At 39.4% G+C, this 487,587-nt stretch overlaps 10 protein-coding genes and 1 long non-coding RNA gene across 20 annotated transcripts; 4 read left to right on the top strand and 7 right to left on the bottom strand.

The window, feature by feature from the left end:
• Window positions 1-1,600: 1,600 nt before the first annotated feature.
• Window positions 1,601-137,098, bottom strand: LOC104365189 (c-Maf inducing protein). Of its 2 annotated transcripts, none has more exons than XM_042797600.1 (21): window positions 136,242-137,098; window positions 64,509-64,634; window positions 54,175-54,225; window positions 36,505-36,666; window positions 35,268-35,309; window positions 32,349-32,411; window positions 30,802-30,882; window positions 28,088-28,191; window positions 27,406-27,510; window positions 25,805-26,158; window positions 18,406-18,471; window positions 17,275-17,301; window positions 16,755-16,803; window positions 15,141-15,266; window positions 12,445-12,561; window positions 10,923-11,063; window positions 9,892-9,939; window positions 8,978-9,124; window positions 7,379-7,484; window positions 6,164-6,234; window positions 1,601-3,610 (listed from the first exon to the last, which is right to left on the bottom strand). In XM_042797600.1, the coding sequence occupies exons 1-21, from the start codon at window positions 136,536-136,538 to the stop codon at window positions 3,557-3,559; spliced, it is 2,337 nt and encodes a 778-aa protein (XP_042653534.1). In that variant the 5' UTR covers window positions 136,539-137,098; the 3' UTR covers window positions 1,601-3,556. The 2 variants fall into 2 exon arrangements, with proteins under 2 accessions (XP_042653534.1, XP_032846575.2); XM_032990684.2 differs by having other exon boundaries at window positions 15,159-15,266; window positions 136,242-137,097.
• A 271-nt stretch (window positions 137,099-137,369) lies between these two features.
• LOC116961087 lies at window positions 137,370-158,980 on the top strand. The gene is made up of 2 exons (XR_004406761.2): window positions 137,370-137,578; window positions 158,922-158,980. It is a non-coding gene; the product is annotated as an uncharacterized LOC116961087 (long non-coding RNA).
• Window positions 141,655-201,390, bottom strand: GAN (gigaxonin). Of its 4 annotated transcripts, XR_006165726.1 has the most exons (15): window positions 201,177-201,390; window positions 187,453-187,567; window positions 186,242-186,592; window positions 185,573-185,790; window positions 184,500-184,621; window positions 183,946-184,058; window positions 182,689-182,838; window positions 182,231-182,367; window positions 181,602-181,730; window positions 174,416-174,525; window positions 173,335-173,635; window positions 157,435-157,531; window positions 156,991-157,098; window positions 147,299-149,008; window positions 141,655-145,183 (listed from the first exon to the last, which is right to left on the bottom strand). XR_006165726.1 is itself a non-coding variant. In XM_032990633.2 (11 exons), exons 1-11 carry the CDS (start codon window positions 201,341-201,343, stop codon window positions 173,454-173,456), a joined length of 1,794 nt encoding a protein of 597 aa, XP_032846524.2. In that variant the 5' UTR covers window positions 201,344-201,390; the 3' UTR covers window positions 159,365-173,453. The 4 variants fall into 4 exon arrangements, 1 of the variants encoding a protein (XP_032846524.2); XR_006165724.1 differs by having other exon boundaries at window positions 141,655-149,008; XR_006165725.1 differs by lacking the exon at window positions 157,435-157,531 and having other exon boundaries at window positions 141,655-149,008.
• A 2,590-nt stretch (window positions 201,391-203,980) lies between these two features.
• On the bottom strand, window positions 203,981-272,582 carry BCO1 (beta-carotene oxygenase 1). Its single transcript, XM_009967614.3, has 12 exons — window positions 272,477-272,582; window positions 222,126-222,281; window positions 218,311-218,439; window positions 216,794-216,923; window positions 215,156-215,303; window positions 214,161-214,308; window positions 212,863-213,083; window positions 211,766-212,023; window positions 210,487-210,589; window positions 209,541-209,635; window positions 207,294-207,405; window positions 203,981-206,628 (listed from the first exon to the last, which is right to left on the bottom strand). The coding sequence occupies exons 2-12, from the start codon at window positions 222,187-222,189 to the stop codon at window positions 206,450-206,452; spliced, it is 1,587 nt and encodes a 528-aa protein (XP_009965916.2). The 5' UTR covers window positions 222,190-222,281; window positions 272,477-272,582; the 3' UTR covers window positions 203,981-206,449.
• PKD1L2 (polycystin 1 like 2) lies at window positions 232,442-273,815 on the top strand. Its single transcript, XM_042797327.1, is given in 43 exon segments — window positions 232,442-232,829; window positions 233,387-233,551; window positions 236,760-236,945; window positions 237,738-237,848; window positions 238,271-238,418; window positions 240,101-240,330; window positions 240,994-241,398; window positions 242,490-242,588; window positions 243,309-243,358; window positions 244,485-244,599; window positions 245,214-245,415; window positions 246,119-246,239; window positions 246,502-246,643; window positions 247,145-247,345; window positions 247,562-247,707; window positions 248,186-248,380; window positions 249,231-249,356; window positions 250,741-250,923; window positions 251,978-252,102; window positions 252,995-253,121; window positions 254,287-254,421; window positions 255,079-255,304; window positions 255,703-255,896; window positions 256,329-256,559; window positions 256,779-256,880; window positions 257,096-257,274; window positions 257,629-257,775; window positions 258,250-258,449; window positions 258,600-258,826; window positions 259,370-259,583; window positions 260,544-260,772; window positions 261,556-261,784; window positions 262,235-262,346; window positions 263,790-263,930; window positions 264,641-264,826; window positions 265,603-265,930; window positions 266,428-266,561; window positions 267,467-267,594; window positions 267,927-268,087; window positions 269,743-269,953; window positions 271,229-271,330; window positions 272,493-272,624; window positions 273,397-273,815. Coding segments are annotated over 43 exon segments (7,524 nt in total). The 3' UTR covers window positions 273,508-273,815.
• A 13-nt stretch (window positions 273,816-273,828) lies between these two features.
• On the top strand, window positions 273,829-283,863 carry GCSH (glycine cleavage system protein H). The gene is made up of 5 exons (XM_042797575.1): window positions 273,829-274,134; window positions 277,472-277,551; window positions 278,769-278,832; window positions 280,368-280,499; window positions 281,072-283,863. Exons 1-5 carry the CDS (start codon window positions 274,014-274,016, stop codon window positions 281,167-281,169), a joined length of 495 nt encoding a protein of 164 aa, XP_042653509.1. The 5' UTR covers window positions 273,829-274,013; the 3' UTR covers window positions 281,170-283,863.
• Window positions 283,864-288,473: 4,610 nt separating this feature from the next.
• LOC122153905 (protein phosphatase 1 regulatory subunit 3E-like) lies at window positions 288,474-296,882 on the bottom strand. Its single transcript, XM_042797751.1, has one exon. The coding sequence runs from the start codon at window positions 296,297-296,299 to the stop codon at window positions 295,358-295,360; it is 942 nt and encodes a 313-aa protein (XP_042653685.1). The 5' UTR covers window positions 296,300-296,882; the 3' UTR covers window positions 288,474-295,357.
• On the top strand, window positions 295,858-348,721 carry CMC2 (C-X9-C motif containing 2). Of its 2 annotated transcripts, none has more exons than XM_042797752.1 (4): window positions 295,858-295,931; window positions 340,645-340,781; window positions 345,004-345,075; window positions 347,184-348,721. In XM_042797752.1, exons 2-4 carry the CDS (start codon window positions 340,701-340,703, stop codon window positions 347,256-347,258), a joined length of 228 nt encoding a protein of 75 aa, XP_042653686.1. In that variant the 5' UTR covers window positions 295,858-295,931; window positions 340,645-340,700; the 3' UTR covers window positions 347,259-348,721. The 2 variants fall into 2 exon arrangements, with proteins under 2 accessions (XP_042653686.1, XP_032846576.1); XM_032990685.2 differs by lacking the exon at window positions 295,858-295,931 and adding an exon at window positions 333,752-333,864.
• ATMIN (ATM interactor) lies at window positions 308,407-323,659 on the bottom strand. Of its 2 annotated transcripts, XR_006165763.1 has the most exons (5): window positions 323,407-323,658; window positions 318,038-318,163; window positions 316,875-317,074; window positions 313,615-315,906; window positions 308,407-309,414 (listed from the first exon to the last, which is right to left on the bottom strand). XR_006165763.1 is itself a non-coding variant. In XM_042797750.1 (4 exons), the coding sequence occupies exons 1-4, from the start codon at window positions 323,641-323,643 to the stop codon at window positions 314,076-314,078; spliced, it is 2,394 nt and encodes a 797-aa protein (XP_042653684.1). In that variant the 5' UTR covers window positions 323,644-323,659; the 3' UTR covers window positions 308,407-314,075. The 2 variants fall into 2 exon arrangements, 1 of the variants encoding a protein (XP_042653684.1); XM_042797750.1 differs by having other exon boundaries at window positions 308,407-315,906; window positions 323,407-323,659.
• CENPN (centromere protein N) lies at window positions 324,676-333,636 on the bottom strand. 4 transcript variants are annotated; one of them, XM_032990626.2, is made up of 11 exons: window positions 333,616-333,636; window positions 333,083-333,264; window positions 331,944-331,989; window positions 331,132-331,188; window positions 330,704-330,780; window positions 329,014-329,190; window positions 328,192-328,293; window positions 327,600-327,657; window positions 327,058-327,167; window positions 326,326-326,449; window positions 324,676-326,044 (listed from the first exon to the last, which is right to left on the bottom strand). In XM_032990626.2, the coding sequence occupies exons 2-11, from the start codon at window positions 333,251-333,253 to the stop codon at window positions 325,929-325,931; spliced, it is 1,038 nt and encodes a 345-aa protein (XP_032846517.2). In that variant the 5' UTR covers window positions 333,254-333,264; window positions 333,616-333,636; the 3' UTR covers window positions 324,676-325,928. The 4 variants fall into 4 exon arrangements, with proteins under 4 accessions (XP_032846517.2, XP_032846516.2, XP_032846515.2 ...); XM_032990625.2 differs by lacking the exon at window positions 333,616-333,636 and adding an exon at window positions 333,530-333,603; XM_032990624.2 differs by lacking the exon at window positions 333,616-333,636 and adding an exon at window positions 333,368-333,600.
• A 44,481-nt stretch (window positions 348,722-393,202) lies between the features above and the next one.
• CDYL2 (chromodomain Y like 2) lies at window positions 393,203-454,509 on the bottom strand. Its single transcript, XM_042797585.1, has 7 exons — window positions 454,062-454,509; window positions 421,111-421,702; window positions 412,844-413,061; window positions 405,618-405,790; window positions 400,795-401,005; window positions 399,940-400,083; window positions 393,203-397,795 (listed from the first exon to the last, which is right to left on the bottom strand). Exons 1-7 carry the CDS (start codon window positions 454,083-454,085, stop codon window positions 397,637-397,639), a joined length of 1,521 nt encoding a protein of 506 aa, XP_042653519.1. The 5' UTR covers window positions 454,086-454,509; the 3' UTR covers window positions 393,203-397,636.
• Between the last annotated feature and the right edge of the window lie 33,078 nt (window positions 454,510-487,587).

The raw sequence follows: 487,587 nt of genomic DNA, 5'->3' as shown, positions 1-487,587 counted from the left end.
TTGCCCCTTGTAACGGATATGAGAATCCCTAGATATTTCTACCAATGCTGCTCTGCAATTGCCACGGGCTGGAGGCCAGAGGCACCTGCCCGGCACAGAGCCGGCTCCCGCAAGGCGAGACAGACCCCAAGTACCGTTTTATTTAACAACACACCGATCATCTTCAAGCTCGCTCTGATTTTGTCTAGCCTCCTGCCAGCGCATGGATGAATATTTGCTGGTTCGGGAGAGGGAAGGGAGTACGAAGGAGCAGTTTGTCGGAGGTGGTGGCCGGAGCGGGGCAGGCGGCGAAGCGGGATCTCACGCACGCCCTTCCCCTGCTCGCCCTCCGTCACAGCGAAACCGGCGCACCGGGGATGCTCGAGCTTCCCCCACGGCTGTTGTGCCGGCTGGGGCTGCAGAACCAACCGCTGACACCGAGTGCCCAGAAGGCAGAGCCTGGGGAGCAGCAGGGCAGGGCGTCACTGCCCGCAGAGGGAAGAGAAGCTGCGTCCAACGTGTGCCTGCGTTCCACCAAGGCCTAACGCTCTCCTTCCCTGGGCACTCTCTCAGTCCTTTGTTCAACATCGTGGGAGTATTTCTGGTTATTCAGAGTCCAGAAAGGCTCTGCGAAGTCCCTGCTGTTGCCAGGGGAGGACAGCCCGTACACAGCAGTGGCTGCTCAAGGGGAAAAGAGTCAAAAAGCCTGACAGCCTCAGCTACAGCTGTCTTGTTTCAGTGGGGAAAAAAATAAAGACGCAGTTTATTCTCTTTATCAAGGGCCATCCTGTGAGCGCTCCTTACCTTGGCTACAAACAGCACACACGATTGTGTTTCTCCACGTCCTACAGTCTGTTTTGTGGAATAGGAGAGAAATACAGATAAAAATGAGAGTATAGGAGCCAGGTAACATAGGTGATGAAGGCGGCTCTCAGAAGATCTGCGGGAATTGGTTTCCAGTGTGGCCCATTTGTTTAAAAGCTAAAGTTTAATAATGGTCTAGATGATCAAAACAGAGTTGCGAAGCTCCAGCTGGGTTTTCTGCTGGCGCCCAGCCCACGCCGGCGTGCTTGACCAAGGACAGCGAGCAGAGCACAAACGTGGCAGATCCCTCCATTTGGGTGCTGCCCTGAAATGCACATTAACACACAGAGTCTGGAAGTGCCCCAGCATTTCCAGCACTGCCTACTTCAGGCAACCAGTGCAAAAAAAAAAACCCACCAGTGCAACTGTTTTGATGGCCAGTGCAACAACTCCTTGAGCCTGGGAAGGATTAGGAACGGTGCAGAGATAAGCGGTCTCGGGGCGGGATGCAACTCAGCTCTCCTCCTCCTCCTCCCTTCTAGGTGACGGTGCCTCGAAACCCGGTGACTGGTGGAAAACACCCAGGAGGGCTGCCCGCTGGTCCCCCCGCTTTGCAAACGGAGGAGAGGGGCAGCGCCGAGGCAGGGGTGCGCCGAGCGGAGCAGCGGCACGGCGAGAGCTGCCAGCGCGGCTCTGAGACACCGTCCGGGGCGGCGAGCGGTCATCCTTCAGCGCCGGCGGCTCTGCGCCTCCCACAGCATCCCCACGTCACCGGGCCGGCGAAAGCTTCCTTCAAAGAAAACACAAAGCACGCAGCTAAAAGATATTCACTTACAGTTTATTTTTGCCTGAAATTATTTCACATCTCTTTGTACACAGCTACAGAACAGTAGTAGTAAACCATTGGTAAAAGCAACAGTGCTAAGGAAAATGTTGGCATAATTTTTCCTTTTTTTTTTTTTTTTTTTCTTTTTTCTCTCTTCCCATACTGCATCCGCATACAGTTTGGGATTTGAAGGGGAAAAAAAACCTGGTGCACTACATGAGTTAAGACTCAATTTCCATTTCATTTAAGAAAAAAAAAAAAAAAAAGAAAAAAAAAGAACATGATTTGGGTAGGGGTTATCTATGTAGCAACAAAGTTTTTTAAAAAAAAAAAACAAAAACAAAAGCTTGGCTTCCATTGAATAAGATTAAATATATATATTTATATATAAAAAATTACATTGGCTGTATGTGAAACCTTGAGGTGCTGAAGAGTAAAATAAAGGTGTTAAACAGAGGAAAAACTTTTTTTTTTTTTTTTGTTTGTTTGTTTGGTTTTTCTTTTTTTAAATAAGCAGCTCTGTACAATGAAGGCTCATTATGAAAAAAAAAAAGTCAACAGCATAGTTATAAAAGAAACCACAATTTTTAAAAAATCATCTTCTAAGCAATTGTGGAATTTGAAAAATGTAGCAGTCACATTTACAGACAGGTCAGAGCTATCAGATCAGCAACAACGCTATTTTTTCAGTCTCCCCAGAGGAACATGCAGAACAATGCGTGCACAGAACAGGTAGGGGGAGGAGGGGGGGAGGGAGGGGAGGGCAGAGAAGAGGAGGGGGGGAAAAAATAGAAAAAGCTGATGCACAAAATGGAGGGAGAGCTTTTTTTTCTCTTTTTGAAATATCGGACGTAAACAGAAAACAATCGAGGTAACTTGTAAAATCTACAGAGTTCTGCAAATACCCCGTTGGCAAAATAAACGACGTCTTTTCCCCATCTCCTATGTTTAAAACTGACATGGTTTAAAAGATTAAAGAAAGTTTTCAGACTTTGGAAGGAAATGTGACTTTTATTAATCCCTGCACCCCTCCCCCAACAACCATACCCCCCTCTTGATAGAAATTTTCCTTCCTATTTGATAACATTTGAGGCATTTTGAAATCAAAAAGACAACATGATGAAAGTTGTGACAGAGAGGGAGTATAATACAGTATGCATTACTAAAAGGCAATTCTTCAAGGAGGACATTTCTTTTTAAAAAAAATAATAACAACAAGACAGCAAACTAGTTTATACAGTACTATACGCAAAAAAAGGGTAAAAGAATTAACAATTCATAAATAAAAGACAGGTCCCAGACCTGTTATTTGTGAACCATTTTCTTAAATAGGTGCATTATGTAAATCTTATGTACAACAAAATTACTTTGCATAACAACTGCAAGGACACGGAGGGGAGGTGAAAATCATATTGGTTCTGGTTTTCTTCTCTTGAGATTTTTGTAAGTTTGATTCTCTGGAGCAGAACTGGTGAAAGAGGAGTTCTGACTGGATGCGTGCCAGCCAAGGAAACCCAGGTAAATAATGACAAATTAATATTTTTTTTTTTTCTCCACACGGCATAAAACACAAAGGCAAATAAAATCCACAAAGGTGTTTTTTTCCTCTTTATAATCCTCTTGCTGCTACAAAGTCCTTTTTGTGGTTTGGTTTGTTTTTTGTTGTTTTTTTTTTTTTTTCTTTTCAATTTAAATTACGTTGATTCCAAAATCACAAAGCTGAAAGAATCCGGCCGGGTCCAGGCTTGCCCCGTCCCCCCCGACACACACAACGCCACTCCTCTACCCCACAACCACGACTCCTACTACCAAGTCCCAGGACTCACTGCTCTACAGGTATTAGCCAAAAGTTATTTTCTGCTTTTTTGTTTGTTTGTTTTCTGTTTGTTTTAAAAATCTTTTCCTTCTCATGAGAAGCAAAAGAGAAGAGTCGGAGGCAGGGCGAGTTCACCACGCTTCGGTGTAGCGGACGTCCACTTCTTTCAGATTGGGTAGCTTAGCCTGTGTGGGAGGGTAGGAAAAGGTGAGAATTAATGACGTGTGTTCAGGACTTGGGGAAAAATGTTCCCATCAGATCTGTACCATTAGCAAACTGGGCAGATTGATCTATTGGCCACAAACTGCAGGAAGGTGCGCTACGGCCTCGGCCCCGCCGAGTACCAGCGCTGAGTTCAGCAGTGAGCTGAAGCATACCGGTGTCAGCGGGGGAACGAGAGGCTGAGCCTCTGCAGCCACACAAGACTAAGTCACACCTGCGGCAAAAACGAGCGGCTCCAGTAAATCCCACGCACCAGCGATCAGGTCCAGATCAAACCCTGATCTTTGTTTTTTTTTATAGAAATGCTTAGCAAAATTTGTTTGTCAAAGTCCAGCCGCGAAGGCAGTGCGCTCAGACTGCAGCAGCTCAACGTTCCTTCTTTGGCCTCCACACTAAGTCATTGCTTGATTCTTCCCTCCACGTATTAAAAAAATCTGGAGAGCGTTAGCAACTTTTGGTGCCCTTGTGGTCCCCCTTCCGTAACTCCGCTGCATTTGGACGTATTGTTCCTGAATTACCCCGCGCGAGGCAGATGGGAATCGGCTGTTTGAACTGTTCCTACTTGTCGATCCCGTTTCCATGCTCTCTGACCATAATTGTACGGCTAATTCTCTCAAAACAAACAAACACGTTTAATTAGGCTAGGGCATAATTGAGGAGTTGGAAGTTTCTAAGAGTCATTATTACCTCACTCCTTGATTTATGTGCACACATATTTTGATAAGAGCTAGTCATAATCCTACAGACACTGCCAGCAAATAATTTTTCAGTTAGGCAATAATGACTTCAGTAGTGGGTGTTTATTTATTGTCTGGTTCAGCCTGCCTGGTACATATGTGGGTGTCTGTGTGTGTGCAAGTGTGTTTAGTGGGTTGGGGGATGGAGCGGAGAGGAAATGTCATCACTGGCTTGTGCCCCAAATGCTCTCGCAGACCAAGAGGAGAAGAAGGAAAGATTTGTATCAAAAATACCTTCTTTGAAGTCTGAGCTGTTCTCAACAGACCTACAACCATGTGCCCCAGGGAAAGAAACCATTACCCTCCCCTTGAACACACACGGAGCTCTAAAAAAATGGCCACCAAGATAAATCTCAATGAAAGAGGTGAGAGAGGAAAAAGTGACGCATGCCTGTTTTCTCAGCTTTTTTAATTCTCTGCAATCATCAGGACTTTGCTCACAGCCAGCTTTGCTGTTTGCCCTGGCAAGTCACTTTCTTGTGTTGCTGCTAAGGACTGTTAATGCAATACTAGAGCAGAGGGAACCGGTTAGGAAAATATGAGTTTCGGTATGAAGTTAGTGGCAGAGGGGCTCAGAAGCAGGGGAAGGACTGGGGGAGCCTTTCAGTGGACTTGATTTCAGAGCCCTGGGCCAAATACAGCCTTGACCTTGATTGTCTGTAAATGCTTGGGGCTTGATACAAGCTCCATTGTGTGAACCCATCTGCAAGCCAGCTGTTAATTTCAAGGACGACTTCTTTGCATATACAATTGTAACACAAGTTTTGAAAACTTAATCTTGAAAAATCCATGCTAGCGGCATTGCAACTGAGTCCCTGGGGGAGCCCTGGCTCCACAGCCAGAACCAAAGACATACATTTGCAGTGAATTTTGAAAGCAGAGCAGTTTCAGGACTTGCCTCAAGTTCAACACTCAACCCAAGGTTGTGACCTTTTTGAGTAAACCTGGCACAATCTAAGGTTTCAACACACAAGACAACATAATGTCGAGTTTCATCTTGAGCTCTTGGGTTTATAAGGTAAGACTTTGGGAGATGAGACTCACGCAACACCGGAGTGAAGACAAAGCCCACATGAAGTCATGAAAGCCAACAAATCTCAGGCGGTTTTTGCCTGAAACCACCTGGGGCCATTCCCCTCCCACAGCTACATTTTAGTTCTTTGCACCATTTTGCCGAAGTGGTTGTAAATTCACAGTACAAATGGTAACACCAGACATCTTAAATGTCAAACTTGGGAACTGGGCATTTGTGCAGGCGTTTCTGTTTAAAGCTCAGCTCCGGTCCAAGAGGTGTCAAGATAAACTTGCACCTTCCTTGATACTTCTAATTCTCCCTCTACATTCTGAATCAAAGCTCTGTAATGCTGTTTACCCATGTTACTTTTGGTCCTGTTAACATTACAGGACATGGCTTTGGAGGTGTGCACTAGATTTTACTTGTTTGTGGATCCTCATAGGAAACAACCAATATGCTATTTATGAAACCTTTACTGTTGATAGCACTGGCAAAAAGATTCAGTTTCTAATTCCATCTCACATTCATCCATTTACCATATCAAACATTTCCTGCGGCCATCAAAGCCAGCAACCTCTGAATGCTCTTTTCAGTCATTATCTTCCCAAAATAATCCACTTCACCCTCTTCAGATGACTTTCATGCAACCCACTCCATGGGGCCAGTTCTCTCTGCACTAGTCACTACCACTATGCACTTGCTAAATCTGCAAGTCCTCCTGGGCCAGCTACTTCTCATCTGTAGTGGAAGCAATTCAGAAATACCTTGAGATCTTCATAGGTATCTGCTGAAAGTTTGGTGCTGTTCATATTTAAACTACACAGGCTCTTCATGGCTAAAAGAGAAAACACACAGATATTTATGATCATGCTGCATTTTCTTAAAATATAAGGCTTACAGTAGGCCAAAGCATAAACAAGACATGACTATGTGCAGCACTCTCAGGAAAAAGCTGAATAGTGTAAAATATAGAAGTACGAATAGATAAACAGCTGTTTGGGCACTCATCCAGGAAAAAGTCCCTATTTAGGAAGGGCCATTAAGCATATGCTGAAGTCCGCTGACTTCAAAGGAGTTCAGGCAACTTCTCATAATCAGTTTCCTGCATATTATTCTGAACAGTGCCTGTTCTCAGTGCTCTGCATGGTGCATGCAGGGGCCATGCTGATCTAGCAGTCCTCCCTCTCCCCTTCCTCCCCCCAATTCCATTTTAGGCTCCAGTACTTAACAGAATAGTTTCCTAAGATGAGCCATAACTACTGGCCTGTCTGGCACGTCTGTGTAGGATCAAGCCTATTAAAAGAGCCCTTTAAACCCAACAGGCAAGGTTTATAATACACTGTTGGATGTAGGAAAGGGTCTCATTCTGGCACGTTGAGCAGCTCTCAGTGCACAGGGGAATCCCAAATGCTGCTTAGATGGTCCCACTCTGCCTTGCCCTACTTAAATTAAGAATAGCAAAAGTTCCACCTCCCCAAAAAAGAAGGAACAAAAAATGCCAGAGAGGGTACGAAACCTGCTGTGCACGGTTGCTAAACTCCTTAGTAAGTTGCTACATGGCTTTGCAATCTTCCCCTCCTGCACCACAGGGTCAGACTCCCACCCAGAGGGGACACCCACAGGAGAGCACGCAAGAAAACCTGCAAGTCCCAGGACAACGGGTCACCACGTGAGGAGCCAAGTGCCACCAGTGAAGTCAGAGGCCAGAGCTAGAGCACGGTCTGGGACAACAAAGGCCCCACGAGGCCACTGAGCGTGGCCAGGCTCATGTCACTGTCCTGCTTCCCCTGCCTGCAGCTGAACGGCCACTTGAGTGGGGATGGAGGAGGGAGGTTTAAACCCAAACACAACCACGGCCTGTCCTAAATCCCCACGGAAGCAGCGCTGTGGCAGCCAAGAGATCAATCTTCTGGCTGAAGCCATGTGAATTCCTTTGGAACCCACATAATTTTCCTCCACAGCTTGTTTTGGTCACTTACAACTAAGTGCCAGCAGCCCAGCATCCGTGACAGGAGTCTCGCACAGGTTGAGCACTTGCAGCATCGTGAGGTGTTCAGACAGAAGCCGCAACCCTGCATCTCCGAACTGTGGGGCACAAGCAAAGTTGTTTTCAACCAAAGCATGAGCATCACGTGCAAGTACCTCAGTGCAAACAGGGCACGTGAAAACAAGGTTTGCAGATGAGCCCTCAAGGCCACACTCAGATTGTTTACCGCAATCTCAAACGACAGGAGAGAAAGCAAATTTTTTTATTCCTATTTTGCAGAGGGGGAACAGAAAAATTAAGTGACTTGTGCGCACTTAACCGCAGGCCATCATTTAATTAGAATGGTGCCTCTGAAGTCTGGACTTTGTATGAGAGAGCTCCCACCCAGGCTATACAAGATGGTTATGGCAGTCTCAGCCAGTTCCCAACCACATCACAAAAAAAAAAGCATAATGCAAGTGGTATTAATTAGCTATTTTGGTCTCAAGAACAATGTACTATTGATTGGTAATTGTTCTGTTGACCCACTTCATTTCTGCTGTTTCTAAATTCTGGATTAATGGAAACCAGTATATCATAAAATAAAATGGAATCTAAATTTTTTTTTTTTAATTAAAAAAAAAATATAGAAAAAGCAGGCTCTTTGTCCAGTGAAATCAAACTAATTTTGATCAAGAAGCATCAAAGTTTTCAAATCCAGAAGTTACATTGTTAGGACAAATCTGGAGAAGATACAAGACAGTCTTTAAACAAGCAAGAAATCAGATCCTACTTCATAATCCTCACACAAAAAGAGGAAATTTCTGGGATACAAAAGTAGTTAGGAAAACAAAACAAGATATTTACATGACATTTGAGTGGGAAAAAAAATGCTGCTTTTCGTGGTTGCACTGAAAATAACCATATTTTCAGTGAGCACTACAAATAGGTGTTAACAGAAAATGGAGAGAACCTATTCTGTGGAGAACCTCAGAGACTAAAACCAGCAGGGAAATGTAGAAGAAAAATTTAATTTTAAAAGCTCTTTCAGTTAATACTGGAATAATTTATTCAGTTAACTTGGCCTCTTTTTGCTTACAAAACAGCCACATTCTCATTATAGTTTCCTTCTATTTATTCGAGTTTGTTTTTGTTGCTGTTGTTTTTAAAGAAATTCTGGTTGATCAGCATTCAGGGCAATTCACGGCTTACACTACATAGACTGTGTTTTGCTTAACCACATGAGCTGTACAGCATCATCTTTTTCATCCTAAATGGGTGAAAGCATAAGCACTTCTCAGATGAACAGCAGCACGTGTACTGCAAAGAACACAGTATCAACAGTGCCTAACTGGAACATTTAACCCAAGCTAGCAGCTTTTTTAATTAAAAATAAAATAAAATTTTTAAAATTAAAAAAAAAAAAATAAAAAGAGGAAGAAGAAAAATCAGCCTCCAAGATGAGCTAGACCATAGAGAGGCCCTGTAAAAATAGCATGAGGACAAACTCATTCTAAGCAAGCCTCTTCACACATTCTTCTGACGTAATGTGAAATTTCAGAATTAGTCAGCATTGGTTCCTGCTCTGAGTTTCAGTCTGCAAAGCGCTTACCTGAGTTGACCACAGGTTCAGCTGCTTGAGTGAAGGCAGTTTGATGAGGTGCTCAGCACAAGCACTTGTCACATTGGTAAAGGCCAGGCTGAGGTTTTCCAAATTTCCAAAAGATCCCGAGCTTAGCAAGCGGGCCAGGTCTGCATCCTGAAAGCAAACAGAAGACTGATAAGCAAGATTATTGACTGCTCAGCCTGCAATCATCTGCAGTGGTGTCACTGATACTGTTAACCAGCAAGAGTTGCACAATTCTACCACTTGTTTACAGTAATAGAGAACCACACAGAGAAGTTTCTGTTTGTTTGGCAAGCAGCTGGGCTCTTGTGGCAGCGTTGCTTCACACACCCTGGGAAAAATTTATCCAGACATTAGGACAAAAATATTCTTTGCATGTGTATCTTTATGAGACACGAAGGCTTGAGTGTCAGAACAAACACTGATGATGGGTCTTTTAACTTAATGAAAATTTCACTGCATTTTCTAGATCCAAGCTGTGTTTAGAATTGTTATCTGGCCTCAGTGAAGTTAGTCTGGGTTTACACTAGGCTTAACTGCAACAGTGATGAGTGTCTTTCAGGCTTTCAGTTCCAAGATCCAGAACTGGACACTGTGAAGTCTGCTTTTTTAATGCAAAATTCTGTGCCCAAATCTACCATTAGATGCTACTGTAAATTCTAAAACTTCACACCTGTATAAATGCGACAGTCTGATGCTTGTTCTGGCGTTGGAAACTGCTGCACAGGCCCAGAGCAGAAATGTGCCCTTACTTGTGCAAACCCCCGTTGTGTTGACAGAGCAAGTGGAATGGCTTCCCTCTCGACTGACCAAAACCACTGTGTCACATGGCAAACATAAATCAAGTGTTTAAATATGGAAAGACAAAGCTAGTTTTTCTATTGACATGATTCACTTACTGTGGACTTGGATGGCAGTGTTAACCTTGTGGGACCACCTTTCCTTTGCTGTAAGAGAGAAGATATTTTGGTAAAACAAATTGCCACTGTACATTTCAGACCAACTGAAGTAGAGCTAGCTTTTCACTAGAGCAAACCCTGCTCTGATTTCAGAGTGCTCTGACAGCCTTTCCACCTCTTCCCTGCTTTTTCTGCACTGACAGATTTTTTTCTGAGTGTGCTAGATGCAGGCCTGTTGCAACCCAGGAGACATCCACTAACCGCAGCTAGTGGTCTCTGTGCCATGGGTCAGCATTTTGTTTGATTCAGCCTGACATTATTTGGTTACTTTCACTTTAAAGGAAACAGCCTTAAAATGCTGGACTAAGATAGCAAAGGGGTTGAGACTGAGCAGCTGATAAAGTCATTTGTTTGAATTCAAAAAAACCCATATACTTTTGAGGCTGGAAGCAGGGGTTAAAGAAGTCAAATGTAAATGTTAAAGAGGGAAGAGGAAGACTGTGGGTATGTTTGCATAGGTGAAAACATACCCACAGAAAGTGTTAATGAGAGCACATCTATCTTCAATCTATAGATCCTGTCTTTAAAAATCAGGAAAAAAAAAAAAATCTTCTTCTCATAGGCTCTAGCTCTGAGAACTAGACCTAAAGACCATCTCACCGAAATGCTGTGAATGTCAAAGCATTAAGAAATGCTGGCCAGCACTAGAACCATTTGCTACTCATATGTCAAAAGGTGGCAGAATTTGACAAGCTGACTTGTAAGATCTTAAAGACAGCAGGATTTCACCTTTATTCTTTCACACAGATTCTAAGCAGGTTATTGAATATCATTCATAAACATAGTATGGGATTAGTCACATCAGTAAATATCACACAGTATATATATTCACAGTGAAATCCTCCAAATACTGCTCCCATCCTGTTGTTAACTGGGAATTTCACACCCTGCTTGTCTTTCTTTTGTACCTCCATTTCTGGAGAGTACAGACCACAATGTGCTATGGCAATATTGCATGCAGGGTGACATACCAGCTCTTTTAACTCCCTCTGCCTGTCACACAGCTGTTCATACATTCTCTTTCCCACGTCTGTGCTTTCCAGGGTAGAGATGATCTGGAGCTGGGTGTCGTTATTATCGATGATGTTGTATTCCAGCATTAAACACAAAATCTAGCAGCAGAATGAAAGAAGAGTGGTCACTGCAGTGCTTTCATTAAATTTATTGCAAATATCCTAATTACACTAGGCATGCTAGTTCAAATCACTGGGTAAGTTTTTAGAGCGTGCATTATGCAGGTTAGACTAGAGGATTGTAGCAACATTCACTGACCTTCCAACACAGGAAAGCAAATTTTTATTTGTAAAGAATGAATGCTAATATCTGAAAGTCACCCTATCTATCCCGTCTTCCAACAGTGCTTGTTCCTTCTGACCAAGAGGTGCTGTTACTTTGCATCAGTCCTGCAAGATGGCTTCATGCCACAGCCCTCTTCAGAACAGGCACAATCGATCCAGTATTTCCCAGGTACACCAGCAAGATTTCCAACTGGCAGACTTGGGACATTACACCTGAGCAGTAGAGCCAAGCAGCTCCCGAAGTGCTGGATGTTCTGTCCCCAAGTGCTGGGGTTTCTGTGCAAGCAGAAGGCACTTGAACTGTATCCAGGACACTCTCCATCTCTCTGGGACACCCCAGGGCAAGGGCTGAGAGGAGCAGGTTAGGCACCAGAGGATGATTCCAGTGGGTCACATGGGCTTAGGACACAAACTGCCCCCTCCACACTGCCTTTCCTTTTCAGATAGCTATCATGCCATTGTAATTAAAATGCAAAGTTTGTATTCCCTCCATAATTTGAATTATTTTTAATGGAAAGAATCAAGTAACATTATATTCAAATTCATGCAGCACACTCTTTTATTTACTGGATTAAATTAGCATGCACAGATCTAAGTCCGTGAAAAATCGTAACTCCTTCCACCTATTTAACCACCCTCTATTTCCATTTAAAATATACGATGACATTTATCAAGAAACTTCTCTAAGGAAACACAGAAAAATAAGTACAAACTATTAGTGCAACAAAAATAACCACTCATGAGCACAAAAAAATGTGTATTAATGCAAGTAAATAAGGCTTTGTAAATGCACTTCTTGAGCACTGCTCATTTTGCAGGTGGGAAGATAAGCATCAGGCATTTAAGTCATAGAAAAGCCTTGCGGTTCTGAATTCTGACCCCTCGCCACAGCCTATAGCATCATCGCCATTTATTTCCCATCTTAGCCTCTTCAGGTGAATAACAGCAAACAGTCTTTCTCTCTTAAAATTCTTGCACCCACATTTCATGTAATTCGCACTCATATCTGCAGAACAACAATATTCTGTTCCACTTATTCAAGAGAAACACAACTGCCCACTGCTGGTGTTTGACACAACACAAACCTGAACTCAGCTTCTCTAGTTCCACTAGATCTAATTCTGGGAAAGGCAGTGTGAAACCGAATCTGAATACTGCTTGTAAATCTATATGACTACATGTGTTTAGGGCTTACCTCTACCATCGTCTGGTTACCCCTCAAAGCCAGCAGCATGCAAGGTCCTAATTTATTTTCAGCCAGTGAAAGAAGGAACTTCTTTGTTTTATAGCAGGATCCCATTAAAATATGAACCTATTTGAGAAACAGAGCTAAAATTAGAGGTTTAAGCCTAAGAAACACATATACTTCTGGAAGGGACATTGTCACGCAGCCAAAGAAATATGAGTATTTACAACAAACCTAAAGAAAAGGAGGCCCTCATTATGATTATGGTTGCAGTCTCTCAACAGCTCTATTGCTGATTGGAAGCAGCTTTTTGAAAAAGGTGATGCCTACTAAGATCTATGGGAGCAGGTAGTTTTCTTCCATGAAGGATCTCAGCTAATAGCCCAGAGGCCTGATACAGGCTCCCCAGGAAACATCAGAGCAGCTGTGCAACTGCCCCCATCCCTAGTAACATGATGAACCCAGCCCCAGGGGAAGCACAGTAGATTTTGCTTTCGCATCTGTTTGCAGTTCAGTTTCTCTGGAAATGCCAGCTGGTGAGCAAGGGTTGTGTGGGCTGGATGTCTAGGTAAAAGGCAGTGGTGTTGGCAATCTGCTGGCTGAACACTACCCTTGGTTAAGGGGTGGTGACGGACAAAATCACCAGCTCAGAGTGAATAGACAGGAGCTGACTGGGAAACGAAGGAGTGCCTTAAGAAAATCCAGCAGTTTTGAGCCCTAAGTCAGAGATGACTTCACGTGCTTTCACGGTCTTGTATCATTATCTTGCTTTCCATTTTGGTCAGTTTTCCCTGAGAGGAAAGAAATGCTGAGAACACCACCTGAGTAAGACTCCTTTGAGTCCACTAGCTGACAAAAGCATCCTGCAGACTCGTTCCTAGCTCCAGAAAGCATTGGATGATATCACATAGTAACACCTATGGCAGAAATGCAAAGCCACTTGTACAAGTCAAATATGAGAGTCTCTTCTCACAAAAGAGGTTTGCAATATTCCTTCCCATTTAAAAGCCCTAGAGATTAGCTGCAGAGAATTTCAGGTTCCTAGCAGAAAGTCTTTATTTGTGGTCCAGACGGCTGATTCACCAGCTTGCTGGCAGAGCACTGTGTGAGAATTTGTAGTTTCCAATGACCTGGGCAGTAATAGCTCCATTATGTAGACTCAACATCAGCATTACTCTACAATAAGCTAGTAAATACATTTTGTGGTCCCCCTGGTTCATGGTATTGCCTGAACTATGTTCAGTACTGCTGAAAATCTCACAACCATGCCAGAATGGGGTCAATTCTATGCAGATCGTGCTATCATGCAATTCTTCTTCCTCGTGGCTTCATAACCAGAAAGGCCTTTACAAAAACACAAGATCTTTTTTCTCTCAAGTATCGATCAGCTCAGGCAGCCTTTAAAAACAGTAAGTTCCAAGCCAAAAAGGATTCATTTCATGCAGTTACCATTAAGCTTTTTTGGAGTTTTTTTTGAGCGACAAAATACTGACGCTAACACTAATGTAAGATCCATCTCAGAACAGGATGTTTTTCAAACTTTATGGTTAGTCGTTAACAGCTCTTTAAGTATTTATCAACATCCTTGAAAAGGGCACAGAGTACTGTATATTAATGTGTGTTAGCATTGTGCTTTCTCATGCACGCCATCTCCTGATGCTCATGAATATCTTGGACCACAAAAGCTCTCAGGAGAAATGATACAGTTCTGAAGAAATTTCCTTTTCAAATATAAAAGATATAGAATCATTGAAGAGGGATGAAACCTTTTGTGAACAGTCTTTGTCCATTATTTGTTTCAAAGGTATCTGATCCATCTGAATTTAAGTTAAGAGTATACACAAACATGCATATTCTTCATTCCAAAAAGGTTCAGCATGTGGAAGATGCACAAAGTGTAGAAACCCCTGAAAGTCATGTCACTGTATACCCAATAGCCAACTTCAACAAATGTTTTGCTCCTTACCAGGGAAAGGAAGTAATATAATTTCCATCTTACTTGCTATATGGAGAATTAATACACAGTGAGACCTACGTGACTAGACCTGGGTCACATAGGAAGACAGTGCTAGCATCAGTTATTAAAACCTGTTATTTTCTGTCTAGTCCTTCTAAGACTCACAAAAGAAATAACTGTGGGAAATGGAATGCTGGTTTCTAATTATACCTCCCCATAACAGTGTAATTTGGCACAGAAATTGCTAACTGATTTTTATATTTATGTATCCATCCTTTGATTAATTCAGTGTTACTGTTGTTTCTAAATTCCAGGGTAGCCTATAAATGAAAACTATAGGTGTGGATGTGCAGAACAGTCTGTCTCCCCTGTCTTCCAGTATTCCACAGTCTCCAAGACAGTATTTTATACAGACACACAAACACACATAGTTATAAACACAAAAATACACACACACACACACACATATATATATATAAGCACTCATATATATACATCTATGGTTCTGTGCATTATATTACTAGTGCAAAAAACAAACCAAAGTTCAAAAAGAAAAAGCTAATCTGTTAACCAAATTGCAACTGCAAGGAAGTTCAATGGGTTTGGTGATAGAAAGATTTAGATTTCCTGGTGAATGCTTGTGGTTTACAGAACCATGATTTTGATAATTTTTTTGGCAAAAGCAAGTAAATCTTGTTACTGTCAACTACACATTAGCTACTTACAACAAAGAAGTTACTAAACTCACATTATTGCAGACACGTACCATACTGGCAAACAGCTCTCCATCATCGTCACATGCCACTCCTCCAGGGCTGTAGAGCTGGAACCAGCCGTCTTTGCCAGCCCGCACACTCAGCAAACATGAGTGGACCTGCCAAAAAGTGAAGACATTGGGAAGGTTACAGTTCCTGCCAATAATCACCAGCATCTCCCACACTGGGACAAAAGAATTAAATGCAAAACTGGGGAGTGCTGAAAATTTCACGGTTAATATCCCAATCTACAGAGCTGCAGGCAAGTCTCTACTCACAGAATCCACTTTTTCAGTATAAACAAGGAAGGATGATGTATCATCACTAATTGCATGGCCTTTTTCATTCCCTTTACGCAAATCAAACACAAAATGGCTCTAATCTAGAATGGCTCCTTTCACTTGGAAGAAAAAAACCCACCACCAAAAAAACAAAAAAAGATTCAAATTCCTGAGATTCTGCCATTTTCCCCGCATCCTCCCAGCATGTGCGTCTAATACTTCTGATGTGATCTGCATATCAAATGGCTTGCTGATGGCTTGCTCATTCCAATCATTAAAAATTCTTATTACTCCTGCTATAATAAAATTTGACCAGAGTCAGGGTGTAGAAAGTCCACATGGGAAATTCAACAGGGATATGTAAGAAAGAAGTTGCACAGCAGAACTGGCACCAGTGAGCAACCACTAGTCCAAATTTGGCCCACTGTAGAGATTACTATATCCAGTCCCACAGTTTAATAGTAGAGTCAAAATTAACCTTTTTTTTTTTTTTTTTTTTCCCCCCTTGAAGAGACAGATGTTCTGTTTCAATTTTAGAGGTGGGGGGGGACGTAAAGTCCATGCTCTTTCCTTTGGGCATGCAACATTAGTGACAGATGAAATCCTGATGCCATTCTAAGACAAGAAGGTCTCTCTTATCTGACAAGGATGACTACCGCTCACAAAGGCTAAAACCAGGAAAACCAGGAGTTCTGGGCAATGATGATGTCAACACAGCCTCCTTTCCCACAGTTTGGGGGAGCTTTCTTCCCTTTATGCCAACACCAAAAATTAATGCAGATGAGAGGTTCCCTCTGACTCAGCCAAAACTGCTGATGTTGAACAAGCTACATGTGCAGCTACGAAGCAGTCAGCCACCATGAGGCTACAGCTATGCACTCATTCCAGTAACACACCTCCCACCCCCTTTCTCTTGCTAATTCATGAGAATTATGGTCATTTGCACACAATGTAACTGAAACACAGCTAAATAAAACCTGTTATTTTGTAAGCTGTGTGGATCCATGGACTTTGCTTCCCTTTTTTGTATGGACGATGAAAAGCTCTGAGAGATTCAACAGAGTGGGAAAATCTTGCTGGCTGCAGTTTACTGCAGAGCAAGAACATCAACTGATGCTAAACAAGGAAGTCACAACACAAGTTTATACATAAGGTAAGAACTCATTCATACTAAAACCATGTGCCCTGAGTGGCTATTACTCCCTAAAAGATTTAAGCACAGCAAAACCACACCATGTTTTGAAACAACTTAAAGAAGGATCTTCTGAGCAAGTATAATTGCAATCCCTCCAATTAATACTCTGTGTAAACTGGCAATAAACTCACTTCTTGCCTCGGGTCTTCTGCAAATCTCTGAATCACGTATTTCAGCTCCCTGAAAAAAAAAAGAAAGTAAAAAAGGACAACAATAAGCAGTTGCTGGTTGCAGTATTCACACAAGTAACACATTTCTCTTGGATTACACTTTAAATGATACATATTCATGCACTTTTGAGAGAAACCAATTAAACCGCTTCCACAGGAAGGAAATATGAGGTCTAAAAGTAATTCCCAAGGACAGTGTCTATTCACAATAGCCTAGAAAAGCTTTCAGAGAAGTGCAGTGACAAACTTGTTTTTAAATTCTATCAGCATCCAGTGTCCTTAGTCCTTGGGCTCCTGCCATCACAGTAAATTACAAAGAAAACTACATCTTTTTGTTGCTAATAGAACATGCTTACAGCCCCTCACAGAAAAAAAAACATTTGACACAATATTGAATATTGCATCATTGCTATAATTGACTAGTACAAGTATTTTAAGTAATTACCCCCTTCAATAAAACAAACAAACCCCACAAACTTACTTTGTGAATTTCTCATGTGCAAGAGCCCTGAAATTTAAAACAGAAAACAGAAGAGTATGAGGATTTGAGAGAAGGGAGGGAGGAAAAAAAACACCAATAAACCAAAACCAAACAACCACTTTTCAGTTCTTTCCAGATAATAAAAGGATTTCCTAAGCAACTGCAGCACACGAGACAAAAAGAATAATCTTTCTAAAAAAGATCGGGTAAAGTCTCCCTCATTAATCTGGAGGGAAAAAAAATGAAGGGGATAAAAAAAATATTCACTTGGAACAAATCTTGTAGCTTTTCCTGAGTCCATCCTTAGACAAGGTTCTGACTAACATCAGTGGGAGCTTTGGGTTACAAGAAAGAAAGTAAAAGACAAAGAATTTTGGCTACCTCAAAAAGCTAGGTGAATTCTTTAATTGCAATGCAATTAAGGTATGGCCACAACTAATTAACATCATACATCAGTAAAGCAATTAATGGTCATTCTGTGAAGAACCTTGCATCAAGGTACGGTTTACGCCTCCCCCAGGACTCATGCTTGACTTAGGTAAATGATGTCTCTGTTGCCTATCTCTAAGCTCTTGCTGTAGCCCAGGTAACCTAGCACAGAGGATTAGACCTCTCTGATTCAATACATCAGGTCATTAGGGGATGTGATAAGCTAGAAAATTGTACAATTATAGGTTGTAATGTTTGTCCATGGAGGTCTGCATTTTATAAACACTACTGTTCATTAATAGGTTTCTGAGGGAGCCTGGCTGATCTGTAGGGTAGCTCCTTCATTTAATGCAAAATACAAATGATACGAGTCTCCGTGACGCCAGTAAAGCATCCTCCTCCACTAAATCTCTCACTTTGCTCTCCTCCTCACCAGCTTTCCTTCCTTTCTTGTTTTCCTGTCTCTAGTTAACCATTTTTCTCTTTTTCTTTTTCAGGATCATCTCAGAGAAATGGGGAAGGAAGATGAAGATGGGAAAGTCTTCACGTCCCTCTGCATCAGCCAAAATCAACTCTAGATTCTAAAACAATACTAGAGGCACAAAGTTCCTATTACCATCAGTTTTTACGTGACATTATATTTCACCATAAAACAACAGTAACAAGAATAACCCAGTAAATACTAAGACAGTGCAAACTTACTCCTTGGGAAATGGGATAGGTTGAAGCAAGCTGGCCAGGGCTGGTCTCCAGTCATCATAGTCTGACCTGAAAAATGAACATTTTATTAATAGGTTACCAAGTATTAAATATAGTTTGTCAACAGTTAGCTCAAGGAGTTAAAAGCTTTTTACGGCAGGCACCAACAACCTTTCTGTTTTACTGAGACACTCTAAAGATCTATGGTGACATTTCCCTTTCCATTTTCAGCACATTCTCCACTGAGGCACAATAAATCTGGTATTTACAATGACCTCCAGAGAGGCCTTCTTTATGTCAACTTAAAGACATTTGCTGTTTATGAAACCTGTTGACATTTAATCACTAAGTAATACTTTCATCTAAGTTGGTACAGCAATTACCAGACCATTGCTATTTACAACTCTGCTCTGCATTTAATTGGAATTTTTTTTTTTTTTTTGCTATAAGACATAAGAACATTTGTAAAGACAATGACACACACACACACACACACCCCAATCCATTTTTGACCTTGGCACAAAGAAATGGGTCAATTTAAACAGTACAAAGTCTTTAGCTTAAGAGGCAAGAGACTAGAGAAGGAAGCACTGTCAAAATTATTAAGAGTGAAAGAGGACAAATGAGGATAACCACAGCAGAGCTCAGGCCAGAACTATCTCCTGTCTGTTGTGTTAGCACCACAGCTCCCAGCTGATGCATTTTGTTTTCATCCCTGCTGTCAATACAGAAGTGTCCTTCCGAGAGGAGCCATCCATAAGGGAATGCTCACATGAACTAGGATAAAGAGAACAGTTTGCTTTACAGCATGCACTGGTCAGTGCAAACTAATTTGGCAGCATATCATCTCAATCTACCTGCAAAACGCCAGCTGCACGAGCACGTGTGGTGAAGCAGGTACGGCTTTTCAGCTAGGAATGGCACTTTGCACACTGCCACCTCTCTCCTTCAAATGATCTCAAACATTTAGTGGTTAGTTAGCACAAATTAACTGCTGTACCAATGCACTGCACAAAGGGTACAATCATTGTAAGATGGATGAAGTGAAGAACACAGAAGATAAGGGAATTTAGCAAGTCAGCACCAAAACAGGGCACAGAACCCACCAGCCAAAGCCCAGATCCTGCTAGGCCACCCTCACTCCAACTAATACCAGTGAGTTCACACAGTAGTAAATGTAGTCAGTGTCACATGGGGTGAAACACCTTGGAACGTCTGTAGAAGAGCCTACTGTCTCCTCTTACTGCTGTTACCCTTTGGAATTCAGTTTTAAAAGCCAGATTATTGGCTCCAGCTCACTGCAAACTTGGCACAAAAGAACGGTGTTTCTTTAGGAAGGAACGAAGTGTAATGTTCTCAAATGGACAGTACCTACTGATAGCATTAGAAACAGAAAACATATGCACAGGAAGTGTTCTAAAATAATGCATTTTTTGCAAAGAGAAGATTCTAGCCCAGAGAAATTGAAGATGGATGCACTTCCAAAAGTCTCATCCATTTTTTTGAACCACATAAACCAGAGATTTCCCTAAACTAATAATACAAGTGATATGGGACAGCCCACAAAGGCATGTATGTTCACAGACATAAAGAAAACTTATGTGCATAAGCAGGGTATTCTTAAGAAGCAACATGCAGAGGAATTTTAATTGAAGGGATAATCATGATGTAAAAATCAACCAGGGAGGCAGTTATCACTTGCCCAAGAGCAGTATGAGTTCAGGTTACAAAAATATATATCTCATATAAGTAACCAATTCACAAGAACAACTGTGATCAAATAGTAGCTTAACATATTAAAATACAGATGAATGCCATACAAAAGCACTGATAGATTAGTAGCTCTTCTTCCATAATGCTGTGCAAAAGTCCCAAGCTGAATACAGACCCTTTTCTTTCCCATGCCAGGTGCAACCTAGCACAAAACTATAATTTCAGTAAGCAACATCAGCAAGTAGTCCTGCCCCTTTCATGCCAGAAGTCTCTGATGACACATCCTGGGTTTCACTATGTTTGTCAGGTGTGAGAACACAGATCAGAGCACAAGAAGTAGTCTGACTTTGAGCTGGCACCATACTTCTACTCAAACATCCATCTCTGTACTGAAGATGATGTGTGCTACTCCTGTGACCACTTGCGTGCCCGGAAGCAGTCAGTCCTGCAGGGCTGTCCTCCTGGGATCACTGCTGTGCCCAAGCCTCAATTCACCCTCCACATCACAGCCCCACTTCTTGCAAGTGACCTCTAAGTGCTGCCTGAACGCTGGCCCTGGAGAGCTCATGCATGGACATCAGTGCCAGTGCTTGGGTCCTCCAAGAACTGACAAGTCTAATAAGCAGTCTTTTTTCCTTTTTTTTTTTTTGCCAATATACATACTCTTTGGAAATTCCTACTAAACCAGCAGCTGATTTTACTCTAAAAATGACACATTTTTATTGGTAGATGCAAACAACTTTAACAGCAGATTTTTGAGAGGAGACATGAAAGTTAAAAGGCCGAGTTAGGAAATTCAAAGGTGTTAAAGGTATTTCACATCACATGAAATACAGCACCTACAAATCTATCCTAACAGAAACTTAAAAGCTGAGACCTGCTTGGAGGCTTAATTCCTGTGACATCTCAGGTTAAGTGTTACACCACTGAAATTGCTCCTTGAGCAATCTAGAGTTGTGATTAGTAATAATGCGAACCAATCAATTTTTCATGGCTGATCTTCAAAGGAAATTGCAAGAGGAAGAAAAAAGCTGCTTTGTAACAGATTAAGACCGAGGGAAACACTGCAGACAGAATTGGACAGTATCACTCTAACTTTCCTTGAAGCTGAGAGTTACTTATGGCATCCATTTGCAGAGCAGGTCTGTCAGAGGGCAGTGAAAATAAACCATACCCTGTTTTCCTAGGAGGAGAAGAAAGAAAGAAAAGCATCTCCTATGAAATATATAAAGTTTGGTCACATGAGTGGGACCTGAACATAAAAGCTACACAGCCTGTAATCCTTTCAATCTGAGCTAGGAAACATGAAACAAACATAGCACAAGAATAAAACTAAACTACTTATTAAAAGCCTACGGTGTTTCTCCTCCTCCTACCTATTCACTTTTCAAAAACATTTTCCTTCTGCCTGTGCTCATCTCATCTGCACTCTTCTTTCATTTCAAACCATTGCTTTTTTCTCTTTTTTTTTTTTTGTCCATTCAAAGCTCTAACACAAGACAGAAGTGTTTGAAGCAGGGAAAGAAAGGGAGATAGATTAGCTCTGGCTGCAGTTAACAGGCACCGCAATGAGCCAGACAAAGAGGCCATGCCAGGAGGAAGAGGGAGCACAGAGCTACAGGGAGAACTCAGGAGAGTGCCTGTGACAAACTCCCTCTGGAGCTCTTCAAAGGGTGCTGGGCTGAATGCTCACACTCATCGTACAGTGTAAATCCCAAGACTGGCCTTATAAAAGCAGAGCGGGAGAAAGACTCTCTGATGTACTCACTGACTCTGATTTTTGCAGGATTTGGAATTTTAGGAGAGTAGCATAGCAGTCAGCCTGCAACCCAATTTATGGGTTCCTGGGAAGCGTGTGCTAGGCTGGAGGTCAGGGCGCCAAGCAGGTGAAGGCTGTCAGAGCAGTCACCTGCTACTGCACACAGCTTTACTTACCCAGGAACCTTTTTTAGGGGATTGGCCAACCATAATAATTAAATAATCCCCAACTGCACTGACTCTGCCTTTGGACCATCGTCACTCTTGGCCTGCCAGCATAATACATTTTCCTTCCCCGGGATCACCTTTCACCAAAATGAAAACCTGCCCATATGTCATGTGCGGTACAAACAATCCAAAACATATTAGCAGCCCCGGGCAACCTCGATAAACATGACATAAGAGAATCCACTTGGGATATTCCGAGCACGCCACTGACCTATTGGGGAATGCAGAGAAGGCAGGGGAAGCTCCAGTGGGGACTTGCATTTGGAAAGCTGTCAGTCTTATCACCAAGAGACAGCAAGACCCAAGTCCTCTGTTTTTAGAGGATAATATAGAGACAAGGAGCAACTACTTGGAAGCAGCTTCCTTCTCCAGACTGAGCAGCATGACAAGATCAAAAATCTTTTAGGCACCTCCTCTGTTATCAGATAATAATAAGATGACCAATCCCCCCCAGACATCTACCTTATCCCTTCTTTCCCTGTCTCTAAGTCCAACTCCTCTGAACTGTATGACACAAGGTTTAGCTCAGGGCTCCAGGGCAGGCTGAGGAAAAGCCGCATTAGATCCCCTGTCATATAAAGCACAAACCTGCTATCTGCCAAACAGTGAGGTGTCTTTTCACGTTCAGCCTTCTTTTGAGCTTGGGCTTGTTTGCTTTTTTGAAAGCAGAAAATTTAGCACCACTGAAAGGCCCTAGAAATGTCCTGCCCTGGCTGCTGAGAACAGAAAAGGCCTCCACTGCTCACAGTTGGCACGGCAGCATCAGGAAACAGCAATGCAAGTTTGCCCAAAGGAGCCGACTCTACCCTGGTTGCACAGGCCCCAGAGACGGGTGCAAGTGTTTGAGCATCTGGAAGAACCCTTGCCACTACAGGCAGCCATGAAAACAAAAAATAACACAGTCGAAGGGTAACAGCTTATTATACAAGATCGTCACAGCCACGGCCTCCCTAAGAGGTGTCTATTCTTGCAGCCAGTTTAGTTTGCTATTTGTTCATCCGGATTTCACTATAAGCACAGTTTAAGTGTTCCCCCTGTATTCTGAGGGTTGCCAGGGGAATCAGTGGGGTCCTTCAGGTGACACACAGACTTTGAAGTTACCAGTCCAAGGAAGAGGACACACAGCCCCTTTTACTGCAAATTTCTCTAACTGCAGTTGTGTTATTCAAGCACAAGTTTGGCTGTACAAGAAATTCCCTAATGCATGGAAACATTAACATGCAAGTAGGAGTTGGACAACGCTAAGCAGCTCTCAGAGCCTCTACTTTAATATGCTGAACAGAAACATTTCAATTAATTTAGTGCATTTTCTATGCACCAGTTTCAGACTTGCAGCATTCAGGAGGCGCTGACTGGCATCAATAACACTATCAGAGTCCAGAATGCATTAGAGAATATTGACACAGAAGTTTGATCCACTTTGGAGTGCAGGACAAAAATACCATGTTCCACTGGAGATTGTCTCTCCTTTAAAATCTGCCCAGGCTTTGGGTCATCTGCCAACACCATTAAAACCATGTTTTCCTTTAGTATGCAACAGTTGTGTTCTGTTACTCAACTACATTAGAAAAAGGGTCAAAGATATTCTTGGTGCTATTAACAGCCACACAGATGAACTTTCTAAACTGCACATTTAGCCTTCCGTGCAAAAAGTGAGATATATTGCTGTTATATTTTTATCAATATTAGAAGTGCTATTTTCCCCCAGAAAAAGTAAATACAGTGTAGGAGTTAGGTGAACAATAGAATGTCCTCTGCTGAAGATACTGTTAAGAATTCTTATTTGCTAGATTTTCAGTAATTAAAATCTGCCTAAATAAATTACTCCCTGCTGCCCTAAATTAATTATGTAAAAAAGATATCATTGTTGGTGACTCTCTTGTTTTGATGATGATATTGAGTCAGACACCTAAAAGAACAATTAAATTCAATGCTAAGCAACTTATTTATGTTTGGCTTACCACTATTATTAATAAGAACATTATTTTAGTGATTGCCCGCTGAGAGCTCAGCTCCTGGATAGCAGTTGTTTTATAATTAATGTTTTCTTCCTACTGGCACGTTCTTCAACTCTCTTTCTTTGTATTCTTGTTTTTTCAAAGTACATTAACAGTATTTAATGCAACAGAAAGCCTTCGTTCAAGAAGAGCTTGAGCATGCAAGAAATCAGCATCACAACAGTGTTATCTTGTATTTTTGTTAATAACTACTAGCTCTTCCACCATGCTTTTCCATCACTGGTTTCAGTGTTTAAAAACCAACATGAAAAATCTTTATCTAAATTTTACGGATAAGGAAACTGAGGCACATAAAGCAGTGAATTCTCTAAAATGCTCCTAGTAAAACAGTGTCAGAATCAGGATCAGAACTAATTTCTACTAACTTATTTCTGACTTAGAAGCCACCAGATGAAGCAAAGTTAGATGCTGTGCTTTTTTAATGCAAACATTTTGAAAGGCAGAAGAGGTTGGTGGGGGAGAGGGGCAAAAAATTTAAAAATTAGCCTTCAGCTGCTTCTTGCTCAAGAATCTAATGGGAACAGTATCATGGATACACATGTCCTGTATTGAGTTCTGAGTGTGCTTATATATGTATTTGTAAGCCAGCTCTGCAGTGAGGGAAAGAATTATGTTGAAAATTGGTACTACGTATTTTGAAAAAAATTAAATTGTGAGATAAACTTTCACAAAATCCTCCATCACAGCAGTTGGACTTCATTGAATTCCTCAAGAGCATACACCCAGCTTTGCTCATGGTTTACAGCGGAGTCCAAATTTCACCCACCATGTCACACATTCTAAAAAACTCAAGTATTACTTCATTAAGCCTTACATTGTTTAAAAATAATTTATGTAGAAATACAACAGTTTGCCCAAAGACACACTGCAACTCAGTAGCAGAGCTGGCTGTCAAAGTCAAGAAAGTTGTTTTGGGCTGTTTTACTGCACTTGTATTACAAGCTTCCGTTCTGCAGCCCATCTTTTGTGTTACTCTTTTTCATTTATTTATCCAGCAGAAGAACAAGCTTTTCCTGAAGAACTTTTTTATTTTATATTTCTCTTGAAAATAGTCAGAGGATTTGCACCACGGGAAACCACTGAGCCATCACTTCATAAAACTTATTTGAGCATTTGTTCACTAATACAGGCCCGCTGTACCAAAGCAACTGGTCAACAAATAGAGGCTCCACTCTAATACAAGTAAATCTGAACAAGTCATAAAACTTCTACAAACACATGAAGGGAGAACACCTAAGTGAAAGACACTGAACTCATCCAACTCCTGCTGAAGTCAGGGGAGCAGTGCTGCCTATCACTGCACAGGCACCGAGCCTAGCACAGACCTGTCTTTTCTAACTCTGCCTAGGGCAATTCTGAGAGCCCTGGAGGAGACAACTTGATTATTTTTTTTTTTTGGTGGGCAAGAACAAAACAGAAACCACTGGCAACAACATCCCGTCTTCTGTGATATGCCTGAGGCTCACTGTACAAATAAGCTTTCCGTTTTCATCTTCTAATGCTATTTTTAGAACATATTGGCAGTGCCAGATGTCTCTTTCAAAGGCTGGACTCTCTAGAACTGGAGTTACATTTATAACCATGTGCTTGCTGGCCACAGATGTTGGAAGATGACAGGCCTGTGGGAAAAGCCCCCCATTGTTAGGATTACATTGTTCAAAAAGCTGTTTAAAATAGTTACTCACAGCATCTTCAGTATTTCAACATAACAGCCAAGGATCCTGTCTGCCTGGGCGCTCAGCTCAATGCTCATGGTGCTGCAGGTGGGACTGACCATCAAGCAGTCAATCAGGTTGGGCTCGCTGTCATTGCCAACGTTGGCTGTCATCTTCTGATTAGCTGTGTTGTTGCGCTCCACTTCCACGTGGATCTCATTTGAAGTGACAATAACTGGTTTGAGACGGGATTCAGTCAAGGTGGCCTCTTGAGAGACCAGGTCAGGACTTGTGTGAAGAAGGCGGAGGGGTAGATTAGGCTTTCGGTCACACTGCTGCTGGCAGCCATTCCGAATTTCCTTCAGGCTTGGCGAATTGTCTCGACTGAATTTTTAAAATAAACAAGTAATTTCAATAGACAGACATAACAGCAGAGAGCAGGAGAGAGAGTGCAACACTGAGAAGCCAAGATCTTTTGCAGTTTCCCACTGCATTTCACCCCAGCCCACCGGATTGCTTTCTTCTGTGTAACTGGATTACTGAAATCAATTAAAAACATTAAAAGACTCCAATAGGACTGTTCTGCAGCCCCTATTCTACAAAGATTTGAGCTTTTCATTACTCTTACTGACATAGCAGTTTAGTATAAAGGTGAACTTTCCCATCCAAATTGTGCAAAGCTGTAACAGAATCCATGCCCAAGTATGTATCTGGCTACAGTACATGCCCAGACATTTGTCTGCAGCCCTCACGTCTGGAATTTTTGTTGGACACTAAGCAGCCCCTGTCCGTGCTCTACCATGAGGAAATTCAGATAGGCATAAACAAACAGGAAACATAGCGGAGGGGAACCCTCAGTGTCTACTGGAAACTGGCTCGTGTGTCAAGAACTGTGGCATCTGTTTTGCGGTAAGTCAGGAATCAAATTTTCCACAATAACGGAGACAGCACTGTAAAACCAGCTCAGGTTCAAAGCTGTAGATACACAGGAATTTACACACAACCCCCTTCTTCAAGATCTCACCCTTCCCTTTGCTTTACGTGTAACACACACTTCATGTGCCAGAGAGGGAGCAAAACAGGCACTGCTCTGGGTAGTGCTTAGTTCCCAGAGACTCTTGTGGAGCACTCTCATCTTCTGCTAGACTAAAAAAGCTGGTTACAGCTGAAGTCTGCCTCAGAGGAATACCTCGACAGTGGCCAAGATCAGCACGCAGCTGGCTGTTGAGCTTCATCCTGGAAGTTACTGGAGCTTGCAGTGCTTTTGTACTGGGAACTGTCAAGCCCCCTGCATCACCAGCACTGTTCCCATTTTCAGTCATGGCAGCCAAAGATGTGCAATAACAGACTGCCAATTCTCACTGCCTCAAAACACGCTTCAGTGAGCACAAATGAATGAAGGTTCAGCATCTTTCAGGTTTTCAAGCACACAGTGTATAACAAATACAATCACATATCTACAAAACATGCATGTGATTGACCAGAACTCCCACATGTAATGTTAGCAATGAGCAGAGTGAGAACAAAGACACACTCTGACATACCCACACCCATGTTCACATCAATCTTGTTTACAGATGCCATGGGTTTGGAAGTGAGTAACATGCGGTCAGCTGGGAATTCATACTGACCTGTTGATAAATTCCTCGTAACACGAATAAATGGCTGCTAAGCAGACAGCTACAAGATTTGGCAGAACCCTGGGATGGGGGCATTGTCCAGTTGGACCATGCATGCTGAAAAACAAAAACCAAGATGACATCATTGTGAGAAAGATTTTAGTGGGCAAAAACAGTCAGACAGAATGGGGTGCCAGAACTGGGTAGATAGCCTTGGGGAATCTTCAGAAGGGCCATAACAGAGAGTTATTTTAACCCTGTAAATCCCTACCCAATGGCCTGATTTATGAATAGGGCTAAGCTGCATCATCAGTTTATTTGATGTGGTATCCCTACAGTCCCCCCAAAATCTCACACATGACTGAGCATTATGTGGTCTAAAGTTAATGGGAATCTCTCTGTAGAGGCTCTGGGCCTAAACGTATAAAAGGAATGTACACACAGCAAAGTCCATTTGCTTCCAGTGTGTAACTAGGCAGAAAACCCCAGCCATATTTGAGAATTCGTTTTTAAAAAAACCCAAACTTCAGCAACATTGCCTCACGGACTCTTCTAATTTATTTGCTGCTTGCCAGTACCAAAAAGCACCAGTTACTCTTAACAGCCAGTAAAGAGGTGAGCAGGGCTGGGAGAAGTAACTCAGAGAAGCATGTACACAGGACTGGAAATATGCCATAAATTAAATGTAACTAACCTATGAATAAACTTCTTCACCACCTCCATTCCAGCGTTCAGCTCATTCAAAGCCAGAATATACTCCTGAGTAAACAGCCGCAATCGAGGGCACTTCCCAAAATCCTGTCCAAAAAGAGAAATTCAGTGAAGAAGGTGAAACGTGTCTGCAATGTACATCAAAACTGTGAGTTTTCAAAAGAAATCAACTCAAACACAATCAAATTCACGTTGTAATTACACTGACAGCTTCAAGAGCACAGTACCACTGCATCCTGAAGTAATGTTCTTCCTGCTAATAATGACATGCTTTCTAATTCTCCTCTTTCCCCCATATCCACCTTGAAACAAAAGACGTGTTTAATGAAAAATATTAAAAAATCTTACCTGCTCTTACACTTCTTATGTACATTTCACTTTATACCTTTATTTTGAAAGGCATTTTTTGTTGTTTGCATTTTTGCTTCCACTCATAATTGCAGTTTTTTAGAAATGCAACTCAAAAGTGATTTTCTACTTCCATGTTTGACATCATATCTATACTGATTTTAGATAAAATGTGACATGAGATCAATAAATGATCAAGTATAAAACCAGATATCAGGTCTTTCTCCTTGGATTTTACTCCAGTTACAATGTGAATTTGACAGGTGAGCTCAAAAGTCACTTCTTCAAATCCTGCAGTCAGAAAGGCACCTGCTAACCGAAATCCTGCATCTCTTCACATCATCTGCTATTTTTAGATGTGAAAGGGATGAAATTTGCTGTCTTGTGAGTGTTATTCCACAGGACGTTTCTTCACATTTACACAGATGTAACCTTATTACACAGGTGTTACAGAACAAGCTGGTTTTGAAGCTAGCTGGTCTGGTGGAAGCTGTCCCTGCCCACGGCAGGGGGGTTGGAACTAGATCATCTTTATGGTCCCTTCTCGTTCAAACCATTCTATGGTTCTATGAACTCAGCATACAATAGTCTCCTGTTCTGCACATAACTGGTAGTATCAGTGAGACAAAAAACTATCCTTGTTCTTTTGAGATTTCAAAATCATAAATAAACAAAGCACTATTTCCCCATTTTATAGTTGAGAAGCTCTAGAATGAACCTGGTTGTGAACACATCGAAGACCCCAGAGCAAACTAGCGGCAAAAATGGTAGCAGACAGCTAAGTCTTCTGCTCCAAGTACACTGAATTGCATGGGGCCTTCTAAGGTTACAAAGTTTATTGCTGACAATACTGTCCCCCTAAAGGATAACTTTATTTACATGCACACACACACACATTCTCTAAAAGACTATTCAGTACAAAATTCCCTGGAGAGCAGTAAAGTGCCCAAATCCACTCCAATTAATATATGACACTGTAAATTCTCTGACTACACACTGCGGTACAGACATGTTGATTTTCAATCTGCAAATGTTAAGTATGGTAAATACACACAATTCTCTGAAGCTAACCAAATACAAGCATTACACTATGTATTTAGATTTTATTTGAGACCCCTCAAGAACCCTGGATGCTTTAAGAAAAAAAAAAAAATCAGTCCGGAATCCAAGAAAAACATTTACAGAATATTTCATTGAACACTACAGAATATTCAAAAATGTTTACATGTCTGCAGAGTGCAGGCACAGAGCCAGGACTATGACCTTCTTGCCATCTTGGGCTTTCTACCTAGTTCTGTAAACTCAAGGAGTTAAATAATAATACTGCTGGTGAAAATAAGAAATATAAACTGTTTTCTACTGGGTTCATGCTGTACACAGCAGGACAGTGGTCGGTCTCTAAAACTATACCAGCTAGTGAAAAGAAGTTGATTGTGTAGTTACAGAGATATAAGTCCCATCTTTGAGATCACTGCCAAGTCTACTGCCTTAAATACTTTATTTATTTATTACTCTTTGCCATAACATTGTGAATTAAAATTTCCTTATGAAACTTAAAAACCATGGTAGGAAACTTAATATGCCACAAAGGATGGAGGGTTGGTAAACAGGGCTGGTAAACACCCAGATGTCTCTTAGGAAAGGAATATGGATCATGTAAGAATATTTTCAGAGTTAGTGGGGGAAAATCTAGTATAGAAGGTGGAGTGAGCAAAGGTGGCAGGGCAGGCTCATAACATTTGTTTCAGTCACTACCAAGGAATTGATCAGCAATGAGAAAAGAGAAAGCCTGGGAGAAAACAATCATAAAATGACAGAGTACATGATTCCTGGATGAGGAAGAAGAATAGCAGAAAAGCGTAAGAAAATTCAGGGAACCTAGGTAAAAACTCATTGGACATGAATCTAAAGAAAAATGGAAATCCAGAGAGTTGGGGGTGTCTTAAAGAAAAAATGTTGAGGACCTCAGCTGAAAATCAATGAAGTCCCAAAGTTCCTATTCTGATTTTGTTATTTAATTGATTTTAAACCATTATAACTGCAAGGATGGCATGCAGGAAGTAAATAAGGAGCCAAAAGCTGAAGCTGCATCTGCTGGCACTACTGTCAGATGAAACATTTCGCAACTCATGGTTTTGCTTAGATGCTTTTGAAAGTCCCACTGAATGCTTATTAGTTCTACATTCATAAAGCAAAACATGATTTCATACAGCATCTACAGTTTGGGGGGTTAGATTTAGATATCACAGTGCTTTGTTTATTACAGGCAACAGAGCAGCTGCTAATTATGAAAGGTATCACAGTAAAACTTTTCCAAACTGACCAAGTTCCTGTAACAAGTGCACTCACCATGTTGTGTTTGAGAATCCTCTGTACCACGGGTGTGAACACTTCTATCACAACCATGGACCGCGGGCGCTCTCGGCAGTGCTGTAATGAGCAACAAGTCATTTTGTGAGCTGCAGAAATTATCAAGATGGGTATACTCTGGCTTCACACTCCATGCATGGACTACCCCAAGATTAACAAAATCCAAGGGCTAAATTAATCTTTCCTGGGATTAAGGTACTCGTAACACTGCTCTCTCCTATAGATTTGCTGGTATCTAATAGAAGATTACCATGGGAGCTCATGAACTCCATGAGTTCCTTTCCCTAATGCCTATTCTTCACAAAACTCACTGGAATGTATATAGTATTTTTGCAACTTCTACCCCTTTTGTCAAATTTGCTTGAAATTTGCCAACAGTTTTAAAAATAAAGGGGTTGGGGACAAAAAGATATGTAGACACAGGCAGTGTAATGGCACAAACATCCTCTCCTTGGGACCCAGGCTAAAAACCTGTGGTGGATCTTGGAGGATACCAATAAGCCACCCCCTTGCCATCACAGGCTAAAACATACAATCATAATGTATCAGTCACATTAATTTAGATTGGGAAGGACCTTTGGAGGCCATCTGGTCCAACTCTCCCCACCCCGAAGGCAGGGTCAATTTTGAAGATACATTAGCCTTCTTACTAGCCTTGTCCATCTCCGTTCTGATGAGGAAAAGTTTATAACATGGTTCCTTTCCTGCAACTATACACAGCCCATCCCATACATTTAAAGACAATTAGGTGCCCACCTCTGATGGAGATCAAAGGCCAATAAAAAAAGAAATAAAAGTGCCTTGAATCTGAGGGATAAGACCCTAAGACTGGGTTATAAAAATTCAACAGTCAGAAGAGTTTCTGAAACTTGACTTAATTTTTGTAGAAAGAAGTTGCTGGTGAATAATTCTGGATGGGAAATATAAGCAGCATCCAGAATGTCTGACAAATGTATGCCCAGTCATCAGTAAGCAAATTTAAGCAGACTTGAAACTGAAACACAAACAGGCCTCGAGGAAAAGTAGCATTTTCAAATCCAGAAGCTCTGCAATCCAAAGTACTCAGAAGCTTCTGGAAAGGATGCAAAATGCAGCACAAGCACGGATTTACCAGAAAAGAGGATGGGTCTTTATGATCTTCCTACAGCCATTACCCAATGACATAATACTATTAGGGCTGAGTTATGCATCACATTACCAACGCATCTGAACACAGTGACTGCAATGATTTTTGCATTAGCTAAACAGAACATACAGTAGGACATCTCTTGTACCCAGACTGAGGTGTGGGAGTCTGAAGACTTTAACTCTCACAAAGTATCAGGACCCTGGAGTCTGAAGTACTAAGGATATGAATCTATTTATCATAATAGTGCTGTTAACTATTCCAGTATCATTGGTTGTTGATCAAAAACTGAAATCAATTTGGGCATGAGGTAAGGAGTTGAAGAAAAGAAACAACCACCCCCTCAAAGAACTACACATGTACAACTACGAGATTTCAGAAGGCAAAGCTGTTCTGATACCTTGCAGAAGAATTCACAGAGGTCAGGAGGAGGATGGTTGTTTTCCAGCAGAGGTGCAATTGCCTTTAAAAAGAAAAGAGAGAAAGAGAGAGAAAAATTTAATTTTCTGCAACTGGAGTAAGCATTTTGCAGGGAAAAGCATTCTTGGAAAAAAAAAAAAAAAGCTCATGTTTGAAAAAGAAGGACAAAAGCATCAGTAGAGAAATTAGAGGTAGACTGTGTGTTTATTTTACACCTAAGCTCAAGCACGCCTCTGCTATGAATCCTCTGGAAAACTGTGCTTTTAACTACATCAGTGTAAACACATAAAACACAGCAAAGGAATAAAATTTTTATAATGGTTTAAATGAAATCAGGAACAGACTGATCATTTTAGGATTTAATACAGCAAGGATGAATTCGACTCACTCTTTCAGTTATAACATCTCCCTAAAATTAAAAACTGAAAAACACCACACACACACACCCCCCCCTTTATGAAAGAGTGTGAGCTCTTTTTGTGAGAAATTCCTCATTAAAAGTAATATAGCACTGTTCTTACCTTGGAAGACCCTATTTATCAAAATCAAGCATATAACTTTGCGAGAGTCAAGATCAACAATTCCTTCTTTGTTGCCACGCAAACCAATGTGCCTATGCTCGGTAAATACATTAGAGGTCATACCTGCCACTGAGGGTGTAATGAACTTATGTTGTTGTTACTTCCTTTGTAAATTAAAAAATATTACTAGAATAATGTATTCTCTCTCTGTGATGGTGCCTTCAGGCTTTTTGAGTCTTGAGCTAAAGGGATTCCCAGTACCCATTTAGAGTAAGACTCTAAACACAGCAGCTAGGACATTTTGTATTAAGCAACTGAACATCAGTATTTTATCTGGATGGCATCTGGAGTTTTACTAAGGCAGCCTGTTTTGTTTTTTGCTCTCCCTCTCACCTCTTTAAGGATTTCAGCCTCAGCAAGTCTGCTTGCAATGACTGTGTTTCACAATAGCCATTTTCACAAACAGGCCAAGATTAATGTGAATTTTAAACAATGAAACCCAAGCACATCTGCAAAGATCTGTTTTGGTTACACATAACATTTGTGAAGCTTCTCTTCATTACTGTGTGACATCCTTCTGCAGCTGTTCACTCTTCCTCTGGTGGCGGTCCAGCAACGGTGGACTGATGGTAAATGCAATACTATTCAGTGAGACCAGAATATCCTTGCTTTCCATCCAACACCTGAGCTAAAGATCTTCCTTGAATCCATCTTTTGGAGCATTTGCTATAGGACATGCCAAACCACAGGAACCATCTATTGCAAAATCACCAAGTGTTTATACCTGTCCAGTAACTAACTGTCAGAGGACCACCGCATCAGAGATGTAACTGGCTGGTTGTCAGCCCAAGAAAAATGAGTTTTACTGTTTCAACCCAGTCCTTACTGAATGTAGGGAATACCTACAGCAAACACTGTCAAGTAGGTAGTGGCTCCGCCTGTATGGTTAGTGTAGAAGAGAGACAGCATGAAAGCACCCTGTATTTTCCTTATATGCACTGTGGTTAAAAGCAGAAAGTTGCTGTCTCACGTTGCCAGTTATGGCAAGATGTGCTTCCCTTGCCTTTCTGGGGAGGGATCAATTGAATATTGATCTGTTCCAGCACCATCTAGAGAAGGAAAGCTGGTTCCATCTGCATGGCAAATCACTGTGTACTTCTACGATACTACATAAATACACATATTAGCAATGCTTCTGAAGAACAGCACAGGTTAGCTGTGTAGTGGTAGTGAGCTCTGAATGTGCAGAAACTGCCATCTCCTCAATGGTTTGGGCACAACCTACAGAAGGGCAGAGCTTGAATTGAAGCAGCCATCCCGAAGAACTGACAAATAACGCAGGCTGAAAGGACCCTTGCAGGCCACCTGGTCCAACTTCCCTGCTCACAGCAGGGCCACCTTACATCTTTTATTAAAAAATACTTCCCCCAAAACAACCAGTTGCAACTAGGGGCCTGAATTACCCTTGGCACGAGAATAAAATGAAAGCTATACCAGATCTCAAGGAAAAGTAAATGCCACTTCAGAAACTTATCTCAATGACTTGATTCCAGCTAAAATGGTATCTTAAGCAGCAGTTAAACACAATTCACACCTACTGGCAGATACATGGCACCTTGTCATTTTGCAGAAAGAGTCACGAAGATGTGATACTATCAGGTGGTGGTGAGATTCTAGATTAGATTTCTGGGAAAATCTCCTGGAAATTGCCAGTGACTGAAATTAAATTACAGTGATGGGGAACCAAGTCCCACTTCTCTGATAAAATGTTGAGATTTTATATTTTGTTGCACAAGGAAGAGAGCTGCCATTTGATTCATTTATTTCTACATCTAAATAAATGCAACCTACAGAAGAGAATATTTTTATAAATCAAGTAAGTGGTGGCGTTATACTGTCATGACACATACACATATCCACGCTTACAAAGGCAATCGTTTGCTCACATACCATCAGCAATGGAGACATTCTCTATATGGTAGCATTAGCCCCTCAGGAAACTACTAAGTCTAAGGGGTTTATAGGGTACATCTGGAAATGATGTTTTTTGACTATTTAAAGTACATATATAGATATGAACATTGTTCTGTATACCCTAATAAGGGGGCCATTCTGGGAGACAATTAACCCTCAACATGCTGTGCTGCTTCATATAAGTTGACGAGGAAACTTTATCATTAGTCACCTATGAAACAAGAGGAATGACACAACCATACAAAAAACAGCAGAGCAAATGAGTTTGAACCTGCCTAACTTCAAAAGCATTGGTGGAAATGCTTTCATACTCGCCCTACTTTATTAGGGCAGAGGCAAGCATGAAGAGAAGTGTTATCAAACAATATGGATTTGTTCTCAGATTTTGACAAAAAGATACTCACCACAATAATGCTCTCGTGGTCTTGAGTGGTTAAGTTGTTGTTCTGAAAGAGTTGAATAGAAGAAATGAATGAGCAAAGAGTACGCTGAGTTGGCACATCAGCATAGACAGTCCTCTTAACTATGACCAGACACAAGCAGAAAGGCTAAAGACTGCACTTGCTTATTTTCAGAATAAAATGCATCAAATTAAAATTATTTTCTTAAAGAAGGTAGTATACTATCTGCTATGAGGGGCTGTGCAAGCTTCCATTTCCCCCTCAGCACCTTCAGATTCAAGCCACTCCAGTCAAAGTTGAGCATACAAAGGCCACAATGCCAGTGAAGGTCACAATCAGTTGGAAAATTAAAGCTACAGATACATTTCTTAAAAACATTTCTTAAAAATGTTTTCTTAAGACAGGATGCATGTTTCTATAAACATCAGTAAAAGTATTGTTGTGGTGTTGTATACCATTTGCTGGTGGTAAACTAACTGCTGAAGTTTTCCTGAAATTCCTTCTTCAAACATGGAAGCAGTAAAAGCCAATAAATTTACTGGAAGTCACCTATGCTACCACCTATGCAAAATAGCTTGGTTTTGGCTTTCTCAGCAGTATGATCCATTCAGAGGTTACAAAGCTGTGAGTTCCTAAGATCTTTGCCTACTGCAAGAAAAATAGCTAGCAACTTTTTTGCTTATCACAAATCTTTGCACATCAGAACTAAGACATGAAAAACATGCTTGGCATTACATGTCTTGTCTGCGAAAAGTTAACTATTTGAAATAGATGCTATAAAAGAAGGATAGATACCTCTGAAGAAGGAAAATATTTTTCTTTGACAGAACTGATAATAATAAAATAGCTGCACAATTAATTTATTGGTATAGACATATTGCTACAAGATTTATTGGTCATGGAAACAAAGCTAATGGAATAGAAGTCAAGGGAAGTTTTACCACTGACTTGAAATAAGACATGAATCAGACCCATAATAAATTTACCATAAATAATCGACAAAAACAAAAAAAGCCTCAAGAGAAATGTGTTTTGTTTTGTTTCTCAAATTTTACCTAACATGGGTCAAATTCTCCTTCTCCCCAGCAAGTACAAATTCCACCCAAGTCAGCAGAAGTCACAAGCAGACTCAAAGGCAGAATTTTGACAGCCCAGGTTAAAATAAAACCCACCCACAAACTTTTAACTGTCTCTCATCCAAATGCAAGCATGTCTTGCAGAAGCATGGCTGAGGTCATACCTCTGAGAGCAGTTTTGAGACAATCTCCAGTGGTGCTTGGTGAATAGAGTCATCCTGAAGCGGAGACGTCAGCGCCATGTCCACCAGTGTCCGGATCTCCTTCAACACCACCTCCCAGCGGCTGGGGTTACTGAGCACCTTCTTGTACTTGTAAATCTTTTTCTGCAGGAAAAATGAAAGGGTCACACTAACACCACTATAAACCCCTTGAAAAAAATTGACTGGATATGTGCTTCCTACATGCTACTGTCAAGTGGGCTGCTTTGTATTTTGAGTTTTGCCTTTTCTGTTTGTTGAAAAGTTGTATTTAAAACATTTAAATGGAAAAGAACACCTTGTATGTCTAAACCAACTTCTTCTGTGCAAGCACTGAAAAACTGTTACTCCCTTTTTTAATTTTAAAATAAGTTTTTTAACTCCAGAGCATCTCTCTTTCCATCATCTCATCTTGCAAATATGTTATTCCTCGGGCTAATAACAGATACCTGCTATTGCACTGTTTCCAAAGCTGTAGGTCCTTTTAAAGGGAGTTAGTCATTAAGAAAGGAGAGAGAGAGAGCCCATCAAAACATCATCCTACAGATACTTTATTCTACACTGCTAAATCAGTGAATTCACATTCAGAATGAATTAAAGTCAATTTCATCAAAAGTGAAAAATTCCAGTAGACCCCACAGGCTTTTCTTCTGTCTTGAAGGATCCTGAAAAGTCATGCTGCCGCCCTCCAGTTGTAACAGAAACTTGTAAAGTGTCCAAGTCTTCCACACGATAGCATTTCCACTCTCAAGAAAAGCATTCCTGATTGACTAACCCCATCTGCCCCGGTCCTCTGCATGCCTTGGCATTACTTCTAGCTGTGCCCAAGCTATCCCACCGATCGCCCCGTCCACAGCCCAGGTGGGTAAGCGAAAGACAATTCGTACCTCCTTGGCAGCCATGTTGCCACAAATGACTGGAACAGAGGCTGCTTTGTAGTATAAATAGTATTCTTTAGAGAAAACCCACCCTCCCAAATTCCCAGAGGTGGCTTGATGAAACTCTAGGAGTTCAAGGAAACGATGACGAGCGCTAAAATGCCACTCCCAAGAACACCACGAAGCGCACACTAGGAGCAGGAGAGGCTTGCAGAGCGGGCAGCGCTGGGGCAGCGCGGGGCCGCGGACCTGGCAGGGAAGGAGCCCTGCTTGCTGTCAGCAACCACCAGGAACTGCAGCGTTTTGTTAAGTGCACATGCCCTTCCACATCTCTCTCTGTGTGAATCCAGTCCTCTGGTCAAAGGGATGTCAAGAATTCTGGATACGTCCTCAGGTTTATTAAATGACACAGGCTCGGCACTTCTCTATTTACAGGAAAATGCCAGTGTTTTGCACTAAAAACGGATCTTACATTCCTCAGCAGCATTTCCAGGGAAATCATAAAAACTGCCTATGTTGTGCAGCTTGCAGATTCAGCTGCACATTTTGGGCTATACATTATCAGTGTAATAAAGGCAGAGGACTTTGAAAAGGGTCGGTCTGCTTTGGTTTGTTTTGGAGCTTTGCCACTACACAGCATTTCCCCCTCCACTCGCCCAGGGCAGCCCCTGCAGGAACCATCTGAGCAGCCTGGCTCTCTGCTTATCAGCTGCTTCCTTCCCATCGTGGCAGCAGATCTCATGCTCAACAGAAAACACAGTCACCTCTGTACCCTACCCGAAACACAAGAGAAGAGAACAATAGAGAAAAATACAGATTTCAGATGCCTTGGGTTTGTCAACGTTGTTAGAGGGGGAGAAAAGGGTGGCACTGGGCTGACATGTAAAGGCTGATAAAGAAATCCAATTATCTTTTTAATTAAATTCATGCAAGTACAAAAGCATGCTGACAGTAGTTCACACTTCCAGTGCATTTTAAGCCACTGAAAAGCTAAAGAAACATAAGAACACATGCTGCGGACACTACCAATGTGTTTGAGATTTCAGAATTGAGCAAAAATCTTTGTACTTCTGAGCTCCTTGGGGCACAGAGGGTCCACTAGCATTTTTAAGCTACCAGCACTACTTCCACCACCATCACAGATTTCTTGGACTCTTTAGGAAATTTAAATCACAGAGTTTAATTTTTCTTATTCGTGTAGTGCCCTTTTTTAGGGTCTTTTTGTTAGACCCACTCCGCACTAAATAAAATCTAAACTTCAAAGCCAACTAGCCAGCTTTGTAACTTGAAGCAACTCCTTTCTCACTAACTGAGGACACTAAACAAAGCTAGCTCAATAGATACATTTTCCATGCTGAAATTTATTCCTTGGTCCTGTACTATGAAGAAATCAAATTCAAAGCAGAATTCAAAGCTGGATAAAAGGTGGAGGCGGGTGAAGTGCGAGAGCTAGACCACTGGGTTATTGTATCCTTGCCTGCTCTGGGCTGCCCCTTACTTGGGCGAGTTACAATGTGATTTTGGAGAGAAGTTCCTTCAGCCTAAGGGACAGCTGCTGAAAGGAAACCTCTTGCCCAACAGGACGCTGCTCAGACAACCCTACCACAAATATCTTTCTTCCGCTGTCAAATCTACTTTTGCTTGAGGGGAGGGAGGAGCAAGGGAGGTTTCCTTTCCCTTTTAGAGATGTCCATTAAAAATTAAAATTCCGATGATGCTGACGTACATCAGAGAAAAGACAGCAGGACCTGTACTCCCTGCTATGCAAGGGAGACCTACAAAAGCTGCTGCTCAGACCAGGCAGACAGTGACTCAAAGGGAGCATCAGGGGACAGCTACCTTTGCAGACACACTGAGCCCGCTGCAAGCAGGAAATCCAAACTTATCAGTCTCTGCCTCACGTTTTCAGCACAAAGGATTGCACCGTACTGATACACTGAGCTGTAATCTGCAAGCGACATTGCAGAAGTCTTGAATGATGGTGGGAAAGCAGCAGGAAATAAATAAATAAATAGAGGAGCCATCCCCAAGAGGGTTGAACTCTGCTATCCTGAACCTTTGCCCATGGTTACGCTGCTGTTTTTCTCAGCAGAATGCTTTTCACTGTTGAGCGCCTTGCTGAAAGCCTCAATTAAAGCTTGAAACCTATCAGTCGGTTACAGAAGCAATTTGCTGTGTATCAGCAAGCACTTAGCCAACACTGAGCCATCTGCTCTATTCTACCTGCACTGACTCCAGAGCAAGGAGGAACAATCATTCACGAGCTTAAAAGCAAAGCTGCTTGGTAAAGACCTATATCAAAGAACAGGCATGTCAACACGTGTGAGGAGTTCGTTCCCCCTGGTGTAGGTGCAAAAGATGCCTTCAGCTGCTGAAAATACTCACACAACATTCATCATTAATAACATGTACAAGAAAAATACTGGGGCGGGAATCCAGTTTCACTGGGATTTCACTAAAAGCAGCAGCTCCTGCAACAATTTATGTGAGTGAAAATAACACATGTCAGCTTGGAATTTGACCCTCCTAGTTACTGACCAGCCAGAACCACACAGCTAGTGTAATTCCAAAATCTTGCTATGCTGACTTTAAAAGCAAAACCACTGAATTTAGTAAGTACCCAGAAGAAGCAGCATGGGGATAAGTGACACTGACAGGTCATCCTTCATTCTCAAATCACTCTAATTAATTAAGTCTTGCAGAAACCCAATGACCTAAGTCTCAAGCCTCTTACAGGAGGAGAAATTGAAGTCCACATGTGAAAAATTACTTTTCCAGTGTTATTAAGCAAGCAAATGTGACAAAAATCTGTAAGCAGTGGGTTTTGCCATCAGTGCTCAAAAACTCCTGAACACTGCTGTGAACAGAAGGTTCAGGAGGGCCCAGGAAACTTTCAGCTTTTTAAAGTAATATCTTCATATAGTCTTCTATCTCATAATGGACTCATCCCGTAACCCTTGCTCATACACCACTTGGTGATAATACTGATGTAGCTGACATCTAAGAAAAATGGACTCTAATGCACAAAATCGGACAGCATGGAACAATTGCCTTTTTCAGCCCTAGCAAGACCTTTCATGTTAGGAACATCTTAAAGCAGCCAGCGCACCTGATCCAAAAAGGGCAAGATGAAGTTAGCCGTCTTGATGACCAAATTTCATCCCTGCTTTGCTACTGATGGCCAGGAAACATTCTGTACTCTTGGGAACCTGTCTTCCCATCAGCAAAGACTATCTTCATTATATTAAAAAAAATTGCCAACCCTAATCCAGAATGGCCTATTAAATTCTAGCTCTCTACTCTTTGGCCCTTTACCGTGCAACAGCATGCAACTAATCACTTCTTTATTGGAGAAGCTAGAGCTACTGCAGGAACGTACACTGACTTTGAGGGTTGTGTGTGCCAGCAATTGTTTATTTCTTGCTGAGCAACGAGGGCAATTCCAGCAAAAGGGAAAAGGTCAGCCTCCCGCACAGAGGTCCTCCCCAGCTCATTGCAGGGATGGCTGAGCCAAGCTAGTGTTACATTTTAATGTTGACAGCGCTTATGTAAAATGGAGGTGCCTCTTGCTAGTTGCAAATGTAGACAGGGAAAAAACCACTGAGAGCAGACACCAGAATGGTTTTCTCCAATGCAGCAGAACATTTTGTTAAAACGCTGCATAACAAGAAACAGGAAGAGTTGCTTGCAGTGTTCAACACACATGCTTGGCTTGTCCTACAAAGCCCAGGAGCTGTACCATGTATTCTTGAGCACCACCTGCTGGCATTTTGTCTATTAACTTGTTACCTTCATGAAAACAAAGACAGCATGGCATCCCCAGAACTTTGCTAGATCCATAGTCTGCTTTTAGCACTAGCAGGCATCACTTCTGAAAAATACATAAGAATAACTTGGTGCTAACAGAAGCTTCCCTGATAGCCAGAGACAGGCTTAAAGCACCAACTGGATCCACTGAAAGCCTTCTGAACTAAGTTCCTACCAATATGAAGAAAAAAAGCAACTTATCTGAAAAGATGAGTCTATAAAATTTCAGGCAGAGGGCTTGAGGTAGGATAATATTATAGAAACTTTTCTAAATTGGGGAATTCAGACTGCTCATGCTGCAGTAATTAAACTCTCCACACCTTCTGAAGGTTTTGTACAGAAAGACTAATGTAACGCCCTCTAAAAGAGATGCAAAACAGCATCAGCAAACTTTTGCAACCTACCATGTTGTCAGGTCAAGGCATTTTCTGCATTTTTTATTTTACCCAGTGCTAAATGCTGAAATGCATCAACTTCTCTGCTTTGGTTGCTTCCCTGAATGCAACCTCCTCCATTGGTCGAGGCTCATTTGCCAACGTGCTCCTTGCCACAGGCCAGAGAACTGGAGGGAAATGTTATAAGCTATACACTTCCCAATTCTCACTCAGTTATGGTCTAAATATCACTTCATTTTTTGTCAATTCATATAAAAAAGATACTGACAAAATTGCCATTATTTATTGCACTGAGATTGGCAACCATGAATCTATGCCCTGGATAAATATATCAAGTCACAGTCTCTGCCCTGAGCAGCTCACAGAGCAAGAAAACCGAGGTGATTTCCTTGAGGTCATATGGCAAGTCGGGACCAGAGCAGAACTGAATTCTTCTGATTCTCAGGCCTCCAGGCTGACTGTTAGATCATGGCACCCCTAAGTAAAAGCACCACTGACATGCACTGGGGCCATGGCAAACAAGTTGAATGTTGATACCCTGTTGCTGTGCTTCCCCAACACAACATCTTCCCCCACCTCCTTTTTCAGCCTATTATTTTCTCACCAGTGTCTACCACCTTGCTCCAGATCTTAGCTAATCCAGGCAAGAACCCCCTAATGCTGAGATCAGCACTGTTTCAAAGCCAGCAAGAGTTCAGTGGGTTCAGCAAGTGGTGACACGGGTTCAGCTGTTACTAATGCACAAGCAGGAACAACCACACAGATACTTCCACAGGCACAGAGTTTGTCCTTTGCTCAGATACCACTGGGACAGTACCACTACGAAGTAAAAGAATGCCGAAATAAACGGAATTTTAAAAAGACAAAATGGGTGAAACATTTCTGCTTGGACGAAGAGAAGTGCAAAGTAGAAATGGGACCAGGGGTTTCACAGGGCAGCCTCCTCACTCACCTCCCAGCATGACAATGGGCAGCTGCAACGTTAATGCACTGAAGAACTTGCTCCTGAAGAGCATTATCTATTTGTCCATCTATCTATCTATCTGTATCTCTACCTCCTTTTCACACGGCTGTCAAGTGACTGAACACCCTTCTGGGCTTCTGCTCTCCAATGTGCTCAAGACTACTGAAAAGATATCCTTCAGCAACAATGGGGGATGAGAGGATGGGAAGGGAAGGATATTCTATCCAAGGAAAAAAGGAAAACTCAAAACACTGGGCAAGCAGATCTTAGATTTATGGGCTCCACTGAAGACAAAGCTGCATGCAAATACAGCGTGTGTGCCTCCAAAAACTGAAAGCAACTCAAAAATTGTGGCTTCCTTCTAGCCCCTTAAGTGGGGAAGGAAGAGTTCATCTTTTGTAGACCTTCCCACTACCAAGCAAAGGAACTGGGCTCTGTTTTTGATGGTGTCTTGTCTTTTTCTCAAATCCCTGCATACAGCCCTTCGGTCACTAAGATGCAGGAGTACAGACAGCTGATCCAAACCCAGCTCTCTCTTAGCCGTGCATTCGAGATGCCGTTTCCCCAGCTAGAAATGCAAAAGGCTAACTGTGGCTCCAGCTGCACTTTGCATGGGCTAATGCGGTTACTATCGTAATCAGACCTGTCCACAGGGGAGACATTTTTTGGCATGACCGACATTGATGCATTCCCCGAAACCCTCCATCCCTGCTTCCATTTCCTTTTGGCAAACACTCCCATTCTTCAGGCCCCAGTTCCAGCACCAGCTTTACACTTCAGGTTGGCAAAACATCAGCTTTCATCCTGCACACAGCAACTGCTGTTCCGTATTTTTCATATCGGAGCCAAACTGGGGTTTGTTTTTAATGTTGCTTTGGCTATGCGGAATTTCACTATGACTGCAGATACGTTTCTTGCAGAAGCACAAGCCACTCCCTACTTGCAAAAAAGCGTTGGTAGAGACACAGCTGCAATCTTGGGTTGTAAATCCCATGTAACATCTCCCCAGAAGAAGAAATATTTAAAAATATGTTGTCCATGGACATTTGGTTGGGTTTTTTTTTTTTTTTTTTTTTTTTTTTTTTTAAGCAAAAGTCACACAACACCTTTTCCTCCTGATTTTGGGGTGGAGGAGAAACTTCAATAACTTCAATACATCTGAATAACACTGTTGTCCCATATGTACAGGAAAGATCTGTCCTAACTGCAAGCTGAAGGGGTTTACAAACCCTCCTGAGTTGCTTTAAACTCTTATGCAGTATGAGTGAGAAAAACCTTTACATGGAGGCTGCTGGACTCACACAATTAGGGCAGGAGCCAGACACCCTGCTTGATCTACACTTTAACAGCCTCTGACTCACTGTCAAGAGGGAAGGTTTCAAACATGTTTAGGCACAACTACCTCCTCCTCTTACAGGACTTCACTGCTGCTTGCTACAGCATTTTTGGCCCTTTTCTCCAGAGTAACAAATGCTCAACACGGACATTCTCTGTCTGGATGTTGGGATCTCGGTGTTCTGGTACAACCCACAGTTTCCACAGGGGTGTGAGTCTGACATGCTGCTGTATTTGAGATTATGCAGCATGAGCTGAAGTCAGCAAAATCATGTTCCATTTAAAAAAAAAAAAAAAAAAAAAAGAGCAGACTACTAGATGAAAATCAGGAAAATGCGTTGCGTACCATGTACACTCCACACTTTGCAAAACCTTCAGTGGACTAACTGCATTGCAGTGCAAGGGGGGAAAAAAATAGCCTTAAATAAATAAACCATAGCAGGCACTGTATGACTGCAGAGTTTAACGTGCATCAAACAGAAAAGCAGAAGACAAAGCACGGCGACATTAACTGTCACCTAGGTGCGGTCCTTGATGTGTGCTTCTCTGCACAGAGACCTACCATTACTGACTGTATTACAGAATGCCTCTGACACCAAGCTGAACTGATTCAGGTTCCTAATACCTTTATATTCACTCACTTTATATTCCACACATGATGGCTGTGTCTGTGGAGCCTAGTCCTTGACATCCACTAGCTCTCAGCCTGCACTGGGAATAAATGACTTTGCCACTGCAGAGAAGAGATAGAGTGTAGGAAAAAAAGAACACACACAATCTTATCATCATTGCACTTTGACCAGGTCTGCCAAAGAAAAAGCTGTGTGCAAGGCCACCATGGAGAATAGCCAGGCAGCATACCTGCTGTGCAGAAACCCCCCCACTGGCACTACACCCTTCAGATCTCACACAGGCATGAGAGAGCTGGTCATCACTGGGAAGACAGGACAGTGCCTCATCTGCAACGCTGCAAAACATATGCCAGTAATTTCAGGCACATAAGAACTCTGATCAGTAGAACTTGCCACCTGAGAAACCACCTCAAATTTGGATTAAGCAGCTACTACACAACACATTGTAGAAACTGCTAACAAAAAATAATCTCTGAAAGATAATCCATCCCCCTTCTATTTTCTGGGAAATGCGAGTAAGATTAGGTAGCATTGAGTAGCACACAAAGCAATTATTTCTTCACAGATATGCAAACTGGATTAAAAAGCCATGTCATCCCTTTCCCTTATTACTCTCCACTGCTAGCAGTGGGCACCCTCAGCTTTTCCTGCCCTCCTCCCCTCTCACCAGTCAGCAAAACTTTCCAAATGGACATTTACGCACCTGTTTCACTTTCTCCTCCTTGGCAAATGTATTATTTTGCTGAGTTTCTAGCACTTCAACACCATAAATGGCTTTGAATTTGGCTTCTCTCTGTTGTGCACCTGCATCATCAATGTCGTCAGCAAGAGAGATGTGCACAGCTCGAGGAACATGTTTGTGTCAGAAAGCTGCTGCAGAGCCTTAGGGAGAGCACAGATACTGGATGCTGATGTGATGCTTGCAAGCATCTTAAAAGGGACTTCAGAAAAGCAGGGTATTTCTCTCTTCAGATCACTGGGCTTTGGAGACCTGAATTTTCCAGTTTCTCACAGGGAGATACCAGATTTCTGAGCAGTATTTGCATCTGAAACAGACCCATCACTTTTTTACATGTTTTTTATCACATCTTACTGCACCACATCAGCACAAAACCCCAAGCCTCCTGCAACTCTTTAACCTACCAAAATACCACTGAATCTCTTCAATTTCCTTGTTTTCTTTCTCGTGTATACAAATGCTGCGTGACATGCAAGAGTGAATCAAGTCTCACAGCGCTGAGTTTTCCAATCCCAAGGCTAGCCTCCTTGCAGAGGATCAGAGATGACTGGGGTGCTACCAAAACCACTACCCGCCTCACGTTCAGAGACTGGCCGATGCAAATAAGTCACTCACAACAATCCCGTTGTCCTTGATGGGTTTTGCCTCTGGTCACACAGACTAATCTAGTATTCCCATCTTAAATACTACAGTAAAGAACACCAGTGACCAGGCTATGGTAAATAGCTGTGATGCAATGGCTTTTGAATGAACACAAGGGAATGAAGGGCATGGCATATTTTTACTAGCACTGTTTTCTGATACTTTTTTTTTCTAATTTTGAAACAACCACTACTCTGGGAAAAAAAGACAAGGAGGGTAAGACAGACAAGATGAACATGTGATTTATAGCAAGAGGTAGGGCAGATGATACAGGCTGTAACACTTGCAACATACTGTTTCAGGGTTTTTCTGTGGGTATTAGCAGCAGTTTTATAATTCTCTAATACATTATGTATACTATGATGCACTCAACACACTATATTGTAAGAACTAAACGTAAGGACTAAACTGTGCAAGAAAGGAAAGAGAAATTTAAAACACCACCTAGATCCCCTTTGCTCCTTCACGCTCTGGTATTCTAACACCAAGAGTCCTCATAACATCCATAATGCAGAACTGGGCCCCATAACAGCAGCTTAACAAGGCACTTAGCATGTGTCAACTCCCAGAGTTAGGTTTTTACACCCAACACATCATGCGAGGAGGATAATTATACTCCTGGGAAAGAGTACCAGTCTTGCCCTGTCTTCATAAGAGGTCTCCTAAAAACAGATTTTTCTGCAGCTAGAAACCTGAACAAGAGACTAATTTTGGTGCAGCTTTATATTATGACAGCTATAGATGAGAAGTTGTAATTTGGTGAAACAGTGATCACCATGACCTGGAAGTCCTGAATTGCAAAGAATTAGTCATAAGGTCAGCCCTGGAATAACGCGGAGGAGCAATTCACCAGGACAAGAACCAAGGTTCCCTCTTGGCCAGCGGTTCAGCATTCCTGAGAAGCAACATCCTCCAGCAATTGTATTTACTCCTCCTCAGAGCCAGGACCTAAGTACACAATAACAAGCTGATCTGTTTATTCAGCTGGTTTTGACACCCCTCTATCTTCAGACCTAATATTAGTTTGAATAGGACAGCATACAAGTCTAGGGGAGAAAAGTTTGAGCTGGTCCTGAATTAGCTAAAGCAAAATAGAAAATAACTATCTAGTTTCTACTCAAATTTCACCAATAGGCCATTTATTGGCTTGAGTTCTGTCTCCTTAAAAAAGCCTCTTTTGGCAATGCAGGACGCATCTACGAGTGCACAAACCACGTGTGCATATGGCTGGACGAGGGCAGAGCACCTCAGAGCAGCAGCTCAGATCCAAGCTGGCACCTCAGCATGTTGCCAAGAGCCTCTTTTGGTTGGACAGTGCTGTGCTGACAGGGATATGCAGCTCCCAGATTTAAGGTGATTCATGTTAAGCCAATGCAGAGCACAGGCGGTGACCAGCTGTCACTGCTGCAGATGCACCTCATGGGAGGAACCTGCTCCAATGCCCCCCAGAAAGAGTGAGATATTCTTCTAATTCAAAGGCAGTGAAAGCTTAAGAAAATATCCTAACCATTCTACCTGTTTCAGTTCTTAAATCATCATCAGTGTTTCATAAAAAAAAAAGAAAACTTCCTTTTAACATCTTGGCTGGTTTTCATCTATTAATTTCCTCTTCCCAAAGTGAGATCAATGCCTTTCTGTTGCAACAGAACGGTTACCTCTAGCAAACTGAGATCTCAGAAACAGAAAACAAGGCCAAGATTTTTCAAGTGACTTCTGATAACAGAGGGCCTAAGACTGTCAAACTCGCATGGGAAAATGCGGGAGCCAATGGACTTCATGTGCTCATGAAGATGTCTTAAGCCAAAAAAAAACCCCACACACTCCCCTCCAAAAAAAAGTAGTAGGGGAGAATGCTTAACTACAAAAAATTAACAATATGCCAATAAAAGGCTGTATGTCAAGAATTCCAGGATGTTGCTCCTGAATTTGCTGTATGGTTGTTCAGACTATAGACCAGGCAGTATTATCAATCACTGCACGAAGAGCAAGGGAGAGCTCCACGTAGGCAGAAACAGCTGCATTCCATGATACCTTTCAAATACAAAAGAAGAACAAATCTTGGCAGTAAACATCAACTTAACCATAAGAGTGGGCATCAGGAACTGAAAAATGACAAGATGTATTTTTAGTCCCACTAAGTTCACCAGAAAAGTCTAACTGGTACCAGCTTCTCTTCTTGGCAACACAGATCCATTAACACACCACTTGGACCCTGTATCTGTTCCCTACAGAATATAAAGTCCAGTCTCAAACCCCATCAAAGTCTTGCAGGGCAGAGGCTCTGGCTATCTTAAAGACCTGTTCATGGTCTCCCACAACTGGTACCCATGCATTCCACAGGAAGAGTAAAACCACCAGCCAAAAACTTGTGGGCTGCCTTTTATCTGTCACAGCAAGAGACTTGCTCCTCCAAAACTCATGTGTCATCAAAGCCCACAATGCTTTCAAAGCCCTGAGGCTTCAAAAGGCAAACCTTAATTGTATAGCTTAGGTTCCCATCAATATATTATTGACTTGTATACAGACACAAAAGGAAAAAGAAAAAATACAGAGAAAAAAAAAAAAAAAAAGGTAAACACCACTGGCCTAACTGTATGATAATTATTTCTTGTTTCACCTCAAAATAACAGAAAATGGGAACTTCTATGTTCTGTGAAAATACCTCAGGTTTTCAGCTAATGAAAACAAAGAAACAGCCAAGACAATTACAGTTGCATGTGCTGGGTAACCATCAAAGAGAAGGCCTAAAGTCCAGGAACCACCACTGCAAAGAACTGCTGAGCATTTTGAGTAATATTTTCACTATACAGTACAGCACAGGGTTATTGAATTGTCACAGGGTATCAAAGCTTCCTCTCTCAGATCATAAATTAGGTTTTTTAATATAAATGACAGACATGGGCCTTTTTAACCATAACCAATGTAATTTTTTCCTGATGTCATAGTTTTAAGGCATGATTTACTGAGATTTAAGGCTATAAATTTCTTTAATGTCATCATCTAAATTCTATATAAACCCCACTCCTGTATGAGCACTATTTTTAATCATTACCATGGTGATAAAACCGTAAAGGTGCTTTACACAAGGAAGGCTTTACCATACTTTCGAGAACAGTTTCTCTCAACTTCATTTTTTGCAGTTTTAAAGCACAGAAAAATAACTCCCTCTGAACTTTCACCATTAGATACAAAAACTGATACTCACCCACAGTTATTGTATAAAAAATATTTGGTACTAATGGACAAGGAAATCATAACCTGAACACAGTAACAACCAGACAGCATACTGTCATTCAGGTCAAGTATGGCTTTATATGACAGTCAATCCCTTTGCAATTAATAGGGCTGCTTATGCATGGAAGTATCTATTTCCTGAAGAGACAGATAGAACAATCCCTTTGAGAACCAGGGAAGTATTAATCCAACATTAAAGTTTTTGAATGAAGGCCAACATTGCTTGTTTTAGCATTCAATGCAAAATGTTTACAAATCCCAAATGACAGCATTGTTCCAGTTTCCCAATTCATAGGAATCAAAACATGGAGTCTGTGTAGAAAATGAATTTTAAAACAAAGGTAGCGTGATTCTTGACTGCAAGCTGGGGGTGCCTACGCATGCTGGGCTGCACGAGCACAGACAGTGGGATGAGGGAGGTGACCACTGCCCTCTGCTCAGCGCTTGTGAGGCCACACGTGAATACTGTTCCTGGGTGGGGGCCTCACAGCTCAGCTCTACAGGCTCTCAGCAACCTCGTACAACTTCGAAGTACACGGTGCATTGCGTGAGGAAAAAGGTAGCGTGGGTGGGGAGAGGACCAGATGATGTTCAAAGGTCCCTTCCAACTTAAACAATTCTACAATTAACACATTTGCACTGTCCATGCTAACAGATGGATAAAACCCCTAACCAAGCAGCACTACTCATTAGGGGACAGTCAAGGACTGGTTAATAGCATCAATTGGAAAGACAAGGTATAGGCAAGCCTTTCTAGAAGAACCAGGTCAGAGGCTCACAAAGCTCAGCTTGAGTCATGCTTTACTGCAGCCTTAGGTCTGTCCCTTCTGTACTGTGTCAATTCAGGACATTCCCCCAAAGGCCATCAACTGACACGTCTGATTGCTGCATCACTCAGCTAACTAGAAAACACAAGCAGCCCACATCCCACAATGAGGGCAATGTTGAGAGTTCACTAGTGAGCACGCTAAAAAATGCAACATGCCCCGTGTAACCTTTAGGTGTACTCCCCCCAACAAATGTAAATCTATACCTGTACTCTGTATCACAAGACCTAAAGACCCCAGGAGAAGACCTCACTTATGTCTTTTTTAATTCAAGTGCAACATGGTACTAAATTGGTCAAGCAGGTCTTTTAATGACTAATACTATAAGTATGTGGTGTAGTAGGGCTCAACGTTTTCTACAGGGGATGGTACCTCTATGTGCTAGGCACTATACAAATAGACTGAAAGTCCTTAGCCTAAAGATGGCAAGATATAAACAAGTAACAAAGTAGATGGATATTGTCTGGGAAAATGCCAAGGGTACATACTTGCTTATTTGTGTGTGTCCCAAAATTACTAGTCAAAAGTGAAGCCTAGCTGCACTCATCCTCTACACAAGAGGTTGGTTACCTCTGTATCTAGCCTCGATCCAGAAAGGGCAATGAACTGCATGTGTTATTCTCTTTTGTATATTCACAGAAAGTGTTGTTATCTTTATTGATACACTGTTATGACTTATCAGCTTCCAAATACCAAAGATTACATATCATGGTTTCAATCCAACCTCCCTGGTTGAAAAGAACCATTTCTTACACAATGGATTAATGATTTGTTTATGTTTGAGGATCTGGGCAGTTGTTAACATGTTCTGTTTATTCTCTGGACAAAGATAGTTTGACTTAGCTGTAACCCAAAGGAAATCAGGATTTCTAAAAATAGCCTGAGGTGGCCAATAATCCTTTAGGAGTTGTGATACACATTGATATCCAGATTAAATGAGGAATTATGAATAACCCTTAGTGGGAGGGTTTGAAATGGAAAACCCAAAGAGAAAATGACTACATAGGAACAGTCTGTCCCGACAACCATGCTCTCTTCAGTAAGCACAGTATTTAAGGAGAAAGTCACATCTAAAAAGCTTGTGTAAGCATCTTGACAGCTAGTCAGTTGGATGACACATAAAACCTCTTGGAGCTTGATCTAAAACATGGATAATTATGTGTTTGGTTTTCTTTTATTTCTGTTTATCTGTAGCATCTCTTTTATTATTCTCTGGGCTACATAAAGAAATTATTCTTAATTTTTATTTCAATGTTTGTCTCTACAACAAAAATTATTTCCAGGGTGCTGGCTGGCAAACTGAATTCCCACAGTGTGTTAATCCTTAAAACTGCACCACATGAAAGCTCCCTCACAGACCTCAGCACCTTCATACAAGACCAAAGGATAACCAGTATGTGCCTGAACCTAAAGAGCTACCCCAAATACTTAACAATACAGCTATTCACTGGACCTAGCCATTTTGCAGGTAGCTCACATTACATGCAGCATCTGGCTCCCAAGGCTCGAAGCACAGGAAAAAGAGCCAGAAGGACACTGACAGAAATTAATCTGCTCCCACAATTGTAATTTAAGTATTCCTGTTTTAAGATCAAGGGGGACAGTCCCCACTGCTGAAAACTCTCAGAATATCTGTTTTCCATCTGTAAAACGGGTTCCTCCAGCCTTCTTTGGGCAGGGCAGGGGACATGAAGGTCTCCTGCTTCACCTACATCTAGCACCTAGCGCAGTGGGGCTCCTGGTTCAGCTGGACTCCCTAAATGCTTCCACCACACAAGTATGAACAATAACAAGCTCATCTCTGTTGGACGTTTTCCCCTGAATAACTGCTTCAGCTATCTGCACCAGTTTGCATCTGTGTTCTACATGCCCGCAGAAATGTTTTGACCCATTATTTGTAAGACCACTGGACAAATATATCATTCATCAGCACAACCACCCAATTATAATACAGCTGCGGCGATCTCTCTGCCAGCTGGTGCTTTGTGTAAATGACCCATTCCAGAAGAATAGGCTTCCTGTTTTTTTGTGGGTTCCCTTACTACCTGCTTAATCATCAAACCATACAAATTATGGAGTGAGATGAACCTTGGCACCTGGCTCTTAAAGTCACAGGCTATGGTGCTAGTAAAGTGGTAAACTTTACTAAGGTAGATCACATAACTGCACTCTTCCACTCTCCCAGATACACCGCTTGTCTTGCCTCTTGGTGCTGTTGTGGCTTCACTTAAGCCTGCCAAATATCAACCAAAGTAAAGAGCATAAAGTTACCAGGTGTTCTTCCTCTGAACTATTAAGCAACAAAACCCACCAAAACTATCTCCATTTTAGCAAAGAGGAATTTGTTAGTGTAAAGTACCTGGGCAGTGACTAAACCCTGTCACTGTTCTTATGAGAAAAAGCTACTTGCTATTCTTGGTAAAGGGAAGGTCTTTCAAATCAAGATAATGTTTCACTTGTTTTTCAGAAACTAACTTAATGGGGGTGGGGAGGGAAGCAAGGAAGCAAAAATAAATTCTACTTTGCAACAAGTTAAATTACTCAGAGTTTCCCAAAATGAGAGGCTTGGTCAGAAGCATTGGAAAGTTTAAGAAATACTCCTTTAAAAACAACTCCCACAGAGCAAAGCTCCCTCTACACGACCAAAAGGCATGTGAGCAAGCAAGGTCATTCTGTCTAGGCATTCTTTTTCATAATTTAATTGATGGGGTAGGTGGTGTTGGGGCCAAGTTGCATCTTTACCACTCCTTACTTTTTTTTTTTTTTTGCAGAGTTGCACCTCCAATTCCAATCTTCCCCTCACTTCTGGAACGAAGTGGGCACATGCCACTGGTATTATAGCCATCCTGATTGGGGGTAAGGTAGAATAAGAAATTCCATCATCATTTCTGCCCATGCTTTCTCTGATCATCCTTGCCTGCCAAAGCAGGAGGGAAAGTAACGGCCACATGGAGATACTGTCTCTGCATGCTTTAAGCTCTTTGTTATCCTCAGGAGTTGCAAAGAAAGCAAGACTGGCTAGGCATTGTGTTAATGATACTGTCAAGAGGCCAAAATAAAGTGCCACACCACAGCCCAGCCTTCTGCTATCAGCACTACTGTCCCACGCTCATTTAGGCAATCAGGGTAACAGGCTGGAGAATACGCCAGTGGTCTGGAAAAGGAGAACTCAACACTTGGCGCCTGCTGATAAGAAGCTGGATCCACTCAGAATATGATTCTGTCAGACGCCGATGGCTATACAAAGCACACCAGTACTGCAGTTTTGCCACACAACTATTTTGCAACTACCAAACACACCTACAACAAAACCAGTTTGGTGGGAGGGACTTCCTTATATTTTCATATGTGGTTGCTGTCAGCAGGCTGAAATCTAGATAAGCTACACTGCCAACCTGGCTGATTTCACTGAAACCCTGCCGAAAACAAGTCCTGAGCTGAAAAGCTACTGCTTGTGTTTCCCACCACAAGACAAGAGAGGACAACCATATTCTGCATCTGGCCAAAACTTGTTTCCAGCTGCATCAAAGATTCATACAGATTCCATCCAAAGGTCAGCAGCTACAGTTTTCGATGAGGAATGTGCTGCTTTTGAGAGACAATGTTGTCACTGTGATCCACTTCCCCTACTGAGGGCAATCAGTCCATTGTTCTCACTGAAAATGAGAAAGGGCTCGAGACCTCTGAAATGGAAACTGCCTTTAGATCCAAATCATCCTAAAGCATAAACACAGACTGATGCATAACAGATTGATGCTACTTAAAATAAGCAACTCTAAAAGACACCGTTTCTCCCTAGTTTCCCAGAAAAAGAAAAAACAAACAAACAAAAAACTCAAGTATCCCAAGAGTCCAGAGCATATGATTAGGCTGTAAGTCATTCTGTAATGTATTACACTGCATAGTACAAAACCAAAACCATCCAATCTCTATACTATTTAAATGTGAATTGACTGGATATCTACTTTTGAAGTCAGTCATATGTTGATAAAGCTGGGCTATGTAACAAGTTAATTTGTCCATTCACAATATGAACAAGTTGAAACTGCATACATGTTCTGATTTAGGTTTTCTGCAAGAAAAAGACTTTATTCATTCAGGGCTCTTACAATGAAGGAACAGGGAATGCTAAAAAGTATTCTTGGAGGCAGACAAGGAAGACAGTGAAGTGCAGAACTTACCTTCCACTGCAAAGAATGGAACCACTGATCCCTCAGGTAACTGTTTGCAGCCTGCAATAAAATTTACAAACAGAATGATTAGTTTCAACCAGTGTTTCAGATCATCCGGCCAAAACTAAGCAAATCACACGTGTGCCCTAAAACCAATAAGGCTGCACTCATGGTATTCTTCTGAACTTTATAACCCTGGCCAACTTCACCCTCAGACTCATCAGTGAGGGAAACTCTTTGCTCAAAGCTACAACTTTGCGTTATAACCAGTTTATCTTCACAGAAAGCAGTGACATGAAGACCTTGCTGCAACTGTAAAATACTGAACCAAAACCTCACAAAACATTAACCTCATATGAAACAATGCTCAACCCAAAGACTGTGAAAAATCCTCCCCCAATTTCAGTCAGGTTTTGGTTAGACCTTTAAAATCTGTAGGACATTTGCCTTTGCTATTAATCATCAGGAGCAGAGTAAGAATGACTTTTTACTAGGAGGGGTTGGGTTTTTCCATACTCTAGTTGCCCTTCTTGTCCTGTTCCTCAGCTGGCCCCAAAGCCATTCAAATAACATCTTAGCTCTTTCGGCGATATTAAAACAGAGTGAAAAGCGTAACACACACAGACGTGCAGATACATGCACAGACTGTGCAGCAACGGCATAAATGTTGCAATAATTACTCCCAGCGATCACCCGTTTTTGTCTGTATTAAGCACAGCTGCCAGAAATTCTCCGTGTGAAGCCAGGTTCATAGCCAATGAAGGAATAGTTCAGCTCTCCCAAAAGGTCAAAAGGCTCAGTATCAAAAAATATAAAAGCATCTACGGTGACGTAAATACGCATGCCTTAAAAAGGTGACATAAGTTTGAAATATTTGAGTGGGTAGAGGTGCCCTTTGGCTTTTCCAACTCTATCTCATCACTGCCAATGGGCAATTTTACTTAAAATTCAAAATGCTTTACACAATCAGTGAAAATTACAGGATAGCCTATAAATCCATCTTTAAAAAAAAAAAAAAAAAAAAGCAAGGTTCTTCACCAGCTAAAACCCACATACTCTTTCAAATTAAGGCATCATTCAACAGATTTTAGTCCCCAACACCTTTTTAGGTAAGTATTCAAAATCCACACCACAGAACGAGTTTAATTTCCTGACACTGGTTCAGTTCACTAATAATAGCAATAATACTGAAAGTAAAAAATGTTGCGTGATTACCAAATCCATGTTTAATCTTAAGGTCAGATACCGATGTCTCAGTGATATAAATTTGGACTGATTTCTCTGAATTAAATGGAGTAATGCTTTTTTATATATGTATTGCATATTATTTATTTATATATTAATAAGAATTGATTCCTCCTCCAGCAGGTCCCTGGGCAATAAAGCAGAATAAATCTATCATAAATAATCTTGGCTGACCACAGAGTTTATCAAAAACAAACTTTCCATGTCATGAAGAATGATGACATAACAGAATACAAATTTGCTACAAATGGAGACAAAAAGCACAACTTTTTTTTTAGGTTTTTTTTTTTCTTTGCATATAATGTGCAGATGTTCAGGATATTTTGGTTTGTCAATATTTAATGATTTTCTTTGCATTATTACACAGTATTTTCTGTATATATGTGCACTATAACGTATGATAAGATAGACCTTTTACTATATATGTTACAGAATTGAATTTCAATGCAAAATACTTTATACTATATTTTAATATAATAAAAAGGTCAAAAATAATTTGCCATAAAAAGCCTGTAGAATATTTTTAACATAATTTAAAAAGCAGGAAGTAAATATGCTTAGATATGTCTTATATTTGTCCAGAAAAAAATGATTTGAAACCCCTCCAGATTTCATTGAAAAATTCAATTTCAAATTGAACCTTTTTCTTCTTTTTTTTGGAAGTAGAAAACTGTTTCATGGAGGGGAAAAATACCCCCTCACTTCAAATGCTAGCATCAAAGCCCTTTAAAGAATAAGTAAAACTGAAAGCTTCTGTAGGCTTGAGCATGTATACTAAGCAATAGCCCCAATAATATTTCAAGTTACACATCCATTACTTCATTCTAAAAAAAAAAAAAGATACAGATGGAGTATTTAGGAGTTATGCAAACTAAGATATTGTTATTTAAATTTATAAAATCCAAAATATTCTAGGGATATGAAGTACTACTACTCTCAGGCAAAATGTCAACCTGATTTAGTCCCTGGTCCGATCATTACATGACTTGAACCAAAAATGTACTGAAGTCTACAGTAAGAGAAAATGTTAAAGTGCTAAATCAGAACTGTTGAGAACTGTTAATTATTCTCCTACTTTTGGGATGTCAGTAGCTACAGATTTTAAGAACACGACAAATAATTAGAAAATACTGTGTGTAGACAGATTGTGCAACTGACTGGAGCCTTACATAAACTGGATGACAGAAACTATTAATGAGGACAACAGCATCAGGCAGAGGTAGAGACACAAGTGGACTGCAAATACTGGAGGAGAAAACAAACAAAGAACACTATAAAAGGCAAAACCAAAACTAGTAGAGGAAAGACTTGTTTAACTTGCAGCAGCAGTATACAAAAAACATTTAAAAAGTAAAATTAGCAAAGCGTCCAGGTTCCAAGTGTGGGACCAAGCACTATCTACACATAAGGTTAGCAACTGTAGAGAAGTGATCAAGAAAACTTGCGTCTGGATCTAGGTTAGGAGTTTGAACAACTCTAAAACTAGAAACCCTCAGAGTTCAGGCTGTCATTCAAAACCACTTCCAAGGAAAACAAAGACAAAGAAGACAAAGTGAACACAAAAGTGGAAAACCAAACCTGTAGGGAAGCCCCACACTTCTATTAATGATCAGAACTCAACAGTAAGAGGAACTTGGAAAGTCAACAGTCGTTTCACCAGCACTCTCCACAGTGTTCAACGCAGATAGACTGAATGCATTTAACCCAACCATCATTATCTAGATAGAGCTGTCTGACACCGGCATTCCCCACTTCTCCCAGGCAGCAGAGGCTAATCCTTCCAGTGCACCCTTCCGCCTGCCTGACTCCAGCAAGCTGCAAAACCACAGCGAAGCGCAGGAAACACTGGATCTTTTGCAGAGGATAATGAAGAGCTCATTCTTGCACAGCATTCCTTGTTCCTCCCTCTTCTTTTTTGGGCTTACACTGTGAAAGGGACTACAGGGAATATTTCTCTCTTATCCAAAGAACTGGGAGCCTCATAGCATGCCAGGGTGACAGAAAAGCCATCAGGCTCTGGTCAGTGCTCATCCAGACAGCTGTACAGCCCATGGCCACCTCTGCACACACTGACTTACAGGTTATTGTGCATAAAATTTCTGAAATTTGGAGGAATAAGCACCGAAGGGTAAAGTAGTGGAGGGAACTATAATTCATTTATAGAGGCTGCACACACATATTTGCAGTTTCAACCAATGTGCATTCCTGGAGCCCAGCACTTCTGCACCAAAGTCATCACTTCCCGGGAACTGACACCTATATTCTTTTACTCCAGAGGAGGGCATAACCTACTATACCTATTCAGCTCTAGAGTACAATAAAGAGGAGAAAATAAGACATGACAGACTTTAAAACAGGCTTTCCTTGGGCATTCTGACCAGCACAGGCTAAGTTTTTCTTACTCAGCCTAGCCCACACAGTGGGTCCAGTTCTACACCACTAACCTTACAGCTACCTGTCCAACTTAAAAAAGAGATTCAACCTGGAAACATTTTGCCTGCTGTTGTTACAAGTAGTCAAGGAGATAGGAATGAAGTACAATGGAAATTTTATAACCTAAGTAAAATAAAGGTTTAGGCCCCAATTCTGCTAAGAATTTTGTTCTCAAATGCAATGCCTTTAGCAGGGTTGTAGGTAGCACACGGTCCAGCTGGTTGGGGCTTTTTGCACAATTAATGCCTCCCAATATTTTTGCACAACCACAACATGGTAGAAAAGTACTTTTAGAAAACAGGAAAATGTAACAGTAAAACTTTGGGAAGGTGCAAGAGGATTCAAACTACCTGTAGCTTATTTATTATCATTCCAAGGAGGAGGAAGAATACTTAATTTAAGCATGCCTACTGTAGGTAATACTTTTTTTTTTTTTTTTTTTTTTAGATGAGTTGATCCTGAAACTGTGTTCTGAAGGATTTTATATTCTAATTTTGGGGGTGTAAATGTTCAGTCAGAAAGGAAAAGCCACCTGGGATCAGTTACAGTACCAACTTTACTCAGGATTAATTTCATCAGCTTCAAAAAGACTTCTCACAGGAGAAAACTCTGCAAGACATTAAATGCATGCTTATACAGAGCTTTGGCCAACATGAGTAAATTTACATCTCTGCTCAAAAAGAGCAGTATTTTTCTCTACATGCAAACTACATTTCTTAGTCAACGAGTAGGAATACACTTTTTGATTAAAAAGCAGCAAACTTTTTAAAATCAGATTTTCTTTTTGCTCACAAAAATAGGAAGCTGAACACTTGTTTCATGCCAGTGTTACAGCCCCTGAAGTAATTTCCACCCAGGCAGGGAGGAGACAAAATAGGAACCTGCATGTTGCTGAGAAACAGAACACCTGAAACTCTGCAACAAACCACCACTCCAGAAATGATGGTGAAGACCTTTAGTTAATATAAATACAGCTCCAATGATACCAATATGTCTACAGCAACAAGCACCAGCAGAGAATTTGTCATTTCCACCACACCACGCATGCCGTGCTACCAAGTTCCTTTAACGGTAAGTTAGCACTACGGCATCCCTTTTTACTGGCATGTGTGTTACTCAGAAGAATACAAGAACAGGCTTGTCCGCATAGCGAAAAGTTCCCAGATGTGTTCTTCACACATACCCTCCTAAGGGATTTTGCCATCTGAAAAGATGTGGCAATAAGAGGGATTTGATGATCCAGATTCTGGTTTTAACCCTTCCTGGTCTGACTCTGTTCCTCTTTCTCTCCCTTGCTTGCGCTCTGGTCAGCAGGATGGGGTTTTGTTATGCTTTCCTCCAGCTGATATTCATTACTGGGACTCATAAAATATTGTAGGCTTCTCTGCACCAATTTATTATCAGTCACAGGAACAGCAGAGCAGCTCAGGGTTGCAGGAAGTCAGACCCCCATGGCTCACATACTGCTACCTCATGCAGATTGTACAAAACCTTGATATTGCTGATGCAAATCCCGGCATTGCTCCTCCACAACACAGGCAGGCCTGCAAGTGAAATCCGCCACTCTTCTGGCTTAACTCAAGGTACAGACAGAGTTGCTAGTAATTGCTAGAAATGCTGTTTTCCTCCTGAAAATATTCCCTGTCTCTGCTGGATTCGGGCCCTTGCATGACCTCTCCTCACCGGCAACATCAGCTGGACTCGTGCTTAAAACAAAAGCCAGGTTCTCCAAGGAGACTAAATAAAATGTTACCAAAAAATCCAGTGGAAACATTTACCTTGGGGACTCCCTGGCAAAAACAACATGCTCAAGCACCAAGCTGAACGTGTGACTGTTGTGCTTGTCAAGGCTTCCTGCTCTGTTTGTTTTTCCTTCTGACTACATTTCATTGCCAAGAAATTAATAAAACAACACTAGTGATAGGGATGGAAGTGGTGGCTTGAAGGCATTAGGACCCATCCAAAAGAGAGGACACCACAGGAAAGGAGGCAGCCCTGTCATGACTGAAATACCAAAGCCTTTTTTCCTGGGGCTCTTCCTAAATTTGGTGTTAAGCAGCTTGTGAAATTATATTCTAAGTTTTTTTCAATCTCTTTCAAAAGGTTATTCCCATTATATCACTGTCAATAGCAGCATCCTCTTCGTAATCATCCACACAATACCATAACCACACATTGTGCTTTACAAATGAAAAGCAGAAGAGCAGAAGTTTAGCCCAGCTGAAGGAGGTCCAGCTATTACTGATACTAAAGAGCTCACACTTCTTCAAAGGCTAAATTTAGCTCCTATTTCCTGGCCTAAAGAGCTTGTGTCCTACGAGCCAGCTTCAGCGACACCTTCTTTCACACCTGCTATCCCAGTTCCAGGAAAGAAACAACAAATCTGTGAGAGTCGATTGCTGCTCATCAGAAGGACCAGGGACCACATCGTTTGGCAGGAGGAAAGAAAACAGAAACCTCCAGCACGTCTAGAAAACTGACTGTCCATGGCTCCCAGAAAACTGACTGTCCATGACTCCCACACAGGACGATGAGAATCGCCAAACGCTGGGTGTGCTCAGACAGTTGTGCTTATACAATAAACGTTGAGTGGGAAGCTTACATACAAAGATGACTTTTTGATGCAATCCCAGCACAGATTAAGCTGTTTGCTGCCTGAGAACCAAATCCTCCTCTGAAACCCAGGTAGACACATCCTGTTACAGTGATCCGATTTCTTAGGAGGAGCTGCAGCACCTCTGCTGTTGCTTGTCAGATTTTCATGTGTTAAAATAGGTTGGGATGGGTCAGTATTGCTATGGGAGGACACAAGGATGATGTAAGGACTCATTACTGTGCAGTAATAAGCCAGAAATAGACCTCGGTGTCAGCAAACAGAGGGGATGAGAACCTGAACATGGACTCGGACTCTCTTGTGGCATTTGTCATGTCTAACACAGACAAATACACAAAGGATGCACTGACACCACATGCTGACATCCTCCCACAAGGATTGCTGAAAATTAATTTCCATCTGAGGGAAATGCCAATTGTCCGAAATTTGCTTCTGCTTCAAATCAGAAGCGGAAGTTGGAATTCTGTATTTTTCTGCAAAAAGAAAAATCAGGGAAGTCTGTGATTCAGATCTACTAAAAAATGCTTCATTTTATGTTAAACCATGTCAGTAGTATCCCATATTAAAAAAATTACAATACAGCATGTGTAAAAACATATATCAAAATATAAAGCTGAAATTAATCACAAATGTGAAATAAATGGGGGGGAGGGGGTGGGTGTAGTCAAACCAGTCCATTTTAACATTTTGTATATATAAACTTCAGGTAGATCAAGTCTTTGGTAAAAAAAATAAACAAAAAAACAAACAAAAAAACAGCAACAACAACAACAAAAAAACACCTAGCAAAACAACAGCAGATTTCAACAAAAATGTACTTCAGAAGAAACAGTACTGGAAACATGTTTTGGACTAGTTTGACTTGTTCCACTATCATACACTTCCTGATACCAGAGTTGGACATTACATCAGAGTATGCTGTTGCTCAGACTAGCTGGGCAGAATGATTTTATAAAAGATCGGAAGTCCCACAATTTCCCATAAATGTATTGAAGTCTCTCGGAAATCTGTAAATAACTGAAGTATGCAAGGGCTAATTTTGCCACATCTCTGATTCCCAGCACCTCAGTGAACGTGTCTTTTTGATACTTAAGACACTGTCACATATGCCAGAGAATTTCTGCAGAACTCCATTACTTGATAAGTCCAGTTTTGCATCTTGATTTCTTAAGTATACTAAACATAACTTTTAGTACTGTTTGGGATTTGTGAATACACATTACAACTGTATAAGGAAATCTATTTTTATACTTTCTCCAATCTGACCACATTTGATAAATCAAGACACTACCAAGGACCAAGTCATACTAAAAACATTTTTAAAGTTTGTATTTTCAATTATGTTGAAATTCCCATAGTTATAATGTAATCTGATCCAGTCTGCTCAGCCAGTCAGCAATAAACTTAACAGAAGCCCAGCTCACTCCTCTATCAGTTTCTATGAGGTTACATAAAGACACTGATCTTTTTGAAGAAATAGGAAAGTATCCACACTTAGATGTTACTTTCTCACAAATGTAAGTATTTGTGTGAGGTTTTTTTTTTTAAGAAACAAATGGCAGGCTGCTTCAGATTAAAGTCTGTGTGCCCAACCAATTTCCTTTAAACTCAGCAGGGAGCTGTGGGTTCAAACTTTATCTTACTTCCTATTAAACAGTCCCATAAAGGGAGCTACCAATAAGTATAGAATAAAGATGTAGAAATGGAATTTGGAAAGGCAGATGTAATTATTCTAGCTCTTGAAATAAACATAAATGCTAGCACCACTAAGGAAATTTAAGGAGAAAAGAGAGTCAAAACTATCACAAGAAAAATTCAAAATCATCCAACTTGACAAATTAGTTTCTTTCTAATTAATTCAATTAATGGATCAGGCAAGGAAGATTTTGTCAATAATGAGGGCCCTAATGTAGCTGTTGGGAAACCATGGCTCGTCTTCCTTCCCCAATGTCACGCTCAGTAGAGGCTTTTCAAACCACAGAATCAGGACTTAGGTGGACTTGCAGCAGCCTGTCTGAAATTCAGACTCTCTACACTCCCTGGTAACGCCTAAAATCACTATGTCATTTTGAGCCACAGAAATTTGCTAGGCACTGAGCAGAGACATGTACGTATGCTCCATGCGCAATGGGACACGTCTGTGCTTCAAGGACATGTGAAAAGACACACAAATGTCACCTATGCACCAGGAGAGTCCACAAAGTTAGATGTTCTCAGGTCATCCCAAACTTACTTAGCTGTACCATTTTCAGATTAAAATGAGGGAATGGCTGCAGCTCCCTTTTACAAGGCTGCAAAACTCCACAATTACACCAGTGAAGTAAATGAAAGGGAGCTCCACAAACATACTCTATACAGGATGTGGCCATGAATGCTTCCATGTACATATCTAACCATTTCAGAGTGAAAGTGCATTCACTATGTCAGAAATCATCAAAACCTCATGATATTTTTATGACATTCCAAAACTATCCCAAACCCCAAGCACTAGAACCATGTGAAGGGCTGAAGTCAAGTACTGTGTTCTTTGGGCTGATGGTTAACAGCTCTGTGTACAGACAGACCCATCAGCCTGTTTGAAACAAAGGCAAAGGAGAGCCGGACCTAATATTAGCACGACCTCTTGTTAGTCATGCTGGCTTCCCAACTCAGAGTCAACTTTGCTGTTCCACATCTCTGCAGAAATCTATAGTATGGAAAACACAGACCAGCTTGGCACCTAGCCTTGGGTTACTGAATGAAACCACCAGAGTTATTTTTCTCATGATTTGCAGGTAGCGTCATTTCGGAAGAGATTTAACTAAACCCTCCCTGGATACAGATGGTGTCACATACTTTGCAGCCCTACAGGGACTTCAGCAAACAATGCACCGCCAAGAAATAATGATGCTGGACTGTGAACCATGGATCAATGCAATGTGTACCATGATTTTCTTGGACAAATGATCCAGCAGATATGGTCATCATAGTCATCAGCGTACCATTCAATATGCTCTGATCTTTTCATCTATTGGACTACATTTTGTGCAAAAGTGGTACAGTTAAAGTAAGTGTGTGTGTGTACACACCAAAATACACAAGCTCTCTTATGATAATTCATGTGAAGTTGTTCATATTTTTCAAGAAACAATATCCTTTTCAATTTTCCATGAGTTATGGACAGTTTAAACTGATACTTTCTTCACACTTTCTGCAGAAATTGCTCACCCAGTCTGTTTACAGTCCTACCTGCATGAAATGCGTATACACAATAGTCATAGCTGTATATGCAACTCAAAAAGTAAATTCCCAAAGGGCAACAATTAACAAATTGTCTTTGAAACAACACTGAGAACTATGGTAAGAGTTAATTCAGTCTTTTTAAGCTACGACTGTTCAAAGTTCTTCAGGGGTCAAGAAGCTACGTATTCCATTGCTTTTCTTTTTCTACTCTAAAGTAGTTCCAAAGCTCAGTGCTGTGGAGTGCTTTTCTGTCACTAAAACTTGCAATGACCAAAGGTGTCCTACAAAACCACACAAGTGGATGAAGAAATCTGGAGTAATACAAATGCAGTGTTTTCTGTTTGAAAACAACACTTAGAGAACTAGCATATGTAGTTATCCATACAAATATACTGAAATCTTCCAGTGAAGATCAAATATCTTTTAAAAAAAAGATACCTGTCAGTTCCAGTGCAAGTTATGGGTTTCTTACACGAATTGAAGGATGAAATTTTCAACTTGTTTCATGCAGGAATAGGACTACATGTAAAAATACAATTGTTCCAGGCCAATATCAATGTGCCTTTCCACAGAGCACTATTTTGATATTCAAAATCAGCAAGAAGATTTAATCACTGTGGCCCAAAATTTCCATTCTGACTGTCAAACAGCATGAAGAGTTTCAGTGCTATCACCCTGCGCAAATTTTCTGGTGGTTAGATAATATGACAGCACTGAGTTCTCTGCTTTTTCTAAGTCCATCTAATTAAGATTTCATGCATAGCAAACAGAAATTAAGGGAGATTCATAGTAAGAGAGAAAGAAAATTGTACGTCTGTGTTTACTGTACCTGCAGTAAGACAGTACCCCCTGGGATTGTGAGCTGTAAACAGTACTTAGGGGCATTCTCCCAGGAGAGCAGTTGAACATCTTCAATAGCACTGTAGGAAATGGAGTTTTCCATGTACCCAGTTGGCTGCAAGAAAACAAAGGAGAGGAAAAAAAAAATGTTTACTTAGTCCTCAGGAGTTTCACAATTTCAAAGTAAGAATAGCACTATCAAAGTTATTCTTGGCCTTGAAAATATCTGTAAAATATCTAATTGGAAAGCAAAATTCCTATACAGGCCATCCAACAGAAAGATCCATCCAGCTGCCTTCATCAAAATTGTTCAAGTGTTAAGATCACTCACATAAAAACAAAACTAGGCCAGACCTAGGTGCCTGAAATACTAAAGTGTCAAACTGTATTTGTTCTGGACCCAAAATCAATGGAATCTAATTTCAAGCTGAACTGAGCTATGAAGGGGTCTGGCCATGCACATGCTATCATACCATACTTTATGTAAGTTTTCATATTGTTTAAGTAATTTGAGTATTTAACAGAGGTCCTCAAACACATCATTTATTTCACTTTGCTATAGCATAAGCAAACTGATCAGTATTGCTATGGCAGAGAAACTATTTTCATACAAAAGTGATTAATCCCACCACATGGATAAACTCTTTGGGTTGGCCATGCCTTGCAAGAGAATAGAGCTCATTATGTTTATGAATTACTTTCTATTACTGGTTTACATATAACTTAAACTTCTCAAACTTACTCCCACTGTGCCCAGTACATAAATTATTTTTAACTGACAGTCTTGAAATAAAGAAGGCAAGGGAGAAACCACATCTATTTCAGGGTCAAACAGGGCCAACTCTTAAAATCACAACACAGGATTCCTGGGGGCGAGTGTGAAATAAGCAAATTGCATTTGGAACGTCTCTACTTCTAATTGGTATAACTTTCTTCCATAAGTTAAGTAGGTGGTGCATCTGGAAAACATACTTTGAAGTTATGCACTTCATACATGTTCATAAGGCCATAAACGTCATCTGCCAAAATGCACTGATGGCCCTGTCACCCACCTTTGCTACTGCAAAAAGTCAGTTGTCTTTTCAGCAAGAAAAACCCAGCAAGCAAGGGAACTGAACTTTAATATCTTTTTCGGTAACATTTGTTGCAGCAGCATTCATTTTATACTAGCCCTTGCTGAAAACAATTTTTGCTGTCTCTTTAACAAAAACCTTGTTATGCAGGAAGTATGATAAAGTTCTGCTTATTCATTTACCCTCAATATTGTTCTACACTAGTGACTGGAATCCCAGTGGCTTAACGCTGATACTGTACGTCACGTGTTGCCTACTGGAGAGTAATTATCTCACAGGAAGCCAAAGGCCCAAGATCCTTCAGTAATCAGCATTAAAACACTCAGGGAAAAATATGAAACCAGCCAGCATAAAATCTAGTATGCTCAAGAGACAAAGTTATCAAAAACTTACTCTGAAAGACTGGAGAAGGGAGAAATCCAGACCCAACCGACATAAATATAAAATGAAATGAATCAAAGCAATTTAAATTTCTCTCTTAAGAAGGTGCTGACTGCCCTTAATACCCACCATTAACTTCAAAGAGGATTTAAAGAATTCTCACAGAATCTGTTCCCAAGAGAAGCCTCTTCTATACCTTAAACCATCCATTTAAACAGAATTAAAGACAACTGATCCAGTTCAATCACAGCTCTGTAGCCATACACAAGTGATTCCATCCCAGGCATAGATCTCTTCTCATAGGCCAATCCTTTTTGTAAGGGAGAATGGGAGCAACTCCGAGTTCTGCGGTTTACTAAGGATGTGAAGACTACCTAAACCATAACATGGAATTACACAGACGGTTAATCTCTCCAAATGAAAGCATTATGCCAGTGAGGTAGTTTACATAGCACTCATATGATCCCACTTTCATACCTTCTAACTAGCCATACCACATAGCAAACAACTATAGTAAAGTTTTGTATCTTACTCAAAAAATGAATAGCCCAAATCTACTTTAATCCCTATAAGCAGCGTCATAGGCATTGTTTCTGTTTTCATTAAAAACACCATGTTCTAGGAAGTGTTTTCAAATCTGAAAACTGCAGCTATAGGCAGCTTCACCTCTGTTTTGCAACCAGAAGAGTCTATAGCAAAGTGATTTATCACTGTGTAGAGCTCCTTGAAACTGCTCCCACATCAGGGCTGTGCAGAAATGCTCTGAAGAAGCACTGAAACAGGGCTGTCCTCAGACCCAAGGCTTCCTGGACCTCCCAAGGCCCTGGTGCTCCTCACAGGGAGACCATGGCACTAATGAGGTGAAGGTCAGCCCCACACAAAGGTGTCCTTTCCCTAATCCCTGCGCACACACAGATGCATGGACAGAGCAGGACAGAGCAGCGTTGCCTGGTTGTGTTTTCTTAAGACCAAGCACAGTTCAGCTGTTTATCAGGAAATGGCCTGAGGTAAAACCACAGCCTGAGTCACTGGTTCCTCTTAAAAGACAGGCTATTTTGACATTCAGGTATGCAAACGTCAATCACAGTGAATCATTGTGGATGATAAATAAGGACTGCAAGTGTTGCACGTTCTCATGTTCCAGCTGGTCTTTCTTGCACACACCCCCAGAATCTGCATCCTCACCCCCAGGTCACTCCATGGGAAATTCAAATTAGAACAACACTCAAGACCAGAAATGTGGATTCAGAGATTTGAAAAATACCTAAAATGAGACAGAACCTCAGTGGGTCACCATGAAGCATCTGGCATCAACACTAGCCATAAGCAGCATTCCCACCTCCATCCACCCACTTTGCCTCTGCCCGTACAAATATTCGTCTGGCTGTGGCATCAGGCAGACCAGGGAACCCACCCAGCTTTTGCCAGCTTACTTTTTAGCTCCTTCAGCCCCATTTCTAACATGAAACAGAAACTAGTAAATTAACATAACTTAGGGGGCAGCATATCATGGGGAAGGGTGTGAGCAGTGAGGATCTGAATATTTCAGTCTAATTATTGGTATGAGACAGTATAAAGCCACAGCACCTTTGAACATAACACGTCAAGTTCAGTTGAAAGTGCCTTAGTTTTATAGCTGTCATTTTTGAAAGGAGATTTATATTTCTTCACAAAGTCTGAAATCTATCAAACAAAGCAAGATAATGCACTTTTCTCATTCACTCTACAAAATTAATCCTGACTTTGGAAATTTTGGCCAGAGAATCTACATATGCCATCTTACAGATTTACAGTTACAATTTTAACTTCTGGCTGTTTGCTGTTGAACATGTTATGAAAAACTGTAAGAGGCTCATAAATGAAAATTACATTTATTACAACAAACAAAAACCCTAAGTCAAGGAAACATTTTTCTCTTCACTTTAGTCTTTAGCCTCCTAGCGAAACATGCAACCTCTCCGCTGGGAAATCAGGTATGTTTTAACCTCAGTGAGAACTTTGTCTTTTTTCAATTTCATAAAGATTTATTAATCATAGCGCTTTGAAACAACTTTGTACCAGAATAGCCACACACCAAAACCTACTATCAATCAAATCTTAGGGGAATCCAGTGCTCCCAAAACTGGAAGAGCATGTAGGCTCACACATAAGGCTAGTTTTCTCTTAGTGTTTCCGGGAAAAGTCGGCAGCAGCAAACTACTCAATAATGCAAAAATCTGCCCACTTGTTTCCATGGGAAATTCTAAAAGGGAAAAGAATAAACATGACGTCCATTGTTAATATAAGGCTTCTATGCACTTACTCATATAATAATGTACTAAATTTTCAGCTGCATAACCGTCTAGAAAAGATGAATTCTACAAATAGAGACGGTTATTTGCATTAAAAGATATTTAGACTGACAACTTCCACCAACACAACAACAATAAAGAATGATTTTCCCAATTAAATACTCCAGATGGTGGGGGGAAAGGGGCTATTCCAGACCCTTGCTCTTGCACTGTCATGTGCTTATTTCTCTCTTGGCTGCTCTTAAGAATGAGTGATGCTGCTGTAGCTCAGGATGATGGGCATACTGTATTACATATAAGTTTTCCATACCCAAATAAGATCCTGCTGAATAACATGTAGGAAGAGTTGATTGCTCTCAAAACTCTGATGGGGGTGGAGACTATTCAGTCAGCACACTGAAGGGTAATGGACTCTGAAACTGCTGAAAACAATGGATGATTTGAAATAAATCTCTGTTAGGAGACATCCATGGCTCCAGAGAACGCCCCTGCAAATGTAGCTATTTCAGATAAGAGCAATTAACATCTTTGTTCATTAACTATACAACCTATCAGAAGGCATTTATCAAGTTAAGCAATTAGTAGTACTACGCCATAATATGCAGCACAGTACAATTTGTCTCACTCTTGATATGGAAGAATTTACTGCCATGCTCACTTGTCATAATGACTTGAAGGAGTTTAAAGTCAACGTTAATCTCGGAGATTAACATGATAAGAAAACAAACAGAAAGACTAACAGTGGGGAGACAGCCAACTCTGCCCCACAACTGCATAAAGGAGTTTCTGCTGTTCCAAGGAAGCTCATTTTCATCACATTTCCCAGATCCCCCAGCCTGCCCATCATCACCATTCCCTTCCCACTTCTCCCGATAATTAGGAGGTTTCATGTTTTGAACCATAAGAAAAGGCCTCACTTGCTCTGTGCACTGGGAGTAGGGCTACATTGGGCGAAACGGGTGCTTGATCCAGGGACCCAGGGGGAAGGGATCTCTCCATGGGGCAAACCTATATTATTTCTGCTTAGAGCTGCTTTGTTCCCAAGTGTCTCCAATTTTGGTAGTGATGCTTGGTAGGGTTTTGGTTGGTTGGTTTTGGAGCTTTTTGGTACATGGAAACGAACTTGGACACAGTGGCCCAAATCTTCATGAGGCTCTACCCATCCATGTCAGTTGAAGCCTATGGTGTACTAGTCCATAATTAATGACAGGAAAGAGAGGAAGGGGTTCTCCTACCACCTTTATTTGTGTGTGGGTTACTGTGTGTGTAAACATCCATGTGTGTATGTATGCGTATAAATGTACACACACACACACACACACCTGTCTTTATAGCTATACAGAAAAAAAGATAGTAAAAACGTATCTCATATTTCTCTACACAAAAATAAAGCAGCAACTGTCATATGCTCAGTGCATAGTAGCTCAACTTCAGTAAGTTACACAATTTAACTGAGAAAGGCCAGATCCCCAGCTGAGCTGATCCTTCAGAATGCTTCAGTGGAACTTCACTGATTTGTACCAGCTGGGAATCTCACTCAGAAATTCAACAGACTTTCAACCAAATCTAGCTTTGCAGAAAAAAATGTGCATAAATCTCTTTCTTTCCTCTAAATATTTAAGACAACTAAGACTTGAGGCTGTTGCATTAATTAACCTTACAAAACTGATAAAGATGTAAGAGCTGCCAGTAAGAAACAGATTACCCCAGACTGTGCAGAAAAAAGCCCTTCCAATCTGCAGCAGGGCTGAAGTATCAGTTCCATGGAGCTATAGAAAATGGACAGGCCAAAACTGTTCATCAAAGGGTTGACCAAAAAAAAAAAAAAAAAAAAATCATCAACATTCATCTCAACATCAAGACATATGAGCTACAAAATCTGCAAAATCAGTGCAGCAGACACCAACAGAGAGAATAACTTCAAATTAATTCAGGTCTGAAACAAGTTTAAAGCACAGAAGTTCATCACTGAGAAGAAGGGAAAATACAGTCATATTATGGGATATTTAGCAGGACAGGAGAGAGTCAAATAAGCAGGAAAAAATTATTATGTTAGCTGAAGTGCATACAGAATATTTTTTATTTTTTTAAATGAGGAGATCTTTCTCTTTTACTGCCAAACCTAGCTGAAAGAACACTTCTGAGTGTTCAGTTGATTTTATCAATACAACGATTTGACTTTCTGGGATTAAAATAAGACATGTATTTTGAAGACTTTCTGAAGATGCCCATCATCAGGATGACCCTGTCTAAGTAGCCCATAAGAAATCAAGCCTTTCTCTCTGTCTAACTTTGCATGACAAAGGAAACTCCAGTGGGACTTCCAGTAGCCCTGAACGCTTAATCGGTTGCGGTGCTGGTATCCAAAAAGCTCTCTCTGAGGACAAGTCTGTATAAGAAACCTTGTCTCCTGCTTTTAAACCTCTGCTAACAGGGATGAGAACACGCTGCCAGGTGCATCTGCCCCCGTGCACAGCTGGAGGCTGACCACAGCTGGCCACTGAGATGGTGGCCAAATCGGCGGGAAGGCTGCTCCCAGGCCAGTGGTCGGGAGCAGGAAGGGGAGGGAGCTGTGTTCGACACAACTGCCAGACACAGCGAGACTTTCACAGACACTGGTCCGACTCGCCTGCCAGGTGGAGGGCCTCTGCTTGCAGCAGCAGTTCTCCAAGCATGTGCTGCAGCCTTCAACGCCTCCCAGTGAACGTAGGGAACTTGAAGAGAAGAATTACTAGCCCACACTTACCAGTCTAGGAGAAGAAAATCTTAGTTAAGGTTGTAGCTGCATCATGCTCTTGATCATGTGTTAGGTGACATGAGAAGCCTGAGAGCTGTGGGAAAAGAACTCAGACTTCCTGACTCCAACTATGTGAATCAGCTCCAAATGCATCCTCCTCCTCCTCCAAAACCAATTCATAAGAAGGACTACTCCTTAACATGGTTCATGTTCTCCATCCCTTTGCATGTATCACTGCACTCCATGACATCCCTCCTGGGGAGGAAATACTCAATAACCTCGATGAGACGGGTAAGTTACTTATCCACCTTCCTTGGAATTCCTTCAGGAAGGGAGGGATACCACCAGCCAAAATACAGCAGGTACACACCTTCTCACAGAAGCAGCAGTAAGCAACAATAGTAACAGGGACTCATTGCAGAAGACTACACACACATACTTCTATAAAACAACTGTTAGAGGAATATTGGAAAATCCCTAACTTTTGCCCAGAACATGAAACATTTAGTGACTGCTAAACAGATCTTTGCTAAGTCACCATAGCAACAATGATGTGACAGAAAACAAAACCACATCCACAAACCGTTCTTGAATCAAGGCTGCTCTCTATTTTCAATTCTCCTTCAATAAATCAGCCATATGACATGCCATGAAATGTATCAGATGCTGATAAACCAGAGAGAGGAGTAAGGGTTGGGTGGAAGCATTTCAGACCAAGCCAGACACAACGTATGCTATACTAAAATGCCACCCTTTAATGACTACTTTAACCAGGGGCAGCCCTGGAAAGCTGGAAACGAAAATCAAATACAAAGTTGGCACCTGGAAAATAATCAGTCTGTTAAAAAACTGGAAACATGGCCAAACTGACATGTACTACAAACAGGCAATATCCATTCAGCTGTGTTTTTCAGAACTGGATTAGACAACTACAGTAGCATGTTTCTATTTCATATTGTCCTTGCACTTATAGTGGTTTTTACTTCTAGTTTACAGATCTCCAAAGGCCTGTCGTTCATTATCTCTACTAGGTCAACAAAAGGTGAAGAAGGAAACCATATTTGTTACCAGTAGGGTCACATCTGCTGTGCAAGGATCCGTACCTTCCACGGAAGATTTTAGGGTTGAAGGCAGCTGCAAGGGAAGCAATGCATTCACTTCTGTTGCCTGTGCATACTAGGTCTAACCTGAAAGGTGACCTAAGTATAAAATACCGAATTGGTAAAAAGCTGAACTATCCAGGATCTCATGTCTCATTAGAAATACAGAATTTGACTCATGGACTCTGCAATCCTGACAGTTCTCACCACCTTCTCAATGTGCGCTCCAGCTCATTTCTTACTACAATTTATTTACAAGATCTAGAAATTAATTGTTGCAAATTAATTGTTGCAAAACTAAACATAGCATAAATAAACTACATTTTAAGTTCTTGTTCTTCATTTAATCAACACTATCATGTCCGTGCCTTTTACCTGTAGAGCCATGAAACCTTTAGACACTGTAATAGTCTAGTGGTTTCCATCAACATTTTTTTCCTTTTCTTTTGAATGCATCGTTAACCCTGTAGTTCCCAGGATGTCACATCTAATCTCAATCTGATGAACAAGTACAGGATAGGGAGTGCAGTAACCCAACTACGCTTCTGAATTCCCAACAGGGAATGCTCTATTCTGATTTTTTTTAAGAGAAATGATGAGCAGGTCTTGAGTTTCCAACAAAATATTAATACAGCTCTCTGCTGTATGTTAGATAAGAGAAAGGACATGTAGCAAAGCCTTCAAAAAAGCTACAGATATTCTGTTTACGATAGTCTCACTAAACACTCACTGTTATTAGGCAAAAAGCCCAGGGACCTCCTGAGGTTGAGTCACAGCCACTTGAAATCACCTTCTGCTACAGGAGGAGGGGACAAAACATTGTTAAAGTGCCAGTGTGTTGTTTCACAGGTCCTACCTTCAACAATAATTTGGACGGCTCTACATAATTTTAAGTGAGATCCAACTCTCCGTCCACAGCAGTGATTTCCTCTGGATTTTGTGTCTCTCCCAGCATTACAGAATGACACCAGGACACTAACGGAAAGTGCCTTTCTCTTTATCAAGACTTCTGCAAAGTTGTGGTCGCATACTCCTGGCCCCACCCATAACCTCCTCCACTGTTGGTCTTCCTCATTGTTTAATGACTGTTTGTACTGCAAGGGAGTGTTGCTATCTAAATAGAGGGTAACTGAAATATGTGCGATACCTCCATGGAAGGGAGATGGTGAGGGAATGGAGGAGGAGAGGGCAACTGCAGTGAAATATCAGAGTAAATATTTGAGAAAAGTGTCAGTTAACTGGTAAATGCATAATGGAGAGGACACAGAGCACCGGTTAGAACTTAAAATACCTTTGTAAGCTCCCTTACTATGCAAAAGGATTCAATTAAGTACTTAAAGTGACGCTTTCTCTTTGGTTTAAAAAACAAAACAAAACAAAACAGTATTTAGCTAAAATCATAAAGGCATTGTGTTCACAGAGAATGAGGTGGTATGAAACTGGCATACTCAACAAGCAAACTTTTTGTTTCAACACAATATTCATTATCCTAGCAAGTTATTTTTCAACATAGCTAAATAAGAGTGCCTAAAGTGAAGCATGAGCTTATGAAAGGTGTCGTTATCATCACCTCAACAGACACACTTGGAAAAGCAGAAAAAAGCGCAACCCTACAATCAGGCGCTGTGAAACTGGCAAACCCTTTGATCTGGGCGGCTCCCGAAAGGCTGGAGAAGAATTCCAAGGAATTGCAATAGTTCCCCCAGGGATCGCAATGCACGCGGCTCCAAAGAGATGCATTTCCAGAGAAGCTTTTTGACTGTCAGATGCTAATGCATCACACACTGCTTTCCCTCTCACACTGTTTTCTGGAAAAAGAAACCATCTTAGTCCTCCAATAGTATTTTCTGTTCCAACTGGAATATTCAGCCCTCAACAAGATACGCTCACTCACTTCCTCTGTATCCTCTGATACAAGGCTCACACATGAGCAAAGAAACAGAGGTACATGCCCTCCCTGCTACTGTTTCAAGAGACCAGGCAGGGCCTCACACAACACCTCAGAGCATGCAGATGTTTCTCTGGGTGATGCAGTTCTGGAAAAAAACAGCTACTTACCCACCCAGCAGCTACTGATGCACATCTGAAGGTTAGAAGCAACAGAAGTGCTTCCCAGGCTGCAGGAAAAAAAAAATCAGACAGCTTTCAGGATTTCCTCTGCCTATTTACTTGGCCTTACTTATATTCTCAGACCACAAAGATGGCCACAATGCTACTGCTTAAAGGGAAAAATTATGCAGCACACTACCTATCAACGCAGAGATGGCTTACACATTATTACTTAAGAGTTATACATTCAGTGAAAAAACACCCTCTGAAAAAAAGCAGCCGTGCGTACCAGACTAGGTTGACTCCTCCCCTGCCTTCCAATTTCATATCAAAATTTACTTTAAAATAATTCCAGCCTTTTAGACAAGCTAGACCTTCAGGTTGTGGCAGCACAATGGCTGCAGGTTTCACTCCCACCCTTGGCAATTACATTTTGGTTTTCAAGCTCAATTACATTATCAAGTCATCTTTTCTGTGCATAATTCTGCAGCAAAATCCTTGCCCTCTTTCAAGATTATTTTATTAATTTGTTTACTATCTCTAAAGGAAATAGCTAGTTTCTGTAAAACCTTAAATATTGCAAACACAACTTTGTAGACTGAGTTTTTCACTCAGGGAGTAAAAAGCAAGAGAAGCGGACCATGTCAGAGCTTTGACCTCAACCACCAAACAGTTATTATTATCAGTCCAAGAAATTTCTACCAAGGAAATCTGAATGGTCTTCAGTGAACTGTTTGCCCAAAGTTAAGTTAGCCATAGCTTTTCCAACAGAAAGCTATCAAAAAGACAGTATTACCAAAGTACATTAACATTTAATGGTAAATCTGAATCCAAACCACCATGGACTTAGAACTACCATTGAGTGTTATGATGTGGACTTCAAACATTGGTGAAAACACAAGTTGCTTCCCCTCTGTAGCATTTTGGTTTTAGCAGAATACAAAAGCTTCCAAATTAGACGTATGTTTGAACTCTATACCTCAATACACATCACGGGTTTTGCCCACTTCTGCCTGCATGAGCTTTACCCAAGGCAGGAATGGAAAAAAACGTAACTGTTCCTGCCCTCCACAATGTAACTAAATTCCACAAATACCACCATGTCACTGTACAACACCGCCACTGCACAGCACACAATCCTAACGGTGACCAAGAAAACGTCCTACTCCATCTAATCCTCGAGTCAGGCTCCCTCCAGCTAAGGACAGCTCTGCGTCACACACCTCTCCTGCTTCCCTGATAGCAGAGGATCAACAACAACAGGCCAGCCCTGAAGTACAACCAGCCACTCACACTGAACTGTGAAGGGAGTAGTTTCTCATCTTTTAGTTTCTTAGTACTTCATTTAATAAACTCAGTTCTCATGAAACATGGATGAACAAAAAGTACATATGAACTTACTGTTAATATCAGCTTTCTTCTTTCTAATTGCTTCGGCTACATGTTACTACAGCATTAACAGAATCTCGTGGCACCATTATGTTTGCAACTATGGAGAAAAATCTGGCTTATCAGAAGAACAACCAGAGCAGAATTAGTAGGAAGGGTTCAGCATCAAGAATACAGCAGCTCCAATTTCCTACTTACATCTTTGCCAGATAACATTTAAAGAAGAATGCTTAATATAGAGATTGTTTATCAATCATTTCCCCAGAGACAAAGATACAGGTTAAATATCAAGCATCTTAAAATAAGGCACTGCATCCATGCTAACATCTGAAAAAGGCCCAAGTGATCAGCAAGCTTCAACTAGACGTTATCAAGGCATTTTAGGGAAGTAGTATTATTGGAAAAGAAATACAAAGCTTGCATAATAAAGTAACCTCTGCCTTTTTCTCTTGCCTGCATCCTGCTGAGAAAGATCTTTTTGCTTTCTGTTTCTGAAAAATATGTGATTTTAAAATATAGATCTTTGAATTCCAAATCAGGCTCTGTTTTGTTTTCTTGCAACAAATTACCAGCTCTTACTGGAAATGAATTAAACAGAAACAAATACCAAATTCAACACTGTAAACACTGTAGCCGATTACTTCCAAATACTCCCAACGTTTTGCAAGACTTTGGATCACTAAATCCAACTCAAAAGTTCATAGAAGAACTGAGGAATACCCTTCTCTGCTTCAGATTTAAGTTCAGAACCCTAAGGTCAAATCCTGTTCTTTTCAAAATAAAAAAATTAGACTCAGATCCAAAGTACTGATATAAAGTTTCAGTTTGACCCACATCCTAACACCTCCACAGCCAATCCTAATATTTTTCTGCCAATACCTCTCTCAAAGTACAGATCAAAGGCTTTAATGTACGTTCAGAGCCATTCTTGTGATGCAAGGATTAGGCATGAAGAAACAGCGTCATATTTTCAAAGGTGCGACTGGCTATAAGCATATCTTGTGCATATCAGAGCATTATGAGCTCAGCCACAAACTCCAGTGCCAGACAAACCACACCTCTGAAATTCTTGTCCTGTCTCCCATTTTCTTTTTATCTCATCTAAACACAGTGTCTCTACACGCCCAGTTACAAGGAGGACATACCTAGTCATCAGCCCCTCTATTCTTTTTTTATTATTATTAATATTTTCATCAATATTTTTAGTTACTTTCCAGTATATAATTCATTCGGGAGGTTATTACACAGAGCTGAAAACACAATGTTCCAGCCTGCTGCTGTGACCCTTGCAAGAGGCAGCGATGGAGCAGTAATGCCTCAATGACAGCAGATGTACCATAGATGTCACTGAATTCTAACAGCACTTCTTAAATCACGGCCTGCACATGTAATCCTGGCAGTAATCTAGTGTTAGATTAAACATATTGTTGTCAGTCTAGAAGTATTGTATCTGACTCTAAATATACAGCTGCAGATGCACACAAGATTCAACACTGCATAGAGAATACTGTATTCAGGATGAATACAAGCCTTAGTACTTTAAAGAGCAAAGGCTGCATCATGAAGCACCAAACTGGTTATTTCAGTGGCAGCACTAGGCTTTACTCATATGAAGAAAGAGAGGCATAATTGCCCATCAGTAACTAAGAGTAGCTTGAGCAAGTCATTGGGAAAACTGTTGGTGCACTTCATTTAGAAGTCCAGATCCTGCAGATGCATTTTGAGGCAAGCAACCAATGGTTGCAACAGTCTTCATCACATGAGTAAAGAACTGAGATTCAACCCCTAAACTTGTCATTTACTCACTCACACTTCCATGAACAGAATGAAAAGTTAGCAAACCGTGCAAATTATAAATCAAAGCAAAACACACTGGATGAGGTTCTGAAGACATCAGATTAAAGAATCACAATGTTTCTTCCTGGGCGTTAAAAACTAGTCTTGACTAATGTTGTGCCCATTCTGTTTTTCTAGCAGAAGAAAATCATACTAGGACAAAGAAGAATGCCAACTATATTGTCCTTCCTGAGAACAAAGTACCACAGGCTCTCAACATTGCCACAACACATACACAGAGCTATTGACAAGGCACATCATGAGAATTGTCCATCAGCCTTACCAGACACAAGACCATAAATAACCATGTCAGATCATTAAAATGTTGGATGAGAAGAGCTGAAGGTGACACTTTTACTGCCCAAAAAAGGGTGTTTAAGGCATACACACTCAAAAAAAATCATACGTTTCACTAGCTGCTGCAGGATGAATGCTACCCTTGGCTTTGTTGGTCCTCTTAACAGCATTCAAACCTGTTCTGAGAATCCTGATGCAGTTTACAGTTGCTGAAGGTCATGGGGGAAAAAAGTAATCCCACAATGGCTGAAGCTTTATGGAATTTATTTTTTCCAAAATAATCTACATCACACAATTGCTCTCCACAACACCTAATTAAAATGCCTTTAACATGACAAATCTACAGGAATCTTGGATGCAAGTTATCAGACCATTCCCAGAGATGACTCCAGCTGCTACCCAACTCAGACACAGATGATCAGTAGTTTCTATGCCATTATACTTGAAGTTTGGACTCCTTAAGATCTCAGTCATCTCATGAACCATTTAATCAATAACATTCATTAATACACACTAATATTATTTGGAGACAGAAATCAGCAGCTCAATCATCAGCACAGATTTAAGAAGTCTGAGACTGAACAAGGCTGAGGATGGAGATGACTCAGGTGATGCTCTATGTGACTAATCAGAGGCTGACACTTTTGTCTCGAGCTGTAACCAAGTCTAATGCCCTCCACAAAGGAAAGCATCAAAGGTGTGAATTCAGACTACAGACAGAATTCAAGAGGCTAAAGACATCCCTCTGAGTCATGTAAACATGAAAGAAGAGTAAATCTAGCACAGCCACATGCAACTGCATTACGGAAAATAAGAAGTACACACTCCTGCATCTTCCTTTTTCTCCTGAATGGCCCCAAAATGCTCTACAGATATAATTTAAACCATATGTGAGACCTGTGAATTTAATGAGACAACACGAGTCTTCATTTTCCCCATTCCCACAAGCAAACACATCAAGCCCAGGAAAATCCAGTCCCCAGTGAATCCGATGCTAAGACCCAAAACCAGGTGCCCTAGTTTCTGTACTGTGTTCCAGTCCTGGCATTTCACCATGTCACCAGAACCAAGGCCAGCCAGGTCACTGCCCAGAAAACAGACATTCCTGTGGCAAAAGCTGTATTTCTTATCTAACTTGCTCAGCTGGCCAGGCTCGTGCACATCCTGTTAACATTCAGTGCTAACCAGGTACAGAATCCTCTGTGCTCACGTTTTGATCCTAACAGAAAAATCTTAAAGAATGCAGGATCTCAAAGTTTTGAGATCAAGTGGGTTTTAGCAGAATTTAAACTGGGGTTTACAGAAGTGGCAAACAGCAGCAGTAGTAGAAGTCTTCTCACAGTGTTAACAGGAGTTCTGCCCTCTCCTTAGAACCCAGATACACTGGTGTGCCCAAGACAAAACTAACCTCATACTAAAGAAGTCTATACTGCATAAAATTTTTATAAATACCCTATGGAATACTGCAGGTTTTTCTTGTAAGGGTTTGGGGTTTTTTGTGGTTTTGTTTTGTTTTTTAATATTAATTACTGCTGTATAATGTACCAGAGACCTAACGATAACGGCAATTACAGCTGAGGACATACAGTCACTCTGTTGATCTAAGCAAGATTCTGCAGTTCACAAAATACAAAACCTTACCAAGTATATCTGTCAGTTTTTACAAGTCTCTTCTTTCACTACATTTATCTGAAACAATATTTAGAGATGAGTTTAGCACCACCCATCAGAAATGGTAAAAGCAGAGACTGAAAAAAGTGCAAAGACTCCAATCAAATAAAAAAATTACCATGTTGTTGTTTTTTTCTAGCAATATACCTCTCCAGCAAACAGAACAGTAAACTTGCAAATCCAGTGGGACTGATCAGAAATTATGCCTTCTCAGATGTTGGCAAGAATTCACCAAAAACATGAAACAATATCTCTTCTATCAGAAGAAGGTAATCTAGGACAACTTTCCATGGCCACTGTTCAAATATAAGCCTTAAATTTCTGAACAGGGCAAGAACACTGAAAAACCAAAACCACTGATCCAGCAAACATAATGGCGGGTCTTTTGTGCTCTCATTCTACAATGCTGCACTTCGTATCTCGTGCATAACTCATATTCACAGAAAACTGAAGAATAAAACCACCATATGGTGACAAGGAGCAGAATTGAAAATAGTTCCTTGCTAGATGTTTTAATCCTCTTCTGTTAAAACAGCGTGTTTGTATTATGCTAAATAACCAATTATGTGTCTGCAGAATCAGGCTCCCTTTTCAATTATGAGCTAATTATTTCAATACTGCAAAACAGAAAACCCAAGTCATCTTTCCTGCTCCACTCAACTTCTTTATAAATTATTCTCAAAGAGCAAATGAGATTTCTCATTCCAGTTGTATTCCAACATGATCAAGACTTATTCTTTCCAGCTCAGAACCTGTTACACACTTTCATTTTAAGGACTATTAGAAATAAAAGGATGCCAATATTTTATCTGGCAGTCAAGCAAGCCTTTGAAGTTTGATGTCTACAATGTCAAAAGACAAGTAACTACAGAACTTAATTTGTGCAGATGAACAACTGTTTAAAAATCAGCAAGGAAAATTTCAGCAACACCCAGTCAGGATCTGGGCTCTCTGAATGTATTCCAGTAAACTCTTCCACTTCTAACCAGAATGTGCCTGTACACAAGGGTGTGAGTTTGAGATAGTGACCTTAAATACACACAAGAGGAGTTTAACATCCACTCTCTACATGCTTAAAAAGAATAGGAAAAAAAGCACAGCATACTTTTCAGATTTACTGTACGTTTTTGGACAGTCATTCTGAATGCTCGCTTTTTAAGCTCGGGTTTGCTGTGCTTGGCAGTCACTTTTGTGTCTTTTGCAACACTGCGCACACACAAATGGCCTGTGGTTTCATGCTTTGCTTCCCATTTAAAACTAACACTTAAACAGTAGCTTTATTTTTGTTAAATAAAAGCATTTTTTTTTAAATTCTGACATCTATTTCTCTTTTTCAACATGAGGAAAAAGTTATTTTTTATAACTGACACCAATCATTCTTAGGAGTACTATTTTGTCTCTAGCACTTTGATTCACTAACTCTCATTCGTGTTATTTCTCAACCTTTTGTGCTGTATTCCACAAAAGCAATGACAGCAGGTAGCATAATGTTGCTTTTCAGACAGTAAGCTCCAATGACACATATGTTTTAGTTTTGAGACTCTGAACTGCAAAGGAAAAAGCTTAGGTAAGGATTACATAACACATAAAGAAACACTTTTTGCCAATGCTTATGTTGAGGGGGGGAAAAAAAGTTGGATAATTTTTATATATGGCTGCAATCCATCTCCTCCTGAAGGCAAGGTGGATTTTTTCATTATCCACTTAGTGTCAGATGAAGCCCGTATGGTTAACCACCTGGTTTGGGACAAGAGACTGCTCGTGCTTCCTTTGGGGTCCTAACAGCAGCTGGCTCTGTGCTTTCAGTTTCAGACTTCCTCAGCGAGCTCCGGTGCCAGCCAGCCCTCCAGCCACCAGGTACCACCACACATGACAGCAGAGACAGCCCCGGCGACAACTCAGGTGACACCATCCAGCACTCAGCCCCAGGGGCAAGTCCCACTCTGGGGAGAAGTCCCATCATTTTACACACCCACCAAGTCTTCACATTCCAGCATTATCGGCTCCTCATGCCAACAAAGCAGCCAAGGGTGGAAGGGAGACTTTGTATTTACTACTCCGTATCAGAGTTGAGATGCACGACTTTTGCAGTGACGTGGTCTGCCTTCCCACCAAAGATTATGAAACCACTTTCAATCGAAGAGCTTCCTCCCTCACACAGCCTTCCAGGACCAGTGAGGGGAGAGCTGAACCCTGCAGCTAACACTCCCTAATTGCTTCAGCAGAAGCTGAAAGACGTCAGCAACTGGACTTTCTGCCTCTTATTCCCTGAGAAAGCACAGAAAAATCTGCAGAGAGCAAGCCTCCAATTTCAGGATTGGTGTTAAAAGCAGCCTGATCTTTGGCCAGACATGCAAATAAGATAAAGACTGACCTTGCATGCAGCAAGCTGTGCTGCCTGACTGGGGCTCAGCAAGGGTTACTCCAGCAAGTGCAATGTCAGTGAAGGTACTGAGAGTGCTACCGTAATCTCACAAACCTCTGCAGCTAAACACCTGCCGGGGGCGAGGAAGACCTTCCAAATGAGCAAACCTGAAAAATCAGAAGCGTTTTAATTGCATGACAGTGGAGAGGAGCCGATCAGCTGCTAAATTTGACCAGCATGTTACTGCATTTCTGGCAGCTTTGCCCTGGCTTCCAGCAATCTATCCTGCTGATTTTAACAGGTTGCTTTGACCTTTAAGACTCTTGAGGGTTTCTAGGTTTCATATCCCTTCCTTTAGGCCATGCCTTAAGTCTGTATCACCAGCTACCCACAGGCTTTCTTGCCTAGCTTATTTTGAAACGTTTCAGACACAGACTCTACCTTCTCTCTTCAGAGTTACTTTTTTTCTTGGCCAAAGGAAACTGAGTCCATCAAATACAAAAAATAAATGACCCAAACCAATTTGCTGTCACAGGGAGATAGCTGTTTTGTCTTTACTTTGTATAAAATAGTGAAAAAGTTGTAGCCCCAAACTTGAACAATCTGTCAAAGTAAAATCATTTTGCACATAAGATGTCTTATCTCAAAGTAGCATGCAACAGCTGAACTTAGTTTGTTTTCTCAAACTTCCTAAATTAACTTGGCAAAAGTAAGGGCAGTATCACTCATAATATGGTATCACACAAGTTTACACTATGTGCCGTTTTTACAAATCAACCACCCAGCCTGCAAGTCCCACATGCTTACAGGCACAGCTAACCCTAACTTATCGACTAATATTGTCCGCTTACCAGCAAAGAGAATGTTTCCTTAAAAAAATTAAATGGAGAGCTGGGTTTGGCTCTCCATAAGACAGTGGCATGCTGTCAGAGCACAGTCTGGGAATAAATGCAGAGATACCAGCAATATCCTGAACATAGGGCACCCAGTTCATCCTCCCCCTCACACGTCATTACTGCTAATATTGTTGTAGGCCACTGACTACTTTATGCCAGCAAACAGAACCTCTTGTTTTGACCAAGTAGTCATAGACTTAAGTGCAATGGCAATCAGTACATGAATTGTACTGGTGTCAGCTTTTGATGAAGTACAGGCTACTACACCCTTGGACCATAGAAGATGCACATCCCAAGCACCAACGTGTGAGGCAGTACTGACCATGGGTGCTTTGCACAGTGAGAGCATGAAGGACGTTTCATTGCAAATTACATAAAATAGTGGAGAAACAATGGAGAAACATATCCCCTAGGACAGGGGACAGCATTCACATTCCTGCTCTTGATCTGAAAGCTCTTGTTATGAACACAACACTAGGGCTTTGCAAAGTGACAGCTGGCTATCAATGAACAGAAGGAAAGCAACATCATTCACCCTCAAAATCTCTTTGTCTACCCCACTTAATTTCTTTGTGCTAAAATCTTGGAACACAGCAAATACAAAGCCACCACGTATTTTCCTCTGTAGGAAAGAGACTGGTAATAACCGCTATCTAGCACAACTGCACTTGGTGTGGACTGTCAGTGATGAGCAAAGTCAGGACGAAGGCCAAAAGCAAAATTGGGTCAGGACTGTTAAAGCACCTCTGACCTTGCATGCTGTCTCCCGTGAGCAAAGGATGGGATGTGTAATAGTGAGAGACTATATTGTTGATACTCCAGCTCTGTAGATAAACTGAAAGATTTGATTCTAAAAGCAGATAAACAAATATCTTTCATCAGGACTAAAACAGATACATTTCAGAGCAATGTGCAACTGCCACTGATCCCTATCAGAAAGTCCCCTTTTGATTTCAATTTCAGAAAAAGATCAGCTTACAAACTGAAAAACAGTGTTGCAGCTAAAAACCACTCTTCTCCACTTAGACAAGCAAAGACTTGGCTAACCATATGTGGGATTATTTACCTACGTCACATATCTGTATGTCAGTGAAACCACTATTTCACCAGCCACCTTCTGAAAAAAGGCGTCAGAAAATTAAATGCAATATGACTCTCTTTGCTCCCCTACTATCCTACTGCCAACTCTAGAGCAAATGGGAGGTGTCACAGCCATGAAAGGAAATACAAAGCCCAACAGAAAATACACACTTAACTTACATGCAACAGCAATCTCCAGAACCAAAAACTATAACAAAGTCTGAGAGGCTTAGAAGGAAATTACATACAACACTGATTCAGTTAGGAGAAGAAATACAAGTCAAATCTTCTAGAAAAAGATGGGTATGCAGTTACACAGCATGTAGCACAAGGGTAGGTAAGTAGTAACAGTGGGCACTTGTACAAAGAAGTACCACTGAGTCCACTGGGACTCAGAAGACCTTGCTTCTCTCCCCTTGGGGTTCAGTCACTGTCAGGCTGGATATTTGCTTTGCTTCGCTGCACCCCAGGTTCCCCATCTTCTACTATGAATTAATTTTCTTTATAAGGCACTTGGAGATCCACAGATGAAAGGCACGGCAGCAGAACTAGGTCAGACAATGCTGATGTATACAATTATCTCTGCAATTTATGTGGCTGGAAAGTGTAATTAAAACTCTAGATCACTTTTCTCAAAGGTTCAGAATAAGGGTGGGTTTGATTCCAAAATATAAGACATACATTTGCACTTTGGTTTGTATAGTTGCATAGCAACTTTTTTTAAAGTAAATGCTACAATTTAGAAGAAAGCAGAGGACAAATCTAGGGATTAGCTAGCAGCTGCGTCATTTCCTATGACCTATCTGTTACTTTACCAAAACCTAAAAAAAAAAAATTAAAAAAAACCCACCACACACACACCGACACAAACTTCCTGTACTCTAACCACTGAATGAGCAAGCACAGTTACACTTCAAGAGATTCTCTGAGTAGCTGTACTATTGCACAAGCCACTGCATACAACACCCAAAACCCAAATCCCAAGTTGTTGGTTTCTTCTAGTGCTACCTCACTGTAAATCTAAAACTATGGTTGCACATACCAGTTAGACTGGGCCAAATGTTTTTTTCTTTAAAGATATATACAAGCTATCGGCTTTACAGTGGCATGCAGTAATAATGCAACACACACATTTCTTCCTTTCTCTTCTTATAGCACCAAATCCCACAGGTTTCCCTGATTTCAATTACTAGTAGACACAGCACAAAAACCACCATCACAGTTGGCAGCAGCCGGCACCTTTTCAAAGAGCATCTGTGGAGAAGCCCAGAAATGACTGGCACGGGATCTCTTAGAGGTGGTCTCACCACAAGGGCAGAAGAAACTTTTTTTCCAGCCCTCTGTCCTCACTACACGCAGATGACATCACTCGGCACGGCTGCCTGCAACGCGCCTCCACCAGCAGTAATTCCAGCCGTAGGAACATACCAGCCACTCATAACCAAAATTATCAGGCTCCATCTCCAGCACAGCAGCCAACACCGCCTTTGAAGTGGAAACTGAAGCCCAGGGCTTTTTCACTGTGTGAGGAGGGTGCAGATAAACAGAGGCAGCCTTGGTTCCTGGAAGAGGGGACAGGAGTGAGGGAAGCGATGCATGGCTGGGGAGGTCTGACATTTGGTTCAGCTCAGCACTCGGTCTCCTCTACTTGCATACCTTTGCGCAGAGGGAGCTGGTATGTTTACAAAGGGCTCTGGTTGCTCACTGGAGGTTTGAGGGGAACTGGAAGCTTCTGCTCAGGAAGTGATCAAGAAATGTAGCCGCTCCCAGAGGCAACTGTTGCTTCCCCCCATCTGTTCCTTCCCTCCCTGGCTCCCCAAATTGCTGAAGGACAAAACACAACAAATGGAGCAGATACAATGTTACTATCTTTCTTTTTTAAAAGGGATCTTAGCACCCACAGCATGGTACAAACTATGTTTCTAGACAACAATTTAAAACATAAAGAAAGTAAATTTCAGTGAATCGTCCCAGAAGTTACTCTTTCAGTGGCCTGAACTTAAGGGGACAGGAGGTAGGGGGTGTTGGGGAACAAATGTGAAGGAACACCCAGCCAGAGCTCTTCTTATCTGTTAGGCAGACGAAACCATAGGTAAGGACATTTTACAGGCTCGCAATACAGTGAAAATGTAGGCAAATGGACACGGATAATTGCACAATCTTTCCTACTACCCAAAGGGTTACTGCTAGTCTGGATGATCTCCAATTGCATCAAGATGATATACTCAAAATGAAAAGACTCTGTGGAAGTCTGTCGGAGCCCTAAATGTTAAGGGTTTCTTTTTCTCCTCTATCTCAAATATGTCAGCTGTTACTGGAACTTATTGGTCAAAAGGCAGAAGACCATTCAAGCAAAAAGAAGCAACATAACCACAAGGAAATTTTATGATTTGCAACAAGGTGCAAATCCTACCAACCACTTTAAACAATCAGAGAAAATCTAATTTCCCCTCATTGGAAGGACAAAGAGTATATAAATCCAGAACAAACAGAAAAAGGCCTGTCTCACTTCTGGTCCATATGAACTTTCCCGGTAGTAATTCTGATGAGTTATGGTATCACCCCTGCTTTTTCGACAGGAGAGCTAAGGCACAAAACAGTCATCTCTTCTCACACAGTAAATCAATAAGAAGGCTAAAAGGATGCCTTGCCCACAGGTGCCCAAGATATAGCAAGCACTTTTCCCAAAACTACTTTCCCCAACAGGCCAGATGTCTAGTGCCATGTGGGACACAGCAGGATCCAGCAGCCTCTGCAGAAGGGCTCAGGTCTACTGCAGGTTGTCACATCTGCCTGCCTGCATATGCCCTAGATATCTTTAAGTATATAAATGGCCCCTCACTCTTATGTACAGGTTACTGAATAGCATCCCTTGTATCTACTGTTCCACAAAAAGTTATATAACGGTGTAAGACTGCACTCCCCTCTTTTCTCCTCTGTGTTTCAACACCATAAACTCTAAAGAACATTAAACTAAAATCAAGGTGACAGAACAAGGCTTTCCTCAAAGGGCTGGCACTGGAGAAATGAAAAATAACCTGTTAGAGCTGCAGTCTTATATACCAGCTGCACTAACCACCAAAATCCTCTTTTTGTATAGTAGGCATCTGTCAGAGAACAAAATAGGGGAAATAAAAAAGCAGAGCCTTTAAAGAACAGAGCACTCTCCCAATGCTGTTTATGGCCTGCCTCTTGTTAAAATGTTTATTTGTATTGATATATTTAGATGGGTTTTAAATGTAAATGCTCCCTTCCTCATGCTGATCTTTCATGGAATCCACTGGTTACATCTGTTAGTATTTATACGAGAAACAACAACAAAAAATTTGCAGCTCTTGCAAACATGGGTAACCGACACATTATCGTGTGTGTGACTGTGGTGCACTTATACATTCCTTGTGGAAGAGATGAAAAGGCACCGGACTGCAATCCAAAAGCACCACACAAGTCCAGCTACTCCAAAGAACTCGGACGTCAAGAAGTCTCCACTGTCCCACGGGAGCTCAGCAGCTTCCCTTTGTGTGCCGGAGCCTGCTGTGCAGCCCACTGCGGCATGGTCCCAGGAGTCAGCAGGCAATAAAGGTGGTACTTTGCTTCGTACACAGCCAAACGAGTGCTCTCTCTCAGCATCTCCTTCTGACTCAGGGAAGGACAAGGCGAGGGACACACTGATCTGTGGCCATTTACACCAGTGACTGGCTGGCACAGACAGAGGCACAGCATCAGTACACTATCAGGGAAGTTTGCAGGAAAATTGTGTTCACACCCTGATTAATTACTTAAGAAAGTTATCTGGTGTCATAAATACTGATTTTAATTCAAGTAAAAGCATACAACAAAAAGGGCTTCTTGCATTCATGCAAATTCTCACAGCAGAGCCTACACCCGGGACTCCGGTCTCTGCTAGACTTTTACTTCTGTACCAAAAAGACAAGTCTGAAAAGCAAAACTACAAAACTGGGAAGGACCAGCACCTGAGCCTACAGCTACAGTGAAGAACCAACTCTGACCATCCCCATTCACATCTGAACTAGCAGATTCAATCGTGCATACCACAAGGGTCCCCACTATCCAATTCTGATCTACAAAGATCAGCCACCAGTAAGCTATCCCATAGAAATCTTTTTAACTGAGAGAGGACTAAAAAAACAGAGAGGAGAGACCTCTCCTCCTCCACCCGTGGCCAGGAATCTTAATCCAGAAAGGCAGAAGTGGGCCCACAAGCAGAACCAAAAGGCAGACCTCCCACACCAGGGCTGGTTGCTGAGGAACCCAGGAATCATTCATAAATGCGGCTGTTCCAACAAGGGCCTCAAAAGTGTGGTCACTGTATATTTACACAGTTGCTTTATCTACTGTAGCTAACACTGTGTGTTTGCTTCAGTTTTAAAAAGTACAAAGTACCCACAGGCAGGAGCACCATAGCGAAGATAAATTAAATAAATAAATAGAAACCCAAAGAAAAACTCACCAAGGAGGAGTCTTCACCACCCCACCTACGAAAACAGGCATTGCAATGTGCATGAAGCAATGGTCTGCAGGTAAACAGTCAGATCCCACTAATTGTCCTAAGAAATAACCCCTTCCCCCAGAAAAGTTTCAGACCTGTAACATGGGTGATACACTTTTATGTCTAGCTCTACATTTTGGGGATGCTTGTATTATGAATTGCTGTCATCTTAAGGGGTCAGAGAGAAATTATCTGAAGGTCAGCACTGCCCATAAGTAAACAAAGGAAGAGAGACCCACACCAGCAGGCATAGACACTTATTAGGGTTCCCACTTGCACACAGCTGCTGTCTCTAACAAAAATCAATTGCTGCGTGATTGGAAATGGCTGCGTGCCTGCTCTGAGGGCTAGTCGGTAAATGCACAGCATGGGTGTTGCTTCCTGTCCAACTTGTTGTAAAGGTTGTTGATTGGAAATTATTTTTGTTGTTGTCCTTGCTGTCAGCCTCTAACAAAATGTTAACTAAGTTTTCTGTGCGAAAGATAAACGAGTTCAAATTCCATGTGTCAAAAATCCCAGTAGGAACTGTAAGGTGTTGACGAAGAACAATCAAATGACCAACAAGTGTGACAGACAGATTAGACATCTCAGGACATCAGATTTCTAGGCCTGCAATTAACCAAAACCTCATCACAACTCTTACATTATCTTTGGTCAGAAAAACTACTGTTGGACTATAAAAGAAGAAAAAGGGGATAAAAGGGAAGTAGAGCATGTATGTATATGAAGAATAAAGAAAATACCTCAGGGTATATAGTTAATTAAATTGATTACCTTGGTCATACAATCTTCTAAAAGAAAGATTAAAAACTCAAACAGAAAGCAGAAAGACTCATTTGCACAGAGCTGTGGTCCACTCACTAATCTATCAAATGCTACCTGAGATATGCCCAAGTTTCTTGCAATCAAACATTTTTAAAATTTACCATTAATTCTTGGTGACCAGACATTCATGATCACTTCAGCCAGCAGGACTTTAAGGGGGCCTACAAGAAAGCTGGAGAGGGACTTTTTACAAAGGCATCTAGTGATGGGACATGGGGTAATGGCTTTAAACTTGAAAAGGGTAGATTTAGATCAGACATGAGGAAGCAATTCTTCCCTGTGCGGGGGGTGAGGCGCTGGCCCAGGGTGCCCAGAGCAGCTGTGGCTGCCCCCTCCCTGGAAGGGTTCAAGGCCAGGTTGGACGGGGCTGGGAGCACCCTGGGCTGGGGGAAGGGGGCCCTGCCTGGGGCAGGGGGGTGGGACTGGATGATCTTTAAGGTCCCTTCCAACCCAAACCATTCTGTGATTCTATGACCTAGCCATCTAGGGTACAGACTCCTGAAATCCTCATCACAATCAGGCTTAGAAGCAGCTCTCTGAAAAACGGCTCACAAATAGCTTAATCCAGTCACTCAAAACTGGAGTCACCCAACCAGCCAGTCTCTTTCAGAGGTTATCTTTCAGCGTATCAGTTTTCCCTCAATTAAACCAGTCTATTAAAACTTAACTGTAAAAGGAGCTATTCATTAAAGTTTTGTCACATCCTTGGATGAAAATGCTCAAAACAGATGTGAAGAGTTACAAGACTTGCACTCACAACTGAACCAAAAATGAACGTAAACAATTATGGTACATTTGCACACAGCATGGGAGATTCCCCTTCCTCCCAACTCCCTTCATGCTCCAGTGCTCCCTTTTCAGAGTATAGCAGCTGTTAGCAAAACAATGAAGGAAGCGAGAATACAAGAGTATTTACACCAAGAATATAAGATTAGATCTCAGCAAGCAATTTTCTCTCCTGCTTAAACAGGCCAAGTACTCATGCATACATACATACACACACACACACACACAAACAAACAATTCTGGAAGAAGAGAGGATATTCAGCACAAATTGCATCCTTACAATCATAAAAGCACAGATCACTTAGCCAAACTTTGTCAGAAATTACTAGATGTTCAAGTTCTATTTGTAATTACTATTTACACTCTAACCAGTAAAATGATGATACTCTCCACCCAACTCCTGTATTGGTAACGCTCATCATAATAAAGGCCACACACCCCAGGTGTCTGTGTAACAGTAGATAATTCTTCCCAAATTTATTTCTAATGTACTTTGTCCAGAGTCAATGTTTGGAACTGGATAAAAGTTAGTGGAAATTGTATAAATATGGACATTGTTTTGAATCAGAAGTGTACTTTATAAAGTATAATTTACAAAAATCACCACTGAAGAGTTATGTGAAAATAAAATATTAAATAGATCTAATTTTATAAAAAACACCTCATGACAATTTGTTGTACTTCAAATGACTAAATTCAGTATGTTCCCAACTATCATAAAAGTACTTTTTTTCTCCCACAGCAAATGTACTTTACCATCATATTTCCTGGCAAACATGCCTACTTCTAAAATGCTAACGCTTTCTTTTAATGATCGACAAAAATTACAACTTGAGCAAATGATGTCTTTTGCAACCACAGAGAACACCATGCATTTCTGCTCCTGCCCCTCATTCTTCTCTACTCTTTGCCTAGTACTTTGCAGATTGCTCACATTAGTATTAGCTGGAGTCGAACATAATCCATGCGCTAAAACAGAAGTACCAGTCCCAAAAAAAGTGTAATTTGTTGTTCATGTGCAATCTTTGTGCAAACCCAAGAACCTTCCCTAAACATGGGCAGATCCACAGCACAATGGCTGAATTCATCTCCACCTGCCCTGAACCGGTTAATGGTGTGTGACATGAAGAAAGCAGAGCAGGAGGAAGGGACTGGGTTGAAAGCGATGCAGAGTGGTATTTTGAATGTAGTTGATGAAGGAGTTTAATAGTCCTGGTACATGAGTTTGCTGGGAGTTCTATTACGCAGGTTGTGACCTTCATCAGCCCAGACTTTTATCAAAAGCCATTTTATAAGAATGTCAGAATGCCACACCACATTGCAGCATTCACATCAAGTCCCTTCTCTTCGCCTCTCTCTCTTGAAAACTAAAAACTTCATACAGTGCTGAAAAGTTTGTGATTATGTCTATAGTACAGCAGATACTGGAACACAGAAAATAAATTTTCTGCTATTTCAAGGGAAAAGTTCCCCAGAGTTCCTAGGAGATGAATCAGACATATGTGTTAGTGTGTCCAAAAAACCTGAAAAGTTTGTTCACATGCCTAGATAGGGTCAAAGACACAATACTCCCTGCCCAAGCATATCTTTACTAGTCTGCTTAGGCCATGGGTGGTCGTTCAGAAGCCGATTTGTCTATCTGCAGTAATTAACAACTATTCTGTGCTCCTTTGGTTTTCCACTCATCAGAGCACCCTACCCAGCAAGGCAGCAGTTCCTGGCAGCCAATGTTGGCACTAAAAGCAAAAAATACAGATGCCAATTTCTCAGCTCAGTGAAAGACAGTGAGAATAAAGCCAGATAAATTGAGCTGTCTTTGAATGTTCCCGTGTGAGGTCTCTTCCCACCACAGGTCTACTGCCACCAGTCAAACCATTTCACCTTAGCAGAGCACTTTTAGAAAGTAAGTAAAATCATTTCTCTGTGGACTAAACTTTACAACATTGCCTCATCACAGACACTGGACTAGGGAGAGATCCACCACACATTCTCTATTCACATGACCACAGATATTTATACTGGCTGATAATAAATATGGGTCAGTTTGGGGCCCAAACTCCATAAATACCTACAGATCCTTCCCAACACTGGCTCAGAACAGCCATTTGGGGAAAGGCAACAAGAAAAATCTCCCTTCTCAACATGCTTTACTGGCCAACCATTTACCTAATGATGGTAAAAACTTCCCGACCCTTGTGTGGTACATGGCACCAGGCTTGGAAAGACAATACATCATCTATGTTAGAAAGTCAGTGAGCTCAAATACATTATTTGTGTCAGGCTTGCATATTAGCGAAACTTTGCTGGTCTCAGCGTAGGTACTCTCAGAGGTGTTTGCAACAATGAGCAATCATTTTCAATGAATGGTGGAAAGCAACTCCTCCTGATGAAGTTAGTTCTGTAACAGTTACCACCACTCCAGAAACTGGAAGTACACTCCTTTTTTTGAAAAAGAAATAGAGCTAGTTAGCAGTGCCTGGTAATATACTTCTTAAGAAAATCTGAGATTTTAAAACGGAGATTTTCGCTTTTTAGCTAAAAGGCTAGTACAGCATGCTAGCTGGTCTTGGGCATTGTGTAGGGTATTAGGATGAATCTACAACTGGCACTATGATTTGTAGATACAGATGCCGTCAGAATCTGCTTTTCTCCTCTGCACTCCAGAGAGGAATCCTTAGCCTGACATGAGCTCAGAGAGATGTTCCCTGGGATACAAGGTCATCGACCCACCTTTACATTTTACTTTCATAACTCAAGGCTTGACAAAGCAGCAATGCTGAAATCCAATCTGACATCAACAAGTTAATCCTCTCTAATTGCAGTGTTGGCTCCAAAATTTAATATATTACCTGATGAAGAGGAAAAAAAAAAAAAACTTCTCACACGCACAAAGGTTGCACCACACCTTTCCCAGCAGTACGGTGCTGGGAGGAGACATGCATTTTTAATGTACCTGGCATTTCAGCATGCAATTGAAGAGAAGCCTTTCTGGAGCAGACTGGTAGGTGGCTTGCCAGTTCCCCATCTTTCATTCCTATTTGGAACTCAGTGGTAAATAGCTGAAGAAGTGAAGAAGTGACAGAGCAGAGAGAAGTAGTCCCCTGCTTCATTTTTCAGTCATCTCTGTTTAGACTTGTTCTTTTTTTTTCTTTTTTTTTTTAAAGGGAGAATTCAAGCAAAGTTTTTGTTCTAAAAATTCCTAATAATAAAACCATAGTTATCACAGAGCTCTAGCTAATTGATAATCTTTATAGGAACAGCGTGGCAAGAACATATACCTATACTGAAGTTCATAAGGTTGAATGTGTCCTAATGCAGCCAGAAATGAATGAATGCTAGCTAGCCAAAGCCCTATCCCTGACAAAAAGTTTATTAGTGAAATTCACTGGGCTGACCAAATTGGTTTTGTTTTTAAAGAGAATTTGGTGCTTGGGAAATTAATGTAATAGAGCTGCTTCTAAAGCTTATGTGAGCCAGCACAACAAAAAATAAACCTCTGGCTGAGAAGCCAGCTTTGAAGTTCTTTATTTAACCTACGGTCAGTGAAAATGAACTATTTCTCTCAGGCAGTGTCATGATCTAACCCTTTCCCTTTTCCTGCATCCCATTTCTGCTTCACCATTGCCCCCTCAACTGAGCTAGTTCAACCATTTGCAGGCCTGGAAGGTAAATGGGATCAGAGAATTGATCCTGGCCAAAAATAATCCCACCTCCCTTTTTTCAGCACTGATGAATTTCTTGACCTCACTTACCAGGCTGCCTGTAAACAGCTGGACCACCCAAGCAAAGGATGACGTGGGGGCGGGAATGACAGGACAGGAGGCCTGAGGACCTTCAGCCAGCACTTACACAGAGACAACTTTTCAGCTGACATCTTTTGTCAGTGAAGTGGTGGCCTTTTCCACCAGCTCAGAAACACCTCGTTCCTATCACAGTACCCTACTCCAGAGATGAGGAGACTCCCTAGATTCACACATTTCCTTTTCTAAAACTTGATTCTGCTTTACTTTTAAACTCAATCTCATTTCTCTGCACAGATTTGTACTATAGAGGATTTGTTTCTATTTATAGTCTAGTATTTTTTTACAAAGCACTTGATTTTCAAGCATTTGATTGGCTTCACAAGACATACTCAACTGGTTAGCAGAGAAAGAGTTGAAGAGCTGTGAACGGCAGCATCCATCCTTGCACTGTTAAGAATGACTGGGGTATTTTCCCCTGAACACAGATTTAGAGAAGAATGAACAGCCATATACATATACACTAGATGTTTACATGTGCAGAACCAGATATTCAAAACACCTGAAGGCAACAAAGCTAGAGGCAGCATGGCAGACCCTGATGAAAAGGCAGCCATCTAGTTCAGATAGATGCATGCATTGGTTTCCACTAATTGATCTGCAACTCTGACAAGACACAAATTAAAACAAGTACTTTGGGCAACATTTGTTACAACTAACTTCATATTTTACAGTTTCCATTGAAAGCTGGTTGAAAGTTAACTAAAATTTTTCACAGCTTACCCAAACTGAACAATCTTATGCAGTGAGGTCAATGAATAATTTTAGCTTCACGTTCACACTACTCAAAATATTGAATAACTCCCCAATTCTGAAGTATTTTATCTTTTTTAAAGAATCTGAATTCAAAGTCTGGGAAGAAGTGCAAACACACCAAGCTCAGTTACATGCAGAAGCACAGACAGGAATTAACATCAGGGTATCCCCACATCATTCAGCACCGGCAGCCTGCTACTTCTCACAGCTGTGAAGAGCACTGCTTAGGTAAATCATGAAAAGCAAGTGAAAGCCAAAACCAGAGCACAGAGTCCATACAAAATGTGGAAAAACAGTTGTTTTCCTCTACGGTCAGGCCTGGCTGTGAAAGAATTTCAAGCAGCAATGACCTATTTCAGTGTTTTATCCCTTCCAAGCCTGACAACAGCTGAGAACACAGGACCTGTGCTACTCAAGTGATAAAGATGAATAAACTCTCTATCCAAGTATCACTGAGTTAGTTAACATAGTTGAAACCTGGAGCAGTACGGTGAGATGTAATAGCCCACTTTAAACTGCTGTTCGAGCAGGTTATTGAAAAAGTAAAAATTCCTGAGGAAACTAAGCCCACACTGGCCCACTTTTTAGAGACAGCGTTGCTCTGGCTCCCACCAGTCAGGTACCTGCATACAGAACGGACACACTACCTGGTGTTTCATAAAGACCATTTAGACACTGTTTCAAGTGAAGCAAAGGAAACTGCTCTCCTTATGCTGCGATGTTATCTCTGTCCAAACCAAACACACAGTGTTAAATTTAACTGTTGTTCAAAAGCACATTTTAGCATCCAAACAGAAAATTGGAACAGTTTTAAAACACTTATCTTAGAACTATCTGAACAGAAAGCAGTTCTCAACCTCTAGTAACACAAGTAACATTTTCAAAAAAAGTTGAGTATTCTCACAGATACATATACATGTTTCTCTATTCACAACTACACAGCCAACTTTAAAAAGTGCAAAAGCAAAGCACATCCAGCTATTGTTTCCACTCAAAATGCCTTTTGTAATCCAAACTTGGGGGGTGGTACACATGGAGGAGATGGGGTTTCCAAATAAGGATGTTAAACTAGAGGCCAAATTTGAGAAACACATTCTGTAGCATTCTTCATCTGCCTTTCCAAAGGGCTCCACTCCACTGAAAAACTGGGCATTTGTATAAGAGACTAACTTCAGCTTTTGGCCAAGGAGATTACCAGCTTTAGGTACGCTCAAACCATGAGCTAGGACACTTTATCTGTCATTCTCTATTAGCACATTGAGGCACATTCAGTTTCAAAAGTCTCTGCACTTGTGTATTTGTATAAGTCTTTGAATTATTTAGTAGAGAACCCTGAATGCATATACGCAACTGTTGCCTGCCGACCTACAATGAACTTGTAGACATGTTGATTTTATCTGTTTAACAGATTAGGTTTGCACTGACAGATGGACAATGCTACTGTTAAATTAATTAAAAATGAATACCATTAATGTTGGATGAGCATGAAACAAATTACCTTTGAGGTAAGACACTTCTAAATAGGGGGGAAAGGAAAGCAGTTAATGAGGTTTGAAGATAATAGCTCCTAGTACCTTTAAAGATATTTACCTCAAATTTTTCCTTTTCTTCTGTTTTTCCTTTGGCAATGCTTTTACTAGCCTATGCTCTTGTATTATATATTTCATTTGTGTTAGCTAACTGCTAGTCTACTCACTCAAATTTATAGAATGTAATGACAAGCCAAATCATTCCAAATGTCCCTTTCATAGAATATAATGTACTGGTCAAGATTTAGAGAACTATTAAAAATGCATCCAATTACTCCATTTTCTACCATTAACTTTCTGTTAGCAAAAAATCAAATTAGTATCTCCTTCAGTTTTTGTAAGTGAAATTCTTACAAAGCACATAGATCACCTCAGTTGTCATTCCCATTCTCCCTGTATTTCTGAGGCAGAAGATTTAGGCTTCTGGGTAACATGCAGCTGGTAAATTTTTCTGACATCACTACCCACACAATTTTGTGAGTGCGCCCATTGAACCATTGTTTGCAAGCAAGTCTTCAAAATTACTAACCAGGGTAAAAACTCTGCAGTGCCAAGAAGTCAAGCTGAGCTACTCATTTCTTAGTATCCACAATTCAATTAGCCGTAAATACCACACCAGCAGCAAACCAGTGTTTCAATTTCTGCTGGCACATAACTCTATAAACTCGTTTTAGTGTTTGGATTTAAAACAAGTAACCTCCCCACTGCATAAATCAGATACTGATACTTAGAAGTATCTTTCCAAAAGAAAGATAAATGGGGGTGATGGGGAGATTAGGAGTATTTTAAGAACTGTTATTTTAAATCTGAACTACAAGGTCAATTGCTATTGTAATTATCAGGTTTGTATTTTTATATCCAACAATGGAAGATATATATGTAGTAGCAAATGAAAGCTGTACCTCCACAATGATACCCAAATATTAGAAATCTGATATACACTAAAAGCCTACAATGTAAAGAAACTAAAGAATAAAATTTTCCAGTGATCATGCTGAGCAAATCAACCCAAAGAAATGAGTTATTAAAACGCAAGTTATTAAAAAGAATGATGTTCTTGACTTCAGTGGCAGCACTTACATGCCTAAACTTTGGTCATATATAAAGAGCTGTCACGGGGCACAATTCGCATGGATTTTACTGTTTGTGATGATCAAGATAAACTGGCAATAGATGTAGAGTTCTGTGCATTTTGGACCCAGCTGTAAAATTAGTTCAAACATAATGGTTTGAGTTCAAGGTGCTAAAAGACCTCACAGTCCACAAGCTGCAAGGGTAGATTACTGGAAGGCAGAAAATAACAAGCAGAATATGGGCAACCGCATGGAGTGTAGCAGTTTTGATAGCTCTATCCTCATAAAACTTTATGTCTCAGGATGTTCATTGAAATTTAAAGGAACATTTGCAATCAATTTCAATGGCAGGCACAAGTGACAAAGTGCCACATTTTGACATCACTTGAATATCTACAACACAACCAGCTTTTTATAGGTCCATGTATGATTCTGGTATTCTGTGCTTCTGCTCAAAATGGCTCAATTTCAGCACATTACTCAGCACAGCATTTAATTAAATACTTTTAAAGTTACTGACAGGTTTTTTAAACTGTCTTTTCATGCAACTATTTTGCCCTAAGGTTGTATGAAACTTTTCTTTTACATTTATTCTGTGAGGGCAGGGAAGCGGGGAAGAAAAGAGAGCACTCTCAGCTCAGTTTCTGGAATATTTCTTTACCTAACTACTGTTTTTCATTCCTTTTCTTTGGGTTACATTGCTACATCCCCACCTTTTAGACAGTCCCAGAGCGTTAGCAGCTCTTGGCCCAACTCTTCAACCAGTCCAAGGCAAAATGTTAGTACTCTCTCCATGGGACAAGCTGCACTGGTAACACTGGACAGGGAGGGCATCTAAAAGACTTGTCAGGTAAGCTCTTCCTCTGGCCTCTTCAGCTGCTAAACTACATATTAACTTTGCTGCATTTGACTTATGCCACGCTTTGAAAAAGTAAGAGAGAAGCTGTTAAACAATGACCATAGACATCAAAGAGCTATCTGGCATCCCAACTGAACACAGATTAACAAAGCCTGTTTGCACTCCAGTTGTCACAACAGAATTTAGACTAGTGACTTGGTTTCAAAGGTGAACTTGAACAACAGATATGAGTAGGTGAAAGGCGTCACGATGAGGTCACTGCCTATTTCACCACAGAACAGCCCCTACATACACAGCAATACAGCTCACATCCTTCTGCCACGTCTGGACTGAGTCTTGCATCCAAGAAGCAGTGATATTTGAACCTCCATCGCCAGTTTGTTCTTTGGCCTCTGATCTAAGACCTCCAACAAGAATATTGATAATTGCTGTGGAACCACAGCTATCTGACATTTTGTTTGAATTTTTAGATGGCACAAGTACTTTGGGACAGATTCGATACAACTCTGCAGCACCTAACTTCCAAGCACACTGCCTCCCCACATAATGCACAGGGTACCAGTCTAGGACTTCGCCAACTGGTCACAGCACAGTCATTTCTCACCAAAAGGTGCCTCTGTGCCAAAGATGCATTCCAAGAGAGAACAAAACCTGCATCAGATGTGGCCTGAGGTGCACAGATGCAATAACATGCTGGTCATTTTCCTGTGAAATTGGTTAATTCACATATACCCTTGATGCTTTAATGTATTCTAGATAGTTACAGGGAGACAATATAAACAAAAAAAAAAATCCAAAAGATGTAATTCAGTTGTCAAAATTAATGACTAACTTTGCTGGATCTTGAGATGTGCCAGAAGCCAGACAGGCAGTACCAATGCCAGTAGAGATCAATACTCCCACAAAACAGTGTTATGCTATGCCTAGAAAGCAGAGGGAGCAGTAATAGATATCTAACACAAAACCACCCAACTCTCTTCAAGAATAACTGTGAGAGTAGTAGCAATGATTGTACCATACGTTCAAGTAATTACTGTCGGGGCTCCATCTGGATCAAAAGGTTGGCGACTGTTTTACTAGCAGAAGAATCTCCAAGTTAAAACTGAATTTTGAGTTTAAGAGCCAGTACCTCCCTGTAATTCTCCTTCCTGTACAACCACAGCATTTATCTAAGGATTTTTTTGTTTGTTTCTTGCTCTTATCCTGCAGAAGAATTTTGATTCACCCAATAAATTTTAATTCAGAGGTACAAGCAATATTATTTTTACCACAAACAATCCCACTTTTCATTTTCAAACTATTCTGTGGCAACTTTTTTGTGTTCCAAATAAATATAAATAAAACAAAAAGAAAAGTAAACAAACATGAAGTGTAGACTTCCCTCTCTCTGATCCTGATGAAAAGAACAGAAGCAGGCCCTGCAGAGCTGTGAAGCCAGAGTTTTTGGGTGAAAATATGGAGATTCAGGTTCAAGCTTTGTTCTGCCCAATTTCCTGTCTTTTATAAAGTTCTTATTAGTGTACAAATGAGATCATGCAGGAGGAGCTAATTAACTGTACTTTATTACCACTGCTTACCCTGCAATAACTTATCTATGTAGAAATGTCCTCAGAACCGAGACTCAAAACCCAGCCTCCCTCAGTCCAGAGTACCTGACCAAACTAAATGCTCTTTTTCAGATGACACCTTTCCCAGTATCCACTGCTAGAATTGCCCCACGTTACTGCCTGGTAGAGAAGGAAAATAAGAAGGCCCTACTGTTGAGCTCAGATATCCATCTCATCCTCTTCCTCCAGCACTATCAGTGTACCTCTAGTGAAGAATCTAAGAATAGGAAAACACAGTGATTTCCCCTGTAATACTTTTCCAGCTTCCAGCAACTCATGGATGCCCTAGAGAGAAAGAAATACATACATCAATTCCACTACGAAATCCCTTAAACTACACTAAAACAAAAATAAAATATTTTTTTTTAAAAAGTAGGCAATAAAAATCAAGGTCCAAAAAGATTTCAAGTTTGAACAGACTTCTATCATACTCCAGTTGTAAGGTCCTTACTCCTCCCTCTGTAGTAAAACCATCTTCAAGGCCAGAACTACAATAACCCTGGCACAACCTGGAAACAGTGTACCACACAGCCAAAGGAACAGGCCACAGCTATTGAAAGAGTTTAGACAGCACAGGGAAGGTGATCGTTTTGTTTTTATATTTCTACTTCCAGCATGGGACTACTTATTTGGAGTGGCAAGTTTCAAATTACTATGTCAATTTTGAACAAGAGAAGCTGGTTTTAATAGAAATTATTATTAATTGCTGCTGTTGTTTTTTGGTTGTTTTTTTTTTTTTTTAAATTGCCTTTTCCTTCTTGAACTTAACTCAGGAACAGCTGACTGCATTATTACATTCCAGATTAAGATTGTGGTTCTGAACACAGGGACAAGCCAAGTTCTGTGGAGTAAAAATAAATAATGCTACAGTTCCACCTGTAAAGACTTTTCTTTATCATATTTGAAAGCTCAAACTATAACTCAACTTTCCTCCTCACCCTGTAAGGCTAGTAACTCATCAACCACTTCCTGCTGAGCCAGCCTCCCTGCCCGGCCAGTTCCCTCACACAGCCCCTGATGTCTCACACTGCAGTCACTGCTTTCTCCATCCAAGTACTACGACATGAGTGCACTCATTTAAGTGACTATTGCACGGAAGACAAGCTCACTGCAAGAACATTCAGTGATTAATACTTTTATAATCCATTGTGCAAAGAGTTAGAGATTAATACTGTTCTACAGAAAAAGAAACTATGGTGGAAAGAGAAAATAAATACCACTCTGAAGACTACGTACAGGGTCAGCTGCAAATCAAAAATTCCTAGTGTATTACTCAGCTAAACACACAAAATTATGATAATAAGACATGCAAACATTACTTATGGCCTAAGAGATCAACTGCAAGTGACCAGAAGTAAACACACACTCAGAGGTTTCATGATCAAGCAGAATTAATAACTGATAAACCTAAAATTGAGTAATTTGAAAGGTGAACAGTGACTGCCTATTTTTGAGGAACCATGACTAATTTGTCTCATGTATTGAGGCCTCGATACAACATTGGTTTTCCTCATGCATCTCAACAACTCTTTCTTCACCCCTCCAGCATTGTTTTTCATTGAAATCATATCCCATTTCTGGTTCATGAAAAATTAAATCAAACAGGAAATAATGAACATGTGTATTCTAGACTCTTCAGCGCCTGAGGATTATGAGCTGGAGTTACAAGCAATCACCAAGGTTGGAGCTTTTTGGGAGACAATTTCACTCTGTGTGAGCATCACTTGTACAAAAGGCTAATTTAAGAGGAAACCACACTGCTCAGTGAGCACCAGCCCCAAGAAGAAGTCAGGATTTGGATGTTAGAGGAACAAATATGAAATGGTAGGGATGGGGGCCGAGGCAATGTTTCTAGTTTGTTTTACAACCGCCTGCCAAGTTCCCGTGCAGGTCAATATCTATGAATCACATTCTGAGGTGTCAGGAAAAACCTGGTAATTAATACAATACAGGAATACAGCCTGAAAAGGATTTTGCAGTCCTGTATTTACTCCTTATACAAAAAAATTACTCTGTTTTCATTTCATAAGCTGGTTTACCAACTATAACTGTATCCTACAGTGATGTAAGTGGCTGAGGCTTCTCCAGTAAAATAGGAATGATCTGGACTATCTTCTGTTCTGATCAGAGAACTACCCAAGAAGTTGAAATGTCTAGTTATTTATGTGGCACAACCAACATTATCCAAGGACAGGTATTCTTCTAGAAGGAAACAATCAACTTCAAAACACAAGTGGAAAAAATGCAATGTCAGCATCATACTGTTTCCTGAAGTGTTCTAAATTAGGTAATACATTATTTTCATGTAGGATACACCTAAATTGTGCAATTACCACAATACCTCACCTAAAAATGGGAAGACGCCCACCCAAGGTCTATTGCTGTTCCAAGATGAAGGGAAGAAAAGGGCAAGCATATTCTTCCAAACAGCACTACAATCTTCAAAGTTTTTCCATGTCCTACTATAAATATAACACCTGAAACAAACAATGATTATTCAGAATAGACCCTGGAAGCGAGTGTGAGCAGCTGAAGAAAAGCTGTATTCAGTGGTGTCAAAAAGCATAGTAAGAAGGAGACGCAATAGTGAAAATACAAGGCCATTGTATCAGACTGATCCATTACAAGGGATTAAGGAAAAAACCTTCCTGTGACCCCTGGCCTGAACTGACCACGGTATTGCTTACCCCTCTAACTGCAAAGCTCCTGACAGATGCTGTCCTTGTGCTCTGCATCTGTACAGCCGCCAGCCCCAAGATTGGTGCTCACAGACACACCGTGATATAGGGAATACAAACAGAAACTGATAAGACATTCTCATTTACAGTACTGCACTGAAGACAAGTGACTATCTCAGAAGTGTATTAAAATCTCAAAGGCTCCAGAGACAACTAAATTAGTTATTTCTAGCATGCGGGTCTGCCTCACATTAATATATTGTTGCATGAGTTGAACAACAAGAGCACTACTGTGCTGCCAAACCTGAAAATCATATATTACAGAAAGCCAAAATTTTAGCAAAATAATTTTGTGGGAGGCTGAGGGATTATGAAACAACTCCAGTTTCAAGATCTTCCCAACAGTCCAAAAAAAACATTTAATGAATATTAGATTTTTAACTTTCTGTAAAATAGATTGCTCAATGTACGGAGCATACATAAATGGATTTTGTATATAGACTATTTATGTAAACAAAAACACATGTCATTGACAAACAATGAAGAGCAGCTTAAAAAAGAGTTTTATTTTTAAAAGTCCTGTCTCCCTGTCATTGCAACTTGTGCTCCAGAAATCCCATTTGCATGGCTTCCATGGTAACTCTGCAGTACTGCTCATTTTAACAAATAATGATCCAGCCACAAAAAAGAGCCGCCACTCGAAGCTTATTCTAAGGCCAGTCTCAAAAGCCATGAAGGAAAAGAAAAAAAGAAAACCAATGAAGTCTCAAACCAGACAACTTTATATTGGTCAGCATCATCAGTGAAAACTGTAAGGCTCCTTCAAAATAGAACAGCAAACAAGCTTACAGAGTTAATCATCTCTTCCCACAGTCAGTATGCACAAATACAGCCTCCTGCTAAGGTCCTTGGTCATCTGCCATGTGTCCAAGAACAGCAGCAGCAGAGTCATGTCACATAACAGGCAGGATCTCATCCTTTTGCTGGTCAGATTCAAACCCTACCTGAACGAAGGCTTCAAACCAGATGATAAAAGCCTGTCGTTTTGGAATGGGCTTTTAAAGATTGGTAGCAACTGGGAGAACTCTGTGCAACTTCCACCATACCTCATTTATGGCATGCAGAAAGTGAAAAGGCCTTTGGCCACGGGTAAACTACAAAGAAAGTTATGCTTCTGCTGCCTTTTATGTCTGTCCATTTAAAATATATAATTGTTTTAAATGGCTTCTTGGTTACATGTTGGGGTCAAACTCTGGTCATTATACTCAGGTAATGAATCAAATTCCTCAACCATGTTGTTCTTAGCATGTGTTTTTGCATAATTATTTCTTTTGTAAAGACTACACTAACACAGAGAGCCTTTCTGGCTGTAACACAAACACTGCTTGTCTCTTTTTCCCAAAAAAGTGTTGCCTCTTTGACGGTTTTCAATGCAGGATCACCTCAAATAAGAAGCAAGCTTTAAAAGCAAGGTCACTTGAATTTACTGAAAGCACCCCATCGTTTAAAGATCCTAAGTTAAAGGAGCAGCACTATTCATTATACTAAATCACTTCCTAGCTTTTTGACTAAGTTTAGTGTATAACTGGATTTATAATTCTTCTGTTAACAAAAACATAGCCAAGACTCCCAAAACACTGCTCCAAACAAGCAATATGTAATAATTTATGCTCCCCCAACAGTTAGCCTTCAAGTGTTTGCTTAAGAGAAATTATATAGGATGTTTCAGGCATTATTAATTTGGACTCAAAAAAACACTCAAAAAGGAGTCCAACTCAGCAGCTATGGGGAGAGACACCAGCCAAAGGACTGTCGTCATCTCACAGTGTCCCTGTTAACATTTCTCAGATCTGCCCAGGAGAAAATTCATCAGGCAAGTTACCAGCCTGCTGTGGAGCTCATTGCAAGGCAATACTTTTGGGGCATCTCTATAATCAAAATATTAAAAACTGGAAAAACACTCCCAGACAACAGTGTCGGTAACAGCTGAAGTCTTTACATACTGAAAGCTTCTGGCCACTATCAAGGTAGGCCAGACTCAAAATGGGATACATTTTAAAAGCTCTGTTAATTAGTAATTTCCTCATCTCTGGAAGTTTTCATACCATTTTCAAACTCTTTAAATACTTTTAAGTATACTTGCCTCACAAAGAATGGTCCTGCATATTTTAAAAACCTTAGTTCTGTCAGTTGGTCTCTCTAAGATGCTTGGGCTTCAGTGTGGCATGCAAGCAACTACTGAGCAAACAAGCTGCAGGTGCTGCATGCTACTCCCAAGCATTTTTAGACAGTTGAGTGATTTCAAACCTGTAACCACACATGTGATGTGTGTGCACTGGGGACAAAGAAGACTCAACATACAGGTCCGATTAAAAAAGCCCTGTAGCATTTATATCTATAGGTTACATCCACTCAGAACTATCACCAAGACCCTATAAAAACTGTAACCCACACTGCCTGAGAGTATCCATGCTCCATAAATGCCTGCTTTGACTCCCAACTACATGACTGCCCTTTGGACACTAAACGATTAATCCTGCAGAGTATGAATTACTCTGAGCAGCCACTGAACTCAGCTAACAAAAGGATTTTAGCAGACTAGTTTAATTAGATGCCTTTACAACAAGCTTTATACTGTTGAAGCCAAGTAAGCTGAATTCTATCCCGAGTCTTTCATCTTGGGTCAGCAGTCTGGCTAAAGTAATCCTGTCCACAGCCCAAGGAAAGACTTAAGGGAAGAAGAAAAGAACAAATATTCCTCTAGTGGAGATATCAAGAAAACTCACAGCGATTTTTAATTTTTAAGCTAAATTTACATTTACACTGTAGGCTATTTCCTTGCATTTCTCCACAGCATCAACTAACATGGCACTGAAGGCAGTAAATGTTGATTTCCATAGACCTTCCTTCCTTTTTTTTTTTTTTTTTTTTTTTATTATCATCAATCTGCACTTGGAAAAAAAAAAAAACAAAACCAAACAAAACAAAACACCAACGACATGTAAAAGAGTTGCTATCAGGGAAGATAAGCAGAAGTTATTAACCACTCAAAAAACATTGTCCTTGATGAGAAACTTGCTTGGGGCAAAATAAGTAGGTCTTCAAAGGCTAGCTGGGCAAGGGGTAGAAGTTTCCAAAGTCTGAATCAAGGGGGCTGGAAGTCTGCAAAGTTTGATTTCTAGGATGACAACGCTACAAAACATTGGGTAGTGCAGAAAAACAACCGATTCTGCTGCAAGTTTCTGAACTCATGATCAGCAGAGCTAGAGTTGAACGTAAAACGAAGCCACATGAGCAGGACCTGCAGGTCCGTACAACAGCCAGAAAGGGGAGAAGGGAGGGAGGGAAGCAGCAGGGATCACATTTCAGCCCTCAAGCATCTCATCTCTTTGACCCTCTGCGTCTGATTCCAAGCTCAAATACAGTTCTGACGTCCAAGGTGACACCCTATCTCCAATTAATCAAAGGAGAGTCCTGTTTAAGTAGCCCCTTCTCAGGAATTCCATGGCCTGGCTTGGAATTTGATCTCTGTCATAGCTGTCAACAGATCCACTTCTTGCTTCTCCCTTGCTTTTGTTTTAATCTAAGGCAGCTCAGTAAGCCTGGAATGAAACATGCACAGACAAAGAAGAGGGATACCGGGTCTTTTTAGTTCAAACAAAGCATCATGGTTTTGCTACAGTGAGTAGTGACTAGCTCATACAGGTGCTGAGGACAGAACTGCTAAAGGTATGTTAAATGATCTTAAGTTACCACTTATGACCATACATTATTCTTAAAAAATGAGGTAACACAAAGCTTAATTAAGCCTGACAGTCAAAAAAAAAAAACCTAACCACACTCTATTTCATGAAGCCTAGTGTTTTCTGATTTGGGATTTTTTAATTGTTTACCAATCCATCAACAAACCTTCCCACAGTGCCCCCATGAGCGTAAAGGATCTGATCTTTAAACAATCTGCCTGGAGAGACCAGTTTGATAAGCAGTGAAGAAATAATTATGCCATTCAGAAATCAATTTATTCTCAGGCAGAAATGTATTGCAGCAATTATCTTAAATACAGGGTGAAGTCCATGCAAAATCACTGAGCCAGACTTTAACATAACACTTTATTTCCGTAAAGTATGAGAAAGCTGACAGTATTATCATCTTTGCATATGAGATTAAGAGTGAGACTGACATATCTTTTGCAGTGACTTTTGATCAAAACATGCCTAATTGGGTAGAGGGAGTTCTCTGCTCCCTGATAGCTATAGCTTTCAAAAAACATCTTTAGGAAATCAATGCCCAGCCTTTTCAGCACACACCTAACCTTTGTCCTGTCATTCATTGCCACGCATCTTAGATAAACACCATTTCTTTCCTCACAGGATACACCCATCACATGCAAACTGCTAAAACAAAACCTTCACAGCCTGAAGTTATGAGAAATTATTTGAATTTTTTCTGTATCAGAAAAGCAGAAAATCCCCCACTTTTCCCCAAAGAGTCTTCTACCCAAAATATCTCAGGCTGATCTAAATATGTGCACTGTGCAAATGACCACAGCATTTTGTGGTCTAATCCTGCAAAACACCAAGGGCTTCCCATAAGGGCTGAGTACCCTCAACTCCTACCCACTCACTAGGGAATTTGAGACACAAATTTTGCAGCTTAAACTGAGAACCGAGGGCTAAAAAATAACTCTAAAATAAATAAAATTTACAAACCCTGCAGGCTGATCACATCCTTAACCCAAATACGCAGCTGCACAAGTCAAGTAGGTGTACAAGAGGGATGGGACTGGATGGCAATTCTGGGGGAGATAACCCTGTTGTTTCCAGTATGGATCAAGTCTGTCTTAAACCAAACCATGAAATAGCATCCTCAGGAACTTTTACAGTTTTTGAATCCAGAGAATGCATGAGAGAAACCCATCACTGACAAGAACCTTAGCTGTAATTGTTCATCTCAGTAACAGTAACTCTCCTTTTGATATTTTTGTTTGGTTTTGTCTGTCTATTGAATCAGAATTACCACAACAGAACAAAATAAGATAGAAAAGGATAAAAAAAGAAGACAACACTGATCCTAGAAACTATATATTTGAGCCTGGTTATGATCATCTACTGAAATTAATAAATGAGATAAAATTCACCCTTCTATCTCCAATCTCATCATAGTTCCAATGTGAACCTGGGAGAGGAGGAGTCCTAAATAAAGGCCTGAGCAACAACAGAGCTCCAGTTGAGAGAAAAAGCAAAACAAAAATGGAGCTGCCTACTGCAGTTCATTCTAACTAAGACTAAGGAGGGGGCTTGGTTGTTGTTTTTTTTTTTTTTCTTTCTTTCTTTTTTTAAGTCAGTGAACAAAAAAAAGAGATAGCTGTGAATAAGGTTAGTCTCTCAATTTGAATCTACTTCCTGAACCTTTTGACTAATAAACCTCTCACCTTGCATATCTCTCACAACAGTTCAGAAAGCAGAAAGCTGAGACCTACAAAATGAGAATTACATGAAAGGACTAACCCACTTCCTCTCTCCTGACACGTCTCACTTGCAAGCATACACTTGTCCAAACGTACATGCAACTGGAAACAAGTCTTGTTTTCTTAGTTGTCCACAGAGGAAAATATAGTCCCACACTTTCACACAGATTTTAACTAAACTAGAATATTTCAGTTCTCTCTTTTAGTGCTGTATTTTTATTTGCAATATTTTAATTCCCTTTCCCTATGGAAATACTTTCTGTTTTGTAAAAAACAAAGGAAAGGATTGACTGAAGAATTTCATACATGAGAAAAAGCTTAATGGCTTCTCCAGTCTCACTTCATTCTACTATTCCTTTTGGGGACTGGTTTTGCTTTTGTTTTTCCTTTATTTGATCACTATTATTAGGTGAGTAAGCATGGAGAAATTGCCCCCATTTTACAGATGGCAAATCCAAGATATTAAAAAGTTTATGTTAAATAATTTTTATAGTCGAGAACTCCTCAGGTCTTGTGGCTGCCCCCTCTCCCATTCTTCCCATTCACCCTGCAGAATGTTAATGCACTTGTAGTCTCACTCATCTCAAGGAAGCACAATGAATATATCACACAGAGGGGTTCCGAAGCCAAAAATACCTCTTCTACAGTATTTGTCAAGGTGAAACTGTGAGCCCCTAGGACAGCTGGCTGTCCAAATGTATCCCACCAGAAATCAGCCTCTCCCCATTCCTGATCTCTCAAAGGATACCTGGTACAGTAGCATTAACCCACCGGGAAATACAGAGTTAAATTTTGTTAAAGCAGGGCATTCCCCTCCATAAAGCTGATTAATGTGCTGAAAACCCAAAGCCAAGACACTGGGAATAGGAAGTAGAATTACCAAATGTGCGTCACTGATTCTAGGTTCCCCTTTTCTCCTGTTGCTGAATTACTGTAGCTTGCATGTTCTCAGGGCACAAACTTGAGTAACAGCAAGAAAGCCATTCTGCAAATCCACTGAACTGAAGAAATGCCATCATTTTTGGTGGAATTTCACTAATCAGTTGGTTCAATGAAAAGAAAATAGTCTACTGTGGCCAGTAAGAACACCACACTCTGCAGCATTTTAATAAGTTAAGCCATTATAACTTGCTCAGCAGAAACGTCAAGAGATTTTGTTTGTTTAAAAGGAAACAGTTAAAGTAGCTGTTACAGTATTTGCAGTGACTCTTTCCCCAGACTCAGAGCTATTAATGACTGTAATTCTGACTAGAGTGTGGTTTAGCAATAGTCATGTTGACCCCATACAATGTATCATGGGACCATACAGCTTCAAAGCACTCAGCAAATATTAACCTGGTTATTCCTGAGGACACAGAATTTTTACTTCTATCTTTCAGGTGAAAGAACTGAGACTGAAAGAGAAATGGTACCACACCAAAGCATCAAAAGATGGAAAGAAAGAACAAGTTCTGGGAAATAGTGGTGCTCTTGCTGATGAAGAATCTGTTCAGTAATAGAAATGTCATATTTTGATTGCAGCACAGCAACTTGCTTAAATCAGCCATGGTATTTCAGTGGTACTCACATTGTGCACGGCTTGTGCAAACCAATACTAAAGGTCAGTGTATTTAACAGCTACATGAAGTTAACATTGTTTATTCAATGCTGCTGGCCTAATACAGTAAAAAACACACAAATAAAGACGCAAGGATTTGCTCAGGATGACCACAAGTAGAGCAAAACCCTGTTTAGGGTGAAAGAGAATGAATGCCCTCAATTCTTTAAATAATACAGTGCTGTTAAATGCCTGCAATTCTGGTCAGAGCAAGTTTCCCATATGCAGTAAAACTCTTCCTGAGGAAAAAATGTCTTCATTTTCTGAAGGTTCCAGTCCCAGTGTTTATCATTCCTCTGCTGCTGTTTGAAAGATCCAGACAAACAGAACAAAAATCTGACTCACTGAAATGGAGAAAACATCACGCCTGACATCATGTTCATCCTGTGAGTTAAAGCATCTTTTCCAATCAGAATCACTCTCTTTGCTTTCATTCCTTGTAGCAGCCCCTCTTAACCAGGTAATTTTAGGTAAATCTACAACAGTTGCTTTTTTACTCTCCCTTCAACACTGGGAAGGCATCCTCTTAATTTTCTCTTAGCTGTTACTAGGAGGTTTCCAATTCATTCCCAGAGAGGCAGAAATGCAGATTTATCAGTACAACTCTTTAGGAAACAGTCAACAACAGTGCTAATTAAATGGAAGAAATACTTGTCTGGTACTATATGGAAATTAATAATCACGTATTTATCAGGCAAGCTGAAAACCTGCTTTCTAAAATTCATCTCTGACCTCCAGAGATAAAGAAATAAGCAGCAACAAGAAAGTTACAAAATGCAGGAACTGACAAGTGAGGTGTTTTAGCACTATTGAAGATAGAGATACTGACTGATGCTGACCTGTTTTCCTGGCCTTTATTATATATTCATACATATCATATGATCAGGAAAACAGATTAATAATGTCACCTAAGATACGAACAGAGGATCAGAAAACATCTTCACCACCACAGAACAAGTCACCCATGACTAAGAAATATCCTTTTATTAGAAATTCTTTGGTGAATGAAACTGGAAAAAGTTGAATGAGACACTACAGTTGAACACTGAACCTTATTTTCCAGTAGCACATAGTTAAATGCTTTATTTCATGTTTGTACAAGGATTCGAAGATATAAACCTGTCACCAAGTATTAGAAACATCATTTCTCAAAAAACCTTCAGGGGAGGCTGGGGGAAGTATGGGGGGTGTTAGAACAATTCTGTGAAGTTTCTTGAGCTTTTCCAGGAGGGAATATTCTTTTAAGAAAAGGTCATCAGCTTTTTTTTTTTTTTTTTTTAAATCTTTGTACAACTTAAGACACGATTTGACTTGAAAAACCTTAATCACCAAAGGTGTCTGTAATAACAACTGGCTTGCCATGTGAAGAGAAAGTTGTATTGGGATTAGAAATGCCTGTATACAGGGCAATCTCTTTTTTACAACATTCATTGAGCTCCATTGTTTAACTTGACTTCTGAAGTTCTTCTGTCACTTTTTGCTCCAACAGAGACTGTGGATTTGGTTTTGGACAAGAGTATATGGCTCCATTTCCCCACCAAAGATACACAGGTAATGTTGCCCAATTATAAAGCATATAATGAGAAACCACATTGTGATTTATCAGATTCACTGGGGTAACAGTCCACAATGGGTATCTTAAGAGGTGAGGGAACTACACCTGATAATCTTAATGAGTACTAATAAACGCCCCTTTGTATGACACCACACCAGTAAGCAGCTTGCCACTTGACACGTACTATATACAAAACTTCTAAAACATTTTAGAAATATCCTTGTAAATTACGCTTCCCAGAAGAAAAACAAAGCACTCTCCAATAATAACAACTGTTAGAAATCATGCTCTTCAGTGTATACGTTACTTACACACTAAGTAAAAGTCTTCTTCAGAACTGAAGTCTCAAGATTTAATCCAAAGGCCAGTGTAGCCAATTCAAACATCCCCCAGTTTAATTAGGCTTTGCATCAGGCTTCTACACTGCAGTTGTGCGTGGCTGTAGCTCCAGACCAAGGCACAAGGAACCTGTAAGCATTTACCATCACAAATAGCTCTGTCATGATGAAAGAAGTGTTTGCCAAATCACTTCCTAGTGCATGTCTACCTGGCTTGATAGCTTCTTGGCTCCAATTCTGCACATTGCAGAGCACTCTATTTCCAACAGGATTTCGGAGTATGCAGTATTTTGCAGTACCAAGACCTACAACTCCTAGCTGTTGATTCCTCAGGACCTTTAATTCATTTTTAGTGTGCTTAGCACCTACAGTTTCATTTCCACTTGGGACTGCCAGAAAGCAAAGTCTGAAATTAATACACATCTCCAGCAAACTGATTTTCTAAACAGATACCCCAAATAAAAACAAAATACAAACATTAAAATTCAAATAAAGTAAAACCATTTTCTTATCATTTCAGAAGAGTCTTTTGTCTCCAATACAAACTCACCTTAATATTTTCAGTTTATATTTCTATAACTCAAAACATTTTGCTTCTGTTTGGCAGGCTTTACAAATTCAATTCGGTAAGCCATCAGGCACATATAGAGAGACTGGGGCTTCCTAGTGGATAGCTGTTCTTACTTCCATTACTTAAATTCCCTTCCATTGACCTGAACATCATGCAAAATGATACTAAAGCAATTTTACAAATGTAAAATTGTAAGGAGAACCCTCCAAAATTCATGGGTGTTTTTTTTCATATACATCTACTGCAAGTCATTCAAACAGTTGTAGCACAGCTTTTTAAATACCCAAGAAAATTCTCTTTATACTTTGCAGGCAAACTGCCCACATTAGGTACAGTTAAAATGGACTAATTTGTGAAAAACTGCTGCTAGCGTATAGTGGAGGCATTCTGTTTTCACATTAACAGTTGCTGAAAAAATTTCCACGGAGTAAATTAGATTAACGTACCTTAGATCGACAGTTTAGAACAAACATCTACAGTTTCTCAAAAAAAATCAGACCAAAAAAAAAATTTATTTCACTTCTAGTTTCTCTTTTGCACTCAAACCCTAAAGCAGACTTCTTGTTATCCTGTCAGTGACCCCCATGTACCATGGCAATGGCCCTGCAGGCAAAGGTAGGCTAAACAGGGTATCAGTGTTACCGTTTACTATCACCGAGATGACTACATGTGTAAGTAGCACATTCTTCCCATCACTGCACTTACTCCATAAGGAAACCAGAAAGGGCACCAGGCCAAAGTCTGGTAGTTAAGCAGACACACTATCAGGTTTCCCACATTCAAAAATCTTGCTGCCAGGGAAGCATGAAAACTGCTTCCTACAGCCTGGGTGGCAGAAGGAAAATTAAGCAAAACCTAGGCAAGACCATTATTCTGCTGATCTGCGCAGGGCTTTTAAGATTTTTATCTAGCTGAAGTCCAGCTCTCAAAACACAGGAGCTTCCTCTTATCACACAGCAGCTCTTTCATTTTCAGCCTGAAGTCTTTTATCATAGTCCCCTGACAGAGCTTTAAATCCAGCCATCCCATTTTCGAAGGCCGTAAGATCTCCTGAGCAGTTTTTATCTATCTGCAAACACACATACAAAGGTTGTGCCTGCTGCAGCCTTTCTCCCAGCATCTCTGCTAAGCTGTTTCCAGAGGGAAGCTCTGAGCAGTACTGAAGGAAAGAAAACCTCCTGCGACTCTAATATATACCCCCTGCTCTGGCAGTCTGATTCCCAGTTCCTCCATGGCAGAGCACAAAATCCACATTTACCTTTATGTCCTTTATGATGTAACAGAGAAGGGAACCTAGTTTCACATATCCAGGTAATTTCTGATGTGGGGTGTATCATGCAGATCACAGTGTTTAGGCTGAGGGTGCTACCACAATTTACCAGCAGCAGAAGACTGGACTGAGTCAGAAATCCCTTTTCTGATCCCATGCCAGCAAGCTCAGCGAGTCGGCCCTGACAGAAAGGTCACTCTTCAAAACAACGAGGTCCAGGCCCTGTGCAAGGATCCAAGAGACAGAGCAGAGAGGCTCTGACATGGAGTTCAGATGAGGTCCACACTCAGGGAAAAATCCCTGCCCAGTGCACGAGCAAGGGTAGCTTAGGCTGACTGGTCAGTCCATGCCTGATGTTCCATGTAGAAAGCAAAACAATCCCGAACATCCAAGAGATGAGCACCAAACATGGCATGTCACAGGAAACAAAGTCATGTGTATACAAAAGCTCTGCTAAGTGACAAAAGAATTACAAGACGTGCCAAGGCTGAAATCTTCCTTTTTTTTTATGGCATTTCTCTGTAAAATAACTTATTTACTGCTGTCCCTCGTATTCATTGTTGCATAACAACTTCGTAATTGCATGTCCAACTGCTACCACGTAGCATGTGAACGTGTTGGTGAACATTTAGCTAAAGTTAGAAAATTCATCATGGAAATCATTAATTATTTTTATGCACGTGGCTGTTCTAGCTACTTCTGAAAGGTAAATTTTGCACTCTCTGACCCCAAGACAGGATCTGTTAGTTACCCATTTCATGTTTATACAGAATCCAGCCAGAAAGACACACACTGCCTTGAAGACCAGAGGGAACAAGACCGTTTAATAAAAATAAAGTAATCCTACTGGCCCAGATAATATGTAATACAGTCAGGCAAGTAAACCTTCCCAGCTGTGTTTCTATCCAACAGGGTCATTGCTACTCCCTTGTTTAAAAACGAACTTTCTTTACTCCACACAAGAGCTTTCTATTAGTATTCCCTGAGCAACCAAATACGCATATACAATTGTAGTGGGAATCCCAAAAACAGGAACTGTGGCCAACACAGAGCATGCTGGAAACTCTCATTCCCCACTGCAAGACAGCACTGTCTGAAATGCCTCCAGACTCCTGCATCCTACCTGTTTTGACTGCTGTCTGTACCAAGGATGATCAGCCACACCAAAACACCCAGTCGATCACACACATTTGAGGACCCAGTACAAAGCTTGTTAAGCCAAAGGAAAGCTTCACATAAATTTCAGTGGAAGCTGCGTTTAACAAAGGGTTGGACCACAGACACAGTTTAATTAAACTCATCTGAATCTGGCCAATCAGAAGATAAAAGCTAAGAATTAAATCAGCAGATTTCAAACTTGCTGATGTTCTACAAAGAATTTCTGTCACATACTGTTAAGTCTCCTTTGGTCCAGCAGCTAAGCTGTTGTTAAAAATAACACTACCTTCCCAATACTTTTTTCCACACATACGCTGCTGTGCTGTCACTAGAATGTTAAACAACAGTAAGTGACCCACTCAGTCACAGTTTATTTGCATGCTAGGCCAACTTCAATGGAGTGCTTGAATACAATGGAGACAAGTGCTTGCATATGTAAAGATAAATGACAGTTTAACCTAGAACTTAGTTCTGACAGTTTGGGGGTTACCAGGTTTTTCCTACCAATAATTTCTAAGACATCCAGGCAGAAACATTTGCAAAAGAGCACTAGAGAACATTTCCTTTGGTTGCTGTCTAATTCTTGACACAACATATGCCTCCAAAGAAACCCTTTTCCAGTGTGGTTGTAACGTGCATCCTGACACAACAATAGGAATCACAATGAAGAATCACAGCATTGGCAAAGATCACTGGTGTTTTAACAGGCACTGGGTCCCAAGTAATGCAGTTGCTTCAGCTGCACGGATGTCGCACAAGCCTCTGTTTAAATACTGCAAAGTGGTAATCTCCTGCTTTTGCTACTTTGAAACTGAGGAGGCAAAGGAAAATATTTGAATGTGCAGTCCTGAGGTCAGAGCTAAAGTTTGATTTGGGTTGGTTTGGATTAAGGAGAAACGTCCAAGAACAACTCACTGATTTACTTTATTTCAGGACTTGGCACACAGCTTGGACCAAGTTCAAAATCCAACGACACTGCGCCAGAAAATGCTACAGAAAGAGCAGAGATAGGAGACATCTGGACTGTGTTAGGAACTTAGAGCCATAAAGTCCTTTAAAAATATTCTCTGCTCATGTTGGGACTTCTCTTGTTTTTGTTTTAAACAATCCAAATGTTAAAACTATGTTTCAAATTAAAAGTAAAAAAAAAAAACAAGCCAAAACAAAACAAAACAAAAAAAAAAAAAAAAACCAACAAAAACCCAAAGCCTCCCCTCCCCCAAGAAGGGCAACCTAAGCCAATTACAAAAGTAAAAACAAGATGATGATTTTAATGATCTCAGATGAAAAGTGAACACTCCTACAGTGAAAGTGGTAATTTCCAATAGCACTGCAACAATGCTCCTACAGTGAAAGTGATAATTTTCAGTAATATTGCATCACTGCAAACTTCTCCCGCAAGCAGGACTGCAAATGTGTGCTATAAAAACATGGCCCCTATGACCATTCAGTATTCCTGTTTTGACACACTGTTTTAACCTACCCAGGGCATACTGAAAACAGTGGCATTACTCAAAAAACTGCTAAAATATTGTGGTCTGTATTCTAGGATATAACTGAAAAAAAAAAATTAAAAATGGTCATTTAATTGTTTCCATCTTAATTCCACGCATTTGGCAGCAGTCATGCTGATCACTTTGTAGTTCCTTAAATACAATGCAATCAGCTATGCACTCCCTTTCCAGAAAGACCCTTACAAAAATGAATGAAGGAGATGGATTTGGGAAAAGAAAAAGCTATTGTCAACTTTTGGTATTTATTACAAAACTAGAAGAAATCCAGGACGAATAATTCAAAAAGCTCCGTCAGAAAACCAAGTGGTTTTATAAATTAACTTGTCTCAAAAATTCCAGTTGATGATACCTCGTCGATTAACCCTTAAAATAAATACATACAGTAAGAAAGCCTATTAACACCACTTCTCGAATGGGAAAGCATGCAGGGCTCCCAAGCACTTTGCCCGCTGGGCTATGAGTCAGTGGCAGAGCTGGAGGAGCACAGGAGCTCCTGGCCCCACGGTCCCTGCCAAGCTGGCCATCCCCTTGGTGAGAAGCAGAAAACAGACACCATAACTCTGGCATTTCACTTACCTCGGGTAAACCAACTGGTTTGTTTTTATTCAACGCTTCCCTCATCTGCAGCTTTTCTAACTGACAGCTAACACTAGCAAAGTGCTGAGATTCACAGCACGACACACACGTAGCGTCCTCACCTGCATGAGATTGCACCTCCACTAACTGTAATGAATGAGCCCCTCTTCCCACTACGAGGATGAGATCAGTTGACGGAGCAAGGTCGCCAGCAGAGTGCTGGGACCTTTTAGGATCCCACTAAACAGGGGTCAGGCTAGTAGAAGGGGAACTTCTCTGCATAGAAACTGCACTTCCCGAAGCTTGTTGCATGTGAAGAATTCATCCTACCTTCAAATAAATAATTTTCATTAAAAGACAAGGCAATTCTAGCCCAACCTGTCCTCCAATACAAGTTCAAGCAGGACACTTAAGAACGGATAACAAGCAAGAAAAGAGTCTGCGCAGCTGAATTCAACATTATGACCAAAGTTGAGGCTCAAATATACTCAAGCAGGTTTGAGTGTAAAGTCCTTACAAGTACTCTCCAACAGTGGAAACTTCTCGTAAGGTTGGATTTCACTTAAAAAGATGCTGCCTTCCACTCTTCTACTTGTTGGGAATATTTAAAAAAAAAAACAAAAACCCAAACATACAACCCCCACAACCAGTATTTCATTTATTCCATATTCTTGATTATTTATACCAATTAATAGGACAGAGTAGCCCAGTCTTCCAAGTACAAGCTTTGGCACAGCAAGGACTACTCTGCATTCAGCAACATGCATCATTTCCGGCAGTCCAGCTCCAGGAATAGAAAACCAAGGAAAGCAAGACAGCCAGATAAACAAATCATTCGGCTACCTGAAAACCCTGGAGATACTGTAGCTATTGTCATTTTACACCTAAGCACCTTTGAGGCATTCAGACAGTGCCAAACGTAGATGAAAATAAAAAATTAATGGGCTTCTTGGAAGTAAAAAGAATTCACAGAATTATGTTCATAAGAAAACAATCCAGAGACTAAATCCTGCAAAGGACATTTTTACCCACATTGAACACCACCTTGGTCAACATAGTACACCATGTTTATTGACTGTACTACATTTGTCAACGCTCAATGACACACCTCATTGAAGATTATTAGTTGTGTCATCTGCAAATTAATCAGCATTTCATAGGTCTGATGTTGCTTCTATCATTTGCAGTCATTTGCACCAGCAAAATTCACATGCAAACTTCTAACAAACCTATATTACAGCATTTTACATGCAGTGCAGGAGATAAGATTGTCAGCTCTCATTCAAAATATTTTATTTCAACAGACAAAGAGTAACAGAAGTACATCAATGACAGAAAAATTACCTGCTAAAGACTGCACATTAGAGTAACATATCTACAGTCAATTAACCTCAGCCGTGACGATCCTCAAAGACATCTAGGCAGGAAAGTTCTTCCAACCCAATGGAGTTGGGCCAAACATAAAATCATCCTCCCCAAAAAGTCCAACAACAAACAAACCCTCTTTACTGCAGATAATATTCCTCTCCTACTTTCCAATAATACCTCAGAAAGACAAATCAAGGAGGACAGATGCAGGCCTGAGCTATAAAATCCAGATTTCATTTCCTATCACTCCCCTCCCCCAGGAGCTCAGGGGTGTTTAGATTCTGGGCTGTGGTTTAAGTCCATCTGTGTTCTTCAAGTATAAACATCTTCATTGAAACCAGACTCATCCTGCACAGCCATTCATTTAGTGAGCTCATCTGTGAGAGACACGGACTGGCACATTTCTATGACAACCAGGGGGAAAAAAAAAAAAAAAAAGTAGCAGCTTGGCACAAATTAAACAGCTTTTTAAAGCCTCCCTATTGTTTCTGAGACTGCTTGCTCTTCCTCTAGCATCTATACATATCTCAGATATACTGCCCAGAACATCAACTCTCCCTAAAACAGTCCTCTTTCCATACAGAAACAGAGGCAATTCGTAAGATTTCAATGTGGGGAAGAATTTTCAATAAAAGAATCAAACCAAAAAGAATACTGTCCTATCTAGTTCTCAACTGAATAAGACATATACATACATCCTAAAGAGACAGTCCAAAGAGTGACCATAAAAGTCTGAACCAATAGCGTGTTTTCAAAAACATCTTCTCTTTAAAAACTTAGTCCAACTAGCTTTTTTGTTTAAATATTTCGCTGCTGATTAACTCCTGATAAGAAAAAGTAAAAGTACCATTTTCTCTTCATCAAGAACAACAAAACTCAAAAACAAGTGTCATCATTTGAAAACCATCACTATCTCATGTGCTGGATCTCAATCTGGCTTTTTTGTTTCTACAGTAAGCCATGCTAATTAAAAAAAAAAAAAAAAAAAAGAAAGTATGAAAAAAAAAGGTAACAGGGCACAGGAAGGTTATTTCACTATAAGCAGTACAGGTCAATGGTTTATTTTCCCACCTAGTAAAACTAAATAGATACAACAGGGAAAACATGACAGCATCTTCTCTTCACAATTATTTCATGTCATGATACACACGATGATATAAAATTATGCCATTTTTTCAGGCAAAATATAGGCTTCAGTTCAAGCAACTGATACACTTTCTTAAAGCACTGCTTATTTTAAAGTCCACACAGTAAATCAATCCAGCACCAGATAAACAAAGCAGCTCTCTGACATACATTGCCAGTCAATGAAGAATTCACATTGTCCTTATGTTTGCTATTCCATCCCCTCAAATCAGTGACTGCCAGTGAATGCGATTCATGAATTATAAGTAGTTAAGATTGTTTTTACTAGTATGGTACAGAGGCCAAATCACTCACAGTGATTCCCAACAAGAGAGAAAGATGCTATGAGTAAAAACAATGGAATGGACTCCCAGGGTAGGAATGTGCCAAGCCACAAATATAATGCCAGAAGAATAATTTTCTTTTTTTTCACTCCCATTCTCTCCACCTTAATTTTCTGAGATTTAGTCTCAAGCCATACTTTGCTGAAACAGGCAACCTGTTGGATCTTCCTCTAAAACTCCTTGAATTTTCAATGGCTTGTGTCATGTGACCACAGAAATAATAAATCACAGGAATAAGTATTATTTTTTTAAGTCACAGAAACTTCAAGTGCAACTCTGTCTACTATGGTCAGTTTTTTCTCCTGGCATCATTAAAGGTTTCCCAGTCACATATAGACTGCACCCATCAACTCAATGATTTTCATCTCGACAGTGTTTTGACTTGATCTTTTACTCACAAGTCATTTTGTTTAATTTGCTTCAAACGTTTTTCCACACACGATTCAGAGTAGTGATACACTGCCAGGCAAAGTACTGAAATGTTCCCAAAGGCACAGATGAAGGAAAACTCAGTTATTAGTGGATCTAAAAGGTACTTCTTATTACTTAACCAACTTGCCACAGACAAAGAGCATAGCTAGCACATTATGGCTGTTCGTGGTAGGTGCGAGCTTGAGTCATGCAACTGAAACCACTGTGACCTCCTGGTGGAATTAGATGCAGGAAAGACAAAAGGTGTTCAAGTCCAACCCTAAGGTCTCATTGATTGTCCCAAAACTCAGGATAGCAGTGACACATAAAGCCACAGGAAAGGACATCTCCTCTCACTGACCAGATCTCCTTGGTCAAGGATCAGATCAAAAGCTGTAAGACACAATCACTTCCAGAAATGCTTTACACTTCAAAATTCAATCAAGATGCAGAAATCTTGATTTTGACTAATTTCTAGTCAAAAAAAAAGTAAGAAAAGGGCATGCCTGGGTTTTTTAACAAGTAGCAATTAAAGTGTCAAGCTGTATTTTTCTGTGCAATGTTTCCCATATAATAAAACTAATACAGGGATAAAAACTCAGGCTGAAGCAGTGTCATAAGAGGCCATGTGATAAACCACAATAAATGCCATGGGACTCATTCTGTACTAGCTCTCACCTGGGCCTGCAGTGGGCAAAACAATCAGAAATACAGGCACTTGGGGAAAACCAGAATTAGGGTACATCTGATTCTGAAAACCGAGATATCGCATATGGCAAGACTGATTTCCGTAAGTGCAGCACATTCCCTTCTCCAGTTTAAATCTGCAAACGGTGGGCTGCACTGTTTATTTTCTGCTGCCTACACAATGCATCAGATCTGCCTACTAGGAACACGTTACTATCTGCAGGAGTATGTTCCCCAGAGATACGTATGATCCCATCCACTCCGGAACAGGCAAAGACCAGAGGGTATCACATTGTATTTCCTGCTCTCTGCAGGAGTATCCTATGCCATGTCCTCTCTCTTGAATATAAAGATATGCCACTTCTCTGAGGCCAGTTCAATCGTCACAGATGGTGATCAGTTACAAACAGGAAGCATCCATCCTTCTGCTGCACTTTACTGAAGAAACCAGTAATAAACAGTTCTCTCCTCATCTCCACTGCTCACTTCTGTGCACTCAGAAATGCACATCTTTATACTGCTGTCTCCGTCCCCACAGCTGATAGGATGTCCAGAAAAAGTTCAAGCTACATGGCAACAGGTTCAATACAGGACAATATGCTGGGCAATATATACAACCTCTTTTTACAAAGGTTAAGGTTACTCACAACCAGAGAGCTACTGTTTTCTCCTATATGGATGAGACTTCCAGTTCTCTGATGAGGAAATGAAGTGATGTGACATTAAGCAGCTCATGAATCTCTTCAATTAATGCATTCTACACAATGGAGACTTCCAGGGAATTATCTGCAACCGCAGCAGTGCCTCATTCCCACTACCGTATCCCTGAGAATGAGTCACTTAATTCCCATATTCTTGCTGCAGGCAGAGAGCTAAGGACTATTCCTTGTTTTCGTTAGTCAGGCAAATGGTTGGAATCAAATGCTAAAACTACTTGCACAAAACTTTAATTAGGGTTACCTTCTTTGCTGCAACTATTCAAGCATAAGTTACCGTCAGCTCTCCACTCTTCATGTTGATTAGGGCTTAAGCTACAGGAAATAACATTTCCATCCTGCCGTCTTCAGGGAACAACCAGAGTGTGCCACACAACCATGCAGAGGATGGCAAAGAGATTACAAAACAGTACCAAGATATCCTGAACTGCAGGAAGCTTGCAAGCAGCACATCTCCAACACTGAGCTATACTACAAATCAACTTCAAAACTATCCTGGCACAGGACCCTAAGTTGTGGGAGGAAATAGGACAGCAAAGGCTAAAGAAGCCAACATCGGTAGATCACTCTGGGACCCGGATGTACAATCAAGCTCAGCACCATCCCACAGTGAGATCCAGGGTCATCACTGTCATTTCTGAGCACGTCAGCCCTTTGCAAAAAGTCATGGGGAAGCAGAAGGGGGAAGAGGAGAACTCTGAGACAGGTGGTATGCCTTACTGCTCTCCATCATATGGTCAGGAAGGTCAGCTACATCTGCAACAGGGCTCTCCTAAGCCACCAAACTCTTTATTGCAGTACTGTGTCAATGTAAAAGAGATTTTATCATTATTAAACTGGTCTGGGGGACACAGGGGTGTGGCTGTGGCTGTTTTTACACACTTAGGGATAGGATAATTTTCATTTAGAAAAAAAATTCCCAGAAGAACAAAATCGTGTGTTACAAGTGTTTTCAAACTTGAGAAAGCCTTTGCTGAATACAGCTAGTAGTCTGTAGATGCTTCATATGATTTGCAAACTAGAAACACTGGAATTTTAGGCCAGGAGGGTGTCATTGACTAATGGGGATTCTCCCTTCCCTCTGGAGTATAGGTTTATAGAGGAATAAGATCATGTTCTCCAGGCAAGTTTATACGAAATGATTCATCTCTAGCCAGCTGCAGTCAAGACATCTGCTTGTTTTCATTTCACTACAAGCAGATTCGCACCCCCCCCCTCCTCTTACCTCCAAAGGCGGCCAAGATTATATCCAATCATAAAAAGAAAACTTCAACTATTCCAAAACTAAAGAAGTCGGGTGAATTACACAGAGGCCACAGATGCACTTCTGCCCCACCTAAAGCACTCCTAAGAAACATGAAGTGAATGCTAGGCTGAGGAAGTTCTGTTTAATCAACAGTCTATTGACTTTAACACAGAGACATCACCTCTGTACCCTGTGGTTTACATGCAGATCTGCCCCAGTACATGAAGGTATTTCTTTGCTTTGAGAATCCCTCACACATTCCACATAGGATCACGCAGATGGTCCTTGTGTGGTCAAATAAAGTTTGTGAACCCATGCCCTTATAGCTTTTCCATATTAATCTGCACTCCGGGCATATATCCAATTAAAGCCTCATGTATAGATCACTAGGTTACTAACTGGCTTGCATACTTGGGGGGAGGGGAAATAACAAGCTCATGACTGCATAATTTAACACTGCCTGTGCTTTCACTTTTACATGCTCAAGTCTCTTTTAATCTAGTCTTACCATAAATATAGAGTAATAACACTTGCTGAAGAGAAACTCAGGTCCCTACGTGCTGGAACACATAGTAGCTAATGTTGAATGCATTTACATTAACACTAACTACACTGAAAAGAAGAGAAGGTCTTTTCACAAAGACGCTACAAAAACAGGAAGCAAAAGGGAAAACTTCACAGTGTTTGAAAACAGCAGAGCATTGTTTGTACAGGCTTTTCTTACAAATGCAAAAGAAAAAAAAAAAAGGGGGGATAACATGAAATCTGAGCACAGCAAGAGTCTTAGATCAAAGACAAGAGTCTCAAGACAGCAGCTCTCAAAAGATCTCCAGGTACAGACTGCACAGGCAAGAAGATGCATAGGGTAGGGATTTTTTCTCCTATTTCTGCTAAGAAAACCCAAGTAAAGAGACATAACCTCCCAAATCCTTGATATTAAAGCTAGATAATGTAACACAGCAGTGCATCTTTATTTCAATTAAAGTGGGTATGATAAACGAAGAGGCATTACAAAACACAGAATCCACCAAATTTAAACGTCTACTATTTTTAAGCTACATTCTAAAGGGAAGATACAATAGCATAGGCCTCGCATCCTGTGGCCTGCCCAAAAGGCCATCTTCAACTCATATAAAGAAGCTGCGCTGTGGACTACATTGCTTCAAGATGAGTCAAAAAGCTCCAGTCACAAGCACGCTGCAGTCACTAACTCAGAGACTTCCCTTTTCAGCTGAAGCACACAGATCTGATCTCTAACTTGAAGCTGCTTTGTTTAAATTACTTGTATCATCACCTCTTTTCTTTCCCTTCCCCCTTCAAGCCCACTCAGACCATGCTGTAGTATTATAAACGCATACAGCCTGCAGCCTGCACAATATATAGATAATACCTATATTTAGTGCTGCCTCAATCCCAACTCACTCCAGGTTTAAAACCAACCAATCCACACATTAGTCCACAGGTTTAAAGCCAACAGAGGACTGGTCCTATATATGGGCAAACACCAAGGAGGGCTCAGTACTTTCTCATGTCGTCTGTCTCCATGAGAGAGCAGCTTTATACACGGTCAACTCCCACGACAGATTTGATTTCACCAGATTTAAAGTACATTAGTCAACCCAAGTCACTGGGGACATTTGAAATAACTTACAATAAATCAGAGAAGATTAATTTCAAGGAAGGCAGTGACGTAGCACCAAAAGAAGCCTAAGTTAGTGTTAGGAGAGAAGCCATTAGCAATATTTCTCAATGCCAATACTTTTTTCACCATAAACACAAGAGCAAGAAGACATTACAGTCTTCAGGCAAATGCTGGGCTCCAAAGGCAAAGTGGTTACCTAGAAGGGGTATGTCAATATTTAATACCAAAGTGCATGTCTGATCCTGCACATTTCATTTCATTTCAACCTTTATTTCCTGTTTCATTCACAGCAATCACAAAAGATGAATTCTCTAACCTCAGAAAATGTGTTTTCAGTCAGATGAGACATGCTGACTGTGTCCGTACTTTCACCTTCAGCAACAAAGTTCTGTGCCAGCACAAGTTTTATGTTTTCTTCAATGTCCACATTATTTGGTTGCAAAGTAGATGGGATTTTCAGTGCCAGGATTCCACTCAAGCCACTTTCACCTCTGGAGAAGAGGAAGAGCTTGTTCTGTGCCTCTGGACGTCAGGCTACTTTTTAGTTAAAAATTTTAAAGCTTTCCTCAAAAGTCACCATCACCGCAGTGACAAAAAGCAAACAAACAAAAAAACTCAAGCCTGAAGTATCTGAAAGAACCATGAAGAGTTGAAAGAAAAACTAAACAAAGTAATGTCTAAATTTGCACTTGCATAGCACCTTTCATCAATGCTCCTCACTTCCATACACCAGGAGAGAAAATTGGCTGCATTACATAACAAAAATGATGGGGAATAGTAATTCGAGCCCTTACTACACAGCTGGAATTGTTATTCCTTTTGTAAGGAATATGTGAAAAAGTATCAGTATTCCTGCACTGACAGAATAAGCTGAAGTGCCTTTTCCAATTCTGTAATCATGCTACTATAACCTATTTACTAAAGGTAGAAGTTTACAGCAACTGCATAGCTTTTCTTCTGGTTTAAACAATGACTGAACAACATCTGTAAACATAACGTTTTCTCTTCCTCCAGATATCGAAATCAACCTCTCTGTTCTACGTTACTGTTGTATAAGGAACATGGTTGCTTCATTGAACATGATTCATCTTCCACAAGGAATCAACAGGTACTCAAACTATTGGCATTGCACTACTAAGCAGTAAGACAAGGACACAGATGGACCTCATTCAACACTGTCCATCAAAGCAGATGGAAATCTCTGCTGCAAAAGTAAATGCTGTTCTTCAAAGAACTACTGGGCCATTCATGGTTTCGGTCCCCTCCTCCCACTTTCTTTCTCAGAGCCAAGATACTAAGCAAACTGTTCAAATGACAGATCATAGCTATAGTCAGAGCATCATGGAGCCAGAGCATCCAAGGCAGGCATGCACTCACAACTCTCCATTGCTGACATCCAGTGCCCTGCCTGGCACTGTAACAGCCAGGACAAAGAAGCCTCTCGTTGTGCAACTACCTCTTCAAGCTGCCAGGAACAACTCGACACTCAGATCCCCAACTAGAATAACTGCCTAGCTACCAGAAAAAAATCTGCAGAATTGCATTAACTTACACCAATGGCTCATAGATCCACTATTTAAGAGCCCACATTACTTTCCACTTTCAGTTTCCTACCTTCTTACAGCTTACACTGTAATAGAGAAACATGGTGGTTTAAGATGATTCTGCAATCATATTCTTCTCAAGTGATTCCTAAATTTAAGAGCTCAACATCAAAAAGTTTGTCTAGCACGAGGTACGAGAAGGGAGAGAGAACTGCTGATTTTTTTTTCAAAAACAGATTGCAACACCCTGCTTCTATAGTAATTTTGTAAAATCACTTTCATCCTGAAAATTTCAGTGCAGTCAAGGTTTCCCTGACTGACTGTCTACTACTGAATTCAATCTTAACAGCCTCTAAAGCAAAGTGGTAGGCTGTCAGAAGTGACTATTAGGAGAATATACAAAGCATGCACGCCACAGAAAGCAAGACTTGAAATGATTGGCACTCAGTTCCCCAACATATTTTCTTTGCAGGAAGATTGAAGGGTAGCAAGAAGACCACAACACCCTGGGCCATGTTATGCTGTCAGTCACTCTCCCACACTTCCACTGATTTTTAATGAGATTTACAACCATTAAGAAAACAAATAGCCATCAAAATCGGAAGGGAAGATGCAGCCTGGCGGCCAAAGCAAAGAAACTTCATTTCTGCTCCAACTCCTACCAGTGATTTATCATGAACATTAGGGTAAGGCGCAACACGCTCCTGATTCTTGGTGTCTAACCTAAGACGCTCCAGAATGAACCACAGATGCATACACTAACTGAGAAGGAACTGCAGGTTGAACAACAGTAGCAGGCATGTCTGAAAAGTCTGATTGACATTTGTCTCTTTGTTTTCCCCGTATTTAAAAACTGACCATAAAGCACGCTGAGACAGCTGAAGCACAATGAAGCTGAAACTCAAGGACTTGTAGAATGAAGTCATTATCCTGTCATCCAAAAAAATCATTTTTTCTGATTGTTTTAAAGACCAAAAATAACCCCTCTTTTTTGTTCACGGAAGGTCAAACAGACATTCTTATTCATGGAAAACACATACACACCCTTAGTATTTTGATGAAAAAGTTGGATTACACTTGGCAAGTTTTAGAATTTTTTTTTTATAAAGCAGCTTCTACTTTACTATTAATAATGCCCATCCCTGAAAATGGATAACAAAGTCATTCAGTTTTATTTTAAGTGCTTGCACAGATAGAGCAAAATTATAGCCTGCTTGCAATATACACTAATTGTATTACAGTAGCAAACAAAAAAATCCATGCTACATGAGAACCCCATTACAACAGGAACCAGACATGGTAAAACACACCTGCTGATCCCAAAAGTTTATGTTCAAATAGCCAAAACACATAAGGACTAGGAGGAAAGGGCCATCACCATGTGAAAAATAGCAGTATCACAGCTTTACCATTGAGAAATATCTGCTTCGTATTATTTGAAATGTGTATACAAATACATCATGAGTATCTACAGGAGATTTAGGAATAGAAAAAATTTCTTTTAAAAAATATCCAAACTGTCTACCTGTACATGCAATTACCTAATTTTGCTCAGTTAGGTGTCAATTGTCTATACACAAATAAAGAATGAGGCAACTTTTTTTTTTACATAATTCTTGCCTTACCTTTGGGTTAACATTACCAGAAATCTCATCCATAAAATATGCATAAACATCTGTACACTTCAAAAATATGTAAAACTTATTTCTAAGAGAAAAAAAATATTATTTCTGATTATCGCTTGCAAACACAGTTTCTCTTTAGGCCTAAGAAAAAGATTATATAAAAATAAATATAAAATAATTATATCTTGGAATACAATTATGTATTCTCAAAAAAACCCCTCTGATTTAGCTTAATCTCAGCTTTCTTCAGGCAACACTTATTGTACCACATGTGGCATCTTTGTAAACAAAATCTTACAAACACAAATCCATTTCTGTGTGCTTTAAGATTTGTTTTCCATTTTTCAAAAGGAGAAAAAGGGTTTTTTTTATTCAGCATTTCCTAAGCACTGAAAATCCAAGAAGAAAAAGCTCATTAGTGATAGTTCCAAGCATTCAACATCCCCATTCCTAATATCATGAAATTAGGAATCTGGAGTTCAAGAAGCATTAGATTTTTTTATTCATCTTTTTTGAAGCCCCAGTTATTATTATTCTTCTCAATGACAGGGAAAGCAATTTTTCCTTTTAAATTTTTCATCCAATGAGAAAATCATGCAATCTCTCGGACACAGGAACAAGAACTTTAGGGAAACTGCAACATACTTTGAAAAGTGCAAAAGTTGTTACCCCTGAAACAAGTGGTAATTCTGAACAGACATGGGAGACACAAAATTCAGGGGCACATAAAAGACTTATCCCATTTTAAACCTTCCACTTTGCCACTGTCTCCAGAGTGAAAATGGCTACAGATGCAAAAATCAAGCAAGACGAGCAGAAGTAGCAGCACCATCTTCCTATGCCTCCAAAAAACTGGGGCAGCTGCCCCTGTAGAGGACTCACCCGCATGCAAACTTCAGCCAGGACCACATACCACAGCAGTATTTCAACAAATTTCAAGACCAAATGGGAGAAAAGAGAATAATTAGCAGCGAGGGGCATTTTTTTTTTCTTAATAAACCTCTACTGTCTGTGCAAGAGAGGCAGGAGGGAGCTGGCACATGCTCCATGGAGCAGCGGCGGTGGCTGGCAGGACCTTTCTGGGAATCCTGAATGAGAAGGGCATGCACTCCAGTGCAGCCTGACCCGGGGCCGCCCAGCAGCCAGATCGCATTTCCCTGCATCACTGACATCGGCTCGCACTAATCCCACAGTACCTTGACTTTTCAGCTACGGGAATGCGAATTTAAAAAAAAAAAAAACAAAAACAAACAAACAAACAAACAAAAAAAACTTACCCTGTCAGTAATTATATTTGCTGATCCACCATGACTCTACTGAATAATTAAACATTAATACAATGCAGCATACCGCACATGTTTTCCCCAGCTTTGCAGGATATCAAGGTGCAGAGGAAGCACTTGGTCCCATAGTCTGTCACATCTTGAAGATGTTCACTGCTGTCTCTGCCAGAGCTTTCAGACTGTGGTGAGCAGTCCTCATTAGCTTCTCTGTCCTCAGCCTTGGTTTTCCCCACAGAAGAAAGTAACGACACAAACTAACTTTCTACCAGGACAGCGCTGTCTGAATGTTGGCATAAAATGGGTGAAAAAGCAATAGCTTCTATACTGGTTCTCTCTAACAGGGAAATTTTCAGCAAGCCTCTTGCTCATAAAAGAGCCACTTCTGCAGACTGCTCAACACCTAGAGACCTGCCAACCAAAGAGAAAAAGTGGGGCTCTAATTTGTAGAGAACTGTACAAGACTAACAATAGAGTTAGCCATCTCTTCCAACCAGCAGCCAACCTGAAAGCTGCACGGTGATCTTTTGCTGAACTTTTCTGGCTTTCTGAACAGCACATCCTGCCATTCACATTACAGGCAATGAATGGTAATCCCCCTCCTCAAATTACCCTACTGATTTCAACAGAGCAAGACCAAGAATGTACGTGACCGAGTGTACTCCCAGTTCAGATTTTAGTCATTGCAACTTGACGAGTTTCTTGAGCTCAATTAGTAACAGGCACACATCTAGCAGACATGCTGAAATCCAGAAAAAAATCAGATGCCTTTTTTTTCTAAGTTTCTTTTAAAAAGGAAAAAAAAAACCTTAATTTTATTTAAAACCACACTCAAAACTCAGATTAAAGTAAAAGGAAATAGCCTCCACCATAAATTCATGCTCTGGTCACCCTGGTCTGTGACCTGGCATGTTACTTGCTTTTATATTTCCCACTCTATTGGCCCTGTCCCATCAAACATGGGACAGCCCAAGAGGCAAAGTCAAGAAATCACTTTAAGTACTGGAAATGCCAGTACTGGTAACATCAAACGTCCACAAACCCTAAACAAGACCCACTCCTCCAAAACCTAGAGAGTATTGTTAAATTCTCCTAATTTTTAAGCCTACGAAGTGAAGGCCTTTTAATTTAGCATCTGGTTCTGACTTCTTCATGTTTTCCTCCACAACCACAAGAGCTAAAACTTCACTCACCATTGACGTGTTTGGTTATAATGTATGTTTTTCAATTGTCTTTTCCCCTTCCTGGTATTGCCCCTGCATTCTTAAATATTGTGCAAAACAGGAAAATTTTACGCAATGATTTAATAATACATTGTTTTTGGCAGCAATTCCAGCCTACCATGTTTCCCTCTCTCTTCTTCCTCAGCAGTCTGGCGGACTATATGCTGAAACAGATCAGTTCACTGATCCAGTTAAAAGACAACAAATCTGCAAAAGGTTGAAAGAGAAAAAGTGTTCTCCAGCCAGTTCACACAGATTTTCTCAACTTGACCCTGCAAACTGTTAAGTGTGTACAAAAGACACGGTATAGCACAGATGCAGAAATGAAGAGCACATGCCAGGACTACCTAAGACAGCATTACTGCCAACAACACTGCATCATCAGACTGTGGGAAAAAGTTACTTTATTGAGTGCTCATGCATGCACAAGCACACTATATGGAATATACATGCTAAAGTATCAATCATCTTCAAACAGACAATTGTTTATGGAATTAAGCAGTACATATCTATAAACACATGCAGACACAAAACAAAACTGACGCAACTAGCACTGCTCAAAACACTAATAAACAAGCCACAATCTACCCATGCAATCCACAATCTAATTACTTCTAAAGACTCCAGAAGGCTTGAACTATTTGAGGTAGGTGTCTTCTTTCATAAATCCTATGTGGGGAGATGAGTAAAACCCTGTTAGTTCAGCCATGCTTACCAACATAGAAGGAAATGAGAGAAACCATTTTATTCTATCACATGAAAACTCACCTGTTATTTAGGAACTTCAAAAGTATGAACAAATTATACCCGCTAAATTAAACGGTTCCAAAAGGTCACTCCTCTTTATGTACTAAACCTACCACCTTTTTCCTCCAAAAACGTCCCTCAGCGTACATAATTCTATCAATGATTTTGGTGGGACCAAGGCTTCAGCCTCTGTTCTCCCATTCTTGCCAACTCAAACCTGAGCTTGCAAACAGGAACATCGATGCAGATGGGACTCTCAGCCTAGCCTTTCACCTCTGAAAAACTAAACGTCTTTTTTGTATTTCACAGAATCATAAAATGGTTTGAGTCGGAAGAGACACTTAAGGGTCATCTAGTCCGACCCCCCTGCCATGGGCAGGGACATTTTTCACTAGATAAGGCTGCTCCAAGTCCCATCCAACCTGACCTTAAACACTTCCACTGAGGGGGTATCCACAATTTCTCGGGGCAGTACAACCTTTCCTAAAGGGACCACACCCTCACTTGGATGATCTAGCAGACTCTTCCCATCATTAGTTACAATGTTCCACCACGAGAAAAAAAAAAAAAAAAAAAAAAAAAAAAAGAAGTCTCAGAACTCCAAGAAGGCCCAGCCTCATGAGGGATGCTGAGCTCCTCCAGTCACTGCTCTGATGTAGGATCAGGTCCCCACTGGCGACCAGAGGCACTTTACAAGCTTCCTTAGGGGAGCTTTTACCACCACGTCGTGGCTAGCACCATATCTTTACTCCCCAGCCAAAATGAAAAATGAGGCAGAAGTATTTCTGAGTATCCTTTTTATTTATGCTCCTAAACACGTAAAATTTACTGGCTGGGTGTTAACACTAATAGCCTTAAGAGCTCTCACTCTATCAATGAATATAGCTTCTGTTTTCATATTTTATATAAGATCTGTGACATATAAACACATACGTTAACACTGCTGACTTACAAATATGCTTTTTAACCACCACAGGAACTGTATATTCAAAGGTATGTTTGATAGGCATTAAACAACTTTAAAGAAATATCATTTTAGGTTTTCTTATGCTGAGCTACTAACTAATACAGCAATAAAATACATTTGTCACAACAAAGTAATATTCCATTAAACCACCAAGTCTGCAGAAAAATTTGGGTTTCATTAATGCAGGTGCATGCCTTCCTTCACTTCTGAAACAAAATCTCAATTTTACCAGCACAGATAAATAACATGGAGCAATTTGTTCTCAATTTGCAGAGAATTCTAAATTGTCATGGGTTGTATGCAAATTATGAGATTCAATGCTCTTCCTGATGTGCCTGAAGAAAATAGAGCAACAGGGTAACCCAGAATAGACAAAAACATGTAACACCCAAAACCCATAGGTGTCAAATGAAAACAATCATTTGTAATACTAAACAATGGGAAATATTAAATTTAAATATTTACCATTCCATTATTATAATGGATCAAAAAAATATCTTAAATTGCTTTGTTATTTATGTGTTCATACTTATATATACACATAACGATGGCAGGCCCATCAGGCTAGTTTTGTCACATTTGTAGAGCACCATCAATAGCACAGGACTTCAGGACAGCACTTGATTTACCGAACAGACTGTTTACTTTACTTTTTATTATTATAGCTAATTCATAATCATTCTATTTGGAATTTGGATGACAGAATATTACTTTTCCAGGAAAGCTTTAAAAAAAATTATTCTTATAAGATTGTTTTGAAACTTCTGAGCTCTGCATAATACTTCCCACTTGAGCTAATTGTTTTTCAAGGGAAATTTAATTTTAAAAAGTGTGCTTTTCTAACTAATGGGAACCTGTGCTAAAGTAAACAGAGAGTCCGGCTTGATAGGAATTTTTACTCTATCTTTACCAAAAGAAGGAAGGAAAGGCATGTAATAGCATGCTGAAACACATGCAGTAGCAGAATTGTTGAATTTTAAAAAACAATTAGAAGACAATTTTCTATTCCACTTCTCCCATTTGAAACAGAACATCCTGCCCTGCCTCATTTAATATTAATTGGGTATGTTCTCGTCTCTAGAAGAAAATATAAATACAGTTCCCTAATCCACTTACATTCTTCTTTCAAATATATTTCTGATTAGCTAGCTTGTCAATAATCTATTGTCCTCACACATCACTTCTGTACAGAAAAAAGTTTAAAAGACACTCAAATCTTTTCAGGATTGTCACCAGCTTTGAATACAACATTACATCACACTCAACATACCTGCCAAGGCAAAACCAAGAAATGTGAAATGGGCATGAAAAGCCAAAGTTTCCACCTCCTTGAGGGATATTAATGAGTAACTTCATGGTTTCAATTATGTCTTATCTTCCAGATGGGAATTAGAGAGGTCATCCCTAGCCAGCAAAAATGAATCGCTTATTTATTCCTTTCCTGTCTGCTGCACATACATATGTAACACAAATCTTTCTTGCAACCCAGTACTTTAAAACTCATTGTCCTAAACATCTATTCCCAACTGGTGCAAGAAAAAGAATGAAACGGAAAAGCAGGGCAGAGACATGAAAGGGACGAGGCAGAAGGATATTAAAGGCATTGAAGTTCAGTTATGACAGCTACCTTTAAACCACTGAAAATTAAATTTTAACATTTCTGTTGAAGATAGCCACAGGGTTATTCTTCACACACACACACACAAAAAAAAAAAATAAAAATCACACAAGGAATATTAAATTGGATTTTATTTCTGTCTTTGTTTTTACTATCATTGCCCTTCAAGCTGTGCAAGGACAGATCTCACTGGAAAAAAAAAAAAAAACTAGTAAGGGTGCTACATTTGAGTTTGTAGGTGTTTATAAAATAAATATTATTCCTCCCACGGGGGAGAAAGTCAGATTCATCCCCAGGCAAGCTGTTGTCTAGCAAACAAAGTTTCTAAGTATCAAAATTTCCTACTGGGACTTCAGCATTCACATAAAAAAAAAAAAAAAAAGTTATAGATCTGTATTTACGTTCACCAAAAAAAACTTAACCGGAATGAAAGCCTGGACAAGATGTGAGTAAATCTGTAATGGTGAAACTGTACCATATTTAACCCATTCTTAAGAAATTAGAAACATGAACCAAACAATGGAAACAACACGTGAATCGGATAAAGTCCCAACACCTACAGTTATGGGACTCTACACTCCACAAGCTAATACCTTTCCATTTGTTAACTGAGCACACATTCAGAATACTTATTTTCATTGAAACAGTTGCCTGTGATAATGTTCGAAAAAGGAGTTTGTAGAAAATATTTTTTTTCCTCCCTAAATTTTTCTAAAATAAGATGGCCTAAGACTTGTTCCATTGCATTCTTGCATAGTGCTTCTGCTATGGAAAGCTATCATGTCAGCACAAAACATATAACTGCCTAATTAAACAATGGAAGTAGTTACCTCTTGCATAAAAATTGTAGGTAGGGTCTCATTATTCAGACTTATATGTGGGCACATACAGTATCTACTTGTGGAAAAAACTGCAGATGAATATTCCATACACAAACTAATGCTACCTCCTATATTTCAGCCCAGATACTGACAAGTAAGAGCTTGTGGGGAGAAGGCTTTAGTTTAAATATATGTCTCAAGTGACAATAAAAGGATAGAAAGTTCCTAGAACCAACAAATAACTTATCCACTGTACTCAGGGACATAATTTGCCAGATCTGGATTTAGCTGTCATTATAACTTTTGCTTTCAAATGCAAAACAAAGTGATGTTATTTTCCTGTTCAATTTCATTCATGTTATATAGAATGCAGTAAAACCCGTCATGCCAGAGGATTTGCAAAGGGATGATGTGAAGATTAATTACTGGCTGCTCATAAAGCACCCTGCCTGTGGAAAGCCCTACGTGTAAAAATGACCTTGTTATCAAAGTTGTTGAGTGCTCCCAATGCTCACTTTCAATGGACGGTATGGATATTTTTCCACAGCTCTTGAAAACAAAATTAGTTGCATTTAAATATCTACCTACAGTTTCATGAGGTTTTGGCACTATGACCATACCCCACTTCTGTAGGGAGTGGGGGTTAAACTATCACATATTTTGCTTAAATCACATCTTTTCAGCTCCAAAATAAGAGTAAAATCTAGATACCACAGAACCAATGTCTGAAAGATACCTGCTAAACATACCCATATATTCAGGCAACAAGTGAACATGGATCTTATCTTAGTGCCCTAATTACTCCCTGGAAACCAAAGACACTACTTGAAATAATAAAGCACAGATATTTCTGCGAACAACGGTATTTACTTGGTGAGTTAGTGCTGGAAAAAAAATGATAAGGCGCAAGACCAAGCACAAAGAGCACTGCTTAACAAAATGGAGCCTGCAATGGTACGTACAATGTTTTAGTATCTTCCTGCTATTTATATACATAAAATAATTAGGAATGAGAACACCTCAATGTTAATTAAAGCACAACCCCATAGGACTTTAGAAATTTTTTCAGATGGTTTCTTTGGTGACAGCTTTGCCAGCGAGCAGTTTGACGTCTCCTGTACAAATACAACTTCATGCCTAGTATTGCCACATTGCAGAGATTAACGTCTGAAGCATGATCATGCCTCTCTCTACCAGTATCCTTCTCCCATGCTCAAAAATAAACGGCTATGGAAAGTGCCAGGAAAATGCCTCATCTCCACTGATATTCAACTTCCCCTCTACGCTGATGGTATCTCAATAAAATGAAGAACTGCAAAAACTCCTTGTGCTCATATCTTTCAGGGGTTTTCTCCAGCAACACTCAACTGAGTCTTCCTTTCCCCTTTACACAGTAGTTCTATCACAGAAAGAAAAATATTCCCTCGGAAGCATCCGCGACAGCCCAGTGGACATGGTAAGCAGAGATGTCATTGTGGCACAAAAAAGAGCTCCGTGAGAATATGCAGCTGGCCTACCTGAAGGTTAAAGTAGCTCCCACTAAAAACCTGCTTTAAATATTCCACAGCAGATCATGATGCAGGAGAGGCATTTATACACATTATGTGCCTGCATACCCAAGTGTGAAAAAATCCAACCTCTGAGCACAGCACAGTCTGCATGCAACCCATTTAAATGCACCATTAACAGAAATCTACACAAAAGCCAATCCACTCTCTCCTATCACAAGTGTCCTATAGGAAGGCCAGAATGAAGCCATTGAGAAAAATGAGACATTTACATAGAAATAAAAAAGCAACATGATTGAAGTACTGAATGATGAAAAATCAGTGTAAAGCACATTTTGTGAGCTGTGTTAATTGCTATTAGATGAAATTTGGGTGTAGTCACATCACATACTATACGAATGTTCAAATAATACTGGCCATGAGATTTTAAGTTGTACATGAAAATATAAACCGTATTTTTAAAGCTTGTACCCGTCTAATGTACATCGTTTGTAGTGTTGATATCACCACCTTACATTTTTCTCTTACATCATGTTCCATTAGGAAGAAAACCCTGAAGGAATCTCCATATTTTATGATCATACTGCCTGTGTCTGGGTAGGGTATGTGACCGCCAAATGAGCTCCCCAAAACCAGGCCTAAAACAAAGCAGAGGAGAGACCGTGCAAACCCCGAGTCTTTGCTCTCAAATTAAAAGCATCTTCCACCTCCCTCACCTCCAACTTGGCCAACGTGCCAGCAGGTATCTGCCGGCTTTGGTTTCGATAGAAATGGCTCAGTGTGGCGATTTCGTGTCAGTGTCATGTTGAGAAAGGAGGAATTAAAAAAAAAAAAAAAAAAAAAGGAAAAAGCAATAATAACAACAATAATAATAAATAATAATGATAATCATAACAACAGCTAGACTTGCTCGAAAAAAAAAAACCACCGAAACTGCAAAATTAAATATCCCTAGGATTACAAAGAAGAAAAAAAAAAAAAAAATCCCCACAGGCATTCCGGGATTGACTCAAACCGAGCCCCCCCACCACCACCACCGACCCCCCCTCGGGGGGGTCCCCGCACGGGCCGGTAGCGCGGCGATCGCGACACAAAGGCGCAGGCATTCCCCCCCCTCCCCCCCCCCCGGTCCCGCCGATGCCCCGCGGAGCGGGGAAGCCGCCGGGGCCGGGGCCGCCCCCCGCGGCGGTGGCGGCGGGCCCGGCCGGGCTCTTACCGTGGCCGAGGCGACGCTGTTGTCCGCCAGCGTCAAGTGGTGCGGCTCCCACCGCCGCAGGAACTTCGAGGTGAGGATCTTGCTGAGAAACGTCCGGGGGTGCCGGATGACACACACCTGGATGTCCCCCTCCTGCAGCAGCTTGTACCTCATGCCGTTGCAGTGGAGCAGGGCTCTCCGGCACGGCGCGGCACCCATTTTATTCCCCTCGGGAGCGGACATCTCGCCCAGCAGCGGCTTGCTTTCCTCGGTCTGCCTGCGGTCGCTGCCCCCGCCGGAGCCGCCGGTGCGATCCATGGCAGCCCCGCGGGTCGGGGGTGGCGCTCGGCGGCGGCCGCCCGGGGAGACCGGTCTCTACGGGCGGGTAGAGACGGGTGTAACCAAATCAAATAAAAAATAATAATTGGAAAAAAAAAAAAAATCCAACCCCACGCGGAGGATTAAAAAAAAAAAAAAAAAAAAAAAAGCTGAAAGGGAAGGAGGGGAAAAAAAAACCCTGTCAGAGAAGATGGGGGAAGGGATTGAGCCGCACCGGAGGGGGGAGAAGGGGGAAAGGGAAGCGATAAAAATCCTTATTCAAACTTCCAAATCCGCCCCCGGCGGGTCCCCCTCGCGGCTCTCAGAGCGCCGCGTCCATGCTCCCGGGCGGCCGCCGGCCGAGCGGAGGGTCGGCTACCGGCGGGGGCGGCAGACAAAAGCCGGCGGCGGCGGCGGCGGGGGCTCCTGGCGGCGGCGGCGGGGGGGGCTGCGGGGCGTCCGGCCGCGGCTCCTTCCTTCCCCCCGGGGCGTGTGCGCGAGAGCGTGCGGCGGCGGGCGCGCGTGGGCATGTATGTGGGTGCGTGTGTGCGCCCGTGGGTGCGGGGGGTGTGTGTGTGAGGAGGTGTGTGAGGTGAGGGGGGGGGTGTGTATGTGTGTGTGGGTGTGGGTGGGTGTATGTATGTGTGTGTGTGCGTGTGTGTCCACGCGCGCCGCCGCCGCCGCGGGAGGAGGCGGCGAGAGGAGCGGAGCCGCTGCCGACGGGCCCCTCGCCGGAGCGGCTGCGGGCGCAGCCGATTGGTTCCGGAGGGGTCATGTGCCGCCTCTCCCTGACGTCAATGGGCCGCGGAGCCGCTGAGGGCAAGCGGCGGCGGCCGCGCGAGGTGCGCGGGAAGCGCCCCGCGCGCGCCCCTCCCCTTCCCGCCTCTTCCCCTCAGAAGGGTCGCGACGCCCCCGGACGAGGCTGAAGGGGGCCGGGGGCGTCGCCGCCTGGGAAGGGCTGTAGGTGTTCAGGCACACTCTGCCCCGCATCCCATCGGCCGTGAGAGGACACCCCCCCCCCCAGCGCTGCGGGGGAAAACGTGAGGAAAAGGGGTGTGTGTGTGGGGGGGTGTTTAGTGCGGAAAAATCTCCCTTTTCTTTCAGCCCCCGCGCAAATAGGAGCTCGGAGTAGGGCGGAGGGTGGGTGGTCGCCGTGGGGAGGAGAGAGAAGGGAAGCAGTAAGGTGATGGCGCGTTAAAGCTTGAGTTTGAGCATCTTCGCTCTGGCGTTAAGCTGTTGTGCAACCGCTGCAGAAAACGGCGACGGAAGCCCCGTGCCTGGTCGCTGTCGCTTCACCGGTGGCTCCCACTGGTCTTCCTTTTCTTCTGGCTTTATCGGGGGGGGACTGGCAACTGCTGCATTCCCCTGAAGCACCAACGCGGGAATGGATGTTGAGTATCCTCCAATCGCCCATGAAGCAGAACAATCGTTTACCAAAAAAAATTTTTTTAAAAAGTGCCCAACCCCTAATTAAAAAATTAACTCCCTTCTAAGACCTCTAAACCACTTAACAGCTCAGTAACGCTGTGTGCAATATGGATGCCACGTCAAGACAAATGGTACCATTTAAACTTGCTTTTTTCTCAGCTATTTAAAAGCAGTAGAACTCGAGTCCCGTTTCCAGTTTCGTCATTTGAACAGCCAGGTTAGGACCAACAGAAACATTGCATTTTATATAATACATGCACATGCCAGTAAACTGAAACTCATCGTAGTGGGTACTGCCAAGGTCTAGCATTTAGAAGGTATTTACAAGGCTTCTTTACTTGATGCTAGCAAAATCTTTGGATAAAGTATGAACCTTCGTGCTTAAATGTTTTGAGCTCGTCTCTTAATTGAAGGAGGTTGGGAAAAGGATGATCTGTCCAGTGACAAGCTGATTATTTCACAGTGTGTACCTGCAGTTGGGCTTCTTGCAGCATCTCCCAGTACAATAGTTCTCAAATGAGAGGTCACCGTGCCAAGTGAGGTTCCAGCAGTTACAAGCAGAGTCATGAGCCCGCCCAAGAGAAAGCACTTTCATCTGATGTGTTCGCATCACGAGTGGCACAGATTATCTGTTGGAGAGGCGAGCTGCAACTAGGAGGGTTTGGGAGCCTTTGCCATAAAGCCTTTTGTAGTGGCTGCTGTCAAAGACAATACGTGACTGGCTGGACCACAATTGCTGCGAGCATGTCCATCACGTGTGTTATTACAGTGCTGTTGTGTTGAAATAGGCTTGCATTCGACAGGAGAATTGCTGTTTAAACACTTTCAGGAGGCAAGGTTTTTGTAACCTATCAATTACTGGCAAATTTGAGGGATACTTTTGTTGCATGTTAGCATCAAAATTATTTATAAAAAGCTAGGAAGTCTCCAGAGTACTCCTAAGTACCAGCTGATACAATGATGCAGAATTGAGCAATTTGGCAAAGGTTATAAGAAAGACAGTCACTTAATGACATGAATAATACAACCAACAGGAAGACAAAAATCTCTTTTATAGAGGTTCAAATTGTCAGTATCTCATAGCCCTGGTAATTACTTACCTCCTGAACTTAAACAAACTGACTGGTCATTACACACTGAACATTACAGGCAGTTCCCACAGAGCTTTGTATACCATATACTGCTAGGGGTGAATGACGCACACATTTACACTGAAATAAAACCAGATCTACTCATACCTGTAAATATGTGTGGATCTGCAATAAAAACAATAATAATAATAATAGGGGGGAAAAAAAATACTTGCAAACCAAATTTTAAAAGGGCAGCTTTGTTTAGATATAAGCTCTCTACTGCAGGAACTGTCTGTTTCTAGCAGTTCCTAGGGTACCTGGTACAAGGGAGACCTGTTCTTGTTTGGCCCAAGGCACTGTTCTGGTACAAATAATAACAGTGTCAACAGTTGGACTATTCGCATACACTCACCTGCACCCACACTTCACTCAGTGAGAACCGCAACCAGTGTGACTATTTTGGTGAAAGTTTGTGCAAACTAGCCACCTGCTCAAACCACTGCTTTAAATCTACTGTAATTGTCATCTCTGAGAGCTGCTCGCCAGTGGGAGGACAATATGTAAAGAATCTGGTGTTCTTAAGTGAATTTCCTGGCAAATTAGAGCAGATGTTTTCCACTCGTGTTTCACAGAAGGTAGCAAAAAAGCAAGGCTGGTCTATAGCTGTCAACACACAAGCTACCTGAAAGGATCCAAGCCTCTGCTGGAAATCCACAATTCCAAAGTGTTGAAATACACTGAGATATTGCAAAAGCATGGCACATCAGGCAGCGCCGCTCCTAGCAGCCCCTGTCAAGGACAGAGGTCCAAATCCTCAGAGGTGCTCTGGATTTGCAGCTCCCGCTGAATCCACACACTCAGGCTGCAGGTGTTCTCTCTGAAGTAAACTCAGCACGGCACGATAAGATCAAGGTATGAAATCTCAAGTTGCCTGCCAGAACGGGGCAACTGAAAACCCTGTCTAGACAAGTGAAATTGAAACACGCTGCTTGCTGCACAGCTTGCCAGAACGCATGTTGGCCACCCAACCTGTAGTAAATGGCTGGTATGTGACCCAAGGCTGAACAGACTAAACCTAACGCCCCTCCTCATGGCCCTTATGCTGAGCAGGAGTTGGATGAACTGCACTCCCAGCTTTGAGTTTTTCCAGGCTTCCTCTTCTGGCTCTGTGCAGCCCAATAGACATCTCAGGTATACACACTTGGCAGTATTTCAGGGTGGCATTCAGGGATTGCTGTATGTTTTGTATTTCTCCCCAGAGTCTAATTTTTATGAGAAAATCCAACTAGAAGTTTATTGTGAAAGTGGGACATAATCATTCATTCATATAATAAACACTGAGCAAATAATTCATAATAAATAGCACATCAGTCAAAAGGTACCTCTAGCTACTCACAAGGTGTTATGGGTATGCTATCAGTTTTGAATAATTCAAGAATTTGTGAGGTTTTTATGAAATAGTTTGTCTCTGTGCTAGAAGAGAAACGTAAGCTTTGGCAATGAAAATGGAGTAGCTTTATTGTTGTTGATATTACTACCAAGTAGAGACTTTTAGTTCAGAGCCTCTAGGTACAGGTCACATTTGCAGGGGGAAAGAGGTAGTCAGAGAGAGACTTGGTTTACTCCACAGAAATACCAGTGCAGTTAGACCAAATGAGAGCAGGGCTGGCAGGGAAACAGGCAGAGGTAAGGATGGTTCCTCCAGAAGAGACGACAGTGGCAGAAGAACAATTCAGCTCCACCTGCCACTCCTGAGCTCGGCCATTTCATTTGCACTTCTTCGTATCTTCCTCTTGCTCTTTTTTTGTTATTCACCGCCATTTCATAATAGGCTTTGTAAACAGAAGCATTGCTTCTCAAAAGGCATGGTAGCCTGGAAAACTGGGATATACTCACCATGCAGCTTAAGGCAGACAGAATTCTGTGTGAGCGACAGAGGAATAGATTTAGACTTTTTTTTTTCTTCCCTTTCCTCACATCTGATTTGGTTGTATTATCCAGAATATTCATCTCCTTGATTATACGCCCATAAAACCAGGAAGGCCCATAAACACAATCATTTACACATACCAGCTGGGACTCCAGTCTTAAGAAAACCCACTTTTCTGGCATTTCCAGCATTTGGTCCCTTGTCTGTCTATGCTCAAGTCCATCAGGTGCTCTGCAAAGGTCATTCCTGGATGCCAAATCAAAGTCCAGACATACCTTCTTAAGCTTGATAACACCCACTTGTAACCATGTGTTAAAACAAAAACAATGCGATATTCTGAAGGAAAAGGCGGCGCCAATTTGTGAGTAGTACTCAGTGCCAGTAACACAGGTTGCATAGCAGTGGGGGGCTTGGAAAACCCATGAGAAAACACTTGAGATGCCAGAATCTATTCAGGAAAAAAATATTGCTTAAAGGCACCTTGTGTAAAAGTAGATCCGTGCAGTGGCATCATCTGACAAGCTGTGTGACGGGAGTAATGGAGCAGCTGTGGCAAGGCCCAGAGAGAAACACTGAGATGCCTCAACAGGGGATGTGCATACCAGGGGAGAGAACACTGTCCCCAGAGGGGCTTTCCTGGATTTGTAATATACTTTAAAAAGGAAAACAAGAAAAATAACTAAAATAAGACCTTACTGCACCTTTTAATTATTCCTGCTTTATTTTACAGAATGTTATGGTATTGACAGATGTTTTGGCAAACTCTTTCCCCAGTCAATCAAAGAGGAAAGAAAAAAAAAAATATCCTTTTATTGTCTCATTGAATTTTTCTGTCAGAGGTTGTAATGGCCTACCACATTCATGCTTGCTGTAAAAAAACCCGCTGCTCTTGTCTCTGTACAGACAACTGAGACATGCTAAGCAGAGGCGAGATACAGTTTTTCTAAGCAGAGAAACAAGCACCAGGAATTCCCAACTTGTATTCCATATCCATTTAGACTCTTACGCAGCAGCTGTCCCTCTCATGTTTGAATCCTCGATGCATATTAGTGATAATGGAGCTTTCTTCCCTTATTCACAGAGGTGCTGCATGGATTATGGAATTCATTAGTCAATGCTTGCAAATTGCCACTGTTGACTCAGAGCAAATTCCTTCTATCAGACTCACTAGTCAGCTCATTTTCATAACAATTCTGTATTGTTAAAAAATACTTTTAAACCATGCTTTAGTGAAACTGGGGAATACAACACATTCAAACAAACATATAAAACATAAAAGAGATGCTGTATCAGTAATGCTAAAAGTCCTGCATCAGAAGTTTGTTTAAATTAATCAGCATGGTGGTGTTAAGAGGATCCAGCAAGTCATAAAACTTTGGGAAACAGAATTGTTTCCCAGAAGGGGTGATGGACATTTAAAACCTAACTAGATAAAGATTAAAGAAACCCACTCTGCAAGGAGCTGTTCTGTAGTTCCCCCTAAGGGAAGGAAGGGCTTGATTAGGGCACCATTAATCACAGACAGATAAAATAAAGACTGCATTTGCAAGCATCTCTTTCTTTTCCCCAAATTTCTCGTCACCCACTTCTGAGTTTAACTAACTAATTTTGGAGCACACGTCACAGGTGGAGTAGTAAGCAGGAAATCAGACTCTGATGTGAGCTTGTAATTCTCTGACACCCAAATTTCTGCTCTTCTGTGGTTTACTCAATTGCTGTGTTCTTGTTTTCCCAACTGATGCATGTTACATTATGGGGCTAACTGTGCTGTGCAGACTCTGGTGACAAATATATCTTTGATTCTTCACTGACATAATGCACACTTTTGAGTGCATGATGCAGAAATCATACTTTTTTTTCTGCCAGTCATCATCAGATGTTCTGATGTAGGGGGATGTAGGATGAATCTGGTGGTATCAATTGCTAGAAGGAGCCTGCCATCTGCTGATCTGAACAGCACTCCAGTCTTTTACCTGATCTGATCTTAGTAGGATAGAGCACTATACAGAGTAGGTAAAATATATCTGAACAGAAGCAGGCATTAAAAGTCTGGCTGCGGTGAAGCAATTTATTTAAGTGGAAAGAGGAAGTCTCATGTCTATAATCTTAGGTCTAAATCTGAGTTGGACAAACAGAAACAAAAAGGCAACTAAAATAAACAAACGAGTAGATAGGAAGGAAATAAGCTGAAAATACAAAGAAGAGGGAAAAGAGCCTGAAATTTCTTTTCTGCTTTGCTGCACCCAATCAGATAGTGCAGCTAAGGTATCAGCTGTCCTTCCCCCACATTCACCCTTCTAAGTGACAGCAGCCCTAAGTGGTAAACTTCTTACCTACGAGCATCCACCTTCTTCCAGGGCCACCCATGCGCCCAAGCATGGCAAAAACCCTGTAAAAAGAAGAGCTCCCAGCAAAATTCATCAGGCTGCTGTCTCTTTCCTTTAGTGCTTACTGCCATCAAGATGTATATAAAAAAATTGTCATTTGGCAGGATATAGTGAAAAGTCACTGTTTCCGTTTGACTGTCTGCATTATTGTCCCCACCCCCAGCTAATATTTCCTATTTCATCAATAGGTCACATCCTACCAGTCATTCCAGGTTGTGAGTGCTTGTCGGTCCGAAATGCTCTGTTAGCTCTTAACACGTATAATACATCACCATCAAACAAATAAGAAAAGTCAAAGGGAAACGGGATGTGATACAGAGCTGTGATCTTGTCACAGTAAGGTAAAGTTTCCCCAAAACAGAGGGAGAATTACTAAGAAAGAAAAAGGTAGTCCACAGATTAGGGAAGTATATCTTCACTTACTGAAATAACATACTGGGGAAGTGAAATTAGAAGTGGATGAAATGCTGAAAGATGTGGATTATTTTTTGAAAGACCGGGGTGGGGAAAAACAGCAGAATGAAAAAGAGCATCAACTATTAGCAGAATTAGTATCCACAGACTCTCTAGTGAAGAGGTGTCATAGAGGAAGAAAGAAAAGATAGAATAACATCCTTAATTATTGTTTTTGTTATTAAAAGCCTGTGTTACAATTATTTCAAAACAATGTTACACAAAAGGCAGCTGAAACTCTCCCAGTTGTCCTCAGTCTTCTCCTTACCTTAAAATGAGCAGGGTTATAAAGCAAAGTATAAACTCCCATCCAATGACATTGCACACCATCTAGTGCTTGTGGCTTTGTTGTGCTAAGCACCTTGTAAATATATCTAAGGCAGTTCTTAGCCTAGGAAATCTAAGAAAACAAATACAAAGGATGGAGAGAAGCATCTGTTTAGCATAGTTCTCCTTCATAATTTTATAGATACAACTAAAGGAATCAGTTGTTTGGGTACACTTTGGTAATTATACACCTTGTAATTTCCACCTGTTCATCAGCTGAGCATAGCTGATTTCTTGAAAGTGTAAGATCCTTGGAGGCTTTACAATCCAAGGGGAAACAGCAAATAAGAGAATGGCAGTGATTTACTTAGGACAGTCCCCAGTTGACATGCAACAGAGCAAGAAAATGACAAATCCAGAGAATTCTCTGAAAAGCACAGGTGGTCAGTAATGGTAGATTTCACCCACATGGACAGATTGTACCATATACCTAGAATAAATGCATCACATATAATGAGGAGGAAAAAAAAAAAAAAAAATCACACATGTAGCTTTGATAGTACCCAAGGCTGTGACTGACCACAGAAATCAGAGTTGCTGAGCTACCCCAATATTGCAAACTGGAGGCATTTTCTTTGATATATAAATTTGGCTCCCTGTATATAAGGCTATTTTTCCATAATATGAAAAAGAGCTAAAAAGAGTACATCTTGACTGAGCTTCTCTTTGATGCGATAGAAAACTTTAAGATACAAACGCAGAACAAGACACTGTAGGAAAGAATCACCTCTCTAGCACCAGGTTTTAAAGCCTTTAATAAGACCTTGAGAGTATTAAGGATGGTACAGCTGTTACTGCAAAACAACTTGTGAATTGGTTAACTCCATCAGCAAATTGCACCAGGGTAGATATCGATTTACATTTGTTTACCACATCCACACAGGTGGTGGGAGGAAAGGGAGGAGCTGCACCAGTTAGTGGATGTAACGTGGGCAGTGCAGAGTAGGGCTAGGTTATCATTACCAACAGTAGCAGAATAAAGGGATTCTGTGTGTACCAGGTCTTGTTTGTGAGCACGGGCAGCTGGGGTTTGGCCTCTTGTTTGTCCTGCAGTCAAGAGCATAAAAGATCATTACAGTTCTCAATACTACGCAAGTTTTAACAGCGGAATAAAGAAAATGTTGGATGAAGGTAGCATGTCTAGGGTCACTGGATAGAAAGGTGCAAGTAGGAATCACGGGACTGGTTTAACATTTAGAGGCCTCACACTATATAACTTGTAACTCAGTATAAGCATAATGAAAATACAGGTGAATCCCATGCTTCAAGGTCACCTAGGGAGATTACAGTTAGCTTAGCATTAGTTTTTAATGAGAAAAACCTGCACGTGGGCCAGAAAAGAAAGACATTCAGCCAGTTTACTTGATGCAGCTGTCTCAGTTAACTTATATCTGTGGCTAAAATGTCTCCTTAAATGGGTGTGGGGGTAAGCAAGTACCAGGCATTAATGAACTACAGTATTCCCTTAATGCCCCATACTCTGAGGACAGTGGGCATTCAAGAAAAAGTCTATTTAATACCTTAGGAGCTGTGTAGCTGGGTTCTGGGAATAATTCTTCCCATGACTGTACACAGGGAATTCGTTTGCTTTCATATCTTTTAGAAAGAAAAAAAAGGAAGACAGGGCTGCCCAGACCAATCAAAAGAGCTAGTTTGCAGGTGCAAGTTCCACAAATCATTCTTTGCCTGGGAACAGGGGATGATTTCAGGAAGGACTGGTATGCTGTTTTCACACTGATTTTGATTATGAAAGTGTATGGATTCACACTTGCTATGCAGCAGTAGTTGCCATTTCCTAGGATAAGCCAATTAGGTTGAAAGAGTGAATAAAGAGATATTATCACCTTTAATATCAGGTGCTGCTACTGCCACCGCTTTTCCAAAACATTCTCCTGTGGGCATTAAAGTGATGTTTTCATTTATCCACCAGTAAAAACACTGCCTTAACCCATCTGCCTGTCCCTCTGTGTATATATCTGGGTAATTTAATAAATGCTTCTGGGTGTTGATTTACGTCATTGTATCTCTATATAAGCACGCCTCTGTGAGCATGCTGTTGGTTGTCTGTGAGCGTTCATTGTTCGCATTTTGTGTGTGTATGTCTGGGTGTCTGAATGTGGTTTTGTTTAAAATTTTTCCCTAGAAAAAACAGAGTCAGAAATTTCATGAGGTTGTTAGTTAAAACCAAGGAAAGGAAGGAGGAGACAGTAAGGGATAATTTAGAGAGAAAAAGGGGTAGATTTGGCTCCAGCTAATCATCTGCCTCAGTGTTCACTGGAGAAGATGGGGGAGTTCATTCCACACACGAAAATGTCTCAGGGGAGGATCATATAGATCATGCTGGAAGAGAGATGGAAGCAGTAAATTATCTAAAAGCTGACAACGCAATGGAGCCAGATGTCATCTGATCCCAAAGCAAAGATAAAAACAGGGAGAGAGAACCTTCCCAAGGTATGCCCAGGATTCCCCCAGAAACTGTAGGCAAATAGGGAAAATGATTTCTAACTGCTATCAGTGAGGCAGATCTCTGGGACACCGTAACTTGGTTCCAGCTGTAATTCTGGCTCACAGGGAAAGGTATTATTCTGAGTCAGAATGCAGAACAAAAGAACATTAAAATCGAAGTAAATGCAAAGTTTCCCAACATGCCAGCATCCCTTGAAAAATAAGCCTTAATAATGGACCAGGAACACTTTCATAACATGAGTCTCCTCAAACCAACAGCAAAAGGGTTCAGACGGATTTTCCAGCCCCGGTGCCCAGATCGCTTTGCACACCCTGCACTTAAACAATCGTGGGCCTGACTCACCACCCTTTCGCTGCACTGTTCGGCCAGTTCAGCTGCAGCGTAAACAACTGAACCCAGCAGCACCTCACCAGAGTAAACATGGGGACGCAGCAGTGGCCCTGTATAGAGGACAGTGATATACTCCCTTTCAAACAAGAGAAAGGTAATTCCTGTTTCGGAAACTAGTACACATCCTAAAACCACCAGACACAGACACTGGATGTGTCTTGATATACCAGAATCAGACATTTTTGGCTTTGGTGGCCAGGTATTCAGCGGACAGCAGTTCTGCTCGCACCAGCTTCTATTGGGCTTTGTTAGCCAGACGCTGTGAACACAAAAATGTTTGTACGTGGAAGTGCTGGGTATGTTACCTATGTCCTCCATGACATTTTGGCAGCAGTCCAGTCTTGTTCCTGTGAAATACCTGGGGCATTTTTTATATATCCTCTGTTTGCAGAGGGACTCCTACACAGCACAACTCTTCCCAATAGTGCTATTAGACATGAATAACATCAGCTCTGATTGTTGTATGCACTTCCTAGAAGAGATAAAACAAAGTGAGGAAATAAGGACTTATATCCCCACATACGATCCTTCAAATAAAAACTACCGAATGAAAATATTTTCTGCAACAAAACAATATCCTCTTTCTTACAAAGAAAAGCATGACTCAGAATTTGAGACAGTTGGACACTTTCTCCCTATAGAAATTCCCACTAAATTCATAAGCCTTTGATGATCCTGCTCACACTTGTTCTTTTTAGGAAGTTTCCCCCATGTTCCCAAATACGTTTCCCCTACTTAACATCCTCCATAAAGTCATTTCTTTCCACAGCACACTATCAGCAGCCCCAACATCTTTCCCCAGCCCCCTGCATTTTCCCCCAGCCTGCTGCCTGTCTGGGGTGCAGGTGGTGACCCCTCTGCAGGCACCACCAGTGCCAGCAGCCCCAGCATGGGGCCCACCTGCCCATAAAACCCACCCAGCCGTTCCCCAGCACTTTGCTTTGTGCATTACCAGGCGATGTGTCAGCCAGGGCTATTGTTTTTAACAGGAAGCAAGTTTGGCCGCCTCTGCAATTTAGATTGTGGGCAATAAGCAGGGGTGTGGTGTGCAAAGCAAACAAGGCAGGATTAGCAGCTCTTTTCACTTCTGGACAAGGGATCTGTACGGCAGTGGCCCACGGGATCCTGCCCCATATTGGCTACAGCTTCTCCTGATGACCACAGCCAGGAGTGAAAAACCAGAGTGTCCTCCAGGTTTTCAACTGGAGAGTGAAGATAAAAGTCCAGGCCCCATGTTCTGACAGACCTTTACAAGCCAAACATCTTGAAATGAGATTATGAGAGAAAATTAAGAACAGTCTTCTCCTTTCAATAGGTCTTTAAAAACAATAACCAGGCTTTACTGTAAATTCATTTATTTACCCTCAGCGTGCCAATTCCCAAGCTGATATCTCCACTGTGTACCAGGGATATATATAGATCTAAATGTGGCAAGAAGACAGAAAGATTTTATTTATTTTGCGTAAGGACAGCAATGTGGGGAATTCTTTTTTCCAGGAAGAACTCACATCAGAGAGCTTGTTAAAGAAATACTATGAGGTAAATAAAATCCAAATTATATTTAGCTCATAGGAGGTGACAAATACTAGTCAGGTTGACTATTGCCTTGCTGGAAGTCAGTCAGAAACCACTGTCAAATAGAGCACAAAAATAGAGGAAACAGAAGAGCGTGTATTCAAGATGGGTCTTGCATTTGCTAAAGTGAGCAACATTTTCTGTTTATTGCCACCATTTTTAAAAACTGGTTGTGAATGCAAGTAAAGGCACCTAAAGTCAAATCCTGGCCTTCATGCTGCTGCTATCACCTAAACTGCTTGGTGTGGATCTCCAGAACAGCCCCCAAACCCCTCACACAATGCATAGGACTGTCAGTGGCAAAGACAAAACCTGTGTCCCTTGTCCTGCCAGATCACCACCTCCGTGGCACTGCACACGTCCTTCTTTACCTTACCATGGCCAAGGGTGGACTTCGTTCCCCACTGCAGCAGCTATGGATAGGGCAGGGTGGATGGAGCCTGGGGAAACAGAGGAAACGTAGAGGTGAGCTTCCTTGTGGAAACCCAGGCCTGTGACAAAATTGTCCTAGACGTCAGCATGGCAGTGTCTACTAGCTCAGGAGGAAACACAAAGCAAGGATGAGGCAGGCATAAGCATTCAGATCCCTGGATCCAGACATTCCTTTAATCTGTAAGACTTCACATGCAGGGCTGAGCTTTGTGGGGATGCCCTAGATCCATCCAGTAATCAAACACGCTTCAGTTCGCTCATAAGGCAGAAAAGCCTCCTCTCACCAAGCGCTCCCTACCCTCTTCACAGCTCCCTTCTGGGTCATCCCTCCCCACGGGGCGAGTGGGTGCTGCAGGAGGATTATCGTTCTTTCCTGGCACAGCAGTTAATCCACCCAGCCTGACTGCAGAGATATCTGGCTCTTTGGGAAGGAGCAACCGTTTGAGGGGAGATTTTTTAACCTATTCTTGCCTTGTTCCTTATAAGGAAGCCACAAAATCTCTCACACTGAGGCAGCTGATAAAATTGCCTCATTTGTTCAGCAGCAGAGCAGAAAGGACATCTAACCAGAGCAACTGGAATGTAACTTCAAGAGTTATTAAAATTTGCAAGCACTTGCAGTCATTTATGTGCACCCTATCAAATGAACATATAATTACCAAATGATTCCCCCACCTCTTCTTGGTTGTTGGGTTTATTAAGTGAAAGCAAAGGACTATACTGCTCACCTGAGATAAAAGAGCCTGCAGAAAGCAGCTTGCATTACATTAGACTTTGCTATGCTAACAGTTGCTGTCTGCAGTCAGAGTTCCTTCTCTGAGCACTTGAGCACTCTAAAGAGCTTGAGGGGAAACTGCCTTTGCCTAAAGATAGATTTTGGGTGAGATTTTGGAAGAAAGGTTTGCATACAAGCAGTGTGTGATCACCACTGGAATGCTGATTTCCTGCTAGACACATACACAGATTTCCTGACCCTGTGTTCTTTTACAAAAGAAAAGTGACCTGCAAAACCCCAGTGTTTCATATCTCAAAGTGGTGGGGCAATATAACCTACATAACAATATGAGTCATTGAGAAACAGAAGAATCAAGCTCCAGGGATCTCCTCCTTAGCACAAACCTGAAAATACACTGGAATAATTTGCATTCCACAGCTTGCCTTGCAGAATCCACAGATAAAAATCAGTCTTGGCATGGCTAGCATCACTGAGCAATATTTAGCAGCAGAACAATGGACCAGCTGGGAAAGCACGTACTTATCCAAATTCAAGGGGGCAAGTCACTTTGGGCAAGATGGTGACTTGGGGGAAGTTGGTACAAAGTACACTAATGTTTGAATGCATGGTATGTAAATCTGCTCCAGACAGAGATGGTGTAAACAGTCCAGCCGTTCTCAGAGTAGTGGATGAGAATTGCCTGTGGCTTTTCTGACTGTATGAGCGTGGAAGTCCCCAATAGCTGGGCAGCTGGCACAGCCACTTGCTACTTCTGCCCATGGCCTGACACCTCAGCTTGGCTCGACTGTAGACGTTGCCTGTTCCCTCACCCCTTGCAGAAGTTACTGCCTCCGTAACAGGAACTGGAGAAGGAAACCTTCCTCAGCTCTTCAAGCCTTCCAGCCTTTCTTTGCTGGCATGAAGCGACGTGAAAACTACACCAAATTTGGGATGAAAAAGCAAGACAAAAGTAGCCGGCACAGAACTCTCAGTGTAAGCCACCAGGCTGTGAACTGGTATCAGCGAAGCATGGATTCGGGTCCTATTATTTAGGGCTTGGGCTATAAGTTGCAACTAACCACTCATTCCCAAAAGTCACAGGTCTGAGTGACACTGCAGTCTCCTTCTCCAGCATGGCAACCCAAACAGCGATGACCTTAGGGGAAGCAAAGAGAGAGGCAGTCCCATGGGGAGCTTACCGATGGCAATTTGTAGGTACAGCTTTGCTGAGCCCTTTTAAGGGAGAAAAAAAAAAGTAAAAGAAAGGAAGAATAGACTAGAATAGGGCACAGGAGGAGCAACAGAAAGGGAGCAGACCCCAGCCAGATGCACACAAAGCTAAAAGCTCTGAACAGACTTCCCTGTCCCTACACCCATCAGACATATGACCTGGCGTGCTAATACTGAAAGAGCATCAGAGGAAGTGGGATTTGGCACCGTGCGCAAGCGGCAGGGAGCCAGATGCGTTTGGTCCATAGTACATGACCAAGGCCATGTGTGTTTGCAACACCGTAGTGTCCCCAGGAACCGCTGGGCCTGGCTGTGTCAGTTCTGGTGTGCAGGCTGGGGCTTGGCCAGCACCACCTGCCCACACCATGTGTGGGACTATCCTGCGCTGCCCACCCAGGCAGCTCTCCAGCCCCTGTTTTGGGAGCGAGGCCATCTCTGCCTGCAACAGCGGCCACATACGGAGTTTTTCCCGCTGAGCGCCTTGCCATGGGTTTCCCTGTGGCCTGGGTGAGGGCTGCTCCTTTCTGGACAGAGCCACGATGCTACTGATGTGGCAGAACACCCCCACTGCTGCATGGGAGGGGTGGATGCTGCAACAGGAGGGCTTTTGGAGTGCAACCTTGAGCCCAAGAAGTTTCTATGAACCACCAGCACTCCTAAATTCTCTACCCCTTGGGGATGCTCCAGGTTCAGCATGTGCTTCAGGGGACCCTTGGTAGGACATGGCACTCTGAGCCGCAGGACATCCATCAACAAAAATGGCATTCAGGCATGAGTTATCTTACATGGTGAGATTTGCATAGTACTTTGTGTAAAAAGTCTCAGAGGAAGTTATGGTGTCACTTGTCATCAACTAGCCTTGTGAAAGCAAATTGACATGTGTGAATCTACTGAAGAGGCTTGTTTAAATTTCTAAGGGAAGGGAATCAGACTTCCTTTAGCCATCAGAAGCGCAGGGACATTCACATGAGGTTCATCTCCCTGGGGAATGTTGCACATTTCTGCTGAGCAGTAGAAGAGGATTAAGATGACCAGAAAAGCAAAAAGAGTTAGCAGGGAGGGCTAAAGGTGCTGGAGCAGTTTCATCTTGTTCATACTTCCTCCTTCTAGCAGCATCATTGTTCACTGAAGCATTAAAGGTGAAATCTCTTTGCATCTCGCTGGGCCTGGCCCTGTGGCAAAAGAAGATATCCGTCTGCCCCTACAGCTATGCAAGAGCTTCAAGAGCAGGACTAGTGCAAAAAATTACCCGTATCTCAGTATCTCACGGCAGTAGTCAGCTGACAGCAGGCTTTTCTGTGTGTCAGAAGCTCTAAGCAAAGCCCTCCCAATTGTGATAGTATCAGCCACCTGTATGGGCAGCCTTTCCTCCCTTCCCCTAGTCTACACCCTGTCACGGTGGCTCTGCTCCCCAAATAATGTCTGAAGATACTGCAGGTGTTAAAGAGGGGCGAGAGCCTCTCAGTTATCATGGATTAGTGCCACAGACCAGGCAGTTCCGTTTTCTCCTCTAAAAACCACGAAAAAGACAGAAGTATCTTCTCCAAGGTGTGAGCTGACTTTGAAGTCCAGAGATCAGAGGATGATCTTGAACGACTTTCTGGCACGTTCTGTTCCAAGATCTGCCTCCCTCTAGCCTGCCAGTCACACAGATGGTGCAAAGGACAAGGACCAGAACCGAGGCCACCAGGGACTGATTCTCCATCCTCATTGCTGGACCCTTTGTCTTTATTTCTGCTGAGTTTCTCATAGTAGTCCACCAGCATTATTGCTCCTATCTGCTGCCTGCAGTTCACTCTCTGATAACCAGCAGGTGGGTTACTTGCAGTTGGCCAAGGCAAGAACAACAATTAACTGAGAGAAGCAAATAAAATTTTAGATGTTTTTCTGGTTCCAAGCAATATAATGTCCAAACAGAACTACTACCTTTGTGAGATGGAGAAAATTTAAACTATCATAATTTCAGGTTTCTAGGAGCTTTTTGTTTATAGGAAAAAAAAAAAATGGTTAAGGTTTGAGGCCCCCAGTATAAATAGAGATAGATCATATTTATGAGATTAGGATTTAATATTTTCAGGTACTATTTGTGATTTGGTGACATTCATGATTTAGTAGGACTGCAGTGCAGAGACACTAAACCTACTTTGTGCTTTGGACAAATCACTTAATCATCCTGATTCATGGCATCCAACACTAATGAGAAGAGTCTCTCACACTAAACTTATCACACATGCAAGCTTTGTTTTGCCAATCAGGACTGTGCCAGGAAAGTGCAAATACCCAAAGATTATAGGCAGTGGTAACGGGTGTAGCAATAAGAATGATCTTGGTAATTATGTACCTTCAAGAGCGAGGAGAAACTTGTTTTGACTTGCAAATGGAATAAACCTGTCATAGCTGTGATAGGAGTCACCCAGGCTGGCAAGAACTAGGTTTTTTTCAGGTCTCTCTAATAAACTGGTACAGTGGGGGAGTGGTGGAAGAATCTGTGAGAAGCTCTGCTGAGAACACGTTCCCTTGGTCCTCCAAATTTTCATATTTCCTGATCTGTTCTGCTTTCAACCATGTGTCATCCTATGTCCAGGCAACACCTCCCTGTCTAGCAGTCTGCTATGCTTGCAGGGGCCTTGCAAAATCAGACCAAAGATTTTGCAAATGCAAAACCTAAGCATAGTTCTAAATACTTATTGGATTGAGGCCCTACTTTGCGATCTTAATGCTGCTTATAGCTCAGGGTGAACCCCAAGAGCAACGCTGACATCACATGTTGGAGACAGGGTGTTGATTCAGCCCAAGAAATTTTATGGAAGATTCTTTCCTTCCAGATCTCTCTAAAAACAGCACAGAGGTATAGAAGCCTGTGGCTGTAACGATGGCTGTTTCCTCTATTAAACTACATTATTCTAGTGTTCTCCAACTCAGGTAACTGTATTTTCCAAATGGTTAAATGCAATCATAAAGAAAGAGAGGACATTTCTCTATTTAACCACAAACCTGAAGTACGTCCACAAAACTGAATGTCCCAGAGAAATCCTGTAGGAAGGTGTCCTCTCACCACAGTGCCAATGACAGTGAAAGAGTGGTAACAGAGAAGATGTCTAGTTCAAATTCACTTCTACGGATAAGAAAATTATCTGGGATGATATTATACATTTCTTTCCAAACTCAAGGATAAAGTAGGCAACAGCTATGCTACCCCTAAATTATTCTCAGCATCTATTTAGGCAAGAAAAATTTAATCTCTAGGACCTTTATAACAATACGTTTGTACAATGAAGAGCAAATCCAAGGAGCATCTGTCATCTCAGAGTAGAGATGAAGGTGGTGCCATTTTAATTACATCAACTTCAAGGAACAGGTTAGATTAAGGAAAAAAAGGAGCCCAGAAAGCTGGAGTGGGTAATTAAGAGCACGTAGCAGGAAATTATTAGAATTTGGGTTATGTCAATCACCAGACTAATATCTGGAGTATATAAAATGCCATTCAGCATGGAGAAAAATGTTGGGCAACGCCGTAAACATTGAACTGAGTAGTGGTGCCCTTGGTTCCGAACTTGACACTACATCTCTGAATGGAGACAAATGCCTGCGTTTAAAGCCACTTTTCCAACTTAGGAAAACATTACGATGGCATGATGTTATTCCTGTACAAAGTAGTGGGTCCAGCATATTTATCTGAGTGGAGACTGTTTAACCTTAGCCACTGCCCCACACCTGAAGGGTTTGTTTCAGAATGTTCTTCCTCAGCCCTTTCCTCATCTCATTTCTTAACATGTAGGTTACACAATCATTCAGCTGCAAGCCAGTTTTGTTTTCATTTTAGCTTGCACAACCTTCCTGTTCTCTTTAAACAAATACAAGGTAGCGGGGGGTTTTCTTTTCTGACTTTCATTGAAATATTCATAGTAAGATGGAAAATTCTAGGGAGCAGTTACAAAATCAAGAAAGCTAGATTAATGTACATCAAAGGGAAGCAGCATTTGCTAACTCCTTAATTTTAAATGTGTGTGATTCACAAACTGCTTTATAAAAATGGAAAAATGATTGAGGAATCGCTTAGGTCCTGACAAAAAATAAACTAATAGTAACAACCTCATTTTCATGAAAATGGGCTGGTCTCCAAAGCATCTGCCAAGACCAGACAACATGGTGCTTGCAGCTTTCCTTTGTTTCCTCTTCAAAGCAGGTAGAGCCAGGAACGTTCCTGTGCCTCATGGCAAGCTTTAAGATGTGGTACATGACTCTGAGATGAGGGAATTTCACATTTCTCCCTGAATATTTCACATTGCGACAGCAAGGAGAACAGTACAGACACAGCCGAAATGAGGAGCAGATGAACTGAAAGGCTAAAAATGGATTCTTCAGCATTACTCTGCAGTATGGGGAACCGAGAGGGCGATTAAAACCAACATGAAAGAAGATTTAATTGCAAATCAGCAAAACTTGCAGAAGCACAGATAACAAGGAGCCAAGAATCACCCCACCTGATGTCGAGCTCTTCAGCGGGGAGAGCATTGCCCCCAGCTCTGTCGGCAGCTGATGGGAACAGATAGGCCCTTCCCAAGGACACATTCAGATCTCAGACCCAGCAGTGGAGCAGTGCCTGGGGCAACATCTCCCTCTCCCCAGGCCTGGGGTGACTCACCCTCAGACATAAGCATATCAAGGAGAAGAAATCTAGGACAAACCCACTCAGCCACTCCGCTGGGAGGAGCAGCGCAGCACGAGGTCACTGCATCCAGCAGTGGAAGCAAAACCGAGGTAGCCTGTGAGCCAGCGCGGATGGCAGGCCGCGGGGTCGTGCCTAACCCGCTGCCCGGCTGTCTCATCGCGCAGAGACTGCAGCCAGGGCTAAAGCACGGTGTAATTATTTCAGTGTATAGGCTACAGCTTCTAAATCTGAGACTGCAAAAGAGAGCGTGAGCAGGAACATTAAGGACTCAACCATCCTTAAAGAAGGGGGCACCGGGGACACGCAGGAGAAAGCCTGGAGAGGTGGGAGAAGAGGGAGATCTTGCAGCTGATGGGGCAAGGCTGTTTTTGAGGAGGTGGGCAGCAGCGCTGCTTGCACATGGGAATGGTACGAGGCACTGTGGTTAACAACCTCAACCTGCCTCTTCATTCAGGCAGCTTTTAGCATTTCAAAGTATTTCTTTTCTTTGTGACTCCTTCCACTGACTGAAACAGGCAAGCGAGTATTTATGGGATCAGCAAAACCCCTCCTGCCTAGCTGCCCTGAAAGGCACCCTTACTGTCTATCCTGCAAGCAAACTGCAATGTGTCTCATTTAAAGGCTTTTCTAGTCCCTGGCCAGGATTAAGGAACAGGAGAGCAGAGCAGGCTGTGGAAAAGGTCAGGGCCCCGCTGCTGCCGGTAAGGTGAACCCTGTGCTCGTGTCCCGATCCAAGGGCAGCCGTCCCTGGGCGCAGGTAGGGAGGGAGCCGACAGCAGCTGCCAGTGCCCCGCAGCCACAGGCTTCAAACGGGCACCGTGGCAAGAGGGGGGACCTATCCAGCCCCTTGCTGAGCAAAGCACCCAAGCCAAAAAGCAGCCCCAGATCACAGGCACCTGGTGTGCTGCTTGTTCCAGAGGCAGCAAGGCAGGGTAGAGGGCTGCGAGGAGAATCTTCTTTCGTCTTTAAGACAGAAAACATCAAAGTTGCCCTGAAAAATTAAAGCTTCTGGACAAGCTCTCAGTGTATTTAAAAAAGCAAAACAGATTCGTTTCAAAGCACTCTTTCCAAAGGTCCTTCCTGAACGTACACCACATGCAATGGAAAAACACTGCATGCCTAGCATTTAATACTTTTCACCTGTGACCCGGGACTGATGTCTATTTAACTCCCAGATTTAATCCAACGACATGTCTCAGCAAAAACAAAAAAAAAATCCAAAAAACAAAAAACAACCTTTCAGAATGGGAAAGGAGTTGGACAAAACTAAAGTCACGCTCAACACTTCCCCTTCCCTGGAGAGATAGGAGTGCTGCTTGCCCTTTCCTGACGATAAGCATATCCTGGTGGTTAAAAATACATTTTGCTCTTACCGTAAATTCTCCATTAGCCAACTCCTTCAGCCCAGCCCATGGTGTTGGGGTTCATGATTCCTTAGAGGCCACACGTGACAAAGCTTGGTCTGTGAGCGTCCAAATACACTGGAAAAAAAGCAAAAATAATGGGTCTGATCCTGCTGCTGTTGGCTTCACCTGGAGCAGCAGTCAAAATCTGCTGAATAGCAACATTAATGTCAAATGACTTGCACCTTTCCCAGGACCCAGGGGAATCCACATTCATTTTTGACTCTGACTTTATAGCAGCTTCTAGACAAAAAGTGAAGGATTGTATTGAATTCTGAACACCAATTAATTCTTCAGTTAATGTTACAGTTTCCACTGATCATTGTGCCAAAGGGCTGACTTGGCAACACAGAGCTTAGTGAGTAGCAAGGCTTGATGCTTGATTTGAGATCCTGGAGGCCAGGAGCCAGTTACCTGCTCTGCAAAGCTTCTTGTCCTTCCCACATCACCTCCTTTCTCTTCTTCACCTGGAAGACTCAGCCTGGTGAAAGCCTGCTCTGACACTTGGACTCTGCAAAGGACAGTGATGCCACCTCTTACCAAGGAGGCACCGGCCCTGGGAAGAGCCTGGCTCAGCAAAGCCGGTGCTGCCCACGCTCCTGACACCCCCCCACCAGCTTCGACCTGCAGGAAGCCTTTGCCAACTGCATTGCCTCTCCTAGCACATATCTGTCAGGAAAAATCTTGTGGGACACTCTTCTCTCGGGTTGGGGTAGAAGCTCGTGGACAACTGTGATTCTCAGTGGCACAGACACCATGAGAGTCACAAGTCCTGTTGAGTAAACTGAGCACGTAGCCTTCTTGGCAAGTACCTGGCATTTAAGGAGGCACCGGGAGGCCTTGCTCACAGGTCCTGAGAGCCTCAGCTGAAAACCCTGTTTAAGGAACCCTGTCTGGATTTCTTCCTTGGTATTTTAGGGAAAAAAAAAGAAGAGGGGTTAAAACGAAGGAGAAATAGACACTTCAAGTATATCTCCTCTGTGCATAAAAGGTAAAGGAAACCAGGCAGCAGCCCTCTTCCCTTTCTGTTAGGATTCCAGGCTGTGGAATAAAGATAAATCCAAGCTCACCCTCCTGTCTTTGTTTCCAAGACTCAGTAAGACAGGGGAGATATGGCAGAGCCCATCTACGCAGCCATAACCATGGGAACACCAGCAACAAGGGTAAATCAACACAAAACTCCCTATCATCAGCCCGTGTTTACACGGGAGGCCTCAGGCGCTCCGCACCAAACTGGTGGGCGGCTCAGGACCTGTGCTTCACTTGGTGTGGCTGGGGAACTAAGAAAGAAAAGGTTTTTATTGAGCAAATATCCACTTCCCTGTCCTAACACCCACCACCTCTTTTAAAATACGTGTTCACAGCACCCAGTTTTGTACTCTGCTTTGAAGCTGTGGCGTTGCCCTCCCCCTTCACTCCCCTTGCCCAAGCTACCCCAAACCTCAGCTTTTCCCCGACCGCCAGCTCACATTCAGCCTTGTCTCAGTGTCCTTTTATTTAAGAAAAGGTAGAGCTCTGGGTGAAATAATATCTTTTCCTGAAAATCAAAAGTTATAGGAGTGCTGCAGTGGCTGATTTTTTTGCTGTCATCGTGCTCCCACCTATAATCACAGACAAACGTACCCTCCTATTAATAGTCAAAAGGCAGCACTAGCAGAAGCAACGGCCAGTACATCAGTAGAGGGAGAAGCGCAGCATGAAGAAGGAAGCATATTGCTTAATTTGAGCTGCAGCTGCTTGGCATTTTAAAAAACTCCAGATCTCTGAACTTGAAGAGGTTACGCATGCACGCCATGGCACAACCGAGGGTCGCCAAATATCTGGCAGCCCTGGAATGAGCTGTTTGTACCCGCCCTTGGGAGCAGTTATACTTCACATATTTTTCTCCTCTGCTTTTAAAGGTCACATGAAAGCAGCGGTAGTTGTGAAGAGGACAACTGAAGGCGACTGCAAGGGAGAACAGAGACCTTCAAACAACTGTGAGAGCCGTTACAGGTGAGCGGGAGCTCCTTCCCACTCCCACTTCTCCCGGAGTGGCCGTCACCACGGCCCAGCGGCCGTCAGCATTCACTGCCCGGGCAGAGCCGGGAGGGACTGCTCCCACCTCCCCTCGCTTCCTTTGCCTTTCCTCCTCCATTTATTTCCTTTGGGTTTTCCCCTTTGATTAAACTTCTGGCACGTAGGAATGTTTAATAATAAAACAGATAACTCATGGGAGATGATATTTATAAAATGTACTACTGTACTTTTTTTTCATTTTTCATAAGACCGAGAGAAAATCTTGAGCTACGTTCTTCCTTTCTTTTAAAAACAGAAAGAAAATACATAAGGAGCAGTTAACAAGTTTTCAAACCATCAATGTTTTATTTGGTTAGTTTATTAAACACCTTTAAGACAATTAATTTTGGTCTGTACCCTTCTATAAAATAATTCAAGTTCTGAACAAACCTCCAATACATAAAGCAAAGTTACTTTTACCATACGCAAATTTCAGATCAAAATACAACACTCTGTTTTCTTACATTTATAAAACCCGGTCAAATACAAACAACATTAAAAAAGATAAAACACTTCCACTGATCCTTGGTACAATTATTACAGCACAATTTGCACAGTGGCAACTAAGTCCCCAAAGCACAAGTCAAATACTTTAAAAAGGGAACCTCCCTTTAGCCACCCAACATTATACTGAACACGTAAACGAAGCGAGTGCTACTTAATCCAGGAAAATTCTTGTGTCCCTTTTCGTATCGTGTGTGAGCCACAAGGCAATTCTGCAAGGGAGGTTACCAGTAAGTAACCAAACAGCTTTTCTGCTTTGCTGTTACAATTTTATGTGCAACTACTCCATGAAAATAAATAGATGGAGGTGGACCAGACTCTGCACTGGGCAATTATGGCAACTAAAGTAAACCAAGAAATGTGTATTTTTCTAATAACAGATCATAAAAGTCTTTAAAAAAAAAAAAAATCAATACCAAATTTATCTGTGGGTACAACTGGAGTAACTGCCTTTTTCTTCACTTTCAAAGACATCTAATGTAGACACAGAGTGTTTTCAATTGTTGAGAGTTTGTTCCATTGCAAAACCCAGTGTTTCAGCAATAGGTCAAAGTGCCATTAAAATTGCACATTTTTCTTCAATTATGAGAATACATGGTAGCATGCAATGCTTGTTTGTTACTAGGCCTAAAAGCTTGCACTTACACTAACCTATGAAGATGTGGGATCTCTTACGGAACAGAAACAAGAACAAAAATTAAAATACAAACATAAAATGATAGAACTGAAGTATCAGTTGACAAACATTCCCAAAGAGGTTCTACTTAGCAAGCCTTTAAATAACACCTCGAGAAGAGAAGGTAAAATCAGAGCAGTACCAGAAGTGTCTGATGTATCAAACACAAGTTATACTTTGCATAGGCAGTCAAGGCAATTGCACTGCAGTGCAACTAAAGGGTATTTTTGTCTGCAGTTCTGCAAATCCCTTCTTTGTTTCCCTCTACCCCCCAAACTACTAATTTTACTTATAATTCAATTCTAAGTTCAGTTACTTTAGTCTCAGCTAATGTGAAAATGTGTGCATAATTAAACTGAAAAATACACTAATGGATCTAACTTACCTCTCCTCCCTCCCCCAAATTCATGTCATATCCATTAATATACCACACACTTTCTGAAACTTTTCATATCTGTTAACATTAGTATTACCCCGACAGAATGAAGGAGAATTGCATACTGCACTGATAGTACATATTTAAATAATGCTCAAGTGTAAACAGTATAGGATGGACAGAGTTTTAAAAATCCCAGTGAGGTACAGCAAAAACTTAATTTGCTAATTTAGTCTTTTAAGTGCAATTGAAACACTGTGTACTGCCCTCCTCCAAAAAGGTCTCTCCATAATTAAGCTACACTACTAATCTTATTCCCTTAAAGCTACATACCCATGCTATAACTCATTATATTGACTTAATGCAAATATTTGTGGGGGAAAATTAATTTACAGGGTTAATTAAAATCTTTGTAGTATTCAAAAGGAATGATAGTAAAGGGATCAACCATGGAAAATGTGGTAATACACGTTTTTAAAAATATTTCTAATAATTCTAACACAAAACAGCAAGTATATTTTGAAAAATGCATAGAAACCCTGTCAATACAAAAATCCCCACTAAAATTACACAACTAAGCAATTTTATTCGAAATATTTTATGTGCTTTTCCTATAAAGGCCACTTTGACATACAGATACAAAAAAATTTACATTTTTCCCCAAAATAAATTATTTGTTCCTCAATTAAAAATACTGAATATGGAAGCATAACAACCCTCTTGCATGCCAGCTGCTCATCTGCAGTGGCTACTGCCAAAGAAGAAAATCTCCAAATATTTTCAATTACCAAAAGAAATAAGAAACGCCTTCAGCCTTTGTTCTGCCTAGCACTAGGAAAACCTGGGGTTAGGAATGGACCAGGCTGAACCCCTTACACTGTTTGTGCCGGGAAGGGAATGACACAGACATCTGCAGAGAGATTTTCTGTTCGTCTCCTGTGTTATGCACCGAAATCCCTTTTTGAAATCAGAGAAATAAATCAAGGTTAACCTGAATTAAAGAAAGACAAAATAGTAAATGGAGTCAGGAGGGAGAAACCATATGGGGAACAAAGTGGGTTAAATAAATGACAAATACAGGCAAACTACTCAGAAGAATGCATGTACAGGTAGGAAGACATGATCAACTGGTAGAGAAGAGCTACTCATGGGGTGTAGAGCCAGGGGCAAACAGTGTACTGGTTTTATTAGTATTTAATAGGGGGAAGAAGAGGAACACAGGGAACAAGCTTCACTGGAAAACCGAAGCAACAGGAGAACAAAGAACCTTTACCAGCAGTCCTGACCACGTGGGCATTTATCCCGGAATTGCCACGGAAGCAGCAAAATCAAACTCACATATAGACGCATAAGTGGTGGAAATGAAAACTGACTTGGACTGGATTTAAGACATCACAGGTATTCTTTACTGTAAGCACCAGACCCACAACTGAACAGCACAGGAACATAAAAGCAAGACCTACATCTGCCCGGAGGGGCACAGCAAACCCAAACCGCCCAACATGCTCTGGAGCAGAGAGATGCAAACGTCGGGAAGTGGCCCCTAAGTCCCTCCAGCGGGTAAGCCACGCTGGCGGGGTTACAGGGCAAGCTCCGATCGACAATACGAGACTGACAGGAGGGATACACTTGGACAGCACATTGTTCAGAGCCAAAACACCTAACAAACCGATGGGCAAGGCAGGGGGGAAGGAGGAAAACCAGTGAACAAGAGATGATTTGGAGGCAAGATTCCTGGGCAGCCACTGAGTACAAGTTCTCCTAACCTTGGACCAAGGACTGGATTTGGAAGGACACAAGAGCCGTGGATCTTCTGTATCACAAGGAATTCAGCTCTCTGATGTGCTATATTGCATAGTTTGGTTGAGGTCAAAGAGCATTTACGTCTTATTTTTCCCTGTTTTTAACAGAAGTAACTCAACAGGCTCAGGTCAGAGCATTCCAAAGCCTGGCCCCAAGTGATTCGTGGATTCATTTCTAAAGCAATACAGGAAGATTTTGGGGTGGGTACATAAGGAAATAAAAGCAAAATCTATTCCCACACAAAGCACAAAAAGACCCACAAAAAGCATACGCACATAAAAAGCCCATTACAGCAAACATACCTGCAATACAGAAGTCAAAGCACGACAGCTGGATGATGGGAATAAACCTTGCTGTCAAGCTGCATGCCAGGGGTGGTAGACAAGACCAGGTGAGTGTTCCTACTGACCACACTGACATATTTTTTTGTAGAAAAAGCAGCAATATATTCTGACAATATCCTGGTAATTATCAAGATCTTATATCTGACAGAACAATGAACCTTTACAAGAGCAAAAACGATGCAGCATTATGTTCCAACACTCTCCTATTACATGGCTCATGGAATACAGATACCATAACTGGATTCATCAATATAATTGCTGTTGTTATTTCATTCTCTTATACTAAAACAAAATATTTTTACAGTACAAAGTCAGACTAAGCATATTAGTCTTCATTCATATAATATGTATTTCAATTCTTTAGTCCAATCCTACAAGATTCATGGTACTCAATAAACATGGTTTACAGAGGCAAAACTCTGAAGGTACATCACCTGATGTGAAGAAATTGTTTTAAGTTTGCTTTTTCCTTTTGAAGGCAATCTCAGTTAGTCAGGTTCCCACTTCAGATTATTAAACAGCAAGCATACAAACTGAGCAGTTACACACTTCTGTTTTCTCAAAAAAGTGGAGGGGAAAACCAGGTAGCCAGGAGCTCCCCAGTTACTTAGGCCAATGCTTGCTGTTCCACCCTGCAGAAATAGTTCCAGAGCCTCCAATAGTTTCAGATTTAAACAGAACAAATGTAAAATATTAGATCTCCTAAAGCACTCAGCCCATAAACCTTTATATATCTTACCCCTATGCAAGAGACAGGGTGGACTCATCCTTACCCGTGTTGCCAGGGCGCAGCTGCAAGGCTCAGACTCTGGGCACAGGCCTGGCAATGAGTGGTGCTGCTCTTCAGTCTTCCCTAAATTAAGAGGATTAAGGATTTGCAAGCTCAGTAGGGTTCTCCATGGTCCCTCATTTATTGGCTGTTTTTCAGACAGTGCTGCAGATAACACAGATACTCTTCATGAAGGCCACCAGCCTGTGGCTCCTGGAGAAGTCAGGATGGTCCAGAGGGCAGCACCCAACATGTGAAGTGGGAGCAGGACAAGACAGTCTCTGGATGCCTCTCAAAAGGCTAAAGGGCTCTTTGATTAACAAGACTGAGAAATGCTACACCACTGGGACAGTGAAGCCTACAAAAAAAGCAGTAACCCGATGTCTGGAGATGGGACAATTTCAAACATCAACCCCCCTGACCCTTCCTGCTGCCTCAGACCGGGCAGGAGCATGGGCTTTTTATGTCCTCCACAGAATGAAAACTTCTAGCAATGTTAAGTTATCAAATCCCTAAACCAAACTGATGATACAGATTAAGCAAAACTTAAGACAGCTCAACAAGGATGACAACAAAGTTCCTACACAGGACTAAAATTCAGCTCCCTAATTACAAGAGCCATCTCCTGAGATCTACCAAGCGATGGCAGCGGTCGGTAGCTTCCCTCTTTCCACCTTCTGGCCACCCTCGGCACGGGGCAGCTAAACCCTCCGGGGTGAACAGACCTTGGCAGCCACCTAAAAAGGTGCCTCAAAAAAGGGCTGAGCAGGCAAGTGCTGAGGCAAAACCCGTCCCTGGCCCGACATGCAGGTGCTCCGACAGGCACAGGGGTTGGTGTGTCCCAGACACGCAGGGGACGCCACACAGCCAGGTCCTGGGACCGAGCCCAAGAAGATTAATATTTATGGAGTAGCCACCATGATGCCAAGAGAAGGCTCTGGAATTAACAACTAACTAGTACAGTCCGCAGAGGCATGAATAGCTCCTTGTTTTATCCCTAACTATTTGTGCGCGGCCAGTGAAGTGTTTGCTACATTTAATTCGAAGTTAATATGAGCTGCTACTTAAAATTTTAGAGGAAAATGTTCCCCATGAAGCATTTCTTGGTTTTACCTCTGCAAAGAAAGAAAAAAAGGCAGCATTTCCCTATTATATTTTGTATTATTAAGGCCTTTTACAGTTTGGAAGCTGTCTTTATGAAAAGGCATGTTGTTTCAAAAAAGGATTGAATACTCAAAAAAACCAAACCTAGAGAACAAACACAAGCTGATTATCAGCTTACACTGGTACTTTAAGAAGTCAAGCACAGTGTAATAGCACCTTCAGAAGCAGAAGAAAACAATTTTTTTTTTTTCCTTTTAAATTCTTCAAGCTAAGCAAAACCTTGCATACTTGAAGAGGTCAAAGAAATGGGCAAATATATAATCTCAGGTACAGAAGATGGGTATTTTTGTGCACAGTTTCTCCTCTGTAGGTGAGGAAATGCAGAACTCCATGGAAAAAAAAAAAATCCAGACTAGACATTATAGAACAACCACTGAATCTCCCTATTAAGATAACGGATCAAATTCATAGGAAACACAGCACAGAGTAGAAGCAGAGAGAAAACTATCTGATCTGTCTTTATAAGAGCAGACTTCTATTTTTTAAACAGATTTTTTCCTATTTAAAAATTGTCAGGACAGTCTTTCACTTGTCTCTCTCATTTACAAGTATAATAGTTACTTTCAAGTAATATACATTTTTATTTACTTTTTACAGCAGCTGCAGGTCAACCTTGGTCTTTTTGTACAGAAACATGCTTTTAAAATGAAATTAAAGTAAACTGTCCTTGGACAATGGCATCATTCTGCCCTGCTTCTTGCCTGCTTTTAGTTTTTTATTGAAGGACAAAATGCAATTTTTTTAAAAAAAGAAAAGAAAAAAGATTTGACAAAGTGCAAAGAAAAAAAATGAGGTAGCTGGGAACAGGGGCTTTTCCCCACGGACAAGGCAGCAGACTTCCAGCCACAAGTAACACACAGACACGGGAGTGGGCTACACAAGCCCTACCTACAGCACTGCTTACAGAGGTTCAGGTGATCTCTAATCTGCTGACATTAGTTTTACAAACTTGAAGAAAAAGTAATTTCATCGTGTATCAAGGCCTCCCCGCGCATACACTGAGTGGAGTAAAAGGATGCAGAGATGTGCAAAAAGCCAGTAGACAGAAAGATCAAGTTTGCATGGATGTCCTCCAACGCACAGGAGCTCTTCCTAGCGATCATCATCGAAAGCAATGCATTCAAAAGTAAGCTTGGGGCAAGAGTGAAAGCAAAATCCTGTTAATAAGAGCAGAAGACAAAACAACGGAGACCAGAAAGCAGCATTACGCGTGGGGTACGCCCAGGAATCCGCGTCCCCTGGTCTGACAGGGCTTTGGGGGTCAATTCTCAGCCAGACACAGCCTCGGGTCCTCCGGCACTCAACGTGTCTGCAGCTGGGCAACGTCCCAACTGAGGGCAGCAAGGGGTGGCAATTACACAAGCTCTGTGCCAAAACCAGCCTCTTGCCCCATCAGATACACACAGCAAGGCCATGGGCAATATAAGGAGAAATCTTGTTTTACTGATACTTTTCCTTCCTCCTTAACACTGCAATGCTGCCTTCTAGGAGTCCACCAGAATACAGCTTGCTGCTTACATCCATTAAACTACGATAGAATACTCACCATACATTGCAAAATACAGTCTCAGACCCTTAAATACAAAAGTTTCAATTACAAGAAGAAAATCATTAGGTTTTGGAAGTTGGAGAGTAAAAAAAAAAACAAAAAAAAACAAAAAAAACAACACAACAACTTAAAATTGACTTTGCAGCTGTTTCCCCAAGCAAACAAAAGCAGCTCTTTCCCCAAGCTAGAGCAGATCCTGGCTTCTCTAAGCAATCCAGAAGAGACCTTTGGACTAGTTTATGACTAGTGCTGAAAGAGTTTGAAAGTATTTCTTAAGAGGGTACGCCATTGGCTTCTCTTCAGAGAGAAACTTTAACAAGAGCTTTAAAGAATGTCAGCTCCGTTCAACTTGAACACCTTGCCAGATACTCCGGTGTACTGGTTTAGTTATTCTAATAATTAAGCAGACTTCACTTTTTAAGACCTGAAAATTGTGAAACAAACAACAAGGATGAAAATGCTTTCCTGCTATCATGTGTAAATTAATAAAACAGATGCTGCCTAGCTGAAGATTTAGCATTAGAGATCATTAACGTGAGGATCTCAAGCAGACAGGGGTAAGGTTTTTGTAGCCTGCTGCCTATTGCAAATTGAAATTTACACTTTTCAAAATGGCTCTTCATTTCATTAGGTGCAATATTTTTCTACAAGTTTTTTTCTATGCTGAAACTAGTAGAGGTAGCAGCATGCTAACAGAATGCACAGAAATTATACTTGTAAAAGCAGCCCACTGTACAGCCTGCTTAAATGGTATCCTTCAGGCTTTGACTGGGGTTTAGAACTACAGATTAAAGAAACTTGCCCTTGACAAAAACAGAGTGTCTTAGCAATAACTGAAAAGAAAGTAATGAGCAAAGGCACAGAAAAAAAAAAAAAAAAAAAATCAAGGACATTAGGTGGTGATTCAAAAGTACCTAGTATTTAAAAAAAAAAAAATTACATTTTCATGTTTTATCAATAAAATAATGTTACTTACATGGGGGATGTTTCTTTCCATCCTATTATTTTAAATCAGATCCATCAGCTTTTACAAGGGCTCAGTATAGTCTCATTTCATTATGAAAATTCAAGGGCATAGGTAGGCAATGGCATTGAGCATGTTCATTTACTGATGCGCTCTGGCAGGTGTTTGTTATTCACATGAAACCCTGCAAAAATACTGGGCAACAAGATTTAGCCTTTTACACTGAAAAGTTCCAGTCTTCTAGCTCACTTTGAGGACATTTCAATAGATCATTTCAAATAACCTTCAAATATTATTCTAAACAAATTTTTATGTATTTTAATTATTTTTATAACTAATAAGCAGCTACCTTGAATAAGCCGTTTCCAAAAATATCTTTAAGATTTTGTATCACCAACAAATTTACAACTTAATCACCTGCGGGTAGCAGTTTATAGTTTAATTCTCCTATTACCCTTAATCCTTATCTAGTTAGGCACTTCACAGGACTTTATATTCTTTTAGCTTACCTGTTAATCTAAAATTTGAGAGAATTGGTTGCTGGAGTACTACAGCAGTTAGATTAGAGAGTCATATAGGGCATGGCTGACCAGACACGTCCCCTTAAAGCCTGGCTACAATCCTTCCTACAGTAAGAAATTTCCCAGAAAAAAACAACCCCCAAAACTACAGGGATGCTGGACAGCAGGTGCCCAACCTATCAATAAACTTCAGAGCACGCGGGTGTGACCCCTACAGAAAACACGGGGTGCTTCGCCCAAATCTTACTGGCTTTACAGTGGTATCTCCAAGTCAGCTTTTACTGGCTCATCTTCCCAATCTCAAGTGATCAGAAAGTTCTTCTCTTTCGCAAGTAGCGTGACGTGGAAACACAGACCCTTCTGATGTAGCTCTCAACTCCAATAACAAATGAGGAAGAGCAACAGAAAATGGCAAATGTCAAAAGGCTACAGCACTGACGACTGAAACACAGGCCTGTACTCGTTCCTTAACGGTAAAAGGAAATACTCCAAGATGGAAATAGTAACTACTAACTACAAAACAAACATGTATATAATGAACACCCCTCCTACCCACCTGAAGAGGCTGTTTAAGCACTCCAAAGAGTTAAGAAAACACGAACCCCAAAACTTTGATGCTAATGTTAGAGTCAGAAAGGATCCATACCCCAAGTTAAATAGAACTCCTTGGAAAGCATTGCTGCGAGCGGCACCAAAACATACCTTAGTTACAATCCTCTGTATGATTGTGTCCCTGGGCATAGTCATACTTCCCAAGACACAGCTTTCCTTCTGCAGGTAAGATTACTTCAAACAAATTGCACTTTATCTAAATATTTATAATTTTAAATACTAAAACCTGTTGTCAGCTGCCATTTGCTATATACTTGCATGGCACTAATGCTCTAATAAAGAGCAAAGTGTCCATATGCATCACACAGAGTGATGTCTCAAGGCAGCTGTGAAGAGTATCACAAACCTGCAGAACAGTATTTAAAAAAAAAAAAAAAAAAAGATTTACAGTGTTTTCAATAGCATTTGTTTTAGAAAAAAAAAAAACATTGCTCTTTTTTGGAACACAGTGAATTTTAAGCATCTCTGTATTTTACTAGAACAGTTGAATTATTGTTATATACAGAGGAAACCAAAAGTTTGGCACTTGTAACAATTTGCATTTGTTATTGCATCCTGCACGTTGCATGGCACACGCACGTTACCAAAACCCCTGCAGGCTGTACAGCCACAGTAGTTATGGAACCGACCAGAGAAACTGTGGTTAAAACAGGGGGAAATGTTCCCTAAATCCCTCCCTTTTGTACTTGTGCATTTACCAAGTTATGCAGGCACAAGAAATATTGCAGAAAGAAATTAAGCTGCCTGGTGTTTTCTGGAGGGGGAGTTTATAAAGCAAGCCAGGTGCTTCAGTAGCTTTGATGAAAAAACTCCTATTTCCAGCAAGAAGTCTGCTTCAGAAGGCAGGCTGTGTGACGTGCAAGTTCTGTGAAGTTGAAAGAAAAAGGGATAAAAGCCTGCCCACAGTTATTAGTGAGCTGATTTTGTAATTTTGCTTTTGTTTTCAGATTCACCACTATCCTTTTGTGTAATCTCATATTAATTTGCCTTCAGTTTAAGGATGAGGTACCCTCAAAATTACAGAAAGTCACTTGACCAGGAAGAACCAAGTTAATACGCATTTTCACAATAACTAAACCTTAAAGATTAGCTGATAAAATATTTGAGGACAGACAGTCCTTGCTGTGGTATAACAAAAGACTCTTCAAGATGACTCTTTTTCAGGTTATAGAACAGAAAGGATGAGAATTTGAAATCCAGCACAGACTCTTTAGGAACACGAGCATCTCACAGGGCCAAGTAAGGAATGGAGACCAGGCCAGGTGTGTGCCTCCCTAAGAAACCCAAGAGATTTATTTTATGAGAGCAACAGCACTTTACACCTTTGCTTCTGTCATCACTCTTTCTGCTGTGCAAAGCAGCCGCAAGACTACATGCGTAAAACAAGCACAGAGGACATTGTTGTGTGCTTATGGTATTATCTCTTTTTCCCCGCTTGTACACTCAAACTTTTGATTCTACCCTTAGATTAGCAATTCCTGAGTTTTTCCAAAAATAATCTGTGGCACATGAAAGAAGGAAGAGGGAACTTTTTGCGGGGTGAACTGTGGTAAGAGGTGGAGTGAGGGGAGAAAGAAGCCACTACTATTCTCATCTTCCACAACCCCTACCCCATATTTGGCAATTTTCTGATTACAATGGCTGGGGTTTGTCCAATTCTACAGCAGGGGGAAGGAAAGGACACAGAAGCCCAACGCAAGACACTCAAGCCTGCAACATGTCCCAGCCAGTCCTCGTTTGGGACTGTGCTGAGCTTGACTCAAGATGCAACCACCTGAGAGCCACACACCAAGGACCCAGCCCTGATTCAGGGTGTGCTGGGCACCAAATCAGCGGCACTCTTCAGTGACACAGACATTGGTCTTTCATGAGCGGGAAGGAATTAAGGCTACTGGGCCAGGCAAGGACAACTTAAACAAGTTTCTAAATTGCCAAACCACCTAAACCCCCTGGATTACCAACTGAGCAAATTCACGAGTTGCTTCCCGTGTGGTTCAGCCAGCATATGCAGGGGTACGCGGCCATCAGGGAAGCAGGGACAGCTGGGGTGATGGCATGTACCAGTGAACCCAGTTCAATCAGTAGGTGTCTGCATGTTCGACACGCTCAGTAACCTGGTGACCCCCCTCCACTCAGCGCCTCTGGTACCAAAGCCTCCCTCCTCTACTGAAGTCGACCATCTCCTTCCCAAGTCAGAGGTCATCTCCCCCACTCATCACCTCTACAACCAGGCTCTCCCTGGAGAAAGCAGAGCCTTGCCTTCAAAGCCTTGCTCCAAACTGGGAGGCAGTCGAGCCTGGTTACTGCACATCCCAAGAGAGGCACTCCTCACCGGGCTTGCCGCTCAAAACTGGACAGACAGACAAGTCAGACCCCGAAAGACGCACCCCTTCCCTCCCGCACACACACAGAGGCTAGCGCACCTCCCGGATCGGCCCCACAGGCAAGGCAGGTGGGGAATGATCCCCATCCCCTTGAAGCAAGGCCAAGGAAGCCAGTTTTGAGATCTCAGGAGTGCTTAAATCTTCGGCTTGAGCACATCCCCGAAACTCCAGGAGACAGGGTCTCCAGAGACTTGGTCCCTGGCTGCCAACTGCCCAGGAACTGACAGGAGTACACGCCTGTTAGGAAATTAAGTTTGTAACTGTTTCAGGTGAAGAGGCTCAAACTTCTTGCTTATATCTCACCAAGTGCATTTGCAACATGCTCTAAATGACAGCAGGCTTGTTTTATTTCTGTTTTTTTAAAAAAAAAAAAAACAAAACAAAAAAACCACAACAACAGAAAACCTACTGTTAATCCTACTTTACATGTAAACATCTGGTTCATTAACGGCAAAACACTGATAGAGTATATATGATTTGGATTTATGTGCATTTGTTACTTAGGTTTTCTGGATGCTGAATGCCCTCAAGTATACTGGGAAGCTACAGGGACTCAAGAGATAGCAGCCTGCAATATTCTGAATAACATTTTCAAAAGTTTTCTAAGCCACTTAGAAAACTGAGCTCAAAAGTGAAATAGATACTTAGAAACACTCATCACTTTTGAATATGGGATCTTGGCACTTTGTCTAAGAAAAAATATTGAACAATTGAAGATTTTCAAAACTGGGAAGTTTTACAGATAAACTAACAGCACTTGATTTATTTCACAAGACAGCCAAGGATGGAAAGAGTGGTTCACATTTCTTTAGTAAAGCATTATATATAAATTTAAAATCTAAAGACATATATATACACACACACACACACACACACACACACACCAAGTTTACTGCAATGCATAAATATATAAACTTTTTGATATGCCAACTAATATAGGTCAGAAAGTTGATGTATATAATTCAAGTTTTGCAGCACTTCAGCATTGTAAAAAATAAAAAAAATAAATAATGGTCAGTGGATTGGATGCTGCCCTTTTTTTCTTCCCACCCCTTTGCTCAGAATCAGAGTAATTCCAACCACACATCAGTGCTATGGAAGGACTGAGCAGAAGTAAGTTTCAGAACATCTCTTCAAGGAATATTTAGTGAAATATAACTATTTTGTACTAATTTGGGATTCTATTTCAGCATACCTAAACCGATTCAATAAAGATGATGAAGGTTTAGGCTAACGCAACCGAGGGCAGAGATTGGTTTGTCTGAGGTCCACAGAGTTGCAGAGTGGTAAGTATTGTATGTAGTCATAATACTGGTTATACAAAGTCTCTTTTTCTGAAGGGCAGGAGGTCTTAGTTCTATTTCCATCTCTCTCATTTTATTCTTTTCAAATAAATACAGGTTATGTCCCACCCCTCACAAGAATAATGAAATCAAAAATTGAGGTAAAAGTGTTCTACCAGCTGATATTGACTACGAACAAAAGTCAATTAAATATTGCTACTGATGAGAACAAGACTTAGTAAGAAATAAATTGCAAGATACTAAATTCTTCACAATAATCACACCATAAACCCCAGCTTTCAAAGTCAGACAGCAGTAAACAAGACTGTACCTTAGCACGAAAATCATTAGTAAACCAACTTTTGATCCCAAATTAAAGTCACTGAACAAATTTTCCTTAACTCTTAGTCTAAAAATCATGGTTTCTGCAAAACAAACGTATCCTTGTCGTGTTTCACTTCTATTCTGAGAGAGATAAAACACACCTTTCTATAATGCTCAGTCTTAAAAACCATTCTTAGTTTGCAACAGATCCGAAGTAAAAAGGAACACAACCTATTTTCTTTACTTTGTCGAGTTGTTGTCCTTCACCAAAAGCAGCAATCATCATTAACCATTCTAAACACCGTTTCCCATTCTACTTCAAGGAAACAGCCACCGAAGCCCACACAGAAACGCACGCCACCCATCTGCACACCAGTTCATCAGGCTATTCAAATGACAGCATAGAAAAAAGTTTACTTTTCTGTAGTATACTGTATCCATTTCAGGTTAGTCCATTTTAAATATATTAAAAATATTTGTAGGAATGAAAACATTGCAAATGAATGAAAAACCATATGTACACACCTCCACCATTTTTAGGCACAGACCCTAACTTCTGAGGAAGGACTAGAAATAAAAGGTGCAACAACCAACATCTCCTATGGCATTACGGTCAAACAACAGTCTTTGCAGTATACCAGGGAGGTTGGTTATCATATAGCTTCTGTGTATTATAGCTATCCAGTCCAAGATAGCACCTTTATTCTTATCAGTTCCCCTCAGGGGAAACACATCTTAAATCTTTTTTGCTTTTCAATAAACTTCGCCAAAGGAATACCACTTCTCACCACTTTCAGACACAAAAAACCTCCTTCAATAGCATGGTTTAGACTCCAAATGGTTACAATTGAAGGTGTTTCCTTGATCCCCCCTTTTATTTTCCCCCCTCTCTTCTTTTTAATGTATACTTAAGTTATTTGTTCCCGAAACAAGAACTGAGACTCAAGCTTTTTAAGCATTTAAAACAAAAACAGTTACCATACCAAAGCACAGCATACAGTGTAAGTTTCAGCTGTAATTTCTCAGCTTTTCCTTTATATAGAGCTATATTATGGTGGACTGCGCAGAATTCTTCCAGTCTCCTCCACTGTCAGCATACGGATCACGGAGAAGGTACGCGAATGCGGAATAATCCTTGTTGAAGCTGCAGTCGAAAGAGCTTGCAGTTTGCAATCCGCAAAGCTGCACAGCCAGTACGGCGGAGGTCCGATGGAAACAGTGGCTTAGTGCGCTGCCAGGTTCCCGTGCTTCTTTTAAATTCTCTAACATAGTCATAATTTGTACCTGAATTCACACATGCACAAAAAAAAAAAAAGGATAAAATACTTAAACATATTGTGGCTATAACCACATTTAACCTCTAAGAAGGCAAACGTGAACAGGAGCATGCACAGAAACACAAATAAATTTCTGGGTGTACGGTTGAAATTATTGCCAAGAGGAAACTACTACAACATTTCTTATCTACTTAAACCCAGCACATTTGGAATTTGCTCTTTTATAATTTCAGAAAGCCCCGTTACACACTCATGTATGTACATATGGCCACGGAAGCATGTAGTCTTCCAAATGTTTTTTACAGTATGTCACCAGATGCTGAAAGCTGAGTATTGACTATGTTTGTTAGCACCCATCTATTCAGTTGGATTTAGAGCCAAGAGCCATTGTCACATCCGTATGAACAAACCACTGGACAATGTCCCCAAAATGCAGAACCACCTGCTTACCGCTGCAAAGCTGGGAGAAACCACCTCAGGCACTAACATTTTTTCTTATATTTAGACAGATGCAGTAACATACTGTTGTGGTTTGATCTTAGTCTTGATCTCTTCTGATCTCCAAACTGCTAATCAATCAAATGCTTATGGCACTGAATCTGTTTCTGAAGAGCTCCAATGTACAAAACCAACCTGCACATTTCTATGTGTCCAGCATAATTCCCTTGAAGACAACAGTAACTTAACAGAACATAGTCCCAGCCTTTTATTCTAAAAAAATTTCTGTCTCAGTGCCATGAGACTAGAAGACAACAAACAACAGAAGGGTATTAGCTCCAATTCTGACCTGTATCGAGATCTCCAATCACATATATGCTGGCTCCAATGGGCACAGCTCCATACACAAAGGACGAACTAGTTGGGATACATAGGTTCTGGTCATTTAGATAAATCCACCTGTAAAAATAATAATAATAAAAAAAAACCCGATATGCCATTTCTACTGACCACATTGAAAGAATTTCAGGTTCTTTTTGCAGCTACCATCTTTGAATCAAAAGCAGAGTGTATAAGTTAATTTGTTACGTAAAAACTGTTGGGAACATTGTCTAGTTCGGGACAGCCTTGGCTCCTCCTAGCCAGGAAAAGCAATTGGTACTGGTGTCTGGGAAGCTCAGGATACTTTATCCTGAAGTGACTTTATTTCAGAATTGTTCCACTCATCTGTGTAATCTATCTGGAAGAAATTCTTCTTGCAGCCACCCAGTGTGACCTTCTGGAAGAGAGTAGGCATATAAGACGGCCTCTTCTACAACAGCTATGCCAGTCAATTTTCCTACAGAGAAAATCTTAGGCAGCTTTGCCTTCAAATTAGTAGAGTTATAAAAGCATTTGAGTCTTAACAGTCTGTACTAGGGGAAATAACAAATTGCTATATAGCAAGGCCTCATTATTAAGCAGTGCCTTCCTCCATATCATTCCTTAACCTCTTTAATTGCACTTTATCAGTGATAAGAAATCCACAGTCCAGTAAGAGGAATGCAGCACTTGGCAATGCTTAACTTTAAACAAGGGACAGAAGACTGGAAACCAAAACGGTAAGGGATTTGGGGAAAGAAATGTCCGTTACCAGGAACCGAACCAGACCTTCCTGATCACATATCAGGCTCTTCTCAATCGCTTTCTAGCTCCTATTATAATCTTACTAATCCCCTACGTTCACTTCAAGCATATTCTCATTTCAACACTACAGCAGCCTGATACATCTACCAAGTGAAATGCAGTTTTCTATGTTGAAGCCTTTGGAAACCAGGTGAGTATGTACTCATCACCCACGTGGGACGCTGGCTTATAAAGATGTCCCATTTATTGAGAGTTGTCAGCCTTCTCTCTATGGTTCTGAGCCAAATTTCTACAAAATGCTGCTGTACTTTTGCAGATGCTGTCACAGTTATTATTATTATACCCTGAAAACATACAAATTAATGCTATTTTAGGTAACTGCTCCTAGATATTTTATTAAATCATTTACAGAGAACAGGAATGTTTGAAAAACCTTTGAAGAGCATCCCATGTATTTTCATGGCCATATCTGGTTAATTTGAGGGAAAAAGTTAGGAAACATGCTCACAGATACTGCTGACCTTTGAAAATTGTGCATTATCTTAACTTATGATTCAGAAGTAAGCCTCCCTTCTGGCACTGACAGAGAGGCTGCTACATATCAATTATCCCAGAGAGAGAGAGATCAATTTTTAAAGGCCAGATGAAAGGATTAGCTGTCCATTATTTTGTCTGTATGTGCTATACACTGAAGGATTAAGATTCTGCAGAAAGCAAGGGAATGGTATGTAGCTGTCACAGAGGACGACAGATGAACTGAGAACACTGATTCAGAAACTCTGCTACAGAACAAAACACCTTTCACCATATTTCATTAGCTTCCTTTCCGTATTGGGCAGAGGACACAGTCAGTACTTTGGCTGCTTTTTAGTGTCAAATTACCTAGAATTAAAAAAACTGAGTAAGTGGCAGAGAAATGCAGGAAGAAGACTGCAACATCTTTCCTTTTTTAAAGAACGGTAAAAATAGGGTCATGTTGAAGTATGGAAAAAAAAAAACAAAACAAAACAGAATTAGATGAGTTTAGTTTAGCTACTGACCAAGTCTGAACTTGGAAAACATGCGAACTTCAGGGATTTGTCTGCGCTAGATATTCAAGGTTTCAGGGTTTAAATAAAGAAACCCACAACAGTGTGGGACCTTAGATTTTTCCTACTGAACATCAAGAAAGGACAATATTAAAGAATCTGTAGTTGCTTGTGAAAATTCATTCTCAATCTTTCTCAACACATACACTTTAATAAACAGGCACAACTTTTCAGGAACACTTACAGCAGTTTTAGCAGTTAAAACTAGGAAGGAACAAAGACAGGAAGGGCAACGGGTCATGTTTCATCAGAATTTGACTAAGCTCCAGCTTAATGTGGGCTGTGCCTGCTCTTTGAACAGTATGGAAAAAACACCATGACAAAAAATTCATAATCTTCAAGAATTTGAAAACACTCCTTGGAACATAACTCTTGCGTACTTCCCTGGGATGGCTCTACTCATACCAAATCTGAGTGTAGCAGGGGAGGAGGCATGTACCTCTGTAACCACAGACAGAACTGAGTGCTCTGAAACTGAAATATGCTTCCATTCAAGTTAAAAAAAGGGGAAGGAATTCCTTTTTTTTTTTTTTTTTTTTTCAATCTTAAAGTGATATAGACAACAACAACAAAAATCTATTCACAGTGCTGTAATTAATAAGCAGGATGGCAACTGTTTTATTTCCAAGTGGGAAGTAAATAGAGATGCAATACAGAACCAACATATTCCAGACCTGTCACCTCAAGCTCACACCAGCTGTGAAAGGAAGACCACAAGTGAATGAAAAGCTTCTCCCTGTTCCTCTCATCTGACAGTGCTATCAGTCACCCAGTCAGTTTTCTCATTACATTTGCATAACCACTTTCTTTTAATGAAATTCCTGCACACTTAACGGGAGAATCTTCCTAATTACGCATAGTATGTTACAAGATTACTTAGTTTACTACTTAACTTACTGCTGAAAGCATTTCCTTATTTTTACGATGTTCCAGCAGTAAAAATAGTATTTTTAAGGAGTTTTTACCGACTATTGCATCTGAACAAGTATCTTTAACTTTTATCTCCCTCACTACCTGCAAATTTTGAAAATGCTTTTGAACCAAGAGCTCATGAAAAGTAGGAAGAAAGCCTACCCCCCTTACAGCCCGCCAGTGAAAGGCAGCAGTGGCTGTACTCAAGGACAGAACTCCATCAGCAGCTCCTGAAAAGAATTCTAAAGCCAATTTGTGCTCTGTTGAATATTTCCAAATACCCACACTGATGATGATAAATCCAGTGTGTACAGATATCCAGTTCTCAACACACCTACATGATGCAAAAAGGCATGTTATAAATTATGAACTCTGGCAGAAGGAAGGACTGACCCATCAAGGTCTTTAATACATAGTTAAGATTACCTGCTTTTTATGGAGTAAACAAGCACTGGATCATTGAGCAAAGAATACCCTTACACCTCCATCTTCCATGTTCACATTTTTAAAATCTATTTTTAGCTTGATCAATATTTTAAAAAAACAGGATGCAATGTACACAAAACTCAATGTACAGCCTCTGGAAAAAAAAAAAAAGAAAATCTACATCCTGAAAAAACCTGCAGTCTGACATACATATTTTATGTCCTCGGTTCACTTAAACTCACTCATGCACATGAGTAAAGACAGGCTGACAAAACACTTATTAATTGAAAAATCTCAGTTACAGAAGTAATTCAAATATGAGAATTATTTTCTACATTATCCTGTCTGCATTTCATGTGTATGCTAGTATTCTGTCTCATTTCATTTATTTTACTACTTGTTTATACAGTATAGATTAACAGGAGTCTTAATGTTTATTCTTTTGCTGGTGGGAAGATCTCAGCATATCCCTAGTCTTTAGAAAAGTCTGCGTCACAGTTAAGAATAACAAATTTGAAAGACAGTTCTCTGCGAGTTATTCTGGAGTAAGTTACTGTCAAAGTAAGCAATATTAAACAAGTTAATCTTCAGCCCTTGAATCCAATTCAAGCCAGAATTATGCCTGTTTATATGAATGAATATATTTATATACTGAAATAAGTACATACTTTGACATATAGACTAAGTAAAACACAGAACTCAGATCCTCGTGGACTCTGGATGCTGAGGATGATGCTAGATCCTATTCTCAGGTTATGAGAGCTCAGGTACATATGAAAAATGATGCAGATCATACATGTGTGCATTGCTGCACACCACTAAGCCAGCAGTATGCGATGGCTGAACTCACAGTACAAAAAATTCTTTCCATTCAAACTGAAAGTGAACATGATAGAGTTCTGCACTTACTTAAAAACAGCTGGAAAAGTCTGTAGCTCATTATGAAGTATGCAATACTGGTATGAAACTATTAAAAAAACACTACGAATTTCGGTTTGAGACTGCTAGAATTTATACGCTGTGCTTCTGGCCCACTGCTGCTAGATGATCTTGCAGACATATTCCTCCTTTCCACAAATCTCTCTTAACCCAACACTTTTGGACTTCTGTCAATAATAGACACATACACAGCCAATGTGGTGTATCAGCTTTGACAGTTTCAGTATTATTCCTTCACTGTAACTACAAAAGAGTATGCGCTGGGGCTTATATCCTTCACGGTGACTTGTTGAAGCTGCAGGTTTGAAGGTGACTAATTACCTTTATTTGTTTCAGAAACTTGCTGAGGAAAGAAACACGCTTTTCAAGTATAAATTAATCACTTTGCAGCAACTGCATAACATTTAAGATGAAGAATCAGTCTTTGTATATACCACATTAACTATGCTCTATTAACAGAGAGAGAGATTGTCCACCTGTGGTAAAATCTGTAGCATCACCTATGCTTTACTCTTGAGTAACGATGCACAGCAGAGCATATGACACCCAGTGCAAGTGGAATAGCTTAACTAATCAAACATACACACACACACCCTGGTATTTAGCATAAGGTTTTCACAGACTTGAGACTATTTAAGCTTTCATCCTTCGCTGGAAATAAAGTGATTTAGATTTGTTTTCTGCTATTTCTGAATCAGCCCAGGAAATAATACCCTCATGTTTTCTAGAGTCAACTTGCCTTCATTTGGTATTCATTTAATATTTGTGAAACATTATTATAATGAAATTATGATGATTTTCTAGATTCAATCTTACTTCAAAGCATACCAGCCAGGAAAGTATTTTGTCTCAGTATTTGGCAGGAAAAAATATTTGCCAACTGCATTTTGGAGGAAAGTCCCTTTATGGCTATTTTTGACTCCTTCCCCCATAGGTTAAGTGCTCACATCTCACAGGCACTGTGACAGCCACCCTGAAGGTGTCTATCCTGCGCAGCACTCCAAGGGTACTGAAATTAGGGGTAACTGTTAGACCCCCACGAGCTGAAGTACTACAACATTATGCAGTAACACTGCACCCTCTTCTGGCCAGTAACACCCCTTCTGCCTCCTGGGGCTGGAACTAGGGGACTTCCAAAACCGCGAGCAGAGGCACAAACCCCAGCTCTAGCAGCACGAGCGGCAGAAGTGGCCACTGTCCCGGTCTTTGCTGGCCCTCCGTTTCCAAAGGAAAACACACAACCTGTGAACAGCCCGCAGGGCAAGCACAAATTTATGCTGAGTTGAATTTCTAAGCTCAAATTCTGTACAGTGGCAGAGCAGGAAGGCAAAGTTTGAATATCTCAGCAGCCCTCAACACATGCCTCCTTCAGCAACTGGAGACTCGGGTGACTTGCGGCTGCCTCACTCTTCTCTGTGCCAGCACAGCCCTCCTGCCACACACACAACATACGGGGTGCTAGAACAAGACCCAAAGCAACTGGATTTTTATTATAATTTTACTTGAATCCTGTAACACCCCTGGAATGCCATCAGGCAAAGACACAAATACTCACACTAGAAATATGGCCAGGCAGGTATCTGTGCTGCAGTCAGCAGGTGGCACCAAGGACTCACCTGCAGCACCTAGGCTGGAACCTCCAAGCTTTCTTCAAACTCCTCTTTATGAAAGTTCAGTCTGTATCAACCAGTGAAATGGGTTTACAGTCACTGGTGAAGAGTCATGAGCTATTGTATATACCACCTTCTGAAGAACAGAATCAGCCTGGAAATATTTCAGGCAAATGAACTAAAAATATCAAGCAGGAAGAAGGGGAGCACTTCTTTCCAGAATTCCTGCTCTATCAAAGACCTCTTGGCAAAATGTTTATCAGCTTGTAGCATTTCCCCACACCCCCATAGGGCTAGAAAATGCTAGAAAGCATCAGCAGCAATAGCCTTTCTTATCTGTCTGCTTCCTATAACCACTTTAATGTTTTTTCTCCAGCTTCATTTGATTATAGCTAGTTCGGACATCACTTTGAACAACACAGAAGATCTCTTCATGCAGAGATTATAGTCTCTTTACATCTACATCTTGCAAGAAAATTATATAATGAACTTACATCTACTATTCTACTTTTGTGTGCTCTTATACAGGTCACATCATAAATCAGCTGTGACTTGTAATACAGACATATTAATCTTCACCACTGTCAACAAGCCTTGAAACATCTGACCACAAAGTCTAATTTCAATTTAGTTTATAAAAAAGAGAATCATCCAATTTATAGTTATATGCAAGAAAAACAACACTGGAGGAACCAAGACTTGCCAGTTATGACTGGAGAATAAGGTGACTATACACAAAATTCTTCCTAACAAAGTTTTGAATAGTTATGTCATGTAGTAAAGTGGATTCCAATACCGGGGCCAAGAGATAACAAATGAAGTCATCAGAAGTAGATTCAAAACAAACAAAAGGAGATTAACCATGCACAGTGTGTTGAGGTGTCTGTGGAATGTACAGCATCCACAGTGCCTTTCCTATAGCTAAAGCTTACGTGGGCTCAAAAAACAATCAGCTACAAATGCTTGGAACAGAAACGCATGAAATTTCTTATCTCTAGCTTAGAACTCCCTAAGCTGCAAATCCCTGGAAATAGGACGGGATCATGGAGAAGTATCCCTGTACACACTTACAGTCCCCCACTAGCACTGAGTAGGGGTGGGGGGCGGCAGCACCCTGCACCTGGGGAAATCACAGGGTGCAGGGGAAGAACCAGGCAAACTACCTGGTCAAGGTGATCAAGGTGTTTCTCCTGGTCAGGGCGCTCAAGACTGACATGGTGGGCCAGGGCTGTAGGTGTGGTATCTTAGAGGGACAAACCACTGAAGCCGATGGACATTTGTCAACAGCCACACTGGATCATAAAAGGTAAAATGAGTAACAGATGCGTGGCACAGACCTAATATGCTTTGAAGTGCTGGAGCAAGGGGCAGGGGTGAACAAACAGTGAAGTGTGCAAGGCATGTATTTTTTATGTTTATAGCTGTAGCTACTTACCTTTTAAATTCATCATGATAAAATTCAGATTTGCACGTCACCATCTCACTGGCTTGACTGTCATCACGACTCCTAACCCCACCAAATACATAAAGCTCAGAGGCAACTCCACAGGCCACTGCCCCAAATCTGAGAATCCAAATTAAAAAAAAAAAAAGGCAACATATCAAAATAATTTCATATATCTTTCTGAACTTTCTCAATTTTTGAACTTTATTTATACACACACACATCTTGTATGTTCAACAAGATTAGATGAGCCATGAATATGAGTTGTAAGCACTTAATTCAGACCATGTCAAAGAACAAAACAGCAAAGTATTTATCTCTGGTCAAAATCTGAAGTTTCAATTGAGCTATAATTTCTGGTTTTCATTTTGCAGCAGGGTAGTATTAATTGTAACCTCAGGAGTATATTTCTACAAAACTCGTATTTATTTCTTGGATGCTTATCTTTACTCAGCTACATGTTGACTGCAGGCTGCCATGAATCAGAAAGACGTGGTGAAATTTATAGGGTCCTCAACAGCCATCGTCAGGGATTCATCAGAGAAAAGACAACTTCCTCTCATCGGCGTTAAAAAAGGTTGTACACAGCAATCCAGTTCCCCCCTTCCATTTTCACTCACCTTCTCTCTTTCAGAGGACAGATTGCTGTCCACTGCTGAGTCCTAGGGTCATAACACTCAACAGATTCAAAGAGTTTTCCGTAGGAGCCTCCACCCATTGCATAGATTTTCTTCTTCATAGCTGCATAGCAGCCAATCTTGTGGAAAAAAGAAAAATTACATTTAAAATTACACAAATGCACAGTATTGAGAGCTCAAAACTAACAATATATACATATACACATGCATGTATTTGGACTGCCTGTATCGCATGTCAAACAATGCTTTGCACAAAAATTCTCAGCCAGTTTTGATTTGGTATAAAGAAGCTGCTCTCCCTCATTTAATTTTGAGACTGTATGTTACAGCTTCTACTTGAAGCAAGAGGTTGAAATGGATATATCTATCTATTGATCTATCTCTGTTGGCATTAACTATTTAACAATAAGTAATGCAGTAACATATGACGTAGTTCTTACCTTCCTAACCATGGTCAAGTCTGGCTGCTTGGTCCAGGTCCGGCTATAAATATCATAGCTCTCCATAGAGATTAGCTCCCTTTCACCGTCCTCCCCTCCCAGGATATACAGAATTCCATCAATCTCTACCACACCAAAATTATGTCGTGCCTAAGGAATATCAATAAAATCAACATTGTAAAACATAACTGCCATTATGAATAAATCAATACAATCTTTTTTTCAGCATCTATCTGCAAAGTGATACTGGTATTGTGCCTGGGTTTAGTTTTGTTTTTTAAATGATGAAGTCCTAAAGTCCAGAATAAGATTATTGATTTATTCAACTAAACAAAACAAAGGGTATTCAAAAAAGATGGAGCAGCAAAATCCAATGAGACCACACAGAAATCTAAGAACAGAGCTTGGACATACTTCAGTTTGCATAGTAGTGGTCTCTATGATGAAGCTGTTGCTTTCAGGTCTCTACAGCAGTAAAACTCAGACCTGCTATCTGTGAAAAGGCAGCTCTTCTATTTTGTATGTAGGACCACAGCTACCTTCAGTCTCACAGTAAACAGGAAATATAATATATTGTAAAATCTTACTCTTAGTAAGAAGAAAACTCAATGCATTGTAACTACAAAAACTTAATGCATTGTAACTACAAATGTGGCCAAAACTACAGGCCTTTGCCAACCAGAGACTGTAATGAGGAAAATCCTGTGGCAAACAACAATTTCTTAATAAACACCCTATGCTGATTTAAACAGATAAAAGCACAGGTGTATTAAGGATATATGTTTACAAATAATAAATTGTTACTTTTCAATGGAATGCAAATATGAAGGAGGAAGCATTAACTCAAACCAGACCTAAATATGTCTATGCAAGCCAACTTCTGAATGTTGGCCAGTCCTCTGTCCAACCTTCCTGCACAGCCCAATCCCTTTGGCCATTTAAGAGTTCTCTTGTTTTGGAAGGCCAGCACACACAGAATGTTAAGTATACTATATGACTGATTCACTATGCAATTCCTGAAATTTTGTAGCTCACCTTTACAGCTAGCTCTTCACTAATTATTTAGTTTTTCCAGATCTGGCAGTCAGTACTGGATCACAAGTATAACAACAGGATATAAACAGAAGTCAGCCTGTAGCATGATTTTGAACGTGTAAGATACAAGTGACTGGAGATTCAGAATAAAGTTTTGCAGAAGAAAAGGAACATTTTGTCAAAGTAAAAACTGAAATCCCAACAGTTAAATAGTGATCTTGCCTCATTCATTGGTGGTAAGGAACTCCATGAATTGGTGTCTGGATCGTACTTCTCTCCAGAGCTCAGCGTTCCCTTGTTTTCATCCTGACCACCAAGCACAAATAAAAATCCTTCTGTAAAACAAAATGTAACATGATTTTAAAAACAGGTCTTACATCTGTACACTGAGCAAGACAACGTGACTGTTGAGCTGTATCCTGGAATCCGCAAAGAGGTTCAGACCAGTCACAGGTCAACCTCTGGACTGGAGAAGGTAAAGCACACACTTACAGTGATGCAGCAGCTAGAATTCACTTAAAACATGAAATACTCCTGGATAGACAGATGTAACAGATTCCCACAAACTGCTGCCAGAATAGTGATTTTAAGACACTCAGATGACAGGGATTTTCACAGAATCAGGTAATGTTTTGGGCAGACAAAGGGGAAGCATGAAATAACCCCAGTGCAGTCAATCTTGAAGAAAAAAATATTATTATATGCTATATCTCAGATTTTGAGGCACTGGTAAATTTTCATAACATTGACTTTACAAATACAAAGCTCCCCTTTACCTGCTGACAATACTCCATGATTGATCCTTGGAATACTCATAGGAGCAAGTTCAATCCAGAGCTGTCTATTGGGATCATAAAGAGGACACATACACCGCATCACTGAGGTTGGTTTCCGTGATCTGAACACAGGGTGGGGAAGGAACAAACAGAAACAGAAACACAAGACAGAGTTTTACGAGTTCACTGTTAACAACTTGTGTCCGAAGCTCACTTGTTCATGGTTTAATATATATTCATAAAGCCTGGCATTTCCCTGGTACAGAGAAAACCCCCAAACTAAATGTGTGTAAACTAAGTTTTGCACAGACCGGAGACATAAAAAGCAGATGCACTTCTTTCATACTGTATCTGTCTGTAACATTTTTTATGTAGAAACTTTGAACAAACTAAGAAGAACTGATAGGGAATTTTAGTAATAGCTGAGTAAAGCAATGCAAACAATCCACAAACTGATGTGCAAAATGTTATTTGAGTATTTTATTACACTTCTACGAAGAGCAAATATCTAAGTCCTAAACTTACTTAAAAAGGATAAAACCCTCCTTTCTACTGCAGAGGGCACTCAAGAAAAGAAAGGGATTATTGTAAGCAACAGGAATTTTCACATGGCATCTCAGGTGCACCAATAATGACCTTTATTTTTTTTGCAACTACAGCTATTATAAACAAAACAGTTAAAGCATGTGTTCATTATTTAGATTATTATAGATGCTTTCCAGATTTCTCCAACATTCTGTGCTTAATTTGAGTAACATCTATTCAGTTTAAAAAAAAAAAAAAAAAAACACCAAAGAAACTCCAGTCAACATCTACTGAATAAAATAACACGTCCTACTCTAAGTCTACATGTTGAATGTCAGAAAATTATTACAAAATAACTATTTATTGCTGAATCATTCACAAAGGTATTGTAGGTATGTCTGACCAACTTAAAAAGAAACCAAAATGATAGAGTAATAAGCCCATTAGGCGCACATATTTGCTCCACACCAGGTTTTCAGACATACCACGCATGCCAGACACTTATATTTTACTAACTGTGACAACCTGCAATGCCACTGCATACTTACACTCGCTCTTCTCCCCCAACAGTCACTATACACTCCGAGTAACCCCGGGGCTTGAAGGAGGCCAGCATCGCCTCTCCCTGCTGCGGCGGCGTGAGGGGAATATTGTTGCATTCCTTGACAATCTCCCGTACCAGTGGTTCGCTCATCATCTGCTCACGTAAATACGCTGCATCTAAGCCCGAAACCCACACTGCTGACATGACATCCTTCATGTGAACCTACAGAAAGAGATAAATGCCAGAAAATCCCCCCAACTTTATAAAACACCACTAAGGTGCTTGTACATGCTTCTGTATTTATCAAAACTTTAGAGTATTTTTGATATTTGAAAGTAGTAACAAAATCTCCAAAATAACGTTATTAAGAAAATGCATCAAGCCTTTAAAGTTTCACTACAGAAGCGCTACTTGTCGTATCCCTACAACAACAAGATTATATCATCAAATGCCAAAAAGGTACATCCCTTCCTTAATGCCTATTAAATAATCGAGAGAGCAGATACTATATCATCAATACATCACTGCTGTCTGCATTTCAGGCAAAACTCAACTAATTCTATAGATGCAAGATTAGCCCTGACAGAAATGTATCTATTTTGAGCTCCCACCAATTAGAACAAACACACTGATTTGGATCCCATTCAAAATATAAACATTTTGATGTCCTGACCTTTCTTGATTCTGAATCATGAGAAATCCACCTAATCACCGCTTCAAAGACGTATCTTTCGTTTCCAACATTGAGCTTTTCCATCGACAGCACTTCTTTCAGTTTTTGAGGAGTCAGTTCCAAGAATTCCTCTGTGCTGCTGACATCTCGAAAGTGAGTTTCCAGATACTCTGAGGCAAGGTAGTGAACATGATGCAAACAATAGTGCAGTGCAAAGTCCCGAATACCAATACAGTTCTCAGCAGCTATGCAACCTTCTAAAAACTCACAGCAGAGAGTTTTTAAGTCTGTAAGCAGCAGGAGATCAGCTGCCTGTACCACATCTTGGATAGTTTCTTCATTTAGCCTGATCTGCAAGAATTAATTTAGAAGTTATAGCTACTACCACTCATTTGTTTCATGACATGTCCGCATACATTACACTCATTCTCAGTGGCTGAAAAATGGAGTATTAGTGCCAGTGTAAAAATTACTCAAAATTGATACTACTACACATTTATAAATTAACACAGGGATAGAAAGGCATTTGCTTGACAGAAAGCATCAAGCAGAATTTTGCACCTGAAGGAACCATGAAATCGCTCATCTAATCTGAGAACCTAAAATGAATTTTGCTGCAATTAATAAATAATTTTTGAAAGTGCACGTCCAGAAGAGCCTTTCAAGCCACATCCACTTTATTTTTCCGCTGAAAGTTTAACTCATTCAGCAATCTCCACCTGGTTCTGAACAAACTGGACACACCAACTTGAATTCCTGCTGAGGGCACTGGCACCAAGATCTGAAGGGGCGAGCTGTCAGCAACAAGGGGCTGGAGAGGTGGGCATGGGGGTCAGTGAGGGAGGATGCCTGACGTACCGCTGTCTTCAGTGATGGGGTCTCAACTTCTATTGCTATCAATCCAGTTCTCTTTTACAGCTGTCAAAGACTGCATGTTGTAAAGTGGGTTACTGAACGTAGCCACGTATTTTAATACAAGCATTTGATTCTCTTCGAGTCTTCCCCCATGGCATGAGATCAGACACAATTCCTGCAGAGCCTACTGCCTCTACTTCACATGCACAGCCCCAGTGTGATATACCACTTTGTGGAAGTTTTATCACAAAGCTTTAAACGTTTGTAAGTTTATCTTTCAGGACAGCACTGTTAAAACCCTGGTTATTTTGCCAAATAATTAAATTTCCATCTTACTTTTTTTTTTAATAACATACCTGCCCACTGAAGATGTAATCTAATATCTCTTTCATGATATCAACAGATATCCCTTCAAGTTCAATCTTGTACGTTGAGCCATCATCCTTTGGAGGATTATAATTCAACTTCGTTCTAAGAAAGGAGAAAAAAAGGGGGGGGAAAAAGCTCATGACCTGGGCATTGCTTGCTCTCAGTTCTATGAAGACACAAATGCTAGCTATGCATCACTTTAGCTCTAACAAAGTAGTTTAATTCTTACAATATGGTTTGAAAACTGTCTGTCTTAAATTAGCATGAAAAGGATGCAGGTATGGTCTCTAATATTGCTCATCACATTTCCAAACTGAACAAATGTTAGTCTTGCAAACCACGCATGGCATCAAAGAGCAAAAGTAATTTTTTCCCAGCTCATTCATCATAAGCATTCAAAAACTTCACTCAGAACTTCAAACAGAAGAGCAGCTCCGCTGACAGATGAAACATTAGAATTTGCTTTGATAAACGTGGAAAAAAAAACAACCAAACCAAAATCACTTTACCAAGGAAAAAAATAGTTACAGTGAGCAGATGTGATCAGAATATATACTGGCAGCACAAATATTTGGACTTCATTACCATTTTGTGTAGTTTATGATGTTATCAGCCTAATGTTCTGCCCACCTGTAATCGAACTGTGCACCCAGTTGTAGGAAAGAGCCCATGTGCTGCTCAGTCAAGCTTTAAATATTCATCTACATCAGTGGATGCTTCACTTGTGAGCCATTTCTTTAAAAATACCAGGAACAGTTTGATGTGGTTTTGAATAGAATGGAGAGGGACTGGGGGAAAAGATGAGGAGATAATACTAATACAGCAGGCAGCTTTGCTTTCCATCATCTGTTAGTGCAAATGCTTTTTCTAGGAAAGACAACTCTAAGTGTTTAAAAGGGAGCAGTGTTCCCCAGTCTAGTGAAAACAGCCACAAGAGCTAATAAAAGATCATTCTGAACATCTTTTTTTCCACGTATTAGGCAACAAGGAATACATTATATAAAGACCAGAAAACTTGTTTAACTGCCCCTGTGTATATATAGATATCTACATCTATATCACAGAACATTAAAATAAAAGCCTTAAAAACAATTTCATGTTCATTTGAATATATTCTTAGATATAATTAGTTTCTTAATGTGAAAAGCTGTGGCTTTGTTAAAAAAGCACCCAGTTTGTAGCCATCTTCCACTAACCACACTCATATTAAGTAAATACATAAGTAGGACTTAGCTAAGGGCAGATTCTGCTTCACTTAGTCATATCAGAACAAATTAGTGTCTCTCAAAATAAGATATAACTCACATCAAATAAAATCCTAGTCTATAAGGAGCTATTTTTAAGTGTGAATAAGGATGGTAATTTTAGCCCTGAAGTTAATCATATTCGTGGTCTTGTTTTCACATCACTTTTCTATGCTACAAGAGACCCATTGCCAGCAAGCAGAACATCCTGGGAGATAACACTACTCTGATGCATACCTACAGCTGTAGAGGTCAGAAGCTAAGCTGCTTCCCTCTGTGTTTGAACAGCACCTAGCACAAGTTATAATACAAATAACAACAACAATATGATACGGCTTAGGAAATTGTTTATTTCCTAACACTTGGAAGGAGATTAGAAAAATTAAGCCAGTTTCCTAAACAGTGACCTCCATAAAGTGCATGCCGCAATAGCAGACAATGATTTGCAACTCGTCAGCTCAAAATTTCTAAACTGAATATACATCTCGAGCAATAGCATACAACATGTATCTCAACTTGCGCCCTCCTTGCCCATGTGGAATGTGCATTTTTCATGCCTACATGCTCCAAACGAATGAAAGAACATATACACAGACAGTAAAACATATTTTCAACTCTAACACTGTGCCAAGGCTTCTTAATATACATTTCCAAATCTATCTAGACTACCTCAATTTTAATTATGCCAACTGCACCAGAGTTTAGGGTTTCTTGGTTTGTAATGAAAGCCGCAAATTGTGTCTGGGGACGACACTTTGTTTTCTTTTACATTTAACATAAAATGTGTCAAGGTTTGCAGCCTCTGGCTTCCTTCACCAGAAGAGAGACAGTCAGATCTGACCCCTATCAAGTACCTATGAGCAGTAGCTGGTATGATCAAATACACAGCAGTATCTACACAGAACCTGGGTAGCCCAACACACTGTGGGGCTTATATGCAAGGCATAGAATAAGCACATTGCACGCCAGCACTAATGGGGAGATTAGGGAAAGGACTAGTGCTATTTATCATTAACTTTCATCTTAGCATCACTTGTACACACCCAAGCTAAATCACCTCACTGCACCGACTTCACTCTGACACCTCCTGGTAACAACAAAGTGTTGTTCAGAGGTGTTGTGTCTTATCAAGCTAGATGTTCTAATTGCTTTGTATTTTTTTCAGGCATCAACAGTTGCTAACCTAAAAAGAAACAAACCAGCCACTGATGCAAGCCCAAAACACAAAGCAGCTGATTGCAAAGTTACAGATACTCACATGTAGGCAAACATTCCCCTTATGTAAACACATCCCAGTCGAGACTAAGCTTTGCTCCTATCATCTGTCCTGAGAAGCAGTAGTTACCCATCTGTCACACAACTTTAACTTGTCAGTTAATAAACTACTAGGTTATTTATTTTAGTACAAAGATTTGTGAGCTATGGCACGAGAACCATTCCCACACGGCAGGTGGAGGTCCTCCTTGCTGCTCACATCAAGCACTGCAGGACAGCTACTGGCTGCTGGGAAAAGGGGAGGAAATAAAAAAAAAAAAAAATCAGTGCAAGGACATATTATAACCAGGTTTGACTCTGGAAAAGTTTAAGATAGAAAATTGTGAGTCTAATGGGGAAAGAAAGTTGAAGGAGGAGAAAAAAGTAGGAGGTATGTAAGCGGAGGGCAAGTAGCCATGCGTCCTCTTGCATCACCTGCACCCACACCTCACCAGCAAACTGAGGTCTGGGCATCCTTGTCATAACACACCAACAGACAGAACTAGAAAGTTTCAAAACACATTTGTTCCCAGACAGAGCGGACAGCGCGTAGTGAAACATTTAACCCTGGACTGCTATCAAATTTCACTTCAGAAAAAAAGTTTTTAGCTATGCTTAAGCAGAGGTTTTCCAATCTGTCAGTATCCCAGGAAGGAGGTTGCTTTCCACCACGTGCTTCCCCATGGCAATTTATTTAGCCCATGATTTGTGTGGCTGAAAGCTGGAGGTGGCAATCTGCAATCCCAGGTGCAGAGATGTGCCCAGCTGTAGCACGGCTGCTTCTAACACACCTGTGTGAGAGCTTCCTACTCTGGACAACAGTTTTGGTTACTTTAGAAGCACTCTAAGCTGCCAAACCACAGCAGAAAAGGCTACCTCAGTCTTCCTTAATTCAGATGAAAACCCAGAAGATCAAGATTTAGAAGGAAATAAAACCCTCACTGCCAACCAGCAAACCCATGAGCTGAGAGCAAAACTCAGCTGAGATACATACAGAGCTGGGGGAAACAAGAGGATGAAGAAGTTGCCTTGTTTTAAGTAATTTAATTTTGAGCAGCCTGACTCCATGCACATTTTAAAACAACATTTTCCATTCTTTAATTAAGAAGATCATCATTGTAAGCTGAAATTGCTGCCAGTAACTGCATAAATAGTGTTCTATAAATGTGTAACATGCACCCCAACCTCTTGTACCTGGTCAGGAAAACTGCTTGGAGCATACTACACCTTGAGCAAGTGGCATAAGAACAACTGGGTTTATGTTGTGTTTTGATGTCATGTGTCTGTGTGACAAATTTAGAATCTGCTCTTCCACATCACTTAAGGAATACAATCCTAATGAATCATCTCAAATGACACTACATAAAGCAGAATAAGGAAAAAGATTCCAATACCTCTTCTGTATATGTAAGCAACAATATAAGCAAGATAAATCGTTACAGTGAAAACAAGGACTTAAGAACAAATGTTGATATTGCTAGGAGTCACAATTTACATCTCATGGCATAAAACAGATTCAAATAACAATAAAGAAAAAAATGCCAAAATCCGAATCAACATAAATTTAAGACTGTCCACAGTTCTTGTTAAAATCAAGATGGAATTTCCAACTTGTCTCACATTTTAAAAGTCACAGCCAAGTCCCTCTGAGAGCACTGTTGTGGGACAGTTAAAATGCATGATGAGCACATTGAGAAAGGGTCTGTGTAGCTGAAAACTTGGTGTTCCTACCTTTTATAGTTGAAAGTTTACAAGAGGGGGAATAATAATTTTTAAAAACCCAACCAAACAAAACAATAAACAAAATGAAAATCAAAACAAATAATTCAGCTGCCACCAATAACACTTGTTTTCCTGCGTCAGACATAGTTCTGTGGAATATTTTTAATCTTGAAAACCTCTGCCTTATTTGTAAACTGTTATGAAAAGATAACTGATGTGTTTCTACAATAGTGACAGAAGTTATAAAGAGAACAACAGTATACCTCTTGGAATGCTTTCATCCCTACAGCACTGGCATATTGGTACATAAAGAGGTAAAGAAAACATCTGTCTGCAAAGACTGTGCCTTTGTAAATGAGAATGCTCTAGACCACATTCACCTCAAGCAGGTTTATGATACTTACAGTGAGCAGCTATTGAAAAAATCTGGCAAACAAAAGACAGACGCTTTGTTTTTGATGCTTTGCAACACAAAACTTTTACCTGTTCTCACTGCACACAACGCAGTTTGCTGACCTACTTACACAGTAGCAGGGTGTCAGGAACCAAACTGCAGGAGACAAGAGGGAAACACTTGTCTTTTTGAAAGGAGCTGTCTTTCTAAATTAATGATTTTGCTGAAGGAGTAACCATAAGGGCTAGTCTACACAAGCTTTGCCAATATTGCCACACTAGCAAACCTTAGTATTAGAGTAGTAAAGCCACCCTACCAAATCAGAGAGTAATAAAATTGGGTTTTGATGATGCAACCTTTACTTGCACCAGTATTTTGGCCTTCTCCAGACAGCATAAGCATTTTAAAATGAACTTATACCTCCAACAAATGTTTCCAGCAAAGACACGCACTAAACTTAAAATACGCTCACAGGGATGACTCAGTCCCAAAAATGACACAGGAGTATACTTTGAGATTTTGCATCAGTAAGGAGAAAACTTTAAAAATTCTGCTTTTGATGCAAACTTAAGGTCAATTTAGTCTCCTCCTGATCTGGGCTTCCTTATGTAGGTTTGAGTCTTTCAAGTACAAGCTTTCCAAGTTAAATCTAATTAAGTCATACTTAGAATTGACCATTTTAATGGTGAAGTTTTTTCATTTGTCTGCTTTTATCCCTGCAACATTTTTTCCCATGAAGGCTGGTCTTCCTGCATGCAAAAAACCTTATTATTACATTATTAAACAGGTCAGACACAAAAACATGATGCAGCAGTTCACTCCACCCACTGCCATCCTCCAAAAAGATATTTTACAACCAAATCAGGTTTTCTTTGAGGTCGCACCCTGGCCTTTAGCACCACACATAAAAGACAGTCTTCACCACACCCTGCTATGTGTGCCAGCTCTCAGAGGATTTTGGCTATGCCTCTCATATGTCTCTCTTCTTAAGATTATCTGTAACTGCAACTTCAGGTCTCAAGGCAAAGCAGTCCACCTAACATCTCAGCACAAAAAACTGCAGAAGTTGTTTTGCTTGGATTAAGAGAAACAACAAGTAGGAATAAATTTTCCAACAGATTAAAAAATTAAGTGAAGTCAGGCAAAAACATAGGGTTTTCCCTGCACACATAACACAGAGAACAAAGCAATTCCTTCAGCAGCAGCACAAGGGACATGTACAAGGCTCGTGGGCTTTGATCAATGAAGAGCTTGTTTACCCTGAAAATCTGAAGTTACTCTGACTACACTGAGCTCATCCAGAGCTAGATTGTAATCTGAATTGGAAATCTACCCTCAACCAACACCTCTTGCCTAAACATGCGAGTTAGCCCCAAGTAGACAGAACACACACTTGACGAACACAGACCCCAAGAATGGACCCTTGGAGCTTCTCAACAGCAGTAAGTACCCTGCCATTTCATTTTACTTGGGTTTTTTTTCTAAGCAACTTGAAGAACAACCAACCAACTGTACCAGCTGAGTTTACAAACAAGTCAAACACAAGCAATGCAGATGAGCTGGCTGCTGGGCTCTTGTGGCTTGTGCCGTGCACCTTGTACGTGACATGAAGCGCAGCTCAGCCCCATCTATGTGCAGCCGAGTAGACCTGGCTCAGCAGTCAGCTGTTTGTCTCTTCTCACGTGAAGCACAGATCTATTATGTACCTTCCTGTATTAAAAATACCTACAATTGGATTTAAAAAGGTGGTTTTTTGGGTTTGGTTTTTTTTTTTTTTTTTGCTTTCTTTGTTTTTAAAAGGTGGGGAAAAAAATAATCTAATCCCTGCTCCTTTACTGGTAGCAGGCTAGCTCACATGGAACACTCATCAAAGCATCTCCTGAAGTAATTAAATCTATATCATATTTATGCCATTTCTGTGCTACACATGACACTCAAGTTCACTCACTAAACAGATGATTCGTGAAATTTCCAGTCCACGGTAGTGGAAAATTTAGCTTTCTACTAAACATCAGCGTTACACCTATTAGGTAGCAGTTTGGAACTAGGACTTCCTCAGAAAAGCAAAGGAAGACCTTTCTGAAATACAGTTTTAAACCAATAAATTCACTGTATATTGCTTGAAAATACATCTTCTTTCAAATTAACTCTGCTTTTAAACCTGGTAAAAATGCTTTTTTAGAAGGAACAAGCACAGTATCATACCCATGCTGTTGAACCTACCACTGAATATATTTAAGAAATGCAATGCTATGTAGCATGTGTCCAATAATCCAAACATTCCTGGAACTTACTAAAATCATTATTTGGAAAACATCAATGAACCTGCTGAAAAAAAAAAAAAAAACAAACAACTTAGTTTAATCAGGTTTTTATACCTCACTTATCCTTATAGCGCATGGGAGAAATAAGCATCAGAGTCAAAAGAAAGGTTTTTGTGATTGCTGGTAAGTATGAAGTCAAAATTACAAGTGCACAAGTAGCATCGTGAGACAGCTGGAAGATGCGACAAGTGTTTCTCTGGGAATCCAGCTGAGGGAGGCACTAGAACTTCAGACATGCTGGAAACATGAAAACAGGGATCTGCAAGACTATCACAGAAAGTGATGGCACAGCCAAGAGGAAAAAGAAACCATGAGTGTGGATTTCACCAGCACAAGAAGGAAAAGCCAAGAGTCTGTAATTCAGCATACTAACCATGTCCATAAACAATAACAAGAGCTATACTAGGCAGCTTAAAGTCATTCAGGACATGTAAACCAATGTGCCTGAGGGCATAAACCAGCCACTAACTACATGGTATTAAGAACGTATTTCCTTGATAGGCAACAGGCAATTCCAGAGCTATCAACAGTGATTTTTGTTTCTTTTCTTGGAAATATTAAGCAGTGGCATAGATAACAATACAAGAGACAAATACGAGACTGGAGACTCCCCTATGTATAGGTAATGCTACACTGGTACTCAGTACCAGGACAGAGAAAAAGCTTTGTACAACATATGAAATAAAAGGCCTGAAGACAGAGTGAAGAAACAAATTATTTAAAATCATTAGTTACCTTTTGTATTTGTCTGTCAACATGAGGAATAAGTTGTTTTTGCAACTGCAGTTTGAACCTGTTTTGTTTGCACTGGTTTCGAGAAAAGAAAAACAAAACATATCACAAATCAAGAAGTCCAGATTTAACTCCAGATTTTCCTCCAGACACAAAAGGCACCTTCAGAGCAGCCCTGTTCCAGCCACAAAATATATTTTAAAGCATGAAAGAAAAAATATTAATAAAAAAGGTTCTTTTTATAATAGATTTTTTTGCCAAACAAGGCAATTAACGCAGGTGTAAAGGCAACCTACAGAGTGTAAATTACCCAGACATCCCAAGCAGCTCCATCCTGCCACACCTCCTGCCACCCCAACTCGCCTCTTGCATCAGGCACGCAGATGAATTGCATGTCTTTGGATACAAAGAAAGGACAAGAAATTTCATCTCAAGTTCTCCTGCATAAACAAGATGCTCTGACTTCCAGTTCTCCCTTTGCCTGACATGTAGGAGCAGCCCAACTGTATTTTCTTACTATTCTGAGCTGGATAAGAGACTTACTGCTTCCTCCCCTCAGGCCATCTTCAGGGGCTTGTTGGAGCAGGAATATGATTAACAACTCCCCATTCAAGCCTGGTATAGTGATTTTTAAATCCCTTTTTAAATCACAAGCTTTTAGCATACCTTTATCACTGTTGCCCCTCAGCTACTTATGCAAACATAACATGCATTTAGGCACCTATCTTGAGTTATGCCAGGTAGAATGTTTCTGGTTAAGGCAATTGTTTTGATTTATTGCGTCTCAAAGTTACTCAAAGAGACTTTACAACTCAGTTATCACTAAAACGTCACAGGTAACATATTAGTTTCCTTTTTTAAAAAACATAACCAAACCAAAACTACGCCTAATTTAAAAAATAGCTTTCAAGGTCTGGAAGCCAATTCTAACCTGCCTTCCTACTACCAGGGCAGCCTGTAAAGTTCCCAGGAGACTGCCAGAAACAAAATTCTCATAAGAAACCTCAAGGTGACATGGCTCCTTGACAGAGCAGTTACCAAGGCTGCCCTCATGCCCAGAGAAGAGAGAACAAGCCCTGGCACAAGCACAGTGTGATTTGGCTAAACCAGAACTTGAGAGTGCAGGGTCCTCACAACCAAATACCTCCCAGCTTCAGCAGTGGTTTGTATCTGTGACTTCAGCGCTAGACCCAATTAGAAAAAAGTTTTAAAACAATATAAAAGGTCTCCATAGATGTCAATAAAAAATGAGCAGGTATCAGGAAACAAGCAGCAGACACTACTGGCATACACTGGCTTCCACCGTGCCTTGCTCTACAATATTTATTGTCTGAAAAGTGTAACAAAAATTGCCAAGCTGCACCTTTTCAGTGCACTGCAGTACGGATGTCCCACTCCATTTTTCACATCAGCTCTTCGGGGTGCTCACACACACACTTACACAAGGATGATGTCTCAGACAACTTCCTTCTCACGGTTCCATCACAACTCAAAACACTTCAAGTGCCAGCACACAGAGGAAAGGACAGGAGTTCAGTGATGGGGGATGTCCCACCACATCTCTGTGGAAGTCTATTTCAGCACTGGCAGAGAGGTTACGGTTTTGTGGCTGTGCAAGGGTCTTACGAGGCCTGCAATGTTTTAGGGATGTCAGAAGGTTGAGCAGCACAAGTGAGAAGATGCAAATTTCTGACCAAAATCCATTTACAAGAAGTACAGCTATTTACAAGTAAATGGAAAATAATGTGAACTTAATTTTACATTTTTATTTTTGTTTATCTACATATGCTCATCTGGAGAAAGATTAAAATATGGTTACTGGTCCTTTACTAAGTTAGAAAAGCCCTGGGGGTCAGTATAGAATACAAACACCCATCTGTAATCTGTTCACGCAGATGCGTGAAAACCAAAGACAAAACTTGCTGAGATAACAAAAATGTCTTAATTTAATTTCTAATAGAGCAGTACAGTCCCTGCATAACAACATTGAGTTTATCTAAGAATTTGAGCTTAAATATCCTCTTTGTTAAGGTAGTTCCCACATGTTCCCTGTGACACAGGCAAGCAGACAGTAAGCTAGCAAAATATTAAGAGTTGCAAGTTTCAGCTGGCCAGGAACAACTCATGCCAGACAGTGACAGATCTGTTCGGACGAGAACATCTGCTGCTACTGCTGAGGATACCAGGAATACTTGGATCAAATCTATCCTATAAAAGGTCTGCGGATATATGCTACAACTTACACCAAACATACTAGTGCAAGCATGGCTTATTCTGGTGAAAGTAACTCTTATGTCACAATAGTTTACACTAGGCTCACAAACTAAATAAATTAAACCAGGACAATAGAATTGTATCTACATTAGGGCAACTGCCAGGACAACAAGTGCTAAAAAGAAATGCAGGCTTCTGGCTGGTTTGTTACAGAAGGAAAAATCAAGAGCTAACCTGGCTCAAATTTAACTTCTCTGGGATGCACAGCAACATCCCTTTGAGCCAAACCACACTTTGTCCTATAGCAGTCTCTTCCTGAGGAATCCTCCTTTTCTCAGGCTTGGGAACAGACCACAAGATGTTGGAGATATGCAGGAAGACTTGTATGTTTTGTAAATGACACGATTTGCTCCAGGGGCACACAGAGGGATTTGATAAACCTGTACATATAAGGCAATTCTGTAGGAATTCACACAACCACCCCAGACCTCACTGCCCTCAGAGAGCTGCAAGCAACTTGGCATTGAGTAGTTGAGGCAAGACCACAAGAATCAAACTACCACAAAAATTAAAAGTCTTACTGGTCCCATAGACTGAAAATATATTAATGAAACAGGCACTTATTTATTTTCTGTATTTGCAGAAGCTAGCCTACGGAGAAGAAAGGCAGATGGGACCCGCAATACCAGTAACACTTCCCCATGCTTCTGCATCCCCTTCATGTCTTTTGCCCTCTCCCCACTGAAACTTTTGAGCTCATGGATAATCCAGTTGCCAAATAACTAGAGGGAAGCCACATGACTATAATTTACAAGTGTCCTACTCATAACCAGTCAGCCAAACAGCTTCCATGCAAAACTAAAAAACAGGCAATGCTCTTCTCTCTGTGGCTGTACAAATCCTTCAGCACAAAGACTCTGCTCACACCCAACCACCCCCTCAGAAAGTCCATGCCTACTTATTTTCCTACTCACACCCTAAACTAAGCATTCATGCAAACCCTACAGAGCTTCTTAACTCGCCCACTGACTTGCCCACAGCCACAATGCAATAATGACATAGCCAGATACAGAAAACACCACACCAACTCATACTTCCACTGCTTCACTGCTAAGTATGTTTCACGTACCCATTCATTTTTCTTCCAAGTTTTACTTCCAAAATTAGTTAATGGATTTTTTCTGACATATATTGGAATTTTTCAAATGAGAGCGACCCAAATCAATTGGCATTTGGAGAGTGTAACAGCCTCCAGTACCAGAGCACGCTTTGAATCATCTACCCTTAAAACACAATGACATAAAATTCCTGAGTGTCTCACAATAACTCTTTATATAGAAACCTAAACCGATCATTTTGTTTGAAAAAACAAGTCTCAAAATAAATGGGACTTGCATAGACTAGATGCAGGCTGGAGATAAATTTAATCTCCAAAAAGAGCCACTGAAACATTACTTTTGGCTGAAAACATAACGCTCCAACACTGGCAACCTACCTGACCAATTCTACCCAATGTGAAGACCAGCTGGACTAAGAGATAGATCCTGGAGTGATAAAAAGAAGAGAGATAGGCAGCAGGTAAAAATTAGGCTCTACAAAGGTAGGTAATACAAATGTGTTTCTTAAAGTGCCATACAAGAACTAGGTACATATATTTTTGGTTCTTTACATCTCGCAAGCCCAAGGAGAGAAGATGAGTAAGCTTAAAAAAAAAAAAACAACAAACCTAACCTACTTTCACACATAGTTAATGAGCTCCTTCATAGGATTTGAACCTGAACAATTTTGAGTTTAAAAAAACCCCACAACTCTAATGACTACAAGTTTTGTTGCTAATGTAGTTATGTCTGGCGTTCCTACTTCTCACACACACTTAACTCATGTTCCCCCAGTACATTTTTCAGAGGTGAACAAAATGCAATACTTAAAGATTCAATTCTGTGAAAAGAGTACTTCTCCATAGAATAATTTACAGTGTCCTTTAATTAAGCAGTCTTTTTCACAGTAAAAAATTGCACATTTCCTGTAAACTCATCTTGCTATTACAATAGAGCAGCAGTTTTTCCACTATGACCTCTTTCCACCTAGAGCAGCCCTTCAGAACCTCTAATTTCAGATATGGCATACGGTCATCTAAAATATGATGACCAACAACCTAAAAAGCATTCAAGCGTTTTGAAGGGTATTGGATCAATGGCTCATTTCAATTCCATGTCTTTGATTTGTCTTTCACCACAGTCTTCAGAAACTGCTTCTTAAGACAAGCAGTGAAACAAATTATTATTAGCACATAGGCTCCGCGGTGTCTTTTTTGCAAATTCTTGCTGATCTTCCTTCCCTGTGAGTTTTATTTCATTTTGTATCTCAGCTCTGCTAGCTCAACCGGTGCAGAGAACTGCTTCTTTAGGTCTGTCCATGATCAACACCCATTTAAAAGTTAATCAACAACTTCATATTCTATTTGTTCTTAGTTTATTTTTGTACTTGAGAATGTCAAAGTTGTACTATAATGGTCACCCAAAATACCATCTTGCCTAAAAGCAGACAATAGGACACTGAAGCAGGTTGCTTTATTTTGGAGTGTAGCATACGAACTCCCCATCCCCGCCTAGCTCAAACATGCAGATTTTATGACAACTTTACAGAAAGCTACAACTGGAAGGAATGCCCAACCATTACAAAAAGTCTGCTACAGACTTACGATAATCATGTGTTTAAGTGATACTGAAAGGTCTGCTCCTACTTTACAGCTTAACACAAAATTAATGTCTTTATTAGCTGCAAGTGACAGGACTTAATAAAAACCCTTCAGAATTACCACTGGAATGTTTTGTTTACCCTCCCTGACATGCAGATATGTCCTATAAAAATCTTACAGCAGGTATATTCTTCTGAATTGATGTCACTGGACTCCTCACCACCAAGTGCGATGCAGAAGTTCAAACTGCTGTCACTGGCTGCAGCAGGACCTCTCATGAAATGGGTTTCACAGAAAACCTAGTCCAGGATAAACTGTTTGCTGGGCCACCTCGGAAACCATGACTCTGCTAATACAGCCTCGTCCTCCCCAACCCTCACTGCCCAGCTCTGACCGCACACGCTGCTGACACCCGCTGCCAGGAGCGGCCGTGCTGTGATACCCCTGGCGATTTCTGAGTTATGTTCTTAGATATCGTATGGCATGTTGGAAAAGCGATGGGGACACAAACCAACATATATATACGTATATATTTTTTTTAATTTAAACGCTGATGTACTTCAGAATCCATAACCACCACCCGGAGCCCTGCCTTGCTAAAAGACATTAAGGAGGAAAAAAAAAAAAAAAAAAAAAAAAAAAAAAGGATCCTGAAGTGCTGAGTCGGTGCAGCCGGCGGGCACGACCCCCAGCACATACGAGGCGGGCAGCCGGCACACCGCACCGCCCCTCCCCAGCCCTCCCAAGTTTTATCTTCCTCTGGCTCGCTCGCTCACGCCGGGCGCTTGGGAACGCTGAAGTTGTTCGGGGCGGGTTCCCCCCCCCACCCCAGGGGGTTACAGGGCCGGTTGGCAGCTGAGGGAAGCGGCGGCGTACTGCGGAGATCGGGGCCCCGCTGCGCCGGGGGGACCCGCGGGGGCCGGACCCAGCCGCGCCGCTGCTCCCCGGCAAACCGCGGGTAGGGCAGAGCGGGGCAGGCCCGGCCCGGCCACCGCCGCACGCCCCCTCCGCCGGCCGGCCCTGACTCCTTCGCCCTTACAAAGCAGCCAAGCCCGCTCCTTACATAACCGCAGCGGCCCCTGCGGGGAGGGGAGAGGGGGGTGCGGGCCCAGTGCCGGCCCGGCCGTACCTGATGTAGGGGCTGGCGGCCGCCAGGATGTTCTTCTGCACCGGGATCTCCTCCCCCTCCAGCACCAGGTGCGCGTCGCAGAAGCGGCTCTCCTCACGGAAGGAGCTGAGGGCCCGCAGCAGCCGCGCCGGGTGCTGGGGGTCCGACACGGCGCTCGGCCCCGACATGCTGCCGAGCCGAGCCGAGCCGAGCCGCGCCGGGCCGGCCGCCTCCCTCTCCCTGCCCTCACACCATGGCTGCCAGCCCGCCGCTGACATCATCTCCCTGCGCCGCCCCGCCCGGCCGCCGGCCTCCGCCTGAGGGGCGGCCCCGGCCCCGGCCCCCCCCCCCGGGCACCCGGCCCAGCCCGGGCGTGAGGGGGTGCTCGCTGGGGCTGCGGGTGGGCGACCCTCAACTCGGCATCGCCCGTGAAATTGTCTTTTTTTTTAACTATGTTTGGGGTGTCCCCCCCGGCTTTAAAGTGTGACTAAACCCAGCCTCTTATGTACTTAGTTTTTTTTACCCCCCCCTTACGTAAGTTGGAGGTGAAAATAATAGGCGTTAGCACGAGAAAAGGTCAGAGAATGGGAATTAAATACAGCGAGACTCGTTTCGGTCATACCACTGGAAATACACCCTTTTCAGGCAAAAATATTTTCTTCACAAGGTTTTAGGCCTTATATTTAACGTCCTTAATTGCACATTAAGAGATTAATTGATTCTATGTGCTGCTGTTTTCTTTAACAGCATCCAGTATTGAAGTAGCAAAACTATTTGCACCGAGTGGAAGTGTTTCACAAGCTGTGATCTACTTTACCGGCAATTCAGCCAGTGCTGCCAGGAGGGGGCAAACACAGTGGTTCACCGTGGCCCCTGCACTGACAGTCAAAAGCAGAATTGTGTTTCTTATGCTGTGAAACACCCAGAAGGACATCATGCTTTCTGTTTCTCCATGGGGTGAATAAAATTTTCTGAGGGCCTGATTTAGTAAGCTGTGGTGGGTGCTTTTATTATTTGCATTTCTTTAAATTGGTGATGTCAAGCATGATATTTAAAAATACGTACCTTTGAAATGCAGGCAACTTAGAATTTTATTTTATAATTCATCCTAGTCCAGTCTGATAGTGTCTCCAAATCGTTCTACTGCTAGGAAAAAAATAGAACAAAGGTATCTGGAAATGTCCCCATAGGAGAGATAAATGAATGACTTTATAAAGGCAACATTGTCCTTTCCAAGCTAGACACAATGCTGGTTTGTTCTCCAGCTGGAGATTTCAGCTGGGCCATCTGCACATGCAGACCCCAGCAGTCAAAACACTGCACCAAGGGCTTGCTTCTGCAGGGGGTGAATGGCCCCATTTCAGCCAGTGTTTACAGTTCAGCCCTTGCTTAAGCACTTTCTGTCTGCAGAGGGGTCGCACAGAGGAGTGCCATGGTCTAGGTTTGTTGTGCAGCTTTGAACAAGAGTTCTAGAAGAAGCAGAGGTTGTGTTTCACCCCCTGGTATGATGGAAGGCCTAAAAACATACTAATCTGCATGAAACACCAGCAACTTTGCATCACGTATTGTTATAACATACCCATTTGAAAATATTAGAAGGTCACTTCTTCTGGCTTGGGTATAATTATCCAGGGTGTCAAGTGTAGAATGAAGAAGAGCACAATAGATCCAGAGGACACATCCCCAGCTCTCTTTGAGGGTAATAAAAGCAGAGAGCGCTCTGCATCTTGACTGTGGGTAAAAGATGTATTTTGCTTGTCATTAATACTTTGGTAATTGCACACCCAAGGGAACAGTGGTGTAAATTATTGCGAAAGCTGTCATTGAGTGGCCTGGTTATTTAAAAACACTGGTTTGTTTCTGTGCCTCCTGCATGGATTGTTATGTAGGAAAACATAGTTGTATTTCTGGTTTTTAACTTGTCCTAGTAAACAGTGTTTCTGCTTCCTCCTGCTGCGTATGTGGGGCAATGGGACAAGGTGTAACAGGTAATATCCACTTCCAGAGAACAAATTAATTATTATGCTTTGTTATTTGTTCCATTTAATGAAATCTGTTGATAAAAAAAAAAAAAACATCCACCAAAAAACAAAAAAACAAACCACTCTACCAACTAGAGGTCCACATCTTTGAAGTAATTATATGTATGCATAGCCATGGCCTGATTCTCTTGCTCAACTATGTTTTTCTTTCTGTAATGGAGCTATCTATCCTTACTATTTTTATTTTCAGTCACTAAATCTAGATTATATTTTTTTATGCCATTACATTACCTCCACTAGTTTTACTAGGCTAATTTATGACTTTAAATGGTGCAAAAGAAGAATCTAACCTTTCTGTCCCTCAAGATTTCATTCACAGTGAAGGATGTCAGAAAAACAAACCAAATGACAGACTCATTACCATGTACCATGTTACCACAACAAAAAAAACCCACAGGCCTTGCAGCCACTTGGCAAAGCATATATGCATTCCCCCTTGTTATTGCCAGCCTAGAAATGATACAGTGTATTACCATATTCAGAGTAAATGTTTCATCAGATTACTATTGCAACTGCTAAAATCATTCTTGAACAAATTTGTGATTAGCCATATGGTTTTTTCCATATTGTCTCTGCCACAGGAGGGTACTGGAATTGGCAAATCCAGATTTACATCATTGTTTTTCTCTTCAGGTTGACTACAGATTTGATGCTAATCAAATCCTGTATAATACTGACCAAGGGAATATGGCACACTTAGTTTAAAAAATCATACGGAAGACAAGTTCTTATAATTTATTTTCCGCAGTATACATGAACATAAATAACATATTTGCTATCTTGAACTGCAGACAACAGATCTTTTTTTTTTTTTTTTTTTCTATGATGAATAATATTCCCCCATCAGGTCATCTCTGCCAGTAAGTTAGCCCCTCAGTAACCAAGTACCTCCTGTACACAACCTCATGATCAACTTAAAACATAACACTATGAATTCCACAGAAGAAATTCTGGAGAAAAACTCTTGAAAGGAGATCTATGATAATGGTTAGACTTTTGATTCATTACCACTTTATCATTCCAGAGATATTTGTGGAGACTTGTTAAATCCAAACTTTTTCAGATTAAAAGAAACAATCTCACAGCTGGTGTCCTTTGCCAACATCAGGAATCAGTCTTCTATTCCAGTTCCATATTACTTACAAAAATGGAGTTTAGTTTCTTCTTTAGAAGATAAAGTTCTCTTAAATAGTAGAGGTGATATGCCTTGAAAACACTAAAGATGATTATTGCTGCAGACACGCTTTACGGAAGTGTTTATTTCCATTTTATGGAATATATAAACATTTGAATGCCCGAAACTGCATTATTTTAACTCTAGATCTGACCACAGTGACTTTTTTTTTTTTTACATTACAAATAGCCACTATATTCCTTATACTTACAAACTGCAAAGGCTTAAACAGAGAAAGGGAGGTATAGCTGTTGCAGAGTGAACAAGCAGTGTGGATGGTGTTGGTTCAGTTCCTGCTCTGCCGTAAACAGCTTACGTAATCACGAACAAGTCACCAAAGCCCAGATTCTCATGTGATGGGGAGATAGTAAATGACAATTATTTAATTCTTTTTCATACCTGTAAAACACAGTGAGCAGCAGAGACACCATAAGAGTGCATATATAAAAGAGTGAGAGATACCTGAGTAGTGTGGTGATATGTACGGATCAGATGAACTCCTAAAATGGATGGCTGTACACCTAATTTTCTCCATCAGTAAAGACACCTCCAACAGTAAAGGTAGCTACAATAGGAAAATATAATTCAAAGGAAAAAAATCTCTCATTTAAAGAAAAATCAATGCCCCAAATCTGAAAACAGAAATACACTCCGAGGATTAGGAAATGCCACTCCTATAACAAAAAACTGTCACGGTATACTTGATATTTGAACTGTATGTTGAAACATGTTTTTTAATTGTGACTATGAATGAGAGTTGTGTGCTTTTATTGGGAAGCATCTGTTACAGGCAATGATAAACCCATGTCAGAACATGGATGCTTCTAAGCAAACAATAAAGCAAATGCTTCGCTATAGCAACGATAGCTTGTAGTTTCAGCTACAGTGTAGTTCGTATGAGGTCTAAATTAGGTCTTTCACATTTTTACCTAAACAGTTTGTTGAACATGTGCATCTGAGTTCTGCTAGAAATATACTGCTCTCATTCATACACATGCTGTTATTAGCAGAGACTAGTAGCATTATTAATAAATACTACATTTCTGGTTATTTTTTACACAACATAATAATCTAATTACATGAAAAGTCATGTCACATATTATCCTCAAGGAAAACTGATTTAAATGCAAAATTGAACAGTACTAAAGTCTAATTGAATGTTACAAAAAAACATATTCTATTTCCATATATTCTATTTCAAGTTACTTGTTTTCATCAACATAAAAGGGAAAAATACACCACAAAATTATTAGCAATGCAAGTTTTTTAGGTTCTAGATTAGAAAGTTGTAGCACCTTAATGTAATGCTTTGGTTCTGGTGGGGTTTAAGAAAGCAAGCACCAAGAGAATGCATTACCATGAATCATTAGTATCATAGCAGATAGTTTAATAAGAGGTTTTCTGGCAGGAGACAACTTTCATCATGAGCTGTAGTCTTGAAACAGTCCAGGAAAGCTACATGACCTGAAGACATATGTGACTCATACCATACATCACCCTATAAATACAGTCCTTGATTTGTTCAGAAAGCTATATTCTACTCAAGTAAAGCATAGACAGTGTCACCCTCTACATCAACCACCAGCTGGAGTGCAGGGAGCTCTGCCTGGGGATGGGTGAGGAGCTGCCCCAGAGCTTGTGGGTCAGGAATAAAGGGAAGGCAGGGACAGGTGACATTATACTGGGGGTCTGCTACAGGCCACCTGACCAGGAAGACTGAGCAGATGAGGCCGTCTATAGACAAATAGGAGCAGCTTCATGTTCACAAGCCCTGGTCCTCATGGGGGACTTCAACCACCCCAATATCTGTTGGAGGGACAACACAGCAGGGCATAAGCAATCCAGGAGGTTCCTGGGATGCACTGATGATAACTTCCTTTTCCAAGCGCTAGAGGAGCCAACAAGGAGAGGTGCTATGCTGAACCTTGTTATTGCTATCTCTTGTAAGAGATTATATATAGTTATTGAAGAGATACTATTTAGTCATTTCTTGTCATAAGGTAAAGTTGTTCCTGAATGATGTTATCCCACACTCAGTGTAAGGTTGTCTCAGTCTGTGTAATAGGATAAATAGCATTTTACTCAGTCTCAGTCTCAGTCTTCAAATCTTTCTCTGGTATAAACATTCCATGCAGGTCCAGATGCATTTCTACATCTACTGTGGCTCGGCCCAATTCTTTTAATGTTTTAGCATCCAGAACAAGTAGGAAGGGTGCTTGCTTTGGATCAGATGTCACAACACAGGTTAGAACAACACCTATGACATACAAATGGAGAATTAAGACCATACTAGTTACACCAAGCAGAAAAGATAGAACTGTCAGGAAAGAATTCTTGTTTCCTAAGCATTCTAGGACACAAACGGAATGTGCTTACTGGATCAAGAAGTCTATCGAGTGTGCTAAAGAACTAATGAACAATCCCCTCCTGTGCCTTTCTCTGGTCTGTCTGCAGTTCACTGGGAAAGAAAAAAGCAAACCAGCACTGAACTGTGTGCCTGGAAGTACTGGGATTCATCCTTTCAGCTATTTGCCATTTACCTTTGCAAGGAGTCATCTGAAAACAGAACTGGATCAAGATTACAGGGATACTTACAGTGCTACTTCACGTTCCCATCTATAACAACACTGACTTCCCACAGCTTCAGCTGCTCCAAACTATTGATAAATCCATCTCCGAGTGGCTCTCTGGAAAGCCCTAAGCATTGGGTTTATTGTTTATGGCTACCTTGGGACATTACACAAGCCGATTTTAGTCTATTGTTGCTTTGGGATTTTGTCTGTAGGAGTAAAATGGCTGGTGCTAATTTTAATATCACAGTGGAAGCATCAACCAGATTTCTTGACTAAGAACAATGAAACTCGTAATATTTAATGCAAAACTTATGTAACCCCAGATTTCAGAATATTGTCATTATTTTACCATCATCCTCTTCTCTTGCATCAGGGCTGGGAACGAAAATGGGCTCAGATGGCCAACAGCGGTCCTCTCCCCAGTAGAGCATTTCCTTTGTCTGGATATTAAATTTTACAATCTAAATTGTTATGACCGGAAAAGAAAAATGTCAGTGACCCAGACAGTGGTTTATTCCAAAGGTACAACATGAACAGACTGCTGACATGGGGGACCAATGCTAAGAGTTAAGGAGCAACAAGGCATGTGTCATCACAGGAAGGAAGCACGTGGAAAATGTTAAACATTGGTGTCACATTTAGTGGCTGCATAATCACACAATGTTCTTTTCATTTCATTTCTTTAGATTGCAGTTACACCTTTCACTTATGGGCTTTAAGGATTTTACAAATACTAATGGAACATGAGAGAACCTTCACTATAAATAATGCCCTCGCTATACAGAGCAAGAGTTCGAGGCCCAGAACACGTGACTTGTGCCAAATCACTGCAATTCTGTAGTAAAGCAGTAAACAGGATTTAAACCTTCCATTTTCTAATCCTGTGAATTATTTTCCTTTTATTGTGACCTCAATATTTCTCAAGGCCTTCTATTGTTAAGTAGGGTATATATGCCAGAACAAAGGCTAATAGTGACGTGTAAAGATTAAACCAATAGGGCAAGAATTCCACACAGATACTGGCATTTACTGAAGGAACAGAGTACAGATTTTCATCTCATTAATGAGTTAAGGGCCTGACCAAACCAAGTGCCAGTGGGGATGCATGGCATTTTCAGTTCAATTCTATTAAGACATTTTCTCTACCCATACAGATGCAGTTATGTTCTTTTCCCTTTTGACCTTTAGTCAAAAAATATGTTTACACAAAAATGAAACTATTCAAATTACTAGAGGAAGAATTTTGAGAATTATCCCTTGTAACCAAGATGACAGCAATTTCGCTGACAGACTTTACCTAAGGATTATACACACTGGTTGTCGTGCCTGTGTTCATTAAAGAGCAACTAATGTGAAAATTAAAAAATCTTCTAGCAGAATTTTTTATTATATTTAAGTCAAGCAGGGATTATCTACACTGGAAATCACAAACTTGCAGATTTGTTTGAGCTATTGGCAGATGTGTTGCAATAAATTTTCTTGTATCATGCAGAAATCCAGCTATATTTTGTAATCAGTTGTGGTAATTATATACAAGGACCAACAGTAAACTCAATTTGTGCTGCCTTATAGTTACAGAACAAGAACTGTAAACAGTGAGTTTGTCTGTACAAGACTCTTACCTTCAGCTATTAATACTTTCCATCTTAATCTATTTATACTCTAGGCTGTCTCCTGAAAAGTTGGCATCATGCATACACAAATGAAGCATTTGTTACACTCTAAATACCAAACTAGCAAGCAAAAGATAAAGCTTTCTGAAAAATTAGATATTGTTTTAATATTTTTAATTGATTAGATACTGTTGCAATAGCTTATTTTTTTAGTTATGTTTCCTAAAGGGAAAAAATATTACAGATGTATGTCTGTTTAGTACTTCTTTTTCCTACTCTCTCCTTTGTAGCTCTTGGCACATTACAGTAGTTCTGCCCAATTTGGCAGAAAAGTGAGAGTCTCAGTAACTATTGTATTCAAGAGAATTTCTGGAAATATAAAGCTGGATAAAGAAGCCTGAGTTTATTAATATTTATGAGGGAAATGATACAGCATTAGTTCACCCTTATAAGAATTCAGGCATTTCATGTTTCTTAGCATGTGAATGACCCACCAATGGGAAAAGTTTAGACAGAAACATATAAACTATTGAATATTTGAGAATCCAATCTCAAGTCACATCTGTAAGAAAGTGTTTGTTCTGGTGCCTATGGAACTACGTGTTTTTAACAGCTCATAATAATGTTCCAGATTTTCAACTAATAAAATGAAGACAAATTGTTTCCATAGTTTGGCCCGGTGAGGCTGTTTTAATCATACAAGTAAGCTACATATACTTCCAACTTTTCATCTCCCTGCTTTGAGGTGCTGCAGTTTACGAACATAGTACCCAACTGCAGTATCGTCATTTAGAAGCTTTAACTTGATGTTGAAAAAAAGAGTTCATTTTCTGGCCTTAGAACCACACACTGAATTTGTATGTATGAATGCACATTAGGCGATATTTTGGGCCAAACTAGTAAAGCATGGTCTACTTAAAACTGATTAAATTTGATTTGTGTTCTATAAATACAGTTTCTGACTTTGTAAATGCTAATTATACCTGTGTAGGAACTGGACTCCACTGGACTTCTGTTGCAAAGATGTACTTGTATTTCTGGCCATTATAGTCATAGTTGATGCGAGGCAGTTCTATCGCTGGATAAAATAAAGTTCAAGACTTAGGAACAAGAGAAGAAAAGTAACTCAAATGTACATTTACATATGCCAATCTTCAGGTAGTTTTGCTCTGCGAAAAACCTTGATAGTATTTAAAACAGGTGTTGCATAGATTTTTTATGCCTGAATTTCTAAAAAGCTGAAGATGGATATTAACACAACATAATTAATCCAGAGTTGTTTGTTAGTTCAAATGTTAGTGCAAAAATGATAATTTTTCATTCTTAGGGATTCATTATACTGGAATTTATGAGGGTTCTTTTTTTTTTTTTTTCTTCATAAATGCATGAGACGTGAACATCTGAGATATAATTGGAGGTGATCATTCTAAGAAATTAGATTCACTTTAGGTAAATATATACTGTTTACATATTCCTGTTATTATCCCCTGAAAAAAAGTTTTAAAATCCACTTTCAAAGGCAATCTTTATAAAATACAGCAATAACTGAAGTTACTATTTATAACTGACCTATTTAACTAAAATTACTCTTGTAGATTTGCAAGCCATATTAATAAGATTAATCATAAGATCAGACTTGGGATCCTATATTACTATAACACTGATGTAACTGCAGATATTTAAAGGGTTTCACTCTTGATAAATATGTATCTGAGACGTTCAGGGTCATATATTCCTGGATAGACCCAGAGGAGGGAAGTAAAGAGAAATATATTGAAAATATCTGCAGTAAACATATTAATTAAAAGTTTTGTTTCTCTTAGCTTTATAAAGATCTTACATATATCAACAGCTATTAGGCATTATTAGAATGCACCTATGTGTGTGTTAGAGAACATATCTGAGATTTGTATAATGGATATGTCTCACCTTCACATAGTATTTCAGGTTGGCAATAGATGCTGCCATCTTTCTCTTTTACAGCAGTTGAGGTAGATGGAAGTGTGACTAAATTAGAACCTACTTCAGCATCCTGCAAGAGATATATAATAAAAAAGTAATGTGTCTGTAAGAATATGCTTCTAAATTAGATCTTTTACCAGGTTTTATATTAATATAGACAATTATGGGTTTAAACAAATAAACCAGCTTCAAGAAGTTCCTTTTTATGGCATTTATCTTGTAACATTAGATTCTGACCTTTTCATTAGAAATCTTGTTATATTCAGAGGATTTTAATATATTGTAGATTAATAATTTTGAATCATTCTGAGCCTTTAGAAATGTTTAAATAGATATGGCTACATTGCAGAAGCACAATAAATGGATTACATATTTTGTGAATTTAATTAATGAAGATGGGTTTCCAGGAATTAGATATTGAATTCCCACTAAAAGTCACGAAGGTTAGGTTTTTTGCACCTGCTATAAATCAAGTGCAAAAATAGGTGTAATGCACTCTTGTTTTTAATACACTATTGTTGAATTCTTAAGATTTCAGGGTAGTTAGGATAGCTGGTGTGATCCAACACATCCTTTGTCATTGCTGCATAGCTGTTTTTGAGGCATGAACAAAGCAGCAAGGTTCTAGGATGTAGAAAGGAAAAGTATTATCCATTCCAAATGTATCAGGCAGAAACTTGTTCAAGTTGCTGGGCAGTATAAAACCTTCCCTGCAAACAATGATCTAAAATGATGTTTTGAATTAAACTGAAAGATAAAATCTTCCCTCTTCCCAGTAAATCTCACACTTAAATAAAATCTTCTAATCTTAATAAAACCATTGCAACAGTTGGGAGTGTGCGCATAATATATATAGGCTTCCAGTAAAGTGGAAGAAACAGATTGTACAAAACCTCATGCATGCCCTTCCAGTCAACAGCGAAATTGATATATCTGCTTGTATTTGATAGCATTTTACAAATAATCTCACTGGTAAGGAAATTATGTATGCTCCATAGCCATGTTCTCCATAAAGGATGGTATTAGAACCTAGATCCATGTAACTGCATGCCCAGCTGCTTGCTCATTGCCATTTCTCACAATACGTACACAAAACAAAACTCCTGCACACTTTGTGAATATGTTATTTTAAAAGAATTAGACATTTGCATGTAAGGGCTGGCAACTAATAATTCATCCATAATTCACACTGATGTATTTTAAATTACTGATTAAAGTACAGATTAAAAAGCCAGTTTCTCTCTACCTTGTCATACTGTAGAGGAACAACAAACCGTTTGCAGGTTGGTATGGAGGTAAGCTTGTTGTTCTCTTCAGTGTCCTTACTCAGGTTTTTAAAATAGAACGTATCATATAAGCTATTGTCTGTGTAGGCAATAATATCAAAAATAATGTGGCCATCCTCTTCATAAGCATTTACATGGTGAAAAAGCACCATAGCATCAGTATAAAACTTGGTGGTTACTTCCTTTTTAGTCTTCTTGTCTACAAAGTGAAACCAAGTCTGAAAGATAAGAAATATTATTTAAAACCATTAATGATCAGCAAATCGTTAGTTAAGAAACCATTTTTATTGATAGCCGTCAACAATCTAATGCACTGTCTGTTTCTACTGAAGCATATTAAGAATTCAGGATTTGCTGCTAGGAGACAAGAGGTTCCAGAGTAAAATGAGTGTGGAAATGCTTTAAACTCATTTTACTGTTACAAATTACAATTTGGGCCAGGCTGAGGATTGGAGCTTTATGGTAAAATCTGGAAAATAATCTGCTCTATTTTTAAATTCAATAAATCTGTTGTAGTCCAGAGTCTTTGTACTGCTCTGTGCTGGTGCCCTTTACTCCAGCATGCCCCACTTATTGATGGCCAGAGCACATGGAAATAAGGTCCTCAGAAAACTGGTTGTTTCCTCAGTTGCCACAGTGAAAGATTCTCCTTTCACTGGATGCAGACTTCTTCACCAGTCTGGCTGTCCTATCTCATGCAATGGATCTAGAACAGATCTTATCCACAATATACAGTATTTTGTTTGGACCAGGAGCAACTGTATGTGTCTGGAATGCTAGTGCTGTTTTGAATTTCTCTTCTAGCACACAGTATTTCTAACAATGCCAAACTATCCCCTTTCTCAAGCACTTCAGCATCAGATATTTATTTGTGAAATTTCTGGAGATAGGAGATAGTATTAAAAAAAAAACAACTTCCAAAAAAATGTGCAACATGAAAGTCAAGGGTTGAAAAAAAATGAGGGATTATTAAAATTAATGAACCAGATTAAAACAGAACAGTGTGGAAGAGGTCACTGGCCTGGCTGACCCCCTTGTTCAGCATTAAGAAAAATACCTTATCTTCCTTATGATAGGCAAGGCAGGAAGCCCAGTTCACACCTCGGATGTAAGCAGTTGCCATTTTGACAATATCCAGTTTGAATGGCTGCTCTATGAAGATAATGTAATTTTCTGTGATTCCAAAGCTATGGTAGTAGCTTGGGTGGAGCAGAGAGCGAGAAGGGATGGAGCATACCACTTCCAGATGTTTAAGACAAGATTTCTTCTTTTCTTTTTCTAAACATACATGATAAAAAATAAAATTATAATAAATTCCAATCAAATCTTGTGCTTGGATTTGTTCCATGTATGAAGTAGGAAGGAACAGGTTCCTCTCAGTTTTATTTGCATTTTCCTGGCAAGAAAGTGGCTTGTTTCCTCCTGCAGAACTAACAGAAGTTTGCATCTGAGTGAAGCAATGGAATATCACAATGCTGGATCCACTTATACAGAGTCCCCTTGTCTTAATATTTGATTCCACTGGTTACTGTCTTCAGAAGTTCCAGCACAGAGGAGAAAGATGTTCAATTAAATTGGCAGCTTTACAAGGTGGTTCAATTGCCCTCATGTTTTTGAACTTCAAAAGAGATGTTCCTATTTGATCTATACTGACTTTGTTTGAGCCCTAGCTAGAAATTACAAACTTATCTTCCAGTTATGGAAGGTCTCTTGATTGTTCAACCAAGAGGACAGACATCACATTAGCAGCTGATTTTAAAGACCACCACAAAAAAAAAAAGATTGTCTTGAAGGAAAAAGAGCAAGTGATTTGCTCTGTGAACAAGGGACAGTATTTCAGAAGGCCTAGTGTAGGCCAAGTTAGAGAGAAATTATCTCTTTATTAGATATTATTTGGTATTATGCTTTTCTATAATCACAGTATCATCATTTTAAGAGCATTTTAATTTATGAAGAAAATTAAAATTTACAACTTCAAATTATATATACTGCCCTATAGATAAAATTGTTTCTGTTCATAGTCTCTTTACACATCACAATACAGGGAATGGACATTATTCTAAAAGAGTTCATTCACTATAGTAATATTCAAAGTAGAATTCTTTTAAAATAAAATTCTTCTAAAAGCAAGGTTTTTCATACTGAAATACTCTGTTTACATAGTATTCAAGATAAACCTTTGTAACAGCACATGCTCAGACAGGCTAAGCAGTTAACATTAAGTTCACAATAAGTTAAAATTAAGAAAATGAACACCATCGGTTTCTAGAAGAGTTGTATCACCACCCCTTAACCTCAGAAGAAAAGAAATTGCTAACAGGTATCTGTAAAATACTGATAAAAGGCATATCTTACTTGGCACAGAAGAAGGAATCTTAAATAAAATGTATTTTGTCTTCCCTTTATCAACTATTGAAGTACCCATGTTGAGAATATTTCCAGCACTGTCATAGTGCGGGTGAGAAGTTGCCATGTTTACAGCTACATATTTGCTGTAGTCAACCTGGAAAATGATACAGTAGGAGATTTTAGAGATGTGTAAAAGAATTAAACTTGATCTCAGCTAACACCAAAAATCCACCAGATTTTTAGCACTGACAGCCTTTTATTGGTACCTCATTTTCAAAAGGCCTTGAAATTTAAACAATTAAGCCAAATGACTTACATAGGTACTCAAATGATTTCCTAATTCAAGGCTAAAACAAGTTACAGAATCTGAATTACATTCACCTCTCCCTTGCAGCCATGTAACATGGGAGGATTGGCTAAAGAAGATACTCTGCAAATGCCCATTTCATCCTGAAAGTAGTTTATTTAATAGGGCTGTAAGTCTAGCAATCCTCTGGAGCAAAAAGATTTCTGTTTGATTTAAAGTTTGGAATTTGTACTCAAACTGTACTGCATGCTAGAAAACCTTCATGTACATTTCAAGATGTCAAAATTTCATTTTAATAATTAATATCTTGCATAAGGTACTAGAAAGGCACTCATATAACTGACCTACTGATTTGTTAACTGTGTAAATCACTTGATAACTACAGATGCATAACAATGGAAATCATCCAAAATAATCATGTCATAAGCATGATATGTGGTATTATTCCTGCAACGTTGATAGATTATGTACAAGTGAAATTGCTCAAAGCCCAGCTTTTCCCAAACTACCTGGGATTTCATTTTGATCTGTTATCTCCACTATTTCACTTTCCCCTGATTTCAGAAGGGAATAGTAGAAGAAGAAAAACATCTTTCCAGTTCTGCGTCCTGTACATATTAAAGGATCCTTATGAGTCAGCCTGAAACTTTATTCATTAGCAGATGAGGAACCAGAATGACACAGTCATTTATACCTTCTCTAATGTCTCCAGAGTCTGTGGATTAATTTTTCTGATGAAGTTGGTCTCGCTGGTAGCATAAAAATCATCCCCAGTTTTCATGATGTTGATCAGGCAGTTGTCTGTGAACTCAGGAATGGTGTGAGACAAATATGAGAACGCCCTGTACAGAGGAAAATTTTGTACCAGCTCATTAGCGCAGCAGAGGCTGTACTCTTTTACTCCATGCAAAGCAGAAGTGACCCGAGCAGTGCGGGCCATACACAGCAGCAGGGTCACCGGGGCTGGGTCTGCCTCTCCCCTGCTGAGCCCTCTTCTGGCATCTCCCGCGCTGCCTCGCTGGAAAGGGTGGAAAAGCAGCAGAGATGGACTTCTTCATCACCCTTGGCCTGGGCGGGGGTTGAGGACGTGCATGCAACAGTTTGTCCATGCACAAATGGGCATCCAGGCCCAGTCCTGCTGTCAGCTGTAAAATATGCACTGGTTTATCAGGATGGGCTAATTACACAGTCTCCCATGCATACCTTGTGAAAATTTGGCCTAACAGTTTCTACCTAAAAGCTGGTAGGTTTTTCAGTGTATGCCTTCATAAAACAGATGGATTCATATACTCCCTGATGGAATATTTTAATTCCTGGTGTTATCCCATATCACAATTATGATTTCAAAGAAGATCCAACTTCACATATGGACTTGACAGTTTTCCTTTTGAGTTTAGGATTTTATCATATTCACTTGAAGCCAAGACAAAGTTGCTTATATCCCTTTTGAACTTAAAATGGCAGTGTTACCCTATCACTTCTGGAAGAGGGAAGAAAAGCATCTTATCTCAGGGTAACAACTGACAACATGTCAACTACTTTGCAATAACTCCATGCATGTGCTCTTAGCAAATATCAAATTCAAGGTCATTAGAAGTAGTTCAGCCAGGAAGAGATGGGTGAGCTATTTGCATTTGTTAGGAAATACCCACAGCCAATTTTACAGGACAGGTGATAACATGACTGTTTACACCTTGCCTTTCATATACAGCCTATCATCCTTGCTAACAGTATGAAAGCAGCTTTTGTAGTGATCTCAAGTGGTTCTGATTTTGAACATAAGATTAGCTCAGGCCTGGGGTATAGACCTTCAAAGCACTGCACCTGACTCAAGAAACAATTGAAATTTTTCATCACTTGGGGTTTTTTTTTTTGGTAAAAATGGTCTTTAATCCAGAAGTTCTTATAATTTTATTTCAGTTATTGATGCTTTTCTTCTTTTTGTTGAATAAACTTTGCATAAATGTCTTCCCCATCTCTTAATCTTTTACTTTCTTGTTGCTTCTCCCCTTACAGAGTATCATTTTTATAAAGTTCTGTGAAACACTTGAAAAAGAAAATATTTGTTTTTTCAAAATTACAATAAAATCTACTTGCGATAGTGAATAAAACAGCCAATATTGCTGATAAAATTAATTTTAAATATTTGCCTTAGAATAATCCGTATAGAGTACAGTGCTGGATATATCTCTTGGCCTTTTCAATATTTAGCAATTGTAAATTTACAAAACAAATTCTGTATTTGTAAATATGTGTCAAGGGTAAACAGAAAGACATCTGTGCTGGAGAGAGAAGTAGACAGAAGAATCTTGTTGGAAAAAGCATTGCTTACTTGGCAAATATGTTTTTGCATGGATCTGGATAAGCCATAGTTCCAAATTCAGACACCACAATTCGGTTTGCTTCTATATTGCAGTTGTATGTGTCACTTCGGAGATACTTACTTCTGTAGTAAACTTCACCTGACAAGGGCCAAACAGGTTTCAATCACATTTCATACTGAGTTTTTTAGAAAATTAGTATAGGTAAAGTCAGAGAAAGAGTTTCTGAAGCAGCTGTCCTTTAGCTAAGAAAAGTTTGCAGTGAAACCAACAATGCCCCTAAATCCCTGTTTTGGAAGGCTTCTTCAGCTCCCTAAGGAACCCAGGAGTGTTCTTGTGGCTGCTGAGACTGGTAACAATTTGTTTAGCTTCCTTGACTCCCAACACATTTGGACAACACTAGTGGACTGGGGAGAGGAAAGGAGGGATTTGGATAAACAATTCCAGTAATCCAAAACAATCTGTGTAAAAATGACTAAATATACATCAATGTGTGGGTGGTGATAAATCTCCTGTATTGGCAAAATTTAGTTAAGAAAGAGTAACAAATTGCTTGAAGGAATCAATGTCTTTCCTAAACAATTTATTGGACCACTATACTTGAACTAGCTGAGCTCTTTTTGATTTAGGTAAGTAAAATATAATGACCATTTAATAAACACTTGTCATTTCTTTATAGGATATTTTGTTAAGAATGTAGAGCTGGACAGGCAAGGACATCCTGCAGTTGAATTAAATGCTTTCAATTACTGAAACAGAAACTAAAAATTAAACATCGGCAATGGTGGATGACAGGAGTAAAACCCAGTTCTTACACAGATACATACTTTTTGCAGCAAGAATCTAGGTGTAGAACATCCTGCCTCAAACTGTAAAACAGCTGAATGGATAAAAAATGCTTTAATTAAAAACAAAAAATGAAATTGTTTTGGATAGAGGAGCTGCCTGTTTTCCCTCCATAAGGATGACAAGTAGGAGGACTGCTTGTAGGGATGTCAAGTACACATATGTGAGGTTTGATATTTGAAGTGACACAGTGGCCCAGTTTCTGTCCTGGCAGCTGTTATAGCTGCAACCAAACCCCAAAAGGGAAATGCTAGTCTTCCCTGAAACTAGGTTGTTCATCCACAACAGAAAAACCTCTGGATATTACAGTACTTTTGGTTGATCCAGTTTGAAAAAAATAGAGGTTTTCTTGCTCTGGGTAGAAGGCAAAAGCCACCCTGCAGTGACCTGCTCGGAGTTGGTTGCAGGCTATCCTGCAGTGCAGACAATATTGAACTTTGGCACTCCAGAAAATAAAACAATATCATCTATCTCTGATAACAGCCCTGCTGCTGCTGTGAAGGGTGAGGTGGGAGGGTATGTTTGGAGAGACCTTCCCCAAAGTGGGTACCACCTCACCACACATCCCACTCAGCAGACTGAAATTTGCAACATTCTAACGCTAATCAAAACGGAATTAGCAATATAAGGCGCCAAGATTTAGGATGTTGAGCTCTTTTTAATCTAATGTGCAACAACTTACCATTTTTAAATGTAAAACTGTGCAGCAGAGCCAAGCCATCAAACCAGTGGTTATACTTGGTGTCCCCTATTGTGTGAATCCCTGGGCCATTGCGGAGAAGTATCCCTTGCAACCAAGCGGGCAACTGACCTATAAACAAAAAGGCGATACCAATATCCATTCAATTAGGTGAGGGGCATGTTACAGGACAATTTTCCTAAGGGCATAGGCTTCATATAGGCAGACAGACTATCGGTGTGTCAAGATTTGTAATAGCATATAGTTATGTTGGAGTTTGAGTTAGTTAAAATATTATGTGCTCAAAAATGGGGCATTAGTACTATTCTGCATGAATATTGCTATATGAGATTACTATAAAACCATGAGATTGATGGAAAGTAATTTGCTAAATATCAGGAAGTAAATAAAGTTGGACCTTTCTTTCCTGCACTCAGATTTTAAAGTGATACATTTAAACCCTTTTACTCATGCCAGGAAAAGCTATTTCATAGGTTCTATGACTTCAGGCTAAATAAATTCCAGTAAAAATTTCATTAATTAAATTACATAGCATAATATAGTGCCATCTTGGGAGTGCTTTTGTGACACTAGTGATAACATAGGTGTTTTGAACACAAACAAAAGGTAGGAATATTATATTGAAAATATATAAGTATTGTTGAGGTTTCAATAGGAAATGTTCCTCATCTAATCCCTGCAAGAAATACATTACCTACCATTTGACATACAGAATAACAACAATTAAATAATGTCATCGAAGTTAAAAAGCTGAACAAAAGCATATCAGATATTAAATTAAAAGCTTCACTTTCTTCTTTGTGCGTATGCCTCCTAAGGGAACATTTAAGATCACATACTACTTTCCCGCACAACTCCTGCACAGAACATTGTCTGCATAAAAAGCTATTCAAAACTTTTAATTTTTCTTACCATTTAGTTTGTGACCCTATGTCGAATATGTTAACACACTTTCTTATTAATAATCCCATTATAACAGATAGAAATGTCCACTACAAATACTCAATTTTGTCAAAGTTGATGCAGTTGCAGAGAGGTAACAATTGTTTTGCTGTAAGAATTCTTGAGATCCTAAAGGGACTTTGGCCACTTTCTAAGAGAATATTTCTTCAATTTTGACCTTTAGCTAAGGGAAACAAGGGCATTTGCCACTTCTTCAAACAAATTACATTAAGGACACAAGGGAAAACCATCCAAATGCAATGTTAGGATATGGAGTAAATGTCAGCTTTACCTAAAATATATTCTCAGTCAGGATAACGATCTAATATTGTATGCCACAATATACACACAACTTCATTAGGGTTACAGTTCTGGAACACATGAGGAAGATAAAAAATTGTTGATGCAATGGACTTTATTATTATTATTATTATTATTACATTCTAGAAGAGCCTTGAAAACCAAACCTACTTGCCTTTCTAATACAAGAAGTTCCAATACAATATTTATAGTACTTTTTTTGTATAAAATGAACAAGGTTTAACCTTTAATGCAGATAACTGCACAAAACTTGAGTATCTAAAAATATTGTTGGTTAGAAGACAGTGAGGAAATCACAAGTTAGCAAAAGAAAAGAATCCTTCAGAGAGAATAGGATTATGATCTTAAGAAAGTATATATTCAAAATAGATACATAATTTTTGTTTGGCTGACTATTGAACGTTAATAGCTGAACAAGTTTAGTCTGCTTATATGCCTAAAATACAAGTGTTTCTCTTGCCGCTTCCCTTTCTGCAGTTTTCTGTTATTTGGCAATAGAAGATTGCAGGCTCTGCTATTTCTCCAATTTTGTAGGCAACTGCAGTGTAGTGAGTGTAGTATATTCTGTGCTCCTACTCGCCTACCAATGCCATTTGTGATTGTAAATCTGTGCAATGAGCCTGGGCTGCAACCAACTTTTTGCTAACACTGAGCTGGGGCTGACTGCATGCGGTCTTGCTGCAACCAGCCCTTCTTTCCCTGCAGTGAAAATGTAATACTGCTGCTGTATATGAGGTCTTGTGAGATTTTGGCCCAGTAAAACTCTCTTCTGCTTTGGGGCCCATAAATCAAGACAAGCAGGTATTTGTGCAATTCAGTGAACATCTTGCAGCTCCTAGGGCTAAACATTTTGTTTAGACATTATTCCTCTATCTCCGAATGAAGATGCTCAAAAAGCTCCAGGACAGGCCAGTGAAATAATTTAACTGGAAGAAATAAAAAGAGATAAAAGGGGATCTTCTTTTTAAGGCACTGTGGACTTGATGCAGCTTCTGAAACTTCTGCTGTAATTCAGTGTAATTTCTGGCATAATTCCAGTATGAAAAGCAAAGGGTCATCTAGTGAGGTTTTCAGACAAAAATTCATCTTAGTGGGAATTAAGAATTTCTGTAAATCACACTGGCTACCAATCAGTATCCTAAAGAGCTTAAATAGCTTTATAAATCTGGACCTTGTATCTTTTTTGCTTTAGACTTTTTATCTGAAGTAGAAATAATGATAATTTTCTGTACCACATGAGGACACAAAAGTGACATGGTAAAATCTCCAAATATTTGGAAATTTATTAACTATCATAGCAACCGAGTCTTATACAGTGACATGGCTGTACAGTGTTTAGGAGAGCACAGGTTATATTACGGTTTACGTTAGAAGTATGGGTGATATTTACAGTGTACATATTGAGTAACAAGGAGCCAAAATACTGGCAGAGCTCAGGGCTAGCAAAATATTTAAGGAGGTCAAAATTTTCTTTAGTTTTCATAATTGGTAAATACTGAATCATCATTACCACTGAAGGAATATTTTATATACATGATTTTATTTACTGAAATATGCAGTCTTTGTTCAAATAAGCCATTCCATAACACAGATCAGGTCTGATAAATTTATTTTTTTTTTTTATTTTTTGCAGAACAGCTTCAGACACTTCAATAATAAGTTTTTATCTTGAGAAAAAAAAATATTGAAAGGCATAAACCCACTGCAAATTATAACAAAGCAATTTGTCTGACTTGAAGCAAAATCTTTTGAATTCAGCCACCAAATTGAACAACAACAAAGTCATGCAAGTGTTAATTGTCATCTTTTTAAGTGTTGTACTTTAAAATTGGTATTAGATGCCGTTCATTTCTTGGACTACATATTACAAACAATGCAGCATATGTTTACTAAACAGGGGTTCTCAACAACAAATCTCTCCTGTACCTGTAGCAAAAACCTCATCTGTAAAGTAAAAAAAGCCATAAAAATAATAGACTGATCAAGCATTCATCCCTAGGGAGACTCTTGAATCTATCCTGCTGAAGGATACACCGCAATTTTTACTGGATTAACTTCTGAACCCTCTTTTTAACAGCACACAGTGGCAGCCATTCCTGCTGCTTTTCTACTTAGAAATACGATTGTTGGAGCCAATTTTAGTGACTTTCTCCAGGAGACAAGGAAGACTGAGCAGCCAGAGGGAGGGTAGGGAAGGGTTACAGAGCGGAAACTAAAAGCCTGAGCAGAGCCATGGGGGAGGGGATGTCACCAGATTAAATCCCGAGACTTCCTCCCTCACCACCAATTTCAGTGAATCCTGTTCAAACAGACATTTTGGAAAAGTACACAGAAATACCCATAAAGTGAGAAAAATCCCACAGTCAGAGGACAAATATTATCTGAGATCAATCCTTTAAACAAAGTTCACTTAGTTTCTCGTTTTCTCAGTTTCTCTTTTCAGTGTTGTCTTGTGTGAACAAGTGTTTCAGTCCTGACACATTTGAAAACACCAAAGTAACCACATGTATTAGAACAGATTTTCTTTCACTTACCTTGCACCTCAGCTTTTATGGGCTCTGGATGTTCTTCTTTATTTCTACCAAATATCGCATCCATGTCTCATGTAATAAACAGTTTCTGTGTCCTCTACCCAGCTGCTCCGGCAGCCGTAGTGGTCCTCTCCTGCCTGGGCTAAGAACAGCTCTTTCCTGTTACATATAAAGATAAGGTCAAAGTGCAATGCAGGCTAGTGGCTGGTGGTTTATAGATTGACAATTTATAATAGCTGATCTTTAATCCCTAGCATTTATGCTATAATTCTTGCACATTATCATTAAAATTAACTCTTTCACTGATTCAAAGAAGTAAGAAAAATGTAACTCCCCTGTTTGCTCCTATGATCCTATCTGGAGCAGCCAGGCACACCCAGGAGTCAGGTGGAATGACTGTGAAACATCACTTTCAGCTTTTTGGATAAAATTTCAGACACTGCGTAGGGCTGCTTGCCCCATTTGGCAGGTAAGGAGAGAAAAAAAAAAAATCTCTACCCACTGTTCTGAATTTGGCTCTTTGGGAGTGGCAAACATTGCAGAGCAGGGTGTCATCCTTTTATTTCCATTCTGTGAAATTTGAACTAAGCTATTCTATTAATTAACAGAATATCATCACTGAACAGTCATGTGCTGTATTTCTTTATATACAAGCTGTTCCAGAGTGAACTGTGTGGCACATCTTTGAATTAAACATCTTTTCACAAATAATCACAATAACATATTCTCCCATATGTGACCTGAATCCACTCTGTGAAAGTATGGCAGGAATTAAAAATAAGGGGGATTTTTAACTTCACACTTCTGTTTCTAGATGATACTTACCTGAGTTCAATGTTGTTAATTTTAAAATCCTCTGCGAAAAGAATTATTTCAATATAAACTATATGATTGCTGAGCAAATCATAGGCCCCGTTGAACATGAAGGATAAAAAGATTATTTGCACAATTATATACTGTGCACTTTCGTATGAGGTTACCCTAAAATCCGATTTTTTCAGCTAAATCACCATTGTCCCCAAAATGTTTTAACATACCTTCTTAAGGCTGACTGATCTTTTCTAATTGTAAATATTTATTTTATTTAAAACACAATTTGTGTTACAGTCTGCTCTGACACAGTTGTATATGTTACTCCTCTCTTCCTAACCTATTGTCTGCTTGATGGCTTATCCTCACTTGGGGAGATCACTCAGATAGCATGCCTTTGTCTCTGGAGAGCACTGACAGAAGCAGCTGATAAAATAAAAAGCCAGATTAAAAAAGAAAATATATGGGCTTTGTTGGAATTAGTAGTACTAATAAACACCAGGATTGAACCAGAAGGCTGTAGATGAAGGGTATCAAAGTCAATATACATACACATATGCAGATATATATGCATAAATATATTTGAATATATGTGAGAGTGTGTGTGTGTGTGTGTATTGAGATGTAGACTTACTTGTATACACAAAACCAAGTAAGAGATTTTTCAGCAGTGTTAGAGACTGGATGTGATCTGGCAAAAAAGCAAAGCTCTCTAACACTATTTCCACTAAGATATGGGGACATTTTCTCTGTTCATGTTGTTCTGCCTTGCTTTAATATGTTCTCTTCAGCATATCCTCATCCATTTAGATGGCCACAACTCTTACTGCTGCAGTTTTAATTATCTCACCTGTGAGTGGTCTAATCTGTAGCAGTACTAGGAAGATTTCCATAGAGCAAGCAAGCAATAAAAAAGATTAATTCAAACCACTTTTGACCTTCTCCATCACGACTGTTCATGCAACTTAAGGTTCAGCCAAGATGAGATAAATGGAAACCTTGTTAAAAGTTATTTGAATGGAAGAACAAGGACATACAGATATCCAGCAGCTTTTGAAATCAACCTAAATGTGTTTTGGTATCTAATTTCAGGTGTCTGTGCCTGTAAGTTTTGTCCCATATTTTGTACAACTCAAATAAGGAGGCCTTACAAAGTTCATTTTTCCTGCTTGTCAGGAAAAATACTTCTTTTGCCAGCAAACCCCTTTTTTGTTGTTGTTTTCATCATACTATTGACAGATAAGCAGTTTAATAAGATATGGAGAGATTAATTTTCTTGTTGTGTAATTTTCCCCTTTTTACATTGAAATGGAGAAATATCAAAGCATTGATTTTTATTGATTATAATGTGTAATTATCAGCAGAAGTAAATGTGGACTAGGTGACTTTTCTAATTTATTATTTCACAATGTCTCTTCTCGCATTCTAAAAAGGTTACAAAGCTCCATATGCTAGAGAAGATAGAGGAAATACAACCCCCTCTGGAGAGACTGCCAGTAGCTCTTTGATTTGGGGTTTACCAGACACATTGTAACTCTTATATATAAAGTTTACCAAAACATTGCAAACTCAGGGAGACTGTACTGTCATACTCTTCCCAGTAAGGAATATTGAAAACATAATCCCTAATGCAAATGATCCAATCCCATGGTTTGAATAGCTTCTCCTGATGCTTCACCACATTTTCAAATGCTATCCAGCTGCAGAATCCTTCAAATATAAATCTTCCCCCAACCAAATCTATAATTTCTCCCTACAGTTTCCTCTCTCTCTCTTCAACCCTCATGACAATAGTTTTGAAGTTACCAGCTCCCCACCAAAGCCAGGTTTTCTTCACTGTACTTTTTTTCCTGCTTTAAACAATTGTGGTGAAGGCTATGAGATGTTTCCTCTTGGGTTCTTTCTGACTTTCACTTTCCTCCAGCCTCTGAGTGCCTTGAGCTTCTCTCCCAAACTTAAAAAGGGCCATGGAGACATCTTTGGAGCAAAGCATTACCCTGCCCAGCCTTGGTCTGATTGTTCCCTCTGGCCATTCAAAGCTGGGGATGACATTTAGGGTGTGATCCCTGTGGTCAGCCAAAATAAAACCTCCCAAGGCAGAGGAGCTGGTTAACTAAATTTCTACTATAACAATAATGTCATCGCCATGTGTCTACCTTTTCTGCTTTTGGTTCACTTACACAAGAAGCAAATAATTGCCTTATAAATCAGAGAGAGATCAATAATATTCCTTACCTCTATTTTGAAATATAAGTACCTAATTTACTTTAATCTCAACCTTTCTCTTAGAAAATTAGAGTTCTAGTTAAAGACCATTAACAAAGGTCAAATTACCTGAATATGACTTTAAGCTGTGCTAAGAACTTTCAACTATCAACTGTTACCAAATAAAGACTCCAACAGTAAAACTGATAGGGACTGATACATCATTCTGGCTGAAATCACACTGATTGCTGTCCCACTGTGCCAGAGATAAAAGCTCTCATCTTTGTTAAATACTGTCTTATTGACATGATCTAATTTCCAAAAAATACCACTAGCACTACCTAGGAACACTTCTCTTGCACTGTCCAAGTATAGTTGCAAACACAAACCACTAATATAGTTTGTACGAATTTAAATAGTATTTTCCATATGTTATTCTGATCAGGTTTTGTTTGGATCAAAACAGTTTTGATCATATACTGTTTTGATTGGTATTGTTTGGATCAAAATAACTATTTTTTGACATTTTAATTTTCTTTATGAGATTTTATTTTTTTGTGAGATTTTTGTGAGATTTCACTAGAACTGCTAGCCTACCCATACCAGTATCCAAACAGATTGAGCCTGCCCAGTGATCATAATGCCTAACCATTCAAATGCCCAAACATTTAAACACTAGACATTCAAATAAGTAAACAGCCACAGTATCCACACAAACCTCCTCACCATCGACTTTTATAACCTTATCTGCACCTTTCAACATCCCAAGACTATTTACATGTTTTAATATTTAATATGTTATACAGTTCAGTAATGTGTTTTCAAGTGGGCAGAATGACAACATGTAGGTTGGCATTCAGTTCTGTGACTGAAGGTGTAGAAATGGTGTTAGACATTTACAGGGACAGCAGTTAATGCTGCTACACCTTGTCCTACCTTTTAGTCTACTGCACATCTTTGGGAGAACATAACAGAAAAACTAAAAAGAACTGTTTTCTGTATTTAGTCAGGTGGCATCTGAGTGTAGAGTGCTTAACATAAAGGCAGTGTTCCTGAACAGAGAATCTGCTGGACCTCCAGTCTTCTCATTATGGGGATTGTGATGCTGATCTCTTTTGTAAGGTATTGGATATCTACTGAGAGACATTATTAATGAAAACAACTTGTAACACAGCTTTTTTCTTCACGTTTTCATGTCCTATAAGCTCAGAAATAGCTCACAAAAAGCAGAAGAAAAATGTGTAACAAAATTAAATAAAACAAACAAGAAGTGGAAGCTGGACTGCCTTAGATATCTGGCCAGTCTTACGATTATGGGAATCTGGAGTGACTGCAGAGACACCAGTGGAGTTGTGATGGGTGTAGATTCAGATCCAAGCAATTTTTTTTTTGCCTCTTTGTGTGTGCTAGGAAAAGTTCAGTCCATTTGTATCTACCAGTTAATGTTCTACCCAAAGCGAGTACCTTTAATCCTTAGAACAGTTCACTTATTAAGATATTAAGGTAATGGCACATCTAAATTGTGCCACTTAGTCAGTCACGATCACAAGAAGACATGAGGTGTCAGCACAGTGCTGATACTTTCTGTGTGAATTCAAGGCTAACCTTAGCCATCAATAACCCTAGCTCAATTAATGTTCTTACGGGGCACACTTATCCCTTGAATAGTAGAAGTTCTGCTGTGGAAGGCAATAGAACATAGGAATTAGATGGGAAAGAGGGAGGTGTTGAGGCATCAACTGTATGGCAGGTGAGAAAAGTCAAGCTACAAGCCTGAAGGCAATACTAGGTGCTTCTGAAGGGACAGTTACTAGGTGAAGATCCTCAGGGACTTATCCAGGCAACATTTGTGCCAGAAGGTAACCATATACATCCTATAAACAGAAATTATATCCGACCCAGCAACTCCTGATTGTAGTGCTACTTATCTTTATCTTGACCCCATCACGCCAGGCATGAATGTCTAATTTAATTATTACACCCTGTAAAGATAAGAATTGTTTTCCCTGTTTTTCTAAACAAGATAACATCAAAATTGCAACTTGGCAGGGCTCACTGGTAAGTCCACTGTGTTGCCATATGGAAAATTAGACAGCAGAGCAATGACAAAAACAAACCCTTTTCAGTCAGCAAATGACTGGGTGTCACTATCAGGACAAGCAGCCCAGGAGAGCAGCAAGGAAGGAAGCATGATTGTGACACACCTTCTTAAACTAATTGGCAGATCGGCTTTTTCTAAAGCCAGCTGGAGAGATGGAAGATGTAGATGTACCTAGGGGCTTTTCTCCATCCCTTTCTGGACAGTCTGCTCAGTACTCAGTACTTTCTACCTATCTGGGTAGTAATGAAACAGATCTTTTCAAGAGGCAGTTCTGCACACTGTGGAAGTGTACCTGACACACTAAAATGGACAACTCACGGTCTTGTCTCAAGTTAATGATACCTGAAAATAATCTAAAATAATCTTTTTTCTACATCAAAGCCAAAGTAATATAAATCAGTTTTCCATTTATATGTTTATTCAATTCATAGAACGTATATATATTTCTATTCCGGATAAAATCTATACATTACATTCAGTAATATTCAGGAATGTCAAGATGGTAATATCCTCTTATAGACAGTAAATTTACTTGCTCTTCCTCAAGGCAAATGAATAACAGCCAAAATGAACAGGGTGTGATCTATTCCTTCCCATTGGCAGCTTTTCACTTCCTTAACTCTTCAAATCTAGTATTTTTTGGCCTCTGTTAAGGATTGTCAAGCTATTCTGCTGTGCTGCAATGTCCTGTTGAATCACAGGATGTTCTTAGGTTGTCATGATGCAGCTATAATCTGCACTAGGGTACAAATCAGGACCATCCTGAAGTCAGTGGTGGTATCATGCCTCTCCTTGTCTGCACACCCAGCTCTCGGATAGCCCAGTGAAACTCTGGAACTGATTTTTCTCAGGTCTGGGTGATGAATGTTCAGGAACAGAAGTCTTATGAATGAGCCATGCTCTCCTAATAGTAGCAGTTGGTCATGAAGAAATTTTCAGTTGGATTCAGGGTGCCCTGAACTATAAAGCTATAAATTACATCGAACAAGAATTCAGGCTTGTATTTTTCAAAAATTGCAATCCAGTGCTTGGTGCCTAATTTGGGGCATGAAAGGCTGATTTGCAAAGATGTTAAGGCAAGCCTACCACACCTACATATGTTAGATAAGCATTGTGTGTGCTTGTCTGTCTCCTATTCTGTAAGAATTCAAGCATGTAAAGCTAAATTTACAAATGGCATATAATTTACATATATAACCGTAGATAAAAACAAAACAAAACCCAAAAATCGTGATGATAAATACTTTGAAACTTGGCTACCAAAACTGAGCTAGTTTTAAGGAGTTCAATTTTTAGGAGTGGTGAACTCCACCTAGAAAGTTCCTTTACAGAACCTTGGTGTAGGCCACCATTATTTTTTTTTAACACCTATTAACATTTTCAGCATCGTAAACAAAATATGCTTCAGTTTTCTTCCACTTCAACAGCTTCTACTTCCAACAACGACAATAAAAATAATAAACCTTGAAGGATCCATGCAAAAACCAAGAATAAATCATTCATCATTGATTTTTTTGATGTTTTATATTGCACAATGCTTTTCTGAAGAAACTTTCTCTCAGTGGCCACCACCTGGTGTAATTCATAAGGGCAAGTTAGGACTCTGTAAGAGATCTGCAGGGCCCCCTAAAACATTTCTGAGAGAAATGAAAGACTTATTCCAACAGACGCAAGAGAGTTCATAAACAAATGAGTTATTCATAACTTTATCGCAGCTTGGAGTGAGGGTGTGAAAATATTGAGAAAGCTTTGTCACTATTTTCTAGTCAAAGCTTGCAAACCACAATTGCTTTGCAAGCCTTATTTTAGCTGGTGACTATGTTTTAGTTTAAGTCACCGGTACATAACACGTGCTGTAAGGGTGATTACTACATCAGCCTTTCAGGCAGGCAGTTCTAACAGAACAAGGATTAACAAGTCTTGGCTATAAGCAAAGTGCTCATAGTTCCTCAGAAACAATGCTTATATAGACTTCTCTTTTGTGAGTCTGCCTCTGTTCTTCAGAACTATATAAAAGGCAAAGAAAAACCAGCAAGTGAATGGTTTTGGTGTATCCAAAACCTATATAGCTGACATTGTGCTTGACACTTCCCTGAAGTTACTGGAGTGGCTTTACAATACCTGTTAGGGGTCAGTTACATTCCCACGGGCAGCCGGAAGAGGAGAACTTACTGTAATTGCCAGCTACCCCCTTGAGATAATGAGAGCGCTTTAATTAAGCACTTCCATGACTGCCTTTTGAAATATGAAGATGAGATTATACATCAAGGGGCACCATTTTGTCTCTTGCACACTAGTCTATGTGACTATTTAAATAACTTCTTAAAATATTTAAATTATTTAAATTCAGCAAACTATACAAAGGCAAATAGCAAAAAATAACCCTCCAAAACTCCATTATACTGTGATGCTTCCATGCAGATTTCTGGCATGAGAAAACTATTTTTTACAAAAGTCTTCCTGTTGAGGAAGAATGCAAAAGGCATGTTTCCTACAAAACGGTAAATTCATGGAGCACTGTTTATTTGAAACCAAGCTGGTTTTCACTTATGAGTGAAAAGGGCTTTCAGGAATTTTCTCCCTTCCTGAGGACCCTAGTTGCTAATTTTAATGCTTTTAAAGTAGCATTGTCTTTTCTGTAAATGTTTTTCTCTTCCTTGTGGTAAACAGAATAAACTGACAGACTGCTTTACTGGCACTAAAACATACGAAGTCAACAAACTGCAAAAGAGGGAAACTGTCTTTCTTCCATTCCCCATCTGCTGCAGGCAGCTGAAGAGTTACTTATAGCAACCGTAGATTAGGAAAAAAATTCACACTGCTGTAGAAATTGCCAACAGTAGACTCACTTGGAGAGCTTGGCTTTTTTTGTAGACATTTCCAAACATTATTTGTTCTTTTTTAGGGCCTGTTTCAAAATCTGTCAAAGCCAGAGACAAGACTTCCACTAATTTCAATGGCTTTGAAGCAGATTCACAGAGGATAGCCTGTGGCACCTCCAGCTCTGGCATTTTTAGCAGTATGTTCATGTAGTCAAATTTCCAGTTGCAGAGAGTGAACAGGACAATACTACAGAATCCGATAATCACAAACATGAGTCAATGGCACCTAATGGAAATTCATAGTCTGCATCACTGAGCCAGATACATTTAAGTACAGTCTCTATCACATCTATGTTTTCAGAAACAAGCTGTGTTTTTCATATCTAAAAGGACAAAATGGGAGGGCTGGCTGCCAGCTTCTGCAGAGCCTGGCAAGTCAGCACGCCAAGAAGAAGCATGGACTCTGAAGGAAATGTCATGAAAATATACAGTGGCCAACTCACTGAACAGCAGCTGCCTTCAGCTCTGACTTTTGCAATAGCTTGAATATAAAACAGTTGGGTTGGGGGTTCTCAAACTGAAGCCTATGAAGTTTTGTATGCAGCCTAAAAGGGACTCCTAATTTGGAGACTTCCTCAACAGAACCAGATGATAATCAGTTATATGGTCTGTTCCAGGAAGGGGATGGGTGTCTGAGTACTGACTGGGCCAGATCCATCAGCTAATTAGAATATGGATTGGCCTTCTCCAGAGCTGGGAAATCCAGTCCAAGTATTCACATCTCAGCTGCTCCATAAGCCCTCCCTATTAATCAGTCAGAAATTAATGTGGGATCTGCCCCAAGGGTTCCATAGCTGAGTTAAGTCTTGATTTGCAAATGCAGTAGGAAAGGAGACATCCAGCACAGTGTCTATCCCTCCATCACAGTGCATTTTCTTCCCCTTTCCTCTCCTCCCCCACAACTGTCCTACTCATTAAATACTTTCCTATGGACCTTATCTTGAAGACCCTGAGCATAGTCCTCCTTTATCCAGCTGAGCAAGTTGACTATGAACTGGAGGTCCAGAAAGGTCTTGGGACTGAAGATCACTCTTAAATGCTTATTGGATGCAGTATACATACTTTGCAAGAAAGCTTTGGAGTTAGAGCTGGACTGCCATACTGTGCAATATGTGCACTACCTTTAGCTTAACAGTGCAATGCAGGTGACGTTTTAGCAATGCAGGAGTTCAACCAAACATCACTGCTTCCTGCATATCTGTGATGCAGTAGCTGGCTCCCTGATCTGTATCTAAATATAAATGCATGTTCTTTCAGGTTATGTGGTATAAATTAATAATAATTGCATCAAATTCAACAGAGTTAATGCCAAGGACAGGAGGATCACAATAGTTGAAGATCCTTATTTGTACTGTATTTCTGCTAATCCAGTGGCCTTGTAAACCTGATGGGTGTCTTTTGTAAGGAAGTTCAGAAGCACTTAGGGATTTCAGCTCCTCAGTGTTGCTGGGCTGGCTTCCCAAAGTCCATCAGCAGCCTTTGGAATGTGCACATAGGGCTCCCAAGTTGTTCTGATGATTAAGGCAATATTTTCATCTTTTCTAAATTACTGTTGTAACTTCTGGCCTTCTTTTCTACTTCCTAGCAGGTATAAATACTGTAGCTCTATACAGTTAAGCAGCTTAGCTTTTAAGGGATGATGGGAGCATTTCACTTAGGGTGTGGAATTCTAAACAGACACAACACTTCAAAATGAAGCTTACTTGGGACAGATGAGATTAACCTGCCTATGTGTAAACAGGTGGGCAGGATGAATATGATACAATAATTATAGACATTGCATTAGCAGCCAAAAGCACCTCAAATAATTAGCATCTAAAAGAAGCACTTAAAATAATAAATAAAAATAAAGCAATCCAAAGCAATTAAATGTATCTAGAGGAACACTGTGTGTTTTCTCATCTCATAACTCCTTGTGTTCCTCGTTTTCCTAAATCTCCTCTCATTCTTGCTATTGTATTTCTTTGTTGTTGTTGTAAAGACCTGCAGCTTTAATGTTCACACAATGATACCTTTGATGTAGGAGCTTTATCTCACTTTCCCATGTGTCCAACAGCAGCATATATCAATTTTATCTTCTCTGCTCACGAGAAAAGCAATACTCTAATGTCTTCTCTTCAAACTGACTTCACATGGAATGAGACATTTAGACAATAGGCCTCACAATGGCCATTGCAGTGACAGCATCAACACTTGTATGTATCCTCAGACTCAATCACCATTATATATTAGAAGCAATTTGTTCCATGTTCTCCATGTTCTATTGCTGCTGTTGTTGCAAGCAGCAAAGAGGAAGGAGAACTGCTGATGGCATGACAAGGATGACATCTCAAGCATTTGAAGAAGGCAGCAAAAAGAGTGGTGATGTGAGAAGCAAGACGAGTGCTACACAGGGCACTGATCTGAGAATGTGGCTTGGGATTGCAGTTCTAATATCTCTTGCTGTATGTTTGGCTGTGGAGGAAGCAACTGCTGATGAAGGAATCCCTTGCACAGAGTACCAGCTAGACTTCAACCATTCATGCTATGAGATTATTAGACTCCAGCAAACCTTCACAAGTGCCCAGAGCTGGTGTGAGAGAGGAGGAGGGCACCTTGTCTTTATTGAAAATGAGGAAACTCAAGAGTTCTTGCAAAAACATATTGCGGAGGATCAGGAATGGTGGATAGGACTGATCTCCAACTCCTTGCTGAGTAAAACTACTGACGGTAGGTAGTTTTGAAATCACATCTTCTTTAAAATTGTATCAGCCCATGACACTTACTTAACATGGTAGCAAATCCAATTAGTCGCTCTGTAGACAACTGCTGAAAAGCCACTGTCTTCTGTTGCTGTAACTTCAGATTTCTATTAAGATGTTTTAATTGCCTGCTTCACTTCCCAGTTGCATGTTGTCACCCTTTACATTGGATCTTGTGGTTGTGTGAACACATGATGAATTAGATCAGCTTGCTGACCCAGTGAAAAAAATGTGCTGGGTTAGGTCTCCAGTGAAAGAGCAACCTGAGCCAATTCATCACACTAGGAAGTGCTGCAAGATCTGATGCAAGGGAAATGATGGAATCTCGAGACTGGGAGCACAGGGGGAAGTGGCAGTGTCTCTTTTAATGATTATATCAGGTTCAATATAAAATTTAATTGAAGATCCCTCTGCAGGCTAAATCATCTCTGCTTCAGTAAGAGCAGTCTCACTCTGAAGGCTCTGACTCTGTAATTGTATTACTGTGGAAAATAAACATTTGGGACGCAATAACTTTGTTCACAGGGTCAATGATTTGGCTGGACACTTCAAATATAAGCTACAGTAACTGGTATAAGGATCAGCCATCTCCCTTCTCATCCACATGTGGGTACATCCTGAAGAACGCCAACTATCAGTGGGGTGTGACTGAAAACTGCAGACAGGAATTTGACTTCATTTGCGAGTTTGGTAAGATACACAACAGCTGTAACTGAGAAGTGAGCATGCTGTGGTCACTACTGTGCATAAATTGCCCTGTTGCTTTCAAAGTGGTTGCACAAATAAATTATCAACCCTATTAAAAGTGAACGAGTAAAAAGTCATATAACTCCAGCAGGTTCTCTTTTTCCAGTGCAGTGATGTAAGCTGTGATCCAAAGTAAGGAAGAACCCTGAACTCACTGGGAGATGTAGGTGCTTAGCAACTAGCCATTCAGGTCCAGGTTTCCAATAGAGGGCTAGTAAAATAGAAATGGATCTGAGAGTGAATCTAAATGTGTAGCAGTCTGTGTCTACAGTGGGCATAAACTAGCTAGTTTAAAGCCAATTTGAGTAGTGCATAATAGCATGGTTGCAAGAATAAACTCCCACACCACCATAGTATCTGAGCTAGGTGGGACCTGAATGACTGCCCTGTAAAAATACTCCTAATCATAAATACGTGCCAAAATAATTTCCATTTGTAGCTGAAGCAAAAATACAGCCGGGCTTCCAGAGACACCACTCCTAACAGCCTGGAGTAAGCAAAAGTGAGAGCAAGTTTTTCTTGTTTCTTCTCAGACCCTTCCATCAGGTGAAGTTCAAGGGCTTCCCCAAGATAAGGAAGCAGACAGGAACCCGTACTTCCTGGTAGAATTTTAGTGCGCAGACAGAAAATCTACAGACATCATGTCCCTTAAACTGTGACCTGGAACAGTCTTGGAAAGGCATGTCAGCAATATCATCCCATTAAACATACAGATATGAGGGGAATTTGTGTTCGTCACATTTTGCACATAAACCAAGCATTTTAAACTGTAACTAGGACTAAGGTCATAAGCACTGGAAGGACAGTCTGGCTGTAGGCTTGCTAATAAAAAGTCTTCAAATCTAGTCTGCAAGTACATGTTTCCACCAGCCATAGAATTGCTACTGCCCTGGTCCAGTACTGTACTACTTCTGACATAAATAACAAGTTGTCCCACAATCATCAAAACTAATAAAGTTTTGTTTCCTGCCCTGATTTTCTGTTCCACATCCCTTCCCTACCCTCCTCCACAGCACTCCCAGTTTACTCCAGTATCTCTAGCACGTCCCACCTCTGCAAATACTTGTCACTCTCTCAGCTCCCTCCCCTGCAGTTCTGCAGTGGCTCCAGAGTTCCATGTATGTGCTGGCCAGTTGAATCCCACATTATGGAACAGATAAACATTGGGTTATAAACCCTACTCCTAATGGAAACACTGATGTAGTTCTTTCTCTCCTACCTAGCTATTGATTTTCAAGAAGTTTTAGGGTGTTTTGAGGTTTATATCTATACATCAAATCTGGCTGAAGATGACTAACATTAAAAAAGATTGGGGGAGAGGAAATTGGCAGAGAGCACAATCTCTTAAGCTTATTTTCCTTGCGAAAACAGACTAAAATTATTTTTCCATTACCACCATGGTAGACAACTGTCTGTTTGTAAGGTAGCTATCATCTGTTACCATAGGATCTGACTTAAAGCACATTAAAATCAAACAGTACTTTCATTATTGAGCAACAACGTCCTACACTACATCCATCATTCCATTACCCAGGAAACCAAGAACAAATTGAGGCAATTATAGCCTTGTTTTCAGTATCTGCAGCCCATGTCCATTAATACACATACATATTTCAGTAACAGAGTAGACTCCTTTTTTACCAGCTTTGCATGCAAAGAATTAGATCCAATATCCCAAAGGAACAGAGACAGTATTTTCATTAGCTTCTCTGGCTGCTGAATGTTTGGAAGTTACCACAACCTGACAGTGCTTCAGTTTGTCTCCGTAAAATGGGCAGGGTGATATTTTAACACCTTCACACACAGCTACTGTGAGGCTTGGTTCACATTAACATTGGGTTTGAAACTCCAAATGAAATGTATAGGTAGTTCCAAATGGTACCACTATTTGAATTTAGTATCTCTGATTCCTAACTGGTCTACTTGATCATCCTAGCTAGGTATATGTGTACAAACAACCAATCAGACAGTGTTCTGTCTTCATTCTTTCTTTGGCCATCTATCCTAGCATTATTTGTGTTTCGTAATGCAAGTAACAATTTTTCTTACTGCTGTTTCCTATTATTTCTATTCTGCCATTTGGTACTCTGGAGGTTAGTAATTTCTTGTAGTAAAAATACAGGTATTGAACCAGGGCCCGTACATAGGAACACAAACCAGGTTCTGTATCTTTTTTTCATGTAAAAGTTGCTGAGACAACAAATACTATGAGAACTCTCTATGCAAAGTAAAGAACAAAAAAATGCATGAGATGATTGTCAATATTAGAATTTAACAGCACGTTATTTTTCAAGTTTATCTAGAGAGCTCTAATCTGTAAACTGATCATGTTGCTATAGTTACAGCCAGGCTTAGATTTAGCCTTTAAATAACAATAGCACACAATTACTGCAGTGTGCACACATTGGCACTGTTAATCAAGGTACTTAAGGGGAACTATCAAAACAGCATCTGGAGGACAATGTATTTAAACCTGAGACAGATGAAACAAAAACATTATTTTGCAACGCTCCCATGTAAGAGCAGCTTTTCACATCTTCCTCTTCAGGGTATTAAGTATCCTGATTACTACAGGATACTAAGAATTCTGAAAGATAATTAACTGTCCCAGATTAATCAAAGAATGAGTTGTACGCATTTAGAGATATGACCTTACTCTTTTGAGCAGTCCTGCTGAATGAAGTCAGTCGAATATCACAGAGGAACAAAGGTGTCTCTGTAGCAGAAATGGGATCAGGTCCCATACTTAAGATGCAAACTTTTCTCCAGAGCAATTACCTAAATACCATGCAAATTACATACCACCACAAAGCTCTATTCAGAAGTAAGGAGTAACTTCAACCTTCCAGTACTGCAGGTCAAACAAATGCTAAAAGTTTTCCACAAAAGTATGTTTGTTTTTTAAATTAAAATATTTTGGTTTATTAAAAACGTTCTCAAATTTTTGCTTAGGCAGTAGAAACTAGAGATCTATTACTTCGGATTTTTAAAAAGGAAAAATATTTTATTTGTTCTTTTATTTAGTTTTCTTAATTGTTTAGAGAGAAAAGGGAAGAGAAACAACAACAAAAAAGGGGGGATATGCAGGAGAATTGTAGCAGGATTTTTCAGAAACTGAAAAAGTTAAATCTGATTTTTTTTCTCCTATTAGAATCTGGCCAGAGCATTGCTTGTGATAATTACAATGCCACTGTACAGTGTGGATCAGGAAAAGTTATTCAAATTGGAGACAGCTTCTATGGACGCAAGACCCCTCACTACTGCATACTGGAGACTCCTTTCCAGTATGAGACAGATGAAGACTGTAGCTGGATCAGTGTCAAAGATGAAGTAGCAGGTAGTATCTTATGGCACTACTTGTCAGAAGCATAGAGTATGTGCCAAGGTTCCTGGTTCCTACAGTGCTTCATCTTATATTTCATTAAAGTTAGTGAAAGGGAAAATGGATTCTTCCTAAAATGAAGGGAATGACAGAGAACTTCAGACATGGAGGAGGTTCCCACAGGAGGCTGGATAGAAAGGAAGGACTTTGTGAGGAGCAAAGATTCAGAGAAGGAGAGGGGGAGCAAAGGGCTCGCCTTGTTCCTCTCACTGTATGAAGAAAATATGTGGGCACACTGATTCCATGATGAACTCAGTGGGAGACCCTAGGTTTGACAGAGATGGGGAGAACACACCCATACAAACCTAACTCCAAACCAGGAGGGGTGAAGAGGCTGGCACCCGTGGGGACATGAGGGCAGGAGGGCTCTGCTGCTGCCTGCCGTGTGACGAGTACATGGCCTGTGGAGCTACGGGGCTTCACTGCCTACCAGGTGAAACAGTGACCATGGCCTGTCCCTGTCGTGATTCTTTGCACTTCCAGCCAAAATTAAACAAAACACATAACTTCTTTTGTTTTTACCCTCTCTAACTCAGCTTTATTCTAATAAAGTAGAATGGTGCTAAGAAATACTAGGCAATAACCAACATACTAATGTCAAAGTGATGTGGGAGCTTGTCTAGAAATCAGTGACATGATATTGCTTCCCCTCTCCTTTTTGTTTCTGTAATCATCTCTTATTTGAGCTGTTATGACAGTCAAAGAGAAAAAAACCACTAGTTCATATAAAACTGTCCTTCCTTCCAGGCCAGTGTCATGGTCTTCAGGCCTGCCAGGTGGCAGCAGATGGCACTTTCTTTGGAGATCCTTGTCCAGCTTCTGGAAGCTATTTGTCTATTCAATACCACTGCAAGGAAGGTAAGTGGGAGGGGGCTGTCAACACCAAAAGCCTGTTTTGCCCTTTGCTGTAACACTGTGACCATTGATACTTGTCTTAAAAATCACTGCTCCATCCACAGGGAAGAACCTGGAAGAGTGGTGACCACTAAAAATAGTCACAAAAATGTAACTTCCCTGTCCTAACTGAAGGTTTTTGATAGGATGCAAAGCCAGGAAATTCAGACACATAAAACACACTTAAATGAAACTATGTTCCAATGAGATTCTTGCCCAGTAGGTATGGGAGATAATCAGCTCCCTGTCACACCACTAATGCACTCAAATTAGCATCAATCAACTCTGTTTTGGAGAAGGCCTGCTCTCAATACAGGAAAATTAATTGAATTACGTAAGAAATGTAGATAAACAATGGCATTGAATTCTGTCATTATGTTTTACAGGTCTGCAGCTGGTTGTAACAGATACCTGCTTTGTCTTTGAAAATATCATGGTCAGTTTGAACTGGCTGCTCTCTCCATACTCTGGCAACCTTACCTGTATCATTAGCACTGGAGATGGCCACACTATAGATCCTTACTACCCTCTAACGTAAGATATATCCTTCATGTATCATCAGACATCCAGCAAATTTTACTGCTTGCATTTTATTGAATGCTCCAAGACTCTTAAAATAGATGTTAAAAATTAAGTAGATTAATAATAGGCCATACATACAAGACACTGGGATTCTGCAGAAACTTGTTTTGAAATTAACACCAAATTTTATGTCAAGCTGCCAACCAAAATCTTTATTCTGCTTATTATGACAAGTGATTCCTATTTCTTACTAAGAAAATTTATTCCAGATCCTAAAACACAAAATTACTGAAAACATGTCAGTAGTTGGCAAAATAAAAGGCAAGCATTATTTTCACAACTTTAAAGAGTATTTTCTGATAACATTTAAAATAATACAGCAGCATTCTGGAGTTTTTCTTTTGTTTTCATTGCATAAAAATTGTGTCTTTAAAAGAGCAAACATTTTTCTGATGGATTTTAAAATCAGAGGTTTTTGTCCTATTGTTAGGAATGACAGATAAGGGCTCTAGAAATGTATTTGTCTACTGATGGAAACCTACCTGAGTCAACTAGAAAAGTAAGAGTAGAAGAATGAAATCCAAAAAGTAGTAATGTACTAGAAGGAGTAAACATTCTTTCAGAGCTACAGACACATGCCTGTAGCTGTAAAGAACTTGACAAAAAATCTTCGACAGTGAGCCTTTAAGTAAAATAGATTTGCTAGCTGTAAGCAGAGGCTTGCTGTTTTTATGGGAATTCCTTCTACTTCACCTACTAAATGGCTTGCATTCATGCTCATATGATTTCTGTGTCTGGTTTGATATCTACTCTTACAGGAATTGCCTTTTCTGGTCTGACCTTGTCATTGGCATGTTTCTGAAGTCCAGTTACAATGAAACCTTTTCTTCATTAAAACAGCTAATGAGAAATGTGCATTATCAAGGATGATATGTCCTGATCTTTGCATTTGCTAGGTGGTACCATGGTCAGAATTTAGAGTTCAGAAAGAATAGTGTTGGGAATATTACTTATTTGCCTTCCATGGTGTATGTCATTCAAGAAGGATATCCTTAGGTTCTTTTCACCATCTCCCTATGCTTGTTAGTAACAGTAGCAACTACCACAGACTTCTTCATATCCATTGGTCTCCTGTTTCTGCCATGACCAGAGCTACAGCAGACCCAGGAGTGAAGAGACAATTTCACTAGCATGGGCAAGTATGGAAATAGCTGCATATATAAAAAAAAAAAAGGGAGCAAGGGAGTGCTCTGACAAAATGCTGAGCAGTCTCAGCTTCCACTGATACATCTAAGAGATGGTAAATTGGGAATAAAATATAGAGAATTAAGGGCACTGTTACATATTCTCATATGCATAGTCACATGTCTGTGCTCAGAGATAACAAGTCACAAACCAGATGTAATGCCACATGTTATTGAACTGTAATCTACCTACCCTACAGCGAAATGTGCCCACCCTTATAGATATACTTTGAGAATGACAACCCCTGATCCACAACCTTAATGACATCTGGAACAAAGGAACAATCTTCAACCCTAAAAATTCTGTGTAAATACATGATGGATTACAGTGATTGCAGGAGAGCTGAGTCAGGTCAGAAATTTGGGAACTGCGCCCTCTGTTATCATGTAAGGCTAAGGACTTCCCATGACAGTCTTCTACACCAAGCAGCTGTTCTCTTTCTGTTCTAGACTGGTCAGCAACATCACATACAGATATTCATCTCCTGGAGAGTATACTGTTTTTGTGGAATGCACCACCAGCGAATGGCATGTGATGGCACAGAAGCAGGTGACTGTTCAAGATAAGATGGATCAACTAAGCATTACTGGGTGCTATAGCCAGTATGGATCTGGGAACAGCTCTCACTGCCGTACACTGTATGGGGAGTTGTTGTGGATTCAAGTTGAACTCAATGGAGGTGAGGGTAATTACTCTGCATGATCTAAATGGCAGGCTAAATATTATGCCACCCATGGGATAGAAGCAAGATTTTCATTATGCAAAACAATACTTTTTAGTGAAAGCTTTCCCTCTAATTGCTGCAACTGAATGTTCTCAGCTCCATTGGAGGGGTTCTTTCTCAGAGCTATTACACCACCTCAAACATAAATATAAATCGTTTTTCCCTCTACACAAAGCTGACAAAGCACGAGTATAACTTTAGTCACATGAATCCCCATGAATCCAGTAAGAATATTTCCATATTTGAAGTTAGGAATCCACATAAATGCTTCTCAGGTTGAGGGCAACAGGATTCCATGCTGAGCTGGTCACATTTGATGGTGTACATTTTGTTCATACTTCAAGTTCCTGGAATCCACACATGCTTAAAAAACAAATTTCAGTAGTGTATGTTTGAATTCTCTCGACTGCCCTAACTCTCCCAGCAGAAAACACACAATAGACTTCCACAGGGAGTCTAAAGGGGCACAAAAGCACCTGAAGTGACTTTATTAAAAATGACTGCATTGATTCAGTCTTCTTATGACTCCTTTACAAATATCTGAATGCTGCACAAAGCAGCTAGAATCGGATGGCCTATTACACAAGCTGTGAGAAATTTTGAACTGTCTTTTTGCAGGCAATGGAGTGACCTACATTATGTTAGCAGATAACATGACACTCACTGAATCCAATGCAAAGGAAGGAATTGTCCCTCACAATCTGACACTCAACAGTGCCTCTCAAGAGCTCCTAGGCCCAGGGATACATCAGCTGGAAATCCGAGCATCCAGCAACACAACTGCATCGGAGATCTCTGAGAGTATTGCTGTTCACTTAATTGAGCCAGTATCTGGTCTTCAGGCTGCATTAGCTTCTCACACTCTGCAGCTGGGGGAGAATCTGGAGATGAATGTCTCTGTCTCTCATGGTGCCCCAGATAAGCTGAAGTTTGAGGTGATTGGATCTAATGAAACTCACTTTCACAAAGAAGATGGCCCTCATGGGGAACCTCGAACGTACATCATTCCCGTGCACTCTGAAGGTACAGCATGCTGACATCTTCTGTATTTCCAAGACACAAGCAAGTAGAGGAGTTCACATAAACAGTCATGGTGTCCTGGGGTAGGAATGATAATATACACCTGAATTTGAATTTGAACTGCTCAAACTTGGTCTGCAGATCAGTATGAACAGCACAGTCTTACTGATACCCAAGTGGGCTAAAAAAACTGGACTGACAAATGGGTCTCCACATGGAGACTGAAAGCACTTCACCTGATTTTTTCAATAAAAAGATGTAGTGAACCAGGGTTTATTTTTTCATGACATAGTCTGTTTCAAGTACAAATCATGATATTTTCCTGAATCAAAGTGTTTTCCTCCTTTTTGTTCAGATGTATAACTTTTCAAGTTTACACTCATCTGCATTTTACACTGCAGTAATTAATAACCTGATGAGTTCTCAGTAGAGATGACAAAGAAAAGGAGAGATTTCTGTGCATTGGTCTCCAACACATAGGTTTTGTTTGACTTATGAATAAGCATTTTAGTAATTTTTTCTTTCCATTATTAAGAAATCAAAGCCTTTAAAATGTGGGATTAGGGAGATTGCCCTTAAGAGTTAATTCAGTGGCAGAAGATAAAAAAGTTTCCTCCTCTAATGAACTATTCAAATCCCACGCCAAAGCTGGAACACTAGAAGCTAATTATGATTTCATTTCATGTTTTAAAATTATTCAATATTAAAAGTTTTATTGGGTCTCCCTATACCCATTTGAACATTACTTCCCTTCAGGCAGGAATTTTCAAACAAGACAGCTGCTCTCTCAAGATGTCTAAACTCATTTGGACTCCAGTATTTGCACACCTCTAGTTTCCTGTGTGGTAATACCATGGCCAGCTGACGGTGAACAGCACGGCAAGTGCTAGGACCAAGGCAGCTGAGCTATTAAAAAGCTGAGATAAAGTGGAAGAACATTCTTTGAAAAGCCTTTCAGCAGTGGAAACTCATCAGAAAACCCCCAAAACTCTTAACAGAAAAGAATAGGATTTTCTTTACAAATTGGATTTTATAAACCACATGTGGTAGACTGGTCCCACTGCTATTCTTAACTGGTCATTTGTCTTCTTTAGGTACTTTTCTAGTGAAAGTGGTGGCCATGAATGCCTTCTCAAACATGAGTCTGGATCTTGGGTTCATCACTGTGTTGGCAAACAGCTCTCATAAAAAAGGTAATTGCAATAATCTGACAGTGCTGGTTTTGACCACATAAGTGTCTTTTTGCAATCAAAGCATTTCATGGAGTGTTTATGGTTTGCATCTAGTAATTGCTCTCCTTCTAGCAATAGTGCTGAAAACTTCTGTGGAGGCTTCTTTCTGATGAAGGCAGATTTCTTGGCTTTGAAGTAGTCATAAATTAGCATCGCTCTGTATATGCTACACAGTGCACATTTGCTATTTGTCCTAGAAATAATTAGTGAAGTTTACGGCTCGGGACATAGTTCTGAACCAGGAATACTTGCATCACAGCAGTTTCATAAATTGCTGTCAGTAAATCCTTCTAGATGGCTCATCTTTGCATTTACACAAGCAGATTATATCAGAAATAAAGTGATTTAAGCACTAATCATATTAAGACTTTTCCAGTGCTTTCCCTAATTTTCTCTCTGTTTATTGATGAAACTCCATCACTTTCTGTGACTTTATTTTGATTTACACAATTATGATTGAAGAATCAGGATCATCATCTTTACAGTATGTGACTAGCTTGTTGTTACAATTTTACCTATTGTGACTAGACTGTTTATCACAGTTATAAAGTCTGATTCTTATAGCCCTATCTTTTAGATGGTTAGTAGTCAAATCCTGTGTATTTAAGTCATATTCACTGACGATGTCTGAAAGCTTTACAGGTAGTGCTAAAATATTCTGCTCTTTTTTGTATTAAACAGATTCTGCTAAGGAAGAAGGCAGCTCCCAAACAAATACCCCAAAGAAAAATGTAAGTATTATTTAAGGATCATTCTTTAAAACGGAAATGCTTAGAAATTTTTCTTACCAGTAAAAGTGCTGCATAAAATATTGAAAAGAAGTATTTGTAGCATACTAGATTATGGACTACATTTTCTGTGCCCCATATAGTTTAACATAAAATCTGCACCAAAAGTCTCTGAGACAAATATGTTTACAGGCATTCAATCTACAATTCATAAAAGTCTGCAAGTAACAGTTACAAGATTAGGGAAAATTAACTTTTCACAATGACTCAGTTTTCAAAATTGAAATGAACTTAGATGAATTTTTAACTTATGTACTTGACTAATGGAAAACTCTCTTTGAGGGACTATCCTTCAAGCAGAGTTTACTACATTTTTATATTGTTTCTAAGTATTTCCTGATTCTGAATTGGACTGTTTAAGGTACTTTGCAAAGAAGAAATTTCCAGTTCATGGCAAACTGAGAAACTAACGATACACCAATTGCTAGCAGCTGCACAAATTTAAATAATAGAATTGCCAGGTATAATATTTTATTATCAACTTAAATGTCTAGTTTTTAGCTATAGCACTAGCAGACACATATCTGCTGTAGGAGACATGCTACTTCACAAGAAGGCATCATGCTTTACAGATTGCCTATAAGAATATATTGCATGAGAGGAATATAAATCTAATTCAAAACTAAGTTTATCAAAGTTTGTTGCACAGAAAGACAAATTCAGCTACCTTCTTCTTCTCTTTACCTATAGCTTTAATGTATCCAATTCAGGTAAAAAAGGAATATACTAGAAGATGTACTAGAAGACAAATGATTGCCCAAGGGTAAAAGATCTTGGTCCAGAAGTGGAAAATTAATGGGAATTAGTTTTGCATTACTTCTGAAAATGGGAGCTGGGGTCCTAAGCTACTAACACATTTGGGAGTATTTTGTCACACAATTTCTCAATGCCATCTGCTTCTACTCCCATAGCTTCTATTTCCATACTACCTCTGATCAGGGAAAGATCATTTAAACTACAGATCTGCATACAGAGATTTCAGTTCTAAACTTTTAGACCTTTTTCATTATAAATACATACGTGTTTATACATGCTCCTGTCCTAACTGATATGTTTACTTGTTATTTAGGATCACAAAAGAGAAAACAAAATATATATTCAACCAAGTCGCCATGTGGATCCTTTCACAACTGTTACACTTGGCTGGCCAGACACCAATAATTCCAGTTTTCTCTGGTCCTGTGGTAGGTACATTTCCTGAACTTTTCCAGCAGCTTATGTTTGATGAGTAAAACTCTCTGTCATGTCAGATCAAGTGGTGAAAATCTGACTAATGGATGGTTTACTCTCTGCCTTTAAAGTTTTCCACTCACTGTAAATGAAGACTGTCCTTTTACCTTACCCTGGTTTTAACACTGAACTAATTATGGTATATAATATGCCATAGTACTCTGTGTTGTCTTTTCTCCTACGTTTCAGTTTTTCAAGATCTACCCATCCTAAGCCCTCACCCTCATAGCCAAGAACTAATCCCAAATGACTTACATAGTTAGGCATTTGCAAGGTACATGTGTCTCAATAAACCAGCAATAATTAGCATCAAACATGATGCAAAAGCATTTATGGCTGAAAACTGGATTGAGATTCAGGACATCTGTGTTCTGTCCCCACATTTATCCCTGACCTCTTACTTTGAAGAAGTCAGCCTGTACTCTGAACTCTGATTACCCACTCTTTAAACTGGGTTCAGGAAATTTGTTTGCTCTATAAAGGTCTTTGAAACCTATGGCAGCAAAGACCTTTATAAGAGACACTGGATGTTGTGGCTACTTTAATTATAAAGGAAATGTTTGTGCAGGAGCTTGCTGGCCTGAGTGGAACAAATGTGTGCAGCAACAGATAATCCTAACCAACCAAACTGAGGTGCAAATCCCACCTTACTGCCTTCCTCCTCCAAAGTCAGCAGTGACTGTCAGAGTTACAGTCCGAAACCATGAAGAGAAGCAGGATGAGCAATGTCTCTATGTGACTGCAAAACAAGAACTGCAACTGGAAATAAGGTCTGTTTTTAAACCCTAGTATTCACTGGTTAATTTTATTACTACACAAACATAGTTCAAGGCCACAGTTACCAATAATGATAATAAAGCGATAACATACTTATTGTTGTAAATCTATTTATACCTTACCATCACAAGAATTACAGACAAAATGGGTCTTGCTACATTTTCCATTCCACATTGCTGAACATAATCCTTTAATAAACTGAATAATATTCTTCTCAAAGCCATTGAGGGTTTTTGACCCCACTATATCCTTTCAATGTTGGAGATTTCCATATGCAAACTTAATTGAAACAATGGGAATAAATATCATAAGATATGTCTGAAATTTCTACTAGACACATTACTGCCTTAAAAAATCTATTCTTCAAGAGTCTAGTGCCTTATTAAAGAGCAGTGGCATTTTGGTAATCTGTTAATATAATCATTTCGGGAGCTTAAATAGAGGAGGCTTCATTTGAGAGCCTGAATCAGTTTTGCAACATAAATAGTTTGAGGGTTCTGGGCCTCAGTCATGTTGAATATGAAGGTTCCTAAATTTCTTGCTTTAAGTATTTTGCTATTTGTGAGTCATGTGTCACCTCTCTCATATTGCAGGGCTTTCGCAGATTTTCATCAAATGAGAGTAAAACAATAAACATCAAGGACTATGACATCTCTTACAGTCACTACCTGTAACTACTGTCTTACTTCCCTACAGGTGTGAGGCAAACTGCAAGCCAGTGAATGCTAGTGATGAAGTTGTTTTGAGTATCTCTGGACAGAACGACTCCCAAACCATATATTATAACTGGTATCTAGATAACACATTGCAAACCAAGGTAAGAGCATCAGATTTGTCAGAGATACTGCACACACAAAAATAAACATCCATCCTGAAAGAAAGCCATGTGGCCTCAGAATGATACTTTGTCAAATGGATGCTTTGGAAACAATAGTGTGCAGACTGAGATAAGGGGGTGCCTGTTTTGGGAGGGGCATAATGAAGGGCACCAAACTGCCACCCTGCTCCTGATAAATCACAACAGAGATCCCAGCAAAGAGCCTCTACTGTCACGTTTTCTTTTCTGTCTGATTTTCTAGCCTATGCCCCTCCCTCTAGCCTGTGGCCTGACTGGTTTCCGGCAGAACTCTTTGAATTTGCTTCAAAGCAACACATCCGTGTTGAAAATTAACAGCTCCTTCTTGCAGACACAGGGAGAAGCTTTTCAGATTAAAGTAACAGGTAGGGGCAAGCAGGGATGTTCAAGTTCCTTTGAGATAGTCTCTGCTGTCGTGACATCACACTAACATTACATGCACATAGCCTCGCTGACAAGTATGAAGTTAAATTAGTCTACAATTTAAGAGCTGTTACTTTACCTGCGGGATCTTTAAAATAATTAAGAGCTAAATTTGTTCTGGGATGTTGCACAGCACGACAAATTCAGTTATCTTATTCCAAGCTGTTAATAACTTTGTTAAGGCCCATCTGGAAATGAAGTTGTGCTAAACTCTTGATCAAATAATACAGCTTTGCATTATAATGCAAACACTAAGATGTTTTTAATAGTTCTTTTCCTCTTATGGCTTACTCAGTAGTAGGATTTAATTTCTGATTAGGCCCACCCTAATGTTTCTGGTGCCTGAACAAACAACATCATTGCTAAGTAGGCAAGATGTATGTCTGAAGATCAGTGCTGCCAGGGCATGATTACTGCTGACGTTCTGCTCCCTCCACTCCCAGCAATGACGCAGCGTGGCTACGGGGAGGAAACATACCTTGTCAGCACCGTGCCTCCGCCCGAGATCCCCACCTGTGCCGTGTCTCCCAAGCAGGGATCAGTGCTCACCATGTTCACAGTCTCCTGCAGCACTCCTTGCTTGGCAGATTCATGCCAATCCAGTCGTAACAGGCAGCTCACATACTGCTTCTATCTGAAATCAAGTAAGTCCTGAGGTGAACTGTTTGCCTAACTGCTTCTCCATGGTCAAGCAAGCACTGTTGCTAACAAGAGCAAAGGCACCACCTGCTTCTGCTCCCCACAGAGACTAATAACGGGTCACCCAGGCCTGCACTGAGCAAGCCCTGAGTCCCCTGTTCTTAGAGAACAGGAGGTGTCTGTGTGGTGGCTGGTAGATGACCCCCTCTTTCCTGTTTCAGATTCTCTCCTGCACTGTGGCCCAGATCCTGAACTCTTCCCAGTTTATCTTCCACTTGGAGAAGAGGAAAATAACTTCATTTTACATATGACAATTACTGTTAGCAACAACTTTGGTGATACAGTTCAAACTAATGCTTCAGTGAAGGTACACAGTAGTATTACTTTATTTCAAGATCTCTCAAGTTGATACCTAACCTGCAATTCACTTTTGGAGTTTCTTCCTATTTTACATGTATTACTTCCTTCTGAATGTGCCATAATCACCATTTTCCTACCTAACAGAGACTATTCTCTGTGGATTTAAGGTAGTCAAAAGAATCTTCTACTGCCCTTTTACTAGAATAGAAGATTAAAAGATTATCTATTTAGACATTGGGCAGCATAAGCTGTATTTAGGGAGTCTGGAGTAACTGTCTCTAGGCCCCAGAAAACTCCTGCTTCTGCCCCTATGCCACACTAAGGATATCCTTATCAGGTCATTAAAAAGAAATCATTAAAAATGGGGAACAAAAAGTTTTCTGTCCCACTTTAGCTAGGCTGTCACTAACATGATCATGGAAGCTGTTCAAAGATAATTATAACAGTCCTGGCAATGTTAAGAACATATCTGATTTCTTCATCAGGTTGGACATGCAGATATGATGGAAGGGAACCTGACCCTGCAATCTATTGTATCTGAGAAGGCAAAAACCATTCTAAAAGATGGGAACAACAGCATGAGTCTTTTGCAGCTGTATAAGTCAGTGACATCTGTCCTTAATCAGGGGATCCAAGAAGAAAGCTTTAACATATCTTTGCAGATGAACACACGAAAAGAGGTCAGCCGTACACTTGTTTTCCTGCAGTACAATGCAATATAACGGACTCTTCATATTCTTTGACAGCTCTTAAGTAATAAAAAGCTCCTATATCACCACCTGAAATCAATGGGGGTTTCAAGTTTCTAGCAACTGTCTCAGTGTTTGGCACTGGTTTCAGCTATTTTTCAATGTTTGCCCACATAAATAATTTGTTTTATCATCCATCAGTAAAATAATAAATTCCCAATTGTTATTGTGTTAAACTAATTTGGATGGTGTTTTTAAACTTACAATTAACCTGATTTTCCACAAACAATTTAAGTATTAATAAAACAGCCTCTCCTGTGTGAGAAATATCTTATCTAATTTTCCCCAAAAGTACTAGATGGCAGGTAATTTTAGTTTGTTCATTTCAGCTACCAGCTTGTTTCAGATATAGACTTGTATTTGTACAGTGCTCTGAGTGCCTCGGATTAAAAGATCTAGAGAAATGCAATGTATCCTTCAATTATGATTCATTACTCGAGTAACATCAATCATACATGGCTCTGCTTTCTCTGGAAGTGGCATGTATACAGTAAGTCATATACATTAGTATAAATTCTCACAAATAACTCTCCTTGTTATTAATGGATGTTAGAGGTATAAATTCTCTGTGCTGGGAGGTAACATAAAATTCATGATTATACAGTTGCTAAGGCAAGTGGCATCTTGTCAGTAGGCTTAATATCAGTTCAAATGATCCTTGTTGTGGAGTCTTAGTCTACTGCATAATTTACAGCAAGCCTGTCTGTCAATATACAGCACTACTCGCACAGTTCTAATTAGCATCTTATTCCTTTGCCTAATTACCCCTTTTCATCCCAAGCTCCGAGGGCTGATGCTAACAACTCTCTCTGCTGTTAACGTAACATCAGTGCAGACTGCTCTTCAGATGTCAGAAGTATTGAAAGAAATCACTTACAGGAGTGAAGAGCTGTCTGTCTCAGCACAGGTAAGAAGTAATTCATGCTATATCTCCTCACACTAACAGTATAGACTCTACTGTACCCCACTGACCTTGGAAGTTCCGATGACTTACAGTTACCTGTTCTTTACCCATTTTTCAACTGTACAGCATGTGTATTTTGACCAGAAAGGAATACATTTTGCTGTTTAGAGTAAGTGAATTTGGACTCAGACTGTCTCAGCAACCACTAAAATCCAGGCTATCACTGTGTGGCCAGTTACATTTTATGACACAACTTCAAGATGGAAACCCTAACTTTTAGTCAGAGGCACGTTAGGATGTATATTTTATCTTGTAAGGCACTCTTAGAATCCTGAAGAAAAAGAGCCCAGGAGGGTATTTCTAGAATTGCTCAAATCCACTCATCCCTGATCCATGCACTGTCACAAAATGCACACAGGCAAGCTGTCAGCGAGGCAGGAACGTGACAGAACCCAGAGGGACTGGGCGCAAATGTTCAGACTGGCCTCAAAAAAGCATTTCTTGAATCTTATCTGGCAACATGACATTATTAGTAGATGATGCTATTTATGCATAGGGAGTGAACACATAGGAGAACAGAACAGTCACTGGGGAAGTTTCCCAAATACACTGGCAATAAAAAGAGCTGTCCTGGTTTCTGATGTATTATACAGTTGCAGCCAGACAATGCCTTGGGAGCATTTCAGCAGTATGTGGTTAACTTTGGCAAGACTAGAACATCACTCAGATTCAGCACTCACCCTACAGTAAGGCTCCTAAGTGTTTGCAGACTGTGGGAATGGATATGTTGAAGCTTGCAATGAATTTGCTGGGCTCCCTCGCCATTCTGGGCTAAAAGCTGGTCAGTGCTTTCACAATCACAAAGCTATCACTGGCTGCATTCAGGCACAAAATAAAAATTTTAAAACTCATTCTCCTTTAGCATTTAGCACAGCACAAGGCCACAGGTATTACTTGTTGTTAATTCAATAGGGTTTGTGGAAACTGAGATTGAAATGTACATGCACTTGACAATATGGTGGTATTTTTTGGACACACCACGCAAAAGTATAACCTAATTTACTACATTACTGTACATGTAAACTGTATCCTTGCCCAGTGTTTGACAGACAAGCTTCCTTCAGATGTTATTAACCTGTTTTATGGATTAGATCTGTAGAAGCAGAATTTTTCAGGTCTGTATTACATGTTAGTATGCCATCTAGTATATTAATTTATTGGCATTTGAGGTATTACCCCAGCACAAATAATTATAGTAAAAATAGCATTAGCCACCAATAGTCCCATGAGATTACTTAAATTGCAATATTCAGTAAATGACAGATGTGTCACTTCTATCATTTGTAGTAACAACATACATAAACTTTTCCACTTGTTTCCCATGCAGGTGGAAGCTAGCAATACTTTAAAAGATGTCAGTGCTTCTTTGCTCACTGTAAACACAGAGGACAGCAGAGATGATACGAAGCTAAAGGATGCAGCCAACTACCTATTTAATGCAGTGAGCAATGTTCTTAAAGCTTCTGTAGAAATCAGAGCTGTGAACACTTCAGTGCCAGAGGCAGAACAGGTAATTTTGGTTTGGTCCAGTTTGTAGTGGACTGTGTGTGAACATCAGCTTGCTTTGGAAGGTTTTTAAGAGTTCTGCTTCCTCTCATGTTTTTAAATTGGCACTGGGTAGGGTTCATTGTGACATCATGATAGACTTGAATATCAAAGGAAACTTCTCCTCAGCTAGACCTGTTAGACTGAACGGTCTGCTAATGAAGATGATAGAAGCCTCTTAGATTTGTTACATTTAAAGCTGAACAGGATAGAGCAATGGAGAACACAGCATCAATGCATGACCTCTAACAGATGACAAACACACAGAATTTTTTTCAGATTTGATTCTATTCCCACCTTTTGCCCCATAATCCAAGGAAGCCACAGGTATTCAATATTCATGACTGGCTCCACTACTTCAAAGTTGGAATCAGCTTTGTATGCTGCTTACACTTTTTCAGACAGCCCACTCTGATTTTCTGTTCAGAATTATGCAACATGTTTATTTTGTCCCATCCTTTCCTATCATACGTGACTTGTCACAGTTGCCTTTGTGTTCTTCCTGGGCTGAACATACTTTAATTTTCATCACTGCAAGGGCATGAAATAAATCCAACCTGAGGGAAAAGATTATGAACTCTGTGATACCCCCCAGGATAACACACTAATAATACACAATTAATATGTAATTAGGTCTTGCTTTTTCAAGTAACTAAACACTAAAGTGTGCAGCTAAAGGGCATTAATGCACAGAAGTACATGACTATCTTGCATTAAATATATGTCATATGTCATGTTTATAGTGCTTCAAATTTCAATGTTTAGAAGTTATAAATAATAGAAAATAAAAGTTAAAGGTAGAAGACATTCATTTGCTGTCTGCAACATTTTAATGAGAATTACAGAAATTTAATTGCTGATTAGAATAACTTTCTCTGAGATTAAGCAGCACATCACCAAGTTTGCCAGCTTTGCAAGACACTGAAAATTAGTATTTTTTCCTAGAAGGAAGTAAAAGGCAAATAGTGTGCAACTTGATGATTTTGAATTGCAAGTTTCCTCCTCTAATCGTTTTCCAGAGTTCAGTGTCACACCAGCTCCTGAATACAGTCGAAAATCTACAGAGTGCCCTCCTGTTTGGGAAAGAACCGGACGATGAACCAACAGTCCTTACCACTCCTTCTGCCACCATGTATATACACAGGTAACAGTAACAGTGTCTCCCACCTAGACTCCCACCAGTTAATCAGATTTGTCCCAAATATTCATCACATTGTCCTTAAATGGAACCACCCAACTAAATATTGTAGCACAATGACAACTTCAGCAGTGCAATGAGGCTGTCATTACTGATAGTAAGAACAGCTTGGACTCCAATTAGCTTCAGTAACCCCACCTTACAAAATCTCACACTGTGTCTTCTTTAACCAGCAGAGAATTTACTACTATTTCCTGTGTGAGGCAGTAGCTGCTTACCTTTGAAATTATGTGGAAAACTCATGTCATGCCAGTTAAGGGGTTTTTTTCTTTTCCAAGTTGCCAATAATGACATGTTATATAGAATTGTAACCAGCTTGGCAGAAGCAAACATAATCATGAGGAGCCTGACGAGCATTCTCCATTCCCTATAATCATCCCTAAATTGTTTCCCAAGACCCTGGTTTTTATCCACATTTAACTGTGCATTCAAATCAAGAGCATGTCCACACAGAAACCAGGTACATCTTTCACATAAGTACACCTAGTTGGGTCCAACTTCCTATCCAGATAGGCCAATTCCACCCCTTTTTTTGATGATTCTGTGGTAGCGTTATGTAGATTACCACATTAGGGACAGATTAATGTACAAAGTGTTTACTGGCAGAGTTAGAAAGAGTTTTTCAACTAAGTTACACTCATGAAGTGAGAAAGCTTTTTCTCTAGATATAAAGTCCAGACTATTGATTGATGGGTTTTTGTTTGGTTTGGTTTTTTGGGGTTGGGTTTTTTTTTGGTTGGTTGGTTTGTTGCTGTTTTTTGTTTTTTTGTTTTTGTTTTTGGTTTTTTTTAATTTCTCTTTTATTCTGTCTTGCTTGTGTCCAACCCCAACTGGACAGATTACAAACAGAAAACATGGATGGCACATCCATTAACATCTCCACTTCCAGCTCTGCCAGCTTTACTCTCCCACCTGCTTCCTCTCTCATTGTTTCAGGAGTTGATGATGAAACAGTGGATATAAGGGCAAGTAAACAGCTTTTCCCTGACTCAACCTGATCTGCAACTTACATTCTTGATCTAGTGCTTTTAGAATCTTTTCTTCTTTTACAACGAATACACAAGCACACAAGTCATCCCTCCTGTCATGCCAAGAAAATAATTTGAAATATTTTTTGTCAAAGAGGCTTTTCATTTATCTTAATTGCCTGAGGTTGGTTTGGCAAGCTAAGGAGGACTGAAAGTTTAAGTTCCCCATCGCCTCAGCCCCTCACATACACTCCTGATTCATACCTGCCTGACTAGAGAAGGCAATGGAATGAATCAATATCTAGAAATCTATTTGTTGTTTGTTTACATCTTACGCTCTGGGGATGGTACAACAGCTTGGAGTCCATATTACCATTAAGACTAACCTGCAGCATTCCTGTTTCACCCCAGATAGAAATCTGGGCACTCAGATCCTACAGGAGACAAAAGGCCTGCGAATGCCCATATGATAACACATCCTTCAGCTGTGTTAAGATATGGTGCTTTTTTCTCTCAGAACAATAGATTGCATATTATTGTCATATTTTTAAAATCAATTTTATAAAGGCCTCTCTGGTTGATTTCACACTCTCAAGAAATCCCTACAACACCTGCAAAAAATACTTTTTTTTTTTCCATTGTGCCATTTTCAGCTCTGCTAAAAAAATGTCCAGAGCCCATTGAAACCAGTGGAAATACATCCATTGTTTTACCTGTGCATTAGGAGAGGCTCCTGAATCCTCTCATGGGACTGACAACTCTAACATACCCCTCTGTGCATTGCTACCACAGTAGAAATAGACTTCTGTTTCTAATACCAAGAGGGGTGCCACAGCCTAGCTTTGGTGGAGTTACTTTAAGAGGCATATGCAACTGCATTTTGATATCTGGTGTCCAAAAGGCAAAAGGGTCACAATGAATGGAAACCATAAACTTTGTTGTATGCATATCACATTTCAGAATCAAAATCACTTTCAAGGTTTGTGTTTGACCTACCTTAGAGATAAGGCAGCTTCTTATTTAAATCTGGATGCAGGCTTCTTTTAAGTTAAGTACTGTTCAGCTCTGAGCTTAGGCTTTCACTATTCAGCAATTTAGAGTGTGAATATAATGAAATATTAATATCAGCTCAATTTCCTGATTCTTACTGTCTTGCTCATAGATGGTGAGCTTTACCGTGAATCCCTTTTTCTCCAGTGACACCAGTTTTGACATTAGTGGAACAGTGGGAGGTCTAAGTCTCACTGGTCTGGATGGCTTGATCATACCAATCAGCAATCTCAAAGAGAACATCGAGGTAAGCCCACTATTTTCTATTCCTCTTCTTCTTTTTCCCATTTTTTTCCTTTCTCTATTAACAAACTGTCATTTGTGTTATCATCTTCTGTGATGTGACTGCAAATGTTGGTAGCATTCATTACATTATATAATGGGATCATGGTGTCTGCATTTATGATGGAGGGATTTGTGTGATGTGACAAATAAAATAACAAATATTGCTGTCTTTTCTTAAAAGGGAGGTATCTTATTCTGCATTTAAATGGTTGTGAGAATGCTAATGGTTGTGGAAACAGACTCCAGATGACAGTCATCCCAAAACACAATGTAACGTCTGATTTCCACATCCAACAACTGTATGTTCATATTACTACTGTTTGGGCTTCCTAGCCAATGTATGAGCTGACATTTAAATCATTCATATATGCTCTTCATGTATCCAGGGTTTCAGTCATAATCTCAGCTCTTAGTTCACCAAGGGTCATAGACTCTGTGAGAAGTCTACAAAGGTTTCAAATGAACTTTTCAGAGATTAGCTGACACTATCAAGAAAACTACTTTGAAGCCAGTAAATTTGCTGGCCATGCTTTCTCTATGTTATTAAAAAAGATTATCTAGCATGTGGCTATACTGTACTTCGCTGTATTTAAAGCTATGTCTTTCTGTTTAAAACCAGATAATGTTACCAAGGCTTTCAGCAACTCAGGAAGATAAGATTCTGTTGAATCTGGGCAATTTTAGTACTTTCCAAGTCAATGTTACATCAGAAAACACATCTATAGTGATCCACCTGGAATCTGAACGTGACATTCCACTAATACTCTACTTAGGGTATGGTTATCGCCCAAATGAAACTAACTACGATATGAAAAATCATCTGTTCTATAAGAAAACTACTGGAGGTAAGATAACTTGTTAGTGATCCATGAACTTGGGCTTATGTAACCAAAAGACTTTCACTACTTATAGCAAGTTAAGTGCAGTCAGTGTAGGGAGTGCTCATCCACAACTTAACACACATGTATGTATCTGCAGAATGAACCTTGACCATGAGTTCACACCTCTAACTGGAAAGACACCTCTCAAAGGAGTTTTAATCCATCATGCTTCAGGGTTCTGATCTCTAGTATACAGTGTTCACTAATAGAAGCAAAGAGTGGGATGGTCTGAACAATGAGTTGCTAAGAATTATTTCATACCTGTTTCTTCAGTTTGTTTATTTGATTATATGCAATACAGCTGCTTACTGCTGAACTAGCTTTTCTATTCATACACTGAAACTAAAATATTTATGTTCAAGGTGAGACAAACATCTGGGTTCTTAGCCCAGAAGAACTAATTTTTGGAGAGGGAACCTACTATTTCATGGTTTTACAAGATATGGGAATGGATTCCACAGTCTACGACAGACTAACTATAGCTGTCACTTGCTTTGCATCCCGCTGTGTATTTTGGGATGAGCGCCAGGGGACCTGGAACAGCTATGGATGTCATGTAAGTAGAGTGAAACAAAGCAATGTTTATATTATATAATTCAAAGCTAGACCTTATAACCACCATATTGTAGTAAAATGATGTCACTGAACTCACACCATAAAGCAAGATCATTCTAAGATTTTTTAATAAACTGAAGAAGTTTAGTTATACCAGACTAAGCTTCAAATGACATTTCCATTTCAATTTCTTGGTATGGGCTTCTATATAAGAAGAAATGGAACCATTCTGACAAGGCTGTATTATATTACAACACCAGTTTCTGGCTAGAAATTAGAATTAATATTCCTTATTGTAACTTAAACAATTCTCTTCTCTATAGCAGTTCTGCACACTAACTTACCAATCTCAGCACTGTCTTTTCATTTGCTTGGTAAGTTATCCAATACTCTGAGGACAAATGTTTTATCAGGGAATTTTTCTGGTTTTCAGGTAGGACCGAAAACGAATTCTAGAAGCACACAGTGCCTCTGCAACCATCTGACCTTCTTCGGGAGCTCTTTCTTCGTCATACCCAATGCCATAGACATTAGCAAAACGGCACAGCTATTTAGTACATTTGTGGACAACCCTGTGGTGGTGACAACTGTGGGATGCATTTTTCTGATATATGTGCTTGTAGTTATTTGGGCTCGAAGGAAAGACATCCAGGATAGTGCCAAAGTAAGTTTTCAGCTAATAAAGACTGAATGTATTTAGATCAATTCCCACTTTGCCTAGCGAGTTTTAATAGGAAGTCTTCAACCAAACCTACTCCCTTCCCTGTAACTCTCTGTTTACTGGTAAATATATGTCACAAGATGACAAACCTCTATCCACAGTTTTAAGGAATCCATACTTACAGAACAACTAACACACTACTTGTATTGTGTCACTCTGCAGGTGAAAATCACAGTTCTGGAAGACAATGATCCCTTTGCTCAGTATCGTTATCTTGTGACAGTTTTTACAGGGCATCGCCGCGGGGCAGCCACAACCTCCAAGGTATCAAAGGCACTGTGTGATAACACAGTTTATGCACTCATTTAGAGAACTGGATGAATAAGGGAACAGCTGAGGCTATTAAACAGAATATCTCAAATACAGTGTCTAAGCCATAAAGTCCTTAGATTTGATGAAAGCGGGAAGAGTATGCCAGAGGAATAATCATACATAGCATCAAGGTGTGCAAGTCTTCATTTTGCCATCTTATCCTCCAGGTGACTCTCACCCTCTATGGACTGGAAGGAGAGAGTGAGCCACACCATCTAACTGATCCTGATACACCAGTTTTTGAACGTGGAGGAGTGGATGTTTTCCTACTCTGCACCTTATTCCCTCTTGGGGAACTGCAGAGTATTAGACTGTGGCATGATAATTCAGGGGACAGTCCATCTTGGTAAGTGTCAATCTGAAGATCCTGGGAAGTAAAGATCCACAAATATTTTTTAATAATTATAACAGTTTTCTTCTTCTAGTATTTTAAAATTATCCTTTCTACAGTTCTGGAAAAGAAAGAAGTGCTACTTTCTCATTTTTGCAGATGAATAGATCAAATCATAATCTAAAGTGCAGAACCAGAAGTGCTTCCCATATCCTGTGTCCAGTACAGGATGGGATGTGTTCTGTGCCTTACAGTTTAGACACAACGTAAGAAGCTGAAGGCCACAGTTTATCCTCTATAGTCCTCTTGAGTTCTCAGATTCATACACTTCAGTTACAAGTGAATGTGCCCCGTATGTTTTTCCAACAGGTATGTGAATCGAGTATTGGTCCATGATCTGGCATGGGATCAGAAATGGTACTTCCTCTGTAACTCCTGGCTAGCTGTTGATATTGGAGAATGTGTCCTAGATAAAGTGTTCCCAGTAGCTACAGAACAGGACATGAAGCAGTTCAGGTATGTTATTTTATGGACTTTTTTACTCTTGATAGTCAGTCTAGAAAAGCAAGTATGCCTCTAGACAAAAATGAAAACAAGGGAGGTCTTTCCATTGCCCTCAAAGGGCTCTGAACAAAGAAAAGAGGAAGGATAGTTAAATAAGTCTAATTGTTACCCTAACAGTAATACCACATGGGAACTATTGGCATTAAAGAAGGATAGCCTGAGAAACCCAAGCATCTTCTTATGCATAATTTCCCTAACAATTTATATAGAAACTGCTCATGACTAGCATTCCCTCCACAGTGTGGCCAGAAGGAAAAAACATAAGTAGCTATGACCATTCCATGCAAATTGAGCTGTGATATTTGGTAATTTCTCATAGCTATACCTTCTTCTGATAGTGCCTAGTAGCATGAACAGGTCAGGACCCTGAACTACAGCTTTATTCTTCTCTAAGTATCCATTTGGTTTCCCTCTCCTCTTTCCCAGCAATCTGTTTTTCATTAAGACCTCCAAGGGTTTCCAGGACGGGCACATCTGGTACTCGGTTTTCAGCCGCTCCCCACGAAGCTCCTTCACACGAGCCCAGCGCGTGTCATGCTGCTTCTCACTGCTTCTCTGCACCATGCTGACCAGCATCATGTTCTGGGGAGTGCCAAAGGATCCAGCTGAGCAGAAAATGGATTTGGGTAACAAATTGCACTATTGTTTGTGCAGGGAAATAGAGAGACAGCAGAACCTAGAAACAAGACAGTTGACCAAATGGGCTTTTTCACAAGAGTGGGATCTGATGGTTCCTGGGGTTATTTTTACTCCTCCCCTCTGTTTGATCTTGACAGGTAAGATCGAGTTCACGTGGCAAGAAGTGATGATTGGCTTTGAGAGCTCCCTCCTCATGTTCCCCATCAACCTGCTCATTGTGCAGATCTTTAGGAACATAAGATCCCAGCCAGCCACACAGGAGAGAGACAAGAAACCGGGAAAGAATGGTCGAGTGTCCCCAAGCCTACCTCCCACCCCAGAGGTCACCCAGGCTGTCTCGCTCACTCCAGAGGCTGTGATAAAGGCAAGTCCCTGTGGCTGCTCCCCAGTGAGTCCCACACTGCCCTCTGCTGCCATGCGCTACCTGACACCCCCAATTTAACAGCAAGCATCTTCCCTGGTAGATGCCCTTCAGTTTGTCTCAAGTGAAAAGCCCGTTATGCACTGGTGCAAAGCACTGACTGATCCATTTACCTGGAATCCCTGACTTCATTAAGATCTCCCTATGTACATCCCATTCCTTGTACAATTATTATGTGTGACAAAATCCCTGTGTTCAGGGGTGAAAACAAACATTAAGCAAGACAGTGAAGATAAAAGGTATCATAGAGCCCGTCTTTCTTAGCTTAGGTCTTCAGGCAGGTAAGCTGTATTTTTGAACCCTGAAAGCTGTCTTTCTGAACTCATTGAAATCTGCCTGTCACATCCAGCACTGTAGATGTGCTATCCTTATCCATTCTGGAGATTTTAGCGATTGGTGCAGCTCGCAGGCAGTGGTGCCTTCAGGTCACATCAGCTTAAGTCACTGCACCCAGATTCACTGCTGTGTTGCTGTTGTCTTTTCTAGGACATAAGAAGAATTGCCAACTCACTCTTTAAAGTCCTGAAGACTCCATCTCTCACTTCAGTATCAGATCTTGGAAAATCAACTAACATCAACACACTTTTGGCATTGGTTGAGGACATAATCTGCCAGCAAAACAGAGCTGGGCAAGAGTTTTATGAGGAGAGCAAGAAGGATGACCCTATAATTGTCACATTTGGTGCTATGGATATACAAGGTAAACAACACAATGCGCTACGCCTGCTGAAACATTTGTAGTGAAAATGATGGTAATGCTGGATGTGATAACTCAAGCTCTTCTTACTTTCTGACTCAAAGACAATTACAGAATCACATAATAGTTGAGGTTGGAAGGGATCTCTGGAGATTGTCTGCTCAGAGCAGGGTCAGCTGGAGCAGGTTGACCAGGATGACGCCCAGTCAGACACTGGATGTCTCCAAAGATGGAGACTCCACAAATTCTCTGAGCAACCTGTTTCAGTGTCCAACAGCCCACACAATACAGAAGTTTTTCTTCACGTTCGGACAGAATTTCCCATGTTTTAATTTGTGCCCATCGCCTCTTGTCTTTTCACTGTGCCCAACTGAGCATCCAACTAAGCAAAGACACAGTGATATCTCTATTCCCTATACTGTAGAATTAATTGTTAGCTACCAGCCTGGCTTGGGAGCAAGATCAGTATCTAACAGCATAAAAACTCAGAAATATCAGTTGTTCCATAGTCTTTTTGTCCTGTCCTTTTTTTCTTCTTGGCTTTGTGCAGTTGTTCCTTTCAGTCAGACTCTTAACTTAGGCATTCATTTATTTTCAATTAAACAAGAATATGTGAATAAACAATCCCACTGATTTCATTAAGACTCACAATTGGCTTTTCCAATGAGTGTACCAACCTACTAATTGCATGGGTAACAAATATTTTATCTTATCTGACCTCTATTAAGGTTTTAAGGCCTCTAAGTTGTCTTCTGATAACCATTCCAGTCCATTCCAGAAGAAGAGCATTAAACTCTAGTACTACAGCTGCTTTTACATGTCCCTTCAAACGTTACTCTTTATTTTCTCACATTCATCATCTTGAGCTCCAATTCTGCTACCCTTTGTACTGAACGGTATTTTAATCTAGGAATAGCTATGATAATTTTCTTTTAAAATAAATAAGTAATTCTTTGCCTGCAGAAAAAACAAGAAGCCCAACTCCAGCGAAGGGAGTGTGTGAGCGACTGAAATACAGTGATTACAATCGCTGCTTGTACATGCAACTCCAGCATGTAGAGATGGAGCTGGAATTACTGGGGCCCCATAAATTTCAGATGCCTCAGAGTTACACACGAGCTGTTTGTCAGGTTCAGCACATGAAGAACCTCCTGGAGAACTGGATCTGCTCATCAGCATCCATCGGTGAGAGGTAACCTAGTTCTCATCTCATTCTCAGTATAAGTAAATTCAGGTCATGAATTCAAAACTGGTTAGGATGATGGAGCCCAAATAATTACTGCTTAATATGTGCTAGATAACCATTACTGCTTAATATGTGCTAGATAACCATTATTATAGCTGTAGAAACATGTTTTATTATTACATTATTGTAGATGCAACAAAGAAATTTCAGTGCACTATGAACTGCACACAAAAGCAATAATGACAGATCATCACTCTTCGTAATTTTTGCCTCCAGAATCGAATAGTACAATACTATGCCACATGATAGTAAAGGGCTGAAATAATCCCTGATCTCCAGTGTCTCAGAAGTCTCTTAAAATATTTGGATAAGGAAAAATTAATAAGCAGGCAAAAATATTTCAGTGAAATATAATTAACTTGGAAGTATTGGAAACAATAGAACTAATTATCTCTCTGGCCTTTACGGTGATCACAAGAGATGTATCCAGCAGCTAAAATGCACTCATGGTTTTATTTGTCAATATTTCTACTAGAGGTTCAATTATGCATTAACTGAGGAGTAAATAAGCCCACCATAATTGTTTTGATTTTAGCTGACCTCTGCACACTTCCTCATATTTTTGCTACCCATGTATCCTATATAACTGCATTAGTTAAAAGAATTTAGAATATTTTGATTAAGACTTTAAAACATAAGATGTTGCCTAACCCCACTGAACCCAAAGACTGTGATTTTGGGTTCTGTTCCACTGCAGACTGATTTTTTCTCTTCTGGTTGACTCCCAAGGTGCTCCCTTACTCCAAGCTTCTCTGGTGATGGCAAGAGAAGTTCTTCCAAAGGGCTGCCCTGGTGTTTTGTGTTCGTTGCTTGGTTCCTTGTTGCAGCCACCAGTGGTGTATCTGGGTTCTTTACCATGCTCTATGGGCTGCATTACGGCAAGGAGAACTCCATCAAATGGCTAATCTCCATGGCCATCTCCTTCTTGGAAAGTCTTTTCATCACACAGCCCTTAAAGGTGAGACCCTCAGAAATACAACCACTGGCCAATATGAACTCATTCTACTATCACTTCAGGAAGACAATTTAATGTGTTCAAAAGAACCACAGGATTTAACGTGTAAAACGAGAAGTCTTTGCCCTTAAAACAAGAGCTAGCAGGTGATTTACAGAGTTCTGTTGTTTTTTTTGATGACATTAACTCCATTAGTTTCATCTCCCTTATTTTGTTAGAGTTTAATAGCTAATGGGGCTTCTGACCAGGGAAGATATGTCATATGGTAAAATCAGTTTAGCTGGTTGGACACTAGCACTGTGCACTGTTCTCTTTATGAACTTCAGTTGTGTGAGTTCAAAGCCAAACACAGTTGTTCTCCTCAAGTGTCTGGATCCAAAGGGATCCAGGTCAAAGCCTGACCTTCTTGATATGTAATGGGCATATGATGACTCTATAGCTAATTCTTTCCAGGTGCTGGGATTTGCTGCTTTTTTTGCTCTGGTTCTGAAGAAGGGGGAACACGAGGATGAAGAAAACACAGTTATTGATGGGCCTTTATCTACACCAGGTAACTCTCTCTAAAGTGAGAAATTATTAAAGATAGTGTTCTCTATGCTACTGGAGTGCTTTATTCACAAATATGTGACTCGTCTCAACTGAGAACTTAACTGGTTATCTTCTTATACCGGAATCTCAGCTGACAAGGTTAGCAGAAATCACTAAATCTACAGGTGCTGTGACTATGTGCCTACCCATTAGTATTCCCAAGATCAAGGTGGAAGCAGAAACAAACATAAATAACTGATTTTGTGCTGGTTGGAGAAAATATAAAGACCACTGTATATGTTTAGATTGGATAAATCTTAAGGAGCACTTAATGAAAGAGACCACAAGGTCAAAAATATGTAAGAGAAGTTCTGGATAAAAAGAATAATACTTCATTGTTTATCTTTTTACTGCTACAAATATATATAATGCACAATCTCCCCTAGCCCTGTTGTAAGATTGTCCCTGTTACTGGAGGACCAACTTGCTGCCAGGATACTGATATTTGACTCCTTCCTTCCCTCCATCCCTGGCTTGCCTATGTCAGGAAAAAAAGAAGTACTCTCACATATTGATTCATATGAGATCAAGAATTGTACAAGTAGATAGTCAATCATTTTTCAGTCCATCAACATTCAAGGAACATCTAAAAAAGAAGATCACAAAATGTGGTAAACTGATTGAAGCCGTTATAATAAAAAATAATGAATCAGTGCTATTAGTATGCAGTAACCATGTTTAAATATTTTAGCTCTCACATCAGACATAAGAAAAATCAGATATGCAAGGAAGCTTGTTTTAGCTCTGTGCAGACATCTTTTTTTTAGCTCTGTGCAGACATATCAGTATTTGTGGCATGGCTTGCAACAAAACCTGTAACTATTCTACAAGCTCATGAAAATAAACACATGACCCAATTGCAAAATCCACTCTTCATCTAGATTAGTAGATCTTTATCTGACAAGCATATCTAAAACTCTCTCTCTCAAGTTTCCCACCTCCTGTAAGTCTTATACAAAAGTTCTCAGTTTACATACTGTAAATGTTATTTTTTTTATATTACCTGTATTACTCCCATAATTACCTGCATTACTCCCATAAACCAAACGGCAGTTTCTGCAATCATGATCATGTCTGAAAAAAGCTGACACCAGCAGACAGGAGTCCCAGAACACAGCAAAGAATCCTGATCTACAGCTTCCTCCCTGATCAGCCTCAGGCTCTAAATACATCACTTTCTGAGATGCTCAGCCTAGGGTCAGACACCTGGACTACACCTGGACCTAAACCTAACGAACTGTTTGTGAGCTCCTTCCCTCCCCACTGGTTGCCTCACTATACTAATTGTTTAAATCACATCCCCTGTCTTCCTAAGGGAAAGCATTATATAGAAATGTTTCTTTATAATGTCCAAAGAAACAAAAAGCAGGACATATACTATCCATTGACTAATTCTAGGGTTTACTGCTCTCACTCACAGGTGATTCAAATCCTCTCTTTGGAGCCCGACGGGACAGTAGAAGCAATATTTACCGGCCACCTCCTGCAGCTGATGTGGAAAAAATGAAAATTAGCTGCATGAAGGAGCAGAAAGCATTTGCCCTCATCAGAGAAATCCTGGGTATTATCCATATGTAGATTATCTTGGTTTATTCAGTAGTTCTGTTATCTGTATTTTTACATGAGTGAAAATATTGTTCTCTTGGCTGAAAAAGTTTCAGCATATCTTTAGCTTTCTGCCAGCCATTATGGAGTAGAGGCAGGCTGTTCAGCAGCAATTGGGGCTGAAAGGAGGTAAGAATGTTAGCTGGAGATAAAAGTATAGCTAAGGCTTGATTTTATGCTAAAGAAACATATTACAGACACATGAGAGGTTAAAGAAAAGTTAGAAAGGGTAGAAGGAGGAGGTCAACAGTTAAATGCAGTTGAAATTAAAAGAGCGGGTAGAGGCTATCTTTCTAAAAGCAGATAGTATCTACAGTTAATGATTTATACCCCAGTTTTATTTCCTCTAAAAACAATGGAAAAAAATTACCTCAACTTCACTTGGAACAAAGACTACTCATTTTATTTAGAGCTGCCATTACTATTGGTGTTCAGCCAGACTTCCCACTTATTTTCTGGACTGCCAGTCATATGCTAAATGTGATATGCTTAAACTGCAGCACGTTGAGGTAGCTTGTATATATTCATTAGCACTGGTCAGTCAGTGTAGCAAAGGATCTCGTTAACCTAATAAGTGATGACAGCAGTAATCATTCATGCAATCTATTTTGAACAGCAGTGTTAATTCTGAGCTCACATGTGCTGTCTCTTCTTGCTTTTTTCCAGCCTATCTGGGGTTCTTATGGATGCTGTTGCTGGTTGCCTATGGGCAGAGAGATCCCAACTCCTACTACTTAAATAAACACATTGAGAACAGCTTTACAGTTGGATTCCATGATATTTACAGTTACCAGGATTTTTTCACATGGGCAAACACTACCTTAATCAAAAATCTTTATGGATCATATAAAGGTGCAGAGTCACATTGTTTTACTTCAGCTTGACAGATTCTGAAACATTATCTTTTATACATCTCTCTAACCTGCACATGCATATTTGACCAGAGAAAGAGACTGTGAGTGCATAAGACTGGTGTGGATTCTTGTAATATGAATACTACTGGATAACAAAAAGCCCACAGCTTGACCCCAAGTTTAATGTGCCCTGGTACTTTCCTTATCTTTAATATAAACTAAAAGTTCTGCACTGTAATTTTATATTTTTCACATTTTACATTAGTTATTCCAGATATTCAGATGTATGTCTCAGTTTTACATGAGTTTCTTTCCATAATTTGAAAAAAGAGAGGCAGATAGGTAGCACTATAAAGCTTTTCCTCAGGAGAGCTCTGTTTGCATCATGACTCAGGTCAATGTGAAGTCCAATTATGCAATATCACCATGTTTCTATCTCTCCATATCCTTTAATAAATATGATCTATTTTCCAGCTCACTACTCTGCTGTGTGACTCAAAGCAAGTCCCTTTTCTCCTCCAGGCCTGAGTTTCCTTCTGTATAAAATACAGATGGATAGTGATACTGAACTCTGTTATCTATGGACGCTATCTAAGAATTCAGTTAAAATCAACACTAAGGCTTAATTTTCATGACTACTTTGCCTACAGTGTTTTTTAGTAAAATAATCTATAGCAAAATATTAATGCATCAGTGAATCATAAATGAAATGAAGAAATATTATTAGTAGTTCTGTCATGTTGCCAGTGCTGCTCTTTTCCATCTCCTGTTTAGGATTCATTACAGATGGCAATTCCAAGCTGGTGGGTAGTGCTCGAATCCGTCAAGTAAGAGTGAAAGGAGACACCTGCCCTATTTCTCCCAAACTCCAGCATGTAACTCAGGAATGTCATGCTCCATATTCCCTACAAGCAGAAGATACTTCAGATTATGGGGAACACTGGAATGCTTCAGTCTTTGATAACTGCTCTGACTTGAGCTCAGCATGGCAGTATCAGAGTCAGTCCAAACTGAGAGGGCACCCCAGCTGGGGCAAACTTGCTACCTACCAGGGAGGCGGATATGTGATTCACCTGGGAACTGATCCTAAGAATGCCTCCAGGTACCATTTGCATCCTTGTAAATTATTAGTGTGTCTGCAGTAGTGTCAGTGATGTTCTTTCCTCTATCCTATTTAAGGCTCATTTTAATTTGCATCCTGAGTTTTCCTGCTATGCATTGTGCTGAATATTGTAGATATTACTATGGTGCCATCATTGTAGTTTATGTTCCTATCATCTTGCTCCATGCTAGGTAACAGTTGGGATCCAAAATTAGAACCTTTTTCTAATCTATATGAGGTAAATTATCAGATACCTGAGGCATCTCTGGTTTAGCACTGGCCCATATCGGGTACCTGCTTTTCCAAAGGAGCCAAAAAGAAACTCACCACCTAGACCAATAGTACAAATACCCCCTATACCCAGACTTGACAGACCATATGTCCTCCCGAACATCTTACCTTTGGTTTACTCTTTCTCTATTATATGCTCCTATCCTCCATGTGATACTGTCTCTTTCCTGTATGAGATAGATCACTGGCTATACATTTTTTGGCAGAATTCTCCAGTACCTTTTCAACAACGTCTGGCTAGACACCTTCACAAGAGCAGTGTTTGTTGAATTTACAGTCTACAATGCCAATGTGAACCTGTTCTGCATTATAAGCCTGATGTTTGAAACCAATGCTTTAGGTGAGAACCCTTTTTAAGTTACACATTCCTGAAGACAGCAAGCAATGCACCTACAGAGGGTAGATTTACATGCCGTCAATGTTTACCTGGTTCTTTATTCAGTAAACAGAAGTGTTTTAATAAATCTAATCATGACAGAATCAATGCAAAATTTATAAGCCATTTAGAAAAAATGTAGCATCACAGAAATACAGACCATAATGCAATATTTTGTTTGCTTATGCTGTGGGCATCTGCTGATGAAGAAAACACGGTACTGAAACTTCATCTCCAGGATTTACACAACAGGAACAAGAAAAATTATGTTTCCTAATCATTTCAGCTAATCAATACAATATTAAGACAAAAAGTACAAATAACAGTCTGTCTCTTGTTCCAGAAGACTTCTAATATATAGCTGTGTAATCATATAATACCTAATCTGGATACAACAAAGAAAGTAGTGAAACTAGAGTCTGGTTTGAAGGCCATAGAAAAACATTTAATCTGAGCAGTAACCTCCCTCAGGTCTGTCCCAGTATTGGAAAATGCCCAAACCAGACCACAAAACTGAGCTCATGTTCTTTTTAGAATGAGGTTCAGATTTACATCTCCAGGTCCTCCTGCTACATTTCTGCATTTGTAGTCCAACCCAAACTCAGACTTGCTGGGATTAATATCATAGTGTCATACAAGAGAGCACTAGCACTCTAAAAGCCATCAAGTGACTGAAATTCCTATTTGAGGAAAATTTCAAAGAACCCTTATAAGGCTACTCACATAATCAAGACTAAAACTTAGTTTGATAGTTGGATTCAGTCTCACATTGATGTGAATGTAAGTATAGAAGTTTTACTGGTGAACTAAACTAAATGAAAACAGAAAGATATAATTGTTAGAGCACTGATGTGAACATTGTTTTTCAGGGGCCTTCTTCACAAGCACAGAGCTGCAAAGTGTCCGGCTTTACCCATACACCAACAGTCTCCACATCTTTGTTGTGGCAGCAGAAGTAATTTATTTCCTCTTTATTGTGTACTACATGATAGTGCAGGTGAGACCCAATGGAAAGCTCGGCTGACAGCATCACCTTGTGTCTGGTTTTGATTTTGCTTACAAAAACTTTAGGACTGTACTTGATTTCAGTAGTGCTGCTGCTGCCTTGCACACATGGAAGATTGAATCAGATACTGTATCCTTATTAAATAATAGGAAGGCAACATTTTATTTGGCTGGAATGCTTCTTTTGAGAAATTAGTGCAAGATGTACTTTTACCGATCTGCAGTAGTCTGCTTTATTGCAGGGGGGGATAGCCCTAATCTTTAGAGGTGTATGGTATGATACAGAGTCGAGAGACTGAAACAGTAAAACTCCTCTTTTCACAGGGAAAACTGATGAAGACTCTGAGATGGAAATACTTCCACAGCAAGTGGAATCTTCTGGAGATGGCCATTATACTGATTAGCTGGAGTGCCCTGTCAGTGTTTGTGAAGCGGACAACCCTTGGGACCCGAGACATCAGCTACTACCAGGAACACAAAGAGGAGTAAGTACTAATGCTAGTTAGTGCATCCTTTGTTGGTGTAACTTATGCAGAAATAAGTCTATTTTTCCTCTTCCCAGACAACAGCTTGTCTATGATGGAGAAAATGCTGCCCTATATGGCTATATCAATGAAGCACATATTTCAGGGCTTTAATGTGTGCCAGCAACAGGATTTTCTTCTGATATTGTTTTAATAAAATCTAGCAGATTTGAGCACCAAGTTCCCTAGCCTAGATGATACTTCCCCATCCGCATCACCCTATTCTGAATCAACAAGCCTTTCTGCTACAGGACATCCATGCAGACAGTACATAACCCGCCTCATTTCTTGTTGTAAAAAGCCGTTGGTTAAAGGATGATAATGGCTTATTTTATACAGAATGGAAAATTATAACATCTGTTAAAAAATGGTCACACAGGGAAGAGGTCATAGAATCATAGGGTAATTTAGAAAGGAAAGGACCTTTGGAGGTCCCTACTCCAACCTCCTGCTTTGGTGTTAGATCAGGTTGCTCTGGGCCTTGTTTTTGAGTATCTCTGAGGACAGAGATTCCACAGCCTCCCTGGACTCCAGTTCCAGTGCTGAACCACTGACATTGTGGGAGAAAAAAAAAAGTTGTCCAGCTGGAATTCTTCTTGCTACAACCTGTGGCTGTTTTCTCTTGTCCGTTCATTATGCACCTCCAGGAAGCATCTTACTACATCCTCTCTATAACCACCAACTAGGTAGTCAGAGACAGCAATTAGCGACCTCCTTAGTTTTCTTTTCTCCAGGGTGAACAAACCCAGCTCCCACATCCTTCCCTTGTATGTCCTACACCCCAACTCCCAAACATCTCAGTGGCTCTTCACTTGATTCTATGTCCTCCTTGCACTGGGGAGCCCAAAACTGGACTCAGTATTCCAGACAGCCTCACAAGTGTTGAATGACAGGAAAGAACAAACACTTCCTTTAACCTGACTTCTACATTCTTGCTAATGCAACATGCATAGATCATATAGGTATATGTCATGTGCCATATTAGCATACACAATTTATAAATGCTTTTCATGGTCAATCCATTGTAAACAAAATCGTAAGTACAAAAAATGTGCTACCCTTATAACTGGTAAATATAAGTATTACCAAGGTTTTTTTCAGCTATCATTAAGACTTGACTCACGTCAGTCACAGATCACAGTTCTGACTTCCAATCTTTTACTTCATTCCTTACAGTATCTTCTCACACATCATTGGAAATTAGCTAATCCTGTCACAGCAAGTGCCTCCTGCTAGCTGCACAGCACCAGTAACCCCATCCTCTCAACTGCACATGCATAGAAGAATCAGTCTTCCTTTCTAAGGGTCAGAATTTGATAGTAAGTTTGCATTAGCTGCCTTTAAACTGTGACTTGCTAAAAATGAGCAGCATTTGGGCTACAGCCTAGACCCTCTCTCAGCTCCAGCTAATGCTGATAAAAAAACCTCTGCCGTGTACAACTAAGCTTTTTGTGTGCACACAGCAGGTAGCACAGGTGAGAACATTCAAGTGAGAACTCAAGCTAGGTCTCCACAGAAAACAAGGACAGAGGGACTGGCTTTTCCAGCATACTCATTTATGCACTTCAAAGGCTTCTGTGTGCATGGTCTATTACATCTTTTCTTTTTTCTAACAGCTGTGTAAGCTTTAATGAAACAGCAAGAGCTGATGCGGTTCTTGGCTACCTGATTGCGTTCCTAGTGCTTCTCTCCACAGTGAAACTGTGGCATCTCCTGAGGCTCAACCCTAAACTAAACATGCTCACTTCAACTCTAAGGAGGGCATGGGGTGATATCTCTGGATTCATCACTGTTATTGCAGTCATGTTCCTCGCCTACTCCATTGCTGTGAGTACCACTGTGGTTTCTGTTGCCTGCAGTCTGCATCCAGGTACTGTCAGGTCAAATGAATTATTTCTGAATGCTGAGAGCAACATAGCTTTGAAATGTAGAACTGAATAAATCAAACACTGAGAGGAAAAAATGGATTCTCTGTGTGTAATAGGTGTGACAAAGAACAAAGTACAGGAAAAATCATTTTCTGGATAAACTCAAATTGGGGAGAGTGCAGCAAATGCCATTTTCTGTTTGGCCAGTTTTTAAGTGGGAAATAACTTTTTCTGCCTGTTATAGGAATACTTATTATGCAAATAAAATGACATTTTCATTCTAATGAGATTAAAGAATTATTGGACTGCAACTATTTATGTATATTTACTGATTTAGCTGAAATGTTTTGTGTAAATCTTCTGGCAGAGTGATGTAGGAAATTCAGCACATCTCAATTGCAAAATCACTGAAAATGTGGAAAATATGTGAGCCAAATCCATTGTCCTGTAAAGGGTAGACCTGTGACAATCGGGACCTGCCACAGTCTCACACTGCCTGATTTCACAGCCCTCATCTCTCCCTTCCTCCAGCACTGACACTCTAGCAACGGAGTAGCTTTAGGCATCGGTATGGTCACAAAGTTAACAGGTAAAATAAGGGATGAGATCAGTTTCATGGCCCAGTCTGTTGTCACATCATGAAGGTGCTGGAGCTGTGAAATAAAGAGGTAGGAATATGTATGTAGGGATGGAGAAAAAGGTGACACAGCAGCAGCCCCCATTTAAATCAGACACAGTAAGCACAAGGTATAAATGAAGAAAATAGCACCTTGGCTACTGAGCAGAAACAAGGAAGCTGCCTGCTGGGAAAGATCTGTGCACTGAAAGATAAGTGTTTGTGACTATGATTGATTTGGTCAATTATGCAGAGATAAATCTGCTACTTAGAGGTGGTCTAAATTACTTTCCAGATTTTGTCATGTATTTTCAGGTTTTTTACATTATCTACTGGCAAGCTGAGCAGGTATAAGACATTCTCATATCCATGATAAAAGGGCTTAGAGCTAAACACATTCAGGAAGTGTGAATCCAGTTCTTAGCTCTAGGTTACAATTCTTCTGTGACCTTGTCTGGTATTTCCCCTCTTTGTAAACAAATAAAAATCCCAAAACACAAAAAAAGCTTCATGGCTCTGATGACAAGCTAGGAGAGTTTTCTCTGAATACAGTAGTCAATAGCTGACTTTGCAGCAAGGACTCTGATTGACACAAGATATGTCTTCTTTCCTCTGCAGACAAACTTGATATTTGGCTGGAAACTATATTCTTACAAAACTCTATTTGATTCATCAGAGACCATGGTCAGTCTTCAGCTGGGAATCTTCAACTATGAGGAGGTACTGCCTCTGATGTTGAGACGTTTATCGCTGTGTAATTAGCAGCTCAGCTATCAAATATGCTCTGAACCAGCAAATAGAAAGACTTCCAATTAATGCTAGACATTAATCTAATTTTGCAAGCTCCACAGGCTCCTAAAGCAGCCACCTTTTCTCAACAAGACAAGACACTGAGTGAAATATATCTCACATCTCATTTTGACCATCAGTAGTCTCATAATGAACATTTAATTGAGAAAGGTGCTCACTCTTTAACTAAATATGTTTCTTATGGACCACAGAAAGTTTTGAGCAATTTCCTGAGAAAGCTATAGAATGTGAGTGATGCCCTGCATTTGTTCTGAACACTCACCCATCAGCTTCTCAAGAAAGGCAAGGCCATCCACAAGGGAACTTTATGTTACATTTATTTTTATTATTCTTGACTTTTTCATTAAGTTCTTTCAAATACTACAATATCCTTTGAAGAGCTCTTTGTGGATTAAGCTAGTTCTCAGACATCTCTGACTGTGAAGTCCTCCTTGGTGGATGTTTTTGGACCATGGATCCAACAGGGTACAGGCAGGTTTGAAGATCAGTAATTGGGCAAAAGTTTTTCACCTCTACATCCCACTCATGTTTCTGATTATGCAAATATATTCCTGCATTATAGCTTACACAAAAATGAGGTTTGGGGATTTTTACACAACACATTGATGGTATGTGTCCATGACAGTCTGACTGGGCTTCTTTGTAAAGACACTACTAAAAAACAACATACAGAGTTTTCATCTATACTTTGAAAGCCGAGGCATAATGGAGCTTTAGCTGTTCTGTGGATAGACAGATCGCCAGGCTTCTCAACTTCTACATGAATTTTTACATTAAATATTCCATACCCTTACAATCAAATGCAAATACATAAAAACCACAAAAATTCCCCATATTTATATATCATATATATAAAATATTCTATTAACTTTGTACTAATATCAACACAGGAAAGTGACTAAAGGAGAAAATTAATATATATATATTCATAATACACACAAGCATAATTTATTAGCCACAGGGATTTTCAGAGACAAACTCCTTATTGTGTCTTAACTGCTTGTATGTCTGTCTTTTGGGGTTTTTGTTTTTTACAATCAAAATATGATGTCTTACCTTATTAATGCTACAGGTCTTGGACTACAATCCAATTCTAGGCTCCTTCTTAATTGGATCCTGCATAATTTTCATGACATTTGTGGTACTGAATCTGTTCATTTCGGTGATTCTGGTTGCTTTTAGCGAGGAGCAGAAGCACTACCAGGTGTGTTCATCTAAGCTCTGCTGCCATTTTTAACATTAAGTGTGCAATGCTTACTCATGGTTTAGGTATTCCACCATCAGATGAAATCCATGTAAACTCAGTCCCACTCCTAAGAAGTCAACATTTACTTATGAAGCACACTTCAGATTTTCCAGATTTACACTATCCATTCCTGTTCAGACAAGTCCTTGGTCAGATTTAGTACAAGATCTGATTTGTAGCCTTTTGCTCACATCCTAAATCCAGCAAAAGTCTTGGACTTGAACTGCAGCTCCGTTGAAATCTGTGCCAAAACTGCTCCTAAAGTCCATGAGGACTTTACAGCTCCTTTTAAAAACGTCACCCATTGAAGCTATTGAAAGCACAGTGTAAAATCCAGTTTAGTACCCCAGTACTGTCCAAAATTCCTCTATGTTTTAAATAAAGTCAAGGGAGGTGAAAACAAAAGGGATGGTCGATAGAGAACAAGATATATTTAGTTTTTATCATTTACTTCATCTAAAAATAGCGGGTGGGTCATTGTATATACCGCTAGCTGTTTGGTAGCTGACAAGTGAACTCCAGGCTCCTGTAGCAGGATTTCCATGGGGTTTGACAGGGCCAAGACTTCATCTGTAATGTCCATTCTCAACCATGCTTATCTGGGACTTTTGCCCTGATAAAAATATTGGCATAATGCTTTGCTTTGGCAATTACTCATTTCTCTGGCTTCAGCTGAGACTGTATCTGCTTCTGGTCTGTGCATCTGAGTGACGGCTTGTTGTTGTTTCAGGCTTCAGAAGAAGAAGAGATTGTTGATCTAATGCTAATGAAACTTTTCAGTTTCTTTGGAATTAAATGCAAGAAAGAAGCGAAGCCAGTCACTGATGATCAGGTGGAATAACCTGTCAACAACTAAATGATAACCACAATGAAACGTCACTTTGTGGGTGGAAGATTCAGTTTTTAACTATAAAGTGAAGTGGATAGACTTATCATGGCTTCTGACTAAAACGCTGAAGCGTTCAATCAATAAACCGTTACTGGCACGTTATTTTGGAATAGTAGCGAAGAAATAACGCTAAACCTAGAGTTAAGAGTGTCCCACGCGCGCTTCCTGTAGACGCGGCACCTGTGTTCAATAAACACCGAGCGCTTGTTGCATCCTTTGGCTAACGCCCCTCGCTTTCCGCCAAGCAAGCGCCGAGGGAAGATGGCGGCCCCCCCCTCAGCCCGCCTCCATCCCGCGGGGGACTGCCGGGCCGCTCCCGCCCCGGGGGAGCGGCGCTCGCCGGTCGCCTGCAGGGCCCGCTCAGGCCGCTCGCTGAGGAGACTCCCCCACAGCCGCCCCGCCCGGTAACGGCCGCCCCCGCCGGGCGGGAGCTCGGCGCGGCACCGCCCCCGGCAAAGATGGCGTGGCGAGCGCTGCGGCGGGTCGGGCCGGTGCTGGCGCCGCGCTGCCCGCGCTTTTCGCCGCTGCCGCGGGTGCCCGCGGCCCGGAGGTTAGCCACCAGCTCGCTGGTGCTGTCCGGTGAGTGGCGGCCGGAGGGAGAGAGAGAAGCCCGGTTCCGCCGGGAGTCCTTCTGCTGAAGCGCCCTCCGTGCGCGGAGTTTGAGCCGGGGGTGCGGGAAGGAGCGCTCCGCTGTGGGAACGCCGGGTGAGGGGGATGCTGCCCTGGGCCGGACGAGTCGTCTGCGCCCGCTGGTGCCGCGGGGGAATCGGGGGCGGCGGGGGGAAAAGCCTCGCAAGATGGCTGAAGCCTCGCAAGGGCTTACAGCTGCGGGGGGCAATCGGTGCCGCCCCGCTTTGGCAGCGCGGGTTTCACCTGGCCCTGACGCCCGTGAGGAGCTGGTTCACCTCCCAGAATTGGCGGAGAACTCTTAACCGCCTTTCCGTGCTGCAGTTTTTTAGCAAAGTGGCCTTGTCCCCTGCCCCTAGCTGCGGGCATCACGGAGCGGGCCGAGTGTGTAGAACAAGCTGTCGACAAAAAGAAAAGCAGAGAGCTTTTCCTGGCATCGTTGTGCTGAAACAGCTTGTTGGTAGCTCCAAGGGGCGTCAGCAGCAGTACAAGAAAGGGGCAAAAATGGGTGGACGGAGGAGGCGGGTCTGCAGCAGCTAGGTTGGTGTGGGCTGCCGGGGAACCCGAGGCAGATTTTCAGCGTCTTGGGCCTGTTCGGGCTAAAGAAGTTTGGCTCCGTCTCACCAGCTCCTGTGTAGTGTAGCTGCAGAGGTGCTAAGGCAGGAGATTAACTTACACATAGGTACTTGGTGTGATTTTGCTCTTAATGTAGTTAATTCTGAAAGTATCTGCTGCTGTTGAAGCTCTGTTTGAATGGCCATTGGCCACAGAAGTCTGAAAAACAAAATCTGTGGTACTCTGTCAAACAGAAATGTTGAAAAGGAGGGAGAGAAAAGGAGGAGAATATGCAGTAAAATTAATGACTGCCACTAAGAAGAGCTCATAAATTTCTTCCCAGATAGTGGTTTGACTACCTTCTGCTGCAAGTGGAAGTAACATTTATTAGTCATAGGCTAGTGAGTCATGATCTAAGCTTTTTCCACTATTCTAATTGTTTAATGTACCCATTGCTTTTCTATAGATATAGCTTGATGGAATAACATAAATTATGCTTTTGTTTTAGGCAGAGAGGAAATATTTTGTATACCTCTTTGTGGAGGTGTGAGTTTTCCTTCACTCTTCAGGTATATATTTATGAAATATTTATTAGAGGCAGGCTAAACTAAATGAAGGTCTGAATTCAGAACGTGATAGTTAAGATAAAACCAGTCATGTTGAAATGAATGAAGCTAGAGTAAATTTAGCGGCTCTTCTGAAAAGGAATACTCAGAAGAGATTTGGTACGCTTTGACATTTCATACTGGTTTAATTTGCTTTATTTAATGGGCTGATTGCATAAGATCAAAGTTCAAATTGTGAGATTACTTATTAACTCTTTTTAATTTTACCTTTATTTGCAGTTGTTTTTGTTGCATGGTTAGAATTTTTAATTTTTCACTTTTTTTTTTTTTGTCCTACAAGAAGCTTATGTGCTCTTCTGACTGTTAACATTTTATTGCTGTGCTCCAGACTGATCATGAAGTATTCTGTTTTGTTTGTTTTTTAACCTTGCTTTATAAACAGATCTTATACAATATTATTATCCTACATAAAAATATATTGGATGGCTTCTTTGTGATGTGTAATGTTCATCTTGGGTTTGAGATTTTGTGTCATTCTTTGTTTTTATGGTTCATTACTCATTTCCAGTGAAATTCCTATGGGTTTGATGTCTTGACCTAAAATGGCTTAAGACGTTTCTTCTTTTCATTAGAATGTGTCCTGAGAGATTTTTGTAGGTGTAAATAATACTGGCTCGATTTCTCTGGATTTTTTTGAGTGATAGTTCATGGAGAAATAATTAATATTTGTGGTTTATTTAATTTTTTTTTTGTGTACTTGCAAAAACATGTATTGCTCTACTGAGGCCTATAAAACTTAGGCCATCTTCAAAGACAAACCATTTTATCTGAGACTTGCTTCTCTTACATGTGTTCAGACATAAGAGAATGACTACAGTTGAACTAGCTTAAAATATGACTGACTGTTAGGGGGAAGATTTTAGCAGATCTACAGTGAGAACTTCTGTTTTCTGTCATGTACAAGTTTAGAAAATACACAAGGATTTGCGGAAGTGTAGTTTCTCTAGCGGATATAAGGAGTCCAGCCTAGAGGAAGAGCCTGAGAGGAGAATTTTCAACTCAAAAGGAAGGTCCAGATACTCTGGCACTAATCACACAGAGAGCTCTATTTAAGAAGTTATCTTCTCCAGTTTCTGGAACATCCCTTTCCTGATTGGATAGGTGCTACAAGTGAATACTAAAAATAAATTAATTTTAAAAAAATAAATATGGAAGTGAGAAAACAGACCAAGCAGGCTGAAAATGCTCAGGGTAAGAAAAGTTCCAGATAAAATATTAGCAAGAAAAATGTTGCCTGTTTCAGTTACTTCTGAAGTTTCTCTATATGACTTTATAAAAAGAACTGCTTCTAATAAAAGCTAGTGCAAGATGCCCTGAATCTTACAGATCTAAAATATATGTAGAATTGTAAGATTGCTGTGAAAAGACTTAACAGAGTCTTAAATATGCTTATTTTAAAACTATGAAGAATAACTACCGTGTTCTTCTCACAGTAACAGTATTAACAGAGAACAAATTTGCGAAGTAGCAGTTGCCTATATAAGTTGCTTTATTAATTTGCCTGAATTTTACATAGATCTGTGACAACATTAAACAGGGAGAAATAGACTCTGTAGGAAATGTCAGGGAGAGGGAAAGGGATCAGCCACTTTTCCTAGCTGAGTTGCAACTTTTTTACTTCAACTGATGGCTCTGTTTAAGTACTTTGAATGAGGTGCTGTAATGCTGACACTGTTTCTACCCAGCCATTAATGCTGGCCTTCCCAGGAATAACAAAATGGTTGTCAGAAACAAATATTAAATATGCTTGAAAAGCCACTATCCTATCATAGGAATGCATAACTATGAGCAAAGTATATGCTTCAGATTTATGCTTCTGTTTGAAGCAGAACTACTCCTTTTGCTGCTGTACTTTATCAGTCTCTAGATAGAATTAGTAATGCTCTCAGCATAACACCTAATGAGCTTCTATTGTGTCACTGAGCATGTAATGAGCAGAACAAAATGCTTCTGTAAATTGTATTTGCTGCTTAAGATATTTTCCAAGAAAAACTAATAAAACTAACTTCGGTTAAAAAAATCCCACAGTTAAATCTACATATGCATTACTGTATTTAAGTGAGCAACATGTCGCTTATTTCTGAAATATCAAGTTTGTTTCATTTTAGCCCGTAAATTCACAGACAAGCATGAATGGATATCTGTCGAAAATGGCATTGGAACAGTAGGAATCAGCAATTTTGCACAGGTATTGATCCCTCCCCCCTTCTCCGAGTCTGCAATATTTATTTACACATACCTGCTCTTGTCCTTGTTCTTTGGACAGTTACTGGTTTTTATTGTTCTAATTGCACATGCTATACAATAAGTGTGATTTTTGGACTTGGATCCATCACATTATTTGTGAAGTAATTGCTGCTTCAGCTTTATGATAAATTCTTAATCACTCTAAATTGAGCCTATGGAGAGCTGAACTTGATGAGAAACTTACTGGTTCAGCAGAATTTAAAACTTCCTTTATTACTTCAGTTCTTATAGGCCTGAGGATTCGTGGCTATGTGAAGATGATAGCATGTGCTTTTTAGTTCACATTTCCCCTGAACATGAATATGATACAATCCCTCTGGCTGAAGAACAGTTGTGAATAGAAGTACAACATGGCATATATTTCTTACTCTAGGATAGGAATTCCTTTGGATTTTCTGTTTTGTTCTCATGCAAGTATGTTGTCTGGAATAGTCACAGGCACATTCAGGATAGAGATTCACTGTATATGAAACTTAAGAAAATCTAATGTGAGAAGCTATCAGTGAAGTAGAATTGTTTCTTAGGACAAGCGGCGTTTCCCATAATCTCAATTTTCTGTAAATAACACTAATACTCGATAAGATCCCATGTCTTTTGTGAGATAGGGCACATTTGTCTGTGAAGAGGCAGAAGCCTATTCTGGTTGAGCAGATCCTTATGGTGATAAGGCTCATTATTAAGTCAGTAAGGACAAACTGTGTGCTAACAGCTCCGGAGTTGTTGTGTCTCTGGGGAGGAATCAGTGTTTTCTTTCAGATTGCACTGGAAGTAAATCTTCTGTGCTTTGTAACAAAAAGATAATTCCCGCAAATCATTGGGAACTTTGTCCTTTGAAACAGTTGTTACTCTAGCTGATGCTAAGAAGATCGGCAGATGTTATTTCTCATTCTGCCTGAAGAAATCTGTATGTAAACCTTGTAACTCAGCCTGAGGGTTATTAACACGGTAATAGATAAACAATAATTTGGCATTTGGGGCATGATAACAAACCATTTTTTTTTCAAGTTATATGTTTAAAAAGAAAAATATGCGGTCCCTAAAGAATGAGAACTAAATTTAGAGACAGATTACTTATATACAGTAATTCTAGAGTTTCTGTATCAGATCTCTTCTATGTATAGTTTCTTTATGTTTTGATGCTTTTGTTTTTCTTTTAAGGAAGCATTAGGAGATGTTGTTTACTGTAGTCTTCCAGAAATTGGGACAAAATTGAGTAAACATGGTAAGTTCCAGCTTTGATTTCTAATGAAGTAATTATTCTGCTCATCCCACTCTCCCTTTGCAAATATGAATTTTATGAAGTAATCTTTGTGTTCATTAATACCATTATAAATCTTCTACAAGAGTTGGCTTTAATTTCAAACTCTGTCAGACTGCGCATGGTAGCAGAAAATACCTGCTTATTAAACTGTGAAGACATTTATTTAAAAATCAAATATTTTACATATATTTTTGTAATAATTTTGTCTATGCTCTGTGTCTGAAATATTTATGCTTTGATTTGGATTTGTTAGTGTTTAGGCTGGCTTATTTGCAATTCTGCAGTTACACGAGTGTGAAACATCTAATTGACATCAAGATGTAATTTTTCTATGAATATACAGACTCAGTAATTTTGGGGTATCAACTGTAATCATAGGTTTTTGCTCATTAGTGATGTACAAACTGTTACGTGCTTAATCATTAAGTTATGTAACTTTCCATGTTAAAAAAGAGCATGAACAGGTAGAAAGGAAAAGCCTATTCCTGTGTTTACATGCTAGTGTATGAAGAAAAGATTGTCATTAGCGTCAGACACTGCAGAACAAGAATGTAGATTTACTGAGGTAGAGTAGCAGGCCTTTTTTTTTTGCCATCATTCTTGTGAAATAGGTCCGTATCGAACTGTTTCAGCCAAATCTATTGTATCGTGTTGAATGGTGAATGTTAGACAAAAGGTCTTTCTGTTCAGGGTTTTAATTAACCAACTTTTATTTTTGCTTTATCTGAAGGAATTTAATTTACATTTAGTTCTTCTCTTTTCTACCCCTTCTGGCCTTAGTCTAATTCCAAGCTTTCCCAGAACATGTTGTTCTCTGATTCCTTGTGCTGATGCCTATCTGCTCTTCAGACAGCCCCATGTTCCTGCAGCTTCTGTCTTGTTTGCTTGTGGCTTAGAGTTACTCTGGACCAACATTGCTTCAGACACCATTTCCATAACTGCCTACAGAATAGAAAAAGGGGAAGAGTGGCTGGGTGATTCCGGTGTGGTGCTTCTGAATACTAATGTATGTTTTCCAGTGAGTGGAAGCACAACACTTGATAATGTTTCTGAAGAAAAACTCAGATTCTTGAAATTGGCTGTGTCTATTTTGTAACCAAATTATGTATTAAAAGGTTTAAATTGTAGATAGAAGGCAAATTTAGGTCTCTTGCAGCAAGAGCTGGATGTGGTTCCTTCCAACCCAGTATCGTATCATCTGTTGTAGGGCTTTAGCCAAAGGATTAGCCAAATGTAAGACATTTCTGTCCCTTCTGTAGTAGCCAACTAGGTAGTGTTATGCAAGTTCCCCAGAATAATTCAGGAGCATAAACATCAAATTTAATACTGCTGATCATTGTCATAAAGTTGGTGACTTCAACCTCTGACAGTTTTCCTTACTCAAGATCAAGACACTTCTTCAGTGGCTAGGTCATCACCAGAATGTCTGACTGAAAAAAAACTAAAGCACTTTATATTTTCCTCTTAAAAGCATTCAATCTTATTCTGTGTTTCAGATGAGTTTGGAGCTTTGGAAAGTGTGAAGGCTGCTAGTGAACTTTATTCTCCTCTCTCAGGAGAAGTTACTGAAGTTAATGCTGCCCTTGCAGATAATCCAGGGCTCGTCAATAAATCTTGTTATCAAGATGGTAAGATGTCATTTTTATCATTCAATAATGAATACTGCCTGGATTCTTGCTATCACAAATGGCTCTGCAATTCCTAGTTCTTCCAGTTTAATGATATGGAGGCTTAAATGGAATATACAGTATATAGAGTTCAAGCCCGATAAAGTTTAACAGGAAAGTATTCTTGTAGTTTTGTCTCTGCTGACAGCTGTTTTACAATGTGTTCTTTTCAGACATAGACTGTGGATGAATTTAAATCTCTTTCCCTTGATCGCACTTTTCTTTTTTTTGATCTTGTAACAGCTCATGATACTGAGAGGTCAGGCTCTTTTTTTCACCCAGTGTCTCCTCAATGCTACTGTCAGTACTAAGGTAGACAACTGGTCTGACTCAAAAGGCCATTTCTTATGACAGACTGGTTGGTTGTTCATTTTTTAAAGTACTGAAACATTGTTTCGCCTGCACAAGAAATCCTGTTGATTCTGCCAGTGTTACAGGGCTTGTACGTCTACTGGGAGTACTTTTCTAAGGCAATAACATGAATAAATCTTTCTTTATGATATTAGCAACTGTTTTTAATTTCCTAACTACAGGTTGGCTTATCAAGATGACTGTGGAAAACCCTGCTGAACTTGATGAACTGATGAATGAAGATGCCTATGAGAAATACATAAAATCCATTGAAGAGTGAGCTGGAATATTAAAATAAATCCATATAAAATATTTCAGTGTAGTTTGTCATCAATCAGTGAAGTACAGAATATCCAGTTTTGGCAACCTGAAAAATACCACTTATGATCATATATACAAGGCCATAAATAATTACAGTGATACAAATGTTTAACATCTGCATACCTGTGAGGGCTTTTTATTCTGTTGTCTGATTTTTGTAACTTCAGGAAGCTATCTATAATATTTTGGGAAACAAAATTTATTTGCTAAATATACTTCCCAAGATTTGTTTGACAATCAAATCTAGTAACAACAGCCATAATATGGTAATTCTGTTAGGCACGACTGTTCTTGTAACCTGGACTGCAGCTTTCCTTGAATTACTTTTCTCTTGCTCCCAAGATACTGAAAAGCAGAGTCTCTCTAACCTCCTAATATTTTTCCTAATTATAGTTGCAAAGCCAATACCAAAAAAGGAGAAGCTGTATCAACTACCTCTTTGCATGATTTTTTTCTTCTTTACAGAATTTATTAATCCTTTGTTTTCCTTCCTCATTTTACTACATAATCAAATAGTTCTGTCTTTGCAGAAAGTATGGTCCTTCTGATTTCTATGCTTTCTTAGTATGCAAAACTCATGCAACAATAGTTTATCAAGGTTCTAGAGTGGATTGTTTAGGCTGTGTTTTTTGTCTAGTAAACACTACCTATGCCACAAGTAATTAAGGAATTCTACATCTTGTGCGTAGCAGTTGTGGTGATTTCAGAAGAGTAGGTAACTTGTGAAAATTGTGTGATCAGTAATAATTTGACATATAATCTATCCATGTGTGTCTGTCTTTAAGATCAAGTAGGTTCCCTGCTGTAATGACATCACAGGAATGAAACTAAAACTTTCACTTTGCAAACGAGTAAACTAAAGCAGCTGATTCCATTAGACTTAATATTTAATGAATCCCCAAATCTGCACTCAAATTTTATGTGACATCTAAGGGTGAAGTTGAGTTGTACAGACCTGCACTTTAAGAAAACATAATAGTGCAGCAGAGTTTCGATCTAAAACTTCTTTCCTCAATTTAAAAATAACAATTAGAAGCTAAGCACAAAACAGGAACAAAAACCAAGTGTCTGTAAGTTGATCTAAGAGGAAGCAGGGGAATGTTTAATCCATGTGAGATGACAAAGGCAAAATTCATATTCCTGTGGAAGTCCCTCTCAAAAGCACAGCCCTTTTAAAGTACAGACATACACTACAGAAACCTTTCTAATGTATAAAAATGTAGAGCTTTCTTTTACGATCTAAAGGGATGTCAAAGTAATTGATGTTTTTTTGAAATCCTAGGAGCTAATTTTTCCTGAAAGAGTCATAGATAAAAGCCCTGCGGAGAGAGACTCCACGGTGTATTTAAGATAGTTTTGTCTTTTCCTTAGGAGTTAAACTGCAAAGTGACTACGAGGAAAGAGTGGGTTTGACTGTTCCACAGGAGTCCTCACTTGGCAGTGGCTGATAAACAAAAGGCTCTGGTAAACTTAGTATAAGTGCTTTAAAAACTGTCAGCACTTATCTGCTATTTGCAGTGTTATGCAGTATTTACTGTGACAACATCCAGGGCCCGGAGAGCTGGGAGCTTGACCCTGGCCTCTTACAGACTCCCTGTGGCCGTTTGGATCTTCCCTTTCCCTTTGCACTTTCCAAAGGGAAAGAGAAAGTTTGTTTCAAATTAGCATGTGTGCAGGCAAGGAGATAGGAATTTGATACTGTTTCTTCCACCTTATTTTGTCCAACTTTACTAGAAAGTAATAGGACCTTCATTCATTGCCATGTAATAATATATGACCCTTATCCATCTCCCTTTAAAGGTTAGTCTGGAACATTGTAATGCATTTTAATACAATTTTTACCTTAAAATGTTTGTATTCTTTCCTTTTGATCAGTGAAATATGAAATAGCAATTTCTGTAATCCCCTAAGGAACCTGGGGAATAGTAAAAACTAGCAAATCTGATCTCTTCCTCAAGCTTTGCCCTCATCTGTGTATTAGCAGTGTTTAAAAGATTACACCTGAGTATGGATAAACGACAACTTTCTGGAGAAACCATCTGAAACAGAATTCAACCTTTATTTCATGGTGTACTGTTGGAGAATGGATGTCCTTTTGCTTAAAAAGGAAGACTATGAACTTCTAGGGGTTTATGTCCTTAAAGTGATTTATTAAGTTTCTCAATTAATCTTAAAATGGGAACAATAATACCTATGTGCTTTTCTTGTGTGGTTTATGCTGAGAGCTCTGGTGTTCTGCAGTGGGTTAGGCCAAAGGATGTCTATGGGCGCAAATACTTTTCTCTTCCTACAATCCACTCAACTACCTGAATTACTCTGCCAAAAGAATCTATTCTTCCTTGTTTGATGTATGCTATCCAAGCAGATCTCCTGGCTTTTAAAATAATCCTATAACTTCACTACGTTCAGTAGCAGCAAGAAGCCTCAGGCAGACCACCACGCACTGGTTAGAGCCAGACTCTGTAAGAGCACGAACGCAAAACTTGCCAACAGGACTCTATAATGAATGCCTTGGAGTAAATGTGTGTTAGCTTTGGTCTATGAAACAATTTTAAATGCTTTTGTATAAACTGTAGGGGAAAACATCAAACTTGTTCACGAGTGTGCGCTTTTACAAAAAATGAATAAAGGAGATGATTTTTTACAAAAATAACCACTTTATCTGTGACCTCTTAAGTCTGGATCCTGAGCTTAAGAATTTAACACTCATAATTACTGGATATTAAACATTAGACACTCAGTAGAGATTGGGTTTATGGCAAATTATTATTTTCGTATTTCTTCCACAACCATTAATTACATCTGTATCTGCTAGGGGTTAATCATATCATCACCTTTCTTCTTGCCAACACTTAGTTTCTGTTCCACAAGTACCAACCCCTTTATCTCTCACATTATCTAATTGAATAATATAAGCTAAACTTGGAACTAATTTTTTCAATTCATATTTAGTTTTGTAAGATTTTTACTGACATCAGTCCTGAGAAGATTGCATACCTAAAATTTTGTCTGTTTTTCCACCAATGAAGCACTACCTCTCCCTCTGAATCTTGACCCATCATGTACATCAATACAAGTCATTCTTTTCACCAGAGGGGGAAAAAAATCAATGGTATAAAACTAGAAGAACAAAAATACATAAACAGTCACACTTGATGGTGTTTTGCTGAGCATAAAATAAGGGCAGTGTCAACATCACTGTCATTAAATTAGCAGTAAGACAATTACCTAAGCAGTTCTGATGATTAGAAGTGCAGGTCATCTCAGTTTGTAATGCTCCCCTTAACTGCTGTCTCCAGACAGTTGATGTCCTGTGGATAAGGATCCTCTTTCCTTTTTCTTCATACTGATAGACTGCGAATTTACAATCTTCCTGTAGTAATGGCTCCCATCAGAGATGGGATATGCCAAACTGACACATAAAGGACATCACATCTATCTTCATGTCAGCTTAGTCACATGAATAAACAGAGCTGCACCAATAAATCAATCAAGAATGATCCTCAGCTCCTCAACTGAGCACGTGAGGCTTTTCTGTTGTGATGTTGGGAGACACCACACAGCAAGAGGCAAAGGAAATTGTACCACCTGCACTGCATATTTTGGAGAAGAGAAAGAAAACCTAAGAGCAGTGCATAAGTCATGAGTAACATGAATGCACCAGTGGGTGGAGTGCTCCAGGTTGACAAATGGTGATGTGCTGATTTAAATAATTGAAAGTTGAAAAAAGAATTGCAGAATTTCACTCCATGGTGGTACTCAAAACGCTAAAGGTGATAACACAGGGACAAGGCAAGGAAGAATGGTCAGCCTGGTTTTCCAGTTCAGCTGCTTAGTCACTGAAAGGTGACATCTCAGCTTCAGTGTCAGTTCATTTCCTAGGTCAACTTCAAGATTAGGAAAAATATTAAGCACATCTTGCTTCATTGAAAATGTTTTAAAAACGCTCCTCACAGCACTACAGGTAACATGAATTAACTTAAACCTTGTTTTATGGTACTCATCATCATCCTTCTCCCCCAGTCTCCTCTTCCCCCTTCTTGCAGCACACCTAAACTTTAGCCTGGTGGGGAAGGGGGTCACATGGACAGTCTAAAATTTTACCAAGTTCCCAACATAATGCCAGCCATTAAGTCAACAGGAGTTTTTCAATAACAGAGCAGAGATAGACTGAGAGCTTTGGGAAAAACATTCTTCCACCAGTTACAGGTGAAACTGCTTTTACATTGATGCATCAGTTTTAGAGATACTGCAAAAGTCATCTGCATAACAGAGAGACATCTCTGCAGAGAAATGTGTTTTAATGCAGTGAAAGGTGACTGGAGTGATGGAAAACTGAACATCCTTTGGCAAGCCTTTTCCAAGGAATATGACTTCATGGATGTAAAACGATATTAAAAATTAAAATTAAAATTACTGCAAGATATGCTGCAGATGGTACAGACAAACTTTAAGAGCAGTTTAGGAATGTCCTCAATATAATTTTCTCCGCTTTCCCCACACTACTTGAGACACAGTCATAGAGGAACAGTCCTTGGCTTGAGAATTTAGTCTGCGGTATCTGGATTGGTTAGAGTTTGCCTCACAATATTGATATCCCTCTCTTCCTGACAAAGCATAATTCAGTCACTTCAGACCTGATCTATTTTAATGCAGTACAAGTGCCTTACATCCTCTGCTATTAGGCTGGTTTATTTATCATTTGTTTATAGTGTTTAATTATTTATACCATTGAATGTATTTTGCTCAGAGATGTATTTTAATGGAGGTACAGCACTTGTACCTTTCTCTAACCACAAAAATCAATCTGCAAGATAGAAGGATGAGACTGCACTTCTTAGAACTGAAGAGTACTTCTGTTTTTCAGTCACCACCCCTCTCCCTTTTTTGCTGCATGGGTCTGGATCAAGAGAAAATAACAGAGAATTAAGTATTCTTAGCAACTCCTGGCTGTTCTGACAACCCCTCACTTGTGCCACAACTGGTAAGGCAAAGCCAGTGATAAAACTGGTGTAGTATCACTATTGCACGGCCCTCCTTCTGCAATGTATCACTCTCATCTATAACTGAAACATTTTTGCAGCTTTCTATGAGACTAAGGGGCATTTCTTACATTGGGTTGGCCTGGTAAATGTGTTAGATCACAAAGACAACAATTTAGCTGTTCAAAAAAATTTTTGTCTACTTCCCATATTGTCCATAGGTTTAAAGAGTAACTGAAGGACAACATGGTCCTTTAATGCATGCCCCTGCTTCTACGTGACCTAAAGTAGCATTTCTAATAGGGAATATAACACAACATCATGATAGATCATGACAACAGCATGAGCTCTTGGGATGAGGTTTCATGAGAACCTGAGCTGATCTCGTAGCTCCTTGCTGCTGAAAGACCAGGCTCAGGCTTTTTCTTCCTCCTCTTTGGCCACCCCCTTCTCTCTGTACCTCATCCTCCTTGCTCTTGACACCTCCACCGGTCACAGGGGCTGCACCATTTGAGACACCCACGGCATTCAGGATATCCCTTGAGCCAAGTTAACTCAGCCAGGCCAAAAATTGTTGGTAGATTCCCAGAAGCATCCATAGAGTGACATTAAGAAATAGAGATTGCTATAAGTAGCAGTACTGTTATATGAATACTTCATGCAGTTCAACACTTGTTATTTATAAGAATGTCTACTGTATGTAAGTCTAATTAATAGTCAGATGAATTACTGCAGTCATATCTTGTCCCATGTAAGAGTGAAAAAAAAAATCAATCCAAAACTAAAGCACAATGTAAAACTATTCCTTCTTTTTTTCATTTTAGAGCACCATGACTTCATTATAATCTTCACCCAGAACTGTAATCTCATTACTTCAGGGTCACTCAAGCATAACAGCAGTTTTAAATCCAAAGAATATTTTTACCAAAGAGAAAAGGGAAATTACACTCTATTATTCTAATTGTTGCAGTCTAATATTTATATAATGGCACTGTAACAGTTCTGGATTCTATAATTTATGTGACCTGAGTTCATTTTTACTTGAACAAAAAGATTAGATAGATGTTAAATCAGAGAACATTCCTTCTGGAAAAAAAAAAAAAAAAGAAATCTGAGGCTACGTTTTAATTACTTTGCCCATCCAAAGAAACACATAAAAAATAATTATTATTATTACTGATAATAATTGAACAGGTAAGCAGAGGTTTCTGAAAGAATATAGAAAAAATGAGTTGTACTAATTACATGAGAACAAACATGTAACATTGTTTCTCCTTATGGCTATATGGCTTTTATCGATATTATAAAGGAGGCTTAAAAAGTGTTGCTTAAAGAAAAGCTGAAAACTGTTCTTGGCACTGTAAGATAAGATGCTGTCTGCAGTGAAGGACTGTTAAAAGTAGCAAATTATAACAATTCAAAAAACAAATAGTTTGAACTCAGCAATTAACAGAGAAAGCATATTTGGAAGAGTGTTTATGATTCATTTAGCTAATACCTAGATAGCCTCAATTCTGCATCACCACTGGAGGAAAGAGCACATGCTGGTTAGAGAAACAGCTTGACTGCAGTTACTGCTGAACATATATGGGGCTTAGGAACCTTCCCTCAACTCCTTCAGCGTTAAAACATTTAAACTGTTATTTTTTTAAAAAATAAAAATCACAGTTCTTTTCACATATCTCAATATCTTCCCTCTATGAAAGCTACTCCCTCCTCTCCCGAAAGACTGGTGTTTCTGTACTTTCTAGCACCTAGCAGAGGCTTTTGGCAGCTAAATGTTGAATCGCACTTAAGAACGTTTCAACTGTCACTAGTGATCATAAAGATGAAAAGCCAGAAAGGAGTGAAGTCATGAAGAGCTGAAGTGCAGGCATCCCTTTCTGAGCTACAGACCACTGAACTATGTTTGAAACAATGTTAACGATACAAGACTATAAAAACAGCTACATACATTTACACCCACCCATAATCTCATCCTAACCTCTTGAGAAATGGTTATACCTTATAAAACCAGATTACCAACAAAACTTCAGCAGCTTCCATAGAGAACGCTCTTAATGGACATTACCTGAAGACAAGCTGGCTGGAAAATCTGGCCCAAATTACTTGTCTTCAGATGGGCAGGTACATCACAACATGTCTTCATATACACACCATGGATAAATTGGAACATAACTGCTTCAGAACCTCAACAAAAAAGAACTCATGGTTCGTTAGTTTTTTTTTTTAAAAAAAAAAAAAAGAAAAAAAGAGGTTTATATTCACCATGTGCTCACAATTTGTATCATTAATCTTTAATGACAGCTAGAAGCAACAGGTTTATAAATATATATTTTTCATAATTGTGACCAGTGACTAGATGTAGTTTTGGTGGAAAATTGTCTGAAATACTGTAAGGCTAGGTAAATTACAAGGCATTATTAGAAAACATTGATTTTTAACTTTTGGTGATATTACTTTTACAAACACCAGAAACAAACATTACTTGGTGAAATATAAACATTGCAGAAGAAACTACAACCAAAACTAATTTACTAAAGCACAAAGTTAAGAAACAATTACTTTTTTTTTTTTTAAACAAAGTCAAGGTAAATCAAAGAAACAGTAATAAAAACTTGCATGTTAAAGAACACTGTCTTCAACAGACAGCATCTCCATTACAGAGAGAAACAATTTGTGTAACACTGTAAGGGAGGGGTTAGGTTTGTTTAAACCATTCCAAGAACAGTGATGTTCTGTCACAGCAGTCAATTTTCCTGAATTACAACATGGATTCATGGCAGGTTTTGCACACAGGTAGAGCTTATTTTGTATCAAACTTAAAATGCATGAACTTCATGTCAGGGTGCACCTCCGTAAAGCCAGTTACAGGATATACACAAACATTTGTTATACCACAGTTTAGAAACTAGACTTACGAGTAATCCCAACCAATTTTAGTTTTACTACTTTTGATCAGCTTTAAAAACATACATATTAGCTCTCTGAGTTTAAAAGTATAATACAATTTGGCTTAATTTTAAGATACATAAATATAAAAATTTTAAAACTCACAACAATAACACAACTTTTTGTCCTAGAAGGTGATAAAAAGTATAATGCATGATACTCCCTTACATGATTTTATGAAATATTGTCTTGTTACTGTTATTCAACAGAGTATGATTATGACTGAGTGAAGTCAGATTGAACATAAAAGAACCTAAAGATATAACAGTGTTTAAGACATACAGTTTCCTCAGTGACACTTGTAACAGAATATTCTATACACAACACACCAATACATCAACTACACCAATCAAGTCAATAGCTAAAAAACCAGGTGCACCATAATATTGCATAGAAGGAAATCCCTGGTATTAATACATTTGCACTGGAGACTAGGACTTTCTCCCTGCCTTACTAATTCAAAGCACATATGTTTTTAGAAAAATCACATCTCACATTTGACATTTTTCTTAGCTATATTCTTTGGAATTGCTAGTGCATGTATTATTTCAAGCACATTTTTATTCTGCATGCTATTGTTTAATATTAAAAAAAAACTAAAATTGAAAGGAAAAGAGTTTTCCTCTGCCTTCACCCCCAACATATAATGTAATTATCTTCCTATGTTACATAAAAATAAAATCAAACCTGTCTCAACAGAAAGCTCAAACAAAAGCCAGGGTAGCTGAATGAACAGGATAGTCATACAAGATGGGGAAATCCAGGGTCAAGAATTGTCTCTAAAATAAGTTAAAAATTGTATTTATAAGTTAGATAAAGAAAGAGCCCAACCAATAGCCAATGTTTTTATAGCTCAGTATTCACTTGGATCATGGAAGACCTACTTTCAAGTCCATATACTGATTTAAGGAAGTACCCTTACCACTTCACTATTTTAGGGCAATTCTCTCCTATAAGCTGAACCGAGAAAACTTTCCTATTGAAACAGGTATGTTTCCCTGAACATGTTTCATTTTGAAAACTGTCACTATCTTCTATTTAAAAAAAATACTGATCAGCTCTATATAAGGCTAGGGTTTTTTATTTTACATAAAAATTGACTCTATTTTCTACTTTAAACTATTTATGTTTGAAAAACCTTAATTTCAGTGCTCAAAAATATTTTAATTTCATTAAGTAATCCTTTCATATACTGAGAACATGTACACATGAAGTGCATACAGAAAACAGAATTACTGATAATTTGCCAGAAAGCCATGCAATATAATTGGAAGGTAAAAGTAATTTTTTCCAGATATACCTTACAGTGAGCACTTTTATTTCGTGATACAAACTGTGCAGACAGATTAAATCCATTCCGAAGTTTTAACATTATCATCAGGTAGGATCAGATAAGTAACAGTAAAAGCTGAAAAGACCGTGTCTCCACAAATAGATTTCATAAAAAACTAGAATTTCTGGTTTCAGATAGTATATATATTTAGAATATCTGTGTAAGAGGTGAATATATACCATAAATATATTTTGTTATATTAACAATAGTCATAGCTGTTTTTTTTTTCCTTAACCACATAATTGTAGAGGTGTGCCGGGAAGACATATTTCTGACTGTTGTTTCTTTCACTGTAATATGGGAAAATATTATCAAATTCTTCTGGCTGCTACAGATTTCTGGCACAGCTGAAAATGCATCAGGAATTAGAATTGATTATTATATTTTTAGTATAAATTTAATTTTGATGACAAAGCCATTATTGGACTTTTGGTGAGAAAGCTAAAGAACATGTGAGATTTCTTCCCAGGAAATGTTGAAAGGCACAGCAAAATTTCAATATATATTTAATAATATGTTAAAAAGTAGATTCTGAGTATTTCTGTAGGTTACTTTATAATAAAATACAGAATTAGCAGATGTTTGCCTGTTGGTGTTTTGGAAAAACATTCCATGTATCTGTAAAGAGATCCTGCTTATGCATGAATAGACATTTGTTCATTCAAATGATACATTTTCCCTTCACATATGCTGAAACAAAGAGCATGCACTTATTCTGTTGTTTACTGAAATACCGTGGCACACACGTTCACATCAGAAAGCTACTTGCAAATGGCAAAAGGAGAAAAAAAATTAATTTACCTGAAATTATGTACATTTATTGAAAATGAATACAACAGTTTCAGTTACGGATTTTATGTTAATAAATAGTAATATGTTTATCTAGCCGAAATTCCACTTACACTCAATAGTTCTGACTCCTTTTAGGATTTTTAATAATTGGGGTAGATTTCCAAAATACTGCCATGAAAGGTATAGAAACACATGCAAAAAATCTACCGGTTTAAGTGCGAAGTGGCAAACATCGATGTATATCAGACATACAGTACAATTTGACTCACTGTACATAGTATCATAATATTGCACGTAAAATAACATGGCACATTTCATAAAGCTACAATTTTGCACAATAAATGACAGACACATTTTTACCTCTGCAGAGACATAAACAATGAATAATTCACTTCAAAGTGAAGTACATGACCTAAGGATTATTGCCTTGCCTAAACCATTCTAGTGTCACTTGGAAAGGAAAGTGGCATGGGCTCTATTCATGCAAATGAAAATACAAAGAGCTGACATCTTTTCCAGAAAAAGGTTGGCTTGAAAAATTTCAAATATTCTACTTTGCCTGTGAAAGCTCATTTTGTGGAACAATATTCTTTAGAAATGTGATTTTTAAAAAAGTTGTTGCTCCTGCTCCCATTAAAATGATTGCTGTCCTACCAACTTGAAAATTATCTTCCTCAATACAGGTTTTTCTCCTCAAAGTCATAATTTCTATAAATATTATTTAATTGTTATTTGGGATTTTTATTTCATCTCCATTTATCACAATGTTTCTATCAAGCCACAAATAGCATCAGATTGAAATCCAAGGGATTGGAAGCCATACGTGAACACTGCAAATGAAAAAAATATTTATGGTCATTGTAACTGAACATGGCTTTGGAAATCTATATAAATCTTGCTTGGAAATAAATTAATGTGATAGAAGTGAAAATGTGTAATCAAAGATGTTCAAGTTTTGGCATATACCACTGATAAATTTCTATTAAAACACCTCAAACTTCTTCCACAGACTTCATCAATAGCATACTCTGGTCAAAGATGACTGGGCACAGCCTTACCTTTCCACACTTTAAAAAGTAGGTGTTTATAAATGCTTCTAGAAGCCCATGTCTTTTACTGGACTTGAATACATATCATCAACAATCTGTAATCAAATTCAATCCTGTAAAGTTACTCACAAAATTTAGTGTTGAGGACAGGCTTAACTGCTTGACATCTCAGGAGATTCTGTTTTGCAAAGCTTTCTTCTGGTATGCTACATTCTCAAAAGTTTAATAACCAGATTTGTGTTTGACCAATGGGGTCATAAATAAAAGAATAATAATAATATATTAACAGTATTATAAATTCATAGCCCCATTTTACCTAGAAAATATTTCAACTGACAGCAACAGTAATTTTACCTAAGTCATGATTAAAAAAAAAAAAAAAGGTAATACAACAATTTGCTAGTGAACTTGATGCACGAACGGATGTTTAGGTATTCCAAAAGAGTTTTAGGTACCATTTAGGTATTCCAAATTTAAAGAGTTTAAGCCATAGTTTCTATAAGGAGATTTTTAAATGATTAGAGACCTGCAGATGCTGAATAAATGAAATGACAATGAAAACTGCCATTCACTGGAAAATAGTTTTGAAGCTCTAGAATTAGAGTTATTCATTGTTAAAATGGTTTTAGCACTGCTCATGTTTCTAAAGCCACTGAAACAGTAAACAGGAAATCTCGTTAAAACCTTATAAGCAAAGTCGCAACACAGTTAATATAATATGCATAGAAGCTACTTTTTTCTCCAAGCGTTTTCATCAATCTACAGAACAGTTGTTGGTTCATTATTTGGGTAAAAAAGGCCAAGAAAAAGAAACACATAAATAAAAAGATGTTTGGTGTATTTCCACCAGATTTCAAAGTGCTTTCAAATGGAGACAAGTCCTTTTCCTTCTCTCCAGTATTAAGGCTCCTATAAAAAAATAAGTTTAACTAAAAGACACTTGGGCTTTCCTTATCAAATACACCACTTAATATGCTTTAATCATGAAAGTTTTAAGACCCCTACTTCCGCAGTTCTAGCTTTATAAATGTGTATTAGCAATATATAGGATTATTTTATTAAAATATCAGGGCCTTAATATGCTAAAACGCTAAATACTCAGAAGTTGACAGTACACTTCTATATTCTGCTTCTAGTAAAAAAAAGGGATTAGAAAAGTGACTGGGAAATTAAAATCAAGTTATGAATACTGCAGAAGGTAGTCTTGCTATTATTTTCTATTAAGCAGAAACAATGATCTAGAGAAATTAAATTAAATACTCTTTTCCTATCAGGTTTACAGGCTTTTTTTTTTTTTTTTTTTTTTCTCCCCCAGAATTTAACAGTTTAATTATTCTGACTGAACTAGAGTCTCAGGGGAAAAAGTGTGTCAAAAGGTTCTGTGAGACCTTCACATCACCCGAGCTGTTTGGGACACTTGACCATTTCAAGGAACACAAAAATGCAGTTAAAAAAAAAAAAAAAAAAAATCACATTTCACTCCTAAACAATCTACAGAAGATTGAAAACATTAAAGACCTGATCTTACAGCCTTTCATCATCAGAAGATCACGCTGACATTAGTTTTAGCAGTCTCAGAAGTCATATTTGCAGGAGAGGGAACTCTCCTGCAAATCCATACATGCCTGAATCCTGGGAAATTAGCACCCAGATTTGGCACCAGCGCAACCTATATTCAACTGAAGTCCTGAACAGTTTAAAAAGACTGTGTTTACTGCTAATACAATTTAAAACATGCCTTTGAATGCAGAAGTCAGCATGCTCTGTCATGTTTACTGATATATTTTTATATGGCAAGATGAATTCCTTCAACTTGTCCAACTAAATTTTACCAGTTTTGTGAAATCTGTCACTTACTGAAAGTAGTATGAAAAATTTGGAGCATTTTGTTTTTCAGAAAGCAGGCTCCTGCACTGATACTTTAGCATAAGAAATTACATTAAACTATTAATAAGAATAAAAATTAAAACATTGCTTGGGATGCAGACTAGAATTATGGATTCAAGTCTTGCCACCTCTAGTTCCTTTGGTGCAATGCCATGACTTTCCAGCTGACCTGAACACAAGCAGCTTTATGGGACCAACCCTACTGAAACAAACATCAGATCCTGACAAACCGTTGCAACAACATGCCACGTGAATTTTAAAACAAAATACTTGCTTTTTAAAAAAATCCTTCAGTGGGTTGCATTTCATTAGCAGGTGATGTTAGTTTTCTTTTCTAAATATGTTTAAACACATGAAACTGGGTTCAAAATTTAAATACGTCTACCTTTGTTTTGACCGATTAATCATTTTTTACAGCATGATGAAGCACAGCTACACCGGGGGCATCTGTATTGTTGTCTTTTTGGGTTCAAAACGGTAATCTGTCCCTTAACCTTGTCCTATCAGGCCCTCAACCCCGCAGGGTAATTAACAGGAGTGGGTGAGTGAGGGTGTGAAGAGGGATGCAGCACCTCGCCAGAGCGGGCTCCGCTTAAGCAGGATGAGGCAAACAGGACGGCTGGCCAGGTGCCCTCCGTGTTTCCAGGGCCTGACCCTGCAGAGGTGACAGCAGTTGATCCTGACCTCCGGCACCCGGGAGCATCTGTTTGCCCCTGCGGATTCTGGTCCTGACCAGTAAATTCTGCCAAGGCCCCGCGGCCCCTCGCCGCAGGGCCGGGCTGGGCAGGTGCTTTGGCGGGAGCCACGGGGAGACTGAGGCGGGAAACGCACGTCGGCCGCACACCGGGCCTCCCTGCCGACAACCCCCGTGGTAGCCTGCAAGGTTTCCCCCTCGACATCAGTAGTGAAATAAAAAATATAAATTATCCATTTGTAAACAGAATTCAGGGAAATACCTTCAGGCGGCTTACAGGGAAGCGGCTGGAGGCGAGGCCTGCACTGTGCCGGAGGGGCGCCGAGCCCCGCGGTGAGGGTCCTGCTCCCCTCAGCGGGGGCAGGACCTGCTCCCCTCAGCGGGGGCAGGACCGGCCCGCCCTTCCCTTCCGCGGGGCTCCGCGCTCCCTTCGGCGCTGAGGCAGCCCCCGCACCCCCTCAGATGAAGTGGATCCAGGCGGTGCTGTCGGGGTCCTGCGGGGGACCAGCGGCGGGCGGGACGCGCTGCCGGCCCCGCAGCCGATAGTTCGCGCCTTCGTTGTTGTCCCAATACTCGGCGCCGGCGACGCGGTAGCGGACGGCGAACTCCAGCTCGGCCTCGGAGGCGGCGACCAAGGGCAGGAGGAAGGCGAAGCGGTCGGTGAGGCCGTCCGCCGGGCCGGGCGGCTGGTAGGCGGCGGGCACCTCGGCGCAGCTGGCCCAGCCGTTGAGCGTGTAGCGCACCGACACGGCCTTCTCGTAGGCCAGGTTGAGGACGCGCACGGCCCCGCGGAGCCCCGCCGGCTCGGCCCGCACCCACTCCAGCCTCACCTTGTGCTGCCGCACCCGCTCCGCGAAGCCGGGGCTGGAGCCGGGCTGCGGCGGGAAGAGCGGCTCCAACAGCGGCGGCGGCGGCCCGAACAGCACCGGCTCCAGGTCGCCCAGCGCCGGCGGTTTTCTGGTCTTGAAGCGGTCGGCGGTGCGTGGCGGCGGAACCTGCGGCAGGTCGGCTTCGCAGAAGTGGCGCACGGAGGTGAGCTCCAGGCCGAGGGAGTCGGCGAACCGCACGGTCTTGCGGCGGGACGGGCTCTGCTGCAGCGCCGGGCGCAGGCTGCGGTCGCCGGGCGTGGGCAGCGATTTGGCGCGGCGGCGCTGCGTGGGGCTGGGGGGCACGGCGGGCAGCGTGGGCTCCCGGCCGCGGGACGGCGGAGGCTTGTCGCCCGCCGCTTCCCGCACCACGGGCGGCGGGGGGGCGGCGGCGTCGCCGTCGGGGCTGCAGCCCCCCTTGCACTGCTCGGCCAGGCTGCCATACAGGCAAGCGCTGCAGCTGAAGTTGCGCGGCAGGTAGAGCCGGGGCGGCGGCGTGGGCACCGAGGTGTGCAGCGAGCCCGCTTTATCCATGGAGGGGTGCGTGGGGTGAGGCGGGGGGGGGGGGGGAGCGGCGGCTGTGCCGGCGGCGGCCGGCTCACCACCCGGGGCTCGCCGCCTAGCTCCCTCCTCCTCCTCCTCTCGGGGATGCGGATGGCGAGGCGATCTAGCTGCCGAGCCGCGGGTTCTGCCTCTCGCCGGGACCCGGCAGCAGCGGGATCACCTCGCTGTCGTCCCCGTCGCGGCCGGTCCCGGGGGGTGCCGGCGGGTGCATGTGGCCGCGGGACCGCGGCTCTCCGGCTCCTGCTGCTGCTGCTGCTGCCGCGCCGGGGTCAGGCAGAGAAACACGCCCCGAGTCATCCTTCCTCCCCCATGGCTCCGCGCTCCCCACCCGCCCCTCTGCCCGCCTCGGCGTCGGCCTCGCCACCTTCCCGAACTGCAGCCCGCGGCTGCCGGCCCCCCTCGCCCGGCCGCTCCCCCCAGTGCCGTCCCTCTCCTCCTCCTCCTCGCTGTGTTCTGGGTCTTTCCTCGAGGATCTCATCCAAAAAGAGGAGGCGGGAGGGATTCCCCGGTAGAAGCATTAAAATTCACAGCAGCGCGCTCCCTCGCCTGATGCGTTACAGAAATAGCTGCTAAAGGGAGAAGGAAAGCCGGGCGCTGGGAGATTAAACGGGCCGATAAGAAACAGCTGGCTTGCAAGTTGGATCTCGCAGTGTACATTTAAAGGAAGAAATCCAGCTAATCTGCTGTAATGCGTTTACAGTACATCTGCTGAATAACATACACCTGCCACAGCGCTGCTACAGATTTCCATCTGTAGTAAAAGCAGCTTCAGTCTAAACGCAGAGGGCTGATTATGAAACATAAACTGTGTTTGTTCTTTTTGGAAGAGTATTTGGTAATTACCAAGCAACATCCAAATGAATTAGAGTTTAATGATGAGCAGATTAGGGCAGCCAGTTCAAGTAGCTAAAACACTATTTTAGTAAGGTGCTTCATTCCAGAGTTTCCATAATCTGGTACTCATTATTAATTAGTAAATTGCATTAAAAACAATGATCCTGCCGGAGGCTGGACCTGAATTGGGTTGACATGTGATTCTGATTTAGCTTTTGAGCAGCAGCTTTTACACCTTCTTTGTTTTATCTGCAGCACTTGGTGTTCCTTTGAAAGTCTAGGTGGTGGAAATGCGGTTGACGAGATGAAGAATGGGACAAGTAAACCCGATATAGACCAAGAGTTAAAAAAAAAACAGCCACCAAAACACGGGGAAAATCTCCCCACTGTTTCACATTAGAACATAAGTATGAAAATAATTCCTAGGTTATTGCCGCTGGGTTCCACATCTTTTTCATGACAGATGGTTCATAAGCAGGGAATGAAAAACTATGCCCAGCAGTGTTAAATTTGGCCTCGTTATGCTTCCCAGTGATTTGTCATGTCATTGTCTTGCATTTACAGGATGATCATAGGTTTTGAAAAATCAAATAGTATTAACATAAAGGATTACACCTGAATTCATTAGCCCAGGATCTTAATAATTGTCTCACTTGTCCTTTAATGCATACTACGGGAAAGATTCATTAGGCCTCCTTCCCATGCCCCCCTCCCAAAAATGAGTATTTCAGGAAAACAACATGAACTCATGTTTGTTTTTTGTCTACTCATACTAATTTGGGGGAATTGTTCAAATAGGCTTTAAGGCTATATCCTTTTAAGTTACATTTTTTAACAATTTCTAACTGTCATTAAAATTTTCTAATGAATTAACACTCGGTTTTGCTGACATTAATTTCAATTTAAAACCAGCAAACAGGAAGAACTTTTTTTTTTTTTACATTAATAGGCAAAATCTTTGCCATTTTTAAACTACTGTGAAAGTACCCAAACTAATAAACTAAATTGGCTTAAACATGATTACATGTTCAATGGGAGTTTTGAATATGTCTTTGTGGTATACATGTGGAACATAACTGTTTGCAGTAATTTAGCTTCTGCTGTATTTTACACAATCGGAGTGCCTCAATAGAGTTCAACTTCCCCTCTTCTGGTAATTTTAGTTGCCTAAGTTCTTCTTATCAGAAACTTGTGTAATACGCCTCCTCTTTTCTCCCACAACCTTGGTAATATTTCCTGGAACAAAAAAAACCCAACTCCTTTCTTTACTGGTGATTGTATGTGATGTAGTTCATGTAACCAAGTTAAAAGTACAGATTCCTCAAAGTTAGTAAACCAAAGGCTGGGATAAAAAATGAGAAAATCCTGTGATAAGAAAGAAAGAAAAAAAACAACCAACCAACCAAAACAAAACAGCAGCTTGAGACTACCTGGTCGAGGCAACATGAGATGCAGAGGGACACCCATATAAACTGGTAGACAGGGCGAGAACACAGTTCAGAAATTTCAGCTGAGTTCAGCTCTTGCCATCATCAGGTAAAAAACCTGATGGTTCTTCAGCCTTGCAAGAGAATGAGAATATTGCATGGGCATGTAGCTGGTGGAGAAGAGAGTAGAAAGAGACTTGTTCTAAATGCGTACCCACTCTAAATAATTTCACAGGCAATTCCTGTGGAGTAGAGTGGAAGAAAGCCATTTATAGGTACTTAAATCATCAAAACATCAACTGACTTGGGTGTGCTCCCATTTTCACCTGCAATTTCCCCCAGAAACCTCAAGTTCTGGCACACAGGGGGGCACCTCAGCCTTGTCTCTGTTGACCACTTTCACCATGTAAACTCCACCAGAATCCGTAAGGTTTTTCTCACTTCTTTCTCTTGATCTGAACATTCCCAAGGTCTTGCTGAATCTACTGTGGCAGGCGTGCTGCCGCTTTCTTTTTACTCTCTTGCTTCCTTGCCAAGGGGTGAAGCTGGGGGAAGTCTTACCCACATCTTTCACTTCTGAGGGTATCCTTATTATTAGGCTGGTCTTCCTCATCCGATGAATTTAAGGCAGACGTGGTAAATGAAAGTTTCAAGCACTGATTTTTAACAGACATTCCCTCAAATAGCCTGCAGCCTTGTGCATTCTTCTGTGATGTGGAAACTGTGGTATAAGTTCAAAATGAGAAGCATCAGACACCATTTGTAAAAGGAAGTTCTTTTGGTTTTGCCTACTGTAAATATTTGTACACAGCAAATGCTTAAATCCTTAGAAGCGAGCAAGCACTACCACACATACAGAAACTATGGCTTAATATATGCAGTGGTAGGCATCCATACACCACCCCCTCTCTATCTTAATTTAGTTCACAGAATTTTGAACATGTATGTTTAAAAGTCTAATCTGTCTGTTCATTTATAGTGCTATATTAAGGACATTATCCAAGGCTCTTTCTAAATAATACTGTCAATAACAAAGCTGATACAGAAATTGTTAGGACTGACCTAGCTAGCTCCTTTGAAGAAATACCTGTTCTATTTTCACTGGAAAACAGTAATAATAATAATATTATTAATAATAATAGATAGTTTTGAAGGTGCCAGCAAGAATAGAGTAGTCATCATGTAAATTCAAGAGTTCTACAGTGTTGCTCTATTATAGGGTAAGAAAAGCAGGTGGTCTTAAATTACAATTGGTGTCAACACTTAGGAAATGGCACTCTGGCATTGTTTTAATTCCTTTCCCTTTGCAGATTTAAATAACATGGTCATAGGATAAAAGTTTGTCCTAATAACATTGTCTTAATAGCTTTTGTTGACCTGTCTCTACATCTTCCAGCTGACAGAAAAAATTTTAAAGATGGCCTCTTGTTCTGACAACATAGCACTGAGTGACCCTGACATTTCTGCCATGCCAAACTGCATTTAAAATCTGTCTGATGCCTGAGAATTTCCAGCTAACCGAACAGAGACATTTGGTCCCCGCTTTTGTTAAGATTTAAATGATTTGGAAAGAAAAATGTGAAACCAATGCTGGCAATGAACTGGGAGCTTGCTTCTGCTGCATTTATCAATTGTCTTGACTTCAGGTAATCTGGGAGAAAGCAGATGTGGGTGCTGGGGAGCATCAGGCAGGACTACAATGGAACCATTAATAGGGAACGTCTGAGTGCTGGGGCTTATCCAAAGTGGCCACTGTCACATGGCCACTTTTAACTTTCCAGAACAGGTTTATATTTAGTAATGAGAATTGTGGGAAGATAAAATGGATGTAAAGGCGAAGTGCATTATGATTATATCAGCTTTCGGGATGAAGTTGTGACTCAGTATGTGAATTGGAAAGGTCAGCTTCTACTCTCATTTGTATCCGTGCAGCTCTTCTGAAGCTGATGAACTATGTGGGTGTTACACTAGAATGTCACCCAAGAGTTTAATAATCTTATATGACTACATGAATCTGACAATGGTACTTACACCGGCAGTTTGTAAGCCTTGCATGACACACTTGTTCTGTGTGCTTATACTTTAAAAATACCTTCCCACATCATTTCACATCATTAAACTCAGACTTTATTTCCCCAAGAAAATATCTTAGTCACATCTCAGAGAAGTGCCAGATTAGAATTAGGTAATATGCCTGATGTATATATATAAAAAATGAAGTATTCTGTTAAAGAACAATGGTATCGATCTTCTGTACCAAATATTATCTTCACCTAACCAGAATATGAAGTCTTTATCTATTAAGATGCAAGTTGTGAAATTCATAGAGTTGTATCAAGGATGTTTGATGCCAAACAAAGATCAATGAACAATTTCCAAAGGGCTACACATTCTGCTAAGCAGAGATATGATACTTGGAAAGGTTGCTTTTTGTTTGTAGGTTTTTGTTGTTGTTGCTATTTTGGTTGTTGTTTTTTTTTTGTTTGTTTGTTTTGTTTTGTTTTGGGTTTTTTTTTTTGTTTTGTTTTTTTAAGTATCAGGATCTAAATGAAGATATGATAGTAACAAGAAAATAGAATTGTATGAGTTTACCTCCATCCTTGACCTTGTGAATCTGCTTTCCTGTATGATGAAGCTCACACATAATTTTATTAGTTAAGCATCAACCATTTCTGTTGACTCTTAAGTGATTGGCTTAAGACTTCTAGAGAGACCATAAGCTAAAAAAAGCCCCAATTAAGACTACAGTGGAAAAGAAAAAAAAAAAAAAAAACCCAAACAGATAGGTCTCATTTTGTGGAGAAGATGATAAAGAATATTGAAAATATTTTTCCTGTATAGATAGTTCTGCTGTTTTTAAAAGGATTGAATGTTTTTAACAAGGATTAGGTAACAGCTAGGAGGACTGAGACTCTTTCAGGCCTAGAATTTTTAACATAGATTTTCATACAAATATCTAAATAAATGCATTCCAGGTTGTCCCTGAATCCCATCTTCTGGTAAGAGTGCTTGTGACTCAGTCTTCATGCCATGTTGTAAAGTAACCACAGGACTTTCTAGCAACTGGGTATGGTCTCAGTAGTGCCAGTTGATAATTTTAGACATTAAAATATGCTCATTGTACACTTGATTTTAATTTTTATATTTTTTTAATATTTAAAGATCCATTGGTCAGGCAGGGATTCACTGTGATTACTTAGATTCCTTATACTGTAAGAACAATTTGCCTCCTCATTTTTTTTTTTATTTCCTTCACCTTTCTCACAGTTCTTCTTCCCTTTCCCTCCTATTTGGTGCTTCCACATCCATTTTTCTCATATGCGCTACACTTCCTTTTCATGTTTTTAAACCTCTCTATAGGCTCTCTCCTTCCTTTGGCCCCTTTCAGCACTCTCCTCGTTTTTTAACTTCCAAGCTGCGCGGTTCTGTCATTTCCCTCCTTTCCCATCCTCGGGCTGACGGTTCCCAGACTCCCTCCTGCCTTGAGGCTGCAGAGTCCTTCCCCACCGGCCATCTTCTAGCCGCCTCAGGCCCGCGCGCCCCCCGGCACCCACGGGATAATTTGGAGTCGGGACACAGGCCCACACCCCCACACCCACCTCGGGGCCTCCCCCCCGCAACCTCTCACTGAGCGGGCGGCTCTCCTCGGGCCAATTGGCCGTTTGCCCCTCACGGAGGAGCCCCCGCCATTTCCCCACAGCCCCTGGCGGCGCCGCCGCGCGCCCCCCGCGTTGCCGCGGTAACGGCCGCGCGCCGGAGCGGGAGGGCGGCCCCCGCTACCTCAGGGCCGGTTGCCGGGGGGAACGGCGGGCGTCTGTGGGGGGGAGCCGGGGGGAACGGCGGGCGTCTGTGCGGGGGAGCCGGCGGGTATCTGCGGGGGAGAGCCCCTCGGCTGAGGGACAGGGGGAGGCGGTGTCGGCCCACGCCGGCGGTTGGTTTGGAGTCAGCGAACGTCAAGGGTCATGTGTTACCGCTTCTAAAGAATTTTATAGAGATTCTGATTTTTTTTTTTTTTTTTTAATTTTTTCATAATCACTTGTACACCCACGGTGAAGAGAAGCGTCCTCCGAGATACGCAAGGAGGGAGTGGTGTTCCCCTGTCACAGATGACCGCAGCGGAGGTTAGATGAACCCTTTTTCCTTTGGGATAACCCCCGCCCTGGAGAGACAGCAAAACGCCTCAGTTCCTCCCGTCAGTTCGGGAGGTTTTTCACTATGCAGTGTTACAAAATAGGACCGGTGAGCAATTACACACACTTGTTATTTTGTACTCAGAAGAAAACACACATAGCATGAGTGTTCAGTTACATCAGCAAAGACTGTTTCTTCTACATTTTTCTTCTTACAATACTAGGGCTTGTTTTAGGTTTAACATGTTTCCCTATTACCAGGTGCAAGGCTGTGGTAAAACTGATTCACTTGCCTGCTTACAGCTGCAAAAAGAAGCCAAGGAATGCAAGGCAAATTCAAAAATTGCCAGTTTTGCTTAGACATGTTGCAACCTCTTAACAGGTCAAGCAGCCAAGACCACAAGAAATCAGTCAAAATCAGAAGGCAAGTTAAATGTAGGTGCCATAGCTGATACAGCTTCAGAAAAAGATATTTCAACCCAGTCTTTTAAGTCTGTTGTCCTATAACATATGGCATTAAAATGGAAATACATAACAAGTTATACTGTTCAAACATTCCAAGGTGAAATGAAGAACTCGCTAAGAAGAACAACACTGTATGTGGAACTTGGAAGATATGAAAAATCCAGAAGTTGTGCAGCATAAAGAGATCAATGTGCTTTATCCAAATGGCTCTGAATCTTTAGGTCTTCACAAGTAGTTCCATCTGTGAAAGATGCCACTCCTAAGGATACTTCAGACCCTTCTTGGAAGAATACAAAAGCCATTATTGCTCAGAAAATGCTCAATGGTACTTCAGCTGAGATTGACTCCTGCAGTCATGATGCTAGAGCAACAAAGCAGAAAGGTGAAAAAGGAGCTGACGTTGTGAATGATAGAGTGAGGGGACAAAAAACCAGAAATCAATGAATCGCTGTTTATCTCAAGCCATGCAAAGGTTTCACTCCTGAAAGAAGAACCTGAGCAGTTATACTGGCACTGTGCTCTTACATCAGACAAAAATATTGCAGCTGTTTCTAATCCTATTGCTTTTAAAAAGAGCAGTTGCCATGCCTGTATGCAGATTCCACACACAAACCAAAAACAGTACACAAAACATGATGACATCCAGGGCTCTTTAGCCAATAATGTCAGGAATAGGTATGCTGAGGTCAAGGAAGAAAACAAATTAAAAATGCAGGAAGTTCCACTGCCTTCTGGACTACCTTCCTTAACAGTCAGCCATGTTGCGGGAGTGTAGTGCCATCTAGACTGACCTAACATTTCTATATTGTAATTTCATGCTTTTTTTAAAAGCTTGTTAGACTGTAAGAAAAAAATAAAATTACCTTGTAAGCAGTGTGGATAGTTGTAGTTTTTGTGGATGCTATTAATTGAATTATAAGCTGATGAATGCCAATTACTTTGACATAGGTTTAGTTTCTTCCTGACCATAAGAGATTCATTAGAGTCTTAAATAGCTTATTCTGGGGATGAAGTGCAACCTCTTCATTTAGATTCACTCTGAATGACTACGGTAGCCTAGCACAGTAATTGGGTATTTGATGCTGCTGAGCACCGAAGCAATACCTAACTTTAGGAACGTTCTTAAATCCATGCCTACTCTGCAAGCATTTAATAATATTAACTTAAACAGTGCTAAATCCTACTGACCTTCACAAACATCTGCATACATTCCTCGCTAATTTGGCACCTAAAAGAAATGGAAATGACCTGGAAAGCGTAGTGGTGGGACTGAAAGTTATTAAAAATTATTTTTTTCTTACTCTTTGTAGATTCATTTTAAAAATCCTATTAATGTGCTCTTTGCTTGTTTCTGTTTAATACACATTCTGTGCATTCTGATATTTACTTATTGTTGTTTCATACTAAATGAGGAACTTTCAAATCAAGTTCTCTTTTGCTTTTGTGTTAAACAAAAAAACCCAAACTAAAGTAGCAGTCTTTCCATAGATACAAAGGTAACTGCAATAATTCAGCGTTCAGAACAGAGATTCATTGCAACTTACCCTTTCCCTCTTTTGATGCTTTGATAAAAATTTGGAATAGGGAAAGATAATACTGGTGCAAAGCTCCGAATAGCATATGGTTCCCACTATAAAACAGATGGAGGACTTCAATGTCTTTTTATATTTATTTCTTTACTAATAAACTTGTGCATAAACGTAGTTTTAGCAGTTTTCTGGCATCAGTTTATTAACTGTGTTCATCTCCAGGTATCTCAACTTCAGAGTTAAAGAATTACCAACTTCTAGAGGCATAGTTTCAGTAAAGTAGGTGATATGTATTCTATGTATCTAAATAATTATGTGTTTATTCCTTTAAAAAAATGGAAGGATGACAAGGCTTCATCTCTTCACCCAATGCTCATGTGAAACAGCCTCTAGAGAACATAGGAGCTGAGTGCTAGTGTTAATTAACAGCTCCAAGCAGTTTGCTTTGTTTCCCAATACAAGTTTTCCTGGGAATTGCTTAGGGAAATTTGGAAATCTTTTGGAACACTAATTTGTATAGAAAGTATGTTACAATGCTTTAAGAATAGTATCTTTAAGTAGAGTGACATATCAGCCTGAGGTGCAGAGTATGAGATTGTCACACTGGAGGTTAGACCAGGGCCACCATTTTTCTGGCAGCAAATTTGACGTTTCAAGCAACAGTAGCTCTGTACTGGAGAGAGGAGTGCCACCTACTGAACGGTGACCCAGACAAGCACCTAATGCCAGAAACGGCACAAGGCTGCTGACAGCATTACCGTCTCCCACATCCCTTCACTCTTCCTGAAGAGCAAAAGCTAAACTTTCAATCTGAAATGGCAGTAATTTTTTGTACCTGTCTGGTATTCTGTTGCAAGTCAAGAGGGAAAGTTACAAAGAACATATAAAAAAGTTACAAAGAGCTATTAAAAAATAGGTCGTTATAGTTGATACTATCTTCTACATGCATCCTTTATCTCTTTCAATACTCTGGATATCTGAAAATCTCAGCCAGTGACTGTTTGGAGACAAGCTCTATCTTTGCTGTTAATTTCCAGGAAACACAGTTTCTTTGTTGTAGTAACTTGTCCTAACTGCTATTCAACTGCTCTGCTATAGTTACACAAGTGCAGTATGTTCTGACAGAACAGACACACCCTCTAACATACCATTTTCTTCCCTTCTTTTTACCCTTCCCCCTATGGTAATATATTTTCTAATCCTGTTGTTCATATTTAGGTATAAAATGTAAGCTCTACAAAAGAAGCATCCTTCACAAATAGCCCCAAGATAAATAAACCCATATATACTTATTTCATTCCTGTTTTCCACTAAGTAGAAAATTCAAAATATATGTACCTGTGAAACTAGTAACATTTTCCATAGTCCAGGTAAGAAGAGAGTATCTCCCATTCAAACAACTGAAAATGCTGCTGCTTCAGTGAGAAAACTGAAAAATGAACTGCATTACCAATTAACAGTAAAGAAAGCCAAACGTTGTAGTAATTATAAGTTTCAGCCATTGCAGCCAGGCAGTAAATTCTTTTGGACTACAAGAAAAAACGTATTTAATGTTGCAAGGAAAACTATAAACTTTATTTCCACGTTTTCCAGTGTTTTATGCCAGGTAAGATTTTTGCAGAAGTTTTTGAAACCGTCAAATCAGACAGATTAGACAGAGGTTTTGCTACAACCTGATAAAATATTTGTAAGAACCACACTCTCAGATTATTGCTACAAAACCTGTAGCAGAAGACCAGAAAAGCTGCTAATTAAAGGCCTAGAGCATAAAGAAAGGAATACACAACACTTAAACCATCATAAGCTTAATCAGGTTATGTGCCCTTGAATAAGCTGGGTTCTTCTAGCACAGGAAACAGCAGTTTCTTGTTTACATGTAAATTCTCTCAGGAATAAAGCCATTCCCGTTCAGGAAAGGAAATAAATTTAAGGGCTAGATCAGCTAGAAGTGCTTCCTGTATTCAGTGTGTCAAAACAAAACAAAAAGGGAATTGTTGATAACAATGTAAAAATACAATGATGGAACACCTGAAAGTTAAATCAACATTTTCCCCCTGTTTAGGTCCAAACTTCCAAACGACTGATTCCAGAAGACTCACTGTCAAATCCCAGAGCCAGAAAGAAAATCTGCCCCTAATTCCATTGTTTTGACACAAAGCAGTCAGCTTGCCAGCATGCAATTTCTTTAAGTGAAGGAAATTCAGGAACTAATCACAAACTGGTCAGGGATGCTTTCACTGCCAGCAGAAAAAATAAGTGAATTCTCAGCAACAGCAAACAAGAAAGTAGTTCAAAAATACAGGAGGCTTCCTTTCTAAACAGCCATTATCATCTCAATCGAGAGTTAAAGTTCATCCTGCCTTTTACACTGTCCACCATTTGTGAAAGTTTAATGAGGATCAGTCTGCCAAGGTACCTGAGTTTTGTCCGTGGGCCAAATCTGTTCTGAATAATGAAAAGCCTGAAATAACAGCCTAAACAAAGCAGAATCATCCCTACAGTAGGAATAGGGCTATTATTCCTAAAAGGATAGTCAGCATCTTATACATTTGACTCTTTCATAATTTTAAATGCTCTGAACAGGAATTTAGTTTCTAGATACCTACAACATACTCCCTTCTGGAAGTATCTTCCATGTTTTGCTACCACTAGGGCCTTTTGCAAATGCTTACCTCTGAGCATGGCGCGACAGAACAGCAGCCTGCTGTACATCAGAGAATGCTTCCTTCGTGACTTTTGCTGATGTAAGAGTACAAATGAACTTTCAGTCAAGGACCATTTACTCTGAATTATATATACAAGATGTAAGGTAACAGTAGAAATCAGTATTTCATATTCTTCAACGAACAGAAGATGGTGGGATCATTACTAAGCATGGGAACTGTATAGGAAGAAAAGGGACAAAGTATGATCCACACTCCAAATCAATCTACTCCAGCTTTTTTTTAATATGCATAGTGGTAAAAATTATTTCCTGTTACATAAAATATACTGCAAGATAATAAAAGCCGTTAGAGAGGACTGTAATTTTCTGATAGGATACTTTGAAAACTAATTATCATAATGCAGTTGAGTTTCTACTTGCTGTTACTTATGACTCTAGAAATCTTGACAGTTACAGGAGGGGTGGATGGTAAGGCAGAGGAGGAATGCAACGTAATCCTTCTGCCCTCAGAGTCTGTTGTAGAAGAAAGGCAACTGCCAGTGAGCTGAAACCACAGAGGTATTCCACTGTGCACGCGGGGCAATTAAAGACCAAGTTTTGCACACCCTGCCGAGGGGTCTGCGGTGGAGCACCACCAGTGCAGCCAGACTGGATGCTGCTGCTCAGAAGAATCCAGCCCTGCCCGTATGCATCAGAGTCCGCACGAAAGTCTATGCACACTTACAGCAGAGACCCTCTCAAATGGATTTGTTTCAAGTTTATGAAATGTAGCACCTGTGTCATGAGTTTAAACTTTGTAGGGCTGACTGAGAAGTAGGACTACATAGGAAAACTGCCACCTCTGGAGATCAAGGACTGACATTGTAAGATTGTTTTAATTTACAAAAACTTTACCAATTCAAAAGACACCTAGCTTTCAAAAGGCAAAATGCTAAGGAGCTACGGGTGGTACTTGCCAACAGGCACTGAATACCCCACCCCTGCCTCTCTAGGCAGGAGATCACAGCCATTGAAACAGAAGACAAAAACTGATTGAAGTTAACTTTATTCCAAAATATGTATAATTTACAGGACTAAATAAGTGCTTAGTTTGTGGACAAAACGTTTCAGTACTTGTGAATAACTTACTAGTAGCTTTGTGTAACACTTCAGTTTCCAACAGAGGGAAATATGAAACAGTATTTTGGCACAAGTTTTTCTCTGCATGCATTAATATACTTAAAAGTTTCACAATTACTAGGACAACATTCCTTCTTTGGGATTGTCACTTGTTACATAGGTCTCAGAAATTAATGCTTGCTTTTGTCTGCTCATTGCAAATTTACTGGCTTAAATAGCAAGAATTAAACATGGACATCATGTGAAAACTAAATTTGTCCACTAGGTCAAAATCCCACTGGTGCTGTGAAGAATAATATTTTAAATGACATTTCTTAGCCTTATTGAAATTAATTCACACATGCTTTGGAGAAGATTCACCCATGAGATTTATTACTCATCTATTCCAAATAATTACAAGTTTAAATTGGATCATAATCAGGTGCTGAATTATGTAAACTGAAAAGAATATGGCTATCTTTCATATCTAGCTTTATCATAGATGCACTTGCAAATACTGTCAATCTAGCTCTGCATGCAAGTGCTTGAAGCATGCATGTATAGCATTAGGTGTTGTGAAATGTACAGTTTACAGCATCACAAGTCATCTATTGTATTCCACTGCTAGTTATGTTGACGATACTGTCGTAAAGCCAGTATATGAATAAGAATCAGAAGTAAAGGACTTCTGTTGTTTAACTCAGCAGTTCCTTCAGGAATTTCCACTGTTTCAGGCTGTCCAATTACATTTTCGGTGAAGTGGAAGAGTCACACGCACGAATACAAACACACCCTTAACCTGACTGCAAGGCAATGCAGAGATGAACAATGTAGTTCCTTGATTCTGTTCATTGCATAGCAATGGCATTTGAAACAAGACAATTCAGTCATGCTCTAAGCAGCAAACCCTTCTAGCACACTGTGAAATTCACATCAACTGTTAAAAAACAATGAAAAAACCAGAAGATGCATGTTTGTACCATGCATGGAAGCTTGCTACTATTAAATAAACCTGTCCCTCATAGTGTTCATATAAAATTATTAATGGAAGTCTGTTAACAGTAGGACTATTCTACTAGAAACACAAGCATAGCAGCACCTTCAACCAAACATGAATGAAAAAGCTTGCAAGGCCCAGAATGTTTACAACATTTTGGTGCAAAAGGATTTGGAACAGTAAATTGTACATTAAGATCATGTTTAAAAAAACAACACACATCAGAAATATATTAAAGCAAAGGAAGCTGTACAACCTTAATGATAAAGGCAAGTACATTTGGTTCACCTCTGAGTTGTCATTTCAGTAACATATTCTTTTGCAAGTTGAGCACCCTATGTTGATTCAGTATTTACTAGTCCTACTGACTTACCTTATATTTGAAAGGCTATTAAAAAACCCCTAACACCCTACGATCCCAATCCTGCCAACACACATCTCTACCCAGCCTCACCCAAAAAAAAAAAAAAAAAAAAAAAAAAAAAAAAAAAATCAGATCTGACTAAGCTCGTGAGCATGTGTTAGCAGGATAAGGATTTAAAGCAGTAGAAGGCAGTCGCATTTCTTTGTTCTGTTGCCTCTACACAATCAAGGTACATATGACTAACAGGGAATTCCGCCTTCTGTTTTCAACAGAAAAAAGGGACTGCGTGCGCACCTTGGAATAAAAATTCGTAAGGAGTGTTTGTTACATACATTAAGTTACAAACACTGATTGAATTGTTCAAAACTAGACAGGGTCTCACAAGGCTTGTTTTATAGCTGTTTAATTTATACTTCTAAGATTTCATATCCTTTGGAAGTGAAAATTTTCTAGACAGAAGCAGCTTTGCATAGCTAAGAATATGTAGCATTAGTAAACTCTGACTTTAGACTACCAATTTCTATAAGCTGACATGAAGAGTTGGGGGAGGATTCCCTCCCTACCAGGAGCAGAAAGAAGTATTTACAAGCATATTAGCAAAATATATGCAAATAAAGCCCAAAGTAGAAGAAACATACATCTACTGTCATACAGACTTCTAGCATTGTGACAAACAAATATGGAAAGCAACAAGACACCTCTCATTTTTCAGCTGTTTTGTGCTTATGTTCTCATGTCCCAAATTTGCTAAGTTTTGCTATATTCTCATGTCCCAGATTTGCTAGGTTTCATTTGTTTGGTTGGTTGTTTTTTTTTAACATACTAAAGAAAAGTTCAAGTAAAACTACAAAACTGCTAGTTCAATTTTCAAGTAGCATTACACTGGCATCCAGATCAAGATCCAGCAATCACAGTGTAACAGAATTAAGCAGGAAATGCAAAGTGTAAGTATGAATAACATTAGTATCACTGCCAGATACAAATTTGTGCTAAGAGGCTGTGGAGAATCTGATGTTACTTTTTATATAGCACTTCAAATGACAGTAGAGAATACAAACTTACAATAGAGACAGTGCCTTGAAAATCAAATCAAACTACAAAAAAAGGGAGGTTAAGTATCATTGTAGTACTGCCAAGAAACAGTTCTGACTGAAGTTTATTTTTAAAGCAATGGCCAAAATAGAAAATTAGCCATTTTAAAGACCTTGTTCAAATATTAAGAGTTCATAATATTGAGCAACAGTATTTCAGATCAGGTTCCATTAGGTTTACTGTGGGATTCAGCGAACTATTAAGTCTGGTTGCAGTCTTCACATTTTCACAAAAACACTTAATAAATCCAAACTGAGTTACTTATGCCAGCAATATAGGATCCAGCCTCTTTTCTGACTTTTATGGACAATTTATAGAGAATCAAATCTGTGAGGAAACAAGTTAATTTTGGTCAGAATGAGCCACTTCCCTAAGGCAATGCAGTCATATTTAGTAATTTATTAATATTGCATTCTCAATAAATAATTTCATGTTGTAGTACTGTGTTCACCTAATTTAAAGTTCAAACTATTTTAAACCCATAGGATGAGGGAAGGGAATGGTATTTGCATGTTCTAATAAAACACACAAAGCTCAAGTACTTTTAATTACAAAGTACAATAACTGAGTAATGATTACATTGTAAGATTGCATCCACACAAACCTAAAGACTTCTTCTGATAGCCACTGATGTTAAGAGATTTGACTTACAACCTAAGAATGTGGCAATTCTCATCCTGATTTGTAAATTAGTTTCAAAGTTCTTTAAATGCTAGCTGGTGTCTCAGATGGCTACAATTCAAAGCCTTCTGTAATTCTGCCCCTCATCACCTAAGATTCCTCCTCTTGCAGGAAAAAGACCGGCTTTCTAAATTCAGAGGTAATGAACAGTTTCTGCCTTCTACAGCGTGGGAAATGCAGTTTTCCCCAACCAGATTTATAATAACTGCTTCTCTTTCATGTGTCAGTACTGACAACTTGCACATGGGAAACAGAAGCGTATGTATGAAGAGATGTTCTCTGGTATTCCAGCCAGGGGGAAGAAAGAAGGAAAACCACTTTAAAACCTGAAGAAGCAACACTAGAAAAACAATGCAATCGAATAAATTAACCTAATTTTGCCATTTATTTCCCTAGTTCAAAGTAGGCAAGTAAATATGAATCAGTTGTATCTCCAGAAGAAGCAGAATTACAGGCAATGCCTTCCTTTTTAACCCATCCCACCTTTAGGATCAGAACCCTAGGCACTGTGAAACCTGGGGGGACTTTCCCCAAAGCAGAATTACTGTACTCCTGGGGGGGAACTGCAAGATTCCTTTCTGCAGTTTCTTCGGCCAAGACTTCAAGTGTCTGAACTCACACCTAGAAATGTTGAAAAATTAAACAGACAACACAGCTGTGGTTTCAGGAGTTTTTGAGGTGGAAAATATGAGTTTCAGGGTTAATCTAAGGAGATAATTTCAAGTAAAAGGAGAGACGCTTACCATATTAGTGTGCTAACTATGGCAATTTAAAGAGTGGTAGGAATAGACAAAAAAAAAAAAAAAGCAGTGTTCATTTTCAAGAAAACAAGCTAGCTGCAATGGATGAGTAACTTAACTCCCACGTCCTTTTTGAGGATATGAAGCACAAAGCATAGTGAGTCTTCAAAAACTAAGGCTTGGACACACATTTATGGACAGGTAGGCTAATAAATATGCAGCCAATGCATCTCCTCTCACAGTAGAGGAACAAAGTCTGTTACAGGCCTGGGAACTTGACACGAAGGGATTTCTCTTTTCACTGAAGGTAACAGAAACTAAAACCCTCCAGGACAAAACCAGAGGCATACATTTTGCAGGTATTATAGTAAGAGATAAAAATCTGTTAAGGCCAAATTCCATCATACATTCACAACTGGCTTAGGGTTTTTTTCATGCAAATGAAAACTACTACACACAACGGCTGGAGGGGCAAGATTAACATTAAGAAAAATTCAAAGAGGTGACACATTTCTCTGAAAAATCAGTTTGTATTTGACTATACTCAGAAAAACTCTCTAAAAGTTGCAGGAACTGATGTCTGCAGATCAATGCGCAAAAGCAAGATACAGCTGTTCTGAAAGAACTTCTGTGAGCTGATCTCCAAGCTCTGTTGTACGAATTCCAATTTTTTTGGAAATGGGAAGTCCAAAACGAGGAGTCTAGGTGAGTGAGCATTTTAGAGAATTTAATTTCCCATTTCTAAATATTTCTGTTAAGGTAAGAGAGGTATAAATCACTTTGACATTTCTCAACTTTTATCTTAATAAAGCTAGGAGAATTTCAGAAAAAAAAATTATTCCAGTCTTTGAGGCACACACATTATAACATTTGCAACTTACAGACAGAAATAATTTAAGCAAATCCCTCCTGAAGACTCTAAAAATTTTAGTCCCATTTATTACACTAGCTAAAAGGAGGACATACTAATTTTCCCTACAATTATGTATTCCAAGTTCTCTTCCTACCCTTCAAAGGGTATCAGTGCCACTCAGGGCAAAAAATAAAAGAAGTACTGCTTTCTACGTATTTTTAATAATAAATATATTCAACCATTCAAGAGTCTATATGTGTCTAGTGTATTGGACAGGTATTTGGAAAATACCAACTTATGTAGGAGAAAGAGCTGTGAAGGCATAAAGTAAAAGAAGATAATACAGCTTATTATGTTCATGCCAGATTTAAAATACAAGCTACTAAAAAAAGTAAGCAGAAGTAGCTTACACTAATAGAATCCTCCCCCATGAGTTCAGAGAAGCATCTGAATTGGACAGGTCAGGGTTTTGGTCCAGCACGTTGGAACCCCGTATGTAAGCCAGGAATAAATACATGTGTGTGTATATATCTATATATCTACAGAACAACTTTAAAAGTTCTTCCGTTTAAATGAAAGCAGTATCAGCTTTGTAAAGAAGTTTGAGGAAAAGACATAGGCACCACGTAAGTCTTTTCTTAAGGTTCAAATGTCCATTAACATGTTACAACCGTCTTCCCCTCCATTTATACACACATAGCTTATGTAAAGTTACATATTCAACAGAGTACCTTCAGCGTGAAAAGTCTCTTAGGCAAACTGCTCACGATAACTACATTCAATAATGCAAAGTGGATAACTTGGTCAAGCCATCTCTCCTACCCCAATAACTTAATTTCAAATCCCAGGAAACAGTTATATCACATGGTACTCAATGGCTGGGCTTGTCAGAGCTCTGAAACAAGGAGCACAGCTCTTCACAGGTCTGTGTTTCTACTGAACTGAACTGGGACTCCATTGTATTCCAGGCTAAGTCGGCCAGAAGAAAGTCATCCATTGCTGTCTGTGTCTCGTTGCTGGTAAGGAATAAACTCCCTAGATTCTCAAAGCAGCTATCCATAGTCTGTGTTTCAGCGCTACTGAGTTGGACTTTGCTTTCAGTATTCTGAGTAGGCATATTTTTAGTAGCTGGATATACTTCTGTCTGGGTTTCTGTATCAGATGAGTCAGTACTCATGGAGAAACTAGACTGCTTCAGAATACTTCCTAAAGGCAGGTGGGTATTACTGTCCAAAAAGAAATTCAAGTCTGTCTGCGTCTGTGTATCAAACATCTCCAACCCTAAGAAGTTAGAATTTCCTCGGCAGCTATATGATTGAGTGGCACTGTCTGCAAATAAGAAATCAGTCTGAGTTTCAATGTCCAGTGACTCCAAAACCGGCTCAGAGTTTAGGGTACCAAGCTCACTCTCTTCAGTCTGAGTTTGGATATTGGATGCTGAAAAGAATTCTTCAATGTCAAAGTCTATTCCCGTGCTCTGTGATGGACCAGATGGCAAATGTGTGTCAGCATTAGAACTTGTCTCAGACAAAAGGCCACGATTATCCAGTGTCTGGCCAGACATGTTTCCTGAAAAGATGTTTTCCAGATCATTTAGCAGGTCCATTGTCTGGGTTTGATTATCCATCGTATTTTGAGGTGGAAGTATATTAGTCTGTGTATTGAAGCTGATAAGGGATTCAGACTTCACCGTATCTTGATTCAGGCTCTTGCAATTACTCCTTTGCAGCAAGGTTTGATCTATATTTGCAGGCATTAAATTGTTTTCTGGAAGTTCAATGTGAGTAGAAACATTATATGATGAATGAACATTGTCAAAGATGTCACCACACATTACAGCCTGGTCCATCTGCACTCTTCCATCAATAGAGTCCTGTGTCCTGCTGGTTTGGGTCTCTCTAGAAATGCCACACGTTGGAAAACAAACCTGACTAAAAGCATCAGTCTGAGCAGCTATGGATGAAGTCAGTTTGGAAGCAGGCAGCAGTGTCTGTGTTTGCACACTGATGGGTAATGAAACCTGCGAACTGAATGACAGATCTGTCTGAGAGCAAGAGGATACAGAAGAACTGGGAGTCCAGGCTGCAGCCGGTAAAAAGTTCTGTGAAATATAGGATAAGTCAGTCTGTATATTTATTGAAGAAATTTTATTCTTGTGACAAACATTCCCCAGCTCTTGTGCTGTGTTGTTTGATGTAACCTTATCCAACTCAACTTGTACACCAGTACTTACTGGTTCATGATCACCAGAATTTGTCACTTTTGATACAGGCATAGTATCTTTAAATACAAGTGTTTCTGCCTCCAGTGCTGGAATCAGAATTCCTATAGATTGAGGCAATAGATGAACAGTACTCACAACTGAACCTCGATTATCAACAGCCACTACAGCAGGTTTGACAGAAGACTCTGTTGCAAATACATATATAGGCAAGTGAGCAAGCTGCATCACTGGAAGTTTAACCAAAGCCACCTTAGGCTTTGGTAAAAGCATCTTCGGTGTACTTCTTGGCTGCATTTGGTTTGTGAAGTTAGAACTGCAGGAGCCTTCAAGAGAGGCCACTAGTTTCACTTCAGAGGACTCTAGTTCCTGAGCGCCAGGATTGTTATTGCGTGTACTGATGAATGCTTCATTTGCTTTCTCTGCCAACTGCTGATTATGTACGGAGGTTTCCATTTTCCTTTTCTTACTAGGAGGATCCCTGTGAACATGAGATCAATAATTTATACTCCTTTCAAGCACAGAACATCTGCCTTCCATTCTTTTGAGTCATTGCACTGAAAATATAAACTGAAGTCACACAAGGTTGGATATGAGAAGACAACTAATCCTGATTAAAACACAAAAAGACTCCATGAACTTCAGTTTTGTAAAATTTCATTCCTCACTCTCCCATTTAAAAAGAGAAAAAGGTTACTTCTTTTACAAACACCTATTTCTAAATGGAGGTGGAAGTTGAGATGATTTCTTCCCCCTTGTACATCAAGCACTCTAATTTGAAGACGTGTTTAATTTGTTATTTTTATGTTTTGTTTACTTTGATGCTAACTCAGGCTCAGCGTTGAAGGGTAAAAGTGTCTCATGGAAACTGAAAATGCAATTAGTACTCCTTCACACAAAACTTAGTTTTGCAGCAGTTGAATCTCCAAGACAGAGATTTTCCAGGGTAGGCCTCAGGAAACAGATCACCCGTTATGAAATATATGTACACGTTAAGACAACTATAAATCTAAACATGCATATATAGGCATTAAAAAACCCCAACTAATACTTGCAATGATTACTAAACTATGAAAGAAAATAAACTCAGCTGTATTCCACACCACAGTTACCAGCTATAAACATTTCCAAATCATCTCTACTCTCACAGAACTGTAAAAGCAGATGCAACATGAACAACTAGCATTTATGCCATGCACTGCAGTGTCATCAGTACTTTTTGTTTCAGATGTGTGGAAACCTGATCTTATTGATTAGACAATCATAATTGCCTTCAACAAAACAGAAACTACTAAAAGCAACAGAACAAAGAAACTGCAAACTGCTTAACAACTAAAACAATGTGAGCCTATTTCCAATTTAGTCAATGAAAAGGAGACAAAAAGCCAGTACATGGGAGACAGAGGACTTGGTGATGAATGTATCATTACTTAGCTGCTTCATTTTTACCTGTGTTCCGCAGGAATTTCATGGCCAGTTCTGTAAATATGAGACAGTAATGCTGTTCTGCTGGCATAAGGGCATCCGCAAGTACACTGGAAAGTCTTGCCACAGACCTCTATGTGTTGTTTCAAGTACCATTCTGTACCATAGGAGTTACTACATTTATCACATTTGTGCTTCTTTTCAGCATGCATTTTCATAAAGTGCTAGAATACACAATGAAAAGTAAACATTAGCCTTCAGCTAAGATTAAAAGAAAAATCATGTTTAGGAAAGACACTAATATTTGCATTTTTTTTTTAGTTGTTAAATAGCCTTGAAAAGTAGAATTCAAAAAGTTTTAGAAGTCTTATTAGGAATAAATTACAAGCTTAAAGAAATCAACAGAAAGAATTTAAAGTTTGCAAATCTGCTTGTGCTACGGGCATCTTAAAACAGATAAACATTTATGTGTCCTAACAGTATTGGAGGTTTCCTATGGACACGAACAAATCTGTAGATCAATCTTGCCAAAGAGCGTAGTAAGTATATGTTGCAACATGTGCACACTCCTGAGGATCTACAACTGAGCAAATAGTCTAAATTCAAACAGGTCACCTTCAGAGCAAACACCAGAATTTCTCCTTTTCATGTACAGCACCAAGTGCTAGCCACTCATCTCCCATGGTGTCCCTGGCTTAGCGCAGGTAACCAATAGAAGAGTGCTTTTTTTACTCATTCATGCAGAAACAAGTCTTACATGTTTTCTTAAGCAGGTAACTGGTAAACAAATGCATTTTCATACTAAAGCAGAGAAAAACTCTTAATTCTTGGCCACTTGAAAAGCAGTTTAAAAGTATCAGCCCCATTTTAAACCTTTATTGGTTGCTACTGTGATTCCCGCCCCCCCCTCCTCTGATCTTCCTCCATCTTTCCAATTTGTGAAGAGGGGCTGTCTTCTAGTTTAGCAGAACATACTGGCATCTGCCTGATCAAAATGTTCAAGGCCTCTAATATCGACATGCAAATTCATTAACCATATGCCCATGTGGATTTTCTGCATACAATTTTCCAACTTCTGGGTACACGCTGAGAGGCTTTGCTCATATCTGAATGCAGAAGTACACTCTGGAGTAGAGTCAGACAGGACTAAATCAGTATAAAAATAATACCTTAGGAAATAGGAATACCTGTTTTACAAGAGAAAATTGGGAAAATGGTCTGTTTGGTCCTCTAGGGCAGCCTTCAATCGGACAGCAGTAGAATTTCTGTGAAGTTTTCAAACCCTTCCTTATTGGTGCATTAATTTTTCCATCCTGAAAAAGAACCAGTTGAGAAGTTGACAACTCTACAGGTTTGCATATTAAAGACAACATTCAGAATACACATCAACTTTGGCTCGCGGAGTTTACACACCTCAATGAGTTGAAGGCACTTTCCCAAATGATTTGAAAGTTCAGATGGAGTTTTTCCACCTATGTGGATGCTACTGTGCAAATATACCATCAAAATTATCAAGTGAAATTACAACATGCTCTACACTGACCCAAGCCAACTATAACTGCCTTTTGTGTTATTTGAGCCAAAAAGCTCTCCCTACAGATACTACACTACACTACACTGCCAATTCAATGTGGTTTTACTTGTTAGTAGCACAGGCTACTTGAAGCTCCATTAATGTTAGTCACACACTGTGTAACACAACACTTCCCTGACGTTGGAATTCTACTGGCACTATTTAGAGTTAACTTGTAATAAAGAGAAAAATGACAAGTACACTCTGCCACTTAATTCAGTCCATAAACTAAATCTCACATGAGTCTATGAAACTAACAACTATATGCTAATTCTGAACCTCCAAACCTTAAGTGCCTGTGCTCTCCATGCGACCTGTCTCACTCACCATCACATGATCACATGTTCACAACAGAAGAAAGCAACATAACTTGCTCAAAGAGGACCTCAAAAGTACATACAAAAAGGGCACACTGATGGGATTGTTCAAGCACATAGAACCTATTCCTATTGAGGACATAGCCATGAAAACTAGACAAGATGTATCCCTCCAGACATTCCCTATCTGAAAGGGTCTCGGTGGAAACATCAGACATCTGTGTCTAAGCAAAAAATTAAGTGAACTATTAAATATCTGATCCTCAGAGTAGCTGTGAGTATCCTTACATCCCGAGACTGAGTAGGAGGCCAATCAAGTCCCCAGAGCCAGTTACACTAGCCCACGATGGCATCCCCAAGATGATTAATCAGGGGAGAATTACCAGAGCATGCTCTGTTTGAGCTCCGCACCTGATTTTCCTCAGCATAATGGCAGTGACTGTAAGCACAGTAAGTGGCAGAATGCTGATTTTACACCAGTCACTCCCTAACTACCTTCTTTGGGCAGATCTCCAGCTGCTTTGTGTTTACACAGGTTAGACCAAACATAAAGAATCTGCAAAGCGCAATAGTCCTCCTGTGTGAGGCAAACAGAAAGTATGTGCTGCAGTTGCCAGAACACAAAGGGGTTCACTGCTCGCCCCCCCACTTCTTACCTAGCTGCAGTTAGGCACAACCCAACAACTCTGTTCTGAGCTACTTGTGCCTTGCTTTTGAAGTATTCATTTCATTTGCACTTCAGGAATACAATGAAGGAGATGAGTGGCACACTTCAGTGATTTTGTTTTTCCTCAAATAATCTCTCAATCTAAAATACCTTGTAAAATGTAATCCCTTCAAGAAGTGCTTCAGTTATGTTTCCACACACTCGACACTGCTACTTGCTGACACTGCCACAAGTTCTTTTTTGCTAATGACATACCGTACTCAGGTAAAGTTTAGATTCTCTCCACCAAAATGATCAGCTACAATTTCATCAAGAAAACCTGGAATAATTGTCTAGAAAGGGAGTTTTCCTGTAGTGTTTTAACATTCTAAGCATCTTCATGTACAGCAGTTTTTCCCACAGACAAACCATTCATAACCAGGCCTGTTTTATCTCTGCTGAGTAGTTACTGTGATTATTTTTGCACCTCCTAGAGCCACTGCCCAAAACAGGAACATGACTCAAAGAAATCTAGTTGTTCCAGTCCCACTATCCCCAATTACACTTTTTAACCCCAAATCTACCCAGAAACACTTTGGCCAGATGCCAGTCTCAAAGTCTTCAGGAGAAAAAAAGATTTGCCTTTAAGTCAAAATTATGTTTTGTCTCTGGAAGTTACTTATTCCTAAGTAAAAAGTTATTCGAGATGTGTTATATCTAATGTCACAACCCCACAAATTCGAGGGCAATATGGGAAATATGTTCAGGCACTTAACAGGTAAACCAGTCAGGCTACTTAAAACTACTTAAGTACTAAGGTATAGAATAACACCAAGTGTTTAAAAGCTATATAAACATGAGTAAGAGGCTCTTTTAACAGCTGGAACATAGACTTTCAAGGCACAGATCACAACAGATTTGTTGTGACAAGTTGAGAGATATTCTACACATATAAGTAACCCTATCCAGACAGTAATCTTGTCTGACTACCTTCAAAGTCCTCCTGGCTCTAAATGGTTAATCTTACATCTCAAAAGCCCATCTGGCCAGTCATATTTCAGAGGTTCTCACAAGTTTTTTCCTTGTATGTCTGATTTTACTTCCTATCTTTCTACTATAGCCATCCACCGCAGTTATAGGTAGATACTTCCTCAATTAACTTCTCACAATGCAGACACTTGTATTCTAAGGAATACTGACATTCAGACAAAGCTTGTGGCAACAACACAGAAAATTAAAAGTAACGATCATGGCTACTGGCTACTGATTTAGTCAAGGTGAACATATTGAATTCTTGCTTCCCTGCAACAGAAAGGCTGACTCCAAAGGATTAATTTAAAATAGTAAGTTACAGTAGACTGCAGCCAACTACTTAAAACATTTTTTTTGCAGCAGATCATGCATTTCTTCACGAAATAGCACTGATAGATGTGCATTTATTCTTTTTATGAAAACTATTGTGGTAGTGTAATATTTGCATTTGGGTCACCTACCCAAGGGTAAGCTACCCTTTCCAGTCCAGCACTGACTACAGCCTCCCTGCTATCATAGGAATCCACAGAATCCTCTCCTTTACATGAACTCCTCTAGCTTTGTTTCTAAACTACACAGAAATCTTACCCTTCCCCCCATAAAATAATACAGACAAAAGATCAAAGAAATAAAAAAAAAAAAATGTCAAGCCTAATATATTAAAGTGCTATTTTATACCCACTCTTCCCATTTTTCATTGGCTTAGTTAAGCTAAGGAGCCAGAAAACAAACATTTATATATCAACACTTCAGTGAACCTTCTTTTGTTAGGCCAAACAAGACAAATTCTTCTAATTTCCATTTCTCAGACACACTTGCCATTCATCACCCTTAGCAGCCCTTTTCTACACCTCTTCTGGATTCATTTAAGCTTATTTGAATCAGATTCTTTACTTTAGAGCAGTGACAGAGAATATCATTCTGACATATTTTAGAATTGCCCTAAATGCTTGTACACTGAGGACCAAATAGCTTTTGCAAGTGTTTCCCATCTCCGTGATTTCTGTTACAAGCCAGGACTGATCAAATTTTTTTTGTTATCACTTCACAAGACTACAACCTTGTACTACCGCACTTGACTGTTTTCACAGGATAATCTTACTTTCCTATGTAAATTTCCTTCCTCTGCAGCAACAACACCTTGTAGCTTTTGGTATCAAAAGATCCTACTGTTGTTACTTTTATTAATGAAAATCAACAAAGTCAACCTCCCTTCTCTTCAGCACTACTACGTTCTCTCCCCCCCCCCAATAGCTTCTTACCATATCATGTGCAAAGTTGCCTCTTCACTAATTATTCATGTTTCACTAACACATGCAATCTACTAAATTCTTTTTGCCTGAGGAATCAGTTATCTCTTAAAAGGAAATACTAGTATTAAAATATTAGTCTGAGACCATCTCTTTCTGAAAAAACAGAGTAACACACACTTAGATTTATAACTTTTTACCTTCTTATTTTTATCCGTTCATTCAAGATGCATTGTCAAGCCACGCATAAGACTGAAGATATTTTATCTAAGACATGGTACAGAAAAATTAGCCTCCCTTAAGCCTCAGTAACATTTGGTTCTCAATTACAATGCCCCTGGAATAAGTCAGGTGTTCCTGAAAATCTACATCCATCCATGTTTCAGTATTTATCCAAGCTACCACAAGATTTAGTAAATGGGTGTATGAAATATGTTATAATTCTGCAGGTGACCAGGTTAACAGCTACCTAGGCAATTGGTGAGAAAGCAGCATTTCCTCACCCATCCTACCCCAAACTTGAGTTATACAACCCAGCAGCTGCAGACGCTCTGAGCACAAGCTCACAACTGAAACAACTGTCTGCTGGACCTGAACAAACATTTTCAACTTTGTTGTACCTCCACATGTATGTACATACGAGATACAATACATAACACACACAGAAGTTGTTAGCGCATATTAGGAAATGAACTAAAACAGAGATAGGAGATGGCAAGTATGTCTGAAACCGTTTCCTTTTGTTCACCACAAATGATCAGCTGTAACACACTCCCGATTCTGTAATTAGCCATTTTACAAAACAAGTATGTTTATTGTTTGCCCACTGGGGTTGGATTTTCGGCATGCAGCTATGAATGCTGCGCTTGAAGTTTTCCAGGAATAGGATTTGTCCTCACACACTTAGCATTATGATTTTGCAAAAAAGGGTATCTTTCTGAAAGTCCCACATGCAAATATATGCTTGCTGAACTGTGGCTCTCCTCCCCCTTAGTACATGCTGCCGTTTTCTCAGGAGTACTATGGTAATGAGGGCTTGTTTCCAAAATGGCATCCCTCTAGGTTTTTTTTTGGCTCACAGACATTTTTAAAAAACAAACAAAAACTCCAGCATAACAGCACTCAGCGTTTGGATTACGACGGCTTGCCAACTGCTCAGGGTAGGAAACCCAGTATGTTTGCCTAGCACCTCACAAGTGGGGCTATAATGTCTCACTGCGGAAAGACGAGCAAGAAGCAAATGAAAGAACAGAAACTGAGTCCCAAAGAACTTCTAACTGCCTTAGTTACGTTGAACACTGGTATAGAATTGGTTATTTTCTGTGAGGAGTTTTTAGTGGAACTCTGAATACAGCTGGTCAACCCGCGCACACGCACACACTCGGGTGTTTATACACGTACCCGCGCACGCTTTTCACGTGGGGGGAGATTCGGGCAAGAAACGACGAGAAACCCTTCATTATGACCATCTGGCACACACCCCCACCCACCCCGCCCCGCTCCGAGCCCTACTACACTCCGCCAAGCAAACCCCCGCCAAGCCGAGCGCGGCGGCCGCGGGCCCGGAGGGGCCTGGTCCTTCCCGCCGAGCGGGCGCGGCTCCCCTCCCCCGAGGCGGCGGCCTCGCAGCGGGGGCAGCGCCGGGGGAAGAGGCGCGGGCAGCCCCGGAGCTCGGAAGAAGGAGCGGCGCCACGGCAGAGCCCCGCGGCGGGGAGGCGAGGGCCGGGCCGGGCGGTACCTGGAGCGGGTGGGCCTTGCTGAGGTGCATGTTGAGCGCCGGGCTGTTGCGCAGGACCTTGCCGCAGCCGGGCACCGTGCAGAGGATGTTGGTCCTCACTTGGGACAGCTCCGTCACCGAGGGCCGCACCAGCTCCCCGCCGGGCGGCACGTCCCCCACGGGCACGGGCACGGGCGCCGGCGGCCGCCCCAACCCCCCGCCACGCCGCCCGGCTGCAGCCGCCGTTGCCGCCGCCATGTTGCTGTCAGCTGCTCGCCCCTCCCCACTTCCGGGGGCGGCGGCCCAATAGTCCGCGCCGCTGTTGAATATTCAGCAGGCGCGTGGCCCGGCCACGCCCCCTCCCTGACGTCAGCGTGCCGCTGAGGGCTGTGGCGGTGACCGGGGCGGTGAGAGGAACGCTTCCACGGGAAAAATAAAAATATAAAAAAAAAAAAAAAAAAAAAAAAAAAAAAAACCAAAAACAAACAAACAAAAAAACTTGCCATGTTGACATTAGAGGGTGCAAGGAGCTAGAACGTGTGAAAAAGCCTTCCCCTCGTTACTCTCCCCGGCGTAGATGGGGCTGTGGCATCCCCCTGCACAGCAGATACTTTGCATTCATTTATTGATGTAAACTTGCATTTTAAAGAAGCAATGACACAATGCACAGCTTTTTCCCCTAGAGCATGGCCAGTGAAAGGAGAGCTGGAGGGAGGTGATGGTTGTGGCTCCCAGGAGGTGCTGGGCCCTCATGTTCAGGGTACAGCCCCTGTCCCCTCAGCCTGATTGGGCTGCCCCGTTCCTACAGCCGCCTGGGTTACAGGAAGTTAGAGATGAAATGTGTATCTGAAAATTAGAGACCAATGTTTCAGTTGTTAAAAAGGCGATGGAGACCACCTTACTGCAGAAACAGGCACTAGGCCAGGTGCTCACACTGCTTTAGAGTATTTTGGAACTTTGTGGTAAATCATCGTTAGCTCAGGCATTTAAGTTATTTGAGAGAGCACTGTGAAGAAAAAGTTGCACAGAGTGAAATGCATACTGGAAGCATAATGGGTCTGACTCCTGGAAGACTGCGTGAGGGTATGAGTGACAAAGAGCTAGCTCACACATTCTGAGTATCATACAAAACCTGGAATTGCTTCAGAATCCTAACATTAAGTATTTTGTCAAACTACCATTCAAATCACAGAGGTGAAAGTCCTAAATATATATCCCTAGCAGATAAACTAACTTCTTTTTATGTGCAAGTTATACAGAGACGCTGAAGAACAAAACAAACCAAAGTCGGTATCTTAAGTCATGTTTCCAAGTCAGGCCAAACCAATTTCTATGGAGAAGACTTAATTTACACATTTATTTACAGTTTAAAAACCAAAATCATTCCCATCCAACTTCTCAAAATATTTACCCTGAGCCATGAAGTTATGAAGACTGCCTCTGCATACTGACATACCCAAAGCAAATTGGAAATTCCATATACACAACGTACATGCACAAAGGTTGCAGGTAACTATTCAAAAAGGAACACTTGTACACGATAACTGAATCTTCAGATCAAATCCATCTCAAATTAAAACTGATGCAGCAAGTTACAGAAAAATACCTGTATAATTAACAATTTACCAGCTCTAAAGAACTCCAGTGCAAAGATATTTGCACTAGTGAATGTTGCTATCCCAATTCTGCAATCTTTATATCCCCTAGCACAAAAAAGCAGTAGTGTGCAAGGATTGAAGAAGGATCAAATCTTAATTTAAATATTCTAAACCATGGACTTCCTATAAAAAAAAAAAAGTATTGCCTGTTTCACTGTATTCCACTAAGATAAAATTTTGTAAGACATTAATACCAATAGACAGATTTTTTTTTTTTTTTAAGTATTTATTATTGGCTGCTGCTCTTGACAAGTAAAACCACTGGACCTGTATTAATATCCATTAAAGCTGGATGGAAACTCTTAACTGACATCTATATTTCAAGAGTCCCTTCTTCCCCATGCCCTGTAATGGTCTTTGAATATAATCTTCATCTACCAAGACAAAACCACGCCTGACCTGCAGACAAGTAGTCCCACTGACTTGAATAGGACTATTCAGATGTTCAAACTGGGGCACATATTCTGTTACACTGCTGAACTGGAGCTGAAAGAAGGAGGCACCAAGAATATCTTGGCCATCTACAGCTATGATAGTAAACCAAGCAGCTACAGCTGTCTCGTATCTTTAAAGAGCTTTAACTAGCTCTAAACTTCACCAATGCTATTAAAGATAGTTAATAGCAGTCATCACATTTAAGTTTTAAATAACCACTACGTCTGTTTAAACTTCACAAGTCATTTTTTTATTAGTTAAGGAAAGGGCAAAATCTTCTGTTAAAGACAAATGTGGAAAAATAATTCAAAGCAGCCTTAATTTGGAAAAAAACTTTAAGGTATTACCAAAGAATAAGTTACTTTTAAAAAATCCGTTTTGAGATTTATTAGGATTTAGACTGATACCACTAATAAATGAGTTGTATATTTTCAGCGAATCAGTTTTAAATTAAGGGCTTACAAAGCTTCCTGCAGAGATACCTTCTCTATCTTTAATTTTAAAATAATTCATAGCTTTATGTGGTATACATGTAAGTAGTGGTGAAAGTGGTGCATCAGCCATACCTGGAGAGAGACAGATAAATATAGCTTAACTCAACCAATATTTACTTTTCTTAACTGTTATAAAAAAAGACAGCTTGGGTATCTATGTACAAACTAGTAATTCCAAGAACAAACTGGTAATTATTTAGACATAAGTTTTTACAGTGGTAACATTATTATATTTGCATGTATTTATAACTAAGGGAGAACTTTCACAGTTTATGCAAGATACAAGCAGAATGTAAGAGGACAAATATTAAACTGTGGATTTTTCCTCCATTTTATAGAGTTCGAACACTTACCTGCTGGTGCCAAGGATTTCAGTGCTTCTAAAAGATGTGGACTAGAAAACTTGACCAGACATCTGAATGGTTCTCTTCTATCCAAAACATTCATTTTAGGATCACCTTTAAACATTGTATCAAGCTGTTAACACAAAATTTAACCAGGGAGTAAAAGCAATTAATATTTTATATGTTATCATTTTAAAATTACGTTAAAAATGTAATATGTGATAAGACTGTATCTTATTTATCTATTCTTTCTAATGTTAACATGATTCCAGCTGGAGGAATATTTTAATGAAAATCAGAGGGTGCCACCATGTGGTAAACAGTTTCCTGCTGAAAGAGGTAGCTTGTTCAGTAATACTGTAAAACATTAAATATATCTTAAAATTTCCAATATAACTGTTCATCAGATAAAATCTGTGCATCACCAAAGTTAAATTATGGTGTTATATGTAACATGAGCTTTGCATGTACTTCAAATAACCCTAATTGCTCATGCTTCAACACACTGACAGTTTATGTCTACCTTTATTACAAAAACAAGTCAAAATGCTTAGTTCACAAGGCTGAGACTAAAACATGATCTAGTAGTCTGACCAAATCTCAATGCCAATCTGTCTTAAAGATACTTTTAACTAATTTATTTTAAAGTATGTACTCTCTAAAGATTGAAGAAATACTATATTTTTCTTAATTTGCAGTTTAATGTAGCTACTACTATATTAAAATTGTAAAAAAAGTAACCTTATATTGTGCAAATTCGAGTTTTGGTTGGGGACCATCACTAAAAACTTCCCAATTTGCTCTCTGCATTCTTTCTTTCTCATTCCTGTTTTCTTGAATTATCCTTAAATCTGATACAGGGGAAAAGAGAGAGAAAAGAAAAAAAAACCCAGAAAGACAGCTTTGTCAGTTGATACAATACTGGTTTTCTGATCAGGTGATTACTCAGTGAAAATCTGAAAACAATAGTTTTAAAGAATTCATCACAATCTTTTTTTTCCCCATAAGCTAGTTGTCTCCATCATTTATATTTTCAGTTCTGACCAACAGAATAACCCAAGCTAATATGAAAGTAGATACTAGCAATTGAGTATTTTGGGTTTCTTCATTGTGTCCAATGACAGTCACGGGAAAATACCACTTTTAGTGACAGCCAGGATTATGTCACTCCACCAGAGATGGATAATACAATGCCAGTGTAACATATGTACATTTGCTGTTATGATTCTCATTTCATAAGCCAGCAGTAATGACATTCAAATTATTGTTTAATTTATACATACCACTTTTTGGTGCTACATTCTTTTCTTGTATATGTCTTGGATAGCAAGTTTGGAAATTCTAAACAGAGAAAGGAAAAGGTTTTAGTTCACTTCCACTTTTAGAGGCTATAGCTGAAAAGAACTTTCCAGATTTGTTTTTATTTCTCATTCAGAAAGTGAGTATTCTTCCAATGTTTTACAACTACTGTCCAGCTTTATTTTGAAAAAAGAATGCCTGTCCTATGATATTTGTGAACATGTCACTATTTGCAATTTTTACATGGACAAGCAGAGGTAAGTGCCCATTCTAATAGGCTTCATTGCTCTAGGAAGCCTTGTGAAATGATGTTAAAAAATCCTAGGATTGAATTGTTCATACTATTTTTAGACTGAGTTTAACCATCAGGACTAACAATACTAAAGAGTAGGTGGGATACCAATTACATCGCCACTGCAATGTTACCTTAATGAAAGGCGGTCTACCTCAGTAGTTCAATATTACTTTAAACTTGATGGTCTCTTGGGAGAAGTGAATTTTCCCTCTGCTAGGGGGTAAGAACTAGGCCTGAAACAAAAAGCAAGACTTATCTTAGAAGTACTTGAAGCGGCTCACCTGGCTATATGTCTTAAACACAATATCTTTAAGGGAGTTTAAACAATGACCTCGAAGCTCCAGTTCGCGGATGTCGTGGTAATTGGAAGCAACAACCAGAGCCTTTAAATAGAAATTGAAATTGTTTTAACATTAGTCTTAATCATCACTGTGTTTATAATATGGAAAAAAATATAGTATTTCTAGACATTGAGATGTTTTTATTTCAAGGTAAGCAATTGCCCTTTATCTAGTAAGATTCTCATGTCTGAAAAAACGTTGAGTAGACTGTGATTAAGCTTAGGTGAATACTTAAAAGCATTCACAGGGTTAACCAGATAAACCTGTGAGAAAGCCTTATCAGCTGAAAAATAAATAAATAAAACAGATTAATAAAATAATGAAATTATTAGTATAAAGGTCTGCTAAAAATGAAGACTACCAATGCTGGTCACCATGAATTGACAGACAATGTATTTTAAAACTAATTAATAGCACTCCCTTATGAGCTCATACATTTAGTTCTTGAAGTTAACTGTGTTGATGTAATATTATTCAACTTCTATGAGCTGATTTAATTAAATATTGCCTAACATTTGGTTAAGAAATTAGAAAAATTCAAGGTCAGCAAAAATCCCAACAAACTGAATTTATTCACCATTCCAAGGGTCACAAAGATTGTTTCTTGCCCCATTTTTATCATGAGTTAAGGGAAAAGAAAAAAAAAAAGTAAATTTGTAAGTTACATTAAGTGATGAATCCTTACCCATCCGCTTATAAGCTAACACAATTATAGCTCTACATGACTGGTGAAGTCAGGGTCTACACAGTTTTATTCTGTACCTGACATAGCAGAGGCAAGTTGCTCTTAAGAATTGAGAGAGAAATGAAGACGTAGGGAGTCTGTGAATAGTATACAACATAACTGGCTTTGTACTGGTTTGGTTTTGTATGTTGTGTTCCCCAGGCAATTCTAATCCAGATTGCATTATCCTCATATTCTCTAAGGTTGATGGTGACCTAAGCAGAAAAAGAAAAGCTTTGATTTACCAGCACATTCAAGTGTCCAGAAAGATTCTGTTATCTCTTAAACCTGTATTCACAAGGCCCAAACATAATTTAGTGCACCACTACTTGAATAAGAAACAAATACCTCTAGCGTAGTCAAAATTGCTTTTAAATCACATTTCCACATAAAAATAACCTTACAGACTGGAAAAAACTCACCATCATCTTTCAAACTCCAATATGAATTTTCTTTCTGTTGATGTACATTTTCTTCTGAAGGGTGAATATAAAAATAGCTTATTAAAAAAGCCCTGATTCTCTCTTTTGGGAAAATAAAAAAGGTGCCTATTTAGATGGAGGTCTAGTGGCAGTATGTCAAGTTTTTGAGAAAGTAAACTTTTGATCAACTTTTGATTTTAGGTCTGAATATAATATTTATCAGTGCTCAAGAATACACAATCATAGGTTTGAGGAAGATTCTCTTTCCTGTTTTTGTAGAATTGCCCCTCAGTCACTTCTTTTTGACTTGACTCAGCCTGGGTTACAAACGTTCAGAAAAAACCCACACCCTCCCTTTGACTGAGGCACACGTAGTCAAGCTCTTAGTCCAACTAGGTCATAAACTGTTCAAATTTCTGGACCAACATCACTTCTCAAACTTTTTGTGGATTTGAGATTAAAAAAAAAAAAAGCAAAGCTCCATAACAGTTATATGAACTGCAGCTGAATATCCATTAGTCTGATTTATATTTATTGTCCTCTGCAGTTATCAGTGGGAATCCTTTCTGAGTCAACAAGTGACATAGCTAACTAGCCAGAGGCATCTTCTATTATCTTGCTTAAATGAAGCTAGTGAGCTAGAGCAAGAAAAAGTTTCTGCACGTTGCTTACTGAAACAGTGAGATTATAGTATTTCCTTTCAATTTTTTTCTTGCCATGCTCATTTCTGTAGTCTAGAAACTGCTTCTCGCTATTGACCATGGTCTTCTAGTCATTGCGATGTAATGAGACACCAGGGCCGAGCTCTCACAGCCATCAAAAAATATCATTTCAAAACCAGAACTAAAAGGAAATGGATACAACTTTGCTACTAATTTAAGTCATAATAACTGAACTTCCTTTTCCTGCTTACTGGCTACTTCAAATTCCACCTATACTCTGAGCTGATTTTTTTGTTCTTTCTGTATTATTATTGGGTAACAGGACAAAGTAGTACTAACTTACCTAAGCAACATGTACACTCAAACAGGGCAAAAACTTAACAGAAAACAAACATACTGACCTTCTCAAAGTGTGTCATATTTTAAGACAAACGTACACTGGAGTGAAATAAAACGTAGTTGTAAAATTGCTAGAACATATGCAATACATTTTTCCTATTTCACATGCAGTTCCTACTATTTCCAAATGAATAATTCAATTTAATTTTTGATGCAGACTGTAAGAAAAAAACCTTGCTGAAGTTATGAAAACAATGTAATGACAACAGAGCTGTGTAACAAATTTAGAATGGATTTATTCTTACATTTTTCAAGGCTGACCGAAGTTGTCTTTTAAATTTTGTTTTGAAATCTGTTAAGTCAAAAAATTCTGTTTCTTCCCCTGTTACACAAGAAAAACAATGAGAATTGTGTTTACAAGAACTAGTTCAGAGATGTTTTTACAGTTTTGCTGAAACAAAATTAAGTAGAAAAGGCTCAAGTTGCATAGCCTTATACAAAAAGATGTATATTAAATCTGAGTCCCAATATTGCTATATAAAGGGTTAATATTTAATAAGTAACTACAAATTTCTAAAACTTGCTTTAGAAGTTAATAAAGTATTTTAAAAGCATTAAAGATATCTCTATTGAAAAAGCCATACTAGACTATATTTGTGTTTAAAATGTAATATATGAGGCAGCACCGCAATAACTGAGAACTGTGAGATTACAGCAAGGAAAGGCATTTTACCTGTTTTGCTCATCTGGTAAACACTCCACATTCTTTTGTTTGAGTGGATGTGGTTGTCTAAGAAAAATAGGAAATGCTCAGTCACAGAATGTATTAACAAATGGTAATTAAAGGAACAAATAATTTCCCAATACTTTTATGACCATGTTATTTCTAAAAGATTACTACTGATAATGCAATATAATTCACTCAGCATTCTTAAACTACCACTCATAGTAAACCTAAAAGCAAAATTTTTTTTTTATTACAAGAGAAAGGATAATCTTCCCAAATTCCATTAAGCAATACATAAAGGATATCTCTGAAGTTCAATACTTAAAGAAGGATTTTACCTAAAATGACTGAAACTTGGTCTAAACTCAAACTAAGTATAGACTGTTAAAAGAAACCTTGAGATTTAAACTACTATATAATCAAGTTGTGAATTGGTATTGGAGTTAGAGTTCCACCTGGAGTATTTGCGGATAATTTTGCCTATGTCACTCCCTACTGCAGCACACTATTACTGATTTTAGGGTTTGGTGCATACTGGAGTCAAATGTATCTTTCTATACTTATAACTGAGTGCTGGATGCGGCTTACCATAATTTACATCTATTTAGACTTAAGAATATGCAAACATTGTTTTGTTGATTTTGAGCTTTTGATTTTTTTTAGGAAGGTCAAATCCAGTAAGATTAATCATCTAAAGTATAATCTGTTTACACCAAATGTATCTGTACCTCACTAAGGCAACAGCTACGTAATTAAGGGCATTACCAAGTTACTCAGAAAAAATAAAAATATGTTATTTTCATTCATTTTTTACTTACAAATTAAGTCTAAGACAGCTGCTTGCTTTATATCTACAGAATTTTCCTGGAAAGAAGAATAAGAATGCACGGTGAATCGCAGGTCAAGAACACACTGCCACACTGTTTAGCAAGTGAAACACATCAGTATTGGTAGTTTAAATTACATTGCAGTCCCAATATGTACACAATAGAGTTTTGAGAAATTAATAACAAAATCTATTTCTGTGAGGTTTAAGTGTTTCAGCAGAGGCAGCAAGAACAACATTGTCCTTGTAGTATGATGTACAAGCAACTGGAAAGTAAAATTAATGGGTATTCATGACATTATGCATCAGTGACTAGTATTTCAGTCAGGAATTTTGACATGTTTGGTTCCTCCTTATTTAACTTTTACTACACAAAAATATTTTTAAGAAATTTTATGACACTACTTGTTACAGACAAGAATGTTTCAGAAACAAATGTTATGTTAAAATGACATTTGTTATCTAACAAAAATAACAGTTTCTTGCCTGCAGTTTGATCTACACCCCATGTAATTCATATCTGAGTATGAAATTCAAAGGGAGTGACACAGAAATCTGTAGAATTTAAGACATATCAGTAATAACTGTATCTGTCTGGGTTATGATACCATACATAAAAACTCATAGTACACCAAAATCAGAGTACATAAGGAGGCAATCAGAAAACTTTTTTTTGCTTGTAGTATGCAGAATGGAAGTAGCACTGGCCAAGGAAATTTTTCAAAATCTTTCTGAAAAGTCTGAAAAATATAAACTAGTACTATCATTACCTGTACAAAATAGATTTAAATTAGCACTATGCAATGAGTAGACATCTTAATCAATACTTTCACTTTATAATTTAGAAACACACCTGTTTCTTAAAGGTTTAATACAAAGAGTTTTTATCCACGTTCTGCAACTTAGAGCTCAAAACATCTACTTACTGTGCTTATAGTGCTGCACTCCTATCAGTCAGAAAAAAATTATGGTATTACCAGGTCAGCTTCACATTTTCCAGACTACAAACTGCCATTTGATGCTGCGTTATGTCCAAAGAAAATTAATTTCTTGATAAGAATGTGGGGGTTTTTGTCAGCGTTTCAACATCCATTCTATTTTCCCAAGTAAAGTTCCCAAATGAAAAATTACCTCACAGACATGAGCAACATATTGAGAAACGTTTTCCTTTGTCTGATTAAAGTTTATTGTTTGCAGCTGAGTCTCAGAGAGAAAGCCCCATTGCTGTAGCACTGTCCTGATTTCATCTCGTGGGATTTTTAGTACAGTTCTTCGGATATACTCACAAACAATCGCATCCATGATGAAGCCACCTAAAAAGTTGAAACGTTAAATAAGTTAATACCAAGGCACAGGAGATTTGCCCCCCTAGTAAGGCTACACTTAGGCACGACTAGCAAAACAGTAGCGTCAGACCTAAGCGTGGCACGGCCAGATTTCGGCGGACAGCAACGACAGCGAGTTAAAACGCTTTCTACGACAATTTTTCCCCAAGCCCTCAGCAGTCTTCCTCACTGATGGAGGTCTGATGCCAGCTTCTGGGAATAGATGAGGTGCTGGCCCCCACCCAGAGCCTACCCGGTCCGTCAGGGGCCCGGAGAACTCTAAACAGGGGACACAGAGGCGAAGAGAACCACGCAGCCAAGCGAAGCACCACGACCCACCTTCAGAGCACAGCAGCTGCCCACCCGCCAACCGCCAGGAACCGCCCACCTTTCAAAGCGCCCAATCAGACCCCGCACGGTGCCCGAGCCGTCCAATCAAAAGGCGCCCCGCCCCTCGCTCCCGCCGCGCGCCGCGGCCGCTGCCCTGAGGGGTGTTTCTCCGGCACTGAGGCGGCTTCCGGTGGGGCCTGACCGGGTCACCCGCGCCTCTGCCCGCTGCCTGCCTCGGCTCGTCCGCTGGGGATTGGAGTAAGTGGGAGGATGGCGAAGAGGGGAGGCTTTGGCCGGACCCGAGATGGGTGGCGTTGTGCCGTTTTAGGCCTCAAGGAAAAAGAGAGGCGCGCCGAGAAGCGCGCCCTGATCCTGGCGCCTTCTTCCCTCCCCACCGCCTGGCTCTGGTGGAGCCCTGCCCTGCCCTGCCCGAGCTCGGGGCTTCCGCGACCCTCTGCTCACTTCGCACCCTCCTTCAGGGCTTAAGTAGGACTTTCAAAAGGACTGTTCAGAGGGGGAACTCGGGGCTCTTAATACCGACTGTCGTAAGCTTGCGTTTCCTTGTGTTTCTGTGTATCCCATCACTATTTTATGAATTCCTGGGAGCACCGATAAGCTACGGACAGAAAACTAAGTTCAGGAGGCCTCTTTTCCTGCCATAACTTGATAATAGCGTAGCAGCCCCTTTCACCTTACAGCGAAGCAATGTTATGCTGACAGCACTTGCTTTCTGCCGAGTGCTATGTGCCTTTCTTGAGGGGGTCTTGCTGCATCCTGTCTTTTCCATCAGGAGCATGGTCCTCTTGATCCCTTTCAGAAGGGGAAAAGCAGTTCAATAGTAAGTGAGAAAATCCTGCTGGTAGTTAGAAGTTTATAGTGCTCTTATCTGCTAGATCAGGAAAGGAATACAATAGTAATGAAGCCTGGTCTGGTGGATGCAGCTGAAGTACAAGAGCAGCTTGCAAAACAGGAACTGGGCGACAGCAGCTCATCTTCAGCGTGCTTTGCTTTTATACTTGCTGGGTGTTGTAATTCTTGACTGTATATTCTCATCTTCATAGACATACCAGGAATAGAAGGAGATTGCTTCAGTAATCTTTTCTGATATAATGCTATAGTGTGCAGTGTGACTTGCTGCATATTATAATAAAAATATTCCACTAATTGTCCCATAACAGTGCCGCTGTTTGTTGTATGAATATGACCTTAAATAATTGCCAGGAGGTGAAAATGCCCTATTATTATTTTCTTGATAATTTATTTTAGCTAGAAATAAACCTGTAGAAATTACTTGATATTCAAGTTGATGCTTAACTTGCTTTATTTACTAGGATTAACACCTTCTTAACTTGCTTTACTAAGTATAAAATTGGGTATGCTGTAGTTTCATCAGATACCTACTCCTAAAAGTAGCGGGTGAGCACTCGTTCTGCTGATGTGAGGGATGTTGAATTGTTGGCAGAAAGCATTCATGTAAAAAGACAGTTAAAATCAGTGTTAATCTTATTTCTCAAAGGTTTTTAAAATTATTATTTAGGTTCAGGGAAAGTAAACGCAATCTACCTAATACAAAAACATTTTAAAAGTAGACAGAATCTCCACCCCTGCTCTGCCTGTTGTGTTTCCTTACTATTTACAAGTCTTCATAGACATGTGTCTAAGTTATTCCCCCCCATTCTAATATGTAATATTGGAAAGCTAGTGCATAGTTTTGAAGACTGGAATTCAAGATGTGACTAATTTTTATAAGACTTAGCTAAACTTGGTTTATTAAAGTGAAGGTGTCTGGCTAAATTTTGTGGAAACACTGGAAAGTTAGGGGTCATTCTCAGTGAGCCTAATCACAACCTTAAGTATAGTGGCATAGAATGGTACTTTAATATCCTGATCTGGAGGATGTTAACCATGCTACTGAAAGCTGGAAACAGTCCTTACTTCAAAATTCCCTAGGGTTTTGTATGGTGCTCATCAGCTGTGATTTCTCATCTTACTGAATGAATGATCTGAGTATTTTAAACTGTTATGATCAAAAATATTTATAAATTGTGTATGAAAGATAATACTAGAAATGTAGAAGTTCTGCTGAAGTGACAGGAATGACATCTTCACGTAACACCAACCAGTTAGGTGTGGAGCTGAATCCTTTTTTATGCTAAAACTTGGTATAATCTTACAGAAAACACTCATGATTTGAGTAAACAAAGAGCTGCTTCGTTTGTAAGTATTTTTCTCCAAAGCCAAACAGAACAGTACTATGTAACTGAGAACTTAAAACCAAAATGTCTGGTCTTACTCAGATTAGACAGTGAAGTGCAAAAGTAAATGTTACACATGGTGAGTGATACAGTAGCTTTATAGGAATTTGCAGATCTGCTTGCCCTTCCCTCTGCTGTTAGCAGAGATTCTCTTTTGCGGGGTCATGCTGCCGCCTTCTGGATGTTATCTGAGTGTTTGCAGCAAACGTGTGTGTTCTGTAGTACTGCAGAAAGCTCTGTGTTTCTGGTTAAGGAGCAATGCAGATGCTCAGATGCAATTTCTCATCTTCAGGATTGGTAAACAAGGATTTGCATTTTGTATTAGGAAGTCATTTTTCTGAGAAATATTTGAATTAATGTATGTTTGTGTTTTATTAATGTTGACTTTAGAAACTTTAAAAAAATAATTACTTCTGTGTACAACTTTTAAAATGGAAAAATTAGCAAAACTTTGTTGATAAAATAGTGTTCTCTCATATTTTAATGAAATATGGAAAAAGCATCTTAGGAAAGCAAATATCTAGACTTAAACCTTTCATTGTTGTCTTCCAAACATGTAAATATTAAGCATTAAACTAATCAGTGAGACTAAAGCAACTTACTTTAATTTTTCTTCTGCATTTGGGAACTGGTTAGTTCATACATTTGGGACATTCTGAGAAAAGAAGGAAGGAACTTCCCTGGATTTCTGACATGCTGATCTCATGCTTCATTTGGGAAAGAAGTGGGAATGTACCAAACTCTGTCTCCACATGGGTAGAACCTTTTATTGCTCTTTGCCATAAGGAGGTCAGGAGGAGAAACTACCATGTGGAGAGAAACAAGCACTTTATCCTAGATTTTGGTGTCTTAACAGGAGTGGGAATGAAACACATAGAGTGTTCTTGCCTGCTCTTCTGGGACAGCCTTTTGATTTCTGCCTACTTGCTAGGTATCTGCAGTTTTATTGTGCATTCCATAATACGTGTAGGTTCCTTTTGCACATTAATATTAAATATTTAATGTATTGAACATGTGTATAAATCGGCTTTTAGATTAGGGATGAGTATCACTTTTTTATAATTTATATGTTGATTCCTGTTAGGAAGTCTTTAGCAGTTTGATATGCTATGTCCAGTATTGCTTATGTAAAGAATTACCGTGTAAGTATTATTTTTCTAAACAAAAATATTACCATTGGAAATTCAGTACCATTGTCAGAGAATTTCTAAGTTTAGGCTTTTGATTTTTTTTTTTTTTTTAATTTGGTTTCTGTTGGAAACCGTAAAGCTAGAACATCCTCTATTTTCCCCACTTTAAGATAAACTACATAAAACATTAAACTGTAACAAGACAATTTCTTAATGCTTTTCTTCTCTGAAGGATAGGGTAGATTTAGAAACTGGTTAAGGAAGTTGAAAGGTCATCTTTGTCTGTGTCTTCTGCCTTTGGAGGCTAGTAGTTTATAGAAATTTGCAGTTCGTTCTTAAGGCGTTTCAATCAAATCATTTAGATATATAGTGCATTTTAACAAGGAAGGAAAAACTCCACAGAATTCAAAATCTGATGTCAAACACATCGAAGGGCAGATCATTTTTGGTGAACCCAGTGAAATATGTCAGTGCCTTTATGTAAAGAGTTCATCTAAATACTTCTCTCCGAATATTCGGTTCAGTTATTAATGTTTGCTTAGCATTTTGCAGTCCATTTTCCTCCTAAAGCAATTCCTGTATTTTCTTAATATTGTTCTTCTACTTTACTGCTAGTATTTCTTCTACAGGAATTGCATGTTTACTTTGACATTCTTTATCCAGCATTTCTGTTAGCAGTTTTCTCAGAGCAATATATTGCTTATTCCCAATTTTTTTTTGGTGATTCCACTCCCCCACCCCTCCAACATTTTTTCATACTTAGATTACTTATGAGCCACCACCTATGTAAAATTCTGTCCATGAGGACTTAAATTCCAGTAAGACCGCAACTTGCTATCCTTATTTTAGATTAGAACATTATTGAAAAGAAACTAAGAATAGCTCATTCCATCATTTTTTTATTCGTTTTTGTTACTCTTGAAACTCTTTCGTCTGTCAGAGTCATTCCCTTCCAGCAAAAATATTTTAGCCTTCTCTGATCTCATTTATAGATCACTAATTTGACACTCCTAAACATAAATATAACGTTGAGCACTGATAACACTGTTCATTCATGAACTTCAGAAGTACTTAAAGCCTCCAGTTAAGCCTTCCATGACTGCTGTAAGGTGTTTTGTTACTTTAATCCATTGTAGCCTACATGAACTGAGCACCATATCTGGTAATTGAACTTGAAAGATTTTAATATTGAATATTATTTTAAAATTAATTTCAGGACTACTGATCTATGAACTGGTGTGACAGTTAGGACCTCTGATTTGTAAAATATGTCCTGCAAGAGGTGCTATTGGAAAATCCATTTGAGTTGTTAGAAGGCTTTTATTGATGAAATGCAGTCACCCGTCAATTTGTGGCATTGCTAGCTTTCATCCACTTTATCCGAGAATAATTTTGTAAACAATGGCAGTGATTACTAATCTTAGTTTAGAAATAATTAATCTTTCCTGGAAATGCTCACTTTGACTTCCTGGCCTCTGCTGATGTGCATGCTACCTATTTCACTAGGGCACTGCTCTTGCTTTCTCCTTCTGAGACAGCCAGCTCAGATGACAGTTTTGGGAAGAGCAGTCGGAGGCTGAATGATGAAGAGATTTAATAATCATCTGGGTTCGCACATGTTAAAGTAATGTGCAGTCATTGAGCAGGTCACACTCTCAAGGGAATGCTATCTCTAGCGCTATCAAAAAAATCTACTGATAAATTTAAAACATATTGACTTTGTGTGGCATGCAATCAAAAGCCAGTGGCAATAACACAGCAGGGTTCTTAATCACTTTGCTGTTACAGTCATGCTCCTGCTGTCATATTTCTAAAGGTTCATTTGTTAATTTGTTGAATAGAATGCTTAAGCAACTTGTACAGTTTTCAACTTCTGTACTAAGAGTATATGTAGTAAATAGACTTCCAGATAGCGTAGGGGAAGATTTTTGAAAGGAATTACTACATGTGTTTGGAACACTATGTGGAACATATTCTCATGGGTCTCAACAGGCTTTTAAATCTGTTTGGATTATTAAAATTTACTTTCCTTGTGGGAATGTAATTCTTGTTAAGATGAACACATGATGGTAAATTAGTGTACATACCTCTTCAGGCTGAATGTGTTACTTGAGTGTAGATTACTTGAGTGTAGATTATAGCTGCCAGCACTGCAGGTGAATATCGGGATTTTGCAATTGTAAAATCTGACCACTGGCTACTAGTATTTAGCTTGTCTATTTAGCTGAAGTGTTAAAGCAGTGATGGCTGCTTAGTACAAGTTATGGTGGTATTTGCCTTATGTATTGCAGCTAGAAAGGTGATGATCTGTTTGGGAGGAGGGGGTGTGACAAAATACTAAGTAAACAAAACGGCATCTCTCTAATTTGGTGGCAGTATAGGTCATACAAGTAGAATTTTGTCAAGATGAGCCCATTTGTCCTGGTATAAACTGGACTTTTCTTCTTCCCTTTCTGGTGAAGTGATCTTCCACAGCAAAGATGTCATCTTTCAACCACTATCATATGATGCTTTTCCTCCTTTTCAACAGAAGATCTTGAAAATTACTTCTGGGAATTTTTTTTTTTTTATTTTTAATGGGAGGTAATATAAAAATTTATTTCTAGAATGGAGTTTGCTTCTGCCCCACAGAACTTTGCAGAAAAGGACCTGGTGTTCCTGGTAGACATGAAGTTGAAACATGATTTAGCAGTGCACCCTTGCAACAACGAAGGCTGTCAGCATACTGGGCTGTTACAAGTGTAGCTTAGCAGGGCAAGGGAAGTTATTATTATTCCCTCTTCTTGGCAGTCTTGAGGCCACATCTGAAATCCAGTGTTCATCTTTGGGTCCCACAGTTTAACAGATGATAAAAAAACTCAGTCCAGCAAAGGGGAAACTGAGAGGGTCAGGAGGGTGGCACAGGTGGCATATGCCGCAGGGTTAGGGGAGATGGGCTGCTTTGACATTCAAAAGAGAAGACTCAAGGGAAACCTAAATGCTGTATTCCACTATGGAAAGGAGTGGGGGGATTCACGTAGAAGACAGATCCAGATGCTTTTCACAGGAGCACAGTGAAAGGGCAAGAGACAACAATATGAAGTTTCAAGAAGGGACATTCCAATTGGGCATAATTAAGAAAAATCATTGCTGTTTTGATTAAGTGATTAGCTACTGTTTTTTAAAGCATCATCGATGCTTTGGATCTGGATTTTTTAAAAAGCATGTAAATAACTAAAAAAGATTCCTGTTCTCAGAGTGCTGTAATGAAATATTAATGTGCTTCCTATTCTGATCCATCTTTGTAGAAGGCAGAAAGAAAAATACATATACTTAGCTTTTTTGAAGCTAGAAAGAAAACTGAAGTAGGAAAGTGAAAAGATAATCTGCAGTTCAAGAAAGATTAATGCTACTAGGGCGTCCCTGAAAACTAAAATCCCAAATGCATGCTTATGTCCATGATAACAGAAAATATAAATTTCTAGTTTTAACATTTGGGCTGTGTAGTAGAACATGCATGTGCTGGTTTTAATTACTTTAACTGTGTAATGCAAATTATACATATTAAGCTGCATTTTGATTTAAAGTGGGTTTTTTTGTTAATACTGTGTGATAATTTCTTAAGCGGTTAACTCAAACATTCCTGTTACATTTTCATATTTTAATGTTGGCAGGTGGAAGTTTTGTCAGATTCTTGTTCTCGTACTACTAAAATTATCCCTAACTAAAGATGCATCCAGACCTGTCTCCTCATCTGCACACTGAAGAATGTAACCTAGTTATCAGTCTGCTCAAGAAGTGTCACAAGGAGGTAAGGAGTTTTGAGCAGAGAAAAGAGTGGGTGGGTTGGGGAAATGAATGTCAGATAAATTAGTGAGAATATTATATGATCATAGAGAGCAAAACCTCCTCTAGGCAGAACAGCCACAAAATGTAGCTAGTATGTTTTCACTGAAGAAGTATCTGATGATTGTGTGTAAAATATTTTGCCAGTGAGTCCTTTAGGAAAGAATACATGCCTTAAAATTTCCTATGCTATGGCTTGACAAGTATGGACCTATTTTAAAAACTGAAGTAACTTCTGTACCTTTTAGAACTATGTGCCTCTCAAAAAAAACAATAATAAAAGCAACTTCAAATGCTCTCTTTTTGTATGCTCACAGCATTTCCATATTCCAGCTGTCCACTGGGCAGATGCTTCAGGCTATTTATAAGGAGATGTGTTGATGGGGATCTGGACATACAGCGTGCCTTAGATTCAGTGCTTGCAGAGCTAAATGCGAATTACTGTTTGACTTCCATCTTCTTAATAGGCACCTACCCAAGGATGTAAAATACCAAATTGTCTTCAGGTTTCGCAAGGCTCTTCATTGCTTCCAGAAGATAGAATCTTTATCTCACTCATTTAAGTCTTTCTTCTAATTGCTCTGTAGTAAACCTGTAGACATAAAGGAGTCAGCCCCTGCAATGAAAGCTATCTGCAGCATTTTGCAATATTGTTAATTATTTTCCCAGTTCTCTCTTAGTTCTACTCTAAGTAGATGGTGTGTACAGATATATTTGTGTATTAGTACATAAAAAGTTCAATTTCATAGTTTCCACTGAGACAAAAATATATGTAAATGTTGAATATGAGTGTAAAAACAATGGTTGACACCATTACATGCAATCTGCAATATTTTCACCTCTATGTTCAGATATGATGTTTATACTTTTTTTATAATGCAGTCATCCATAAATTCTATGACAATGCATATGTTAGCTTTACTGTTTTGAGCAGAATTCTAAATTTTTCTTTGCAAAAGTCATTACAGAAAGAAGAACAAGACTTGATAGTACACTAAATGTAAGAGAAGATGCTTTGCATGAAAGAGCGATAACACTTTTGCAGATTTTAAAGTAGCTAAACTAACATACAAAAACATTTGCAGTACCACACTTTCTTATGATTTCTAAATTACAACGATGAAGGGAGCAGAGTTTTAATACTAAAATTCACTTGCAGTGAATATACTGTACTGGGTGTGTTCAGCAACATCGAATGGTTTTTTGTTGGCACTTGCAGCACACTATCTTGAAATGTGTGTTGGAATCTGTTGATGCCATCTTATAAGTGGTACTTCCCAAACCATCACCTGTCTGCTCCTATGCACTGTCTACATTTTTTCAACCTAGGATACAAAGTTCTTGTACAGAACATCCCCAAGCTTTAAAACCATAAGTTATATTAAGAATTATGCCTTTCTTCTGAGTTCTAAAATTTGAATTTGCCTAAAAATGCTTTAGGTAATTTAAGAGATTGTAGAGACTTTCTTTCTTTTTAGTTAACTTTTTTTTTTTCTTCTTGGAAACAACTTTAATGTAACGTAGTTAAAAACTAGAATTAAGTAAGAAGAGTCTCCTTGTATATTAACTTCTTCAATATCAAAAGAATTGCCAAATAAAATGACTGTCAGTTAAGAGGAGAATAAAACTTCTATAGGCAATATAAAATTAAAATGTTGTCATTAAGTTTTCATAATTGGGAAAACAAATCAGGAAAGAAAATACACTCGGATTTTTTTCTGCTTTTTGGTGCATACATAGTTGGGCTTTCTATGTTTTGACTAGACAATACAGAAATACTCATTTACTACTTGAAAGTTACAGTTCACTGTTTTTTTTGGTTTTACTTTGTTTTGTTTTTTCATAAAAATTAATGTTAATATACAGGTATCATAGGCTTTTTGTACAATGTAGCTTATTAGACTGCCTTGAGTCTAAGCAGGAACTGGAACTAAAAGATGTACTTGAATTCCTTGGCAGCAAGTGATTCAAAGGGCTCAATTTGAGTTATGAAGAGACTAGGAACAACAATAATACAGTCATACAAAGGATTATACTCTTGTTTTTGTTTGAAGCTGATCTTTACGTAAAGAAGAATTACTTCTGTCAGAGTATTTGTGCTAGCAGTCTCAGAACAGAAAGGGTAAAGATGGCTTATTTCACATTCAGTTGAAAGGAAGCAGTACTTTTTCATTTAAAATTCAAGGGGAATATACTGAAATATTCTTTTAAGATTGAAGTCACTGAAATCTGAAAAGTCAGTAATCTTAATCAGTTATCAGTGACTACCTGCTGTTTTGTTGTAATGCCAAAATGTCATAAGAACTTTCATCTACAATTCAAATTAATACTCCTGAGGGATGAAAAGCATTATTTTTTAATTGGGTGTCCTGTGTGTGCATTTTCACAAAAGTCAGTTTGATTTACTTTATTCCTAATCTAGTACCTGCCCATTATATTGAGTTTTGCATCTACTAAGGAGAGGTTAATAGGATTCCTATTTGATGTCATCATTTTGATTTTTTTTTTTTTTTAAAGCAACTTCACTCTGGTGCCAAGTGTGTGCTTTAAAGAGACTTATTTGTATAGGTAGCAGCTGAAAGAAATGCATATTGTCTTACAATTGTATCACTGTAATACACCTAATAACTATTTTTGAGAAACTGATTATTTTTCCTCACAATCTGAGCCAAAAAGTTGACAATTTAGGAATCTGGCTAAATAAACATAGATTCAACTCATGTATGCACTAGTAAGAGTGGAGTTACCTTGAAATGTGAGTGCTCACCTTGAAATTTAACATGCAGGTGTGGGAATAGAATACAAAACAAAATCTTTATTAGCTAGAACAAAAATTTTGTAAAAGCAAGATCAGCTTGCACTAAAGTGACCAATTATCACATGCAACTGCTTCGCTGTGTCATCTGATGCCCTTTATAAAGCAGAGAGGTATAAACAAGCTAATTATAGCACTGCTACAGTTAAATGTTTGTCATAATCTTTATTAACCCACTTCTACTTTCAAGCATGTTCTGTTGGCTGAAATCTTGTTTACTGTTTGTATTCTTAACAGTGTTCCTGTATTACTTGTATAAATCTCTCCAGCTGCTCATCAGCTACAGAAATGCACATAGGTTTCTCTCTCAAATACATAAGTGACTTCATTCTCATCTGTTTTGTTCTTTGTGGTCTTTTTTTATAAAATTAATTGGTTCTATAAAAGATTGGTCTTATTGTCTCTATTGATTGTATAGCTGTAAATGTCTACTAAAACCTCCACATCAAGTCTTTTGAATTGCTTGGATGCTCTGCTACCAGATTCTGCTACAAGTTTCTATGGCATGGTAGCAAGCATCACAGAAAAAGTAGTCCTTTTAGAAGAATGCATTCTGATAGTGATTTGATGGCTGATAATATGAAATTGCTTCAGGAAATCCTGGCTAAGAGGATGGTGAATATCATCAGGTTAGCTGGGGAATGCCTTCATGAAGACAATGCCTTCAGTTTTTCAGAAACTAAATAACACGTATGCATAAGGCTCACAGTTGAGCTGTGTCATAAAGATGGTAAATGCATCTTACTTATTAACCTCAAGATCTGGAGAAACTTCATACCCAGTTTTTTACACTGATTCTAACATTTCAGTCATTTAAGTCTAGTGCCTTCATTTTCTGGACCAACAACACATTATTCATGTGGTTGGGATGATGGGGCATCAAGTCCTTTGCCTCTCTAGGCCATGAAGAAATAATGAAAACTAAAGCACAGAGGACATTGCCTCCAGGGTACCTGTAGATCTCCCTGTCTCTCTCTGTATCACAAAAGGAAGTTCAGAATATTTATTTTTTGTACGTTATTGAAGCTAGTGTGAGTGAAAGTTGTAAGATTGATTCATAGCTCAATAAAATGTATATTCTATATTTAGACTTCATAGCTTTAGCTTAGGTATCCTATTTTAGTCTGGTTATACAACATGGTGAGTACCTTCAACTTTCAGCAAGGGGAGGGGTGATTCAAATTAAGCTCAGGAGTAGCTCTAACTTCTAGCTACTTAGTAAAAAAGTTACAAAGCATAATTTTTCACAAAAAGAGAAAAGGAAAAGAAGACCAGGATATGTTGCAAAATGCAAGTGACTTCTATGAAATTTAGAACTTCAGAGGAAGAAACCTTTGAATTGTAAATTTTCTTTTCTGTCCAAACTTATCAGCACTACATTTTGAAATTTTTTGGCCATTGCAATGATATTGACCATGAGATGCGGAAGTGCTTAAAGAAAGAGGTAAGAAACCAATTTACTGTGAGTTAAATGCTTAATTAAAAAAAAAAAGTCCATGGGGTAGCAATAGAGTTGCTTTATACTAAACAGTACAAATCAATTAATAGGCCTTGAAATGTAAGCACATTCTGGAGTGGGCATTTGAAACCAAATTTAAACTTTTTTTGATATGTTTGTCAGGTAAAATCTGGCTTTAACAAATGGCATGGTCTATTTTTGGGTATACAAAAATAGGCAGACACACATTTTAACCAAACAAATATTGCAAATAGGAACATCTTGCTTCTGGTGTTTTTTCTTGATTTTTTTTTTTTTGGTTTTTTTTTAAGTAGTGGTATTTGCACAGAATAGAATATAAAGCAGTAATGATCACTTCTGCATGAGTAACACTTATTACAGAGGTCAGTTATACTGATTGAAACTACTTGACAAGTTGCTGAGTTAGGCCCTAAATGAAAATATTGCTGCTTAGGACCTACTCATTGCTGTACTACATCTGCAGATATGAAGGAATGCAATACTCCAGGAGTTTAAGTAGATTAACTAGCTAACGGGTACATTTTCAGAAGAGTATCAAATGGTCTTTATATTTGCGGTTGTCATGCCTACATGACAGAACACATAAATGAACTTTTCACACACCTTTAACTTGAAATTAAACTTACTAATTTTTACATAAATTTCACAATCGTGTCTAAAAAGGGAAACTTCAAGTACAGGATAGCTGGAACAGTTTGGGCCTTCTTTTTTTTTGCTGTCAGTCTACGGTAATTAATTTCATCTGCTTGTGTCAGATATCCTTTTTTTTTCCCCCTGAAAAACTGTAGCACAGATCTGAAAACTAATGAAGTAAAGTTTCTTTCCATGAAATCTTATTTTTCTTTGTTCCATTGAAGCCTTTACATTAAAAGGAGTTCTTGATGGCTATGTTTGTCTGCCTTCTTAAAATATGGCTACATTGATATGCCATTACTAGGAAGCCCCTGAAAGTCTGTTCACAAGTATCGAGTAGGTACAGATGTAGCTTTTAAAGATCCATTGTTCTCATTCTGTGTAAAAATATAGATGGGTTATTGAAAAATTAAATACTGGCATGGGAAAAAGTTACGCATTCTGTAAATGTTAAGTAATGTTTCAGGCCATTATTTCAGTTATAAACCAATCAGTATAATGAGTGAAAAACTGCAAATCCTTTCCAAAATCAATCTCCTTAGTAGTTTATTACAATATATAGAGAATTGAATATTTGTGGGTTACTTGGGTTTTATTCTTGATACCAATTATTACAAAATTGAGCAAATATATGCTCTAATTTAAGGCTAAGAATAATTTGCTTCTCACGAAATACATGTTAAATAATGCATAGATTTTTAATTTTTCATTTCTTATAGCTATGAAAAAGTTTCCTTTTTGGCTGCAAGACTTCGGGCTTTTACTAGCACAGGGGTATACTTGAAAGCATGGTCATCTTATGCGTGTATCTAAACTGTGAAGGATTTCTTGATTCCATTTTACACTGGAGTCCTGTCTCTGTTGTTTCCTTTTTAAACCATAAAAACTCCCAAAACACCTTACCCTCAATCAACCCAATTTTGCCTTTGTTCTTTTCATCTTGGTATACTACTTTATGCACATAATTAATGACCAGGATCAAAAATAGACCAAGTCTATGATGACAAATTCATGTTTTGGAAGGCAGACACACTTACATTAATCAGTGTCTTTTAAAAGGAAAAGAGCCTGACCTGTGCTCTAGAATAGCACCAGTGCAACTTTTTTCCTAGTTCATGTGTGAAGTGTAGCTGTCGTATATCAGATGGCTGTATAATTAAGCTCCTCCATAAGATTAACTGAATCTTCTTTATTAGAATGTTCTCGTACTCTTTAGCTTAATAACCTCAAACTTAGAAACATGTATTTTAATCAAATAAATGTTAATTTCAAAGTAAAAATGAACCAATACATAGATATTAACAAGAACTGCATTACTAATGCATCAGTCAAAGATATTGTTTCTGTTCCTGAGTAATAAAGGCTCTCTACACTTTTAAATTTGATTTATCTGTTTAATGATAATAGCTGACCTATTAATTTCCTTATCTGTCTTCCAGTATGAAGAAAACAGGGCCAGGAACCGGGCGATGCGACAGAAGCTAATTAATGCTCACAAAAACTCAGAGAAGTGAGCTGTACTGTAGTTGGATGGCTGCATCTCAGTAGGGATACTCAGTTGCGTGTTGACAAAATACTTCTCTGACATCACCAGTGTTCAGCCTGTGGTTTGTGAAATGGTGAAGAAATAAATGCACCTAATACATATTTACTCCTATCAAGGCAAACAATGTAGAAAAAAATAAATATAATAAATGAGCACTCACACTTAATTTTTGACCTCTAAAAGAAAACTATTCTGGCAAGTCTTTGTTCTTGCATGGTTTTGTTATGATTGCTAAGTAATGAGGAATCAGTGTGTGTGGAGTATTATGTATTCAAAGCTGCTATATTCCCTACCTTGTGTTGAGTTGTATTTATTTCTGTGTGTTTAGCAGTTTCCCTTTCATATCTTGTTTTTTGCCTTTTTTTTTCCTTGTAAAACACTGTATGACTTTTTCCATTGCTCTTCATTGTGTTGTGATAACACTGCTAAAATGAATTAGTAGAAAGAAATTTTAAACAGATGTGGCTTGAAATTGAAAATTGCCTGTCAAGTAATAACTGGCATTCTAGTATTTTTATTTGAGCTAAAATGATGAAAGTACCATCTTCCACTGAGAAGATTAAAAATCCTTCCTTCCAACCATACATACAGTGTAGGCTGTTGTAAGACAATTTGTTCATCATACCCAAAACAAGTGGCTTTAGAAATTCAGAATGGAACATTTACAGGGATTTACAAAGCTTTGCCTTGATTTTTGTAGTGTACAATCAATGTGTGCTGAGTGTTTTTTGAAGAGTGCTGCCAAAAATACAAGCTAAATAGTTCTTCCACATAATCTGCTACAAAGGTGAAGTCAAATTATGACTATTGCTGTTGAAGGAAAACTCACATTGAAGTGAAAGAAAGCGTAACTTGCCTTTCAGTTAGGCAAGGTAACTAGTATTGTGTTAACCAAGTTGCCTCAGTAGCCTACAAGAGCTGTTTGTTTGCTATCAAACTGCAGAAAGTCCTCAACAAGTCTCTGAATTCAGAAGATTTGATATTAAAACGTGTTGGCTTGTGCAGTGATGGAGCTGCTTCTCTGGGTGTCTGCTGGATTCACCTTATTTTTAAATGACTTTTCTGTTATGCCTAGCAAGAAAAGACTAAAAAAAAAAATAATATATGGAGCCAAATATATTAAGTGTCTTTAAACCTTCTGAAAAAAGGGTGCCTATTCTACGATGAATTGTATGGTTTGTTGTAAGAACCATGGTTGACACTCGATCTTGTATTTTGTGATCTATTTTGAAAGATTCACTAGATAAAATAATTCTCTTTATTTTTCAATACCTGGGTGGACGCAGTTAAATTGGTAAAACTTAATCACAGATGTTTTCAGTGGAAGTTCCAAGAAAAAGTGAAGCAATTGTTTCTGCATCTTTTGACAAGCTGTCTGCTTTCTTAGAACAAGTGATGCATTATTTGAATTAAATACTTGAGTGGTTGGAAGTGGTGCGGTCTTTTTATTGGTACTCTTCAGAATACTTTTGAAGAGTACTTTATAGTGAAGTGCCCTGACTGAGAACTCTGCATCCTCGATCCTTCTTCCATTTGTGATGACAAAATCTACTTCAGGCAAGCTCTTAAATAGGATTTTGTGATGCTTGTAATCATTAAGTAAATAAATAAATTGAGAATTGTTCTAGAGATTAGGTTGAGAAGCTGATATCTGAGTGCAGAAGCACTGAAGCTTTTCTTTCTTTCATCAGCTTCTGTGAGTCCAGATCTTTCACTAGAATAGCAACAAAATAATCCAAGAGCCACTTAACACAGCTCATTAGTCAGAGTCATGTTTTCAAAGATGAGTGTGTTTAATGAATGAAAGACCAAATGGCATGCACAGTTTTTATTGATACTTTGAGTTACATTTAGCAATAAATCTATTTTACAGATAAACTTACCTAGTGAAAGTATGATCATGTTCATCCTTCTGTTTCTCTTTGCTAATTGCCCACTAGTAGTGTTATATGAGATTGCCCATTGATTCCTGTGGTTTTGTTCCTTTTTTGTTGAGGGGTTATGTAGCTAATTTGATCTTGAAGCTGAGAAACAGTAGTGTAATAATACTTATGATTTATCTGACAGAGGAAGAGCGTAAGGTTGAAATGGTAAATGCATTTTTTTTGGTTCCTAAAGTGAGCTGAGTGGTGAGTAGGGGACGTGTTGGGTGAAATAAACCTTATCTTAAGGGCTTTGAAGACACTTTATTGTAATGTCATTTGTGTATAGAAGCATTTTCTCCATTGTTCTTTCTGCAAGAACAAGTTTGAGAGAGAAGAAAAAGTAAAAACTTGATTGAATTTTGTGTTGCATCATGTGTGAGAAGGTCTTGGGTACTTCATGTGGGAAAGTGAAGAAGGGGGAAATATAAACAGAAAGGGCAAATGGCAGCTATAATACAGACCTGGCCATAGCAGTGAGGCTTTCCCATATTGAAGTGCAACAAAAGTCTAGAATACACGGACAGGAGTACAGAGCAAGAGAGTCATAACTACCTGGCAAAATTCTTCCAGCTCTACTAGAAACACTTGGTAACACTATTGGTAGCGTATTTTCTCTTGCTGGAAAATGAAATGCTGAATTTTTTTTCCCTATAGTAAAAAGAAAGATACTCTGCTGAGTAGCAGCAGCAGTATAACATAAGTACAGCAGGGCTAGTTTTTGCTCTGGTGTTAAGCTCTGCCCTCAAAGATCACTATACTAGTGCTCAATTCTACTAGGAATAGTTTGAAACATTAGTTATCTGTCAGGTGAAATTAGTGTGAGATACGTTCCAGTGAATGTAGCTTGTCATAAATTAACTGAGGACACCTTTAACCTGCAGTGAGTGCCCTGGCACAGCATAGATTTGCTTCACAAGCACGATAAGCAGCACCTATTGCATGTGTTTTTGTGGGTTCCACACTGACAGGGAGATAAGAATTTTATTTCTCATTTTCCTACTCTGATTTGATTGGTAATAAATTAAGCTAATTTCTCCAAGTCAGGTCTGTTTTGCCTATGTTGGTAATTGCTGAGTGATCTCCTTGTCCTTGACCTACAAGCCTTTTGTTAGATTTTTCTGATGCCTGTCCAGCTGAGGAGGGGAGTGACAGAGCAGCTTTGGTGGGACCTGGCGTCCACCACATTCACACGAGTTGATAACACACTAAAAGAATTATAGCAGAGTCATTTGTTGCAGATAAAGTCTATTCGTAGTTTCTAGACCTTGTAGTAAAACCTTGATCCAGCCGAGTTGACCATTTGTACAGTTTTGGTGAGGGCTGTAGTCCTGTGAGTGTTCTAGCCACTTGCTTTTTCCCATTTGATTCCCAGCTGGTACACTGGTTATTCAGAGAGTTGAGGTAATTGCTTACAAACACAGGGATGAGCTGATGGTGAATTTTATAGGCGTGCATAACTTCCTGAATATCGGGGTGTACTCAAAGAAACCCTGTAAAAAAATGTAGTCTTGGTACATATTCCACAGGAATGATTAATAAGAATAACTATTACTAAAATATGCAGCTGAAAAGTTAGTCATGCCTACTGTAATTGTGAATCATTGTACTGAGTATTTCCAATGTGTTATACACTTCGCTAAAGCTCTACACCTGTCCTGGTTTCAGCTGGCATAGAGCTGGAATAGTGCTATGTTCTGGATTTAGGATGAGAATAATGTCAATAACACACTGTTGTTTTAGCTGTTGCTGAGCAGTGCTTACACTAAGTGTGGTGGCTTGAGCTTGGAGGGCAACTGAGCATCATGCAGCCGCTCACACCCCCTTTTCCCCCAAGCTCTGGCAAGGAGAAAATAAAGCAAAAAGATCAGAAATCTAGATAAGGACAGGGCAGGATCACTCATCCATTACTGTCAGGGGAAAAAGACAGACTCCTTAGGGAAAGAAAAAAGAACATAAGTGTAATTCAGACACTAATTACAACAGCACTTGACAGACAGAGTAGGACAGTGAGAAACAGTACCACATCTTAGGAACACCACCTCCCCACCCCTCCCTTTTTTCTGGGCTCATCTTTGTTCCTGATAACTCTACCTCCTCCCCCCAGCAGTGCAGGGGGCAGGGGATATGGGGTTGCAGTTGGTGCTGCTGCTTTTTCCTCCTCGGGGTCTGGGGAAGAAACTCCTCTCATTCTTTCCCTGCTCCAGTGTGGCTCCTCTCTCACTGGACGCAGTCTTCCATGAACTTTCTCCGACGTGAGTCCTTCCCACAGGCTGCAGCTCTCACCAAGACGTTCTGGCATGGGTGACCCCTGCACATTGCAGTCCTCCCGGCACCAAACTACAGCAGCGTGGGCTGCTTATTCCCACAGAGTCCTGGCCTCCTTTGGGTGCAGTCACCTGCTCTGATGTGGAGCCCTCCACAGGCCGCAGGTTGGCATCTGCTCCACCGCTGATCTCCATGGGTGGCAGAGGGGCAGACCCCGCCGTCTCACTACAGGCTGCAGGGGGTCTCTGCTCTGGTGCACCTCCCCTTCTTCTTTCCACTGACCTTGGTGTTTGCATAGGTGTCCTCTTTGCCATTCTTCCTTATAACTCCCACTCCCCCTCCCAGGTTGCCCTTAAATACATTCTTGCAGAGGCGAGAAACCAGGAGGAGTTGGCTGGGGTCTGGTGGCCCGCTGCTGGGGGACTGGCTGGGCATCGATCAGCAGGTGGCGATCAGCTGCGTTGTGCATCACTTGTTTTGTATAGTCTTTTATCATTGTTATTATTATTTTCCCTTCATTTTCTGTCCTATTAAACTGTCTTTATCTCAACCCATGAGTGTTAGCTTTTTTTCTGATTCTCTCCCGCATCCTGCTGTGGGGGAGTGAGTGGACAGCTGTGTGGTGTTTAGCTGCCTGCCGGGTTAAAGTACACCGCCACCACATGAATCAAGTGTCTTCAGCAGTCAGGCAGTTCTTAATGTTGTCACTGCCTGTGCCTTAAATGAATGCATGACATGGAATATAAAAACTTTCTGATATAAATGAAAACACATTTCTGTGGAACACCTAAAATGACATGAACAACAGGAAAACTATAATATCAGAATCTGACAGTTTAATTTAAAATGAATTATTAACACTTATGCTTACGCAAAGGAGGTTCTCTACCTGGTCAACCTAATGGATTCCAGGGCTGTAGACTTAAGTTACACATTCAATTTTATTAACATTAACTAAAGTGGAGTATCATAGCAAATCTTAGTGGTCCCATTAGATTATCTGCTTATTTTATAGAGCCTTTCACTTGTAATTTGCTAGTTCTAACTCTTGCTTGGCCTAACAGGAGGAACCTGATGAAGTTAATAGTCTGTCCTCTTTTGTAGAGGTGTTTGCATCACTCAAGGTAAATAGATATTTAGTATAAGTGAGGCTCAGTGGTAACCATGCTGCTAATCAACAGAGCAGGCTTTGTAGTAAACGAAGATCTCCTAATAAAAACTTTAAAATGAATACTACATTCACATCAGGTTCCTCAAGCCAATTAAAATTGCTGTGTACCACAAAATGTATCAAAAGGAACAAAATATGTATTTAGCTTAAAAATAGTTCTTGTGAACTGTCATGCTTTAAAGTTATTCTTTTGAACTATTTGGTGACATTTTAAAGGCTGGGATCTTTGATATGGAGCTATCACTCTAACCAGTGAGACTTTTACTATTTTTATGCAGACCCCTAGATAAAACAAGCTACATTTCAAAAAGTTAACTGTGCAGAAAGATCTTTTGGGGCATTCATTACCTGGAAAAGATCTTACTGATGGCTTGACAAAGCTCATCCCCAGTACAGACATCAGCCATCCAGAATCTGGTGATTTGTTTTGGTTTGGGAAAAACGTCAAATGCCTTAAAGATGTGTGTAACTAAATTAGATCACAGGAACCCAGATACAACTATCTCATTCCCAGCATTAAGGTGCTGAAAGAACAGGTTACGGAATACACGTTCTGTTATCATGAAATCAGTAGTCTAATGGCAATACCGTGTGTTTGATTAAAAACTGTTCTTGACCGTTGCTGCCAGCAACCTAGGGCTAGACTATTTTGACTGTAAGTATGTGAATCATTAAGCTAATTTCTCCTCCAGCACTAGGCTGAAATGGTTATTCCCCTCGCTGGGATCACTGGGCTCTATTTGAAGTTAGGCAGTTGCTTCCCCAGTGATGTTCTGCATTGCGAGCCCAGGTGATGATGGCCGTTCCTCCCCGGCAGCCCGCTGCCACTGGGAAATCCTTCGGTTACAGCCGGCAAGGAACACTACTGTGAGTTTTTAGGTATTTTCCCCCAGCCCTCGCAGAGCTGCTCGCTGTCACGCCAACTCCCAGCGGCAGCCTGCTCCTACGGCGACCGGGGCGGCCTCCGGGGCCTCTTCCAGGGCGAGCCGCCAGTGCTCGGCGCTGCTCGCTCGCCGCGACCGCCGCCGCCATCACCCTTCGCCGCCGGCCCGGCGGGAACACCGCCAGGATCCGCGGCCGCGGCCCGGCCCCCTGAGGCGGCGGCGGCGGCCGCCCCTCGCCCCGCCAGCGCCGCCCAGCCGCCTCCCCGCCGCGCGCGGGAGGGGCTCCGTGTGGGCAGGCCGCCATCTTAGAGGCACGCTGGGTGCCCCCTCCCTCCCGCCTTCTTTCCTGGCGTTGCCGCCGTTGCAGCCTGGGCTGCGCCAAGGTGCTGTGTTGAGGAATAGCCTCAGTCCTCAGAAGGGCTGGGTGCTGGCATGGGTGCCATCGCCCCCCGAGGCTGTGCGGTCCAACCGTGGTCTCTGCCTCAGGTAAAATGACACCAACGCTCTTCCCTCAGTGGGTGCTTCGGGCCAAAAGTTCTCACAGGCGGATCCCATGTCCTGACGTACTCTAGGGATGCTATTGATCACTTGTTGGTGCCAAATTCTCTTGCACAATCCTACTTCATTTATCACCCACTTTTTAATGAAGTCAGTGTTCTCAGAACAGCACTGTTGAAATAAGCAAACTTTGCTGGACTTTGCTGTGGTCAGCTTTGAGCAGAGCCCTAGCACAGGGTCTCACGTGTGATCACAGCAGGGAATGGCGCTGATGTTGTCAATAATCCTCCCTGTGTTGTTTGGTAGGATTAGAAGACTACACCTCATTTCCACCGCCCTGGATTTGTGGTTATAGCTATAATACGTATTTTAGAAACAGCAATGATGCATCCTAATACACAGCAGTCCTGTTTTCCATAGTTCAGCAGGATATTTGAACTGGCTGACGCGCCTGGCTCTGGAAGCAGTCAGGAATATAAGGTCATCCTCAAAGACAACTGGCATTGTTGCAGTTGATTTCATTAGTGATTAATTTGGGGTAGCATAGTGGTTGGTTTGTCACTTGCTTTGTCTATTCTATAATACTGTAATTATTTATAATACTGTAATTATTTATCCAGTGGCACCCTAGACTTTGTGTGCGATTCATGAAACAACCCACCTGAGCTGTCTTTCCGAATTGAAAGTTCCAGCTTTTAATTCTTACACTTTTCTGTAGCTTTCAGAGCTAAATATTTGTGTGGATTATTTTGCTGTATTTTGGTTTGCTTCATATTCTAACATTCCTGGTAATGAATATATAAAGTACTTTGTATATAAGTGGTGTTTGTTAGACAGCTGCGGTTACAAGCAGCCCACATAATCATATTAAATCAATATTAAATGTGTGCTACTGAGTAGTTGTCTTTGGGATGTTGATGGTCCCAATTTAATTTAAACTTCATCCCACTAGTGCTTCCAAAAACCCTCAGAGGAAAACAAATGAAAAATCAGATCCCCAAATGAGTAACTCCAAATGGAATAACAGATCTTTCATAATTGGTCCACAGTGTCTTCATTTAGGTGGATATACAAGTGTGTGGTATACAACAACAAACAGTCCAAAACCTGGTCACTGTTCATTGTCATAAAGCTAGCAGATGGCAGCTATAGAGAAGGGGGTTTGAAATACTTCTCTGGGATAAGAGAGTTTGTTTTCTTTAACTAGGAGAATAGGAGAGACTGATTTGAGTTACGATATTCAGTATGGGGAAAAGATTTAATTACTATAAGCTTCTTCAGAAAGCCAGTTTGCTCTTACTCTGATGCAGCTGTGCTGCTGTTGGTTCTGTTTTGCAGGATGGCCAAGAATAAATAGCATGAGGGCTAAAGAGGGGTATCAACAAGGAAATCTGAAACTTTCCTCTGGAGCTTCTTGGTATTCAAAATGGAAACTCTTAAATCATCTTCTAGTTATAACAAGAACAAAACATTCTCCCTTGAATTTTTCTGTGCTGGGCTTGTGTTCAAGGGCTTCTGTTTCTATGCTTGGGGCTGTGTTCAAGGTGAGGGGAAAAATGACGTAGTTGAACTAAATCTCTTAGTTGGGAAGTTGCATATTGTTGCAGGGAGTGGTGCATCAACTGGAAATCAATTCCGGTGTCCAATACTCACTGGAGATATTGTAATGTTGCCTCTAATTGTTTATTAGGTCTTACCATGTATTAGAAGATACTGCATACAGAAGTTGTGTACTGTAGGTTATAGTGGGGAAGCAGAAAGGCCATACCTGCAAGTGAAGTGAGAATTTTCCCTTTGAGCAGAATGGCAGGCAGTGAACCTTGTCTGTGTGAAAATATCTCTGTTTAAATAAGTTGAATATCTGGGGAAGAACTTAGGGCATTATCCATAGGGACTTTTATTTGTGGCTTGATGGGGCTTGCATTGTTTGTGGTTATAGATCAACAGGAGAGTTTTAGTGTATTGTGGTGTTGCTAAATTGAAGTTTCCTCATAACCTCACACCAAAAAATGGTGCTTAAGAGATGTAGGTCATGCCTGGCAAGTGCAGGTCACGTGAACCTAGGTCTCTGGTGTGTCCTTGCCTTTGTATTGCCTTCCATTTTCAGCCAAGAGGGTTCCAGAGGTTGCATAGCAATTCTTGTTTTGTGTGGGGGAGTTACTGGGGAAGGGGAAGAGTAAAAAGTAAAGGCAGCAATGTCAGTTTGCTGAAATTATTAGTAGCACCCAAAGCTACATTTGAAGTGGTGTTGTGTGTTTAGGTATATGTGTGTGTATAAATGTATAAAAATTTCAAGAGTGAAGGAAAGGAAATGACAAATTTAGCCAAACTCTCAGATATGGAAGGTGTATGGTTCTTGTTTGCCCCTGAAGCTGCCTGCTGGATTGAAACCTAGCAGTAATACAACAGTGCAGCCTTAGTGATGGCGTTTACTTTTATTTTGGGATTTCAATTCAGCATATAAAAAGTGAAAAAAAATATTACCTAAAATCAAGAGAGAAAACAAAATACATTAATCTTTCTGTTGTCTTTTGAGACACTGCAAATAGGCATTTTAATTTAGGCATGTTTGACTTGGCTTTGACAGTGAGGGAAGCTAAAATAGCTTAGCAGCAGCAGCAAGAAGTTTTGAATTATCATCTGTCTCTGTGCTAACCTGCATTTTAGAATTATTTAAGCTAAGTGCAAAATTATGTTCTGGGCCTTGCCATTCCCAAACAAATCAGATTGCTAATACTAGTGAAGGATGCTAATGGTGTTCAAATACAGCAGATAAAGGATTTTCCATTTTTCAGCCCAACAGAAAGTATGACTGGCTAGTAGATTTGCATACAGATCCTAAGTATTTTTCCTTAAATAATCAAATCATTCCTTAAAATAAATACCTTTTTTTCAGTTTGACCAGCAATGACAAGTAATGCAAATTATTTTTGTTGTTGCCATAAACTCTTTTAAGTAATCATGGGTTACTCTCCAAAGTTAAATCATTGTATTCTCATCTTCATTTCAGCTTCCTGTTAAAGTGATGATGAATAAATGCTTCAGCATAGCCCCTTGGGGTCTATGGTACATTACAAAGATCCAGTATCTATCAGATATATCCAAAAATAGCCTGAGGAAACCTCAAGTCTATTGAGTCACTTAGATTTTAGCTAGTAATAGGCCCAAAAAAACTTAAACATCTGTGAACTTAAGTTCAGATTCAGATCTGGTTTTATTTTACAGATTCCTCTTACCTTTGTAAGCAGAACCAAAACCCATGGTTTCATGTCTCTTATGTCCTGAGAATTAGATGTGTGGGCTTGAAACTAAATCCAGGTTTGGTGGTTTAGGCTTCTGCTAGTTTAATCTTTTTTTTTTAATGAAACAAAGTATGAACTCCACCTTAGCAGCTGGCCATATAAGCTGCCGTTTGACCATAGCTAAATTCAGATTCTCAGTTTAAGTGTAAAATCGGTTCTTAGGAAAGGGAACAGCACAAGATGCTGTCTTGAGACAACTGGCAGGTGGTAGGTTGACATAGCATTTTCTTCCAAACCTGTGCTGGACCCCTCGATCTTGACTTGAAACTGAATACTGGAATGATAATGTATTATTACTGTTGAGCAGAGACTGCTTACAGCATAGAAAAACAGTTGTATACATATAAAGTGCATGAAGGAATCAGATTAGATACACTAGTAATTTTCTGTTATAAGCAAGTATGTAGACAGGGAATTTGTAATTGCAGTTGATTTTCTGCAGAAATTGTATTCTATTACATTCTTTTCACAGTGACATCAGGGAGTTCTGTCAATTACACTTGTTTTGAAATTGGTTTTAAAAACCGGTATTATTCTTCCTTTGCAAATAGACACTGAGGCCAGGCTAGTGGGTTTTTTTTGCATGGTTGTGGGTAATTGTTTAATTCTCCTTTCTGAGTCCTCTTTCTCTAGGTCAGCCAGCAGTGAGGAACACTAAGTAAAAATAAAACTCCTATTTTTAGCAGCTACATAATGTCCTATTTATAATACTGAAATTTCAGCTACTACCTGGCCCCTTTTAGTTCAATGAACCATCTCTCCTCTGTTAGTTCTCATTGCTCTTTTTTCACACCTGCCCCATTTGATTCTTTTGCAGTTATTTTTATAGGTTTGGGGATGCTTTTCCAAGGGGGGGTCTTAATTCTGCACAGTGCTGACAGCTGTCAGTTCAAGTAATTTGACTAGAAGTAAGGGCAAGCAGCAGCTACCAGGGGATTCCCAAAACTTGGCATAATTCATCCTCAAAATTTAAACACCATGGAACTCTTGGAAAAAAAAAAATAAATAGAAGCTGCAGTCATAATGATGTATCAGTTTCTGCAACATCCAGATAAATGCTTGCTTCTGGCTTCAATCCCTCATGACTACTGAAAATAAGATACTTGAACTTCATTTTCCTCAGGATGATACATGATAGTCATTTTCTTTTTTTTCTCCCTTTTGTTTAAATTTTAACACAGCTTACCACACTAACAATATTCCAGTGAGAGGGAGACAAAGAAGAGCATATACATAAACATCTCATGACTAGCCAATAGGTTACCTACTATTTGAAAGTTAAATTGTTAAAAATGTGTTGAAAACCTCAGTCTAGCTGAAGTCTGGAGTTTTGGCAAGTAAAAGATGACCCTCAACACAGGACTTTAGGAAAAATGCATTTGTGCAAAGGCAGCTTTTACCCTCCCGGCAGTCTTGGAGATAAGGCAGTAATTGTAACAACAGGAATAGTTCCAAAATACGGTTGTCAGCTTAAAGAGTTAGAAGGAAATGTTGATGTGCTACTGGGCATGGTTCTGCCACCATCATAGACTGGGCTTCAGAATGGGAATATCACTCTGGTTAAGTCAAAACTAATGTAGAAAAATTCCCAGTTAGAAGCATCTTATGAAACCAGATAGATCCTACTATCCACCAGGGACTAGGCACTGAAAATAACTTTTGTAAAACATTTTATTTATTTCCTCCATATGATGAATCGCACTTGAAAGAAATGAAATGACTTGTAAACCTACTGCTTTTCAACTTGGTTGAGTCATGCTAGAGACTGATGAGGAGTTGGATGGGGGTGGAGGAGGAGGGAATGTCATTCTGGTAATGTGGAGACCTTGTCATTGTGTGGCAAAGTTTGAGTTTTAAGAACCATGATTATGCTTGAGAGAAATTTTCGCACAATATGTATGATACATGATGCCAGATATACTGTGCTGGGCTGTGTTGAAAACTGAATAAATAGATTGAGCAAGTAGTTAGCGAGGCATGGTTGGTTTGTTGTAACAGAGGTAGCAAAGTCTGATGTCTGGAAACAGCCGTTCTTTAGGAAAATGGGGAGCTGCTTTAAAAGAGGCAAAAATGATGTAAACCCACAATTTAAAGAAAAACAGCAACAAACCCTGTAATCCATGCTGCTTCACAAAATTCAGTGGCAGAGGTACAGAGCTTGGTAATTGCTAATGGTAATTAGACTCCATACATAAACAGCTCAGTATTTAATGAAATTTCAGGTAACTTCTGAACAACAACTAAAAAGCTGTTGTTTCTTCATGTCCTGTTTTATCTCCTTATTTGAATACAGATCCATAGAGAAATTCTCCTTCTCAGAGAACTCTTTTTTTCCCCGTCTTTAATATGCATTTTCCAATGACAGAATAAATGGTAAAAAATGAAAAATAAGTGAAGTATAAGTAAAGGAAAAAACATATATCTTACAGCTGCTCTGTCTCAAAACCTTAATCTGTAGTTGGGTAAAAGATTCCTTTTGGAGATAAAGGTAATGGTTGGATGAGGTTAAGTGAGATAAACATGTAATTCTGTTGTTATAATTAGTATTGCAGTATCTGTGAGAAGAGAGAAGGATGGCAAGGTAGAGATACGCAAAAGAGGAATATTTGAAGGTTGTTAGTCCCTGCTTGAGAACACCATGTGAATGGATAAGGACAACAGAAGGGTAAAATAGAAAATGAGAAAAAGCGATAGGGTGAGAAGAGCCCCTTGGGAAATGTCCACAGTGTATGAAGGGAGGAGGAGGGAGAGGACACCACTGAATGTAGCTCTGAGAAGAAGGGCAGGGAGGAAGCCCACTGGGTGTACAGCTGTGTACCAAACTGAAGTTTTAGTGAGAGATGGTTAATTTGTGATGTCAGAGATACTGACGGGGTTTGTAAGAGATGAAAAGGAGGAGACAATGTTAGGTCTTGAATTTAAAGGCCATCAGTGATGCCTGTGATGGCTATTTTAGCAGAAGCTAGAAAATGCATTTCTGTAGACTTGAGTTGGAGACTGTGTGGTCACAACAGGTACCTGAGTGAAGAAATTGCCATTTTTAACCTTCTTTACCTTTAACAAATTGTGATCATTTCATGTCTTGTAACAGACATCCTCCAGCTATTCATTAAATGACTAATATTCTTGCACTTTATACAGTCATAAGTAACATGTGTTAGATGTGACCATTCCTGGCAGAGCTCCAAACTCTGTTTCTGCAAAGAGGCATTTTGTTTGCCTTCTACTTAATCAAGGAAATGAAGATACTGCTATAGTACTTTTCTGAATGTTTGGAGTGTTTACTGCAACATACAGTCACTACTTACTGCATTCTCCCAAAGTATTTTTTTTAATGACAAACATCCGCCTCCTTCCTGATCTCCCTTCCTCCATTCACCTTTCACTTTGAGCAGAATCCTTTTCAAAGCAATCAGCTGGATCTGACCCAAGTACAAATATGCTAAATTATGCCATTGTTCTTCTGGTTTTCCTGAAGTGTCCCCCCGCCCCCCGCCTTGTTTAATGCAAACCTATTTGATACTGTCTTGGCCTTGTGGTACACGGTGCATACATTTAGTATAGCCTTTCAGTTATTTCTGTGTATTTAATTTCAGTATATCTTTTTGACCTGCTTTTCATAAACTTTGCAAACATTTCCAAACTGGTAATTTTCAAACCTGGTGCTTCACTTGTTTCTAGAACCTTAAGTGCCCCCTTAGCATAGCTACATCTGCATTTGTAATTAAACATCTTCACTTAGAGACTGGTTTAAGACAGGAGAAGAGTAATATAGAAAACATGGAATTCAGAGACAGCATGATAGTTCCCTTCATTTATGTTAGAGAAGAACAGTTCATGAAGGCAGTGATGGCTTCATGTATTTTCTTTGAATTAAATGAAAAACTACTATTGCTCTAGAGCATAAAATGTGACAATAAAATGGGAATACACTGCTTGCTTTTGCACACATGCATTCTGCCTGCTGTGGATGAAAGGTCATGACTGATAATGAAAAGAGTGTGTGAAAACAGTTTGCATCCCCTGTATCTTTGATTCATTAGTGCACTGAATGGGGTTGAAAAGATTTGTCCATAAGCAGAGGGAGTATTTATAAACACAGATGATGAATCATTTCTTATGGTGGTATAACTGTTCAAGCCTGTCTGTTTCTTGGACACTAACAGGATAGATTGGGTTTGGTCCTTGTGAAAGGGGCCAGTGCCTCTCTGTTGGGTTGTGTTAACCAGCATTATCAAATTAAACTCTAGGTGAAATTCCACCAGAAAGGCAGCTGATCTACTCTTTCTGGAATATGTGAGGAATATGACTGGAACGCTGCTTTGGTTTTTGCTTTTTTTAATTAGTATCCAAAAAAAAAAAAAAGATACAGGAGAAATACAAATTCCATTTGATATTTGAATATGGATGAGAAAGAGATGGCTATCTTAGAAGGCAGCTGCAAATAAGAGAGAGTCTTATTCACAGGAAATTGGGAGCACAGTTCAAAGAATATATTTAAGAAAGTCAGTAGCAATGAAGCAGCTAGAAAAGAATGTGTGGTGAGAGAATACTATGCTAATAATAAATAGAAATACAATGCTACTGCAACCAGTAATAACACAGAAAACAGTATGTAACTGTCTTCCACTGAGATGGAGATAATGAATCAGAGATGAAGTAGAATTTAAGCTTGAGATACAAACTGTGGCTTCAGAATCCGGAGGTGGTTCATTATCTTGGAAGCTGAGAGCCTTCAAGATACTGCCTCTTCCTTGAATGGTTTCATAAAAATTAAATTACCATATTAACTGCAGAGAAAACTGTTCTTCATATTTTGTCTTAAAATTAGAAATCTCAAAAGTTATTTACCATCCTAGCCAGAAAATTTCTAATGTTTACTCAATGAAACTAATAGGTCAAGAAGCATGAGCTTATCTTGAAATTAGGTAACTCAGCAGTATTATGTCTATGATAAGTTACTATAATTCCAATCATTTCAGTAGTATATTAACAAACAGCTTAGTAGCCAATTGTAAGACGATCCCAGAACACACTAAATTCACAGATTCAGTTGATAGATTATGCAGTCCTAAAATCCTTGCTCTGCTCAAACACGGTGTGGCTAACTGAATGAATCTACCAGGGAAAGACTTACTGGCAGTGATAGCAACTTAATTGAATTTAATAGGGAATAAATAATGAATACTGAGACCATTATGATCAAATACGAGTTGTCCTTTGTCTTTGCTATATGCTGAGACCAAATGGTGAAAAATATTGCTAGAATTGTATGGTTTGCTACCAACTATGTTTAGAATTTAAGGTACAGCTTTATTGTGTATGCTCCAGGTTTTCAATTCTAAATCTGCTTTTCCTGAATAGACCCAGGTTCTGGAAATCTGAATGATTGCTGTAATTTGCAAGAGCAATTGTGTAATTGCATTTTGCAAACTAGGTGGTAAAAAATTCATTTTGTGGAAGACAGAACAAGGTATGAATTTACATTTAGAAAAGCTTTCTTTCCACCACTGAATAGCATGATACCTGTATAAAACTAATAAAACATCAGTACTACATGAAGAAAAACATGCATGAACCACTAAGCACACATGCTGAACCTGGTTTTCTTCAAAGGACTGGGGATCCCAAGGTCATTAAAATGCCATGAAAGTTCTGGTTTTGCATTCCGTTTTGGAACTCCTCTGGAGCAAGAAAAAAACCACAATGGTGAACAGGCAGGATCTGCAAAAGGCAGACCCCAAAATCTGTGTGTGGCGTTCTAAACACCAAATTATTTTCTGGCACATTCTTGCCCTTTCAGCTGAAATGGGGCATGGAAGAGCTGAAGACTGGTCTGGGATTCTTAAGTACTCTGCTGTCCAGGACCTTTTATAATCTGTATGGCATTCCCTTGCCCTTTTTCCTATCTTTAGATGCTTCTGGGGACAAAAAAAAAAAAAAAAAAAAATCTAATTCATATTGTGGATTTCTGCTTCTGTGTGGAGATTTTTCATCCTTGAGCTTGTGGCTTTAAGGTGAATACACTTGAATGAGAAGTCTTTCTTGTCCCAAATATTTAGTCATTAAAACACACCAGCTTTAGAAGATTCTATGTGTGAAAATTTTGTAATATTGTGAGGCAATATTTCTTAAGCTATTGAAGTGAACCTTGGGCTTACTTAAAGGGTAAAAAGCCACTGCTCCAGAAAAACTTCCAGTTGGTTATATTGGATTTTTCCCTCAAGAGTAGTTCTGAATCTGGTCTGTTTCTGCAGACCCTTTTTTTTTTTTTTTTTGCTGCTGATTTATGTTTTGTGTATGCGTAAGTAAGACTTGTCTGTTCTGATGTTGGATGTCCCAGGATCTAAAGGTTCTCACTTCAGTTGGATAAGCAGAGAAAAGCAATAAAATTAACAAGTATGTGTCTCCTTTAATTCAGCTGTGGAAAAATCCAGTTGCTCCATCAATTTGAGTGACAGCTTTGGACAAGAAATTTTCATGTTTATTTTCCTCCCAGTCATCTTCCTCATTGTTAAAGGCAAGTAGATACTGTTTCTCTGCTGGTAATGTTCATGGCAGTACAGAAAATTAGCTTTAAGTAGGTGTATTTCTGAAATGTATGTTTTTCAGTCCCTGTCAGGGATTGGAATTTATTGGCTGTTACGGTTTTAGTTGCTAGTTAACATATTTTTGTGTTTTATTCTTGGGACCTGTGTCACAGATGCCTGTGGCTCATCAACAGGTGCTCTGTGCGTGTTTTGCATGGTAAAATTTGATACAAAAATTAGGCTTGTATGCAAACTCCTATTTGTCATGCTTTTTTGGTTTGAAATGATTCTAAAAGTTGTCCTGTTTGAAAATGGTTAAACTGAATTGTACAATTTATTCTACACAGAAATAAAATTAAAGCAGATAAAGATGCTCTTCCATTACTGCTTCTGTCAAGTTCTCCATTAATGATGGCACATTAAGAAGAGGACGAGCATGCTATTCATTGTTTGTTTACTGTTAACATAAAGTGGTTACTCCTGATTGGAATTTGGAAAAAGTAGTGACATTTCTAGGGAATTATTCCCGACTTGATACTTAGCATCGCTGAAACTATGTAATTCTAATGTATTCTCCCGAATTGTATCTTTTTCTAAACTCTCTTAGTTTTGGCCCTTTCCCTGTTTTCTATATCTGCATTACTGTGTATAAACAAAAATAAACACAAATTAAGTTATTGGGTAGCATTTGATATGAATATGTTCAATAGGAAACTTCCTCTGTTGCCTGATCCTTTAGGAATTATATACCACACTGCAATGTTCCCACTAAGACTTTCCAGACTAATGCACTGCATTTTGTTTTTCAAGCAGAATGCAACAATCCTTGAATTTCCCCTTTTTAGACAATCACCACAGTTCTCTATGAAGGAGAGTTTTCGCATTCCCCTCAAATGTGTGCACATCTTACAGGCTGATTAACCTTTAAGATAGATGGAACTTTTTCTTATGCAATGGTGCTTAAGGTGCATAACGATAGAGGCCAACCCTTGCAACCTTTCTGCTCTTACTAGGTACGAAACTTTAACAAGCAAGTGTTAGGTCTTTTGTGTCTTGGCTGTTTGTCTTGGTGCTGTTCTCTTTCCCAGTGTATCTGTAATATTGATTATAGCAGCTGTTGAGGCATGTTGAAATGATCAGTGTAAACTAGTATCGCTACTGAAGGAGCAGTGTGTGTGTCTGTTTTGCCTCTGTGACAGTCTCTCCCCTAACACATTTGCTGCTTCCAGACACGTGGACTACCAAGCCAGGTAAGCTGTTTTCCTTGGGTAGTTGTGCATCATGCCTGATTTTTTCCCTACTTCTCCCCAAGCTGGCAGTGATTCCAGAGGCAACAAAGCAGTTCACTGACAATCATCCAGGAAGAATTGCTTTGTTTTCTTTATTAAACTGTGAGTTTATAAAACGGAGACTGGGAAGGCTTAGTTCTAGTAAGTTAGAACAGCCTAGAGGGTTTTCTGTGCTATACCAGCAGTCTCCTGTGTACCAATGGTCACATCCCTACTGCAGTGTAAATCGCTGGGTAGCTCAACATACCTTTTATTTAGCTGAATATAAATAAACAGCAGGATACTTGAAAGAAATAACACTCCAGAGAAAACACAATCCGAGTGCAATTAGAGCATTTCTATTTAGATAATTGCTCACTGAAATTATAAGCTTGGATCTAATCCTCAAAGGATACAGAAAATTGGCAGTTCCAGGATGATCTGCTTCTTTCACTCTTTCCACCCCCCATCCCACCTCCCCCCAATACAGTAATATCTTTGTTTCTCAAACCCTAAATGATGATGATTTTGGGGTTTTTTTTTGCCTTTTTTCCTGCTATAGTGAGAGTGATACTGAAAATTACAAAATAGCGAAGGATGCCCTGGAGATAATCTAATTTTTGAGGGAATCTGTATAGAGTGATAACAAGCATGGTAATTTACTGCTGCTTGAAAGGAAAACATGACCTCGTACAGTTACAGAGAGGCTTGCCCTAATTATGGGTGCAGACAGGGTGGTCACTAGGGTATATTGGTGAGCCAGGCAGTAATCTCCACAAACAAGTACCTACCTCAGTGCAACTGTTCTCTCCCACCCTCTCTTTTATAGGACTGTGCTTTCTGTGAATATTTTCTTTCCATTTCTAAGAACTGTAGCTTGGTGCTTAGCCTAGGAGATAGAAATAGGCTGTTCCTGACCATCCTATTGACTTTGGATGGGAGTTTACGCAAGCTAATTCCATTTCTTTGTATCTTTTCCTATATCTATAAAATGGGGATTACCAGCCATGGGTAGAGTGCTTTGAGTTAGTTCACATGCTTTAATTTGTTTTCTCTCCTTGCTTCTCTCTCTTTTTTTTTTTTTTTGTTTGTTTTTGGTTTTGTTTTTGTTTTTGTTTTTAATCCTTGAATTTTCGGTTAAACTGAGACCCATAAAAGCCAGAAAATTGGGAGTACAAAGAGACTTCCCTGTTACACTACTCATCAGAATGCTCTGAAAAAATAGTGGTTTTGGTCAGAAAGAAAGTTTTAAAATACCAATGCGTAAAACAAATCTCCCATGTAATCCATATCACTGCTTTGTTCAGTTGTGTTTTCTTAAATGTCTCCCCAAGTCTCTGTTTGCAATGCATTTTATAAGACATATTTGCACTTGCAGTTTATAGAAACACTTGCTGCCTTGAACACCTGCCAAAAAGTAGATCTTTTAAGATGGAACTAGAATACATATCCTAGGGTATGTTACAGTTCATAAGATTAAAATTAGAAGTTTTAAAAAATAACATTTCAACAAATAAATTACTGAAAAATGATCGAATTCATTGCTAAAGCAAATTGTGAAGCCACTAAAGATGTGTATGAAGTACCCTTATTGGTATTGAAAACTGGCTCTGTATTTTATATGAGAAGATTCCAGGTCAGAAAAATCAAATGTTTCCCCATATATGACTTAGAAATACTTATTTGCTATAGGAGGAAAATATGCCTTGAAATAGTTTTTTCTGTGTGCAATTTTTTCCTGCATATTCCAGAGCTCATGTTTTTTTTCACAAATACATGAAAAAAATGGGTATGTATCCATATGCAGTTTCTGTGCACTAGGCCTCTTCCCCAGCTCTTTAACATTTAAGGGAAGGGGAAAAGTGTGGGTGTGAAACTATGGGGGCAGTTTGAGAAGGTGTTCTTTAAATGGTATGGGATTGTGTCATTCTGTCTCATAAATTACATCCTCAAACCATCATTTGCTTCTTAATCCTACTTCTGAATAATGAATATTCATCTAATCTGTTCTTGGTTCTCCTTGTAACTCCCATTGCTGAAGAACACCTTTCCACAGCCACAGAAAGGCTCTCTGAATTTCACTCCTCAGGACCACCGTGACTTAGACTCACAGCGGCTTGCTCTCTGTGTTTTGAACAAGCCTGGGAGATCTGGGTGCAGGAGGAAGAGATGAAACAGCTTATTTTCCTTTCCACTCTAGAGTGTGATGACATGTGTCAGTCCCACTTCCTAGCATAAAGTAAAACTGATACAGACTCAGCGTCTGCCTCAAACGACTGTTTTTATTGATTTGGAATTGGTAAAATACAGCAACAGTCTTCTCAGTATCCTCCCATTCATGGACTGTTTGACACTCACCAATGAGTGCAGAGTAAAAGCCACAACAATTGAGGATTCTTCTGAGCTGAGGAAATACTTGTTGACAAATTTCCTTGATTTTAATTTTGAATCATGCTGTTAGATCCGGGCTGATGAAGTCATCTACAGTTTCCTTTGTTGCTTGTGGTCTGCTGAATGTTCACTTGTATTACTGCAGGACACAAGTTTATGAAGTTGGTGTGTTGTTATCAAAGCCTTTCAGTGTGGCCATTATACACACCTTTTTTTTTTTCCCCTCCTCTTTAGCAGTCAGCCATCTGCGAGAACTGTTTATTCTATCCAAATGATTGTGATAGCATTCAGTTAGGGTATAAACAATAGCAGAGCTGGTTTCATTAGCAAAGGGCGTGCAGAATCAATGTCTACAATGTCTAAGTCTGATTCCTTCATTCTTAAACTTGTATTAGTATAATTCATGTTTAAGTGGTTAACTTCTAATTTACTTGAGCTCAAGTGAAAACAGACACAGGTCCACAGACTGACACTATTCATGTTGATGGGAAACCATTTATATTACTGCCAAATTGTTGGAGTTTTTTATTACAGTGGCAGTGAATAAAAGCCAGAGTAAATCATAAATTTCACTACCTATAATATATGAGAAACTGAGACATCTTATAGTAGCAGCATTAAACTAATTCACAAGTCGGTTTTTTTCATTGTTTTCTACAGAGATTGGCTGAATGTTTTTAACACACATAGCTTTATATGGGCACTGATTATAAAATATTGTTACGTTTCTTAGTGTTAAAACACTCTTCACTGATTATGTAGTATCTGTCCCGAAGAGAAAAACAGTAGAAGGGATCCCATGTTAAATTTTTATTTCTGTAGCTTCTTAAAGAATAAAAAAAAATCTCATGAATCTGAACCTAGGCTTCTAGATTTCTACATTTCTGCAGGGAGTGTGTCACAAATGAAGCAGGCTTTCTCAAGGGGATTATACCTCATTACTTGAGAAAGTTAATTGGTCATGCAAACCCGACAGAAGCATCTACTTCATCTGCAGACACAAGATACCTGAGCTGTCCACAATAACCTAATTTTCTAGTCTTAAAAAGGAAAAAAGAGAGAGGCTTGTACACTTAAATATTATGAGTTTAACTAGGATGACTCCATAAGCTGCTTGAAGCAAATGATTCCACTTGGTACATTACTGAACTCTGCCAGGAATCACACTTACTGTCTGACCTCACGCTATGCTACTGTTCTGCCATGCAGCTTTTAGATTGAATGCTACTTGGGGGAGGGTCAGGGTGCACAGCACTGAGGAGCGTGTGCATGGAGCATTGTATATGGATGTTCAGGGAGGGAGTTTGCCACCAAAACCAGCTGCAAACTTCTCTGTGTCATCAGATTCCTGTGAATTCATGTGGAAGACAGTGGGACTAGAAGGCAGCAGCTTGCCTGTATGGAACATATACAAAAGATGGGAGTCAGAGGGACTTGGACACACCAGCATCTTCTGTCATATTGTATAAAAGGCTGCCTGATGCTTATAACAATGTACCTGATTTTCCATTTGCATAGACTTTTCTGAAATACAGATAGTTTGACTTTGAATCTCCTTCAATACGTATGTTAGTATTGCCCTGGAGCGAACAGAGGCCTTTTATTTCTGTATGTCTGTGGGGAAGATCCCCTGCTCTGTTCAGCATCCACACTGAATGGATATTAAAACTGCTGCCGACAATATCATGTCATCACCAGTTCTTTAGAATAAGGCTTGTGCTTGTCACAATGTTGAGTGTTTCTTACAGTACTGCATTCTAGAAGGCATAAAATTACTGGTGCAGGGAAGAGGCCAGATTCTACATGAAAATAAAAGCAAGATTGTATTAAAATAAGACAATATTTGAAACAACAGCAGAGGCTTCTTGGCATTCACTGCTGTAGCTGTTGTTGCCTTTTAGAGATAACTGAATATTACGTGCCTGGAAAGTCTGTACCATTCTTTAAGATTTTGATGATTTTTCTTACTGTCAGTGGTTAGCACATATCCGTACCTGGAGCTGTTCTGAAAACACCCTTTCTTATTATAACTTATCCAGTCAGAAAATAAGTGCTGATTCGGGTACTTGAGGCAGGTTTTGGGACACAGGGACTGCTTTTGTGACTAGGCAGTTTCAAGAAGTGGCAGAGAATGGCACTGAGTCATGGCATCAGCTGCATTTGCTCAGGCTGCAGTTAAAGGCCTTTGTTAATGTGTTGTCCAGCAATCTGTACCTGTGCAAAGTACAGGTAGAATGTCACTAAATCGAAAAGGTTGCTTTCACAGGTACAGGTTTATTGAGATGATATGATGGGCCAAGAGGGCTGCTTCTTGCCTCTGCCTCTACTTTGCATTGCCTGGTATGCTGTTCCACATCCTGGCCACATAAGCAAGAGCAGCTGTGTAATTCCTCTATCTACACTACAGCTGTTTCTACTTTTATATCATCTCATGTACTTCAGAGGTTCCTGGCCCATAAATGGAAGCTCATTTTGCTGAGCTAGTGGGAGAGTTTGCTGTCCCCAGAAACTTACCTCTGCCAGAGGTTTCTGTATTGCAACAGAAGCTGTGTGAATATTCCCTAAGCAATTCTGCCTAATGGCGTTAATCCGCCTTTGCTGGAGGGTACTGACCTGGTAGACAATGATAAGGTAGAGGATCAGTGCAGACTTCAGCTGAATCTGGCAAATACATCTGCCTGTGGTTCCCAGTAGGTTGTGGACAGGTGGCCATCTTCAACCCCACCCGTGGAGCTGCTCTGCAACCTATTTCTATCAAATTAGAGGACACTTCTACAGCTGTTTCTTGTAGCCTGTCAGATTTGGCTGAAGCACTTGGGACAGTGCTCACACAGCATGTCTGAGGAGATGGTAGCAATGGCACTGTGTTAGAGGATGCACATTCCTTCTAAGCCCATGGGTGTTTACAAGGTTTGTGATGCCACCCTTCTGTAAGCAGATGTAGCCTGTATTGGTTCACACCAACAAAAAATGTGGCCCATAAACATGGAGAAGCAGGAAAAGCAGATCAGAATGAGGATGCAGGTGCTCTCAGTGTTTTTTCTCCTTTGTCCCGCTTTATCCCAGACTTATTCCTCTCTGCTGTTCTCTATAGTTGCCTGTTCTCTGGGACAGTAGCACAGAATTTGAGGGATTTGGTGTTAAAATATAAGGTCAAGACCAGCCAGGATATGAAGAGGGATAATGTTGTTATGTCCCAGAAATAATAAGGGGCCTGGGAGAGCTAAAGAGGAAATGCCATGCCACCTTACTGTCTTGCATCTTCCCTCCTCTCAGCTTGCTCTGACTCTCACTGCCATAGTACACAGGCTCCTGTGCAGTTATCCACTGGTAAATGTAAGAAACTGGCTGGGGGAGTAAAGAGAAAGGGAATATTGTGCACTGTGGTCTCAGTTATGAGTCTTCAGTGTTTTGTTTGCCCCAGGACCTAAACCAGCTTATGGTCTGAGAGCTGAGGTTGAGCTGGAGTTCTGTGCTTTGGGGGGGACACAGATCAATAAGTGCATGTTGGTAACAAAGGAAGATCTGACCCTTGGCTGTCACTTCCATCTGGCAGCGGGAGGTCAGGGAGGGATTTCTTGCAGTGGGGGAAGGGACCGATTCATTCTGTAGAACTACAGCACAACTCTTGCTGCTGGCAGGGGCCAGAGACCAAGAATGGCAGATGCAGATTTGAACCACTGAACTGATACCATTTCACAGCCAGTCTAAGCGAGATTGTCTTTCTTGTTTCCTTTACTGCTTTTGTGTGTTGATCATGAGCACTGTACTTTGGTGTAAACACCAGTGGCTTTGAAGAACTCAAGAGTAGAGGAGGAAATGCGCACACGCACACGTCAGCATGCACACACAGAGCAGGAAAGTAGGAGGAGTCAGCAAAGCAGAGTCAGCAACAGAAAGTGATAGAAGTGTATAGAGTAGCATCTCGAGGAGGTCTTATTAGGGGTCCTCTTTTCATTAAATACATGTTTTAGTGACGAACCCAGTGAAAGGTTTAGTAATCTTGCAGCAAAGAAGCAGAAAAGGAGATTCTATACAGCACATTTTTTCTTGACCAAGCAAGCAATGTTTGGATGAAGCAGACCTTTATTGTTTTGAAAATAAAGTAGTGCTCAAAGGCATATTTGGTTTAGTTCTTTTCATTGCAGCATTAAAAAACCCTAGCTTCTGCCCTGAAGAGCTTACAGTAAAGTAGACAAGGGAGAGGAATAAGGAAGCATGTGAAACGATTAATATTTATTATATTTTTTCAAACAGATGGAATAGGATCAGTAATTTGCAAGTCTGTCTACAGTAGGGATGTTTTGGGGGGAATGAATGTTGTTTAAAGGGGTTACTTCCATCAGGGTAAAGGAGTATGTTGTTGCAGGGCACTGTTTGTGAAGTGCCTAGACTGCCAGGGATACATGTTGTATCTAGCCTTTGTTGACTGTCAGTTAGCTCAAGCAGACTAACCCCTCAGGGTTCTGTTCCCCTCTTGTCCTCTGTATGTTATTGATCCTGCTGCACTGCTACTTATACATGGTCTTTCAAGGAATTGTTAGACCGGCTGAATAATGTATTTCTGGCTTAATAATAATATTTTGGCACTTAGAGCATTTTATTAGTTAGCCAACTTTCAAAGAGTGGGAATGAAGTAATGTTTCTGGAACAGCATGCTAGGAGTTAGGACACAGAGTTAAGCTTTCTGGGTATGAGGTGCCAAAGGAAAAGATTAATGTTTGTGCTGGAATGAGAAGAGCTTGGACTGCAGGTACGGAGGGAAGGAAGGGCCTGTCTTGCACTGTACATAGACCACACTGCACAACAGACCTCATACAGTGCTTTATTTGCTAGTCTAAATCGCCACAGCTGTACACGGGGCTGACAGGGCTGGGCTGTGGGGAGGTTTCATTCCACACACCATCTCAGTGTGGAAGTGATCAGCCTTCTTGCTTCACATCAGTACTACTTACAGCACACCTGATGTTTTTGCCATCGTGGACTCTTCTTACAAAGATGGTTGCTCAGGCTTTATCTTCTGTAAGAAAAGATAATCTTGGAGTGATCTGCACAGAGCAGTTTTAGTGAATGGGTTAAATTCATCATTGCAAGATTTACCCAGAATGCATTAAAACATGTTAGTTTTGCAAAAAAAGACCAACGCCACTTGGTGAGATTGTTACCTGAGCAAAGGGCAGGAGGAAATTGAAGTGCTTTGAAAGTTTTGGTCTGAGCTTGTTGCCATTGTGTTGCAGAAGCACAGCTGCCATAGCTAAGGTGTCATTAGCTTTTAGGTTAATATTATAGTGCTTTTGAATTACCTTCCCTAAAATACACAGCAGTTCTACCTGATTTTTTTGTTTCCACAGATCAGCCACTGCACATTAAAAACTGCTTTTACGTACATGAACATGCATGCACTCTCACACTGGTTTTTCTTTTTTTTTTTTTTTTAACCAAGCAAATACTGGAACACAGACATAAAATTAAATGCAGGACAAATGTTGTAGATATATGCATAAGCAATAAGTATAATTCTGAACATGACAGTATTATCTGTTGTACTCTAAAGCAGAGAAACTACATCTCTTCTACACTGACAGAAGCAATAGTAAAAGTTAAAACATCATTTCTCAGGTTCTATAAACCAAACTGACTTATGTGCTGTCTGCTGAAATATACATTGCTTCAAAATTAATGCTGCTGTTATTTTTTATATGTCTAAACTTTTAGCAATATGTCTTCTTCAAAGACAGGAAAAAGAGGTGGGGGGAAGAGATTCCTAGAATCTGCCCATAATGAAGGATTCTTCTTGTTCTGTATTTCAAATCTTTCTTGATCAAACCCATGCCATTTTCTGAACTGCTTCTTGAGAAGGAAAAATATTTTTTAGCCTTGAAGAGAAGAATTAAACAGCTTGCCCTAGAGGGCTCTAAAACTAATAGCAAGGATGAACACTCTTGTAATTATTCATTCTGGTGTTTCAGGTATGGAAAATGTAAAGTAAAAGAATCTGAATAGGCTTTCTAAACGGTTGCCCAGTAAAAGATTTTCTTGTCATGAGAAAGATAGGTGATCTTGATCGTAAAGGAGAAGATTGGTTTAAAATTGTCTTGCAGTATACTTAGTTTACTCTTTTCTGAACAATTTCTTACTGTATTTTATCTGTTGAAGAGGAAACATAATATTTCTCATCAGGCGAACAACCTTCCGACTCTCTCCCATTTATATCTCGAAGATAAAGCCATGGCTTCCTGGTTACTTTAATACAGGATACACCAAGATTGCAGCTGAAGAGGGCCTTCCTGCTTTCCCCCTACCCCCAGTTTTCCCCCTGTTCAATAAAAAATAATTATTTGTCTATTTAGCATCCTGTGATGCCTAAAGGGGGGTCAGTTAAGTGCTGTTGCTTGCATGAAGGAGAGAATGAGTGTATTGGAGCAGGAGGGGCAGGGGATCATTGCCAGCTTTCATTGGTCTGAATTTTCCTGACAGTATTAAGAGACAGATCTGTGCTAATCTAGTTTATTTTGACTGAAGTGGTTTTGGTACCAGTTAAAGAGAACAGCTGGGAGTTGCTGTGAAGTGGCAGTAACCTCTGCAGCTGAGTTGGTGATGGGCATCTGGGGATAAACCTTTTCCACCAACACAGCTATTTGCAAGGTGGATGTTTGTCCACACCCTTAACTTCTTTGCTCTGCAGAGGTGAACTAAGAATCTAGTAACATAGATGGCTGCATGCAAAAGCCTTAGATATCCACTTGGTGCTGAAAGCTCTACATGTTAATTTCTTATTATTTCTTAGCCATTCCTATCTGGCAGGTATGGTATTTTAGTGTTTTGGAATACAGAGCACAAGGAAGTTGTGTTGTGACATGTCTCAAGAAAATATACTTGAACTTACTGTCAGTTAAAAGATTGGCAGAGGTCTTATTTCATAGGTGCAAGAAAATTTTGAGAATATATTGCTGTTTATTTCTTCCCATTAGTTGAATGACTGATTTATTAAAGAATTAATAGCCCAATCTTTCTTCTCTTTCCATCTTTTGATCAGGGCCACTGAGGATCTGCAGTAAGATAAAGCAGAGAAGAGCTGGTGGCAGAAGTTGTGTTTTGTGGTATTGGCAATCTGGTGTCCTTAATTCTTAATTGGGCATTGATTAAGAACACATGGCATTGTTTTAACAGAAAAGATGAATTCAAATTATAACAAAGGATGAGGTCTTACTTCTTTTCTCCACTCCGGCTACCCAAGGTTTTGGAGGGAACCTGAATATAAATGAGTGCCAAGTCTCTCCACAGTGCTGACCCATTCAACCAGAAGGTAAGTGAAGCTACTGTTTGCCTCTGCTCTGGAGTGGCAGTTGTTGGACAGCTGTCTGGGTATCCCTGTCAGCCCTGTGACACTTTGATGCATAGCAAACCTGTTCCGTTTTTAAAGATTGAGAACAATGTCTTTAAACAGCAATAAATGAATCATGTCCCTTTACGTGGCATGGCCTGTGGGTGTTCTTAGACTTTGAATTTTTGATTCTGTTAGAAGGCAAACCAGTAGCCACTCTGTTACGAAAATTTTTATGAAAAGCGTCATTGCAAGAGTTCAGTACACACAACATAAACCACTCTTAAGGCAGGTAAAAAATGGACAGAAAGATTTTCTTAGATCTTCATCATCCTCTTTGTTGTCATTGTTTTGTTCTTGATTTTCTTTTTCAGAAAATACTGTAAAATGCCAACATCACAGAGCTCAGAAATTAAAACTTGGATAAATGATTATGTAGTAAAGCAGAAAGTGATGTATTAAAAATTACGGAAGCAAGTACCTTTTACTAAAGCAGAGTCTTTTGTGCGGATTGTAGCAGCTGAAGTTGGTTATTTAGCCTTTCAGAGCGCTGGTTTATATTTTATGATGAGATATTAGAAGCATTATCGAAATGTGATAAAAATCAGCTGCATGCTCTGAAATTACTGACACTGGTTCATCTGGCTGCTTTGTTTTTCATAGGGTTCAGTACCTTCCTCAGTGTAGTGCACGCTAGAGGACCTTCAAAATGAAAGCATCCTAGATTTGATATTTGTATCATGACCAAGGGAAAAAAATATTTCAGTACAAGTATATAATGAGCAAGATTCTCCATGGATATAAATTATCCCAGCTCCATTGATTTTAGTAGATCACGGTATGTAATGTACAACTTGGGGATCTTGTTCTAAATAATATTCCTTACAATATTTGATGCCATGAATATTTATGTCTATCTTCTTTTGCAGCCATAATAAACTAAACTAGATATTGCAAGTAGCTACATTAAAAAAAAAAAAAATCAAACATGAAAAATGTTATTTGAGCAGTTTGTGAGAGGAGAAATAGCCACTAGTACCTCATTTGAGCTTCATGCTTTGTTCATGCCATGAAAACAACAGAAGTCTTAGCTGGGATCATGTATTGGTTTTAAAACTGAGAAACATAGTTTGAGAAATTTATGTGATCTCAGCTTCCTGCTGTGTTCACTCACACCTGTAAGAGGATATTGAGTGTCAGTGTGCTTGGATAGATTAATGTCAGTTTTGGCAGATGATACAGACTAGTAAAAATCTAGTATTGTTTCTTACAGATGAGCAAGAAACAAGAAATTGGATTAGCAATTTTTTTTTTATAACGTGTTTTGACTTTCCTTGTATAAAAATGTTATGAAAAAGTACTGTAGTTACTCTCAAATGAACTATCTTCTGTAATGTCATTCTCATCTACCCCACCTCTCAAATTCTGAAGTAAAAAGTAAAGAACAAAATAAGTGAAATGTGTAAACTGAGCTGCATTTGTGATCTTGTGAACGCTACAAACAGCTTGGCTTCTTCTCAGTATATGTTTGAATATTGGTGCTTCCTAGTAGATCTTATACAGTGCAACTGACTGTAACAAGAGGCTTTGGGTTCATTCTAAATATTGCCGAGAAGACCATGAGATTGGAGTACGGGAACCTCTAGGGCATGTCAGAAAGAGGAAGTAAAAATCTTACATTACATGAGGACTATGGAGGCTAAAAAAAAAAAATCAGTTTAATTTTATCTGTGGTTATAGGCTTTGCTACAATAATCCTTACACATGAATGCATGCATTCACAGCTGGTTTTTAATGTAATAAGCAGTGCACATACTTTTTCTGTTCTACATTGTGCTTCGTCCTCCTCTCAGCAGTAGTGAAAACTGTTCTTGCAGATGCTGGTAATGCCTATATATGAAGACTGTAGTAAGGAAGCTAGGGCTTTCAGTAATAAATACCTGCTTATCCAGTAGTGTGTGTGTGTTTTCTGAAGTACTTACAGTCAGAGTTCAAAAAGAGCAAGTTATTTTTGGAGTTGTTAATGTTGCTTCATGGTTAATTTCTTCTCTGTAACAGCAATAATTCACCTATAATTCTGGCTCCACATGTAGCAGAGTGAGAGGAACAGTATAATAAGCTCTGTTAAGAAAAGTGGTGTCATTGAGGAAGATCTGCTCTGTAAAATACTCTGCAGCCTATTTTGCCATGCTCAGAAAATAAGTGAATTTCAGTATGTGCATGTCTCCATCAAAAAGCTGAAACTTTGATTGCTGGTTTCCAGTTTATTGTAGGTTTATATGTCAGTTGAGCATGGTATCCCTTCTGTAAATGTTTTATGCAAATTGTTGAAAGCACATTGTCAGATTTGCTAGAAAGGTAGCAATTTCAAGAGTGAAATTTGTGAATGAACTTCCTGTACATTAAAATGGCCAGCAACTTGGTATTTTGTTATTTTCTGATTTTTAATGTGATTTATGCACAACATTCACACTCAGCCATGTAGACAAGAAGATTAATTCCTTCAGCGGCATTCTTTTAGAATATGTTTGTTCTGTAATCGTCAGGTTTTTTCAAAAGTCTGAGAGATGTGTGAGTACTATCCCCATTTTACAGGTAATAAACTGTACTAAATGAGAATGAATGTCAGTTTATACCAATGCTGGTTGCCTAAACTGAGACACCTAGGACCTAAGTTACCCTTTTTCAACCACCATGTGGTGCATACACTCTGTGATCAGGGAACAGCTTCCATTGTAGCTAGGCAGTATTCAGAAATGTCATACAGAAGGATCTCCAGTCAGAAGCTCTGAAATTGTGAAGCAAGTTTGGTTCAAAAGATTTTACAGCTATGAAAAAGTAAAGCAGAGATGGGGATGAAATCTCATTCCACTATGCAATATTCAGGTGTCATGAGACTGTCTTTCCTTTCCTTTCTCTTCCCCCTGCATGCCATTTTGTTTCAAATGTGCTTGTAAACTTCACCAATAACAGGGTAGCCTTTTTCTCTAAACAAACCAAGCCCAGCATGTATCTGTCCCGAGCAATAGGGAGTGTGGAAAAGAATAATATGGGATTACGTAATCTGGGGCCATAGAATACTACATAATGTATGGGATGTTTCCTCAAATACTTGTTCTGCTGGCATCATACATAGCACCTCCTAAGTTCTTTCCCTTCCCCCTGAAAAGTCTTATCCTGCCAAATGTGTTTTAGTTCTCTTCCCTATTTATCTACTGTTCTCCTCCATCTAGACAGACTACTGGCATGAATGTTTAAAGTCTGTCAAAGACATTATCAACTGAATGCAGAGTTGCTGTGCTAGGCTTTACCTTGGTGGTGCTGCAAGGCCAGGAGGATTTCTGTAGCATAGCTATAGCTTACTGAGCTGCTGCCATGTAACACTCAGGCATGCTTTTGTGAGGGAGGCTTTGTTAGGCTTCATGTGTAATGATTTGTTGACTTAAAGTATAAAGCAAATAATCAGGCTGGGTACCATTCGTAAATGGAATCAGAGTAACCTTGTGTAACCTTTTCCTACTTTTTGTGATAAAACCTCATTAATAGACAGGCTTGTTCTGTGAGATCATACCTCGTTCTAGCAGCTGGCCCTGGAACACGAACATTTAACTGCTTAAACAAAGGTGCTCTTAGTTTAGATTGTGGAAGGCAAGTTTGATTTTTGTTTCAAGATGTGAAAAATCCCAGTCTTCACTGCCAAGTCTGTGTGGTTATATGTTGGTGTACAGTGTCTCATACATAAAACATGCTACCATGTTGACTCTGCATATGTGTATAAAATAAGACAGTTTAAGCTTTGACTGTACTTACATCCTTCTACTTTTTTCAGTGCATAAGAATAACTAGGCATCCTATAATTTTATTATTTAACAAGTTCTCTATGCATTCAAAGGTTTTACTGTAGGTTGTGAATGTAGAAGAAAATACAGTGGCCACTGTATAGCATTGTGATGGAAGAGCTGTATGAAAGCCTTACTTGGTGATACAGAAGAGAGAATTTTTCTATACAAATATGTCATTTTGCAATTATTGCTGACAGATGTAATGATAGAAAATAATGATATTTTAATGGAAGTTAATATTTCAAATGTGTTGAGTATATTGTGGCACTAGTGACTTTCTGCAGTTGTCCACAGAGCACCCCAAAGGCATATTTAAGATGCCTTAAGCAAGAACTATTTAGTGTTTATTTTAAAACACTTATGAAAGGTAGAACACAATAGAAGAGAACCTTGTCCATGATCTGTGGTTTTGTTTGCAGTATATTCAACAGTCTGTAGTTTGTGTTTCCCTTTTCTGGAAAAAATTGCCTTTACTTGTGCACTTGCAAAATAGGCAAGTACAGTTGACCATCTGTAGTCCTTATGTTCTAATCTGTGGACGTTTCTGCTCGTGTGTATAAGATGAGAGCTGCAAAATAAAACTTGGAGATTCATGTGCCCAGTTTTGAAGACATATATGCAGTTTTGATGATATGAACATCTGAACCTTTTAAGGGTAACAGAGAGAAGAAGGATGATTTGAAGTTGTTGAAATATGTTATTGGAAGGGTAGAAATGTTGAAGACTGTTAATAGCATTGTTTTATGTTGTAATAAAAGACCAAGTGTGTATTGGGATGTATGAGTTATTGAATGAACTGACATATCTCTCTCCCACTCACCAGCTTGTGGAATCCACAGTTACTGACTGTTAGCAGTGATCTCAGCTGCAGGGCAGTAGATACGGAGCTCACAGCTAATCTAGAACACTCACAGTCAAAAATGTTTGCTTATTGCTTCAGAGGCATCACTGTGAACTCTCATACTGGGATTCCAGTAGACCTCATAAAAAGGTAGTGTTCATTAATCTGCAAACACAAAAGGGAAAAGGCTTGATAAATAAAATGGCACTTCAGTTTTGCAAGTGGTTCTTGAGTTATTCAGTGTTTAGTTTATGCAGTTGATATTTTCAGGTGTATTCTTCTCAAGTGTAAATTCCCTCACAGGTCACACCAAAAAACCTGAAGCTCTTCAGTTCAAAAGTTAAAACAGCTTGATGCAGCAAGGAAGCAAAGTTTTGAGGTTTAGAATGACAGTCTAGATGGAGTAAGTAATTTCTTCTAAAAGTAATTTTCCCTGGGTGTGATATATTTTAAAGTGTGTTTGCTAATGAATGCTATAGTTAAATTGAGATGTGCACAGTAATCCTGTTTTATAAACTCATTTATTTTCAGCAGATTTTTTTTCTCATTTTAGAAGATGGTTTTGGAAGATTTTAGATTTTGAGAAAGATTGCAAGATCTTTCTTTTCCTCTCTTCTGTCCACGCTTCTTATATACATTCAGACCATATAATAATTTCTGAGTGTTTTTAATATTCATCAGGGTCACAAGCCAAACTGCATTACTGATCTCTTTGGACATTTTGTTCTCCAAAACTTCACTCCCTTTGATTCTTGTGGCCTCCCTCCTTGTCCCTGCTTTTGTTGCTCTTTCCCCAGGGAGGCGCCTCTCTGTCTTGGATATATTTCTTCTAAACTGGGAACTGTTTTTACCCTTCTGCAAAAGAAAAACTATAAAGAGCTTAGAAATTCTGTATGTAAAATGCAAGGCAAGGTCTAGAATGCCTTCAGTGATGTAACTCATATCATTTGATTGTCTGAAGTTTCCTGACTAGGACAGGGAAATGTGGACTTGATATGCCAATAATAAAATAAAGTGTTTTAGGAAATCTCAGCTTCCCTGTATGCTTTTTTAAATTTTTTTCCTACTTACTTTTAGAGGCACATCCAATCTTGTTGAGAAATACTAAGGAGCAAAAAGAAACTTATTCTGTATGATTCAACCTCAAAAACTATATCTTAGTTTAAATTCATAATCCCTGAAGGTAGAAATTGCACTCAGTGTTCATGGAATCACCATTAATAAGAAGAAAATATGTAGCTTTTGTATATCTCAAATGAGCACATAGTTCATATGTTTAAGGTAATGTTTTCAATGTACAGGTGTATATGAGTTCAAAAAACAGAAAGAAATTTATCCATTAACATTAACAATATTTCACAAACAGAAGTTTGTTTAATTTAATAGTAATATTTTCTAATTTCCTGCTCTTCTGAGAATCACTTTTAAACACCATATTGATTCTGTTTACAAAAAAAGAGCCGGTTTATTAATATAAAACTGGAGTTGTGCCCAGATGAAACTATGTATTCCCTTGCAGCTATCTGCCTTATATTGGAGCTAAATGCAGAGGTTCACCCACCATCCACAAATAGCATCTGACTTTACAGTAAAGGACTTTTGGGATTTCTTTTTCTTTTTAATTTTTCTTTCTGCATATCCTTGGTAGATTTCCTGTAGGGTTTACATGACTGATATCTGCTGAGGATCTGGTTCAGTGCAAATTAAGATGTCTGGGTTCTCAGTAGGAGGTCCAAGGCTCTAATCCTGACCTGTGGAAATCAGCCTATGTTTTATCACTGATCTCAGTCCGTATAGACTTTTGCCTTTTCCAGAGAGATTTGTTGACACAATTCATGCAATATGTATTATTTATTTACAAATATACTTGTTCAGTGACTAATTTCTTAGTCACTTTATTTTGCATTTGCTTGACTGTGGAGCTGGAAATTTGAGTTTCTCTCGTGTGGATGAACGGTTGGTCTGTGTGATGTTTTTATTTTTCAGAGGAACCTTAGTAGCTCAGAAAAAGGCACTTAACACAAGTGTAGAGTGGTGCGCCTGTATAGAATAAAAATATGTCTCCATTCCCCTCTGGTATCTGAGCTTTTGAAAAAGCTTATATTTTTATTATGTCTCTGTTGACTTGATCAGTTGAGTACAGTTTTGGAGTTTAGTGTGATAATATGGGTGGAAGAGAAATTGATGGTGGAGTAAGGTGCTTCATTGATAGAATCTGGTTTAGGGGATTTCTTTGCAGACTGAGACCAAAAGCAGTTTCTATGTTTTGCTGGAGCAGAGAATTGAACCTGGATTTTGTATTGCTAAACCTACCACCTTAACCTGTGTACTTTTTCTCTCTCTATAAGCTGGCTGATTCATTTGAACTTCATTTGAAGTACGAACTGATTCATTTGAATGATTTGAATGTATTGATTCATTTAGAAATGCACATATGACCATGAGAGAAGTAAATAGTAGATTGCAACAAAAGAAGGGGGAGCAGATTCTGTGGGTGATATGTCTGAGTTCAGCTGTATTGGCTGGACTTTAATTTGGGGAAAAAATAAATTTATTGGAAATATGATTAAACAATGCAATAGAGCACCTGATATTTTTCTTGTAAATGACTGGTCATGTATGAAAATCTCTCAGTCTTCTACCCTCACAAATCATTTAAATTCTATTATTCCTTGGGATTTTAAAATTACTTCCAGTATTTTTAAAAGGGGCTGTTGACTAGAGATGAGTAGGCAACCCTTCTCTTTAGATAAAATAGACTCCTTGGCTTGCAGTACCTAATTCATTTGTCTTGCTGTCGGTCACAGTGGAAGTATCTTTATATTTTTAAAATCAAATGTTGTTCATAACAATGAACTTGAAAATCAATCATGTGATACCCACTAACTGCTCGTTTGCTTGTTAATGTCATTGTGCACTCTGAGAACACTCAGTTCTCAGTATCCTTACATTTCTGTGGTTATTTTAACAATTGTTTACAGACTTCAAAATACTATGTAAATTATTCAGGGCATTACTCTGTTCCCTCATGTTTAGGCTAGTTCCTACTTCTCTTCAAATCACTAAAAGCTCTCTTATCTAATACCTTTCACTATGCGGGCTGACAACAAATCCATAGATGCATCGAGTAATTCCAAGTCTTGATTTTGAGAGAAACATTTTATTTCCCCTAATTACCTTTATAAAAAAAAATGCACTCAGCCATCCTTTTTCTCTTGTAGCAAAGCCACATTTTCAATCTCTTAATTTTTTGTGCTTATCCTGTTAGTTTCTAAGACCTGTGTTCATGAAGTTGTTTCTCAGTTCTCTCGGAGCTGTAATGATTTGTATCTGCTGCTAACCTGTTCTTCCTATTTGTCTTTTGTCTCATCTTCTCTCGATCCTCAGACTCAAACCTCATTTTTAAATCTCATGCAAACTTACTGTGTCTCTTTCTGCTTCGTATTGATCCTGAAGACCTCCCTCTAATGTGATGATTGTAATAAATGAGACTGTACAAAAGCTAGGTAGAGTCTGATGAGCAAAACTGGCATATCTCCCATTTCCGGACTTGATCCTATTTCCATTCAAGTTGGTGAAAAACCTCTCATTGATTTTAGTACAGCAAGGTCAATATTAAATTTCCATGTATCTGTATTTATAACTCTGCATTTCTGAGGGTGAATATTCCTCCTTCTGGGACAGGAGCTATGTCTTTGTGTTACCACAGCATCTTGTCAACAGAGCCATGTCTGGTTTTGGGATCTCATCTCTATTACAATATTAACATCAAAGACTGGGAAGGAAAAAGAAAAGGGAAAAGGATTTGGGTGTTACTGATCAACTTGCTGCCGCATTGGAACCAGTGAATTTGGTCACTCTGTGTTCAGTTTTATGAATTCTTAAGAGAGAGCAGTTTTCCTTTTTGCTTGGCTGTATTATATATATGAGTGTTATGTCTGGTCTCTGACTGTGTGTATACACATTATCATGATCCTTTTGCCAGTTTGTACTGACAATGCAGTATCATAATGCTCCTACTGTTTTGGTTTGTTTTAATTACATGACTTAGTGTTATTTACTAATCAGTCTGGGAAGGTTCCTTGAATTTAACTTACACTGCCGCATGACATGTAACATCCTGCTTTGTAGCTAAGCAGTGGATATATAATACCACAGGAAATAAAGGAAGACATAATTCTCCTAAAAATATAACATAGAATTCTGTAGAAAAAGAACTTCTGGATTCTAGAGGCCTGTCTTGCAACAGTCTCTCAAATCAAAGCTTCCTTTTGTAAAACTTGAAGAACTGAGTCTGTGAATTAAATGTACCTGTAGTTAATTTAGATCTTACATTGGCCAGTATTGCAATGTCTGAATCTTAAGGTTTACATGATTCACAGCACGTTAGGTGGTGAGGTATCTGAATGGTTAGAGCAGAGGATCCATAGCCAAGCTGGAAAACTCCAGAAAAATGTAAGAAAGCCAATGAAGAGATACTATTTACTTGCATCCAGTATCATAGCTTTTTTCCAGAATACGGAATGTGGGAGGTGTAGCTGTAATGCCCTCATCTATTTTATGGATTTGAGTGTATCTCCTGCAACATCCAAAACTGTATCCCAAATGCTGAACAGGATACTTAGAAGTGAAGGAGGGCTTTTTCAGTGCCTCTCATTGAAACTACTCTACTTTACAAAGAGTAGTTGAATGCTCAGTAGGCCAGTGAGAGAGAGCAAGCATGTTGCTGTGACTTACTGGTCAGGGCACGTGTCTGGGAGGGTGGGAGTGAGGTTCTTGTTCTTCAGCAGTGCTGCTTTGTGGATCAGCACAACATCTGGAAAACAAGCTGCTGTGCATACTGTACAAGGGGAGGCTTGAATAGAGTGTGGTGACCAGGTACTAATGGGTTTGAGCAAAAGCAAGGTGCAGAATTGAGCAGCAGCAGATGCAACCTAATCTTTATTTCTTGGCTGGTGCTTCTGCTCAGTGGTCTCCTTGGTGACTCAGTTACATGGTAAAATCAGTTTTCTGAATCCAAAGCAAAAAAGTGGCTTTTATGACAAGGGAAGGTTCTTTCTTGGTAATCTGTTCACAAAGTAGAATATTAACCCGCTGCAAATCATACTCCCATAATGTAAATGTCAACTTCCTTAATGTTCAAAGCACAGGTTTTGCACAGTGAAAATTGGGAGGTCTTGCAGAATAGAAATTAGAACATTTTAGAGCATTAATTGACTTACAGGGCGAAAACCTCACCCCAAGCATGTGGGTTTGGCTTTTTGTCCTTGGTTGGTTATAATTCTTTTTATATCAGTTGAAGTTGACCTATTTTTCTAGTGGTAAGATTTGAATCTCTAAAAAATGTACCATTCTTGTCAAATGAACAAGACCTTCTTCCTGTTTGAAAAAGATAGTTATTTTCATGTGTAAAACCTGTGGTCAGCTGCTTTAGTTAAAAAACCAAACCCGTGATTTAGTGTTTTTGTATATCATATGTAAGTAATACACAGGCAAAAATAATCCAAGCCTCTGTAAATCCAGTATCTCAGCCCACCTGTTTTGTAAGGTGATGTAAAGACTTACTTTCAATAAAGAATGTCTTTAAACATGTGGTGATTACATGTGTTAAGAATATGACTGTCTGAAAGCTAAGTTACTGAGCACATGCTCAAAATGCTACCTCAGTGGGCATACTGGAGTCAGCCAGTGCTCAGAAAAGCAGATACTTCTGTATTTTAAAAGGGATTAATATCACAACTCTAAGTGAACAAAGACTTTTCTTAAACACTGAGAGAAAGCTTGCCAGTGAAGACACAAAAGACAGGTTCTCAAAAGCAGCTATGTAAATTTGGTGATTGATTTCCATGGATGCAAATTTTGAAAAAATTGCATGAGGATGTGCTGTGTTTTCTTTTACTTGGAAGGAACCATGTTTCTGCCATGATGTGTAGTACAGTCATTCCATAGGTTGCCTTAAAAACAAGTGGAACTATGGCCTCAGGAAATCTGAGGGTTTTAATGGTGCAGAGATGTACCATGCTAGTTCGCAAATCATGAAATAATTTAGGTTGGAAAGAGCCTGTCAAGCTTCAATTTAACATAGAGTAAAAATAAAATTAAGTTTTCAAAATTATTATGTATATTTATAAATGATTTTTCATCATAGTAATTATATGAATGTTAATTAGATTTGATTTAAGAACAAACAGTACCTTTTCTGGAACTGGGGCTCATGTTCACAGCAGCCTATTGTTAATTGGTCTAAGACACCAATGGCTATTACCGAGAAATAGATTTATAAAGAATACAAAGATTCTGTGAACAACTCCGGGACATGTTAGACTGTCAGCTACTTACTGCATTTATACCACAAGTAGAGAGCTCTTGTCATCAGAAAGAAGAGCTGTTAGAAAATCAAAATGTCTCTGTACTTGGTGTTATTGGTTGTTGTCTTTTAAAGATGTTATAAACATTTTTCTCTCCAGCATATTTTATTTAATTTCTGCTATGATGGCAGTTTTATGGGACTGCATTTCAACTTCATCCTTATGCTTTTTCTCCCTGAACCTTATTTTTCAGTTTTAAATATTTGCATTTTCTTTTGGTTGAAATTCATCCTGGCTGTGCTGAGTTTCTTTTGCTGACTGCAGTTTTTGCTTACACACAGAGTTATACCTATCTCACCATACCTGGCCAATTTGGTGCCTCTTCCATAAAGTTCACTTTTGAGCTCAGTGCCTAACCCATTGCTGTGTACTGGTGGGGACAGGTTTCTGCTGTGGCACCCATTGTGGTTCAGTGTGTATCGCGTGCTTCCTGACAGACTCTTCCTTGTTTTCATGGTGGTTTTTCATTATGACTGTGCAGAAGAGCTGCTGGCCTCACTGCTACTGTGTGTTTACTCATTTCCGTATCTGTTAAGAATATGATTTTTTTTTTTTTTTCATTTATGATGTAATTTCAGTCCATTTATGGTGACATGTCTTTGTGCTTGTTGTGGTCTTTTTCAGTGCTTTGGATATTTAAAATTAAAAAAAAAAAATTATTTCTTTTAACTTCTGTAGCTCCTGTTAGAGAAACTTAAAGTGTGCTTTTAAGTAATAGTCCTTCCTCTTTGACTTAGAGCATAAGTTTCATAGCTTGCCGGTATGCTGGCCACTGCACCGTGGACATTGGAATCCTTTCTGTTTTTAAATGGATTTGCACAGCACATGAAAACTGAATGCAGTCTATTGCAGAATGGTTTTTGCACTCTCTTTAAGTAATTACATATCATTATAGTGCTATTTAAATGCAACATGACTAAACATTTTATTAGTACTTTACTACTTAATTAACAACTATTGCTGAAAGCAGTCCCCACACTGAAACTTATTCTACTTAAGCATCCATCCTGATGAAATGTAACTAACTCCCTACTTGAAGGAATATATGACATTCTGTGGAATGTTTTTTCTTGGTTGTTTCTTGAAAGTGAGCCACTTATTTAGTGCTGAGTATCTGAAATTATTTAAAACAGTCTCTGCTTATGCTTTCTGTATAAAAATTGCAGAGACTATATAAGTAAAATTCTCAGAAATAATTCACATTCTTATCTGGGTGAAGAGGCTTCATACAACAAGCCACCGAGTTGTAAAGCGTTCAGGTTTTTCTGCTGCTAAGTCAACAATTTATTAGTCTTGTGGTGTCAATGCATGTGTCATTTTATTTGGTCTCTTACTCTCCTTGATTTGTTCGATGTGTTGCTAGCAGTGTAAACTGGTGTAACCTGTAGATGTTAACATTTCCGGGGTAGGCAGACACAAAGACCAAAAAGGTGTTTGGGTATGGGAGTGCAAGAATGGGAAAATAATTTTCTATTTGTAACTGGAATTTTTTTTTTTTTTTTTTTAAGACAGTTTTTGGTGGAGGAGTGCTGGGTATATGTGCTCTAGAGAGTTCTGGAGCTCTGCAGGATTTCTGGGAATTAGTGCCAGGATAATGATGGAAGATTACTTAGAGCTTTCTGCATACAGGAAAGATGTGTCATGATTTCCTTCCATAAACTGCAAGCTTAATACTGCAAGCTGACAATCTTTTACATTCCTCTTTCTTTATGAATTTCAGATGGGGGAATTTAGCAGCATACATGGGGAATTTGCTTTCAAAACTGAAGTTCTGCAGGACTTGATTCTGTTCTCACACTTGTGTAACCTAAGTGTGAGCCATGACAGAATCATTCACAGTGAGTGACATCGGTTTCTCATCGAAGTTATTCTTTGGTTGTACTTCTGTATTTCCAGACCGTAAGATCATGGTGGAGGGGAATGCAGTGTTTGAAGAGATAACCTCCTCCTTGCTGCTGTGTTCCTCTGTGGGAGGTTGCCATCCTTCAAGTGTCTTAGATTCTTGTCAACTATTTGAACTCAGTCAGCTCAAATTTATCTTCTTTTGTGCAGATGTGGCTGTCTAATCTGGAGCCTCTGCTACACTACAGTTGCTGACATCTGGCAGAAAGGCAGGGTTGAAGGTTGGGGTAAAAGTCTTTGCAACTGCTCCAGCAGGATTTGGCAGGGCTTGTCTCTTAATGCCATAGGTGATGGTTTTGTCTAAACTTTGGGCTTAGACTTTGAGGGATGTTAGATGAGAGAAAATTTTTTATGGATCTGTGCAGGAAAACTTAACTACGAGTATTTCCACCTTGGTCATACATTAGTTGTCTATACGAACATTCTTATCTCTGTAGTTTCACAGCCCAGGCTTATTTCAGGGCAGGACAAACAATAACATTAAAAGGACATTACTGGCTGTTAGTTGAGTTCCTGTAGACGATGGCTCAGGCCATGGAGTTCAGTGAGGCTAGATGTGTTAAAAAAAAATAAAATAAAATAAAAAAATTACTCATTTCTGTAGGGATTTGTAGGACTGCGCAGTATGAGGTATGGCAGAGCTAGCTGTTCTCAGCCTTTAACTGGGAGCTGTATCTGTTTGTTAATGGGGCTAAGCTGTAACTTCACAGCTGATCTGTAATTACCCTTAACTAACACTGTGAAGGTAATATCTAGGGTCTTTTTTCTTCTTTTTTTTTTTTTTTTCTTCTTCCTCTTCCCCCTCCTCCACAAGTGTCCAGTGTAGTTATTTACGCCTGTGAAGAGTGAGTAAGAAACTAGGTATAAAATGCTGCCCTTCTGGTTTGGCAGTATTTAACGACCTTGTAAATGAGTGTTCAAATTTTCAGGCGGAAGATTGGGTCCTCTTTCAAATCTTTTTTTTTTTTTTAATCCTCAATCTTTTTGTCCTTTTTTGATATCCTGTGTAGAATACCTAGGGTGATCATGCAAAGTGGTGGTTCAGTAGGGAATTTCTTAGGAGAGATTAATTTAAAAATGATTTAGGAAATCTCATGATTTCATCAAATACTCCACAAGAACACTGTGAAGCAAAGGAGCATGCACAGATACTCCTTTGGGAATATGACAGAGCTTTTGAACTGTATTTTGATTAGGAAAATGTACTTGGTTTTATATCTGTGCAAGTATTTAGTATTATTGATTCTGATGCTCTCATGAAATCCTTCTGCACTCAGCCTTGTGATGATTATCAGTGGGATTTTTGTCAGAGTAAGGATCATAGGACTGGACTGATGGTGAACATCTTTCTCATGAGTTTGTCGATTGCTATTTTCTTAAGCTTGTTTCCTAATTTAAAATTTGAGACCTGTAAATTGGAGGAAATTTGAGATGGTTGCCTGTACTAATGAAGAAAAAATTCCAGTTTTTTTTTTTTTTTTTCTTATGGAGTGTTTTCATTCTCTTCATAAGAAAAGTGTACTCTGGAGTGAGGGTTAAATGTATTCCTGACACTTGATTCCCTACCCTGCCTGCTGACTCACTATTTTGTTGGCACACAGCCATGGTACAGTTGTGGAGTGTGTTTACCAAGTGCTTGAATCGCAAATGGAGTGCTGGTGGATTTTCTCATACATGAAACGGTTGAGAAAAGTTTTAGTCTTTCAAATCAGCTATATTAAAGCCTACTTCTTTGAAGCTCAGTTTAATCTTTCAATAGATTTTTAGAGAAAGTGGATTTATTTAAGAAACATTATTTAGAGAGGGACAGGATTTTTGTGTTCCAACTAGTTTCAGCCATTTATGGAAGACGAATCCCACCAGGTCTAATGTGTTTTGGGATATTTCTTTCCAACTGGCATCGCATTAGCATCCAGGAAAATAAGTCTATCTGTTTTATACTGTTACATGTAAACACATGAAAAATATAATGTCCTGTTTTTCTGGTCTGATTAAGCTAGGCACAGTGTGGTGCTGTGAATAGGTATTATGATCACCTTGTCCATTGCTTTTTTCAGATAGTCCTGGTTACTGGCATAAGAAACTCCCAGGTTGCTTCATAGTTAATAACTTACATTGCTTCAGATGTCATTCCAGGGAGCAGCCCTGTGCAAAGGAGTGATGAAAGGTCATTATCGCAGGAAAACCCACAGAAGGCTGGACCACTGATATTATTAAGGCTTGCTTTCAGAAATAAAGGGAGGATCGGGGTCAAGCAATTGTTGACTCCAAACCCCACACTCCAAGCAGTGGGCATGCTGCTGCCGATCAGCAAAGCCATGCTCATCCGACCTTTACCCTTGGAACAGCAGGGAATCCCTTGGCAGCTCAGCTGGCAGGAGTTTTGAGTTGTTGCTCATTATGAGCCTAATGGGCAAAAAGTGGACTTGGAGAGAATTGTTTGCTGGAGCCGGAGTCCCTGACAAACAGTTCACTGCAGCTGCATACAAAATAAACAAGTGAGAGCCTAAGATAATGCAGATCTTGAATAATGAGGCATGGGAAGAGTTTTCTGTGAATGCCTTTATCCATTTAATGAACCTCTTGTAAAAAGTGAATACCCTAGAGCCTGGTAGGCATCATAAGTAATTGCTAACCAGAAGGCTGGAAGGACAGCAGTATGAAATCGTTTATCTTTCTGGGGCAATAGAAATGGTAGCACTTATTTACAGACACATCAGAAACACATTTCTGGATGATTGTGAATAACTTACTTCTAGATGATAGCAATTAACTTAATCCTAACAAGTCAAGATTGCTGCTTAGTGTTTAAATAATTTTTCATCACAGAAACTCTCATGTTAGATGCAGCTTTTTATCTAACATCTTAGGAGGCAGCGGCAGTTCAATTGCCCCTGCTTCAAACATGACTCTTAGTTGCAAAGAACATTTTCACTTTTCTCTTAATAGTTGTTCACCAACATATTTCTGTCTATGACCATTGTATAAAGTAAGTTTCACAGATGTTACATAGTCATCCAGAGTCCAAGTTGATAAATGTGACTGAAGAGTTGAGGAAGATTAAAAGAGAGCAGAGCATCTCTTTTGATTAACAAGAGGCAGTGATAAAATTGAAAATGTTGAATTTTATTCAAAATTTCTTAGACACTGCTGTTAAATTTTGAACTAAGTATATGGAACCCTGCTTCCTGTGGTAATTATGTCTTTCTGATCAGTGCCACATTATATTTCGAAGAAGGTGGCTACAAGGTATTCCCTGTACTATTATGGTGAAGCAGTTTGCTGTAGTATATGTCAACTGCTGGGGTTGATCTAGAAGCACCTGAAGTCAGTAGCAAGATATTGATGCCTTTTGACTTAGATCTGCTGAATTTGTTCAAGTGACACCAGTGTCAGGAAGCGATAAAGGAAAGGTGATACAGTTTAGTTTAGGATTTTTAAAGTTGCTAAACGATAAACTGTTTCCTTTTCCTAAGATGAAGATTTCCGTACTCCCATAGTATTTACAACAGTTCCAGGTGACATTTATTGTGTCAAGCCAGATGGACTTAATAATTGGGATTCAACAAAGTTTTTAATGGTTCTGTTTTCATCTGTGATGAGCAAATTTTGTAAAACCAAAGAAAGAGTATAAATTAAAGCAAAGTGGTGTTAGCAAAATTCAAACGGTTTGAATTCTAGAGTGGACTGTTAGTCTGGCTTTCTTAGTAATTTAAAACTTTCTCCATGCTATGACTGTAGAGTGGTTTTGAGGATAAGTCAGACATCAGTCATGAACTGAGGTGTTCTATTAAATTTTATAATCTTCTGAGGGGGTTTAATGAAAAATAAGGCACCAGGGAGAGGTGAATTCCAGAAGTTAATAGGCTGAGACTTTCACCCTCTGACTTTTTCCTCCTCAACCAAAATGTCCACTAGTATGGCTTCTGGGACTTGATTTGCTTTGAACTCCCAGTCTTTAAAATGGTGTCCTTCTGGTTTTCTCACGTGCTTTCATTTGATGTTCATTTGTTTCAGAACCTCTCCTTGTTCTTTTCATATTCAATATTGTTTGTTAATCAAAGTTCAAAAAGAGAAATGGCACGTCTCAGTTTATGTAGAGCTTTGACCTGTTTGAGTCCTTTTTATATCTTAAGTGGGATTAATACCTGCCTGTTCTTTTATATATGCAATTCACAGACTAGTCTTTTGTCTACTTAAATTTGTTAACTTTTATATCTACTTAATGTGTTCCTCTTCCATGTAGTTTGTTCATATATTAATTTACAGCAACAAGAACTAACATTTATCTTGCTTTCAAAAACTTTGTCAACAAAATATTTGGGTGGATTTTATAATTGTAAAGAATTTTTGCTTTCCTTTAAAAATGAGTTATTTAAAATAAAATTCACGTTGGCAATCTATGTTAAGACCAAAACTTATCAATAAAACTACTGAACAGGAAAGGTGTCATACTCTGTTCATCATGTGCACATTGCTTACAGTCCAGTGCAAGCTATGATAAGTTAATTGCTGACAAGAGTCACCGTAATAAATAATTGGATTTGTTGATAGTGAAGCAAGACTAAATTGCTCAATCCTCTTCTCTAAATAGTTTACCACATTTTTTACTAACAGTGTCTGTCAGTTTAAAGCTAACCAATATAATTGCTAGAACATAATTGTCCTTTGAATCATGTGTACGCCATTTTTTTCAGACCTTGTTGTATAGGTGGCTTGGATAACACTGGCTCTCTGTAAAAATATTCTTCCTTTTCTGTCTTTGGCAGAAGTAATTTATAGTTACTTCTCTAATCATGGGAAATGCATGATTGGAAACAGCATTCATGGATGTTACAGCCAATCACCTTGTATACAAGAGACCCCATTTGCTGTCTGTAGCCATGTAGGAGGACCACGGGATGATCCAGCTTCACACTGCACCGAGGGGGTTCTTGGCTGAATGTTGGCCTCTTTGGCAAACACCGCTTCAAAATCAGGTTCCCTCATGTGGATCCAAAATAGCGTATGCAGTAGTTGGCTCTGGGCAGATATGTTTTAGGTGACACACACATATCAAATAGTGGAAGTGATAATGGTGGAGAAGGTGTCCTGGAAATGTATTTATAAGACAGTTCTTGGTGGTTTTCTTGAATTTGATCGTGAAATGATAAATGAGATGGATCACGATTAACAATTTCAGAGAGTTCTTACTGCAGTGTCTTTCAGTGCCCTGTTTTTTGCATTTTGAAAAAAACAAATTTTGAGTTTAATTTATCTTTTAAAAAGCCTGCTATATGCCTTGTTTCTTTTAAAAGGCAAGAGTTCATGAATAGCTTTATTATATATAGTACAAGGGTCTGTGGCTACTACTTATCACGTTCATTCTGATTAGGTAAAACTGCAAATCACTGCATTGAAATGAAGTTTCAATGTTTTTATTCAAAGCAGCTTCTCACAATGTATAAATACTGCATATTAACACACATGAAAAATACAACTTCTAAGGCACCCAGAAATGTGTCCATACACTAGTTACAGGACCATCAACAAATAAATTGTGTACAATTTGATCTAGACAGTCAATATTTGATATATCAGAAGATACAAGTCCCTCAGTACTGTACCAGTTTCAGAAAATATTTACAACACTGTGATATAGGGGTGCCTGTACCCTTATAATATTATAATATGTACTCATTACAAATATTAGAAACTGTTTTAGTCTGTTCCATGGCGTTCTGACAATATAACTTAAGGGCCTAATTTGCAACGTTCTACAATTAATTATTTGTGCAAGTTCTGGAAATAAATTTACATTGACATAATTTGTGAATTTTTGGTTCTTTGCTTCATCTCAGAGGTTTGGTAATAAGCCTTACCAATAGACATGCCATCCTAGCTGAGCGTCACTCCTTTCCCAATTGGTCAGTGGATACATCTTTTCCCCTTACACTTGACATGGATGAGAATGCAGTATTTGTAGCAGAAAGAGACTATCTGATCTTCAATACAAATGTCAAACTAGTTCACTGGCGAAGGAACTAATGCTTTGTTAGAATAATGCAATTCTTTGGTCCTTTGTTTTTATGGAAGGCATAATATTTTTATTCACTAAAAATTGAAATCCTGTCTGTGAGTTAGCAAGCTAGTGAATGACTTTCAGTGTAGTATTTAAAGTAGCAGTAAAGAGATTTAATATGGCTTAAAACATATGGTTAATTGGGCAGACACAGATAACACATCTAGGATACTGAGTACCCAAATGTACTATGATTAAGATTGTCTATAAGTCTCTTATGTAAACTTCTTTAGTGTCTCCTAAAGAGTGCTGGCTTTAGCCAGATTTGACTTTTATAGACCCAGCCACACAAAGCCTGAGATTAAACTACTGTGGTTGGGAGCACAAATGCACAGTTTATATATAACAAAGCCCATGCTGACAAGTCTACCTATGTTGTTCAAAAGAAACAACCCGTATTATCCTTTTCACAAGAAAAACTTTAAGGCCCTGTACTCTGATGTGCTAACTTTCTTACAGCAATTATTTGGGGAAGTCCTTAGTACTACATAAGCAATTATGTAGCTTTAAAGATTTCTTGTACCTAATGGTAAGGCTTATTCACAAATGTAATACATTTATAAATTACATTTAAAACGGTAAAGGCTGGCAAAATAATAGTTAAAAAAAAAAACAAACAAAAAAAAACAAACCCCAACCAAAATTGTCTGTTTATCCCTAACGTTAAAAGAGCATTTTATTCTAATGAAAAACTATTGGCACAAAACCATTATATCATATATTAAAAGAACAGTTAATAGTAGTGAAAAAGATTGCCTAAAACGCATACCCTAACCTACCACAGAAATATAAAAGTTTATATTCTGAAAATATATACTGTATTAAAGTTTGTAAGCTTATTCATTTAAACAGAAATGTACTGAAATAGTAAACTAAGCAACACTTATCTACAGCAAAAATATACATGCAGGACAACACAAAATAAATTGCTTACCTTTAATATCTACAAATGCAAAACTGTAGATTTTTAAAGATTGTACAAAACAATTTACACAAGAATAAAATAACATACTTAACAACAAATTGCATTTATAATCTTAAATACTGTGAATATTAGTAAAGGTACCCAGACTAATATGTACAGTACATCTAGATACCTGAATACCTAGTAAGGACAGAAAAACAAGAGAAAATTGATTCTGATTTTTAATTACTGGAAAAGAAGCTTTTGACATTGTTATTAGTCTTTTTTGAAGGGAAAATAGATTCCATGAAAACTAGATTGTAACTGTATAGATATGAATAATTAAAAATGTTAACTATGGTTAGTGCTTGCTTTAATGGAAAAATAATTATAGAAAATGTATTTCAACCATTCCTTTGTCATAAAAAATGCTAAGATACAGATATCTGAAAATTCAGATGAAATGATGCATTTTAAAGGTCTAAGAACTTATGATTCTTCTCTCTTTGAAAATCTCATATGGAAAGCATACCTTCACATTGCTGAGCAATTCTTCTATATTTATCTACAAAACCCAAGCATAGTATTGAAATAAACTTACTAATATCTTATTAACACATGACTAGGAGTTATGGCTCTCTGGACGGGAACAAAGGAAATAAAGGAAATTGAGGAATCATGGTACTTTCCATTGCTTTTTTTTTCCTTCCTTTTTTTTTTTTTTTTTGTTTTTTTTTAATCCTTTTTTTTCTGAAGTCATATGTTGGAGGCCTGATTGTGCAAACATGTATGCATGCGAGTGGTTTTCACTTGAGTAATCCCTTTCTTTTTACTGCCACACAGGTGACTTGTGTGCACACTGGTGTAGCTGAGGGTCCTGTGGCCTTGATCCAACCAAGTCTCTGCACATGCGTTCTGCGGCATTGCTGGCAGGTTGTAGAAATAAGTAAGTATTAGTATAAAACAAGTGGTGCATCTATCACCTCAAATAGTTATTAAAAGAGTTCTGTTTCAGACATTTAAATACGTTACTTGTTTTGATAAGTTTTTGTGGAAACATTTAAAACAAGCTAATTAGAAGATTTTTGTCTTTTTAATGAAGAATTTCCATCAGAACTTCTGCCTTTAGGGTAATGATTTCCTTAAAATTCAGTGGTACAATTAGGCCATAAAAATAGCATTTCTAATTAATTGTGGAAAAATAAATGTTACATTAATGTGTTGAAGACTACTGTTTACTATAATCAATTGTTTGTTAACTTTACAAAGGCTTTTTTGAAACTCTATGTGGCAATACTGGTAGGGAAAAAACCTAGCAGCCTCATTTGCAGAGGTTTAAACCATAAGCAAGTCACTGAGCTCAAGGATGGAGAGCAAGTGCACAAATTACAAAGCAAACAAATGTGCAAAGCTTCTGCTTCAAGGTTTTAATTTGGACATACTAAAATGGTGAGTGAAGTCACAGAGCATGCTTGTGTTATTTCCATATTAATTGCCTTCTAGCAAGAAAGAACTGAGAGAGATCCAGTGTTCAGGAGTCCATCAGTGTCACTGAAAAGTACTAGGATCATATTCTAAAATAGCAGATTGGATTTTTGTCGTTTATTGTGGACTGCTTTTATGGATAGCCGTAAGTTCTTGTAACAGATGGTGGGGTGGCCAGATGTGGAGAGCTGGGAAAAGCAAAACAAAACCTCTCCCTCCACTTAATTCAATACCTAGCACCTTGTATAAACTGTTGGCCCACACCCAAAGGCCTCCAGAGCAGAAATTATCTCACACCTGAGGAATCAGGCAACTAGACTAAGGCTCATAAGGATTTGCTTTTAGACTTCAGACCAAAAGGGGATGTTTAAACCTGAAAAACAGTATGATGCCACATAATGGCACCACTCACCCTGTTACTGATATCTGGCTAACAGGAATATAGTAAACTTACTTAAATAAAGCATCTTGTTGGCAAGCCCTTCAATGCTCCTCAAGAAGGCAGAAAGTGAAGACTTAAGGGGGACTCACTGTTTCAGAATCCACTTTTTTTCCCCTTAAACCTGGAAAATGAATCCATCATCTCATACATTTTTTTTGTACAATTTTATACATAGAGGAGCATGCACATGGCTGCTTCTTTTACTGCCCACAGTATTCCATCTTTTCTATATATTCTTTATTTTTCTAAACAGTTTGCTGCTAAAAATGTGTTTGAATTCTCATGTGATGCCATTAATTCAGTCAAGGGAAGTATGAAAATAAGATCTGTGATCAATAAACAGCTGAATATGAACACAAAATAAATAAGTTAAATAAATCCAACAAAGAAAAAAATCCTAGTAGTTTTTGTAAAACTAACTTTACATATTATACATATAAATTATCAGATTTTTCCATTACACGGTTAGAACTTAGAAAAAAAATAATTAAAATATTTCTAAAGTATGGTGTTTGGGTCTACAAAATATTGCGCTGACCCAGTTTTTAGATTGAGCCCTCTGCGTCAGCCCAGATGTGTGGCAACAGCAAGAATAAGTTAAGAAGGACAGACAAAATAAATCATTACAGATGGTGTGCCTTATTGGGCCTCAGTGGTGCTTCTCAGCACATGGAATGTATACTTTTATCTGGATGAGCAATGTGAAAGATGCAGCCCTCTGTAGAGATTATGTGCACTGAACAAGCCTGCCTACGCCTTGGTTACACAAAATCAAACCAGCTACAAGCAGCTGTGTAGCTCACAAGGAAATCGACACAACCATATGTATTAGGACACATTGTCACAAATTCCTCATTGATGCATTGCCTCTGCTTTTCAAACACAGGTAACGTTTGACTCTGTTCACAAGTGGAGCATTTTCTCTTTAGGTTAGGCCAAGACATCAGACTTCATAAATTTTGTCTTGCAAGTAGCTGAATAATGAATCCAGTCCTTTGGAAGAACTCCACAACTGTTTTAACATCTGACACTCTTTCTCATTCACGTCTTCAAGTCCGGACTTCAGGAAGCTCCGCACGAGACATTTGGACTCTTCCAATACCTAAATCCAAAATATCACTCAGTATTTTATTTTGAATCTGAAAAAATTATTACAGAGAATGGCGTGAACAGCATTTTTACACTACTGACTGTTTTACAATCTAAATAACTCCTTTGGGCACAGAAATTAGATTTGATTTACAGTCATAACTCTACTTGCTGATAGTCAGCATCTTTAAGAATTAAGGACTTCTGAGGTTTATGTGTTAGTGCCAACATTTTTAAAAGGAATGAGGGATTCTGAAGTATTGTAGTTTATTGAAGGTTTGCCATGAAGCACTAGAAGGAGCTGAACTCCCTCCTGTTGAAAATGTGATACTTTAAATGAAAATGTGTGAGGCATCATATATTGGCTACCTGTTTTCTGGAAGGTAGTCTAAGGTTATAGAGGTTGGAAACCCAAATGTGGATGTCCAACATTTTTAACAATTTTCCCTCATGGATCATTTCCTTATCAAAACAGAAATTAACAGGAAAGGGCATTTACTGCAAATACCTTTTAAAGTTGATTTACTTATGTTTTTGTAAAAGTGAAGTATTTTATAAAAGAAGTGTGTTAATCAAAACAAGCACCCTCTGACTGTGTCCTGGAGTTAAATTTGCTTAGCACATACAAGTAGTCTTAACAAATCAACTAAGGTTTTTCCAATGGAAAGCCCAATCTCAAACCCTTAGTAATTGGTGCAAGTTCTTAAAAGCATGAACAGCAGGTCTAGAGTTGTTCCCACAGTTAGCTAATTTTTCCCAGACCTATTTTTAAACACATTGAGGTTGCATCCTTTACAATTATTTTTGAAATATGTAACATCAGTATGCATCTCATATGGAACCCAACTAGTCAAGCAAAACCATTAATAATTCATACGTTACTGATTTTTCTGAGGGCAGAAGCTATTCCAAAGTAGTATTTCTCTTTAACTCAAGTAAACGGTGTTAACTGCAAATTGCAGGGCCCATGCACTTTTTTTTTGGTCTGTTTGTGAACAACCACAGTGAACTTGGATGAGCTCATTATATTGTTTTTGTGACTTCAGCCTGATTTGCGTTTAGTATCTTAGAGAGTAAATCTAGTCTTTGACAGTTTTAACTCTCATCTATGTCCACAAGTTCGCACCAGTCTTTCTAACAGGTCGCAAGAGAAAATTTCATTGACAGCCAATAATAGTGAAGGAAGGAAAAAGTCACAGTAAGGCCCAGAGGTTTTCCCAACTCATATAACACATTATATCAGCATGATCAAATAAGCTCATGCTACATTTCCAGAGAGTTTCATTCTGAATGTCTTTTGTGAGATCTAATCTACACTTCATTTAATTAAAAATCTCCTGTGTCTCTATCTTCTCTTTTGCAACGGATCTTTGAAATTAAACTTAAGGCCACTAGGACAGTTTCAGGCATAGGAAATGTAGGAAGAAACTGTAACAATTTTCACTTTAGTCAGTGCAGTTTTATTGCTGCCAGTATCACTTTCTTCACTTCATTTTTTTTTTTTTTTTTTTAAACAAGGATGTGCCCAGAATAGGAGTGTATCTGCCTGAAGGGAAAAAACCTTAGGAAGTAAAAATAGGAAAGGATTTTCTTTCAACTTTTATGTACACAAAAAGAAAGTTATAATACACTGTGACCAGACTGTGTTCAAATCCCTCTGTGTCTGAATCTCACCTCTCCTTCACAGCAGAGGTTAGCTGGCACTATCCTATGCTTCTGGTGCACTTTTGCAGAATCAGGAACGATGCAGGTGCAGAAAAGAAGGCAGACTCAGCTGAAACATAGTAGGCCAGGACAACATGAAAGGCAAATATATTTTCTTACTGGCCCTACAGAGATTTCCCAGTATACCTGTATAGTTTCAGAATCTTCCACCTTCATGAAGGAAACCTGTGCTAAAATCCCCTTTCAAAATCTGAGGCGAGGAGGTTCCACTCATAGTGAATAAATGTGAAGACAGGGAAAGGAAACGAGCCTCGCTGCCACTGAAAAATGGTAAACTCCATGAGTTCACTGATCCCTATCCAGATTTTCTGCTGTTAGCCCTCTTCCACAAGTATGGTTGTGGAAACTGAGGACCCACAATGTGATGAGACTTCGGAGCACACCTGGTCTCTGTGAAATGTGATTTAATCACAAAGGAATTTGATTTCTTACCACTGCACTGCAGGATGCCATTTCTTTCACTCGTAGCATCACTTCTTGGCTAAATGTTGTTGGCCAAAATACTTGTGACACCAATCCTCTGCTGCAGGCTTCCTGTGCTGTCAGCTTTCTCCCACAGAACAACATTTCATTTGCCTGTAAAACCAAAAGATTACTTGTGATCTTGGGTTATAATTCCTTTAAAAAATTTTCTGTACTTGCCTGCTATTTTCAAGATTAAATTTACAAATGGTCTCCTGTACCTTTCCATATTGCAAAATACTTAAAAAAGAGTTTCGGTAGCTATTTAAGGATTGTGCAGGTGGCCAGAGCACAGCATGGGTTTCATTTAAGAGAAAAGTGCTGGCATGCGTGATGAATCTGTATTGCTGATTTTACAAGAGTAACTGTCAGTGATACTGTGCCAAGAGTCATGGAACCTAGTATGAAGTACTTTGTGGGACAAATTCTGCTTTGTTATGCTGGTAAAAACTAAGCAACCCTACTGGAATTATTATGGATTGTCTTTAGAGAGCAGAGAGCACATCTTGCTCTGTTACTGCACAATACTAACACGTTACAGACAAGTACTCTGCAACATCATTCAGCTAATGCATTTCTTCCCTTTTCTACCATGTTTTTTCAACCTGTGTTCAATCTTTCTTGTGTACAGCTTGTGTAATATATTGAATTCTAAGGTCATTTTGTGATAAGAAATTGGCAGGGATTAGATGAGCTTTCCCCAGATTTAATTTCCGCTCATGACAATTAAGAGAAATAGTGGTTTTCTGCTTCGCTTTTTCAAGAGAGAAAGAAGAGCATGAATTTAAGAACGGTTCTTCAGCAATTTGAGGTGGAAAACCTTACCAGTGCAACACCCAGAATTTGCGGGAATGTGTATGATGAGCAGCCAGCTGGAGTGAGTCGGATTGTTGCATATGGTGTCTGAAACCATGCCTTCTCACTTGCCCAAACGATATCACATAGTGGTAAAATAGAAGCTCCTAACCCAAGAGCAGGGCCGTTGATAGCAACCACAATTGGCTTCTTAAATTGAATAAAAGCTTTTACAAAATCCCTAAAATAAAAAATAAAAGAAACGTCTTGAATACAGAAGTAACACTTAGATAAATACCCAAGCTTAAAGTACTTAATCTGAAAACAAATTAGAATCACAGATGAACACAATAAATGCCATGGCCTTGCACATGGAAAATTTTGCTCCTATTTAGTTATTTAATCTTTTTGAATACCTGGGGTATCAAATAGTTTTTTATGTGTTGTATATGAACTGATTAATTAGAGTGTACTGACTGTTGTACTTTTTGCAGAATGGTTTGGTTAGGTTTAGCTTTACTTCTGGACCAGTAACTCATGAGTTTGTACATATAGTGCTTCTCAGTTTGCTCCATAATGGCTAGTGTGGATTCTGACAATCTCTTTTGGCTAACTTGATAAACATACGATAGTGTGAAAGACAGGAAACTCACAGGTGGATTGCTGAATATTTATTTTTTTAAAAAAGTTCTCTTACGATCCTATGCCAACGGTTACTCCAAGTCCCAGCAGTGAATTGGGAGATAGTAAACACTTATGGCACACCAGTGGAAAGAACAAGACCCAGAAAGGGGAGTCAGAGAGAAAGAATGTTTGAATGGGGAAATAATAAGGTGAATGATCTGTCGGGTCTTCATTGCAAATGTCTCTGGCAAAGACATAACAAAGTAGATGCCCTCGCCTGCCTACAACAATAAATGCGAAGCGATGCGAAATACTGGGGAAGTAAGTGTGATCGGATTCATCTGGATGAATGAACTGGAACATGTTAAATTCTGTGCAATGAGGAGATATTTTAAATAAGCTACCTACCAGCAACTGTGGAAAGACATCTGTTGAATGGAACAGCCTATACACCAATTAAGAAAAAGCATGAGTGTAATTGTGGGCAAATTATGGGCTCTGGCAGCTCAATGCACAACAGGTATATGGAGGCAAACGAGCTGCTTAATTACTTTAGAAAAGAGACATGTATAAATCAAATTCAAAACAAAAGAGGAGATTCTGTTCCTGCACTGGCTATTTATTAGATCCACAGTGCATCTTTGCTGACAGATTTTAGGAAAGAACATTTTGTCAAATGTGCCCTTTGATGAGTTGCAGCTCTCTCACTGAGGTCAAAAAGACCTAGACTTCTGTATCTGAGAACAGGAGGTGTGCCTTGCAGGTCAGAGTGCCGATTTGGAAAAAAATGGAAAACATACTGAAGATAAGTATTTTATTGGACTGAAGTGCAAGGGCATTGGCTATATTTTAAATGAAAATGAAGAGTCTGAGGTGACCCAGCATTAAACGTTAAATGAATGAGTTCTGTTTTTCTGACTATATAGTAAGGAGTTGATTTTTGACCATGGGAAAATAGAGACTCATGGGAATTGATGCAGCTCTCTTCCCACAGTGACTAATAAAACAGAAGATCAGCGGCAAGACAAAGAGAGTAAAATAAGGAACAACACGTTTGGCTGTTCAAGACAATTTCTTTCTAGAGGATAGCAGGGTTAAGGAAAGTTCATTTCTGTTTGCAGAAGTGATGCTGTTCCCTTATCTCATTATTTCTTTGGTTGTTTATGGTTGAGTAGTGACTGTGGATCACTGCACTCGATTAATTCCAGAATTCTGAGAACCTTAGTAGCTAAGCAAGTAAGCCTTCCAAGTAGGACTACAGATGGGAATAGGGATGTGGCGAATGACAGGTATAAAGAACAAACTACGGATAAATAGTGGCAGCAGATCTGAGGACCATGTGAAGGCAAAAGAAAAGTGTTGTGGAGAACAGCAGGAAGCATGTGGTGATAAATGGGACTGGAAGTGAATATGGAAAAACAGTTGGGGATGTGGAGAGGAAATGGTTAGATGATGGGGAGGAAGAACAAAGAAGAACACATTAATGGAGGGGAAGAGTTGTAGGAAACGTGAAATCTTCATATGAGTAAGCAAAGAAGGGAGGACCTAGAGATGGGGAGAGTGGAACAGAACATTGAGAAGACACAACGAGCCTCTGTAACGAGGGAAGGGTGGAAAGCACAGAGGATGGTACAGTGGATGGGTATGGAACATGCCACCTATAGGATGGAGTGAAGGCTAAAATTCTGGGAGCTTGTGAGGAGAACAAATGCCTGAATTTGGTCTACAGAAGCTGCAGTGTCCAGCACTCCACTTATCTGTGTTCCCTGTTTGGTATGTTACTGGTTTCAGTGAGTCAGCTTTGCACCCAGAACCTGCCATGTTTCTGTGTCTGAACTGTAAGTTACACGTCGCTCCTGGGCTAGAATATCCTCGTATCAACTCAAGGCAGTCTTTGAAAAGGACTTAAAACTGTTGTTGCACAGTAAAGCCAGAAGCTCAAAGGTAGGAAAAAGTGTCACATGCATAAGGCTTTTGGTTTTGCTAGAGGATATCTGGGAAGCTGACCATCCAATACACTTTGGGATGCTCAGATACCTCGGCATCATTGCAGAGGTCTTGCTGCAGGTCAGGGCTCATAAGTACATCAAAGGCTATACAGAAGTTGAGCAAGTAAAGTCATCCTTTGTTTTCTTCTGAGCACACTCAGAATTTTATGTATTTGGTCACATAAAGATGCCTGACTGCTGATGTGAGACTGACACTGGGAATGCCTTCCAGTGAGTCTTTCGATTGCAGGGCTCTGTAGACCGCATATGCACAGTGGCAGTGCAGTCTGTCTGTCTGTCTTCTCCAGGAGAGCAATGCCAGACACACGTCTGGATGATGGCAGCTCAGGCTGCTGGATCTATGTCCAGTACCTGGAGAGAAGCTACAGCATCACACATCTGTGAGTTGTAAGCCCCAAAGGCAGTGGATGAGGGCAAGGGTCAAATAAATAAGTCATTCATGTGAGATGAGACTTGATGGGTATTTAAACTTCAGTTTTAACTTGCGACTAATGTACAAGATCCATACTTTAAAAAGTGGGAACACACAGTAATCGAGATGTAAATTTCATTTTGATACAAGGCTAACTTGATGTAAAGTGGTGGAGGCAAAGATCCATTAATGTGCTTTAGGACATCCTAACCACTGAAAAAGCGAAGTGTACATTATTTTTCTGCTCTTATTATGGTATATTTTCCATGAGTTGAGTCCTTTGTTCACAGAAAGCACAGAGAGTGCTAAATGGAAAATGTAGTGTATTGTTTCCAGAAGTACAATAAAAATCTATTTCCAGTGGGCCTGAAGCCGACATTCTTGACAAGGAGCAGTACATTGTACTAGTATTTCAACAGTGTTCTGTGAGTCCAGGGTTGGAAAAACTGAGTATCATAAGTCTGTCTAATGCTCATTTAAATGTTGAATTGATAAGTATACTTGTATATTAAGTGTGTGTAGATAAATGTATACATATAAAACAGTACCTATCTACACATTATTTACATGAATAATATTAAATTTTTATCTTTTAATGGAGCGTGAGCATGCCTGTGTTTTCAAACAAGAATAGTGATTTTCTTCCTTGAAATTTTTTTTTGTTCCACATTATTAAAAATCCCTTACATAAAAAAATATAAAAATTAGGCTGTGTCCTTCAAAGGGTTTTTCTTTTTTTAAATTTCACTACATGATACTCAAGCATAGCTTAAAAAACATGTCATAATTTATTAAATTTAAGAAGTACATTTTAAATTCTTTCAAAAAAATTATTAATTTGAAAATTTTAAAAGTTTTAAACAACTGTGAATCCAAACTGATCTGCGGTAGTTGTAACCAAGATAACTGGTGGTTAATACATGTCATGTAATAACTAAACCTGATCTTTTGTCATACTAATATATCCAAAATATAGATCTGTTGTAAACCAAATTCTTTAATTCACAGAATTGTTGCATAAAGTTTTAAAGCTCTAAGGGGAATAATATTTATTTGTAGAAAGCGGGGAAAAGGGACCAAACCCTCTCCTGGTACAGACTGGTGAAATACCATTGGATTAATGGAGTAATGTTGATTTATACTGGAAGATCTGCCAAATATGTATAAAGTATACCTTATGGATAATGGAAATATTTGGTGATGTATTGTGCAGACTGATTTGTAGACTGCATGTCATAAACCCTGGATTTCTATTAAGGTAATGTGATATATATAAGGAAAGGCACATTTTAGTTATGAAAATAAAACTACATTTACATATATATTAAGTAATTTAAATTTAAGAAAAAGAGTGGAGACCCTTCTAATAAGGTTCTGAAATACAGTGGCAGACTTATTTCAACAGAATATGAGTAAGCCATGGATTCCCATTTGTACTGAAATTCATTAAAATGATGAACATTAAACCAAGTAAAATATCTGCCTTTCAGGAACCACTTTAGAACATGAAGCAATAGCTAATTTGGAAAAACAGCAACAAAGTTGTATTTGAATTTGGAGGAATGTTTTGAAATATTAAATACAGAGAATTGAAAAAAAATAAATCCCTATGGATATTAGCACTGGAATAAATGTGCTTTCTTTTCTAAAAAGGAAAGGTCCAAGGTTCTTCTTACTAAACAAATTTGTAGGACTATAATTAGAATGCAATCAACACTTAAATATACAACATTTTTGGACCTGATAAATATCTTTATAATCACACACTGCATTTCATAATTTAGAGATCATAGGTAAGCTTGGGTCACCTTATAGCTTCTGCAATCCTAGTGCTTTCCTTTCTTCTGTCATTGGATAACCTGCCAATTAAATATGAGTAATCTAGGCCACTACAGAATACACTTCCCACTGCGCTGAGAAGTAAGAGTTTACTGTCATCAGCTGATGCATTGCACAATGCTCTCCGAACTTCCTTCATGATCTGTGGATAAAGAAAAGTAAACAATTCGACATGCATGCCGTTGCAATATCATTTCCCTAGTTTTACAAACCTTATTGACTTTGAGAGACTTAAATTTTGGGCACTATTAATACTTACATCAATTATATATTTATATAATTTTAATAGAATGATAACACTGAGAGTTTACAAAATTTTTTATATTTGGAAGTGCTTTGTTGATGCTTACTAATTCAAAGAGTTTTTAGGACTTGGCTGTTCTTTGCTTATTCTATGGGGAATTCTAGCTAGCTTATGCTATTTGATTTCAATTTAATAATTTCAAGTATCACTTTTTTATTTTCATCGTGTATATTCAGTGTACATCACTGTATCCTCAGTAACATGGTTATCACAACAATAGCCTGTATCCTCAACAGGTTGCAAGCAAAATCTATAAACCCCAGTTTTCAGTTCTTCAACTACTTTGGTTTATATGACTTCAACCAGAGCAAAGCAGGACAAGAGGACATCATATACATCAACATGACAAATATATTATTCATTTTTCTGTGGTCAGTGATATAGTTAAAGGCTACAAAAGTTAGAGCAAAAAAGCCACTTGAAAGAGACACATTTTGACTCTGATATAAAACTGAATCAAGCTATTAATTGCACCATAAATCAAACCTCAACAAAATCTGTATAGAATGAGCTGCTGATATAAGAAGAAAATGGCCTTTCGTCTGAGCAGAGTGGGTTTTTTTAAATGATTTTTAAAAGGAAATATTATTTCATAAACTTCTGATGTATAACTACTTGTTTGGTCACAATTCAGTGTAGTTTGTAAGCTGTAATTGATTTCAGTCATTTCAGCTTTCCCTCTTTTCTTCAGTGATTTGCTCCTTACTTTAAGGGCCATGATTTCATCTAGTGTGACACCTCCTGTGCTTAAACATACTCGTGTGTCCAAGTACGTCCTATAGACAGGGTCCTGCTGAGTCAAATTTTTCTCTTTTGTACTGAAAGATTTGCTGTTACTGTAAATTTAGGCAAAAGATAGCAAAATGTGGTTGGGGGATTAAATATGGTTTCCATGTGAGAGAAACCCAACATTTTTAGCTTGTGATTATTTTTGTTCACTATTTTCCATTTCCAAAAAATCTTTAGATTCTGAAGTGCCTTATTTAAGAAATGTCCCTAAACACAGAATAGCAGTTTTGTTTGTACGACTGTAGGTAGACTTTTATTAGAAATCCTGTGGCTTATGAGACCAAGCTTGAACTTGTATATTCAAACCATGCAGTGCAATGCTACCTGCCTGCTTTCCGTATGTGTTTGCATAAAAATGATTGTGACTGGCTGCAGAGACGGGGAGATGAGAAAGCAGGTGGTGAACTTTTAGATGCTTCGCTTTTACAAGTGCACTTCAGAACGCCTGTAATACCGAGTATGTGACAGTGGGTGGAAGTGAAGTAATTAAAAGCAGCAGATTTTGGAAGTCTATTTGAAATTCTTGTGCAGGTACAAAAATGTCATCAGTGATTTTCCAAGTACTGTTTAGTCTCAGAGGCTGTCTCAGCCCTTAGTGGGTAAAAACACAGCAAAACTGCACATTTTGTAATGGGGAAACAACAGAAAAAAATCCCTAAAACCTCTGTTCAAAGTTAAAAAAGAAACTTTAGAAGGTGGTGGATGTTAAAATGAAAAAACCCATATATTTTGATTTTCCTAGTTCCATGCGAATGCAAGATCCTTCTCTTAGTTTATTTTAAATGTTCTCAAAATCTCTTTCTTAGGGAGGATGTATAAACAGTATCAGGGAATACAAGTCAAACATTTTTACATACAGTGAGGAGTGTTGCTTTAAGTATGATGCCATAATATGATACTTCATTCAGCAAGTTTCTTTACCATTCTCCTCCCTCCAGTGATATTTGTGTAAGTACTATCTCTTTGATGTTACCACTGCTATCCTTCAAACACATCATTACCACTACAAACCTGTCTCTCTTTTACCTTACCCCTCACTGATTTGGATGGCTAAAGCCATCTACAAGTATACCAAACTTTTGAGCAGAGGTTATACTACTTGTAGGAAAACACAATATTCTGCTGTCACTGTTTTTTCAATGTGTTGGAGGGTGATATGAAAAGTCCATTATTAGGAACTGATTTCTCAGAAAATGGGAAGGCTTTGACAGTATTTTGGATAGTATTTTTGAGCAGGAGTAGAAATTTAGTTCCACTGCTCCATTAGTTTTTATCAAAAGAAAACAGTATCAGAAACCAGGAGACCATAATGTATCGGTGTTTTCAGGCTTCAAAAAGTATATTTTTTTTAATAGCTGTAAGTTTGTCATTAACTTTATCATCAAAAGGTGTTCGGAGGTGCACTGGAATACACCAACACCAGCAAAGTCAATTCTCACTCCCTTGTTCTATGCCATGATTCCTTTGGTGATGCAGTCCAAAATTCATCTGGTCACTTTGTCACTCAGCCTACTTAGAGCCAACCTGCTGTCCACTGTTGCTTCCGAATGCTTTGGCATCATGGCTTTCCTCACTGATTACCAGGGTACAGGTATTTCTTTACAGATATTTATATAATTATAGAAAAGCTACTAACAATAAAATAAAGATGAAAAAGATGGTTTGTCTGTAGGGTTGCAGAACTGTGTATTAAACTGCAGTACTGTAAATATAATTTTAATTCAGAACTGCTGTTTTTATGCACAAATTTTCATTTATTGCAGTAGTGAATTCAGTTTGCAAATATAGATACTATGTGTCTTTAGTTGCATTTCTTTGTCAGATTCCGTTTCTTTTTCTCTCTTCCACAGTCCTTAAGCCTTCCCTCATTTTGGTATAACTATGGCATTTGTCCAATGAAATTTTACTTTCTCTAGTGGACCAGATCTAATATTACTATTTGCAGGGCTCCATAACAGTATTCTCCAGTTCCATGCTTTTTTGAAGTACCATGTTTATTTTCTTTTAATTAATTTTCAGTTGTGGAGACAGTATTTCTATTTGACTGCATTTGACTAAAATTTCTGAGGAAGTACTTACAAAACAGTATGGGCCAGTTATTTAGCTAATGATAATTGACAGAATTATACATTTAGACCAGCCTAACTTCACTTACTGTTTTATTGAAGCTGAAATATATAATAAAATTATCACTTTCTCAGAAGTTGCTTATTTTTTTAATCCTGTCAAGAAAATAAGCTGGTTAGTTCTTTAACAGGACACCTTATATTACAAAATAAACATAAAATGTTTAAGAACTTCATTAAACTTCTAAGAGCTTATTTTAATGCCTTTCACTAGATGTAGGAAATTTTAAAAGGCACTTGATGCCCTTTGCTTTCAATATTGCTTACATTCTGGAGAAATTGGAGAGCTGGGAATTTATCACTGTAATTACACAAAGTATCTCGAACAGAAGTCTCTTGTTCATATAAATAGAAATACTAGTTTAAAAGGTTAACTTCTCTGATTCTCTAAGGATTCACTGTTGATATTCTTAAAGGTAAATATTCTGTAAATATTACAGTAAAACAAAATTTTAAAGCCATTCAGTTTTTCTTAGAACCCCTTCCACACTTGTACCTTTTTATATAAATACACTTTTTCTTACTTACTGACTGTGCAGACAGATTCTGAGTCTTCTATTTGATAAATAAAGGACGTAGGAACCTGTAAGGCTGGCTTCAGGCAGAATTACTGGCCAGACCCCACAGTTTGTCTTTGTATGAGAGCAAAAATACATATAACAGTAAACTTGTACCTGCCTCTTTTTTTTTTTTTTTTTTTTTTTTTATTTTTAAGGTTGGGAAGAGTTTTAAGTGAATGGAAACCAGTGCTCCAAAATACACCTGGTAGAACTTCAAACCATGTAATTCTGATGGCTAGAAATTTGAAACCTGACTCTTTATTATGAGAAGTGTACTTGAAGTAGTTATACCAGTCTTCAGTTAGAAACATTAGCTGTTTAGGGTTTGTTTTGCTTTTAATTCAGGGGAATATTAAGTCCTAGCTCTATTAACAGTGTAAAGTAAAAACAGTGGATGGATCCATTTAATCTTAAGTTTGAAACAGAATTTGGACCCTTGAAATGTGCTGAGTTAAAACAGCAATATCATTATTGGAGAAAGAGCTTCAGAAGCAGCAAAAGACCCATGACAGGACATGCCCTAATGGAATTTATAATGAAGAAATAGTTTACATATCTATTTTAGAAATTAATTTTAAAAATAGTAAGCCTAAACCACTGAAATAAAAACAAGCTGTGCTGTTTCATGACACTGGCTTGGAAGTTTTATAAAGTCTTGTAAAACAAGAAAGAATTTCTATAGTGCCCTGAACATTTTTGTAGAAAAAACTCAATTACTAGAGTGGCACTGAGCCAACTTCAATCAGTGCAGATGCTGCTGGAAGGAGTATGGGCACATTTCATCCTAAAATCACCTGCACAAACCCACAGGTGTGATGTGGTTACCTAAAACATAGGATAAAGATTCAGCTAGACTTCTCTAAGCACTTTTTTTTTTTGTGTGTGTGTATAAATAAGTTCATTATTTTAATTAAATTGACATAAATAGCAGAGTCCAATGGTTGAACAAAACTATTAAATTTCATCTGAAGAATAAGATAAAAGCACAAAGGGGAGCAGGGCTGTTTAGGAGTGAGAGTGATTCTGTCTAAGCTTAATTTTATAATGATTGTGGGCAATGCACACCTTTCCTTTTTCTCCTAACATAGATGGCTGAGAATAACCAGACCACTCTTTTAACCACACCAAGTAGAGCTGCTCTTAGTACATTAATCATTCACTATTTGGCAAACATAATTTACTGAACACCTAATAAAGCTTGAAGTTAGCTTTTATTTTGACAAAATGAAATATGCTTTCTTCATTTTGTAGGAATCTTGTGTTTGCACTTTCTATTCACTGGTGATAAAAGGTATCAAAACTGAAAATGTTGTAAACGTCCCTAAAATACTTTGTCAGTTTGTCTCACATACAGCTATAGGTGACAAACTACAGGGACAAGGCATTCAACATATTCCTCCTTTCAGTTCCTTGGATTTTTGCTGTAATTGCCAGCAAGGATGTGGAATTGCCAATATTGGAGGTGCTGGATTTTGTGGTGTGAATGATCACGGGCTGCAGCCTGGATAGAGGCCAGAGAAGTCGTTTCATGTTTGCCAGCAAGCAGCCTTCAGAGGGCAAGAGCTTTCAATTGCTCTCAGCTTGGATGAGTTTTAAACAGACAATCTCAATGTGGAGAACTCATTACCTTGATTAATTCCTGACCATCCAGATCCTGGTCAGTAATGTAGTTTTCTAAAATGTATTTCCTGTTTTTTGAGGGAGCTTCAATAAATGTACTAGAAATAGTCTATGCTGGTGAGGCAAGAAGAGGACTGTTATATGGTTAGCATTTATTCTTCCACAGAAGTGGGTTCCTGGCATATTGAAAATTTTCAAAGAATGAAATGGATTGGTTTGGCAGACCTGAAGAGCCTGAATTAATTTACTGGTTAGACCATTTGAAAACTGCTGATGTAGAACAGCACAGCCAGCAATGTAAAGGTATGTCTGTTCAGCCTGAACATAGTAAGTTCTTGATTTCATACTTTTTCAGGCCCTTGAGCTCTTCATTTAAATTACTTGCAGTGTCAGTTAGTGGTAATTAATACATGGACTGAATGATGGATTTGGGGCAATCTAATGCGTTTCACGGAATTAGTATTAAAAGCAGGTGTTTGGTGTTCTGTTATTTTTGTATTCTGTTAATTACCAAGACAGTCCTTTCAAATATTCTATAGTTTAAAAATTAGGAGTGATAAATGTACGTACCATCAGTTTTGACTATTTAATATCATTCTGTGTATTAATGTCTATGTGTAGGTGGTCATTTGGGAAGGGGAGTCAAATTTAGGGCCCATCATACCTGCCCGTGGCTTTATCTGAAGTTCATTATAAGTAATTAATTTCAAATTTATTCAGTTTCTTATTGAATAAAATAATTCCTCAAAGCTAAAATCTACTTTGATGGTGCTCAAACTGATATTTCATATACTCTTATCTTGAAGTTACTGTATAAGGCAGAGCTGCAGTTGCATGTCTGGAGGGCAGAACAGGTAGAGATCTGCCACACTGCGGGCAGCTGGTGGAGGAACTCTGCCTGCAGAATGCTCGGACAGGCAAAATTGGTGCTGGGAGGCAGCTCCTGGTGTTTGCTCTGTGATCTATGGTAACCCCTTTCCATCAGGTCATTACTGCCCAGATGGAACAGGGCTCAAGCATGCTCTCTGCTCTCCAGGACCCACATCGCGATGCAGGCACTTACTGACACCCCTTTTGTTCTGACATGGAAAAGGTACACTGGGGCATCGCCGCCCACTATGCTGGGATCACAGGGAGTGGAAGGAAAAGCTTCTCAGCCCTTCCAGTGACCCATATATGTACTAGAGTAGTACAAGCTACAAGTCCAAGTCTGGCCTTAAGTGTATAATGTTTGGAACACGGGAATTCATTTATATAATTTATATGTTGTACAACTTTATGCAATTCAGCTGAGAATAGAGCTCCTAATTGGTTCAGATTTCATAAATAAGGACTCATAAAGTGATTCAGAGAAAAAGCAATTAGGGATCAAGATATGCTTTTAGAATTATTGTCTCAGGATATAGCCTGAAATTCTCCATATGCAACAACTGGAGCACTGTTTAAATTAATAAAATGAAAGAGACCAGATTTCTCCTAAGAATAGTAAATACCAGTAACTTCAACATGTGAAAAACTGCTTCACACAACTCCATGCTGGAAATACTGATTCTGCCACTCCTTTCTTTACTTCTAATTTTCTGTTTCAGACATCTAAATTAAATACTAACTTCCACTGCATTCTTTCTGATAGGAATTCCAAGCTTGAAAAAGTTATATATACCTGAACTCCGTATTTCTTTTCTAAGATAATCAGTTAGAAAAAAAAAATACATAAAATCAAGTTCAGGTACAGTGTTTTCAAGATAACCCCACACTGGGATGGCTTTGCTTGGCTTTCATGGTTACATGCTTACCTCTGGGGTCAGTGCATTGTTATCTGAAGTCTGACTTGACAGCAAAATATGTGTGAAACCATCTTCTTTCCGGACTACAATGTCCCTGAACCGGCAGTTACTTTCGTTTTGACGCACGCTGTATCTTAGTCTTTTATCGAAGACATAATCTTTCTCCCCATCCAGCTTCCTTTTCACAGTGCTGTGTAGATTCAAGCTTCCATTGGCCAGAGAAGAACCTTTCAGATAGAAAGAACCAAGGCATAATTAGGTCTGTACCTTCAAGGAAATGGAGTGATACTTTCTATTACCTTAAATATAGCTCAGTATTTACAATAGCCTCTATGTGATAAATTTGATAAATCAAAAATATGCCTGGCTAGTCAAATGTGGTCTCAAGCCATTTTTATTACCCGCTATTCCACTGATGCAGTACTTTCTGTTCTCTGATCAGACACCCTTTAGATCCAATGGATTGTAGCATGTAGGACTGGTACTAATGGTATTCAGTTCTGCTCTGAAGATGAAAGCATTTGTGTAGCGGTCTTTCATATGAATTTGGGGTGATCCCCGATTTCACAGGAAGATTCTAATTCAACTTTTGAAAAACTCAACATGTCAGGTTTAGTCCGAATCCCATCTTTCAAAGTTGCATTTTCTTCTTTTTATGGTGACCAAAAAGACATTATCAGTTTCAAATGACAATCTCAATATACACCTGTTGCACATCTCTATGTGACAGTAAGTTAGCTAAGCTGACACAACGTATCCTTGTGGTTAGCGTTAGATGTGGCAGTTAGCCATCCTCTTTGCTTTGATCCCAAGCTTCTGCTCATTATATTTTACAGTAACAATAATTACTGGTTTTTGACTAACAGGTATGATACTAATATTGGACATTGTACACAGAAAGTATTGATGCTGATGCTATTTTGGAGGCTATACGGCAGCAGGGGAAAAAAAGCGAACTATGACAAGAAAGATACAGTTCCTTCTTAAAAACAAATGAGAGTAATACTACATCAATTTTAAATGACAGTTTATTCTGACTTACACTGTGTATGAACTGTAAACTATTACTTTGCTTATGGTTACAGTTCCTCTGTAATAGGCAATATATTATGATTGGTAACAATGCTGAGCCAGAATGTTGAAAATATCTTTATAAGATTTTTATGCAATAGTCCTTTTCTAATTACAAATGTTTCATGATATTGCAATTGAAAGTAAAGCAGAGATAGGTTGTTGAGGAACAGAGATTAAAGTCTCTCTGTTCATTCAAATGGTTTCCAAATCTGTTTTTTGTTTCAATAGACACGAGCCCACAATGTGCCATATTTAAGAAAGGCCAAGAAAGAACTGAATGAAAACACCTTTGTTTGTTCCATTCTTTATGCTTGCCAAAGCTGACTTGTTCCAGCTTCTGGTATCAAATAGCCAGGAATTTGTAAAGGGCAGACGACAGGAATATTAGAACATAGATTTAAATCCTACAGTTTAAATGACCACTATCCAGTTAAAAACGCTCTGTTGGAATAGAACTGAATGGTGAATTCAGAACAGCTTACTCTCTAAACCAAAGTAACTTACTGTCGTTTTGAATTAGCTGTGTTTCAGCTTGATGTTTATGTAGGTAACTGAACTGTCTGATACCTCTCAGTTGGCAATGGCCTGTGGAATTGTTCACAGTGTGTGTAATGCCTGTATGTACACTGCAGATACGATATAGGATGTTAATACAGAGTGCTTAGTAGTATTTAACTGGTGCATCATTTGGCCTCATCATGTAATGTGTGCATGTGTGTACACATATATCTACACACCGAAATCCATGTTTGTTAAAATGTCTGATATTCCAGTCAATCACAAAACTATTTTTCATTGTTAAATTAAGAGATACCATCTAAAGCATTGCCTACATTATACTGAATAGAGGATTTAACTGGTGCAATGCAAACATCGACAAATTACATTAGATCATCAATTTGAAAAAAAAAAAAATCATTTGAAGCCAGCACAATTTGAAATTTGTTTTCTTCATAAAAACTATCTACAAATGTAGAAACCATCATGTGCTTGAATTTTAAAAATTATATATAATTTCTTATGGCATGTTTCTTCTTTTTCATTAGGTTTTGCTACTGCATATAGTTTGATATGTATTCTTGCAAACAAAAATCAACTTGTGCAATTACTAATGGAAGACTAATATAATTGGGAATAATATTACTGAATAGTAATATTGATAATAATAGTAACATATTAATATTCAGTATAGTAAAATACTGAAACAAATTATTTGACTGAGGCAGATTTTTAAATACTGCATTTTTATCTATTCAGTCCTTACTGTGTTGCTTGACCCAGCAATGAACTACTAACATGTGAAGAGTTAAATGTCCCCAAAAAGTGTAAAGAATTTATAAAATCAGAGGCACAAATGAACACTGAATGGAAGATGTGTCAGACTAAGTGTACTGATTATCTACATAGTTGAAGATTATGCCACATCTATTTTAAATACAGATGGTAAGAGTATAGTAGAAGATTAATTCACACAGATAATCCAACTCAACAAAAAGCCTTGTAGTAATAAATTTATTTTAATTTTTTGTTGTATTCTTGAGTAATGTATTCAGTTTGTAAATTAAATATATGATGTAAGAAGCTATAGATCTTATCACAATATTTTAACTATCTGCATGCTGCTGACAGAAATTTAACCAGATGAAACAAATATCTAAATTAAATATGAGAGAAACAAAAGTGGAAAAGTGTCATTTCCAAGAATGGATGATTAACAGAAAACCATCTAGTGAGTAAATTGTTGTTTCAGTGTATACAGTGCATCCCAGTAATCTTGTTTAATCTGATAAACTGGAAAAAATGATCAGCAAAATCTAAAGTCAACACTCATGTGAAACCAGGCCAATTTAGCATGTCCTTGCTTCGATGTGATGCAGCTACTGAAGGTTTGCTCTGGAGCCACTAAAGCATCCAGATTGTCTCTGCGTGAGGGTGAACAGCACCTGCTTAATGCACACAAGGGTAACAGAGTACCTTAATATGTCAATATGAAAAATGACTGTGACAGGAAAAAAGAGACATTCTCAAAGCAATCTATACTGCATGCGAAACAAATTAAGGATGTCACAAATTAACTAAGGAAGATTTAGGTACCTCTAAGTGTGCTTTACTAGCTTAGTTGTATTTGACCCTCAGTCTAAGTACAAAAATAAATCAGAACAGGAGAAAATATTCCTTCCTTTAGTGGGATTTTAATCTAATTATTACCTTCTTTTTAATCAGCAGTAGAACTTGTGGAATACCTAAAACCACACTGATGTTTAGAAAAAGTTTCAGTATTTTTTAAGGGAACTTAAGGTGTTCCCAGACCACTGGTGCATCTGGTAATCCTTCTCCAAGAATGTCACTAAAGGATGCTATTTAAGGAGAAAATGCAATTTTGGCCACTTTCGGCAGTCCGTTCCCCTAGTATCATGCCCATGTGTTGTACAGGAATATAAGAAGATTCATCTTTCCTGTTTCCTTCAGTATTTGCTCGTGGACTTTTAATAGATTTCTCTAATCATCTTTTGAGCCTGTTGACGCTGCCTGTCTCCACAGCTTCCTGTGGTATGAGTTTGAGAAGTTGTGTAGCTACTACGCAGAGAAGAATTTTCTTTCATCTGTGCTTTTATCTGATGTTCTACCAGTTTCAGTGAGTGGTCCCTAGTTCTGCTATTGAAGGATTTAGTGAACAACAGTTCTGCATTCCTCAGTCTTCCCAACAGCCTTTCTCTGTCTCTTTCTGTCTTTCTTGTGGGTAATGGTTAATGCTGTACATAGTTAAAAATACTGCTCTGTTGATAATTTACTAATAATTTCAGACTTCTCCAGCTAAGAGAGCATCTGTAAGATATCTAAAAGCAATGAGTTTTTATCCAAACTGAGAAAGCAAGCATATTTGGTTGTCTTTTACTGCCAGTATTGCTCCAGAATAAATAAACCAGAACAAGCTAAAAAACCAAGAGGAAGCAGTGACTAAGTTCATAGAGAGTATTTAAATTAAGGGCACCATGAGATTACAAAGATTTTCGTAATGGAGAAAAACAGTGGTTAGTGATACATGACAAGCAAAAATTCTTCAGCAGATGGTACAGAAATAGAGTGATGTAGAAAAAGGAAAGAGAAATTTAAAAGGGGATGTTTTTTGATGCTGTCAAGAAACTTGACAAAACAATCACTCTCGATTACAGTATCTGGAGAGAAAAAGAAATGTGGTAACAGAAGACAACAAATATCATCAGAAAGAACAGTACTGTTAGCTCCTGGGAGCATCAGTGGATGTTCTCCTGCAGAGTTTTTTCAACATTTTCCAGTTTGCAGACACTTAAATAATTGTCAGTAAAGATGACTCTACTCTCCTTATGTGTAGAAGAGAGTTTTTGATAAGTAAGATCTACCCCAACTGCAGCAAGGTTCCAGGCCTCTGCTAGGGTGCGCATAGGATTTTGTGCCTATGTCTGTAGGTATACAGGCACCTTTCTGGAGTAAATAGCTTACTGGTGAGAATTTCATTGGTAGGTTGAGCAGGAAACACTTGTACCCAATCCCAATGGATGTATACACAAAACCAAACACAGACTGATGGAAGTACATTGAAGGAGTCATCAAAAACTAGTCTGCAAATAACTAGTATTTGTTTCAACAGGACTAGCATATCACCGACAAAAAAAAAAAAAAACAAACCCAGATATTTTTTGATTAGTTATAGTTTATAAATTACTAACTATATTGCTTGGTTCAATACACTGGTAGTTAAACATTACTATAATATGAAAGAATACTGGTTCAAGTTAATGGATTTTGTAGGCCCTCAACCACAGGCTAACACTGGTAGCAGAGCTGGGCGTACAGCTGGGTTTTCAAATTGTGGAGAATTTTTCAAATCTAGGCTTCATCACAAGAACAACTTGAAGTTTCTATATACATTTTCTGTGCACTCTTACACTTAGCTGTGAAATGAGTCTGACATTCATTTGGGCTCCATATAGGCATTCTCAAAGCTGACACAAATGTCTACTTCATCAGATTCTGCCCCGGGCTGCCTGGGAGCCGCAGCTTCTCGGAGCCAAACCCTAGGTCCTCCAGGCTCCCTCTTTGTTCTGCATATAGTGCCTGGGAGCCCTGCGAGCGCTGATGGGGCATGCCGGGCTTTTGACTTCCAGACTCTGTGGCAGGCTGCCTGAAACCTCTGGCATAGCTGGCTGCCTCAAAGCTAAACGTGGGAGTCCTGCCAAGCAGACTGCCACATTGCTCCTGGTCTCAGGGGACAAAGCCTTGGGACCTTGGCTCAGATTTGGAGAAAGTTTTGAAACCCAAGATGTTTGGAACAAAACTTCTGTTATTCAACAAATTGGTATTTTTCTCTGAAACTTTCTTCATTTGTAATTTATAAAATTTCAGACCGTTTTAGTGTGACATCTATCCTGATTAAAATGAGTTTGTGATACTAACAGGACATATGGCAGAATCACACAGGCATTTTCTGTGCTACTTCCCTGTGAGTGTGAATACTGAGGCAGTTCAGTAAATTGTTGGACTTGTTGAAGAGTAGTGCAAGTTTCTTCGATTTGACATTTCAAATGATGCAAAATTCTGTATGAGGAGACATGTCTTCTCTCAAGCTTGTAGGGCAGTATTAGAAAAAAAGCTAGTATTTTTATTTTGACCCTTCTTCACCAGTTTCTGTCTGCTCTTACTTTGGTAGTCTCATCTCTCCTCTTTGTAGTTTTCTTCACTATGCATGTGCTGGATATCACAAAGCAAGACTGGAGGGATTTCTGACCTTGGGAGTGCTGCTGAGTGCAGGTTTTTCAGATGAGAACCAGGTAGAGATTTAAAGATCTCTTGCTTTTGCCTACAGGGAGGTCAGAATGCAAGGGAGAAAGGAGAACAAAATACAGAAGTGATGGATTTGGAGAATGTAAAAACCATCATAAAGAAATGTTTGAAAGGAGTTGCACACATCAGCTGTTAGGCCAGCAGCCCTCTGTACATGGCAGAACACCTGGCTGCTTAGGTAAAGCAGCTTTCTACTGAAATAGAGTGCTCTCGCAGGCATTACTCAAACAGGGGCCACTGGATGTCTATTCATTAGCTCTTGTGGGGACAAATGAAAGGCTCATTTGACTTCACAGTTCTTTGTGGCCCTTTAGTTCTTCATTAAAAAAAAAGATTCTAAAATGTGGGTATTAATGCATTTTAAAGATGCATTTTGTATCAGAACTTCCCCAATGAGTAACAAACAAATGATTAAAAAAACTTCATTAGAAACAGTAAGAAAGCAAAGAAAATACCTTTATACACATCTGTAATTAGATATACAAGCCTTTTTAAAGAAGCAGGCAACTTTATAAGCAGTCTTACATGAGCTCAAACTCACCAAAATACAAAAGCCTGCACTCTCAATTTTAAGTGTCAGTGACATCATTTGCGCTACTTATGCATTTAAAGCTGACCATACGTTTTGCTGGTTTGGTCAAATATTTGATGCCTGGATTGAAAGATTCCAGTAGTCATAGGATGTAACTGGTAAGAGTAGGCAAGGTCAGTTCTACTCTTCAAATCAAGTAGCATTTGCTGGGTTGCCAGTAGGGTGGAAAATGGAAAGCGGGGCGATATAATTTATGTTGACTTTTGAAAAGTTTTTGGCAGGGCAATTCACAAGAAGCTGTTAAGGAAATGAGTGCTATCATGGGCTATAGAAAGTGGCTAATAAAAATAAATAATTGGAACAAATGGTTACTTTTCATCATGTCAAATGATTAGTAGCTGGCTGCCCCAAGGACCTGCAGAAGGATTAGTTTATTTAATGTATGTATTAATGAACTGGGAAGAGAAGTATGAGAGGAAAATTTGAGGGGAATACAAAATAAGTAGAGGAAAAACTAGGAAAGATTTTGAAGAGCTTCACTGAGTCATAAGAAAAAGGTGAATTGGCAAGAGTAAAGCAGATTAAATGCATAATGAAAAGAATTATACATATAGCTGTGTTCTAAATTAACTGTAACCAGCAAGGAAAAGAACCCTAAGAGCAACCGTGTATCACTCAATGAAAACCTTTATGCAGTATGTAACAGCAGAAAAAATAATTCTCAAAAGGTTGTATCACCACTATATCAGTAAGCAGTAGGAAATCATTTGGAACAGCTCCTGCTGGTTTTAAAAGGTATTAAAAAAAAAACCCCACACCAAAGGCACAAGAGGATACTGAAAACTACCAGGAATCTGGAAAGACTTCCACGTGGTAGGAAGGCTAAAAAGGCTGGGGCTGCATACTGATTGGCAGGACGTCTTCCACATTATTCCTTCATATAAGGACAAGAGCTTGTTCAGTGAAAGTAAGGGTCAAAAAAAAACCAAACAAAACCCCAAACCCCTGAACAAATAAAATGTGCATCTTATTGTTAACTCCTGGAAATTACTGCCACAAAATCCTATCATGGCTTTAAATTTGGTAGGATTAAAAAAAAATTAAAAAAGATTGGACACATAGATAATGAGAAGCTACTTAGTTGCATTAAACTGAATAGTATTTATAGGGAACACAAACCTCTATTCTTTGAGAACTAACCCAGTCAGTAACTATGAGGATTAGAAAGAAATTTCTGTTTCTTCTCACTCACTTCAAGGCTGTTTGTACCTTCCTGTAAAGTATGTCTTGTGACTTCTGATATATCCAGTCACTGTCAGAGACAAGGACCTGGCAGTTCTGAGTATTGAATATGATGAGCATTAATATTGAGGAACGTGAATGTTATTCAGCCATACTTACCAGGATACTTTAGCAAGAGTGGTATTAATTCTGTTTCTAAAATAATCCTCATCTTTCTAGACCACTGAGTCTGAGCACACATGACTGAGCAGTGGTTTGTTATTTGGTGATACACAAAACCGAATTTTCAGTATTATACATACCTCAGTTGTCATTCCTACTCCATGCCTTGTCACCATTTCCCCACAAGGACTTTATACTGCAAAGGCATGTAACAAAGCCCACAGTGCTTCATGTCACGCCGTGGGAAATGGACAGAGAGAAGCCAATTGATAAAAAAATTGTATAATACATGGGGAAAGAGCGTGAAACTTGTTTATGTTCTCACCATATCACTTGTGTAGTATGACAATGATTTTTCCAGGAGTGGACTCTATTTGCAGCTCCTGCAATTAACACCCCCCGTCCTCCTCCCGCCCCAGAGACGGTAGTTGTTTAAATCACATACCGATTCCATTCACAACAGGTGAATCATTACTAACTTCCAACATGCTGGGCAAATTTTGTTCTCCTTCATGATCATTTAAATCCATGTTTTGCTGTTGTGAGCCACTCCCAAAATGTCTAGAATCCTTTTCATGACTGCCATCTCCATTCTGCAGACCATTATGTGGCTTTTTCAGTGGCATGATCTGTAAACCGCTGGGGGTAGTTCGGTAAGTCACAGTTTTAGCAGCCCTGTCAGTAGCAGATGCTGGCTTTGCGTATCCTCTTTTCTGCTTTTGAAGGGATGGATTAATTCTCTTTCTTTTGTGTGCTGAACCTTTAGACTTCCCAGATTCAGAAGGTCGATGTGATATTTTCTCAACAGATGACCCTCGGCTTTCCCGTAAAAATTTTGGAGCGCTGGCCTGTTTCCCATGTCTTGATCGCTTTTCTCTAGTAACATGTAGTCCATTGAACTCATCAATAAATTCCTCACAATGTAGTAAATGATGTTCAGGTTCCCAAGTGTCTTCATTGCTTCCATAGCCTTTCCACCTGATGAGATATTCCCATTTGCCCTTCTTGTTCTTCCTTTTGTCTACAATCCTCTCTACCTAAAAGAAAAAACCAAAAGTATCACATTAGAAAGAAAAATACTTTCGTCATTAAAACGATGTTCTTCATTTACAACTAGGGAGGCCTCCCTGACACTGTAAAGGTGCCTCAGTATTCATGAGATTCTCCTCAAATATAGTGCCTAAAATATGAAGTGGCTGACATGGAAAGCCTACACAAGCTAGCCAAAATGTAGCAACCTATTTTACAGATTTAAATTTACCTTCTTTTCATAGCATGCAGTCCAACACTATATTCCCATTGGATCCTATACAGACCATGCTGACTGCTGATGAGAACCTACTTAGTGTGTGTATAAACTGCTTGACATAACGCTTAGGAATCAGTGTTACATGTTTCTGTTCAGCAAAGAATTGCCATGAACAGACCTGGCAATACAGGAGAGGAATGCAGTAGCCCCAGCCATATTTTGACAGGAAGGCCATTTTCCCTTCTGAAAACATTAAGAAGAGACATAAACACCTGCTCAAATCTGATCTGAGAATGTGCAATAGCCACAATGTGAAGAAACGAGAGACCCTGAAGATCACTAAGGAAAGCATGATTTCTTTGGAAATCTGGTTGTAAAATAAGACTGTAACTGTTACATTCCTCAGCTACTTCTTGCCTGAAAGAGTTAAATAAAGCATCTTTTGCTATATTGGCTGTTACTGATCCTTCTCCCGAATCCACACATGTATTGTGTCCCCATAAACATCCCCATACTACTTCATATCTCGAAACTATCTCGAACAGAGAACTGATTATGACAAATTACAATATTTTACACCAAAGATCTTATTTGCAGTAGTGTACATCCACTTTGCTACTTCCAACTTATAAAAAATTGTATTTTTATCAATTCAATATTTGAGTAAATACACAAAATTTTTGAGTGCACCGGTGTTTTTTAAAAAAAGCAAATGAAAGGCATAAAGGCAGGATTCTTATGTAGAGGTAATGAATTTCATGAACCTATGCTACAGAATGTCAGTTTAAGGAATATTTCTGCACCAAGGGATAAGGGACAAGCTGAATGTGAATTAACAGTATTATGCTGTTGTGAAAAACAGACTGTACAGCTGAAGAAATCTTTGTGCTACTTCAGCACTGGCAAGATCTCAGCTGGTGGGAGAGTGCATATGAAAACCCAAGCACCATCAGTGGACAGCAAGTCATGGGTTTAAATTGCATCAAGTGAAACGTAACCAACTCATTAGGAAAAATGTTGTAACGGTTGCAGAATAGGTAAAGTGGGGAAGGTATGGAAGATTTTTAGAACAAACATTTTTTGTTAGACAAACATCTGCCATGAAAACTCACTGCTGGAAAATCAGGTTATGATGAGAAAATACTCTGAAGTCTCTCACAAGTTTTATTTTGCAATTCTTTAATTTTTACTTTTTTTTTTTTTTTAAATTTGACTTATGAGGGATAAGATGCCACTAATGAAAAGAAAGCACTTATTATCATTAACTAAAAGCACTATTGCTAATTTAGAAAAATAAATAAGTGGATAGCTAATGTAATAGCTTTCATTACTCTTCAAAGAAAAATCATCTCATATGAAGAACAACAGTGGAATCTGTATGGAGAATTTAACCTTGAAGAAGGGCAATCACAGCAGTGTAAGTAATTGTTCTTTTTAGGTCCCCTGTTAGAGAAAACCAATGGATTAATTCTGTCTGTTCACTGGCTGGAACTGTACATTCATAGAAATCTTGGTGGGTTCCCCAAAGGAGTCTAAATGTAATTAGCAACTAAACATTAGACTTCTATCTCAATTCATTTACATGGGAACTCTGCTAAGATATCTGTGTGTCTGAGTCATAGTGGACAGCTTTCCTTCATCTCCAGGGCACTTGACTGCAGCATCCCAAACAGCTCATTCCTGTGCTCTGTCTTATCAAATATCTGCATAGAAGCACTGCAGAAGCAAAGCAAGGCATCCTCTTTACTTTGAATTTAGCACAGTCCCTTCAGGATTGCTCAGTGTGGCAAAACAATTAACGTAAGCTCAGTCTAGGCAAGTTTGAGATCATTTGTCTGAAAAGAGGGAAAAGTCTTCACAAAAAAGATGAACTGGCATTTTTTTTGGTCCTCATTTGGGATGCATGGCTTTCAATTGTCAAGCTAATAGACTTATGATCTTTTTGACTTTATAGAGAGCAGCTGTCCAAATAATCCATGGCTTTAAAATACTTCTCATCCTTGTATCTGGAACTAGCCAGGAAGACTGTACATCAAACAGTGGAACTCTGTAGTGGCCTGTGGTTTTCTGTGGATTTGTTACTTTAATTACTGCAGCTCTCTATACCAAGGAGCAAAACATATATATATATATGTGTGTGTGTGTGTACGTATGTCCTGGGGAAAAAATTAAATTGCTGCTAAACTCAGTAGACCACAGCTATCATTATTGTAGAGAATTTGGTTTAGTGCTATTCTGTCTGTACTAGCTAAACAATACATGCATTCCCCTCCCTGTTTAATTAAGGAGTGTGGACTTGGAACACAAACCCTGTGTCAGGTTGATGCTACCTCAGAGTAGCTTCTTTCTTTCTAGAGATTACACCAGTTCCATTCCCCTGCTTCCTCAATTAAGGAAGAACCTCAGAAAGGACAGACAAATACCTTGCCATTTTCAGAATCACATACAAAACCCATGTCTTAAACCTCACCTTTTTTTCACCCATGCACATATCTTTAAATTTAACTACACTGATTTCTCATTTTCACACTGTTGCGCTACTACAAGGAGGAAAAGAGAAGGGAAGAGATTTCATGGAGAGCATTTTTTGATACGGAGAACTCTCAAGTATTTTGGTGATGAGGCATTATGCATTTCAATTAAGAGGATAAAAGGCGAAAACCTGAGTGGTCTTTGTTCCTGGGAAACAAAATACTGGCAATAGAGAATGTGATTAACCAGTTCAACACATCATGAAGGGAGAATAAAAGTATTTATGAAATTGGGTCAAATTTAATAAATGGTTTCAGAAAGAAAATATATTTGGGAAAGACTAAGTGTTTCATTACAGTATTTTCAGAACAAAACTATCAATGTTTCATGTCTAATTTAATTAACTAAAATAAAGAGGGACTAAAAACACTGAAGACAAAATGTTTTGTTTCTGGTTAACCCCCTTCACAGTTTATTGTTTTGCTGGGGAGAAAATGAAGAAAATGTGGGTTGATCCAAAATTAGTTGTTTTCCTTGAGTTTTCTGGTTCAGCCATCATACCCACTGGCTTGACTTATGATGCATAAAAAGTCTGAGTAGATATTTGCCTCATCCTTGTTACTGCCCCACTGTTCATTAATGAATGCATTTGAGGGCAGCATCAAACATATTTGACCTCTCAACATGGTCCTTTTCTTTCTCGGGGCTTTAAATTCTTCATTGATATTTATCCTCTTGTTCCTTCACTGCATACACTGCATACATCCTCTTGTTCCTTCACTGCATACAGTGAAATGCTTCAGTATAGGCATAAATACCAGGTTTTTACCCACACCTGGTACTGTCTGTCCCATTTTCCTTCTATTCACAGTCCACAGTAATAACAAAATCACTATTTTGTTTTTTTAATGATGTATATTTGTTTTAACAGGTAGTATATAAAGTAATAATATTTCTGCATTTACTTAAGGTTGTACAAATTCATATGAGTTTTCTTAATGAGAAATAATTATGTGACAGCTAGTGATTAATAGAAATAATACCTTAATACCTTCCCTAGAATAAGCAATACACAGTTCTGAGAATATGCAGAAAGTATCTATGGCTTCGATGTCTGATTTTCCATTTCCCCCCTCAGTTCTGTCTTTAATGAGAACTGAATGTCATCTTCCCAAAAGTGACCTTGGTAGTTACAGTTTGCCAAATCCCCGAATTCACTATATTTGGTTTGTAAAGCTAAGTAGTTAAATTTAATAGAAGTGAAATGACTGCAAACAAAGTATCATGGTTAAGAGAGTGCTAGAATTGACATATACCATTACTTGCCTGGATTCTCTCTCTCCCTGCCCCTCCTGGCTAATTCTGGATGAATTGAGGTGCTGATATGTTACCATATAAATATGTTTAAAGAGAACAAATAGAATGGGACCATGGCATCTGTGCAAATGCATTTGCAACACACTTTTTCACTTCTAACTAGCCTTAAACTTAACTCTATACACAGCTGCACAAACTAGGATGAAAGTAAGAAATAAAAGCCTTTTTTCTAAACTTAATGTGAAATAAAAAACCCCTGATCAATTATAGTACAAATATGTAGAGCTTCATAAACTTAGTATTATGATCTGGTGATCAAGTATTGATATATGCAGAGTACAACACACACACATATTCCTTCACGGAAGATTCACGGTCAAAATCACTTATTTAACAGTGCAGTGTTACTGTCCACTAATAAAAAAAAAAAAAAAAAAAAAAATCTAGGCTAAGTTAAAAAAGGGTAATTCTTATTGCATTATTTCTATAGACATAACTGTAAAATCAGAGCACAGTAGACTCATCTCACAGTTCACAGAAGCTCTACAGAGCATAAATAAAAATCCTTATGCTGCCAGAAGACACCTTCCAGAAGATCAGTAAACTTCTAGAAAGGTTTCGAAGATTGCATATCTACTTAGTGATTTCCAAAATAAGTACATGTCATCTCCTCTTCTTGCCATGCATATCTATGTAAACAATTTAAACTATAATCTGTGATACTCAGATGGTTTCTGTTAGTGTACTGTACAGAGCAGCACACTGATTTCAAGACATACACTAGAAAAACTGCTTTTCATTATTATAAATTACAGGACTTGTATGGTTTTATGTTTTTTTTCATTGGAGGTCTTTGGCCCATGTTGTGCCTCGGGGTGTTGGAAGGGTATTTGCAGAAAGTGCCATGGAAAGAAAGGCAGTAAGATTTCTGAGAGAGATAAAGGCCATCTGATTCAACATATTTGTCTTTTTAAAATTCACTATTGCCCTAACTCCCTCCTTTTTGTTACCTTTGATTTAAGAAATAATGTATTTCAGTAACTGTAAAACTCTTGCTTGCTTGAATTTGTCACTTATTTGTGTTTCTCTTGTATTTGTATTTAACTTCTCAAAAATCTGGCAACTGGAGCATTTGTTCCAGATGTACAATAAATACAGCACCTATCTTCTGAAGCAGTCAGTATTCATGTTAGAAAAATAATAGTGGAATGGATGTGGGTCTCTTCTGAATCTGACATGCAGTTTAAAAACACAGTAGATCCAACCAATGTGCCAGCTATGAAACCCCTCCAGTAGTAAATTTGTGTAGTTACCTGGAAGGTCAAAGTGAAAGCACAAGGGCTAGATAGTCATAAAAATGAAAGGGAAGACATTCCTCATCTGAGTTATTCACAGGCAAAACATGAAATGACATCTTCCCAGGAAGTTCAGTGAACACCCTGTTAATGTCAAGAAGACACTGCTTTTTATTCAGTTCCTTTTTTTCTCTTTTTAAGCATATGGATTTTTAATTTTCTACCATCTTAGAATCAGAAGAGGTGTTAAACTTGCTAGGGAAATCCTGAAAGGTCTGCATTTTCACTGGAAAAAAGCCCATCAGCCTCACATTGCACATGGTTGCAAACCACTGCGTTAAGTATATGTGTCCTCCAACACGTACATAGGAAGACTTAAGGCAGAACAGATAAATGCTGTCGGAACTCCTGCTACTCCCTGTACTTAAGCCTGCATCTTTGATCTTCCTCTCCTGATAGCCAGTAACACTGTAGAGGCTTCCTGCTATGGGATTCAATGGCCCAGGTTTACGTAGAAAACCAGAAGCGAGTTAGCTGTATTTTACAGTAGTGTTGCAGCGACTAGAAATTACTGCCAAAAGTGATGTGTTCACATTCCTAAGACTTTTCTGGACCCAACATTTTGCCTGCATAAATACACTCTGTTAGTTACCTTCCCTGGCATCTAGGTATTTTAAAGAAACTGAAAGATAAGCCTCACTCCGTGCTTATGCAAGCAACGTGATTTCCTCTTTGTGGAAGAGGTCTTCTGGCAGAAGGAGCTTGCTTTTATTACCAGCTGAGATCAAATGGAGCCCTCGCTGATAGCCTGCAGAAAACCAGCCAACCACAGCTTCCATGTAGACTCATATCTCTAGTGACCTTACACCATATTTCTTGGAAGTCCCACCTTTCTCTGAAATTCAGTCTCACCAGAACTGAAATTCTGGTCTGGTCTCTCAACTGTCCTTTTCTGGCTCTTCTGAAAAACTGCCCTGGTGCCACATCTCCAGTTCCACACAAGGGCTGTGTTTCCCCCCGATGACATTTATCTCTTTTGCTGACTCTACTAACAGAACCCATTTTCGTGCCCTTGTCATCTCTCGTTTTATTTACGGCAGTTTTATCCTGGTCAGAACTGACAGTGCTCAAATCTCCCAGTCTGTTAAAGCCATTTCCCTCTCCCACTATAAATTTAAGGATATAATCTAACCCACTTTCTTTTATTAGGATATTTAAGTGTATGTGTGTAAACAATACCTGTGGTGGAAGTGCCACAACCATTATGTTTTTTGGAGCAAATAGAAATAATAATATACACAAGAACCTTGCACTGGAAGAAGGGCGTTTTAGTATAAACTGATACTGTCCCTTGGGAAAGGACTGGAAAAGGCGAATTGACAGATGACACAGGGATCAGGAAGGGACTTCTTGGTCAACATGTGTAGTCCCTCTCATTGTAGGCAATTACATCATATAAATCCTTTCATATTGGATATGTTCATGATACAGAACATATTTCTGCCCAGGCTTATTGTTGATAGGTTTCACAGCAAACAGTTAATTCTTAAATGACATCATTTTGTAAAAAAAATTTGAGGTTTCATTTAGAAAGCAAGATGGTTTTCAAAGGTGTAAGAAAAGTACACTAAAACCCAAAGATATTCATTAGCAATAGGTCAGGATAATCTTGACAAAGTTCTTTATATAGAAGAGTAGGATTTTCTCCATTGCAGTGCAGGTGTGCACCCATGTCATCAAAACAACTGTTATGCAATGTGGGGGAGACCTCTTTAGGTCTGTTCCCCCATAAATGGTTTAAATGCCTTTCACTTACAAACATTAATCAACACATATAACCTATGTGGAAATCCAAAGAACATGGGTGTTTCTATTTTAAATCATAATGATGCATTTCACTTATCAAATCCCTGTATTCTTTTGTACAATAAATCAATTCATTATTGTATTTCAGTGTTTGTATTTCTTAAAGAAAGGAAAGTAAGAAGCAGGGCATACCAAATTCATGATGTCCTGTATGTTATAAAGTGGTCAGTTCTGAACACATCCTCTACAAACTTGCTAGCACAATTCATTTCAGAATGGATCTGTTAGAATGCTATCTAGAACATTTGAATTTGATGATAAATGCTTACTTTTATTTCAGTACTAAAGTACAGCTGGTAATTTTTACTATACCACTAAATCTGTTTTGTACATTGTAGTGCACACTTTAAATTTAGAAACAACAGATACTTTCCTGGTCTGTAGATCAACAAAGTAAAAAATAAATGCTGTTCCTATTTACTACCACAAATGAGATTTAAAAACAGTGCATGCAGCTCATCTAAGAGAATTGAGACACAGATGAAGTTTGCTTTAAGCGGAACTGTTCTTGTACAGTCTATTTCTGTGACAAGCACAGATGCCTAAAGATGAATGAGAAATCTAAATTCAAGGAGACAAAATATTTTGCTAAGCTCTACAAAGAGCTGGCTGTTTTGGACACATGTACGGCTCTCACGCTTTCTAATAGCGGACTACTTCCTCAAACGTTTCTCTTCCGATTTCAATGGGATTCTCCAGTTTTATATCATCGGAGAGTGTATGTATGGGAAATGTGTGTATTTATCGTAAGAGTTCAGCGTAACCTAGTAAGGACCTGATTCTGCCTATGCTTCTTTCACAGTTAAGCAGACTTGCTACAGTCTTGCTGACTTACAAGTCAGCGGAGTTATTCCCAATTTATTTAGATGCAAATAAAATCAAAGTAGGAATCGCTGGGATTTAAGCCATGAGGTTTTTTACTTTTATTTTAAAAGGAGTTTAGAGGAACAGGAGCAGGACTTGAAGAGACTTCTAAGCAAACCAGTATTTGTGTGAACATATCACAGTTCTTTCAGTAAAACTGCCTGGAATTTATTAAAAATACTCATGTTTCCAAACAGTTGCGGAAATGTGTAAGCAGTAGTTAAAAAACAAAAATATGACTATCACTAAAGGTGCTTTTCACCAACATAAAAGCAAGTCCAGAAATGCAGGAAGCAATTATTTATTTACATAAATGTTGCACCTGAAATCATTAGAAAAAAATGTATGCTGTTTTCTTTTATGTTCATTAGCAGCTTGTTCTCCTTTACCTTGTTCAGTTCTAGATTATTTTAGTGTTCTCTTCTACAGTCACTCAGTCTTTTTCTCCACCATATGGGCTTCATTCAGATTCAACTCAAGGCCAGGACTTTGGTTCAACGCTTTTACATCCATCCCGAAGTTTAGCCAGAAGTGAAGATTCCACATTAAAAAAATACAAAGGTTCAGCTATAATACAGTATAAATAAATATTTGAACTACTCTGCTGTACTACCATTTAGTGACTCACTGCTTTACAAATGCTATTGGTATGACTGCCATAAAATAAACCACATGTTCTTGTGTGGTAGGTAGAAAAATATTTTCTTAGCCCTTTTACTGCAAAGTGGTAAACTTGAGCACAAAGAAGTGAAAGCCTAGGTTTTGGGGAGCTGTTTGTCACTTGGTGGTTTCCATAGGATTTCAATGTGAACATGAATTTCAGCTGTTCAGAGAGGCTTTACCAACTTAGTGTGACAACTGAGGGCTGTCTGAGGGCAGCTTGCTGGCTTTGCAAAGCTTACAAGCCAGGGAGCAAATGAGAGACTACAGGAGGGAACGGCATATTGAGAGGGCTGTGAGGTGATACTGGTCAGTCTAAGTGGCCATTGTACAACACACTGTCCTTACTAAAGTTTTTGAAGTTAATTTTACAGCAATCTTTGAAAGAGGACAATGTAATAGCTTTGCAGATATTTTCAAGGAACATGCCTTGTATTGAAATAACAGCTTGGTAAAAATTAAGGCTCTGTGTTGGAAAATGGGACAAACGGACAATTAGAACATATATCAGGTAGTTACTCCAAGATACGGGATGTGTAATAGCAATTTTTGCATATGGTGTTTAAAGAATCTCCAATGACAGTATGTGTTTTCTACCTACTGTACACAGGGAGACGCAAGTATTTTTGAAATGATCAATACATGTTTGACAGAGCAGCAAGTCAAAAAGAATTCCCAGCTTACAGGCCTGAACGTGAAGGAGGATGGTAATCTCTCCCCCGTCACTGAGGCAGGAGGGAGAAGAAAATGAAGAACTCTCTCTGTGCTATATTAATGGCTGGACAGGGATAAGCAGATTTCAGAAGGATAAATCATATGTCCGTTTTGTGCTTTCTATCCAAACTAGAATAGGAAGCGATTGGTTTGGAGCATTCATATAGCAAGGGTAGTAACAGTCAAATTTGTGAATAATACCATGCAGGTGTAGGTTTTAGAAGGAAAGGGCTAAAAATAGATAACTTTGTACAATATAGAAGGTTGAGGGGCGATCCTTTGAGTGAAAAGCTGAAGTAGCAGTTTGTAAAGTAGTGGGATAATAAGAGAAGAAAAGTCACGACACACAAAGGTTTCTTTCAGAATTCAGTAGAATTCTTCGTTTTGTTGGTTACACAAATGAAGCTAATGTGATGGCAGAATATAGGAATGAGCCAAAAAGAATGGTAGAACAGAAAAAAGAATAAAGAAACATGCTTTAGGCAACTATAATGGCATTATAGGAGCACAGAATTTTACAAGTAAGTATCCAGGATACCAGTGCAACATCACAGAAAAATGGCACATAAAATTTCAAAAATTATCTGTGAAGGAGTAATTGTTAAAAAGGAAGAATAATACATCATTATCCCCTCAGAAATAGCATTCAGATGAGCAGGGTCAGTAGGCCAAGTTCTGGCCTCAATTATTGCATTGGTTTTCACTGCAGATTTGATTTGTGTTCAAGATCTGAATTCTGTCTCGTGTAAAACCAACTTACTACTGGTTCCTGGAAGGAACAAACTATCTTACGGACAGTAGTAAAGGCAGTTATGAAAGCTGTCAGTGTTCATCAGACAGATGCATTTTAAATCATCCCAGAGTGCAGCTAGTTAGAAATCTGCATTTAAAAAGTGGGGACAGTGCTCTAAACGTGGAGATGCAGAGGCATAAAAGCCTATTCATTGATTTAACATAAGAGTGTGTTTTGAAGCAATTAGATGGACTCTGTGTGAGGAGGACGTTTGCTTGCAGTGTGGCTGAAAGGCACTAACACATCTGTGCTTGTACAAACGTCTGCAGTGAGTCAGACTGACTATACCACACTGCGTGGCAGGCTCCGGCCACATGCTACCGTGCGTCTCCTCCGGCAACGGCAGAGTCCCCCGGGACCTGCTACCAGAGCGGCGTGCTGCGGAGGAGACGATCACAGGTTACCCTGCTGCTGTCCTCAGGCCCTAGATCCTCTTGGAAGCTGACTTTGGCAACAGATGGTCACCACTCCTTGACCTCACTGAGTCCTGTTTTAGCCTTGGTAATTCACACAAGCTAAGGAAGTGTTAATTGATGAGTCCCAAGTTCTTTTAGATCGTCATTATTTCTGATGATAGGGTTTCAGCCAAGTGTTGGCAGTACTTCCAGCCGTAGGGGTTGCTATAGACTCAAATCCATTACTCCTTTCAGGGAGGTCCCAAGGAACACCACTGGGGTCTCTCTCTTGGAGAGGCACAGATCTTGCCACCCTGCTCAAAATGCCTGCCAGATCACTCCAAGGGTTACTGTGGAGGCATGTGCCAGATCTCCGTGCTGACGGCTATCTTCTCTTTCTGCTGATAGATGATGCAGACGTATCAAGCATCTGGGTGAGACTGGAACTCTGACGAAGCTAAGGAACCATTTAGAAATGTCTGTGCTTGGAGCAGTATTGAATATGTAAGTAGTGAATATATTACTGAGGAAATTTTCCATGTATTTGTTAGTCAGATTCCTAACTTGGCGGTTGTGTTAATACCTCAGCTGCTCCTAGATGCATTTACAGCAATGATGTGGCAAAGGGCTTTGTTCCATGTGTCTCTGTAGAATGGGGCACTATATTTTTATAAATGTAGGGTTTCTGAGATTTATTCCCTACATTTGTCTCACTGGGATTAGGTTAGTGTATGTTCTCCCCATGGCACTATGCCAGTCACAAACTGAAGCTGTGGAAGGCTGCAGCTGTCTGCTTGTTATTAATTGAGGGTTACTGCAGAGACCAACATAGACTGGTGCTCCAACACCTGTACTTGTTTTCCAGATACTTTATGAATGGAAGCTTAAATTCACATTTTAGTATAAGAAACCTCTGAGTCATATTTAATACTAAGATCCCGCTTGCAAATGGTTTATGAAATTACGAAAAGGAGTTTTAACAAATGGCTAATAAATTGTTACAGACTCTTATGAATCTCGCACCTAATTCGTCTTCTAATTCTAATGAGCCCATGATAAACTTCTGATGTCCTCACTGTCATCCCTAGCAAAAACCGTACCTGTAGGCAAATGCTGGAAAAGATGTCCAGGGAGGCTGTGGAATATCCATCCTTGGAGATACACAGAACTTGTCTGAACAAGACCCTGGTGCTGCTTTAAGCAAGGGGTTGGATCAGGTGATCTCCAAAAGTCCCTTCCAATCTACATTATTCTATGATTCTACAATACACAAATTTTGCCTCAAATCTCTACTTAGAATTTACTAATTTGTTATTAATTCTTTTCCACCTGGAAAAGCAGCTCCATTTGGAAAACTGAGCACTATGCAGTCTGTAGAAGTGGCTGTATGAAATGACTCAATTAAGCTGAGTTTAGATTTACCAGGCTGGAAGGGAGTTTCCCACAAGCAGCTCTGAGCTTCCTTCTTTCCTTGACCTGATACCATCAGGCTTTGTTGACTTTCAGGTCATATGGCAAGAGCAATCCGTGATGAACAGGGATAGATGGTTTGGAGGACCAAGGTCAGCTGATCATGAGGTTAAAAAGATTTTCTTAGTCATTAAATGGACATTTTAAAGTAGTGAGATACATTGTGAAGCGATTATTCAGTGTATTTTCAGTGTTTGTATGAACATTTAGTATTTACAGTATAAGCAGAACAAGGAATGTACTGAGTTGGGGTGTGAACATACAACATGTTCCATGATAGCAGCTATATATTTGCTTTTCATCCAATATGAAGGAATTAAAGACAGGGATATAAGGGAGAAGTTACCATACATTTACCACAAAGATAAGAGGAATCATGCTAATTAAAATGCACTTGTAGTTCTTGTTCCTATCCTGGAGGTTTGTGCAGAGATAGTAACAGAATCCTCCGCAGGACAGGATGATTAGATGGGGCTTGAAAGTCTGAGTTTCTGCTTCTAGTTCTCCTCACCACCTTAGCTGTTCTCTTCATTTTTATGTGCCTTATCTGAAAGGAACATCCTCTCTAATGTGATTTCAGACCTGTGTTGAAAATGAGAAAGGTGCATTGAAATATTTTTTATGTATAGCACTCTACAAAATGAAAATTTGGATGAAGCAAATCTGTTTTGAAGCCCAGTGAGCAATATAAAAATAGGAAAAAACTCCAAGATTAACTTGTGCTGAATATCTGCATTTAATATTTGTGCTAGCTGCTTCTTATATCTAGCAGTTTTGTAGTAGATTATGCAGTGTAATGTCCTGAAGACCAAGAGGTTTCTAGCATTCTCAGGAGTGGTAAGAGACCTATAAGATGAATACACATATCCTTTTGCTGGGAAAAAGAATAGACTTGGATTAGATGGCTCTGGAATTACATAAGGAATTTCTGATCACATGTCAACCTTTCTTTTTCTCCAAAGATCAGTCGTGTACAAAGGCATACATAGAAAAATAATGTAGAAATAAACAGTAACATACATGATGGATGCGTGTGATATTCTTACTACTTCAACAGAAATACTGACAAATATCGGGGAAAGTATTGCTTTTATTATGCTTGCCAGCTGTAGCCTAATGAAGGAATATAAACCTCATCCTTTTGGTCTATTTTTAGGGATATTAACTAAACTTGATAATGTATCTAGAATGCAACTGAACTTGTCTTCTAGATGAGTAAAGTATTTCGTGTTTTGAAGATTTCAAGATGATACACACATAGTTGAAGTTTTTAGTTTAATTCCAACAAAACAAGAAACTTCAGGTGGTCATGCAAGAAAGACTTAAACAGACAGTTTATCTTTAAATAATCAGAGAACTTCCCTACAGAGTATATATTTCCCCAATTACTACTCTGAAATGTTATTTTCATAGTTACAAAGCACCATGCAAATCTATCCTACTAAGTGGATACTAATAATCATTACCATTATTTAACAGCATCACAGGTGGAGCTCGGAGCCGTGAGCACTTTCCTTTAATATGTAGTGTGCCATAATGTTTTACTTGTTTTTAAAATTAAATGGTCAGAATATGTTAGTCACAAAATCTAGTATAGACTGTCTGTCAGATCAGTGCTAATGATTGCTTAGTGTGCCCCAAAGACAAACATGTTAGTTTTGCAGTATAAAAAATTTGGTGTTATTCTGGAAAAGTCCTTGCCCTTGGCTGTTGAATGTCACATGCAGTATTCAGAATATGCACTGTGCAGTACAGGGCAAATACAGCACACGCAGGACTGTATGCTACATTATCTTTACAATTTCTGCCTTGTTGATTCCATTAATGCACACAATTACAAACAGTCAGTGCAGATTTTTAAAGGCAAGTTTGCACTTGTGAATTAGTTTTAAAGGGAATCTGAGATATTTTACAATATGTGTAAGGATACATGCTAGTTAGATGACAGCCACTGGGGAAAAATGAATGGAACGTTTTCCAGTTTCTCTCTAAATGGCTAGAAAGGGTCTTCTGACGGTGACAGTAAGGGAGAACAAGGTGTACAAATCACCTGTGCATATCCTACATTTTGTTGGAAACTTTTCTTACTCGGATGAGCACTCTGAGGTGTTTAGTAACTTCCTCCGATGGCCATATAATATGAAATAATTTTTAGTCAAGATAATAAAAATGTCTGAAATCTTTCCACTTGCAACTGTTTGGTGATGTATTTTTTTTTTTAAACCCTTCATATATATATTAACAGTGGAGAGTCCAATCTAAGTTAATCAATAAGCCACACACTTTTGTGTAGGGAACATAATTGCATTTTTTCTTCAACATAAAAATCTATTTGGCTTTAGCTTTTTTTATGGTAGATATTTAGAGAGCAAGGAGATTTTTCAAGCTCTCTTCTACCCTAGGCTTTGTATTTTAGGATCTAGGTTCTTGCCCCTGTCTAATGCCTGTCTAGTTACAGGACTCATAAGTCAGCAATATGAATTCTAATTATGTAAGTAATTGTAGGCATTGTTCAATGAATGGCATCCTGTGATAATCTAAATTATGGACACTGTCTCATGGACAGTCAGAAAATTTGTAATTCTAAAGACTTAGGCTCTGAAATAGTTTGCTATTTGTGGCAGTATCAAATACTGACAATTTCTGTTGCTTGAGAGTGATCTGCACTTTATAGTTTTTTCACACACTAGAACTCATTCTTGAACAGTTGGTCACCATGTCTTTCTTAAAACTATAGGTTTTTAACCACTGTTTAAAATAAAAGGCTAATAATAGTTTGTTCATCAGATGTTCTGATGATAATGATGAAAGAGACTCTGCATGTTTGAGCTTGAGCTTTTTAGCATTTTAGATGTTTATTGTGGAATACAGTCAAAAAATGAAAAACTATTAAAATAATAGTGACCTTCCAGAGTGAATGACATATGATACCACAAAATTTTTTTTCAGTGTGACCAAAGTTTTCTTTTTCTTGACAGACAATTAGTCTGTGGTTATAAAACTTTTGGGGATGTAGTGTCTTGGTAACAGTTTGAAAAAAACGCTAGAATACAGATCTAGAGTAAGTTTTATATACCATGGCACTGAGGAAGTACCAATGCCACCTCCATTTAAGGGGAACCCATGTTCCTTTTCAGTATGGTGGCCCAGACTTAATTAGTTAACTGTCATGACATCATTACTTACAGGCCCACAGCTTCACAGATTTGAAGGCCAGAAGGGACAATCATATCCATCTAGCCTATCTTGGGCTACACAGGAATGTTTTTCATTCAGCAGATTTGCACCAGGTCCCAAATTCTGATTTAGTTAAACAACATCTCTTAGAATATCATCGCATCTTAATTTGAAGTGATTCACAGAAAGTACACCATTGCTGTTAGTGAATCCTTCTAAGTGCCATAAATAAAATGCTATAAACTTAATGTTAAAAAGTACGTCTCATTTCTAATATATGAAGGGTAAACTTTCAGCCACTGGCACCTTTTATATCTCTGTTAGCTAATTTCATTTTCCAGACCTTAAATCCTGCAAAGTGGTTTGCAGCTAACTGAACAGATGGTCTCCATATTGCTTTAAGTTTTGTAAAATTTGGGTGCTAATGTGATGGCTCTGTCTAAAATTTTGTAGCTGCTTCAGAAGCCATATTCCAAAGTATCATGATAAGCGTTAGGGTTCATCACTTGTGTTTGAAGTTCAAATTCACCTTATTTCATATCATTTTGAGGGAGAACATTTTTATGAAGTACAGGACTATAATAATTGTACTCACCAGATCAATATGAGTCACTTGTTTTCTTTGTTTTATTGTTTAGAAAAATAATGCATCTCTTAAAGATGGCACAATTTTGATTAAAGAAAAAAGGAAAAATTAAATGTAAGGAAGATGTGCTGTTCAGTTCCGTGCCCCAGTTTTATTCCTGATATGCAAAAAGTTTACTACTTATTGTCTTAATTCTGTACCCATGTGTTCAGTCATATGGACAAAGAGAACAGTTTTCCCCTGTGCTATACTGGATCATTGCATACAACTATATAATTACCCACATCTGTCTACAAACTGCTCTACATCCGCATAAATCTGTACCCTTTCTGAAACAGGACAACAATATTCTCATTCATTTGTGAAAAAATCAAATGCTAAATATTTACTTGAATTTATTTAGAGTCATAATGCTACCTAAGTGTAAAACCTTAAAAAAGAAGCAATGCGTGGAAGTTACACATGCTATAAAAATTCAGTAATCTACCTTTAAAAAAATTACATTTTTGGTGTTTAGGTTTTTTAAAACCACATGCTATGATTTCAAAAATACTAATTAAACAAATTAAAACAGAACACTTTAGGAATGTGCTGAAAGCAGGCATATGAAGCACTAATGAAATATAAGGAAATAGTTTAAGTACCTTGAGTTTACTGGTTTATGTATTTTTTTACCATAGCAAAGTACATCCAAGTTTTTTTTTATCCAAAGGATATCCTTTAGATACATGTACCCAGAAATAAGAAAGGAGTTGGTTTTGCTGACCTGAGAAACCATTCACTAGGCACAAGTGATTCACCATAAACTGTGCTGCGGGAAATGAAGAAGTAACAGCATTTTATTCTCAACCTCAAATTTATTAAATAGTTTGTTGAGACTGTTGGGGTATGTAAAAGAACGGCTGTCACTTTAGAGCAGACAGTGAACCAAAAATTATATGATTTTCTCAAATGAAATTCATGACTAGTTAATCAATTTCTACTAAAATAACCCAGTTCTGCACTTCAGAGATCAGGGAACTCCATGGGGTAAATTCAGTCAGTAGTTTGCATTAGTGGTACATGAGCTCGCTGGTCCAGGGCAGCCGAGTATGAATGAGATTTTCATTCACTGATGAAAGTACATAAACTACACTTCCCTGTCCTTATAATACTTTTGTAGCCTACATGAAAGCTGTACATATTGAGCTTAATTCTGAAGCCAAGTTTTCTGTGGACTCAGCTGTGGAAAACCTGTCTTGTTTTGCAGGCTTTCCTGTGCGTGGAGGCAGCAGAGAGAGACAGTGGGGTGCCAGAGAGCCGGAGATGGGCAGCGGGGGTTGCAGGGCTGCAGGATGACTTCCCAAAGACAAGGGCAACCACATCCAGGGAAATTCCACTAGCAGCACGAAGGGATAGGATGAGTTAGGATGAGATGGGAAAAGCACTGAAATGGGCTGAGTACAGAGGAATTGCCTTGGAGACTTCAGAGTAGAACAAGCGCTTTGGGATTCGGAATGATCTTGAAATCACTGTACCTCTTGCCTAAATCGTATGTCACCACTAGTGAAGAAAGTGACTGACATCCATATGTTACATGGGAGATTTACTACTTTCCTGAGCTACACACACACAAAAATGAGCAGCACAGATCTATCATAAGGAAAGGTATGGCAATCCTGTTGTGTTCTAGGATGCCCTCATTTCCCTGAAAGAGAGCCACAATCTTTTGCACCATGAGCATTCTGGAAAGTTGTGAATATTTTCACTTAAGGGCCAGACCCTCAGGTATGTTTTGGTTTTAGATACCTGAAAAAAGGAAGGGAAAGATAGCTTTACTGAATAGTAGGATAGCATTAATTTTTAAAATATACGTAAATTGTTACTGTAAGTGACAGTAGAACCTAGCATATCAGACATTTCCCTAATCATCTGAGTCAAAAGCTATAGATTATGTCTTAGTAGAAGTCACGAAACATTACACCACTAGATTCTGATATGTTATTTAAACAGTGATATACTCATAGCTATGCACAACCAAATCTCTCCAGCACTGTAATGAGCAAGGTCAACTTGGTTTGTTGAAGTTCTGTTCTTTAAATTACTTTTATAAAAATATTTAGCCCTAGGGCTTTTAATTTTCTTGGTATATCTACCATATTTCTCAGCTTTTGGTATTAAAGCACACTGGAATAATTTTATAAAAGCAATTTTTTAGTTTTTGAGTGTTCCAAAGTAGACTGTCCAAGAATATATAATTTACAATACATGCCCATTAATAAAACTGTACTGTAGCCAGAAAATAGGTATGATACTACTTTTCTTTTAAAATTATATCAGTTCATCACCCTGAGTCATTTTTAGGTTTCTATGGTGAATGTTTTTTCTGCAGAGGAGGCCTGAGAGTTTGCTGGCTGACTCTTTCCTCCAGTGCATTTTCAGTCCTAACTGCTAAGGGAGATAGGTGTTAGAAATCCTTTCCAGAAGCAACCTTTAACTTTAGGAGGAGAGGGTGAGAACACCACTCATTGTAGGATAGAGTCTGATCAAGGTACTCATTTCTTTTGATGACAGCGATTACATGACATGGCTGACTGTGATGAGGAGTTGGTAGTCATGACTGTAGAATTAACAACTTAGGAGATCTCCTTCCATCCTGCTTTGCTAAAAGTGAGATAAATGGTGCTGCAATGGATTTTGCCCTTTGAAGGTCAGTGTCCACACTGCACATGAAACGAATCCTTGCTATTCATGTCTTACAAGAACAATATTAACATTCATGAATGTTTTGGCTTTAACCATGTGATGAGTTCGATTAACAAAAACGCCAACTCCTTATCTTCTGTGGGTACTTATTTCACAAAGCAAATCAGTTTGTTTCTACATGAATATGAACCTCCTGGACTTCTGTGAACGTCTGTGAACATGGTGACCTGGGGCAGTGGAAGCCATTTGCAGTACACTGTCATTTAAGCTCCGTTCAGCGAAGTCTGATCAACTTGATGCTGAAAACAGCTGCTAAAGCGGGTGAACTACTTACACTAGGGTTGCTGATGTTGCTGAAATTGGTGCAGCATAGAACTGGTGCAGTTTTTTAGAGCTCCATATTGTACAAGGCTCAAAGATCAGACTGAGAGTGCTGCTTTGCAGGACTGAGAACTCCAAAGAAGCTCTCAGTCCTATATAGGATTTATTAAGCTCATTAAAATAACATCCAGTCCTAAATGAGCCACAGCTTTACTTCCTCTCTGTTGTGGCTCTTGAAACTCAGGGAGTGTGATTCCCTCACACAATAGCAGCGAGAAGCCACAGATCGAAAGCAGCTGCCCCCATGTTTGCAAAGGGGAATGTGCTCCTGAGAGTCTGCAGTTTCTGTCCCAAAGTGCTGCAGCTACTGGTTTACCCCATTCAGAGATGTCTCCATTTGAGTCAGAGGTTCAAGTCACCTTCTCAGAAATGGAGGTGAAGATTAGTCACTTCAAAACAAACAAAAAAACCCCCACAAAACTGACTGTAAAACAGTCTTGGTTCATCCTGTCTCAGTTACACTCTGTCATTGCAAAGCCCTATTACACCACTGTAAAATCAGAGTGGGAATGAAAAGGTAGGTCTTGCTATCAGTTCTTCTGTGAGATCTAAGGCTTATCACGCAGTTCCTCTGCTAACCCTGAGGCTTACTTCTAAAGTACTTTCCAAATCTTGAATAAGTGATATATCAAATACTAAATATCTGTAGGCAATCCCCAGATATCCCCTCGATGCCTGTAAAAGTGTATGCATTTAAATACACATCCAAAACATACTTTTGTGATTCTTAGTACTAAACATCCTCAGTTTGTAACCCTGCACTTTGAAAGATCAACTGCCATTAGACTGCAACTTCTCATTACTGGAGATGCCTGTGATCTTGGAATGGTTGCCTTGTGGTGGTCACAGGAGCAAGAGCAGCTGGACATGAAGTAAGAAAGATGTTATGGGCAAATTTTGTTAGAGCTGTTCTGAGCTGCACAGAAAGCTAGAATTAATGAGGGAATCTAGAAATTTTACAGAAGTGTTATGTTAAGGCAGAGGTTATTTCAGCTACCTAAGGAATTCTGCCTTGTGGCATGGGGATAAAACAGCATTAAAGAATGTTGTCCTTGGATTGTGAACTGTACTTTGGACACGTATCTTGAAATGGACTGTAGGAAATCAAGGGGTATATAGAGCAATGCAGACTGCATATCCAAAATAAAAGAGTAGTTTACACCTCTTAATTTAGCAGTAAGCAAGACTTTTTTCCCTGTATACTAGGAAGGCTACAAGAGCAGCAGTTAATAGCAGGGCAGGAAAACTGCATCATTCATGGTACACATAGAAGGTCCAGTTTACATTAGAAGGAGACCTGCCCTTGTCTTCTGAATGCAACAGGTTGTCAGTGGTATTCGATATGAGTGTATGAAGAACAAAAAATAACAGCGGCACAGTTGCAGAACAATTCACATGACAGCCCACAGTAGCTTGTCAGTAAGTGGTAACCATGCACGCACTGCAATACTTGATACCACTTCTAAGACTGAGAAATGTGGTATCACTGGCACTCTCTAGAAATACTGTAAGTAATGTCATGTCAGAGAAAGCGTAGGCTGGTCAAACAATGCAGGAAAAGGATCTGGCATCCTTTGTAGTGCTAGGGACAAAGCTAGGGGACGTTATTCAGTTGGGAGAAACAGCAGCCTTCCATCAATTCTTCTAGTAATTCCTTGAAGCTGTCAGAGACAGCAAGAACAACAGTTCATACAAGACTATGAACTACAACAGGCAGTCCACATGTTGAGCCATGCTGTTCTTTGATGAAAGTGCATTCTATCAGTGTAACAAAAGATTGATGAGAATAATAATCCAAAACTTGTGATGTGTACAATGAAACATAAGAAAAAAGGGTGTCTTCCTTGGAGCTTGGAATTTTTGTTATCTTGATCCACTTGATAGATGCCATGCAACTTACTGTTTGCATTGGCCTTAGTCAGCAGGGAGAGATGACAAGGCCACCTTGGCACTCCTGCTTAATCTGTCATCTGATGCAAGGGCATGCCAATGCATGGGGAAGGCACTGGAAGTCATTCACTGCTGGTGAGAAGGCAGCGGGGACGACGGCAGGAGGAGGGTGGCCGAGTCTCCTTCCAGTGGCCTCCGAATGGTATGTGAGGACACGGAGGAGCAGAGCACTCTGATACTCATTAGCTGCTGTCAGGCCGCACAGGCAGCCTGCCCTCCACATAGTCTGATGGTGTATTTATACCCCAGCTTCCCTAGAAGTGCTACCACATCAGTACTATGTACAAAATGCTACAGCAGGTCCTAAATCAAAGGAAAGTCAGAGGAAGGAGCTGATAGAAATTGCCTGGGCTCTGAAGACATTGCTCAGCCCTGTGATGCCGAACAATTTTGCTCTGAGAGACCCATGATTCCCACAGTTAATTGACAATTGTCATTCTTGATACCAAGAGGCAAAGAAAATGCAGGAGTGAGAAGGCCTTTTTATTTTATTAAGAAACGTGTTTCTGTGGGTGTAAAGTAAAAGAGCCGCTATTTCCCTGGTGTATGTAAAAGTACATTATCAAACACAGCTTTCTCCAGGGTTTCTGTTGCATCATTTGCGTATCATCAGTGCACAGATGATTAGGGCTTCTATTGTACATAAGATATTATCAGGACATAAAGTTAAGTAACGGGAACGTTAAGTGTTACTAAGTTTTGCAGCCTGAATTGTCTATTTTTTATTTAATTGCCTGTCTCACACTGTTTTTATATATAAAGACAGAAAAGCAGCTGTTTTGCATTTCCACTGTAAAAACTAAATTAAAAAAAAAATTTAAAATTTGCTTCTTCTGTGACCATAGAGCTGAAGCTGACAGACATTACTTCTTTTAGTTTCCTGTTACTTTTATCACTGTTTCCATACTATGGTGTATTTTGCTGACTATATAAATACTGTATACTACTATGTATTCAGCTGCAGCATATGGTAGTATTAGGTTTATAATAGTGGCTACTTGCGTAAAACATTGTCAAGTTCCTCATCATCTCTACCACCTCCTTTCCTGACTATTACAGTACATCAGTTCTGACATTTCAGCACAGAAGAAAATTATGAACCGGTGCTAATATTTAATTACACAAGAGTGGAATCTTCTTTTCAACTTTTCACATTTTTAGACTGTGAAAAGCTGGAGTTTGTGCACCCAGACTCTATTACAGTCTTGCTTCCAGTTACTGCAGTGAAATCACAAAGTTTTAATTGCCTCTCATCAGCCAATATTTATTCCTTCAAGAACTTCCAGGTTCTTTCCCCTGAAGTCATGTGAAGGCATTTTAGTACATAAATGTAGTTTCCCCTATAATTCCTAGTACTTAATTTGGGATGCAGAAAGTCTCCATCTTCCTCTCTGTATGAATTTTGATACTTGAGTCACACTCCTATTTAAGTTGAAGCTATAACGTTACATTGTACCGTTGCTGAACCTAAAAGGTTGCTACTTCCTCTGCTTAGGTAGAGATAAGTTCAATCACTTCTCATCAAAGAATGTGTTCTCATGCTGTGTCATCCTAAATTCATGCATTCATGTTTGAATGAACTGGAGTTCTCTATTCCTCCCTCACATTAATCACCAAAAATCTTTGTGATCAACATCGTTACAGTCTAACAGTCTCGGAATCTATTTACAAACCCTGCATTACTGTGCATTTTCTTTCCATGTGAACTGTAGTTAGCAGGAATTCCCCAGCACTTTTCCTGTCAGATCTCCTGTGCTAAAACACCTGAAACCTATCGCAAAAACAATTCTGAAAGACAAATTCATCAGGTGTTTTAATGTGATAATGTGATTTGATATTTTGCAAAACAGTCCCTTCTCCAACAAGAGAAATGGTTTAACAGTTTCAGAACTATTTTTAGAGCAAATTTCAACTGCATAACATTTACAGGAAAGTCCATTAGCATAGCCAAACAAATTTTACAACTTTTAAAAAAAATCTATGTAACGTCATACTTTACTTTGTAATATCTCTTTTATTACTAATACTAGTAAGATATATAAGCAAAGCTCTCTCCTTCATAGTTAGCCTGACATCTGAGAACAGTTTACAATACCACTGCTCATTGCAGTGACTGCGAAGTGATGTCAAAAAAAAGTTAATTTTGCATGTGTGAATGAATTTGACAAGTTGAGCTGGTCAGTTAGAAATGAGAGTGTTTATATTTCAGCATGTACGTAATCACCATTTCTGGAAAAAAAACAACAAAATAGGAACTTGATGGGTTTATTAAAAAATCAGTGACTTTTTAATGTATATTCAGGTAAGGCCTTTAAAAATCGATAGATGTGTATTAACAACCCTGTACAGCATTAAGGAAGCCTATGAAGATCATCCAAAACTGTAAATACAGAGAAGTTGTGGATAAACCCTTTTAGATGCTGGAATGCTTTTCTCATATAAGTAGGAGAAAACTGGTTTTGTTAATTGGAAACATTTTATTACCTTAATATAACCTTCTAATAATACTGACTCGATCATTTGCCTCATTCCATGCATTTACTCAAATGTTTTCTAGTTTATCTTTATCCCTTTTACCCCAGTTACTAGCCAGAGCTACGGCAATGAGCCAAAACTTCATTTTTGTTATGCATGTTTGATTCAGTGTTACTTCATCACCTCTTCCCTTCTTCTACTTTTGTTTGCTTCTACCACCTGTTGCATCTTGTTAGAAGTCTAAACTGTGAGGTCTCTAAAACAGAAACCAACTTTTTCTGTGTTGGAAACTGAACCCACTATTCTGATTTGTCCTTTAGTTTGCAAGGATACTAACTGACAATGATTAGCAATTAGAATACCAGAATACAACTTGGGTATGTGATCTCTACAGACTGTATCAACATCTTAGTCAATACCTATGTTTGTTTAATGACTGTAATAAGTACAAAACTAAGAACTGCCATACAAGGTCAGACTAAAGGTCCATGTAGCTCAACATGTTTTATATTCTAATAGAAATTGCTACTGGATGCTTAGGAAACAGCATCTGTAGAGTGAGTACTGCCTTTGCTCTACCCTCCTAGCTTCTGGTAATTAGCAATTTAAACATTTTTGTGTGTGCGTGTGTGTTGAAAGGTATAAAGGGATTTATCCTCCAAGAAGCTGCTTTACTGTTCTTCGAAACCATTTGCAGTTCTGACTTCCACAACATCCCATGGCAATGAGTACTTCCTTTGTCTCAGTCATTTGCCTAACCATTTCATTTGCTGCATGCCTTTTCTTGTGCAATAAGAAATAGCATTCATCACTGAATTAACTAATCATCTCCCATTTGTCTTTTCCATACCATTCATACCTTCCTCAATTACTTCTTCTGCCAGCCAGAACATTGTCATAAGGTGTCTCTTCACTGACGAGCATTCCATACCAAGCAACACCCTCTTGGCCCTTCTCTGCATTATTTCTAGTTCTGTGTTCTTGAAGTGGGTGGAGTACTGTAGATGTGGATGAACAATGGTATTCCCCAGTGACATGACGGTCATCATCTTCTGTTTCATTCTCAACTGCTCTTTTTAGTAACACCCAAAATTCTCTTTGCCCAAGGTTTACCTCTGATAAACAGTAGTCTGGTCCCATGGACTGGACACCCATTAGGAGCTGGAACACATTTTCTGGTTTAGTTTCATCTGAAGGGAGTGCAGTCACTGCTCTCCAAGACAGTTCCATGATGCAAACGGAGGTGCGGTAAATGGGGATCACAGGGAGATTCACTTCAAAAGCACACACCTGATCCAAATTAAAATACTAGTATAGACACACCCAAAAACTTTCCACAATGATTCCAGGATCTCTCCTGAATAGTAACAGCTTCTTCAGGGCTCATTGATATGCATGTATAGTCAGGATTATCTTTCCTTTGATCATTAGCTTTCATTTATAAACACTGCATTTCAGCCACTCTCATCCAGCTCTTCACTGTCAACCTTTCTCTTGACAATGCTAATAATAATCTATAAATTATCAGCAGTAAATACAATTCCTTCCAAATAACAGATGATTCTGTTGTGCAACACAGGTCCCAGTACTGGTGTCTGGATACTCTGCTGTAACTGCCCTTCCTTGCTTCCTCTCTGTGAACCAGGTAGTCTAAGAGATGACCAACCCTTCTGGACCACTGCTTTGTTTTGTTAACAGCTGCTCCTGTGGGAATTTACCAGAAGGTTTTTTGAAAATCCATTTACACCAGCCAGAGCCATTCTTATCTGAATATTGACTGAGTTCTGTGAGACGTGACCTTCCTCTAAAAATTCATGTTAACTCTTCTCCAAAATAAGACATGTTCACATATATCTGCTGATTCTATTTCTTTTTATAGGTGTTACTAACTTGCGTGCAATGGAACTCAGACTTAGTGGTGTGTAGTCCCTTGTATCTCTTCTTAATCCATTGGGTGCTAAGCACATGTAAGTGATTACATTATTATAAGATGGTTTTAAATAAACCTCACAAAATCTAAATAAATGCAGTGAAGTGCCTTATGGAAGAAAATGTCCTCATTGTTCCTATTTTGCCCCTCTGAAGGAATGAGTTGCAAGTTTTGTGGGTGGTCTGTGAGAAATCTAGCAAAGCCCAAGTGGGGCAACTGCTATTTTCAAAGAAAAGTGTCTTTCTGACAGATGTTTTCAATACTGTTTTTGCTTTAGTTTTTTGTTGTAGTCTACCGATCATGCTGCTACCGTTCACAATTCTGCAAGAGTCAACCTCTTTCCCCTCCTTTGGTAAGCCACAAAAAGAATAATTTTTTCTCTACACAGGTCAATCATATCAACTTATTGTGAAAGTTTTTAGAGACCTGGTAGGTTTGCAACAATATTTTATATTATGACTGATAATGAGATTGTATTGAAATAGTATTGGAAGCTACATTTTCTCTGTGTAATAGAAGAAAACAGATCGAAGTGTATTTCCCTTCAGCTTTGCAATACTACCAGTCTAAAGTTTTGTTAATAAACAAAGAGTGACATTGTTATTCAACAGGCCAAAAAGACGATTTTCCTTTTGTCAAAGCCAGAATATTCTTATTTGCATGAATGTAAAGCAAGCCAGCATTCACATATCCCACTACTAGTTGCTCTACACTGCAAATATTTCACTTTAAATCATTTGACACATTATATTGTTCTAATAGTTTAAACACAAGGAATAGTTAACTATTTAATGAATCTTTTTTGCCAGTGTCAGACATGCTGCAGAAATTGAAAAATATATGGGTAAGGAGGAACAACGAAAAGGGACTGCACTGATGAAAATGTACAGAGCCAAGGAACTGTAATACTGCTAAAAGTCAAATGAATGGACAAAGAAATGCTATTTACAGCATAGCTGGCCGTCACAATTACTCCATTGATTTAAAAAAAAAAAAAATAGCCAATTTCTTTCAATATTAAATCACATTTAAATTTTGCCATTATTTGAACTGTCTCTCTCTAAATATTTTAACTTTCAAAAACAATATCTAAACAATTAGTTTATTGCTGGGTTTTAATTTTGAATGAAAGATCAACCCAAAGTCAAGCACTGGATTTGTCATTCAGAAAGTGTTACAAGAATTTATGTCATTCTAATCTTCAGATAGGTATGAACACTGAACCGGGACAATGAAGGGACCCATGTTCAGTTCAGTGTCTTTGGAGGTGGGAAAATCTTCACTGCATGTGTTTAGGCTTTAGAGAGTGATACAGAGCGTATTTTCAGTAGCTCTTCCAAGCAGGAGTATGCTTATGACCTGTTATCCTGAGATAAACTACACTGGATCCAGATAAAACACTTCATCAAGTTTGTAACAAAATGGCAACATACATAAGAAATCAATTGGTTTTCAGTATCCCCAAATATGCCAAGCAGTTTACAATGTAATGAGGAAGTTGGAATCGTGGTAACAGAGTGATGTTGTAGGTAAACAAGACAGTCATTATGTGCATTGTAATGTTCCATATGCGGCTCGACACTGGAATTTCTTAGTAAGATAATGAATATTGCCAGAGTTATCAAGTTACGCTTTTGAAACTCACTCAGTATCTTTAATTTAGAGAATTACAAGAAGGGACCTCAGGTTAACTCTTTGTTATTGGCTTTATACCTCAGTTTAACCTATTGTCCAGATGGTTGCCCACTTAATGGTTGAAGAATACTGTCTGCACTGCAAATCACACCTAACTGGAAAAGAGTCCTGAAAACTTTCATCAGGCAGCAAGATTTCTAGATTTCTACCAACTGAGGGTAATACTGCTCACAGGTTACCTTATTTTGAGAACAGTGGTCTTATAAAAACTGATTTTGATAATAGATCAATGACAATGTATAGAGAAACAGCTGATTCTTCAAAACAGCTGTTAGTAAAGCTTTTCCACACACCAAAAAAAAAAAATAATTAAAAAAAATATATATAAAACTAAAGTGTTAATTACAGATGACCAGATGCTCAGCTGGTAGGAACAAACCCGGTATTGCTGCAGTCAGCAGCACTGCACACATAGCGTGCCATTCTACAGAAGGAGTGGATTCTTCACTGCTCTATATTCCCCAGATCCTACTTCAAGTCACTGTTTTCTGCTTGTGAAATCAGTCTTGTTCCTTCAACATGGAACTGTTATACCAATAAAGAGGTTGATCTAAATTAAGAAATAATAACATTTACTTAAATATACCATCTTCTTGCAAGTCACCTCTGCAGTAGAAGATACATGTATGAAATAGTCTAAAAATAGATTTCTGCTTTCCAGTTCAATAAACAAGTTTAATTATGTGTCTCTCCTAAAAAGTTATTCCAGTGAAAGAGACACAAGATGGGAAGCCTCAATGCTCAAAACCTTGCATTTCCTTACTTTGTAAAAAAAAATTGTTTTCTAAACTCTGCATCTGCAAGCCAAACCTAGCGTCCAAAAGTTCAGCCATGTTTTCTATGATTTGCATGTCTCCACATGTAACAAAGATTCAGCAGGCTAGACAGTGCCATTATTATCTTCAAGTTTTGGCTTTGCTGGTACCTGGGTGCAGGTATAAAGGGGAGATGTTGTAACTCATCTGGAAATACATTATCTTTCTGGTGGATCACGTGAGCTAAATTAAACTGCAGCTCATTCTTACACAGCTGCATAAACAGACTAAGATTTAATTGAAATCTGTCGCTGTGGTGGACAAGCCTCCTGTCCATGGACACTACATCATTTCAGTGAGAAGATGCCATTTTTTAGAACATGACTTTTCCACAAAGAGCAACACTTTAATGCAAAAACCACTGAGTTTTAAAGAGTAATTATATTATTGTGATCCAGAAATATATGCATGTGACAGTCCCCTTCAGAGATTTAGTTATAATCTTTAGATCACTTACCTAAGGTGTTGTAATAATCTGATACAATGTTAAAATAAGACTTTAGATTTCAACATGATCGTCCCTGGATGTCTAATTGTGTTCATTGTACATAAACTCCCAAAATATTAAATAAAAAAGCATCAAAATGAGCTTCACGAGCATCTCTATGATACTGATAACTGATTCATATACTCATCAATAAAGTAGACCCTTATTGCAGTAAACAGGATGCTCTGTGCTAGGAAAAATAAAGTTAGGTGCACTGCTCATTGAATTTTTTTCCCCTCTAAAGCCATCTCACATACTTTTAATACCAGAGTCTTTGTGAGAGAACTATTTGGATTCAGAAAATGTGAGAACTAAATTGTACATGGAAAATACAAAATATTACTTCAAATTACTGACAACTTAAATACCAAGTTTGTTGATTCACATTAAAGCGTATTACCCTTTCTGCTTATTACCAAAATTAATGAGGATTTCCGATCAAGGCAGAATACCCTTTTGTCAGTCCTTTATTTTCAATTTGTTATTTCTAAGGAATATGCACCATAGTTCTTTAATATTTAACAGGTTACCTGTTATGAGAGAAAAAAAAAAAAAAAAAAAAAGGGGAATATACCATCACTCTTTCACCTACTCAGAAAAGCTTGAAGTCATAAGCACACGGAAGTCAAACAAAGCCAAACTAGTATTTTATATAGCCTGAGAATTACACTACAAAATATACAGCATTCCTTACCGTTAAAGGGAAAAAAATATTTACTTAAAAATAAAACTTCAAAATGAACGCCTACCTTCTATTCTTCTAATGGAAGAAACTCTCTTTTGATGTAAAGTGTCTTGGTTCTAATACACAAATCTAGAACTGACTACCAGTAAACACAGAATTCCCAATGGGTATTCTTTTGCTTCTAGAATAAATTGGTACCTATTTCACAATACTAAAAGAAATATAATAGGAGGTATTTCAGGTGATTAGAAGCCTTTTCTAACTAGAAAAAGGCACCTCGTTAACCAAACACTGAGGTTGTTTTGTCTGTGATCTTATTTTGTTTCCATATAAAGATATTAATTGAATTTATCTTTAAGTTTAAAAGGTTGAAAAGCCCTTTAAAATAATACAACAGTAGAAAATGAATGAACTGACAGGATAAATACACACATAGATTTCCAAAACTTAAAATTTTATACTTAAGTTCCTTGAGTGCCACCAAAATACAAAAAGTTAGTATAGGTAATGCAGACTGTACTGTTTAATGTGCTTTATCATGGCTCCTTCATCATGATTGACTTTAACAAAAATAATTTTGCAGCCAGTATTAAATACTCCCAAGTGCAGAGGTAATTATTGTCTTATTTGCTGAAGTTCAGTAAGAATCCTTGAAGGACTCAGATATTACTAATGCAGTCAAAGGGGAATTGGGAGTGCAGTATACCTTTGGAACGTCACTATAAGCCCCAAATTATTTATTTACACCAATATCCCCAAAGTATTTTAAGCTAAAATCCTGAATCTGTTTAATGGTCATCCTGCTATCCACATGTTTCACTTGTTCAGGAGGACAGAAAAGAATGATGTATCCAAGCAAGAAGGGAGGTGTCAGCTCTGAAGGCACAAAACACTCCATCTCACATGGTAACTGGTGTGGGACGTCACAGTTGTAACAGCTTCTTTCTAATGAGTCCCTTTGATGGGGTTGGTTTTCCAGGATAGGAAGGCACAGGGAGGCAAAGCTGAGTCATTTTTTAAATGAAGCTACTACTATCTACACACTTGCTACCCACTAGACATACAAACTCTTCAGCCTTCTAGACATTTCTTCTGACCTCTGTTAGGGTGGACTTCACAGTGGAGATGCAAAATGTAGATGGATTGATAATCGAAGCCCTGCACATAATTTTTTCCACACATCCAACACATAGATGAAGATTTTACACCATGACCAGCTGAGAAGGTCGTATTCCAAACACCTCACACTACAAGGAATACTTTCACTTACCTGTTCTGGCAGATACAAGTCTTCAATATTATAGAATATAAGACACATATAAGTGGTTCAAATGGAGTAAAAGAAAGGAAGTGGTTCAGAGGCTTTGAACCACACTACTAACAATTCACATTCATCCATGCAAATGTCTGCAAAGTGACTGGGCCTAAAATTGACTGCAAACTGGGTTTTACGTCTGCTCTCCCACAGAACACCTCCATGCCAGGTTACTACTTGAGCAGCATCACTCATATTCCACGCAGTAGAACTCAATGTGCAGACCTCATCCAACTGCGAAAAGTCGTCATCTTACAGTAACACAAAGATCATAAAAAAGCACAATTTTTTAATGATGACCAGGAGCTAAACCAGCAAAGCTACAATTAGCCTAAGAGGTACCAGTTTTATTTCTTTCCAGAACTAATCCAAACATCTGAAGAAAACTTAGGCAAGACCAGGCAAAGATCCTCTACTCATCCCAGAAGTTACTATTACAGAATTTTATCACTAACTTTGTTGGGTCAAAGTTGTTCTTCACAGAACTCTCACTGGCTACACCAGTCACAACAACAATAGAGTTGACATGCAATATCCTTAAAATTGCAAAGTAATATGACAAATATCACAAAATGGTGGGAAAAGGTCAATGATACTATTCAAAACATCATGTACTTCTGATAATTTACCACCACATAGGAGAGCGTAAGTGCTGTTCACTTCAAAGTAAGTCTGTGTCCCACTCATCAAAGTCCTAATAGAGCAATGTCATCCCCTAACTATGCCCTTCATTAAAGACTTTGAAAGACCATGAAAGTAAAAACCGTCTACATGAAAACTGCCAGACCTTCTGCTTCTTGCACTTAAGACCCTACGGCTGACCATCCAGATCATCAAACGGAGAGTAAGTCCAACTATGTCCAACGAACCGCAGCAGCATTTCCACACCCAAACACACCCTGATGCTTGAGCAGCGCCTAATCACCGGCACACAGTTCCAACTGGAAGGCGATTGTTTCTATCCCAGCCCTTAAACTATGCGCTCCAGCCAGCCACAACTCAGATGGCCATTTCACCAGGACACGTGGAGCCCAAGGAAGTGCTCCAGACCAAGAACTGGTGTAGGACGTCCAGTCTTGCTTGGTTCTTTTAGATGGTAGACTTCCACTCTGGTTGCACTGGTTGGAAGCCGGGCACTTAAAACACCCGGGTCCAGTCTTTCTTATTTTTAATTTCTGCTTTCTCCCTCTTCTCTGGCACGGGAAGAGTGGCTAGACTTGTTCTCAGTTCGGGCATTAGAACTGGGTGCCTGAGGTCAAAATTTGGCTGGGTCTCGCCGACTGCCTGCCAGCCCCTTTCTCTCTCCCCCCGCCCCCGCCCTGGAAACCGGGCGGCCGTCGCCCGATGCCTCGCCGCTCTCCCCGCCGCTGCGGCCGGGGGTTGGGGTTGGGGGTTCGGGACAGCAAGCCGGGCTGCCGGGGGGGCCGGGGGCCGCACCGCCTCCTGCCCGTGTCCCCCCCCCCCCCCCCCCGGGCCCGCCGGAGCGGGGCCCCCGCCAAACTTTGCAGCCCGCCATGGTGCTGGGGGCGCAGCGCGGCGCGGCCCCCCCCGGCCCGGCCACCGCCCCCGCAGCCCCCCGGGCGGGAGGTGAAGCAACCTGGCGCCGGCTCCTGCACTTTGCACAGCGGGCGCAGAGCCGCCTCCATCCCTGCGCCTCCCGGCAGCGCTAAGGCGCATTTTTTCGCACTAATCTGCACATTCAGCACGTCCAGAGCGCCTATGACTTTACCTGGACTTTCTCCACTCTCCGGGCTCATCACACTGCGATCGCCTCCCCATCCTACCGCTAACTCTCGCTCTCCTTCACTCCTTCCTCCTTCTCTCTTGCAAGGCCTGCTAAGATCAAGCCCGATGGAAAGTAGAGAGAGAAAGAGAAAGAGAGAGGCAGAGGGAAGGGAGGGGAGCCGCTCCATCCCTCCCTCCCCCCCCCCCCCGGCACACACGCCAGCCCTTTTCCCCCTACCCCAGCCCTTCCCTCGGCAATTTCCTCTGCTCTTCGGCAACTAAGAGGGCTCCGCGGAGCGGCTCCCGAACGCGCCACCGCTGCCCTCCGCGGCTTCCCGGCCGGCGCCCCCCCCCGCCGCCCTCCCGCCCCGCGGCGCCCCGCGGCCCCCCGCTACCTCGTAAAGGTCCCCTGAAGCCATGCTGGGTTGCGGGACTGGGCTCCTCCGCGCCGTCTCCCTCTCTCCACCTCTCCCGCTCCCCCACTCGCTCTCTCTGTTGAGTAAACTGTGTTTTGCAGAATGACAGGCTTTGGGGCTGGCTGTGCGCAGAATCAGAGGCGAGGAGAGGCAGAGGCAGGCGGCGGGGCTGGCGTAACCAGCAGCAGCTCGGGCGCACAGCGCCGGGAGCCGCGTCTCCCCCGCGGCGGCGGGGCCGCCGGGCCCCCCCCTCCCCACCCCGCCCGCCTGCCGCCACCCTCCCCGCCGCGGGGGGGGACGGACAGGGACCGGGACTGGTCCCCCCGCGCCCTCCGGCAGAGAAAGTCCCGGGGCCGCTCGGAGGGCGGCCTCTTCTTCTTCTTCTTTTTCTTCTTCTTCTTCTCCCCAACCAACCCCCCCCCCCCGCCCGCTCCGAGCCGAGAGCACTTCAAACTCTTTCCGCGGCTTAAATAAATAAATAAATAAATGTTTACAATTAATAAAAAAAAAAAAGGGGGGGGGGGGAGAGTTGGGGGGGTGGGGGGGAGAAGGAGCGGCCGCGCGGCGGGGAGGGCCGCGGCGCCCGCCCAAGGTCACCGCGGGGAGAGGCGGGCGCGGGGCCGGCTCCCTGCCGCCGGCCTCGGGCGGCCCTGCCGGCCACCTTCCCGCCCCGCCGGCGCCGCATGGCCGCCCCACCCACCCCATGGCCATCGCCGAGGAAATGGAGGTGGCGGGAAGCCTCCAGCGAGCTCCCCGTGGAGGCACTGCCTGAGGGAGGGTGGCAGGTTTCGTGGCCACCTCTCGCCTCTGACGGCACCCACCCTCTGCCAACCGAGGAGAGGCCTCTCCTGCTCCCTTGCAGCCATTTTGCAAATTAGCCAGCCCTCTCCAGGAAATGGAAGCCACAGACCTCCCGCCACCTGGTCGTCACATGGAGGCACTGGGTGGCCAGCATTTTGAAGCGGCTGTGGGATGCGGGGTGGCATGAAGCTGTTGGCAGTTGCCACGTTAGAGCATTCTGTGCCTTTCTGCTGAGGAAAAGGGTGGCCCCATGGCTGCTGGCATCCTCATGGCCCAGTGTGGCAGCTTACCTGAGCGAGGGAGCCTCGTGAAGATGGCACCAAGCAAGCCGGGCAGCATCTTGACCTCCCACCTGCCTTTATCCGCCATTACTGCCCAACACCTGCTGCTTGGGGATTCCCAGGTTGAGGTTTTCTCACACTGACTTGGCCATGAGTGAAGATGAACTAGCTCATTGTGGGAAGAAGCCCTGCTTTCCAGCAGGCTCATGATGGGGTCCTGAGGAAACAAGAGCTGGTGTGTGGCAAAGGGCCCTTAGCGCGATACCATGGCCACTGTGAAGCAAAGGGCTGTGCTCTGTGGAGGCCTCTTGAGTATCAGCTCACGTTCCTGCAGCTTTGTCCTGTGCAGGATTTGTTTCTCCAGGTAAAGTGTTTGGCATCCTCTCGATATTTTCTTTTTTTTGACGCAAAAGAGCGCCTTCAGAGTTTGCCCTGACCAGTTCTTCACACCTTGGCTTTGTAGCCAGCCTGCTGTAGTTGTTACCAGGTTTTAGACTATGCTCTCATAGCTGACCTCTGGTAGCCATTCCCTCGGAGTGACTCTGAATGAGTGCTGCATGGTCTGGCTTTGCTGTGGTTGTGGCTTTGGTTCGTCTTCATTGTGTTGGCATTTCTCATTTTTTGATTTCAGTCTTTGGTGTAACACTGCACTCCCTGTTAATGTGGGCCTTGGCACTGCCCAGACTATTATCCGAGTGGCAGGTAGGAGCCGATTATAAATATGGTAAATATCGGCGTGGTTAATAAATGTCGCTGGTATTGAGTGCTGAATTATTTCTGAAATTTCATTTATGACTAAAAATCCCAGCGTGGTCCAAGTGAGGTGAAGCCGATGACTCTTTTGACTGAGAGGATTCCTGTTCGAAATACTGATACTGGGTATTTTAAATGTTGTCACCTTTTATGATGAAAGTAAGATCTAACACATGCACATCCAGCTCTTGATTGACCCCGTCTCCTAAACTGTGAATATTACCTCTGGTGATTATGAACTTGACAGTTAACCAGTTTAGTATTGACTTATAGTTCAATAAAAACTATTTTATGGTAGTTTGGAGCTCAAAGATGTTTATGGTTTGTGTGGTCTGCTGGATGGTGTGATAATATTGAATTCCTAAGGACACACCACTCTGCTTACGTGAAATGTAACTGTTTTTTTATCTTAACTGAAGTAACTGGAGGGTTGTTCTCTGCCTTCCAATTTGCCAGTGATATTTGGATTGTTGGGATTTTCTATTTGAAGAGCAAAATGTCAAAAGGATTAAGAAATACTGTAAACTACCCATGCCTTTAGCAATTTTAGTAATTAGTGCAGCAAAATTTTCTTAATTCCCAAGAAAAGCATTACTTAATAATCACACCCCATGGTTTCTTCTTGATAAACCAATTATTTTGTCTTAATGTAAAGTGACTTTTATTGTTTACAGTAGCAAATCAGCTCTTTGGAGTGCTTATTGAGGAGAATATTTCATCGATAAGTAGACATTTTGATACATTTCTCTTCAAAGTCTGCATTGTTATACCTACTACTTTGCTGCTTTCTGCAGCAGTAAACAAAATGGCAGTCAAATCCAGTGAGTCATTTTTCAGATGCATTCTAAAATATTCCTCCTCTGAAACTGTTGGCTTTCTTCATAGTATCAACTTCTCTCCAGAGGTGTCTTGAATGAATTAAAAATTGTCCCTTCCTGAGCTGTAGAAGGATATAGATCTTTTCTTTTGAGATGGGTCTAATAATCAGATTGTTCTTTCTGGTCTTTGCTGTTCCTCTGTTTTCAGACAGCTTAAATTAGAACAACCCACCCTTCACCATATTGGAAGAAATCTCCGTGACCTGGTCTATATTTTAGAAAATTTCATTTACATCGTAGTGTTTAGATCATGTTAACACTGTCAATATTGTTGCCATAAGATTTGCAACCCAAACAAGTATTAATTTGTAACTTTTGAAAGGATGAATGCTTTAGTGAATACTTTGAAGAGGGGAAACATCTTTTTCCTGATTACTTGTTCCTCGTTTTAGAGTACACATTCCCTTGGGATGCAGTGGTGTGTGAGTCAGTAGTGAGGAGCAGAAAGAGGACTTTTGCAATTGTCAAACCCAGGAAAAGTTGATTGTGGTTTCAGTGTATTTCCCTGTCATTTAGCAGGAAACAAGGTTTTAAGTTGTAAAAAATCTAAGTGACCTTCATTTGCCCCGCAGGTCTCTATTGTAACTAGTCAAGTCATGCGGTATACCTCTGAATTTTCTGGGAAAAATGAAAGTATTTAAACTTATTGCCATTTTAAAAAAAAGCTTCTGATAACAGATTTTCTGGAAATACATGTTTTCCAATGTTAATTGTCTTTAAATGGAAATATCTTTACTCTGAAATGAAATTGCTGCAAAATCCAGATTTTTGTACAAATTACAAACTCTAAACTAAATGTTTTTGCTAAATATGTGATTATTCATTACTCTTATTGTTTCGCCGCCTTCTCCTATTTCCCATCCCAAGAGAGCAATGCAAGCAAGGGAGGCATTCCAAGTGCGATACGTCACATTTAAACACTTCTTTTGGTTTGGTGGATGCTTTGGTTTCCACTACTTTAATTACAGGAATTATCTCTCAGACTGCATAAACTTAAAAATGAAACTATTACATTTCAGAAGGCTAAAATACTGTTGTCATAGCCATGCCATTGAATTGTTATTGATTGTTTATTCAGTCTGTCCAGTGCTATGCAAATACTGTAGATACTGTACAGTCAATAATATAGTTCCCTCAAGGAGTGTACAGTTGAATAGTGAATTTTGACAGCAAGCTCTATGAAAAGTCACTGTAAAGGACTGCATTGTCTCTTGAGGAGGAAGCTGAATGATGAGTGAGAATAATTTGATAAATGGAGAAATTGAGAGAATTCCTGTACTAAGGTATAAAAGTTAACTGAGAAAAGGGTGAAAACAAGGCATGAGTGAGAGGAAGGAGTGAGGGACAAGGAACCAAAGGTGAATGCAAGAAGAAAGCTATGCAAAGCCTAGGCTGTGTGAAAAAGTGGGAGGGAAAAGGGAATATTTTAGCAGCAGCAACTGAAAGTGAAAGCAAGGAGCAAGGTAACAAGATATCTGTCCCTAACCAAAGAAGGGAGGTTGACCAGAAAATGGAAAAAGTCAATGAGGGTGAAACTGAAATAAAGTTCATAAAGGAAGAGTTGATAGGAAATGATAAGTAGCTGCACTAGGAAGAGGAGAGTCACTTATGATGCCACTGTTCTGACTGGGTGGTGGGCAGGATAATGGATTTCCTAGGGCATGGTATCGTGATGGCTGTGTTCTCACAGGTTAGGTCTGAGAGAGAGCTAAAATACCCCAGGAAGCTTGTCAGGAAAATTATCCAAGATATGAGGTCAAATAGGATTTGCAAAACAAGATGAGGGTGTCTTTAGCATACATATAGCATCTAAAAATTAGATAATAGATTAACATGAAAGGAAAATAGCAAGGCACCTTTTTTTTTTTTTTTTTTTTTAATAATTGATTTACATTATTTTGTGACAAGAAGTGGACTTGGGAAAAGCTCAGTATGCTTAGCCCTGTGCCATTCCGTCTTTGAAAGCAAACAAGTAGTTGTGATCTTTTGATTCTGATGCTAAACTAATGTCTTCCTCCAAACCCTTCTTTGGCTCTTAAAACATGCAATTATTTATCATCCAGAGGTAGCATTTGAAATAGAATCTGAAATACCACAGTATAATGAAACAAAAAATAACGTATAGAAAACAAAGTAATGTTTATTTGTTGGTGTACAGCATATGCCATAGAATAGAATTTTTCTAGGGTTGAAAGTATATTTTAATAGCAGCTGTTTTGAAAACCATCTTTACTTCTTACAACTTAATGATTCTGTTCTGTTCTATTAAGTATGGCCCATATAGTTTTGCTTTATTTTGGGAAAGGGAAAAATGAAACTTTGACCAAGGATACATGAAAAAATGGATGCCAACTAAGACATATGGAGGAAGATGTTAAGACATTAATACTTCAAATAGGAATCTATATGATGTGGTTGTATATATTTGTCACTATCCATCTAGACTTAGAAAATAAGGAAGTCCCATTGCTTAGCACATGCTTGCTTGTCAGTTACTTTCAACGGGAAATATTTCATATTAAGTATAACATGTTCCCTGATTCTGTGAGCTGATTCACGTAATCTATTTTAACAGATCTCCATGCAAGTATGAGAATCAACTCATTGCAGTCATTTTAACAGACTGATATCACGTGAGAAAGAGAGATGGAGCAAAAACTGCCTTAAAAATTACAGCATGGAATGGTGTGTCACAGGAGAAGGAAACAGATCATGTACACCATTGCAAGAGAAAAGGCGAGTGCAGATATTACCTTGCCAGAGGAGACTTCACTGTCAAAACAATGTTTCCCTAAACCAGTAGAAGCAGTGTACCATAGCAGCAGTCACTGAAGAAAACCTGGTAGTGAGTAAGACTTTGCATCAGATAGAAGTGGCTTAGAATTGGTTTCTGGTGTGGGACAGTAAAGGTATGTTTTCCATGGGTTATTATCACAACCCTGTAACAGCCATCGTAGATGCTTTACCAGGACACATGCTTGTTCTGGAACATAAATGATTATGTAAGGCCTGATTCAAAAAACATGAAAATGACTGGAAGTATTTTAACCTCTGTGAATTTAGGTGCCTTCCATTCCTGTTTATCTCTCCTTTTTCCGGTTCTTCTTGCTATACAGTTGTATCATTCACCATCTTATTTTATGAAGCTAGAACCATGTCTGGCAACGAGAATTGAAGCTAATCATTGTCGCATCTTTTCTTAATTTGAAAATGAAGACAGTTTTGTCTTTGTCTGAACACATTGATTCGTTTGCCAGTACCTCCCAATGACACCAAAAATAACATCTTTCCATATTCTGCTCCCTCTTGTTTGCAAATGCTATTTTTTCACCTGACATGTTGTCATAGATAATAGGAAGGTGCCAAAATATTCCTGTTGAAAGATTTGCTAGCTTTCTGACTAAGGTGAAAAAAATGGGAAAGTGTAGATCATTTAGAAGTCAATTTCATATGGGAACTCTTGTGTATACAGAGCTTTCAAAATTGATAGCTCAACAGTTGAGTTTTCAACAGATTTAGGAAATCATGATATACATCAAGCAAGAGCAAATGGCACACATTATTTTCTTATATTCCTGTATATCCTGAACATCAGGCAAGAGTCCAGTATTAGAGACTTTGGTTTATGGCCTTGTTTTTATGTGGGTGGAAATAGAAATGTGAAGTGGATAACTCAAGTGGTTTCTTGTTAAGCAACAAATGATGGTGTGTAAATACCTGAGAATGCTGTAAGTTGTAATGCAACATAGGATTTCAAACTTGCCAACTTGAAAGAGCCAATTAAAGGAAGTTGGGCTAAGTTTTATTAGTACTATCTGGACAAGATGTAATCATTATAAAGAATCCATAAATAGCAAGATCATAGAAAATGCTGTTAGATTTAGCTGACTGAAAGATTCTCTTAAGGGATAACATCTGACAAATTCAGTATGGTTTACACATAGAGTATATGTAATATTTAGAGTGATCACAGTGTATTACAGCACATTAGTAAGCTAATGGATTTTTTCCCTGAAACTTTGCTCCATAAAAATTGCACTGAACTAGTGATATCTATTAATACACAAATATGCAGGGTTTTAATATCTAGATGTATAATTTCATAAAGCAATACTGTGTTTTGTGATTTTTTAATCATGGGCTCAGCTTGTATCTTTGTATTTGCCAATCACAAAACACCCTCTGTATAGCTAGACTAATCACAAGGGTTGCACAGTGAAAAGGAATATCACTGCGTGATTATAGCAATAGCTCTGAAACTATGCAAGGAGAGATAACATTTCAGAAAACTAGAAGAATCAGTCCTTACTAATGAGAGACAATATGGAGCCTGATTCATCTATGAAAAGTATAACATAATGTCAATACTTGTGAGGATGGAGAGCCTGAAGCCAGAAGGTGCCTCCAAGTCTGTTTTTCTGGGCTTAGAAGCAAAAACGCCATGATACACCAAAAGTGTTTTAAAAATACATACAATTATTAGAAAAGCACAGAATGGCGGTAGTTGGAGAAGACCTCTGTAGATCATCTAGTCCAACTCTGCATCTCAAAGCAGGGTCGTCTAGAGCACATTTGACCATCTCCAGCTGGGTTTTGAGTACCTCCAAAGATGGAGATTCCATGACCTATCTGAGCAACCTGTTCCAGTGTTCAGCCACCCACCCTCAAAGTAAAAAAGTTTTTTTTATGTTTAAATGGATATTTAAATTAGATTTCATAAAGCTAAATTTAATCAGTTTAATTTTTATTAGATTTTCAGAATATGTATTAGAAGTATATTAGTATCTTGAACGTGATGATCTGAAAACTAAAATGTATCACAACCTGATGATTCTCAAGATCACGGCAAGCTGCATTATCAGGAATGAAATCCATATCCCAGCACTCAGGCCCTTGCTCCAGCAATTAATTGGATTATCTGTGGTAGTTTCTGATTACATTGTTTAAGGAGAGACTTCTTTTTGCAGTTATAGGATCTTTGGGCCCTGGAATATTATGTTATATTTCACTCAAGAAAATGCATACATATCATATTTAAATATCGTAACACAGCTCAAACTATTATGAGCTAGTAAAGGAGTAGCTACTCTTTTCCTGGAAATTTTAAACAAAGAGCTTTTAGATCCTGACAAAATGGGAAAATCCTATTGTAGTCCAGGGAGAAGTAGCATTAGTTTTGTCTGGTGGACATTCATAAATTCTTTCTATGCCTAGTTAGCTGGAGTTACTAATGGCACACTTATGTAAAGATGTATGTGTATACAGGAGGTTTGTTTAGGAGCATGGAAGCTAAATTTTAAAGGGTTATTTATTGCTAAGATGTTTTATGTTTTGAAATAATTTTTGTTATATGGTGCTTTATCACACAGTCTGCACTTCAAAAATATGTAAATATATCATGCATCTTAATTATTTGTTATTATAGATGCCTTTAAATATGAGTGAGTAGAACTCTCCATTTATATACAAGGGCTGTTGCTGGGTTTGGTAATATCTCTAAGAAGAGAATTATGCCAACTGTGAGTGAATATACAACAGGCTCTGCATTACAGTACATATTTAACTATGCTAATCCTTAGGACTACTTGTTAGGGTAAGGGCTATAAACTAGGCCTTATGGGACCTAGTATTTGCATCGCATTTATTTGTGGAAAAAGTGTGCTCCAAAAGCATACTTATACAGTTTTTGACAAAGAACTTGCAAAGACGTTTTTTCTTAGACATTATTCTATTTTTTTATACCCTTATTTTTATTTTTAGACATTAAACATGCTCAATTTTAGAACTGTCAAGAATTGAACTCTATTTAGTTTTTGCACCAGCGTGACTTTTAAAAATTTTAAATATATTTCCAATACTGATTTACAAATAATGAACCATTTAACTTTTCTTTAGTGTCTCTTACAGAGTATATCTGTATAGATGAGATGGCAGCCAGCCCACTTATGGTAGGCATGGACTTGTCCACAGTCTCCATAACACGACTTTTTTAAACCAAAATAGACTGACTTAGAGCGAGAGCTAAAAGAAGTAATTGAAAAAGCCTAGTTTTAATTTGAATGACTAATTCATTTATCATTGTGAATTTAGAGTAATTCTTAAAAAATCAGGGAATGTAAAACCTGAGCAGAGATGAAAATCAGGTCTGTAACTTTACCCTGAAACCCAAATTTCCTACACAGGCTGGTTGGAACAAAGCAGGTTGGAGCATATTTAAAGCCACAGCCTGAAAGCTGGACTTTCAGTGATTTTAGAGTAATGACTTCAGTATAGCAACAGCAGTTCACCTTCCCTGAAATTCTGTCCTGGAGTCTTTAACTGGAGGTAAATCACATATTGGTAGGTGCCAAAGGACTTGCTCCAGCTCACCTCTCACCAGTTAGTCTTACTCCATGTTATTTTAGTTCTATACTAATGAATTCATTTTACTTCTTCATCTGCTCTCTTGGCAACATGTTACTTCTGGTTCAGAGTTTCCTGAAAGAAGAAGTTGTGTTTTTGTTTCATCGTGGCATTCTGGTCAGTTGTAGTTCTAATTCTCATTGACTTATTTTTCTGTATGTTCCCTCTATTGTTAAACAGTGAGACCAAACCAAATAAGCGTGTATCTAAACTTACTGTAGGGAAGTAAGAGCTGAATTTTGTTTATTTGAGAGCTCATGCAACATACTGTTTGTAAGTATATGATACAGATAATTTTTCATACAAGACATAGTGCAGAATATTGGTGCTGATATCATCAGATAACAATCTTGGTTTGTTTTTTTGTCACCTTGGACAGCCTCTCAGTTACGCTTTTTTTTTTTTTTTTTTTTTTGTGCACAAACCAGTCCATTCTCATTCTAATTCTGGGTAATGAAACATATAATTTTCTGTTCTAGTTTTAATAATGCAGCTCAGAGCATGTGTCAACTAAGTATCCCTGGGAAAATGGCAACCCAATTCCTTATCACTGTTTTTGTTCATTTTTCCTCTCTAATGCAGAAACATTTGACATGTGTTTTCCACCCGGTCTGTCCCGTGAACTGAATTTTAGTTCTGTTCTGGCGACAAGGGCAGATGTCTTAGGTGAGCACCTGGCTTCATGGAGGTTAATGCAAATTTTACATTGACTTTACTTAGATACTGGGTCCTCACACCTGATGTCACTGTGCTATGTAGGGATAATTTTCAACCCTGTCAGCCTTGTTGGTGCAAAGCAGTATGGTGTGTCTACATGCTAAGGGAAGTGGTGTGATAGGTGGGCCATTAAGATGGTCGGGGGACTGAGAACCTCATGGAAGAAGGGGCTGAGGGACAAAGGTTTGTTTAATTAAGAGAAAAGAAGCCTAAGTTGGATCTAAAGTGGTCCTAAAAGGTCGTAATATGGAGGACATGCCAGACTTTTCTGAGATGCACAGCAAAAGGATGAGGGCAATGATCACAAGCTGCAGGAAGGGAAACATCGGAAATAATAATAAAAAAAAATCATAATGAGAGAGGTTACAGGCTGGAACAGATGCTCAGAGAGTTTGTGGAATCTCCATCTTTGGAGATTTTCAAGACTCAACTGGACAAAGCCCTGGGCTGCCTTATCTAACTTTGAAATTAGCTCTTCTTTGATAAAGAGGTTGGACTGGATAACCTCCAAAGGTCCTTTTCATGCTCAGCTGTTCTGTGATTCTGTGAAACCAGAGGGAAAGATCTGAGATTTTTCTGCTTGATCCCTAACTGCAGTTCTAAGGATTTTACTCCTTGAAATTGCAACTGTTAACATCATGTCAGTACATAGTTATACGAAATAAAAGTGTTCAAATTACCTTGTGTGGGTGGAGGTAATGTGTGCAGCCTTGAACTGCAAATAGTAATTAAAAAGGGTGGTAGCAGAATGTATCCTGTGCTAGAGCTCCTGCTGTCTGCATTGCTGTCTGCTCTTTCTTCCCTGCCTTGTGTACAAGTACCAGTGCAGCTTCAGCTGAAGGAAGGCAGGAAGCAGGTAAACTTGTGAGACAATCATGGACTGCCCGTGGTTGTTACGATGCTGATGTCCTACTCAAATGTGATTTTCAACCAGTAAAGCACACCTGCAGTTGGGCATTTGTCATTTCTAAAAGGACAGAGTCAGTTTTCTACCTCTTCATGTTCATTCATATGCCTTTATATGTAGGTTTCAGGCTATTTCAAAGTCTGAACTTTTCCAGAAGATTAGCAATACAAGTCCGTAACACGGCAATGTAACCCAAGGACATGATCGTTTGATGGCTACTTGATGATCCTTGTGTGTACCTGCCAACATTTGACATTCAGAAAGTGGTAGAGTTGGCTGATGTTCCTGGTCACTCTTTCCGCCTTGTCAATCTTGGTGGTTTTTGGTTAGCAGCAGCTGCAATCTGAACAAGAGTTTCTTGGAGGGTTCAATACTCAGTAGGCCTGTTACAAGGGGTAGTTTGCTTGGTTCCTCAAAGCAGCAGAGGCAGTGCTTGAACTGAGAACTGTACTTACTCTCCCACACAACCTGTACCATCCTGTGTGCCACCTTCGCAAGCATCTGCACGAGGGTTGAGCTGTAGTCAGATGCCAAGAGCTGGGACTGGTTCAGCCACAGCTATGGCAAAGATACTGCTTTGCTTCTGGGTCAGGGCCATAGCTGTGCACAGTGGCCAGCAGCAGTGGCCAAAACATGGTTGTCTTTTCATGCACATACCACCTGCCCAAAACCACCTCCTTTCCTGTTCACAAGTATCATCCCCTTGCTGCCCCGTCTGTAAATCCTGCGTTGACTCACCCGTTCTGGCTCACCATGGCCAGCCGTGCATGTGGGTGTGGTGCTGGCTGCTGTGACGTTCTTCTGGAGGTCAGGGACAAGCTCAGCCATGGACTCTGCTTAACTCATGTGATTGCTTCAGTGGCTCTGCTGTGACGTGGTGCTGACAGCAGCAGCGACACAACTGCCCTCGCTTCCTTCTGATGCAGCCAGTCGTGCGCAGTAGCTGCCGCCTTGCTGACTCTATGCTATCCATGCAATCGATGGAAAGACTGAAAAAGCAGTTAAAGTGGAGGAAGGCTCATAAAAAAAAGTCTGCTCCCAACTAGAAAAGAAAAATATGCCTGTGAAATACGTTTGGAGTTTTGAGTTTCAGGTCTAGATGAACTGTTACCCATGTCACAAAACCAGCCACTTTTTTCTGGCAGTCTCAAAAGACTAATACTGGTGGATATAAAACCAGAACTCTGTCATCTGAAGTGGTGGTCTGCTTAGCCCGAAGGTTATGTGCATTAGCTGTCTACTCTTGAGAAATCCATGAATATGTCTCAGTCCTTATGTTTGTTAACTGTCACTATTCTTGGATAGTAAAATTGCTAACAGGGCAAATCTTGCCCCTGTGTTCACAGGATTAATAGGACAGAAGTAACTCAGTTCATGAGCTGGCTTTAGCAGAACACTGAGAACACACTACTGTTTTTAACTATGGTGGAAGGTGGCACCATTAAAAGCAGCGTTAAAAGCATTAAAAGCACTTGACAGTTAGAAAACTTATTTCTACAGAAACATGGTGAGGAAGATTAATTTCAAATGTAGTAGAGATATTGAGCTATTTCCCTTCAGATCAAAGAATATTCCTTTCTCTCAATGGCATCTTATGTGTGAAGGCAGGCATGGAGGAAATTGCATATAAGGACAGAGAACATGTAAAGTTACAAAAAGAAACTGTATATCTTCTCAGAGGATAGAGACTGCAGATATCAGGAGCCACTGGGTAGTCTGTTGGGTCCTACAGCAAAACTGAGCAATAACAGATAACAGTCAGGAGGACTTCTAAATCAAATGACTAATCAGCTATATTAGCAACTGCTCCTTTGACCTGTGATTGGTCTTGAAATCTGTGCAATACCTGGTGGCCTTAAAGGCTCTTGTTATATACTCTCAGCTCTCTTTTCAGTAGATATTACTTTTTTTTCTGTTTTTTTTCTTTGTTTTTTTGTTTGTTTGTTTTGTTTTTTTGTTGTTTTATTAAGAGGTAGTTCATTGCTGCAGATTTCAGAACTACCCAAGGAGAGAAGTGGGTATATGGTGAAGAGATGTACCAACCTTATCCTTCACCTAATTAAGCTTTGAAATGTAATATCTAAGCAACAAGTCTCTTGCCAGGTAAAATGTATTGCTGTTGTCTGACTGTAGTGTCTTCAGAATGTATTTTGTAAAGTTAGGCTGAATCACAGCAGTGACACATTGTACTGGATAAAGCTAGATATAAAGGACTGATTTTCTAGCTAATGTGTCCTTCTTTGTGTGTGTCCATGATAGATGACATGACAACAGAGTCCCAAGTGCACTCTGAATACTAAATCATAAATGCAGTTGATGAGTATTCACCTTTCAGGTTAGCAAATGCACTGATTCTCTTGATCTCACTGTCTTTCTCCAATGATTCCCAGCAGCGGACTTAGGTGAGAAATGGTGGAACAGCATTGAGGCTCCTCTCCCTGCTCCAGGGCATCAGATGTGTTCACTATATGAGAAAGAGATTCGTCGCCTTTCTGATCTATCATCCTGAAATTCCTTTACAGAGAGAAATTCAGGGTAGAATTTATAAGGAAATTTACTGGTTAGAGTACAAAAAACCCCCATGCAACCCTGAGAGATAAAAGGTAGAAAAGATACAGAATTAAAATTCCTTTTCTCAGATCAATGCTGATTTGTTCATCCAGGGCTTTGTGTTATTAACTTTCAGGTGTTCACTGTTTTGCAGTTTCCGGGCTCTAGCAAATAAGGAGCTTTTTCTAATACTCAAGCTAATTTTTCTTGGTTGCTTTTTTTTTGTTGTTGTTTGTTGTTTGTTTTTGTTTTTGGTTTTTTTTTTTTTTTTGCATCAAAATCAACATTGACTCACTGTGTTTATATACTCTGGTTTTTTTCTTTCCCATCATTGATGCTGTATTTTTCCCCCTTCTTTTCCAAGAAGCATGTTTATTGTATCCATCGTGAAGTCCATGATGATATAATTACACCAACCTTTGCGTAATATGTTGATGTATAGACTTATATCCCATTATTTCTATTGCATAGGCTGTCACTGAACTTTTAAATCCTACCTCCCCCTTGGACTTGGTGAAAAGCCTTTTGAGAGCTTCTGGAAAATTCAGACTGATTTCAGTGGCTTTTTACTGGACATTCAAGAACTCTTCTTGATGTTTTTTGGTTTTGTTCTTAGATCAAATACTTCGAGAATTATCAATTCCAAAAGCATCTGAGAATAAAATCAACGCTTAGCACGAGTGCTGTCCTCCATCTGTTCCCTGGTGGTGGTGAGCTCTAAAGGCCGTTGTATCTGCAGGACTTTTCCGCTGTCCTTTTCTTAACTGAAATTATTGATGAATGTTTGATGACTGGGGTTAGGGAAGAGTGGTGTGGCAGTTCTACCTTAGTCATGGGTCCCAGGTTGGTTTTAGGAGTTTCTCAGTGTGCCTTTACTTTTGCAGCGATGTAGACCTGGCTCTTTAGGATGGCCATGGACAGTTAATTTTTGCTGTGCTCCTGAAGCTCATTAGGGGAGTGGAGGACCTATTTTAGGATAAGAAACTAAAAAAGACTTGGCTTGTTCAGCATAGAAGGAGAAAATCTGAAAGACAATATAAATACATGAGGGAATAAATACAAGACAAGGAAAAGAGCTATTGAAGCTGAAGGGCAGTATGTGCTAATGAAAAAAAAGGGTCTGAACTGTCCATTAATATATTCTACCTGGAAATGGGAAGCAGGTTTTTTAATTATATGAGGTTCTGGAACAGCCTACAGATGAGGTAGTGGGTTCAGAAAAGAACAGTTGCTTTTAAGGTGGAGCTCAATACTTTTATGAAAAGAATTATATAACATGGTGCCCACAGACTGCATCTGATGACTCAGGAGATCCCTTCCAGTCCAATGTTCCTAAATTTTCCCAGGCAATTCAAGTAAAAGAAGAAAATGTCAATTTTAAACAATTTGTAACTCATCTCAGTCTGAGTACAATTCAATGGGATAAAGAAAAGGCGCTTTTTTAGCTTAAGGGCATTCTGCCTTCTGCATTTCAAAGGCCTGTGGCAACCATGGTAGCTTGTCAAAATAGTCATAAAAATCTTTTAAAATACAAGGTTTTAGACATTATAAATCTGGGACCTGCCAATAGCAGTCATGTTTAATATCTTTTTAAAACTTTCTGAATCCTCCCCCCTAACCCAGGAGAGGAGGAAGAACAAGCTTAATTTTCATCATGTGTAGAGGGAAGGATTGGTATAATCCATTTAAGGGAAAATTATTTTGCTGATATGAATTATCTGTGGCCCAAGACTGGTCTGTAGCACTTACGAGTGCAGTACACAAGTGCTGTGGAGACACATAACTGGACAAGAAGTTGGAAGAAATAATCTTCTTCATTAATTTGTTGGTAAAATGCTTCATATATTTTACAGAGAAGTTTTCTTCAGTTTACTGGATCTGGACCACTGGTTCAGTAACTAAATTCTCCATGCCCATTACGCAAACTTCCTTTATTGACACATATAGCTTGTTACTGATTGGAAATGCTGTAGAACTCTATAGTAAGGCTGCAAAACCAGGGAGGCGATAAGATAGGTATTAAACCATGTTCTTGTTTGCAAGCTTTTCTTTCAGTATTTGTGCACTGGGCTCACTAGAAACTCTTGCTTTGGCCTAGTTTAATCCCTGCAAGCAGAATAGAAATTACTTTATACTTGTGGATTAACAGTCAGTTAATGAGGACAGTTGGTATTGCCTCTTCAGTTTGGCTGAGTTTCTTATGAGCCAAAAGCCTCTTCAAGATTGCAGTTCTCACCTGCAATCTTAACAGCACAACCTATCTGAGAAATAACTAATCAGTGCATTTTCTTCCTGGCCTAATTGCATTTCTCATGATTCAGCTAAAACCATCCTGGGACTTCAGCAGCTATTTCTGGGTCCCTGAAGGGAGGTGGGGATTGCAGGAAGCTTGCAGCATTGCTCTGCTACTGCTAGCAAATTTATCAGTGTCAATGATTTCCAGACTTTTAGTCTGAACATTAAAACTAGTATTTGCAAGTAGGACATTTTTCATCAAACTTTTTATTTTTTGCTGGAAGGAAAATGGCTTTTCAGTTAAACAGCACTTTTTGGATGGGAAAAGAAGAACTTATGTTGGTACATTTATTTCTTTACTTAAAATCTGAAAACATACAAATGTTCTCAATTCTGATAATCAAAACCATGTTTTATACAGACCCTCTTCCCGAATTTAATAAAATATTATTGTGTCTGATTAAAACTTTGCATGAAAGAAAAAATACAGCTACCCAGCTGCCTCTGCTCTATACGGTTTGGGTTTTCACAGGTGGAGTTTGTCTGGGAGAATTTTGAATCCCTTACAGCTGCAATAAATAGGCTAAAAAATACTTGTAATATTTACCGAGTGTCTATCCTTGCTCAGTGTTAGCCAATGCTTACAAAGTCGCATTTCAAAAAAAGCAATAGAAATGTAATGTTTCTGTTGTTCTGTAGTGTAATACTGGTATTTTCTATAGTGAAAAGGTTACCTTTTTTGTATGTTATGTTTCTATGTGAAGAATATTCCCATTTTCAGTTAAAATGTGCTGAAAGAACTCTGGCTTGTCTTTTAACATCCATTACTAAATATTCAAATTCTCCAAAGTGCGGGAGGATACTTTATGCTGCTAATAACTGACTGACCTTTATATTAACACCACTTCGAAGACAGTTTAGTGGCTTACCTCTTTAGCAAAATTAATACATTCAGAGGTTCCATTAATAAGTATTTTGATTCATAGTTCTGCTTTAAAACATAATTATATGTTACTTAAAATGTTGCTTATATTTCACTGTATTCTATCTCTTCATTCAAAAGCTGGCCTGTGATGTAGTTGCATTTCCATTCTTTCTTTTATCCCTAAAGCCACATCTTGAAATCAGTGGGGCCACATCATTGCAACAGAAAAGTGTTTGGCACTGCATCGTCTGAGAGTCTCGTCTCTGCACACATTGTTCTTATTGTAACTGGAAAACATATGTCCCATTACTTCTATTGTGGAAATATCAAGTAAGATGTAGAACGTCAACTACAGTTGTTGGGGGAGAGTGTAATGGATGGAGAAACTTCTGGAATAAATGCTGGAACCTGAAGAACAGCTCTCCACATTGTTTGCTCCAGCTTTCCAAAATTCTGACACAAAATACATAGTAGACATTGGTTGTTTTCTGATACAGAACTTAACACTTTCCTTTCTAAAACTGAGAGATCTATCTCACCTTTTCTGTTTTAGAAGACTGTTGTTTGAGAATATGCTGAATACCTTTCCTTTTTTTTCCTGTTGGCAAGTAAATCTCTCGAGCTTTCAGGCAGGTAGTTACGCACTTAAATATTATAATTATTTTTATGTGAGTAGTATCAGGATAGAAAATTTTAATTCAGCTGTAGCTACTTAACTAAAACAATTTCTGTCAGGCCTTTCATGCAACTAAACTGAAACAGTCATGAGTCAGCAGTGCATCCTGAATGACTCAGCAGTTTATCTGATTAGGGGTATTCTAGAATAACTGGTGCAATTAAAAATAAAAGGCAGCAGAAATGAAAGTATATGACTTCATTATTAGCACTCATTTCCTCAGTGCAGACAAAATGTCATCCATAAGTTGTTACATCCTCTGCATTCACAAAATACCGAGAGGAATCGGTTATTTGGATGTTTCCAGCTCCGATCTCAGCACACTGAATCTTTGATTGCAATTTGCCATGTTCTATCTCCAGTGATGCTTCCCACAGCACTGATTTCTGCCGAACAGTTCAGCACGGTTCACATACACAATTTCTCACAAACAAATATCAGTCATGTTTTTGTGAGCATTATCGTTCATTTGTCTGCAGGAGAGGGGAAGACTCGTACACCCAAATGGATTTCATGCCTGTCAATTTAATCACTTTTGTGTGGAGGTTCCGGCACTCCTAGCTTGAAGTGATTTGGCTATGAGATGTGTATATACTGAAATATATTTGTATGTGGTGTATACAATCTGGGTATGGTCTAGTTGGAAGTTGGAAACTAATTTAATGATTGATTTAATGTATTGTAATCATTTGTTCCAACAAAGACGTAATTTATTTTAGATGTATACTAATGTTTTCTGTTTAGGATTACTTCTCATTGCACAGGCTAAACCAGTGGTTCTGATCCATGGTGCCTGTCTTTCCTATTGCGCCTGCTGTGATTATACTGGTTGGTGTCCAACATCACAAACACTTGCTCTGGAAGCTATAACAATGTCACAAGAAAGGCCAACTGCATTAATCTGTTATGGAACAGAGTTTTTGTTTAAGTCTACGCCTTTTCATTTTAAAGGTCACATGATGGCATCAAAGATCAATAAATGGTTAATGTGTTATATTTCTGTGGTGAGAAAAGAGCAGATTAAGAACTGCTATAAAAAGCAATTGTACTTTTCAATGGTTACAGCTTTGCATTTTGACTTGGGGTGTTATTTATGCAATTGCCATATTCCCATGACTCCATCATAAATGAGTTGTGAAATTCAATAGTGTATCCTGGCCAGGTAAATAAATGGGGATGAAATATTATAATGGATTTCACATTTTGTATCCTATGTGTTTTATCGGAGATAAATAGACTCAATAAATGTTACAGTATATGCACTTGTGCCACAAATACTACATTTGATTCCTAATGGGTCATAAAGTGCCTTTTGCAAACCTTCAAAGAAATGTCAGCCTGTTCTATGGAAAATGTATTTCAGTACTAAATGTACTTTATACTATTTTGCCCTACTGAAATTATTCCTGTCATATGTTTCTAAACTATGTAGATAGTAAAATTTATGTTTTGGGTTTGATCTGCCTCGGTTACAAAGATCTTAATTCCACTGAAGTGGCACAAGCTGGATTCTTTGCATCCTGTTGTGTTTTAATGTGTTCAATATTATATTAACATAAGAATAATAATATCAAACCCTATTATAAGCTACATGAATTTTATTATTTGATCATATAAACCAAAAGTAATTTACAATATTGCATCAGAGTAAGTCTAAATTATGTTACAGAGGTCTGTAGTATACAGAGTGGATCCTCTGTTGTGTTTAACACAGTTTGACCTTAAGTGATGTGGTTGATGGTATAAACTGAAATGACGATGGTAAAATAGAGGATGGATGCAGCATCAGCTGTAGTCTCGTGACTTTTGATCACTTGAATGAGAACTCAATTAAAATTTTGTGTTAATATGAGAGTAATCTTTAGCTAAAGGAGGTTTAGATCAATTACCTGACCATGGTCACAATTTAATGCATTAATGCTTAAGTCAGCTTGGGAACCTACAGAAAATCTGAAAATCTAACTTTGCAAAGTAATATTTCATAACTGATAACTTTGAAATTAACATGTTTTGTCTAAGACTAGAATTTTATAGATGTGACTTATGAAAAGAGAAAAGCTATTTATTATGAGTAGAATATAGCACATATTGATATAGCCAAATGTAGAATTACATCTAGCTGATAGTGTTAGTTCCACATTTATTTTAGTATTTAAGATGATGCAGTCCCAGATGATTCCATTTATGTATAATGGGAAGTTCTTGTATGTCACAGAGACAAGGCTAATATATAATTTCTCTTAGTTATTCCATACGGGCTAGTACAATAATAACTAGTTAATGGTTGCAAAATGCCAGTAAATCTTGACCACAGAATATTAAAATTGTAGAATCTAAGTTACTTAAGATTCATCATATTTATATTATTAGATATATGTTACCGAGGATTATGTGTGCATTATAGCTATGGTCTTTGAATCATTTCTGATCACCATAAAACTTTGAGCTAAAGAAAACAGATGGCAGACCAGTGAAGCTGGAGCTGAAGTCTTCAGCTGCACTCCATCCAGAATGCCAGGAAACTCCAAGGAAGTTTTCTTTAACTTGTGTTAGTTTGTAGAAAGTTATTTAATGTTCAGGGTTTGTTGACACTGAGGAAGAATATAAAACATGTAGTGGTATTGGCTAAATATTTGTGAATAAAAGTGAAATGACAGCCAGTCAGCATTACCGTGGCTGCCCCTTAGACCTGGTGTTAGTTCGGGGAACCATTGGGAACCCATCTGCTTCCAGCAAAGTCTTTGAAGGACTTCCCATCAAATGAGATGAGATTGAGCCAGGTACTTTGTCTGAAATATTTAAGTGTATTCGTCAAGCAGTACATTTCAGTTAGTGATAGGAGTATTACGCAGAAAAAAGGCATAGGGAATATACTTGGGCAGATAAATGTATTCACCTTCAAATTAAAATTTTTGATCAGAAAACTAAAGTCTAAATGAGTTAATTATCCTGTTAAATCAACTCAGATATCCAAGTAAAATCTGTGAGAAATAAAATTAAAATGGTAAAAAAGATCCACAAGCAAACTTTGACAGCTGAGCCTACCTTGAAACCTCTTCACCCATTTTCTATTCTGCAGGAGCTCTCAAAAGAAGGTTTACAAGGTAGTTGCATTGCTATTGCTCATTAGGCAGAATGGTGATTTACTGGACTGGCTGTTGCTAGATGTAATCTGTTCCACCACACAAAAGTAATTTGTTTAAATCCTGTCAGAAGTTCACCATTTTAATGAGGGAGATTCCTGTAATCTGCACTAATAGTAATTAAAGATTTAAGTGTTACATACTTTTATATCTTACATACATATTCTAGAAATAATTTATGTACAAAAAAGTGTCTCCAACTGACTCCCCTAAAGCCAGTGATGTATGTCCCATTCCTTTAGTCAGGTTAAGGCTGGGTAAGAGAGAGTGATTAAAATCAGAATTAAAATGTGACTTGTAGGGAGACTTGTGTCCTCTTGAGAGATAATATAGTAACCGTTGCTCTGTGAAAGAAACAGTAAAATGATCCTTAGAGACATCGATATTTTTCTAAAAAGTGGAAGTAGCATTTTTTTTTTTTTCCCCCATTTAAAATTACCTTTTTCACTTGTGAAGTGTTGGAGAGACTCTGTTGCTTTTTCTTCAGAAAACAAACAAGTCTCTCACCTTAGTCTACATGCCTCAGCATGTGATGCTCCACAAAGCGTCATGTACGTATGTGTGCAAATGGACACTGTGCCTGGGAAGAAGAGGAGGTCTTATGCAAAGCTGTTTATGAGTAGGCATGAGCCACCTGAATGGAGTGTCAGACATTTCATCACAGCAGCGGTCCATTGGACATGCTTTTATGTTCTTAACAAGTCCTGAAAAAGTCAGTGACTCAATCTTTTGTGTAGAATACTCAGACGAAAAGAGTTTATGAGGTGTATAATGTCCCATGCTCTGTATGTAACTACCAAATTGACTTTTGCAGCTCAAATAAAATCTGACATGCTGGGTCTTCTGACACATCAGCAGCTAAACATATCTCAAGGGCTGAGACCAATGGGTTTCCAAACTCTACCCCACCTTTGTGTAGCTTAAATGTATAATGAACAGGGAGGTCAGGCAACACGGAGTTTTAAAAAACAAGTTTAGAATCCTGTTCAGTTTGGTTAATTTGATCGTACTTTCTTCCGTTTTAATAGGCAAAATACAAGCTGTTGTCTTGAATTTTTTGACCTGGTAGACAAGCAATTTGTTGGTATTTCCAGTCATTAATAAGGGACTTTATGTGAGATAATAGAACAATTGTTGCTTTAGTGCTGTAAACATTTGTCACATCTCCTTAGACAGATTTAGCAACTAATTTCTAAGTCGTTAATCGCTTTTTCCAAGAGCTATATTTTTCTGGGCTTGCCTTTCTTTTTCAGTATTGACAGTTCTGAGAGTTTTGAGGTTTTTCCTCATTAAATTGTTAAGAGTTTTATCCAGAGTGGGTGGAAAGACTGTCTTTTACTTGTTGCTAGACCTAATAGTTTCAAACTGCATATATTGCATTTGAGACAGACGTGGATGGAGAAATTTCAAAAGTGTCATATTCCATCACAGTATGAAATTCCATGAGAGCTAAAGCACATTGAAAAATTGCATTGTCTTCCCCGTCATTTAGTTTCAAGAAAGAAAGAGCTCACAAAAATGTCAAAACTCGGTAAACTCCATATTAAATATAATGAGCTTTTGGCTTTGGTACTGCCAGAATCACTGGCAGATGGAAATGTTGTTTAAAACCTTCACAGAATGTTTCTTCTTCTTTTTAGCTTCAACTGTTTCAAGAATGGTTAATATACCTGGACAGTTTGTTGTTAATTCAATGCTGTCATATAGCTTAAATAGACATTCACTGTATTTAGCTCTCTAATGTACTTCAGGCATCAATCATAAAGCTTTTCAGGTTTCAGTCTGCCAGGCTGAACCTAAGTTCATTTAGTTTTCTTGTGGAAGATCAGCTCTGCCTTTCCCATTCATCTTAGTAATGATTTTCTGTGCTTGGTCCGGTTTGTGTTCATTTTTCTTGAATAGGGGTTCCTGGGACTGTGCATAACACTGGGACAGGAGGGATTCCAGTATCTTGTACAATGGCAAAATAGAAATATTTCACCTGCTGTCCACTAAGCTTGAATCACAGACTCACTGAATTGTTGAAATTGGAAGAGACATCTGGAGAAATTATACTCCAACCCCCTGCTCAAAGCAGGGTCAGAATATCAGTCAGTTGAATATCAGTCAGTTCAGTATGTCAGCTTAATGCTCAGTAGTGGTCAAAAAAAAAAAAAAAGAAAATTTGATGTTGAGAAAAATCAGGAAAAAATATAAACGAACCAGAAAGCATTATAATGTCACTACACGTTGTACACTTTAATTCATAAGCCTGTATGTAAAATGTTGGTTCTATGCCTCAAAGGAAATGCAGCAGAACTCCAGAAGGTGGAAAATCATGAAAACAGCATGCCAAATCAAAGGAATGAAACTGTTTCCTCTTGGAGAATTAATGAAGAGTACGACTTTTTAGACTGTAAATGAAGGATGCGATAGAAATCCATAAAATCAGAATGGCATGGAAAAAGCGAGGAGGAGATTGCTCACTCACTCTTCCAACAAGATGGGGCATGAAGTAAAAGTAGCAGCAGGCAGGTTCAGAAAAGCAAAAGAGTATGCTCCTTTAAACCTGTGGAATTCAGCTGTAGAACTCTCTGCTACAGGATGCTGGGGATAACAGAAGTTTTCATAAGCTCAAAAAGCAACTGGACAAATTTATGAAAGAAAAATCAGTTAACAGCTATTTAATAAGAGACACAATCTCTGGTTCAGGAGTCTAAAAGAGTGTTCTGGGGAAATATCATTGCCTAATGGCCTTGTTTTTTGCACTCTTTGTGTGATAGTGTGCTCAGCTTTTAAATCTTTTGTGTTTAGAATGAAGTTAAATTTCAAAATCTTGAAATCCTGTGTAAATATTATTTCTCTTTAGAGCTCTAATTTCTAGAGACCAGTCACAGTGAAAAGTTCTACTAAAGAATACCATTTTTATGTAATGCAAGAGTATAATAGGCCTGATACTTGTTCTCTATTATTTTACTGAGTTAATAAGGGTACTTCTAATTTACATCAGGGGAAAAGAAAGAGACGATGATTATCTCTTAAGAGGGTAAAATTTTAAAGACATCAGTAGGAATAAAAATGTATATTTCCACCAAAAGATGCATGTTTTCTGAGATGCTTCAATTTGCTCAGATCTGTGACATCCATAAGAAATGGTGAAGTTGTATGTCCTGGTAGTGTCCCGAGTTGGCCTGAAAAAATGGAATAAAAACTTATTAAGTTAATGGCTGTGGGCTAAATTCTCCTTCACTTGAGTTTGTCTTTATGGGTGTTAAAAAGACTGAATATTTTAATATTTAATGACCACCCACAAGTCAGACTTGCCAAGAGTGAGGACTGAATATTTTTTTTTAGTTGCACAGGCGGTCAGATATACCTCTGGTCACCCAGAGTTCACACGGAACATGCTCTCTGACACTGGACAGGAGTGCTGGCTTCATTGTTCACATTGCAATAGCTCCTAATCATAGCCATTTTCCTACTGGTAACTTGATATCTAACCTCACAGAAATTATATTTTCAACAAATGTTTATGCGTTATACTTTTGTAAATATAGTCGAGTAATGTCTTCAGCTTTAACCTCTTGATAATCTTGTGGGAGGGAATAGCATTTTTTTGACTAAACCCAGCATAATACAGTCTGATCCTCCTGCTCTTTCTCAAAGAAATATCCTACTCAACTGTACTTGTAATGATCAAGCTAAGTAAATATCCACTTAAGTTTAAAGACAGCTCTTCTAAAAGTTTGTCTTTAAAGCTAATGGGAATGCTTTTTGATTTTATTTTGTAAAAACATAAAAAGTAAACAGTGAAAACCAAAAAATGTTCAGTCAAAAGTTTTTGTTTTAAAACCTCAAGTTTTGAATTTGGAAATGCTTCCAGGGAACCTTATTTCTGCTATTGCCTCCTTAGCGTTACGCTTCAGTTTTCCACTTGTGGAAGTACAAGACTCTCAAATTACAGCCCTGATCCAGAACCATAATAAAACTTAAAACCCTCTGTGTATTTCTTAGTGATAAGGGTTTTTTTTTTTTTAAATGAATCAGCGTTTTTCCAGAGAAAGCCAACACTATGGAAAACTTTTTTCTAAACAGGAGGAAAATGCAGTCATCCACTTTATGTACGGATGGGGGAAAGAAATCTTTTGCTTCCGTTCTAGATATTTTAATGTCACCCTTTGACTCAGTCAGGTTCATTCTTACCAAGTTAATTTGTGATTCTTTAGATGCAGTGTTTCCTGTAGCTTATTGGATCGGACCACTGTAGTATTACATCTCACAATGAGCAGGGGTCTGTTCCTTAATTCCTGTTTTCACTATTTTCTGTTAACCTGCATCATCAATGGAAATTGTCCGGAGCCCGTCCAGCAGCTTCTCCCAAGACATCTTGCTTGTTTCCTGCCGAGGGTCTTATAATAATGGCTTTTCACTGTTCGCCTGTTCCAGCAATTATTTCCTGGTTTCTAGCCAAACCGTGATTCACACAGCATATAAAGGTTTCATTCCATTTCTGTTTTCCGTTTCCAACTTTCTGGTGTTTTCCTGCAATTTCACTTCCAGAAGACATACTACCTTTTTTTTTCTTCCCTTATAATCTCCTACTTCATTCAATTTACCGTCATTTGTCTACTCCACCTCTTCCTTTCATACTGTTAGAACAGAGCTTTGCTGGAGAGTTTAGAGTCTGCATCAGCTTGCGTTTAATTTTTCTTTGCTCTTGGAGATGCATTTATCATGGAGTTCTAAATTTCTCATTCTCTTCTGTATGGAAAAGAATTTTTTCTTCCAGCAGAAGACATACTGTCTTTTGATACGTTGTCGTAACTGTCCAGAGGAACCCAAAGGATAGCTCAGCTTTGCAAGATCTCTTTTATGAGACCTTGTACCCAGCAATGAAGGTTGGAAGTGGTGTTCACAAGTAACAATAGTACGTACTTTTTTTCCTCCTTTCTTTTATTTAATCAGGACTCCACTTGTATTCAAATAGCAGCAAGGTGTTTGCAAGTAAAAAGCAATGAATAATGATGCTGTTCTTTTCAGAAAACAAAATTGTTTTCTAGAATTAATAGTGAATCACAGAAGATATCTTAATAAACACATCTGCTTTAGTGTAAGGTCACAGCTTTTAAATGCATGTCCTTGCACTCAGAAGTAACATCTGATTGTTAAATGTAATTTTTACCATAAGTTAATTTTGTCATACTTCCTTGATGACTCAAAAATGCAATATCAATCTCCCATCCACAACCTGTGAGAAATACAATATAAGTAAAGTGATTAGAAGTGCTTATTTATACCAAACCATCTGACATTAAATTGCACAGTCTATGGCAGAATAGCAGAACTTGACTCATTCTGAGTCTGTAAAATATTGAAAGAGATAGGTAGAGAAACAGCATGAAGACTTTAATCTACAGTTTATTCCCAGGCTAGGGAGAAAAGACATTTAAATAAATTTGTAAATGAAGGAGAAACAGTAGTTTACATTGCTTTATTAATAGGAAAAAAGGTATTATATTCATGATACTTGTTACAATTTTGTGTTTCACCAAACACGGTATTTTTGTATTTTCTACTTTTTTTTGCTGTTGAAGGTTTAGATTCCACATACAAATGAAAATGAAAGAGGAAGGAGAGAGAAAAAACTGGAATTTATTTATGAAAAGATTTTTATATTTGTGTATTTGCTGTCCAAATGTGCACTGATCTGTAGACCAAGCACAAGGACTCAGGTCTTAATTGACGCTCTAAACTTCTAGTTGGATTTCCACACTTCCATAAGCATAAGATTTTTTAAAGAAACCAGATATCTTCCTGGAGACATATATAAAGGAGAATTTATTTACTCTAAAAAATTTTAGGTTACAGTTTAAAAATCCTCTTCAAAGGATTTTTTAATGTAGATTCCCATATCAGTGTGCATGAATGATTGTGCATAGTTGTTGCATGCATATTAAACTGGAGTCCCTTTGAGCAGTGGTACCCTTAAAGGCTGCATTCCTTTAGCTTTTTTCACCTGCAGTGTAGTTGTTATATGTGATAGTTTTTCACACCGCCCTTGTATAATAAATATGCAACAAACGTACAAATATATATCCAGTTGTATATATTATAGTTCATGACTCTTCTCTCCAGTCTTAGAGAGACAGAATCCATAGCAAAATCCAGATCCCCAGGACTCAGCAGTCACCCAATGCATGACTGGGCTTTCCTGCTGTTTTGTGTCACTGGGAGAAATGGGAGAAATAAAAGAACAGAATGTTGCTCTGCCCATCACCATTTCTTGAAATAAGGACTTCTTAAAACCAGAATCTTGTCTTGGAGAAGTACATCTTTGTGATTTCACAGACATCTGAAGTGATTTCTTTCCCCCACTTCAGAAATTTTGGTAGTGGTACTGCTTTTCAGGAGACCCCACTTCATTGCTGCCCAAGTAATTTTGAGGGGAGGAAGGAGCATCACTAAAAAGTGGGTACAGATGAGCGCTGCCCCTTCTGAGTGAGAGGGTCACAACTCTGAGTTTTATTTACCAAAGCTCACAGTATTGCGGCCTGTTCTGGTACTCCAGCATTAATTAAAAAAATGACAACCCCTGCTGTTGCATCAGTGCCCCTGCATGTCCCATCGCACTGTAATGACTCACCTCAGTTCTCATCGTTCTAGTCAGATTGCATCGTGGGTTGTGCTGGAGTCAGATACTGCAACGCGTGGGGTGATTGATAACAGCAATTAGCCCTGTTTTACCTACAGTAGCTGGATAGTCAATAACAAAACTTGTTAGTACCTTTGGTGCTTTTGCAATTACTTATTTGCAGCAAATATTTTTATTTTCAGCTGAGTTAGAACCTAATGAAACAACTGATGTTGCTGGAAGACATTTTTTAGGGCCTCGGTAAGCTGTAGCAGTTCATCAGCCAGAGCAAGTAATACTGTGAATTCAGTCCCTCACAGAACGACAGCAAACCAACCACAGGCAAGGATCCCTTTGATGCAGGAGCTCTCCTCCCTTCACTGTGAATCCCCTTCCTTTTTTTTTGTACAGGAGTCTGGATTGAAAGTACAGTATTTAATGAATTTTTAAACAATGCTTTTCTTTTGGGATCGAAAAGAGTCGTAGCAAAACTGACTTGCGTATGATGAAAACCATTGGAAATATTTCCTTCCAGGAGGGATAAAAGCAATGCATGAGTACAGCCTGTGAGTTTACTGGCATTAATTATATGATAGTGATATTTTGTGTGTGACAGAAGAATGAAGTCATGCTTTTATCAGTGGCATTTATATTAGTATTCTTTTTCATGGGAGATACATGGGTGACAAAATATTGATGCTCCTTAAGCTATTATTGTTTTATTATGCCACTGATGTTATTAATATACTGTTGTTATGCTAATAAGTTACTAGGGTTTGTGTCTCAGAGGTTTGTCCATGAAATATACACTGAATGGATAACATGTATGAGGTACAAAATTGCTATATTCACTTCTGCATCATATACATGAGAAGTTGCTTTTATTATATATTGATATATGTAGATATGTAATAAAATAAGAAAAGTATTGTGAAGTGCATGCTCAACCAGTGAACGTTTCTTGTGAAATGGAAGGCTGAATCCATGTGGGATGTTTCAGTAAAGAACTTCCTCCAGTTTGCCATTGCGTGTTATTTTTCAGTAAATATGTTTATTTTCAGCTGATTTAGAAGTTTATGAAAGAAACTGGGTGTCACTAAAAGACTTTCTGTTGATTTAATGAGCAATTTCTTGAGGTCTTTCCTAATTTTGCATTGTAAAGGGCCAGACTTTGCAGGAAAGTTTCTACTGCAATATCTCCTACAAAACGCTGCTGTTCCCTATTCTGGAAGAGTTCTGCAGATGGTCTTGTTTGTAGATGGAGGTATGGGATATGGCCTACCTTGAGTGGAGTAACTTCAGTAAAATATTTACATTGCAGACCACTTCTTGTTTTGATTTCTTGCCACCTTTGGAAACTGTGATTCTGATATCTGAGGAAGAATACTGTAAATCAGCAGTCACTTTCATCATATTTTTGTTTAAATGCTTATTGGAAATGGTGAATATATATATTCAGCATCAAAAACCTGTCATTTATACTATGTTTGGTGGCATTCCTGGGTTATTTTGCTGAAGGTTGCTGCCTTCTGTGATCACTGCAAAGCAGATTACCTATAACACCTAGGAGTTGGGCTTTATCTAGTTGCTTTACTGTTAATATCAATAATAACAAATGTATATGAACTTTTCCTGCTCTTCTTGAATTAGTGAGTTAGTTCAGAATGTGAATCCTGAGTTCACTTTCATAACCTCTTGCTGGTTGTCACAGCATTTTCACAGTAACTTCCCACTTGCCATTTGAGACTCTTGGGGTCAGTCCCCTTATGAAGGTCATATGCCAGGGAAAAGAATCCTATAAATGTGCTCGAGGCATGGATGGAGCTGATTAAACAACAATTAACAACCTGATCAAAGATCTTGGAAAAGATTTTAAATATTCTTATAAAATATACAACCATCTACATAAAGGGGAGCAAGCACAGAGGAAATTCAACCTTTCTCATCTGCTACATATTTTTCAAAAGGCTCACAGTCCAACATAAGCCTGGTGAATTGCAACCAGCAGGTATACTTTTCCCACTCTTTGTGAAGATGTTCGTTATGAAGTTCCCTGAAATGCAAAGCAATGGTGACAGAATAATGCTGTAATGGAAGATCAAACTCATTCTTTTTGCTACATTAGTCTAATTTTTGTAATGCCCTCCCGTGAGCATATAAGATCCTTGATGCATGGAGCAATGCTGGCATAAATTATTAGCTTTCTGCCCCAATTTATTTGTTCATCCTGGATAGTCATAAAATGTGCTTGTTTCAGACTAGTCTCTGCTTTCCAATTAGATAACAATAAACTATTTTCTGTTTGCTTGCTTTTTTTCTTTAAAGATATTGGAGGGCAGAAGCTAAATTAATTGGATACTAAAATTATATTTTCAAGAATAGGGGTTTAGGATCCATTGCAAATACCTAGCTGTTTAAAAAACTGTTGAGATTGCTTGTTTGTGATAGAAAACCCGTTAGTATAAGACTTGGAGCATAAGCTTTGTGATAGATATTTCCAAAACTATGGTGATCAGTATTTACTGCTAAGTCTGGCAGTGTGTTATAAATTAATGATGACTCAATTTTTCCCTTTAAATTCATTCATCAGAATGTTCAAATTAGATTATACTGACTTCAGGCTTTTGCTTTAACAGACTATGCGAACCCCTGTGGAAAAATGCTATGAAATTTAATAGGAACAAGAATAGTAGGATTCTACAAGAATTTAATAAAGTCCCATGGAAACTTTTAAAATTACCCTTAGAACTAAGTAGTAAGTGATACCTTAGATAGACTTTTGAAATAGCTCATAAAATTGTATAGCAGCGATATAACTTTCTAGAAAATTATGTAGGATTTTGGGGCAAAAAACCTCTCAAAGCATTGAAAGACTATCATTTTTTAATTTCCAAAAGAATGTTTCCATACAGGAATATTTGAGTCTAACCTATCATTAAGATGTCAGATCTGTAATGGAAAAAACCCAGGTAGAATACAGCGTCGTTTAGTCTGCGTCAGTTATTTTTACATTCCAAGCATTGCCATCTGGTTTAAAATGGGTGCCACACCTTGTGGCCAGCTTGAAATGTTGAACTAACTTCTGACTTCAGCTGAGTCCTCAGCAAAAAATTTTGATGCTTATCACTTCTGTTTGAGATATTTCCCTGTATGCAGGAAGATTTCATTACCCAGCCCATCCTTTACATATGTTTGGGAGGATTAATTTAGAAATTGTTCAAGGAGTAAGAAGGTTTCAATAGAAGAAGAAAGAAGGAGCTGTACTGTGAGAAAGTTACTTAACTAGAAAGGGTCAGCTCCAAAGAAGGATGGAAAAACATCTGTACCTTCTGACACCAGTACAATGTTGTTTATGCCTGATGACAGAGCGTTCCACTCCTTGGTTGAAATCTAGTACAATAAAGAATCACTTCTCTCTAGCTGAGCGTATATTGCACATTGTGATATGAGAACCACTGAAGACATGAATAAGAAAGCAAAACAAAAAAATTTTCTATTGCCTGGTGGAGCTGGGATGAATCACACAGCTGGGTGTGGAAAACTGCCTCTGACCTTACACCTAAGCACAATTTTTGATGAACTGAGAAGCTCTGTGAAGTTGTTTCTGTAAGTGAATTACAGAGTTTGATCATGCAAAACACTTTGAAAACATGAAGAGTCATCTTGAACTTGACTTCTAAAATCCTTTTTTCAGTGTTTGATGGGAATCATTCTTAATATATTTTGGGGTTTGATTTAAGGTGTCTTTTTGGCATTACAGGAATCATAAATGCACTGATTTTTTTAGCTTCATCTTTTGCGTTTTGCATACAAACATTGCTCTTACGAAATTAATTTTGCCATCAGGTTTTTAGCTTGCAAGATGATTACGCTGTGTTCTAGAAATTAATTTGATTTCCCATTCGGTTCTGTATCCCTACTTTGAAAGGTATTCGAACAACTGTTCCTGAACTCCTTTTTGTATAACCCTAATCACCTTTTCCTTTCCCTTGGTATGATTTTTGGATTTTTCCACTCTTTCTGTGAACTGTTTGAATTCTGAGGAGGTGTTAGTGCATTTTAATTTGCCCATGTTATTTTTATATTGGAGTACTTCAATAGGACTGTGTTTTTTTGGTTTTTAAATAACAGCTACTTCTATTATTAATATTCAGAGAAGATGGTTTGACCTATAAGCTTGACTTTTGTGATCATTTCTGGAAACTTGTGAGCCATCTGCTAGGTATTTTAAAGAAAAGTATATGTCTGTAAAACTTAGGGAGGCATCACTGATGTGTGCAAATCTGTTCCTTAACTTTTCTAATTTAAAGAATAAATGATTCAATATTTTGTATTTCCTCAAAGAGAAGCTATACCTGCACTTAAAATCTAACTTTAAGCAAATTCACCAAAAATTCATTGGGTTCATTATGAAAACAGAAGGTGTTTTGATAAAATCACTGTGTTGCCAACTGGAATGTGATTGAGTTACTTTAAATAAGCTCAGCCTTTGGTGTCATTGGTTTTAAAGGGTAGCTCTTACTTTGCAGACTCTGGTAGCAATAAAAGCTATTCTCATCTGTTTTGCCTAATGCTTTTATACTTTGGAGAACGTTACACCGTAACCACGGTTTATGGAGTAATTGCCTTCCTTGGGATATTCCCAGTATATGAAGCACACTGCTCACAAATAAGGGTTTTCACATGCTGAGAGGAAATTGGCAAATAGTTTGAATACATAATAGGAACTATACTAAGGTTTCCATTAACTACTCCAGTAGAAAAATGTTGCAGTGGTCAAATATTTTGCTATTAAAGAACTGGATAACAACAAGGAGTGTGATTCTGCTAGATATGACATCTATTTATAACTGATAAGAAAAATTAGATGCCTGCTCAAAACCAAGTGTAGGGGATGGCATTTGTCAAAAGTATTGGTTTTGGTTTAATTTTCCCCATCTAAGTCAGTGGTAGAATACACAGTGACTTCAGTGTTAGCAGAATGCATCCAGATACAGAAGTCCTTTAAAAAAGTTACCAAGAGAAAACGTTAACTTCCCCAAAGTACGCAGCCAGTCTAAAATTACTTTTAATATTAGACTAACCTTGTGAGGAATATTATTCAGCTTAAGAAAAATAGTATCTTATGTAGATAATTTATTAATTATAAAAGGTGAAAGGAAATTTGAATTATTGAAAATATCCCTAACATGTTAGTAAAGTTTAGTGGAAGTAAAACACTCAAAAGAGGTGAAATAGTCAAGTTCTCACACATACTGAGAATAATATTATTGGCATTTCTAAAAACTTGGTAGAAATTAATATTTAATTATGCATGACCTACTCTTTTATCTTGACTCTGCTGCAGTCCTGCTGCTTGGAACTAGAAAAGTAACCTCAGTGGAGGAAGTAAAGTAGGCTCTTTCATACTTATTCTCCAGCAAAGCCCAAAGCCTTCATATAAATGCCATCAGCATTTATAAAACATGTAAAAATGAGTCTCCTTGTTAACTGATATCTGACACAATTCTTGGAACGGATTCTGACATTCTGGTCTGTATGTTCCATTATACAAAGGGCATGGGGTTTGGCCACAGCCAGCTAGAAGAGAAATCCTTTACTGGAGGAGGACTCCCTGCTGGGGCTTCAAAGCTGGACCTCAGCCCAGGAACTCTATTCTTACTAATATCTGCTGTCTTCTGCAGCAAGTAGAGCTCTAATGAAGGAGAGGATGTGTTTCTGTCCAGTAGTTTCCTTAGTGTGTTTCTAGGTCTCCAATATGACTTCAAAGCTATAAAAAGGAAAAACAAAGGTTCAGAACAATATGTCTCTTATGACCTTATTTCTCTGTCCGGTTGTATTAAATATCTTATCCAGAATTCTAATGCCAAGGTTAAGATAATTTCTTCTTGAACTAGTTCACTATGATGAAGTAGAATTGTTCAGGAGACAGATTGCTCTGAGCGCGGAAGATTATTACGTGCAATTCACTCTGTTAAACTGAGCAATATGCATTGCTGAATTGAGCTTTTCTCTGCGCTGGGTGGTCATTCTTCTAGTTGCATGGTGAAGTGAGGGGATTGGAACCAAATTCCCTGTTTGGATCTGATCATCATACCAATTCGTGACATCTCCTAATTATGATTTATTAAGAACTTGGCATGAAGCCCAGATCTGTTAAGGAACCAGAATCTGGAGCCCCCCCCGGTATCATGCTGATTCAGGTCAGGCGGTGTAGCAGTTGTGGATCTGAGGGTGCCAGCCCGCCGCGTTACGTGGCAGCAGCGCTGAATCCTGCGGTGGCCAGCGCTGGCTGTGCCAGGTGGCGTGGCAGGGACACCGACAGCCTAGTGCTGGGCCGTGGGTGCACTGGCCCAGCCACCCTCCCGCACCAGAATCCCATATACCAAATGTGGCTGATGATAACTAAAAAAAGATCCAGGCATTTGTGGCTGAATTATGGGATCCTGGAGCAGGAAAGGAGCAGTGACTTTGACCTGAAAGTGTACGTAGTAGTGAGGTTGCGAGAAGGAAGTGTGAGACAAAGCCCCAAAAATGAACTTTCTATTCAGTGCAGGAAAATTGATATCTAAAAATATTGTAACAAGACTAGTTTCTGCTGTTTGTACTAGCGATGGAAATGTTTGT

The sequence above is a fragment of the Tyto alba genome, unplaced genomic scaffold (genome assembly GCF_018691265.1).
Source record: "Tyto alba isolate M040663 unplaced genomic scaffold, T.alba_DEE_v4.0 Super-Scaffold_26, whole genome shotgun sequence".
Lineage (NCBI taxonomy): Eukaryota > Metazoa > Chordata > Aves > Strigiformes > Tytonidae > Tyto > Tyto alba.
This window is presented reverse-complemented; position numbering and strand designations above follow the sequence as displayed.

What these genes read in the sequence shown, in the direction of transcription:
- LOC104365189 (XM_042797600.1), bottom strand. Translation starts at nt 136,538, where the DNA reads ATGGATCGCACCGGCGGCTCCGGCGGGGGCAGCGACCGCAGGCAGACC. An exon ending in GGGGTACTGTCTTACTGCAG is followed by an intron (nt 54,226 to 64,508) that starts GTACAGTAAACA and finishes ATTTTATTGCAG; the next exon opens with GCTGCAAACAGTTACCTGAG. An exon ending in GTAACCAGACGATGGTAGAG is followed by an intron (nt 11,064 to 12,444) that starts GTAAGCCCTAAA and finishes TTCTGCTGCTAG; the next exon opens with ATTTTGTGTTTAATGCTGGA.
- GAN (XM_032990633.2), bottom strand. Translation starts at nt 201,343, where the DNA reads ATGTCGGGGCCGAGCGCCGTGTCGGACCCCCAGCACCCGGCGCGGCTG. An exon ending in TCATGGAGTATTGTCAGCAG is followed by an intron (nt 184,059 to 184,499) that starts GTAAAGGGGAGC and finishes TTTGTTTTACAG; the next exon opens with AAGGATTTTTATTTGTGCTT. An exon ending in GATTGGAGATCTCGATACAG is followed by an intron (nt 173,636 to 174,415) that starts GTCAGAATTGGA and finishes GTGTGAATTCAG; the next exon opens with GTACAAATTATGACTATGTT.
- BCO1 (XM_009967614.3), bottom strand. Translation starts at nt 222,189, where the DNA reads ATGGATGCGATATTTGGTAGAAATAAAGAAGAACATCCAGAGCCCATA. An exon ending in CATAAAAGCTGAGGTGCAAG is followed by an intron (nt 218,440 to 222,125) that starts GTAAGTGAAAGA and finishes TTTTGTTTATAG; the next exon opens with GTCAGTTGCCCGCTTGGTTG. An exon ending in GATTCCTTCTTCTGTGCCAA is followed by an intron (nt 213,084 to 214,160) that starts GTAAGATATGCC and finishes ATGTATGTTTAG; the next exon opens with AAAAAGAAAAGAAGAAATCT.
- GCSH (XM_042797575.1), top strand. Translation starts at nt 274,014, where the DNA reads ATGGCGTGGCGAGCGCTGCGGCGGGTCGGGCCGGTGCTGGCGCCGCGC. An exon ending in GACAAAATTGAGTAAACATG is followed by an intron (nt 278,833 to 280,367) that starts GTAAGTTCCAGC and finishes TCTGTGTTTCAG; the next exon opens with ATGAGTTTGGAGCTTTGGAA. An exon ending in TAAATCTTGTTATCAAGATG is followed by an intron (nt 280,500 to 281,071) that starts GTAAGATGTCAT and finishes TCCTAACTACAG; the next exon opens with GTTGGCTTATCAAGATGACT.
- LOC122153905 (XM_042797751.1), bottom strand. Translation starts at nt 296,299, where the DNA reads ATGGATAAAGCGGGCTCGCTGCACACCTCGGTGCCCACGCCGCCGCCC.
- ATMIN (XM_042797750.1), bottom strand. Translation starts at nt 323,643, where the DNA reads ATGGCGGCGGCAACGGCGGCTGCAGCCGGGCGGCGTGGCGGGGGGTTG. An exon ending in AATTTTCTCTTGTAAAACAG is followed by an intron (nt 317,075 to 318,037) that starts GTATTCCTATTT and finishes TGTGTATTCTAG; the next exon opens with CACTTTATGAAAATGCATGC. An exon ending in GAAATTCCTGCGGAACACAG is followed by an intron (nt 315,907 to 316,874) that starts GTAAAAATGAAG and finishes TCATGTTCACAG; the next exon opens with GGATCCTCCTAGTAAGAAAA.
- CENPN (XM_032990626.2), bottom strand. Translation starts at nt 333,253, where the DNA reads ATGGATGCGATTGTTTGTGAGTATATCCGAAGAACTGTACTAAAAATC. An exon ending in AGCTGTCTTAGACTTAATTT is followed by an intron (nt 331,189 to 331,943) that starts GTAAGTAAAAAA and finishes TATTTTTCTTAG; the next exon opens with ACAACCACATCCACTCAAAC. An exon ending in TTACCAGATGAGCAAAACAG is followed by an intron (nt 330,781 to 331,131) that starts GTAAAATGCCTT and finishes CTTGTGTAACAG; the next exon opens with GGGAAGAAACAGAATTTTTT.
- CMC2 (XM_042797752.1), top strand. Translation starts at nt 340,701, where the DNA reads ATGCATCCAGACCTGTCTCCTCATCTGCACACTGAAGAATGTAACCTA. An exon ending in TCAAGAAGTGTCACAAGGAG is followed by an intron (nt 340,782 to 345,003) that starts GTAAGGAGTTTT and finishes CAAACTTATCAG; the next exon opens with CACTACATTTTGAAATTTTT. An exon ending in GGAAGTGCTTAAAGAAAGAG is followed by an intron (nt 345,076 to 347,183) that starts GTAAGAAACCAA and finishes TCTGTCTTCCAG; the next exon opens with TATGAAGAAAACAGGGCCAG.
- CDYL2 (XM_042797585.1), bottom strand. Translation starts at nt 454,085, where the DNA reads ATGGCTTCAGGGGACCTTTACGAG. An exon ending in CTTCAGGGGACCTTTACGAG is followed by an intron (nt 421,703 to 454,061) that starts GTAGCGGGGGGC and finishes TTTTTCTTTTAG; the next exon opens with GTAGAGAGGATTGTAGACAA. An exon ending in AAATTCTGGGTGTTGCACTG is followed by an intron (nt 400,084 to 400,794) that starts GTAAGGTTTTCC and finishes TTGGTTTTACAG; the next exon opens with GCAAATGAAATGTTGTTCTG.